Below are 559,893 nucleotides of genomic sequence, written 5' to 3' on the forward strand. Positions count from 1 at the left end.
AAATCGTGAAGAGTCATAAGAGCCATGTGATGAAAAGGAATGCAAAAACAGAAAATTAATTTATAAGAATTACGTATAGCAACATAGCCTCAAAATTAAGAAGTCGAAAATTATTGATTTGCCGCCACTCACGTGGGTGATCCTCCACCCAAGTACTTACTGCAGCGAATGCTGCTTGGAAATGATGCAGACACCTGCATTGATATTATTTCCTCTTTTCTCTATGTTTTGATTCTTCACTTACACATTTTTACGCCTTCGTTCACTTGAACGAAGTGCTTAAATGAATCAGTCTGCATCAAGCTAAGAACATATAGCGAATTTGAGTTTGATAAAGCAGCGCTTCCTTATACTCTGTATCAGGTGAAGAACATGGTAAAACAAAAAGACGAAAGTAAAAGTCAAGTGGCCGCCATCAGTTGACAAATAAGGTGAGTTTGTGGTCGAAGGTCCAAATCAGTGAACTGAAGAATCTAATATGAGTAAAAAATGTTAAGGATGGAGAATGTCAGATGGATATTTGTGCTTTTCTCTGGGAAATGGAGAACATCTAAGAGATTTGATGCAGTTGTTAGGATGAGGGAGAACTGAATTTCTTCTATAGGCAGACATTTATTAACAAACCGCCTTAAAGGAGCTCAGTATTGGATCCAGGAGTTTATACAAAGTTCTTTCAAAATTTCTTCCGAGTGACGGGAACAAGCTAAACGGTCGATAATTTCTCATGTGAGCGCGATCTTTCCAGGGTTTGGGGATAAGAATAATGGTAGCGTGTTTCCACTTCATCGGAAAATAACTCAGAAAAAAGATGCGCGGAGGATGAGTAATTTAAAGGAGGAATTTTTTAAAGGAGGATAAGTAATTTTTGTTTGGCTGGTAGTTATAATAGATAAGTATAGAACAGGGATAGTATAGCCTCATAAATTTCTTAACTTTCGCAGAAGGAATAGAACTCAACTCAGATATATAAACAAACAGTCTATTGTGTGCATTGCAGCTTGTTGCTAGAAAGAACGTAATTATTGTGGTGAATGATCACGTTGTTTAAAAAATGAATTTAAAAATGAAAACTGCTGTTAATAACAACACGACTAGTTCTGTCGCTAAACATCCCAAAGTTTCTGAAATGGTGTTACTTGCAATTGCTATTTTAAATGAACGCAATGGTTCTTCGTTGCAGGCTATTAAAAAATATATATCCACTTCTTTTAACGTCGAAGAGAAGAAGATGTCGGCTTACATTAAAAAGTACTTGTTAATGGCAGTTGCATCAGGAACTCTGATTCAGACGAAAGGTAAAGGAGCTGCCGGTTCATTTCGTCTTGGGGGATGCATGAAATACAAAATGAGCGAACTTCTGGCAGAATTGCCTAATAAAACGAAAGCAGCAGCGTCTCCTTGTGATACTCACCGTGATACAAAATCTGAAAAAGGCTCAAAAAAGATCAAGAAAGCGAAAACAGCATTAAGTTCGACGAGAGCTGTTTAAAAGTGATAATAAACCGTCTGTGATTTATTCTAAGTACGAGCGTTTCTTTTCGGTCACATCCCATAATTTTTATTAACATGACTTTCCTCCTCACGTGTTTACCTCTCACCTTTTTTTTTTTTTTTTTTTTTCTCTTTTCAATATAATGTCTGCATCTTTGAAGATTGTACCAAAGTTTTTTTTTTTTTTAATGTAAATAATGCTCTTTTTCTTTTAATAGCATGAAATGTTTCCATATATGGTTTATATATTGACTCTGATATTTTCTGACTTAATAAACAATTTAATATTTCTTCTCAGTGAAATCAAGATGGTTTAAATGTAAATTTCTGCAGTGAAGTGCTAGCTGGATCTGGATCGATATATTTGATTTCTGTATGCAATTTTTATTTTCTTAGTTTTTTTTTTTTTTTTTTAAATTCTTAGTTTTTTTAAAAAAACTTTTCTGCATGCAATGCTATGAAATGTGATAAAGTTTTAAGTGGTACTTTCATTCAATGTGATGGACTTAATAATCAGTGATAACTTAACTGAAGTGCAATTAACTTGTTCTGTCATAGGTATCCTGGTTGTTTATGTAATTCAAAAAAATTATTGGATTTGTAAGTTTGTATATTTTGTTTTTGTTCAAATACCAGCTAATTTTTTAGTCAAAGACCGTAATATGTTATTCAAGATATATATTATTTTTTATATGTTTTAATTGTACATGGAAAAAGGAAGGTTCAAGTAGTATTTGCAAGTAATGTCTTAAAGTATTCTTCTGTTATCTGGACCGGGTAATGTATGAATGTATGTGTTCATATATAGATATGTATATATATATATATATATATATGTATACACACACATATATTCTCATACGTACATGCATACATGCAAGCATTTCTTTATCCAGTTCTGATAACAGACGAGTACTATTTTTAATTACTAAGAATTAAACAAGAATATCAAAGTTTTGTACATAATTATTATCTGAGCATGTCAAAATTAATGTTCCTATAGTTCTTTCCTCTCCCCCCCCCCCAAGTTCATGAATTTGGCATCTCAGCAGAGCAGAATAATCCAGAATTCTTGATTTAGTTTTTTTTTTTTTTTTTTTTTTTTTGTTAACAGCACAATAGTTATTTTGCTCTTGTTTTTAGAAATGTCAAATTAAAAATAAATAAAAATTGGACAAATAACAAAATCTAACTTTTAGTGCAGTCTTTCTGTTATATACTTATATTTGAGAAACTTTTATAATCTTTATGAAAAAGTAAAAATGCAAGAAGTTTGACTCTCATATGAAAAAAATTGTCTGGGATATTTAAATTCAAGATTTATAATTTTTTATGTCATTTTCTACTTGCTTAGAGGGTTTGATGAAATAAGTTTAAACAAAGAGCATAAAAAAAGTGTGTTATTTAATAGACAGTACAAGGAAGTCAAGATGTCCAAATTAAATTTTTAATGCTATTTTTAAGTATCTTTTCTAATTAATTCTTATTTCTAGATTTTTTTAAAGAATTTTGTTTATTTGAAATTCTCGTCTGAATTTCAAAGATTCTAGTATCATTAATAGGTTTATTTAATGAAAACCATTAATGAATTTATCTGCTATTAAATTTTAAAAGGATTTTAAACATTGATCACATAATGTTTGTCATGCTCTTTTTATGAACATTTCAATTATTATTCCATGTACCAGGAGTTTGGAATTCTGCTACTTTTTTTTATATACTTATGATGGCCTCTTTTATTTATATTAATGCCAAATTCATAAAAGTTTTTAATAAATTTATATATCATTTTTTTTTTTTTTTTTTTTTTTTTTTTTTTGTGCTTTTGAAAATTTATATAAATATTTTCAGCATGTGGCTGATTTCAGCTTATAGTAGCTATCTTAAAATAAAATGATACCTTTTAATATAAATGGTTTCTCTCCCTCATGCTAAATAATACATTATTATTTAGTGTTTAAAGCAGTGTTTCTTAAATTACAATTGCTTTGTTATGGATAGATGTTAGACTGGATTATTATGTAGGTGCCCTAATTTTTTTCACAGCTCAGTATAATTTTAATTATGTTTTTAGGTTGATAATGATGTGGGCTTTTAAAATCAATACTCAGCATTAATGTGTTCTTTATTATTTAAGCATATAAATGCTTGAAGGTTTGAAATGTCAAGTTTAATAAGTGAAGTACATGTTCAGGTATAAAAGTGATATGATTATTGTGATCATGGTGACAATTAAAAATGAAATTATTTTTTACATGCACATAAACAGTGATTTTAATGCATAGAAAAAAATAATTAAAAAACAGTTGTTACTAAATAAATCTGTCCTCTTTTTTCAAAGGATATCATTAATATCACAAAATATCATATTAGTAATTGATATACAGTGAACGTTTTTAAAACAATAACTCTTAGTTCCAAATACATGTTTGCTTTCTGTGAAGGAAGTCATTTTATAATGATGATGTTTGTTTATGTTGTGTGAAATAGTTATCACTTTCTAAGGTGGTCATCACAAGAGAGTTCTTTGTATTTTGTGCATTTATGAATGAAAATTGCTAGGTAGAACAGAAATAAAACTTGAAGCTGTTAAGTTATCAGAAGAGGGTTCCTTGTATTTTTTAGCATTCATGAGTGAAAATATGGAGAAGAAAAATTGGTTCTCTTCTGTTATTGAGGCCATATTCAGAAGTATATGTATGCATCTATGCATACACATACATATATGCATGCCTACATCCATACAAACATTTCTGAATCCGGTCCCGATTATAGAAGAGTACCGACCTCTAATGTGATCATCAAAAGAGGGATTTGTTGTATTTTCAGCATTTATAAGTAAAAATGACCATAGAGGAAAATTGAAAAGGCTGTAATATGATCATTAATACAGGGTTCGTTGAATTTTCTGTATTTATAAGTGAAAATTACAAGAAAGAAAAATTAAAAAGGCTCTAATATTGTAAGAGAGGTACTGTAGTTTCTGCATTTATAAGTGAAAACAACCAGGAATAAGCATTTAAAAAGGCTCTGAATGATCATCTAGAGAGGGTACATTATATTTTCTGTATTTATGAATCAAAATTACCAGGAGAAAAAGTAGAACCACTGGCTTTCAGATAGTCATTAAGAGAGGTGAAATGTTTCATTGTATAACTTCTAAAAAACTTCTTTAACGAGAGGGTTCACTGTATTTTATGCATGTATGTGTAAAAATTACCAGAAAGAAAATTTAGAAACATAAAGTCTCTTGAGTTAATGAAGATAGTGATTGCAATATTGGACGAGAGCAAGGAATAGAATTTAATAACATTAATATGAGTGCAAAATTGGGATTATAATTTTTGAATTGCTGCTAGTGTTTGCCACATAATCTCCTTGTAAATAGCATCAGCAGTGTCTTAATTTCTCTAGTTTTTATGCCATTTTCATAATGTTTTGTCCTATTAGTAATTTGACTGTCATATGAAAAAAATTGTCTGGAATATTTAAATTCAAGATTTATAATTTTTTATGTCATTTTCTACTAAAGTAAAAAGTACTTATGCTTGCTTGTGCATTTGTGTCTGAAAATTTACTTTAAGCTTTTCATGATGGCGCACCTTTGTTTAAGATGCTCGTGCGGGACGGAAGGGAATCAAAGGCAGTCACTGTACAGGACAGAGGTTTTGCATCGCTAAGCCTAATTTTATTAAAAAAAAAAAAATCAGAAAGAAAAGTTTCGCTTCTAGCATCGTAATTTTTGGTATCATTTTAGATTATTACTTGAGCTTTTATATATGTTAAAATTAGCACTTAATAACTTTTTTTTTCTTTATTTTATATGAAAATATACTTAGAAATTTCCTTATCTTATAAAATAATTTTCGGAAGCGCTATTCAAATTAAGTTTTGATTGATAAAAATCCATCAATAAAGTTTAAAATTAATAAAACAACACAATAAAGACTATTTTCAATAAGAAGTAACAAAATTTTAAATGAAGACTGAGTGTGGTAAATCTCGAAGCACGGAGAAGTATCACTTTCTAACTCTTTAGAAAGAGAATCATCACTCTCATCTGCATTAGTAAATGGTTCATTAACCATACGAGGGTATTCTTCCTCTGATAAAAAGTGCCTTCCCGCCATAATAGACTGGAGGTGAAGCTTTCTGAAATAAAAAGAGAAGAAACAGAAATATATCTGAAGGCAATGCAAAACGTAACAAAATTCCACATAGTAACTCTAAAAGACCATATATAGTAGAGGAAAAAAATAGAATCAGAAAAGGAATTGGATATAAATCAGACATGCGAATATTTATATTAGCACGGGGCAATTTAAAGAACCCACCTCTGTTTACGCTTTCCCTCCCCATCCTCACCCTCGTAACAGTTGATGAATAAAATACCAAAGTCAGACAGACTATATCAAACTCAAGGTCAGGAACCTAAAACTGTGTTCATTTCAAAAGTAATGGACATGGGATGTCATCTAGTGGCCTTCAGAAATGCATTCCAGCTCAAAATGCGTATACGCATCACCCGTCCTCTGATTGCAATCTCTAGTGATGCATGGATGGGATGCCCGGCTGTAAGAGACATTCTTAGAGAATGCGTATATGGGACACCAGTCCTGAAAGGGTTAAAAATAATTTATTAAATTATTGTTCTTTATTTTTATGTGTTTTAATGCAAAGTACAAAAATTAAAGTTTGCTAAAATAAAATAATATGAATTTCCTTAATGTAAGTGTTTTTTAGAAAAAATATAATATAGAAAGTATTTTGTAGAAAATACAGTTTATGGTTTATTTTAGGATTCATCCATCTAATGCTTTCCTGGGTTCAGGAGTTGTTCAGTTTGATGAGTGTAAAGAAACACTGTTTTAAACCTTTCAGCAGTGTATGAAATTTTTAGCTGTATTACAATATAATGTATAGAAGTTAAGTTACTTTTCCATCATATGAAAAATTCATAACTAAAATGTTTATTTATAAACTAAAATGTTTTGTTATAAAAATTTTTAAATTAAACAGTTGCTATTTATATAGCTTTAGATTTTTGAATATGTAATTATTGTGAAAATATAAGATTTGAAAATTTTGCAGTGTAATTTTTTTAACATTAAGTTATTGCATTCATTTTGGAGTACCTGAATATTTCCTATGTTTTTTCTACTTCTGTTTAACAATCTTTTGCAGAGTGGTAAGTGTTGATTCTGTTATGTATATTTTGCTGATGTGCATCTATGTGCTTTAAATATAAAAACTGAGTTCTGTTTTAGGCTTTTGAATGTGATAAAAAATGTATTGTGTATAAATTTCTACTTCACCTTTATTGCCCTTTCAGATTGTATGTACTTTCATGTGATATATTGAAGTTGCAATTTAATTGCAGAAAAATAATGTTCACTATTGTATTTTGATTATTGTTTAACTTGGCTATAGTAATAGCTAGCTCAACACTTTTAAATGTATAATATATACTCACACATGCATTATTTTACCTTTGTATATTTTTAATATGGATATGAAAGGGATAACATTTATTTTATATATGCATTTATCACACATTCTAGCTCAGATTGAATCTCCTTATGTATCCTCTTGTAGTACAACCCACCAAGTGACCAAGGGTCCAAGTGTCCTAAAACTATAAAGTTACTGGTCCAAAAACTAAAGTCCTAAAACTATAAAGTTATTTGGTTACAGAAGTGACCAAGGGACCTAAAACTATAAAGTTACTGAAAAGGCTATGAGTAAATGATATTTTCTTGGCTGTATATTCCAAAATGACTTTTTGATTGTGTACATTGATAATGTTTTCTTCTGGTATATATATATATATGTACCATAGCTGTCAACTTTCTGGGTTTTTCAGTACATCTACGAATCTCATGGTAGATCGATAAATTTCCAGGTTTTCAATTTTGAATCTGTACAAAGGAGAAAAATTAAATGTATTGAATTATTGAAAATTAAAATATGCAAATTCCATTCTTCCTTTCCAGTGCTTTTTTAGCAGACTTTTTCTTAATAAAATTTTATTTGGCATAAATTATTGTAGACTTAAGTAGAATGTTTGTATGAAGATTCAACCCAGTATTTAGTTAGTTAATATTTGCATTTAATTTTGTTTTACATTAGTAAATTATGTAGAGTGATATCTCAGTGTACATCACTAATTTGTTCCATATTATTTAACATATATACCTAATTGTACATATACCAAATGAACTTTTCCTGTAAGACATAAAGGAAAAATAATTAATCCATTTTTATAAAAAAAAATGTTTGCTATTATTATAACACTGTTTAACCCTCTGACCTGCCAGGGTGTCTGCTAAGAAAGCACAAATTTCCCAAAACCACTATGAAAAAAAATTATTTTCTTGATTTTAATGTAAAAACTCTCCATGTATTTTGTACTTTTAATGTATTGCCTTAATTTTTTTGACATATTTTAATATGCAAATATATATAACGTTCTTACAGATATCGCAATAAATATTCTAAGCCATATATATATATGCGGTCTTGTCGGTTAGAGTTTTAATACTAAAATACAAATGCAATGGGTGAAATATACATTTTACGTGAATGAAGCACCCATATGCTACTCTACATAAATGTTTTTCTGCTATCCAAATCAAAAGCAATTCTTTAGCATGCTCCAAAATCTCCAATCTTTGTTTGGTAATCAATTACACCTCCTTTGCGGCATAAGCCGATTTAATAGCATCTTTCTTTTTTACAGTCGTAGACACCATTATACTGGACATGTGGTCTGCAGTGGCCAAATTCTGGGTATGTCTTCATACTTTTTAGGTAATCAATTATGCTTCCTTTGCGGCATAAGCCGATTTAATAGCCTCTTTCATTTTGTTAGTCGTAGACACCATTATACTTGATATGTGGTATGCAATGGCCAAGATTTGGGTATGTCTTCATACTTTTTAACAATCTTTTTTCACCTCATAATGATTCTAACAATTTTCTTTGTGGCTTGTCTCCTCTCGTTAACTTGTTGTTAATGGATCTACAAAACTCTTATCTGAAAAACATGAAATCATGAGAAAATTCAGAGTTACAATGCTGGTTATTTACTGAATAGGTGCAAGAGGTGTATTTATGTTAATGACAGTCATAGCATTGCCTCGAAAGAGGTTAAACAAAAGTTGTATGCCCAGTAATAATTTATAAAATTTCAATAGTACAGTCAAAAGTCGTTAATTTGGACACTCATAATCCGGAATGATCTATAATCCGGACCTCAAAGCTAAAAACTTGATGCGCATGCGCCGTATCGACACATGCGCATAAGCGTTTACGGCTGCGCGTAAGACCTTTTACGACTGCGCATATGCATGTGCGCAAGTGCAGAATACGTTTTCGCGTGCACGTTTTATGTATAACTGCCGGTATAAGCTAAAATTATCTATTTCAGTTAATGTTGATGATTGCGTTGTTCCTTAATCTTCGAATTGGATCCGGCTTATTATTTTTTGCAGACTGTAAGAGCAATACTATAAAAGTAAACTTGAACTTTCGATTATGTCAAATAGAATTTCCGATTCTGGAGCTCCCAAAGGATCGTACAAAACGAAAGTATGTTTCGATGTCCATCAAACAAAAAGTGGAATTGCTGCAAAAAATGGATAAAGACATGAAGAATGTGACAGAGAGGTTAGTGAAAATGAAAAAAATTCAGTTGACAAGTTAGTCGGTATTCTCGGCACAGCAATTAACGGGACTTGAACAGTGAACTTTGTAACTGAACAAGAAATTATGTCTGTTTATAGAATTAAAGAGAAATTATTATCACATAAAACGAAGCAACTTAAACAACTTACATTGAAAGAAATGTTTAGTAAAGTAAACAAATAAATATTAAGCTTTTTTTTTTTTTTGTATATTTTGATACCCTTTAGATCATAATTGCTCTTTATTTCATAAATTACGGTTTCATGTTTTTAATTTTAGAATTTCTGCATGCCATCTTACGAGATTTAAGCTGATGATCTATAATCCGGAATCGCTGAAGTCCCGACGAGTCCAGATTAACGACTTTTGACTGTATATCAAACAAAATTTTTGTTTGTGCCTGGGTGCAGCATGCAGGGGCTGCCAAATTGATTATATGAAATTTTTGAATGAAATGTTTTCCCATTCTTGGCAAACAGGAGGTAGTGCTGAAACCCCTAGCTACAACTCTGATTTTAATGTGCATGTATATTGAACATCAATGTATTACTAAGTTTATTCAGACAATAATATATACATTAGTTATTTATTTCATTTTCATCCTGTCTCAAGATACTTTGATAAAGAAAAGCTTTTCATCCCTTCTCAGGGTTTTCTCATAGTAAAAGTGTAAGGAAATTACAAAATGAAATTAAATTATCCAAAGAATATAAATTTTAGAATATCTAATTAGACATTAATATATTTTACATTAGAGTCTTATTTTAAATAGTCAAGTAACCTGAATTATGCGTTAAAAAGAGAATTCAAGTGATTTCGGAATTAATTTGAAACCGTTTTGCAACATAGCACATAAAACCCAATTTTTCATATTTCAAGATTAGCAGCTAATGATATACCATATTTCCTCACTTGTTTTCTCTCTCTCTCTCTCTCTCTCTCTTTTTTTTTTTACTATTATCATTCGAAAATAGAGAGGGAAAAATTTTGTCAATCATTTAATTTATAAAGGGCATGTCTATAGATGAACATAACAAATGAAAAATAGTCATGGATAAACTACTAGTAACTATAACAATATTATATCTTTAAAAGAAACATGTATTCCAGTAAGAATGCATAATAATATTAACATTACAATATATAATAAGATATCTTCATTTCTGTTGCCTTGTAACTTGAATCTCACCCTTCCTTATTGCTGTCTTAAATAATTACAGAAGGTGAATGGGCAACTGACTTGGGGGGGGGGGGAATTGTAGACCAAATGTTGGTTCATGTTTGTTTCACTGTGATAGGTTGGCTGTTATATTAGGCTGGCATAAATTTCAACAGTTAGAAGGGAGAGTTTTGTTGTAACTTCCACAGATAGTTTGTGAGGTCTTTGCTAGAAGAAAACAACCACTATGTGGATGAATCCATTTTAAAATTTAGGGGAGCTCATTCTCTGAACATGATGAGGAAGGGGGAAATTGACCCAAAAAACTTCTAGAACGTTGCTAAAAAAAGATGGGAAATATAGTATTACTCGAATCATCCAGACACATTTCAAGATTCATGTCTCTCTATTTGAAAGTATCGTGACAGATATATTTGAATGTATATATTTGACTTGGCTGCTTGGGGGGTTAAATATTAATAGCTATATTAGCAATTATATTAAATTTAATTAAAATATATATAATGTATGTTTAGTGATTTCCATTTTAAATTACTGTATTTTATAGCAATGTCTCTGTAAATTGAAAACTGTGGAGTTTTACTCTGAATGTACAGGATTTTTAAATTCTGAATTATACAAACTGTTTAATGAGATGAGTTCCTAGCTGTTGTATATTTAGATAACTAGATTGTATATATAATTTAAAAAAGTAATAGCAAATACAGTATGCAATATGTTTCTAATTTTTTTAAACTCATTTGCTGTGTAGTTTTAGTCTTTCTTTTGGAATTTTAATATGTCATAAAAACACTGAATTAATGACATTGCATTTCGACTAATTTTTTGAAATTTTCTTATGTAAGTGAATATTTTAGAAAATTATCTCTAAGACATGAATATATTTAATAATTCTGAGTTTTTTGCTAATGAATATAAATTCTGTAAAATGTGTGAACCACAAGTAGTCGTGTTCAAGAATTTTGTATTTCAAAATATTACAATTTATTTTTTTAAATGTAATATAGGTTGTTTTTTTTAAATATTTGCTGAGACTTTTGTAATAAAACATTTCTGTTATTCAAGAAACCGTTATATGTGTATTTTTAATAATTTCATTTACTATAATGTCATGTTATTTGTAATTCTTATTCAATCTGAGCATTAAACAATTAGAATTATTTTTTATATTAATGCTATGAAAATTAATGGCTCCATTAGCTTTACTGCATATTCCTTGTTTATCGAGCATAGAAGTTGTTCCTTTTTCCCAATATGAAATTGTAAAAGTTTATAAAAGGAAAGAAAAGGTTAAAAATATGAAGTTATATTAATGCAGTTAATGAAAATTATAGCAAAAGATGTCAGTTATCATGCTGTATAATTTTATATTAAAATTATAAATTTTATACTAAAATTATACTTTGATTCAGAATAGTTTAGCTGTTTTATGTTCAATAATACTTCTGTATTTTCAACTGTAATATTTCTTCAGTTATTGACAGAAAAAAAGGATTGTTTTCTTAATAATTAATTTTTGTGTTGTGTCCTGAAACATTACACATTAATTTTTTTTCACTTAATGTAATAAGTAAAGGAAGTATGTACATCAAAAAAAGAAATAATTTTTTGTCATCATTGATATTTATTTCATGATTAATGTTCCTGATTCATTTTTAAAATTTTATATAATATAACTTTTTTCTTATTTATGAGAATTTCTAAATAATATTTAAAATTTTAAAATATTTTTTTTTATTTTGTTTACCTTATTATGCAAGTATAGTGCATGAAAAAAAATCTGAAAATAAATTCTGATTTCTAATTCTATTCAATTTTATTAATTTTATAATTTTAATTGTATTGAGTGAATGAATACTGTTCATATCTTGGTTCAGAAGTTATCCTTTTGTCAAATTTGACCATCTTTGCTAATAAAGTTAATTATGTTAGTGACTTATATATAAAAATGACAATTGTAAACAGTTTATTGGTCATCAGTTACGTTAATTAGAATATTTGAATAATTAAAAGAAATTGGGGACTCTTCTGTTATTGGGACCAGATTTAGAAATGTGTGTATGTATGTATGCATACACTCACATATATATATGCACATACATACATACATATATTTCTGAATCCAGTCCCAGTAACAGAAGAGTACCAACAATTATTGATTGCAAGAAATTTAAATGATTTATTTTTATCTTGCTATGAATAACACCTTTACACATGGCATATGGTACTATGCTGGCAATTTGCAGTTATTATGCTATGTATTATTATTTACACAGTGGAGTTACCCTGAAAGAGCTGATCTCTAATGATTAACAGATGTGCTAATAATTGTTAATAACTTGCATATTTTCTCTTTAAGAGATGATACATGGGAATCCCATAATCAAAATTTATTAGCTTAACAGGATTGTTATTTAAAATTTAAAAAGAAAAGTTCTTTTCAGTTTTTGTAGAAAACTTTTCTTGTCTAGAATTCTTTTCAAACTGTTAGTATGTAATTTTTTTGTAGAAATTAATTTCTTTTAAAATTTCAAAAATTAGTTCCTGCAAAGTAAAACAAACTGTGCCTAAGATTATATATATATTTACGAATAAAACAATTTTTTTGGAAAGAGTTACTGATTCGTACCCCCTCCATTGTTTTAGAATATATATATTTAAAATAAATATTATGCACATATGTAACAATTATGATAATATATGAAATTATAGTATATGTCTAGACATATGTGGATTGACTAAACCAGTTGTACATTACTTGGTGATTTCTAGCTAAGGTAACTGCTGCTATTTCTTCATAAGAAGCCTAAACAAATTTTGCCATGTTAAATAAATACTTATATATAAGTTGTTGAGAATTTTTACATTAAACTAGCACATGAATTTCAGTGTGATAAAAAATATAAATGTGTGCAGTATAATTAATATTCTGTTTCAGATGTGATATCTGACTCTTTTTTTCTTTCTGTGTGCTTAATTTAAAAAAAAAAAAAAAAAAAAGCACACATAGAGTTACAATATTGATAGTAATCTATTTAAAGAAAGATGAAACAAATTGTTTTAATTGACAATAGCATAAACTATTAACAATAAACAAACTATATATTATTTGTTGATATCAACATAAAGAAACATTAAAAACTGTAGCATGTACTAAAATTATTGTAACTTTAACCTGCATTTGTTGTCAAGTTTTGAGCTTATTAGAACGTAAGATTCACTTATCCAATATAATTGAAATCTGTGTTTATTTTTTGAAAATGGAATATTTTGTCAGTTCTCTGTGATTTTTTTTTTTTTTTTTTTTTTTTTTTAATATTAAGATGTGCAAACTTTTTTGTTAATTACTGTATTTAGTTGAAGAGAACATCTGCAATGTAGTTGTATTCATATATGTTGTGAATTTTATTTTTGATGCAGTTATTACTTTTTTATTTCAGTTAATTTCATATAAATGTGTTTTTATTGTTCCACAGTTCTTTGTAATTAATAAATATCTTTAATTGTGAAATTTTGATCACCATCATTCTTTGATATTTAACGGACATTTAAAATATGATGCAAGAAAATACATAAAAAAATTGGTTACTGTATTTTTATATTAATTATGGTGTGTTTTCTAAGAACAGGCATCATTAAGAGACAATTAAATATGTTTAGCATTAAAAAATTTAATATATATTTAAAATTTGCAGAAATAATGCCATTTTAAAATTATTGATCTTAAAACCAGAAAAATACTCTCATTTAACATTTAGTAAAATGTTAAACATAAAACATAAATAGGTTTGATTCTTGGGCATATGGATATGCTGGCCATATACAAGTGTTTTTATGACCCCTTCCTCGAGGCTCATTAAAGTCACACAAATAATCCTTGAGTACTTTGCAAAGTACTCCAATAAAATTGTATATATAGAGAAAATAATTTAAGAAATAACAGCAAAATTTTATATTGTACAGTCAAAAGTCGTTAATCTGGACTCGTCGGGACTTCGGCGATTCCGGATTATAGATCATCAGTTTAAATCAGGTAAGATGGCATGCAGAAATTATAAAATTAAAAATATGAAACCGCAATTAATGAAATAAAGAACAATTATGATCTAAAGGGTATCAAAATTTACAAAAAAAAAAAAAGCTTAATATTTATTTGTTTACTTTATTTAACATTTCTTTCAATGCAAGTTGTTTAAGTTGCTTCATTTTATGTGATAATACTTTCTCTTTAATTCTATAAACAGACATAATTTCTTGTTCAGTTACAAAGTTCCACTGTTCAAGTCCTACAATTGCTGTGTCTATAATACCGACTAATTTGTCAATCGAAATTTTTTCGTTTTCAATAACCTCTGTGTCACTTTCTTCACTATCAGAAGCGAATTATAATGATGAGGAATTTGATTTAAATCATATCAGAGTACATTGAGATAAAATACTACATTTAGTAAGGAATTATAAGCCAAATAAAATAAAAACATCTGCCCTGAAGATAAGGATAGTGCCGACAGATCAACTTCCAATTCATTGCAGCTCCAGCATCGGAAATTCTATTTGACATAATCAAAAGTTCAAGCTTACTTTTATAAAATTGCTCTAACAGTCTGCAAAAAATAATAAGCCGGATGCAATTCGAAGATTAAGGAACAACGCAATCTGCAATATTAACTGAAATAGATAATTTTAGCTTATACCATCCATTATACATTAAATGTGCATGCGTAAACGTGTTATGTGCATGTGCTTTCATCTTCATGGGCAATCTTCTTAGTTATTTATGGATGTTACTCTCGCACTTATTAAAAGAAATGCAAATGTGCATTTCTGTATTATTGTGGAGGGGTTGTGTTAAACAGAAAATTGCTGATTATTTTGAACTTGAAAATGAACTTAACTCTGAACATACAAGGGTATCTCAAATAAAATATTTAGTAGTTCAAAATTTCAACTAACTCATTTTGTAATGCTCACTTATTAATTATTAAATGCTTTTTACACAGATGATACTTTTGCTTTTTAGTAAATTTCATATTTTAAAATTGGAATAAGAGTTTTTCAAGTTACTTTACATTCCCAAATGCTATATTTTGAACTTTTAGGTTTTACTGTTTTAAAAATTGTAAATATTAATAATACTCTCTATAACTGATTGGAAAGTTTCATTACAGAAAATCACCCTAGGGCTCTCTATTCATGGCAGGATGCTTTCATGGAAGATATTCTAAGGAAATCTTAACACAAATTTACATGAGAAAAAGCATGGAAACTTATTTTTTTACAAGAAAATTGTATTTATGTAAGTGTTGGTTGATATGTCGCAAGTAATGTTGTTATTCAAAACTTGTAACAAACAGTAAGGACATGAAGAAAAATTAAAACAGACATTGTTTTTTAAGATTCTAAGTTTTGTAATTTAATCAATAACATACACAACTCATAACAATTCATATATATGATTAGACAAAAAACTGTACAAATTTTTATATTTCTTGTACTCTGTAAAATATTTTGCAAGTAGATTTTGACAGATTGTCACTGCTGTTATATAATATTATATTTGATCCTTTTGCAGCTCTTTACAGCACTTTTATGAAACTGCTGTTGGGATGTGCTCATACAAAAATTTATATATGTCTTAAGAGCTCATACCATAAGATTATTTTTCTTTTGAAGAGGTATTGTCAATATTCCTATACTCTCATACAATAAGCTCATTCATTTTTTTTTTTTTTTTTACATGTTTTAAAACTCTACTGCAGCTGACACTTTTACAATATTTTACTCTCAAGTTTAATAATTCTCTTTTTTTTTTATAATTTCATTCACCTTTTTAATATTTTGTTTCTAAAAAAAAGCTTAAACAGGAAGATCAAATACAATTGGACCAGCCAATTTTAGATAAAGCACAAAGATTACGTACTATATTGGCACAAATAATTTAACATAAATAAGTACAAGTTATACACTAAATGTGCGCTAGAAACGATTATGGAAAACCATAAGGAACCATACAGACCAAATAAGTAGAACAGGTGTTTCATTCTGAAAATGTTTTGGTATATAACATTATAAGCTCTAGCTATAAGGCTTTCTACAATACACTATACAGGAAAGAGGTTAAAAATTCAACAAGTATTACAACCAAACATAAACATTATTGTTACTGCATTCTTCAGAACTCAAATAATTTTTCGATTTGTGTTCAACACAATCGGAAACAACATTACGTGAAAATATAATTTGTGTTCATTTTGTAATATTTTGCAGTGACTACATATCCTTTAGTCTTAATTATGCAGGAATAACCAATCAAATATACAATTTAATCAGTATGCTCAAATTTATACATTTATCAAATTAAAAAGAATTAATTGCATCAAAATCAATCTTGTTTATTCTGGAGATAAACACATTTCTATATACCTTTTTTTCTGTTTTAATAATAAAAATAATTGTTGTGATTCGTAAGTTCTAAATATAATGATGCAACATATATGTTGCTATGCAAATTAACTTTTATAATATTTAAATTAATTTAAAATTATTGATGTAAAATATAACAAAGATTCCTGTGATCCTTGTGAATAAAACAACATTCTGGTTATGATTTCAATTTGAAATATGTGCAAGAGAAAAATATTATATAGAACCAATTCTTGAATTTGGAAATCATATATTTGCTAAAGTCTTAAAAGTGGCAAGTTAGGAAGAAACAAATTAATATTTTAAATAGTTCAGTCTTAAAAATTCATATGAAACACAAGCTACACATCTAAAAAATATATGTATCTTTGGTAAAAACTTAAATTTTGACATGTTGATTATAGATGCGAAAGAGATATAAAAAAAAGATGTGTTCATTCAAAATTATTCAATTTTGGAAAACCTGAACATTAAACGAGACATATAAGAATTGATATGAAACATAAATAATCTGATATGCATTATAATAAACAAAAACTGGTGAACAGTTGAAAAATAAGTGTTTAAGAACACGTACGCAGTTAGGAAGCCTTACTTAAAGAAGTGAACAATGTGCCTAGGAAGGCCACCAGCAGATTACAGATAGCATTTTCACAGAAATATAATATCCATATGCAAAAATACTGTTGGGAGTATTTTTCAAAAACTGTTCTATGTGACTCTCAAAGAAGACCAACATCCTAAACGCAGAGACCAAGAATGAAAAGTATTTTTCTGAGAATACGACTTTACTTAATTGCTAAAAAGACTATCGGCAGTAAATATTTTTCTTTCCATAAAATGTATCAAAGCACATTATAAAGTTTTCATGTCTTCTGAAGACAGCACCCAGTTGAGCACAAGCATATTTTTTAATTATCTTCTGATTTGTTATCACCCCCGGGAAGCTTTGCTGCTTTTGGGCGGTGGTGGTGGGGCTTGTTTTTTGGCATTGGCTACGTAAGTTTTATTTTCCATTCTGGACATTTCAGGTCTTGATTGTGATGTGGATCGTATGAAATGGTGCCTGTCAGTGTGGTTAGGTAAGGGTGGAGGCGATGATGGAGATCGCTGTAATGGATGACTGGCTGCTGGTAAATAGTTTGGATCTCTAAATCCCAGAATCTGATGTGAAGTTGAACTGTTATTATCTAGTGACAGCTGCTGAGCTACTTTCCATTTCCTCACCATTACCTTTTGTAAGTTTTTTAGAAATGTTTCTGGTGGGTATTCTTCTTGGTCATAAGGGGCTGCTGAGGCAGATGCAGATCTCCGCTGAGGTGCAGTGAAGGCTGAAGAGAGTTTTGTATTTTCACTCCTCTTTGGAGGGGAAGGTTTAAATTGTGATCGAGATTTTCTGTCAATTGCAGTTGGTTTAGATGCATCAGAGGGTGAGATGACAGAGTGTACTTGTAACTGGTTGGAAGCTGCACAAGGTGCACTTGTCCTTCTGCTTCGGGATACCGCACTAGGTTTAGCATTCTCTGCATGGGAAGTTCTGTCCACTTGCGAACAAGGAGATATTGTTGGTGCCCATTCATTCTCATCACAGCATTTCCAGTTCAAATGTAAGTTCTGCTTTGAAGGCTTTGGTTTTATCACAACAAGTCCATTCTGGTGCTCGACCAGTCGAGGTGGCGTGGCACGAGCATCACTTTCTGACTGTCTGCGTCGGATGCCCTTTCGAGGTTTTGGAGGCACGGCAGGTGATGTCTTCTTGCCCTTACTTTCAGGACTAAGGACATCATCATTTTGCAGACAAGGTGGAGGAGGAATGTTTGACTCATTCAACCAACTTAGATCTTCATTGGTATCAGGAGTTATGAGAGGAGGAGGTGACAAATTTTCCAAGTTCAAAGTATTTGTTGTCCTAAATGCTTCAGGAGGAGGAGGAGGTAGGGTATCAAAATTCATACACTCTGATGAGTTGACCTCGGGAGGAGGAGGAGGGAGTGGCAAATCATCCCGAAGTAGACTAGATGGTGGTGTTTCCTGAAAGTAATAAAAAGGAACCATAATTTAATAAAAATTTCTCATAATTTATCAAGTAAAGTTAGCTTATAAGCAGTTTGATTGGATAAAGTTAATTGTTAATCACTTAAATTAGTATAAATCACTTAAATTAGTAAATTAGTATATGTCAGTATAAATGTTAAGAGTTTCCATTTGCTTGTAATTAAATTATACACTGCTCGACATTGAAAACGCAACACCAAGAAGGAGTGGTCAGAAAGTGATGAAATTTGGAAAAAAGACAGAGACAGCAAGCAGCAATAAGTGATCTTTGTTTCAAAATGATAGTCAGAATACAGAGAACAGCGTTGGCTCAGTAGGATGTAGGACCACCGCAGACAGCTATGCACAAAGAAACACGTCTAGGCCTAGAGTCAATAAGAGTGTGGATGGTGTCCTGAGAGATGACTCTTCATTCCCTTTCGACCATTTGCCACAGTTCGTCTTCTGAACGAGGCAGGGGGAGAGTCTGCAAACGGCATCCAATCACATCCCACACATGTTTGATTGGTGACAGGTCAGGAGAGTACGGTGGCCAGGGAAGCATCTGTATACCTTGCAGAGCATGTTGGCATATGCGAGCACTGTGCGGTCGGGTGTTATCCTGCTGAAAAATTGCATTATGCAGCCCTGGAGGTAGGGGATTGCCACCCGCCGCAGTACATTATCCAAGTATCGTTGGGCCGTCATAGTGCCCTGAATACAAACTAGAGGTGACCTGGAATTGTAGACAATAGCGCCCCAAAGCATTATATAAAGTTGTCACATGGTGTGGCGTTCCACAGCTACTGCCGGATTAGATCTGTCTCCACATCGACGCCACACACATATGCGGCGACTGTCACTGGATAAACAGAAGCGTGATTCATCTGATAACACGATGTTTCGCCATTCTGTCATCCACATTGCTCCATTCTAAACGTTGGCGTCTATGCTGTGGGGTCAATGGCAGTCTTCTTAACGGACGCCATGAATGTAGGCCATGTTCAACCAATGGACGAGAAATGGTTCTGGTCGACACGGGAATATCCAGGATATCTTGCACATGCTGCAGAATCACGGTACAAGTGACTTGCGGAACCGCCACAGCTTGTCGGCCGATGCGTCAATCCAAGCGTGCTAACGTCACTGTGACTGCACCTGCACCCCTCCTTCTTCCCACATTTCCTTGTTCCAACCATGTTTGCCATAGCAGATGCACCGTGCTCGCATCCATGTGAGTATCAGCTGCAATTTGATGTAAGGACCAACCCGCCCTTCTCAGTTCGATCACCATACGCCTCGTAAAAACGTCTATTTGCTGGAAGTGCCTTTGTTGACGGCGGCTTGGCATTCTTTCCTATTACACGTATCCTCCGAGACAAAAAACAGCTTTCTTCAATAATTCATCTGGCAGAAATAACGAAACGAATACTGCCCATTCTGCACGTTACTTCCTTTATATCTTACTTCACATGCGTTGGAGAGCTGTGCATTTCAGATCATTTGCATAACTCACTGACGTGTGTCTACTCTAAATTTTGCATAAATTTCTGACCATTCCTTCTTGGTGTTGCATTTTCAATGTCAAGCAGTATATGATGAGCCTCATATGACAAACCTTTTACAATTATTTTCTAAATATTTACTTTTTTTTTTTTTTTTTTAACTTTCACATTCTATTTTGTTAAAATTAACAGTGCTATCTGGAAATGAAATACCATTATGAAAACACTTATGTTATTTACTAAATGCATGAATACTAAGTAAGTAATTTGAAAAAAAAAGGGGGGGAACCATTTTTAGGAGAAAGGGATACCTGATTTTTATGCTTTAATTATACGCTTCATGCTTTCGTAAATCAGACCGTCAAGAGCCAAAAATTAAAGAATGACATAGCTAAAGTGATCACAGTACTTCTTCCTTTGAAAGATTCTTACAACTAAACTTGCATGTGAAAACACAAGTTTCACAAAGTGAAAAAAGTGCTTATCTGATTATATATATATACATTTTCCAAGATGGCTAAAACAATTTCAAGAAAAGAAATAAAAGAGAATCTTATCATAGTACTGAGCTGAAAATGAGAATGAAAGATAACTGATTAATGTATTATGTAATGAATGAATGCACAAGACTACAAGTATAACCCAATATTTAACCATAGCATGGCTTAAAAAAAAAAAAAAAAAAAAAAAAAAAAAAAAAAAAAAAAAGGAAGGGAACATTTTCCTATGAAAATATAGAATTCCATTTAAAAAATCCAATGCTAAACTTTTTTAGAATTATGGCCCAGTTCTTTATAAAATAGGTCAGAGATCTATAGGATTCAGTAAGATTTTAGATATACATTCTATACCATTATATATAGAGATTCTACAGAGGCATGTTATAGATATTACAGAGATCTGTGCTACAATTCGGTAAAATCTGTATAGTTTCTAATGTACAGAATTTTACATAATGTGTATAAAATCAACTAATAGATTTCAACAGCAAATATCAGATTCACTTTATAAAAAATTGGGCTATAATTCTAAAGAACTCTAAATAAGTTTCTTTATTTTAATTTTCTATAAAAGATCTTATAGAAGCTGTTAAGCACTTACCATCATTATAAAATCAACAAAATTCTTATGGAATCAAAAGAAATTAATTAAATTTTCATTTTTGAATAGAATTTTTACCTAAATTTTGATGTGATTTTCTTCCTAATAAAAATTTCCAGTATAATTTTGTTTTAAAAATATTGAAATAAAAATAAATATATTTTAAATGACAGTTCATATTATCATGGATACATATACAATAAAGCAGCAAGTTTCAAGAATGATAATTTTATAATTAACAATATTAAATTTATATTTTAATCTTTTAATTAAATTTATGATTTTAATTGATTTTACACTTTTACAATATTTAATTTTTCCATTTAATGAGCAATACTGTAAAAAAAAATTTCAGAAAATCTTACTTTAAGTTAGAAACTAACGTTAAGCTAGAGGAAAGAAGGCAAAATTTTCTATTCCAGAATCATTCTACACTTATGAATAGTGATAATATTTGCTCTTTTATATCCCCATCAGAAATTAAAAATTTGCTTTGAATAGAGTTTGACAACTTTGGAGACTTTTACAGGTTATCATTCTGTAAAGGCTTTATAAATTTCTATATGATTTGGCAAGGCAACATTTCAGTAGAACTCTACTCTGTGAAAGTTTTATAAAATTAGTACTATAAAATTTTATAAACATTTTATACAGTTCTGCAGGAGTTTCTATAGAATTCTATCAGCATTTATATAAAAAAAAATTAAGGGTTTAATGACAATTTCATTCTTAGCTCTATTTTCGGCTTTATTTGCTATAGAAGATGGCTGGCCTAGATTATAGATAATTTGGTCGTAATTCTAAAGGCAGAGAAGTTTAACACTGGATTTTTTCTTAGAATTCCATAAGACATTTTCATAAGGGATGTGATAAACTTATGAAAAATATTTTTGAAGTTGATGCTATAGAAATGCTTATAGAACTTATATAGGTAATTTTCTGTAGAAATGTTTATCTATAAATTTCTATAGAAATTTTATAAAACCTTTACAAAACAGGGTTATACAAAAATATTACTATTAAAAATCAATAAAGCCTTGAATAAAGAATGTTCCTTTTTAGAAAATCTGCAATGTTTTACAAACTGTAATCAGAGAAATTTTTTGATATACTATATGGCATACACAAGAGTAAAAACAAACATATTACATATAAATAATTGTTAGTAATAAATGTAAGTTATTTTTACTTTTTCATCTAGCTTCTTGTTCTTTAGTTTCTCAATTTATGTAACATTTTGTGAAATTTTTTCTACATTATTTATCTAATACAAAAACTGAATCTTGTAAAAGCCTGATATCAGTTTTGATCACAAAATTAGATAAAAGATTAAAGTTGTGCAGTTAATTATAAAAAAAATTCTTGAAATTAATGATATTAATTATTGTATATATGCCCAAAGGGATAAATTTTTTAAAAATTTTAATTAAGTTTAACTGTTATTTAAAATGCTTTTATTTTTATTTAAATTTCTTTAAATCAAATTGATATTGGAATTTTTTAGCAGGGCGGGGGGAATCACATTTGTTCCAAAATATTTTACCTTCTCTCCATATTATTTCCCAATTTTGATTAAAAAATTCTTTTCAATAAATAGAACTGAATTCACTCTTTTTAATCCCAAAAGAAAAGTTTGTTGCTTTTATGATGATTTTAAATACACATAAGCTTCTAGAGAATCTTTTACAGAAAATGTAAATAAGGAAACTTGTTTAGAATTATTCAAATTTCAGCCAAATTTTTTGTAAACTGGCTCTGATATTTTGCATAGAACCATTAGAAACTGTAAGAATCTTTTATAGAATAATTGCATAAACCTCCATAGAATATCTGCATATATCTTTATACATAACTCTACAGAAACGTACATCTCTGCATCTTTGACCTAATTTAGAGAAAAGACGATCACAATTAAAAGGATTCTGAAGAAATTTAACATTGGACTTTTTTTTATAAAATTCTGTAAGACATTTTCGTAAGGTACCTTAGATAAAGGAGCTGATATGTTCTTTAATGGTTCTGCTTAGGTTAAAAATTGCTGATCTGTTCTTTAGTAGTTCTGCTTTACAAGTAAATATTGTGTACTCCATAAATATTTTGCTCTAGTTGCAAATCAATCTTAAGAAAACTGCTTCAACATTTATCTATCAAAACTGTAGACAATCCCACCCACAAAAATCTACTCATACTCTGAATGAGTTTGATGTTTTTACAAGCTTAGCTTATAAGCATTAAATGTGCCAGTTATATATATAAGAATTTAGATTAAATTTAAAGTTAAGAGCAATTCCTTTAGGCAATTTCTGTAGTGCAAAAGATCCAATGTAACCAGTTTCATCTATGATAATATTTTATCATAAAAATATTTGTAAATGAAGAGCTAAATGAGTAAATTTTAATTTCAGATAGCACTGTTTTCCATCACTAACTACTGCACTTACAAGAATTAAGCTTCTAAGGATCCAGATCAAATCGATTCTTTACTGTGGATATTAGTACGCATTTCTTTATTAAAAGAATTTTAAAAAAATAAGAAAAAGAAAGAATAGATTCCTACTTGGAGATTTTGCTGGTTTTTCTTTCTGGACAAGCTGCCTAGTGATATCCTATCATCTGTATGCGATCTTCTTAAACTGAATCGACCGCAGGTAGACCTGCCAAGACTACCGCTGAGACTGCCACTGCAACTGCTGCCCCCACTTCCACTGCCGTTGGTATTTTGACCATCGAGAAGAGGGCCTTCTTCTCCAGACTGTTTAGCCAGATTGCGAGTGGTTGTTGTCAAGGGAATCTTTGGAGTCATGCTCGGTTTTCTCTTAATGGTACCTAAAAAAAGACACAAGTACAAAAATTTCCTTCTAAATAAATGAAAACAGATGCAAATTCCTCGCCGAAATATTTGCAATGAAAATAAATCATAGTCTCAATTCAAAACTGCTAAATTTTAAATGCAAATATGCTATGATAATACTAAAAAAGGAAGTATTTCTTTGCTTACTTGGACTACTCAGCAAACTACGAAACTGATCGAAAAGAAATCGGAAATGGCCAGTTAATGTTTAAAAACTTACCTACATTAAATCTAGTCCTCATCCCTTTCAAAATAGTTACTTACTTCATTTATACATCAATTGGAGCAGAAATGCTATCATGTCTGGAAACAAGTTATATTATACTAACTTCCTCAAGAACAAACAGGAGCGTTAATTTCTTCGACGATAAAACAAGAGGCTTCAAAAAGAAGGACACAAGAGTTCTCAAAACTACAGAGACTGAGGTAAAGTAAGAGTGCAAGAAAGACAATATTGATAATATTTCGGACATGAAAGATAATGTGTACTAAAAGATCAAATCTTCAGCTGTGAAAAGATGAGAACTGAAGGCTTCAGTCACCACAACACACCAAGTTACAGTGTCCTACTTAAAAATGTTTGGCGGGACGAAAATCGCAGACCTTTTTTAATTTTCATCGTCAGATTTTGGCTCCTTATAATGTTTCTTCATGGAGTCCAAACTGAAGTGTGACCGTTTTAATTCCTCTCAAATCGAACTTGCAATAAAGATACACATTTTACTTATAAGATTTCCAGAAAAAGTGTGTTCCAATCAAGTAGAAGCGGCCTCACAGTCAGACAGAGGAAATTTCAGTTTCTGTTCTGTTCATTTTGTGAATCGTTCAAATACTTATCTTTACAGAGATCAATTATCAGCTCCCAAAGCAGGGCAAGAATAAGACCTTCATAGGCTTTAAGCACTCAGAAGATTTTGGTGTCCCTACATACATTTGTAGTATACCACCTGTTTTTTCCTCACTCCTTGGTCGTGGTTTAGGTGCACCATACATTCTATGGCAAAACAACACAAAGCTTTTTAAGTGCTTCCTTATTTTTTTTTATTTTAGTGAAAGCTTTTAAGCTCATTTTACACGTATATTTTCAGAATGGCTGGTTATTTTTCCCTACTAGGATTATAATTTTTGAGCAGAAGACGTGAAAAGTGTGCAATGCAGTGCCCTCGTCAGGATTTGAACTGCGGATCTTTCGATCGAGTTTTTCTAAAGTGACACAATGTATTGGAAATAGTTAGTACTTATGCATGTTTTGGACACAATTTTAACTGATTAACAGCTTCAGTAACAGTGTGAAGAGCACCAGTGCTTTATCGTGTGATTAACAGATGCCACGCTTCAACTGCAACTTTCTTAGTTAGATGTTGATTTTTTTTTTTTTTCAGATTCAGTACTTCTCCAGGATTAATATATGAACAGATTTATAAGAACGACTTCATTGTATATGCGAAGGTCTTGCACTTATGATGATACAGTGCTTGTTATGCTGAGCGCTTATCTGGAATGTAGCTTATCAGAGATCTTGTAAAATGAAAGTTAATGACTTGACAGACGTTTTATGTACGCAAAAGACCAAAAGCAAAAGCACCAAAAACATTGTGAAGACACTCATCGAATAGCTAAATTCTGACAGTAACCATTTTTGGTACTTCCTTATTGTTGCGGCATTTTTAAATGCCAACTTAACGCCACGATTTTTGCCAAGTTCATGTTTACTTCTCGCATACGCTTTGTGGTACTGAGACAGGCAAAGATGGAAAGTACCCTATTCTTTGCATCTTTATCCAACTCCTCTGACGGTAACAAAGAATAAATAAAACTAAAACTATCATCACATTACATGCGCCATTTTTATATCCTTTCAAAATACTGGTCATCTAGTTAATTTGCTTACATTCAGATCCTACTAGAATTATTTTAAGAACTATCACCAAGAAGCTGCGATTCATGAGAGACATTATAATCAAATTGAAACTCTTTGGATAAATCTGCTTATTTCTGCATCCTATCATACAACAACTAAAACATTTTCAACCTGTTAGTTTTTAGTATATTCTGTCGACATACTTCATAACATACGATCTGTAGAATGCAAACTTTCGGCAACATGATATCGTTAGTGTGGGTGGAGTTAATAGTGATGCTTAACTGGTTGGTCACTGGCCCATTTTAAGCGGTTGGTTTAGCAATGTATAGTTCGCTTATATGCCACTAGAAGATGCATGCTGTGTCATAGAAGATGCATGCTGTGTCATATATCAGGAAAAAAAGACGAAAGTTAACTGTGATTTATTATCAACAATTCTGATAATCCTTTAATGCTATTAATTTGTCTAGTTAGATAAATAATTACTTAATTTGAAAAGTGAAATAGTTAGCAAATATATCGTAATAGTGGCATCGCTAGCAGAGTTTAGTTTTTAAAAATAAAACTCCAATAACAAAATAATATATTTTTCATCCTCACTTGGGGGTCTGCCATAAGCTCGGAACCTTGGATGTCCATCTGATAGTTGCGACCCTGTTTGTATATCAATGTAAACATATCTAACGAAACAAAACAGGCTATAAAGCCACTAGTTATTCAATGCAGCAAATGTGAAATACGCGCAATGCCCTCAGCAATATTCGAACAAGAGATTCCCTGATAGCCAGCAGGACGAACTATCCAGTTACTCCACGAAGGGAGAAAGGAATTAGAAAATAACTTATAACGCTCTTAAACAGTTATCATGTACACTGAAAATCAAAGAACAAAAGAAACGTTATTTTTATGACCTAAAAAGCATGAATCTATAATATTATGATAAACATCTGCAGTACAAACTTACCCATTGGGAAGTCAGCATCGAATACCAAATGATCGGTTGTTGGAGTCCCACTACTAGACCGTTCGGATGGACACCCACTGCTGCTGCTCGTGTTTGACTTAGAAGACTTGATGGAATCCTGGCGGCTGATAACCCTTAGTTTTTGCAGCTTTTCCAGAGTGCCCGGCAACTCATCCTCCATCTGGTCCAGGTCTTTCTCTGAGCTGTGGTGCGAACTCTCTTGCTGACTCGTCGCCGTCTTCGCAACAGAAGAAACAGAAAAGCTACGGGCATTGGCCAGTGTCTCCAAGTCCTCTTCCGCTATGTCACGCAAGAGATTTTCATAGTTTTCTTTCAGTTGAAGCCCATACTGAAAGAAAATTTGGACCTTAGTGGGCAATTTAATAAGGGGAAGAAGAAAGAAAATCTAAAAAGATGCAGATTTTAACATTGCAAACGAGGTTTTATTAAGGTTTTTATGCTTTCTCTGAGCTCGCAGTTTACCAACCTGCATGCAGACTTACTCCTGCTAACACATTATTATTATTATTATTGTTAAACAAACTCGTTTTTACTTTAGTGTTAAATCTTGCTCTCTTCGCCCTTTCGCCACATAAAGTTCAATATTAAAATCACAGAATTTCAAAAGCTGAATATTTGTAAAATTCTTTATAGAGTGTTAATTTTTAGCATATATTAAAGAGAATTTTTTGTTTTCTTCTCATTTCATCATATCAATGTTCAGTTTTTCTTAGTAAGATGACTTACACAACATTTTTTGTGTTTTTAGTAATGATATAATATATTTTTAACTTTATTTATAAACAGCACTTTTTTGCACTACCGCCCCATAAAATCCTACGGCGAATCACAAAATGTTTAAAAACAGCCTATATTTAGAATTTCCGATAGAATGTTAAGTGTTGCCATATATCTTTTTATATTCGCACCGTATTTTTTTTAATAATAATACATGATGATAACATTTTGTGGCTGCATTCTTTTATTTGAAACGTTACAAAAAAGTCAGGTACAAAAAAAGTCAGGACCGAGAATAATTGAACCTCTGGTGCCAATAATTAACATAAAATTATACAAATAAATGTATTCATTTTCACGCTTGTCATTTCTGTATTATCTTTCATTCCTTGACATTTCTGTCAACGTTTCTAACACAACTCATGTATGGGCATAACATGATTTTGTTTATTAGCGCATATTATTAAAACTGTGTAATTAAAAACTTTTTTTAATACTTTATACGTTTTAGTGTACAGAATACATACGGGATAGCAAAAAAGGGGAAAAATCACTGCCTCTGAACACTAAAAAATTTTTTCTAGTCTAACCTAAAATTTCTTTTAATTCGTTTAAATTCCTCTTTGTTTCAGAAATTCGATCACATCATCACTCTTATTAAAATCGTAGTTCTACTAATAACGAAGTATTAAATCTTTTAATTTAAAAATTTATCTTCCTTAATAATTAAAGAACATCTAAAAAAAAGCAAACAATATTTGGAAACCATTAAAATTCAGCAAATTATGTTGGAAGTTCTGAAAAGCGCCTTTATTTTAAAGATTATTTTTCATTTTATATGTCAGTTGAAAGATCTTGTGATGACTGGCTTTGCAAATAAACAAGGACATGTGAAAATAATTCAACATTAAACTTTGAGGGGGGAATCTTACTGCAGGTACATATAGTAGGTCTAATTTGTTTTCGGACACTTAAATTTTCCAGTTTTATTTAAAAATATCAATTACTGTACTAGCAAAATAAGTTTATTTTTTTTCCATGTATGCTACAAATCATCACTTTTAAAACTTGCTTGCGTTGGAAAATATTATTCAAAGCGTTTTTGGTTTTAAAAAAGTATTTAAAAAGTTCTGAAAATGAATTCAATATTCGGACTCTTTGAATAAACTGGCTATATTTATTAAATATAGAAAAATTAAAGACATTCAATATTTTTTGGATATCCTTCAGCTAAAATTACATTTTCCATGCATTTTGGCATGGACTCAACTAACTTTTTCTGCACAAGAATGTTCCATTTTGTACTGATCCTATGTAAGAACTGCGTTTAATAGAGCTTTCAAAGAATTGCCATGCTGTCCTACTCTTTCTACAACTCACTCCATATATGTTTCAGAGGATTTAAGTCTGGAGAATATGGAGAAATTCTGACAACTTCATGACAATTGTATAATAACCGCGTATGCTTAGTGTTTACATGTTTAGGTGTTTTCAACAGCTTATGTTTAGGGATTAGTGTTTAGTGCCGTTTTCCTGATAGAACTTGAATTTAGTTTGCATTCCAACATTTTTGCACATGCTTTCATATTTCCATTAAGAAAGTTTATATACTTAATATATGAATATTCTAAATGAATAGGAGATTTACTTTATTTTTTTGACGGGTTGGCATTGCTTAGGAATGCCTAGAAAATGTAATGAAATGTGAATTGTTTCATACATATCTAGCCAGTTTTCATCATTCTATAAATTTCCTAGGTATTGTATAGAATGCCAGCTTGCATATACTGCCGGTAACACACAAACACGTGTTTACATAAGTTTTTATCCAGGCTTTATTTTTGAGTCCTTTCATCTTAGACTTATACATAACTGAAATATATGGGTGGGCCACATAAAATGTTTTCAGAAGCACCAATATACTGTTTTAAATCATTTTTGAGTCTGGAAGTACATCTCAAAGTCCAATGGCTGTGAAAATAAAGGTCAGGTAAGGACTTTTGTGAACAAAGTTAAGCAAGACGTTAATTAATGTAATTAGAAAACTAGAAAATAAATATAAATTGGTTAAATTTCTATATTCATAATTTTCAATCCTAAACAACTGCAAATTTGTCCATCAACCAAGTCGTTAATTGTTCGAATTAGCATTGGTTCACTTTACCTCGGATCACTTTTCAATTGCAACTTAAGAACAATACTTAATATAATAATACATAGCAATATCATACATAAGTGTTAAAAATCTTACCTTGGCTATGCGTATACCCATCATCCACTGCCTGAGAGTCATTTCGTCATCCGCACAGAGGTATTTGATGTATTTTGAAGATTTCGTTTGAATCTGGGGATGCTTGGGGAAAAATAAAAAACAAATCAGATTCAGATTACTTAGATACACAAAAAAAAATAATATATATAATTTTTTAACTTCGTATTCAAAAAATTCAAAGCGTCAACTGATATACATCAGAATGTTCAATTTTACATGCGAATGACATAAACATCATGTAAGGATCTTAAGTTTTACTAACTTAAGTTTTACTTTGTTTTAAAACTTTACAATCTTTTCTTATTTTCCACTTCCGGCCAGAATTAAATGTTTTAACTTGTTTATGCAAATTGTACTTGCTAACGCCCAAGTATTTAAGTTGTGGCTTTTTGCCAAGAGTTAGAGAGAGAGAGAGAGAGGAAGTGAGCCGCCTTGCCAATGCATTCTTACGAGTTTTCAATCAGTTGCTTCTTGCCTTTAAGGCCAGAGGTTTAGTTCTCTTGATATTTCAAACGTATTGTAGTTTCAGCAGTTTGCGTACTACCTACGTACCTTTTAAAAAGGCCAGTCTTAGTGTTAGGCATTTGTAAACTAATTCAAAGTTTGTTTTTAGTTATAGTTAGTAGTTTTATATTTTTACGTTCAGACCACAAATGGTTGGTCTCTGTATCCCTAAATACGGGAGCACCTGTAAATTAACAGAGAATAAAGGGTTCAGTACACCCTTCCTGCTTGTGCCGTCTATTCCACACATACTTGAACATAGCTTTAGTAAGCTCCCTGTTCCTATTTAGGACACGTAATGTTTCCAAAGCAAGTAAAAAGACATACTAGTCTTGACAATCAGACGCAAGAACAAATTTATACTGATAATTTTCAGTTACATAAAATTAGCAAAGATTATAGGGTGAGAATAAAATAATAAAACATTATTCTAAAAGATGCATTCGTTGGCTTTCTTACAAGTGTTATCTTACAATTCTAAACGAAACACATATGTAAGGTAAAAATATGACAGCAAATTTTTAATTTAAATTGGCAATAGTTAACTTATATTCTTTATTTTAATTTATCATCTCCCTATTCAAAAAATTCATCATCTCCCTATTCAAAAAATAGTAATTGCTTATAGTAACTTTTTCCAGACTGAGTAGTAGTCCATATCATATGACTTTTACATAACGCTGGCGACGTAAATAGAACTAAAACTAAAACAGCCATTAATAAATTTACAACATTATTAATTATCTGAAACCGAAAGTAACCCATTCTGAATTAAGATTTTATCCCGATCACGACGCGTTTTGCTTCTGCGCTTAAAAATCCTAGCTAGATTGTTGCTTACTACTCCCTTCTTATTGCAACCACATCAAAAATATTAACGTTATGTTCTGGAACGGCCCAATTAATGTGCCAAGATAACTGTGGCCACAAATGCCAATAAAAATAACATAAATGTTTACAATCTGCCATCATTCCATCTTTATTCTTCATTATGGATCTTCTATGTATGCTTCAATATCTAGCTACCAGTCAACATTCCTAAATTATCACATGTATATATTATTAAGCTATATCAAGCATTTAAGCGGTACTAAGGCAAAACAATGAATCTGTAAAGCAGTGTTTCGAGGCAAACGAATTCGGAATAAAGTAATAATGACCATTCGATCAGTATGTAGTCTGCAAAGTTTGCTTCCACACCGAAAGACTTCCATTCGAACTCCGGATAAGACTTGAATATTTGCGAAAATAGCGTCCTTTCGATATTTCGAAGTGAAGGCAGTTAAAATCCATTGTTGCGAATGTCTTTTTGAAGGATTGGTGGTACAGAAACAAAGGATATCTCGAAGCTTGTTCCTTGAAATATTCTTGATCAAAACTGGGATGGAGCTGTGCAAAGTCAAGGTTATTACTAATACTTTAATCGCCTTCAGTATATTTTACAGGTATGCCTGTACAATCATAAAGTGTTCCCCCCCCAGCAAGTAATATAAAATTAGTTGTGATTCTGCCAGGAATCCAACACATGTTTGAATTCCTAAGTGCATGCGTTAACTCACAAGAATGTCAGTACTTTCTGATTCCCAACCACCAACCAAAAGTCATGAAAAAGTATTGATGAGAGAACGTGCCATGTCACCAGAAGTCATGTGGGAATCTGCAGATATGCACCTAGCACATATGTGTTTGAGTACACGTAGATTTTCACTTTTGAAATTCAACGGTAACTTTTCTGAGTTATGTTTCTTTTCACGTTAAACATTGTTGCGAGCTACAGGATTGTTGATGTTTCTTTAAATCATAAGTCTAGATAAGCAGGAAGAAATGTACAATTATTTGGAAAATAAGCAAAATAATAGCTGGAAACAATTCAAGGAGAAAGCAGATATTTAGCAATTCCTCCTTAACACGTGAAATACACAGTAAAATTCCTCAAATCGCTCTCACGGTAAACCTTAACTCGTGATTCAGCTAACAGCTAATCTCACAGCTGATTGATTCACAACTTCCAAGCTCTCCGACCCGTATTTACACCCTGCAACATGTGCGCTCTGGAAACGTCTGAAAGAATTGGTCGTGGAGCTTCAAAAATGGGTTTTCGCGAATCTTCCAGAAAATCGCCAAGTTAGTGAGAAATCGCTAAATGTTGCCAATGTCCTTCAGGAATAAAATTGCCTATATCTCACCTTCTAATTCAGCTATTTTAGCTGCTTCATTACAGAATTTAGAATTTATTTAGAACTGAAATATCAATTATTCTGTGCAACAAACAAACACTTAAATATACGTCACAAATTAGATAAAGCACAAAATAAACCATAAAATTACCATTCTAAAAGTAATAAATAAACAACGCTTATCAAGAATCGACACAAAATGCAAGAATGAAATTAATAGTCCTTCTGGGCAAATTGCCCCTTTGGACTAAAGATCTGAAAGGTTTCAGATTTTAAATTACATCTAAAAGGGCGTTTTTCTAACGTTTTGTGTGTTACCTTTACTTATTAAATGTCATGTTCTTCGCACTTAAACCATAAAATTCAGTTCAAGAGCAATATCCCAAAATAATTTTAAAATGAGCATACCTTTAGAATTTCCAATACACAATCTCGTGCGCTGGAGGTGGGTGGTTTTTTTTTTTTTTTTTTTTTTTTTTTTTTTTTTTTTTTTTTTTTATAATGTTTCTATTGAAGAAGTGATTCTGTAAAAACAAAATGGAATTAATTGCCTGGGAGAAGTCTTTCAAGGGAAAGGAAAAATGTTCACGAGTTTTCGGTGTGGGTGGGCGTAATCATATCATGTGGAACCAGACTGTCCTTAATTTCTCTTTAACGTTCGCTTGTACAAGCACTTTAATTTCATTATTAATAATCTTTAATAGAACATTTGTAACTTTTGCGCTTTTTCAAATTTAAGTTTTTGAGTTCACTTTGCACACTGCTACAAACATTAATTCACCACAGATTGGAACGACACTGAAAAGAGTTAAAGAGCTGAACATAAAAATTTTCATAGAAATATATGTTTTAATGTAAAAGATTAACATGAGAGCTAAACACATCAAAATCATCAAGGAAAGATGAAGAAATTGGGAAGAAAGATTTTTCTACCTTGATCGCAAATCCGAATTCAGTCGGCGACTTGTACTTTTTCTTCCAGCCAAAACCCAGGTAAACATTGTTCATATCGAAAGTAGTCAAACACAGAAGATCTTTTGATAACTAAAGAGGAAAAGAAAGACAAGATTATACTAAATTGCAAAAGAATTTCACGACAATAAATAATTTTAGGCAAGTGAAGATGGGAAAAATATATTTCTAATTCCAGAGTAATATGTCATTTTAAATACATGCTAAATCAGCTCTTCTCAAACTTTTATCAATTGGAAATTTTTCAAGTAAAATTTCAAGTGAATTTTCAAATTTTCATTTTGTCCCAAGTGAAAATTGTGTTCTTTTATGAATTAGAATGTTCTGCGGACCACTTTACACTTGTCCCTTTCGAAAGCAATATTTTACTAAATGTTACTACCAATATACTCATATTTTTTAAACACCATTAATTAAAATTATTAGTATTAGGTAACAAAGTTAATATAAACAAATTTATATTCAGTTTTATTAATTAAAGGCTATTACGAGTTTCGAGAATCTTTCCCTTCTTAATTAAAAATTGAGTAAATGTTGACACACATATTGAGGAGCTGGATGAGACTGCCCGGTAACTGTTCCATGTATGGATGTATGCTGGTAAGAAGCACATCAGTCACAATGTTTTAAAGACTTGAATGGGAAATCCGAAGATAGGATAACCAGTAATAAATTTCATAAAATGTCAGTATTGGGAGAAAAGTGATAGACAACTGCCATATGTAATTTTAAAAAAATGAGATTTTCAGCTATACTTTGGTATACGCAGCTAACTTTTTTTTTCCCGCAGTGCACCTCAGTATACGTCCTTAATCCGTTTTAGGTCCTTAGACGACTTTACCACATGAACTTTTCCAGTAAGATATAAAGGGAAAAAAATTAATTCATTCTTATAAAAAAATTCTGCTGCTATTATTAAAACACTGTTTAATACTAAAACACAAGCACAATGGGTGGGATATATAGTATACAGAAAAGAAGCACTGCACATAATTCTTCTATTATTTATCCAGAGCAAAAGTATGTTTTAACCCTGGTCTAACGTCTCTGATCTTTGTTCGGTGATCGATTTCTGCCCCCTTCGCAACGGTAGCCGACTGAAAAGCGTCTTTGTTTTACGCGACTGTAGACATCATCATACTAGGCATACGGTATGCAACAGTCGAGTCCCCGGAGACGCATGTCATCTTCATACTTTTCAATAATTTCTTTTTTCATGTCCATAATGATCCTAACCATTTACTTTGTTGCTTGTCTCTTCTCAAAAACTCACTATTAATAGATTTATAGAACATTTATGCGAAAAAACACAAAATCACTTGAAAATTGAGAGTTATAGCGAGGGTTGTTTACTGAATAGTAGAACAGGTGTTCCGATACTCACTGGCAGTCGCACCATTGTCTCGAAAGACGTAAGCAATAGTAGCACGCGCAGTCCTGACTCGAGTCGTATTCCAAAAATATTTCCTATATCAAACAAGAATTTTCGCATCTAAACAGGACTTACAGCAAATTGGAACTATTTCAGAGCGGATGTACACGGAAGTTCAATAATAATTTAATTTTTCCAAAAGAGAGAAAAACTTTCGGACGAGGACGCTGCGTTAACTGTAGAATACATAATATCTACCAAAAATAACGAAACGGCTAGTTTTGAGTCAAATAACTGAAACTATAAATCTTACCTTTGATTTTCCTTTGGGGCAATAATAAAGCCCTGAAGCCCTCAAGACGAAGAAATGCTTTTTCCAAGCTTTTTTGCCATCACTTTTCAAATAGAGAGGGCCCTCCACTTCGGGTACGCCCACATTTGATGTTGAAAAGAATTCCTGGAATCGAATTGAGTCAGAAAACAATGCAATAAAAATAAAGTTTTTCAAACAATCTTCTAAAATTACTACAACTGATAACACAACAAGAAATGTAAATTCTTACATCGAGCAACACGTTTTTGGCATCATCGTCCAACTCCAGATGCTTTTCGGAGGAAGTGCCGCCTAGCAGATAATTCTGGAACAAAACATTTGTTTCCAACTGAATTTTTGAAATGTTTAATTAAATAAAGAATAATACAAGCAATTCATGATTTCCTGAATCAAAATAACCAAATGGGATAAATTAAAAAAAAAAAAAAAAGAAGAAGAAGAGGGGATAAATACAAAAAAAAAGGGGGGATTTGCCGTATATATTATTTATATATAATTGTATTGCTTTTTCATGCATAGTAATTCTATTTTTATACAAAGTCGCGCTTTCGAGACATGAAAACGCAATTTGGAATGTTCGTATCATAAACGGAAATCGTGATGTTCCGTTTATGATACGATATGATGTTCTATGAGTTAATTTAAACTTATACAACCATATAGTCAAAAACCAGTCGTTCTTCACTTTAAACTGCAGTGATATCGTTTTTGTCTTTTCCGTTAGCACAAACTCTATTGCTGCTATTTGCTAGTGTATACGTCCAAGTGTTTTCTCTTTGAAAATCCACCTTTTTTGAAGTAGATTCTCGTTTAAATTTTTGCACCCTCCCCCCCCCCCCAAATTTCCTTTTTTCCTTCTACATTTGTTTTCAATTCTGACACAAGAAAATTGAGATTTTTCGATTGTTACACTTCCATAAATTTTGCATTCCTGTCAAATTTTTTAAAATGTCAGTTGCATTAAATGCGTTTCAGCTGAAGATAGCCTCTAGACATTTTAACTATAAATAAAGTTTAAAGCAAAGTCCAAAGGATAAATATTTGAATTAAAAGATTTTTGTTAAATAAGAAAAAAATAAACCATTCCAGCAGCACTTATCCTGTACCACCGAGTAACCCAATTCTTATATCCAGTGCAAAAAATCTTAATCATATTATTTAGAGTTGTTAAGCCTAAAAATTTCTATATTAGAGAAGATGTTTTTTATATGCTAATCTACAACACGAGAGAAGATTACTACTTAAAACATTCTTTCTAAGAAGAATTAATGTAAAAATTCATGTTTATAAAGCTGGTGTTTTTTAAAGCTGGGACATGACCCAAAGTGTCAAGTTCTTGTTTGTTTAAAACATTGTGAAAATAAACATCAAACGAACTTTTCTCAGTCTTAGAGGATTAAATTTAAATTAAGTTAAAGTAAAGTAGCAGACGACAACAAGGCGAAGGTAAAAATTTACTCTTACAAATATTAAAAAAAAAAAAAGAAAAAAAGAAAGAAAGAAAGAAAAAAGGAAAGAAATTTCAAAAAAGTTTAAAATTTGAATAATATCATCTATAATTAAAAAAATAGCTTTTCATAAAGTATTAATAAATATTTATTATGCATCATTGAGGGAAAAATTTCATATAATTGATTCTCTGTAAAAATTTATTTTAAATTTAAGGTTAAAGATTAATAACAGCTGTGGCAATTCACTGTAACAAAATCCATAAACTACATTTGGCGTTATTATCGCTCAAAAAAAGACGCCAAATTTCAAACGGCGCAAATATGTAAATTCCTGTATATCATAGAAAATTTTGAATAAAAAAATAAAATTTGACAGGTATGCTTACACCTACTTTAAGATGATGGTAAAAATTTTATAGATTACTATTCAAAATTTTTTCGAAAAATTTATAAAAATTATTTAAAAATAAATCACAAAAAAGTGGGTGAATTTTATTTGGAATGAACCTAAATTTCGAAATGTGAAAGGAAGAATAAAAAAAGTTTAACAGAAAATGAGATATTAATAAATATAGTATAATGAATTCAATTAACACTGAGAAGCTAAAATTTTGAGAGCTAATTTTTTAAAAACTACTCGTGCGATTTTTACAAAACTTAGTAGTCTGGCACAGTTTGAATCATAGAATCGAAATATGGAAAACAAATGACATGTCATCAGAAAAAGTCCGATTTTGTGTCAAAATACCTATGTTAGAATGATGCTATATATATATATATATAATATATATATCCTAAGTCGCGCTTTCGAGACATGAAAAACGCAATTTGAATTTCGTCAATCGGCCCAGTAGAACGAGAGATATAGAATTGCCCCCCCCTTTTTTGCGCAGTGTACATTAGTTAACAGTATATAATTAACAAAGTAAATAACTAGCAGCGTACATAATTTTAAAATTAACAATGTACAGTAATTAGTAATTTCATAATTAATTTATTTACTAATAAATGCACACTCTCTATTAGAAACTAAACTGACATAATTGAAAAATTTTTTAGAGGAAGCATGCTCGAATCAGCTGCAACAAACCTGTGGATTTTTAAATAAATCGTATTTCTCCCCTCTGTCTAGAAAAAACAAACGGTTGCACGAATCCCGTGTCCACAGCAATAGATTTTCGACAACATGCTCGTGGTCTTCATAGACACGTTCTGAAATTAAAAAAAAAAAAAAAAAAAAAAAATATATATATTAACATAGAATGCTATAAGAAATTCGTGTTTACTTGTCAAATTTTTTTTTCAGACAACTCTTTCTTAATTACAGGTTCTTTTATTTACTTCCTTGCACGAAGTAAAGAAGTATTATAATCATCAAAAATTTCCGATATCATATTTCAACGGAAACATACATTTTGACCGTTCGCGAATCCATTTGGGAGACTTTTTAGCGTCACATCTTTTTGGGAACTTTTTTTGCGTGACACATAAATTTAAAAACACTTTTTTTTTCCAAAATGGCTTGTAAAATGGAATTAAAATTAATTCAAAAGGGATAATTTCGTGACGTCCCTACGTACGTACGTATGTTTGTATGTATTTCGCATAACTCAAAACGATTATCCGTAGAAAGTTAAAATTTGTATATGGAGCTACTATATCATCTAGTTGCGCACAAACCTTTTCTATTGCAACCATATACAAAAATATCTCCTTACCCACACATATATATAACTACTGGTCCCCTTTAATCTGCTTACAAGTCCTACCCCGGCCTTTAATTTCGCAATCATTGCTCTTAAATTCCAATAACAGCAGTGTTTTAAATGACGAAAATATTCATGTTTTGGTAATGTCAAATTTAAAAAAAAAAATCAATTTTGAACAAATAATGAAATATAATTTTGAATGCGGTCTCCCGATTTCTATACTTAATGTTTGGGAAAGGTTTATACTCGTTATGAAAAAATAAAATTATAAAAAGTTTGACTCCTGTAAGACAAAAATTGGCCGGGATATTTAATTCCGAAATTTGGAATTTTTTAAGTCATTTTCAATTTGCCTCAAGAGATCGGTCATTCATATTAGAATAATTCGAAGAAATCAGTTTAAATGAAATAGAGCAAAAATTGTGTGTAATTTAATAGGCTGTACAAGGCCACCTGTAAGGTTCTTATGTTAAACTAACCAGTTATTATGATTTGGATCTTTATTTTAACGTCTTCTTTTTGTATTTCTCAACAGAATAAAAATTAGTCTACAGTGTTGTAGAGTAACATTTAATTTAACTCGTTAATTTAAGTACCTAGTCTATAGTGTTGTAGAGTACCATTTAATTTAACTCGGTAATTTAAGTGCCTTTCTTTTCAATTCTTATTTCATTTCCCTGCCAGAATGCAAATTTCTACCACGCGCGATATTCAGATGGGTTAGAAAGGAGTTAGTACTATTTAAGACAAGGTTTTGGAAGATGAAATCATAGCGTGTTTGGCCTGCTTGAAGGCCACGTTGCTAACGTTGATTCTCTAGCGATTAGAATGCTCCGCCGTTGAGTTATTCTCGCCATTAAGCTTGTTTCCGCCGGCTTTGAGTCAGAGCCCGCTTGCGCGATGTTAACTGTTAAGCCGTTAGGTTTATGCTTAACTTTTAAGTTATTCATTACCTTTTGAATTAAGCCAAAAATGTTAGCTTTTGTAAGCACGAGTTGTTAAACTTTGAAATAATAAAGGGTTCTATATACTCTTCTCCAGACTTTGTAGTCGCGACATTGAAGCCTGTTGGTGATAATTCACGAGCTGACTTCAACGCCAGGAAAATTTTATGATAGCTAAGAAAACATGACATTACAGTGTATATAAGCTGAGGCCTTGGGATCTTAGAGAGTTCTTGGCACTCGCCTAGCTCCAGATAAATGCAATCTCGGCTTTGGATGCTCTACAGCCAATGCTTCAAACTTTAGAGCTGTTAGATAATTTGAGCCAGGTTATAGCTTAGACTACTGATCAACGTTTAAATTGATTCGACTTGTTGATTTAATTTGCATTGCCATAAGCAGTGGCTATTTTTAGCACGAGCCAGTTTTATTAAAAATTCAGTTTAATAAAAGGTTGTTTAAGTCTCTTGTACTATTTTAGACACAGCGATAACTGGCCACCTGTCTATTAGGCTTATAAGACTAATGTTCCCGTAACAGGCTATGTGTAATCCTATACACTAACTTGAAAGATTTGCAAGGATTCATAAAGAGACTCCGTTTTTATTAAAATGGTAAAAAATTAATTAATTTTTTTATATAAATAATCTTATTCAGAATCAAATTAACATGTTAACGTATTATCTGTTTCCTAGGTTAGGCACTGAATCTATTATCACTAAACCTACCTACAGAAATGGTTATCTGCTAACACAACTAACAATCTATCTTTTAATGTGTTTCTGTTTATGATGATCTGAATGTTATTATGACCTAAAGATGCTGCTTACTTCGAAAACATCAGTCACAATTTCTGGGTTGAGTTAACTGCTCTTCTACATACATAGGTGCCGTGCCTAAAATTTCATTTCTACATAAATAATCACGAAACGGTCCTTATGTCTTACCCCGTCTACTGTCAAAATTCTCTACCGTAAAACCCATGAAAGTTGGTGGAGATACCGCCAAAGTCATGCTAATCATTCCAGTGGAATTTTTAAGAAAATTACGTCTCTTTATTCTATAAACCACCAGTATTCGACATGCTTCTTTCCTGTGCTTCGTAAAAAGACATTCGAAGACTCCTACCGTTTTGTTAGGCCCTCATTTAATTCGAAGCTCTGCTTATACCGCTATCAATACAAACTTCCAGCAGGTAACTGTTTCAACCTATTACTCTTTAGTCGGCCATATCTAGCTCTTTTTTTTCTCCTATTCAGGAAATATCAAGTTTCTGGGCTAGCTGTAACTGAATCGGACTACATTGAAAACGCGATTCTAAAACCATCGAACCATATTCCTTTCCAAATAGACATTCCGTTGTTACAATTTTTAACGTTGCATTCTTATTGTTTATCTGTTTTCAAACAAAGTACACTGCGGGGGGCGGGAGGGGGACAGTTCTGTATCTCCCGTTCTACTGGGCCGATTGACGAAATTCAGCTTGCGTTTTTCATGTCTGGAAAGCGCGACTTAGGATATATATTAAATTTATATGTAGCATAGTTCTAATATAGGTATTCTGAAACAAAATCGGACTTTTTCGGATAATGACATACAGATTTTTTTTCCATCTATCTCAAATATGTTACCTATAACTAAGGTATTTGTGTCAAAATAGCTAAGTTAGAACAATGCTATACATAAATCAGATATATATCTTAAGTCGCGCTTTTGAGACATGAAAAACGCAATTTGAATTTCGTTAATCGGCCCAGTAGAACGGGAGATATAGAACTGTCCCCCTCCCTTTTTTTGCGTAGTGTACCATATAGTGTATATTAATATATATATATTTAACGGTAGGACTCCATAATCTTGAAAATAATCATCTGTTTGCTGTTCTGTAGAAGGCAGGTCCCAAAATTTTATCCTCCCCCCCCCCCCAAATCCCGAAAAAAATAGAGGGAGAGGGCAGTAATAGTTAATTTATACCCTTTTCATAAAAGTGGCGTATCGAGAATCAATCAGAGTTGCAACAAACGAAAGCGGAGATTTTACGATGTGTTGTGATGTGCACAACACACTCGTAACATGACTGGCAAACCCGTATCCATAATTGGCGCTAAATCGTGACTCGTACCATATAATTCGTATCCATAATCGTAATTCATATTCATAATTGTCGTTAAATCGCGCTGCTTGGCGACAGTTTCACGATCTACAGGATAATACGTAAGTACTCGCGAAACTGCATTATTCTGTACTGTCTCAGAAAATAAGCCCCTTTTTTACACAAATTTTATTGTGGTTCAATTCAGTTCTTTGCAAATGGATTCCACACTTATTAGAATAAAGCACAGTTCTGTATAATAGCACAAATACTCCTTGATTTGTTTTGATTTAATTGACGACATAACAATGGTGTTTTAGTGAATTAAATCTAAATATTAAACAGATACTTACGGAGGTAAAGTTCGGGGATATGTTCCACCAACGCCCACTTTGGATCCATGGCCACGTGATTCTTTTCCGCCAACAGCTTGCACACGTGACCCACCGTCATGCGTTCGTCTATCAACAAGCTCTTGGCGCTATTGTCGGCACTGAATGCTTTGATGAAAAGCTGGATAGGGAAAAAAAATGTAAGATCTTTTTAGCTCGCTCTGATGGATACTTTATTCATGTGTATGATACTCAAGAGTTAAATTTTACCACAGAGTTCCAGATTACAAGGTTGGATTAAAACTACTTGTACAAAAATGAAATTCTTGATATAGAATATTTAACCCAAAAAATTTCTGGTCTCTACAATGAACAATTTATTGCATACTCCATGAAATTATTAGCACTTAATAATAAATAATCTGTACTTCAGAAGTCAAATTTTGTTTTCTTCTTTTTACCTTCCGCCAAACTATCCATGAAAGTAAGGCATAATATAATAATAATGTTTTAGTCCGAGCACTCTATAAGGCAGTGTTTCCAGTCCGAATCTTCGCTAGTGATTTTTCAGTAAATAAGCACCAGTTAGGGTCAGCGTAAGACGTTTTAGACTATTGTTATAATGACGTCTGTGCGCCCGTCTGTGTGTGACGATTAACAACTGACCGTTGTAGTAGTATTCCTGACCATTATGTCATGTCTTGCCCTCTCACAGAGGCATGACACATGAGGCTTCCTGATATAGACATTCCCTATAAATGCTTCTTCGTAAAGCAGCCGGCTCAGCTCAAGAAGCAAAAAGCATTACGAACAAACTTGGAGCATTAACACTGTATTTATGTATTCCATAATAATAGTGTATTGACTTCAATTCACAGAGATTTAGAGCATCTATGCACACTGGTTTCCAGTGGCTTCTGCAAGAAGTCCATCTTGAGTCAGTGCGCAAAGTAAAATTAGTCTGGGAACACACAAAACAAATGTAAATATGACATAATAACATCTAAATGTAAATGGTTATGTATATTTGTAACGGATACATTAATGCGTGGGTGTAATAATTCAACGTGATATTATAAATAGAATATTGTACAGCGGATTGAGAATAGTATATTGTACAGCACATTGTGTATAGTACCCCGTAAAATATAAATGCCCATAGCATGTAGAGCTATGCTTTGAACAGCATACAGGATAGTAACTATAACTGTAGTTCTATAACTTACTCAAGAGTATTACAAGTACTCAAGAGCATGGAATGTAAACAGTATAATGTGTATGGCATCAAGTACAGTATATAATGTATCCAGTCCATGTAGAGCACGTGATGAAAGGTACTGTGCAAAGAAATTATAAATATTGCTCTGTATGAAATGTATAGTGCTTCATGTATAGAATTCTGTGATTAAAAACAAAGTCTATTGCCACACAAGGCACATGTACTTTGCATGTTATGATCAAAGCAATAAGTAATCATTGCATATTTACGCACTCTGTAACCTTTTTTTCAATGTGTATTTTTAACAGCTTGTTAAAGTTCTTTGTATTAAGAAATATGTTGTATATAATCAAAAATTATTACCAAGTGCCTATATTTGTATAATTAAGAGTAATGTTAAATGTAATATGTAGCTAATAATTGAAATGTATTAAGTGCATAAATGAATTTTATAACGGTGTCTTAAATACAGTGTACTATTCAGTGTAATATTTATTACGAAAATTATAGTGTATTGAGTATTTTATATATATAGCAATGTGTTAACATGCAATACAATCAGGAGAATGTTTAATTTCAAAATTATTTTTTAGTATATGCAACAATGAGTTTTTACCATAACATTATTCAATCAAATGTAGAATAGGATGTACTGTGTCCTCAAATCTGTTACCTATATTTTGTATATTCTACTTTATGCAACGAATGAAGAATAATCTGATACTTTGCCCTTGTATAACCATATAATGTCTTGATTTAGGAGTATAGCTTTGGATAGTTCCGGGACCCGGACGATACCTGACTAGTGTATGCAAGCTGCCTGGGTATCTGGACCTGCTCTCACCTGTCACCTGTGTATGCTCATTCCCCCACACCACGATAACTCTTACATCAAATTCTCCAAAAATTCCTATTTTCCGTATTTAAGCTCTCAGCATTCATCTAAAACAGTTGATTAGATTTTGCGATAACCGGAAGTAGTACTTTATTTTTAAAGCCCATCACAGTTTTGTAGCAATTAACATGTTATTGCATACATAAACCATAAAATATTCTTGCAGTTGAACGAACATTGTTTACTGATGCCTAAGTATCGAGAGGATATACTCGGAGATCAAAATGAATTTAGATTTGGGGAGACTAACATACATGGTATAACGTACATTTGTGGAGAAGTAACATACAAGAAAATTAATTAATGATATTCGTTTCAGAGTATTAGTTTTAAATATATTATAAACAATTTTATTTAATAAAATTAATTAAATTATATTTTATTTATTCAACTGCCCAGTAAAATACAAATTTTAGTAAAAAAATTATAAACGTACAAACATTTAATTATGTTGATATAAATTTAGAAAAGCCAGTTTTTACACATGGCTAGTTATACCTAAAATATAACGCAAGATTTCGTATTATAGAGCTTTCTATTCATTGGAACAACCATTTACGTTTTGCTTGCAAAACGATCCACCGGACATGATATTTTACTTAAAACTCATTGCTATTTAAAACATGGAATTGGCGGGAAGTATGGGCTAGCGAAATCAGATTTTTTAAGCTATTTTTATATCAGTTAAAAATGGAAAGAATCCTAGATTTTCTTGAATTTGCATTCGAAGTCTAAAATGTTCTCGAATCTCTTAATTCATTAACATAATAATAATAATAATAATAATAATAATAATAATAATAATAATAATGTACTTAATACTAAAAACATTTACTTAATACTAAAAGTTTTCAATTAAATCAAAATTTTGGAATATTCGTTAAGGCAAAAACAAATTTAAGAATTCCTTTTTTAAAATACACTTATATTCATTCTGAAGATATAAACGAAACTCAGTAATTGAAGTACATAATTAAAAATCTTCAATCTTGAGGATCACCTCCTTGAATTCCTGACTAAAAACCTATATCAAAATAAAATCCAAAACTTCTGAATTTTAGTATTAAAGACATTTATATTGACGGGAATAGAGTATTAGATTTGAATTAGAACAGATAAAGCAGAAGTGATACTTTACTTGAAGCTCTGGACAGATTTTCACGAAAAAACATATTATGATATAATTCAAAACTTATCACGTTTGTTATTTAAAACTCCTATATGATTGAACAACACACTACATGTTGTCAGTAAACTGGTCAGTAAACTACATGGTCTACTGAAATTACACGTTCTTGAATACTTCTACTGAATGCCAATAAAACAATTTTTTTTCGAAAGTTTTGAGATAGTAATGAATATTCAGGTCAGGAATTAAAGGGTCGAATAACGAAAAATGTTTGAAGTATTCTAACATCGACTTTTACCCGGATACAAATGCACCCTCTCTAAAGTCAGGAAATAATGACAACTGAGTATCTTTTAACATGGCTTTCCGGTACATCTACTATCACAAAAAAAGTAGTCAAGAAAAACACGCAAGTCTTTTCGGAATAAATGATTTGATAGTTTGTAAGCAAACAATTCATTAATAGATACCAGCACTTCAGTTTAAACAAGGCACTTCAGTTTACACAACAATAACACAATAACTATAAATGACAAGTAATTACATGATAAATCATAGTTAAGATATTAAACAGAATGCATAGAAGAAAAAACAAATATGCCTACCTTTTTGATACTAGCTTCTTTCATTTTTTCGAGAGCGATTTTGATTTTTTCGGCCTTTAATCGGGCAGCCTGCTCGACCTGTTAATAATAAAAATAATTTGTAATAAATGGGAAAAAAATGAAAGGGTTCAAATTTAACGATCGCCCAAAAGGGCTCTTTTAAAGCCGAACAGGATTTCTCACTAGAGATTATCGATAGACATGGTCCAGGTAGAATAGCAAAACATTTTATAGGACATTATATAAGGATGCATTTAGACTAACATGCGAACGTTATATATCACTTCTGGATATTTCAAAACTGAAAAATATGTAATGTAATTCCATAAAAACTGAAAAATATGTAATGTAATTGAATGCTTTTAATCAGATGAATTAAATGCATTTTTATTTAAATCATTCAGATTCACAAGTAGGAAAAGTCTGATGTGTACGCCACATGACTTCCTTGTACGGAATATTAAATCATAAGCATTTTTTCCTGCATTTCATTTAAACTTATTTCCTCAAATTTCGCTAGAAATATATTTCTCATTCAGTCAATTCAGTTCTCACTTCGCTACAAGGAAAACACACACAAAAAAAAAACTAAAAATATCTATATTAAAAATTGAAAGATATAGAAAAACATAAAACACCAAATACAGTTAAAAGAATTAAAAAACAATTTTTACAATTAAAATTACAGTTTCTATGCAAAAACAAGCTATTCGACCAGCGGGCAAGAAAACAGATTTTTCGGTGCACAAAGCTGAAAGCTTACTTTTCATGTCACTCGCCAAAAAGACACTGAAGGTGTAGAAACGGACTTAATTTATTGTGGACGCTATGCTGAGTCAATATATGGGATAATTTAATTAATTAAATAGTAATTCCAGAATGGATTAAGCATAATTTAACTCACAATAATAAAAGAAGACGTTACTTTTTTGTTGCGAAATTTAGTTTCTCTAGATTGGCAACAAATCCACTATTCTGATAAATTTCAAATGTAAACAAATATGGCTGCTATAGTAAAAAAAATTAGGCTTAGCCGAACTTAAAAAACTTTTAAATTGTTGATAATTCTACAACTATAACATGCATGGTAACTAAAGGTATAAAAAAACCTACGCCGAAAGATAAGAGCAACATAATTCAATCATTTTTAAAGCAAAAAATGCTCAGTTTACCAACATATAAGAATAAAAAAAATAAAAAAAATAAAAAAAAAAACTGAACTCACGGAGCCGAGTAACAGAGTGGGTACATATATATATACTTTTGGTGCAGTCAATTGCAACCAAAAAGGGAGGTGCACAACTACATGTTATAGTAGTCCTATATACAAAATTTAAACGTTCTAAGTCTACTCGTTTTTGAGTTATGAGAGATACATACATACATACCTAGAGACGCCACGAAAAAAAAAAAAAAACTCTGAATCTATTTTAAATCAGTTTTATAATTCTTTTGGGGAAAAAGAGTTTCTTATTCTGTCCTTATGTACAGATGCCACGTAAAAACATCGTTAAATTGAATTCGATAACGGCCAAATGGATAAATTCATTGAAATGTGATACCTGGAATTTTTCGTTATTACAATACATCCTTTCCTTCGTACAAGGAAGTCAAGGAATAATAGTCTTAAGAATTGCGTCTTTTATACAGTTTATTTTGTACACCATCTTACGTTTTTCCGAATGGCAACAGACTTAATGAAAAGTGAAACTTTTTTTTGTTTGTTTGTTTCGAGACTAATAGCCCTTTTGGGCTAATAATACATGAAATTAATAAAATTGCTTTTTAAACATAGCCATTAATGTAAAGAGGGGCTCTACTGTTACACAGCAGCCATACTAAAATTACAGACGCAAAACCTGCAAGTTGTCAGCATGATTTTTTGCTGAACCCTCCTTTGAAACATAAGATTATTATATGAAAATTAATCATTACGATTATATTTTTTGTTAAATTGCTGCGGATTTTGTTTATTTCCTTATTAGGCGACTAGATTTAAAAAAAAAAAAAATTCTATAGTATTTTGATTCTATAAACTGAATTGTTGATCACAATAAGCGATTCCTTTTACGTGCAAATAGGACGTCTGAAGGCGGGAGATCGGTAAATGGATAACAACATCCAAACTACATTAACCGCGATCACATGAAGCGGCGCCTACTGTATTGGAGTGCGCCTTATAGGTGGTGTTCTTGCTTCTACTCAATGCTAGCAGGTAAACCGTTTTACAGGCGCATCTTAAATGCGTGCAAGAGTGTCAATGAGAAAATGAACTTATCGCGCAGCTGCTTCATAACAAACATTTTAAAATGTTGGAAAAAATACCTTATATACATAATAATGAGCATGTAACACAAGATCAACTAAGTACAAAGCAACTAAACAACTACCATGATTACCGCAACACATGTTCACAAAAGCTGAAATCAGAACGTATCTTACACATTGTGCTGTACATGCTGCGAAATTTCAAACCGAAAAGTATAATGTATCTTTAGTCTTACAAGAACAACCTGTGGAAGGTAACAAATACAAAATTTCTTAACCTAAAATATAACACAAACATCACTCACAGAAACAGGTAAAAAAATATCATCCAGTGCATGCTTACAAGGTATAAAGGAACTTAAATCGTAACGTTCGCATGAATTACATGTCATATGAGAGAGAACTGAGAATTCTCCAATAAATTAGTGGTAATCAGAGTACTATTGAATGGAATTCGAGGTCCCCAGAGGGTCTTCATGTGTCACATTAATTTTCGGTCAGTGTTTAAGACTTAATGCAGTGAATAATACAAATAAATTCATTAAAGTCTGAAAACATCGTACATTACCATTTGCTAATTTCTCTTTTATTTTGTTCGGCACAGACTACTTAGAAATAATGCTAAAACTATGCAAATTTGACATAAGTTTCGCAAATATGGAAAGGTAATATGCATCTTCAGTGAATGCACATGTAATGCGCAGTAGCTGATGCACAGTTGTTGTCATTTCGTGTTTTTAGAAAATACGAAATGACAACAACTGTGCATATATATGAATATATATATTCCATGTGACAATAAACTATTTACATTCAAGCTGAAAAATGAATGACCGTAATTTTCTTCCTTACCTGTGTTGGGGAGGAGGCGAGGGACATACAGCTGCTCTGCGAGGACATACTTCTGCTAGAGTGGCCCTCCCCACGAACACCTCCAGAAGAGGCAGAAGATTCCGAGGACAACATGGAGACATTGTCGGAAAAGGCCGAATCATTGTCTGGGCTTTCAGTCCTCATACCCATATCTCCTTTCTGGGAACGCAGAAAATCCTCGCAGTACATATCCACCTATAATAAAAAAAACCAAGTCAAATAACTTAGTCGATACAGATGATGTAACAGCGCTTAGGTAAAAAGCCTCGGATACTCGTCAATTTGTTTTCCTGCTGAGCAGTTCGTAATAATTTCTTATGGTCAGGTTAGAGAACTTCAAAAAGACAAAAAGGGGTAAAGATCATCGAGAGCAGACCGTGACTGAAGAGACAGTTGGAGGATGGAATTGGGTGTGAAATGATGCTTTGTTACCGTATTTAAATACGCCACCATTTTGTTTTGTGAAAATTCGATAAATTTATTGTTGTGTTACGCTGAGTCTTTTATCAAAGAAACAAGTTGGAAAATAATAATTAGGAATACAATAAATCCTTCGTAACCGGCTTCCAGTTAAAGCAGCGTCTCGCTTTAGGGCAAAGCTTATGCTTCACGCAGGTGCAATAGACATTTTTTTAGCATAGTAAGCTTCGTCGCTGTCGCTTGACGACAAATACAGATTTCAGCCATGCAAAGACAACTGCTGAGGAATGTGTGCGCTATGCTGACGACGATAAATTTAATAAAAAATTTTTTACATATGAAACAAATTAAGTTTTTAAGCAACATTCGTAAGTCAAAAGAAAAATATTTAATACAGTTTAGATTAAGAATTACTGATTTGTTACTCAGATAAGCTTAAATATGCGAGAATTTACTTACTCGGAACGTATAGAAAACATATGGGAAAATAGACTTTTATTGTTTTTTCGCTCGCGTTTATGTTTCTGAATTGCTTTAAATTAATGCTGTAGGTTTCTGCAACGCGCAATAATCAATTAATTTTACCTTATTTCACATTTATTTTATAACGTATTTTTATTTGATATTATATCTCATATTTATTGTTATCATAAAAGTTAATCTTTTAAAATTTATTTCATTTTTTTGGATGCTCTGTTTCAATTAGAGTTGACGTTCTGAAATTTATATTAGCCACTTCACGGTCAGGAACAATTTAAACACTGCTGCAGAATAGTAAAAAAAGTAGATGAGAAAATAAAATAAGGTATTTCTAAATATAATTATTCTTATGATCAGGAATAAAGCTTAGCCCCATAGAACATGGGAGAAAAGTTCAGAGACCTGAATCAGTATGATGAGTGAAGCTCGTGTTTTAAGTCAGAACTTCACAGATTTCGAATCTTTAAAAATGAATTGTAGAAATACAGATGCAGAAAAAATTACAGTTTCTGATTAATGATGCAGAACAGAAGCTGGATGATGCAAAAATGACCTTTTATGAGCGGGAGATGAAAAATAAAATGTTGTCATATGAGTTCAAACATGATCCTAACGCCTTCAATATCAGGTGTACTAACCTTTATACTGAAAGAAGCCCTTATTTCCCTAATTGTCAGTGCCACAATATTTAAATTTGGAAGCGCGCGTGAAGGAATGCAAATTCACCTTGAAGATAGAGTTTAAATACCGAGGTTCAGTAGGAAAGAGAGAGAGTCAGGCTATTTGCCGTCACCTCTGATGCTTAAAGCGTCTGCTCCCAGAGTACTGCTGCTCTGCGTGGCTGAATTCCATTTACTTGCTGCAACTAGTTTTCTACTGGGGTTTAAGAAAACAGGAATTATACTGAGCCCTGTAGTTTAGTTCAACAACTTATACATATTTAGATCTTAATTTCAGTTACCCCCCAAGCAGAGGCGTAGTGTGTTAGCGTCGAGCTGACGCAGTGTAAATATCAAAGAGTTAATTAAAGGGTACTTTTAATCCTTCTTCTGTGAAGTTACTACTCTTCCAGTTTTCTCACAGGAGTCATCCTAGTGGACTCTACAAGCCTTTATGCAGGTTCTTGTTTCTGAGAAACCAAAAAACTCGGATAATAAGACGAAGAAATTTGTTTTTGAAAAATATGCAGTTTGTTAATTTCTTTCTGCTCTCCCACAGTGTTTTTAGACGCCAATGTCATGGTACACCCCCAATAGTATATAGCAGACGGCAGCTAATTACGCCAGCGAAGTTAGGATAAAGCGAGACGCTACCTCCAGTTAACCGGCAATATCAAAATAACGGCACTTCTGGAAATCTAAATTGAAGTTCGAATGTGGTCCATGAGATAGAAATATATAATGGGCTAATAATCCAAAGACATTAAGGAAAACATTTTTGGTATGCTTTTGCAGCCCCATGTAATAAATCTTATCTAATCAATGAATTACTCAGAATGTAAAGATGAAACATTGATCCCTTTTTATGCATCGATATGTGAACTCTGAAAGTAGTGTCAATGGTTTTCAGAAACAATTCGCATTGAAACACGCCATATTCACTTTGGCTCTTGTCCGTAAAATGTAAAGAACATATCACCGTTGCTGGCGTTCATTGTAGCTTGTTATCACGTTCGTAGATGACGAATCGACTGACGAAGATTCTCTTGGTTTTAAAACATGTCTGGCACTCCTGGCCAACATCTTGGATTTAGATCTAAGCTGGAAGAAGATTAGTGTTTGTGAAGAGAAGGTATAGGCTTCACTAAAATGCAGACAATTATGTTCCCGTCACACTCTTTCAACATGATGAGGAAATAATCGGACATATACTGGGAAAATTAAAAGATGTTGAGAAAGACGGGAGGATGAAGATAAAGACGACACGCACAGTAAGACAGATATGTGGAAGGAAACGAAAAACAAATATTCCAGATTTTTACAAGCTAATCTGCGTCAAAACATAATGTTATCAATCTTCATTGTACATGCAACGAACTGTTAAATTCTAACGACAATATCTTAAGCAGGAAGACAATTGAAGTTGTATGTCGTCACAGAAATCCGTAACTTTCATGTGATAATATATCTATGCTAATTTTAAAAGGCTATTTTAGTTTTATTTTTATGAAATACAAATCATACGCATGTTTTTTTAAATAATCTGTACCATTTTCGATATTACTTATTAAATAGTGACCAGTAGATTGACAACCAATCTGCAGTTCCTACAGACGGCATGATAGAACATGAACAGTAAGTAAAGTTCTAGAAATATACATTTAATTATCCGGAAGCATCTCTTATCAGGAATCTGTGAGGTTCCGTTGCTGCCTGATAAGAGAGATTATACTGCATACGAGTACATTAGCTACAAACATTTTCGAAAATACAGAATTATGTAAAAGACAAATGATAGAAGTATCTACCATAAAAAGGCAGGGGCATTTTCCTAAAATGGCGGCAGAAGCTCAAAATTTGGGGAATGTGTGTTTTGATTTTAACATTTTGTATTAATTCCAAGTTCCTGTAAAATGTAACAAACGCTTAAGCATTGTGAATTATGATATTTATAATCTGATGTAATGTTCATTTTATTATTAATTTTAATTCCTTAGAAATGTAAAATAGATTTTCTCTTATTATGAATTAAAAATATTCGACTGAGAGGAAAAAAATTGAAGATTTTTTGTAGTCAGTATTGGACATTTGTCTCTTCTCTGCTTATGATATTTAATCACAATACAGCTACAACTATAACTTGTCAGTAAGTTTTTGATTAAGTCTAAAAACTGCTTGTAAGTGTTGTCTAGTAATTTAGTTGTTGTATCTTGTGATACGTAATGAGTACATGATTAAAAAGTGCTACTTTTCAGTCTATGTAATGATTATTATTATATACAATGGTGCACAGTTCTTTGAAACTTATGTGCATAGTTCTCGTACTAAATATTAAAACATACGATTCAATTTCTTTTTCCTGATACAGTATGATGATAAAGTCCGAGATCCGGACTCATCGGGACTTCAACGATTCCGGATTTGGGATTTCTCCGGATATTAGATCATCAGTTTAAAACTAGTAAATTGGCATGTAGAAATTATAGAATTAAAAATATGAAATCGTGATTTACGAAATGATGAAGCATTTATGATCTAAAGGGTAACAAAATTTACAAAAGAAAAGCTTAATATTTTTAAGTGCTCGAGGTCACATATTTTTTCCGATTACGAAATGTTTACACTTGTGCGTTCCTGCAGCATTTGTGCATGCTAAAATCGTTAGCCTTGCTTTGGAATCTTTGACACCAATTGCAGCCTTTTCTGTAGGGGTTGCTAAGGTATTTCGAGGTGCATATTGCCAGAAAAGACCAATTTCATCAGCGTTGTAAATTTGTTCAAGACATCGATCCTCCAACAAATCTCCTTAAATACTGAGACACTGAAATTCAATATCAACGGCTAAATATTCGGCGTAAAATTACAAGGTATTTTATGTTAATAAACCAATTATGATTTAAACCTTTATTATAATTTCTCCTTTGTGTAATCCTCACCAGAATGTATAGTAGTAGTCTGAGTATTTAAGTCGAGGGTTTCGAATGTTTTAGAATTTTTGCCAACCTTCACTAGTAGCTTACGTCCTATCACCAGATCTGCCATAGATTGTTCCCGATTTAGCCATTTTGCTAACCGACGTTTTAAAATACCCTGTTAAATATTTGAGCCAGCTTAAATAGACCATTCTATGAAGCCTCCGACAACGTTACCTCAAACTGGAATTTCAACTTGTAATATTTTAAATACCTGCAAATGGCGTCGATTATTTGTATGCACAAGTAATGCCATCTGTTTAATTTAAAGATTTAATAAAAAGGTTATTTTCACCTCCTCAGGATTTTGTCGTATTAATTCAGACTGAATTGATAACTCTCTTTCAGCCTAGTTGAGTCTGAAGGACACTGATTTAAACTTTTACACAACAGAACCCTTCAAAATAATATACTGATGTACTGTCTACCGGATATTAAAGAGGTACACAATTTACCAACATTGGATAATAACAATGTTAACGAAATTAGAATGATAATATATTACGTTTATTATCTTCATCATGAAACAGTTGAAACTTACTCAAATCTATAATAAGAAAAATTAAGGAATGTGTCAAAGCGAAAAGTAGAGTCAATATACCGTAAAAAACTTACGGAAAGCAAGGGAAAAAACTATTACTTTTTTAGGGGGGGAAAGGGAAGGTAACTTAATCAAGAATTATAAAGATTATTATGGTTCAACACTTTATATCAAAGAAACCAGAAAAGTTAAATGAGACAATTACTTACTTGCAGACCTCCGATTTCGAATTTTGGCCTCGTGCCACCACCACCAGAATTGGATCTATTATGACCAGAATTAGATTTGCTTTCTGACTGGTTTCTGTTATTGTTGTTGCTGTTGTTACAATTCTGATTGTTCGCCACATTCGTAGGCCTGGAATTCACCCAGGTATTCCCCAGGGCCTGGTTGGCAGACTGGCTCTTAGGCATAATTTCCCGATCCAGCTTATCCTCCAGGGCACAGAGTTCGCCTAGGATGGCATCCAGCTCCACATCTTGGCTATCTGAAATACGCAAGACGACACGTCACCAATATTATAAGCTGAGTAGATAACTTGGTTATCATTTTCTGTATTAATGGTCTCAAACTCAAATAGCATGCTGGTTAAACTCGAACAGTTTAACCTTGGACAGAAATGACAAAAGGTTATCTTCATCAGGGATTGTAGATGCTCGTTTCTTTTCTTATTAATTTTCAACTTTGAAAAGAACGTTCCTGACGTATAAATGTCTTTCCACACACAAAGTGATTATTCCTGAGTGCAGAATTAGTAACTGAGTTTATTTATTTTTTGGTAAGTATGAAAAAACATTTACTAAAACCTACATTTTTAAATCTGTTAGTGAGATTTATATCATACTGTAAATTAATTAACTCCACTAATTGTTTTTCTGATGCGTTATTCATGTCTGTTTTTAATGGCAATGAAATTAATGTAAACTTCGACCTTGAAATGTACACTTTGAAACAACTAATCCTGAAATCTTTACAACACCATATTTGCAATAAATACATAAAAAGTGAAGTGCCAAGAGCTATTGCATTGGCTGTAGTGTCTGGTTTCAGTCTGGACATATTAGAATGTTAGATTATTAGTCTAAAAGGACTTTGTCCCTGAAGGACTATTGTTTACGTTTTGCGATTTTGCGTTGTTCCCTATAAATGTCCGTTTCACTTTTTAAACTATTGCCACCATATGTTAGAATCCTGCATTATAATTGAAGAAATTAATTAATGAAAAATCTGCATAAATGTATGTATATTTCTTGCATTGTGATAAAACAACGGTACATAGAGCCATCGAATTTTGAATGGCGTAATCCTACTGCGAATATGGGAATGTCGAAGCCCAAATTTGAAATTTGGAATTTGTTTTATTATCGATTTCATATTTTGAAAATTAACAAACTCAAGGATTTCAAAGCGAACAATGGCAACGTTGTACAGAAAGAACATTTTTATCTCCAGCGCGTGAGACTGCGTATCAGAAATTCTAAAGATATGTTCAATTTAAAACTATTTTGCGATATTGCTCTTGAACTGAATTTTATGGTTTAAGTGCGAAGAACGTGATATTTAATAAATAAAGGTATCAGACAAACTGTTAAAAAAACGCCCCTTTGGACGTCATTTAAAATCTGAAAGCTTTCAGATTTTTATTTATTTGTTTTTATTTAAATGAATCAGTTATTATGATTTCGGTCGTTACTATAATTTCTCCTTTCCGCATTCCTCACCAGAATGCAAATGAGGTAGCCAGTATTTAAAATGAGGTTTTTGGATTTTAAAACAGAACATGTTTCTGGCTTCGCGTGCATGCTACGTGTGAGTTTCCTGCCAGCTCTGATAGTTTTAATTATTCAGTTTTGCGTTCTATTGCTGCCGACACTTTGATTTCGGCGCTCGGAAAGAGTACTGAGTCAGCTTCTAGTAATATTGAATTGTGTAGTCTTTGACTACTGATTTATATTAAGCATAAATTTGAGTTGCATCAATACGAGTTGATGCTGATATTGTTGCAAGAGTGCCTTTCTGTTTTAAATTTTGTTTTAATAAAAAAAAAAAGGTTATTTAAAACCTTCTCACGAATTTGTAGTTACTTCAGACGAAGCGATACTTCGTTTCACGTCTGTTACAGTTATTGGATTAATTAACATTAGCAGATCAAGTGAAACCCTGCAACTCTTATTTACATAACAGATATTCAGCGACTTGATTATTTCAAAAAAACATCCATCCCTCCAATGCTGCTATGCTTATAACCTAATATGATCCTTTAGCTTTGGGCAACAAACTGTAAGCTTACTTTATATAATATTAAGGCTCCTCTTAAAGCAATCCAGTTTATCGATGGTTCGATATAAGGCATTTTTTCGCATTACATTCCGCGCTCAATAATTATTTATTCGTAATATAATTTGCTACAACGCAATTATGCTCGAATCCCAGAAAGGATCAAACATTAGGTTGATGCATTACCATATTTCTTCGCGTATTCCCCCCCCCCGTTTAAGTTTTTCGGTGAAAGATTCTAAAAATATTCTTGTAATTTCCCCCTTGTTCAATGGAGACATAAAATAAGCTCCCCTAAATTTTAAAATGGATTCACGCACGTAGTGATGTAGTGTTTCCGCCTTCCTAACAAAGTCAAACATTCTCAAAATATCCGCGAAAGTCATACCGAACCTTATCCTTCTATCTGTTGAAATTTATGTCAGCCAAATATCAGAATCGAACCATCACGGCGATGCAAACGTGAACTCGCATTCAATCTATGGTTTCCCTCGGTTGCATATTCACCTTCTCTAATTATTTATGGATAACTGGAGGCTTAAGGAGTCACAGGAACAACAAAAAGAACGGGTGCGATACAAGTTACCAGGAAGTAGACATGAAGATATCTTATTAGATGTTGTAACGTTAATGTTACTACGCATTCTTATTGGAACATATGTTTCTTTTAAGAAATAATATTGAGATAGTTACTAGTAGTTTACCCATGACTCCTTTTCATTCGTTACGTTTATATCGTAACTACGTCCTTAGAAAATTAAATTATTCGTATCATTTTCTCCTCTCGATTTTCGGACGATAAAATTAGTAAAAAAAAGGGGCGTAATACGGTATTAATGAACTGACTCAGTACTATCAAGCAGCAAAAAATATCCATTGGATAATTTGAGCTATGAAACGATTTCTATCGCTTGAACTACTAAACGTTTTCCAACTAAAAATGAACGCAATAACGAAAAATTATAATTAAATTTTCGTGAAAAAAGACGTAGATTTTAATATAAGCTTCAAAACGGCAGAAAGAACTATGAATGTGATACTTGTTACTATCAGCAGCTACAAAAAGGGAGAAAAAAGGTGTATTAAACGACTTGATTATTAAAAAGAAAATCTGGGAGGATTTAGATTTTAACGTAGCACCAGAGGGTTTATGAAAGTTTTTTATATTCTAGCTGAGCTAGCAATTTACCAATCTGTTCATGGATTCACTCCTGTTAACACAGCTTACTTTCTTTTTAACTTGCCTACTATTGCATTATTAAATATCAATTTCTTCGCACTATATCACATAAAATTCAATAATAAAGTCGCAAAAGTTTTAGGTGCTAAGCATTCCCGATACAGTGCTAAGCATTGCAATTAATTTTCTTTTTAGAATTTTCTGGTTCATGATATGAATGTTTTTCAGTAAGATGGCTTACAGAACTCTTTTTGTGTTTTTATTATTAACTTTCTGTCTCTTTAACTTAATGTTTTAAACATCACGTTCTTCACCCTTACACAAAAATTCAACAGCAAAATCATAAAATTTTAAAAACAGTATACCTTTGAAATTCCCGGTAGATTGTTAACTTTTGTATATTGGTCACATTTATGTCCTTAAATATAATACTTGTCGATAACATTAGGTGGCAACATCCTTTTATTTATGTTGCTTTTATTTACGACTAACTGAAGTATCCGACGTTGCCCGTGCTTCGGGAGCAAAGTGAAGACGCTTCATTAAGAGGATGGGAGTAGTTCTTTCGAAATGTCAGACAGACATTGATTTTTTTTCTTATTTTGGTTCAAGGTGAATTGTGAAAAATTTTACCAAGCTCGAATAAAACTGTAGATTTTACTTGGATAGAATATAAACATTACTTTTTATTGCAACTTTCGGCCCAGTAGAACGGAAGATATAGAACTGTCCCATTTTTTTCCCCCCTTTTCTTTTCTTTTCTTTTCTTTTTTTTTTTTTTTTTTTTCGCAGTGTACTTCCAATTTACATAATGCTTTCAAGTTAATACTTGCTACATAAAATGGCTGTCCCTGTGCCTAGTTGTTTACCGTACTAAATGTGTGGCAGATGGGAAATTGGCGAATCTCATGAAATCGAAGGGCATGTTTGAATCTCGGGGCACCAACGGAATAAATACATCTTCAACTGAACCATACCCCATCATGATCGACTCTATTACGTTCAGCAATAGTTTCTTGACGGTGAGCCTTTTTCCGTTGCAAACTTCGGCGGGTAGACGATATGTAATAAAGAGGCTGTTCGAACATTTTTTGGAAGATTTTCATTGTATATACAGAAATATTTTACCTACTATTGTGTTTTAAATGTTGCATTTGGTAACCTTTAAAATCTTCATCATTTCCAAGGCAATAAAGCCTTTTTTTTTTCCAGTATCGAAAGAGGTACTTTATCCCATTCCTCTTGAACAGCTTTCCAGAATCCAAGGAGAGTTGTAAGTCGACGTTTGGAAAATTCGCTTTTTAAAAGTACAAAAGCGCAAACATCCGTGGATGATATATCAGGAGATTTAGTAGGGGTATGAGTGAAGGGTTATGACCTTGATAACCGTTTCTTGTTCCATTTTTTCCCCGAAAATTAACAGTAGATTTTGGCTGCTTGCTTTGTCTTGATAGAGTTTTAGTAGTTGATGGCACTGTGGGTAAAGAGAACGTATTTCATATTTGAAAATAGGGTTTAAAATATGTTCCTGATAGCATGTGGAGTTGACCTTAACAGTTTTCTGTACTTTCTTTAATTTTATTTGCCATTATATAAAAATCCAGCAGCAGTCATAAATCTTTTGAAAAACTTTCTTTAGATTCTTTTATCGTGTTTTAAGATTTTTTTTCCTCTTTGATGATAATAAATGGATCTTTCCGTATTGCGATCATTTAAATATACCCAAGATTCATTTACTGGAATATTGTTTTATTTTTGTCCGAAAAATTGTTCTCATAGAGAATTCTGTATAGCGCGTTCTGCTTTCGGCGATTGTCGTGGAGAAAGACGATGCACATTACTTTTTTTTTTTTTTTTTTTTTTTGCCTTTTTAAGATTCAAATTAGCATTAATCACTTTGTTTACAGTTGACGCTGAGCATTTTAATGATTATGCAACTTGGCGAATTTTTATTTAACATTAAAATTCTTACCTTTGCAACATTGGAAACATTCCGTTTTTTTTTTTTTTTTTTTTTTTTTTTTTTTTTTTTTTTTTTTTCCTTGGATTCCTTTGTACTTGAAACTTGTCCTTTGTCCTTGAAACTTTGTCGTTTATTTCCTTTCTTTTTCACAATATTATCTATCGTTCCTTTACATATCGAAAAATCATGGCTCTCACAGCATTTTTTAATAACTAATTTTCTTCGGAAGGAACGCAAACACAGCTTTCCGTTCATTGCTACTTTGAAAGCGCCATTGCAAATTGTCAAATAGCGGACGGTAATTTACACTTTCAAAAATATAGTTGCAATAAAAAATATTTTCAAGCAGGCGATTTTTTTAATAGCAAAGTAAAATCGCCTAAAAATGTGCGAACATCCTCTGTATAGTACGGATCCTTTTCTTAAGCAAGCTCGTGCGGCGGTATTCCTACGGGATAAAGAGCATTTCACATTTCTGTCGGATAATGTACTGAATCAATGTGGATAGGTGACAAAGTTACCGAAAAGTATTTCCTGGATAAGTTTTTATGTAATTATGAGCCAATATCTGCCCGTCGATCGATTATTTTAAGAGTTTTGATTTGTTATTTTATGTCTTTTTTGGGAAATCATCTTTTGGAAAATAACCATCCACTCTGGACAATTTCTTTACGGTTTTCGAAATATTGGCGAAAACTTGATACAGCGTGCATTTAAATTCTGCTTTAAAGGTTCTACACTATTCTAAAGAGTAAACGAACACAGCACCATCTAACGACTTTAGTAAAAACTGACAGTGGGAACGCAACACCGGGGACGTGAACCTAAGTATGTACGCAAGGTGTGAATACACCGTTGTAATGTAAACGTATCGAATGTGGAACCCTTTCGCTGGGTTTTTGAAATCTTAAGTAAACAGCGACCTCCCACTTGTTTCCAAAGCCAAGTGTGCAAAATTTCATCAGTATCGGAATAAAAGTGTAGATTTGTATGAATGACACACACGTAATCAACAAACGGACATTATTCATTACATATGTAGATGATTTTTATGAATTCACTTAGTGTCATTTCACGCTTCCATCTAGTAAATTGATAATAAATGAAACTGCGTTTTTTGCTCTTAAATCGCTCAGCTTGTTAATTAATAACTGAATACATTTGAAAGAAAAATTAAATATATCTTGCGCTTTGCTAAAAGAAAACATGCTTAAAAATATTTAATTTTTGCAATGGCAGCACATTTTCTCTTAAATCCATGAGTTTGTTCTTTAAATTCGACAGATAAATAAATATACTGCGTTTTCCGAGAGTGGAAATACATTTCTGTTATTCGCCGAGTTTTCTGCTTAAATATAAAACATAAATATCTCAGGCTTTTCAGGGTGGCAACAAAAAGCTTTTAAATCGTCGAGTTTTTTTTAATCAGAAGTTGGTTATAGCGTAAAATATATGTATATAAAGAGTGTGGACCCCGTGGGGGTGGTTTCTGAGAAATCTTATGTAGATCCCGTTGTTGTTTTGAAGGTCACGTGTACAAAGGTTCATTAAGATTGGAATAAAATTATAGATTTGTATGAAAGATAAATGCATGGACTTTCTTCATTATTTCTATACACTGCTTAGAATTCCGTAAACCTCCACATGCAAAATAAAATAAATCTTGTTCAAACTTTATCCGGCGTTCCGCTATTCCCATTTAGTATGAATTAAAATGATCCCATATAACGTTGCTTCATTTAGCGCTCTATTTCTTTGCAACGTTTTCCGAGCATTAACGGTTGTCTTTGGATGCATAACTTTGATAACTCGGAGAACAAGATTCGAAATCTCTAGATATCCATTAAGTTCGATCTAATGTACCTAAGTAATACGCTTCATTAGATACAAAAATACTAAGGCATATGATTAGGATGCAAAGAAATGACACAGACACCAGAAGTTACAACGTACCTTCCATATTGGCCATGGAAAATCTATATGTATCCATTCTTGGTGTTGGAATAGTCAATTTACTCGAAGAACTCAACTTGTTTCCCGTGGGTACGCATTCCAAGCCCTGAAATAATGAAAATACTTTATTCATTCACACTGCTTCAAAAAATTATTAATACAAATAATAATTCAAGGTCAATATAACAATAAAAAAACTAGAAATAAAATTCTTAGTAATATGGTTTACAAATTATTCTGTCTTCTTATTATTATGTAGTCATGAGGTTATATCAATGCTGGAACGTGAACAATGTGCAACGCCCTCGGCAGGATTCGAGTTCCGGACCTCTTAAATACGAATATCTTCTAGCTACTCACGAAGGCACGCGCACAGTAGGGAGGAAATTATTTTATATACTCAGATATTTAAAGGTCGACAAGGGATAAGGGGGCGCTTTTAGAATTTTTCGATGTCAGAAAACCACAATGCCCTCACCGGGATTCGAACTCCGGGCCTCCCGAATGTGCGTCGGGCGTGCCATCCAGTTTCATCACGAAGGTTGGTTGGTTGGTTGACTTTTAATGGCACAAAACTTTGAAGGTTATTATGCGTCAAACGAATGGTGAATAAAATCTAAGCACACTGTATCAGACGAATTGTTGAAATGAACCTGTAATGCTGATGAAGCAATGAAGAAACGACTTTGAGAAATGCTCTAGCAACAGGTAGAGCAGGATAAAAGGAAAAAACTTCAAATCATATGGTAAAAAGAGATGTTTTAAAAATCTTATGAGGTTGATGTGAGGGTTTCTTCCAATGAAATCTGTTAAGTTAACATTCTTAGAGTTAAAATGATATTTACGTTTCCGACTAAGAGCAGGACAGCAGGTTAAAATGTGATTGACTGAAACGGAACATAGGCTTATTATCTCCTTTCAAGATATACTGATGTGTCAGTCTGCAGTGACCAATTCGTAGGCGAGTCAGCAGTACCTCCTCCTTTCGATTCCCTCTCGACTCCCAATACTCTAAATTGGGTTTTACCTGCCTTAATTTGCTCAGTGTCTGGCATTCCCAGAGTTCTTGCCACCTGGACAAGATCTTTGTTCTGATGTAATTCCGTATGTCTGTAAAAGGGACATCATTTTCAGAGGTAAAATCAGCAGATTTTGCTGCGACATCGGTGAGATGTCAGAAAACCACAATGCCCTCACCGGGATCGGCCTTTGATGCCAGCATGTCCAGGCACCTTGCAGTACGCAATAGAATAACCTGCGTTTCTCAAACACAGGTGTGCCTTTAAAATTTCTAAGACTAAAGGGTGGCTAGTATTTTTATTTATTGATTCAAGAGCACTCCGAGAGTCAGAGTAGGTGATTAACTTTCTGCTACTCTGCTCAGAGATAAAGATTAAGGAATTCAAAATGGCAAAAGTTTCCACACTAAAGACAGATGCAGCCTTATGAAGTTTACTTTATTTCTTTATCACAAACAAAAGCTGCCCTGACATGATCATGATTCTTTGAGCCATCAGTAAAAATTGCTTTATACTTATAATGACTGCTTCTATGCTCTAGGAAAATTTGTTGATATTGGACATCATTGGTAGTAGTCTTCTTAAGTTCTCCTAAAATGTTAAGTAGGTGAAAATTCACCTACTTAACATTTTTGTTGCCAGGGAGCAACACCGAAAAAGCTAAAGCTTTTGGGATGCAGATCTTTCAGGTTGAATTCTTCAATCAGTGAATGAATGCGAAGATCAAAAGGTGGAATACATGAAGACCGTGCTTAGTAGATACGCCAGTACTGATCAGATGTCATGAGTCGGGTAGGATGTTCGGCTTGTGACATTACTGCTTGCGTCATTATAATGAAGATCAATGGATAACTGCTTGCGTCTAAATTCCAGAGATGGTTCAAAACAGATTACATATAAACTTTGGACTGGAGATGTTCTGAAAGCCCCACAGCAAATCATCACGAAGGCACACGGAAAGTAGGGAGAAAGTATTTTACATACTACTCTTTTTAAAGAGCAACTGGGGATGAACGGACCGAACTGCCAAATCCTGGTAGTGATGAATTATCGTGAATTACCTTTTAGTTCGGGAGCCACTTATATTAAGAAATCCGTAGTGTCTTCGCTGGGATTCGAATTTTAGCCTCCAGAATACGCGTCTAACTACACTACGAAGGCATGTTTAAAGGAGGGACAATATAATTAACTTTGATCGTTTTAGTTTTATTTATTAAAAATCACTTTCTTCATAATAACGCGAGATAAAATTCAGCAGCGAAATCATAACATCTTAACAGTAGCATATCTTAAGAGTTCCCGACAGAGTTCTACACGTCAAGAATGACTAGTGGCAACATTCTTTTACTTGAAAAGTCAAGAAGGTCAAGCATGTAAAATTTCATCACGGTTGATATAAAACTGTAGATTTGTGTGAATTACGCACATACAGACCAACAAAGGGACATTCTTTATATATATATAGATGATTTTAATGAATCCAATTAAAATAAATTTCACAGGTCCAGTTACTAATTAATAATAACTGAAATAGATCTACGGTTATTGCTTTTAAATCGCTTAGCATGTTAATTAATAACAAAATAAACCTAAACGAGAAATTAAATATGTTATGCTTTAGAACAACAAAACACTTCCCCAAGGAAGATTAAAAAATATTTTAATTTGGGCAGTTGCAACATGTTCTTTAAAATTACTAAGACTGTTCATTAAATTTGAAAGACAAATGTATTGCGAATGGCAGTACACACTTCTTTTATAACGCAGAAATTTCTGATTCTACTTAAAACAAATATTTTACGCTTCGCAGAGTGGCAACACGAATCTTCAGGGATGACGGATGGACACATGACCTCCATATTATACATCGTTGACGTAGTTAAATATTGCCAATAAAAGCATATAAAAATTCCCGTTACATATACCTTAGTCAATAAAAAAGATAGTCACTCATGTTTATTTTTCTCAAGTTCTAACAGAAAACCCTATCAAGAATCTTCCTCCTAACACACATGCACACAAAATGAATTTGGCTAAGCATTCAGCATCTCAAAATGCATTTCCGCATTTGGAACTCGATTTTCATTTCCAGAAGCCATCAAACAGCCAGGATGGAGAGAAGAAGCCCTCGCTTCGTCACAAATCCTTTTAAGGGTTATTTAGATTCGAAAGCGGGGATTTTCCCTTCCATCCAATAGGATGCGCTCCCAGCATGCTTAGCGAGGCAGACAAGGTCTTCAAGGAAACAAGATGAGAGCTCTCCAAACGACAAATCTTTTCGTTCCTAAGATTCATAGCTCTTCACGCATTAGAATTAATTTTTTTTTAATGACCTGCTCGGTTTTTTTTCCTGTTTTATGATTCTTAAATTAGAATGCGTGATGCATTAATATGCAAAAATAAATGGAGATACTCTAATAAATTCTAAAGATGCGTAAATAAAAAATGTAAATAACAAATTATGCTTTTCAACTCATTAGCATATCGTAATAGAAAACGTCAATATTCGGAGTAACTGAAACCACAATCCATTCGGATACGGTAAGCGCCCAAAATTAAATGGCTGTATCACTTTCCAATGTCACAAAATGTCATCGACATGTAATATTATTTTTTAAGAAATAATATAGCAAACATAGAATATGTATGGCAAAATAAATAAAAGAACACTGCCACCAAATGTTATCTCTACGCAGTGTTTTAAAGAAATAATATAACGAAAAACGAACTAAAAAAATGTACAGCGTAAATAAAAGGATGCTGCCACCAAATGTTATCGTCATGTATTATTTTAAAAGAAAGAATTTAGCAAATGTAAGAAAATGTATGGTACGATTTAACTCTCCATTCAGATTTCTTAAGATATACTGGGCGAAACGTAAGGTATTTAATTTTTCATTTAAACTGAATCTGCCTGTCACTGATTGACAAACTACCAGATTTAAAAGCAATGAACGCAGATCTTTACCTCTTTTAATAATTACCAGCGAACCTCGTGAAATGAAACTAGCTGGATTTATTAAAAGTATCATTTTAGGTGATCGGCCGCATCGGCGGCTAGTTATTTGAAAAGTGAAGAGACAACAAGTGATTCGATGCAAACAAAAAGTTCGAGAATAAAATACATTTTGGTCTAAAAAATGCAAGGCAACACTTAACACTTTATCTGGAATTTCACAGATATTGTGATTTTAAAAATTTTGTAATTTTGCTGTTGAATTTGATGTGGCGTAAGTGAGAAGAAAGTGATGTTTAATAATGGAGTTAAAAAGACAAAAATAAGTTATGTCAGCGAGACAGATAGACAAACTCCGAGCCCAGCGACAGCATAAAAAATCTCAACAAACCCCTCTGGTGGGACGTTAAAATCTGAATCTTTTCGGAATTTGTTAAAAAGTTTTTTATTTAGCACAATTAACAGTTACCACACTTCAAACTTGTAAAAGTGTTGAACACAAGGAATACAAAAAGCTTCAAATACGTAAGCTCACACATACGTAAGCATAATCTGAGCTAAAACTCTAAACTCAATTAAACTGAAAAATAATGTTGTCTGTAGATATTTCCCCCTGGTCGATGAGAGATTTCCAGTAACTTCGATTTCTTGAAATTGCTGAAAGGAATACGCAGTTAAAATTACACATGGATCGGACCAATTACATTTACACAGAGATCGAACTAGTATGCCGCCAAGTTTGGCGAATTATCGCTAAATATGGCGACAAAAATTAGTAGTCAAAACCACTGTCAGCTTGGCGCTAGATCGCCAATTTGGCGAGATAGCCATTTACCTCTATGGTAAATGAACCTGCCGCTGTAACCCTATTTTTCCGACGATGCTCTGCATCCTCGAGCCTTTCATGTTACATTATACAAGAGATACTAAATTTAAAAAAATATTTACATATATGAAAAATTAGCAACAGTATTTAAATATGGATACTGAATGTCATCTTTCTAAGGCGACCATTTATACAGGATAAAATTGTTTAATATTGCTAGTGGTCATTTTGAAAAGGTTTTACTAATTTATCCTTCCAAAATTTTTTTTTAAATATGAAATTATCCCTACCCTCAACACATAATCTGCACAAGCAAAAGTCATCCGAAGTTAGCCGCCAGCCTCGACATCTCAACAATGAATCGCTAATCAAATGGAAAAGAACATTAGTTCGTGACTCACGGAAGGCGAACTCTTTTCAAACTTAACAAAATACCAATTGAATATATAACTGATCCGCATTTAAATATGGGGTTGGAGTTCAAATGTTATTATTTTCATCCAAGAAGCCTGCGGTGTTCTTTCGGGCTTGGCATACTCCATATTTTGCAACAATACCGTACTTCACCGAGAAAGTACCTCATAAATAATTTATACTGTGAACAGCTCAAAGATAGCGATCAACATTGTCAGGAAACAAATAAATGTCCTTGGCTTAAAGGAGCAGACAGCGGTTTTGACTTCAGGTGCAATTTTCGCTCCCGTAGGGACAGAAGCATCTTGGCCCAAGGCCCAAGGCGATATTTTCCGGAGTACCTTTGCAACTTAATGCAATTACCTCCACAACTTCGTTAAGGAAAACTGAGGTGATTAAGACAAAGCACTGGCTGAAGGGTAATGAAGGAGACCATTAAGGGTTTACAGAGAAGGAAGTGAATAAGTAGTCCGCACTATGGACGATAAATTCTTTCTGCTTTCAACGCTAGGTTGAAAGAGAGAGAGGTGATGGATAAGGCGAATTCCTGAATGCATTGCATTAATGGAATCGGAAAGATTGAAAGACAATTAGCCGGGAAACATAGTTTTCCAGGGCTCGGGAAAGGTATATTAGGTAATACGGAAAACCGCAGTAATCGCTAATGCCTTGGGGATGGGCTGGGGGGGGAGAGAGTCTTACGACTAAAGCTCGGAGCAAGGGATGGTGAAACGAAAAGAAAGGGCGAAAAGGATTCAGGAGGGAAGCATCTTGGTGTGAGTGACGGAAATCGACAACGCCTCACCGAATTTTTCCACCCACGTCAGAGCCACGTGGCGATGACAGCGACGCTCCCACTCCATCGATAGGCTAAAAAACAATGCCGCTACGACGACTCGTAAATATGTCCTCCTAGCAGGAGTCCCACATAAACATGTCAAGCTGCGGGAAAATACACGAATAAAAAAGACATAAATGTGAAAGTTTTTTTTTTTTTTTTTTTTTCTCAGCAGCTGATAAGGATACTTCTTTTTTGAAGTATCCGATGAGTTGAGTGAAATTTATTTTCCGTTATAATGAATAAAAACCGTCTTAGCACGTATTTTGTTCCAAAAGCAAAAATGCAAGTTTGGGGAAGAAGAGATGCAATTTCATTCAGTTCTATTACTTAATTTGTATTAAAGAAGGGGGCGGGGATAAATCGATAAATATGAAAGGTTTCAGATTTTTACGGCCATCAAAAGGGTTTATTAAGGTTTTTTAAGCTCTCGCTGAGCTCACAGTCTGCCAATCTGCTATTACACTCAGTCTTGCTAACCACCTCCCCCCAGTCTTTTTAGCTTTATTATTAAGCATCGTTTCCTTCGCACTTACTTATATATATTACCACTGGCTTCTTTCAAATCGTTGAGTTGGTTAATCAAAAATTCATTAAAGTTTTACAAAATATGAAATAATAATAAAAATATTATTTAAAAGAAAAGAAAAAATCTGACGGATTTCAGATTTTATATTACGCCCCACGGGACCTTTCTTTAACGTTTTGTGTGTTACCTTTATTTATTAAATATCATGTTCTTCCCACTTAAACCATAAAATTCAATTCAACAGCAATATCATGAAATATTTAAAAGAGCATATCTTTAGAATTTCCGATACACAGTCCCATGCGCTGAAGATAACCCCCTCCGTACAGTGTTGCCATTGCTCGCTTTGAAATCCTTGAGTTTCTTAATCAAAAACTCATAAATGCTTTACAAAATATGAAATAGGTAATAAACCAAATTCCAAATTTGGGCTTCCAGATGCCCATAATCGGGTGGAGACGTACGTTATTCAAAATTTAACAGCTCTAGGTACCGTTGTTTTATCACAATACGAGAATTTGAAAAATATAAAGATTTCAAAATAGTTAAGGTGTCACTATGGAATTCCAAGTGCAAATCAGCCAGCCTTTTCAGCCAACACTTTTTTTAAGAAGTGAATCTCCTATTGGCCTTGCAAAAGTTCAGTTACTTCAGACCAAGTCACGGATAACGTCATTGAAGAAAATCACTATACGACGACTAGAGCTAATGGCAGCTACAATCGGAGGTGGATTGTGTGAATCCATGAAAAATGCGCTAAAAATTGACGAATGTGAAGCATTCTTTTAGACCGATTCTTCAACAGTTCTTACATGGATTCCATGGCAAGTACCTTGGTGAGAATTCGTTAACAACCGAATGATTGAAATCAGAAAAATCGCAGCTCCCGAAAATTGATTCCATATTCCCGGTAATCAGAATTCGGCTCTTCTTCTGTCGAGGAGATATGGTTGCGAACGACTTAAGAAATCCATGTGTCGGCAAGAGCTACGTTGAACACAGAGTTAAAAAACTTTAAATACCTTTTTCGCCCCTTCCCCGAAAGACAGAACTAGAATATAAACTTTTTTTCATGTATCTGGGGTTGATTCAGCAGAACCATTGCTGACTAGATCTAAGGAGAAAAATCGGATTGCCCTGTTTTCCTATGCGGTATTCAGAGCCGCACATTTAGAGTTGATATCTTATCTAATGCCTAATCCAGGTATTAATGCCTTATACCAGGCTATACGAAGAGTTGTAGCAAGGAAAGGACGAATACCAGTACAGTATTCAGATAACGGTTCTAATTTCAAGTAGTAGAAGTAAATGGATTGGAAGAAGATTCAAAATGGATTGGATTATGGATTATTCAGTTATGGCAAAGCTAACACGAGGGTTATCTGCCTAAAGAGAGGGATGTCTTCGTGGAGGATTCAAAATGAATTTGAAGTGAATAAAATTCGTTGGAAATTCAACCCACGCTCCTCCCTATGACGAGGAAGGTTCTGGGAAAGCTTATTCAGATTTCTCAAACATATTCTTAAAAATAAATAAAACTTGGGCGTTTTCTCTTCTTTATATTCATACTCTGGTCGGTGAATAGGAATTCATTATGAACAACAAGCCATTTACATTTGTCTCGGAAGAACCAAAGCTGAAAACTCTGACCCCTTCTACTTTTCTTAAGACATTCGTGTGAATGAGGTCCCTGGTTTAGATCAAGTCGAAACGATCAATAGTGTTAAAAGATATAGATTTCTCCAGAAAGATCATCTGAGAAAAAGATTTAGAAAAGAACATTTAGGTTTCCCCTGTTTTTCAGTTTCCAAAAGAAATGACAAAATGAATATAGGGGACATAGAATTAACTGGCACAGATAACAAAAACAATCGTATTGGTCTCTCGAAAGAATACTGCAATGGAGTTCTCAGACTTGTTAAGTTAAAAACTCCTAATGGAAATGCGTTGAGATTAGTACAACGACTATACCCTTTAGAGATACAAATGACTGAACCAATTATCCCAGATCCCAAAGGGGGGGGTGAAATCAATTATCAGATAAAGATCTCAGACGTTAGAGTACGTAAAAAATTGCTTTTGATCTGGATAATAAAAACACATTTATGCAGAGTATCATGTGCAGTGCTTCATTTATGCACAGTATACATTTCACCCACTGCATTTGTATCATAATACTAAACCGTGTTATACGTGTTATAATAATAAAATTTATTTATTTATTTATTTATTTTTGAAAATCGGATTAATTATTTTCCCTTTATTTTTAACTGGAAAAGTTCGTTTGCTACACGTCCAAGGATCTGCAACGGATTAATGACATATACAGATGTCCCACTACATCTCAAACACGGTAGCGCTATCAGCCAGTCGGGAGGTAGCCTTTCAGTTGTAGAACTTTCTTTGGAAAACTCGCTTATATTCACGTTACAGATGAGGAAAACCACGAAACCCTCTACGCAATCACCCCATATATCGGGATTTGAACAACGGTCGCACTACTACCAGTGCTCAGTGCTTTTACACTTCGAAACTTTGTAGGAATAACAGCAAATTTATTATTCTTTATATTACAAATTACATGTGTAGGTTTCCTAAAATAAATATTTATCCTGTTTCTATTTACAATGCTTTGTTAACGGTTATGCCGTTTTTCCGAAACGAGCTTTCGCGGAAAATCACCATCCACTTTGGACAATTATCGCCGTTCTCGAAATATCCGCAAAAATCTGATAGAGAGGGCACTTAAATTCTGCTTTAAAAGTTCTACTCTGCTCTGTAAAGTTCTGCACTATTCTAAGGAGCGAACGAATATGGCACCATCTAACAGTTTTATTAAGAACTGAGAGCAACAACGATGACGTAACCTAAGATCACTGACGTGATTTTAAAATTGCAATGAAGTAGAAATATGAACATACATTATTTTTGTTAAAAAACAATTATAATTTCTTTAGTTAGCATGTATTACTTCACAGACAGCGGGAACGAAACAACGGCGACTTTATCTTACGACAGGTAAGGTTAGCATAGTGTTTCCCAGGTCTATTCTACGAGGCCCTGAGTGAGGGGTCCCGTATAAAACAAAATCTAATGTGGGTACCACATGACATCCTTATACAGCCTATTAAATTATACACATTTCTTGCGGTACTGCATTCAACTTATTTCCTCGGATTTCATTAAAGATGTGTTTTTCATTCAATCAATTCAGTTCTCACTTCGCGGCAAGGCAAAAATACATTAAAAACTCAAAACATCATCAATAAAAATTGTAAAATACAGAAAAACCTAAAACGCCAAATACAGTTAAAAAGAGTTTAAAAAAAAATTGCAATTAAAAGTAAGAGTTTTTACCCCAAAACAAGCAATTCAACTAATAGTGAAAGAGAAAATTTTTGGTGCACAAAAATTTTAAGTTAACGTTTAGTCTCACTGGGCATAAAGACACTAAGTTAGTGCACTCCTTGACTAAATTCACTAAACTACTACGAGTTTCAAATGCAAACAAATAGCCGACACGTTAGGCCTAGCTAAACTTTCGCTTTTAAAGTGCTGGTAATTTTACAACTATTGCATGCAGATTAACTTTCAGTGTTCGACGGCTAGTTGTTTTTGAGTTATGCAATCACAAGTATGTACAGATGTCACCAAAAAAATTACCTTCTGAATCCATTTTAGATCCATTTTACAATCCGTTTTGGAAAAAAAGAGCCCTTTATTCTGTCCGTACGTACAGATGTCACGCAAAAATCGTTCAAGTGGATTCGAGAACGGTCAAACGAATATTTTCGTAAATATGATACCCGAAAATTTTTCGTGATCACAATATTTCCTTTACTTCGTACAAAAAAGAAAATACCGTTATGGCTTGATAATAAACAACGTTAATTACGTATAAATTAGAGTTAACTGGCTACAATTCTTACCTATGTAGTACCGAGTTTTTAGAAAGACTATCATTCCAAGAAAGCCATTTTGACGTGATATATGTTGACGTGATATCCTAAATCTGCGATTTCGAAATACGCAAGTTTGTTCTCCAGCAGGCAGATTTTTGGGATGGGCCTGTGACTCACTTTTTTGAGGCCTTTCATAAATCACAAGCTTTAATTTATACTAGTTTCCACGCCTCCTTTGCTCATGCGGTCTCTCAAACACACATACACACACATTTAAAAGAAAAGAAACCGCGTACAGCATGTTTGAAAGGATTCAGATTTTTAATGTCGCACCATAGATAAGATTTTTTTATGCTCTCCTTGAGCTCGTAGACTAAATTGTTAATCCCAGGTATTTGGGATTAGAGATATTCAATCTGTTAAGTAATATATAAAGCAAAAATCTCATCCGCCATTTTTGAAGGAAGATTCATTAACACCTTACGCATTTTGCCCTTAATTAAATTTCATAACAGAATCAATAACCAGCACGTCACCGCTTGTACTTAGAAAACAATTTTCAATATCCCTCAAAGGTAACTGAAAGCTAATCACCCTAGAAAATCCCCACTTTCATGATTATGCCCACAAAGGATAAAGGAATACCAAAATATGCTCAGGCACGATCATGGAAAAGAAAAGAGGATGGAGGGGGGGGGATAAGCAAAAGTCATCTAGAAGTAGGGACCAAAGAGAGAGAGAAAGTGAAGAAGGGGAGAGAAAAAAATGGCGATGGTATCTGCTAGTGACAGAAGGTAAGAGGCATCCAAGAAAGAGGGATGCGTTTCAATAGACCCGGAGGGAGGTCTTCATTCATAAAAGATCGATGTGAGGAGAATGATTTGTTTTTGTGCGAAAAATTCCCGCTTCCATCTTCTAAGGTGCTATTGAAAAGGATTAGCATTACACAGGAGCTGCTGGTAACCATGGTTTTCTAAAAGCCCTATTTCTGAAATCCTATCATCTGAAAAGGAGACGTAATCGCTCCCTCTCAGATGAAATTAAAATCTTTTTTATAGCTTCCGGGGTAAATAAAATTTTTATCAAAGAGGAGCAGTCAGAAGAAAAATATTTCATTTAGCAAATGACAGTTGAAGATTGTCGCGATTTTAACTCATCGAGGTTCTTAGCTGGCAGTCGCAAGGATGTTTGGTTAACTTGCACGAATTCGAAATTTTAAGTTCAGTTGCAAATAATAATCTCCTTTTTATAAAACAGCGTTTCCCAAACGTTCCGCAAAAAATTACAAAACTGAGGTTAGAGAATAACGAAATATTGTCTTCTTTTTTGTATTTAATACAATTTAAAACACTTTTTAAAAGGAATTTACAGAGAAATAATAAACAAAGTCCCCTGCGTGATAAATTTAAGACCACAGATAGCTTACATAGCCAGATAATGAAGATGTATTTCTGTTAGCGTTTCTTTTTTGCGCTCGGAAGCAGAGAAGTGTTTCAGCGATATTTTAGTATTTTAAAGGAATTAATTTTCTTTGGATTTTTTCCCTTGCTTTTAAATTTTATATTCTTTTTGCAATTGGTAAGTAAATATAAAATTTTTACTAGTTATTAAGTGCAAATTTTTTTAAAGTAATACTGTACCTCGGTCAGTATTAACATATATCTTGGACTCGAAATCCTTTCAAGCCGACAAATATGACCGCGATTGATTTTGGAAAAACAAATCAATTCATTTCACAAGTCATTTTAACATTAAAAAAAAATTCGATCAGATTCAAAAGTAGAATAAGTATTCTTTAGAATTGCGTTTATTGCTTTGAAATCGCTTGGTTTGTTATTGAATATTACAGATTAAATTCAAGTTATATATTTTACGTTTTACTGACAAAGACAACATGTTGCAGTGAGGAAGATAAAAGTATTTAATTTCAGGCAGTGACAACAGTTTTTTTTAAACTGTCAATTAAAACAGAAAGATAAATGACTTTCGTTTTATAACTGTGATTAAAAAAATGGTATAAACGTTTATTTTGTTTATCTAAAAATATCTGGGTACTTATTACAAATTAAAAACCCCAATTTATTCTAACATTCCTTAAAAATTTTAGAACTTAAAAGTGCTTCTCGATGAGGTTTAGGAAACACGCGTATAAAACGTCGTTTTGTAACAAGCGAGAATCCAAGTGTTGCTTCCACACTTCTTGTACTAATTTAATATAGTGATGAACACCTGATAACCCACCTCTTCTGTAACCCGCATCTAGACTTGCAAAATTTATTACACTCGAAACCCGCAGTAACGAACTTCGAGGTACCGGAAGTTTGATTCACACTATCCGATTCAGTTCAAGAGCAATATCGCAAAATAATTTTAAATTGAGCATATCTTTAGAATTTCCGATACACAGTCTCACGCGCTGGAGATAAAAATGTTTTCTTTTTTTTTTTCCTGCACAACGTTGCCATTGCTTGCTTTGAAATCCTTGAGTTTGTTGTTAATAAAAAATTCGTTAAAGTTTTACAAAATATGAAATCGATAATAAAACAAATTTTAAATTTTAAATTTGGGTTTTCAGCTGCCAATATTCGTAGGAGGATTACGTCATTCAAAGTTGGATGGCTCTAGGTACTGTTGTTTTATCACAATGCGAGAAACATATGTACATTTATGCAGATCCTTCATTATTTAATTTCTTCAAACATAATATTTGGTGGCAACAGTTTGAAAAGTGAAACGGACATTCAGAGTGATTCGACGCAAAATCGCAAAACAAAAACAATAGTCCTTCAGGGACAAAGCCCCTTTGGACTAAAAAGTTCCAATCGCAAATATCCCTATAGTTCGTTATACTCGATTTTCATACCTTTGAAAGTTCGGCTATAGCAGCATAAAATAGCGTTAATTATATGGGGAAGTGGACAGGACCAAAAGGATCGTTCTTTATACAAGGGTTCAACTGTATTTACATATCACAATCTAATATGTGTATATTTTCATACTTTTAGTCAGTTGTAACCTATCCTACAGATTTTCACAGGAATAGTAGCACAGAAAACTGATTTAAATGTCTTTGCATTCCAAATAACATTCCGAACTTCTTTTGAGTAATTTCATACTTGGTGTGGGTATTTATCTATTTGCAAAACTAACTGCAAAAGTTATTTGAAATTATTACCACAGTAATAGTAGTACATCGATGATATATTTGTGATTTTTGATGGTAATAAAGAAGATTTTACTCATATTTCATCTGTTATGAATTTGACTGATAGAACCATCCAGTTCGCTTCTGAAATTGAATCTGACAATTCCCTTCACTTTGATTTTCTAATTATTCTCAATGAAGTTGATTCCAGCACCACTGTTTACATTATACCGATTTCTCTTTCTTTACCCACCCATGATAAATTATGTCACTCTCCACAAGTAAAAATCGCTTCTTTTTACTTTTACGTACATCGCGCTCTCAAAGTTTAATATTTGCTTTCGAAAGAACTCAATTATTTAAAATCGTTTGCCACTGACAGAGGATATTCTCCCATGGACGCTGATAAAAACTTTAAAAAATTTTCGTTTCACCATCAAGGGACATATTCTGCTATTAGAAATAACATTAATAATCGGTTACTATATTTCATCCGTCTATCGGTTACAAAATTGCACGGTTTGTTCAGAAGTTCAAATTCAGGTCATATACTCACCTATGAATAAGATATAATGATATTGTTTTTCGATATTTAAAGATTCCACCTCTGCTTTGGTGCCTTTACAGCACATCTTGTCAACGTTGCTTGAGTTTTCTCAGTGTAAATCAGCCGCATATAAAATTTCGTATCAAGGAAAACAAATCTTCTATCCGAAAAAGAGAAATATACAAATCAGCGATAGCTAATCATAGCTGGAAACTTAATCACAATTTTGATTTGGTTTCCGACAGAATAATCCATAATGCTACTTTACTTGATCAACTGGATTTTCTTGAAGCTTTTCCCATTCGCAAAAATGTATCTTTCTTTAATCAATGACATTCATTCCTAACTCATTTAAAATTCTAATATTAATTCTTTCTCGATTGATAGTGCTATGTTTGCGCTCTCTTTGCTTCGCCCATTACTTTCGATATAAAATGCGGTCGTCGCTCCTCCGATTCTGCAGATTCCCCCCCCCGGAAATCGATTGAGGTTTATTCAAAATCTACGCCATAAAGGTTGCTAGTTTGCAAAATCTTATTTGATTTTCATACTGGTGTTTCTCTTTAAATTTTGAATCTTGAAATAACCAGTTCTTTAAATTCCGAGACGTATATTCCCAAATACTTGCTAACACATAAGGTACTGCGTGACCCGCAGATCCAAGGCATGATTTTAAACTGGTTCCGGAACTAAACATAAACGCTAAATATAGAAGAATCTAAAACGTTAAATACAGATGACCCATGATTCTAAAATAAGATTGAGGGATTATTCAAGTAAATAGTTATTCTTAAATTCCTTTTAGGTTAAGCATTGCTTTAATCGAAGGGACTGAGCAAACAGTATCTGATCTCCGAGACAATAAACACGTGATTTCTAGAATACAGCGAAGTAAAACGGCTATTCTTTTCCTGTTGACGATAACCACCGGAAATTGATAATTCGTTCTAAGATAATCAGTTACTGAACAGGCGATGCTGAAAAATACCACTAGATAGGAAACTGGCTATTTTTTAAACTGGGCATTAAAATGCCATATTCGTTGTGTTAAGTCAAATTCCATGGCTTAATTGAAAAGATTCCTATCACTGCTTAATAACACATGACGGTTCTACGTGAGGTACATGATACAAATGTGTTTTTTAAATAGCTGGCGATTTTTGCTTGGAAGATTGTATGGCGTAACTCATTAAAGGTTTCGCGATAAGGAAAGTAGTTTTTCAATACCGCTCATAAAGTGTCCTTCCTTTTCTTTCGTCATTTGGATTAATGTCCAAATCAGACAGTTCCTGTGCCATTTTTAACAATTCGTTTAACTCCTTGTACATTAAAGGCTCCTTACCTTCTTCACTATCACTGCTTTCACAGTTGGCTGGTGTCGTAAGATCATCCAATTCTTCATTTCTCATTTTATGATCGCCATTCTCGACTAATTCTTTAATTTCTCCTTCTTCTATATCTGAAAATTCTTCGCCACGTATTGCTTTTGCAATTTCCTTGGTTTCATTTTTAATTAATGGAAATTTTTTAAAACAGTTGACAGCTTCTGTCCAGGCTGGTGCAAGCAAGCATTGATTGTTGATGAATTCACTCATTCTCATGCGAGTTTAATCATTTCTATACAGTGTCTTACACTGAATTATTTTTAAAATGATATGAGTGTGTCGTGCTTTACTTCACCTCGTGCTTTATTTGGAGAAATGTTAACATGCCTGGCATGATAATTTTTAGAATAATTTTATGATTCCTTGATGCATTAAGGAAGTGGTGTTCGGTGGAAGAAATGAAACCTCTACATTTGAATGCAATGTTGTGAGAACTTCAGTACCGTGTCTGGAGCATTATCGAGAATTAGGACAACTTTAAAGTTCAGGTTTTGTTTTGTAAGTAATATTTGTCTTCTTTAACGAATGAACTTTCAAACCAGTCATTAAAGAAGATTATTGCAAGTAGGCCGACGATCTGCAATATACCATGCATCATTTTTATCCTCGCGTTGAACAAATTAAATAGAGACAATTAACGTAACGGGTATACGCAAAATCGCATTTGGCAAGGGTTTACTGTATAGGATAGAAATAAACAAATTGGAGAGAAAAAGTTTAAATGTTATAAGCCATCTAAGTAAGGTGTCTTACAAATACACATCCTTTGCATAATAGTTCCAGATAAACAATTATTAATGACTGTTTATCTAATTAAAATCCTACGAAACTAAGTATTTAGATGTTTTTGATCATATTTATATTAAATTAGCAATTATTATTATTAAATTAGCTAAATTAACTAAATTCCATTGCTGTTTTGAAGGGGCACGTTTTCATCATTTAATTTTATCATTCGATTAATATTATCAAAATAGCAGTGGAGAAACGAGAACACATTAAGCTGCTCCTACTGTAGCATTAAGGCAACCTCACATTTAAACAAAAAATTGGGTTCCTTTACATTAAATTGAAAAGGCAAAAGAGGTGTAGAAGACCTGATTTAAAATATCGTGATATTCTCTGAAGCGCGAAATCACAGAAATTTAAATCTTGTATTCGCGTCCTATTATTGTAAAAGCTATCACTTATTTTCCATTACAAAAGCTTTTAATCATGAAACATCATTACAGAATATTTATTACACGAAAATGTTATTTTGAAAAGGTTATGAGAATAAAATGATATCCTGCCGCTAGAAGAGAGGCATGTTTGGACTAAAGCTTCGCTGCCTAATATTTCAAAAGAGAAAAGCAAACTGATTCACCAATGAGAAGCGAGCGCATCCAATCTTTCGAAACCCGCCCGCATCTCTTCGAATCTCTATTTCTCGTAGGAAACGACGGAGCAGGTTACTATAGCAACCCTCCTCTCACACATACACGAAGAAGGATGTTGGTGGGGGTGAGAGAGGGTTCGGGAGAAATGCTGTGGCAACAACAAGCGTTGTCAAAAGACAAGCAATCCACAATCGGAAAAGAAACACGCTTAAAAGACACCCTATATACCTTGGCAAGTCTAAAGCCAAATAATTTATAACAAACTCCGGGCAAAATACTTAACGCTTGATAAGATTCATCACAGAAGTCCATTGAAATACTTAAGGCATTTGCAAACGTTAATCTAGTGTTTTTGGAATACAATCATGAGTTTCATAAAAGTACACAACTGAATAAATATGGAAGCCTTGTCATTTATTTATTTATGCTTAATAAAAATATAAGAGCTTGACCAGTTTAACTAATTCTCAGCCCTTGTTCTATCTCTTTATGAATTATTGCTTCAGATAATAAACTAAAGTTAAAATAACTAGATAAGTTAAAAAAAAAAAAACAATGGCTTAAATGCTTAAGCAATTTTAGCTTCAACATGGATTATAGAGAATATACACGGTTGTGAATGGAATTATGAGAATATATATGGTGTGGACGTCAGGCAGTGCCGAAGTGCATAATTTGATTTTGCCTAATTTGACTTTGTTTTTAGAACAGTTTCTAGAACCGACTTAGTCGGTAATAATAATTTTGAACTCTCGTTTTGAGAGTAATTTAAAATAGCTAATATGTTGTAAATAAACTTTGTAAATAGTAGTTAGTTCGTGCATTGATGTATTCACATATTGAAATTATTTTCTTAAACCGTGTTTACGGTAAGAATTATGACACTAACCTACTTTTGAAGGGCAAATGGCACTTCATATACTAAGAAAAAAGTTATTGTTCCATCTGATAACTATTATGCAAGTACAACTCAGTGGCAACGCAACAAATAATAAAAGCGCATTCAATTTAGATAAACGATAAGTGCAATAAGTTGACAAAGAATATTCTTTTGATTTGTGTTTTTGATGTAGCTTGAATACTTGTAGAGACATCAGGTATTTTTTAGAAGCAGGAGGAGTGAAAAATGAGCAACGCCTTCGCCGGGAATCGAGCCATGGACCACTGGAATACGCGCCCAGCGTGCAGACCACCACACTACGAAAGCATGCTAAGAAGGCGGGAGAAATATCTTATATACTTTCCTTTTTTAAGGGCGACTAGGGTTTTTAAGGGACCCAGTCGCCAAATCCTGGTGGTGAAGATTCATCATTTACCACCTTTTAGTTCGGGCGCACTGTAGAGACATTAGGTATTTTTTGGAAGCAGGAGGAGTGAAAAATGAAAAACGCCTTTGTCGGGAATCGAACCACGAATCTCTGGAAATACGAGCCCAGCGTGCAGACCACCATACCACAAAGGCACGCTAAGAAGGCGGGAGAAATACCTTATATAGTAAACATTACATTCAAATATTACAAAGATCAAATTATTATTTTAAGATATTTCTGATAAATTCCTTTTAAAACTAAATCGAGCATTTGTTGCAAGCCGTTTACCACTGAACCATTAGATGTATTAAAATTAGATGCGAAATTACAATCTCATTATATTTAAATTAATTATAAAATTTGAAGATTGCCTCACCGTTATTACATAGTTATAGCATCTACAGCAACAAGGCAGTATAGAAAAAGATAATTAATTAAATTTACAGACAGACCTACAACAATATGGCAATACAGAGAAAGATAATTCCTAGACAAATACCCATTACGTTTTCATATTATACAATTTTCTCTTAAAGCGAATTTTTAACGTTTTAAGTTCTAATACGTAATGAGTTAAGTTACCATTTTAATTCTTTTAACCTGTCACTCGCATGAAAAATTTACTTTTCATTACAATGTAACTAGTTTCTACTTTTAAACAATGAAGAATCTGTATGTATGTACGTATTTTTGTACGTTTCTCACTTTGTAGAAAAACGTCGGCACCTAGAGATCGATGTCTTTTCGCTATCATGCAACTTAGTAGTAAGCCAGACGACTTCTCTCACAGTCTTGAAGAAATAGAACACAGGGAAAGGGTGTAAATTGCCCTTTTATTTGTTTAAAACTCTTCAACAATAATGCGCGTACTTCGTGCTCACAATAACACCAACTACTTGCGGTGGGAATTTTAAGAATAATTTAACAATAACTTCAAATGGCAAAGAGAGGCGTTCCAAAAATTAAAATAATTGGATAGTCAAACTAAAATAAACAATACAAGCCTCCGAATATTGAATACTCGTGGACTTCTACTCGAAGATGGTCATCTCGAAACCAGAATTTTCAATTTTTAATAATTTTTTTATTCATTTCATATTTTGCATAAATTTAATGAATGTTTTTTAATAAATTCTGCGATTTGAAAGAGAGCAGTGGCAACGATGTTCGAAATAATATTTTCACCTTCAGAAAACGAGACTCTTTCAGACTCTTCCCATTCAGTTAAGCGTAAGATACTTCATTTTCAAATTTAGCATGTTATTGAATAACAAACAAGAGATTTAAAAGCAATTCTTAACAATATTTTGTTTTGCTTTTTAATTTGACTGATTTAAATAAAAATACATGTAAATCATGAGGTATTTAATTAGAAATATTACACATTTTTTTAAAATGACCCTAGTTAGCATTAAAATCAGTGTGTATATTTTTTCATTTTTATGTCAACTATTTTCGATGGCTGGCAGCGCAAGCGACTAGTATATCTAAAAAATAAACCCCTAGTGAAAATCGCCACAGTCACTCTCAGTTTTATGCACTTGTACAGCCAATGCGGAAAGCTGCGAATCTTGATGTTAGGCAACGTACTCGGGGAAAAAGGGATGTGAGATAATCTAGTAAAAGTGACTTGTTCAATATTTCACCAGAAAAAGGAAGAGAAGACAGATACAGAAGACAACTCATGAAGACGGACGGGCTTTTATAATGGAGCGTAAGAGCTTTTCATTCCGATCCTTTCCCTCGAGGAAATTCTCTTTCCAATCGAGGCACTTTAACGCAAAACGTCATGTTCGTATAAGTGAAATTTTATACAGTCGCAATATTTTTATTCGACTTCTCTCTTTCTAAGAAATCGCAATATTTTTATTCGACTACTCTCTTCCGCGGCCAGCCGCCTGAAATATAAACAATACTTTTGAAAACAAAACACAAACATGCCTAGTATTTTCACGCATTATGCTGCAGCAAAATTATCATTAACGACATAAAGTACGAAATTTAGAACTAATATTTCACAAAGACCAGAAATTGAAATTCATAATTAATAAATTTCAAATATTCATGTAAATGCAACAAAGAATTTAAAAAAATTTAAAACCGAAACATTTCAAACAAGCAAGACCCCACTTCAAAAAAAAAAAAAAAAAAAAAAAATGAAATTTAAAGAAAAATAAACAAAAACAGAAGAGGAATTCAATCAACCTCAATGTCACTTAATTAGGAGGGAAGGAACTTTGAAATTGATTGAAAACTCTCTTCTATAAAAATCCTTACTTTATGAATCCAGCTAATGAAATTTTAAGGGTCCTAACTGAAATAAATCTGCGTTTATGACTTTTAAACCGCTTATTTGTTAATTAATAAAAGAATAAACTCGATCGCTATTTGTCGTACGGAAGTCAGTTTTATTTTTTAGAAAGTTTCACGTTCTCTTAAATATATGTACAGGGGCTGGAAAAACATTCACAGAAGTAATATTTTCTAATTTGTACAAAACTGATTTCGTAAAATACATCTTGTGTCGTATTTAGCATGCGGTCCCAAATAGAGGTATTTGAAACAAAAAAAAAAAAAAAAAAAAAAAAAAATAAGAAGAAGAATGCAGTGCTAAGTTAACACATAGTACATACAATACAATATACTCTAAATATTTTTATTCTAATTATAGCTAGACAAACAATGAAAATGTAATAATATTTCTAGGTGTGAACTGTTAAACAGCACGACAGCAATCGAGCAAGATGTTCCCAAACCAAGGCTGCATTTTTTAATCTTTCCTTCATAAGCTAAGAATCTAAATCTCTTCGCCTTATATAAATGATCCTCCAATAAGAATGATATGATTTTAAAATGAAACAAAATTTTAAAAAAATATTTCAGGTGCCACCAAACTTTGCATATTATTTTGGAATAAAATTGATGACATTATGTTTTGAATAAAACATCATTTAAGCGTCCATCTCAACTTAGTGCACACGAGCAAATTCGAAAAACCCAATTTTCGACCACTTTATATGTAATAACCTAATGTCACGAACGCCGTTCGATGTTTGCTCTTGTTGCTTCAAAGTTTCGAGACTTGTTCGCATAGACCAATTTCAAACTTGTTCTCCAACGGAACTCTTAGAACTATAAAGTTTTCTCGAACCCTTCCAACCCTCTAAAAAATATATTTCAAAATAATATTTAAAGTAGATAAGTATAAGTACTTTATGTAAAAACAATTCAAGAAAAGAACTGAACAATTGTAAAATTGAAGCTACACTCGCCGCATGCTACTGCTCACGTCACATTACGATGTCGGCAGCCCACACACCGAGTTTATGATATTTTTAGTTAATAAACGCTAGTCAGCTAGCGTTGACTCGTGGTACAGTGCGGTTCCGCGGAACACAGTTTGAAGACCGCTGACTTGAAATAATTCTACAGAAGTTACGTAAAGGAATTAGATGACACTTTCTGGGAGGCCAACTAACAGTTGCATTTCGTAAAATTATTCTTTCACCATTTCTTTTTTTTTTTTTTCAATACATCGATTGGGGAATTAGCAGTGTGACATATGACACTATCTAAGTATAACTGCATCTTATCTTCAGTTTCGGAAAAAATTTAATCTGATGATATCACTATGCCATAAACCACACCATACAGTAACTTTCTTGAGAATGGAAGAGTTTCTTATGTATCTGTTGCAAATTATTTTCGCTCGCAAAACGGCAATTGTGTTTGTTAACATATCCATTCAAATCGAAATGAGCTTCAACCGAGAAAATAAATTTTTGCCTAAAATCAATGTTCTTGAACCTAGTCCACAATGGATTGTTAGGGCATACTAAACAAAAATAAAAATTAGTGACAGTGACGCCATTTTAAACATTACTGTCACTTTGTTTTCAATCATTTCTTATTAGAATACCCTCCATTTTTGCAAAATCCCAAAAGCGAAATACTATACGAAAGATCCAGATTCCATGCAAAACAAAGACCATTATGTCTTTCAATTCATTCTCCTGGGGAAAAAGTGTTTAACAGCTCTTGCATAGTTATTGAACAATGTAACAGTATTTCATCCTGGCAAAAGACTATGCTGGAGTCGAATCCTTCCATATCCTCAAGTAGGGGGAACAAATGTTGAAGCTATGTCAGGATAGATGCTGGCATTTGCAGCAATATTATTATCTGCATTCATTATACTACTACATTATAGCACTGAATAATTTGTCGAAAGAAATGAGAACAGCACGCGAGTGCATTAGGAGGTCAAGGTCTCAATACAAAATGCTTCCGCTCATAACTCGCCGAAGCACTCAAGATGAGGCGAAGAGTTTTGTGATTGACAGTCGAAGTGATGAAATTAAGAAGCGCGAGGGACAGCAATGAGTCCCCTGAACAAATATTTGAAGAAGGGTGCAGAAGCTAACGGTAGCAAAAGTGAGGAGGAAATTCTCACCCTCAACTTTGTTCAATATTTCTTCAACCTCCAACGTTGAAAGATCATTTCCATACTGCTCACAAAATAAATATTTTGTCAGATTTTAACAGTACCAATCCTTATCATTAAATAAAAAAAACAAAGAATGAAATAAAAAAAAGAATTTTTAAAAAATAAAATAACCTTTAAAAAACACTCGTAAAATAATTAATGACCTAAAAGCACAAAAATAATTTGTTATACAGTCTCAGGGAGACAAGAGATAAAACAATGTTCTTTGAAAAGTTATTTACGATTTTACATAACGAATACCAAAAGCCTGGGCGCCCTTGATAAATTTGTAAAGCTAGTAGGTTATCCTTTGACAAAGCGATTTGATGGATAGCTTTCATTTTTAAGCACTCACGCTGTTTTTATTCGTGATATAAAATTGTAATTTCGTTAACAGAATTATTTAATCTCTTGTTGCCATGAAATTACGCGATAAATTATTTTCTCATTATTTTATGAATTTTAAATAAAAGTTTATTTTATGAAAATTGTTTATTATTATTTCTATTATTTTTTTTTCGTTCTCAATGACACATAATCGATCAAATCGTTGATTATTAGAACCGTTTTTCAAGAATAAATAATTATTCGGTTATTCCAACAATTCTGTAACGTGAAATGATCGAAAAATACAGCTATTTTGGAAAATTCCCCGAAAAATCAGAATTTAAGTTAGAAATTGTATATTAGCATCACTTACAAAAGATTTTTTCTGTTCTATCCGATGGCGAAAATAAAATAATTCTGACAGAATCTTTTTGGTGCGCGCGTTAAATGAAGATATGCGCGAAAACTAAATGTGTTCACATAAATGAAATGGCATTCATCTCGAGCTGCTGCTTACCATACGATTGTATGGGTAGAATGTCTTTTACAGAGAACGGTGGATTTGAAAGTAGAAAGAGCTTTTTTCCAGAGATCAAAGACTCAATAATTCTTAGTGAAACGCCAGGAGACTTTGCAGAATACGTTGTAAAGGTCTATATATGCAATACCTGTATCAGGCTTCATTATTTCAAGCAATGCAGTGGTACTTTTCGAAGTATGACTTTTGTTGCTGTTTCTTGATTAAGTTTCACTCTTTGTAAATAAAATACTGGTATAAAGAAATGGAATACTTTCTATCACTATCGAAAATAAAACTTTCTCTGAATAGTACGCTGAGTTGATTTTAACATTTTTCTTCATTCTTCTTATTTTAAATTTCTTATTGAACGAGAATCCCGAGACAACGATAAAACTCTTACTAAAATATTCTTTGCATCGACAGAACCAGGTTTGTGTATTTCGTTTTTTCCCCTCTTCGTTTTCGAACATAAATGGATCATTCTTTTTTTGTTGCAGTTAACCCATGCTTCATCGACGGTCACCATTATTCCCATTTATACCCTGTTAAACAGTTTTCACACAGAGTTCTGCAAATCGTTCTTAGCTGAGCCCCATGCCTCGGCGAAAGCTGGTGAACATTAAGTTTTTTTAGCTTTTTTAAGTTGTAAATCTTGGCAAATTATTCCATCTATTCACAGTTTAAATTGCGGCGGAACCCATCGGAGCCTGGCTGCGGTACTTCTTAAGTTTTGGAGACATATTCTAATATTCGTCGCCATATAGCAATTCGTACCTTCTTTGGGTATTCGTTTGGAGTCTCCTTTTCCGTGTAGAAGTAATAATGATCGACGGGTTTTCCCTTCCCGATTAATAATGTCGCTTATTTTTCAATTAAATTTTTAATACTATGCCTTTCATAACGTTTTCGAATTATGGAACAGGAATATTTCTCTTCGGAAAGCGCGGAAACATATCGTTCAATATGCAGCTTGTTTACCTGCGACATTCTGAAAGAATAATAAAATTAAAACTAGCAGACGATATTTCTCTTTTCAAGTAATAAACTAATCCCAGAAATTTTTATTCCAAACCATTTGCTTTTTTTTTTTTATTTATTCTTTACCAAAATCGTTTTAAAAATGTGTGAACAACCTTTGTAAACGCTTATAAAGGAATAGGAAATGTCAGCTCCACAAGTATTATAAAATCTTTTCACATTATATATCATTTTATGGTACAAAAAGAGTTTAAAATTTACGCTCCGCTCAGCAATGTTTTTGTATTTAGTTGCTTCAAAGTTCATTAAATCAATGACTAATAAGCAGATTTCAAATATTTTTATTATTAATAGAACATTAACCAATAAAACTCTTAAAAATGGATTTTCTCATGAACAGTTAACTTTCTCTGGCCTAAAAAAGTATTATTTGCGAGTAATTAAAAAAATCTGTTGTGTACACCACATGACTTCCTTGTACGGAATATTAAATTATACGCATTTTTTCTTGCATTTTATTTAAACTTATTGGATTGAATTTAATCTACTTCGTTGATAGCGCATAAACCACAATAGAATAAATGCACTCTTTAAAATTCATTATATTTGTTTACCATAACGACACTCTGGTGCTAGTTTCACTTAACAGCGTTATATTTCGTTCATATTATAACTCATAATGCACAAAATTTATATCATTTGAAGAATTATCTAATCGTTGCCACATGTTCTATTCAAATACTATAATAAATCTAGAACGATGTATAAAAGAAATTAAGCAAACAAAACAAAAAAGAAACAGTTTTTCACAGACTATTCAGTATTTCTCATTCAATTAATTCAGTTCTCACTTCGCGACAAGGCAAAAATACATAAAAACTCAAAATATCTATATTAAAAATTTTGAAGTAAATCTTAAACACTTATTTCCTCGAAAAAGTTCCAGAAAGGATTAAGCATGATTTAAATAACAAATGAAGGCGTTATCTTTGTTGTTGCGAAGCTTAATCTCTCTAGATTGGCAACAAATCTACTATTCTGCTGTTTCAAATGTAAACAAATATTCCGCCATGTTACTTAAAAGTTGGGCTTAACCGCACTTAAACAGCTTTTAAATTGTTGATAATTCTAAAAATATTGCTTGTGGATTTCCTACAAGCATAAAAATCTTAACCGGAAGATAAGAACAACATAATTCAATCAATTTTAAAGCAAAAAATGCACAATTTACAAACATATAAGAATAAAGAAACTGAGATCACTGAGCCGGGTAACAGATTGGATATATATATAAATATATTATTATAAGTAAGGTTGTAAGAACAAACGAAAAAAGACCAATTAAGGTCAAAATTTTGCGCATTGTGCTGGACCGATTTCATTTAAAATACGACGTGCACATCTACATATTATAGCAGTCCTATATACAAAATTTCAAAGTTCTGAGGCTACTCGTTTTTGAGTTATGCGAGATACATACGTACATACGCACAAAAAATTCTCTTCAAAATTCATTTTAAAGCAATTTTATAAATTTTTTTGGAGGAAAAGAGTCTTTTATTCTGTCCTTACAGATGTCACACAAAAACATCGTTAAATGAATTGCATTCGATAGCGGTCAAAATGGATATTTTCGTTGAAATATGCTTCCTGAAACTTTTCACGATTGCACTACTTCCTTTTTACTTCGTACAAGAAAGTAAGAAAGTTAGCTCATGATTTTATCAATCTTAACAAATTTATGAATTGTAACTTGTACTGATTTGTATGGATTTAATACAGTTTATTAAAGCACATCAAGCTTATTATCATTAAATTATTACTAAATTGTTCAAAGCGTAAAGAACTGATGAACTGATAAAAATGATTTATTTAAATGAATTCTGCAAAAGAAGAGCAAAGTATGAGCTTAGCGAATTAAAAAAAAAAAATTTCTTTTTAAACTCTCTCTCCTTTTTGTTTGTTCCTAAAGTGTTTCCATTTTCCCTCCACTTAATATATTAATAACCTTTTCAACAAGTACACGTTCCACGTAATCCATCAAAATAAAAATAAAAACACAGGGAAAATTCCTATTATCTGAACATTTGTTAAAAAAATCATGCACTTATCAATGTTTTCTAGAAGATTTATTAAAACAAATTCGGTCACGAGTACTCTCTACACGGCGCATGAGAATGATTGAAAATGGGGGGGGGGAGGAATTCACATTGGTGTTTAATGCAAAAGATTAAGTCTTCATTTCTTTCCTGGATGAATTTTATTCGCTGATCGATACATTTCCTATTAAAACATGTCATCAGCTTTTCTCATTGAGGTAGAAAAGCCTTTTCAGAAATGAATACCTGAAAAATACTTCTTTTTGTTGAATCTTTATTCTTATATTATCAATACTGCCATCTAGCTTGCGCAAGTTTTTAAGATGCTGAAAAATTCCATTATGAAGCATTTCCTCGGTTTGGTCATAGCTATAGTAGTAACATATAGTCACAGATCTAGTAAAAATAGATTACTCTCTGTGCAATAAAAAAACCTGATTCCAGCCAGAAACTTGGCAACAGGTATACGAGTGAGGGAAAAATACAATGGCAATTATCGTTAACTGTTATTTTTGTATTCAGAATATACACTTTTGTTTGAAATCTGAGCATCAATGATACCATAAATGTTTTTAAGGACTATTCCCACATTTCATCGTTAAAATTACCGAAACACAGAAAAGATATTCAGTAATAATAATTTAATAAATTGTGAATAAAAAAATTAAACTGTTCCTAATATAGGAGTCATCTTATTCCAGCATATAGATAATATGTGCGTTAAAACATAAAAAAAATTAAGCCAAATTCCAGCTTTAGAAAAGTTCAGATCATTGGTGGTACCTTTATTGGCACTTTCTGATTATTCGCTCCCCTCCAGCTAATTAGCGACTTTACAAATAGGGGAGAAAAGTTTGTTTGGCTAACTTTATGTCTTACAAGTATCTTATTATTGGCTAATTTTATGTCTTATAACTTTATATACTTATTCTATTCTATTCATAAATAGAAAAAAAAAATTAAAGAAGTTTTATGCAAAAAAGTAAAAATCCATATGGGCAATTTTTATACTTTTACAGCCGGTAGATACTGTTTAATTAAATATAATGAGTGCAAATCCACGTGTGCGTACCATATACGTGTACTAAAGCACATGTACAGTACGCGCATGCGAAGTTGGCCGTTATCGCGTTTAAATATTGGACAGAAAAGGGAAACTAATTCTAATACTTCTTAACTCCATGGTGTACACTCGAAAATATACCACAACAGAGCACTTTTAATGAATGCTGAAATCGATCACAGATAATCATAAAGTATCTACATATTTCAATTCACTAATTTTACATGTGCGTATCTATTTCAAATTGTAATACAATCAGCATGATATTTGCAATATTTGATAATGCACTCAGAATGGCAGAGAAAGATAATCATTAAGAATTAATCATAAATTTTCGAACAGTCACTAATAAAATCCTTGCTCGTAATAATTACTTAAAAAAGGTTATTCCGTTTTCTTTTTATGAATGGTGGATGCAACTCTAAATAACGCAAGACTTCAACGCGGAGGAAACTATCAAAACAAAATAATAATAAAACGAGATTTCATTGTTTCATCTGCAATAAGTTGTAAGGTTTACCTTAATTTATCTAACAGTTAATTTTTAGTTAAAAGTTACTTTCCTGTCCTCTCTGAATTTCAGTTTACAACTTCCGGCCAGAACGTATTTTCAGAATCGCGGTCAAATGCAAATGAGGAGAAGAAGTATTTAACTGTGAAGTTCTACTGTCTTCGTTAGAGAGCCAGATATTCTGAGCAGCGCGCGTTCGCCTTTTAGGCTACTCTCTCTAAGCTATTTTTACGCTCGGCCGTATTTTAGGTTGTTGATAACTTCGCCGTTAAGGGGCCAACTCTATTAGAATCTTGATAGCTTCGGCTATATCTTTTTAGTTAAGTTTTATCTCTTAGTTTCCTGAGTTCAAGCCCGAGTGGAGGCTTCATTGTAAACTCCTAGAAGGAGTCTTCTGTGAACTTTATTTGGAATAATAAAGAGTATTTAACCCTTGAATATCTGTTCTCTGTCTACCGAACTAAATCGATTATTCGTTTATCAGTTCTTCAGTTATCCTCAACTTTAGCTGTAACTTAAAAGATAGGAATCTTGCAAAGTAATTCAAAATGATTCCTAAACGTAATATAAACTGCAGATTAAACAAATACTTCTTGTCACTCTCACAGTACTTTCATAACACTTCTTGCCCTTCTCATGACTGATGCCATAAGCCGTTTTGGGAATTAAAAATATATACTTGGAGAGTTTAATGCGCTTCATCTATTAGTATTACTATAACTATGGGTTTGGTGGATGCCATTAACTAAACGGTATGCTATCATGTAAGTCATTACGTTATTTTGAAGCAGGAGGCATGAAAAATGAGCAATGTCTTCGCCGAGACTTGAACCTGGACCTCTCGAATACGCCCCGAGTGTGCTACTTTTAGACCAGAAAGACATGCAGAAAGGAGGGAGAAAATACTCCCTTGTTTGGTTAGGTGAGTCGGGCTGCGCCCACTTCTGATACCTTATATACCAACTCTTTTAAAGGGCGACAGGGGATTAGGGGACCCAATCGTCAAATCCTGGTGGTGAAGAATCATCATCCACTACCTTTTAGTTCGCCAGTATGAAGACATCAGGTATTTTTGAAGCAGGAGTACATGAAAAATGAGCAATGCTTCGCCGGGACGCGAACCGGGACCTCCCGAATATGCACCGAGCGTGCCACCATTACACCACGAAGGCATGCAGAGGAGGGAGAAAATACGTAAGTAAAGAAGAGTGGCCATTTTATCGCTTAGTTATCATCTGAGACACTCCACTGTTTCGCCTACTTTTCATTGTTCCAGCTGACCAGTCGCCCTGATGGGAATCAATTCTGATTGTGATAAAATACTCGATAAATCGAGCCAACTTTAATTCGAAATTTAATCGAAAATATAATTTTTCGAGATGCATTTATATTATTTCCGATAACACCGAAAGATGGACGATTCCCAGTTCCTTGAAAAACTAATAACTTCGTTTTCAGCACATTATTATTAACAAGATCAAATTATTACCAGCCGGTGGCGTAGCTAGAGGGGGAAGAAGGGGCCGTCCGTCCTGCGCGACGCACTTTAGGGGCGAAATGTTTTGTGTGAAATATTATTTTATACAGTTTAATCATGTAAATAGCCAAGGCACATAAAGAATAATGAGATTCTGAATTGCATACCAGATTAAATTGAGGAGGGGAAAAAGTTTTCACTCGAGGTAAAGTATTTCAAGATTTCACGATTTCATCACGAGACTTCAACAGCTACAAACCCTGTTATATCTTTCCCATTCCATCCAAACTTTTAAATGAAAATTACGAATATCAACTGAATTACGATTGCGGTGACATTAATAATGAAAAATCTCTTGTTAAGAGAGAAGTATATCAAGAGTTTGTATTTCCATTATTGGTAGGGAAAATGAAACAGAGTGACGTGGCAAGCCGGTCCTTTTGAATTTTTGCAGTTTGTTCTAAAATACAGTCTTCAGAACAATGTTCTAAATATTTAATACTATTGCTAACTTTTCTCCCAATGCCTGTAAGCGCTGCTGGTAGTGAGAAGGGTTTTCTACATAAAAATCATTTAGAAAGTATTTTAAAACTATAAATGTTTATTTTGCATTTAGGAAATCTGTCTATACTGTCTACATTACAGCTGAGCAAACAGGTAGAACTCTTCGCTGTCATCGATGGTTTTGAGAACAAAGAAACAAGCAGAATAATACTATAATTTTAAAATGCTGGAATTAAAGTTTTCTTTCAAAAATACACACAGAATTTAAATTTACTTCCCGTATATCATTTTGACTTTTTTTTTTTTTTTTTTTTTAGTTATTTGTTTGTATATCAAGGGCGGCAATTTCAGGGACCGTTGCAGCTATAGCATTGTTGCCAACCAAATTTTATTCAGACAAATCTTCTAGTCTGCTGACAGAGGTAAATAGTTTCACTGTCCCAAGCTAGACGGGGTGCGGGTGACTTCTCTAGGAAACCCCTAAAATAGAAAAAGTGTCCCTTCCCCTCTCGGTTAGGCTATTAAAAAAAAGATGCAGCCGAAGCTGAAAATACGACCCGGGGGGGAGGGGGAGGTCCTCATGAATCACATGCACTTGGCGAAACCTAGCAACCGCCATGGCAACGGGATGACGTGTCCCTTGGACCCTCGGGAAAATTAGCGTGCAGCTGGGGAGCACATACCAGGTGGAGAAACGTACGTTAATATACGTCCAGAATCAAAAAGTGTTATCTCTATCCATAGTTATCTCTCCATTTTGACACGAACGTTTTGAAGAGTCCGTAAAAAATGAGCAGGACTTCACAGACTATGATGCTTGTAGCAACGAAATACTGGGAAGGAAAATATTGAATTCCACTTTAGAAGTATAAATTTCAAATGCTGGTATTTTTCTCTTTACGCCCCTGAAAGAAACTACAGCATTAAATTTTTCGGTTACCCCCCCCCCCCCAAAAAAAAAAAAAAAACTTAACAGGTATTTTTCTTTCATGTGGGAAGGAGTAAAAACTACAAATTTCAGTCGATTTCATTTACGAATGAATGACTGAAGAAAAATCTACCATCAAATCAAAAAAGTACAAAGGTTTTTTAGAACAAACCCTGGAGTATTTTGAGTGAATTTTTATCTAAAATAGTTATTATAAAAAAGAAAATATACGTAAGTTACAACGCCAAGGGTCAATTCTTAAAAACAACCGAATTAACAGCAATTTTCACGTTAATTTATGGAACTGGAGATTTGCAAGGTTAATGACGGTAAGAAATATATCTTTACAAAATGATTAGACAGATGCCATATACGTAGGGAATTAATTAGTTACGGTTAATTGATTACGTATTTAGATTAGACAGAACTACTGCATCATTATTCTTTCACGCTAAGTCCGCGCATGAAGCCTCTAGTCTTGCCTCTCCATCCCTTGTGGTCTAATGTCATGTCTTCCCTGGCTTCTCTCCAGATCTTCCTACCATCATTCACTTTCAAATGAATTTCTGCTTGCCATTTCGTGTCTTTCAGAAGGGGACTAGATTTAACAATCCTCTAGGACGTTCGCAGCGTAAGTAGTCTTAATATACATGCTATTTAAGTACATTTTCATAACTTTATTTCTCGTAATATTCTTTTCCTCTTTAATTTTGTACATAATGTTGGTGGTGGAAATAAACTCCTTTTCCTCCACACTTTATAGAGAAACAGAATTTATTTAGACAATGACCAACTCTCCCTTCCCAGGTCAAGTTAAAAAACTTTAGATGGTGAACACTTTTTTCTCAGCTACACAAACACACACACACATACTACATATTATATACATATAATAATGTAAAAAAAGTTGAGGGCGTACATGTTGATTCATATTTAGAATTATCTGAAGTCTGTTGTGGCTTCATTAAGAAGCCGCTAGCAGACGTGGCAGATTTAAGTATTCAATTTTATTTGAATTGATATTTCGCGGCCAAAAATAACTCGGCTTACTAATATCGTATTTGTTCCAGAACATAACGTTCACAATTTTTATATCGTTGTAGTAAGAAGACAATAGCGCAGTAGCAGTCTAGACAGGCCGAGATGCAAAATTTAAAAGTGATGTGTTCAGGATGAAATCTTAATTCTGAGTAAGCTAGCTTCGAGATTTCGCATAATTAATAACTCTCTAAAATTGCTATTGTCTGTTTGAATTTTAGCTCGTAAACGCGTTTACATAACTAGCGTTATGTGAAAATCATCCAGTAATGCCATCCAGTAATATGAAGATTTATTTTAACTCATGGTGGCATTATTTTTTAAATAACATAACCATTTAAGGTTGATATTTTCCGTTACTGTAACTAGTTACTAAAAGTAAGACAGGCCTATTTATCAAGCGCAAATCCTCTCTATGTTGGGTGAGGCCCCAAAAATAACTCTTGGGGCCCCATATAAGGTGGCCCGATTTAGCACGGAAAGGAAGGAGATCTAATTGGGTATTCTTTCCGATCTGGTCGTCCATCCTCTGAAAGCAAAAACACAGATTAAAACATGTCGACATCCGATTCGGGGGGAGGCAGACTTTCTAATTCGATTTTTCTCTATTTTAATTCATGCACCGCATTCACTAAAATCCTTACCCAGCCTTTATTTTCGCCGCTGGACCATAGCATATACTTCCACTTACAAAACTTTTTTAAATGATGTAAATGTTCATTTCTGGCAGTTTTACATTAAAAAAAAAACTCAATTTTGTAAATATTTAAAAATTCAACTTTTATACGTTTGTTAAGTTCTTATATTTAGGAAAATTTCATATACATTATGAAATATAATAAATAACAACCTTAACTTCCATGCTACAAAAATTGACTCAAATTCAGTTTACAAGATTTGGAATATTTGACCAATTTGCTTTGAGGGGTCGGTTAAGAAATAAATTCGAGTTAATTTTTTTTTTTCTTAAATGTTATATTTTGCGATTTACTAACATGTAACATTCTTCAATTTATAATTTTCTCATAACTGATATGTCGAAAGAATTTTTACACAATTAATTTAGAAATTTTCAAATATTAAATAATATATTATCAATATTCTCATGAAACTTCAGAATCATCATATATACAATTATCAAACAAAAATATTTTAATCTTCCCCACTCCGCTACCTCTACTATTAAATATTGAAAAATACCTTTGTAGGTATGTTTGTATTTTCTTCGCATAGCAGAAAAATGGCGACACCTAGAGCTACCAAATTTTGCATACACGTAGTTATCCACCTCAACAAGCCAGAATTCTGAATTTGTTTTTGCTTTATTTCATATTTTGTATAAATTTCACGATTTATACAAAATATTTGTTTAAGTTTGTTAAACAAAAACTGTATAAATTTCACAATTTTTGTTTAACAAACTTGGAGATTTGAAAGCAAGAAATGGTAACTGATCGAAATAAAAAATTTATCTCCAGCGCGCCGGATTGTTGTCATTTGGAAAAATGTAAAATATATATCTTTCAGTTTTTAATCCACAAACTCAGTTACTGGAAATCAGTGTGTTGTCACATTTAATTTGTCTGTTGCAGTATAACAAATCAAGGGATTTAAAAGCAATGAATGCAGTTCCCGAAAATATGTTTATTCTTTGTAATGTGACTGATTTAAAATAAAAAAGTATTTAAATCATAAGATGCCTAATAAAAGAATTGTCTAATAAAAGTATTAAATATTTTTATGAAATGACCTAACTGCGCTGACTTATTAAAATCACTGTATATTTTTCTTTTTTATGATAACTATTTTAAGCGAGTGGTCGCGTAAGCGGCTAGTATGTATATAAAATAATAATTTACGCATTATATCTACAGTTTAAATAATCCTATTTCCAAATTCAAAAGATACAAATCTCCTGAAATATAAAAAAATTATGAAATTTTAAAGATTAAATTTAAGCATTAACACATGAAACAAATTTTTAATTACAAATATTGGAAATAATTATATATAATAGTTGGAAAGGAAACACTTTAAATAATTTGTATTTCTATGCTAGTTTTTAAGTGAGCAATTTCTCTTTTAACTTTTATTAAAAACAACCCTTCCCAAATTTGTAACACCTTTAATCTTTTCCAAACTGGTAACTTTAAACCATTCTACTAGGAAAACGGGATTTTGAGACAACCAAAACTGAATCCCAAAATCGCATGTGCCAATGGATGAAATAAATCAAGAAGCTAAAGGCAGCTCCTTAAAAATCTCTTGACGGCGAAGAACATTCTGTTCCTCCCCAGAAAGCCTTCCATTAACGGTTATCGTTCGACTTGATCACCCCGAAAAAGATAACGGTGTCACAGCAGCGGAAAGAGGAGATGGTTCTCGTCGAAACCGGAATGCACAAACAAATACGAGTAAACAGCCGAAAGGGAGCAGGGCAGTCACGCGCCGGGCGCGTGCCGGACGCTCCAACCTGACGTCACGACCTTCCTCTCCCTTTCTGTAAAGAGAGAGAGAGAGTAATGGGCTGTGGGCCGTTCCCAGCCGCGACTGGGCTTCATCAAAACAAAGATAGCTACGTGAGAAACAGGAAGTTTCTCTACTAAACACGCGGAGAGAACAGTACAAGGCATTTGCCGAACACCCATCGAATGTGGAATGGTTAGAATAGATCTAAAGACAAGAAAAGTTATCTAAGATCCTATCATTAAAGCCATACAACTAAAGTATTAAGGAAAAGAAACCATGTAGCTGTATGGAAGGCCATAAGTATTAAAGTATCAGGTATTAAGGAAACATTAAAATTCAGAGGAATTGCACACACGTCGTTAAATAATCAATGTGGAAATCATTTCCATAATTTCTACTATTAAATAATGAAGAATCTATAGCTATGTATTGAATTTAATGAACTTTTGATTCTAAAAGTTCAGCGATTTAAAAGCTTTGTATTATCTCCCTGCAAAGCGTAAGATACTTGTGTTTCAAATTTAATTTAGAAAACTCAGAGATATAAAAGAAGTGTATTGCTACTGAGGAAAATGCAATATATCTGGCTTTCGAAATTAATAGCCCTGTAGAAACATGGCTGCATCTGCAGGCACCCTAATTTTGCAAACACATACACCTCCAACCGAAAATGTACTCTCTTTATAAATATCACATACAAAAATATTCATGTTTTGACAATTTCGAATTAAATAATAATAATAATTTTCGGCGGTCTCGCGGTTTCTATATTTATGTAGTATTTATTTTCTATATTTATGTTTCTATATTTATGTAGAAGTTTTATGCACGTCATGAATAAGAAACTCGACTTCCGTGCCACAAAAATTGATGGTGGTATTTAATTTTAAAAATTCGCAGTTTTTGATGTCATTTTCATCTTGCTTCGAGGGATCGGTTAGTTAAGTTAATAATAAGAATAATTTGATGAAATTAGTTTAAATGAAGTGCAGGAAAAATTATAATTTAATAAGGTATAAGGAAGCCATGTGGTGTCCACATAAGAGTTTTTTTTTAATATGTTTCTAAAATTTTGCAGTCTATTTGGCGCACTTCCTAGCTGTTTACCTGCCACATCATATTTCAATTTACTAAGACTCTGATTTCTCATTTAATACTATATTTCGTAGGGATGATAAATATAAGTGCTATATGTATTCGTATATTAAAACGACGATTTCTAAGCTATGCGTAGCAAGTTTTAATGCAGAAAATGACATTTATGAAAGAGAAGGCGCTTGGTTTGCTGTTTATTTTCAAGCAAAAAAAGATTTTTTTTTTCTTTCCTCCGTATGTGTTCCGTCAACGACTAGAACTCTCGTCTGTTGCCTCCACTGCTGGCAATTTTGGTTCTTGGCCAGAAATAAACTCCTGCACCTGCCAAATGTATGACAAATATATAACAGAGTGTCCTCTGGCATATGATCTAATGAAATCACAGATTATCAGCTACAGGTGAAATAACAAGGTGTAAATCTCTATTACTAAATATGACGAATCTTTATGCATATATTCGTTTGTACCTCGCACTGTAAAAAAAAAAAAAAAAAAAAAAAACCGGCGGCACACTGAGCACTGAACGAACATAGTCCTCCACCCGAAGACGTACATGGAAACCCGAATCTGGAATTTAGGTTTTTATTATTTTAGGGTTTGCGCGAACATTATGAAATATTGATTAGCAAACTTAGCGATTTAAAAGCAGTGTAAAGTGCACGGTATTTATGTTTCAAATTTTCAGTGATTTGAAAAAAAAAATGTGTTGCTGTTTGGCATGCCTAAGATCCCTTCCAATTTAATCAACAAACTCGGCGATTTAAAATAAATGTCTTGCCACTGCCCCAAAATAAAATATTTTGAATCTTCTCCGCGCCAGCGTGTTGCCATTCGGCGAAGCGTAGGATACTTAATTTGTCTTTCAGATTTAATCTGCCCATTATTGATTAACAAATTAAGTGATTTAAAAGCAATAAACGCAGGTTATGGATCTACATTAAAAAGAATTACTAACCGTATCCGCGAAATGACACTAGATAGACACATTCAAATCTTTATATGTACTTTTTCGGGTTTTTTTTTTTTTTTTTTTTTTTATATATATATATAATAACTATTTTTTTAAGCAGCTGGCGCAAAGACCCAGTAGATTTAAAAAACTAATGGGCGAACATGTTGCATAAATTCTGTTTAGATATCATCAGTGTTTTTCACTCTTTCTGAAATTGCTAAGTTCATGACAAATATATAATTCTCTGTTCTCTTGGAAGCGATCCAATGATTTCACAGATAAGCAGCAAAAGGTGAAAATAACATGGTACAAATAGGTTTAAAAAAACTATTAGGTGAGCGAGCTGTTGGGTGCGCATACTGAATGTTTAAGCAATTCTGCTTAATCATTGCCTATGTGTTTCATTGGCGTCACTATAGTGCAATATTTAGGACAAACCCACCGGAGCATTGTAACCATGGTAACAGGAGCTGTGGAAAATGGTCGGATCCCTTAATTTCCCTTCTCCCATTTCATTATTGTTTAGCAAGTTTTGCATCACGAAAAGCGTACGAATAAAGGGCTGACTTGTGGTAAATAACATAATTACTGTGCGGTGGTGACGATACATGGTACAATCGTAAATAAGGGAGGGAGGAAAAGACTTTGAAATACATATTTAAAAAAATAACGGATTATAATTTTTGCCTCATATGTAAGTACTGTGTATAAAGCTATTTTTAGACTTATTTACGATCAGACCTTTTCTTGTGTTTTGTCCTCTACGCCATCTACTATTTCGGTATATGCTGTACAGTTATAGAAATGTACACATTTTTTGAAATACAACGATGCATGTTAGAATAGGATATATTCGAAGTTAACAAGCAGTTTCATAAAACGAACTTGAATACACACAATTTTTCAATAACGAGAAAAGCCCATAACTGAAATGGATTGCTTAATTCAGGCAAAGCAAGCCACACCCAATTTTCATCGACAGCGCCCCACTCAGGGAATGGAATCCGAGTGTCTCGTACCCCAATTCCCTTGCGAGGGTTTTCCAATTTACATCATACGACAGAAAAAAGTGAGCGTGACACCAGAATTTCGCCAACAGCTGTCCAGGCACACTTCCGCCATACCAACTGTACAGTTCTACACCAATTTTGATACTGATCATTCTAGGGAACTGATTCGAGTGTTTCCCACCCCTTTTCTCCAACCAGCAAATATCTCAAGAGGGCTTTCGGGCTGTCAGCATTTAAGTATCCTCATGCTGCACAGATACTATATACTTTCAAACATCCATGCTTTCTACGGGATTCGAACCCCAGCCCAACGATGCGGCGTTCTCCTAAGTACAGATAGAAGTGGGCAGAACAATAGAATTTCTAGTCCCACAACACTGTATAGTTCTGTTTCAGTTTTGATGGAAAACACTCCGAGGGAGGGATCCAAAGTTTTTATCTTTCTATCCTTCTAACCAAACCTCTTGTGAATGGCTAGGCTTGTCAGTATTTTAAATGACTGCATGACGCGCGATACTAAGCACTTAAAAATATCTATACTTTCTTGGGAACTGAAACCCAAGCCCCAAGATAAGCAAAACTTCTGTGTTTTGTTTCATTTTATTAATTTTTTTCCACTGCCCAGTCGGTATAGTTGTTAGTGACGTGACTACCGTTCCTACAGGCCCTGGTTAGAAACCTGGAGAAGGTATGGATTTTTGTAAGCGCACACTGTCTATATGGCAAGCAGGCACTCAAAATACACGGCCAGCCGAAAGTCCCCTCCAGATGTTACTGGCAGGGAAAGAAGGATAGAAAATCCTAGACCGCTTCCCCGGAGGATTATCCTTATTATCCCCGGAAGATTATTATTGCACAGTTAGTGTGGTAGGATTATACTTACAAGACCAATGATGAGTTTCTGGTGTCCTGCCCACTTCTAGCTGCATATGTCTTTTATTTTTGGACAAGCAGTATTTAGGTTGAGCAAATTACATTTTTTGGGTTGGAAACATAACGAACAGCAACAGTCTTTCGTTTACATTTTAATTGGAGAACCTCTTGGCGAGCATCAGTATATCGGCGTCAACTGAAGAAGTAACCACAAATCCCTCCTAGGCATTAGAGTGAAATTCCAGGTAGCAAGCTCTTCCCTTCTCCATCTAATTTTGAAGATGCAGCGAACAAATGCAAGACGTAGTGAAGACATGAAGAAGTAAATGATCTTCTCCGATCAGATGTTTTCCAGCTATGCCTCAATGACATACGCTTAGGAGCTGGAAAGCTACAATCGACAGGTCACGATGACACTTTGGAACAGCACCACCTATGTCACTTCTTCCCCTCCAGCGACATCATTACGAACACCCACAACAGAAGCGCATCTGCATGGGTCCCTCAGCTCTGACGCATCGATCTTCCCGCCAAGAGCGGAACCAGCAGACGTCCAATGAATCGCTTACAAACGGGACTCCCTCTCCAATTATTGGAGCGAACACGGAAAGACTTTGGTCGACGGCTGGGATTAAGTAAAGATCCCTACTTAATACCAGGGGATCATGGTTCGAAGCCTTAATGGAAAAGTCTCCGTTGAATGCATTCCCTTTTTTTTCTCTTTCTTTACCGTGCTCCAGATGCGGATATTTTGTGCTTAGGTAACACAGCGGACGGTGGTTCGTAACTAATGGCAAATTGAAAGGGCAGCTTCCTATGAGATGGAAGTCTTTAAGAGGGAAGTAAGTATACTATAGTTAAATTAAGAAAATAATTCTTCTTAATAAAACGGAGGCTTCAGCTTACCTTTAATCCAATTCTAAGGAAAGGAAGTTTCTTGAGACCGCATCATGTCTTATTACTTGCTTCACGTACTGAATTTATCATTGGGTTGGCAAAAAAGTAAATTCGTCACGTAGTGTCCACATCGTAATTTTTAATCCAGATTCCGTATATAAGAACATATTTTCATAAAAATCATTTTTAAGGGTAATCATATGAGGATAAAAATTCTGAAAACAGATCTTGATTTTACCTTATAGAATACAAATGTGAAGTAGTTATACTAATAAAAATATTCAATATTTACAAAAATCACAATAGAAATTCAGTTCAGTATGGTAAATTTTGAAACAAGGTTCCAGGCAAAGTCTTACTTCATTCTTTGCGCCAAATACATGTATCTTTGCGAACGTTTTTGCCAGTTGTTTAGAAGCAACAAACAACGCACAGTCTACAAGTATCTTTTTTTTTTTTTTTTTTTTTTTTTTTTTTTGCATATGAAACTCCAGAAGATTTAATTTTTGCAATGGGCTATCCTTTTTGTAAAGTACATTAAGCATTCCACAGAGACTGTGGAGATCATCAGAACATATTGGATGGTTACTGAATAGTTTTCAAATTCATCACTGTATGGAGATCAGTCCAAGAAATAACAATCCGTTTCGCTATTACTTTCTTCAAAATAAATAAAATTACTTCGAATGATTTTAAATCAGAAATGTCATCAGGAACATGAGTTCTATAATTCCCTCAACGTTTTCTGCAAGTCATATTCTGAATATAAAAAATTTGATGTGGATACCATATGACTTTCTCATACGCCGATTAAAAAATTACACACATTTTTTGCTGCACTTCATTTAAATTTATTTCATAGAAATGTTATCAATTAACCGACTTCTAGAGACAAGTGATAAATGACATAAAAAACAGCTGAGTTTGAGATTAAATATCCCGTTCAGTTTTGCTCGTATGGGAATCAAAATTCTTGTATTTTTATTTCTCGAGTATAAAACTTTCTGAAATATAGGTATAGGAACCGGGAGACCGCACTGAAAATCAGATTTAGCACAGCAACGTCGTACGACGTTGCTGTGCTGAATTTGTGCGTCGTAACGACGTTGCTGTGCTACTTGCGTAAAAAGTAAACTAACTACACTAAAGCATTTCGTACAAATATAAGGAAGCTAGTCTTGTTTCAAAACAACAAGCGCCAAACTGTTTTCTCCAGAAAGATATATTATGACTTAGTTATTGAAGCACAGAAAACATTTAAACATTCAGTAATAAGAATACAGCTTTTATTCTAAAAGAGATATTTTGAATATGCTGTCTTTAAATAGGAAATTAGGGTAAAAAAGTAATGAAAAATTCCAAGAACAAACAAATTAAAAAACTAATTCTGTGAGACTCTTCTTTCCTCTTGAAGAAGGATTCTAAACCTGAAAAACAACAAATTTAATGCTGAGCAGTAACTTTACCATGCGCCGAAAATTTTTGAGATGATGCAAGAAAACATGATGTTTTTATTGGAATGGTAGAAAATGGTAGGTGAACTATTTATTGAACTTGAGCAGATCAGTTATTCATAATATAATTTAGAAACGCCATAAAATAAATACGATGAAAAAACAGCCACGAAAAGGGTGTCTAAATTATATATCACTGAATGCGAAGAAATGTGAGGCATTGAACTTCGTTTCCAATAATCGTAGCAAAATAAGTCTTGTTGATCTAAAATTTCATTTTGCCCTTGAAATACTGAATTTTTATTTTCAATAATGGTAACAAAATAATCCCTTTGATCTAAAAATATATTTTGCTTTTATCCTTCAAATACTAAATTTTTGTTTTCAGTGACAGTAATAAAAAAAAGACGAAAAGAAAATCTGAAAGGATTCAGATTTTAATTTGGCATCTAAGGATTTCTTATGCTGTCGCTGAGCATGGCAGTTAATCAATCTCACGCGAAAAGAAGAATGTTTTATTTTGAACAGTGTCGACATTTCTCGCTTTCAGAGCGCTGAGTTTATTACACAAAAATTCATCCAATTTGTACAAAATGTGAAATAAATGAAAAACAAAGTCGAAGTTCAAAATCTGGGTTTTCGATGCTTTTGTGTAGATGACTATATGTATTCAAAATTCGGTGGCCGTTCAACCGAAGGTGCCGCCGTTCAACCACACTGCGCAGAACATACATACATATAGGCATACATACAGATTCTTCATTATTTCAGTTTTTTTTTTTTTTTTTTTTAATAATTCGTAACGAGAATATTTTGGTAGCGATGATATTAAGAGCGATTCGGATACAAAAGTGATACACACAAAGAGTTTCGAAACCAATAGCACCTATGATGCTGATAAGTCTCGTTGGTCTAAAAATACGAGTATATTTTGCTTTTACCCTTTAAATACTGAGTTTCTGAATCTATTATACATATAATAAAAGAAAGAGTCTGTCTGTGTGTGTGCCTGTGTGTGTGTCTTTCATTCGCGCTGCGCGTAAGCTAATAGACCCACGGCTACGAAATTTGGTAGATAGCTGCATCTAGACAACAGCCAGTGCACCTCGAAGCGATTTTTTCGAAATTCGAATTCGAATTTTTTTTTTATTTTTTGTGACGAAATCGCGTCATTTTGAGACATAATGGGCTATAGGAAAGCGAGATTTTACGCTACACACTCCATTTTCACATCGTCATGAAACGTAGGCACTTAGCTATTTTACGAACTTAAAATAAATTTCGTGTTTCAATAAATCGATTAAATACGAATTTATTTAACAAACAGAGCTTAACACCTTTTCAACGGGATTTTTTCTAAAAAAGTTTGTTTTTAAAAATGTACAGTTTATTTTTCTTTGATTTTTGGACACGTTAAACTTTTATCCTTGCAACTGCTTTTACAAAAAGAATTTTGGAAAAATGATAATATTTTGTATTTAAAAAATTTTTTTTAAATGAAGCTTCCGAGTACACTTCTCACATCTTAAAAAATGTGATTTTGGCAACAATTTTCCTTTCTTATTGTTGTTGTTAGATTTTTGATGAAATCGCATCATTTTGAATAGTTTCATTCTTTTAGAAATATGAGTTTGGCAACAATTTTTTATCATATTTCTTATGTCATTGTTTTTAAGAGATTGGCATATTTCATTGTCATTTATATATATATATATATATATAATACTCTGTAGAGTAATATTCTGTGCAGTTTTTAAATTTAATGTTTGGTGTTTCCTTCAGGCATTTTTCAAGTCAGACGAAGGCTGGCCGCGTAGCGGCTAGTAACAAGATAAAACTCTTTTGCGGACGAGTGCATAAAAGCTTTGTTACAAAATTCCTAACCTTCTCCTACCCGTATTTTGTTGTCCCCGTGTTTCCCATCTAATCGAAATCCTTCTTCCCTCGCCTCTGCATATAAAGATGGAGGTCACACCTGGGTTTCGAAAACCTACTCACTTCTCCTTGATAACCGAAAAACGATCGGTTCACGGCTTCAACTCTGACACGACGCCATAGCGCCTACGCTGACCTCAGGCAGCATGCAGGAGGGAACACCAAAATTCTTTACCCTGTTGGGAGGGTTTCTAATGAACTGCTTTACTACACAAACAGTGCTCTTACAGCCATCCTACTAATACAATGTCATTTCAGAGCTCGACATAAACTGACAAGGTAGAAACGCAGTGTGAGGAAATCGAATATGATAACGATGGAAATGATGACAGTTCTGATGAATCGATAGCGAACAAGATGTGGTAATTAGCGGTAGCGTCGCACTTGCTAGTAATGGCAATGCGCGATGAATAATGATTTCAAATGAAATTTGATACGACGCAATGCTCCTGTAAGTAATCTCGATGTTTTTTCGTAATTCATTCACCATGTTTTAACGCACATACCATCCTGTCAATGCATTGTTTTAGAAACTGAATTTATTGTTCTCAGTATTTCCCATAACGATAATCTCATCCAATTGTTGCTCCAGAATCAATGCAATTGAAGTATCGCAAAAGTTCACTTGAGGCGTTTCAGAATATTTAGGCTTCTATTTGTAGAAAAGCCCCAGACCAAATACTGCCATCAAATGAATAAATCTGAGAAGATAAAAGACGACTTTAGCTGGTTTCAGGCAGAAAGAATCCATTACCTGAAGAAATGTATCAAGCTCATCACCGATTATTTTAGAAGTGTTAAATAACTAATATTCCAAAGAAAAAATAATACTATTCCTCTTAAACACATCTCTGGACATCGCATGCATTCAAAATCACTTCTGGCTATCCTGAGATAACGATGACTTCGTGTGTTCGATATAAATCCATTAAAACGAGATACATAAAAATTATTCATCCATCTGGAACCTGGACACACAATTTATGTTAATAAATAAGAAGAATCTGTACGCATGTATGAATGCATGTTCTTCGTACTGTGGAAAAACGAAAGCCACCACATTTTGAAATCATAATAGTCCTCCACCTGAACATGCGCACATCGAAGCTGGAATTTTGAGTCTGTTTTTTTTATTTATTTTGCATTTGGTCCGAATTTAATTAATTTTTAATAAACTAATTCGATGATATGAAAATGAATAGTGGCAACACTGTTCGAAATAAAACATTTTCATACATAGCGCGCAAGACTGTTGCCGTTCTGCAAAATGTAAGATGATATTTATCTTCCAGTTTTAATGCGTAAAAAAAAAAAAAAAAAAAAAAAGTTGTTAATCCATTTTACATACCATGCCTGCCCTGTCTGCCTAGTCAACATACTATTAGTAACGAAGCAATTACTTTGTCAATGACTCTATGAACAGCAAAAGATTTAAATATATTTTAAGTGCATCTATTTCTACCTATTTACCAAATTACTATGATTATTATTTAAAAAATTATATAGAGTTTAATCAAACTTCCAGTATTGTTTATTTATTCTCTTGGCGTCAAGTTCGAACATAGTAAAGCATAACTTAAATGTAATTCTGTCGCAAACATTTAAAAGAGAACATTTATTCGATAGAGATAGTGCTTTCTGCACTGTTATCCTGGTGCTTACATCGTTGAACCCGAACTTAAACAAATTACAACGCGCATGAGTGTTGCCATTGAGCAAAATGTAAGATATTTATACTTCGATTTAAATCAACAAACTCTGCAATTTAAACGTAATGTGTTACCACTGCCTGAAATAAAATACTTTACTACATGCCAGCGTACTGCCATTCCGTAAAGAGTAAAATATTTAAACGTTTAATCTGTCCGTTATTCAGTAACAAACGAAGCGATTTCAAAGCAATGAACGCGGTTTTAAGAATATTTTTCTTCCTTTTTTAATCCATTAAATTAAGTAAAAATGTTTTTAAATCACGAGATGACTAATTAGAAATAATAAATATTTTTATGAAATAACACCATCTGGATTTATTAAAATCATTATATATTTATTTTTATGATAACTATTTTAGGCGGATGGTCTAGCAAGCGGCTAGTCAAACACAAAATTACCTATTTCTTTACAAACGAGCTGGAGTCGTCATAAAAGTCGTTAAATCGTAATGTTATGTATGCTCTGCGTAAAGCTTGAACATCTGCTTATCAGCGATTTGGAAATGGGACCGATGACTCGCTCCCTACTGCGTGGGAGGCAGCTGGAAGCTGTATATGTAGGAAAAAAAAAAAAAGACTTTATATTGTACTATATCCACCACCACACTTCCCATTATTGTGTCTACTCAACATTATATTTTTTCGTTCCATTACTGGAAAACGCGGTAAGGCTATATTTAGAAGTGCTAATGCTTCATCCTGTAGAATCCAAATAGGGATATTACGAAACCGTTATAACAATGGTACAAATGTGATTGATTTGAATTCACTTATGGTTAGAGTAGAAAGACGGATTTTCACTTCTTTTCTGTTTTTTGAAACAATCAGTTTTTTTTAATAAAAGGTTTTAATATTTTTCTGGTATTATTTAAGGTGTCAGGCACATTTTAGTGACAAAATATGACAAAAATAAAACATATTTTATAGCTCAATATCTTCATAACTAACCGGTTTGTGATTGTGAAATTCTGTATACTCATTTCAAAATATCTGCAATTTGCATATATCCTCTTTCACTACGAGTCTGGGATATTTGAATATTTAAAACAAAATAATATTGTTGCGTGCGTACGGGTTCGTTATGAAATGAATGCACAAGTCCGATGAAAAATGAACCAAAATTTATTATTATCACAACAAAAATGCTTAAATTTTCTCAAATTATCATGCAATATTACAATATCTCACAGTAGTTATCTATTAACTACTCAAATATCCAATAGAACGTAATTCAAAACAGCTAAAGAACGCTAATCTTCGAATTCGCTACAATTAACAAGAGCAGTTTTCTAAACAACAACAAACTAAGCAAGTAACTAACTACAAACTACAAACTGAGATGTTTTCCTCCTTTTATAAGATTTTAAAATCACGCGCTAGAATTTTCCAGTACTTTCTCGAAATCAAAAAGAGATATTTATTTATTTAATGCACGCGCTCTTGTATTTTCAATTTTCCGGCTTAGCTTTCTTTTATGTCTTTTATTACTTTTAATATTCGTCACGCGCTGCACTGCGCGAGAAATAAAACCATTTAATTTATAATTGAACTAACATTAGCTTTTTTTTTTAAATATCAAATTCGTAGCACTGCCCCCTTCCCAAGGACTGCACGTCCCGGGTAGTACAATCCCTGGACAGGAAGCTAAACTTACAACTGTGGCGTAAATGCATTAATAAGTATTACATTACAATAATAAACAACATGAACAATAAATCCAATAAATAAAACAAATCAAATGCTATCAAATACAAATCAGATACTAAATGCAAATCAAATACTAAATACAAATCAAATCAAATACACATTTAAAAACAAAAAGGACCATAGTCTTATACTATTTACAATTATTTACATTATGTACTATGGCCATTGTAGTGAGCTAACATGTCGTAATGAACGACTTTAGGTTTAGAGTTCGAACACTTACGGATCATGACGTCATTCAGTCTCTTCTGGACTGTATATGGACCATCCGAAGGTGACTGTAATTCAGGCCTGACTCCTTTTCGCCGAATCGGGTTCCACAACCACACCTTGTCTCTTTTGTTGAATCTATGTCCAGTAGCTCTCGCGTTGTATCTGATCTTCACTTTCTCCGTCGCCAAGCTCACTCGCTTTCGTGCGGAACGGTGCATCACTTCAAAACGGGCCTTGACATCTTGGATGTGTTCCTCAGGCGATGAAGGCGCATCCGTACGGCGATGAAGGCGCATCCGTACGGCGATGAAACAGGCGGTCACAAGGCAGACGAAGGTCTCGACCGAAGAGCATCTGAGATGGAGAATAGCTGGTAGTCTGGTGTTTCTTTTCGACCCTAGCATGATTTCTGCTGTTTCTCGAGCTGGTTCTTTCGGACAAAGCGTCGGCATTTCCAGGTGAGGATCCCTTTTGAGGATGGATAATCATGCCATCAGATGCTGAAAGCAGCTTATTGTTTTTCAAATCTAAGGAAAAATTGTATTTCCTTAAAAAGTCCAATCCGAGTATGCATGGATCTGTAATATCCGCCACATATGCCGTGTGATGGTAGGCGGCACTTCCAAACGTGATGTTTACGTTTAACTTCCCAGTTATGTCGATCTTGTCACCAGACGCAGTCTGAAGGGTCACACAGGATGGCGTCCAAATAAGTTTATCTTTAAACTGTTCAGCTAAATCTTTCCTAATGATAGTAATATTAGCTCCTGTGTCAATGATTATATTGCAAGGAACTCCATCGATATTCCCATTAATGGACATTCCGTTACTGTTGCCATTCACTGTATAAATTTTAAGCGCTTTAAAACAAGGTTTTTCATTATCTGGCAAACTCCGTTCCTCGATATGGTCACTAATTTGTTTACTGCGTCGTTGCTGGGAAATGGTCTTATTTTCCGTACCTCGGGGTGTTCTGCGGTTTCTTCGTATGTGGCCTTCAACTCCGCAGTTCCAGCACTTTAGGATCGGTTTCTTTTCACTTCTGTTCCGTCTCAAGCCACTGACTTGTCTGCTTCATCATCTGCTTTATATTCCGTACCCTGGGGTGTTCTGCAATTCCGTCTTAGGTGACCTTCACTACCACATCTCCAACGCCTTACAGCTACTTTATTCTCACTGCTACTCCGTATCAAAGCATCGACTTGTCTGGATAAATCATCTAAACGAGCCATCAATTGATCCACTGGCTCGTGGACTCGCACAGCTCTGACTGGGTGGCTATCTCTACGAGTTGCTTGCTGGGCTGCCTCGACTTTTACGGCGTACAACAGAGCGCTTTTTATGTCCTTCACATCTGCCATTCGCAGTGCTTTCTGTATTTCAGGGTCCCGGATGCCATCGATGAAATATTGCAGGGACAGGATTTCCCTTGTTTCTGTCGGGCACTCCGAAAAGGCGAGGTGGGACAGCCTTTCAACATCCGTGGCGAGCTCCTGAAGTGTTTCGGTGGGCTTCTGCTGACGGGATTTTAGTTGAAGCCTGCTGTAGTCTTTTAAACACTTCTCTCCAAAGCGCAGCTCCAATGCGCCGGATAGAGCTTCAAAGTCTAGTCTCTGGTTTTCGGGAAGAGTCTGCAGGATATCCGCTGCGTCTGCTCTCAAAGAAGCGGCAAGATGACAGGCCTTAGCTTGAGAATCCCATCCATTCGCATCCGCAACTATAGAAAATTGGGCCTTATACACTTTCCAGGATGTCTTCCCATCATATGTGGATAGCTTTAGAGATGGACGAGCAGGCATCGGTAAGAATTTAAAATCATCACTCCTGCTCCCTGCCGTCGCTAAGAATTTCTTTAAAGTATCCATTTCTTTGGCAACTGCAGAAACTCTCTCATCAATCTGTTGTTCGATTTGCTCTTGGACGGTAGAAACTCTTTCTTCAATTTGCTGCTCCACTGCAGAAACTCTTTCCTGAATTTTTCCAACTTTGCCTTCAACTATGTCTATTCTGCCTTCCATAGCCTCGAATTTAGTTTCTATTATGCAGGCAATTTCTCTTTTCATTTCGTCTTGACCTGCTTCAATCTTTTCTTGTACAGCTTTTATGTCTTCTTTAAAAGTTACTTGACCAGCTTCCAACTTTTCGTGAACGGATTCCTGTCCCGATTTCATTTCTGCTTTAACGGATCTAATCTCTGCTTTAACAGAGTCTTTCATATCTTCTTTAAATGATGCTTGGCCAGCTTCCATCTTTTCTTGGAATGCAGCAAAAGCACTAATGAGCTGTCTCAATTGTTCTTCCATCGCTCTTGTTATTGGCATTCAAATCCCACTTCTGACACCAAAAATTGTTGCGTGCGTACGGGTTCGTTATGAAATGAATGCACAAGTCTGATGAAAAATGAACAAAAATTTATTATTATCACAACAAAAATGCTTAAATTTTCTCAAATTATCATGCAGTATTACAATATCTCACAGTAGTTATCTTTTAACTACTCAAATATCCAATAGAACGTAATTCAAAACAGATAAAGAACGCTAATCTGCGAATTCGCTACAATCAACAAGAGCAGTTTTCTAAACAACAACAAACTAAGCAAGTAACTATGAGATGTTTTCCTCCTTTTATAAGATTTTAAAATCACGCGCTAGAATTTTCCAGTACTTTCTCGAAATCAAAAAGAGATATTTATTTATTTAATGCACGCGCTCTTGTATTTTCAATTTTCCGGCTTAGCTTTCTTTTATGTCTTTTATTACTTTTAATATTCGTCACGCGCTGCACTGCGCGAGAAATAAAACCATTTAATTTATAATTGAACTAACATTAGCTTTTTTTTTTTAAATACCAAATTCGTAACAATATATATATAAGTAATTATGAGTAATTTAAAAAGCCGAATACTTGCGCTAAAGCTGCCAAGTAATAAATCAATAAACCTTTTGAGCTATTACTTTCTCGCCAAAGTTTTTTTAGTTTCGCCAATGAAGCAAAACCTGTACGTCACTATTACAACGATATTCTTAGTTTGATTGAGGTCTATCGAAAGTGCTCGAAGGTTTTAATTACTCCTTGTGAGTTTTAATTAAGTCTTTTCACCTAAGTTTTATAACGTTTTAAATTCTTTGGATTATATACTATATGTTCAAAGGCAAAAATTTTGATTTAAATTTTTCACTTAAGTATTGTGTTTTATTTACGTTTTCAATTCTTTAAATAGAATTCTCTTTATTTAAGTTACAAGATTCTGATTAGAATTTACTTTGTTTTTTCCTTGCTTTGGGGAGGGACCGGAATTTTCGGGTGAACTATTATAATTAAAATACATTGAAGTGATTCATAGGCTAATTCTGGATACAGAAAGCAAGGATTTTTGTAGAAGAGAGATTTCAACTGATTTCAACGTTCCTTACCCCCTGACGAAGTGGCATTGAAGTTGATTGAGTTCCTCTTCTGTTTTGTTCATTTTTCTTTAATTGTTTTGTAATCATATACATATATATTTAAAAATACCTACTATATATATGTATATATATTAAAAATTTACTTTAAATTCTGACTAAAAAATAACGCCTTCGGATTGCATCATTTCTAGATTAATGTATGCCACAAAGCTTGCGTAACGCTGATGACGTAGTTATTTCGGATCCTAAACTCTAAGAACTGAAACCTTAAAACCTTTATCTTAACAGACTTCCATATTGGATAGTAATTCTTAATTATCTAATATGGATTGCTAGTAATTCTTAACAACTGAAACGAATCTGCATTTATTGCTTTTAAATCGCTCAGTTTGTTAATTAAAAACAAAATTAATTTGAAAGGAAAATTAAACATCTTACGCTTTGCTAAACAACAACTTACGCTTGCTAACAATAACACACTGCCGCGTGGAAGGCCTTCCATCCACAGGATTGATATAAGTTTTTTTCCCTCATTTAAATAATTCTACAAATGTAAAATTATATGACCAATAATTCAGGAATCAAATCTTGCAGCCATTTTTTTAATGTCCCGTGCATACACTAACACGGTGCTGCAAACGAAGAGGGTTCTTTTTTAGCTTAGAGAAGCGAACAGATAAAAATTTCCGTAGAAAAATTAGCGTCATTAACCATCTGGCTGTTGCGTGACTTCGCTGAGGTACCGCATCCTGAAATCAAGAACATAAGATACAGATATAAAAATACAGCTTTGAGCATTAGCGTGTTATAATTTTCGACTAACAGACTGCTTGCGTGTTGACGAAACTTGAATCTAATTTTTTGTCAAAAACTGGATACGAAATAGGTAAAGTATAATTCTATTTAAAAAAAAAAAAAAAAAAAAACAATAAAATAAACCACTTGTTTTGCTTGCAAATTTTCTACAGTAAATCTAGATGAACCTACATGCGCAAGATCTGCAAAGAACTTTTCCTTAATTTAAAGATTGTAGAGCTGAGATTGTGGAAGCAGAAATCGTGAAAAATCAGTAATGCGCTCGATGGGATTCAAACTCTGGACATCCCTACAGCTAACTGGTCGCGCTTTTAATTACGGCTTAAGGCACGCGGTAAGGAAGGCGAAAATTACGTACATTCTTTCTCCTTTTAAGCATCGATTGGAGAGAAAGCTATCCCGTCGCCAAGCCTAGTAGGCGATTAATTATTGTTTAACACATTTTTAGTTCGGATGCCACTCGTAGAGTGTATGGATTCAAAAAAGAAACATGAAATATTAGCTTTTTTCTCCCTGGGCTTCGAACTTCGGATCTTTCAGTTCTTCAGAAAAGAAAATTCGTTTCAACATTACTATTTACAGAGTCACATTTAAAGGATATTAGTTCCCTATGAATAAAAACAGCAAAGAAGGCAAAAAATTAAGTTTTGTTTCTTATATTCATGCCTTGTTAAAGTATATAGTTATCAGAAGAGCCTAGCAAATTATAACGAATGAAGTCACTAGGAGCACCTATTGATAAAAGGCTTATGGCAAAAGGATCACATACATCGACGCGAAGTGAAGCTGTAAGAAATTTTTTCGAAAAACTCTTTTTTGCCAGCACTAGTTTGAATGAAAGTTTTCTAGGCGAAATAGTGGCCCTCAGCGATCTATTACGAGTATATATCCGTCACATTTAACAAAGCTGAGGTAAATATTTCGTCTGTTGTTCTGTCTCTCGTTAAGTCTTCGCGTAGGTCAACCAATCAAATTTTCCTGAACCTTTTCTTGGTGGTAGAATGATTCATACATTGATTTCTGCCCAGTTCCACTAGCGTTCTTATCCAGAATACCCGCAAGATAGAATCCAATGACATTCTTCTCTGCAACGAATTTAACACTTTCTATAAAAACATTGTACCATCACAAACGTCCATCCAGGATTCGAATACAGGATAAATGACGCAGCAACGGTTTGTTAGATTGGATGAGAATAAACTACAGGAGCAAGGTAAATGAACACCGTTGGCAAAATTCTTCTAGTTCGATTCCTTGATGAAGATGAGATTTTAGACTTGGAGGGAATGGCTCTGTCAACATCGCATGATGGTTCAGAAGTCAGAAGAAGCTGTAAAAAATCTAAACGCTGCTTTTATATGGTATTTCTTCCGTCTTCTTAGCATGCCTTCCTAGTGTAGTGGTCTGCACACTGGGAGCGTATTCCAGAGGTCTGTTGTTCGATTGCCGGCGAGGGCGTTGCTCATTTTTCACTTCTTCTGCTTCCTAAAAGTACCTAATGTCTCTCTCTACATTTTAAAGAAGAAAATAAAGTCATAAAATCAATTCTACACTGTCTAAATACACTTCGAATGCAAAGTATTTCAGTTTAATATAAATTGCTACAAATTCTTGGCTACTGGAAGAATAAATCGCTTATTAAAACAGAAGATTAATTACTACCAAACTCCTACACACAAGATACACAAATAAAACGTCGGAAAAACGACGGCACCTATAGCAAAGGATATATATTGTTCTTAGACAATTGTTTGTACATAGACGTTCTTTGCCTATAGCCACCTAGTTTTGAACACGCATAGTCCTCCAACCGAACACGGGCACCTTCCAAATTCGGAATTGGCTTTTGATTTATTTAATTTTTTGTACGAAGTTAATGAATTTTTGATTAACAATTTCACCGACTTGAAAGCGAGCAGTAACAACACTGCTCGATATAAAACATTTTTATCTCCAGTGCGCATTCGAGAAAACGAAAAATACATATATCTTTCAATTTTAATCAATAAAGCCGGCTATTTAAAAGCGATGTGTTGCCACTGCCTAAAATAATATATTTTTATTTTCCACGCCTCAGCGCATTGCCATTCCGTAAGCCGTAAGATTTTTAACTTTCAAAAACACAAACCAAATGACTGAAAAGCAATAAATGCAGTTTTTAGAGTATTTTTACTGCTTTTTAATCTGATAGATTTAAATAGAAATATTAAATATTTTTATGGAATTACACTACCTGGACTCATTAAAATTATTATACATATTTTCAGTTCTATGATAACTATTTTAGGCGTCTAATGATATGATAAGAAAAAAACAGAGCAAACATAACCAGTTGTTGCCAATTTTTTAAACTTAAATTACAGCTCAAATCTAAGTGTTCTTTACAATCGCTATTTAAATAATAAATACGGCTTTATTTTCCATCGATGCTTTGCAACATCGATGAATAAAGTAAGTAAACATACATGAGTGCATTTACCGGCAGTTCAAGGTCTCAATCGATAAGAGAAATATTTTGTTTATCGATTTAACAAACAATAAGAAAAGCTACTATCTTCAGCCAAGAATGTTAAAAAATAAATAAATAAAACTGTCTGGAACAGGATTTCCTTTTCCCTGCATTCGGTGCGAAAAATCAGTGGTGATAAGATAGATATCGATTATTAAATAATATAGATGGAATCATGTAAATCGCAGAGCTGTGTAAAGCGGGAAATGTATTAAATTTTGCCCTTAATTCTGAGCAGAATATCTTTAAAAAAAACGGGTTTATTATAGTTGAAAAAAATGAGGAAATATTCATAAGCTATAAAAATGTAAAAAAAAAATCCTTTTCATTGTTTTTTTTTAATTCGGATTACATTTTTGTTTTCCTATTCACCCCCTCCTCATCTCACTGAATTTTTGCTTTCCTGTTTTATCAAATCAAACAACATTAGAATATTATATACGTTCGCTTCTGACTACAAAGGGAAAAACAAAAATTCATTAAAATTTAAAGAAAACATAATTCACGGTGCAGTTCTAATAATAATGATAAGAAATGATGGATAGAAAGGCCTTGTAATTGCTTTTTTTTTTTTTTTTTTTTTTTTTTGGGCGTGTGTGTGTGTGTGTGTGTATCCTTTTAAGAAAGTGCGGGAAAGATAAGAAGGGGGAAGGAAAAAAGACAAAAGGAGAGGGGGGGAAATCTGTGTCTGAAACTCGGCAGACATGAGAAGTCCCCCTCCCTAAAACAAATCGTATCGAAATCTTGAACTCAATCATTATATATGCTCTTTATTTAAGCAGACTTTTTATTGCATAAATTTGTGAAATTAATCACTTGCAGATACATCAAGTTAATTACTTCGCATAAAAGAAATAATATGATGATGTGGTGATGTATTTAATTATGGCAAAGGACACTAGGGCTATCTGCCTAAGGGGAGGGATGCCTTCGTGGAGGACTTTCTAAGGGAAACTGGCTCGTATACACATTACACATGGGGAAAACCACGAAAACGCCCATGCAGCCAGCCCGTTCGCGGGATTCGAACCTCGGACCGAACTACCAGTGTTTAGCGACTTTACCGCTCGGCAGCTGGTGGGCAGAAATAATAGGTAATTAATTCTGTATTATATTATAGAGGTATCAAAATATATATTTTAACACGTTAGGCTTATTAATTAGCTTTTATGCGGTCTCACTATCGACAAGAAACTTGCCAATGGTAGAGTTGGTAATACCGTCTAACAGTTATAATTCACTGACTCAGGTTCAGTTCCCGGAAGCTGTGTAGATTGGCTTCACGGGACCCATATGTAACATGAACACCGATTCTTCTAGAAAATCCTCCTTAGGAGACGGATCATTTTCGTGGGATTTCGCTTAATAAATATTTATCAATACATACATAAACAATAATATCACAAAGGAAAAGTTTATATAAAGGTTGGTACCTATAATACATTTTTGTTAATTACAATTTGTAATTCAAATGCCATTTCTTTCTATGAAAATTGTCTAAATTTTGAGGGAAAATGTATTAAGCGGGGTAAAACTTCAGAATAAATTATAGCACCTAATCTCTTTCTCATACCTACTAAATTTTTCTTACGAATAACTAAAATTGCATATGTTTGTATGTAAATAACTGTAAACGTTTCCATGTCTAACTACAGCTTGACATTTGATGGCATTTCAATTTTGATAAATTTTAACCTTGGAGAGAAATTACTGGAAATTATCTTCATCACGGAATGTAAATGCTCGTCGGTCAAGCGGTTTCTTTCGTTATTAATTTTCAACAGAGTCCCCCCCCCCAAAAAAAAAATAACGTTCATATATAAACGTATTTCGAAACTGAGTGCAAATATTTGTTTAGCTTAAAATTTAATGCATTTTAATTTTACCTATACTTTTATTCCCCCGTTCCCACAAATTTACGATCATGATATGTAATAAATCTAAGTTTAATGTTTACAATACAGCCAAAATTAACCAGTTTTTCACTTTCATACTAAATCAACTTGCGAAATTAAATCTAGAGTGAAAAAGTCACTTAAACAAATCTTATAAATGAATTAATTACACTTGAATTGTTTTATATCCATAAAAACCTTCTCATTCTATGAGATTTATTTTTTGAGAAAAATAAGAATGAATGTTTAATCAAATCTGTATCTTCAGATTTTGAATAAAAACTTATATCGCAGTGTAAATTAATCAGCTCCATTTATAGATTTTATGGTGCGTTATTCATTTCGTTTTTAATGATAATGAAAAATAATGCAAACTTACACTTCAGGTAGCTAAAATATGAAAATCTTTGATACTCCATATTTTACAGGTAGCTAAAATATGAAAATCTTTGATACTCCATATTTTACAACAAATACATAATTGAAATATATTCCTGGACAGCATAAAATTGATTTGGGGGCCGTTAGTGTGAGATTACTCGCATAATGTATAGCTACATTAGTAATATTTACATTTAGGAGATTTCAGTGCATACAATATGCACCTATATTGCATTTTAAAATTAAAATTGCCTTAACAGTGTTAAAGTAATAAATACGGCCCACCTAATTTTTTTAGTCTCTCTTCCTTGGTTGGTTTTTAATCTTGGGGGCCCCCTGCCGTTCGCGGAAAACTTCAGGGCAGCGCCCAGAGTTCCACGTAATCAGTGCCATGCGCGACTGAGTCACTGGGTGGGAGCACATATCTACGTTAAGTTCAGGTTCAGGGCCAGTCGCAAATTCTCGGTATACTGTAAAATTTTTTATATTTTTTTCACATATACCGGATTCTGGTAAAAGAAGAGAAATAATTTTAAGAGGCCAGTACATGGAGGAGTGTAAGAAATACGGTGGACGCCGCTTGTCGAAGTTTCGCCGGTTTGTATACGAAAAACATAGAAAATACATCGCTTATTGGGATCAACAATTCCGTTAACATTACCAAAATATTTTAGAATATATTTTTTTAAACTGAAGTAAACTCGGCAAATAAAAGATAAAGTCAGCATAAATGTTAAAAATAAATTATAAAAATTGCACATGGCCAAAAAATGATCGCCAAGTATTGGGTGAAATCGCCAAATGGCTTAGTTTCAATTTAGGTGAACCATTTAAAATTAAACCAATAAATAAATCAATAAGTGTATAAAAAAAATAAATTAATAAAAAGTATAAACCGAATTATTAAAAAAAATCCTAAGATTTTATATTGCATTCAAAAGGGCGTTTTTTTAACGTTTTGGGCGTTACCTCTATTAAATATCACGTTCTTCGCACTTAAAACACATAAAAATCAATTCAACAGCAATATCACAAAATACTTAAAAACAGCAAATCAGAATATCTTTAGAATTTCCAAGACGCAGTTTCGCGAGTAGGATATAAAAATGTATTGCTCGCTTTGAAATCGTTGAGTTTGTTAATCAAAAATTCGTTAACGTTTTACAAGATTTTAAATAGATAATAAAACAAATTCGAAATTCAAAATTTGGGCTTGCAAGTGCCCATATTCGGTTGGAGGATTATCTTATTCAAAATTTGATGGCTCTAGGTACCGTTGTTTCTTCACAATGCGAGAAACACTCATGGATTCATGCAGATTCTTCATTATTTAGTTTCTTTAAATATGGCGATAATATTTTGTTGCAACAGTTTTAGAAGTGATTTATGACTTTTGGTGATTCGACGCAAAACGCCGTTTCGAGACTAACAGCCCTTCTGGGCTAATCTATATACAGGGTGTAACGTAAATGATGCGACAAACTTCTAGGGGAGGTAGGGCACATCATGAGGATTAAGAACTGCATAGGAATCTACAACCCGGAAGTGTCAGGGGTAAGTGGTAGCAGAGGAAGAAGACTAGAAAAGAAGCAAGAGTCAATAATTTGAAACATTTATTGGACATGAATACAAATGGTGTACGACAGCTTGAATGTTACATCAGATGCTCAAAGTTTGCACTATTCGACGCCAAACACAACGTCTGCCTGACACAGACGGATCATTTGAGTGCCACGAATTATTTGATCTTTCTGAAGCAGGTTTTTCCCGATTTGCTTGAAATGATGTTCCACCAAATGTGAGGCACAACATGTGATTCCAACATGATGGGGCCCATGCTCGTTTTGGACTGGATGTTCGTAGAACAGATCATTCAAGCATCGATGGATTGGGCGTGGTGGACCAGTTCCCTGGCTCCCACTCTCAACGGATTTATTGATTGATTCTTTTTGATAGGAAGATTGTTGATTTGATTGTAGCAAGCTTCTTTTTGTAGGAAGCCATCAAAAGTGTCGTGTATCACGATCCTGTTATGTCTGAAATGGATCTCGTGGCAAGACTCGCCTGCGCAGCTGCTACAATCAAAGAAACTCCCGGTGTGTTTGAACATGTCCGGTAATAAATGGTCCGTCGGTGTCAGGTATGTTTGGCGTCTGTTGATGCAAACTTCTAGCATCTGTTGTAACATTCAAACTGTCGCGCATCATTTGTATTCATGTCCAATAAATGTTTAAAATTAATCACTCTCTTGTTTCCTTTCCCATCTTCTACCTCTCCTACCACCTACCACTTACCATTTCCGGTTATAGGTTCCTATTCAATTCTTAATCCTTATGATGTGCCCTATCTTCCCTACAAATTTGTCGCCACATTTACGGTACACCCTGTATATAAAGAAGAAAGTCTGTGTGTTATCTTCTAATAACTCAGTCACTACTATAGCTATCGTTACCAAACTTTCTGCAATTTTTTTCTAAGTCCTGAAAAAAAGTCGACATCCACACCCCTCCTCCCCCCAAAAAATCAGAGATATTAATTAAAAACTCGGAAAAACGATAATTTTCGCCCTAATTTTTCCGAGTGGCAACAGTCTCCCAAGCTGGAGATGAAAATCTGCTTTATTTCGAATTTTTAGAGAAAATGACTGATATTCACGTTACATGTGAGGAAATAACTAATAATTGTTACGTGAGCTTACGAATGTTTGCTTATATGACAAAGCACATGAAGGCCATTTGCCTAAGGAGAAGGATACCATCGGGGGGTTTTAAAGAGAAACTAGCTTGTATTCACAACACCAAACCATGAAACCAAACCACGCAGCCAGCTCGTACGACTGTGCTCGAACTCAAATTGAACTACCAGTAATCAGCGGTCGGTTACTATAGGAGCTTAACTAATGAACGATTTCTTTCGCTATATATGCTCTTCTTGTTGTTGTTCCAAACGATTTAACATTTGCAATTAAAAGCATTCTTTGGGAATGGTCAACGCGCATTGGTCATTTAGCCCTCTCATCACCCAGAATATTACTCATGGTGTCCGTCACTGAACAATTGTTCGACTTGGGTTCGATTCGAAACGAACGGGCTGTCTGCGTGGGCGTTTTCATGATTTTTCCCAAGTTAACGTGGATACAAGCCAGTTTCTCTTAGAAAAGTCCTCCACGAAAGTACCTCTTCCATTAGCCCTCTCATGTTTCAAATAAACCAAACGAATCGAATCCGGAGCCAAGGCAAGGCAGCTAGCATCGATAGCCATTATACTCTTCATTAAAAGTTATAAAGCGATAATGTCAGCAATAGTTTTCACGTGATACGTTTGCAAAGAATTTATTATTAGAAGAAATCAAATCTAACCTACCAATTATTAAAAACACATTTTTTGATCAAATGAAAAATTCATTTTACATGTGGTAAGTTCTATTGATACTGCTAGAATCTTAAAATTCTCCACAAAATTCCTCTATATGTTGAAAACTCACACGAGCTTTAAAAATCTGATTTGGAGGTATGCTCCAACAAATGTACTGTAATTAGTCTCAGCTGCGTCTACGCATGGCAAAATACTATACATAAACAATACGTAAAAGTCAGAGCACAACCCGCAGATGCCACTGTGGCCCTGAACTGACTCGTGCACGCGCTACCACGACCACAGAGAGTGGGGAGGGTGGCAGGAGTACATTTATATATATAAATAAAAAAAAAAAATACGTAAATAAAATTATGTATATAGAAGGGCGTCGCCGGCGCCGTACCACGAGGGCGGAATTAAAAAAATAAATAAAAAAAGAGACGAGATAGAGGGGGAAAAAAGAGAGAAAAACCGGAGGATGACGATTGCGGCGCCAAAAACTGTCATTCGCAAAGATGGCATGCGGGGGTGGATTTTGAGGATAAAACGATGTCGACTAACGGAAGAAAAGATAGTAGAAGGAAAGTGTCCGCCATCTTTGAGATACACATTTGTTGATTTACATTTGGTATGATATCTATCTATTCTATTTTCAGGTATCGCACAGAACATCGGCTCAGCTCATTAAATGGCTACAGGGGCACGTCAGATAAGTGATTCGAAGTTGCCCAATGGGAAATATAAATTGAAGAAAGAAACAGGAACCCAATAACTCAAAAAAATTCCCAGGCGAGTCAGAAATGAAAATTAACAGAATATGAGCTGGAACGTTACAAAGTGAAAAATTTATAAAAATATGGAAAACCTGATCATAAAGATAGCTTGGAACCCTGCATCTAAAAGCATCAAATACATAATGTTGCATTATTAATAAAGGGGATGTTTTTAAAATATATGCATCCTCGGTTTTCCAGTTACGTCACTGTTCTTTAAGAACATGTACGCCTTTAAAATGAAATATTTACCGAACAATGGGACGAATGAATGAATATTCTTTCAGTTTGAAAATAATATGCAAAGGACAGAAATAAAAATTAAAAATATTTGTACAAGAATAAATAACTTTAAAAACTCGTAATAAAAATAAAGCAACTATTAAATTCTACCAATTTTTTCAGCTTTTATAACAAAACATTTAAATGATAAATGCGTTTATAATTCCGCCTATATTATAATTTACATGCAGAATCAGTTGCAAACATTAACAACAGTTCCTTTTTATTCAGTAGGAATCAATTCACGCTGTTGCCAATATAATTTTTATAAATAAATCTCAAAACGGTTACCAAATATTTTCTTCCTATAGAGATTAATAATGATAATTTATTCAGATTGTAAGGAATTAAGACAAAGGTCTCATTTTCTTTTCTTGTATAATGCACAAAACATCAAACTATTATTCGTAGATCTTGTGTTCGATTCTTGGCAAAAACATAGCTTATTTTTGAAGATGCCTTGCTTTCATACTTCTAACGCTCTTGCAATATGAGTTGTTCGAAGAGAAGTTTCTTTTTCATTTCGATCATAATTATTTTTTTTTAATAAATTTACAGCAAATTTTAGAAGAAACCACAAAATAAACCTAGATCCCCTCCAAGTTCCAAAATGGCTTCTTACTGAGCGGTTCAGTCACATCTTTCCCAAGACTAGCTAGCATGAGTAGACGCTAGCTTATTATTATTTTTATCCTATCCTCATATCCTAACATCTAATGGTCTTGCGGTTTATGGAAGGTGGCAGTGCATGTTCGGCAAGACTCGGGATTTTACGTTTGCTATTAATAATCATCATCTCGGACTGTTCCCTCTCTTTTTTTCTTTTCCCCTTCCTCCCTGTTCTTCTTTCTGTCTTTCTGTTCGCTTTGTTTTCGCCCCTGGGGATCAAACCAGATGTTCGAAACCTTCCGCGTCGGTCCGTGTAATTCGTAAACATAGCTGGAAACATTCGTAAACACTGCTCAGTGCATGACACAGTCGGTTAGAACACAGCTACACAAGCGGCCCTTGACTTTTTCACATTAAGCTTTCGTACAACTCGCTATTTCGCAATTTTTTTAAAAATTCAATTTTTGAAAGATTTTTGTCGGTACTGCACAAATTTTTCCCTTCTATGCTGTCGCTCCCACTTAGGCTATTAAGAGTAATGCATCACCAAAGTTCCCGGGTTCGAGACCTAATTTCCATCGAGAATCATCAGCAATTAATTATCATTTTCATCTCGAGAATCATCGAGTCCGTCATCAGCAATAAATGCTAATGAACATATTAATGATGCATAGCTGTATGAAATTCAAAACGTAATGGCGCAAGCATTTTCTTTAAGCCTCCAAAAATTAGAAAGCGATGCTGTCGAGCTGGTTATTGCGTTAATATTAAAAATTTAGCACTTTTCCCTTCGTACTGGCAACTAAGCAATATTGCAAAAAAACAAAAATTTACAATTTAAAGCATTATTAATCTTAGACAATTAATGAATATCTAATCATTGTTCGTTAAGTGGTTACTTTCTTTTTTTGCACTGATTCGCTTTCATCCTTATATTCTTTTGTGAGTACAGTGTCTCACAAAAGGTGATGGGACACTTGTGCTTTACAAAAGGAAACTGTAATAAAATAAATTTTAAAAAAACATGTAAAAATTTTTTGTGGGTGTGTTTCATACTTAAATTTAGTAACAATTATTACAGAACATACATTTTCTCAAAATATTAAAATAGTAATTTAATAAAAAATACAATTGTTTAGAACGGAGCAAAAATGGCTCACGTAAGTGATGGGACACCATTAGATACTACTAAGTACTATAATAAATATATTTTTGGGGGTTTTTATTTTTACTCAAAAGCAATTGGCAATAATTTATAAAATTGTCTGCAGTATTTCTCTCCAGTTTGTTTTGGAATTTTCGTGTTTTTTAGCTCTGTGCAGCCATGAATGCTAAACGAAAAGAAACTTTGCCTGAAATTCGAAAATTAGTTATTAATTTGCATATTGAACGTGGAAAATATATTAGAGAAACTGCTGAAACAGTTAACTTGAGTCATTCAACAGTTTTCAATATTATTAAACGATATAAAAAGAATCATATGTTTCAGGATAAAAGAAGACCTGGCCGACCATCAAAGCTATCCAATGGAATAAAGCGAATTACCTTTCGAAGTATTAAAAAAAAATCCAAGAATGAGTGCTCCTAAAGTTGCTGCTGATTTACAAGCATTATTTTAGAAATAATTAATAAATAGAAAAATTTAAATTAAATAGAAAAATTTGTGCAGTATTATATGGAGTAATTTTTAATCCTGGGACTATTAGAAGAGTAATTCGATCTGCTAGATATCACGGTAGAGCAGCCAGGAAAAAATTCTTCGTGAGTGAAAAGAATGGAAAACTCAGACTGGCTTTCGCAAAATCCGACATAAATAAGAATTCTGATTACTGGAATGAAGTTATATTTGCTGATGAGAGTAAATTTAATATATTTGTTTCTGACGGTAGAATCTTGGTGTGGAGAAAACCCAGGGAAGAATTTCGCAAACAGAACTTGGTGCCAACAGTAAAACACGGTGGAGGAGGAGTTATGGTATGGGGGTGTATGTCGTCTGCTGGAGTTGGTAATCTTGTTTTTATTGGCAGTATAATGGATCAGTACAAGTATATTGACATTTTAAATCAAAATTTGAAATCTTCAGCACGAAAATTGAACCTTTATAACGATTTTAAATTCTACCAGGACAATGACCCCAAGCACACTGCTTTGAACGTTAGACTCTGGCTGCTGTATAACTGTCCTGAAATAATGAAAACACCACCACAATCTCCAGACTTAAATCCCACAGAGAATATTTGGCAAGAATTGGAATCAAGAATTCGCAAACACACCATTTCTTCAAAACAACAATTAAAATCGGTGCTTCAAGAAGAATGGGGTAAAATCACTCCAGAAATCACAAAAAAATTAGTCGAATCCATCCCAAGAAGATTAAATCATGTTTTAAAAGTAAAAGGAAATCCAACAAAATATTAAAACCTTTTAAAAAGTAAAATTTTTGAATAAATATTTGATGGAAAAGTAAGTGTCCCATCACTTATGTGAGCCATTTTTTTCTCCGTTCTAAACAATTGTATTTTTATTAAATTAATATTTTAATATTTTGAGAAAATGTATGTTATGTAATAATTGTTACTAAATTTAAGTATGAAACACACCCACAAAATATTTTTACATGTTTTCTCAATTTATTTTACTACAGTTTCCTTTTGTAAAGCACACATGTCCCATCACTTTTGTGAGACACTGTATCTTCTATAATAAATTAATTGTCATTGCGATTCTTACAGATCTTAATTATAAAGGCTACGATGTCATCTTTTCTCATGTACGTCGCCACACTGCCTATCTAGGAAAAGAAAAGGCTAACTGGTTAGCAAAATAAGCCACAAGCCTTCAAATGAACACCCCTATGACACTGTGTAAGTTATTCTTCAAGACACAAAAATGGAATGAAGCAATTCTCTAATGTAATAAATTATACATAAATTCTACAGCCTCTCTGACTAAATTATTTTTTCTTTCTGTTTCTCACAAAATGAAAAATTAACAATTTTTTCTACAGTTTTGAAATTACTAAATTTCCAACTGGGCACAGTGATTTCAACTCGTATTTGAAGAGATTTCGGTTTATCTAATACAGACTTGTGTTCCTGTAGATTCGAGGAAGTTCAAAATGTCGAAACGGGACTTGCGGAAGGAACGACAGAATTCATGTCTCAGTTCAATTCTTTAAACATTAAGGCTCCCATCCCTTTAAATGTGTTTGTTCAAGATCTTCTTTCTGTATATTTATTTATCATGTTTCATCAGTGACTTTGCAATTTTATTTATCTTGTGCTGTGTAGTTGTATTTTTTTCTAGTTTTTATTTACTTCTGTAAGCCTTGTGTAATAACTACGTGGTGCACATGAAGTTTAAATATTCTTAAAATAAAACAATAAAGTAAATAAAAATAAAATCTTAGATAATGCTTCAGGACATTCAAACCCTCTGCTGAATTTATACCCGGAAATCAGCGTTACACTGATAGCTCCGTTCAAACGACATTGTATGAGGGGTAGATATGCTTAAAAGATAATAATAAATAAGGCCCCCAAGACAATTGCCAAGAAAGGTGAGCCTACATTAAGAGATTTTTGGAATATATAGAACGAAATAAAAATATTGGAGATTTGTCAGCTAAAATAAAAGAGTCAACCATGAACTGTTTCTTGGAAATAGTGAGGACCACATATGATGAGCGATTTTATAAATTCTGAAGAAACTTCGGAAACTATCACAGAAGGAATAGCCTAATGAATAAAATAAACTTGAATGTCAACAACCAAAGATGTTGATGAATTGATTGAACCTCACTCAGTACCCCTGTCAAACGAATAAATTGAACAACAAGAGTTAAATGAAATACGCAGTGAAAATGAGTATGAAGCTGATGGGTGGTATTCAACTAACTTTTAACAAGTTTAAAATGAAAAAAACACCTGAAAGCGTTTAAACACGCCTCATTAATTCAGTTATGTATATTGATAAATAAATATTTTAAAACACAACTTTCAATTTTTTTTATATCCCTCTACTTTCGTACATTTAATTTTTGCATACATTTTCAGAAACCAATTATGTGCGAAAGTGAACCATTTGTAGTCGAAAAATGGCAAATCTTTTTTCAAAACTTTTAGAACCTTCTTCTCAATGCTGTCTGATGTAGAAACAGGAAACTAAGACAACTACAAAATTTGGAATTCAAGAATAGGAATTTTATGCCAGAAAAGAAGAAATTAATCAATCTTTCAACGCTAGTCATTGGTCTAAAACCATTCCTTTAACTCCATACATTCGCTCCCAACAGCAAAACTTCCATGAGGAGAATCAGGTTTCCTTAAACCGTTTATATCCATCAACTTTATACCATGATTCAATTTCAAGCTCACTTTCTTCAACCATTTAAACTCCATAATTCTTTAAAACATTATCATTTTGTTTCTTCCAAAAGATGAAGCTTGATGGTCTCATTCTTTAATATTGTACATTTCTGTGAATTTTAAATACAAATGAACGTTTGCAGACGATAATAAATAAAAACACTTAATAAAGATCACGAGTCATGACTAATAATAATAATAAAAAAATAATAATTTAAAAATAATTTAAAAAAAAAACGCTGAAAAGTTTCAGATTTTAACGGTCGCCCAAAACGACTTTTTTAAAGTTTAAATATGGTTCCTCAGTAGATATTAATGGCCCAGGTGGAATAGCACAGTGTTATGTATTAATCGTTTTATTTTTTTTAAGCTTAAGTTGTTTTGCTTATTTCAGTTTTGATTTGTAATTGAAGTTCTAATTTTTTTGTTGTTTAAAGTTTGGTTGTAAGTTTAAATTGTAACTTTTGTAAACTTAATTTTTGGTTAGGTTGCTTTAAAAGTTCTGAGTTGAAGTTGGTTAATTTTAATTTGAGTTTAGGGACTTAAGATTTTTGGTTTTTGTATCTAGTTGTTTTGACGCTTAAGGTTGTTTAACTTTTAACTTTAATTTTATTTTAAAGCCTTGCTGTTGCACTTTTGGTGTGTTAATTTTTTCCCTTAACCTTGAGTAATTTAATTGTATCCCTCTTTCTTTTAACGTTAAACGAATACATACTTTCTGACTGGCGGGGAAAAAAAATATTGATTTTATTTGTATTTCATTTTGGATAAATTGAGTGTGGACTTAAATTGTGGCTGAGGAAACAATTATTACAGTGCTGACATTTTTATTATGAATTATAATGTTGTGTAATTAGTAGCTTCATTTTTTAATTTCCCATTTTGTATTAACTTGGTTCAGAGATTTTCACCCCTTACCTTTGGCTTGGGTTTCTTCCAGCGGAAATTCTTATCAGCAGTTGTACAGCAAGGCTTTAAAATAAAATTAAAGTTAAAAGTTAAACAACCTTAAGGGTCAAAACAATTAGATACAAAAACCAAAAATCTTAAGTCCCTAAACTCAAATTAAAATTAACCAACTTCAACTCAGAACTTTTAAAGCAACCTAACCAAAAATTAAGTTTACAAAAGTCACAATTTAAACTTACAACCAAACTTTAAACAACAAAAAAAAAAATTAGAACTTCAATTTCAAATCAAAACTGAAATAAGCAAAACAACTTTAAAAAAAAAATAAAATAATAATAATAATAATAATAATACATAACAACAGCATTTTAAAGGATACTAGATGAATATGCATTTAGACTAACATGGGAATGTTATATATTTTCTATTTGAAAAATGAAAACATATAGAACTCATTCTGCAAAACTGTTTAATATTTTCAATTAGATATATCATTAATTAAATGCATTTTTATTTAAATTAATCCTATTAAAAAGTAAAACAATTATATTCTTAAAAACGGCATCTATCGCTTTTAAACAGCTTAGTTTATTATTCACTAACAACAGATTCAGTGTTCTTACATTTTGCCAAATGCCAACAGACACGAATGAAAAGTCAAACAACGCATTTACGGTGGTTTAAAGTCAATCGAAGAAAACTCATGTTTCGAGACTAGGGATAATAATTGTGCTTTGCCGGAATGGCATCATCAGAATGACTGTTGACATAATATACATATGAGATAAATAAAAACATAAATAAAAATTATTTATGACTAAAGACATAAATAATTCCTAATAAGATGGAGTAGATTGTAGTTTTATGTTTTTTCGAACTCTAATAAAACTGTTAGCATTGCCCAAAGGGAGATGATTATCTTTGAAGAGCCTAGTTTTTATTTCAAAAACTGTTATTAGCTAAAAATGAATAAAGTCGCAGAAAAAACGTAAACTATGAAATATAGGAATGCACGAAGAAAATTTACTAATATTATTTATTTGCTTTTATTTTGTCAATTTAAATGAAATCAAACCGACAGCAAATCGGAACATAATATTCCCCTCTTGACGAAGAAGGGGCTTGGTAAGATTCTATCAATATTCATATAACCTTTCTATAAAACCAGCGTAAATATATGATTGAAATATTTAATTATTTGTTCAAACTATTTGCGTTTTATAATTATTAGCAACGAAATATTCAACAATATATCAAAGCCAAGTTTCTTAATGGTAAACACATCCAGAAAACATTGCATTATGCACAAGCAGATTTTAATGAGGTTCCAATACTTTACGTGTTATGCGTAGGATAAAGCAGACCGCTATTTTATTTATCTTGAGAGTTAGTGCTGAATGTGATCTATAAGCAAAGGTACTGTTATTCCACTAATCTTTCAACTGTAGCGTTAAAAAGATATTAAGTGTCATGATTTCTTATGTCCAGGTGCCAAACCCATGGAGAATCATAAAACCACCCTGAATGGCAGAAATGGGTACACATGTTGTTGCTCGAAGACCCTTGGAAAAATATGATTAGAAACGGCTGACAATATATAATTTTTATCTCAGCAACAGATCAGTTGTTGGATCGAATCTCTAAAAGAATAGTACTTCAGTGTTGTCTTGCACTCCTCATCCACTGCCACCAACACGGAGAAGCCGACTAATAAACTTGAACAAAGTTTATATAAGTTGGCAACAGCAATTACGCAGAAGGAAATTCAGCACTTCTCTGGGCAAGAAAAGTCACGGAACATTCATTATTCAAGACACCGTAAAATAAAACTTCAAAGGAATATCAACGCTCTCGTGAACCCAGAAGCGATCGGCTCACATTCGCAGTTGACAATCTTCTTTATTTCTCTGCTTAATGGGTTAAAGCTTTCGACTCCAGTAAAAGGAGGAAAAAGAACCCCTCCCCACCCCAAAAAAGCAAAATCAGCCGAAAATTCCTCACGTACCAAAGCCGAAAACGTTTGAGACTCTTGGGACAGTAGGTGGCGAGGGTGGAGAATGAAAGATAACTGGGAAGGGAGGGGTGTTAGAGAAAGATGAAAATAATGTTCCAGCCGGGGCAGAGGAGAGGAGGCAAAAAGTGGAGGACAAGGATATTCCATACATTTCTAAGCCATCATCCGTCACGGAAGGGGATAGATGCCGGATTTACGAAAAGGATAAAGAATGGGAAGAAACTGTTAGATGATCTTCTTGGAGACTGAAAGAAATCATTTTCGAAGAAGAAAAATAACTTACACGCCAGATCTCGTTTCCCCTTTCCTCATTTTTGTTATTAATGGTTTTATTATATATAAAAGCCGCAACGTACCAGTGGTGGTGTGTTCTGAACTGCCACTAGCCGATAAAAATCAATGGAATCCCCATACTCCGATGAAAGAATTTTACAGAGTTTTCAAAATACAAGGTAGGCAATAAAACTAGATAAAATAAATAAATAAATAAATAAAAAATTCGACACTGACTTCTCGCAATACAACAGACGCAGCTTAATGTGATAGCGGTTAACGTTATCATTCGGATATTGTTATCGAACTGTCGAAGCCCCGCCCCTTTGTATATGAAAACATGGAAAATACATCGCTTATTGTGATCAACAAGTTGGTTATATTGTCTAATATAATAGAATGAATATTTTAAACTGAAGTAATGTCGCCAACAAACGATAAATCAGGTAGAAATAGAGCACGAAATCGCCAAATGACTGAGTTGTGTCACCAATTAATTAAGTCGTCGAGATTTTGATTTGAGGCAACAATAAATTAACACTGATTTTGATTTAAAGCAACATCCTGGAATTGCGCCTCAGAAAAGACAATAAAGAACCGTTTTAGGCATGTCACCTTTCAATAAATGATAAAATAAAAGAAGGTGAAGAATTAAAACATCTCCAATTAACATGAATTGAGAAGAATTTAATGCTTGGATGGATAGTGGTGAAAAACCTAAAGCCGCATATTAAATAACAGAAAAAGATATCTGCCTGTCGCTTTCTGAAACAAAACTTTCTGAAAAAAAAGCACATCATATGATTAGCTTTCTGAAGATGATGATGACGAAATAGGTGAATTTGCTACAAATCCCGAGATGAGAGACGCTTCTATGAGTATTAAGATTAGGGGAACAAATAGTTTTCGTAAACATTACGAATAGTTCAAAAACTGAACTTTTGGTAAACAATTAACAAGTAAGAACATTTTTACGAATTAAAATGCTGTGAAACTAAGTACTTATATGTTTCTTGTTGCATTTATATTAAATTAGTTAAATTCCGTGTATGTGTTGAAGGATATTTTTCCCGTCTTTAAATGTTATCAAATAACCACAGACAAATGTGGTCACATTACGCGCTGCCTACAGTACTGTAAAATATCGAAAAATAGATGACTTCACTGCTTAGGAGATAAATTCTGCGCAGCCTTTACAAATATCTTAATGCAGGAATGGACGGTAAAACTATATATTCTTAACGACTCAGTAAAGATAAATTGCAAAAATATTCATGCAGTAACTAAAAGCAAAGGATTACACGTTTATTTTCCAGCAATACAATAAAATGTCCAAAATCAGATGACTTTTGAGAATTATTTGGAAGTTAAAAGCGTTTTAATCGTGTTTAATCAAACATTTAATGCCTCATAGAATATTGAAGCTCGTTTTAACAAACTAAATATCTACTTTTTATTAAATGCTAAATTTCACGCAACTCTCTGTAAATTCATGAAAACAGAAAACCCAAACAGCAATGGTTTTTGAAATAAGTTGCGCTGATTTCCATCGAGGTCTAACTGCGACGGGTGAATGAAGGTTAGTGGGCAATTTAAGAGCCCAAAGCAAAATCAAGCTTCCACGGCATAATACCCAATGGCACGAATGGCGATCATCAAAACTAAAAGACACATTTTAAGTAAGTTTGGACAGACAGTGAAGACACGAGTACTGTTGATCGATGCTAACTGTGCATTAAATAACTTTGATTAACTATGGCCTGGGACATGTCCCATGTACTGCGTACACTAAATAAGGCTTAGGGAATTTTAGTTCACTTTGGAGACTTAAAATTTACTGCTTAATGTGGACTGGGACATGATAGTAAATCGATCACCTTGTTTTTTCCTATTTTCCTTCCCAAATACTTGTTTAAATAGCCATAATAAATGGAAAACTAAGCTCTGCAGCCCACGGGAAGGAGTTAAATAGTGGTGACTACTCTTCGTATTGTTGTAAATTTCTAAAAACGTATGTTTTTAATTGAATTTTTGTTTTCCTATACTGTGATGGTTTTTGCATTGTTTCATTTATTTATTTAATGTTTAGTTTTTGCTTTTGGGGTAATATTTTTAGGATTTATGTCTGCGTAATTATGGCGTATGGGCACATGTTTTGTGTTAAAAGCTTATTTCTTATATAGAATCGCATATCTGAATCGAACAATACTTAAATTGTGAAAACAGCTCAGTTAGAAACGCCCCAAACAATCCTTGGTGACAATTTTTGTCGTCAAGTTACTGACATTTGGCGATTACTTGCCAATTTGGTGACCTATTGGAAATTTCGGGAAAAGGCATTGTCACAGCTCTAAGACCCATTCTTCGCGAAGCTTCCAGAAGCCTATTCAACGCCACATAAATCGACATCCATGAGGAATCAGTTGATAATCAGCTTTGCAGTTCGCAGAGAGTTAGTTGAATTGAGTTTCAGAGTTTATTGTGTAAGTGATATCAGAAACTTATGATATTTCTTCTGCGCTAAGGAGGAATTGTTTCATATCTGCGTTCTCCTCGAGCTATTCATAGCTATTTCTTGGGCTCCGTATGTCATTATTATTTATAATGCACTGTCAATTTCTTAGTTCTTATGTATTCTGCAGCAAGTCTATGTATCAAAACACAGCACTTGCATTTGTATTGTCTGTCTGATGTCAATGCAACCACATTTCAATTCAACATGTACTATAAAATCTTACGGAGGGTAAAGCAACATTTCCTGCCTGCAAATTTCGTCGAAACCCTCTCGGTAATATGACTGAAATTTGGGACATGCGGATTTATGCCAGTCTAATATATTCAAATCTGCTGAACAACCTTTTTTTTTTTTTTTAAATTTTCTTCTTTCAGGAACCCGATTGAAATATAGAAAGCCTAATAGCATATTGCCTATTACGTGAAAATCTTTTAAGTTATTTTTTTAAAGATCTTTAATCTTTTAAGTTATTATTTCGTACTTTCTCGTATTTTGTTTGAAAAGGAAATGATAACTCCCTAACTACTACTGTTCTACCGCTTTAGCTACTTAGCTATTATTTGTTTAAATATGCATGGTAAACGAGAACGGATAAATTTGGTGCCTTATTTAATTTTTCCAGAATTTAATTATACGTATATTAAGACAATTATTTAATTAATGCACAATATATTACTAAAATTTATCTTCAACACGAACAGTGGTATTCAGATCCTTATTTTACTAGAACATTTTGAAAATATTAAAAGTTCTAAAAAAGTACGTTTTAAATCAGAATTTTAAGAACTTTGCAAACGAGACAAGGTATTGGATATGTGACCATAATTACATTTCGGTTATTGGATTATTTGGTTATATAATTTTGATTATAGTTGATAACAGCTGCTTAAAATAGCCATAAAAGAGAAAGAAGTATAGAACGCTTTTAATGAATGTGATTCCATGGGGTCCCATCTAATTATTAATAATAACTGAAATGAATCTGCATTTATTGATTTTAAATCGGTTAGTTTGTTAATTAATAATAGAATACATTTGAAAGAAAAGTTAAATACCTTACGCTTCGACAAATGGTAACAAATTCGCGCGTGTAAGATAGAAATATTTTATATCGGACCGGAATAACACATTAATTTTAAATCGCCGAGTTTGTTGATTAAATTCGTAACACGGAAAATAAATTACATATCACGGACTGGCAACACACATCTTTTATGTCGTCAAGTTTTCTGATTCAGTTTTCAACACTAAACGCTTTACTAAGAGAAAATATAAAGCTTTTATGTTGCTGGGTTTTTAATCAAAAGTTCCTTAAATTTGGACAAAACATGAAATAAATGAAAGACAGATTCGAAAACCAAAAATCGAACTTTTAAGTACGAACTTTTTATGTTCCTCTGGACGATTGCATGCGTTGATCGCTCCAGGTAAAGCCGTTTTTTTCACAATGCGATAAAATTCGAAAGAGAAATGTATTGCGTTTTGGCGAGTTATTTCTTTTATATCGCTGAGATTTCTATTAAACTCGAAACATAAATATTTTACGCTTTGCTAAGTGGCAACACAAAGCGTTTAAATCTGAGATTTTGAATCAAAATTATATTAAATTCGTGCACAAAATACGAAGTAAATCAAAAACATATTGAAAATTCGGGCTTCGAAATGTCCATGTTCTGGTGGAGGACTACGCGTGTTCAAAAGTTACTGGATATGGATATTTTGTTATTGACAATTATTATGTTTTGGTTAATTCGATCATCATCAGGTTATTGGATCATGGTTATAGGACACGTGATCAACTTAAAACAAACACAATTTCTATCGATCAAACACTATCGAATAACGATATCGAATTTCGTTCTGTTGAACAAAAACTGTCAAATAACGCTTTTGTTTTCATCCATCCGTGAATTTCAGCATCGAAAATCTATCTAAAACATCGCATACAAACATTGCAAAACAAATTTCAATTTTTATGAACGAGCCTTCAATCTTCAGTGCTCTTTTCGCCCAGCCATTGTGGAATACCACCGCAGAAAATCTATACAAAATACCTATATAAACAATAGACAAGTGCAGTACCATTCCTCCGGAGAAAGTGCTTGCAAACTATCGCACAGAAGGCAAGATAAGTGAGGGAGATAGGCCACAGAACTTGTTATCGGGGTATGAAAGTATGGTTTTCCGAGGCATAAATCTTCCAGTGCTTAGCAAGAGTGCCGTCTTTGAAGTCTGGCAGGGGCTCTTGTCGATATAATCGTGAGAAAGTGGGGTATACCAAAGCGATAAAACTGAGCTACTTCCAAAACTGAAAACACAAAGAAACTTTAAACTTCTAAGCACTTTTTATGGGCAACTCTTTACTACGCTGTTTTGCAGACCTTTAGGTTTAGTAGTATTACGTAACTGGATTTTTCCTACAGTCACTGCATTGCTTGGATGTGCGAATTCACCTTTTATTATCAAATAACGATGAATTTCTACATATGTATGTATGTGTGTTCCTCGCACTGGGGAAAAGCGTTGGCACTTAGTGACCAAATTTTCCACACACATGGACCTCGACCCCGAAAACGCGTACTGCGAAGACCGAATTTTTAATCTCGAATTTGTTTTTTGTTTATTTCATATTTTGTGTGAATTTAATGAAATTTCGATTAATAAACTCAGTGACTCAAAAGCATACGTTGCCCCCTCGGCAAAGCATAAAAATATTTGACTTCTCAATTTATTCAACAAACTGCGCTATTTAAAAGAAATATATTGACACTGCCCGATATAAAATAGTTTCATCTACTATGGGGTATTCGGTAAAGCGTAATCTACCTACAGGGACAAATGCCTTCGTGGATGACTTTCGAACGGAAACTAGCTGGTATCCACGTAATACATACGGAAAACTACAGAAAAGCCAGGGCGAACTAACAGTGTTCACTGATTTTACTGCTCAGCCGCTGATTTCTACTGAAGACCAATGACATACCACTAGCTGGACTCATTGAAATCATTACATATTCTTTTTTATATAATAACTATTTTAAACGACTCTCCGCGGAAGCGGATAGAATCGAAGGAAAATGAAAAGAAAATCATTATCTTATTGCAATTTTACTTTTAAAGGTAAATCTTTATTTTATTTCAAATGACAATAACAACAGATTAAAAAATATTATTTAATAAATTATTTTTGTATAATTTTTCGATTCTTACGTTATTAAAAAATTCTATTAAATTTTGATTTTGACTTCCGGAACTCCGACAAGAGTTGTACGAAATGCAGGAATTCCTCCGCACACAGTATGAAAACAAGCGATCTAGAAAAAGAATTACGGCCGTGATCAATCTGTAGACCATGCGTTCCCCCCGGGTGTTGACTCAGGCGAATGCCTGGGAAGTACTGGTTAGGATCTGTACCTGGGCAGTCTCAACCACGGGGGTATATAATTTGACTTCACAGGACTAGAGCCTGAGTATTGTACTCAGGTTGGTTCAGGCTTGGCAGGGACCGTACTGGTGCTGTCGTGTCTGTTCCTTCGGCTGTGGTGGAGTTATATAGTGCATTTGTCGACTGGTTTGTGCATTTGTCGACCCGGGGGTTTGACCCCATTCAGTTCTCGTGGCGGAGGCTGACAAAGCGGACAGAGCACCTTTTTACAATGTGGTTTTGCTGATGGAGTGGTGCCCGGAGGCAAGGTGACAACGTATTTACTGGCAACGTTTAAGTTCTGCCCAATGCTTCGTAAAAGCCGGACGGGGACTGCGGGGGTTGCGCCTGCGAGAACGAGGTCCCACGGGCGTTGGATTTTCAACTCTGGATGGGTCCCGTATAATGAGGACCTGGGACGGAGGTCCCTCGCCTGGTGTGTCTGTGTCTGTCAAGTAGTTTTGCTTGCGAAGGTTCCGCCGAACATTTCCTTTCTAATTGTTGAACTTTATACCAGAATCGACCCATCACGCCGAAGCAAACACGAAAAGACATTCGGTCTATGAGTTCGCAAAGTCGGCTGCATATTTGCCTTCTCTAATTATTTATGGACAATTTGAGACCGAAGGCGTAGCATAGATAACAATAATAACCAGCGTAGAAATGAAGATATCTCATTAAAAATTGTTTGTTAATATCACTATGCATTCTTACTGGAATTTAGGTTTCTTTTAGAGAAATAATGTTGTGAATGTTGACTGTAATATATTCACGAATAATTTCTATTTGTTATTTTCATATTGTAACCGCATCTTTCAAAAATTAAATTATTTGCATAATTTTTCTCTCTCGATTTTTCGACGATAAAATTACTCGAAAGAAAGAGAGAGAGAGGAGAAAAACGCGAGGAAATACAGTATTTTAAAACCTATTTAACGGGCAATTTGTTTTAAAAAAGCACCATTATCGAAAATATGGATCATAAGAATTCAGCCATTTCTATTTTCTTCATGCAAAAGAGTGTGACTATGGATCATTGGGGGGGGGGAAGAATTACCTAAAATGACTGCGCCCCAATCAGTTTAGATAAGCTAGGCTCTACCGTAATACGACGGAAATTGAAAAGACAGTTTACCAGTAGCTGAGTATGTCACGCAAATTCGATGCACGTTTTTTGTCAAGGTATAAAAATCTATTATCTACCCCCTCATTAGTGTAGCTTTTCACTAGGCTTCAGGGGAAAAAAATAATGTGAATAGGAAAATAAGTACATACTGGCAATATCACGAGGCGTGGTTATTTCGGAATAATTTATGGCCGTCAATTCGAGACAAGTAACAATGTAATAAAGTATTCATTCCCATCTGTGTGAAATTTGTTGCTCCACTTTGATCACGCACCAAGAAGTCATGAACCTGCGTTTGTTTTCGGCTGAATATCATTATGTCAGCCATATTTTACTATACTCTCACTACCTTAAGTTGGGGGAAAACGTACACCGATATTCGATCTCGTTTGCAACACAGTAGGCACCGCTTAATGTGATCGCGGTTAATGTTATCATTCGGATATTGTTATCGTATTGTCGAACAATATCCGAATGCGAAGGGCTTTCTAATGAATCTTTCCTTTTCTAATGAACTTTTGACCATTTGTATACGAAAGCGTGAAAAATACATTGCTTTTTGTGATCGACAAGTCGGTTAATGTTATCAAATTATTATAAAAGGAATTTTTTAAACTAGTGTAATGTTGCCAACTAAAAGATAAAATCGCCAAATAAAGCCAAAATAGAGCAGTTGTCTTCAGTCTTTGTCAACTAACGGAACCCTTATAACTATAGATCCCCCCTCCAAGGAACCCATCCGAATCTTAGAAAAATATATCTTAAAATAATATTTGAATTAGATCAATATGTTACACATACTTCATGTAAAGACAAAGAAAAGTACTGTACTTTTTATTAAAATTTTTTTTTACACAAAATTACTGTAATTTACTCATTAATAGCATTAACTCGTATTCCAAGTGTCATCTTCCTCTGCCTTATGTTAGGGACATGGTTGCGCTAGCATTTTTTTACATACACTAACGAAGGTTAGCTATTCACGCTATCTGCAGTCGCATTTCATATTCTGTGTTTGTTTCTATATTTTGTCTTTGTAAACCCACATACTGAGAAAGATTTTTCGGTACTTACATATTATCCCGTCGACCGTTGGCAGAAATTTCGGCAACGGTCGCCAATCGTTAGTGCGGAATTCTAAAGGTGTGTGTGTGTGATTATGGCAAAGCCTCGAGGGCTATCTGCCTAAGGGGAGGGATGCCTTCGTGGAGGACTTTCTAATGGAAACTGGCTCGTATACACGTTGCACATGGGGAAAACCACGAAAACGCCCATGCAGCCAGCCCGTTCGCGGGATTCGTACCTCGGACCGAACTACCAGTGTTCAGCGACTTTACCGCTCGGCCGCTGGTGGGCGCGGAATTCTAAAAGAAGGCGTCATACAGAATTCAAGTTAAATCGCGCTATTTGGCTGGTCGACAGGATACTACGTAAGTACCGATATTTCTCTTAAATGCACTGTTCCGAATAGCATTAAAATATTTACAACAGTCTGTGAAATTCTGCGTATTCTGCCTAAATTTGCAACCGAAAATTGATTAATTTTCAAAGCTAACTAAATTTATCTTTATATTTTTTATTTAACAAACACTAGTCAACTAAGTGAAAACTTTATAAACATCGATTTCGAATTTTTATTTTGACTTGAGGAACACAGATTGAAGACGAGCAAAGACTCGCAAATGGCAGATCTATGTCACCACGTGGGGGATTAAGTTATAGCGTCTCGTATAGCATAAACTATCTCGTCTAGCTCGAAGTTAGAAGACAGGTTAGAGAATAATCTCCATACAATAAAGTAAGATAAAATCATGGAAAGTGTGTAAAGAAACCGTTATTAACTAAATAAAATTCACAGATCGTAACAGCTCGTGCTTACCAAAGCCAACATTCTGGATTTAATCCAAAAGGTAATGAATGACTTAAAATGAAATGAACTTAATAATTTAGCCTAACGGCTTCACTAGTTGAATATCGCGCAAGCTGGCTCTAACTCGTTAAGTTGGCGTAAACAAGCCTAATGGCAAGGAAATGTTCAATGCCACAAAATCTAATCGCTAGAAAATCAAGACAGCAACGGGTCTTCAGGCAGGCAGAACACGCTCTGATTTCACTTTCCAAACCCTCCGTTAAAAACTAATATATTTCTACATCATCTGAATATATGCGCGCTAGACAATTTGCATTCTGGCAAGAAAGTGTGTATTGAAAGTAAGAGCGATAGGAAGGCTGCTTAAACATAAATTAACTGTTAAGTAAATTAAATAAATCACCACAAAGTAGCCAAGCATTTTGGTTTTGATTTAAGGCAACATAAAAGTCTTGGAATCGCGTCTCGGAAAAGACAATAAATGCTTTAGGCATGCCAACCTTTTAATAATTCATAAAATAAAAGATGACGAAGATTAAAGATTTCTCCAACTGACATGAATTGAGAGGAATTTAACATTTGGATGGATATTGATGAAAGCCGCAGATTCAATGACAGAAGAATATATCTACTTGCCGCTGTCTGAAAGAAATCCAAGTACATCCTATGAACTGAATATCATAACTCTCTGAAGAAGAAGATGACGAAATCGGTGAATTTCCTGCAAATGTTGAGATAGGGGATGGCCTATGAGTATAAATATGAAGGACAGAGTATCGGTCAAATAATTTCCAAAAACATTATCAACAGTTAAAAAAAAAATGAATTTCTGCGTAAGAATTTCAGATAATCAACTTTTAATAATTTTATTCCTAATTAAAGTGCTGTGAAAGTAGGTATTTATACGTTTATAGTTATATTAATATTAAATTAGTTAAATTCTACTCATATTTCGAAAAATAGTTTTTTTTCAATCTTAATGGAATCATTCGGTTAAGGTTATCAAAACAGTCACGGACAAACGTATCACATTACGCAGCGCCTACAATAGTATTTTTACAGGTGGTGTTCTATACGTCAAGAACGTTCTACTTTCAAATTTTATCCGCACAAGAATACATGAAATTTCAAAAATGACATTTGAATCAGAATCAGAGAATCGATGCTTTCTGTACATTGTTGCTGATTTTCAGTTCCTTATATCTTAGAAATGAACAATAGCAATTTTAATTTCAGCGCCAGAGGCTTCACAACTGCGGCCGTTGTATTTTTCAATTCGTTTTATATTAATATTTAAAAAGTGCTTATATTATTTATTTGTTTATTAAACATCTGAAAGGAAACACGTTCGAGGTATATTTTCTTCCATTCGCTGTTTCGTATTTTGGCAGAACAGATGTAGAGACATTAGGTATTTTTTGGAAGCACGAGTCATGAAAAATGAGTAACGCCTTCGCCGGGAATAGAACCACGGACCTCTGGAATACGCGACCAGCGTGCAGACCACTGCACTACGAAGACATGCAAAGAAGGCGGGAGAAATACCTTATACAGGAAGTTAAGCCACGTGACGGAAATATTTGTTGCAAGCGATCCATAAAAATAAATGCATGGCCTTATCTTGAAATTCATTAGCTGGACTCATTTAAATCATTATGCATTCCATTGTCGTTGTCATGAATAATTATCATGGTTCAAAGTTTTCAATACTTTGTTCTATGTAAACAATAATAATGGTACGACAATGAACCGTGATGAATGAAACACATTCATTAAGCGAAAATGCTGTCACATATACTATCTCAGAAGCTTGCCTGTTGTAGAAAGTAGACGCACAGTTTTAAAGTAAGATGAATAACCAGGGGAAAAGAATGAAAAATAAAATGCAAACGGCAATTTTAGAACACGACGCACACATATGAACGCTTTCAGAAATATTTCTCCAGAGTATAAAGAGCAAAGCGAACAACAGAACCCATTAGACATATTTTAGAAACCCCATTCCTTGGTTGCTATACCAATGTGCACTTTAGAATTATGCATATACGAGGTATCTGACAAAAATAATAATATCAGACTTCTTATTCCTACACATTTCACTTCGAAACTAATTTTAAAATTTATCCTCGCCTTAAAACTCAGACATTTACTTTTTAATGATGGTAAGTTTACTCGTGTCTCAAAATTTATGGAAGGATTTGCGCAGCACACGTAATGTGAAAGGTCACTGGCATTTAAAGAAAGGAAGGATACACTTTTGCAATAGGAAAAAACAATTAGGAAATTTTTCCCAAGTTCTGGACGACTTCCGACTCATTCATGAAAACTCGACAGGACGTGGAATTCCGGGTTGATTGTTTATTCTGATATAAAGTGGTGGAAAAAAAAAATTGAGAAGGGAAAGCGGGTAGGGGCGGTTGCGGCAATCAATCTCGCGATATCTCGAGGGACCCATCGCTAGACCCCATGCACGGAAGAAATTGAATTGATGGGCTGGGAGGACTAGGATAAGTGCATGATGAAAACGCGGGAAAGTCCAAGAACATTTTATTGGATGTCTAATGCGTCCTGAGTGGAGAAATGGGAATATAAATGCATCAAGACAGAAGGAAAAGAATATGTAAGGATTTCTTAGGCTTTTCTCTAAGCTCCTTTAAGTAGATTAAACATTTTTCAATCTTCCCCTCCGCATTTTTGTAAAAATGGAACAGAAAAACATGCATGATGACAAATGTGCATTTTCTCAATTTCAAGGAATGTATGGGCCAGCTAGGGCCCAATTAACACCGCCACAGCTGCAGACATAGAATTTTTAGCGGCCTTGTCCACTTTCCTAGGCTTTTACGAAAGAAAAACAAAGATTAGCATTTATATCGCAACTGTGGGATGATTTGATGGATACATAAGTTCTTAAATTCTAGTCTCTGATCTCATGACCCTACGCGATACCTGAGTAGTATGAAAACAGATACTACAATACAAGCTTCAAGATACACGCGAGAATGGCAGTGCATTATTATTCAACAGACTATACCTGGTCTCTGTATTTGCGGAATTGTAATTTGACCATTCGAAACGCTTCCGAGGCTAACAGTTTACAAATAAATTAAGATAATTCTTCATTTTCCTTAATTTCTCCTGTTACGAATTTTGTACATGCATGATTTTAGTGCAGTTATATGTGAAACTGTTGTATTTTTCTGCATAATGTAACATGAAAATCTAGAGAGACGATGCATTGCCGGAAAAGTAAGAATACAGGGGTAGGTCTTTTTAACATTGAGTAAATGGCTCTCTCGCTAATTTGACAGGATATCGCCAAGCTGGCAACGGTTTTGGCATCTTCGTGTTGTGCTAAACGTTCTTGATACTATGAAGTATAACTACTGACTGCAGTCTGTGACACTGTGAAGGGCTGTGCGACTATTTTTGCTGAAATTCCGAAACTTGCGAAGTGTTTCTTTTGATAAAATAAATTTTATCGACCTATCATCGGAACTGTGTGCATATAATATATTATGAACCTGTACGCACGCAACACTCCTTAGTCGTGAGCTTTAATCATATAATTATTAATCATATTGTTACGGATTTTGTATTTATTTACCTATTTTTAGTAGAATTTGTAATTAAAATTGTTTTATATTCCTATGCAATGCAGCACGAGACTTATCTGAAGAGTAATCTACGTCGGAAAAATTAAAATACAGGAGCATGCGCATTTCACATTTTAATAAATATATATCTCGTAACTGTACTCTTTTGCTATCCGGAAAAATCGAGAAAATACCAGAATGTTCTCGTCCATGATTATAAAACTTTCAAAAGCTAGAGAAAAACATCTCAATTCAGTTGTTCACTTAGTTCTTGTTGTTGATTGTAGCGAATTCGCGGTGAGATCGGATTAGCTTTCTCTGTGTTTTTGAATTGAGTTCTAGTTATCGTGTTAGTAGTTTAAAATATAACTACTGTGAGATATTGCGATATTGTATGAATATCTCTGAGGAAATTTCAGCATTTTGTTTTATTTCTTAGGATAAGAATAAATTTTATTAACTTTTTATCGACTTGTGCATTCAATCCATTACGAATTCGTACGCACGCAACACTTTTTGGTGTCAGAAGTGAGATTTTTGAATGCCAATCACAAGAGCTATGGAAGAACAAATGAGGCAATTAATGATTGCATTTGCTGCATTCCAAGAAAAGACGAAATGTGCCGTCAACTCAGTTAAATAAGAGATGAAAGCTAGTCAAAAATCAGTTAAAGAGGAAATGTAAGCAAGTCAAGCAGAGATGAAAGCCATTCAAAAATCCGTTAAGGAGATGAAAGCGAGTCAAGTATCTGTTAAAGCAGAAATGAAGGCTGTTCAAGGAAAGATTGAGGCAGATCAAGAGGAAATGAAAACAGAAATTACCTGCGTAATAGAAAACAAAGTCGATGCTATGGAATCCTTCAGACTCTTCCCAAAAACAAAAGGCTAGATTTCGAAGCTCTGTCCGGCGCGTTAGATTGGCAGAAACAGGTTAGCACATTTTTACTACCCTGTTTTTTTTTTTTTTTTAAATTTATTTTATTTAATTTTTTCGACAATAAATAGATCTTTTTGTGTTGCAATCATTAAGTTAAACCCATGCTTCATCGATGGTCCTAAAGGTTTTCCATTTCTCTTTTGCTAAATAGTTTTCAATAAGGGTTCTACAAACTGTTCTACTTCGAAGCACATGCCTCGGCAAAAGCTGGTGAACATTACGTTTTTAGCTTTTTTTTAAGTCGTAAATCTTGGTCTTATGTTATTTACTGTTGCTACATATGTAATTTGCAATTGATTTCTTCGTCGACGGATTTTCTCTTGTTAATAAATATTTTACTCGAGAAATGTTAGACTTAACTAATTAGTACGTAACTTTTTCGGCTATTCGTTTGGAGTCTTCTTTTCACGCAGAAGTAATGACTAACTGTTTTTCTCTTTCCGATTCCTAATGTTGCTTATATTGCAGTTAGATATTTAAATTCCTTGCATTTCACAGGGTTTTCAAATTATAGAAAAGGATTTTTCTGTTCGAGAAGCGCAAAACATATTCTTCAATCCACAGCTTGTTTGCATGCGACATTTTGAAAAAAGAATATACTCGTACTTAAAAGGAGCAAACGATATTTTCTCATTTTATATAATAAGCTATTAATACCAGAAATTTTTATTCCAAAACATTTACGCTTTTTTAAAATTCTTTATCGAAATCGTTCTATAAATTTGTAAACACTCTCTGTACCCTTTAAATGTAGGATATTATTTCTAGCATTTTATACTGGAAAAACTTCAGCGAAATTCACAAAACAATCATTTCGAAATAAACAAAAAAACTTCTGCCAGCTTTATGACAAACGCTTTTATGAAATCTTTATTTGTAATTTAATAATTTGGTTTCATGAAGATAGAAAGAAAGATTGCACTTTTTAACGTTTCCTAGAACATTTCTTAGAATATACAAGCAGAAACTACAACAAAGAAGATTTCACGGCAGAATTAAACAACAGCTACTGCGTCCCGCTGGTGGAACCCAAGTAAGAAACAAAAAAAGTCAAAAAAAGTTACCTTACCAACCTGCAATCTAACTTAAACAGCAGAATCACAGAGTTTTTAGCACTGTGCTTTCGCTCCAAAAACAACTTCAGCGAGTGCCTCGTGAGCAAAAAAGCAAAACAGAAACCATTTGCCACAATAAATAAATAAAAGAAAAAACCATAAAAGAGAACCTTTTTTTTTATCAAAAGAGAAGCAAGAGAATTTTGAAATAGCCTGAACGTCGCCGTTAACTTCGCCGAATGTCAGACTCCCGGTTAAAAGAAAAGAAAAAGGCGCGAGTTGGTTGGCTTGCAGAGGGAGTGGGAATCACAACCTCCTAATGACTCGTCCTAGAGTGCAGGGTTGTTTTCATCGCAACTTTTACATCTTTAATCTAACGCAAAATCTGGAGCTCGCATTAATATTCTGCCTTTGGCCTCACATGTCTAGGCGTTCGCGAACTGTTTGTTCTAGCACCAAGCGAGTTTCACCAAATGGTCTATTTGTTAGTGGTTGTAGCTGGTCCCGCCGCAATACAGCGATTAGGGCCGCAACTCGTTATTGAATATGTTATCACACTGCAAAATGCTCATCAGAAACTAATTACGAAGGACGTTGCTGTTTCTTTTTTACTTTTTCTTTTCTTTTTTTTTTCTGAACGTAGATGAGAAATTTATGATGCCACAGATTACAAAATACGACCCATTTGCAAAAGATGGAATTTTAAATGAAAGGCCGAAATTTGTTTACCATGTTTGAATATTTTCCCCAAATGCTTTTTCTTTTTTTTTTTTTTTTACTAATCGTTGCTTGATTATTACGAAAAGCCAGCCAAGACATATTTGTTAAATGGTAAATAATTCCTAACTACAATTAAACATACAAAAAATGAGAATAAATTAACAAATAACGCATGATGAAGATTCCTAATTATGAGAAAAATTTGTACATTGTTGGAGAAAAATAGGAACAGAAAACTCCCGCTGAGGAATTACCTTTTAGATACACTGAAAACAGAAAATGAAAGATACCGATATTACCCAATAATAATAAATAATAATATTAAAAATAAAAATAAAAATCTTTGTTATTCAATAACGAAGAATCTGTATGTATGCATGTATAAACGTATAGAAATGATCATATGAAGATATATATTCCTCGCATTGTGGAAAAACGGCAGCACTTAGAGCCACCAAATTTTGCAGTAGTCAAAAATAGTCCTCCACTCGAACATGACAACCTCAAAGACCGAATGTTTTTGAATTTCAAATTTGTTTTTGATTTATTTCATATTTTACACGAGATTAATAAATTTTTGATTAACAAACTCAAATATTTAAAAGTGAGCAGTGTTGCCACAGCTCGAAACAAAATATATTTTTTTATCTCCAGCTCTTCAGAGTATTGCCATTCGGAAAAATATAAGATATTTAGTTTTTCAAATTTAATCCACAAATTTGGCTATTTGGAAGCGATGTGTTGCCACTGCCTCAAAGAGAATTCTTATTATCTCAACGCACCAGTGTGTTGCCACTAGCTAAAGCATCAGATGTTAAACTTTTAAATTTAATCTCTCCATAACTGAGTAGCACACGAAGTGATTGAAAAGCAATAAACTGAAGTTCTTAATATTTTTTGTTACTTTTCAATCAGAATGATTTAAATAAAAATCAGCATTTAAAACGTGAAATGTCTAATTATAAATATTAAATATTTTTATGAAATTACAAGAGATGAACTCATTAAAATCATATATTTTTTCTTCCTCTATGATAACTATGATATATGGTAACTTCTATGATTTAGGCAGTTGACCGCGAAACGGTTAGTGAAAAAAAAAAAAGGAATTTGTTCATTCATATAACAAGAAACACACAATTTAAACACTGCATTTAAATTTAAACTCTTATTTATTCTTACGCTGACAAATAATACGGAAGCATTTCCTTTTGAAATTTTTACATTTCCATTTCTGTTTCAGCTGGCATTCTTTTAAGAATGCTTGCTTGAAGAAGATGATGCAAAACTTATTTCCATTTTCTGTAAAATTTACAAACATTTCCGTAACATTTAATTAACTTATGTCGCCTTACTAAATTAACCTCTTCTATTATTAAATAATGTAGAAACTATACATGTATGTAGGTACGTATGTTACTAGCATTGCGGAAAATTCTCGACACATGGAGCTACCAAAGTTTGAATACACATGCTTCTTTACCCTAATATGTGTACTTCAAAGCCCAAATTTTGAATTTCGAGTTTTTTTTTTTTTTAATTTATTTTTTCTTAGAACTTAATGAATTTTTGATTTTAACATTTTCAAAGCAAGCCGTGGCAACACTTCGAAATAAAAGATTTTTTTCTACAGTGCGCCACACTGTTAACGTTCGGTAAAATGTAAAATATTTATCTTTCAATTTTAATCAACAATCTCGGCTATTTAAATACAATGTGTTGTCACTACCTCAAATAAAGTAATTCCGCCTTCGGTGGGAAAGCGTACTGCCATTCGTCAAATATTTAACTTTCAAATTTAATCTCTGTTTGCTACTAGGTAACAAACTAAGCGATTTAAATGCATTAAACGTTGTTCTTGTGAATAATTTAAAAACATTTTGGATGCATTCAAATGAAAATGCATTTAAATCATCTGATGTCTAATTAGATTATTAAATATTTTTATGAAATGACACTATCTGGACCCATTAAAATCATTACATATATTTTCTTTTTTATGATAACTATTTAGGCTGCGGGCCAAGCGACTATGATGATGATGATGATGATGATGATGATAATAATAATAATAATAATAATAATAATAATAATAATAATAATAATAATAATAATAATAAAGAGGTTTTAATCTTCTGTTTGCAAGCTTGACATATTAAAACGTGAAAAAAGGAATTCAAACTTGGGTAAATAGTTAAAAAAAAAGGGTATTTTTCTTCTTTAAAGAATAAATGAGTTTTTCGAACGTTATCCAAAGATAGTACCAATTTAATACAATATAAGGAACAAAACGTGCATCCGGTATTACTTAAACTATCTGTTCCACAACTCATCTAACATTTCCACTTCATTGCACAGTGAACATTAATCGATTTTCTAAACAAAGAATACCAAAAAATCGTTCAGTCGCCTTGTTTTATTTTTTAAAAAATTTTTCCTATTTCTATTTCCGGTCTATTTTTTTACTTTTCCAGAATTTTTTTTTTTTTTTAAATTTTTCTAAACTAAAATAAGGGATGAATAAAAAAGTTTATTTTTCTAAACATCTCCTATCTTCTTTTGAAAAGTCTTTTCAATTCCTGATTAAAAATATTAAAAACAGTAGAGATCAATAGAAAAATTCTAGCATTTTTTAAAACCTTTTTGTTGTAAATACTCGCAATTATATCTTCCCCCCCCCACACACACACACTATCATCTCTGCAGTTTAAACTACAAAGACCTCTTCCCGAAACGATATTAAAACTACCTGACTAAAAAGTATCGGACTTGCTTCCTTTAAATAATAATACACCAGGTATGAATGAAAAATATTTGTTCTTTTTTATTGAACATATTTCTTTCAAAATCTCAGAACACTGACCCTGAAATTCGAATTATGCTTAAACACCTTTTATTATAGAATTAATAAAGCTTCTCAGCTTCTGTCATTAAATATTACAAACTTTCCTAATTTGTTATATAATGACGGGAAGTATTGTTTATATGCTCGAATATTTGCACCACCTTCAATGAAACACAAATCTGTAGTTTAGATAATTTATTTATTACTTAATACAGATAATTTATTTTTGATTCATACTTTGAATAAACTGATAAGAATAAATTTAGATCTCACTCCCCAAGCTTTTTAAATCATTTATGCCAGTGGTCTCAAGAAGGAACACTCACTCTTTTACAATGCCCTTAACAGCAATGGGCTCGAAACTCAAACTGCATGCGGGCCGAATGACTATTTAAAAACAGCTGGCGGGTCAGATTTTCCTAATTCCTCCCAGAAAATGAAAATGTTTTGTTATCAAAATAAAAAATATTTTAAATAAATTTTAAACTTCGCTTATATTTATTTCAAATAATTTTAACATGTTAATCATTAAATAGCTTAATTTAATTTAAATTAAAAACTGAGAAATTTCTAAGTTTTCACAGAAAGGTTTTTCAACTGGGACAAAACTTGAAAACAAATGATGACAGCCTAATCTCTTTCTCTTATTTATTTAATTTTTCTTCAAATAATTAAAAATAATTATAAGCTCCTTTATTTCTTATCATGGCTTGACACTTGACGGCACTTCGATTTCTGATAAATTTTGTACCCATCGAGAGAAATGAGTTGAAATTATCTTCACCGCGAACTGTAAATGTTCACCAATTAATCGAATCCTTTTCTTATTAATTTTCAATTGCCAAAAAAAAACTGTTCTGTTCACATATAAATATATTTCCAAATAAAGCGATTATTCTTAGTGCAAAAATTCGTAACTAAGCTTATTTTCTGATGACAAGTACAATTAAAATTAATGAAATCTGATCTTCAGATTTTTGAATAAGACTTATATCAGACGTAAATTAATTAGCACCATATATTTTTGGTGAGTTATTCATGTTCGTTTTTAATGGATATGAAAATAATATAAATACGGACTTCCAAGAACTAAATCTTGAAATCTTTGCTACACCGTATTTGCAACAAATACTTAATTGAAATATCTCCGCGGGCCGCATGAAACTGCTTTTAGTGGGTTGCCATTTTGGGACTGCTGGTATAGGTAACAGTACAGGCAGTGAAGAATCTGAACAGTTTAAAAAAGAACACCAAGAAAAATTCGTCAGTTACTGAGTTATACTATTTTGCTACTTAAACTCCGTGATTTTGCAATTTCAGTCAAGTTTCAACATAAAAGGGAAAAGAGAATTCGAGAAATTTTAGTTTGGGCACTCATCCACCTGTGTGGTGAGCATAAAATTTCAGGAATATTGCTGCTGGTTAAAACTAATTAGAAAGCAAGTCCTTAAGAATGTCTTGTTTTTCTTAAGTACGGTTTCTTGCATGCATTATTTTACGTAAAGCATAAATAAATCTTGATTTTAAATTTTATCTTGTGCTTACTTGTCTCAAAACATAAAAGCAATTTTGCAGTTAGAGATACTGAACAAATGTTTAAGTTGCTTTTCTTAAAAAAAAAAAAAAAAAAAAAAAAAAAAAAAAAAAAAACTACAGTTTAAATTGATTTTCCTAAAGCCACTGGGATAAAGAAATGGCATTTCTTCTGTAAATATTAGACGTAAAAATTTCTTAATAATATGTTGAATTGATTTTATCATTTTTTTAACCTGATTTTTAACTTCCCACTGTAAGAGAATCCTGCGACAATCCTAATCCCTCACTGACATTTTCTTCTCAATGACGGAAGCAGGTTTATACATTCCTTTCTCTTCGTTTACGATAATTAAATAGACAATTTTTTTACTGCAATCATTTAGGCAAAGCTTCGCTTAGTCGATGGATCTCCTGCTAATTAGTTTCCGTACTGGTTCCTACAAATTATTTTTCGTCGAGCCACTATCACTCGGCGAAAGCTAGTGAACGTTATGTTTTTTAGCTTTTTTAAGTTGTCAATTTCAGTATGTTATTTTATTTATTGTTACTACAGATGTACTTAAAGCCTTTGCAACTGATTTCTGAGTCGGCGGATTTTCTCTTGTTACCCACAATTTTTGAAACATTTCGAAGAGTATGTACCTTCTTCAGGTACTCGTTTGGAGTCTTCTTTCCATGTAGAAGCTATGATGCACAGTTTCTCCCTTTTCGATGAATAAATGTTGCTTGTTTTACACTTAGAAATTTTAATACCATGTATTTCACACTTTCGAATAATGAAATAGGGATATCTCTCTTCAGAAAGCGCAAAAAAACATATCTTTTAGTCTACAACTTGTTTACCTGCGACATTTTTAAAGAAAAATATATTTAAAAGTAGCAGACGATATTTCTCATTTCAAATAATAAAACTGCTGGCAGAAATTTTTATTCCAAAACATTTGCCTTTTTTTTTTTTAAATTCTTTATCGATATCGCTCTAAAAATGTGTAAACATGCTGTGTTACGTCTTACAATGTTCTTCATGCTTCATCAAGCTTTCTGCTTACGAAGGGAAAGTACACAGTTCTGAGTACAGCTGCACTGATATTTGTCAAGATTTGAGGCACAACTTAAAACTGATTCTCTAAAATATATTTTTATCGTTAATCTAAATGATATTTTGTTTACTATATTTTAATTTGCCGCCTCCTTTCATATTTTACCACAGACAAGTTTCAAGTTTCACATGAATTTCGCAACATTCTTGGCATGGCTCCTGGTATGGTAAAAAACAAAATGGCGAGGCTAACAGCAACAACTCCACATGAGTTCGAAGACCTTCGTCGAATCAACACCTTAAAACAACATCCTTTTTCTAACTCCTTATGTACTCCCGTTACAAATGGAAACCATGCCGCTCATCCTACTCCTAGAACAGTCAGGAATTCTTCTCCGTGTTGCCGAAGAAGAAAAAGAAATCCTCTGTTTGAATGGCACCATTCACCCGTGTCATATCTTCTGCATATACATGAGGATGAGACAATCAGTCGGATCTTTTGTTTCCGCCACCCAGAAAGGAAATATCGCATGAATATTCGAAAGAATGTCTTTAAAAGGATCACAGTCGTTTATTCTCTGAAAGAATCAAAGAACCACAGTAAAATAGAAACTTACTGGTAACACATTATACATCGCTCATATGTGTTTCAAGCGAGTTTCAGAACATCAAAATGGCGAGGATCTAAAGCTTAAAAGTTAAGTAATTTGGGTAAATTACAATAAAGTTTTCGCGATCTCTTAAATTATTTTCCTAACTGTTTGAAAAAGATCTTTGTAATTTAGGAGGACTTAAAAGGAAATCTGTAAATATATAAAAATATCAGGTTTGATATTAAACTAGAAATTTTAATAATTATGCCTGCTGCATTGAAAATAAAAATTTTTCAAGAAATTGGAGTAATCAAATATCAGTTTAAAAAAACAAAGGCAGAAGCGGAAAAAACCTGAAAGGATTCAGAATTTATTGACTGTACAAGATATTAGATAATATTAACATGAGAACGTCATATGTCTTCTGTGTAAAATATGTCATATGTCTTATGTAAAAATACATAATCTAACCGCCTTCGCCGGGAATCAAACCACGAACCTCTGAAATACCGGCTCAGTGTGCTGACCACTACACCACGAAGGCACGCTAGGAAGGCGGGAGAAATACCTTATAAATTCTATACAAATACTTTCATGTGTTTTAATTAAATATGTAATGAATGAAATGCATTTTAATTTAAATCAATCGATTCAAAAGTACAAAAATAATATTCTGATGAACTGCTGCTATTGCTTTTAAATATCGTTGTTCGTTAAGAAGACAGATTAAATATGAAAAAATAATATTTTACAAATCGATGTTACAAAATTATGCAAAATTACTTATCGAATGGCAACAGACTCGAATGAAATATTAAAACATTGCATTACACTGAAACAACGCAAAATCGTGTTTCGAGACTGATAGCCCTTTCGGGCTTTTAAAAGAAGGGGGGAGAAGAAAATTTTTTTTTAATTATCTAACCTACAATACATATCTTAAACTATTCCTTTAGGTGTTTTAATAGTTTTGAAGACGTTAGTTATACCAGCAATTAAATTTAAGTAAATTTGTAAATGTTAATAGTATTCTGGACACCGTAACATGCAGTAAAATATTTTTTGCTCCTTTCTGAAAAAGAACAAAAACAGTATCAAATTCTTCTGAAATATACGGAACACCTTTTTATACAACGAAGGTAAATCTAAGATTAAATTTTTGACATTTTAAACTTGGTTTATTCGTTGGAAATGCTTATACTCTACTTATATAAGTTAAGCTCACGTATAACAGTAAAATGCAAAAACTCTGAACACATACATATAAATTAAATTTTAAAAACAGAGAAAGAAACTAATGAAAACTAAAGCACAGTTTTCTGATATGAATATTTTTTGGTTCGAAAGACTTTTAAAAAAGCAATTTGTTGGCATTCAGATACACGGAATACAAAGAGAAACGTTTAATCGCGAAATGATTGATTTAGATGATTATGGCTAAATTCAAAGCACTATTAGTCTATGGGGAAAGGTGACGTTGTGGAGGATACTAGCTCGTATTGACGTTATACAAAAAGAAAACTAGCCTACACATCAAATCCACTCGCTTTAGTTATGAAATATATCACCTAGTATAGAACTCAAATACTTTCAAGGATGTCAAAACACAGCGAATAAAATGAGCTATTCATCCGGTTCGAATACCCGATGAAAAAGACAAGTTTTAATCAATTCTAAAATCATTTGTTTGTGTTGATAAAGAGTGCACTAGTCTACTCTGCTCATAAAACGATTTAGGAAAAATATTCGGCATAAACGAACTGTTCTTTGTTTAAATTTGCGATCAGAATAAAATCCGCAATGAAGCCTCTCTAAGACAACTAACTACCCCTGGTTCCACAAATCAGTGGTGTCAAACTCAGCTCGTTTGCGGGTTGAATGAACAATATGAAAACAGCTGATCGAACAATTTTTAACAAAAGGATTTCTTTATGAATAAACAAACAAACAATAACAAACATAACAAAATACGAAATTATTTTATATAAATTTTAAATTCCACTTAACTAAATTTCTTCCAAACGTATATCAATAATAACAATAATATCTCACATGACAAAAATTCATATTTTATATTTACTCTAGTAATTCAAATAAATTGACAGCTTAATTATGTTTAATTAATCATTAAATAGCTTACTTTCATTAACCTTGTAGAGACATTAGGATTTTTTGGACGCAAAAGAGATGAAAAATTAGCTATCACCTTCGCCGGGATTCGAACCACGCACCTCTGGAATACCCGCCCAGCGTACAGAACCACTACACCACGAAGGGACGCCAAGAAGGTGGGAGAAATAACCTTGTTAATTGTTTAGAAATAACCCCTTTTTAAAGGGTCGACTGGGGTTATTAGGGGACCCAATCGCCAAATCCTGGGTGAGGAGAACCATCATCCAAAACCCTTTTTAGTTCGGGTGCCACAATAGAGACATTAGGTTAATTGGAAAAGCCGAAGAGATGAAAAATGAGCAAACGCCTTCTCCGGAAATTGAACCACGGACCTCTGGAATACCGGCCCAGCGTGCAGAACCACTACACCACGAAGACATGCCGGTGGGAGAAATACCTTATAACCTAAAAAAATCTGATGTAAACAACACTACTTCCTTGTATGGCCCATTAAATTATACACATATTTTGTTGCACTTCATTTAAACTTATTTCCTCGAATTATTCTAACTTAATTAACTGATTCCTCGAGGCAAGTTGAAAATGACATCAAAAATTACAATTTTGAATTTAAACATGCCGGACAAGTTTGTCGTACGACAGTCAAACTTCTTATAATTTTATTTTTTCATCATGAGAACAAAACTTTCCCAAATGTAAGTGCAGGAACCGAGAGACCGCAATAAAAGTCAGATTTGGCTATTTGTACAGAATTTTTTCCTTAATTTGGCATTACCAAAACATGAATATTTTCGATATTTAAAAAAGTTCTGTAATTGGATGTATATGTCTATGACCAACTATTATACATAATCGTTATATATACATATATACATACACACATAGACTTTTCATGTTGCCGATGGCAATAAAAAAGGGAGGTGCAAAACTAGATGTTACAGCAGTCCCATATATAAAATTTTAATGTTCTATGACTAATCGTTTTGAGTTAAGCGAGAAATATACGCATGCACAGACGTCATGAAAAAATCCATTTTGAATCCATTTAACAATCCATTTCGGAATAAAAAAAACTCTTTATTCTATCCATACGTACAAACGTCACGCAAAAAAAAAAAAAAGGGGGAGGGAGATTTGGGAATGATCAAAATGGAATTTTCTGTTGAAATCTGGTAACCGAAAATTTTCGCTTTTACAGTACTTTCTTTATTTCCTACAAGAAAGTAATAAACAAATTATGAAAACTTTCCAAGTTTTCAGAGAAATTTTCTAAGCGGGACAAAATCTAAGAATCAGTAACGGCAACCTATTATCCCTTATTTATTAAATGTTTCTTCGAAGCATAAATAAAAATACGTATGTCTGTATATAAATAATCATCTTTGATTTCTTATTACAGCTTGACACTTGATGGTGTTTCGATTTTTATAAAGTTTATACCCTTGGAGAGAAATTAATAGAAATTATCTTCATTATGGATTGTAGATGCTCATCTAGCCATCGGAATTTAATTAACTTTAAACTATAAGAAAAAGCTGTTTATATGTAAATGTATTTCCAAAACAAAGCGATTATGCTTACTGCAAAAATTCGTAACCTAGCTTACTTTTTTATTGAAACGTATGAATAAAATTAATTAAATCTTCATCTTCAATTCCTTTCATACGATTTATATCACAATGTGAATAAATTAGCTCCATTTACAGATTTCCTCGTGAGTTACTCATGTATTTTTTAAAATGCAAAAAATAAAAATAACATAAATTCGGACCTCTAATAACTTAAATCTTTAAAGCACGGTATTTGTTTGCGGTCCGTATGCCTCCCGCTGGCCGCTTTTTTAGACCACGGTCATAGAACCTATCTATGTAGGTGGCCGTATTAAATAGGCGATGCTCAATATATGTGTCATTGATACTCTCAAAACTACCAGCTACTTTCAGAAGCATTCGTCTTATGGAGGCGTCACCCCGAGAGGATTCACCGTTATATGCTCATAATGGGTACATGGAATTCCTTGAAACATTAATGTTATTTAAATGTTTCGTTTCAGATACGTGCTGATATTCAATACATACATAAATAAAATAACGTATACGAAAATAAACTATATATTAATAAAAATTATACATAGAAATTTATTAAACTGCAGCTACCTACATATGATGATTTAAATTCTTTTCAGTAATAAATTTGTTTTAGAAATTACGTAAACAGTTTAATTTTTGGAAAAGAAATTCCCAATCTCCACATTTTTTACCTGGATTATATACTACAGGACAGTTTATATTTGTTAAATACCTTTAAACTTGATTTTTAATACAACATGGAGGAGAATAATCCCTTCAAGTTTCATCGACCCATGTGACCTCATTGCTGGAGGGTCCAGATTTGCTGATCGATGGAAGACATTTCTAGGCTCCACAGAATTAACACTAAAAAACCAAATTCATGGTTCTTGAGAAACTGCTTTTGAGTGGAATGAAAGAGACACTTGATACTTGTATGAAGTAGCAAAAAGCTACCCAGCTGTTGTGGGGATAAAGAAGATAGGTGTAGCTATCTACCGGGAGGTTACAGAATCCGGGGACTGACTAACTGCGACACCAGCTTAAACTACGAAATTCTGGAAACTTTTAATAATAATGAAAGCGAACTTGGGGTGCAAAAATGGCGATTGTTGTTTTGCAATCGAATGATTCCCAACACTCGCACCAGGGATGCGGTCTAAACGAACCTCCACTTTATGGAGAAAAGAACAATCATTGATAAATACACTCCCCGCAATCTTCTACCGTAGCGCAGGAACTTCTTCCTTCAACCCTTCTCACCCCCTGCCTCGAAAACAATCGTTACTCACCTCGTCATCGTCGACGTCGATGCCCGCATCCGAGAGCAAGTCCTCATCGCTTGTCGTCGCCTCGTCCGCCGACTTGCACCAGCGTTGCCGACGACGATACGGGGGCGACCACACGGACTTCGTTGCCATCTCGGTCACAGTAAACACAAAAACAGTTGCTTTATTCCACTAAACGCATGGATGAGGCGAGCGCTCAAAGCTCCAGCTGGGATGGTCCGGTATCACAAAAACACAGAGATGACAGGAGAGAAATGCGTAGAGCAGTGCTTACTTCAGCACGCACTGAGGAAAAGCCCGCTATCGACTGCGGCCTGTGAGGAAGTGGATGAGGAGGACATACACGAAAGACCGGCAGAGTGCGCTAGTGTAGGGGTCGAGGATCGAATGCGAGCGAACTGCATATACGCGCGCGCTAGCTGGTTCAGAAAACGTCGCTGTAAAAGAAAAATATCGTATTATATGCGGATTACTTCACAAAATAAGGATTCTCATTTTACAAGTCAATAACAAAAACACCAAAAAAGTCCAAATAAGGTTATAGCAGAGTTTCTTCAACTTTTTTCATTCCTAACCGCTTTTTACCATCGAGATTTTTTTCGCGATCGCAGATATTAAATATACATTGGGTGTTTATATATTTTTAGGACAATTTCAGTAAGGATATCAATTTTCAATTGATTCTTCTTTCAAAATGTCGCATGTAAACAGCATGAACTCAAGGATACGTTTTTTCGCTTTCCGAACAGAAATATATCCATCCATTCGATTAAAAAACGTTGCCAAATGCATCGTATCAAAATTTAGAAGTGCAATAGAAGCAACATTATTATTGGAAAGAGAAAAACGATCAATCATTATTTCTACACGGAAAGAAAACTCCAAACGAATACTGGAAAGAGCAACGTACTGTTTGTAAACTAAATATTAATAATAATAAAATTACTATAGAAAACGAAAAGAAAAAATATGCAAACCAGGTTTCATCAATGCAAAGAAAGTTTCAGTGAGGGATTATGATTGTCGTGAGATTTTCTTACAATGGAAATTTAAAAAATAAGAAGAATGAAAAAATGTTAAAATTAATTTAACGTCATATTGAGACAAAGTTTTACGGCCGATATTTTACGGAAGAAATTCCATTTCTTTATTCCAATGGCTTTCACAGAATGAAACTTCAAAAGTCATACTTGGAAAAGTACCACTTTGAAATTCCTTGAAAAAAAATTAAGACTGATACAGATATTGCATATATCTTTTTCAACGCATTCCTGCGATGTCTCCTGGCATTTCTCCTGTGCACTGTTGTGCCTTTGGTCTCCCGAAAAGAATTCTTTCTAAGCGCAAACCCACCACGATGGATGGGCTCTGGAAAGTAGGAAAAGAATGAAGATCAATAACAACGAAAATTTTTTAAAAAAAAATCCTATCATGAAAGCCATGATGTAGACTTACTGTTCAGGAAAAAGGTCGAACTTTAAAAATTGTGAAATGAAGTAGCTTTAGGATTTGTTTCAAGTATTCAAAAATTAATGAAAGAAAATCACGTTTTAAAGAGAAGGGTATGCTTATGTTTTGCTGCATTACAAATTAAATCTCGGTGCAATATTTGATACTGCTGGACGTAAAGCCTCTTCATCATTTTCAGCGTTGAACGACATTTGGATTTAACAATTATTAAATCTGAAAAAAATTATTTCACGTATGGTGCAGAATGTCAGAAGACTACTGAATGCAATTTCAGAAATTGTGGGGATTCATTTCTTGCTTTCATTCAGATTTCGGTCATGGATTTTTGTAGAAACTCAAGTTTTGAGTCACTCGATAGCTCAACAAATTCATTTCTGGTTTTATATGCCAGATTAATTAAGCTCATGAAGGCCAATTAATGTAATTTCTTTACATTTTCCTATCTGAATTATATTTTTGCGGCCCCACCATTTCACTTTCCGACCCAACTTGCAGTGGCGACACACTGTTTAAGAAACGCTATTTTAGAGAGTTCAGTCAGTCAGAGCAGGGGTTCCCAAAGGGGTCAGTATTGACATTCTAGATGTCAATGCAATTTTAAAGGGGGTTAGTGGTGATGAAGGGGTGGATTTGCCAAACATGCATGGCCATAATCAAGATCCGACTAATTAAAAAAAAACAATAATAATAATAAAATTGATAATTAATTGTTTATTGCTGTATCATGTAGTAAGGAATAAAACATATAAAATAAATATAAGAACTAAAATTATTCAATATCTTTTGAAAATCAACATTTTTATAACATTTTTTTATGTTATAAGTGCAATATAAAAACGTTAACCCCAAGAGCTCAAGAAAACACGATAGAATACTAAGAAGAACGCAAAACTAGAACGGGAAACAAATTTTTAATATTTTTGAACAAGGTGATTTAAAAATTAAATTAAGCAAATTTAAGGCAAATATTAAAAAGTGACATTAATTAAAGTCAAACTTTTATGCCATTAGAATGTGGGATTTGTTTCTACAAAATTGTTTATATCTATAAAATAAAATTAAATTTAAAAAATGCAAATAAAAAATTAAAAGTCTTGTAAGGTATTTCTCCCGCCTTCTTAGAATGCCTTCGTGGTGTAATGGTCAGCACGCTCGGCGCGTATTCGAGAGGTCCGTGGTTCGAGTCCCGGCGAGGGCACTGCTCATTGTTCATGTCTCTGCTTTAAAAAAAATAACCTAATGTCTCTACAATACCTTTGTGAAATTGTTACCTTTAAGGTATTTATATGCAATTATTTGTATTATGATTATGTTGTATGCTGTGTATTATACAGAAAAACGTAAGGGGTATCCAGCCCCCTTCTATACAGAATATTTTATCAGCTTTAGAAAAAGCAATTAATGAAAATCAAATATGATGGAAAAAGGAGATGCAGAGTGCAGCATATGTGTCTCTCGCTTTTGAACAGTTTTTATTTCGACTGTTTTTCAAAGTCATAACTAGTTATTATATAACATAAGGTAAAGAGATTTAAAAATAAACTGTGATCTGAAAATCTGAGATTACTATCTAACATTTTGTAGAAATTATCTTAATTATCCATGCAAATTTTCTAGATGAAATACGAGGAGAGGATAAAGTTTTATCATACAGCAGTTTTTAAAACATTTTAATTTAATTCAGCCTACCAAACCCTAAACAATTACCGCTTTCAATAATTCATTACAATCTGAAACAATCCGCGACAAGAAAATAGTAAATACAGTACAATGAAACCACTTCCAGCGACTGCTTCCCTAAGACGACCACCTCAACCACCTTTTCTCAGAACATAAATAAACATCGTATTAAGCATCACTTCACTAAGACGACCACACCAAAGAAGACTAAAATCGTCTATGATCATGTAGAAATTATGCTTAATTATTCATGCAAATTTTCTAGATGAAATACGAGGAGAGGATAAAGTTTTAACATACAGCAGTTTTTAAAACATTTTAATTTAATTCAGCCTACCAAGCCCTAAACAATTACCACTTTCAATAATTCATTATAATCTGAAACAATCCACGACAAGAAAATAGTAAATACAGTACAATGAAACCACTTCCAGCGACTGCTTCCCTAAGACGACCACCTCAACCACCTTTTCTCAGAACATAAATAAACATTGTATTAAGCATCACTTCACTAAGACGACCACACCAAAGAAGACCAAAATCGTCTATGATCATGTAGAAATTATGCTTAATTATTCATGCAAATTTTCTAGATGAAATACGAGGAGAGGATAAAGTTTTATCATACAGCAGTTTTTGAAACATTTTAATTTAATTCAGCCTACCAAACCCTAAACAATTACCACTTTCAATAATTCATTACAATCTGAAACAATCCGCGACAAGAAAATAGTAAATACAGTACAATGAAACCACTTCCAGCGACTGCTTCCCTAAGACGACCACCTCAACCATCTTTTCTCAGAACATAAATAAACATCGTATTAAGCATCACTTCACTAAGACGACCACACCAAAGAAGACCAAAATCGTCTATGATCATAGATGTTCTTCTTAGATGAGGTTCACTGCATTCAAAAACTCAGGTTCAAATCGATTTAAATAAACTGCTTGATTTTCTAAAGACTATTAACCCCAAAAATGCTTTAACAAACGCGATTAACAAAAACAATATTTTAATGACTACAAACCCAAGTTTGGAATTTCAATTTGTATTTTTATTTATTTCATAAAGCCCGGCGGTCATACGAAATGACCGCTGTTCTAGATATTATAAATTGTAATTAAAATGATTTGTGCAAAGGTGTCTGCTAATTTAAACTGAATTACCCAGGGCAGGCGGCGAGGACGCCCTTTTGCTTACTGCTCGCGGGGTTTCCCCCTTCTACTTGCTTAATTGCTTAAAGTAGAGTGCAATGAAGGAAACCACTGGAGGTACGTTTCTTAAGAGCGACCGCTAGCTCAATAAATAAAGGTGATTTAAATAATGCAATGTTAATTCACATGTCAAAGATCTCTTTGTACACAACATTTCTTGGGTATCCATGATTTTTAAGCTCGCCTTGCAGAGGACCATCAATTATTTTTAATTTTACATCCGTTCTTTCACGAACTCTTGCACAGGAAACATGAAGTTGACCGTCTCCAAATGCAGGCTCAGGTAAAAAAATGCCAACACACTTAAGCGTTTGGCCCTGAGACTTATGGATGGTCATAGCAAAGACAAGTTTTACAGGAAATTGTCTACGTCTCAATTGAAACGGCAGCCCTGTGCCTTGGCAACTTCACCCCATTGGCTAGTACAGTTACGCAAGCAACCAATAAACTATCGGCGAAAAATAGACACTTAAGCCGCATATAATAAAGATATTTATTTATTTCAATTTTTTTTTTTTTTTTTTTTTTTTTTTTTTTTTTTCGTTTTGACGGCTACTGACGGTTGCATATTTCCGAATTCTATTATATATAGATGTTAAATTTATTTATTAAATGTTAAATGCACGTGCTCTTGTATTTTTAATTTTTCCGGCTTAGCTTTCTCATAATATTCATCTGCACGCGCTGCACTACACGGGGAATGAAACATTTTCGAAAGAAACGTGTTGCCATTGACAGAAATAAAATATTTCTATTTTTCACGCGTCAATCTGTTCCCATTTGGCAAAACATAAGACATTTTATTTTATTTTTAAATTTACTCTCTCTGTTATTAACAAGCTAAGACATATAAGAGAAATAAGCGCAGTACTTCATGTCTGTTGTTATTAATTACCAACTGTATCCGTTAAATAAGACTTAACTACGCTTATTAAAATCATCATATATTTTTTTTTCATTTTTATAATAACTATTTTAGGCGGCTAGGCGCGTAAACAGCTAGGCAGTAATAAAATACAATAAAAAAAGGTTTTTATGCAATAAGCTTTTATTTTGTTATGATAATGAATGCACTAAAAGAAAAAATAATTTATCATATAGTTTAATGAGAATAACAGATCAAATAATTCCATTTGCAAAATTCATCTACAATTATACATCGCGAATAATAAAAGCATGAAGCGCCCTTGATAAATTAAAAAATCTAATGGGCTTGTACATTTGACAATGCAATTAAATAAAAAGAAAATAAAAAAGATATTGTCTTATACACTTAAAAATGCAATTCAATTATCGAATTTCGTTATTTAGGCGCCCCACACTTTTATTATTTGCGATATAAAATCGTAGACGAATTTTGTCAATAGAATTATTTAATATATTATTTCGATTAAAATAGACGATAAATTATTTTTCTCCTTTTAGTGCATTCATTATCACATACATTTTAAATAAAAGCTTATTGCATAAAAAACTTTTTTTAATTGTATTTTATTTTCTGTTTTTTAGTCTCAGTGACACGTTATGAATAAGGAAGTTTTTAATTATTATTAAAATATAAACAATAAATTATAAGACGGTTATGAAATAAAGAAAAATATCTAAATATCATTCGGAGGATAAAAATATCGCTTTGAATATTCAGTTTCGGAAGTTGAATGTAAAAACAATGTTATAAGGAATATTTTACTTCACGCTAAAACGAGGGGAAAATATCGTGAATTCGTCATAAATGCGCCAAAATGGCCAACTCAAAATACTTTTCATATTGCAAAGCATTTTTAATGCATAAAATTGCCTAATTAATGTTTTTTTAATCATTCTTGTTTTAAAACAGGGCGAAAAGTTTGTTTTATAAATTAGTCTAAACAATCCAGCAATTTTCGGAATTTCGCTAAAAATTCAGAAATTAAGTTACAATTTTCATACAGATTTCCCTGAAAATATATTTTTTTCGCTCTATTTGATAATTTAGTTTGTTCGTTAAACGAATATATGTTCGAAAAATCGTTTAAACATTAAATAAAAAAATCTAAATCGAATTTTGAAAAATTCTCTCTCATCGACGAAAGTTGTGTGTACAAAATTTGAACTTGATAACTTATCAGGACGTAGGTTGAAAACGATGACAAAATTCAACTTACTGTGAAACACCACGAGTGAACTAAATAAAGGCTGATAAGAAGAAGAACTTTTACGCTAGTATAAGTTCATCTTCCGTTAAAAGCCCTTTTGTCGGGTACCGAAGATCGAATCTAATAAAAATCTCTTACAGAAGACCATCAACCTGACTGAAACTCTCTTGTTCGAGATGGGAAAGCCCGTCGCAAATCGATTCATATACAGAGTCAGTTGCAGCAGTGACACCAGTCTCGAGGTTATAAAGACAATCTGTTTAATCGTGACATCAGTATCCCTTTCCGGTGTATCAGATGACACACCAGACACAAATGAGATTTCCCTACGCTGCAGCCGGTGGTCGGAAGTGGAATGAAAAAGAAAGTTCCTCGCAAAGGTTTTAGTTACGCAGTATCTTGAGGATAGAAAGCTTGTTCCTGCAAATGTAAGCCAAGTTCACAAGCTGGGCTGGCCTGACCTTATAGAAGCTAAAATAATTTTATCTCGAAAATTAATAAACACATCTAGCATCTAATATTTATTTAAAACATCAGAATAATTCTGTTAAGTTAGAATAACATACATGCACAAAACGCGGCTGGGGTTATAGGTTTTCCCTCAATATCCCGAACTATTCGTTACCAAATTAATCGAGAAACTAAATACATAAACATGAATAATCTGTATTTTAAATAATGAATAATCCCTATGTATGTATGTATGGACAAATGGATGTTCCTCGCATAGGAAAAACGGCTGCACCTAGAGGCACCCAGTTTTGAACACAAACCGCGGCTTAATTTCTAAAAGTAGAAGTGCCGGAGCCCTATGTAAGACCATCAAGAAAGAGGAACAAGAGTAAATAAATAAATGAAATGACAATTAAAATCATTAGTAATTTAAAAATTAAATAGTTAATGAGTATCAAATTAATTAACCATTACTTAATTGATATTAAAAATCAATATTTACTCATTATTATTTAATTTATAATTATTATTTAAGTAATTCATAATTAATTTATTAAATAATTAAAGAGTAAAGTAATTAAATGATTAAAATTAAATAAAATGTAAAGAGATGAATTAAAATTTTATAAGCGATTTTTTATATAATTTTATTTCGAAAAGTAAAATTTTCGAGATCAGATTTCTACTGAAATAATCGTTCAGTCACATAAAAAAAGTGCAGGGCTCCGGTGCGCTCCGGATAGAATTAGAATGTATTCCCAAAACTAAAAAGTAGCGGCGCAATTTAAACTCTGACACGAACAATCCGAACATGTGGGCCCCAAAAACCGAATTTTCAATTAATAATTTTTAAAAAAAATTTATTTCATCTTTCCTGCGAAACCTGATGAAATTTCGATTAACAAACTCAGGAATTCAAAAACAACACGTTGCAACCTGTGGCGTAGCTAGAGGGGGACTGTCCATCCCGACGGCAAGTTTCGTCTGAAATAAATTAAGTCATTAATGCGTGAATACAAGGTTCTATACCTTATGTAACACATAAGGCAGCCAGCTCGTTGTTTAGGATTTGACTCCAGGTTGAACTACTAATATTCATCCATTTTCTCCACTCGGTCATCGGTGAAGAATCGTAAGATGCGGAATTACGATACAAAACTACTTTGGGGAGAGAATTGTTTTTACATTACACAAAGTATTCAAAAAATTACAAAGAGACTTCGGTAACTTTACTTTCTTGTTAACTTCTTAAAAATGATAGAGGGCGCACTTAAATTCTACTTTAAAGGTTCTAGACTGTTCTGAAAATTTCTGCACTGTTCTAAAGAGTAAACAAACACGGCGCCAATTAATGTTTTAATAACAACTGCGACAGCAGGAACGTAACAACGGCGACGTGAATCTAAGAAGGGCGATGTCATTTCAAAACTGAAACTATACAAAAAGGAATACTTATTTTATTACCAAAATATTAATACTTATTTTTTATGGGAAAACAATTATAAAATTCCTTATTTGTCACGTATGATTTCCACTGACAGGGAGAACGTTATTCAGCCTACGACGCGTGATGTGAGCGCGAAGTGCTAATATGAATGTGTACGCCCCCGGGGCAGTTTTTCGAAACCTTAGATATCCATTGACCTTCCTCTCGTTTTGAAGGTCAAGTGTGCAAAACTTCATCAAGTTTAGAGTAAAACTGTAGATTTGTATGAAAGACAAACGCACAAAGAAGTAAACGGACACTCTTCTTTACACACACATATATGTTATATATTTTTTAAAGAAGTTCTTAACCCGGCTTGTGTGGTTTCAAACTTTATGTTTTTGTATATATTGAATTGCTTGTATCTGCAGGTTTTGTTTTTTTTATGTTTTTTTTATGTTTTTTTTAATTTGTTTATGTTTTTTATACTATAACTCTGTAACTCTATTTTCGGCCTGTATAAGTTGGACTGATAAAGCTATTAATTGTTTTCCTGAGATTATTTAAATTTAAAATTTTAATGAATGCTTTTATTGGTTCAGAAACAGGCTTATTTATTTACTTTTGTCGTTGCACCTACCCCCTGATGATGATGCAACGAAAGGTGTAATTTTTTTATTTCATTTTTGGTTTTGGCATGCTTTGTCCCTTTTTTCTCGCAGTTTGCCGCACCCTCCTATCCATCCCCGAGGTGCTCTCTCAGAATTGGGAGAGGAGCTAAGCTAAAACCGGGTTGTCACCTACATATGTTGCTCAAGGCTCTTGCCAACGACAAGCGATTGACTCCTTGCCAAGATGAATGTCGGGGGCTGGTGTTGACCATTGTCAGACAAGTGAGATTGGTAACAAGAACAACATAAATAAAAGAATCAATTTGAAAAAAAAATATTAAATATATAACACTTTGCTCAACCATAAAACACTGCCGCGTTGAAGACAAAAATACTTCAATTCGAGTAGTGGTAACACATTCCTTTTTAATAATGGAGTTTGTTAAATTCGAAATATTAATATATTCCAAGTCTCAGCACATTTCTTTTATATTACAGAGTTTTCCGACTGAATTTCAAACATAAATACCTTACGCTTTGCAGAATGGCAGCACAAAAGCTTTTCTGATCACAAACTGTCTTTATACGTTTTAGATAACGGAAATTCATAAAAAGTAGTTTATGAAGTTTAAAAGTACGTAAGTGAGCATATGTAATTCATCAATTTTATGAAAATAATTCAACTTTTTTATCTGGGATCTCTGTGCTTTGATGAGAACACAGATTTAATTCTTACACCACTACACTCCTCACAATGACAATGCACTGAAATATGCAATTGAGATTCTATTGATTAGGCTATTGATGGATGTACGCAGAATGAAATATATTCCCTGGGGAGCGAAATACTATATCAGCCTACACTCTGAAAGCCAAAGAGAGTGAAATATATCAACTCGTCTATGGGTGGTTGCAGAGGGGAATATATCGATGTTCAACCATAGATGTATGAATAGAGAAAAATATATGCGCATAATTCATAGGAGTATAGGAAGAGAAATATAACAAAGCACTTATTGTATGTCCAAAGCCTATATATAATTGTAACATTGTATAAACTAAGTATTATTCATAATACCATGACAGCATTGACTAAAGAAGAGCTATTCTGAATAACGCGTTAGTTCTAGTCTAGACTATAGATTTTAGTTCTAGTTCTAGGCTAGAAATTCTTAACTTTTTTCTTGCCACGACCCCTTATAAAAAATGGTTTTCTTCTTCAACCTGCTTACATTTTTTCTCTATAATATATAGTACAAAGCATAATCATAATACAGACAGCTACGCATAAATAAATTAAAGATAACTATTACACTAAAAATACGAATAAAAGTTTTGGAAACATACTTAATTAGATTTGTGTTTATTAGCCCAAAAGAGCGTTAGTTCGAATGGACTGTTACTCTCGAAACAGAATTTTGCGTCGTCCACAATAAACGGCCGTATCACTGTTGCCACCAAATATTATTGACCTGTATAATTTTTTAAGAAATTAAATAATAAGAATCTGCATGTATGTGCGTATGTTCCTCGCATTGTGAAAAAACGACAAGTTAGAGGGCACAAATGTCGAATAATGTAATCCTCCCCGAACATATGTACCTGGAAGCTTGAATTTTTAATTTCGAATTTTATATTTCCTATTTTGTAAAACTTCAATGGATTTCCGATAAACAAACTCTACGATTTGAAAGCGAGCACTGGGGGGAGGGAATTATCTTTAGCGCGCAAGACTGTCAATCAGAAATTTTGAAGATATGCTGTTTTTAAACATTTTGTGACTTTGCCGTTCAATCAAATTCTGTGTCGCGTAAGCGTGAAGAGTGTGACATTTAATAAATAAAGTTAACAGAAAAAGTTAATAATAAAAAGAAAAAAATGGAGGCTATCTTACTAAGAAACTGTATGGCAACACTCAACGCCGCTTTAGAAATCCTAAACATATGCTGGTACGCTGCTTTTAAAATATTTAGTTATTTTGCTATTAGATTGTATATGGTGTAAGTGCGAAGTGGTGTGGTGTGGTGTGGTGTATTTAATTATGGCAAAGCACACTAGGGCTATCTGCCTAAGGGGAGGGATGCCTTCGTGGAGGACTTTCTAAGGGAAACTGGCTCGTATACACGTTACACATGGGGAAAACCACGAAAACACCCATGCAGCCAGCCCGTTCGCGGGATTCGAACCTCGAACCGAACTACCAGTGTTCAGCGACTTTACCGCTCGGCCGCTGGTGGGCTTGTAGTGCGAAGAAAATTGTGTTTAATAATAAAGCTGAGAAGACAATAAGAAATGGGTTAGCAGAAATAACTGCAACAGCAGACTGGTAGACTGCTAGACCGTAAACATTCTTAACAAATTCTTTTAGGCGATAGTTAAAATCTGAACCCTTTCAAATTTTTTTATTCAGCTTTGGTTAATTTGATGTTTCTCTATTTTTTGTATTATTATTTGCGTGGTCCAGTGTGAATGCCTTTCTTCACTTTGTCAATCCAAAAAATGTAAAATATTATTCTTCCATATTTAATTTGCCTGTTATTATTTAACAAACTAAAGTATTTAAAAGCAATAGATGCAGTTCTTAGAATTTTTTAAACTTTTTAATCGGATTTATTTTTAAAAAATTATTTCATTTGTGATATATCTAATTAAAACATTACATATTTTTATAGAATTACATTATATAATTTTTACTTTTTAAATATACGGAAGAAATAGAATGTTTTCATATTAGTTAGTTGATTTCGTATACGTCCAAGGATATGGCACATATTAATGAGAAAGGAGGAAGAAATTACCTTTTCCCCCTTTAAGCATGCCTTCGTGGTGTAACGGTTGTACGTTCGGCGCGTATTCGAGAGGCCCAGGTACGAGCCCCGGCGAAGACATTGTACATTTTTCATGTCTCCTGCTTCAAAATAACCTAATGTCTCTACATTGGGGCCCGAACTAAAAAGTAGTGAACAATAGTTCATCACCACAGGATGGCAATTGGGTCCCCTCATCCCCAGTCGCCCTTTAAAAAGTTAAATATCTTACACTTTACTGAATGGCAACACGCTAACGCGGGGTGGATAAAAGTATAATATTTTTGGCAAAGATAATATATTGCTTTAAAAGAGCTTAGTTTGTTCCTTAAATGTGAAAGATAGATAACCTACGCTTTACTAAATGGCAACATATCGGCGCACGACGATAAAATTGGTTTATTTTGTGCAGTCGCAATCCATCGCTTTTAACTCAATGAGTTCTTAATAAAGTTTATTAAATTCGTACACTATATGAAATAAATCAAAACTAAATTCGAAATTCAAAATTTCGGTTTCGAGGTGCACATGTTCCGGTGGAGGATTATTATGTGTTCAAAACTTGATTGCACTAGGTTCCATCGATTGCTGGAAGAATTTCTGCACACATTTTGCGGCAGATTTAAGGACATTACAACGCGCATTCAATGTTTTATTCCAATAGATATTATCGGTACGAAAACAAAGTGTTTGAAGAGGCTGATTCTTTTCCCACGCAGACAATGTATTCGCTGTTGTCAAGAGGGCGACGCAGCTACATGTGGCTCCGCATAATGTATTCATTGAGCAAGACTCGCGCCAACGTCATCCGGCATTTTCATTCATAAGAGGCGACTCATTTACGAGTGCTACTACGACCTTTATACGAATGAGTCACGAGAGAAAGAGACACCCACCTATTTATTATTTCCTCAATATCCATGGATAGGGGACTAATAAATATAATCCCGACATGAAATATGGGTAATACATTTTCAAGGTTTAGTAGTACTTGCGTAAAAGAAACGTTATTTACTGGGTGGTAATAGTAGTTTGTATAGTTTAGTGAAAATTCTACGCAAAAACCACATCTTCTTAAGTATCTGTCGATAACTTGAAACAACAACTTAGATTATTAATTTGCTTTACAAAATTTTAAGCTATTGAACTTCACAAATAGAAATTTAACAAAATGTTTATATTATGTATGTGTTAACGTGTAAAGAGTGCTAGATACCTTAAGGAGTCAGGTACCTTAAAATGCTAAAATAACCCCAAAATACAACACATATTAAAGTTAAATATCTTTATAACTGGTTTATGAGCTAGAAATTTTGTATACATATTCCGTATACTTAAATTATGTACAGTTAAAATGATCTACGTTAAAAATAATAGAATCATATTTGCTTAAAAAATAACATTTTATTTATTTTCGTAGCTTCAAAATCAATTATTTTTTAGCATAATTAAACTTTTTAACCGCAAGTTATAGCAGTTTCTCTTTTTAAACTAATTTTATAAAGTTTCTCATTCTTTTATAAAGTGGGTCTTCTTCTTCTCTCTCTCTCTCTCTCTCTCTCTTTTTTTTTTTTTTAAATTCCTACCAGTGGTTTTGGAGAAATCTTGCACGGAAGCAAGAAAATTATGGTTATGAGAAATCTACCGCCAGAGCAGGAATAGATATTACTTAAGAAAACTCCCGACAATAAATCATAAGATTAATTATTGTTTCTGATAAGCTGGATAGAAATGTCATTTTCGAAAAATTATTATTTAAATTAATGAGTTATTTATAATTTTAGTCTTTACTATAACTTCTTCTTTCTGTTTCTTCACCGGAATATAAACTGAATTAGCGAGTATTAAATCTGAGGTTTTGGGGCTGTAAATCAGAGCATGTTTCTGACCTCGTGGCCATATTACGTAGTTCCTGCTAGCTCTGATAAGTTTGTATTTATTCGGCTTTGCGTTATTGCTGCTGATATTTAAATTTGATACGCTGATTAAAATTCTTAAGCCTGCTTAGATTTAAACTTAATTGTGTATTTTTTTTTAACTTTTTAAACTCCGTAATTTCGTCATAAAGGATTATTTCTGGTAAATCACAAACTCCACAATACAATGCTGATGTGCGGAACTTCCAAGAACTATTCACTTTCCGTCATTTTAATTTTTGGATGCCTCAATTGCCTAAAATTTCCTCTACAATCTCTTCTCTGTATTATATGTCAAGATGCTTTCCTCAACGCTGCCCAGCCCGTATAGTGGTTAGTGACACTAACTGCTGTACCGATGGGCCCGGGTTCGAATCCCGGAAAAGGCATAGATGTTTGTACGGTTACAGTATCCGTGCGATATGCGGCTCTCAAAATACAAGAAAGTCCTCTCGAGAGTTTGGTGGTAGGGGAAGAGGTGTGGGCCCCGAGGTGTTGTTCTCTCTCAAAATAGGGGCGGAAATTTAAGCTAGCTAAGTTCAAGAATATCTCAATTACATGTGGTACTACGGAGGTGCTGCCCTAGCTTCTACTTGTACCATTATTTTAGTTACATCGCCACAAGTGGTGATGACTCTATTAGCACAAGATGTTCTAAGTTCTGTTGGATGAAAAGGTTTGTTGAAACCTTTTCAAGTCTCTGTAGTTATACCAGATACAGTGATAATTCGCTTTACATTTGTTAGAACTTTGGAACTAGTTTATGCTCCCAAAGCGTGCCAAAGTCTATAACTTGTTATCCGCATAAAATTACATGTTCCCATAGGAATGATGTGCGCAGATGTCACTTGTGAGGAAATGCTGTGTGCGCAAGTGTCATATCACCGTTTCCGGTAAGGAATTTTAGAAAATAATTTGTAATTGTCATTTGAGGAAAACTTACTCTTCAATTACAAGTATAGTATGAATGTATCATATAATGAAGAATATAATATAATGAAGAATCTGTAAGCATATATTTATTTATTTACGTATAGTGTTTGTTTGGTAGCGAATAGTTTTCGGAAATTTCTCATATATCAAAACTGCGTTTAAAAGTAAATTAAATTTAAACTTAGGTTAACAGGTGCAGGTAGAAGTGGGAAGAACAACAGAATCTTCTTCTTTTATACAGACATAGACCCACTACGGTAAATGTGCAGACCCCTCTCCTAAATCTTCATGAAGAGCAACCCAGAAAACGGACCTAAGCGCTTCCCACTCTCCTATCACCAAACTACTCGACAGGACTTTCGGTAGCCCAGCATTATTGGAGTAAGCGCTTGTCCAAATCGGAAAAGAATTATTGCGTTACCCGTAAAGAACTGCTCGCTATTGTGAAGGCCATAGAACATTTCCATCATTATCTGTATGGCAGAAAATTCTTATTGCGGACCAATTATGCTTCCCTAACCTGGCTACTGAATTTCAAAAGTCCTGAAAGACAAATAGCCAGATGGATTCAAAGACTCCAGGGATATGACTTTAAGATAAAACATCGTAAAGGCTCCTCCCACGAAAATGCGGATGCTTTATCCAGCAAGCCTGGTCCTGCACACTGCAGGCATTGTTTAAGAGCCGAGGCTAAGTACGGGTTAGCGAATCCTAGCATCCGGCAAATAACATCTTCAACATCAGCCGATCCAGATCCGTGGAGTGATGAAAAAGTTAGAGAATATCAATTGGCGGATGTTGTAATTTAATGTTACTGTAATGCTGTAATTTATATGTTACACTGCAATAGGTACATAAACTACACTACAATAGATATATAATATAATGTTATACTAGAGAAGCAAAAATATACAGATGCAAAATACATGAGTAATTACATGATCCAGGTATTTAAGAAAGCCAGAGGCCTATTTATGTTGTTTAGGTAATTGTAGCCATAATTTGCAATTTTTATGGCAGGACTGTCAATTTGTTGCTGCCTTTCATGAACTTTCCTAGCCAAATTGTAGAGACATTAGGTATTTTTTGGAAGCAGGAAAGATGAAAAATTAGCAACGCCTTCGCCGAGAATCGAACCGCGGCCTCTGGAATACGCGCCCAGCGTGCAGACCACCACACCACGATGGCATGCTAGGAAGGTGGGAGAAATACCTTATAAGATAAAATAATGTATTCTAATTGAAATACCTTTAGTTCTTCAAGTATTCTATTATAACGAATATACCTTTCGGAATAAGCAATCTGGCGTAGGACACAATTTTGAGCAGTTTGCAGGCGTTTTCGGTTCAGTTTACAGGTATATGCCCAAATTGGACTTGCATAACAGAGTATGGATTTATGAATCAGTAACTTATTGTCTTATAGATGATGTCACTGTTTCGAGCAATTAAGAGGAAGAGTCTAGCTTTACGTGCTCAAAACTTCTGTATAATGTGATATATAATGGATGTGATGTGTGGGGACCATGTGAGAGTATTGCTGAGAATACCCCCCAAGATAAAAAGGCCTACTTGGCCTAGGGAATTGAGGTGCCATAGAAGTTTAGATTCTTCTCGATTTTTTTTCCTGATGAAGACGTTAGTCTGAGTTTTGTTGACATTTGCTTGAATCTTCCATTTTACAAGCCAAGTCTCTAGTACATAGCTGTAATTTTGTAATCGTTGGGAAAGCACTTAATAGGTGACGACCGTTTACCTCCTATGAAGGAACGAACAGTTTCAACTCTGCCTTCTCCGAGATTCGAACCCGGATCTTTCTTCATTTGGATATCGTAGTCGGTCACCACTATACCATCTGGGAGGCTCCATTTAAAGCATGGTATGCCTAATTATAATTATTCAGTATTTTTATGAAATGGCATTAGCTGGACTCTTCAAAATCATTACATACATTTATATTTTTTTATGACAGCTCTTTCAAGCAGAACTCGAGCGGCTAGTCCTCAGAGAAATAATATAGCGAAAAAGTACGGCGACCCTTAACACTGAATCAGGAATTCTACAGATATGCTGTTTTTAAATGTTTTATGATTTTTCTTTTGAATTTTATGAGACTAAGTACGATAAAAGCGATGCTTTCTTTCTTTCTTTCTTTCTTTTTTTTTTTTTTTTTTTTTCTTTTTTTTTTAATAACTGAATTAGAATGCCTTGATAATTAAACAAGAAATTAGTATTAAAATTAGAATAATTATTAAGTAAGAGTTCTTAACACGGCATTCAGCTGAGCACTGAAGTTCTACGAGTAGCAGTTACATGGTTCTGTCAAGAACAACACATATCGAAAAAACAGTTTGCTTTTCAACCCAAAGCGGTGAACCAGTGCAAGTTTTCGAGCTTCGTCGCTGCTGCTCATACTTATCCCATACATGCGTATCTGTGATACGTAAGGGGAAAAAAATGGTGAAGTGGTAGGGAACTTCTACTTTTGCTTCTTGTACAAGAGCAGGGGTTAATCATAAGATGATTAGCAGAAAAAGTGCCGAAAGTGGAGTGAAATGTAACGGGAGAGGCTTACACTTGAGTGATGGTTCTTGGGGCTCTTAAGAAGAGCAGACACTGGTATGGAAGCCATTCCTCAAAAGAATGCCCTGTAGATACTTTTTTTATGCACAAAGAACAGTTTTCTCCGAAATGAACTGCAAAATGCATACATCAAAGAACTTCACTTCGTTCTTTGCGTCATTTAGCTTGGCCTCATTCGACGACCTTAGTGCTAAATAAGGCACCAGAGAGATACACAGTGGTTTTAAAAAGTACTTTTTTTTAATTGTTAAGAAAAAGAAAAGTTTTTTTTAATGTTCTTTCGTGTGAGATACGCCTTAATATTTAAATAACAGTGTATGAAGCTTAGCATTCAAATCCCTCTCGTACGTAAGGTCGTTGACTTACGACCTAGGCGACTTATGAAGGGTCACACCAACGACAACAAAAATATATATATATAAAATAAAGAAATGAATTTCTCATTAATAATAACTATTCATACATGAACGATAACTAGGACTACTAGATGACACGATCAAATTCACATTGATTTTACACTGTTAAAATGTTCTCCTTGTGACCGCGTGTTAGCTTTGCCAAAACTGCGCATTTGAAATACGGTAAACGCTTGCCGAACGTGGGTGTTAATGTAATTGACTAATTGCGCGTACGGCAAAATCGCGTTCCGCAAAGTTAATTTTCTGTGGAAAAAACGGGTTAGGTTTAGTTTAGATTAAGAGAGTATCTATAATATATACCATGGTTTCTTAAACTGTGGGTCGCGACCCCCAAGGGGGTCGCCAAAAATTTTAGCAGTTTTGATATTTCTTTAACTTATTATAATAATTTTACAATTACCAAATATTTTTACACGATTTTTATGAAAATAGATAAAGATAAGACAATACAGGCAAAGGTAAAAAAAGAAAACGTTTCGACGCATTCTTTTTATAATATAAAGGTACATTTTCCTTGCTTTGCACGTGACGGTATCATATTGTCCGTTACTCATTTAAAATTTTCACATTGTTCTATATGTCTTAAATTAGAAATTAAAGTTAATGACATAAAACTGCAATAGTATATTACAGTACAAGTGAAAAAATTAACTGTGGGTCGCGACACACTCAGGCGGTTTTTTAAACAGTTTAACAGTTTCACTCAGGCGTATGTCGGATTTGAGCAATACTTATGGGGTACCACAAAATTTTTGTAAATATTATGAGGTCCTGGGTGTCGCGAAAAAATTCCAGTGGTAAAAAGGGGTCGCGACTGAAAAAGGTTTAAGAAACCCTGATATATACAAACCTAAACGTTTTTGTAATTAAAAAAAGAAAATGAAGAAAATGTTAACTGAAAAGATTTCTATTACCAAGCCAGCTTAATCATTTCTAGTCAGTGTCTTACTTTGAGTTGTTTTTAAAATTCCATTACTGTGTCGTGCTTTCCATCGTCCAACCGGTGGCTCGCGAGAACCTAGTAGTCCGCAATTCTATCTTTGGACGCTCGCCAGCCCAATCACAATATCGGCATGACACAGAAAGTTTATTTTAATCCTAATGACAAAAACAACGATACAAAAGGTACATGTACACGTCACATACAGGGGTGCTACATTTGTGTTCCTCTAGTCACGGGTTATCATCTCCTCAGCCCCGTTTCTATGGTTTTATCTGAATGCCTGCTTCAATACAAGTCTGCCGTCGCAACATGTGTGCACAAACGATGAGTCCTCCACCTGGTCATGCGGTCGATGTTCAGTATCATCAGTATCCTCTACATGAAGCATCCTCAATCGCAACTACAACAAATCCTAAACAGACTCTCTAACTCACGAGTGGCAAGAAGAGTGGAATATTGCCGCAACAGGCCTGCTCAACTCACCAGTTCTTCCCCAAAATCGGCGCAGAAACCAGAAGCTCCAAATCGTTGCTAACTTAACACCTCACCAGTCATAGCCCATACCCAGATAAAAAGGAACCCCTCTAGTAGCAACCACTACGTCTGTGGAGTCAAACGAGATGCAGACTATTACCTATTCTTAGAAGTGACCTACACATTCGGGAACCCAACAATCTAGATTTTAACTTTATTTAAAAGACTGGTAATATCTCAATACCACCTATATCCAAAAATCATGAAAATACATCAAAACCTGACTGGACTTATGCAAGTCACACCTTAAGACCGAAAACTAAAAAGCGGAAAGAGCAATGACTAGGCTGCACTCCAATAATTGATTCCAAGCAACATCGACAATTCCCATAATGCTTCAAAACACCAAAGATACTGAGCTGAGTTCATGAACTTTATTTATGAACTTTGGACTTAAAGATCTGAGCTCAATACAGTTTTACCTGTAACAAATATCCTGACACAACAAGAATCAGACACTCATTATATTAGTGAAATCAAATCCCGTATGTTTATCTACTTACATAAAAATGCAAAAATTTCAGCGCAACGAATCTCCAAAATATCAGCTCTATTGTATTTACGTAATCCGAATATTGTAATGAGTATACTCAACAGGTTGTGTTATATAATGTAACTTTGTCTAATTTTATGTTATTATCTTCTGATGTTTAAATGTAACAAATCCGATATATAACTCCAGTGTTACTTGAGTGAAAAAGCATACAGTCAATTCAAGTTTTTCATACTCTAGCTAGTTGGAGTATTGGGGCAATACCTGTTAAATTCTGTAGAAGTCTCTGGTGCCCCGTTCATTTTTACCTGTTTACCTGTTTTTACCTGTAGCAGTACCAACACGACCGAATGTTGAACGTCATCATAAAACTGTTCATAAGAATTTGAATGGTAAATATCCCACAAGTCTGCTTTACGTGGACATAAAGTCCAATTATTGAAATCTTCTCCATAAACTCAACAACGCAGCCTTTTCACCCTCAATAGTGAGGCAAAGAATTACACACACGCATCCTTCAAAGCAAGTGACATACTTGCATCACATGGAAAAGCAGTTCAGGTAGGGCCACTTTGAAGGAAGCTATTCTGGCAATGTCAGAATTCTGTCTTGTATTAGTATTACTTTATTAGTAGGAGCGTTTCTTTTCATGGTTCCTTGATCCTTTGGTTGGATTCAGGCAGTAATGTTCAATGGAAAGAATGAAACTTCTGTAGCTGGAAGCTTTGTTATGAGGTCTTCAGCACTGTGGTCCGGAATATTATAGAGAATTGGAAGAACTTGAAAGCTCAGGTTTTGGTGTTCTAACCAATATTTGACTTTTTAATGAATGTATTTTTAAAGCAGAATTTAAAAAAAAAAAACTGTCAGAACACTGCCGACGCTCTACAGCGTTCCACGTATAATTGAAATTCTCTCGTTGCAGAAATTAAATGGAAACAATTAAGAAATCGCATTCCGCATGTCCGCTTTTGTCAAAGGTTTACTGTATTTATGTTCCGTTGACAAAAATTTAATCTGAGAGCTTTGTCCCTGAAGGACTATTGTTTTCGTTTTGCGATTTTGCGTTGGTTCGCTATAGATGCCCGTTTCACTTATCAAACTGTTGCCACCAAATGTTAGAGTCGTGCATTATATTTTAAGAAATTGAATAATGAAAAATTTGCTTAAATGTATGTATATTTCTCACATTGGGATAAAACAATGGTACATAGAGCCATCGAATTTTGAATGACGTAATACTACTGCGAATATGGACATGTGGAAGCCCAAATTTGAAATTTGGAATTTGTTTTATAGATTTCATATTTTGTAAATCTTTAAAACGAATTTTTGATTAACAAACTCAAGGATTTCAAAACGAGCAATGGCAACGTTGTATAGCTATTCTGTATAGAAAGAACATTTTTATCTCCAACGCGTGAGTATCTGAATCGGAACTTCTAAAGATATGCTCAATTTAAAACTATTTTGCGACATTGCTCTTGAACTGAATTTTGTGGTTTAAGTGCGAAGAACGCGATATTTAATAACTAAAGGTAACAGACAAAATGTTAAAAAAAACCGCCCCTTTGGACGTAATTAAAAATCCGAAATCTTTCATGTTTTTTTTTTATTTTATTTATTTCTTTAAATTTTTTTTAATTTTATTTTTTATTTAATGTTTTCTTTAGTTTTTAGTCTATCTTAAATTTTGTGACTTTATTCCTCTAAGCTTCTTTCTTTCTATTAAAAAGCCCACCAGCGGCAGAGCGGTAAAGTCGCTGAACACTGGTAGTTCGGTCCGAGGTTCGAATACCGCGAACGGGCTGGCTGCATGGGTGTTTTCGTGGTTTTTCCCATGTGTAACGTGCATACGAGCCAGTTTCCCTTAGAAAGTCCTCCACGAAAGGCATCCCTCCCCTTAGGCAGATAGCCCTCGTGTGCTTTGCCATAATTAAATACACCACACCACACTTTCTATTATAAATTCAGCATACAATTAATACAACATTATTAGGCAGCAACCATAAATTTGCTATGATACAGTTATAATAACATACGGAATTAAGAATAAAGAAATATATGGAATGAAGAATATGGAGAATAAAGAGTAACGAAGGCAATGGAAAATACGGAGAATGAAGAATAATGAACGCAATGGAAAATACGGAGAATGAAGAAATGGAAATTTAAGGAATTCAGTTATACAGAATTGAGAATAATAAAAAAAAAATAATAATAGTTATACAGAATTGAGAATAATAAGAAAAAATAATATAAGGAATTAAGAACGCACGGAATTAAATATTATTAAAATATACGATATTAAGAATAATGAAGATGAATGAATTATACGGAATGAAGAATATAAAGAATGAAAAAAAAATTGAAGTGATTGAAGAATAAAGAGAAAGAGAATGAAAAACTCTCGCGAAGTATTTGTAGGGGTCCACACAGCATTTCATTGAAACTGGAAGAAAAAAACAATTATTCGCACTTTCATTAACTTCATTTATTCAGCAGGCAATTTAAATTTATTCTTATTTCAAATTAAGAATTTGAAGATCCGTAACATTTGCACGCACGGCGGCGTTAACGACGCTGCTTAAACATCTCATCGAGATGAACACACAACCACATCCTGCCAAAATTTTAAAAATAAACAAATAAATAAAAACGCTATCTTCAAAGCACCGCAACCGTCCAGGTAGTCAGGTGTACAAACGCGGGAAATTTCCTTTTAACCCTTTATGGACCAGACCCGCGGCTGTTCCACCTGCCCGGACGGACAACAACAACACAAATCTTCCTCACCTGCTCTTTGTCGACGCACTCTTCTTAATAGACACGTTGTGAATGAGCGGGCACGAGCCAGAGCGACTAAAAATGAGGGGAGCAGAGAGCAGAAATCCCCCGTCTCTATTACGCTCTTCCTGTTGACACAGCCTCCAAACGAAATCGATTTATTAAAGTACCCGTAATGAAGGGGTTGTAGAATACAGCAATAAAGAGGAGATTTGATAAAGTAATCTTCCCGACAAATAATCTTGCAGAAAGTAGTATTTAGCTCCCACTGGTGAAGGGAGAAGAAACTGCGGCTCAAAGGAAACTGGAGTGTATAATCTAGACCAATTTTGGTTTTTACGGATATACAATGACACAAAATATCGGAGTTTTAGTATAGAGCTTCTTTCTAAAAAAATCTGACGTGGACACCACATAACTTTCTTGTACGGCCTATTAAATTACACACATTTTTTTGCTGTTTCTCATTTCAACTTATTTCCTAGAATTATTCTAATTTTGTGAACCGATCCCTCGAGGCAAGTTGAAAATGATATCAGAAACTGCACATTTTGAAATTAAATATCCCAGCCAATTTTGTCGTACGACAGTCAAACTTCCCATAATTTTATTTTTTCATAATGAGAATAAAACGCTCCCAAATATAAGAATCGGGAGACCCCATTAAAGTTAGATTTCGTTCTTTGTTCACTTTTTTTTTTAAAATTTTATTTTACATTACCAAAACATGAATATTTTCATTATTTAAAACATTTCTATAATAGCAAGTACATGACCCATGACTGCGAAAATACAGGCCGGGAAGGACTTTTAAAGCCGGATAAGAGGTGTGTGTGTGTATAAATGTGTAAGATAAAAAATATAAAAGCAAACTTCTCATTTTAATTCCCTGTAACCTCTTTTATTTTTTATTTAATTTGGGGACTTCCTGTCTCTATCTTAAAAATAGCGTTACAAGACTAAATTGCGTCATTCAAATTAATCATGCGATCCTACGTAACGCTTAATGCCCCATCAAATAATTGAAAAACAAAACTTTTTAAATCGAACTGAAACTTTTGAATCCCTCACTTCTTCCTTTGAATTGCTACGTCACTTTTTGCTTACGCTTTCCTCCCGGCAAGTCGCTCCTGCAAACATCTATGCGCTGCTATGCTTTATATAAAAGTTACTGTAATTGCTTTTGATCAAAAAGTATATTGGCTATAAAGAAATGATTTTGATGTGTCTAAAAATAAAGATGGTGATTCGCCGAACTTAGTTTTGTCCACGTCTTCTTCGCTAGGCGTCTATTACGCCACCACCAAGTTCCAAATCATTCATATTATGTCATTAATCGTAATAAATTCCCTAATACTTGCGCAAAAGCTGCAAAGTGATAAAATAGTAATTTATTTATTAATGGATTATTTAGTATATTATCTCCTTTGATAAATGTAGTTAGAATTCTATTGAAATGAAATAACTTAAAAGCATATTTAAAAACTGAATCTTGAAAAATTTTTAAATGAATCTTGAATAAATTGAAAATGGAAACTTTTAAAAAGCTAAATTTAAAATTGAAAATGTAATCAGTAATCAAAGTAATTATTGTCATTGATCGGAAATTAGTTGATTTTTCAAGGGAAGCAAACAAACTTCCAATCAATTAAAAACAATTAATAAACGCAAAGGTGTTTTGGCTTTTTCTCAACTCAACGTTTTTGGCATAATTCTCATGAATCGTTATGCCAAAAACGTTTTTTTTTTTTTTAGTAAGATGTAAGTAAGCAGAGTTTCAGTGAGATGAATTGAAGTAAAAGCGCTGTATAGAATTCAGTAAGAAAGTGGCTGTTCCGTCAAATTTATAAATACATTTCAAAATCGTGATATATTATTGTAAGAGTGAGTTGTATTTTCTTACTCGAGCAAAATGCCCTCCTACACCTTCACCTTTAATTGTACAGAGATGTAAAATTACGTTTACTAAATTTCTAAGACATAATATAATTATACAATTTATTCGTCTTAACTTGAATTTTAATTTTTTTATATTTATTTTTATTACAAGTTAAGTACTACAAAGGATTTTATGGCTATAAAGAGTAAATACAACTTTGATTTTTTCTCATACAATGCTAAAAGCTAGTTATTTTGTATGAGGAACGAAGGTTTTTACGTGAATGGCATTTAAGCATCCCACAGCCACCAGCAAGTTGTTACGCTGATCCGCTTGTAGAGGACCTGCCATTTTTCATCAAAATTTATTGTTATATTGTATATAGTTTGTTTTTATATATTATTACATTGTTTTAGAATAAGAACATGTGATTTTGTTTTAGAATGCGTAAATAAGTACTAATTTTACAAGAATTTCATGGATATATAACTGAAATATTTTGATTTTATACTGATTAGAACACTTGCGTTTTTTGCGAAAGACTTGAAAAAATTATTAAAATTTCTTATGTGATCTTTAAGCTACATTTTCTCATGACGCTTCTCTATTGCAAAGACTTTTCTCCTTGCAGGGGGGGGGTATGTAAAATAAAAAATATGTTACTATGAATTATAAACAATAGCCTCTCAATTCCTCTTTTTAATTTGAGCTCTTCCTTCCTTTCTGTTCTAAAAATAGCTATACCTTTTTCGAAACTGCATCATATCTGGAAACTAATTTCGCATCATGTCATTTTAACCTTCTGCTTTGCGTATGGTTCTTAGCCGTTCAGATAAATGAATAATTTTACTACAAATACCCTTGCAAGCCAACTACGCACTCTCTTTTGCAACCTAAAGAATGTCACTTGCTTGGCTGCTTCTACTCATTATTAAAACTGTAATATGTCGAAATGAAAATTGCGGTGTGCGGATTACTTTCATTGTGCTGCGCCATTCCAGAGTATTCAACAAGTAATAAAGATATGTTTCGATTATCAAGCGACTTCGTGATTTTTCAGAAGTTCCTGGCACCTTTTACCACGCAATCGACATTTTTAGTGATCTTCTAACCTCAATCCACACGCGATTGCAAAATAATAACGTCTATCCCTAGTCAAGCACACTAATATCAAATGAACTGCAATGAACAAAATTATTTCATCAAACAAATCAAGTAAAATATAACAATAGTATTGCTACGAAATGTCAAGGCGCGGTAAGATGGCTTCCCCGCAATGCAGTTTCAGGGTTGCCAATTTGGCGACGAAATTGGCGATATGCCATGGACGGATGGAGAACCTTCTGGAACGAATTCTTACCGGTTTAGCCCAGAATGTTCTCGAATACAAGGCGAAAGCTATATAAACCCTGTTGATACGCAGTCAGTTAGTTAGTGTCTCGTCTAATTAGTTAGTCAGTGCGGTGTCCATCGAGTTGATAGTCAGTCAGTGAGTGCCGAGTTGGTCGTCGAGTGCACCGAAAGAGTCTTTTATAGTGTATCGCGGTTATTGCACCGTCGAGAGAGCGTGTTAAGCTTCGGGAACGACGGCACCGAGGAGTTGAGAGCTGTACTCTAGTATATCGCCGAGTGCATCGCAAGTTGTAGCCTGGAGAGTCTCTAGAGTTCGTGGGAGTTCCGAGAACGACCGAGCAGAGTCCGGAGCTGTACTCCGGTGTTTTGCAGTGAAGCTGTCTTAACCGTGATGGCCTGATAGACTGAAGGCTGTGTCGCTGATTGTACCAGCGTGTTTATAGTAGATCTTCGACGAAAAAAGTGATTTTGGAGCTGTATTGAAAATTACTAACCAATAAAGTGTGTTTTAGACACTTCATCAAGTGCTGTTATCATTATTCACTTCAAATCCGCACGAACCCCGTACGAACGTGAAGTAAAGGAAGAAAAATTACGCAACAGTATTAAATATATCAAGTCATATACTTTTGGTACTGCCAAATGCCACAGAAAAAGGAAGGTGCACGATTACATATTATAGCAGTCCCATATACAAAATTTCAACGTTTTACAGCTAATTGTCTTGGAATTATGTGAGATACATACGTATGTAGGTATAGAAAGACGTCATGAAAAATTCAATTTTGTATCCATTTTGAAAAAAACAAGCCTTTTATTCTGTCTGTATGTACAGACGTCATAGGGAGGAAAAAAAAGAATTCGGGGACAATAAAGAGGCTTCATTATAAGGGACGGGAATAGATTTTACGAAATTCCGTTTCCGAAATTTTTGCAAAAAACTAATAGACAACACACTTAAATTTTGCTTTAAAGGTTCTACATTGTTATGGATAGTCCAGCATTGCTCTAAACAGATAATTAACAATGCACCATGAAACGGTTTTAGTTAAGAACTGATACTTGTTCTGTTTTCGACTATGTCTTTTTTCGAAAAATCACCATCCACTTAGGTCGATTTCTTCACTGTTTTCGAAATTTTCGCGAAATGCTGACAGAAAAAACGCTCTTAAATTCCTTTTTAAAGGTCCTACACTGTTCTAAAGAGAAAACGAACATTTAACGGTTTTAGTAAGAACTGATAGCGACGTCAACCTAATACGGGTGACGTGATTTCGAAACTGAAACTGTGTAGGAATATCGATATTTCATTTTCAAAAGACAACTATAAATCTCTTACTTAGCATACATGATTTCCATCGATAATGGGAACACAACAACGATGACGAGAACATAAGATGGGTGTCGTGTCACCAATGTTCTAATATAAATAAATGCCTTAAGTGCGGACCCCGTGGGATGCTTTTATGAAATTTTATGCAGACAGTGACCTTCCTTTTGTTTTGAAGGTCACATGCGCAAATTTTCATCAAGATCGAAATAATACTGTATATTTGTATGAATTATGCACATAGAAAAAACGGAATTCCTTTATATACATTGATTTGATAAAATACATTAAGGCTATCGGCCGTAGGGTAAGGATGCCTTCATGGATGACTTTCTAAGCGAACTCGTATTTACTCATATTCATGTTATATGTGGAACAAGCCATATAACATAACACGAGCATCAATCATGCTGCCAGCCCGTTCGTCTGACCTGGAGAAAACTTCAGGAAAGCATGTCTTGACTTTCAGTTTACAGGTGCCAAATATGATAATTACAATGCTATAAGTTGATTTTTTTGCGAATACTATTTTTTATTGTATACACCATGTCCTACAGCCAATACAAGGATATTGTATCACATGCACCACCATACGATACACTTACAACTAGTGATACATGGGTATATGCCCTCTTCGAAATACATCCACTTGATATACGGTCTGTTTGCACGCGAGAATTTTTGTTTCGTGTACGATATTTGGTATACGACTCAAGTTCGAACTTTGAATTTTCGAGTTTTTTTCCCTGCGTAAATTTCTTGTAAATGTACTTTAAATGAGTTTTTAGGAAAGTTAATGAGAAGAGTCAAGCAACGAAGAAAATTGTTAGGATCACCAGAGAGATGGCATGCGTATCCGTGACTCGGCTATTGTCTACCGTACGCCGAGAACGATGGTATCGACGATTGTGAAACACAAAGACGTTATTAAATCCGCTTATGTTGAGAAGAGGGTGAAATCGATTACGAAAGATCAGAGACATTAGAGAATCTTTAGATATTGCTTTTGACCTGGATAACAGATCATAAATAAATAAATATAAAGAAAAAAATCTGAAAGGCTTTCAGATTTTACATTACGGCCAAAGAAGCGTTATCCTCATTTACACACACATAGATGTTTCGACAGCATTTGGACTAAAAATATTCAACATTGTTCAATTTGATAACTATAACAGCAACCACGAAGACAAAGTTATAAAAAAATACAGGGTGATTATAATTAAAGTTTAAGTTTCAAAACGCTATAAAAAAAGAACCACTCATGAAAATGACGTCAAATTTGAAAGGAATGTTATTGAAGAAGGCGGAAAGCGTATGGCAAAAGAAAAAATTTAGTTTCAAAAGTTAGCAACAGATGGCGCTGCAAGCAGAAAAAGACGTAAATTAAAATGTTAGTTAAATTTCAGTGTTGTAAAGCCGTCAGGTACCAGGCTGTTCCTCATTTTGCGTCTCAGACGTTCGACATGGGTGTTTCACTGCAGGACCGCGCTCTGCTGGTAAAGCTGTATTACAAGAATGATGATTGTGCAAGAGTAGCTCTGCAAAAATTCAGGACACTGAAGGGTATAAAAGAAGGCATTGGTCCAATGAGTGTCGTAGGTCTAAAGAAAATGATGCAAAAATTCGAAACGACAGGTTCGTTTGATGTGCAGTCTGGTAGAGGGAGAAAACGAGTGCATTCGACGGTAGTTGAAGAAGTGGCCCCAGCATTACAGGAGGGGTCGGCCGGTGGTGTGCAACCGTGCAGTGCACGAGGAATTGCCCGAACATTGGACAGGCCTACGAGCACGGTGCTGAAAATTGTACGAAACATCCTGCAATGCTATCCGTACAAAATTGGCTATGTGCAGGAGTTGCTTCCGTCTGACCTGACAGCTAGGGAGACGTTTGCGTTAGAATTCCTGGCTCGCATGGAAGTGGATAATGAATGGCCGTGGAAAATTTTGTGGACAGATGAAGCCCATTTTTATCTGACACGATACGTGAATACCCAGAATTGTCGAATACGGGCAACAGAAAATCCATTGGCAACGCACCCCGTACCACTTCATTCTGAAAAGGTCACGGTATGGTGCGGCTTTATGGCATCATTCATCCTACAACCATATTTTTTCGAGCAGACGGGTGCTTCCGGTCCTGTTACCGCAACCGTCACTGGTCAGAGGTATGCGTCTCTTTTGCGCAACCACGTGATTCCAGCTCTGCAACAGCATGGATGTGTGGATGAAATCATTTTTATGCAAGATGGCACTCCTCCGCACATTGCACATCCCGTGAAGCAGCTGCTGAGGCGCCATTTCGGAAAGCTCGAATTATCAGCCGTCATTTCCCTACAGCCTGGCCGTCCCGATCGCCTGATCTTACTCCGTGTGATTTCTGGCTGTGGGGATATCTGAAGGATGTTGTGTTCCGTGCTCCAATTGCAAATTAGCGGAATTAAAGGCACGCATTTCACAACACATTCTGAACATCACCCCGGAGACACTGCGATCCGTTGTGGAACATGCTGTTTGTCGCTTTCAACTTGTTGCACACAATGGTGGACACCATATTGAACATGTTTTGCGCCAGTCTCGCGACAGTTCCGAACTTCTTTGATGAATGGTTCTTATGCGGTACGTCGCCGCAAAACTCTTGAAACCGATTTGTCCCTTTCGATGTGATATGTACAGTCATGCAAATAAAATAATTCAACAATTCTAATTTATCAATACGTTTTAACGTGTAACTTCCACCTTAGCCGTTGTTTTGCGAATCATTTCTCGTCGTGATTCTGCCGCTTACAGCGCCATCTGTGGCTAACTTTCGAAACTAAATTTTTTCTTCTGCCATACGCTTTCCGCCTTCTTCAATAACATTCCTTTCAAATTTCACATCATTTTCATCAGTGGTTCTTTTTTTATAGCGTTTTTAAACTTAAACTTTAATTATAATCACCCTGTATATTAAATACAATTCTGACCACCAAATCCTAAAAATGAATAAGATTTTTTTTCCCTGTCCAACAAGAAAACAAATTCAATTCCATCAATACCATCTGGAGCAGTGTTAATAATCTGAATGGTGCATCTGGATAATCCCATTTCATGCTTTCCTACTTGAGGTTTTTTTAAAAAAATTGTTCCATTTCAGCCACTCTTGATAGGATAGATATCAACGATTCCCATTCCAGCCTTTTCGTTCGGGATCAGCGTAAAATCCGAAAATGCAGTACGTCATGTGACTGTGCAAGATATATATATACCTTTAAACTTAGTTTAAGCATTACTTAGATAAACTATTAATGGCACCGGTGATTACACCTAATTCAGAAAACAAGGTGTTTTGTAATTTAATTACACTTTCACAGTTTCTGTTATTCTAGAATAGGATCATGTCGATTTAAATCGCGACTAAAATATTTTGAGAATTCTACATCTTGAAACACTGAAAGCGAAAATGAAAATTTTTGAGGATTTGGTTAGCATTATATCTGTATTCAAAATACAATGCTCCAAAATCGCGAATCGTCAGCAATACTGCTATCACAGTTTTTAATAAAACAGATTAATTATTTGACAGTTCTTTAAAAATGTGATTTTCATCCTAGAGGAAAACATTAATCCTAAAGAAAAAATAGACCATTTTGCAAATACCTGGCGAAAAGTTACTATAGTATATTAAAACAAAGGTTATGTCCCATTTCAGGCTTTCCAAGTTGAGGCATTTTTTTTTAATCATGCCATTTCAGCCAGCCCCATTTGAGTACGAGATAGTGTTATTATTTTTTTAAACAGATTTTTTTTAAATCTTTAAAATTGAAAAATCACATCGAAGCAGAAAAATGAAAGCTTTTAAGGACTTGTACAGCACCAAATCCGTATTAAACACATAATGTTCTAACTAATCATGAAAACCGTAAAAAGGACTATTATCATAGTTTTAAAAAAATACATTTATTTTTCGACTGACTATTAAAAATGTGACTTTATTTGCAGTTAAATCATATATAAGGGGATGGATTTTTTACGATTATATGCCTAACTGAGTTACTGTAAAGTATTCAAACAAATAATATGTCTTCTTCAGTTCTTTACGCACCTTAATGTCTCTACCAAGTATAATAAAAGATTAAAAATAAAAGGGCCTTTAATTCTCATCCGCAATACCTGTAGAAGAGGGGGAGAGCTTGAAATTGCATGAACTTTATTCCTACCTTCAAAAAGCCTGAACTGGGAAAAGCCGAAATGGGACATCCCGGGAGTCATATCCCAAACAAAAATCTTCGCAGTATTCCGCAAAACTTCTGATACACGTATCAAGAATCGCCATTTGGTATTCTAATTCGTGTCTGATGGGACAGATATCGTATTAAGAAGATTGCTGCCACTCAGATTTATTTGTTTTCGTCCGGCGCAGCAGGTGCAGGCCGAAGGGCGCTCGCTTGTTGCAGACCGAACGGATTGAGGAAACTGATATTCACCTGGCGACTCCACGCACTCCACCTGCTTTCGAAAAATGCCTCGCAGGTGTTCGGCACGCTTATCACCTCCTCGGCCCTATTCGAACACCTTTCGGTTACGTATGGGGTCGCACGGCTCCGGGATCGGCTCGTGGGCAGCGTCATCTCACTCTCCGAATACCCGAACTGATCATTAACACTGTTTCGGAATGAAAAAGATAGCTTCTTCTTATTGAATGGATAACCCGGATAAAAAGGGTCGAGCGAAAAGCTACAGGAAAACACAGTATCGAGCTGTGCGTGGGGTGTTCGGCTGGGGCAGGGCACACACCTCATAGCTTGGTGACTTAATGTCCATCTTTAGCTTCCGCTAAAGATGGACATTATCGACTGTAGTCTTCAACGTATATGCTTTACGCCAGCGCTTTTCAAACTATTTTTAAGTGGAGACTTCCTCTTTTTTTTTTTTTTTTTTTTTTTTTTTTTTTCTTCTTTTAAAATGTTTTGTCGGCCTATATATATATACATAAGAAAATAAACTGCTACTGGCCAGAACAACATTTTAAAAAAAATAAACTAAGTTGGATCATGCTTAATAATTCAAGACCATACTTCATAAATAACAGAATTAAAATAATATTTCATGGTAACTTTTGATTATCAAACACAACTGAAACGCTTACTCGGAATTCTAGAACAATGGGAAAGCTGTTACAACGGCAAAGATTTTAAAGTTTTTACCCACTGATGATGTGTATTTAAAGTGTTTAATATTGTTACATTAATTTATTCTCCATTTTTTAGAATTTTACCTATATATATCGCTCGAGATATAAAATAATCAAAAACGAATTCGAAACAAAATACGGGCTTCGAAGTGCTCATATCTGGGTGGAAAACTATATGGGTTCAAAATTTTGGATTCTATAATATGTCGCAGTCTTTCCACAATAAATATTATATATTGATACATACATACATACAGGTTTTTCATTATTTTAGCAGTACAAACTACTCCCATTATTATTATTATTGTTCGATTCATAGCATTAAAAAACAATACTTTAAACAAATACTAGATGAATTTTCTAGATCCCCCCAAAATTATAAAGAGTTTCAGATTTTCGCCTTTCCTTACCTCAAATCCCTTCGCGTTGGCAGCATGTTAAGTAAGTATAAATAAAATACCAAAAGGAAAGAATTTACCCATTTCTGATCTAAATAAAGCTTCTGATTCCTGCGCAGCTAAACAAGGGGGAAACAGAAACCTGGGGAGTTCTGAGACATTCGAAGAAATTTATGTAACAAATTTGTGCCAAATATTTGTTTTCTGAAGTCCTCCACAGCAAAAATTTAAAAAACTCTCAGTCGTAGAAAAATAAACACAACATCCAGTTCTGATAAACGTGCTACACAATTTAACGCAATTTAATCTAGTGCAAAGAAGTCTAAAATGGACTTTCGTCGCATAATTTAAAGCTAAAATCCTTCTCAGTAAGCAACATCCATCCCAGAGGTAGAAAATTATAAAGTACTCACACTAGTTAACTAAAAAATATAAAGGTACATTTAGGTATCTTCTAATCTCTGTTATATTATCTTTTCTAAATTTATGCAGATACAATGTTTACATGATTCGTCAAAATTTCTTGAAATTTTAATCAGCCAGTTTAGAGAATGCACTCATGCAAGTAAGGAAATTCCAATTTTTATGAAATCTCAATTGAAAATGGAACTCTAGAATTTTCTTAGTTCATTACCGTCTTAAAATTAATGAATATATATATAGATATACTCAGGGCTTAATTTCTAAAATTAGAAGTGCCGGAGCCCTATGGAAGACCGTCAGCAAAGAGGAACAAGAGTAAATAAATAAATAAAATGACTATTAAACTCATTAATAATTTTAAAATTAAATAGTTAATTACTACCAACTTAATTAATAGCTATTTAATTAATGGTAATAAATTGTTATTTAATCAATAATTATTATATAATTAAATAATTAAAATTAAATGTAAAGAGATAAATTAAAATTTAATAAGCGATTTTTAATATAATTTTATTGCTAAAAATAAAATTTTCGAGAACAGGGATCCGGTGAGCTCCGGCCCAGTTTAAGCTCTGATCGTAGGGGGGGGAGTTCTTTTATTATCACAAAAATTAAATGCACTTAAAGTATAGCTGATTAAAATTCAGATAATGCTAAAAACAGGGAGAAACAGAATGAGGGCGTGAGGGTATGAGTGGGTGGAAACAAAAAATGAGGGGTAATCTTGGTGAGAGAGAACGTTCTTTTTTGACCACGGCTCTCTGCTGATATAATTATAGCCATCAAACGGATGTGTGTCAAGGGTAAAATGAGTTCTGAATCTGACCCCTAAGGATGAATGTAAAGTTGCTGATTACGCTTTTCGTCCGTATTTGGTTACATTAGTGGATACTGTTGGAAGACGATATATAGGACGTGCTTGGGCAGTTTACCTCAGTATTTCACGCTTGTTCTCGCTTTCACTTAACGCCCATTTAAGAACACAAATTTTCCTTCCTGCGAGGATAACTAACTGCAACCATCGATAACAATACACTAGATACGATGGCATGGCGAGAAATTGACGCGTTCCTAAACAAACTCCCCCAAATTTATTGCCATTCTTAAAGGGAAATATTTCCGCATGTCAGTGAAGGGACTTTACTTGAACGTTTCATGTTCTCATGAGTTCGTATTTCTAAGGAAATAGAGTATTGCAAGATCTGCTTATTGCTAAACTAAAACGTTAGGAATTTTAAATTTTGTTTTCTTGAAATTGTGGCTCAGTTTTACAAAAAGAAGTACCGGAGCTCATCTTATTTAGGGCTCCGGTGCGCTCCGGCTAGAATCATAATTTATCTTAAAAATTGAGAAGTAAATCATAATTTATCTTAAAAATTGAGAATTACCGGAGCCGGCCTCCGGTGGACTCCGGTGCAATTTAAGCACTGGATATACTAATAAGTTAACTTCTATGTTATTTAGCAACGATATATTTGTAAAGAATTGTCTATTATTCAAAAAGTTATCATTCATTACTTCTCGGTAATTAATATCTTTAATTTTAGAGGATGTGCTTAGTTGAAAAAGATTTTTTTTGTTTCGTAATTTAAGACAGCCGTCAGAGGTTTACAATACATAAACAAAATTATTAAACTAAATAAACTTAATATAATAATATATAATATAGGTATGTAAAGAAAAATATGTCTTGACGGCGAATCGGCCCTATGGCGAAATGGTCCAAAGGCGAAGTGGCAATGATGTCGCAACGGCGGCGGTAAACAGTCCCATTCCCTCACATGGACCTTATAAGAAATAATATACAAAGGTCTCTTATAAGGTCCATGCTCCCTCAGCGGGGACGTATGTGCGAAAGGAGGTCCTATTTTTCGACTTATTGGTCGATGTGTATGCTAAAATGTTTTTCATTTTAATGTCATTCGGAATAACATATTTAAATGAGAAAATTTTTCAACGTATCTGGCAACAAAAACGAAACGTAGAAACAAATTAAATGCAGAACATGAAATGCGATTAACAGAGCGAGACTTCGATAGTTTTTGTAGAAAAATAGAAGCACATCCCCATCATTAAATATAATGCAAGGGTAGGTAGCACCTGCAGCACGAGTTAATGCTATTGAGTAAATTACTTTAATTTTTTTTCTTAAATTTTTGTAACAAAAAATACACTTTTCTTTAATTCTTTTTGCATAAACTACATATACTGATCTAATTAATACTTAATTTAATGCTATTTAATTCTAATTAATACTTAATTACTAATTAACCTAATTAATTTTTTATATTAATCTAATTTACTACTTTAAATATTATTTTTAAGACATATTTTTCGAAGGATGAGATGGGAGTTCCCGAAAAAACCTTATAGCTCTAAGAGTTATGTGAGTTGATAAAGTTTGCAAAATCACTAATCTATCCTGACTGGTCATGGTGACGCTAGACTACCCCGAAATGCCAAACGTCGACGCATTCCACGATGGACGAAGCCCCTCGCTTGCTTGTTCGAGATCAGCCCCACATGTCTGACATGACGGCTGGATTGATTTGTTGTGCGTCCCACTAAAATTCGTCTGCTTTCGCAAGAGGAATTCAAGATCAAAATGAAGTCTCAGGTCTAAATCTCCCACGAAGAAAAGCACTGGCATCTAACTACAACGGTTAAATCTTGCACAACGGTTGAACCTTTTGAACCTGTATTAATGTATGGACCAATCATGGAATTTTCAAGACCTCACAGCGAGTTGGCAAAGGCTTCTTCACTTTAAACGGATGCCGTTTTATGAATTTGAAATAATTTTATGAATTTTTTATTGGCGTTAGTCAGGTGGATAGTCAAAGCAGGTGAAAATTAATTATTAGGTTGTAAATTGTAATACGAAATTAAACTGAGAAGAGTTTATATTCTAGGTCTAGATTTAAGGATTCAACAAAGCCATCACGTGATTTCAATAGCTACGTGTTTTTGTTATACTTTTCTTATTTCGTCGAAACATTTAAAGGCAAATTACGAATATCAACTAAATTATGATCACGGTGATATTTATTCATAAGGAAGAATGCCACGTTAAGAAGTATTTCACAGTTTTATTTTCGTTATTGCTAGGAAATCGAAACAGGAAAGTAAAAGGGCAATACTTTTAAATTTCGGCAGTTTAATCTAAAATACATTGCCTAAAACAAAACAGCAAATACTGTAATACTACTACGAACTTTCCCTTCATTTGCTGTAAATGATATTAGTTGTCAGAAGCTTTAATTACGAAGCATTGAAGAATTCCAAATGTCAATCTTTCTCTACTCTCTAGATAAACAATCAAACTGAAACAATCAAATACAGAAGGCGTTTACACATTTTTAGAATGATTTCGATAAAGAATTTTTAAAAAAGCAAATGTTTTGGAATTAAAAATCTTTGGCAACAGCTTATTATTTAAAATGAAAATACAAATATCATCTGCTTTTTTGAAATTGATTCTTCTCTCAAAAGTTCGTATGCAAATAAGCTGTGGATTGAAGAATGTGTTTTTGCGCTTTCCAAAGAGAAATATTCCTATTCTTTATTCACCAAAATTCTGAAATGCATGGAATTAAAATTTATAAATTCAAAATAAGCAACACTATTAACGGAAAGGAAACGCCGCTAATGAATATTTCTCCAAACGATGGAAAACAAGACTTCCAAACGAATATCCGGAAAAAGGTATGTACTGTTTCGAATGTTCCTAAAGTTAAATCGTTCGTAGTTAGCAAAAATGCGCCAATGGAGTTGCAGAGTCTTTACATCTGGTAGCCACAATAAATAAAATAATAAACCAAAATTTACAATTTAAAAAAGCTAAAAACCATAATTTTCGCCAGCTTTTATTCAGGCATGAGACTTGGCGCAGAACCCTGTATGAAATCTCTTAGCTGGAGATAAATGGGAATACACTATGACCCTGGATGTTTTTCAGTTTATGTGATCACGTCAAAGCCTCGAGGGCTATCTGCCTAACGAGAGGGATGCCTTTGTGGAGGACTTTCTAAGGGGAACTAACTCGTATACACGTTGCACATGGGGAAAACGACGAAAACGCCCATGCAGCCAGCCCGTTCACGGAAGAATTTCGAACCAAACTACAAGTGTTCAGCGACTATACCGCTCGGCCGTTGGGCGGCCTGTGACCTTGGATGATGCATGGGTTTACCGAAATGACTACAGCAACAAAAATCTATTTATTGTCGAAAACGAAGAAAGAAAATTGTCCAAACCTGGTTCCGTCAATACAAGGAATGTTTCAGTAAGTAGTTTATGATTGTCGCAAAATTCTTTTACAATGGAAAATTAAAAATAAGTAGAATAGAAAAGAAATTTTAAATCAACTCCAATTAGTATCGAAAAAAGGTTTTAAGTCCGCTATTTATGGAAGAAATTCCAATTTTTTTATTCCATTGACTTTCACAAATAAACACTTCATCAAGACAAAGTCATACTTCGATAAGAACCACTGCACTCAATGAAAAAACAAAGACTGCTACAGGTAGTGCATGTATACATTTTTAAAGCTTTCCTGGGAAGTCCTCTGACATTTCACCTATGAACTATTGCGAATTCGGTCTCTTGAGAAAAGCTCTTTCTAAGCGCAAACCCATCACGATAGATGGGCTCTAGAAAGTTGTAGAAAAGTATATAAAAATCAATATCCTTGGAAAATTTTACGGAAAGCCCTACTATCATGGAAACCAAGACGCAGATTTACAGTCGTGGTAAAACGCCATCAGATCGAACATTTAAATAAATACTCATTACATTTTAAACATTAATTAAACGGTACCGAAATCATTCTAAAAATGTATAAACATTCTGGGTAAATCCAACACTAAGAGAGATAATCCGGACATGTGTTATATAAAAATGATACGATAAGGGGTTTAATTTAGAAAGGAAAATAACAAATATGAAAAAGAGATTTAAGAGCGTATGGTAATTAAAGTTAAATAGTCTTTATCTCACAGATAGCTAAATTATTCATTTTCTGAATTTCAGTTAATAATTCAGTTAATACCCAGATTATGCAAAATATTTCATCTCTGAAAATGGATGAAATTGGTCGACTGCTTCTTCATTCATAAAACTAGACCAGACAAATGGAATTGGCGCCAAAACTAGCGGAACTCTGCTGACATCAGACAGCCAAACAAACCACTACTGCTGCAAAATAACAAAGTCACGTTTACTTTCCTCATCTTTGAATGAAATACTAGTTACTGAAGTTGATTACGTAAAGATCCCGGATGCAGCAACTCTTGAAGAGAGTTATTTATAGCAGTGGCGAACGGGTAACGCTCCTCGTTAGGGCTTGCTCGGAACTATTTTTAGAGGTGGAGACGAAGGAAGGGGAGGAAAAAAAGAATTGATATACGGCTTTGGATGAAATTCCATAAAAGAAATTCAGAAAAAAAAAAAAAAAAAAAAGATTAAAATATTAGACATTTTGTCGCAGGGTTATTACAACGCGCGTTTTTGTCTAGCTTCGGAATTTTTAAGGAGAATTCGCCGGGTGTGGTTCCAAAAAAAAAAAAAAAAAAAAAAAAAAAAAAAAACTATTATCTTTGCAATTTTTTATTTGGTGGAACAGATACGAACTAAACAAATAAGGTGTCAGAGTAGTGATGCTTTCCAAACTATTTTCTGGGCTCCATGGTGGATGCCTGGCTAATGACGTACTTTTTCATGGATATACTTTTAGATAAGCAAAATCCTCTCACAATGACTACCTGTAAAAGTGACTAATAATTCTTAGAACACAAATAAACAACGGTTCTGAACATCAGCGACGGTCATGTTTTCTAAGACAATCACTTATCTTCTAAGACAACCACATAAAAGACCCAAATCCTTTGTAACCTTAGTTGGTCGATCCAATCTATTTTTAAAGGTGCATAAATCCGCTATCTGATTACCGCAGTTTGTGGGCTTCAAAACATTAAGGTTGCGTCTTCAGATCGAATATCTGAATCTTACGCTTGGACCAACTGGATGAGATAGCAAAATTTCCCCACTGGTAGTACAGGTATTGTCCCATAGCACTGACTACCTCCATGGCACTGACTGTGTAATTAGTTCCGTCCAGTTTTGAGGAATAACACCCCGGAGGAGGCAGTTTGACGGTCTCACGAAGTAATCCAAAGTCTGATTTCAACGGTATCCAGTAGCTGCCAGACATTGGTCGCATAAAATGGCAGTGGTATAAAATTCGCGACCTACGATTCGATTTTATACGGCCCGCGACTATATAATTAGTATTACTTGTTCCAAATACAGTTTGACAGACGTAAAGACATGACTGTTTTTGAAGTGGTGAAAAAATAGAACGAATAGGTTGAGGCTTTGTCACTTCACGCTTATACGTCAGTCGCGTGACTAGGGTAATGTAGAAGAATTTACACTTTGGTACAGTCAGTAAATTTAGATTGCCAGTCGACAGCTAGTGGCGCATCATTATTGTGAAATGAGTTTGAATTACAAGGTATAACCAATAAAAATTTCTTGCAGCAATGAACTTCAGATTTAGAATAAATATAAATTTGAATTTTTTCCTTTGTGTATTATTATTATTATTATTATTATTATTTATATGCTTTTATAAATATTCGGAAATTTAAAAAAAAAAAATTTTTCTGGTTTTGTTAAAAAAGTTAAATTTTGTTTTAAAAAAAAAGTTCTGGCCGGTCAGCTGCTTTCAGATCAAGCACTCCGCCCATATGCAGTTTGAGTTTGAGACTACTGGGATATGGCTTACATTTATAAAACCTATCGACAGTACACCAGCATAGAATCCACGCCAGGAAAAGCATAGAAACCTTGCCGAGCCTGTGCAAACGTGTGAGCTATAGCATCGGGCCTGTGCCATATTCCCCGTCGCATAATAAGATCCCAACTTCAAATATCTATCACAGTCAATATCTTCACAGCTCTGTTTTAAAGAAGAACAGATGAAAAGTTGATAACATCTCCAGTCCAGCACTATATTAGGCTAGTCATCCTCATCCGAAACAGAAGGGTGGATGAGAATGGCAAACACGATTAGATAAATGAATTCAAGTGCGACAAGGCCTGCTACAGAAGTCAAATCTTGTACTTTCTGTCCCAAACGTATATTCAAAGGCAGTGGCCGATGACCAGTTCCTGGAAGTTTTGAGGCTGGTGATCTTTGCGTATTCATCTGAAGGCTATGCATTTAATCTAGCGGTTTTCAAACTGTGTTCCGCAGAATCGCGGGGTTCCAAAGAAAATTAAAGCACTCGGGTTAGTTAACTAGTACGTATTAGCTAAAAAGATGTAGATATATTTAGTGATAGATTAGTGATAGTTTTAAAATTTAACATGTCGTCATTATATGTCAAAGACAACGACGTGCAATGCTTTGCAAAACTAAACAGTTTTAATGCTTTGCAAAACTAAACAGTTTTCTAATTGAAAATGAATTGAATTTAGACGACAGTGTTGAAAATTATACAATGAAGCACCTTTTCAGCTGAAGAAAACTATAAAAGAACATTTCCCAGAAGAAAAAATTAAGTATGACTGTATAAAAAATTCCATCGAGCACTGCGATAAATCATAAGGCTTGGTAATGAAGGAAATGGAACAGCTTACATATCAATAGACTGGACGCTAAAATCTAAATTTAAGTGGTTAGCTGAATTAAGTAAGGCAAAGCAACTCGAGGGCTATCTGCCTATACGGAGGGATATCTTCGTGGAGGTCTTTTTAAGGGAAAATGGCGCATGTCTACGTTACAGATGAGGAAAACATACCATGTAGTCAGCCCAGTCGCCAGAATTCAATACCAGGTCGAACTAAACAGTGTTCAGAGACTTTACCGCTCGGCCGCTGGTAGACCTAAGTTTAAGTGAGAGCATCTCCTAACGTTTTCGATGTACATTCATACAGAATACTTAAAAGTTCCTCATACAGCTATAAATATTTTAATGCCATTCGCAACAATGCATTTATGTGAAAAATCTTAGTCAATGTATGTGGCAACAGAAACAAAATATAGAAACAAATGAAATTCGATTGCTGATAAAACCAATAAAAAAGCTAAGTTTGGACAGTTTGTGTAGAACAAAAATGTGAGGTCACTAAACACAATACAAGATGATAGACGGAGCACGAGTTAGTGTTAATAATAAGTAAATTACATTAATTTTATGTTAAAAAATTTTAATAAAAAATACAATACTTTTCTTCAATTGCCTTTACATAAAGTACCTATGACACATTGATCTACTTTAAATATTAATTTTAAGATATATTTTTCAAAGGGTGAGATGCGGTTCCCCGAAGAAAGCCCTTATAACTCTCGTGAGTCGACAAAGTTTGAAAAACCTTTTAAAGTTATCATATGTGCCATTTATCCTCTTCTTCTATGGAAATAAAGTAGTAAATAGAATAGGTAGGTAGCATAAAAACAAAACCCATTGAAGATTTAGTTTCCAGAATATATTGATAGAAGAGACAGCATACAAAGTTTTTTGGAATGCACGTCACTTGTAAGAAATTATTCCATTCCCTCCAGCACATAAGAGAAAGCAATAACTGGTGTGCTCTCGGGCTGTGAGGAGCACATCTGCTAGCAAGTTAAAGATCCCTGATTCGAATTCCATGCCTGATTTTTCATATTTCTTGGTCCAGTACGTACCACAGCTTCCAAATACTCCTTTTTCTGAAGTCGCAAGTATACGATTCTACCACACTGTCTGTTTCCCTGCAGCAGTGGCGTAATTAGAGCGGGCGGAGGATCTGGGCGGCCTTTTTTGAGGAAAATATTATTTTATAGGGCTTAGTCACATGAAGGTAAGAAAATCACACGGAGTTCTTACTTCCTACCTGTACGCTTAGTCATGTGGACCGTCGAGGCAGGTGAAGAATAATTAAATTCGAAATTGCAATATGGAAATGGTATGAGAACGAAAACAGCTTTTGGTATATGTAGATGAAGTAAGAAATCACAACGAGATTTCAACTTATTACGCCTTTTTTATTGCATCAAAACTTTTGACTGTAAATTACGAATATGAACTAAATTATGATCACATCTAAATCAACTAAATTATAATCTTTGCTCAGAGAGCAATACTTCAGAGTTGCATTTCCGTTGCTGCGAAGGAAAACAAAAGAAGATTGTGGGAGGGCGGTACTTTTGAATTTTTGCAGTTTATTTTAAAATACAATTTTCAGAACAAAGTTCCAATTATTCTAATATTACTACGAACTATCCTCACAACTGTCTAACACTGTTTAGTGTTGTAAGTACCTGTAGTAGTAAATGTTGCTTACTGTAAGAAGAGTTCTCTAAATAAATATTATTTTGCGTTTAGAAAGTTTTTCTATACTATATACATAACAACAGCTAGAGTAATCACGTAGGCCTCTGCAATGTTATTAAGAAGATTGAAAACACACACACACACACACAAAAAAAAAAAAAAAAAAAAAAAAAGATTTGCAAACCACATAACTTCTTGTTCTAAATTATACACATTTTTTGCTGTCCTTCACTTAAACTTATTTCCTCCAATTAATCTAATTTGATAAACCATCCCTCGAGGCAAGTTGAAAATGACATCAAAATCTGCTTAATTTTAAAATTAAATATCCCGGTCAATTTTTGTCATACGGAGTCAAACTTCTTGTATTTTTATTTTATCATAACGAGTTCCAAACTTTCCCAAATATAAGTATAGGAAGCGGGAAACCGCATTAAAAGTTAGATTTCATTTTTTTTTTTTTTTTTTTTTTTTTTTTTTTTTTTAAATTAAATTTTCGAAAATTTGGAAATGGCCAAACTTTTCGTCAGTGACCAAAATAATTTCGTCTTTTAAAAGACTTCTGTAATTGGAAGTATATTACTACGACCAATGATCGCGAAAATAGGCCGGATAAGGACATTTCAGACGGATGAGGTGGAGTATATATTTATATTTTGGTACTTCCGACTGCAATAAAAAGAAGAGGTGCACAACTAGATATTACATATGTCCCATATATAAAAACTCCAACGTTCTATAGCCAGTCGTTTCTGAGTTGCGAGATACATAGGTAGGTACATACGCCACGAAAAAAAATCCGTTTTAGCATTTTGGAATAAACAGTCATTTAGTCTTTCCGTATGTACAGAAGCCATGAAAAAATATAATCAAAATGGATATTTCCGTTGAAATCTGTAACCTGAATATTTTCGCGATTACTACACTTCTTTAACTTCGTACAAGAAAATAAAAAACAAACAAAATAATAATATCAATTTAAAATGTTGAAATTCGGATATATATAAGTAATGATATCAATCGGAAATAATAATATCAATTTAAATGTTGAAAGCAACCATAGAATTTCAATTTATTTTCCTTTACGTCATCCTGACATTTTTTAAATTTCTTTGTATATTGAGAGCGGCGGCATATTCAGAGACTGCCCTAAGCAACAAATTCAGGGACAGCCCCTGGCGACAACAGCTGTAGCTACGCCACCTGCCTTGCAGTCCACATCAAACCACTGGTTACAGTAAGATAGTTCTATGTTTTCCCTTTTTATGATTTTCGTCTTCCTTAATTTTTTTTTTTAAATCTGTTCTTATAATCTTGCTCTAGTAGTAAGTATTTTCAGATTTAAAATCCGCAATTTAAACTTTTATTTTATCTTCAACCCAGGGGATAAGTAATAAAGCATAATGTGGAAATAAAATTTTAAAAAAAATTGTGCTGAATGCAGAAACTAAAAAAATGTTAAGATACGAAAAAAGTTTAACATAATGTAAGAATTACCACTATTCCAAACCAAAACCAAAAGATAATAAATGTGATTGGCAAAATGGCACCGATCGATTAAGAATGGCAACAAATCCTTAATTTGTTAAACAAAATTTCTGACAAACACAGCGAGGTATATTTGTACTCGATGAACAGTCGCACGCGCTCTTCGTATGCGCAAATATGCAGAACGAATTAAATATAAAAAATAAAACAACACACGCACCCTCTCCATCTGCTGCAGCTGTCCAAGCCATGTTCCCAGAAGTTTGTCTGGGTCTTCTTCCTCAGCTTCTACCGTCTCGCGGTCGCTGTCCAGCTCCTCACCTTCGCTCGTACTACTATAAGTGCTGTCGTCTAAGTGATACGACGACCTGCAAGAAGAAACGACTTATTAATTGACAAAACAAGAATAAAGTACATAAAATTCTCAAAGAAAAGTAATAATAAATTCATTCACGGTATATTTCCATCACGCTTAAAATACTCTCGCCAAATTACATTAAGTAAACAATTTTCAGAATCGTTTAATTGCATGCATCAGATACAAATACGTTTCATTCTAACAACTTCGTAGTAGTAGTGCTCTTTCAGGCATTTGAAGCTTTTTTAAATATCGTGCCATTTCAGTTTCTCTTGATAAAATAAGTAACAACGATTCCCATTTCAGCCTTTCTTATTCAGGGGTCAACCTAAAATCCGAAATCACGGCAGAAGGTCACACTGTGTGACTGTGCAATACGTATCAGAAAGCGTCAGAAAATATCAAAATATTTAATTTAATTATTCTTTATTTTGAAGCTGGGGATAGCAACGATTTGTAAAGCAATTTTAAATAGAATCCTAAATTTTAAAATTTTTTACTTTGCTAGAGGATTTTTTTAAGATGTTATTTTTCACGTATTTCAAATTGTGAACTTCAAATACATACAAGTAGACAACATAAGATTGCAATAATACAATCCGTAGGATGCTAAAATCCTTATTATTATGATATAATTTTAATTAAATTTGTGAGCTGTTTTAAAATATAAGTTGAATGGGTTTTTAAGGCCCGAATTGCCTACTTTTGTTATTGTTTACTTTAATTCTTATTTATTGTTATTTTAGTTATTATTCCTAGCTTCAGCAGTGACATCAGCATCTTGCTTAATATGATTCAGAATGGCGATGAAGAAAAAAAATGGAGAAAAAAGACGGGCGAAGAGAAAAAAAAAAAAAGTGGTGGGGGTATGGACGTGTAGCTGCTGTTTATGGTATTCTAAAAATACTAATTACGTAACCCATGTGCACATGTTCGGGTGCAGGACTACGTTATTCAGAATTGGACAGCCGTAGATACCGTCAGTATGTCAGTGCAGAGAACATAGATACATACATGCAGATTCTTGATTATTTAATTTCTTTAGAAATAAGAGCGATAATATCTGGTAGAAATAATTTGAAAAGAGACACGCCATTTATTGTGAACCGATACAAAATCCCATTTCGAGTCTAATAGCGCTTTCTAAGTTTAAAAAAAAAAAAAAATGTTATTTTTTAAAAAAGTATAATTCTATTATTTTTAACGCGGGTGATTTTAATTGCACATTATTTTTCTATTTAAAAAAAAATCAGCTAAAATTACTGATATGTTTATAAAATGCTGCGTACTCTGCATCAATTTTATGTGGATGAAAAAAAAAAAAAAAAAAAAAAAGATATTGTATTTAAAATATTTTAATATTTGGAATATCAAATAAAAACAGAAAATACATTATTAAGATCATCGAAATAAAAACACAAAACTTCGCGCTCATAAAACAATTATATAGATATTGAGCTTAAATTGTGTTTTATTTTGGGGCTATTTCGACATTTTAAAAGCACCTGACTCCTTATGGTATTTATCATTTTTTCACGTAAGCATATGCACAGTATAAACATTTTGTTAGTGCAGTGCAGTATTATAAAGCAAATTAATAAATCAAGTCGCTGTTCCAAATTAAAAGATAATCAAGAAGGTTTTGAGCGGAAAAGCCACTAAAGTAAACAAACTACTATTACCCTTCCAGTAAAGAATGTTTGTTGTGCGTGCGCGTGTGACCCTGTTGTTCGATTTGTGCCCAAGTGTCGTGTGCCAGTTTTCAGTAAACCTCGTTAACCATACTTATTATACGGATGCTGATTATACGGCTCAAAAACTGCTTATAAATAACTTATTTTCGGTACTATTTTAACAGTATCGGAAGCTCTTTCTTTCGGTATTTCTGTTGACTGGCTTCCTTCCAATGAGCTTTCTCGTTAGAACAGCAAAAATTAAAGCAAATAATATTTGGTAAATAAATTGGCAAAACGAAGAATCAGGAAGACATACATATATGCTCTTGCCAAAGGTTTCGGAGAAACGGCATCTTAGCCAACCAGATCATTACCAATCATGGAGCATTCCAAACTACATGAACAGATTCAAGTTAAAGGAAACGATTTGTAAATGTCAATGTGGACGTGATACAGCGGATGCAATTCATATGATAATTGAATGTCCAACCGTCTCGGCCAAACGACGAGAAATCTTCAATCAAACTCACCATTATTTGGTGAGGACCAGATACTCCATCTTCATGTTGACTGGCTTCTTTCGTGTTGGGAAACGTTAACTGGAATACTATGCGAAATAAACTGAAACAAAAGGATAGAAATTTATATTCGATTTAATAGCCTAAAAAGAAATGTTAATAAATCTCAGGCTGCCTTTTTGCGTAGAAGACTGCCATCTACCAGAAAGATCATCATGTAACGTGATTCTGAAGGTATCTTTCCCTATATCTGTGAGATTATTATTAACAGAGGAGTCTCGAAATGCACTTTTTGTTCGTATCACTTTTGTGTCCAAAAGACTTTTCAGTTGGTTATCACCAAATGTTATTGCCATGCATTATTTTTTTTAATTAAATAATGAAGAATCCGTATGTATGTATGCATCTCCTAAGAAACGACGGCACCTAAAGCCACCGAATTTTTAATACACGCAGTCCTTCATCCGGACATGGCTACCTCGCAAGCCGAATTTTGAATTTCAAATTTGTTTCTGGTTTTTCCTATATTTTGTACAAATTTAATGAATTTTTGTTCAAAACACTCAGCAATTTGAAAACAAGAAAGACAACACTGTTCGAAATCAAACATTTTTAATTTGTGCGCGTGTTTCAGTTTACATATTTGGCTATTTGAAAGCAATTCCTTCCACTGCCTTAAACAGAACACTTGTAAACTACACGCGCGTTGCCATTCACTAAAGCGTAAGCTGTTTAAATTTCAAATTTAATCTTCCTGTTACTGAGTAGCAAACCGAATGATTAAAAAACAATAAACGGAGTTCTTAAAAATATTTTTCTACTTCTTCATCAAATATGATTAAATTTGATTGATTTAAATAAAAATGCATTTAAATCATGAGATGTTTCATTAGAAATATTAAATAGTTTTATAAAATGACTCTAGTCGGACTCATTAAAATCATTACATACTTTTTACTTTTTTATGATAACTCTTTTAGGCGGCTGACCGTTCGAGCGGCTAGTTTTCAAAGAAATAATTAAGTGAATTAAAAAAAATATATACGGCAACTCTTCACACTCTATCGCGAATGTTAAGGATATGCTGTTTCTGCGATTTTGCTGTTAAATTTTATGTGGCATAAATGCAAAAAAAAGTGACATTAAATAATTTAAACACATAAAAAGTTAATAATAATAAGATTTAAAAAAAATTTATAAGTCATCTTAGTAAGAAAATTCAGCGTTGTGGTTGTTGTTGTCGTGTCCATATTGCTTGGAACAATAGTTGGCAGAGCCTACTCCGAACAGAGGTTGGACTTCTATTTTCCATCCCCAGTTTTTAGGGATTGTACCCCGGGGGGGGATCCGGAGGTCTCCCACTCTCTCCCACCAATCCACACGAGAGGATTTTCGGCTTGCCGCATATTTAGAATGCCGCCATGCCGCAATTTACCGACAATGCATTTACAAACATCCATGTCTTTTCCGGGATTCGAACCCGGGCCTTCGGTACCGTAGTTGGCTCGAGTTGATACAATGAACTGAAAAAAAGACTGAAAATAATAGAAAAATCTTTATGCCGGCACTTAACAATGTATCGGGAATTCAAAACATGTTGCTATGCTGTTTTTGAAAATTTTGTGAGTTTTGCTATTGATCTGTACGCCGCGTAATAATACAATTAAAATAACAAAAATAATTATATTAGCATGAGTTGAGTCCAACAGCAGACTGGTAACCAGCGATACTCAGTGAGAGTATTAACTCAAAAATATGTCCGAACGCCATCTCAGCCACTTTACATTCCGTTAAAAGTTTTCCGAAAACTTCCTTTTAGTTATCAAAACACAGCACTGCCGAGACAAATTCTGCACGAAACAGCCACGAGGTGCACGAAACCACAACTAATTGCGTGACACAATCCCCTTCCACCCCTTAAGAATTTCTCTGAAAATGGCGTGCCGCTAACCATCCTTAGTGACTGTCCCAGAACAAAAGAAGCTCCCATAAAACTGTCACTTTGAGGTGACGGAAATCACCACAAAGAGGTCTCATCTATTCTGCGGGCCCTCAGAAGAGCCTATAAATTAGCGCTAATGGCTCGTAAGCCCCTCGCTTCATTGTTCCCCACTGAGCAGATATAATAATCCTCTGTAGGATCGCTGGAAAAACAGAAAGGGGAGGGTCAGTCGTGGGAGGAAGAGCCCCAATAACTGCTCAAGATTCCAGCTATCTCCAAAATCATTTGTCACAAACATGGTTACAGAAATTGGAAAATTATGTTCTCTCCAGAAAATGGGCTGGGCCAGCCGTTTTTCGCAAAATATCCGGAGAAACTACACATACTCAGAATCATTAAATGTAGTTTCTCATTATTAGGGTAAAATGTCATGAAAAATCTGATGTGGCCACTACATGACATACACGCCTATTGAATTATATAATTTTTTTGCTGCACTTCATTTAAATTTATTTTCTCGAATTATTCGAACTTAATTAACCGATCCCTCGAAGCAAGTTGAAAATGGCATCTAAAGCTGCAAATTTTGAAATTAAATATCCCACCCAATTTTTGTCGTACGGGAGTCAAACTTCTTATAATTTAATTTTTTCGTAACGAGTATGTAACGTTCCCAAATATAAATATAGGAAAGCGGAGAGTAAATTAAAAGCTACATTTCGTTATTTGTCCAAAATTAGTTTTATTTATGTAACTTTACCAAATATAAATATAGGAAAGCGGAGTGTAAATTAAAACCTACATTTCGTTATTTGTCCAAAATTAGTTTTATTTTAAATCTGACATTGCCAAAACATGAATATTTTCGTGATTTAAAACACTTCTATAATTGAAAGTATATGACTACGGCCAATGATTGCGGAAAAAAAGGCGGGTAAACACTTTTAAATATATATTTTTTTGGTAGAGGCACGACTAGATTATAGCAATCCCATATACAAAATTACAACGTTCTACGGCTAATCAATTTTGAGTTATGGGAGATATGTACGTACATACGTATACACATCAAGGGAAAAAAATCGATTTTTAACCCAGTTTTAGACCTCTTTCACAGTCCGTTTTGGCAAAACAAAAGTCTTTTATTGCGTATAGTATTTAAATTTTATTTCTAATTTATTCTATTTTTAATAAACTAACTAAGCGATTTAAAAGCGAACAAGGAAGATTCATTTCATTTGTTATTAATTATTACGGGGATCCATGAAATTACAATAGCTGGATTCACTCAAATCATTATATTTATTTTTCTTTTTTTATAATAACCATTTTAGGCGGCTAGTTAAAAAAGGGGGAGATTTGAAACTTCTTTTAAAATTTTATTACTGCCCCTTGTTCTGTAAATCGCGTAACATAACTCATTTCCGGTCGTTCTCATCGTTTAACAGATGTGGTCAGATCTTTTTTTAAAACGCTATATATCACGAGTGTTAAATAAAATAGAAAATAATGTCTGCAAAGGTGACGTAAGAGCATTCTGAGAAGCAAAAAATGTCGTACTACCACCCTTACGCAACGTGGAAAACAGGAATTGGTGGGTGGCAGAAAATTGTCACCTTCAAGAAGGAATAACAATAAGTCAGAATTTCTTTAATGACATTTTGACAATAGCGAATATAGAAAGTTGAAAACATTTCATAATAACCACAAAAATTTTTATTTTAAAGATGAACGAATGCAATCAGCCATTTTGTTAAAATGAGAGAATGGAGCGGTTAAAAGTTAAACAAATAAATAATAAAGTTAAACTAATAAAACGGAAAATATATATAATCATTTTAACCAGTCCAGTTAGTGTAATTTCATAAAACTATTAAATAGTTCTAATAAGACATTTCATGATTTAACTGCATTTTATTTAAATCAACCCGATTGAAAAGTAGAAAAAATATTCATCCGAACTGCGTTTAGTGCTTTTCAGTCGTTTGGTTTGTTAATCAGTAACAGACAGATTAAATTTGAAAGTTAAGTATTTTATGCTTTACTCAGTGGCAACACGCTGGCTCTTGAAACAGAATAGAATTTTATTTCAGGCAGTGGCACACGTTGCTTTAAATAGTTGAGTTTGTTGATTAAAATTGAAAAATAAGTATCTTACATTTTACTCAATGGTAACAGTCTGGTGAGTGGAAATTAATTTGAAACAAATAAAATAATAATAATAAAAAAGAATTCGAAATTCAGGATTTGCGCTTCGAAGTGCACTTCAAGGCTTTGGGCGGAGGACTACGCGTATTCAGAATTCGTCGGCTCTAAGTGCCGTCGTTTTTCCACAATGTGAAGAACACATAGACCATCCATTGTTTAATTAATAAAAGTAAATATATAGTTTTTTTGTTTCATATACAGTTTCTTCTATTTAGATAAATTATGCCACCAATTATCAACAAAAGCTATCGCACGTCTTTCCGAAGAAAATAAATACTCGAAATTTGTTCGTATGGGAGTACGGACGTAGTCCTCCACCCGAACATATGCATCATAAAGCAGAAATTCCGAATTCGTCTTTTTAGCCCACAGGGGCAGTTTCGCCAGAAGGGCTATTAATTTCGTTTTGGCATTTTGCGCTGGTTCCCTATAAAGGGCGTTTCACTTTTCAGATTGTTGCCACCAAATATTACAGCCCTGCATTATACTTAAAGAAATAAAACAATAAAGAATCTATATGAATGTACACATGTTTCTCGCCCTGTGAAAAAACAACGGTACCAGATGCATCAAATTTTGAATAACGTAGTCCTCCACTCGAACATGGGCCCAAATTTGGAAATTATAATTTGCTTTATTACCCATTTCATTTTTCGTAAAACTTTAACGAATTTTGGATGAACAAACTCAACGATTTCAAAGCGATCAATGACAACATTATACGGGTAAAAGAAAAATGATCTCCAGCACTCGAGACTGTCGGAAATTCTAAAAATATGCTCTTTTAAAATTATTTTGTTATATTGTGACTTGAATTTTATGGTTTAAGCGCGAAGACCATGATATTTAATAAATAAACGTAACGCACAAAACGTTTAAAAAATACCCCTTTTGGGCGTAATATAAAATTTGAAAGGCTTCACTTTTTATTATTATTGTTGTTGTTGTTTATTTTACGTTTTGTACGAATTTGAGGAAATTTTGATTAACTAACTCCCCGATGAAAAGCAATGGTTGCTACTATGCAAAGTGTAAGATAATGATAAAACATTTCAAATTTACCCCCAAACTCAGCCAATTGAAAGAAATTTATTGCCACTCGGGAAAGTGCAAGATATTTGTGTTTCAAATTTAACCAACTAGAGTAAGTAATAATTTAAAAGGAATGTGTTACCATTTCCAAAATGAAATATTTATAACTTCTACCCGACAGTGAGTTGCTATTCCATAAAGGCGTACCTTATATAAATTTTCCTCCCCCAATTTAACCTGTTTGTTATTGATTAACAGACTACGCGATTTAAAAGCAGTAAACTTCAAGCGATTTAAAAACAAATATTTTTTTCCCGGCAACAATGACTTTTCTAGATGCCCAGTTTAACAACTGAAGAATCGCCATTTATAACTTTCGAGGAAAAGACCGTAATAATAAATCGCTGGACTTCTATTACGACCGATTATATGCAGTAACAGCTGCATATAATGTGGATTATAATTCTCGTATTTCAGTATTAGCAGTTAAATTTTTCCTTTCGTTCTAGAACGTTTGGTTGTTAAAGAGTTTTGTGGCATTAGTGTCAGAACAGATAGTTCAAATTTAGATGACATTTAACCAATTGTTTTTCTTCGTTGCGATTAAGGTCAGCACAGTCCGTCAGTATTTTTGGCCACCATTCATAGGAGTACCAATTAAATGAACAGTCGAAGACTCATCTCCTATATATATATAAAGAGAAAGAAAGAAAGAATGTTAAAAAAACATGATGAAATTATAAAATTAAAAACCAAATAAAATAAAAATAATAAAGAAAGCATTCATAAAATTTTCTTTCGCATAAAGAATACGTGAAGCAATGTCAGACCTTTTTTCAACATATTAACTAAGTTACAGTGATGAACCTTCTGTAACTTAGGACGACCGTGCACGGCACCAGATGATCTATATATCAGTGAAGTTGGCCGGCTTAGAGTCATGACACACATTGCTGATGTTTATTTATATTCTCAAAAATGTTGTTATGGTCGCGATTTTTGGGTTGTCATTATGTTAAGTCACGAAAATTTAATTCTATATGCATTTATAGAAATTACTTTTTAATTAAAAAAAATGAACAAACATTTTCCATCATTTTTAAAATTAAATAACTTACCTTTCATTTCAGAATAACGCTATACTGGGGGTTGAGTTATTCCACACAAAAATACAATTTTAATATTTGCCATTCCTGGATTTTAAAAAATTTATTGGGTATAAATTTTATTTTGCCTAGTATAATTTCAGAAATATAACTTTTAATTACTTAAAATTTTTATTAAATACTCATCTCTCTCGTTTAATGAAAGCGTTCTTACTTTATAAGGCATTTCTCCGGCCTTCTTAGCGTGCCTTCGTGGTGTAGCGGTCTGCACACCCGGCGCGTATTCGAGAGGTCTGCGGTTCGATTCCCCGCGAGGAACTGCTCATTTTTCATATTTTTCATGCTTCGAAATAACTTAATATCTCTACAACTTTATTAAACCAATTTTTTTTTTATTTTAAAAATGTTTCATGGCTAGAAAGTTTACAGATTAATCGATAATTCATTTTATTCAGTTTTTGTTCATTAAATTTTAAAAAAGGTATTACCCATTTTTATTTGTTTTATATTGTTTTTCCCCCCTTGAGGAAGTTTTAAAGCTTTATTATATATATGTGATGATTTGGAAATGCTGATTGCGTAGATAACAAAATAGTGACAAAATAGAGGGCGCTAACAGCGCTCGAATGATGTAGATAACTTTTGCTTACTTTAAAATTGAGTAACCAAACAAAACGAACTATGTAAACAGATGAAGAAGCGTAATAGTTGTTGCGAAGTATATAATTTGTGAATACTCCTGACTGATTGTAAGTAGAAAGTAAATTTGCTTTAAGATTTAGATTTTTTTGTACTTCGTTATGTAACATCTATGCAGAACACATATTAACTTGATTCCAGTGAAGTCAAATGCGCCCCAGCCTCCATGAACGTACATGGTCTGTGGTATCCATTCCTAAAATAAGGTAACCCTAGCCATACGCCATAAAATTAGAATCTCCTTCGAAGAAAGCTTAAATTTAGTAACAACACCTACATCCTTTTTCGTAGGATATTTAAGTCATCGGACGTCATCTATGTTTATTTTACAGCAAAAATGTTTTTAAACAATTGGCCAAAACAAGAAATTAAACAGCTCTCAAACTACAAAATTCCGTAACACCTACGGAATACTGCTTGAAAGTAGAGGTACTGGAAACTCCTCAACCCGTACAACAGGCGCGAGGAGGAAAAAAAAAATCTTATCTCTGTGTCTGGATCTCGTAACATCGCACCCGGAAGACCACAGCGAGATTCACGAAAAGTCTTCCAACCTCTGAACCGACTCCAGTCAAGCCTCCGCTGAAGATCATACGTCTACAAGTATAAACAACGCCAAGGAATTAAAGGCGAAGGTAATAAGTCAAGGTCTTCTATCCTGCCCCAAATACTTACTTACTGTCTTTTGGATTATCTTTCTTCCCCAGCCACAAAGGGGTGGCTTGTGTGAATTTGGGTAGAAACAGATAGTTGTTGTATATGAGCGTTTCTCCGCAAGGCGCCATGTCACAACGCAAATTGCGCATCTGAGATATCTGCAGAGTGGACTTAATTTCAGGACTTTTACACCTCTCGACACGTCCGTAAAAGTCGCCAGAGCTAAATTTTTCTGTTAATCGCAGCATATATTATCTTTCATGAATCTGTAAATAAAGAATTCTGAATTTACCAGGGAAACGCAATCGTGAATATATATATATATATATATATATATTCGCATTTAAGAGCACGGCCTTTAATTTCAATAGCTTTGAATCATATTATTATTATTATTATAATACAGAAGGTAAAGATTTCGATAAAGAATTTTTAAAAAAGTAAATCTTTTGGAATAAAAATTTCTGGCAACAGCTTATTATTTGAAATGAGAAACACGATTCGCTACTTTTAAATTTATTCTTCTTTCAACATAAACATGTAAACAAGCTGTGGATTAACGCTATGTTTCTGAATTTCTTGAGCATAAATATTCCTACTTCATAATTAAAAATCATCGTGAAAATGCACGTATTAAAATTTCTAACTACAAAGTAAGCAACGTTATTAATCGAAAAACCGTCAAACGTTACTTCTACAAGGTGTGACATCGTGAATTATCACAGACTTAAAGAATTAGTGATATATCAATCATTTATTTATATCACTATCACAACACACAAAGACACAGACTTAAATTTTAATTTGAACACATTTAGAGATATTAATAGATTTCCTAGCTAGTGACATGTTTAGAGACGACTAAAATGGGTCATAATGGCATCCGTCCTAGCTGACCTCAGTTGACGAAAAAATATCCACACTCAATTCGCTTGGCGGAGCTTCGAGTCTCTCTCTCTCCAAGACACAACGTCGAACAAGATCAGCCTGGCTGCCATATATAAAGTTATGGAATACTCTCTAGAGTTCGCGATCTGTCTAGGACTGTATACTTTGGTTATTTAATTACTATGAACTGGTTATTGCATTTTTTCTAATTATTCATCATAGTACATCTTGTGTTTTTACGCTATTTCGCACTGCATCACTACTGTGCTCAATAATGTTCACCGTGTTCAGAAATGGACGCCAGCTTCTGACACCTCTCTCAGGTCCGCGTTCACAAGATTCAGTCCTCACTCTGATTTGCCTGTGCACCTGAAGTGTCTCTGCCCGGAAACTTTTCTACCTGCTTCTTCCATCAATACATGCCGACACATCTGCCACCTAGCTCATTGTTTTTGCTCAGCTCTCTCAAAGCAAAGTGCTTCAATTCTTTGAACGTCCTGATATCTCGTTTGGAGAACTACTTCATGTAACTTCTCATCGCCATGCCCACAGCGGAGCTCATTTATGTGAACAGGTGAGTACTGCTATTGCAGTAGATAGCCTGCATAATCACACAAGTATCAAGGTCTAGAGTTCATTTCAATGAAAACTGCTCACCAGCAGCGCTGCATCAGCGATTTTTTTCCCATGTGTAACGTGTATACGAGCGAGTTTCTCATAAAAAGTCCTCCACGAAGCCATCTCTCCTTTTAGGCATATAATCCTAAAGTCCTTTGCCTTAATCAAATAAACCAATCTACATGGACAGAAGAATACCTGAAAAAACGTACGTAATGTTTTTAATGTTTATAAAATTAAATCGTTAGTAACAGCGCAAAATCTGCCTAAGCAGAAATCAAGTGCAAAATCTTTAAATACATCTGTAGCAACATTAAATAAAATAATAAATTGACACTGAAATACATTGTGACGCTGAATGAAGCATGAGTTTATCCAAATGACTGCAACAAAAAAAGTCTGTTTATTATCGAAATCGAACAGAAAAAAAAAAAAAATGTACAAACTTGGTTTGTCAATGCAGAGAAAGTTTCAGTAACAGGTTTATGGATGGTCGCAGAATTCTTTTACAATGAGGAATTAAAAATAAGAGGACAGGGAAAAAATGTTAAAATAAACTCAATATACTATCCAGAGAAAGTTTTACGCCCGATACTTACAGAAATTTCAGTTCTTTAATCCAGTCACTTACAAAGAATGAAACTTCATCAAGACAAAGCAACAGATCGTACTTCAAAAAATACCACTCCATTCCTTGAAAAAATGAATACTGATACAGGTATTGCGTACATACCTTTTCAATGCATTCCTGCAAAATCCCCTGTTTTTCACCTATGGAATGTTATGCTTTGGTCTCTTGAAAAGAGCTCTTCGTAAACTCAAACCCACCACGATGGATGGACTCGGGAGAATAGTGGATGAAAAATGGAAATCATAACCTTTGGAAATTTTGTGAAAAGCCATTCTATCATGGAAATCACAATGCAGAATTATAGCACAGAAAAAAGCCTATCACACTGAACATTTAAAATACGCTTTACATTTTAAACGTTAATTAAACGACCTCGAAATCGTTCTAAAAAGCGTAAACACCCCCTGCTTAATACGATTCAACGAATTTTTAACGAATATAAGTTTTTTATTCAAATGATTATGATTGCGTTCTGAGAACTGTTTTGATATTAATTTTAAGGTGAATGAGCTTTATTAAGGCATGAGTTGCCATCTTTAGTTACTATTTACTACTACTTTAGTTTGTAGGGTTACTCTTGTAACTAGAAGTTAAGTCCTGCTGACCCTACTAGAAAAGACAGCCAGTTATTGCTACGTCTTAAATAGCCCCAAAGTACTGAAGAAAGTTTAAACTAAATAACCTTTCTATTTTAATCTAAAATCAACATAAAGCCACAATTTCTACTACAGCAAAACCACCACTTGTGGCTACTTAAATTACGTTGATACGTAGTCTAATACATATTGTTACATATTTTTCTTCACGTACGTAAGGGTTCGTGCATTTGGAGTGAATAACGACGACACTTGATGAAGTATCAAATCACACTTTATTGGCCAGTATTCTTCAAGACAGATCCAAAATCACGTTTTACAGTTGTCGAAGATCTACTATAAACACGCTGGAACAATTAGCGACACAGCCTTCAGGTTATCGGGCTATAACGGTAGAGACAGCTTCACCAGAGTACAGCTCCCGACTCTGCTCGGTCGTTCCTGGAACTCTACGTATTCTCGAGACTCTCCACGCTACAACTCGCGATGCAGTCAACGATACACTAGAGTTCAGCTCCCGACTCGGTTCGGTCGTTCTCGGAGGTCAGCATACTCTAAGATGAAACTCGACGATGCACTCGACGACAAACTCGGCACTAGACTTCGAGACACTCGCTCTTAACTGCCTTGACTAGGCACTCAGTGACTGACTATCAACTCGATTGACTCCGCACTGACTGACTGTCCGCGTACGAGTAGGGTTTATTTAGCTTTTGGCTTAGTTCGAGAATATTCTGGGCTAAACTAGTATGAATTCGTTTCAGAAGGTTCTCCCTCCGTCTATGACATATCGCCAATTTTGCGGCCAAATGGGCGACTTCTCGCCAAAAGTGGCAACCCTCCCTTCCCTTGCCATTTTCTTGCAACCCTATACACGCTTTGCGGGGAAGCTATCTTACTGCGGCTGGACATTTTGTAGCAATACGGTAGTATAAGAAATAAAGCTGATTCAAAGTATATTTTACTGGCGCACAAGTTTAAAGCATCGGCTGGCGAAAATTCGAAGGCCGGAATATCACTTTTAATCAAAGCTGGCGGAAATTAATATAAGCAGACGCGATGTTCAGATGTTCTCTCGCCTAAAGGTTCAAAACCCTCAGCTTAAATACACTCATTCTGATAAAGGATATGGAAAGGAGAAGTTAGTAAAGAGTAAAATTACAATGAAAGGTTATTTAACACAACATAACTTATAAGTTGTTATTTCTAGCGTTAGCAGTGCCATCAGCCTTTTGTTAATATGATTAAAAAAAAAGTGTGAATAGAGAAAAAAAAATGTGTGTGACGTGGACGTACTTTGCTGATCAATGCTTACGTTTACTAGTAATGTTTTCGAAAATGAGACTAATCGAAATTATCGGAGAGATCATTCAGTAATAAAAAAAATTTTAGTTCTCTACGTGCACTCGACGAGTTAGCACCAATATTAACACATCCAAAAAATTATTCGAAACAGTGTGTGTGTGATTATGGCAAAGCCTCGAGGGCTATCTGCCTAAGGGGAGGGATGCCTTCGTGGAGGACTTTCTAGGGGAAACTGGCTCGTATACACGTTACACATGGGGAAAACCACGAAAACGCCCATGCAGCCAGCCCGTTCGAGGGATTCGAACCTCGGACCGAACTACCAGTGTTCAGCAACTTTACCGCTCGGCCGCTGGTGGGCTCTATTCGAAACCGATCATTCGGAATTGGAAACAATTGACATGACACATGAACATTCGTTGGTCATTTTAATTTAAATAATTATTCAATTCGTTAGAGAATCGAAGGTTTATTGGTAAAAAATAAAATAAAAACCTCCTGTTTGACTCCAGTACAACACAAATAGGCCGAGACAATTAATTTCAAAATTTACGTGATGTCGTTTCCAAAGTGCCACAAGAGAAATAAATAAATTAGAATAGTTCGAATTTCACTTTTTACCTCTTTGTCATTAATTGCTATTCTTTTGCGATTTTTTACTGCGTAACATTCTTTAATTTATAATTTTGCATTTGGCACTCCGAAGGAATATCGACAAAAGTAACTTATAAGTTTCTTAACGCTAAGAACAAACATGTTATTAATATTTTCATGAATTTTTTTCTTTAAAATCATATTTAAATAATCATACAAAAATTTCAATAAACTAGAAAGATTTTAAATTTATGAAAATAATGTTACTAACTGTGTGCCAATACTGAAGCTAGTAGTGGTTTCTAGAACACGAATATTATAACGTTCTACGAATAAAATCTGCATCTTGAAAATTATTATATAGATCAATATTTTTCATGACTATCTGCATAAAAAAGCTTGTCACTAAATTTATTAATATCAGAAGCCTTTTTAAACTAATACTAATTTTTTATAGGTGCAATAAAAACATTCGAGGATGGCCCTTGAATGAATTCTCCAACTTTAAAACGAACTATCCATCGTTAGGAACAAGAAAATTTCAGCGTCAGTTTTTGCAGTAAGGGAGTCACACTTTATATATTTTTTGCCCCAGATGCGCTATTAGCTTCGAAATTCGTTTTCTGTCCGTATCACACTTTCGCCTGAATTACTTTTCAAACTGCTGACACCAAACGTTATCGCGATGTAGTATTAAAAAATAGCAATGAAGAATTTATATGTATATATTTATTTTTCTCGCATTGGGAAAAACAACGGCAACAGCACCCTATGAACAATAAAACATTTTTATTTCCGGCGCGCCAGACTGTTGCTATTCAGCAAAATATAAGGTACTTATCTTTAAATTTTAATCTACAAATTCAGCTATTTTAAAACAATGTGTTGTTCAACATTATACTTATTATCTCCACGCAACAGTGTGTGGCCATTCACGTAAAACGTAAGATATTACCTTTCAAATTTACTCTTTCTGTTACAGAGTAGCAAACGAAGTATATTAATTCAAAAGCAAAAAATGCATTTTCAAAATTAAATGTTTTAAAAATTAATTTAAACGTCTTAAAAATACTTTTTCGTCCGTTTAATCTGGCTTATTTAAATAAAAATGCATTTAAATCATGGGATATCTATTTAGAAATGTTAAACATTTTTATAAAATGACACTGTCTGGATTCATCAAAATCAACCTATAGCATTTTTTTTATAACTCCTTTAGGCGGCTGATCGCTTGAGCGACTAGTTTTCATTGAAATAGCAATAATAATATAGTGGAAATAAAAATAAAAAAAATTAGGACAACCCCTAACAGTCTATCGGGAATACTAAAGATACGTTGTTTTTAAATATTTCGCTTTTGAATTTGATGTGGCGTAAGTACGCAGGAAATGATGCTTAATAATAAAGGTGAAACAGCAAACCCCCCCCCCTTCCCGAAAAAAAAAAGCAGGATTGAGTCCAAGAACAGATTGGTAACCAGCGATATTCAGCGAGAACATTAAAAAAAACCTTAGCAAATCTTATAGTGCGACGTTAAAATCTAAATCCTTTCAGATATACTTTCTTTCACTTTATTTCTTATAACTGTTACAAAATTTTCTTAATTATAAGTACTGGGAGAACGTTAAGTATAACATAAAAAGTTAGATTCGTATATTTTATAAGATTGATTCTTTTTTAAATTTGTAGTGTTCCTTCCTTTTATCTATTAACTAAATGTAAAGGAACCTAGTGAACTACTCAACGGATAATCGCTCAAGTCCAGAAACAGAAACGTAGAGCTCAAGAAAGGTTAATTACCTTTTAATGCTCAAACTAAAGGTGTACAGTCGGTCCTTTCTCAGGACGTTCCACAAAGCCTCCACTTGGGCTTAAACTCAAAAATAAAAATAAAAAAATAATAATAAATAAATAAAAAATAAATAAATAAATAAAACTTAACTAATGACTAACTAAAAAGATTTAGCCGAAGCTAACACAGATCTAACTAGTTGGCTCCTAAATATCGAATTAGCTAGCGAAGCTATCAAGGGCCCGTAATACGGCCGAGCGTAGTAGCAGCTTAGAGAGACTTGGTCACAAGGCAAACGCGCGCTGGTCAGAAATACTACTCCTACTCATATGCATTAAACGAGATTCTAAAAACACATTCTGGGAGGAAATTTATAAGCTGAAATTAGGAGAGATAGGAAAGGATCTTTAATTTCAAGATAACTGTTACAAATTTGGATAAATCTTACAAATTTAAGCAACAATTTAATTTTCCTAATGTTTTATAAATTTAAAAGTAGGATTTTGCGCATGTATTTATACAGTATGCGATGTTTATGCACATAAAAGTCCGCAGCAGTATGCAATGTGTTATTGAGCTTCCGCGAGCGCTAGGGAATCGATACATAGTCTATTATTCTTCTTTTCAGTTCTGTGAAATCCAGCATGGCAGTAGAAGATCGTAGAACATAGTCTCGTAGTTAGCCATTATAATATCCCAAACATTTCATAAGAATAAAAATTAAGTATAAATAATTGACAATTGGCGTATTAATACATACATTAAACCACAAAGTAACGCAGAATAACATAATCTAAATTAAGATGCAATTAATTAATTAATTTGTCATCCGTTATAAGTTCTCAGCTACAGCAGAAAGATTGCAACTCAACAAGGGGAAAAATTCGACTCAACATAGAAAAAATTGCTCGAGCAGTTGAACATTTATGTTCTAATTATTTTCATTATTTATTATTTACGGCCTAAATAACATCTGCATTTATTCAGAGAAGAACAAAAATTAGCAGGCAGAAATGGAATCATATAATGCAGTTGTTACTGCAAATTACATCATCTATCGGATTAAATTCATTTAGCGTGCCATTAGCGTAATTAAAAGGTGGGGGAAATTTTCATTTATTTTAGCTCTTTAATAAAAAAAAAGAAAGAGAGAGGGAGAGAGAGAAGGCTAAAGCCACAGGCAGTGTCACATATAAGTCTGACGAAGAAACTTATTTTTTTCAATTAATTATTAATGTCTTTACTATCCGTACAGAAACTTCCAATTTATCAATGCACAGAAAATTCATTTTTTGTCAAAGCTTCGGCTTGTAATTCGGGTAATGACAGACATACAAGCAGAAAACGTTTAGTTCTTTTTCCAATAAATTTTTTCGATAAATATTTAATTTGATTTGATTAATTACGGAAAAATATCTCCTATTTTTGAAAAATAGGTGACATACGTTTTAATACCTTCTTCTTCTCTCTGCCTCCCAGTTTTTTGAATTAAATAAATATAGACGAAAACAAAGCATCAACTTGACTTTTTAAATTAGGCAAAACAAATCTTTCAATAACAATCTATTTTTAAACCGCTTTCAAGGGAATCCTAAAAATGTGTTTCTTTTTCAAATAGAAATACCGTTATATTTCCCAAAAATGCTCGAATGCTGTTTTTTACATTAAATTTCGGAAGGTTTGGAGGAGAGAGTATTACAAAAAAATACTGCAAAATATAAATCCTTAAAAATTCTTTTAACGTTGTTTAAATATAATTTATTTACGACGATATTTTATAAGCAAGGCCCGGATTTCGATGACCTAAAAATTCACTGAAAAATCATTAAAACTGAGAAGTCATTAAAAATTATCATTCACAGTGAAAATTCATTAAAAAAAGCCGGAAAATGTACTCAAAAATGCCCTTAAAAATAAAAACAAATTGCCCCTCAAATTAAAAAATAATAATATATAAAAGAACTCAATTGCCTAACACTGACAAATGAACTAAAACTCATATAATTATGCATACCTGTCAATAGAATTTTATTTTTAATTCCAAATTTTCGGCCTTGCACAGATATACGAGAATAGCACAGAATTATTAAGAGCTTCTTGATATTTTCCAAAGACAAAGATCTTCTGTTGTCAGTATATAAACTGCTGTATAATGAGAAACTTCCCTCGACATGCAGTGATGCAGTTATTGGAGCATACTTGAAAAAATAAAATTTCATCACTTACCGTTAACTCCTTTTCGCTTTCAAAAGAATCTGCCTCTCCTGTCAATGTGAGAGATATTTCCACGCACGCAGTGTGGAAGGTCATAGTTTTTAGTCAAAACACCGTTGAATTTAGGAAACGCAGTGTTTGAAATTTTGTATTTGGCCTATTTTAAAACGTTGCCTAATTTATCACTGCGATTTATTGCATCAACAAGCTTCATATTTTGCTATTGTAAGGAATTAATAGCTGAAATGAGGATCTGAAACTGGATCTGATGTACGCAAGATTGCAGTTCGGTCTGTGAAGAAAGATTCGATGCAATTAGAATCAAGCGGCATCCGCAATACAGCTTTTCACAACTGACTTCGCAGTTTGAGATTTTTCACTATCGTGCATGCACGCGTTGAGCCACATATTTTTTAGTTTGATTTCTAGAATATGCCTCAAAATGCTCTGAAATAGCCCTAAAAAAATCTGAAAAATGCTCTAAAAACTTAAAAAGTGATGTAGAGACATTAGGTATTTTTTTGGAAGCAGGAGATGTGAAAAATGAGCAACGCCTTCGCCGGGAATCGAACCACGGACTTTTGGAATGCGCGCCCAGCGTGCAAACCATCACACCACGAAGGCACGCTAAGAAGGCGGTAGAATATACCTTATATATTCTCCTTTTAAAGGGCGAGTTTATCGAAATACCTTATATACTCCCCTTTTAAAGGGCGAGTGGGGTTTTTAGGGCACCCAATCGCCAAATCCTGGGTGTGGAGAATCCTCCACCACCCTTTTAGTTCGGGCGCCACTGTAGAAACATTAGGCTAATTGAAAGCAGGAAAAATGAAAAATGAGCAACGTTTTCGCCGGGAACCGAACCACGGACCTCTGGAATACGCGTCCAGCGTGCAGACCACCACACCACGAAGGCATGCTAAGAAGACGGGAGAAATACCTTATAGTGCTTTAAAAGAGCTAAAAATGAAACAAAAATAATGCACGTGTCAAGAAAATCCAGGCCTTTGTTATAGGAAGAACTTCTATTTAACATCAATAAAATTAGTTTTACATACGAAAATTTTATTTCATCTTCACTACTAAGATAGTTCTTCCCACAAACAACAATTCGAAATCGATGCTCCACCGTGAGAACAGACCACCTGTTGCACCCAACGATTTATCGCTTCTCAATTTCGCGCAAGAAAAAATTTGCCAAGTCAGCGCAGAATAAGGAAACCATCTATTCGCCCCCTCCTCTCTCTCTATCGCAATCTTGTAGGGAAACCTTTAAGGATGTTTGCACAATACTTTGCTTCAGAGTTTTGTTTCGTGTCTCTAGTTTTTTGTATCTTATTGGTTTTGTCATTTGGTTTTTTTACCATCGGAACGCGATGAAGGAAAGACTTAAGACTAACATCTATTCACATCCCTACAACTTTGCAAAAATCCAACTACTTGTCAGAACATCAATCTAGTCTCAGATTACCAGAATACTGTGGTGTAGCTAGATGGAGCAGCCCGCTCCGGGCGGCATATTTTTAGGGGCGGCATTTTTCATATGAAACTTTATTTTATAGGAGTCAACGAATTGTCGAGAGAGGTGAAGAATAATAAGATTTTAAATTGCCATACATAACTCAATCCAGGAGAAAAAAAAAAAAAGGTTTTTACACTAGATAAAAGTATTTGAAGGACAGCTACATACTTTTGTTATAGTACTTTCTTTATTTCTTCGAAACTTTTGAATGAAAAATGCTATAAACTGATCAGTATTCACCTTTACGAAATGTTAAGTGCTATCATTTTTTTTTTTAATTCGCTATAGTATTTACATTTGGGATATAATTGGATGAAAGCGTCCGGATTTGCTCCAGATATCTTCACCCGGTGCGAGAGCACCGGTTGCAACACACTCTGGAGCGGGCCCTGCATATATACTCATTATCAGTATAGATTTATCTATTATTAGTATATAAATCTATTATCAGTATTACCATTATCAATATAGATTTATCTATTATCACTATAGATTTATCTATACTGATAACAGGTAGATAGATGATAACAGATAACATTTTGATAGATATATAACAGATAGAATGATAATACGATCATTATCAGTATAGTATTATCATTATCAGTATAGATTTATCTATTATCAGTATAAATTTCTCATTACTATTATTATTATTTTTTAAAAATACATGGCATGGATAACATTTGGAGTCAACAATTTGAAACGTGTTTCGACCACAGAAAAGATACGGACAAAAAGGGAGTTTCAAGACTAATGGCATTTCTGCTGCTAATATTACTGCGAAAACCCAGTAGAAAGAAATCGCTTCGGCCCAAATAAAACGCTAATATTCAAGCAAACTAACTGACCCATACTGAACTCTATTCAAATATGCATCCCTCATATTTTGGTTCAAAGCTAGACGAATTTTTCTTCCACTCACTGTTATCTTGAATACGGGGTCGCACGTTTTTATGATTTCCTGACCTTCGCCAGGATGGCCAACAGAGATGCCCTTGGAAGTTAGCTTCTTTTTCTTTGGCGTTCTTGTAAATTTCGCAGAGATCTGGCCGAAAAACATCTGCAGAAATTTTAAGAGACGGAGGCGTCATAACAACATGTGGTGCATGCGCAAAACAATCGTCAAGGCCGTATTTTTCCGAATAAAATAGCTTAGTTTAAAAACAAGATATTTCTTTCTGGAACGAAAATAGTAAATAAGCGCATATATTCATTAAACTGGACGGTTACATACCGAACAGGGATACAGATATGTGATTCTTAATCTTTCTTTCTTTACTTATTTTATTTTATTTTATTTTTAATTTATTTATTTTTTGCAGTAGATCGTCATATCCTTCATTTTGAGTCAACTGAGGAATGACTCAAACGATACAATAGATTTGGCTAACAAGTGACCCCCCCCCCCCAAAAAAAGGATAAATCATTATAGATAAATATAGTAATTTGAAAATCCAATTCATAAAAACTAACACATCGAGTAATTCTACAACGCGGTGTGGATATTAGATGTGCTCAACGCCATTTTAAATATTTTTTATTAATTTAAAATACCTTAATCAGTCTTCTTGAATTAAAAAAAGAAAAAGATAGAAATAACGAGAAAAGAAACCCGAAAGGGGTTCATATTTCAACACTCGCCCGAAAAGGCACTTTTTAAATTTTAATATGGTTTTTCGTACGGATTATCGATAGAGATAATCCAGGTAGAATAGCGAAACATTTTGTAGGATATTACACAAATATGCGTTAAACGAACATGAGAACGTTGCATATCTTCCGTATATTTAAAAAATGAGAAAATATGTAATGTTTTTAATTAGATCTATCATAAGTTCAGTCATTTTTGTTGAAATCAATCCGATTAAAAAGCAAAAAATTAATATTTTTAAGATATACATTTGTTGTTTTTAAATAATTTAGTTCGATAACTAATAACACACATATTAAATATGAAAGAATAATATGTAACATTTTTCCGAATGGCAACAGGTTAGAAAGAAAAGTGAAAAGGCAAAATCGTGTTTCGAGATTAACAGCCCTTTTGGACTAAAAAAAAAAAAAAAAAAACTATATTCTAATGAGCTGCATCTAGATTTAGCTTAGTTTGTTTAAATCTGAAAGATAAGAATCTTACATTTTGCCAAAGGTCAACAGACTCGAATAAAAAGTGAAAAAACGCAAAATCATGTTTTCAGACTAATAGCCCTTTTGGGCTTTAAAATATCTGAAAGGATTCGGATTTTAACATCGCAAGTGTTTTTTTACACTCTCGCCGCGCTCGCAGTTCACCAGTCTGCTCTTAGACTCACTCCTGCTAATACGACCTCCCCCCTTTTTTTAAAAAAATTTATTATTAAGCATCTTTTTTCTTCGTACTTTCGTCAAAAAATTGAACAGTAAAATCACAAAATTTTTAAAAGCCGCCTATACTTACGTTTCCCGATACAGTGTAAAGTTGTAAGGATTTTAAATTTTACTAACGTTTGTTTTATTTTAAAACTTTACTGCCCTTTCTTATTTTCCACTTCCGGTCAGAATAAACGTGGTTAGTTTTAGTATGCAAACTGTTAAGTATTTAAGTAGTGGCTTATAGCCAAGAAGGAATTAGAGAGAGAGGGACTTCTCGCCACCTTATTTCACGCGCGCTTTACAAGTCAGTTGCTGTGACGCCTTTAAGGCCAGAAATTTCAGTCCTCTTGATATTGAATACGTATTGTAGTTTTCCCGCATTCTGCGTACTACATACGTAAAGGTCTAAAAGGCCAATCTTAGCTTACTAATCTTTGTAAAGTATTTGAGTTTAGCTCTTATTTAAATTTAGTTAGTTTGTAGTTCTTATCTTTTATGTTTCAGACCATAAGTACTGGTCTTTGTATCCCGAAGTGCGGGAGCAGCTGTAAACTGTGAAGAATAAAGGGTAGTTAAACCCTTCCCACTTGTGTTGCATCTTTTACGTTTTTAGGACATAGTTTTTAGTAAACTCCCTGTTCTTACTCAGGACTCCAACAGGTTTGCCAAAATGATTAGAAGAAATAGTAGTCCTAATAAAGTGTTGCTGTACATTCATATATATTTTTTAAAGCCTTTTCTAGGGTCATCTTGTCGACATCCAGTTTTCTTAACAAAATGACCTACACAATTTATTTTCGTCTTTTAAACTTTATTATTAGACACCACTTTCTTAACACTTAACACCATATAAAGTTCAACAATAAAATCCCAAAATTTCTAAAAGCAGCCTTTATGTAGAACTCTCGTTACACTATTAAATTTTGGCATTATTTTTTTAAAGTAATTTCTGAGTTCTCCTTTCAATGTTCAATTTTCTTAGGAAATTCCACAGATTTTTTTCTCTTATTAACATTTCGTCTTTTTAACTTGATTCAACGATTGATTAACATTTCGTAAATTCTATATAATGACAAATCAGCAAAGTATGAAATACATCTCCAGCTCGTTTTGATTTCAAATATGCATACATTTAATATGTTCATACATAATACATATATTTAATACATTCATTCCAGAATTTCATAAATTTCAAACATTTGCATGTTTTTTTAAATAAGAAAGGCATAAATTTTGTTTTTGTACAACTTTCATTTATCTATACGTAGAGTAAAAGTTTTTTTTAATGGTATTCTTTTACTTTTACTTTTTTTTTTTTTTTCAAAATAACATTTGTATTTTCGAGCGTTATTGCATCTTTTTTCATACTTTGCCTAAATAGCATTTGTCATTCTACAGAATACCTAGGTATTATGTATATACAATGCCTAGGGAAAGTATATAATAATTCTCATATTTCATACTTTGCCTAAAAATGCCAGGCAGTCTATAAAATGCCTATGTATTATATAAAAATAATGGCGGGTCATACATTACCGGTAACATTAATATTACGAAGTATTTTTATTGGAATGTCAGTTTCTATTAAAGAAATATTGTTATGTTCTCATTGTAACCGCATCCTTCAGAAATTAAATGATTTGCATAATTTTCCCCTCTCGGTTTTCGGAGGATAAAATTAGCAGGTAAAAAAAAGGGGGGAAATATGGTAAGAAATACGGTATTTAAATAACAAATAAATTATTTAAATAATGTAATAAAAATCAGATATCTAAATTTTTATTAAAAAAAGAGCAGAATCCCTAAAAATTGTTCCAAGAACTCGGGTTCTGCGAATCTAGTTTGAATATGACTGGAAGAACCCCATTTGTAGTTCAGATATCCTTTTATACATAGATGTGTTCTAGTTCTTTTGGAACAGGATGATTAACTAAATGTATACCGCTTTGGGGATTTAAATGTGAAAAAAAAAATGAAAATTAAAAAAAAAAAAAAAATATTACAATTTCTGCGCGAATGTAAACTTCTCATGATAAAATTAAATTACAGTCAAATTCTGCGACCTAATTAAGTTTCTAGTTTTTCAACTTGGGCACAGGACGTAAAATAAATTAAGAAAGATCGATGAGCGTAGGGAGTGGCAAATTGTAACCAATTAAAAAGCAAAGATTAATCAATACGGAAGAACTTAACATGGTAGGTGCAGATTATCGATTAATCGTTATTTTTATCAATTGTGCTGATAAACGTAGCGCTATTTCTCTAATGATTTTTCTCGGTTTTCTGGATGCAGCAATGGGTTTACCTAAATGACTGGAATGAAAAAAGGTCTATTTATTATCGAAAACGAAGACAAAAGACGTAAAATCCTGGTTCCATCAATGCAAAGAATGTTTCAGCGAGGGGTTTATAATTGTCGCAGGATTCTCTTACAACAAGAAAGTAAAAATATGAAGAATGAAAAAAATTATAGTATGTCGAATTAATCTTGAAATTAATTCGACATACTATGAAGTTTTACGCCTGAAGTTTAAAAAAGGAATTATATTTTTTTAAAATTCTAATGTCTTTCCAAGAGTGAAACTTCATCAAGACAAAGCAACATGTCATACTTCGAAACGCACCACTGCATTCCATGTAAAAATGGAGACTGATACAGGTGTTGCATACAGACCTCTTGAACGTATTCCCGAGAAGTCCCCTAAAGTTTCATTTATGGACATCGCACTTTCAATCTCTGGAAAAGAGCTCTTTCTAAGCGTAAACCCGCCACAAATTTGCCTCTGAAAAGTAGTGGAACAGGAATAGAAATCAATAATACCCCTGGCTGGTAGTTCGGTCCGAGGTTCGAATCCCGCGAACGGGCTGGCTGCATGGGCGTTTTCGTGGTTTTCCCCATGTGTAACGTGTATACGAGCCAGTTTCCCTTAGAAAGTCCTCCACGAAGGCATCCCTCCTCTTAGGCAAATAGCCCTCGAGGCTTTGCCATAATCACACACACACACACACACAATAATACCCCTGGACATTTTACGAAAAACTTTCTTCTGTCGTGAAATCGCGAAGCAGACTCCCAGTTGAGAAAAAAAAGGCTGATCGAACATTTAAAAACATATTCTTTACACTTTAAATATTAATTAAACGGCCCGAACTTGTTAAAATAATGTGTAAACACCCTCTGTAGTAAAGTCTGAAAAACGGCGCTAATAGCCTCGACGCACGATTATCACACAAGTTCAATTCGTGAGAAAGCGCGATATCGGTGCAATGCGATAAAATGATGAAGCATGTCTTTATTAGTTTGCTCAATGCTCAAAATCTGAGTCAAATAAATACTCACTTCAAGTGAAATCATAATTATGCCATGGTTACACTTCGCGAGTAGTGGTGAACGACTGCATGTTTCTCATAACAATCAAATAAAAAATAACCCAAGTAAACAGTAGCTCTTTGAGCGAAATGGTCGGGAAGCCCGACAGTGACTGTAATTAAAAAAGAAGATAAGTGAGCAAAAAATAACCAAAGAGAAGAGGCCAAAAACCTTGACCCAAATCAGATGGAGTTCTTTTCTCTCACGACTTCGAAAGCTTTCACGTGCCGCCAATTTTCGTGATCGAAGTGACAACAAGTAAAGCTTCTTGATTTCTGGTTTTATTTATCATTTTCCCGATTCTCCTTCGCTACTAAGCTATTTCATTTATTGTGGGTGCTAACAAGAAGACACGTAACTGAATGATGGATCAGAGTCATCGATTATGTTAGTAGGGAAAAAGAGTGGTGTTATCGGCACTACTTTAACAGAGCACTGGAAATTCTTCCCTGTATGTGCACTGGCCATCAAAATTAAAGCATAATAACAGAAATAAAACGTAGCTGATACTTAATGAAAAATTATTAATAGAAATTTGCATTAATTAACATAAATTATAATGTTTGGCAGTTGATTATTCGCAAAAATCATTGATCAAGTCTTGTGGAATTGTACTCCACTCTTCTAAAAGTGCACTTTTCAGCACCTGGAAGGTCCGGTCAGGAATATGGCGCTCTGAAATTCGGCGCCGTAAGGCATCCCATATATCTCAATCGGGTTAACTTGGGTGAGTAGGGTAAACAATTCATTCCACTGATATCATCTGTGTGCAAGTATTCTGACACCACATATGTTCCATGAGCCCGAGCATTGTCATCCATTAGCAAAAACTCTAAGCTAACAGCACCTCTAAATAATCTAACTTTGGGTTCCAGTGCCTCATCCACATATCTCCGAGCGGTTACAAAACCTCTTTGCAATATATGCAGATGGGTGCAGCAATTTGTCGTGATTCCTCCCCAAACCATTAATAAACCATACTTCTCTCCAGATCAAAACACGTCTAGAATTATTGTTCAGACTATATCTGGACTCGTCAGTAAATAATACTCATACAAAGTCGTCTTGGCTCCGCTGAACATGATGATGGCACCAGTTTAAACGGGCCTCTCTGGAAACTGGAGAGAATGGGACACAAATTATTGGTTTTCTTCCATACAGTGTAACCTCGTTAACCCTCTTTGCAGCAGGAAAACAGCTAATTCGAGTTCCTATGGTAGCCTGAAGGTCTATTCTAAAATTCTCTATATCTAAAAACAAATCTCTTGTAGTCGCTTCGAGGTTTCTTCGAGCCGACGACAGAAAACGGTCTTCTGATGCATTTGTTGCTTTTGGTCGCCCTTGATCAGGCTGTCTATCAACTGATCCAGTACTTAAAAAGAGGCTCCCAACTCTTGATATGACACTTTGATCAAATCTTAAACGACCTCCATTTATGTTTCACCTTCCACGATTCTACCAGTTATTCGCCACTTTTCAACTCCTTAAATGATGCCTTTGAGCCATATTGATCACTCTCAGAAACCACATTCAGTTTAAAAAACATTAGAGACCGGAATTCTAAGATGCGTTCATAGCGCACCCCCATTTTAAATCACCGAATTTGTATGCGTGGAAGTGTAATTTTGTGTTCAATTGTATTTCACTAACACAAATAATTACAGCTTTGTGTATTGGTTGCAACATTAACTTAGCGAGCATATTTTTCCTGTTTATCTTTTAATTTTGATGACCTGTCTATTTACACATTTAAAAATAGACTTTAAAGAAATTAAATTTATTTAAAAGAAATTTTTAAAAGACAAATGTACATTTTGCTATTTACCTAGTCTTAATTAATCATATCATAAAGGTGTGGCTGAACAATTTGCTTTAGGAAGAGCTTGGGAACAGCTGATTTTAAAATACACCACAGTTCGAGAAGGTATGCCAGTAAATCCTTGCCGAACGCGGAGACTAGGTCATCAACGCATTGCGCATAAGACAAAATCGCAAAGTTAACTTTCTACGGGAAAAAAGGGTTAGGTTTGGTTCAGATTAAGAACGTTAAGTATAATTTATACAAATATAAATATTAATGTACTTAAAATGGAAAAATGAAATAAATATTAACTGAAAGAATTCCTGTACTGCTTAATAAAGCGTACATGGTACAATCGCTTTTTTAAATTGTTGGTGCTTTTTTGCTCGGGGCAATGTCTGACGCAACGTATTGAACGTTTCGCAGTAAGGAGTGCAAAGTTTTTCAATACCTGTCGTGAAGTGACCTCTTCTTTCTTCATATGGGTCACTCTACGCTACAAAACCAGACAGTTCCTGTGCCTTTCTAACAATTCGTTTAACTTTTTATATGTTAGAAGCTCTTTCTCATGTTCACTATGCTTGCTTTCACCATGGGCTGGTGTTTGCTATAAGATCATCCAGTTCTTCATTTGGCATTTCACCACTGTCATTCTCAGCTAATTCTTCAATTCCTCTTTCTTCCATATCTGAAAATCCTTCGCCGTCTATTGCTTTTGCAATTTGTACGATTTCCTTGGCTTCATTTTTAATTGACGGAAATCATTTAAAATAGTTGAGAGATTCTGGCAAGCGTTGATGTCAGCAAGTATTCATTGTTGATGAATTTACTTGTCCTCACGCGAGTTTAACTATTTCTATGCAGTGTTTTATGTCCAGTTGCTTCCAAAATGCTAATCATTTCTTATGTCGTGCTTTCTTTCATTTAATGCTTTATTTGTAGAAATGTAAAAATGTGAGACATAATAAGTTTTTATGATTCTTTAATCCACAAAAGTGAAGTTCGGTGGAAGAAATAAAACCTCTACAATTGGATCCAATGTTGTGACAGCTTTACTACTATGTGTCCTGAAGCATTATTGAGAATTAGGACTTTAAACCCTGTGGCGGCTCGTGGCTAAAATTAGTGGGGGTGCTGTTCCAAAAAAATTTAACCTTTGTTTTAAAACTGTGTAAAAGGAAACAAACATGTATAAAAAGAAAATTTATTTTGAAACTTCGTGAAATCTTACAAGAAAACAATTAAACATTTCTCAGTTACTTTAACCAAAATTGTTACAGTTCAATCTTTGTCTATTCATTTAAAAATGAAATCCATTCTTCTAGTTTTAATTTGCTCGAAAAGATCAATAATTTTCTCCTTGATCTCTGAATGACAAATGAGGAGATTTTTCTTTATTGAAAGCCATACAAGCGCATTTAGTCTTTCCGAATTCCTAGTGCTTCTTAGAAAAGTTTTCATTATTTTCAATGTTGAAAAGCAGCGTTCTGCCTCTGATGTAGTCATGGGAACTCTCAAGAGAATTTTTATCAGTTTCGTAATTTCACTAAGAACATCATCTTGATTATTTTCGAAGATAAATTTCAGTAGCTGAATTAATTTGCAGTATTTATGGATATCAGACCTACAATAGAATACTTTTAGTTCAGTTTCAAGCTCTTCTTTGTCAATCATTGGATATGCTTCAGTGGTCAGTACTATTTCTTCCGTAGAATGTTCATTCCTAAAACTAAGCATTTCTTATTAAACAATTCAGCAGCTGCTAAGTGTTTAGTGGAAGAATATTTGTGCATTATATCATATAAAATCACATATTTCCTTAGCGTCTGCCATCACTGTCTTTGAAAAATTATCACAGTACTTTGAGTTTCTTAATTTTAAAATAGCAGTTTTGAAATTTGTTATATATTCATTAACTTTAAACACATTAATTTCTCTGTATTGCATAATATACAAATATTATTTCATCGTGAGGCATCTGATAAAAAAGCTCTAACCAAAACTTGAAATTATCATCATTTAGATATTTTAAAATTCCTGTTGCTTTTGCAATAGTTTGATCTGCATTTAATGTTGACTGAATTTTAGTAAGGCAATTTTTTAAAAGTTGCAAATTTTCATGAACTCTGTTTATGGTCCGTATGATGAAGTTCGACCTTGTGGAGAAATACTACACATGCGGAGTAAAAAGAAATCACGTTTTCAACAACATGCCAGGATTTCGGCACTGCAGGAGCGGCAGTGCTCATCTGTCTACCTGGCTCGCATGCTGCTTTCTGTGTGCGCATGCGCAGAACAGCTAAATGCTATGTAGCTGGAACTGTGAAGCGCACAGTTCCAAACAAAGACTTTCGTACCTTTTTCACAAACTGGGGGATGACTACTGACATTAAGCTTAAGGATTATGTATTGTAAAAGTATAAAGAAACAATTAAAGACTAAAGGGCACACTATATTAAATATTAATAATAATAATAAGTGGAAATAGGGGGTGCTGCAGTTCCACAGTGCTTATTACGAGTCGCCACTGTTTAAGCCTCAAGTTTTGCAGTTCTGAGTTATGTTTGACTTCTCAAAGGAATGAATTTTCAAACCAGTCGTCAAAGAGGACAATTGCAAAGCGGCCGACGTTCTGCAGCATACCGCGTATAACTGAAAATTTCGTGATGGGCAAATTAAATGGACACAATACAAAGCGCGTATACGTAGCAGAATCGCGTTCAGTAAGTCCGCTTTCGGCACGGCACGCGTTGATTGTATAAATTATAGGGAAAGAAGGACAGTTCAAATGCTGCCACAACAAATTAAAAATATAAGTAAATAAAGGTGACGAGTTGTTCATAGAAATAAAAATTAATTGCATTTTACATATATTAATTTCTATCTTTTGAAAATTATTTTTTTTAATTTGGGTGGGTGGGGGAAATTTGAATGCTGCATGTTCTAAGTGAAATTAGTATAAACAGTCATTCAAATAAATAACTACATAAATAAATAATAAAGAAAGAAAAGCTGAAAGGTTTCAGATTTTAATGCGACGCTAGAGGATTTGTTAAGCTTTTTTTATGCTCTTGCTGATCATCGTAGGTTAAAAGTCTGCTTTTGGACTCACTCTTACTGCTAGCATAATTCTTTTAAGCTTTATTATCAAGCATCACTTTCTTCGCACTTAAGCCACCTAATGTTCAAGAGCAAAATCACAAAATATTTATACACAGCCTATTTTTAGAATTCCCGCCATACACTTTTTTATATTCCCTTTATTATTTCTTTGAGAACTAGCCGCTCGAGCGGCCGAAAGGAGCTATCATAAAAACGAAAAAAATATATTATGATTTTAATGAGACTGGCTAGTGTCATTTCATAAAAATATTTAGTATTTCTAATTAGACATCTCGTGATTTAAATGCATTTTTATTTAAATCGATCAAGAAATATATATAGAAGAAATAATTTTAAGAACTGCGTTTATTGCATTTCAATCACTTCGCTCTCTACTCTAATAGAAAGATTAAATTTGAAAATTAATATCTCGCGCTTTACTCTACGCAAGGTTTCTTTTTTCAGTCGCGGCCTCTTTTTATCACTAACATTTTTTTCGCGACCCCAGGAACCTATAATATTTACGAAAATTTTGTGGGACCCCCATAATCATTGCGCAAATCCGATACACGCGTGAGTAAAACTGTCATTTTTTCACTTTTACTGTAATATACTATTGCAGTTTTAGGTCATTAACTTTAATTTCTAGTTTTAAGACTTAGAACAATATGAAAATTTTAAATAAGTAACAGATGAAATGACAGCGTTAGAAAGAATTTCAATTTTGGTGTAAATATTTACAATTCAAATGTGCCAGCAATTTTACAGCAATGCATTTAAAAAAATCTGATGTGGAACACCACATGACTTCCCTGTACGGCCTAGTAAATTATATACAGTAACAATATTTGTGGCATGAGAAGGTGTTAGGTTTTACAGACTTTAATCTGCGTTCAGGCATCAATTACGATTGAGCTTTTACTGTCTCAAACTTCCATTATACGTAAATTTTAATAAATGTATGTGTCTACAAGCTGATTTTCTTCCTTTATAATCTTAGGTTAGGTTAGGTTACTTAATTACGGCAAAGCTTCGAGGGCTATCTGCCTAAGGGGAGGGATGCCTTCGTGGAGGACTTTCTAAGGCAAACTGGCTCGTATACACGTTACACATGGGGAAAACCACGAAAACACCCATGCAGCCAGCCCGTTCGCGGGATTCGAACCTCGGACCGAACTACCAGTGTTCAGCGAGACCGCTCGGCCGATGGTGAGCCCTTTATAATTTTAGAAAACACTAACATAATAATATTAATAATAATTAGCATTACTGTATCTACGGATTAAATTAATAGCATCATACGCTTAGCTTAGTGGTAACACAAACCAGTCAGTGGTGACACCCTTTTTAAATCGCTAAACTTTTTATTAAGAGTTTTTTAAATTGATACCATATCTGAAATAAATCAAAAACAGTTTCGAAATTCAAAATTCGGGCTTTGAGGTGCAGATGCTTTGATGGAAGGTTATTATGTGTTCAAAATCTAGTGACTGTAGGTGCTGTCATTTCTCCACAATTCGAATGAAGTCGAAAGACTAATATATTACATTTTACCGAATGGCAACACATTTCTTTAATATCACTGAGTTTTTTTTATTCAATTTAAAGCATAAATACCTAACGTTTTGCCGAGTAGCAACACAAAGCTTTTCGAATCATTGTCATCCATCATTTACGTATTATTATTTATTAATAAAAATCAAAAGTATTATTTTTCTCATTAAACTAATTTATTCAATCGTTTCGCAAAATGCCTAGGTGTGCAATCCCTATACATACACACACACACATATATATATATATATCCCCCTCAAAAAAAAGAGCAAGTTTAGATTTTTAATGCCAAAAAGGCTCTTTTAAAGGTTTATATGATTTATCAGCATACATTATCAAATATACATTTAGACTAACACGGGCGCCTTGCATATCTTCAGTCTGTTTAAGTCTGTTTAAGTTAAAAAATACGCAATACAATTCTAGATAATGTTTTTAATTTGATACATCAAGAAATAAATGCAATGCATTTTTATTTAAATCAATCGAATTAAAAAATAAAATCACATTTTTAAGAACTGTTTTTAAGTAAACAGACAGATTAAATATGAAAGACTAATATCTTACGTTTTTCCAAATGAAAATAAACTCGAATGAAAAATGAAACAATGCAAAATTGTGAGACTAACAGCCCTTTGGGGCTAAAAATAAAATTAAAATAAATAAATGAAATTGAAATGCATAATTAAATAATCTGTATCCCAGCATTCGCAACAACGTTTATGCATCTAAGGCCATAGAGCTGTAATGTATACAACAGGTCTATGTCTAAGGCAAATATACTTCTGCGTATAAATGACGAAATATGTGTAAGAAGAGACAACACTTACTCAAAATACAACTCTTTCGAACAAAATTTGGCATGTACGTGGCACACTTTTTCATGCCTTAATGAAGAGAGAAAAAAAGAATACAACTATGAAAAAAAATGCATATTTTGGCATCAGTTGCCGCCAAAAAGATTAGGCAGAGAGTGGGAGGTCACACGAAAAATGTAGGTCAAAAGCTGTCCAGACCACAAGATATAACTTGACCTTTCTCTCTCTCCAGGACCAATGATGTGGTGGAAAGTCACATGCAATTACATAAGCATGGTGTGCACACTCTGTGATGCTATCTCTTGCGTCCGGGTTTTTCGTGCTGGTCTTCCTGACTCCTTCTCAACGGAAGCCCCTATTTAATTTGGAAGATCTGACAAAGGAGGCGTGAAAACGTTCTTTCCATCGTATTCCAAAAAGCACAAACTGCTGGTTTGGAAGCAGCCGTGAGATTAAAGTATCTGCGACCCAATTTTTAATCTGATTAAACTAATATAATGTTTTTTTTGAACGTGTAGAAAAAGAAATTAACAAGTTAAGCCATGACTTTAATGTTTAGAAACGTGGGAAGATATTTGTTAATCGTAGATAAATTCAAATGAAGAATGTTATGAAAACCACATTTCGTTTATGAATTACCGTATTTTGACGGCGTATAAGACTCACCCCCTTTTTTTTGTACACATTTTTGAGGGATAAAACTTTATTACTGGTCATTATAATGAATTCACAGTATTTTAAATATAAAATAATACAAATACAAAGTAATACTTTCTTCAAATACCCAGTCTATCTGGGTAAAAAAAACCTTTTAATCTCCTTCGACAAAACCCAGACACTCATCTCCAGAACTAAATGAAGAGTCACTTGAAACCTCTTCTAAATCAGCATCTGAATACCCATTCAACAAACTGTACTCTGTACCATCCAGTGCATTACTAATGCCACACTTCTTAAACGATTGAACCACTGTCTCTGTATTCACAGCATCACATGATGCTTTCACCCATTCACAACGCACCCCGTTTTTCAGACCTATTTTTAAAGTGAAAAGTGCGTCTTGTACGCCGGCAAATACGGTATATCACAAGTTGTGGGTTAGGCATTATATGGAACAGTGATCTTCAAACTTTGCGGACTCACGACCCTTAAACGGAACCCCCAGTCTTTTTATTTTCGAGCTTTCATTACAGTTGGTTGAGACAGGGAGGAGGAAGAGGACACTGTAAGGCAAAATTCGCATATTTTATATTACTTCGGAATAAACTGTAAGCGAAATAAACGAAACCGAAGAAAAGACGCTTCTTAAGGCTCATAAAGAAAAATTATTTCAGCCAGGAAAGAAAGACGACATTACCTTTTGTTTTAATACCATATAGCAGTAGTCTTCAAACATTGTCGCCTAATAGAACCCTTAGAACTATAAGGTTTTGCAAGAAATCTCATTCCATCCTTAGAAAAATATATCTTAAAATAATATTTGAAATAGATCAGTATGCTTTAGGTATTTTACGTTCACATAAATAAAGAAAAGTAACAAAATATTAATGTAATTTGCTCATTAAGCATTAACGCATGCTCCAGGTGTCGCTTACCCTCGCATTATATTTAGTGAGAGTGTGCTTGCACTTTTTTTTATACAAACTGTTGAAGTCTGGCTGTATTGATATTAAATGCAGAATATGAAATGCAACTGCATATAATATTTCACATTTCATATCTGTTCCATCTGTTTCAAACTTTAACGAATTTTTTAAGAAACTGAACAAATTCAAAATGGGCAGAGGCGACATTGCACGGGAAAAAAACATTGTTATCTCCAGCGCGCGAGACTTTCAAAGATATGCTGTTTTTAAATATTTTGTAATTTCGCTGTCAATCGAATTTTACAAAATTTGACTTTCATCATGGTCTTCGCACTTGCGCCATTTAAAATTTAATTCGACAGCAAAATCACAAAAATATTTCATCTTTAGACTTCTCGATAGACAGTTTCACGCTCTGAAGATAAAAAAGTTTTATTCCGAACAGCGTTGCCACTATTCGCTTTTAATTCGTTGATTTTATATTAATCAAAAATTCAAGTTAAAACTTTATAAAATATAAATAAATAATAAAAATATATAATGTCATTCTATGAAAACACTGAATACTTTTAATCATAAATTATAAGGGAATTTCTTTCTCCCTTCAGCATGACTTCGCGGTGTAACGGTAGCACACTCGGTGCATATTCGACAGGCCCAGGGTTCGAGTCTTGGCGAGGACACTGCACATTTTTCGCATCTCTTGCTTCAAAAACAGCCTAATGACTCTAAAAAAGCCTTTTTATGACTTAAATCAATCTTATTCAAAAGCAAAAACAAATGTTCTTAAGAACTGCATCTATTGTTTTCAAATAATTTAGTTTGTTAATCCGCAGAAGACAAATTCAATATGAAAAATAAATATTTTACATTTTGCCGAATGGCAACAGATTCGAATCAAAAGTGATATGATGAATTTATAATGATTCGACGCAAAATCCCGCTTCGAGACTAATAGCCCATTTGGAGCTAAAAAAATGCCCAGAAGCGCTCTTTTAAAGTTCAATAAGGTTTATCAGTAGAAATTATTAATAGAGATGGCCCAGTTTGAAGAGCAAAATATTAAAACTAGATTAATATACATTTAGACTAACATGGAAAAGTCACAGTATATATCTGAAAAGTAAAAATATATATATAATGTAATTCTATGAAAATACTCAATGTTTTTAATTATCGGTATCATGAATTCAATGCATTGAATTTAATTGAATCAGCTTCAAAAGTAAAAAAAAAAATAATATTCTCAAGAATTGTGACTAAATTGTTTTTTGTAAAAAGATCATTTTGTTCATTAGTAGCAGACAGATTAAATGTGAAAGATAAATATATCCTATATTTTTCCGAATGGTAATAGAGTGGAATGAAAAATGAAATGCTGCAAAATGGTGTTTCGAGATTAAGAGCGCTTTTGAGCCTTAAAAAGAAAAAAGAAATTGCGGGTGTTGTTTAAAAATTTGTCAATTTTTCATATTTAAAAAATAAACAATACAATGCGATTACGAGTTGAAAACATTTTCTTAATTATCCATTTTTTTTTTTAATTTCCTTTTTAGTGATAATAAACCTTGATAATTTTAGCCTTACAGTCAATATGCATTGAACTAGAAAAAAAAAGTTGAAACCACAATACTGGTAAAATTAGGGCTATTATGTGCTACTTCTTAACTCAGCCTTTATTGCAAATACATACATACCTATTTGACACGAATGAGCTCTCAAATCGTCTGCCTTTAAGGGGAGTCATTTTCTTCAATTAGTATCATGTCGTTAGCCAATCGAAACGGGACTAAATGCAGCCTAGGTATCTTAGATATCAGTCTGTCGGCGTCTGCAGATGCTGACTCTTTTTCGCAACGCTAACAGGCGTGTACAGAAATTGATTTCATATTCGGGTCCGATGCTATCGTAGTTGGGAGGAAATCTGTATCGCTGAGATCCGCTCTCCCAGCGACACGAGATAAGCTATCTTTCATCTTTTTTTTTTTTTTAATTTATTTATTTTTATGCTATTTATTTTTTTAAAGGAGGAGGAAGTTGAAGGATGTGACGAAGAATGGTATTTCGACCCAACAACCTGAATAGAAAATTTCGAAAGAAGAAAGAAAAAGAAATTAGACGTATTGTGAAGGTTTGGAGGTAAGATCTGATACGATTTAGCAAATTCAGCACAGACAGGTTGGTGGCTCTCTCGTGCACTTTTCCGAGCAGAATAAAGAACTCTAATGTTAGTGATAAGATTGAGATGACCCACCCACACTCAGTTTCTGGTATATATCTCCTTTTTTAGGGAAAAGGCAATAAATTAATAAAAAATAAATAAAAATAAATGAATAAACAAAAAATCTGAATGGGTTCGCATTTTAAGATAGGCCCGAAAGTCTCTTTTAAAGTTTAATATGATTTATCCTCAAAGATTATCGATAGAGATGGCCCAGGTGGTAGACCGACGGAAGAAATATGCTCTAAGATGAACAGGCATTCAGTACAACATGGGAAGGTTACCTATCTTCTGTATATTTAAAAAGCGAAAATATATATAACGTAATTCTATAAATATACTGAATGTTTTTAATTGGGTATATCATGAAATAAATATATTCTTATTTAAATCAACCCGATTAAAATGTAAAAAAAATAATATTCTTACGAATTGCATCCGATTGCTTTTGAATAGTTTAATTGGGTCAAAGATAGCAAACAGATTAAATCTATAAGATGCCATAAGATCAGCATTTTGTCATTTGGCAACAAACTCGAATGAAAAGAAAAACGACACATTAAAATGAAATAATGCAAAATCGCGTTTCGAGACTAATAGCCCTTTTGAGCTAATAAGTAAATAATGAAATGAAATATAAAGCTCTTTTAAAAATAAACATAATAAAAATAAATCTTTCAATCAAAAAACATCAAATTAGGGTGTACACAGTGAGGCGTGGATCAAATTAAAAATTTAAAAGGCTCCAGATTTTAACGTTTGTCCAAAAGGGCTCCTTTAAAGTTTATACAGTTTATCAGCAGATACGTCCCAGGTTTATAGCGAACAATTTTAGAGCAGTGGTTCTCAACCTTTCAACTAACGCGTACCGTCTAAATAAAAACTGAAAAACTTAAGTACCACCGCTATATTTTACAATGATTATTTCTCAATTTCTCAATACAAATATTAAAAATAAATATATTTTGCCATTTGCACAACCTATTGGCTATTCGTATTAAATATGCATACATAAAAATATATTAGATTAAAAATGGGTTGCCATTTTTATCATCAAAATTAAAGTTATAATATTTTAATTCTAAAATTTAGTGCGAAATTTAGGTTTTTAAAGAAAGACAAACTTCTTTGTGTCTGGTCTATTTCACTTAGTTTTAACCGCATATTAGGATCCACTTTTAATTTTGCTCTGTATTTAATTTTTAAATATAACATGAAAGAAAATCCTTGTTTACACAAATAAGTTGTGCAAAAAGGCAATAAAAATTTAATAGCTTAAATGCCTTTTAAGTTATTTTTCGGTTCAAACAAAAGTTAACAAGTGTATCATTTTTGAAATCTTCATTTCGAGTTCGATCACAGGAAATTTCTATCAGTTTTTCTTTTTCTTCACGATATTATACAACTGAATAGTTAAAAATATTTTTTCTTTGCGTACCACCTATTTTTCTCTTGGGTACCACCGGTTGAGAACCCCTGTTTTAGAGGATATTAGAAGCATATGGATTCCGACTAACATGGAAACGCTACAGATCTTCTGTATATTTAAAAAGTGAAAAAATACGTAATGTAATTCTGTAAAAATAGCTAATGTTTTTAATTAGATATACCATGAATTAATTACATTTTTATTTAAATTAATAACATTAAAAAATAATAAAAATATTTTTAAAAACTGCTCTTAAATAGTATAGTTTATTAATTTCTAACAGACAGATTAAATTTAAAAGAATAATATCTTACGTTTTCGCAAATGATAACAGACTCGAATGAAAAGAACAACGCAAAATCCCTTTTAGAGACTAACAGGCCGTTGAGGCTACAGAAGAATGTCAAAAATGTATACACCTTTTGCATAGTTTTGATTTCGTTCTTAAGGTAATATATATTGTTGTAAATCTTGGAATCCTTTCTGATTGTGTATTTGTTTTTCTGCATTGCTGTGGTGTTTTACTTATGTATTTTATTTATTTATAGCTTTTAGGTTGACAACGTTTGGGTTCATTTTGTGTTTAATCTGACTTATGGTCACGTCTTGTATTTAAATTTATATTTTATATAGAGTTGCAGATTTTTTAATTAAGAGTGCAACAGCACTGGAATTATACAAATGGCTAAGTTAAAAGGCGAGACATAGGTAATGTCTTTCCTGATGCGCCTTGGCAACATTTGGAAATTTTTCGCCAAATTGGCGATTCTCTGGAAGCTTCGCGAAAACCCACTTTCGAAGCCAGAATTCTTCCGTAAGGTTCCACAGCCCATGCTACTCTGAATACGGGTCAGAAAACTAGGGAGTTCAGTTAAGAATTAGCTGTGAGATTTAGGGGTTAGCAGGAATTAGGACCATTTGACGATATATTTTGTGTTCTAAGGAGGAATCGCTAAATATTCGTGCTCTCCTTGAGTTATTTCCAGCTATTATTTTTCTGTGCGTGCTATTAATTGTACTAAACTGTGCATTTTCTTCTCTTTGCTTACGTATCTGGGTATGTTATTTAAAGGAGTATCAACGATTCCGTAGCTCGCAACAATATTTTACCTTAAGAACAAAATTTAAATCAGATATATAAAGAAATGATTACAATCTGTTATTACAAAATCCTATCACCACTTAACGGTTTTATTTTAGATACAGACAGTCCCATCTTAACAGTACTATGGGCCCTTGGGTAAACCAGCGGGCTGTGGGCCCTAATACGAAAATCATTCGCAGAAATGTAATGTAAATGGATTAGCATGGGGGCCCTTGCGCAAGTGCCAAGTCCCCAGAGGGCCCATGCATTAAGAGGCTCTGGAACATATTAATTGTTTGAAATATTAAGATGTTGCTTTACTCTTAATCACCGAAACTGAATTATATCGCACTGGCTTTAGGAAAATCTTATCATTTTACTTTAACTATAATCTGTTGCTTTAACTATAATCTATGCTCCAATCATTTGCGTAGCGCGTGTCGTCATTACTGTACAGAACGTATTTTCTCCGCTAAGATTGTAGTTCAAGACAGCTTTCATTTGTTCGCTTTTCACAAGGCGAACACACTAAAAGGAAATGAAGTGGGGAAAAAAAGCAATAAGGGATTCGACCATCGCCGCAGCTATCGTTACTATGGTTACAAGGCAAACTGAGAGACGAAACATGACCCTGAAGTACCTTTTCTTGAGTAACAGACTATAGTGGATATTCCGATTTTTTCAGTAATAGTAAGTTTTTATAAACGGTTTGCTGGCAAGTTCAATAATTAATAATCATTAAATAGCTTACTTTGAATTTTTACAGACTTCATTTGATAGTAACTTATAGTTAGAATCACTTCCCCTTTCGAACGATGAAGAAGTGACACAAAATAAATTAAATTTAGATTTTTATATGCAACTGCAGAATTTTTACATGTTTACATTTTCACCGAATATGGAAGCCCTAATTTGGAATTTGAAATTTGTTTCATTATCGGTTTCATATTCTGTAACATTTCAACGAATTTTTGATTAACAAACTCAACGATTTCAAAGCGAGCAATGGCAAAACTGTACCGGAAAAACTATTTTTATCTCCAGCGCGCGAGACTGCGTATCAGCAATTCTAAAGATATGCTTACTTTAAAATTATTTTGCGATATTGCTGTTGAACTAAATTTTTATGGTTTAAGTGCAAAGAACATTTAATAAATAAAGGTAACACATAAAAGGTTAGAAAAAGTACCTTTGGTCGTAATGTAAAATCTGAAAGCTTTCAGATTTTGTTTTATGTTAATTAACCAGTTTGTATGATATGAACTTTTTTTATAATTTTATTGTATATTTAATTTTATTAAAAGTACATAACGCTTTCGGTGCATTCAGTGAAAGAAACGTTCCACACTTTTCAAAAGTTTGTTGACAAAGCTGCTGACGCTTTAGGAAACAATACCTTATCTTTCTCGAAACCTCCAGAGGGTTAACTTTGATTATTACCCATTATTTTTCTTTGAAAATATAAATACGTTCAGTTACGATGTGCACCAAGAAGAATCACTTTTCATAATCGAAAATTAATAAGAAAGAACCCGATCGACAGATGAGTAATGTTGCGTTCTGCGAATTCGTGTATTTGAAGTGATTGATGACAACACTTGATGAAGAATCAAAATACAATTTATTCGCCAGCATTACTCAGCACAGTTGAAAACACAAGTTTACAGTCGTCGAAAAACTACGATAAACAGCTGAAACAATCAGCAACACAGCCTCCAGCCTAAACCGCGACGATAGCTTCACGGCAAAGCACTAAAAGTACAGCTCTCGGTTCGGTTCGGTCGCTCTCAAGCTAATCTCTTAACTCTAGTACTCTGCTACCGAACTCTACTACGCTCTTACTTCACAAACAGGCAGGGTTATATATAGCTTTTGACCTGCCTTCCAGAACATTCTCGGGAAAACCGGTAAGAATTCGTTCTAGAATATTCTCGCTCCGCCTATTACATATCGCCAATTTTGTCGCCAGATGTCACCAAATGAGCGATGTCGCGCTAAATATGTCATTCCTTCCTTTCCTTGTCACTTTCTGGAAACCCTAACCTCGCTTTGCGGGGAAGCTATCTTACCGAATCTGGGCATTTCATAACAGTATCTACAATCTGCGATAAAGCTAATTTCGAGCAATATTTTTTCCAAGGTTACAAACTTTTTCAGAATAGAAACACTAGTGTCAAGCTGCAGCAAGAAATTTCTTCATAATTATTTACATTTCATAATTATTTACATATGTATTTTTATTTATGTATCGAAGAAAAATGTAACCCATAAGAGAAAGAGATGAGATTTTCATTATTTATTTGCAAGTTCAGTCTCACTTAGAAAGTTTCCCTGAAAACTTAAAAAGCTATCATAATTTATTATCTTTAGTGTAATGTAAAGTAATATTTAATGATATAAGTAATGTAATATTTAATGATTAATTTAACTTATTTAAATTATTTGAATGTAGAGTCAGTCTGAAAATTTAACATTTAGCTGTCCATATATTTGAGTTAACAAAGTGTTAATCAATAGAAGTTTCTTGTAGATTAGAACCGTTAGACTTCAAGCAAAAAATAAATATTAATTTGGAATTTTCCTTTTGGATTATTATTGCTTAGTTATTACTCTTTGATAAATATTTAATAAGAGAAATTCAAAATTAAGTTGAAATATTTTTTATTTTGATTCTAAAAATTTTTATTTTGTTAAAAAAAAAAAAATCTGGCCTCTCAGCTATTTTTAGATTGAAGATTACGGCTGCGTGCAATTTCAGTTTGAGGCCACTGATCTAGATGCGGATAAGATTCAGTTTTCATTATTATTATTTCACTATTAAGTATTTCACAGCCCTTTCTTTTCAGTAGCAAAACACATTTTTTTTTTTTTTTTTTTTTTTTTTTTAATAAAAGCACCGTTTTTAAAAGAGTACATTTTTTCATCTGAAGCGAAAAGGTAAATGCGCGCCCCCACACATAATCAAATTAGCTAAACTTGTACTAAAGTAATTGTATTAAATGAAAATATCATAATTTTTATAGCATAATTACACCACAATTCTCGAAGTACTTGTTAATCGTAGCTTTATAAATTCAGAAAAATAATGTACCTAATTATTTATAATTTTCAAATGAAAATATTAAAAAATCTTATATGATAAATAGGAAATAACATTGGAGTGCTACTAAACGCACAGAATTAATTTTGAGGTTTTTTTCTTGCTTATCGAAGCCAAAATCGACAATAACGTTTATATTTGTTCTTAAAAAAAAAAAAAAAAAAAAAAAAAAAGGAGGTTTTGCGCCTTGTTTTATTAATTTAAGTTGGATGAAGCTATTTCCCGTAATAATAACAATACTGACAAGTTGAAAAACATTATTAACGCAATTTTCGATTTCGCATAACAATTTTGGCGTCTCTTCCAGCGGTTCATCAAAGGCGAGTAAAGTGCCTCACTTGCCGTAAGTGAATTGCTAGACGAGTGCCTCACTTGCCTCACTCTTGTCCTGGCTCTGGTCTTTTAATATTCAGATACAATGATTATATGCTTCAATGTATTAAAAAAGATACATTGTATTACTACTACTACGGTTTTTTTTTTTTCATTTTAACATTCTGCAGTATATAATATGCATAATATTTCAGAACTACTACAGATATATAGTTATATAATACTAATATATAATAATGCATAATATTTTACTATGCTAATATATAAAACTGTACTAGTATAGTTTCTATATTTTACTTACAAAGTTTTACTAGTACTAATATAATTATATTCAATTTTATATTCATCTTAATTAATTGTGGAACTAATAATGCTAAAAATTTTCATCTAAGGATGAGCTAATAATACTGAATGTTAAATATTTTTAATTTCATTATTAACAATTCTGTTAAGCAAAAACACAGGAATTATTAAAATAAAAGAGTTTCTTTACGAAACTAGATTTTTCATAGTATTCTCTTTAGTCTCATATGCTATATAATTCCATTTGGTACAACGTTTTCGAAAATGAAAGTTTAATTCGCAAATTTACAATCTTATTATCAGTAAATGAAAGTGTTTAAGTGAATAAAATTTACATGCCCAAAATGCAATCATTCATACCGGTTTCCTTCTCAATCACTCCTGTGGTGAAATGATAACGATATCAATATTTATTTTTAATAGAATAAAACGTTTTCTTTACCCATTTTATCATCTCGCATACTTGGATTTCATCTTGAACTATGGAATTTTCCGATAAAGAAAAGAATACAAAACCTTGTCGAGTGCAAAATATTAAAATTGAACAACAAAAGAGAGTTCCAAATTAAACTAGTTTCTGATATTTTTCAAGTATTAATTTAGAACTTGCTTTTGTAAATCATGCCAACGTATTAAAAATCCAAAGCCGACACTTTTTCTTTAAATATAGTATATCATTTACACATTTTTTTACCTTACATATATATATATATGTGTGTGTGTGTGTGTGTGGAATATTATATGTTGTTGTAGATTTAAAAATTGAATTTAAATGAAAAAGGAGGTTTGAAACCTAGAAAAAGTCGTAAACACATTTGTGTATCCTATCAAATTCCTGAAACTCCGTGTAAAATTAGTGGCAAATCAAAATTTAAAAAATGTGATAAATCCTATCTAACCTACAGAAAAATTGAAAAACATGCACAATAAATGTTTCCCTGTTTAAAGCTTCAAACAGGACTTATCAAGGGAAAAGTGCTTGAAGCCTTCAACCAAGTTGATTAACTAGATGTAAGAAATATAGATTTCTTTACCAATATTTGAAATTACATGTTAAGACGTTGATCCATAATGGAGGGCAAATGTGGCAGCCGAGGCAGATTAAATATTCATTTTTATTTCAACTGACATTTGCGGCCACAGTCCATCTGGTTCTCTAATCGTGGCTATTTCCAGAACATGTACATTTTAATAGCTTTCAGGTAAGAGAAACAGCAAGCAGCAATCTATGTAAGCCGAGGTTCAGAAAAAAAGCGATAGTAGAAAAGTCACTGTATTTCAGCAAAGCATATTTATACAGTTGAAATCTTTAGTTTAAATTTTGAACGGTGACTGGAAAAGAGCCCACAGCATTGTTCATGACATAACGTGGGTTAGTTTTTCAAATGACGCAGTTTAGATTCTAGGAAGGGAAAGTAATAATTAAAATTATTAATTATTTATATTTTTTTATCTTACATATATAATAAGAAACCGCTCTAAAACACCATCGTACAAAATATCGTAGTCGAAAATAAAGCGGTTAAAAAACTTCGCAGTTTAAAAACATCGTCGCCGAAACTATCCTGGTAAAAAATAAAGTACCCAGAAATTATCGCATGACGATAACATCTAACACATGCGTTTTTCAAATCACATACTGACATATTGTTACGTTTTTCTCTTTTCTATTCTTCTGACACCAGTTGTTACGTTATTTTCTTCCTTCACGTTCGTACGGGGTTCGTGTAGATTTGGAGTGAATAACGACGACACTTTATGAAGTATCGAAACACACTTTATTTAGCCAATGTTAATCAGGGCAGCTCTAATAACACTTTTTACAGTCGTCGATGAACTACTATAAACACGCTGACATGATCAGCGACACAGCCTTCAGGTTATCAGGCTATCACGGTGGAGACAGCTTCCTGCAAAGCACCCAACTCTGCTTGGTCGTTCTCGGAACTCCACGTACTCTCGAGACTCTCCACGCTACAACTCGCGATGCACTCGACGACACACGAGTACAGCTCCTGACTCTTCGGTTCAATCTTTCCCGGAGCTCAACACGCTCTCTTGACGATGCACTAACCGCGAAACACTAACAGACTCCTTCAGTGGACTCGACGACCCACTCGGCACTCGTTACCCGGCTGTCAACTGGATCGACTCCGCAGGGATTGACTCGCTAGACGAGGCTCACACACTCTCGATGAGAGACACACTCTTCCTGACTGCAGACCAGCACGGTTTATATAGCTTTCGGCTTGTGTTCGGGAACATTCTGGACTAAACCGGTAAGAATTCATTCCAGAAGGTTCTCCAACCGTCCATGGTATATTGCCAATTTTATCGCCAAATGAGCGATTTCTCGCCAAATGTGGCAACCCTGCCTTCTCTTGCAATTTTATGGCAACCCTAAAACTGCTTTGAGGGGAAGCCATCTCACCGCGCCATAACATTTCGTAACAATATAATGTAACTGAATAACAAATCTACATCCAAAAAAATTGATCGTATGCTGTACATGAAAATGTTTACACTTTAAGAATAAACGGAAAGAAAACAAAATATCATTTTCACTAGAAAAATATCAGATTAACAAATGTGAAAGAAAATAATTTGATAATTAACTAAGGAAATTTTATAGAGGTAACTCATGCAGTTATTTATCTTCCTTTTTCTACGCAGTTTTAAACTGTATTTTTCATAAAAAAAATTATCAGTAAAACTTTATAAAAAAAAGGTTAATTTATTAATGACCTTAGTAAATTAACTATGTAAATTTAAAATTCTATTATTATTCTATAAGTTGCATTAATTTTCTACTCATTTTCAATTTTTAAATGTTTAAGTTTCCTTCTTATTTTTTTTTTTGCAAAAATTTATTAGTTCGTTTAAAAATATGAAATATGTAAAAGAATCCCTCTTTCCTTCTTGCGCTCGCAAATCATAATGCGAACATGTATTTACAACTATTAAAACCTGAAAACGCATGTGTGTGATGTTATCGTCATGCTTTATTTTTTACCACGATACTTTATTTTCGACAACGATGTTTTTAAACAGCGAAGCTTTTGAACCGCTTTATTTTCGACGACGATATTTTGTACCACGATACCAGAACTGACTGCCATATTTTCTCTTTACTTTCTTTTCTCCCACGAACTTTTGTACAATGGCATTTTCGCCTTGCGTTGTTTTCTCCGCGATGTTTTTGGCGGACACTATGCACGAGAGCTTATTTCTGTCAGGTAAACTTAGCAAAAATAGCTTGTAGATGATGAACCAAACAGTACACTTAGTCAATGAAGATTCTTATAATCGCATTATGAAAGCCTTATTATTTCAATAAAGCGGTAGCCTATGGCTATTGATAAAGCAAAATCACATAATAAATATTTACACTAAAACCGCTATGTTAACCGCTTCACGGAATGTTTAAATAACACAAGAAAGTTATTGAAACATGGAAATACCAAAGGAAAGAAAAAGAAGTGAAGACTGACGAGAGCGAACAGATGTTGCTAAACAAATAAGCGGTAGGGGATGACTGAGAAAAAAGCGTTTTTCCCCATCCTCAGACGCCTCGCTTCGCTTCGCTTCATTAGAAGCTCCAGCTATCAAGTGACAGATAGTACGAAGGAAGAGATGGACACACGCATCGCTTCCGCTACGGTGGACATCATATGGTTGACATCAACTTGTTGGTGCCCACGCACACCCGAAGCCTGAGGACACTCCAGTTTAAATTAACTCTTATAATCCCCAAGAAAATTTTTTAATGGAAACTGATAAAATTTTATAGATAATCTCCGGTACAAAAGTTTCTAATAAATTTCTACAGAAGTTTTATAAAACTCTCACAGAATACAATTCTATCGAAATGTTGCTTTGCAAAATCGTATAGAAATTTTACTCTTCATCAATTCCTACAGAACTTCACAGGTATTACATAAAAATACTTCTCTATAAAATTCTGTAGAAATTTAAAAAAGATTTCACAGAATATAGTTCTATAGAGTATTGCTTTTCAAAATCATGCAGAAATTTTATTGATTTCCATAAAATTTTATAGGTACTCTTCTACAGAAGTACTACACTATAAAATTCTAAAGAAATTTTATAAAGTTTTCACGGAACATAATTTTGTAGAAATGTTACTTTACATAATTGCGCAGAAATTTTATACAGTCTTTATATATTCCCATAGAGCTTTATAAGAAGAGATTTTAAAGTCCTCTACAGAATTTCTTCTCTGTAAAATTTTATAGAAATTTTATGAAGCTTTCGCAGAACAACATTCTACATAAACTCATATAGAAATTTAACAAAGCCTTTATAAAATGGTATTCTAGAAATCTAGAATTTTTTTCAAACCGTAATCAAACAAAATTTTAATTTTTTATGTATAGAAAACACCAAAAATAAACATTTTTTGTATTCATAAGAGTTGAATAATTTTTGATGGAATTTTTTTGCATTTTCCTTGTCTACCTTAACGTTTTTTAGCTTCAAAATTTTTGCAACATTTTGTAGTACTCTTTATACAGTATTACTTACATGAAAATAGATTAAATCTTGCAAAAAAACTTTATCAATTTAGATCATAAAAACTTAATTAAAAGAATAAATTTATGCTATAAATTATAAAAATTTTACTCTTCATAAGAAAAATGGGTTCTTAATATTAATTAATCTCAACTATCATGTAAAATGCATTTTTATTTAAATATTTTTTTTAATAAAAATGAAGTTAAGATCATTTATTAAAAAAATCAGGTCTGTTCTGAAAGTTCGACTACCGCTGCATGTCCTAAATCATTTCAAAATTCAGGTTAAACAATTTTATTCAAAAATGAAAATTCAATTCTTTTTTTTTTTTTAATTAAAAAGAACTGTTGATTTTATGATTCTTTTAAATAATCAAAAGCTTCGAGAGGATCTTTCGTAGAAAACTTCCTTAGAATTCTTTAGAATAATGAGCCAGTTTTCTAAACACTGGATCTAATATTTTTGGTAGAATTCTGTTAGTTCATTTCATGTACACTACGCGTGGGGAAAAAAAAAAAAAAAAAAAAAAAAAAAAAAAAAAAAAAAAAAATACAGTTCTATATCTCCCTTTCCTACTGGGCCGATTGACTTGCGTTTTTCATAACTCGGAAGTGCGATTTAGGATATGTATTAGATTTATAGTATGTAGCATATTCTGATATAGGTATTTTGACACAAAATCAGACTTTTCGTGAAATGACATGCCAATTTTTTTTTTCCATATTTGGTCCATATTTATCAAGTGTCTGCTTTATCAGCTGCCGACAGTAGGTTACGTGCCTACCATGGTCGTAACTGCTGACGTGCCTAAACTAAGTTTAAAAGCCGAAGCGTCATTGTGACATCACTTTACACATATTTCACAGCAACGTGACCTTCTGTCAAGCTTTCGGATTTTATGTTGATCTTGAAAGAAAAGGTGAACTGGGGATCGTTCCAAGCGATCTCATCAAGGGAGGCTAAAATGAACTTTTTAAAAAACACCTAAACTAGGAAGCCCAAAATGGAACATAACCCAAAAGCATAGGAAGAAAAACATGTCTTAACAAGAAACATTTCTCCAGGAGCAATTATTTTCTCTCTGTCATCTTTCTTCTATCTATCTTTCTTCTGTCATCCTCAAATAATATTCTACTCAAAGATGCTGCTTCAGAATTCTTCAACAGGAACTACCATTAAACGCTTTGCTTGGCCATTTAAAGCTCCTCGCAAAAGGACCGCACTGCACCAAAATTCCTGGAATTCGCCACTGCTATCTAAACAGCAGCATTTTGTTTTCGGGCGAAACAGGACTCCTCTCGCTGGCCATCTATCTCTTTCTCATTACTTTGTCTGTCTTTTGAAAATTATGCAAAACACGCCCCTGCAGAAGAAACGAGGTTTCGCAAGCAAGCATCGAAGGAAAGGGTCGGATTTATACATTATGCATGAGGACCCGATGAGAGCCTATCCGCAAACTCATCATCTGGAGACAATAATACTCGATATTTCATTCGGGCTCTCGAAATATAATTACGATGCGCAATCCGAAACTGCATTCTCTTGCCCAAAGTAGCGTTAATGACTTGCCCCAAACAATTTACTATTACCAACAGCAGCCCTGGATGACAGTGATATATGGAGGCGAAACTACAGACCGCTGTTAATGACTTATTAGAGTGTCCACGTTTATCTGGGTCAGGAACTTGATGTGTCAGCTCTAAATGTAGTCTAGGCGTGAAACTTTTGGCTGCTACAGTCTAATTAAAATTTTCAAAATAAGTAAATCAAATAATAATTATAGTCATACTCCTTGCGCATTTCCCCCTATAATTCCTTGTATGAAGTAAAGAAAGTATTGTAATGACGAAAAATTTCGTTTTCAAATTTCAACGGATACATCCATTTAAACAATATTTGCCAAACATCCGTATGTGCGGACACAATAACAAGCATTTTATTCCAAACCAGATTGTAAAATGGAGTCAAAATGAATTTTTTCGTGACGTATGTATGCATCTCGCATTAACTCAGAAATGATTAGCAGTAGAATACTAAAATTTTGCGTATGGGATTGATATAACCATCTAGTTGTACATCTCTCTTTTTTTTATTGAAATTGACAATGCATTTTCTCATAAATCGAAAGTGGTTAGTCGTAGAATGTAGAACTTATCTAATTATGCACATTTTTTTATTTTTATGTCATTGTATAAGCAAACGAAAAACTGTAATCGAGAAAAATTCGATTTTCAGATTTCAAAGAAAATATCCATTTTGACCGTTCCCAAATCCAATTTGACTAGTTCCGTCGTGACGTCTTATTTCTGATACTCAAAAACGGTTAAAATGTTAAAAATTTGTATTTGAGGTTCTTATACATATGTAAATTAAAATTTGAATACCCTTCTAGTGTTTTTTTTTTTTTTTTTTTTTTTTCATTTTGTTGATTATTACATCATAATAGTTTAAAACACATAGACAGATAAACAACGGCTTACACTTTTTAAAAGAGTAATAAAGGGAATTTTACTCTATCCTTATATTTCAAGTAAGACTGTTGAATTGTATCAATATTTGATGTTAATAAAAAATTATATTCTAACAATTATGTATCTGTCCACTTTATTAAAGAACTGGAGGATCGATTCTTACTTTCAAACCACATAAGTTTAAATAAAGTGCAGCATAATTTGCGTATAATTTAATATCAGATTTCTTACTAATTTTATCATCCGAAAACGGAGAGGAATATTATGTGAATCATTAACTGTCGAAGGACATAGTTATAGTAAGTAAGAACATGACAAATGAAAAGTATTCGTGGATAAACTACAAGTAACTATCAAAATATTATTTCTTTAAAAGGAACTTATAATAAGAAAAAATAGCAATATATGTTCACGTTATAATATCTAGTAAGATATCTTAATTTCTACTTCCCTGTAATTCGAATCTCGCCCGTTCTTAACGCTGTTTCTGTTACTTCTTAGGCCTCAGATCATCCACAAAGAATTAGAGGTGGTCAATATGCGGCGGATTCGGCGAAATCGTAGACCGAATGACTTTTTTATAACACATTTAATAGCAAAAAAAAAAAATATATATATATATATATATATATATATATATAAGAAATATATTATCGATTTTTAAAACTTATTAAATAATTGTTATACTTTGTATGTTTTACAATTTGTTTTTTACTATATGATTTAGCTTTATATCAATAAAACAATCAAAAAATAATAATCACTTTTATTATCTTTTTTTTTCCCCTTTTCTTTTCCTTTTTAGCCCAAAGAGGCAATTTTCCCAGAAGGACTACTAATTTCGTTTTGGAATATTGCGTTCGTTCACTAAAAACGGCGTTCTACTTTTCAAATTGTTGCCACTAAATATTAGAGCCCAGCATTATATTTAAAGAAATTAAATAATGAAGAATCTGCGTGAACGTGTGCATCTTTCTCGCATGTAATAAAACAACGGTACCTACAGCCATCAAATTTTAAATAACATACGTCTCCACCCAAATATGGGCATCTGGAAGCCCAAATTTGGAATTTATTTATTGTTGTTATTATTATTTTGTAAAACTTTAACGAATTTTTGATTACCAAATCCAACGATTTCAAAGCGAACAATGGCAACACTGTACGAAAATTTGAAATAAATAAATTTAAAAAAAAAACTTTTTATCTCCAGCGCGCGAGACACTATGTACCGGCAATTTTAAAGATACGCTCTTTTAAAATTATTTTGTGATACTGCTGTTTAATTGAATTTTATGGTGTAAGTTCGAAGAACATGATATTTAATAAATTAAGGTAATAACGGCAACACACAAAACGTTAAAAAATAACCTCTTTGGGATAATATAAAATCTGAAAGCGCTTTTTTTTTTTTTTTTTTGTTGTTGTTGTTGTTGTTGTTTAACAACAGGATTTTGATTATGCCGGTCGATCCTCAGCCGACCTTTTGACCATCTTTTACCTCCTTTAAAATTTCATCAATTCTAGAGGGTCAATAACGACCCTGTTGAAAGCCATTCTCTTACACAAATCAGTTCTTTTGAGGCGGGCGGAGAAGGAAAGAAAAAGGGATAGGACTGATTTTGTAACACAGTCTCTGATCACATAACAACAGCGCTATTAATGCTAAACAACAAATAGTTCTCAAAATTATTACTAAAATCGATTCAAATGATTACTGATGTCAATTGATTTATGTTCAACACAGCGCAGCGCGGAGTTCCACCCTGGTGTTCAGCAAATCAAACTAAAAATTCGACATACGTCAAAGAGAATGAAGTGCAATGTTTTGCAAACTGAACAGTTTTCCAGTGGATACTGAACTTCATTTAGACGACAGCGTTACAATTTATATAATGGAGCACATTTTTCAGTTGAAGAAAATTATAACAAAATATTTCCCAGAATAGAAAACTAGGTATGATTGGAGAAAAGATCCGTTCGAGTATTACGATGAGTCAGGAGGCTTGTGAATGAAAGAAAGGGAACAGCTAATCAACATATGAACAGGTTCAGCGTTAAAATCTAAAGTTAAACAAAAGCAGCTCTTAAATTTTTGATTGCATATTCAGGTAAATTCCTAGATGTTTCTCGCAGAGAGATATAAACATTTTAATGACATCTGGAACAAAGTATTTAAGTTAAAAATTTTCCTCAACGTATATGTCAACAAAAACAAAATATAGAAACAAATTAAATGCAGAATATGAAATGCGACTGCGAACAGCATCAATAGATCTAGACCTCGAGAGTTAATGTAAAAGAAAATTCAATCACACCCCAGTCACTAAACATGATGCAAGGGTAGATGACACTTGGAGCACGAGTTACAACGAGTAAATTATATTAACTTTATATTCACATTTTTTTATTTTTTAATAAGAAATAAAACAAAAGATACAATACTTTTCTGTAACTGTCTTTACATAAAGTACCTACAACATATTGGTCCCCTTTAAATATTATAAGATATATTTTTAAGGGTAGGATGGGGTTTCCCGAAAATGCCTTATAGTTCTAATGGTTCCGTGACCACTGGAATTGGTCGTTTAAGACAGTGCTCCGCAACCTTTTCTCACCTGCGACGCACAAAAAATCTTTCTGGAATTTCGTGGCACACCAAAGAGTTCCGAGTTATCAAGGAAGTGCCGAAAAAAATTCAAATGCTGACACACTTACAATCACACACACAACCACACAACAGTGAAATATATAAAAACATTTAAAATAGACATTATTAAGGAAACAAAATTGTCATTGTGTATTAAATACAGGATAAAAACTTGCAAAATGTCAAATACATGTTTATGATTGCGGCTCACATATATCCTACTCATGGCACACCAGTGTGCCGCGGCACACCGGTTGCGGAGCACTGGTTTAAGAAATACTTAGTTTCTTTTTGAAGTTATTTTGCTACTACTTTTTGAAATTTGTTACCGGTTAATTATTGTTTTCTCTCTCTTGTAAAATTTCATATTGTTCTCCATGATGAGAAGAAAATATTTTGGGACATTTACCCGCAAAGGATATTTTTTAAAGTTTTAAATTTTTGGAAGAAAAAAGGATCGTACAAAATGTCCTTCATCCTTCTCAATTTGCAATCGATGCTCTTGTAGCGCCATCTAGTGGGACAGATAGGAGCAATTCCAATTATTGATGCAGTTCGTTAACGTCAAGATTTGCTATTTTTTAAAAAGAACGTAAATAATTTTCTACTAAAATCACAGTCGTATCCAAAAGCTTCGAAAATGCCGAACAGGGAGCAATGGATATCTCTCTTTCTTGGAATAAAAATTTTCAATGATTCTTTTATACTTATTTTATATTCTTCCCTTATACAATTTACTTTCCTTTAAAAAAAAAGTACATTATCTTTCTCTTTTTTACTTTCTATTCCTAAAGAAATATAAAATTGGGATGAGAAAGATGGCATTAATAAGTACGCAAACTGTATATGATAAATGATATATTTAAAAAACTTCGAAACTATAACATGCAATAACTAACAACATTAAATGAAATGAACTCTCTTAGACGATCATCTATAGTTCCTAATGATTTTTATCTTCGGTGAAAGTAGCCGTTCTAGATAAGTTTTGTTTAATACTAGTGTTCAATTGGTTTCAGAAATACTTTCATAAATTTTCCACAAATCCAAAATTCTTTAACATGCAACTAAATGCCTAAAACAGCTACAAAATCTTTCGTGGATTTAAATGCCAAAACACGCCTAGGGAAATGATTCTGAAATCTCACACAAGTACAACACATAGAATAGTAAACTTATTACAATGAAATTAATGTATCCCGTTGCAAAATGTTCTAAATAAGGAAGCAAGGTATATCGAGAGTGGCAAAGTTCTATTATCTTTACTATTTTATGCGTTGTTTTTGTGTTTGTTTCAAAATTATTTTATTCAACATGTTTTGACATATTAAATCAATGAAAGGTTTTGTACTTGTTTTTATATTGTTAATTGCAGCCTAACGAATTCTGAATTCGTGGAAAATTGAGCAGAAGCTATTCTTTTTGCAACTTGTACAGGTTGGACTGGCAGAGACACAGATAGTTTTGCAACTTTTAGTAGTTTAAGGAAGTTTTAAATTTCGAAAATGTGTGTAATTATTAGTTCAGAAAACGTGTTTCATAATCAGTTCAGCGTCACTGCGAACGGATTGCATGCACGTGCGTTTTCGTAGTTTTTCCCCCCATTTGCAACTTGGATGCTAGTTTCCTTTGAAAAGTACTCCACGGGGCATCTCTCCCTTTCTGCGTAATGCCTAATAGCGGAGCATATAATTAATTAATAAAAAATTTTAAAAACTCTCATTCTAGCGGGAATTTTAAAGATATGCTATTTTTATTTATGTAATTTTGCTATTGAATTTTATGTGGCATAAGTGGCAAGAAATCGATGTTTAATAATAAAGTTAAAAACACAAAAAAAGTTGTGTCAGCAGGAGAGAGTCCGAGAGCACACTGGTAAATTGCGAGCTCAGATAAGTATAAAAAACCTTAATACGTAGAAGCCTCTGCTGTGATGCTAAAATTCAAACCTTTTACGATTTTTTTTTTTTTTTTAAACTTTAAAAGTTTTGAGAAAAATGCCTTAATTTTAAGCATGTTTACTGATAAATGATTTATGTGAGGGCGGAGGAATTTATAGTTCATAGTTCTAGACCAATCGTTCTCAACACTTTTTGCTCCCTGCATCCCTTTCACAACTGTTACACGATGATTCTGCCCCCCTTTATTCCAAAATTACATATACGTTAATTTAAATTTAGATTGTTTTCGACTGTTTTATAAATTAAATAAGAAAAATATAGAACTTGAATAAAAGCAGTTTTTTTATATTCATAAAATAAAACGAAACAAAGAAATAAAAGGCTGATCGCATTTTTCCCCTGAAACTATGAAATGCCCTAGAGGAGAACTGCCCCCTGGTTGAGAAGCCGTGCTCTAGACCGAAATTTCCCAAATGAAATTTCATGTCCATTCATCACAAATGTTGCGATTACAGCGGCGAGCCCCAGGACTGCTAAGGGAATAAATCTAAACTTCACATACATACTATAGTGCGCAAATTAATTGGGACAAAGGGGATTTTTTGATAATTTATGCACATACCTTCATATATAGTGATAATAATAAAATTAATAGAAAATATATCCTTTCTTAGCAGAAATGACCACTAGAATGCATTTTAGGCATTGACTCTAGTTATAGAGTTATTAATAGTCTTGTGCATATATTACTTCCTTGTACGAAGTAATATATGCAGTCAGTACGAAGTAAAGGAAGTATTGCACGAAATAAAGGAAGTATTGTAATGTACTTCGAAGCAAAGGAAGTATTGTAATGTACTTCGAAGCAAAGGAAGTATTGTAATCACGAAAAATTCCGATAACCATATTTCAAAGAAAATATCCATTTTGATAGCTATAGAATGCAATTTAACGATGTTTTTGCGTGACATCTGTACATATAGACAGAATAAAGGACTCTTTTTCCCAAAATGAATTATAAAACTGATTTAAAATGGATTCAGAAGAGATTTCTTCTTGGCGTCTGTAACGTAAGTACGTACGTATGTTTGTATCTCGCATAACTCAGAAACGAGTAGCCTCAGAACGTTGAAATGTTGTATAGAGGACTGGTATAACATGTAGTTCTGCACCTCCCTTTTTAGCTGCAATCGGCCGCACCGAAAGTATAACGGAACCACAGTATTTAAGCAGCTTTTTAGCGTGCGTACTAGAATTTATCTTTTAATTTCCTTAATTTTGCAGCAAAATGCGCAAATTTTTGACCAAATAGGTCTTTTACCGTTTGTTTTTTCTACTTTACTTTAAATTATATATATTTAACTGGAGGGTAATGGAGGATTTTGAAGAATTGATGGATTATACTTGTAAATATTAATTAATTAATTTGTAAAAATGTATAGTTAAGCAATACTGGATTCTTTCCGTTTACTAATAAAGGGCCAACTCTTTTCAAAAGACTCAATTATAGCCCGAATTGAGTGAATATTTTTTATCTTTTTCTAATTTTCCTTACTTTTGGCCAGCATTTAGTAAAGTTTTGATTAAACTTGTAGAAATTCAGTTTTAATAAATTCAGACTATTACAAAAATTTCTTAGTTTAATTTTTTTTAATTAAAAAAAATTTTCAAACCTAAAATTAAATTAAATTAATTTTACTTCAAATAACTTTATTTCAAAAACATTTTTTCGATTTTTTACAATTCTTAGTATTTTGCAACATCTATTTTCACAAACCGTAACAATTAGCAATTTTTTCAATTTTTTACACATTTTTACAATGCTTAACAGTTAGAAACATTTTTGCACACGAAACACACATTTTACATTACTTAAGAGTTTACTGAATATATTTATACAATAGATCTCACAGGTAGCAGCTTAACACTCAACTTTACCTTGTATTAGCGCCCTCTATTTATACAGTTAGCAGAAACATATTCTCAAACAAATTAAATGAAAACTTACTATTTACTTGGCTTTTTAGTATTATTTTAGTATTTTTTATAGATTGTATATAGTTTATTTTTTATTTACATGCATAATTCGTGTAGGGGAAATTTTCAAATGGGCAAGGGTTTCTAAATTATTTTGGTTTTCTACTTTTTACAATAGCAATTTACATTTAATTATTATTTTGATTCTTAGTCAGTTTGCTTTCTAAATTTCTCAAAATTCCTTTTGTGTAAATTTTTTAGAAATTCACTACATTTGATTTAGTTTTGGTTTTGAATTTTACTATATACCCATGCCTATATGGATGACGAAACACGAATTGAGTAATTGAAGAGTTAGGTTTGGAGGCAACTTACCCTTGATAAGATCTGTCTCCCGCCTGTTCAAGTAATGCAAATTAATTTGGTCCTAGAAATTCTTAAAAAAAAAATTAGGATTAATTTTTTTGGAATATTATATATTTATTTATGGTTTTAGATACCTGCACTTAATTTACATATGCTCTCAGAATTTAAATGATATTGTAAATTAGTTCGCAGCAATAATTAATCATTTATTTGTGTGCAATTAAAATTTCATAATTTAAAATTTAAATTTAAATTAACTTTAAATTTGCTTATATATATATATATGTAAATTTTGAAAAATACGATGGCTTTGCTCTATGCAAACCTCTAAGTAACTTCCCGTAATTTAGGATCTTTCCCCTTGACCAGTACCTTCCAGAATTCTCTAGTCTGTTACGTAACTACTTGTATAAATAACGAGCTCGCGCCATTTTGCGACGCAGAAGAAGTTTCCTGTCCGCTTGCGCTACGCTCCTCGCTGCTGTTTATGCCATCTTTCCTTTGTTAGAAAAAGTTATGACGCAGAAAGTCAAAACTCATCGTACTTAGTTTAAATTACTACTGAATATATAATTTGGAGAAGTTAATCTAAATTCTGCCATTCGAATGGAATAAAAATGTATAATTGAAAGCTAAATCATGCGTCGTCATTTAGATTCAGCCTTACCCCTAAGCCATCACAATACCAAGCTTCGTCACGAATGCTGGAAATCATCGCATATATAAATTATTATATATATACAGATATATAAACTTAAAGCATCTAAAGTTAAAATTATTAAATTGCAATCAAAAGGCAATTCCTCACAAAGTTACAATTATTAATATTGTTACGAAATGTCCAGGCGCGGTAAGATTAGCTTTCCCGCAAAGCAAGTTTAGGGTTGCTCGAGAATGGCAAAGGAAGGCAGGGTTGCTATATTTGGCGATATGCCATAGACGGATGGAGAACCTTCTGGAACGAATTCTTACTGGTTTAACCCAGAATGTTCTCGAACACAAGCCAAAAGATATATGAACCCTGCTGGTACGCGGAGAGTCAGTCAGTGCGGAGTCAATTGAGTTGACAGTCAGTCAGTCAGTGCTTAGTCGAGTCACCTAAGAGTCAATCAGCGAATGTCTCGAAGTCTAGTGCCGAGTTGGTTGTCGAGTGCATCGAGAGATTCTCTTAGTGCATCGTCGAGTTTCATCTTAGAGTGTGTTGAGCTCGGAGAACGACCGAACCGAGTTGGGATCTGTATGCTAGTGTATCGTCGAGTGCAGCGCGAGTTATAGCGTGGAGAGTCTTGAGAGTACGTAAAGTTCCGAGAACGACTGAGCGAAGTCGGGAGCTTACTCTCGTGCTCTGTCGTGAAGCCGTTGTCACCGTTATAGCCTAATAGCGGAGGGTCTCGAGTGTACGTAAACGACTGACCCGAGTCGGGTGCTTTACTGTGAAGTTGTCTCTCCCGTTATAGCCTGACGGCTGTGTCACTGATTGTTTCAGCGTGTTTATAGAAACGTCATTTTGTCCTGAATAATACTGGCTAATAAATTGTTTTTTGATACTTCATCAGGTGTCGTCGTTATTCACTCCAAATCCGCGAACCCGTACGTACGTAAGAAGAAGAAAAAACGTAACAATATTGTTGAGGAATTGCCTTGCGTTGATTCCAATTAAATATTAACTATAGATGCTTTAAGTTTATTCTTATATGTTGGTAAATTGTGCATTTTTTGCTTTAAAAATGATTTAATTATGTTGTTCTTATCTTCCGTTAAAGGTTTTTATGCCCTTACTTAATCTGCATGCAATATTTGTAGAATTACCCACAATTTAAAAGTTGCTTAAATGCGGCTAAGCCTATATATATATATATATATATATATTTCTGCACCTTCAATGCATTTTTGCCGAGTGGAACGAAAGGGAAACTTTTAGTTTTGTGCACCGAAAAATCTGCCTTCTTTCCTGCTGGCCGAATTGTTTGTTTTTGCGTAGAAACTGTAATTTTAATTGTAAAAATTGTTTTAACTGTATTTGGTGTTTTTCTATAGGTTTCAATTTTTAATGAAGGTAATCTGAATTCTTATGTATTTTGCCTTGCGACGAAGTGAGAACTGAACTAATTGAATGAGAAATGTATCTCTAATGAAATTCGGGGAAATAATTTTAAATGAAATGCAGGAAAAAATGCGTATAATTTAATATTCCGTATAAGGAAGTCATGTGGTGTACACATCAGTTTTTTTTTTTAATTTCATTATCATAGAACTAAACATTTTAACTTTTTTTTATGGAATCACATTTCTATAGCGTCCTTAATCATGCGCTCTTTTGTCATATAATACTACATTTTGCTAAGATGTTCCTGCAGGAAATGTCATAATATTTCGATCGGATTTAAATCTAGTGAATTTCCAGGATAATTGAGCACAACAATTTTATGAATGAAAATGAAATATTTATGACAATGAAAGCATGCAAAAAACTTACTTAAAATGTATGCAAAGGTAACTTGCTCTTCTCACAGAAATAAGCTTAAAAATGGTGCAGTAATCCTAATTTATTATCTAAACCACATCTAAGTAGTTAAAAGCCGTCTGGATATCTCGCTTTCAAAGTAGTTTAATTTAAAACTACTCTGAAGGACCTTGTTGGCGCCAGCTGGCAACCAACGTAAAATTCTGCGAAAAAATAGCTTTGTCCCAATTAATTTGCACACTATAGTATATAAGTACACAATTTAAATGGGACAGAAAGCTCATCTCCATTAAAATAACGATCCCTAAAACTGACTGCACATCCTTCTATAAGAAATCAAATTGGCAGAAAAACCGCCTTTGTACAAAGCTATGAATATATGAATAATCACATACTTTATTAACCATTTAGTACAGGTTTCGTGCGCCACGTATGCGGGAGGCACAAAAGAGTCAATTCCAGAAGCGAGTGCTGTAATGAGCAGAAAGGTCGGGGGACGCGTGTCCACCATCTGGTTGCCTTCAGAAGGACGAGGAAGCCTCTCGTCGGTGTACGGTTACGAGCACATCTGGCAGAACTGCCATCACCTTCGTTAAATGCGGCGTGTCGCGATGCAGTGTGATTGCGCGGTTCGAATGACTCCGACTAAGAGGAAAGCACTAAAAGTACAATTCAAAACACTTCCTGCATGACGAGTAGATCGTATTGCAGAATTTACCTGCAATAACCGATGTTATTATAACCAGTTTTCTTTAAGTCCGGCTGTAAAAATATACGTCCACATTAAAAACGAGCGGGTAATAGGTTAATTACACAGGCAAACGCCATAAAAGTAAAGCAAGAATACTGCTTTTTTTTTAGCATACTGCTACGATTTTTGTCGCATCTCCTCCATATATTCCGTTTGACAAAAAAGTTCACTACTGCTGTGATATGGAAGACACCAGAATTTGGTTATACGTAGTGACTGCTAGACCGGTACACCGGTATTTCCTTTCTATTTTGCTATTTCGTAAAGCATGTATTTGCTAAGGTAAAATAACGGTATTTTAAATATTAGTTATAAATAACAGTCACGTAAAGATCAGAACATTGTAGAGTGCATCGAAAATTCGCATATGAAGTATTTACATAATTATAACGACTTTAAAAAAGAAAACGAAAAGGGAGGCGCTAACAAGGTCAAACTTAATTAAGTTCGCCGTAAATTTCTCCCAAAAACGTTCATGAAAAGCAAATACAAAAGTGATGTTGATGCTAATATCGGAAAGGAATTGTTTCTTGAGAAGAAATTACAGTTAACTATATATAAAAAAATTACCACAAACAGTAATACCAAAAGTAGATTTAACTGAAACCGTCACACAAGGGACCGAGTTGTTAGAAGACAAAGGACTTCGAAGCCAATATTTAGAGAAGTTATCTTTCTTTATTAATACCAACAACCAGCGTAGATGCAGAAACAGCATTTTCAACTGTAACGTACGAAATATGTGGTACACTTCGACTGCAAGCCCTGCGCTTCAACTGCAGAGGTAATCAACGCGCAAAAACACGTTCCAGGCTTAATGATAGTTCAATAGATGCATTACGTATTTCACGATCATATTTCAAAAATATGCAATTAATAAATTAGTTCTCTTTTTTTTCTGTTAACAGATATCATATAATAACCTACACAAGACTTTTAGGTGATATTTACTCTTTTTTAATAACAATACTAAATGTTTTGTTCCTTTATTGTATATTAATATTGCTATGGTTAATTTTTATATTATAATTTTCTTTCTAATGTTATAAATTATTACTTATGATTACCGTCAATCTAAAACAAATCATCTAACAACGGCCAGCTTTCAAATTTCACTGTGCCTGGCAAAACATGGTAAACCGCTCTCCAATGGGATTTTAACCAAAGAGGTTTTGGGCACGCAGCCCTCCCCCCCCCCAAAAAAAAGGGTTTGAGGCACGCGGCTCCAAAAAGGTTCGCCACCACTGCACTATAACGTATAGCAGCTTTTCGGAATTAAAATAAATGTTTAATGTATTTCCTAGTTGAGGATATTCCTCTACAGCCTTATATAAAACCAGATACCTATTCGAACAACGTTTTTCGCACCTTCCTGTTATTTGCAGAAGTTTCCGATGTCCATCGCGCAAGTCTAGAACAGTCTTCCGTTCCAAGCTCGAGTGCCCGAACTCGATCTCTTGTCCTTCCCGCGGCCTCCTTTTTCTAACAATCTCATTAGAGATACGGCGAGCAGCATTAAAATGAGGCAAGCCTACTCACTCGCAGGAAGCATCTTCGAAGGCATTTCGGTCTCACTCCAGCAATCGCCTTCTTCAACGGACTGCATCCTTCCCTTTCTAATCAATGATCACACTTCAAGTTACTCTCAGGAATAAATATGCGAGAGAAAGGTTATTTAAATGCATTGGTTGGTCATTCTCCAAGCATTTTAGGTGAATGTCCGTTGGCTGCGATTGGTGACAGCGCCACGTGCCACGTTTGGCTGAACACTGTTCCGACTTCAATTTTAAATGAATTTTAATTCAAATTTTAAATGAAAAAGTCATTTGAAAATTGAGCGTTACTTAAAATATTAATTAAGATGAAGTTAGATAACCTGGAATAATTATAAAAAATTAAGTAAATACAAAAGTTTCACTGCAATAATGCCTGAAAACTTCCCTTAACAATTGTTGTTAATCGAAATCGTATGATTTCTGCGGTACATGTGGGATCAAATTCTCTCCTTATTTCATTTTAAAAGTAAAGACACGATACTTTAGCACTGCGATTTATTCCTGTTAATATTAATTTTGAACATTTAAATGTGATTTATGGCTATTACGTCAAGTGCAACATATCTCGAACTTGTTTGATGATATAAGGAATTTATTCCCATTGTATGATATTTACAGTTAGTTATCTGTAGCTTCCCTTAGGAAATCAATGATGTAACTTCAAAAACAATTTTTTATAGAAAAAAATCTATCTCGTATTTTTTGCTTAACGAGCCGCCTAAAATAATTATGATAAAAAGAAAAAATAAATAATGAACTTAATGAGCCCAGCTACTGCCATTCCATAAAAATTAAATATTTCTAATTACACATATCGTGATTTAAATCATTTTATTTAAATCAATCAGATTAAATAGCATAAAAAATATTCTTAAAAATCGCGTTTATTGTCGTAAATAGCTTAGTTTGTTTTTCAGTAATAGATAGATTAAATTTGAAAGTTAAACATTCTACGCATACGCGAGTGGAAGATAAAAGTATTTTATTTCAAGCAGTGGCAACATATCGCTTTTAAATAGCCGAATTTGTTGAAACATTTGTTTAAAATGGAAAAATAAATAGCTTATATTTTGCCGAATGGCAACGGTCTTTCGCACTCGCATCAAAAGTGTTTTATTTCGAACAGTGTTGCCACTGCTGGCCTTTCAAATCACTGAGTTTATTGATCACCCCTAGGCAATTGTTGCTAAATACCCAGCGGATACGCGGTGAGATAGCTTCTCCGCAAAAAAAGGTTAGGGTTGCCAGATTTGGATCGAAATCGCCCATTTGGCAATATTTGGCGACAAAATTGGCGATATGCCATAGACGTAGCAAGAACATTCTAGAACGCATTCTTAGCGGTTTTCTCGGTAATATTCTCGAAGGTAGGTTACAGTTATATATACCCTGCCTGTCCTGCGATAAAGTGTGTGTAATAGTAGTATCTTAAGTTCAAAGGTTAGTTTGAGAGCGATCGACCGAGTCGGGAGCTGTACTTTAGTGCTTTTCCATGAAGCTGTCTTCACTGTATAGCCCGAAGGCTGTGTTGCTGACTGTTTCAGCGTGTTTATCGTAGTTTTTCGACGACTATGATCGTGTCTTTGGAACTTTCTGTGTAATACTGGCTATTAAATTGCGTTTTGATTCCTCACCAAATGTAATCATCAATTACTCCAAATCCACGAACCCGCTGAACGCAAAAATATGCTGATTTTAAATATTTTGTGATTTTTCGGCTGAATTGAATTGTATGTAGGGTAGGTGCGAAGAACAAGCTATTTAATTAATAAATTTGACACACAAAACGTAAATAATAGAAGGACAAGGAAAAAAGCCTCCTAGTAAGAAAACTGAACATTGTTATGGTGAACTGAGAAAAGACGGAAAAATATATAAAAATGTATGCCATCCGAGGGCACAAGACAAGAAGTCTTTTGGTGCAAGATATTCAGAAAATCCTTCTAAGTATCCCGCCAGATGACAGACCTATCCTGATTTGGGTTCCAGCTCATGTGGGTATTGCTGGCAACGAAGCGGCGGACGTGCTTGCGAAATCTGCTGCCAATGACTCCAGTAGATTGGAAAACGCAGTAAGTGTTCCGCAGTCCTATTTTAAAAAAATCACCCTCAATAGCCTTTTACAAGAATGGCAGAAAAGATGGGGAAGGGAAAGCACAGGGAGGAGAACCTACAAGTTCTTTCCGAAAGTTACATGCTCAGTTAATGCATACAGCGGAGCACAAACTCAATTCTACACTGGCCATGGTCCCTTCGCACATTATCTTAAGAGATTCGGCATACGAGCATCAGATTTGTGTGAATGTGGTGCGGTAGGTGATGCAGATCACTTCTTCTTCAACTGCCCACAAACCGATAAACTGCATTTAAAAATGCCAAGCAGTGAATACTGGCCGCAATGGGCGGAGAATACCCGCGGCAACAAGCAGACGAAAACTAAAATAGAGGAGGTAATCAGGCTTTGCTCAGCAAGATACTAAGAATTTCTCCCCCTCTCTTGAGAATTGTATCTTCGCAGCATAATTTTAATAGCAATTCAAAATACTACAACTGAATATCAACACTAGGAAAATAGCTCACCCCGTAAGAATAATAACAGGACTGTAAGAGCAAAACTATTGTAATGTAAGCATATTACTATCCAGTTTGTATGTACTTGATAAAAATAATATTGTAAAGCAGTTTAACTCATTGACTGGATATTGAACATCCAGTCAATGTGTAAATGAATTACAAGTTTAATTTTGATTATCTCAGTAAAAGTATTGTAAATATGAATTCATATAATGTTTAAATGTACACATAGCTGTCATGATTTTATGTATCTATCATATGCAACTTGTACAAGACAATGATTGTAATCAACATATCTATGCTTAAACACAGGCCTTTTATGCCCATGTAATATTTATATGTATATTTTTACACGGAGGAAATTTTCCCTTCTGCCAGGATGACTACTAACACTGTAAGACTTTTACAACAAAGTCAGGCCAGTGGTTATCTCAGGCGGCGCTCAGTGCTTAATACTGCATCGACAATTCTAAACACATGCAGTATGTTAAAGTTTTTGCAATTTTGTTGTTGAACTGTAATCGAAAGTTAATCATAAGTGCGAAGACAATTATTCTTAATAATAAAATTGTAAAGATAAAAAGAAGTTGGCTAGCAAGAGTAAGTGCAACAGCAGACTGGGAGACTGCAAGCTGAGCCAGAACGTTTAAAAAAAAAAAAAAAAATCTGATGTGTACACCACATGACTTCCTTGTACGGAATATTAAATTATACGCATTTTTTTCTTGCATTTCGTTTAAACTTATTGGATTCAATGAAATCTACTTCGCAGACAGCGCATAAACCACAATAGAATAAATGCATTCTTTAAAATTCACTCTATTTGTTTAACATAGCGACACTCTGGCGCTAGGTTCACTTAACAGTATTATATTATATAGTATATAAGTATAAGACTTTATAATTGACCGAGCTATTGCGAAGAGCAACGTTGCCGGTTCCAGAATTAAAGCCCAAGGGCACTTGATATAAAGAAATCCGGACGTGGAGAAAATCTCAGATGAGAAAACGGAGAAAAGGGGAAGAAGAGAAGTGCCAAAATGAGCAAGACAATCCGATCGGACAAGTTCGCAAAACGTGACGAGCGATCATAGCTTTCAAGGAGGACCCAAGACAATGCAAATCAATGACAACAATATGAGAAAATACACTACAGCCAATAGTTCCAATGACAAATGCAAATACAACTAAACAACCTCAATCAATAGTGCTAAATACAACACAATACAATACAACTATACAACAATTTTAATACAACTATTCAATTCATATTATAACTCGGAATGCACAAAATTTATATCATTTAAAGAATTATCTAATCGTTGCCACATGTTCTATTCAAATATTCTAATAAAGCTAGAACGATGTATAAAAGAAATTAAGCAAACAAAACAAAAAAGAAACAGTTTTTCACAGACGATTGAGTATTTCTCATTCAATTAATTCAGTTCTCACTTCGCGACAAGGCAAAAATACATAAAAACTCAAAATATCTGTATTAAAAATTACTAATTATTAAAAATTAAGTAAATCTTAAACACTTATTTCCTTGAAAAAATTCCAGAAAGGATTAAACATGATTTAATTCGCAATAATAAATGAATGCGTTATTTTTGTTGTTGCGAAGCTACGTTTCTCTAGATTGGCAACAAATCCACTACTCTTCTGTTTCAAATGTAAACAAGCAATGGCCGCCATCAAAAAAATTATTAGGCTTAGTGGCACTTAAACAACTTTAAAATTGTTGATAATTCTAAAAATATAGCATACAGATTTACTAAAGGCATAAAAACCTAAATCGGAATTCAAGAACAACATAATTCAATCATTTTTAAAGCAAAAAAATGTACAATTTACAAACGTATAAGAGTAAAGAAACTGAGATTACTGAGCCGGGTAACAGAGTGGATATATATATAAATATATTTATATACGTTTGGTGGGGCCGATTGCAACCAAAATACGAAGTTCACATCTACATGTTATAGCAGTCCTACATACAAAATTTCAACGTTCTGAGGCTACTCGTTTTTGAGTTATGAGAGATACGTACGTAAGTACGTACGTTCGTACAGACGCCACGAAAAATTCTCTTCAGAATTCATTTTAAAGCAGTTTTATAATTTTTTTGGAGGAAAAGAGTCTTTTATTCTGTCCTTACGTACAAATATCACGCAAAAACATCGTTAAATTGTATTCGATAGCGGTCAAAATGGATATTTTCGTTGAAATACGCTGCCTGAAACTTTTCGCGATTACAATACTTTTTTTTTACTTCGCAGAAGGAAGTAAAAACCTTAAAAAATTCTTTTGGGCGACTGTTAAAATCTGAACCCTTTCAGAATTTGCTTATATTTAAATTTTATAGTTTATTTACTGAATTATATTTTATCTTTATTTTTATGCATATTAGCCCGAAAGAGCTATTAGTATCAACATGATTTTGCTTTGTTTCATTTTTCATTGGAGTGTGTTATCATTGGAAGAAACGTAACATAACATTCTTTCATATTTAATATTAACAAATAAACTATTTAAAAGCAATAGGTTCAGCTCTTAACAATGTTACGTTTTAATCTGATTGTTTTAAATTAAAATGCATTTAATTCGTGATATTTCTAACTAAAAACATTCAATATTTTTATAGAATTACATTACATATTTTTTTACTTTTCAAATAGACAGAAGCTATAGAACGTTCTTATGTTAGTCTAAATGCATATTCATCTAATACCTTCTAAAATATTTCACTCTGCCACCTGGACCATCTCTATCGATAATTTATACTGATAACCGTATTAAAAGAGTCCTTTGGAGGATCGTTAAAATTTGAATCCTTTCAGTTTTTTTTTTTTTTTTTTTACTTATGTTTCAGTAAATATTCAGCAAGTGAAATTAGACTTTTTTAAATATATATATATATTTATATTACTTCAGTCCTGTAGCTATAGAGCAGGATGGGTTTAATTAAAAAAAAAAAAAACTTTTTAGCCTAGTATTATGTTTTTTATATATATAATAAAAATAAATTATTATAAATTACATCTATATATGAAACCTCTTTTAGACGGCTGACGGCGCAAACGGCTAAGTTTTATTTCAAACGGAAATGTATCCTCCTTCATCACATGAGCATGCGCATTTACATCCCTTACCGCAGGGCCGGATAAAGGGCGATTGGAGCGATTGGGCCCAATAGGGCCCCGCATTTGAAAGGGCCCCGCGTTTACCATCAAAATGAACAAAAAAATTTCGAAATTTAAAGCAGATTGCTTTTGACGATAATGGATAATTTATGAATTATTCAAATAATTAAAAATATATTTATTTTAAATTCGCATTGATTAATGAGTATATTATTATATAATATATACTTCATAATATAGAAAACTGATACCCGTAAAAGTTCATGTCAAATGTATTGAATTTATTTGGGATAGTCCTATATTAGAGAGATTTTGCACTATGTACGTGAACTACTTTAAGTACTATGCAGGTATATGCACGCGCAACTAGTTGCGCAACCGTACCAGCCAGTGGTGGATGTATAGCTAGTATCAAATGTCAATTGTTTCTTGCATTTGTAGTTCGCTATTCTTCTAATAGTTATAATTATTAGAGTCGTATTTTGTTACTACAATTACTAAATGTTGAATAAGGTAAGTATTAATTATATTACATAATCTTTATTAACAAATAATTATTTTTAAAATTAAAAATTTAAGTATATTATGTGATTAAAAATGGATACCTAACCTATAATTTTATCATTAGATGTCGAATCCACTGAAACAACAAAGAGATGTGGGAAGAAAATATAAAAGTGGTAGTCTAAAAAGGAAATTAAGTGCAAAATTAAACATCTCTGGTTTTTTGGTACGATTTACTGTTCCAAGTGAATTATGTTATCAAGGAACTTCAAAGTGAGTCTATAGACGTATCCATTGCACTTTCTTCATTTGAAAAACTTTTAAAATGGTTAAGCAACTACAGAAGTACTGGATTCGAACAAGTTTTAGTTCAGGCAAAAACTCTTGCAGAAGATTTGGAAGTATCAACAGAATTTCGAAATAAAAGGCTTCGGAAAAGAAAGAAACATTTCAATTATGAAGGCGATGATGAACCTATTGAAGACCCGATAAATGCATACAAAATATCGTTTTTTAATGTTGTTTTAGATAAAGCTACAGAATCACTAAAAGATCGTTTTGAACAATTAAAAAATCATAATGAATTATTTGGATTTCTGGGAAAATTTCAAAATATGGAAAAGAAGTACTTCAAAAACACGTAGCTGAATTAGAAATTTCTCTAACAAATTCTCTAAGTTAACAGAAAATGATGTACCAAAAGTGAAATAAGCTGATATAGACGGGAAAATGTTAGTTGAAGCTTTGAAATCTATTTTTCCTTCAGAATGTTTTGAAAATCCGTTTAAAATGTTCAAATTTTTATCGGATAATGATAGAGCAACTGTTTATTACTCTCTGAATATTCTTAACAATTCCAGTAAGCGTTGCTTCTGGAGAGAGATCATTTTCCAGGCTAAAATTAATAAAAAACTTTCTGAGATCGATAATGAATTAGGATAGATTAAATAGTTTAGCAATTATGTCGATTGAAAGTGAAGACGCAAGGAAATTATATTTTCAAACAATTTTAGAAGAATTTAGAGAACAAAAACTTAGAAATATGTAAATTCATGTATTCATATTCGGCGATGTAAATTTATATTCAATAAATGTTTTTGTATTTTGAACATTTTTATTTTTTAATTTATGTAGAAGTTTACCTGTCTTATGATCCATGACATTTGATATATATATATATATATACTGAATTTGAATTTTATTTAAATATTTAATATATAGAAAAAGCCCCGAAAAAAAAAAAAAAAAAAATCGGGCCCCGCACCTATTCGATCCGGCCTGGCTTACCGGTTGTGTCAAAAGCAAAATTTGGAATTCTTTCCTCACGAATACATCTGTTTGTATATGGTTTATTTGAGTAAACAAGTGATTTAAAATTTTTATTGGCCATTTTAATATTTCTTGTTATGTTATTCAAAAACAATCTTTTTTTTTTTTTTTTTTTTTTTTTTTTTTTCCTCTCCTTCCCTGCGCTCACTTTCTCACCTTGGAATGAGGAAGAAAAGAAACTGGGATGATAAAAATGGGAGTGGGGGGTTGGATCTTTTAAAGCGTTTGTAAAGAGAAAATATCCGCGATTACACTAAGCTGTTGTCTCCCCATTTCGATTTCGGAATCCTGATTTGGATGAGCAAACATCCTGCGTATTCCAAGTCTTCTAGCACACTGACCGATAAAGACTTCTAAATGGACGATCATTTTTCACGCCAAGACAATTTTTGGCGACCGCCATGCGTGTAGTGGAACGAAGTTCTACTTGCTTCTCGACGCTCTTCTGAATGCAGACTCGCCTGGGTGCTTCTCAGGCTCCCCGCTGAAAATGTTACCAGCGTCAATCCTTTGATATCCCTGGAATACAACTGGCCTGAAGCCTTTCACAAGTTCCGAGATTTCAAAAATTTACCCAGGAATAGATTATGGCAAGATGCATAATAAAAGCATTCTAACTAAAGCGTGGGAAGTTTGGTATTTAAATATTACCATATAATACGGGATAAAAAGCGGCCTTTGTCCATTTCAGTATGAATCACAATATAAAAAGCAGTAGCTTTATTTTTGAAATTTAACTGTAATTCAAAATATTGCTCTAACGTGTGCTTTGTAGAGACATTAGGTATTTTTTGGAAGCAGGAGAGATGAAAAATTAGCAACCGCCTTCGCCGAGAATCGAACCACGGACCTCTGAAATACCGGCTCAGTGTGCTGACCACTACACCACGAAGGCACGCTAGGAAAGTGGGAGAAATACCTTATAGCTTTTTATTAACAATGAATATTTTTTAAAAATAACAATATGCACAGAACGATTTGAAAATAATCGTCGTGAATTAATAATCTTCACTATTAAATACAAAGTGTTAACACACCCACCCACTCCCCGAAAAATACTAACTCGGTATTTGAAAACACAGGAAAATATCAAAATGTTTTAATTTTAATTATTTTCTGCTTTTAAAGCCGTGGATGGCAGGGATTTATTAAGCATTTTGGAATCCTAAGTTTTAAAACTTTTATTTTGGAAAACATTTTGATATTTTCCTGTGTTTTCAAATACCGAGTTACTGTTTCATATTTACGAGTAAAATTGTAAATTTGAATATTCCAATAATACAATAAATCGAATGGCACACGCCTTATTATTAAAATCTAATTTTATGATTTGAGTTCTGTGAACTGTTTTGATGTTAGTTTTCAGATGTGAGATGAATATGCTTTAGAACACGAGTTACCTATTTTTATTATTCTTTATTTTAGTTATTATTTCTAGCATTAGCAGTGAATCAGCATCTTGGTTAATATGATTCAGAAAGGCGATGAGGGAAAAAAAAAACATTTAGTTCTTTCCGTTCACTCATGAGTTATCAAGATAGATTATTGAAGACTAAAAACATGGGTTGAAAGTTGGACAAGAACCAAGTATGTTGATTGGTCATTTTAATTTAAAATATTATTCCATTCGTTACAGAATCGAGAGCTTACCGGTACACAAGAAACAAAATACAAGCATTCGTACGCAGTAAAATGCTAAACACAATAGATGACCAATTTACATCATCATTGAAAATAAGGTACTGATTAATCTGTAATGACTGAGGGCGTGTTCGAATGAAGGCGTGATCACTGTCCTATATGTGTTCTAAAATTACGTTTGAGCAGAAAAATGAGTCTCTTGCATTTTTACTACAATGCGAGTTAGCAAAAGATTAACGATCCTTTCCTAACTTCCAATCCTTAACTTGTAATCGAAATTCTGCCCGTTTGTATACGAAAATATGGAAAATACATCACTTATTGTGATCGAGAACTCGGTTGAGAGGATCAAGCTATTATAGAATGAATATTTTCAGCTTTAAAAAGTCACCAAATAAAATTAAAATAGATTATAAGAATTGCCATGTGACACAGAAGTAGGAGATTAAATCGCCAAACAGTTTGGTTTCGATTTCAATTAACCATTTGAAATTAAGCCACAAAAAAATCTTAATCTGATGTAGATTTTGAATAACTCTATTGATTTCAAGGGCTACATGATACAAGTCTCTCTTCTTCAGAGTCAAAAACATTTCTGTAGAAATTTTCAAAAAACATACACGCCAAACAAAGTTATATATATATATATTTGACATTAGCCATGGATGACATTAGCCTCTTCCAAGGGATATCGTCCGAGTAAGAATTTACAAATAAACTTTTGCACTAAAATCATTATAAACAGTTCATAAATAAAATTTTATTTTAAATTAGTTAAATTTCATTACTGATCTGAAGGCTTTTTTCCCTTATCATTTAATATTATCATTCGGTTAATACTATCAAAATAATCCTGCACAAGCAAGATCACATTAAGCGGCGCTGCCTGTAATTATCCAGGATATGTTAAAGATACATTTTCCCAAACAGCAGATTTAAGGAAACGAATACGTTTCATAATTCTCATGATCCCACATGAGATTACTGGCTGGTCTGATTATGGACGAGGTTTGAATGAAGTAGTCCAGTGTGAATTATCGCAAAGCCTCGAGGGCTATCTGCCTAAGGGAAGGGATGCCTTCGTGGAGGACTTTCTAAGGAAAACTGGCTCGTACATACGTTACACATGGGAAAAACCACGAAAACGTCCTTGCAGCCAGCCCGTTCGCGGGATTCGAACCTCGGACCGAACTACCAGTGTTCAGCGACTTTACCGCTCGATTGAGGGTCAGAGACATTAAAGAAAGAAAATGAATTATATATAAATCACTATTTTAATGTATCATATTATTTTACAGTCTAGATATCAATGTCATGATTGGCACTGTTTTTTTTTAAACAAGTTTATCAATGTCCACTGTAATTTCAGTAAGGCAAAGTCTCAGGCTCGATTCCAGTGAAGTACTTTCAATGCGAACTGCCAAACAGTGATAACATTTTCAAAGACAATTTCTGCAATTATGAGGATCACAAATTTCCATTTGAAGGCACTTCAATTTCCATGGAGTTGTTAACAATGAAAGTTTTTGTTTTTAGGGAGTCAAAATCCTGGAATCTGTCCTGGAACTCTTTCTTGATATCAGTAATAATTTCATGAAACATACCAAAATGTGTGCCATTTTCTTTTCTCAGCTGCTGACAAAATGGGAAGTGTGCCGTATTATTTGCCATCGGTGCAATTTGCATTACACTAAGTTTTTTGCGAAAGCCTTCAATATGTCCATAGAGCTGGGCTATATCTTGTTTTCTGCCTTGTAGTTTCAAGTTTACAGCATTTAAATGGGTTGTTAAATCTGTCAGAAAAGCAAGATTATTTTTAAAAAAGGATTTCTTCCAATTTTTCTTGGTACCCATGCCAGTGTTTTCTTTTTTGAAGAAAGCACGAAATTTATTCCTCACTCCAAAAAACTGTTGCAGATAATTTCCAGCACTTTGCCAGCGCACTTGACAGTACAATGAAATGTCACCATACTTACTCAGCATCCAAATTGTCCACAAATGCAATAAATGCTCTGTGTCCCTGGGTTTTGCCACATTAAATTTACAATCTTTACAACAGTTTTCATTGTCTGAGCCTTATAATTTTTATTATTTAATTATTATATTTACAATAATTATTTATATTTATTATTTAAAGCAGTAAGAAGGGTCTTTTGTTTCTCCAAATGTTTAACTAACATTCCCCCCCCCAGTAAAGAAGGGCAAGTGCCAACAAAATGAATAAGAGGGCCGCATAAGGCCCTCGGGTAGCGTGTTGGACCATGCTGAAGTAGTTAATGCTTTCTGCATTCTAAAACTAATTTCTGACAGAAAATGTGATTGAATTCAGGCAGAAGATTAACGATATTATGTTCTTTGATATGCTGGAGCTCCTCTTTCAAAAGAATGGAAGAATATGATCAGATCACTTTTCACTTCACTTCGTAATACCATCGCATCTTTCAGCAATTGTACAAGATGTATTAAACATAGGTTTGGACTGTTGACTGTAGAAAACGGACACGTTCCATTTAGTCACGTGAACCCTAAGTTACGCTATGTTACCACCGGAAGTGCTATTAGTCTCGGAGCTCACTTTTTGTCCGCAACACTTGTGTGTTCGAATTATTTTTCAAATAATTGCCCCTAAATGTTATCGCCGTGTATTATTTAAAAAAATAATAAATAATGAAAAATTTGCATGTATATGTATGTAGGATCATCGCATTGCAGAAAAACGACGGCACCTAGAACCACCGAAAGCGAGAAGGGGTAATACTGCTCGAAATAAAACATTTTTATCTCCGACTGTTGTCTTTGGAGAAAAAGTAAGATATTTATTTTTCAATTTTAATAAAAAATTTCGGCTATTAAAAAGCAATGTTTTGCCACTGCTTCAAGCGTGTTGCCATTCAGTAAAGAGTAATGTAGTTACTATTTACTTTGTGTGTCTGTATGTGTGTTTGTGTATCTGAGTACCAAACCAAGCGATTGAAAAGCAATACAGTATAAAGTCTTTAATCCGGACGTCCATAATCCGTAATGATCTATAATCCGGACCTCAAAGCTACAAACTTTCTGCGCATGAGTAAACGCATAATGCGTATGCGTTTACTCATGCGCAGAAAGGCGCGTAAAGGTATTATGCGCGTAATACGTTTACGCATGCGCGTTTAATGTATAACGGACGGTATAAGCTAGGCTAAAATTATCTAATTATCTATTTCAGTTAATGTGTGCAGATTGCGTTGTTCCTTAGTCTTCTAATTGGATCCGGCTTGTTATTTTTTGCAGACTGTTAGAGCAATTTTATAAAAAGTAAGCTTGAACTTTCGATTATGTCAAAAAGAGTTTCCAATTCTGGAGATGCCAAAGAATCTACAAAGCGAAAGCATGTTTCGATGTCCATCAAACAAAAAGTGGAATTGCTGCAAAAAATGGATAAAGGCATGAGGAAAGTGACAGAGAGGTGATTTGTTTCTCTAACCATTCCGAAATCTGTTTATCAATTTCACGCTGCTCTGCGGTGGGTAAAAACGTCGCGGCGCGCAATGAACTGGAAGTTGATCTGTCAACACTATCCTCATCTTCAGGGCAGATGTTTTTATTTTATTCGGCTTATAATTCCTTACTAAATGTAGTGTTTCATCTCGATGTACTCCGATATAATTTAAATCAATTTCCTCGTCATTATAAATATCACGAATACACATCAAATAGTTTTCTGGTTGCAATTTTCTAATTTCGACTATGCGTAATGTATGCTTTACGCATGCGCGCGTTGAAAGAAATGTTTAATAAAGTAAATAAATAAACATTAAGCTTTTTTTTTTTTTTAAATTTTGATACCCTTTAGATCATAATTCCTCTTTATTTCATAAATTACGGTTTCATGTTTTTAATTGTATAATTTCTGCATGCCATCTTACCAGATTTAAATTGATGATCTATAATCCGGAAAAACCCCTAATCCGGAATCGCCGAAGTCCCGACGAGTCCGAATTAAAGACTTTGTACTGTAAATATAATTCTTGAAAATAATTTTTTACTTTTTAATTTGACTGGTTTAAACAAAAATACATTTAAATCTGATTAATTTAAATAAAAATGCATTTAAATCATGAAATGTCCAATTATAAATATCAAATATTTTTATGAAATTACACTAGCTGGATTCTTTAAAATCATTATATACTTTTTTTCATTTTCATGATAACTCTATTAGGCGACTAGCGGCTTAAGTAGATAATTTTCAAAGAAATAACGTAGTGAACATTAAACAATGTATGGCACCCCTTAACACTAGCGGAAATTCTACAGACAGGCTGCTTTTAATTATTTTGTGATTTTGCTTGCAACGAAAAGATTCAGAATCTTGTCCATCTAAAAGGAAATATAGTTACGAAGTAGAAACTTCAACCATTAACTCAGGATGTTTTGCTCCAGGGAGGATTATAGTTGAATAGCCTTTCGATAGGTACTTTGCTACTAATGCCGTACACAATGTAATACTTTCGAGCGTTAGTGTTAAGTAATAACTACAATGGAGGCATTTCATGATATCATTTATTCCTATGTGAGCTAACACCAGACCCAATGATTATCTTTCAAACAGCCTTTGCTATACTTACATGGGTGAATAACATTCAACTAAAAAGCATTGCATAGGAAATAACAGCAAAACTAAAGCTAGTTTTTGAAAGAAATTTACAACAGAATATCGAAATTAAATGTTGGGAAATTTACATATTTTCGATGCCATCTGCAGCAGCATCTTTCGATGCCATTCGCGGTTTCCCGAGAACGCCCACGGCGCCAGAAAATCGATCTTTAAAAACAAGGGGCCCTTTGGAAACAGAACACTTTTCATTAGCAGATGACAATCTCATTCCATAAGCCGGAACTGGTGATCAACGAAGCAGAAAAGCTACCGAATTTCTTGAGAGAGCCTCAAATGTTCTCGCATACCCTATTCCTGTTTATGACTACCGTTTATACTCAATTACAATGCCCAAAGGAGAAACTTCAAGATAAGATAATTCTGGTATTCTTCTTTATTCTCTTCCTTATTATAATAATAACCATTATACCATGCTGGACTGCCGAACTTCTTAATTCGAAACGTATACAGTAAGTTAGAACTTTATTTACAGCAGGAACTGACGAAGATCAACATCTTCTGATGATTATTACGCCTTTCCACACTGCTTGAAATTAAATATTATGCGAAACGAGGTGATAGATTTTTGTTCGCTGAGAATTGCTATAGCCAATTAAAATTATTTTTACCATAGTAATTTACGAGTTTGCACACGTAAAGCAGAGAAGTGTTACCAACAGAGGAATGCTAGGATACACAGAAATATTTTACATTGTGCAGTGGCAACACATTTCTTTTAAATATATCAGTTCTTTTATTAAATTTGAAAGGAAAATATCTTACACTTTGCTCAGTCTAATAAGATATTCTCGTCCCTACTGTAAAAAATCTAATTTTTAGACCAAGAAATCTAATTTAAGATTTAAGAAGTTAAAAAAAATCTGACGTGGACACCACAAGACTTCCTAATAAGGCCTATTTAATTATGCTGCACTTCATTTAAACTTATTTTCTGGAATTATTATAACTTAATTAAACGATCCCCCGAGGCAGGATGAAAATGACATCAAAATTTGCAGTTTTTGAAATTAAATATCCCGGTCAGTTTTGGTCATGCGGGAGTTCAATCTCTTATGATTTTATTTTTTCATAACGAGTACAAATTTTCCCAAATATAAGTTTAGGAACCAGTCAGATTCTATTGCTTGTCCAAAATTAATTTCAGTTTAAATTTTATATTACCGACACATGAATATTTATTTTCGTGACTTAAAAGACTTCTGTAATGGGAAGTACATGACTACGAAACCAACGACTGCGAAAATAAAGGCCGGATGAGGACTTTTAAGCCGGGTTTAGGAGGTGGGTATATATATATATATATATATATATATATATATATAATATAGACACACATTTTTGGTATTGTCTAATGCAATTTTTCGCGATTACAGGACTTCATTGACTTCGTAGAAGGAGGTAAAAATTCGTGAATTTTAACTCCATTTTGTATGAAAATGAAAGAATTTCAAACAACAGTAAAATATAAAGCTTAAAAATATAAATATCAATAATAATTTAAAGAAGTTTATTTTACATAATATCTTCAGTATTTTAATTTACATAAAATTCAATTTCTGGTCTATTTTTTGTAATATTTTTTAAAATGTTTATTTATTTATTTATTGCAGGTATTGATTTATGGAAGAGAATGTAATCATCTCCATCGAGAAAAAGGAAATTCTAATTTAATACTATCCCTGATTTTAATTTAGTTTTAAAAACACATTTTACAAACAATATAAGTTTAATTAACGATGCATTAACATCAACAATTAATTTGCAAACAACTGAGTTAAACAGTTAAGCAATTAAGTGTGATTTATCTGAAAAAGTTCACTTTACACGTATCAAAAATTTAAGTTTCGGGTTATGTTATACTGCGGGATCTTTCTATTTTAAGACAATATTTTTCTTTCTTTCTTTGGATTCACACGTTTAACTATTCAAGATGAAAACCTTAAAAAATTCTGCTGAAAGCTGTCTTCAAGGATATGACTTAAAGACATTTTTCAGCAGCTAAAGACCAATGTCCACGTATCCTTAAATTATACAAGTGATTTACCGACCTAAAAACAGCAACACCGAACCCCCTTCCCCGAATATTCAAATTAAAATATATACATATATAATAAGGAAAGGGAAGAAAATCTGAAAGTATTCAGATATTAATGTTTTACCAAAGAGTTAAGGTTTTTTTATGCTCTCCTTGCGCTCGTTATCAAGCTGATCTTGAACTCATTACTGCTGACACAACTTTTTTTTGTCTTTTTAACTTTATTGTTAAATATCAACTTTTTCGCATTTACACCACATAGAATTCAACTGTAAAATCATATATTTTTTAAAAGCAGCATATCTTTAGAGTTCTCGAAACATTACTAAGAGTTTTTTTTTTTTTTTTTTTTTTTTTGATGTTGTTTATTACGTTGTTGTTCTGCTAGGCACTACACGGAAAGGGAGGAATACCCCGTGAAGGTCTTTTTAATGGAAACTGACTCGTATCCATGTTACACATGGAGAAAACCACGAAAACACCCATGCATCCAGCCCGTTCGCCGGGACTCGAACCCCGGACCGAACTACCAGCGTTCAGCGGCTTTTACCGCTCGGACGCTGGTGGGCCATTATTAAGTGTTGCCATGCATTTTCCTTTTTTTCTCATTCTTTTCAATGTTTAGTTTTACTAACAAGATGACGTACACGTCCGTTATAAAGTTAAAAAACAAGAAAGGTTGTGCACAACTTTTCTTGCCTTTTTAATTTTATTATTAAACATCATTTTCTACGAACTTGCGACACATAAAATTCGACAACAAATTCACTAAATTTGTAAAACAACATACGTTTAGAATTCTCGATACAATGCTAAGTATTGCCACACATTTTTTAGTTCGAAATGGCTGTTAAACTCGATCCTCAATTTTGCTTCGAATTATTTTTGCTGGGCATTTCTTTTTTTCAAATAAGTTTTCAATAAATTTTGTAACTAAGCACTGGTGCGGCTAGCAGCCTAAAATAGTTATTAAAGAAATACATTATGCTTTTGATAATCCAGTTAGTGATTAATAGAAAGAGATAAAGAATTGCGCTTATTGTTTTTAAAGAGCTTAGCTTATTAATCAACAACCAGTAGAATAAATTTCTATTTTATTAGATTTGAAAGCCGCTTTGCCAAGTTGCAACGCATTTCTTTTAATATGTCAAGTTTTCTTATTTAAATTTTAAATATAAATACTTTACGCTTTGTCGAGTGGCAACACACTGCGTTATAATCCCGACAGAGTATTAAGTGATGCCATACATTTTTTTTATTTATGTCTAGTTAAAAAATAATGCATGCGATAACATTAGGTGGTTATATCCTTTTATTTGTGCTGCCATACTTTTTTTTTGTATATACTATATTCACTATATCATTTAAGTAATATAGTCGGTGGCAACGCTCTTTTATTTGAAAAGTGATATGACAAAAATATAAGGATAGAGACTACTCTAGTGCTTTGAAGAAAAAAAGTTCAAATAAAACATTATTCAGGAAGTAACTGCTAAAACAGAAAGGAAGAGTTTAACGTGGCTTTCATGTAGTGATCGCCATAACTTTCCGAAGAAGTTTTGAAATGTTCTTAGAATATGAATGCAAAATTTCGTGCTGTGAAAAAAAAAAAAAAAATCAGCTCTCGTGACTCAATACCTGCCGTGTGGGAAGACTATCTCTTCACGTGGGTTCCATATATCCCCTCGGCATTCTGGGCATTTTTCCCTTTTATTATTCATATTTAACGTGTTTGGACTGCATAGCTGCATCACAAAAGCAGAAAAGTACTTTTTTTTTCCCGCGTGTGTGTGTGTCCCGTTAACTCCACATTAACCTGGACCGTATAACGGAAGCATTGTGCAACAGCAACCCGGTACGGTCCCCCTCAGCATTGTGTTTACCTCAGATACCTATTCTTGGGCTATTACGCGCGCTGCCGCTTCCAGCCATGGGACTTTCCAATAAAGCAAAATGGATTAGCAGACTTTATTTTATTTTATTTTTATTTATTTTTCTCCTTCTTCTTCTTCTTGCTGCTCGAGGTCCTTTATCCTCGCCGATAAATAAAGACACCGGCAGAGTTCTCCATCAAAAAGTAGTACGGATGAGAAAGCACAGAAGGAGAAAAAAGTGCTGCATTTTTCAAGTTGCTATCGGTAAGTCTTCTTTTAAGACGAAGCATGTTGAAATCTGTTAAACAGGCCATTGTATTTCAATTGGACGAACGGAGACCAAAGATGTTTGCTCGTAGCAGTTTAAACCAACAGTGAATTCCAATCTTTTAAACCAGTTCTCTCACATTGGCGGCCCTTGAAGCAATTTTATGCGGCCCGCGGAATATATTTTATAAAGTTCTTATATTAATGAACCAGTTATTATGATTTTGATCTTTACTGTACCTTTTGACTTCCATATTCCTCACCAGAATGTACATTAGCTTTGAGCTCAGGCTTTTCAGTCTTAGAGACAGAGAGTTTCTGACTCTCGCGTCGCGCTGTTAGAATTCCTAGCCAGCTCTTTCTAAATGTGATTATTCCAGCTTTTGCATTCTCTTGCTATCCGATATTTTACTGCCTACCAGCGGCCGGAAAAGTCGCTGAACATTGGTTGTTCGGCCCGAAGTTCGAATCCCGCGAAGGGGCTGCCTGCATGGACGTTTTCGTGGTTTTTACCATGTGTATATGAGTCAGTTTCCCTTAGGCATACCTCCCCTTAGGCAGATAGCCCTAGTGTGCTGTGCCGTAATCTCAATTAACCAACCGATATTTTAGCCCTAGTGTGCTGTGCTGTAATCTCAATTAACGAACCGATATTTTACATTTACGTGCCGGTGAAATATTCAGCCAGCTTATAGCTTATTTTATGAAACATGTAGTCGTAGACTACGTTACCCGTGTTTGAATTTAACCGACAGTTACTCTTTTATTTACATCATCAAATGTGGGGGTGTACCTGTAGCATAAGTTATGCTTTTTATTATCAAAATTCGGATTAAATAAAAAGATTATTTAAACCTCCTCCTGTACTTGTGAGTTTTAAGACATAGCGATAGCTCACTAACTTGTCCAGTAGAATTTCAAGATTTTTGTTATTTGTAGTCCAAATTTCCATTATTTTCATTACCATTAAAAAAAAAATAAATAAAAAATAAAAAAAAAAAAAATGAATAACGAACCAAAAAATCCTATAAATGGTGCTAACTACCTTATAAATTGATACAAATCTCATTCAAACATTTGAATTTTTATTCGAACTTATTATTCGAGCTTATTATTTATTTGAACTTATTATTATTTAAACTTTTTTTAACTTTTATTCGTACTCGCCAAAAAATTAAGTGTACTCAACGACGAATTTTTCACTCAAAATAATTGCTTCGTTTGGGAATACATTTATACGAGAAGAGCTTTTTTTTTTTTTTTTCACAGTTTAAAATGAATAAGAAAAGAATCGGCTTAACCGATCAGGATCTACAATCAGTGATGAAAATAATTTCTAGTAATTTTTCTTATTACAATCGAGTAGCATCAATTATCAAACTGTGGTAAGAAATAAAAATAATCAAATAATATTGGTAAGCTCAGTTTTTATAGCCTTATATGTCGGCAAATTGTGCAATATTTGCTTTAAAAGTTATTGAATTATGTTATTCTTAGACTCCGGTAAAGGTTTTTATGCTTTTAGTTTATCTGCATGCAATAGTTGCAGAATGATCAACAATTTAAAGCGGTGCTAAGCCTCACAAGGCCACTATTTCTTTAAACTTGAAACTTTTAGTAGAATAGTGAATTTAATGAGTTTGTGCGCCAACTTCAGTGTCTTTTTGCCAAGTGGGACCGAAAGTAAAGTTTCAGTTTTGTGCACCGAAAGATATATCTTATTGCCCACTGGCCGAATCGTTTGCTTTGGTGTAGAAATTCTAATTTTTAATTGCACAAAATTTTAAATTGTTCATAACTATTTGGTGTTTTATAATTTTATGTATTTTACAACTTTTAATGAAAATGCTTTGAGTTCTTATGTATTTTTGTTTTGCCATGAAGTGAGAACTGAATTATTTGAATGAAAAATATATCGCTAATGAAATTCGAGGATGGAAATACCCATTTTTACCTGCCCAAATTGATCAGCGCATTGAAAACCCATAAATGGCGCTGAAATGATACACATATGACAAAAGACATAAGCATTTTCAAAGAAAAACATTGTAAAGTAATTATGACAACACAAGAGAGAATAGGGTGAAAAGAAAAATAAACTTTTATTGAAATTATAAGTTTTCAACGTTTCAAGATCGAGTGGCATATTTACCGAAAACAACAGCATATTTACCAGTGATACATTCAACAACCATGTTTAGAACGTTTCAAGATATAGAGCTATCTCCCGTAACTTTGCAGTTTTGTGGCTACCAGGATTTCCTGACCTCACCCAGATAGATTTCCATTTCTGGTATTATCTGAAATCTAAGCTGCACGCATCAAATCCATGAGATTTGTCAGAAAGACGCTATGAAACGTGAAGTTACTCAGATTGCTCCTGCGATGCTATGTTCGTCAATGTTGTCAACAATCTCCCGCATGCAATGCGTTATCGCCTGCAAAGATGCGCACATTGAAAACTTGTAGTCCCAATAAAAGCTTTTTTCCCCGCCTCTCCTTTATAACGTATTTCTCCCATTTTCCTAGCAGCGTGCCTTCGCGATGTAGTGGTTCTGCACGCTGGGCCGGGATTCGACTCCCGGCGAAGGAGTTTGCTAATTTTTCAATCTCTCTTGCTTCTAAAAAATCCTAACGTCTCTACAGTGGCGCCCGAACTAACCCGAGTTTGCTAATTTTTCAATCTCTCTTGCTTCTAAAAAATCCTAACGTCTCTACAGTGGCGCCCGAACTAAAAGGGTGTTGGATGAGGTTTCTCCACACACAGGATTTGGCGATTGGATTAAAACTAAACACTCAGGATTGAAAAGGGGAGTATATAAGGTATTTCTCCCACTTTTCTAGCGTTAGGAAAATGGTCCTTCGCGTTTGCTAATTTTTTATCTCTCCGGCCTCGAATTAACCTAATGTCTCTACACCTTTCTTGTATTGTTATTAGTCCTTTACGATGCTCTTCTTCGCAAATGTTTTACACCGGCAATTTTCGTCTACGTGTATTGTCCTACGCTATTTATGGTTTTCCAGTGCGATCAATTTCCGCAGCAAAAACGTGGGTGCTATCTTTCGAAAATTTTGAAATTTTTTTCACTGTAACCGTAAATTTCAGAGCTCTATAATTTTAAATCATCTCAATCTCGAGCGCATATTAGAAATAATAATATCTGTAATTTCGTTTCGATTGGTTCAGCGGATGAGCCGCTAGGAGTTCATATATCGTAGAAGTCTTTTCATGACCTGCCTGTATAATGGCCATTTAATGTTCCCAGGAAAAATTGGGAAAATACTTTAATTCCTGGAGGTAAAGTGTGCTAAAACAACTAAACACTAAAACAGGAAGTTTCTAGGAATTTCTATTACATACAGAGATGTCAAGAAATAACTTGATATGAAATATTTGAGTTTTCAATCGTTAAAAGCCAATGCATCGACCTCAGAAAGATATAAACTCGAGCTAACAGCCAAGATTTCGAAACTCAAAGCTTGCCGCTACCTGCCGAATCCTGTTACTGCAAGAACCCCACCTGGGCAATTTGTAAGAAGGGCATTACGAGGTGGTTGGTCATTTAAGAGGCTCCAGATCTTGCACGCCCGCCTTCTCCAGATGAAACCCCTCGACGGAAGAAACTTCATCAACCGGTAATTGGACGTCTCTAAACCGTGAGAAGATGGAAAGAGTTTAATTAAGCAAAACGGAAAACGAATGATTCTCTGCGGGTTTACTCGACACAGCAACTGCCACAATGAAAAATTCCCATTTGGGATAAGAAGACTCGGAATTAAGAAAAGGTGAGTTGTTTCTTTACTTTTTCTTTCGAGTTTAATGGAGAATGCGCCGTTACTGAGTATTAATTTTAACTCGGGACTCGGAGTTCCGAGTTATGAATTTATTTATTTTTTTAACAGGTTGCAGGTTGCTTAAGGATTGCCAGGCGCAATTGTATTTTAACCCCTCACAGAATAAAACATTTTTCATTAAAATAATTTAAGAATGCATCACTGCCAAATACATCGTATATCGTTGCGTATTTTCCAAGCAAATTTTTAAAATATTCGCACAGTTTCTCCTTCTTCTATGGTATATAGTTTTCTGAGGGCTAGTTTTATTGGTAAATTGTGTTCCTTGGATTATTTTTCTTTTTACTTTGTCTACTCAAATCGTGTCCTCACTTTTGTATTACCATTTCGTCCAGGTCATTTCTCTTGCATTTATTATTTGAAATGTATTGTGTGCAGATTATTCATTAAGCTACCCAGACGTGGCAGGTGTTCTTATACTTAAGGATTTCACCAAACATGTGACTTCACCTTGCTTCTATTGTTTACGTTCTAGCTCATTGCAGCCGGCTACTGTTATGTTTGATTTTTCGAAATTATGGTCTTTTCTTTGCCTCCTTCTCCTTCGCTCCTCCTATATTCCTCTTGAAAACTGTGATCGAGATTCATTCGTGTTAGGAGTCTCTGGGGTTTACAAGATAATTGAACCATTTCAATTACCGTCAGATTTGGACTCAATATCCATCAGGTATCGAAATGTTAATATTATTATGTATTGTTATCGGAATGCAGTTTTTTTTCCCAAGAAACATTTTTGTGATAGTTACCAGTTTAGTTTATCGGTGACTACTTTTATTTATTACGTTCTTACCGTAACGGCGTTCTCCGTAAATTAAATTACTCGCATAATTTTTCTCTCTCAGTTTTCTAACCATAAAATTAGTAAAAAGCGGAGGGGGGGGGGATACGCGAAGAAATTTAAAAAGAAAGCTTGATATCATTTTTAAATTTTAATATCGACATAAATCGAAACACATGTATATGAGAATAACACATACCTAATTAATCTGTTAAAGAATAAATGAAACGAAAGGTAAGCTATTCCATATTTAATTTAATGAGTTATTTTACGCTTTAGAAACCGTTCTTCATTAAATTCTGCAAATTTTGTTCTTAAAAAAAATAAACAAATATATAATGGTACCTCGGTGTGTGACATTAATGCGTTCCAGATGTTTGGACTTATACCAAATAGGACATTTACCGAACGAACGTTCCCAATAAGAAATTAAAAGGAAAATAATTAATCCGTTCTTATAACAAAATATTATTGCTATTATTATAACATTGTTTAATACTAAAATACAAATGTGTTGAGGGGCCTTTATATCTTCATGTACATTCACTTTTCTTATTATATTTCTTATTTTTATATTATTTTTGATTTGTTTTTACAAAGTTTGCATTATTTATCTCATATTTTGTAATTTTCTAATGTTTATTTCAACTACGTTGAATTCTATTTCATAATGACAATTTCCAATGTTTAATTTTTACAAATAATATTGAACTCAAATGCATAAACACGAGGGTGTCGGGGGACGGTTACTCGAGCATTATCGAAATTTACTGCAGAAATTGCTTTTCACTCAAAATTGAATTGGCTAAAATGCTTCATAGGAATAAGTTCTTTGAATATCAGCATTGATTCATAATCCCTTCTATTCACGGCAGCATTTGGCCTGACTTGAATTGCCGGTTTGGCTTAATCTTATTGCTCGAGTAAAGACAAAACACCTTCGTATTTATTTATTAATTATTGTTCATTGAACAAGAGTTGTTTGTTCCCCTTGAAAAGTCAACTAATTTCCGATCAATGACAATGATTACATGCATTTAATTTAATTCTTGCCTTTAATTTATTCCTTTCACAATTGAAATTTTGTTATTCATGATTGAATTACAGTCCCCGTTAAAACATTTTTAACATTTTACTTTCAAGTTACTTCAAAACATCATTCAAAATATAACTTACTAGTATGGATTCACTCTTTTAAGATAATCCTACTATAATTAAACTTAGGAGATAATATAATCAATTAATCAATATTTAGTAAATAAATTATTATATATATATATATACTTTACATAAAATTTAACAAATTTATTTATCCATTTTCCTTACTTGGATCTTGTTGAGGATTACCAGGTCTGACATTCACTACAGATCTGTCGAAAGAACTTTGCTTCTTCCTTCTCCTCATTACGTTTCGGAAATCTAACATTGTTTGGTCATTCTGCACAAAACTCTTACGGCTTGTTTGAGCTTTGCTGGGATGGTGCTTTCTCTGCACAGTTTTTGATTCAATTTATTTGACAAAGATTTGGCATCAGAGGTAACCGTATGTTTACTATCGCGTTTTTGTACAAAAAGTACGGTTGTAGCATTATCTCGAAAGAAGTAAGCAGGAATTATGCATGCAGTCTTAAGTTATCGAATTCAAGTCTTATTCCAAACAGGACGTATACCAAGTTAGACTTATTAGACGTATTAGTAGACGTATACCGATGTACTACTATATATTCCTATACTATTTACACTGCAATGCTCCTTTGTTATAATAGGATTCGACATAGCATAGTTTCGGACATTACACATATGTTTTCTTAAATTTAGTGCAATAGCCAACCAGAAGCCAAGCGTTATCGCTTGGCTGCTGGTCTTTGAACATTGGTAGTTGGGTCTGGAATTCGATTCCCGGCGAACGTACTCGCTAAATGGGCGTTTTCGTGGTTTTTCCGCCGTGTAACGTGTATACGAGGCAGTTTCCTTTAAAAGTCTTTCACGTGTCATCTCTCCTTTTCGCGGATACCATTGTGCATGTCGACATAATCTAAAAGAAAAGGAAAGAAAGGTTGCAGGTTTTAACGGTCACCCAAAAAGGTTTGTTAAGGATTTTTTACGTTCTCGCTGAGCTCGCAGTCTACCAGCCTCCTGTTGCACTCACTCCTCCTAACCCATAATTTTCTTCTTCTTCTTCTTCTTTTTTTTTTTTTAAGGCTTTATTATTAAAAACCGTTTTCTTCTTCGCATTTATGCCATATACAATTCAACAGCGAAACCACAAAAATTTTAAAGCTGCATGGCTTAATCCTCATGGCTACAACCGTACTTTTTGTACAAAAACGCGATAGTAAACATACGTTTACCTCTGATGCCAAATCTTTGTCAAATAAATTGAATCAAAAACTGTGCAGAGAAAGCACCAGCCCAGCAAAGCTCAAACAAGCCGTAAGAGTTTTGTGTGGAATGACCAAACAATGTTAGATTTCCGAAACGTAATGAGGAGAAGGAAGAAGCAAAGTTCTTTCGACAGATCTGTAGTGAATGACAGACCTGGTAATCCTCAACAAGATCCAAGTAAGGAAAATGGATAAATAAATTTGTTAAATTTTATGTAAAGTATATATATATATATATATATAATTTATTTACTAAATATTGATTAATTGATTATATTATCTCCTAAGTATAATTATAGTAGGATTATCTTATACAATTTATCCTATACAATGAAGGCGATTTTACTAAAAGAAATTTAAATAATTTTTCAAAGGATAAAAAAAAAAAATCATCCAGGTACCTGTTACATTTTTGAGAAAAACTGTTAGACCTAACCAAAAACAACTTAACTTATACTTAAAAAAATTGCTATGGAAAACAACAACAATGGAATTAATTCTTTAACATATAATGTTGAAAAAATTCTTGCGAATTACTTAATTGGATTACAGAGCCATTCTAAAGCACTTAACAGATGCACATAAGAAGTGTGACCTCCGATGCACTTGTAAGACGTCTCTGGCAGATATTCTAAGCAAAATGGGCTTATTTTCATCTACGCAGCTCAGAAAATTGAGCTGTTTACGTTTGTTCGGACTTGATGAGTATTTGACACAAAAACATTTTGCAAATTTCATTTTAGATCAATATCTACTAGCTACATACCCTTGGAAACTGTATTTGGTTTCGACCCAACATACGAAAGAAGTTCAGAATGTTGCATTTGACACATACCCAAACATTGTTTTATACAATGTAAGACAGAGATCTTAATGTTTAGCTGTTTATTATACGAGAGGGAGACAAAAGCTGAATGCTCCTTTAATTTCACAAAAAAAAAAAAAAAAAAAAAAAAGGTATGCATTTAATGCCTTATCCCTCCGCACTTTCAGAATTTAATTGTTCGATACTAGCCAACATAACTGCTGCCAGTAACCATGCATTTATCCAAAAGAAGAATACATTGTTTTCCACATTTGCATTTCTTGAAAAGACGAATTCTTTGTTTCTAGTACTAGCATTTTTCTTAAAAGATGAATCCTTTGTACTAGTATTACTTCCAAAGATAAATCCTTATTTTTAGTAATAGGATTTCTTCAAAAGCTGAACTTTTGTTTTAAGTACCAGTATTTTTTTCAAAAGATGCGGTGAAATGATCATTTAAGAGCTAGCGATCATTTGGTAATTATAGTACTTTAAAAGACGAATACATCGTTTTTAGTATTTTCAGTATTTGCAGTTCTTCAAAAAATGGATCCATTGTTTTCAACACTTGCATTATCCTTTCCAATATTTTCAATACTTACATATTTTCAAATGATGGATTGATCGTTTTTAGTACTTGCGTTTCGCCAAAAGATGAAACCTTTGTTTTCAATGCTTACATTTCTTCAAAAAGTGCAGCCATTGATTTTAATACTTCCATTTCTTTGAAAGGTGGGTCTATTCTTTTTTAATACCTGCATTTCTTCAAAATACGGATGCATTCTTTTAATACATTTTCATTTCTTCAAGAGATGAGTTCATTATTATTAGCAGCCGCATTTCTTCAAAGGACGAATATTTTAGTTTAAATACTAGTATTTCTTCAAAAGATGGATCCATTATTTTTAGCACTTGCATTCTTTCAAATGATGAATCCTTTCTTTTCAATACTTATATTTCTTCAAAAGACGGATGTATCCTTTTAATATACACTGGTGTGCAAAAATTAAGGACGAAGTCGAAAAATTAGCATATCAGCTGAACGAAGAGGCAGAGCGGACAGAAAGACCAATCAGGAGATTAAGTAAGGTGATGTACACATGCGCAGATATGCAGGTAGACGTAATGGGGGAGTGTCTGAGTAGTATAAAACATGTTGTCGGTGTAAGATCAGTATTTCTGGCAAAGACATTGCACGCCGTATAGCAGTTAAAATCACACCGAGTTGCTGCCTCAGCGAGAAATGGCGAATAATCAATCTGTTAGACGATATCTGGATGCTTTTAACCGAGGTCGCATCGTTGGGAAGTTGGAGGAAGGCCGCACTGTGACAAGTGTGGCTGCAGAGTTCGGAATTGATCACAGCATCGTTTCACGACTTTGAAGACAATTTCAAACTACAGGAACAGCTATCCGGGGGTTTAGTAGTGGTCGTCCACGAGGAACCACACCCGCAGATGACCGGTATATTGCCTTACAGGCCAGAAGAAACAGGCGGCAGACAGCGGGAGAAATCGCTAGACACACGACACAGGCAACTGGACGACCGATATCGCGTTTTACCGTGGCCAGAAGACTGCACGGTGGTGGTCTGTTTGCACGACGCCCTGCACGGTGTGTACCTCTAACGCCTGCCCATCGGAGAAGGCGTTCTCTGTGGTGCCGGGAACACCGGAATTGGAGAGACAATGAATGGGGACGAGTACTCTTTACAGATGAGAGCAGATTCAGTCTGAGTAGCGATTCTCATCGCATACTCATCTGGAGAGAGCGGGGAAGCCGCAATCATCCCTCGAACATCATTGAAAGGGACAGGTATGGAGGTGGCGGTGTTTTCGTTTGGGGAGGCATCATGCTTGGTAGTCGTACAAATCTTCACATCTTCGACGCAGGTTCAGTCAATGGGACTCGTTATTGTAACGAGATTCTTCTTCCATATGTGCGTCTTTTTAGAGGCACTATGGGTCCGCAGTTCCTTTTCATGGACGACAATGCACCATGTCATCGCACAGTAGCTGCCGAACAGCTCTTAGAGAGTGAGGATATTAAACGTATGGATTGGCCGGCACGATCTCCGGATCTCAATCCCATCGAGCATGTATGGGATTTTCCAGGTAGACGCTTGGCAGCTCGTACCTTACCACCAGTAACGATTCCGGAGCATCGATTGGCGCTGCAAGACGAATGGGCAGCAATACCTCAACAACTCATTGACACCCTCATTCTCAGCATGGGCAGACGCTGTGAAACCTGCCTAGCAGTCAGGGGAGATCATATCCCCTATTAAAGACCGGATGTTTCTTGCTGGACACCCATCACAGGGATGTTTCGGCCTTCAGTCGCATTGCGCTCCATGCTACTTTTTCAATAAAGCTTCTTTTCATCCCTCTGATTTCTCTTTTAGTAAGTGTTGCTTACATTACTCATGTCCTTACGTATTGGGGATCTTACGGTATTAAATGTATTGATTTGGAAAGCTTTTGTACAAAGTTATATTGAAAAAACCGTCTCGTCCTTAATTTTTGCACACCAGTGTATTTTCATTTCTTCGAAAGATGAAGAGTTTGTTTTCAATAGTTACATTTCTTCAAAAGACGGATTCATTATTTTCAGCATTTGATTTTCTTCAAAAGAAGAATATATTGTTTTCAATGGCAGCGTTTCTTCAAAAGATGGATAAATTCTCTTAGGACTTCGCATTACTTCAAAAGATGAATGCCTCGTTTTCAGTACTTGCATTTCTTCAATTGCACTTGTGAACTACTAGTATTTCACAAGATGAATCCTTTCTTTTCAATACTTATATTTATTTCAAAACATGGAGGGTTTTTTTTTTTTTTTTTTTTTTTTTTTTTCCCTTTAACGCTTGCATTTTTTCGAAAAGCGGATCGATTTTCTTTAATGCATACATTTGTTCAAAAGATGAAACTATTCTTTTAATATCTTTCAGTTTTTCGAAAGTTGGATATACTGCTTTCAATACTTGCATTTTTTCAAAAAATGGATGCATTGTCTTTAGCACTTTAATTTCCTCAAAAGATGAATCCATTCAATTTAATCCCGTATTTCTTCCAAAGATGGATCTGTTCTTTTAATACGAGTACACTGATACCGATGTTTTTAATGCTTAGCTTTTTTTCAAAAGCTATGTCTGCTATATTTGACACTAGCAATTCTACAAAAGATGGAGCATCGGTTTTATAGTCAGAGAACAGCTTGAGAAATCAATCTGCCATTAAATCTTAAGGTAGTTCGAACAAAACATTACTCTTCTGATCTAGCACCATCTCATTTCTGGTTCTGAAGCCCAAAAAAGAAAACAGTAAAAGAAAAAATGTTATTTATATCCTTCGCCGCATCTTCATTAGGGGCTTGGTGTAACGAAAAAAGTAAATGAGTCAGCCTATTTCTGAACTGTAATGATACAAATTATAAATTGGAATTTAATAAAAAAATTTGTGTGAGAACCAATTCCTCTCTTTTTTTATGTTTATTATATGTTCTGTTTATGGTGTCATACATTTCATGTATTTTTTTACTATGTAGATGGATCAATTACTTAGACTCGACAAAAAAAAAATTGTTTTTTACTAAATGTTTACACAAATTTATGGTTTTGATTCTGTTTCTTTACTATTTTAGTTCTTTTTGTATTTTTACTCTACCCATTCCAGCCTAGAGGGGACGGGCTGATGAAGACACGAATTTCAATAATTAATTTTCTATTGTTTATCGAAGTATTAAATTCTAATTTTTTATTTACATCATAATCAGTTCAGAGATATGTTATAAATAAGGTTATAAAGAGACGAGCTAAAAGAAGAATATAGATAACCATTTTTCTTTTGCTGTTCTCTTTTATGGTTAAAGTGTTTTTTTTTTTTTTCATCGTTTCATGCAATAAGTTACTGTGCTTCTCAATTTTATTTTGAATTATGCGTTGCGAATTAAATATGAGATGCATTTAAATGTTATTTTTTATTTTTACTGGATACACACACATATATATATATATGTGATAAAAACTAACTTAGAAGTAATGACGAGTAGAAATTTAATGGCGCAGAAGCGTTGATCCATAATGAATAGGAAATTGGAGGCGAAGGCAGATTAAATTTTCATTTTTTTATTTCAGCAAACATGTTGCGGCCACAATCAAGTTGGCACATTAATCGTGCCTATACCGAGAATTTTTACATTTTAGACAAATTTGCAGTAAGAAATAAAGAGCAGACAGATAGCAGTCCAGCCAAAAATTCCATGTGTAACGGAAATTCATAATGGATATCGTGTATCTGCGAGTTCAACAAAATGTGTCTGCTTCTCTGCAAATCCAAAAGTGCTAACGTTAGTGAAACTGAAGTGTACGGCCATCTCTTATATATTTAGAAAAAAAAAAAAAAAAAAAAAAGGTGTTTTAAATCATTAAAGTGTGCTTCACAAAAGTGTTATCACCGAAATTGTGGCTACGATCGTGAAAGCGTTAGTTAATTAATGCCTTCATGTTCTAATCTTCAAGATATCTACGGCTCCGCCAATCTATGTGCGCAACGTGGAATCAGCAAGTCAACTACATCGAATCGCCAATGATTATAAGTTACGGAGTGCCTATGGTTAAAAACCATGCACCTCCACATCAGAAAAATATCTAAGTAGCGAGCTGAAATAGGAAAATTGCATAATTGGTTATCATGATGCACACTAGAGGGAGCTACATTAGCTCGAGAAAGTTTAGGGATAGGAAAAATCAAGTTTTGATTTTTTGGAAGTTTTAAACTTTCAAAACGAGTTTGTTTTTATCACACACACTTTTACATATATATATATACGTAAGATATAACAAAATATGATAGCTGTTTGAAAAAAATAATTGGCGACCTCAAAATTAACATTCTAAATTTGGTGATCTGCCTTTAAATTCATTTCTTCTCACAGGTTCCAGATTTTTCCATCCTATGTAACGTTTTAATGCAGATGCCTCTTGTCCAATCAAATGAATCGTAAACCAAAACTCTGAACTAAAACTTTCCCACTCCCAACCTTCTTCCTCTGAAAGTACTATAACTTTTCCCCTTTTCCGCATAAGCTCTCTCCTGCCGACAACTTTCATGTATGTTGCTGCCGCTTACATGCTTAAGATGACGCCGTACTTCAAAATGCAACTTCTGTATTCAAATATAATTAGGAAACCTCTTGTCTGAAAAAAGGATGATTTGATATATGTAAAAAAAAATAAAGATTGTGATTTTTCAAGATAGGTTGTGCTAAATTGCGTTATCATGCTTTCCACTCTGCCACCTTCAAGCCACTACGGTCTTCTCGGTCATTTACGCATTTTAAAATCATTACACATATACTATATATAAGATTGAAATTAAAAGGACAGTTAAACACTATGTTTGGTATTTAAAAAAGGTCACTGTGGCAACATAAACATTGCATCACAAATGTGTCCTTTTCCTCTCTCTCTGCAAAGTTTAGTTTAAATGCAAAAGCTTTAGTTTCATTAAACCACAATAATTAGCACTCTTTACTCATAAAAATAAAATAAAAAAAACTTTGCATAATTTCCTGCTGATTCGTACGTTAACTTTCGCTTCTCAGAATTCGGCGTCTGTACAACTCCTGTTTACGTCACACAATATAATAAATACGATACAACTTTTTGGTGAATTCGCATATTTCCGCTACGATTAACGTTTAGGACACCTTTGAGGTGAAGATGGAATCTGAAGAAACAGATTCCAGATTCCTCAACCTTATTTTATGTTTGTCATTAAAGAATAAAAATCCTTTCCGTTTTCTAATTCCTTTTCGTTTCAGATCACTTCCAAATCTTTACTGGTAAACGAAAAATGAGAATAATACTCAAAGGACTTCTACCATCTTCGTATCTTTCGCTCTCATTCACGACCACTAATGTTCGTCTTGTCTCGTTCCCCCCTCTCTCTTACACCCACAAACATACAGACGCATATGGATAAAAGCAGTTTTTATCTTTACACGAAATGCCATTTTTAGCAGTTGTAATAAACTACAATAAACCATTCCACGTAAACCGCATTTCTCCCATTCTATCTCTCTTTAAATAAATGAACTGACCCACATCCATTGTTAATGCTTCGGGAGGGAAAACCATGTCTATTGGCCTCTGCGGAAATCAGCAAACACCAGATAATCGATATTCTTCCTCAATTTATCTGCACATTCTGCAAATTTTCTTGCGAGATACGTCACATGCTGTAAATTATTAACCAGGTTGATTTCAGTTCTTACAAGGGAAAAAAGTTAGCTAAGGATCCATACGTAACGATTAGTATTTGTGCCAAATACAATAATATAATTTATTGCATCAATGAATTTCCATATTACGCCACTCTTCCTTTATAAATTTGTTTAATATGCCAGTCAAGTATTGCTTAAAACTGTTAAGCCTTACGTACTAACCACTTACACACCGAGAGCAAGCACGAGGGGATGCAATAATTCCTCACAGATACTGTAATGCAGTGGTCTCATTTAAATTGCATATGGGCCGAATGCACGTTTCGAAAGCAGCTGACGGGCCACAATTTTTGAAAACAAAATGAGAGCGAATTCATACTTATATTGTTATGAATTTTGTATACATGTAAATAATTTTAGTGAAATTATATGCAAATTGTAGTGTCTGTTGTATTATGTAATATGAAAGGCATCAGAATGCGAAACATCGCCGAAAAAATAGGCTTTCAGGGGCAAGTCCATCTAAAATCTGCGAGATAGCGATGAGCTGGCTATGGTTTTGGCGACTAATTTTTGTCGAGAAATCATGAAAAGGTGTCACGCTTGGCGAACATCTGGCGACATTAATGGTTCTATCCCTGGGTAACTGTAACTGGTCCGATTCCTATATAACTGTATCCACTCCTATGCAGCAGTAACTGTGGTATGTCTTCTGGCAAATTCGAGAAATCGAATGTATTGGAAATTCTCAGCAGGCGGAGAAAACTATATAAGACAGAAGAGGCATCAGTTTTAGTTCAGAGTATTGAGTTCGGAATACTGAGAGATCACGTTCGAGCTTTCGCTTTGCATTGCCTTGTGTTTAATGTTCTCATTAGTTCGAAGTGATACTACCGATTGTTCTCTGTCATAGTGAAAAGAGCTGTACTTTTGTGTAAAAAATTCCAAAACTGTAAAGTTTTTTTTTGGGGGGGGGTTAGGTAAATAAATTTTATGAAGCTTTCATAGGTGCTGTGTGCATTCAATCCACTACGATTCCGTACGCACGTAAAATATAAATACATATGTATGTGAGTTTGTGTCTGTGTGCATATATATATATATATTGCTCCGCATATACTCCATATGCATGGTATACCTCTTTATAAGGTGATGTACGCGTGCCGCGCATGTGTAAGTGATTTCGATTCTTCTAAAATTTGTGGCCTTGGAGAAAAATTACTAGAAGTTATCTTCATCACGGATTGTAGATTTCATCGGTCAATCGGGCTCTTTTCTTATTAATTTTCAACTGTGAAAAAAATTTTGTTCACATAGAAATTTATTCCTAAACAAAGGAATGATTCTTAACGCAAAAATTCGTAGCTGAACCAGTGCTTAAATTGCGCCGGAGCCCGGCTCCTGTACTTCTTCTAATTTTTAAAATAAATTACAATTTCAGCCGGAGCGCACCGCAGCCCTAAATAAGGTGAGCTCCGGTATTTCTTTTTATAAAACTGAGCCACAATTTCAAGGGGAAAAAAATTTAGAATTCCTAACGTTTTAGTTTAACAATAAGCAGACCTTGCAATACTCTATTTGCCTAGAAATACGAACTCATGGGAACATGAGACGTTCAAATAAAGTCCCCTCCCTCACATGCGGAAACCTTTCCCTTTTAGAAGGGCTTAGGAACGCGTCAATTTCTCGCCATGCCATCGTATCTAGAGTATTGTTATCGATGGTTACAGTTAGTTATCCTCCCTGGAAGGAAAATTTGTGTTCTTAAATGTGCGTTAAGTGACAGCAAGTACAATAAAAGTGATATACTGAGATAAACTGCTCAAGCACGTCCTATTCATCGTCTTTCAACAGTATCCACTAATGTAACCAAATACGGGGGCGAAAAGTGTAACCAGCAACTTTTTTACATTCATTAAATTCATCAAATTCATCATTAGGGGTCAGATTCAGGACTCATTTTACCCCTGACGCCCATCCATGGAGGTGGGAAGTAAGTAGCCCTTTCCTACCTCCATGCGCCCATCCGTTTGATGGCTATAATTATTTCAGCAGAGAGCCGTGGTCAAAGAGAACGTTCTCTCTCACCAAGATTACCCCTCATTTTTTGTTTCCACCCACTCATACCCTCACGCCCTCATTCTGTTTCGCCCTGTTTTTAGCATTATCTGAATTTTCATCAGCTATACTGTAAGTGTATTTAATTTTTGTGATAATAAAAGAATTCCCCCCTCTACGATCAGAGCTTAAACTGGGCCGGAGCTCACCGGATACCGGCTCCAGTGCTTCTTAGTTTTTGTAATAAATCATAATTCTAGTCGGAGCGCACCAGAGCCCTAAATAAGAAGGCTGCGGCACTTCTTTTATGTAATTGAATAACAATTTCAGTAGAAATTTTATCTCGAAAATTTTATTTTTAGCAATAAAATTATATTAAAAATCGCTTATTAAATTTTAATTTATCTCTTTACATTTAATTTAATTATTTAATTATTTCAATAAATAAATAATTAATTATTGAATAATTTTCAATTGAATTATAATTAATTTATGTATAAATATTGATCAATATTAAATAAAATTAATAAATAATTATTAAATAGCTATTAATTAATTTTATAATAATTGACTATTTAATTTTAAAAGTATTAATGAGTTTAATAGCCATTTTATTTATTTATTTACTCTTGTTCCTTTTTGCTGACGGTCTTCTATAGGACTCCGGCACTTTTAATTTTAGAAATTAAGCCCTGAGCTGTACATATTTATTTCTTGACAAATCGAATAAATGTTAATCAGACCTGTATCTTAAATGTTAATTAGACCTGTATTAGATTCTGATAAAGTCTGTAGCCTTGGATTGAAGTTACTAGAAATTATCTTAATCACGGATTGTACATGCTCATTAATCACTCATGTTCTTATCAGTCTTCAGCTGTGAGAAAAGGTTGTTCACATAAATATGTATAACAAAGCGATTATTCTTGCTGCAGATATTCATAATTGAGCTTGTTTATTTCAAATCTGTATCCCCAAATCTTTGAATAAGATTTCTATCGCACTCGAAATTAATTTGAATTAATTTCGAGTGAATTAAAAGGAATTCACTTGTTTGCCCACATCGCTTTTCAAAGAACAGGATGCTAGCATCAAATGTTATCGGATGACGTATATTATTTTTAAATAAATAATACAACGCACATAAAAAAAATTTTTTTTAAATGACAACGCAAATAAATGGATGTAGCCACAAAGTGTTTTCACCACATATTATGTTTAAAGAAATAACATAGCGAATATTAATATATAAAATTAAATAAATTTCAAAACTCTATACGAGAACGAAATACATATATATAATATATGACAACACTCCACTTTCTATCGAAGATTCTAAAAATGTCCAGTTCTGTTGTTGAATTTTATGTAGCGCAACTGAAATGAAAATGATGTTTTAAGAAATAAAAAGACATAAAAAGTTGTGTAAGGCATCTACCGGTCTAAGAAAACCGGTCATTGATACGATGGAAAAAAAAAATAGAAATAGACTTGAAAAACAAAAATAGAAAAATGTATGAAGCACTGCAATGGGAATTCTAAACATAAGTTGCTTTTAAAAATTTTGTGATCTCGCTGTTGAATTTTATGTGACGTAAAAACGAAGAAAGTGACGTGGAAAGTGGTGTAATGATGTAACTCAAAAGTGTGTGATTATGGCAAAGCCTCGAGGGCTATCTGCCTAAAGGGAGGGATGCCTTCGTGGATGACTTTCTAAGGGAAACTGGCTCGTATACACACATGGAGAAAACCACGAAAACGCTCATGCAGCCAGCCCGTTCGCGGGATTCGAACCTCGGGCCGAATGACCAGTGTTCAACGACTTTACCGCTCGGCCACTGGCGGGCTGTAGTTCAAAAGAAAAAGTAGAGGTGAGCCCAAGAGCACATTGATAAACTGCGAGTTTAGTGAGAGCATAAAGAATCTTGACAAACTCCCTGGTGCGAAGTTAAAATCTGAATTCTTTTCGATTTTCTTTCTTTCTTTTCTTCTTTTTTAATTATTATTACTTTTTACGATACTATTCGGTTTTGAGGGCCGTAAAAAATCGCCAAACTATTGTTGATGCCAGTGCTGCCAAAAATAATTGCAAGAAATAATTGCAACCCTAATGGAAGAAAGGAAGTATAATAGTAAATCTAAGATTGATGTTTTAATTTAGATGAAAGGTTAATTTCATAATAATACACTTTTATTATTATAATTTATATAAAAAATGCTAAATATGACTGAATGGAAGCATAAGAGTAAGTAACTATTTCAGATCATTATTATAATTTATATAAAAATTTCTAAACATAACTGAATGGATGCCTGCATCCCTATTTCGCTACCAAGTTATCGCTAAAGCATAGTTTCATCTCGTTGGTTCTTCAAACATAATTTTCTATAATGAATGATGCCTTTTCTTTGAAAACATTCTCGGTAAAGTGCAGAATCGCCCACTTATTTGTTTGCCGCTTTTTACAAGAGTAAAAATAATTGGATTTTTGTCAATTTTCTTTTACAGGTCGATGTGTACATAGATAAAGTCAAGAATGTGCGCAGTGCCATTTTTGTGCAATTCTGATTTTTTTTTTTTTTTTTTTTTTTTTTTTTTTTTTTGGTGTGTGTGTGTGTGTGTGTGAAGTGAAAATAGGTCGGTGTGTAGATGGATACCGACTATATGCAATTCTTAAAAACGGGTCAAGCAGTGGGTGATTCTGCACTTTGCTTTAAATTCTATTGCAGACTTTTCGTCATGGGCAATTCCCAAATTGTTAAATCCATAAGATATAAAAAAGGGATTTAAAAATTAAACTAGTATTTCAATGGCGTTTTGAGAAATATAGAACTATATAAACTTACGCAATCTGAAATCAGCGCGTAAGCTAGATTTGGCACGCTGTTAAATGGGTGCGTTACTAGATTTAGCGCTTTTGCGCATACATTTTCGCTGCAGTTTTTTTACGGTCTTCAAAACGGAATAGTACCCTTTTTACATATTTTATTCCGCATTTAAAATTATAAAATAACAGACAAGCATTCTATTTTGGGACTTAAAATTATTGTGCTTTTGCAGAACGTTTGTCTTAATATTTTTTTCCATGAAGAAAAGAGACCTACACAAATTTAATTCAAAACGCATAGAGTTTTTCTATAAATCAATATCCAATTCAAGGTTGAACTTTGCCTAATTTTAATCGCCTTGTTATGTTACTGAGTTCTAACCACTGGGAACAGAGAATGGAAGAGAAGTCGCCGCTTGTTGAAGACGCATAAAAATATATTAAATAAAGAAAAGAAGGGACTAAAGAAAGCAAAGAGTATTCCGCTTAGTATGGTAAAGCTAGTGAAGAAACTTCGCGCTTCACAGAACATCTTACACAGAAAAGGAGCCCATGTTATTGTCAGGCTCACACAAAGGAAATTAAATACCTAACAGACAGGCATACACGTCAGTTCAGCTGTCGAATATTATGCAAGTGGGTTTCTTTTATAAAGTTTTAAACCTCTCTTCGTGCACATCTATGAACCATGGTTAGGTTTCATCCGAAAGAAAAATACTTTTTTCAGAAGTCAAGGAAACTGGGAAAAAAAAAAAAAAAAAAAAAAACGGAAGAAATGCGTAATGATGCAGCTGCTAAAAGGGGCTATTTTTTCCACCAATGGCGGGCTCTAGCTGTTTATAGGCATTGGCCACAACTAAAACCGGTAACGGTGGTCACTTTCTTACGGAGGCACCTAATAGGTGGGACAGCGTTGCCTCCAATAAGAAGACGGACAAATTACATCCAAACCTTCTCCGGGATTCGAACCCGGGCCCTTCCATACCACAGTCAGAGTCACTAACCACTTCCCGTCTGGCCAGCATTTGGAAAAGGGATAAATTTCCGGGGTCCGGATTTTGATAACCTCGCAATTCACTCAAAATACCCTTAAAATTAGCTGGAAAATGCATTTAAAAAAATTCTGAAATGTTTCTGACAGTCGATCGCCCAAAAGGATTTGTTAAAATTTTATATTCTGGCTGTCTGCTCTTGCACTCACTCTTTTCGGTGGGATATCTTTTTAGCTTTATTATTAAGCATCGTTTTCTCCGTACTTACGTCACATACAGTTCAACAAATTCACAAAATTTTCACAAGCTGCATAGCAGCATATGTTTAGAATTCCCGGTGTGTTAACTGTTGGCACATATTTTTCTATTTTTATCTCTCTTTTCTCAGTTTATCATATTAATATTCAGTTTTCTTAGTAAGATAGCTAACAAAATTTTGTGTCTCTTTATTATTACCTTTTTATGTGTTAACTTTATTTATTAAATATCCTTGTAGAGTCACTGGGATTTTTTGAAGCAGGAGACGTGAAAAATGTGCAGTGCCCTCGCCGGTCCTGGAACTCTCGATTACGCGTTCGAGTATATGTTTTTCAATTACACCACGAATTCATGAAGAAGAGGGAAACAATACCTCATATGCCGTCCTTCGCACTTAACGCCACATAAAGTTCAATTCAACAACAAAATCAATTAAAATAGCACAGCTTTAGAATTTCCGGCAGAGTATTAGAGTTTGCCACACGTATTTTTATATACGCTATATTATTTCTTTAAAAGCTAGACGCCTAAAAAGATTATCATAAAAAAGAAAAAGTACATAGTGATTTTAATAAGCTCAGCTTGTGCCATTTAAAAAAAAATATTGAATATATTTAGACATCTGGGGATTTTAATACATATTTTTTAAAATCAGTTACATTAAAAAGCATAAAACAATTCTTAAGAAATGTTTATTGCTTTTAAATCGCTTGATTTATTACTCAGTAACCTTCCAGATTAAATTTGGCAGTACCTTAAACTTTACTTTGTGGTAACACGTTGGTGCGTAGAAGATAAAAAAGTATTTTACTTGCGGCTGCGCCGAGACATTTCTTTCACAAAGCTAAGTTTGCTAATTAAACAAAAATATCTTACATTTTTCCGAATGGCAACAGTCTGGCGCACTGGATATTTTATATCAAACAGTGTTTCCATTGTTCATTGTCAAATCCTCGAAATCGTTAATCAAAAATTCATTAAAGTTTCGCAAATTATGAAATAAATAATAACATAAATTCAAAATTCGGGCCTCCATACGCACATGTTCGGGTGGAGGACTACATTATTCAAAACTTGACGGCTCTAGATATCGTCGCTTTTTCACAATGCGAGGAACATGCATACATACATGTAGATTCTTCATTATTTATCTCCTTTAAAAATAATACAGACCAATAATATTAAGTGGCAACAATCTTAAAAGTACTACGCCGTTTATACTGAACTGACGAAAAACTCCCTTTCGATAATAACACCCCTTTGGGCTAAAAAGCATAAATATAAAAAATCTGAAAGAATTCATATTTTAACTATTCATATTTAATATTATAAGGTCTCTTCAGTTTAGTATCGTTTACCAGTAGAGATTATCGATATAGATCGCACAGCTTAAATAGCTGAACATTTTCTAGGATATAAGGTGAAAATGCATTTAGACTAACATAGGAATATTATGTACCTTCTGCATGTATGAAAAATGAAAAAATATGTAACACAATTCTGTAAAAGTGTTGAATGTTTTTAATTAGATATATATATATAGGGTATCATTTTTTTATCATTTAAATCAAGAGGATTTTACTTCAATCAATGAGATTAAAAAAGCATTTTACTTAAATTAATGACATAAAAATAGGAAAAAATAACATTTTTAAGAGCTGTGTGCATCTATTGCTTTCAAATAGTTTAGTGTGTTAATTAATAACAGGCAGATTAAGTAAGAAAGATTAATATCTTAGGTTTTCCCAAATGGCCACAGACTCTAATGAGATGAGAAACAAGACATTAACGTGAAAAAAATTTACTTGAAAATTTAAAAAAAATGTATGAAGTAATTCTGTAAAAATATTGAATGCTTTTAATAGAAATATCATGAATTAAATGCTATTTCATTTACTTGAATTAGATTCAAAATCGCTTTTCCGGACTAATTGGCCTATTTTGCCCCTTTTTTATATAATTTTAAAATGTTGGAATAATATGTTTTCTTCAGAAATAAAAGTAGCGTTTTAATTTATTTCCCTTTATATCTCGTTGATTTTTTTTTTTTTTTTTTTTTTTTTTTTGTTATTTGTTCGTGTATTGAGAGCAGCGGCAAAAGTTCTTGCTAGGCTATTGCTCAAACTAAAATTGCCTACGGGCCGAATGCACCATCTAAAAAGCAGCTGACAAGTCGAATTTTCTTTTCTCCCCCCTTTTTTAACCAAAATGAAAAGTTTCTTTTTTTTTTTTTAACAAAACAAATTTTTAACTAAATTTTAAATTTCATTTATTAAATATTTATCAAAATAATAATAATGAAGCAAAGGGGGAAAATCAGCTTATATTTATTTTCTGTCTGAATCTTTACACTTTGTAATTTAAACATATTGATAGCTAAATAGTGAAAATTCACGCTGACAATTGTTTCAATTAATCCCAATATGTTCAACCTATTCTCTTTCTTTTATTAAATTTTTCTGTGACCCATACAGAAAACATACATAAAATTTGCATGTATATGATTATAGATATAGACTTTATTTATTACTAGAACTTTTAGCTACAACACCTCTTCGCGTTTAGATTTTGATAACGTTTGTAAAATTGGAGAAAAATCATTAGAAACTATCTTTATCACGAAATGTAGATACTCATCGGTAACTCTGTTTTTTTCTTCAGACTAATTTTCAAATTCGGAAAAAAACTGTTCACATATAAAGGCATTCCCAAACAAAGCGATTATTCTTATTGCAAAAATTCATAACTCAGGATATTTATCTTTTGACAAGTATGAAAGAAAAGGTTAATCAAATCTGTATCTTAAAATCTTTGAATGAGATTTATATCTTATTCAAAGTAAATTAATTAGCTGAGTTAATTCACTAGTGTAAATTTATTAGCTCCATTTGTAGATTTTCTGGGGCATTACTCACGTTCATTTTTCCTAATAATAAAAATGATGTAAACTTGCCCTAAGGTTCATTAAAAGTTTGACTTTCTTGAAATTCTGGCCTGAATAATAAATTTCATAATAATCCTCATGAACTTACAAAAAACGTATTCATGGACTGCCAATTTGAAATTACTAATTTAGAATTCTTCGTTTATTTTCAGAAAAATAAACCCATAAAAATAATATAAAATGTAAACGAAATAGCAACAACATTCATGCATTACAGATTCGAAATTATAAAAGTCTAATAAACTTTGCACGAATGTTCATTAAAAAAAAAGTGGAATATTTGCATGCAATCAGGTAATAAGAACATCATGCAGTTTTCGAAACCAAGAGTAAATGTAAACACGGCGGTTTCGTCGGCTGACGAACGGTAAAGTACATCCAGGTAAGAAACAGAACACGTGAAACATACAGACAGCATCCATACGCTTAATGAAATGAATGAAAGATATTTGTACTTACATGCTCATATGTCAATAATCCAATTTGCTATCAATCGATAAGAATATAATGCATCAGGCCTTTACTGGAATATTTTGAATCCGTGCATCGAGCACCGCTTCGATAGCACGCCTTTCTCCTTATGACTCATTCTTTACGGCGAGTGCGTAAGCTTGAAATCAGCTGTCTGCGCACACTCAGCGCGCAACTTTACTATTTCCGGTTGAGAACTGCTTGAGGAGAAATACTACGCTATGCGCTTTCTTTGCAGGTTGCTAGATTTGGCGTTTTTATCACTATTTCATTGTTACCGTTGGTAGAAGTGCTATTTTCAATTTAGTTTAGAAAAGTTCAATAGGAAAAAACTGAAACTACTCTTCTATACTGACGTAAAACTTTTGCTGAGTAAAATGCATTTAATTTATGATATATCTAATTCAAAACATTAAATATTTTCAAAGAATACGTTATACACTTTTCAAATAATTTTTTCGCTTTTTCTAATCCGTTGTTTATTATTCATTTGAATCTACTGAAATTCTGAAAGATGTAAGGTATTGTTATTTCATATTTAATCTGTCTTTTATACATCAACAGACTAAACTATTTAAACGCAATAGATGCAGTTCTTAAGAATATTGTTTTAAACTTTTTAATATGATTAAAATAAAAATGCATTTCACTCATGATATATGTAATTATAATTAACTTTTTTACAGAAGCTATATAACCTTCCCATGTTAGTCTAAATGCATATTCATCTAGTATACTACAAGGTGTTTCGCTATTGCGCCTTCATCTCTGCACTTAATCCCTACAGACAAATCCTATTAAACTTTGAAAATGCCCTTTTGGACAATCGAACCCTTTCAATTTTTTTTTTTTTTTTTTTTTTTTTTTTCCCTTTAAGTCTAGAAAAACTGTTTAAAATTAGTAAGATAATTTTGAAAGTTAGCAATAATATTACAATATTTGTTCTAGATATTCTTCTTTAGAAAAATTATAAAAGTTGAAAAGACCTCCCTTCCATGTTCCTTTCTCATTTTCTTTAGCAGTAACAGAATTAAAACTCTGCAATATTTTTCCCTTAAAGAAAGAAGAATTTTTATTTATTTATACTATCATGATCGTGATTCAGTTAATATTCGTAAAATTCATTTAAAAGCTTCGACGTAATAAAAAAGGTATAAAAGAAGTAGGTAGCTGTTGAAATCTCGAACTGATTTATTTAACTATTTTAGCCATAGTAAAAACTAGTTTTCTTAATTTAATTCCATCCATTTAATTAATTTTGGTAAATGAGACTGTCATTATTCTTTAACAGCTTTAATGATTCATAAGATAAGCCCTTATAAAATAACACTTTCCGCGAAAAATGTCGCCCCAAAAAATGTGCCGCCCTAGGCGGATGACTCCCTTCTCTCCTCCTCTAGCTACGCCACTTCTCTTGTAACTAATTAATCGATAACAGACAGAACAAATTTGAAAGAAAAAGTAGTTATCTTACTCTTTCGGTGTAGATAACAAGCCGGCGTGCGGAAAATAAATCGAATTATTTTGGGCGAAAGCAACAAATTTCTTTTAAATCTCTGAATTTGCTGATTAAATTTGGAAGACAACTACTATTTTACGCTTTGTCGAATGGAATATATTGTTTTTAAACCGCGGAGTTTTGTGAATAAGATTTAAACATAAATATTTCACACTTTGTTGTGTGGCAACACATTTCTTTGAAATCACCGAGTTTGTTAGGCAAAAAATAATCGACCTTATAACAGCCAGTTAGAATATGATCATAATCGAACATACGAGAAAATATTCAGATTCGAACGTGCGATAAAATGGCGGGAAAAAGAAATGTTTAAAACAATCAATTTTAGTACCGCCATCTATGAAATAAATAACTAAAAGTGTTAAATCCCTTACTACCTCAATACCGAACTTTTAATTCAATTATGGTTAAAGAAATATATTATGAATATGAATTGAATACTGCACATCTTAAAATTTATGACGATTATAACATTCCAATGCAGTCTAGTCTCCCGTGAGCCAGTTGTTTAGTATGGGTTTATTATGTTATTATGACACAACTTTATTACCGCTACTTATTCTCAATATATTTACTTCTGTATGTTCAAATAAAAATTTAACTTATTTTATTATACTAGCCGCTTGCGTAGCTGGTCGTCTAAAATAGTTATCATTAAATGAGAAAATATATAATGATTTTAACAAATCCAGCTAATGTAACTAAAAATTTAATATTTCTAATTTGACATCTGCTAATTTAAATGCATTTTTATTTAAACCAATCAGATAAAAAAGTTGAAAAAAATACTCTTACGAACAGCGTTTATTGCTTTTGAATCGTTGGTTTGTTGATCAAGAACAGATATTAAATTTGAGCATTAAATATTTTATGATTTACTGAATGGCAGCAAGCTGGCAAATAGAAGAGAAAAGTATTTAAGTTGAGGCAATACAGTACTTTCGAGTAGTTGCGTTTGTTGATTAAAATTGAAAGACTTGCTTAAAACTGAAAGAAAAATCTTTCATTTTGCCGAAGGGCAACTGTCTGGAGCATCGGAGATAAAAATGTTTTATTTCGATCAGTATTGCCATTGCTAGCTTTCAAATCGTTGAGTTTGATAATCAAAAATTCATTCCATTCGTGTAAAATCCAAAAAATATATATATATATATAACAAATTCGAAATTTTCAATTCTAACTTCAAGGTGCACATGTTTGGGTAGAGAAATATATTCAAAATTAGGTGGCTTCAAATGCCATCATTTTTCTAGTGCAAGGAGCAGACAGATATGCATACAAACAGATTCTTCATTATTTAATATTACAGATGAGTTAAGCATAAAATACATCTATCATGTAAAATCGGTTATTAATATGCTGTAATAATACTGATAAAGCCTACTGAGTCAGCAGCAGAATAGTCAAATATTAACAATCGATTACACCGAAGAATTTAAAGTAAACAATTGATGGAAAACAGGAATGCAAGTGATGTAAAAAGGCTCTCTTTACCCTTTGAAACTATTCTGGAAATTTACTCACGTTACGCTGATTCATATTGTTTATCGATTGTTATGAAAGTTACGATGAAAACTTTGAAATAGAGCTAAATGGTACAATTTACCAAATCTTGAGAGTATTTAAAGTAGTTTAGAGAGATATCAGTACTATTCGACACATATTTGTAGGCGAATTATCTAACGATTAAATGTTTCAAGCCAAACATTTCTTGGAATCAATGAAAAGTATGCTTTTATAGCTTCATCTTCAAAATGAAAACGACGGCCATGTAAATTTTGTCTTAGATTAAAAAATAGTCAAAAGTCACACATAGCAGTATCAAGTGAATAGGCTAGCCGCGATCATGAGCGCGAATACGCATGCGCCATATGGACGGATTTATTCTCAAACTAAAGGGGATGGAATCGTGTCGTAGGGATTTTTCTCGTTCTTATTTTTCACGTGTTTATTTCCACTGCGTGCATAGGGCACTGACATAAGAAAAGAAAATTAGTTTTAAGTAATCTAAGCTGATATGCTGAAAACCTATTGACCGGTTTCCCTTTTTTTACTGCAAAAAGAATATAATTCCATGATTTTTAGTGACCTTATCTTTAAAAATAAGAGATAAAATACTGACTATTTATATAAAATTCACAAATTATGTAAAAAAAAAAGTTCCCTCTTTCTGGCGAAGGGAGAACTTTCACGTGACCTCTCACCTCGGCACATAACTAATGTTCTTTTTGGACGATTCTATGTGTTTTGGCAGAATGCCAGCCAAGGTTGCGTTTAAGACGGCCGAACTATATTTTATCACGTTGATGTGTTTTGGCTTTAAATAAATTCGACTGTCAGTTGAATTTCTGGAAGACACTTCGCGTTGTTCCAGAGCTGTAGTTGTCGCCTGTCTTTCTAACTTAATCGCTTTGCTCGGTCCTGCACCTCTGCAGAAAAGGACATACGTTATTTTCTTCATTGCTCGTTGCCTTTTCACCATTTTTAGTTAAGATTCATTTTCAGAGATCCATACTTTTCATTCTTAATGTGTTGGAATGTCATAAAACAGTATGTACATTTCATCACCAGCTGTTATTTTAGTAATAATGCAGTGTCCACAATCATTAAGTCATTTTAAGGTTTCTTTATTCTGACATGCTCCAGTTTTGGTGTTCTGTTAAATTATGAGAGAACGAAAGACAAACTAATTTTTTCATATGCAGTTCTTCATAAAAATTTTATGTATATCTGGGAACCCATTATGAAGCTCTTTCCTTATCACACTGTAGATGCATCAATTATCACTGATTAACATTTTTCGTACTGTCAACATGTTTTCTGGAACTACAGCTGACAAAGTTCTGATGATAATGCTCTTCATTCAGGAGAGAATGTCGACCTCTCCGAAATACAATAATAAATCTGAATACACTAGCTCCACTTTAAAACCACAGAAAATCACGATAATGCTTTCGCTTTAGCTCCGTTTTCTTTTCTTTCAGAATTTATTCTGTAACAGATAAACTGCGGCTGTTGCCACAAATTATAGTCCGTAGACACAAAAGGACGAATTTACATATCTAATATAGAAAGACATTTCAGCACATTGTTTGTTCCTGTCTAAAAATTTTCACTGTTACCTACATTAAAAGGCAAATTTTTAGAAAAACGATAAATAATGGTAAGTAATCTGAGTAGATAACTCAGATTTGAAGCTACACGTTGGCTTTCCTCTTCACCTTGCAATTCAAATGTCAGTTGTACTAAATGATAATTCGTCGAATAAAAGGGGCAGTTATTATAGATATGGCGAGCACAGTGGCAACAGTTCGTATTTTGATAGAACGCTATTTCATGGGGGTCATCGCGTAATGAAAACATTTAATAAATCATTAAAACAGTTTGGTATAAATTAACCAAATTTAATACGTCAGAATTTTAAGAATTTCAGAAATTTTTACTACCTTATATAAAGTAAAGGATGTACTGTAATCGCCCAAAATTTCGGATATTATATTTCAAAGAATACATATTCATTTTGACCGCTCTCGAATACATTTGAAAGATGTTTTTGTGTGACATCGTGACATGACTGTACGAACAGAATAAAGCACCTTTTTTTGACAAAACGAATTGCAAAGACTGGGTGTAGCCCAGTCTGTTACCCGATTTGGAAAGCTCTGTTTTTTTCATTTTTATATGATGGTAAATTGTACATTTTTTTGCTGTAAAAGTGATTGAATTAGTTTGCTCTTATGCTCGGTTAAGGTTTTTAAGCCTTTTATTTAATCTGCATGCGATAGATTTAGAATTATTAACCATTTAAAAATTTAAGTGGTGTTAAGCTTAACGAGTCCTCCATTAGTTTACATTTGAAACTCTATAGTGAATTAAGTCAATTATATGCACCAACTTCAATGTCTTATTGTCCCTCCCCCCAAAAAAAACACCCACCTCTTTTTAACTGTATTTGTGTTTTATGTTTTTCTGTATTTTACAATTTTTAATGAAGATGATTTGAGTTTTTATGTGTTTTTGCCTTGCAGGGAAGGGAGAACTGAATTATTTAAATAAGAAATATATCTCTAATGAAACTGAGGAATTAGGTTTAAATAAAATGCACCACAAAATGTATATAATTTAATAGGCAGTAGGAGGAAGTCACGTGGTGTCCACATCAGATATTTCTGTTTAATATTGCGTAAAATAGAAGCTCCGAGATAGGAAAGGAAAAAGTAAGCATAATAAACTGATTGCCAGTTCTTTAAGGGTTCAATTCAGAGTTCAGATTTAAGTGTTCTTTACACTATAATAACATTACTGGGAGGAAGAGGAGAAGAATGAACATAAATGTAACTTTTTGTTGCTGTTATCAATTCGATTTTTCTTAATACAAAATAAATATTTACTTGAATCAAAAGATAAAAGCATAGATTTCGAATTTTAGACTTGAAATTTCTGCAATTGCTGTCTCACATTATTTTTGTCAAAATATAAACCAACTAGAAGTCATAAATACGTCTGACTTCTCCATTGAAATAAAATTCAAATCCGCTGTTACCATATAGTAACTAAATATCGTCACTTTAATTAAATCAGAGCTCAGCTTCTCCCCTTCGTCACTTCAAAACAGATTTCAAACTTTTCTTCGGAATCAGTTTTCATTGATAAAAGAGAATGACATAAAAAAAATAAAAAATTAAAAAATTTTTTTAAAAAAAAAGAAAGAAGAAGAAACGGAACCGAAACCAAAAACGGGGTTAAAATTATTTCTTTTATCTCGAATCAAATCGGCGAAGAGTCGATTTCCAACTTCCTTGCCTCTCCTCGAGATCATGAAAGCTTCCTCATTTACGGCAACCATATTCAGACTGACGTCACACTTATTCTGTGAAACATCGTGACAAAATCGCCAAGAATGCGCGGCTGACAGTCGCAGCCGTAACCGGTTGAAATTCAGCCTTCCTTCTGACGTCATTTTCCAACTGTCACTCAGATATCGTATACCTGTACTGCACCTGTCCAGCATATTAAAAAATGATTATTTTAAAAGTTACTAGACAATTCCTGTGAATTCTTTCAGTCGAAGCTTCTGGAGGAACTACTACGAGTAGATGCAGAATACTTATCTCTACTATTGAACATTAAAGAATACGTTTATGTGTGCCTTGTATTGTGGAAAAAGGAAACTCAGCAATTTGAAAGCGAGCAGTGGCAACGATTTTCGAACGCAGACGGAAAAATGTAGTATATTTTTTTCTTTCAGTTTAAATCAACAATATGAGTTAAAGCAATGGGTTTGCTACTGCCTGAAATAAAGTACTTCCACGTTCCAGCGTGTTGCCATTTAGTAAAGCAAAAGATAAACTGTCTGTTACTGATGAACAAACAATCTAAGCGATTTAAAAGTAATTAATGGATTCTTAAGAATAACTTTCTGAATTTTGAATCTGATTGATTTTAATAAATGTGCAAATCATGAAGTATCTATTTAGAAATATAAAACATTTTTTATGAAATGTTCCTTGTTGGGCTCTTAAAATCATTACATAGTTTGTAGCCCAAAGGGGCGTTAGCCCAGAAGGGCTATTAGTCTCGAAACGGCATTTTGCGTCGAATCACTATAAACGGCTGTATCACATTTCAAATTGTTGCTACCAGATACTATCGCCCTGCACTATATTTGCATTCAATCAGGCAATAAGAAAAACATGCATTTTTCGAAACCAAGAATAAAAGTAAATCAGAAGGCGGTTTCGTCGTCTGACGAACGGTAAAGTAAATTCAGGTAAGATACAGAACACGTGAAACATACAGACAGCATCCATACATTTAACGAAATGAATGAAAGATATTGTACATACATGTTCATATGTCAATAGTCCAATAATAATAATAATAAGTATAATCGTTTCAAATTGTTGCTGCCAAATACTATCACCCTGCATTATATTCAAAGAAATTAAATAATGACGAATCTGCATGAATGTATATAAGTTTCTTGTACTGAAAAAAAAAAAAAAAATAAAAAAAATAATAATAATAATAATAATAATAATAATAATAAATAAATAAATAAAAATAAAAATAAAAATAAAACACGATACCTAGAGCCAACAAATTTTGAATAACGTAGTCCTTCACCCGAATATGGGCACCTGGAATCCCGAATTTTGAAGTTCTCAATTGTTTTTTTATATATTTCGTATTTTGTAAATTTTAACGAATTTTTGATTAAGAACCTCAATGATTTCAAAGCGAGCAATGGCAATACACTGTATGGAATAACATATTTTCGTAGAGGTTAGTCTGACGTCACAAAAATTGAAGCCAAGGAAATGTCAGGAACGTGACTTCGTGGTCACCACACATCGTACGGGTAAGACTGCGAAACATATTTAAACAACAAAAAAATTGCACCGAATTTGAAAGCAAATAGTAATGTCCGAAGGCTCAGAAAAGTGTCTTTAACCATTATTTGCATAAAATACCACTGAAACTTCCACTGATCTTCCAGGTTTAACCATGTAATACATTTTGTTTTAATTACCATTTATACATTTCAATATGTACCTAGATATTATTAAATTTGAAAGAATTATTTGCAACCCTTGTGAATTCACAATATCAGGCAGTAATAATCAGCAGAATGCAAATACGTTAAATAGAGCGCAATAAAACCAATAGCTAAACTTTAAAACACTAAATACATTAAAATAAACAGCGCAGTTCAAAAAGAAAGCTAATTTAGATGTCCCAATTCGCAAGGAACCAAACAAATCGCATTAACAGTAGCTAAGCAACTGAGCTGAGACGTCTCTCTCCAGCATTTTATAGCTTTTAATAGTCGCGAGAAATTTCTAGTAATTTCTTTGCCTCTCGAGATTTCTGAAAGAGTAGAATTAAGGTTACAGCTAACACAGTAGTCAATTATTTTTATTCAATTTAAATATATATTAAGGGATGTATATTTATTAAATGTTAAATGCACGTGCTCCCGTATTTTTACTTTTTCGGCGTAGCTTTCTCTTAAAATAGTCTCGTGCTGCATTGCACGGGAAAATAAAACAATTTTAGTTATAATTCTACTAAAAATAAATAACTAAATACAACATTGGTAACACTACCCCCTTCTCAAGGACTGCACCTCCCGGGCAGTACAATCCCTGGACAGGAAGCCATACTTACAACTAAAGCATCAATGCAATAATACACATTACAATAAAATAACAAACAACATAAACAACAATTGCGGTAACATAAAACAAATCAAATATTAAATCAGTAAATGAGAGCACAAATTCACAAATTTAGAAACAAAGAGGACCATGGATTTATACTATTTACATTATATACACTATGTACTATAGCCATAGTAAAGAGCTAGGCTGTCGTTAATAACGACTTTAGGGTTAGAGTTTGATGATTTACGGATCCGAACTACGACGTCGTTCAGCCTGTTTAGGACTGTGTACGGACCATTCCAAAATGACTGTAGTTTAGGACAGATTCCTTTCCGTCGAGTCGGATTCCAAAAACCATATCTTGTCTTCTTGGTTGAATCGATGTCCAGTAGCTGTCGTGTCGTATCGGGTCTTCATCTTCTCCGTCGCGAAGTTGACTCGCTCTCGTGCAAAATTGTGCATCACTTCAAACCGGGACTGGAGATCTCGGATGTATTCCTCGGGCGATGAAGGCGCATCCGGAGGGCAACCAAACAAGAGATCACAAGCGAGACGAAGGTCACGACGGAAGAGAATCTGAGATGGGGAATAGCCAGTAGTCTCGTGAACAGCACTGCGGTGTGCCAGTAAAAACAGTGGTAACTCCTTGTTCCAGTCCTGTTGGTTTCTGGAAACCGCAAACGAGAGGTTATTAAGGATGGTTCGATTAAACCTCTCGGCTAAATCACAGAATAGACTGCATCAGTCGATGCTGTGTTTACTTCTCTTATGCTTGGACACGCCTTTTTATGACGTAATATTGGTTATGCCTCTTCTTAAAAACAAGCTATGCTATGCTATAGCTTTGTATTTAACGACAACTTAAATTATATTTTAACTGAGTTGAAATGTTAGGTTTATAATGTTCTGCGCGAGATTTTTTTAATTATAAATCTACTTTTGTGTGTTGTGTGGTAGCGTTAGCATTTAAGGCAACATATTATCTCTCCCAAAAATGCATTATTAAGATACCAAACGATTGAAAATATTGAATGCATGAGTTAAAAATTATAACCGTAACTCCTGAAAATACAGAAAAGAATTCTTAAAGAATGTTTTGATTATTGATGAGTGTGTCTAATTCGGTGCTTACTGCAGAATGGACGAGTATCTGAATCTGGATTTTTTTTATCAGTTGGAGCGAAGAGGTAAAAAGAGCGTTATTGAGTTGTGTATGGAGAAAAGTTTGATTTCGATATCGTATAACATCCCCAATTTGTGAAACAGACATGAAACAACTAGAGCGAAAGAACCGTATAGACGGTTTTCAGTGGTTGTGTAGAGTTACTGGAGGCGAATATAAGCATCGAATTTCAAGATCTGTTCGAAAGAACTACTGGTTTGCAAAGAGTAAATTGGACAAATCAAATCAATGGAGTTGGTTACGTGCGAGTTTCTGCAATTCTCTGATTTTTTTTTGAAGTGAAAGCAGATTTCTGAGTATATCAGCAATGAAGAGTTTATTCAATGTCTGATTTTTTTTAAGTGAAAATAGATCGATGTGTACATGGGCAAAACCAATGTGGTGCGCAATGCCGAGTTTGTGCAATTCTGTGATGTAGATCGATGTGTACATGGGCAAAACTAATGTGATGCGCAATGCCGAGTTTGTGCAATTCTGTGATGTTTTTTAAGTGACAATAGATCGATGTGTACATGGGCAAAACCAATGCGGTGCGCAATGCCGAGTTTGTGCAATTCTATGTTGTTTTATTAAGCGAAAATAGATCGATGTGCACATGGGCAAAACCACTTCTCTGTTTTTTCTTTAAGTGAAAATAGATGAATTAGAGTCGGTTTCTCCAACACTTTAGGGTCGGTTTCTTGTCACTAATATTCCGTTTCAAGGCATTCAGTTGTCTGGTTACATTATCTAGACGAGCAGCCATTTCATCCACTGGTTCTTGGACTTGAGCAACTCTGATCGGGTGGCGGTCTCTACGAGTTGCTTTCTAGTCTGCCTCGAATTTCATAGCGTACACTAAAGTGCCATTCCTTGACATCCGCCATTCGTAGAGCCTTCTGTATTTCCGAATCCCGAATGCTATCGATGAAGTATTGCAGAGACAACATTTCCCTTGTTTCTCTCCGGCACTCAAAAGGAGAGATGGGACAACCTTTCAACATTTCGTGGCAAGCTCTCGGAGTGTCTTCGTGGGCTATTGTTCGTGGGTTTTTAACTGTAGCCTATTGTACTCTTTTAAACACTTCTCGCCAAAGCGCAGCTCTAACACACCGGATAGAGCTCCGAAATCTAACTTCTAGTTTTCGGGAAGAGTCTGAAGGATATCAACAGCGTCTGCTGTCAGAAAAGCGGCGAGATGACAGGCCTTAGCTTGGGAATCCCATCCATTCGCTTCCGCATCTATAGAAAATTGTGTCTTATATACTTGCCAAGAGGTCTTGCCGTCATATGTAGATCACTTCAGAGAGGGACGAGCAGGCATGGGTAAAAATTTAAAACGATCAGAATGACTCTCTGCCGTCGCTACGAACATTTTTAAGGTATCACCATCTTTGACGACCGCAGAAATCCTGTTATCAGTTTGTTGTTCGATATGTCCTTGGACTACAAAACCTTTTTCTTTAATTTTTTATTCGATTTGTTTTTGGACGGCCAAAACTGTTACTTCGATTTGTTGCTCCACAGCAAAAACTCTTTCGTCTATTTGTTCTTTTACAGACGATACACTTTCTTGAATTTCTTCTACTTTATTTTCAACAGAGTCTATTCTGCCTTGCATAGACTCAAATTTGTTTTCTTATGTGCAGGTAATTTCTTTTCTTTTTTTTTTTTAATTTTTTTATTTCCTCTTGACCTGCTTGAATCATTTTTTGAACGGCTTTCATCTCTCTTGAACGGATTCTTCCATCTTTTCTTGAACGGCATGCATCTCTACTTTAAGGAATTCTTGACTCGCTTTCATTTCTACTTTAACGGGGTTGTCGGACCGTTCCATCTTTTCTTGGAATGCAGAATATGCAGTATCACTGCCTTAATTGTTCTTCCATCGCTCTTGTTACTGGCATTCAATCCCATTTCTGACACCAAGAAGTGATGCGTGCGTACGGGTTCTTAATAGATTGAATGAACAAGTCCGAAAAAAGGTTATTAAAATTTATTCTTATCACAAGAACTATAACAAAATGCTGGAATTGTCCTCAGAGCTATTCGTACAAGTGTTCACAATATCAGGCAGTAATGATCAGCAGAACGCAAATACGTTAAATAGAGCGCGATAAAACCAATAGCTAAACTTTAAACCACTATATACATTAAAATAAACAGCGCAGTTCAAAGAGAAAGCTAATTTAGATGTCCGAGTTTGCACGGAACCAAACAAATCGCATTATCAGTAACTGAGCAACTGAGATGAGACGTCTTTTTTTTTTTTTTTTTTTTTTTATATAATGTTATCTATTGTTAACTGCTATTAAATTGTTTTGTTTGCATATATTATGTTTGTATTTGAATTTAACAAATATTCTCTATTCGTATAAAGCAAATATAAAATTAAAATTAAAAATTTAATTAAATAATTTTAATTGCAAAGAAATAAAAATAAAAATATTATTCTATAGGTTTACATGCATAATTCGTGTTGGGGAAGTTTCTTGTAAGCAAGAGTTTCTAAATTACTTTGGTTTTTTTTAAAAAAAATTGGTTTTCTTCTCTTAATTGACTGAAGGATATCAACAGCGTCTTTAATTTAATTAATTACTTTAGTCGTTTACTTCCTTTTTTCTAAAAATTCCACTGTTTAAATTCCTTTTTTGTAATTCACAACATTTGATTTTACTTTTGGTTTTGAATTTTACTTTTACCCTTGCCTATATGAATGACGAAACACGAATTGAGTAATTGAAGAGTTAGGTTTGGGGACAACTTCTTCCCCTTGATAAGTCTGTCTCCTACCTGCTCAACAATTATTCACTTGTGCAATTTTTAGGAATAATAAATTAAATTTTTTTGGAATAATATATTTTTTCATGGTTTTAGATAAATGCAATTAATTAACATATGCTCTTAGAATTTAAATGATATTGTAAATTAATTCGCAGCAATAATAGTTATTTTTATTTCTTTGCAATTAAATTTTCTTAATTAATTTTTTTATTTTATTTTTATATTTGCTTTATACGAATAGAGAACATTTGTTAAATTCAAATTTCATTCCTTGCAGCAATGGCGCAAGAGAATTATTTAAATTTAATTTAACTTTTCTATTTTCTTCTGAAACAGTTATGTTTCTATTTCATATTTCTAGCATTCATTATTAACAGCTCTGAAAAAACTGCTTAATTTGTAATCTTAGTTAAAAAAAAATACGCTACATTAATATCATCACATAATAAATTTTTATTACCTTTTGCATTTCTGTGTTTTAATTATTATAATTTATCATACTTTAATTACACATTTAGTAGAACTATAAAGCTCAGAAATGTTATTTATGCTAATTTACATTAACAGTTTCTTATATTTATATCATTTAACCTTCCTTTGATTTATGCGTTGGAAAAAGATCAGTTTAACCAATTTTCCTATATGGCTGAATATACGAAATGATTCCGATAAAGATATGTATAAATTCGAAATTTGAGTTGTTTTTCTAGAAAAAGTATTGATGCTGTATCGTATATTTTTCAACAAATAATGCTTCAAATTTTCGAAATTTTTTTCCGATAAAAGTAAGTACCATTGAACTATAAATTCATTGACGAAAGTGAAATTAAATAATTTAAAATTTGTTGACAATTCAGTTAATCCTGATTTTTACATTTTTAAGTTTACATTTTTCCCCTTGTTGTCATAAGTATTTTATTATACTTCCATATATGTTATCTTTTTTGTGGTATTCATAGCTAAAAGCTAAGAAGGAAATAAAATTACTTTTGCTTGATTTGTAATTGATAAGAAACTAGTACAGTGACTTAACATTAAAACTCACACTGTGTATAAACTTTTATTATTATCTTTTTTCATTTCTGTGTATTTTAAACTTTTTAAGCGGTGTGAAAAACTGAACTCCGTTACCATAAATAACATTAAGAACTATATCAATAATATTAAAACTGAAATTAGCAAAGCTTTGCTCGAAATGTATTACTGCTAATCCTAGTGAGAAGATGTATATATCTCCTTTCTTTTAATCAAAAGTGAAAAATGATCAAAATTTATCTCTTTTCTTTACACATATACGTCTTTTTGAACGTTACATGATCTTACGTAAAACATTATGCCAAAAATGAGTACAGACAAAATCTTTTCCTGTAAATTAAAAAATCTGATGTGTACACCACATGACTTCCTTGTACGGAATATTAAATTATACGCATTTGTTTCTTGCATTTCTTTTAAACTTATTGGATTTAATTAAATCTACTTCTCCGACAGCGCATAAACCACAATAGAATAAAGGCATTCTTTAAAATTCACTCTATTTGTTTAACATAGCGACACTCTGGCACTAGGTTCACTTAACAGTATTATATTTCATTCATATTATAACTCAGAATGCACAAAATGTAGTATATCATTTAAAGAATTATCTAATCGTTGCCACATGTTCTTTTCAAATACTGTAATAAAGCTAGAACGATGTAAAAAATAAATTAAGCAAACAAAACAAAAAAGTAACAGTTTTTCACAGACGATTGAGTATTTCTCATTCAATTAATTCAGTTTTCACTTCGTGACAAGACAAAAATACATAAAAGCTCAAAATATCTGTATTAAAAATTACTAATTATTAAAAATTAAATTACTAATTATTAAAAATTAAGTAAATCTTAAACACTTATTTCCTCGAAAAAATTCCAGGAAGGATTAAGCATGAGATCACTGTGCCGAGTAACAGAGTGGATATATATATAAATATAGTATTTATATACGTTTGGTGCGGCCGATTGCGACCAAAATACGAGGTGCACATGTACATGTTATAGCAGTCCCATATAGTACAAAATTTCAACGTTCTGAGGCTACTCGTTTTTGAGTTATGCGAAATACGTACGTACAGACGCCACGAAAAATTCTCTTCAGAATTAATTTTAAAGCAGTTTTATAATTTTTTTGGAGGAAACGAGTCTTTTATTCTGTCCTTACGTACAGATATCACGCAAAAAGATCGTTAAATTGCATTCGATAGCGGTCAAAATGGATATTTCGTTGAAATATGCTGCCTGAAACTTTTCGCGATTACAATACTTCCTTTTTACTTCGTACAAAGAAGTAAAAATATGCTTAAGACATATTTATGTAAATCTATCAGTTTAAATGTCATCGAATTATATTTTTTTAAAGAATTTTCAAGAGATTTAAAATAAATTCAAGAGATTTTAAATAAATTTTCAGAAATTAAGATAATAGAATACTTAAGAATTATTTTACCTCATATTTTAGGAGCACATATTTATCTTCGGTATTCCTTTGTCCAGTAATTGAAAATTAAGGTTTGGAAATAATTGCCCAAGCATTTAATGATCATTACTTAGGAAAGTTTTTTGGATAAAATTTAATGTTCAAAATATAGCTAGTGTGAAAAACTAGGTAAAATTTAAAATTTTATTTGAAAGATGTAACTATTAGTCTTTTGCGTTTATCTAGAAAAATAATTGAGGATAAATATTTTTGTCCACAGATATCAATATTAAATTAAGAATCCCTGAATTAAATAATAAAAGCGAATGTAAGTGACAAAATAAACGTATAGACTGATTCAAATTTTATGATATATTTATTACTTATTATTTAATTTATTATTTATCTACTTATAATTTATTTGATAACAATTAATAATGTAATTTATGTTTTTATATTTTATTTAATTTTAATTTCTCGTAATTAATTGTTTTAATTATTACTATTTTGTTGATACCAATTTTTTATTTATTATTCCTAGCGTTTTAACATAGAGCTTTGGCACATTTCATTTTAGAATTTTAAGCCCTGTTTAGAAGGGCAATGAACTGGAATAATAGTTTATATTTTGTTTAAAACAGTTGTTTTGGAACAACATACTAAATAAGAGGAGATCATGTGCTGATTACATCATTTTCTTAAGAATAAATTTCATTTAAATTATCCGCATAAAGCGACAGATGTGCTGACGTGTCTTTTGCTTCAACCGCATATCTTTAATGCCAAGACCTCTTCAGAACACTCTCCGCAACTATGCTCGAGGCGCCCTCTTTTAGGATAATAAAGAAACATTGTCTCTGTTTCTTTCACCACTACAAATGCGGTAAATCTTCAGATGTCTTTTGAACAATTACAAAACCACGATGAATTTTGAAAGACATTCAAGTACCTTCTTCCTTTTCTTACTCATATAAATGATTATATTGATAAAATAAAACCGCATAACCAAGTAAGTACAGAGAAAAAATTAAAAAAAAAAAAAAAAGAAAAAAGAAAAAAGAAAAAGAAAAGAAAAGAAAAGAAATATTACGCGATATAAAAATGAGTAAAATATGTAAATGTATTCTTCTTGATAACAGAATGAACAGTAAATATTCTTCATTATTTATATCTAGTGTTCTTTATTATTCTTCCACGTTTACAATTATTAAACGTTACATTTACATGCGACATGCGACGGGGGACGTGGGCACCACCCCTTTACCGTCGGTTAATTGTGTAGCGTCACGTCCACCAATATCTAGAGTTGAACCTTGAGTCTTTCAAAAGAGCAATTACATGGCCATACAAGGGCTGTTAATATTTAGTATTACATTCTTGTTTGCTGGTTAACATATTCTATGGATAACGTGATTTACAGAGTTACATACTGACTGTAGTTTGACGCCTACCAGCGGCCGAGCGGTAAAGTCGTTGAACACTGGTAGTTCGGTCCGAGGTTCGAATCCCGCGAACGGACTAGCTGCATGGGTGTTTTCGTGGTCAGTTTCGAGCCAGTTTCCTTTAGAAAGTCCTCAACGAAAGCATCCCTTCCCTTAGGCAGATAGCCGTCGAGTCTTTGCCGTAATTTAAATAACCTAACCTAACCAGTAGTTTTGACGCGGCTAGCCGCCTAAAGTAGACATTATTTAAAAAAACGGGGGAAGAAAAGAAATGTATAACTTAATATATATTACTTGGAGCTATAGCGCAGGATTTTACTTTTTAAGCCTATTAAATGAATTTTAAAATTCACTATTTTTAAAGTTTTTCTGCTATATATAATATGATTTTAATAAATCCATCTAATGTAATTTTACAGGTCGAGCTTATAATAATTAATAATAATTAATAAAGCTTGAAATGAATCTGCGTTTTATTGCTTTTAAATTACTTAGCTTAGCAATTCCCAACCTTTTGACTAACGCGTACCATCTAGACAAAAATTGAAAACCTTTAGTACCACCACTATAAAGTACACTCTTAGACAAAAAAAAAAAAAAAAAAAAAAAGACGCACCAAGAAGGAGTAATTCGAATGGGACGAAAATCGGTCTTATGCAAGCTGTTATTCGGCTTGGCATCGATTGATAGAGGTTACGGATATCTTCCTGAGGGATATCGTGCCAAATTCTGCCCAACTGACGCGTTAGATCGTCAATATCCCGAGCGGTTGAAGGGCCCTGCCCATAATGCTCCAAACGTGCTCAATAGGAGAGAGATCCGGCGACCTTGCTGGGCAAGGTAATGTTCGGAAGCACTAAGGCAAGCAGTAGAAATATGTGCAGTGTGGGGGCATGCATTATCTTGCTGAAATGCAAGCCCAGGGTGGCGGGACATGAAGGGCAACACAACGGGCCTTAGAACTTCGTCGACGTACCGCTATGCTGTAAGGTTGCGACGGATGACAACCAAAGGGTCCTACTATGAAATGAAATAGCACCCCAGACCATCACTTCTGGTTGTCGGCCTGTCTGCCGGAAGACAGTCAGGTTGGTATTACACCGCTGTCCGGGGCGTCTCCAGACTTGCCTTCGCTGCTCATCGGGGCTCAGTTCAAAGCGTGCCTCATCACTGAAGACTATTCTACTCCAGTCAGTGACATTCTAGTGCGAATGAACCCGACACCATTGCAAACGGGCTTGACGTCGTACAGAGATCAATGGTAGTCGGCGCAAGGGGCGCCCTGACCTCAGCCCCCTTTCTGTGAGCCGTCTATGAATGGTCCTTGCGGTCACTTAAACACTAGTTGCACGTAAAATCGATTATAATGATGCATATGGGGCTGTGAGTGCCTCTCTGACGATTGCTCGGTTTCCACGTTCTGTCGTTTCTCTAGACCTACTGCTTCCTTCTTACGCTGCGAGTGGCCATGGTTCACCCATTCCTGCCAGTATCCTCTAAAAGCAATCGCTCCTGCTCAAATGTCGAGCTATCTGCCGATAAGACCAACCGGCTTAATTCAGTCCAACTACACGACCTCTCTCGAAGTCTGACATCTGCGCATATCGTTCGTGCACCTGTATGCGAGGCATAGTTACTGTCTACCAGAGTACACGGAATGAAATTCGTGAAGAATTTATGACCTGGAATCGTAATTTCTCTTCTTAAATATCCTGCCAGTTGCGCAAATCAGATGCGCTGTAGCGACAACCGTTCATTCATTGGCAGCCAAAATGTAAAATTTTACATTTTCCGTCGCAACCTATATGCATATCAATTTGTGTTCAATTTGCTTTCTATCTTCTCGGTGCGTCTTTTTTTTTTTTTTTTTTTTTTTTTCTCTAAGAGAGTAGCCAAACTTGTTAATAAAAGAATAAATTTGAAAGAAAAATCAAATATCTTATGCTTAATGGTGCGTAGAAGATAAAACATTTCATATTAGACAGTATCAACACATTTATTTTAAACGACTGAGTTTTTTATTAAATTTCGAAGATAAATACAGAAGGCGTTTACACATTTTTAGAACGATTTCGATAAAGAATTAAAAGAAAAAGCAAATAATTTTTTCTGGTAATAGCTTATTGAAATGAGAAATATCGTCACCTACTTCAAAACCGATTTTTCTTTCAAAATGGCCGTACGTAATCAACTTATGGATTGAAGGATATATCGGCGCTCTTCCAAGAGAAATATTCCTATGCGAATGGCATTAAAAATTCATAGCTGTGTTAGTATTCTGCATAAGTTTACAACCAAAAATTTAGGGATTGCGCTTGCTTAAATTTATTTTTTAACGTCGAATCTCTTGATGTTTCCTTTCCTTCATTTGCAAACCTTCCGGTTTATGGCAGTATTCGAACGGACTTTTTATCCAGTCGTATTTAATTTTTCTTCTGGGAAATATTCTTTTATAGTTTTTTTTTCAATTGTAAAAGGTGCTCCATTGTACTCGTATAATTTTTAAAACTATCGTTTAATTCATTTTCCGTTAGAGAACTGTTTAGTTTTGCAACTCTTTGGTATATGATTTGGTGTATATATATATATATACAAGGTTTTTAAAGCAAATATATATCTACGTGTATCTTTATATTTTTTAGTTAATGAACATTAGTCATCTATATTGTGAGTCCTTTAATATTTTCTTTTCGAATTTTAATTTTGGCTCACAGAGCCTTGAAATTTGACTTGCAGAACCCGTGGAACACAATCTGAAAACCACTGATCTAGATGAAGAGTTCAGAACTGTGTGATTTCAATAACTATTTGCTCTTGTTATACCATTTTTATTCCCTCAAAAACTTTTAAATGCAAATTACGAATATCAACTAAATTATGATTACAGTGACATTAATAAGGAAGAATTTCTCATTAAGAAAGAAATATTTCAGAGTTTAGATACCGTTATTGCCAGGAAAAACAGAACAGAAGCATGGAAAGGCGGTCATTTTGAACGTTTGCAGTTTATTCTAAAATACAGTCTCCAAAACAAAGAAGCCCACCAGCGGCCGAGCGGTAAAGACGCTGAACACTGGTAGTTCGGTCCGAGGTTCGAATCCCGCGAACGGGCTGGCTGCATGGGCGTTTTCGTGGTTTTCCCCATGTGTAACGTGTATACGAGCCAGTTTCCCTTAGAAAGTCCTCCACGAAAGGCATCCCTCCCCTTAGGCAGATAGCCCTAGTGTGCTTTGCCATAATTAAATACACCACACCACCACACCACCACCAAAACAAAGTTTCCAAATATTGTAATACCAGTGCGAACTTTCCTCTTAATTGCTATGCATATTCCTAGTTGTAAGAAGGTTTTTCTAAATAAAAATCATTTAAGAAATATAAATGGTTATTTTGCAATTTTTTTAGTAATCTTTCTATACTGTCTACATAACAGCAACTGGAGCATAGATCTCTACAGTGTCATCCATGGTTTTTGAGACCGAAAAAAAAAAAAAAAAAAATCTGATGTGTACACCACATGACTTCCTTGTATTTGAATATTAAATTATACGCATTTTTCTTGCATTTCGTTTAAACTTATTGGATTGAATTAAATCTACTTCGCCGACAGCGCATAAACCACAATAGAATAAATGCATTCTTTAAAATTCACTCTAGTATTTGTTTACCATAGCGACACTCTGGCGCTAGATTCACTTAACAGTATTTATTATTATATAACAGTTAACTTATATAATAATTATATAACGGAAACTAAGTTAACAGTTATATAATCCAATAATTATATAACAGTTAACTTATATATTTCATTCATATTATAACTCATAATGCACAAAATTTATATCATTTAAAGAATAGAATTATCTAATCGTTGCCACATGTTCTATTCAAATACTATAATAAAGCTAGAGTGATGTATAAAAGAAATTAAGCAAACAAAACAAAAAAAGAAACAGTTTTTTACAGACGATTGAGTATTTCTCATTCAATTAATTCAGTTCTCACTTCGCGAGAAGGCAAAAATACATCAAAACTCAAAATATCTATATTAAAAATTACGAAGTAAATCTCAAACACTTATTTCCTCGAAAAAATTCCAGAAAGACTTAAGCATGATTTAATTGGCAATAATAAATGAATGCGTTATCTTTGTTGTTGCGAAGCTAAGTTTCTCTAGATTGGCAACAAATCCACTAGTCTGCTGTTTCAAATGTAAACATCAATGGCCGCCATTATAAAAAGGCTTAGCGCCAATTAAACAACATTAAAATTGTTATAATTCTGAAAATATTGCACACATATTTACTAAAGGCATAAAATCCTTAACCGGAAGATAAAAACAACTTAATTCAATCATTTTTAAAGCAAAAAATGTACAATTTACAAACATATAAGAGTAAAGAAACTGAGATCACTGAGCCGGGTAACAGAGTGGATATATATATAAATATATTTATATACGTTTGTTGCGGCCGATTGCAACCAAAATACGAGGTGCACATCTATATGTTATAGCAGTCTTATATACAAAATTTCAACGTTCTGAGGCTACTCGTTTTTGAGTTATGCGAGATACGTACGTACGCACGTACGTACATACGTTCGTACAGACGCCACGAAAAATTCTCTTCAGAATTAATTTTAAAGCAGTTTTATAATTTTTTTGGAGGAAACGAGTCTTTTATTCTGTCCTTACGTACAGATATCACGCAAAAACATCGTTAAATTGCATTCGATAGCGGTCAAAGTGGATATTTTCGTTGAAATATGCTGCCTGAAACTTTTCGCGATTACAATACTTCCTTTTTACTTCGTACAAGGAAGTAAAAACAAGCAAAATAATAATATAACCTTTAAATGTTAGAATTAAAGTTTTTTTTCAGAAATAAAAGTAGAGTTTCAGTTTACTTCCTTGCATGCTGCTTTGAAGATTTTTATAATTATATGCTTGTAAATCAAGAGGGGCCAGAAAATCAAAGACCACCCTGGGAGGGAAGTTCTAGCTATGCTACTGAGAGGAACTCACTAAATTTTGAAACGAAGGAAAGTTTGGAGATTTCACTGTTTTATTCAGGTTTTCCATATTAATAGTTTGGCATGTGAAAATGGTTAAGACGTCGCGGAAAACTGAGTTGAAAGTTTAGTTTTTTGAATTCATGTTACCTATTCAAACATAATAACGAAGCTTCTAATTACAAAAGGCGCTGTACCACTTAATGTGCTCACGTTTGTCCACGGTTATTTTATTTAACATTAACCGAATGGTACAAACGATGAAAAGAAATATTTTTCAACATAGCAATGGAATTTAACTAATGTAAATACAACAAGAAACATATTATTGCGTTCTACGGGTTCGTGGATTTGGAGTGACTGATGACAACACTTAATGAAGAAACAAAATACAATTTATTCGTCAGTATTTCACAGGACAGTTCCAAAGACGCTTACAGTCGTCGAAAAACTACGACAAACACACTGAAACAATCAGCAACACAGCCTTCAGGCTATAACGATGAAGACAGCTTCACGGCAAAACACTAAATACAGCTCCCGATTAGGTCGATCGCTGTCGGAGCTCTATTCTTCACCATAAAACTCACGATAAAAGCACTGCTACTCCGAGCACACGTAGGGTTTATAATCTTTTTGATCTGCCTTCGAGAATATTCTGGGGCAAACCGGTAAGAATTCGTTCTAGAATGTTCTCGCTCTGTCTATGACATATCGCCACTTTTGTCACCAAATGGACGAATTGGGGCCAAATCTGGCAAATCTGCATCTCTTTTCATTTTCTGGCAACCCTAAACCTGCTTTGCGGGGAAGCTATCTTACCGCTGCTAGGCATTTCGTAATAATATGAATAAGTACTTTCACAGCATTTAATTTAGGAAAGTGGAAAAGTTTGTTTACGAACTGCTCATAATGTCTTAACGCAGTAGTTCATTTATGAACTTTTCCATTTCGCTTCTTGAAATGATTTGACATGTTGTCTCATGCCCTATATAAAATTTTAAATTAAACAAAAGAGCAATCTTAGTTTGTTGTAGGTTTTCAAGAATCCCCCCCCCAACCGAAGGAAAAGAAAAATTCTGGCTTTTTTTTCCCTTTCCTCTTACAGGAAAAAAAAATGTATCTGATCTTTCTCACAATCGATAGAGTTATTCAAAATCTACATCAAACTAAGGTTGCTATTTTTCCTTAATTTCAGATGGTTGATTAAAATAGAAACCAAGCTGTTTGGTGACTTAATCCCTTATTTGGACACATTTTTCCCTCACTTGGCAATTTTTATAATCCATTTTGACTTTATTTGGCAACTTTATTGCTCATTTGGCCTTAGTTTGAAAAATTCATTCTATAATAGCTTTGATGGTATTAACTGAACTGTTGATCACAGGAAGCGATGTATTCTCCATGCTTGGCATATAAACGGGCAATATTTCGACAATTCAACAACAATATCTGAATGATAACATTAACACGTGATCGCTTTGATGTGAAGCACATAAAAGTATAAGCAGAAAAAAATTAAACGGTATATCTAAGGTATTTAAAGCGCACCAGCGGCTGAGCGGTAAAGTTGTTGAACACTGGTAGCAAAGAATACGTATTGAACATAGACGTTCTTTGCTGGTAGTTCGGTCAGAGGTTCGAACACCTCAAACGAGCTGGCTGCATGAGCATTTTCGTGGTTTTCCTCATGTGTAACGTATATGCGAGCCAGTTTCTCTTAGAAAGACCTTCCCAAAGGCATCTCTCCCCTTTGGCAGATAAGGGAGGTTTTTCCCTGGAGGTCTTGCCGGTCATATAAAACAAAACTGAGGTGTTTTAAAAATATGTCACTTTTTTTATCTGGTTTTCTAAGAGGAAGAAAGGGAGAAATATCAGAATGTATTGGAGAGATTTATTTATGAGTTTTCCTCTCTTTTGTTATATTTAGTTATATGAAATAAATAAATAATAAGCTTTATAAGTAAGGAAAAAATGTAGTAGGGATAAATTCTCCTATCATGTTCAGAAAAGTTTTCACAATATGAAAAATAACAATGAACAATGCACTTTCTTGATAAGCACTGCACCTGTTAAATATCATAAAAGTGCAGCCGTATTTTCGTGTGCTCTATTCCATGCTTTTTGCACGTGTAACCAACCATACTAGATATATTTCTTTAAGCTCATAGCATTTTCTTCTAAGATGATCAATGCTATCAGAATAGTATTATTTTAGGTTGACTTTGAAGTTTAAATGATCTGATTATTTCGGGATCTACAGACTGATTTATTAATTCTATTAGAAGGTAAAATGATAGCAATACCTTCATCAGGAATGGAAATTATCGAAAATCAAGAGCAATTTAATATTTTATTTCTCATTTTTGAGTTTAATTTTTCACTTCCAATGCTAAAATAATCAGGTCTGGTAGTTCTGCCTACGTTCGATTCTAGGCGAACGGGCTGGGACCGTTTTTGCGGTTCCTTTCATGTGTAACGTGGATACGAACAATATTTCCTCAGAAAGTCCTCGACTAAGACATCCCTCTCTTATCTCTTCTCCCAATCCCAGCGTAATCAAATAAACCAAACCATTCGCTAAAGAATTTCCTTTCATACACTTTTAGGAACTTACATATTAACACAAACACCATGGCGCAATTTGAATATTTTTTTACAGATGAAAGGGTAAAATTTTTTTACAGATGAAAGGGTAAAATTTTTTTACAGATGAAAGGGCAAAATTTTTTTTACAGATGAAAGGGTAAAATTTTTTTATCGGTAGCACGTTATGATTCGTGTGACTTTTTTTAAAGATTCCCGAACTATCAATATTTATCGCAAGTCAATAACCATTAATATATTGAAAGAAAACATACTTTAGCAATTTAAAGTACAAATTTTAATTATTAAATAAAAATTACGCGATACATTAAAAAAATAAAACTCTTACATTCGTCTTCAGATCTTTCTATATATCTTCTCCCTAAGAACTCAGTGGCCTGTTTTCGCTTCAAAAATTAGAGGATCACAGAGTTGCAGAGACTTGGCATCACGCAAATCTCGGCAACAGCGGCAATCGACGAAACGCATTTTTTTCTTGTTTCGTTCAGAAATTTTGAGGCAAAATTTTGTATTCCTGCAGTTTCTGTTGGCAAATTCTGCAAGCCCATACTTTAAAATTAAGTTTAAGGCAGAAAATATCGCTTAAAAAAGTTGGAAGTTGATACACGACAAAAAAGAACGCATATGAAAACAGCGACGTTGCTTGACTGATGGAGTGTTATCAGCATGGTTACCTGTAAAATGGGTTATGCGCGTGGTTGGCACAGTTTGGTACATTCTAAAAATTTGGTGATTTCTACTAAAGTGTTTACCTACTTCAATTAAATATAATTTCGATAACTTAATTTTTCTAACCAATTCAGGTTGCATTGAATTACTTGACTTGAAACTATTCATCCTAATATAAAGCCTTTTGAAACACTTTTTTCATTGTTTCGCATTTTTTATCCATTAGCCTTTTTAAAGGAATCTAAAATTCAATCATTAATTTATTCATTAAGAACTTGATGCCTCTGTCCCCTTGTGGTGGTTTGTTTGGGCCAAATGATCGATGCGAGTTGCGGGTTTGTGGCTATTTCTATGAATAATCACTCCGAATAAGCGGAAAGAAATTTTCAATTTATTAAAAAAATAATAACATACATAAAAAGTAGCTATAAACAGCTCAAGAAGAAAGCTGATGCCTCCTTAGCTCAAGAGAAACACCGTAAGTTTTTAAAAACCATTCACAGAGGAAACTTTAAATCGTACATTTACTAACTCTCTTTCGTTCTCTCAGAGCTGATTAGTAACTAACTTGTCCCAGTTCTCCAACCTTTATTTAGAATAACAAGGATTTCTGAAAGCTTCAGGGAAAATCGGTCGTAGAGCTTCGAAAATACGTTTTCGAATCTTCGAGGATAGTCGCCATTTTGGCGAAAATTTGCCAAATGCTGTCAAGTAGTGTATTTCGCATTTTGCTTGAGCTATTTTACAATTTGAATGTACTTGTTCTCAGAATTAAAAGGCCTATAATTCTATAGAAGATATAACCACTTATATACAAAATATGTGTCTAAAAATTAAATTACATACAAAATAAACTCCAAAATTACCACTATATAGTAAATAAACAAATATATATATACATATTGTTACGAAATGTGCAGGCACGGTAAGATGGTCTTCCCGCAAAGCAGTTTTAGAGTTGCCATAAACCGACAAGGGAAGGCAGGGTTGCCACATTTGGCGAGAAATCGCCCATCTGGCGATATTTGGCGACAAAATTGGCGATATGCCGTGGACGCATGGAGAACCTTCTAGAACGAATTCTTACCGGCTTAGCCCAGAATGTTCTCGAACACAAACCGAAAGCTATATAAACACTACTGGTCCGCAGTCAATTAGTGAATGTGCCTCGTCTAGTTAGTATCCAGTATGTGTGCCTCGTCTAGCGAGCTGATAGTCAGTCATTGAGCGAGTGTCTCGAAGTCTAGTGCCGAGTTGGTGGTCGAGTGCATCGAGAAAGTCCTTTAGTGCTTCGCGAATTAGTGCATCGTCGAGTTTTGTCTTAGACTGTTCTGAGTCGAGAGCTATTCTCTCGTGTACGGTCCAGTACATTGCATGGAAAGTCTCGAGAGTACGTGGAGTTCCGGGAACGACCAAGCAGAGTTGGGAGCTGTACTCGTGTGCTTTGCAGTGAAGCTGACTTCACCGTTATTGCCTGACAGTGTGAAGGCTATATCGCTGAACGTTTCAGCCTGTTTATAACAGTTCGACGACTGTAAAAGGGGTTTTGGAGCTGTCCTGATAATACTGGCTAATAAAGTGTGTTTCGATACTTCATCAAGTGGTGTCGTCATTATTCACTCCAAATCCATACGAACCCCGTACGAACGTGAAGAAGAAAATAAAGTAACAACTGGTGTCAGAAAAGAAAAACGCAACAATATACGTATATATATATAAAGCCCGGCGGTCATACGAAATGACCGCTGTTCTAGATATTATAAATTGTAATTAAAATGATTTGTACAAAGGTGTCTGCTAATTCAAACTGAATTACCCAGGACAGGCGGCGAGGACGCCCCTTTGCTTACTGCTCCACGGGGTTTCTCCCTTCTACTTCCTTAATTGCTTAAAGTAGAGTGCAATGAAGGAAACCACTGGCTGTACATTTCTTAAGAGCCACCGCTAGCTCAATAAATAAAGGTGGTTTAAATAATAAAATGTTAATTAACATGTCAAAGATCTCTTTGTACACAACATTTCTTGTAGAGATATTTCCATCATCTTTAAGCTCGCCTTGCAGAGGACCATCCAATATTTTTAATTTTATGTCCATTCTTTCACGAACTCTTGAACAGGCAACATAAAGTTGACCGTGTCCAAATGCAGGCTCAGGTAAAAAAATGCCAACACGCTTAAGCGTTTGGCCCTGAGACTTATGGATGGTCATAGCAAAGACAAGTTTTACAGGAAATTGTCTACGTCTCAATTGAAACGGCAATCCTGTGCCGTGGCAACTTCACCCCATTGTCTAGTACAGTTACTCAAGCAACCAATAAACTATCGGCGACAAACAGACACTGAAGCCGCATATATATATATATGGGGTGAAGTAACATCCTCTCCTACGAAACGGCTGGCTCCCGAGCTTAGCGAAGCACGCCGTTGGATTCCGCAGGTCCGTGACACGCCATTTTGACCATTCGCGTCTTCTTGGGACTTTAATTAGCCGAGATATTAATTAAAAACTAATTTTCCCCTACATTTTGCCTACATTTTTCACTTTCTTTCTTGGCTTTTCCTATTAGAGGGATTTGGCTACGTGCTAAATTCTTTTTTCTCGAATATCTACGGAACGGCGCCGAGTTGAAATTCGAGACGCGTATCTTCAAATTCCAAAAAATTCTCCAAATCATTCGATACCGTTCTCATCTCCGTACGACTTTAATGAGCCGAGATATTAATTAAAAACTGCGGAAACGTTAATTTGTGCGCTCATTTTTGCGAGTGGCAACAATAAACTATAGGCGACACACACTTTAGCCGCTTATATATATAAAGATACACTGGTGTGCAAAACTTAAGCAACAATGTAAATTTTAATCACATATCCATGAAACTGCAGAAAATCGGGTTCTTGCGATCAGTACAATGAACACGCAATTCAATAGAAAGGTCATGCGTGTGCAAATGTCAGAAGCAAAATGTCACAGGCGACGCGAGCGTACACAAAACACGTACGATCGTCGCACTCAACTCGAGACTACAATAAAAGGAAGGACGGAGACGCAATTAAAGACATTCGATGCAAGTACAAATGAGTTCTTTCGTGAAATATGGCTAGAAGAAATCATCTGCATGACTTCGCACGTGGAATAATGATCTGAAAGCTGGAGGAGCGGCATAGTGTGACCAGTGTAACTCAAGAGTTCGGAATCAACAGAAGTAGCGTTTTGCGCACTTCGAAAGCCTTACAAACCATAGGTACGGCTGTTAGAAAGGTTGGTGGTGGCCGCCGCAGGAAAACAACTGCTGTGAACAGGAGCGTAGCTAGAGGGGGGCAAGAGGGGCATCTTTCCCCGGGCGCAGCATCCAAGGGGCGCCAAACTGATGTTACGACATTTTAGAATTAAATGTTTACCATCTTTGGCAAGCAGAAGGGGGCGCGAAATCTTCAGTTGTCCCTGGGCGCTGAAAACCCTAGCTACGACTCTGGCTGTGAATGACCGATATATCGTCCTGCAGGCAAAAAGAGCCCAAAACCAGTCAGCAACTCCATAGCTCAACAACTGTGTACAGCAGCTGTGTCCAGACCGCTTTCACAAAAATAGCCTATTCGTCCGCCGTTCCGCATCAGTTTGAAAGCTGGACATCGGCGCTACCGTTGAAATTCGTGCAAGGAGCACAAACCTGGGCATATCATCAATGGAGTAGTGTGCTCTTTACGCATGAGAGTCGTTTTATTGCCACAAGAGATTGTCAACGCCAGCTTATTTGGAGAGAGGTTGGGACACGGTTTCATCCCAGTAACATCACGGAAAGAGACTGTTACGGTGGTCCTGGAGTTCTCATTTGGAGAAGCATTATGCTGCACGAGCGGACAGATTTCCACGTTTTCGACGGAGATTCTATAACCGGAGAGATTACTATTGTCATGAGGTGATCCTTCCCCATGTGCGTCTGTTCCGAGGTTTTTATGGATGACAATACACTGCCACACCGGACTCCTGTTGTTCAGAAGCTACTGGAAAGTGAGGATATCATTAGAATGGATTGGCCACTGTACTCCGCTGATTTAAATCCCATACAACATGTGTGGGATGCTTTAGGGAGACGCCTTGAGGCACGATTACATCCTAGGGGAACACCCAACAACTTAAACAGATGCTGATTGAGGAATGGGCACTCTTACCTCATGATCTGTTGGTTCTGGGTATGAAGAGAAGATGCGAAGCAACCATTGCAGTAAGGGAAGGGCATATCCCATATTAAGCAACATCTATTTGTTGTTCTTCCTCTTGTACAGACAATCATGTGTAACGATATTATGAGTTCAATAAAGCCTTTTTTTGTTCGATTCCATACTGTATGCATTGTATTCATTTTTGCGCAACTATTTTGTCATCGTTTAAATACAAAATACTGTCTCTCATTTCTGAATTTCATATCTCTCAGATGATGTTTTGCTGAGTTATGGCAAAAAGAACACCTGTTGCTGAAGTTTTGCACACCAGTGTATATGTAAGATTTAAGAAAATACGATAGCTGCTTTAAGAATAATCGGCAACCTCAAAACTAACGATTCTAGATTTGGTGCTCTCCCTCTAAATTCACCTGTTCTCCCAAATTCGAGATCCTTTTATGAGTATATAACAACCTAAAATTAACCAGTCATAGCTTAGAGTACTTTCTGCATGCACTTAGCTTAAATACCGCTTGCAAATAAACTACGTCATTCCTTTCCCTAATCCAATCAACTTCCTTGCAATTTGCAAATATCTCTATGCTACTATGCCCTCCTTTATTCTTATTCTAAGATGATATAACGTGCATATAAAACATATTGTAATTGCTTATGATTTAGAAATATCTTATCTATTGAGAAATGATTGATTATGTGCTAATTTCGGTTTATTAACGTATATATATGTAAAATAAAAAATATGAAAGCAAACTTCTAAATTTAATTCACTATAACCTCTTTTATTTTCTATTTCATCTGGGAACTGCATCTATCTGTCCTAAAAATAGCGCTGTAAGTCTAAACTGCGTCATTCAAATTAATAATGCCATCTTACGTAACCCTTAATGCAGATGCCTCTTGACCAATCACCAAATTGCAAACCAAAACTTTTCTCTTCGCGTGCTTCCATCTTGCATAACTACGCACTTCAGCTTTGCTTTCTACTGTGCTAAGATGTAATTTCGCTGGCTTGCTTTTTATCTCAACAATATCAAAAATGTAAATCTTCTGTGGAAAGGCACGACTGGAGTGTCAAGTGATTGTGGCCACAAATATCAACTGGAAATAAAAATGGAATTAAACCTGCCTCGACTATCAAGATCTTTAGATATTACGCAATCAAAATTCCTCTTCAATATGGATCCAAGCACGGATCGACACTGCTCCGGCTTTTTCTTGTACTTTTATTATTTCATATATATATTGAATTAATGAACTGAAATTCATTGAAATCGAACTAATACTTGCGTAATAGCTCTAAAGTAAGATAATAATAATTAATTTACAAAAGTAAAAATGATTATATTATCTCCTAATGTAAATTTAGTAGAATGTATCTAAATGAAGTAATCCAGACGTATGTAATTTAATCCCGAAAATAATATTTTTAAAGGAACTTAAATTTAAATCATGGAAAATAGAAATGCAAACTTTTAATATGAAAATTAATAAACCAAGTAATTATCGTCATTGATTGGAAATTGGTTGACTTTTGAAGGGGAACAAACCAACCCCCGTTCAATTAACAATAATTAATAAATGCGAAGGTGTTTCATCTTTTACTCAATTAAGAATGATGATGCTAAACTGGCAATTTTAGTTAAGACAAAAATTGTAGTCGAGCTTTAATTCAATTAGTGAAATTAAAGACATGAATTATGATGAAGTAGTTCCGTTAAGTTAATGGATTTTTTTTTTAGAAATCTCGAGATATTATAGTCAAATTAAGTAGAATACTATAAAAAATTCATTTCTAATGCAGCATTTTCGTGGAGTTAATGGTTTTTTAGATATCTAAAAAGATATCCCTCCCATCATCCGATTCGAATTTCCAGTACAAGACGCCGTTTCGGATATGGAATGAGTCCCAGAGAGTCCAGTATTGTTTTGTCGTCGGACTGTAGATGGAAATGTCCTCACAAGACGGTTTTCTGTTTGAGGACTCCATTAAATCAATTATGGGTTTAATGTCGTCGCCTTCCAGCTGGTCTTTCCTGATTTCTTCATCACTCTGGGTATCGAACAGCCGATGTTGAAGCTGTAATTTGTCGTGCGGCCGTATTAAACAGTTCGTGTTTCTCTTCGACCCTGGTACGATATCGGCAGCTTTCTCCGTAGGGTCTTCCAGACGATGCGTCGGCATTTCACAGGCGAGGATCCATTCTGATGGTGGATTGTTATGTCCTCAGGTTTCCAATAACAAAAGACGACGTTACTTTGTTGTTGTGAAGCTTAGTTTCTCTAGATTGGCAACAAATCCCCTATTCTGCTAAGTTTCAAATGTAAACAAACATGGCTGCCATGGTAAACAAAAATTAGGCTTTACACAATTAAAAAACTTGTAAATGGTTGATAATTCCACAATTATTGCATGCAGGTTAACTAAAGGCATAAAAATCTTAGTACTTTTGGTGCGGCCGATTGCAACCAAAATGGGAGGTTCACATCTACATTTTATAGCAGTTCTATATATAGAATTTCGACGTTCTAAGGCTACTCTTGTATAAATTATGCGAGATACATACACAAATACGCACGTACCTACAGACGCCATAAAAAAATCTCTTCAGAATTAATTTTAAATCAATTTTATAATTTTTTTGGGGGAAAATAATTCTTTATTCTGTCCTTACGTACAGATGTCACGCAAAAACATCGTTAAATTGCATTCGATATCGGTCAAAATGGATATTTTCGTTGAAATATGATACCCGAAATTTTTCGCGATGACAATACTTCCCATACTAAATAATTCGTACAAGGAAGTAAAAAAATATGTTTGTTAATGGCCATTTAAAGAAAAAGAGAGAATATTGTTACGAATTTTGTTTTTAGATAGTTAATTTTAGTAGAATTATAATTAAAATTGTTGCGAGACAAATGTTAAGAGAAAGCCATGCCGGAAAAGTAAAAATACAGGGGCACGTGCATTTAACACTGAGTAAATGCATACCTTGCTAATTTATATTTAAATTGAATAAACGTGATTGAACACTATGTTAGCTGTAGCCGTAATTCCCTCCTCTTATTGCTTTCCAGAAATCTCGAGAAACAGAAAGTACTAGAAATTTCTCTTGCCGGTTGAATACTACAAAATGCCGGAGAGGAAACGTCTGAGTTCATCATCGTGGTGATGAAATCTATTTCCTTCCTCTTTTCAAAAAACAACTACGTTGCCTAAGCCTTTCAGTGACAGAGTATTGCTAATAAATTTTACTCCCAAGCGCTATCATCTGGACTTGCATCTGAATCACTATCTGAAGCATTGCTAATGAGCTGGTTTCAGTTGTTAAAGAATCTGGTTTAAATCAAGCAAAATAATGACAACTGCTCACTAAATCATGAATAAAAATGTGCAACACCTGTTGCGACTCCTATTAAGTTTAGCATTTCCCCTTCCTTATTATTTAATAGTTTTTTGTTAAATGTGTGAATCTGGCACCCAGTTTTGTTTTTGAATGTAATGACTGGAAAATTTCCCGTTTCTTATTATTTAATAGTTTGTTTTGTTTTTTCTTAAATGAATGAATCTGGCAACCAGTTTTGTTTTTGAATGTAATGATCGGAAAATTTCCCGTTTCTTATTATTTGTTAGTTTTTTTTTTTTTTTTTTTTAAATGTATGAATCTGGCAACCAGTTTTGTTTTTGAATGTAATGATCGGAAAATTTCCCGTTTCTTATTATTTGTTAGTTTTTTTTTTTTTTTTTTAAATGTATGAATCTGGCAACCAGTTTTTTTTTTAATGTAATTATCGGAAAATTTCCGTTCTAAGCAGTTAAGTTACGTTACTGAGATATTGAATATTTTTCGTCATTAAGATGTGCGGATCATTTTGATCATTATATTAGACATGTAAAAAATCGCATTTATCTGTATGTGTTCGTAAAGTGAAATAAATTCGATATAAAACGAAGTTGAATTTCGAGTCAAAACATCAACACTAATGGATAAATTCGATCAAAAGTGCAAAAATATTATTTTCCTAGCAGGGCCAGACCATAGCATAGACAAATAAGACAAATGGCTAGTGCCCGGTTAAACCGTCCACTGTGAATAAAAAATTAAAAATAAAAGTTTTCTTTTATTTCACAAAATAAATAAAAGTGTATCCATATACTCAATTTAAATTTAATCTAAATCTATAGGTTTTCTTTTCTTTTCTTTTTTTTTTCTTTTCTTTTTTTTTTCTTTTTTCTTTCTCTTTTTCTTTTTTTTTTTTTTTCCTTTTTTTAAATAAGTTTTACAATTTGTAAAACTACAAATTGACCTACAATTTGTTATTTTTTAATACTCTTCATTGGCCGAAGCTATTCGCACCAGCGGTGCGATTAGCCGCTGCAGCTATTCGCACCAACATTAAGCACGCATGCGCTTTGAGTTGTCTTATCCATCATTTGAACCAAATCGAAAAGAAGGAATATTAAGTGCGCGAACTGCCAAAGTCTGTTGTAATGAGTCTCTGAAACAAAAAAAAAAAAAAAAAAAAAAAAAAAAAAAAAAGGAGGCGGGTTACTATGTTGACGTAATTTATCATTTTTTAAGCGTTAGCGGCTTTCAAAAGATTAGAAAGCGAAATGTGTTCTTTTTCTTATGTATATTGTTGCGTGCGTACGGGTTCGTTATGAAATGAATGCACAAGTCCGATAAAAAAAATGAACAAAAATTTATTATTATCACAACAAAAATGCTTAAATTTTCTCAAATTATCACGCAGTATTACAATATCTCACAGTAGTTTTCTTTTAACTACTCAAATGTCCAATAGAACGTAATTCAAAACAGCTAAAGAACGCTAATCCGCGAATTCGCTACAATCAACAACAGTAGTTTTCTAAACAACAACAAACTAAGCAACTACTACAAACTGAGATGTTTTCCTCCTTTTACAAGATTTTAAAATCACGCGCTAGAATTTTCCAGTACTTTCTCGAAATCAAAAAGAGATATTTATTTATTTAATGCACGCGCTCTTGTATTTTCAATTTTCCGGCTTAGCTTTCTTTTAATATTCGTCACGCGCTGCACTGCGCGAGAAATAAAACCATTTAATTTATAATTGAACTAACATTAGCTTTTTAAATACCAAATTCGAACACTGCCCCCTTCCCAAGGACTGCACGTCCCGGGCAGTACAATCCCTGGACAGGAAGCTAAACTTACAACTGTGGCATAAATGCATTAATAAGCATTACATTACAATAATAAACAACATGAACAATAAATGCAATACATAAAACAAATCAAATGCTATCAAATACAAATCAAATACACATTTAAAAACAAAATGGACCATGGTCTTATACTATTTACAATTATTTACATTATGTACTATGGCCATAGTAATGAGCTAACCTGTCGTAATGAACGACTTTAGGTTTAGAGTTCGAAGACTTACGAATCCGAACCACGACGTCATTCAGCCTGTTTAGGACTGGGTACGGCCCATCCCAAGGTGACTGTAATTTCGGACAAAGTCCTTTCCGTCGAGTCGGATTCCACAACCAAACCTTGTCTCCTTCGTGGAATTGATGTTCAGTAGCTCTTGTGTCGTATCGGGTCTTCATCTTCTCCGTCGCCAAGTTGACTCGCTCTCGTGCAAAATTGTGCATCACTTCAAACCGGGCCTGGAGATCTTAAATATATTCCTCAGACGATGAAGGAGCATCCGGAGGGCGGCCAAACAATAGATCACAAGGCAGACGAAGGTCACGACCGAAGAGCATCTGTGATGGAGAATAGCCGGTAGTCTCGTGGACAGCACTGCGGTAAGCCAGTAAAAAGAGTGGTAATTTCTTGTCCCAGTCCTGTTGGTTTCTGGAAACCACTAATGAGAGGTTATTAAGGATGGTTGGATTGAACCTCTCTACCATGCCGTCCGACTGGGGATGCAATGGCGTCGTTTGAGTTTTGTCAATGCCAAGCAGTTTGCATAGTTCTTTGATTACTGCCGAGGCAAAATTCCTTCCCTGATCGGAATGTAACTGAAGAGGCACTCCGAACCTGGAAATCCAGTGCTGTATCATTACCTCAGCTACTGTGACTGCCTCTTGATCAGGAATAGGATAAGCTTCAGGCCACTTGGTGAAGTAATCAATGACAACGAGTATGTATTTGTTGCCATCAGCAGTTCGTGGCAGAGGTCCCAGGATGTCAAAGGCGATACGTTCAAAAGGCGCACCTACGTTGTAACGTTGCAGTCTGCCTCGGCTGCGTTTCCTCGGTCCTTTCCGACCTGCACAGGCATCACAAGATCGGCACCACTTTTGCACGTCATTCTTTGTATTATTCCAGTAAAAGCGCTCACGAACTCTCTGTAAGTTCTTCATAATTCCAAAGTGACCTCCTGCAGGGCTGTTATGTAGTTCTTTGAGGACATCAGGAATCCGGGATCTTGGAAGTATCAGTTGCCATCGGAACGTCTTCCCATCATCCGACTCGAATTTCCGGTATAAGACGCCATTTCGAATGTGAAGTGAATCCCAGAGTGCCCAGTATTGTTTTGTTGTAGGACTACAGATAGAAATGTCCTGCCATGTAGGTTTTCTGTTTGATGACTCTATTAAATCAAGTATGGGTTTAATGTCGCGGTCTTCCAGCTGGTCTTTCCTGACTTCATCATCACTTCACGGGTCTCGATCAGCCGATGTTGATGTTGTAATTTGTCTTGCGACCGGAGTCAGCAGCTCGTATTTCGCTTCCACCCTGGAACAATATCGGCAGCTTTCTTGGCAAGGTCTTCTAGACAGGGCGTCGGCGTTTCCGTGTGATGATCCCTTACGGTGGCGGATAGTGATGTCATATTCTTGGAGTCTCTGTATCCACCTGGCTATTTGACCCTCAGGATTTTTGAAATTTAAAAGCCAGGCCAATGAGGCATGGTCCGTGCGGAGGAGGAATTTTCTCCCGTATAGATAATGATGGAAATGTTCTACAGCTTTGACTATGGCGAGCAACTCTTTCCTTGTGACACAGTAATTCCTCTCCGGTTTAGACAGGCACTTGCTCCAGTAAGCTACTACACGTTCTTGGCCGTCTATTTCTTGGGACAAAACAGCACCGACACTTTCATTGCTCGCGTCGGTGTCGAGAATAAATGGTCTGTCGAGCTGAGGATACGTCAGGATTGGAGCAGATGTTAAAGCTTCCTTTAAGTTGTTAAATGCATCCTCGCATTCCTTTGTCCACAAGAATCTTTGCTTGCTCCCTGTCAGCTTGTGAAGTGGTCTTGCGATGGAAGAAAAGTCCTTCACGAATCTCCTATAGTAGGTGCAAAGCCCTAGGAAGCTTCTCAGCTGATGGACATTTTCGGGAAGCGTCCAGGATTTAACCGCTGATACCTTTTCAGGATCCGTGCGCACACCTTCTGCAGAGATGACATGTCCCAGGTAAGTCACTTCCTTTCGAAACAATTTGCATTTAGCGGGAGTCAGCTTCAGATTGGCCTCTTTCAGTTTCTGAAGCACCTTTCTAAGATGTTCTAGATGCTCTTCAAAACTCTTTCCGACGATGATGATATCGTCCAGGTATATCAGACAGGCTTCGTAGGAAAGGCCTTTCAAAACAGTCTCCATAAGACGTTCGAATGTTCCCGGCGCATTACACAGTCCAAACGGCATCACTTTGAACTTCCAAAGTCCTTGTCCCGTAGTAAATGCCGTCTTTTCTCGGTCATCAGGATGGATTTCTACCTGCCAATTCCCACTCTTTAAATCAAGTGTTGAGAACCACTTGCTTCCAGAGTGTCTAGAATGTCATCAATTCTAGGAAGAGGGTAACTGTCTTTCTTCGTAACCTCATTCAACCGGCGATAGTCAACGCAAAATCTTGTTGAGCCGTCTTTCTTTCTGACGAGAACGATGGGAGATGCCCATGGACTCGCTGAAGGCTCGATGACATCGCCTTCTTCCATATCTTTTAACAGTGTTCGCACCTCTTCCTGTTTAGCAAACGGTAGACGTCTTGGATGTTGCTTGATCGGGGGATGATCGCCAGTATCTATTCTATGTTGTGTCAAACTAGTTCGACCCACGTCAGAAGACGAGCGGGAGAAAACAACTTGAAGATCTTTAATGACGCGATCGGCAGCATTTTTCTCCTTATCGTTTAACTGTGCTATGATTTTATGGACAGATTTAACTTCTTCATCATTAACGAGAAATAACGCTATGTCCTCAGATGTAGAATGCAATTCGTTATTTTTAAAATCCAAAGAAAAATTGCATTTCCTTAGAAAGTCCAATCCGAGTATGCAAGAATCAGTGATCTCTGCTACATATGCCGTGTGATGGTAAGCGGCACTTCCAAACGTGATGTTAACATTTACTTTTCCGTCGATGTCGATCTTCTCACCGGACACAGTCTGGAGGGTAACGCAGGGCGGCGTCCAGATAAGTTTGTTTCCTAGTTGTTGAGCCAAATCTTTTCGGATGATGGCTCCTGTATCTATAGTCATATTGCACGGAACTCCATTAATATGTCCTATTATGAAAAGTCCATTACTGCCGCCTCTCACTGCAGAAATCTGAAGCGCTTTAAACTGGGGCTTTTCATTATCTGGCAACCTCCGCCCCGCGAGATGGCCACTAATTAGTTTCCCTGCTGCTTGTTAGAAGCGGTCTTAACATCAGTACCCTGGGGTGTTTTGCAGTTTCGTCGTATGTGTCCTTCAGCACCGCAGTTCCAGCACTTAACGGTCGGTTTCTTCTCACCAATATTCCGTCTCAAGGCGTTCAGTTGTCTAGTTAAATCGTTAAGTCGAGCGGTGACTTGATCCCCTGGCTCCTGGACTTGAGCAGCTCTGACTGAGTGGCGATCTCGACGAGTGGCTTGCTGGGCTGCCTCAAATTTCATGGCGTACACTAGAGCACTTTTTAAATCTTTTACATCCGCCATTCGTAGAGCTTTCTATATTTCAGTATCTCGGATGCCGTCGATAAAGTATTGCAAGGACAGGATTTCCCTTGTTTCTGTCGGGCATTCCGAAAAGGCGACATGGGACAGCCTTTCAACATCCTCGGCGAGCTCCTGAAGTGTTTCGGTAGGCTTCTGTTGACGAGATTTTAATTGGAGCCTGCTGTAGTCTTTTAAACACTTCTTCCCAAAGCGCAACTCCAAGGCGCCGGACAGAGCTTCGAAATCTAACCTTTTGTTTTCGGGAAGAGTCTAAAGGATATCCGCTGCGTCGGCTCTTAGAGAAGCGGCGAGATGACAGGCCTTAGCTTGGGAATCCCATCCATTCGCATCCGCCACGATAGAAAATTGTGTCTTATACACCTGCCAGGAGGTTTTCCCATCATATGTGGATAGCTTCAGAGGTGGACGAGCAGGCATTGGTAAGAATTTAAAATCATCACTCCTGCTCCCTGCCAACGCTACGAATTTCTTTAAAGTATCAATTTCTTTGGCAACTGCAGAAACTCTCTCATCAATTTGTTGTTCGATTTGGTGTTGGACGGCACAAACTCTTCCTTCAATTCGTTCCTCCACAGCAGAAACTTTCCCTTCTACATGTTCTTTTACAGAAGAAACTCTTTCTTCTATTTCTTCTTTCACCGAAGAAACTCTTTCTTCAATATGATCTTTTACGGAAGAAACTTTTTCTTCAATATGTCCAACTTTATTTTCAACTGCGTCAATTCTGCCTTCCATAGCTTCAAATTTATTTTCTATTATGCAAGTAATTTCTCTTTTCATTTCTTCTTGACCAGCTTGAACGGCTTTCATTTCGTCCTTAACGGATTCCTGGCCCAATTTCATTTCTTCCTTAACGGATTCCTGGCCCAATTTCATTTCCTCTTTAATTTCTTCTTTAAATGAGGCAAAGGCTGATATTAACTGCCTTAATTGCTCTTCCATCGCTCTTGTTATTGGCATTCAAATCCCACTTCTGACACCAAAAATTGTTGCGTGCGTACGGGTTCGTTATGAAATGAATGCACAAGTCCGATAAAAAAAATGAACAAAAATTTATTATTATCACAACAAAAATGCTTAAATTTTCTCAAATTATCACGCAGTATTACAATATCTCACAGTAGTTTTCTTTTAACTACTCAAATGTCCAATAGAACGTAATTCAAAACAGCTAAAGAACGCTAATCCGCGAATTCGCTACAATCAACAACAGTAGTTTTCTAAACAACAACAAACTAAGCAACTACTACAAACTGAGATGTTTTCCTCCTTTTACAAGATTTTAAAATCACGCGCTAGAATTTTCCAGTACTTTCTCGAAATCAAAAAGAGATATTTATTTATTTAATGCACGCGCTCTTGTATTTTCAATTTTCCGGCTTAGCTTTCTTTTAATATTCGTCACGCGCTGCACTGCGCGAGAAATAAAACCATTTAATTTATAATTGAACTAACATTAGCTTTTTAAATACCAAATTCGTAACAATATAAAAAGAAGGAACGTATTTCTTTTATTTATGTACATTTCAGAAAGAGCAGATTTTTATGTCCGCATAAACTATTCCAACCGTTCGTTCTTCTGAACGTCTGGAATAATTTAAATGACTGATTTGAGGGGGGGGACTAAAACCTCACTTATATTTTTTGTACTTCTTAGAATATATTTAGATTCAAATATGTGTTTTGCACAATCAAGATTTTTGTTCATTCCTCTTTGAAATTTTTTTTCTGAGAAAAATTAAGGGACATTAAAAATTAGACAGAGTATGTCTGCGTAGAAAATTTAGACATAAAATAAACGATAAAATAAGCTATTAAATTAATAATTAATCGTATAATACTGGTTATTAATAATTTTGTATGCTTGTTTAATTTTTCTATGAAAATACTCTTCATTTTCAGAACACAAAAAATATTTCAAAGAACTTTGAAATATTAGTACAAATACATTAATTAATTAAATTTAAATAAATAATGGGATGTAATTTAAAAGACAAAAATAATTTAATGTAAGAGATTTAGATTGAAAAAACTGTACACGCAAATGAATCATCAGATTTTATGAGATTTTATTACATAAATAACTTTGATTTTGAAATATGGCATTTGAACCCATAAACATGTGTGGACACTGAGAAAGTGATGCATATATGAGAATTTTCAGTACGTTTTCTTATTCAATAGTAAATTCTGACAGTTCTATGCTATAAGACTAGGGTCTAAGTTCGCATAAAAATTTCTGTGTTAAATAAAACAATTTAACTATTTATGAATATGAATATAACTTTTTATGAATATGTCCTTTTTTACACTCAAAGGTAACATATTTGTACAGTAACGTTTCACGATGTTTATGACCCTCGTGAAATTTTTCCGTTCTCGTTTTAATCAAAACAGCAAAATTTTGAGTTTCATACAGTTCTTTTGCCCTTTCAAATTCAAAATATATGGGAAAATTTTTTCCACACTCAAAAGGCAAGAAATTTGTTTTCGTCACATCCATTGTCCTCAAGTTATGTCAAACAAATAACACGTAAATTTCAGGAACAATAACTAAAAATTAATTAACAAAGAAATTGCATTCAAGGAAGATAAACAGAAACTGTTAACAACCCTCGCTATTGCTGAGTTAGGGTTAAGAACATTCGCCCCCGCTCCCGCCTGCCTTACGGTAAATCGGCGTAAAATGGCTGTACCTGGGCTGATTGTGCGAATGCGCTGACGTAGGTGGTGCAATTAGCCCCTGCGCTCTTCATTCGTTTTTGCAGTTTATCAGTCTGATGCTTCAATGTTTATGGTTTAGTTTAAGAAAATAATAAATTAGTCCAAGTCAATATGATCATTTGAATAGGTTGAAATCTGCAAATTTTGTTTAGATATTATTAATTCAAAAACTATTTTAATGTGAAATTTGAATACTTTATTTGGATACTTTTTTACCACACATATGAATGTTTTTAAAGTGTTTCAGCAATACTTGGCATAGGTTTTCATATGCGTACAAGATTTTTTTATAATACTTATAGAATAAAATGTCACAAGCTTTAGCAAAGATTTTTATGTGAGGAAATTATCATTGAATTCGTATGTCCACCGTGATCTCAAAGTAGATACAATTCAAGATTATATTCAAAAACTTGACAGAAATTTCTTCTATTCAGTTTTCACTCATCTTAACAACTGCATCAGCTCTCTTAAATGGAGAGATTTCCCAAAGAAAAGCACAACTATCCATTTGACATTCTCCACCCTTAACACTTTTTACTTATACTAGATTCTTCAGTTCACTGATTTGGACCTTCGACTAGACACTCACCTTTTCCGTCGACTGATGGCGGCCACCTGACTTTTACTTTCGTTGTTTTGTTTTACTGATGTTCTTCACGTGATACAGAGTAACAGGAGGCGATGCTTTCTGAAATTCAAATTCACTATATGTTCTTATATCAGGGGTGGCCAACCTGCGGCTCTTTGAAGGATTATTTGTGGCTCTCGATAAATATACCACAGTTTCCTTTTCACTTTTGTGTTATTATATTTTAGAAAATTATTTTCATTCCATATATGTTTCAAAATGTCTTTTAAATTACAGACAACAAATATGAAAGACTAAGTGCAACGTTGTAACAAATTTCATTTCCGTCCATCGTCTCTTGATTTTTTTCTGATTCTATTTGAAATTAACATAATTCAAGGTGAGTATTTCCATTATAATTATGACCCAAAAAGCATCTGGAGAATTAGAATTAACAGAAAGGCAAGAAGATCAAGCTCTACAATTAAAATATAAATTGACGCCGATTACTGAATTCTGGGAATTTGTACCAGAATCGAAGTATCCTGAATTAAAAAAGGCTGCTTGTGGAATTATTTCAATATTCGGAACAAAGTACTTATGTGAATAATTTTATTCCACTTTAAAATTCGGGAAATCCAAACACCGATCAGTATTAACTAACCAGCATCTTAAAGAATTACTGAAAAATGTTCACCAAATTTTAAAGAATTATCAAGAGAAGTAAAATAAATGTGTTTAATTTTTAATATTTAAATTTAATACACATATTTTGTACTTTTATTTATATGTTTTCAATAAATATAATTTCTGTAAAAAAATTTGTTAATACCTTTTTTGCATACCTTTTAAATACGTGTTTAATTGCGACTCGCAAAAAATTTCAAATTTTGAAAAATGGCTCGGACTGTCAAGGAGCTTGGCCAGCCCTGTTATATATATCATTAATTTTTAATCATTAAGTATTTTTGTTACGGCAATTTATTTCTGTATTACGTATCTGGCAACAACATAATTTAGTTGACAACAGTTTCATGGATAGCAATGGCGGCTAAGAAGAAAGTAGAATCTCAAATTCCGCCGGAAGAAAGTGATTTATTAGTAGTAAAACCTCTTGGAGCTGGCCAAGAAGTAGGACGATCATGCATTATGTTAGAATTCAAAGGAAAGAAGATAATGTTAGATTGTGGTATTCATCCTGGATTATCAGGTATAGACGCTTTACCTTTCGTAGACAACATTGAACCTGAAGAAATAGATTTACTTCTCGTGAGTCATTTCCATTTAGATCACTGTGGTGCTCTGCCTTGGTTTTTACTGAAAACTCCATTTAAGGGAAAATGTTTTATGACTCACGCTACAAAAGCTATATATCGGTGGCTTTTAGCCGATTACATCAAAGTAAGCAACATCGGCACAGAACAAATGTTGTACAGCGAAGCCGATCTCGATGCCAGCATGGGAAAAATAGAAACTGTAAACTTCCACGAAGAGAAAGAAGTGAACGGTGTGAGATTTTGGTGTTATAATGCCGGCCATGTATTGGGAGCGGCTATGTTCATGATTGAAATTGCAGGCGTTAAAGTTTTGTACACTGGTGATTTTTCGCGACAAGAAGATCGCCATTTGATGGCAGCCGAGATACCAGGCCTTCAACCAGATGTACTTATTATAGAATCTACATACGGAATTCATATTCATGAAAAACGAGATGAACGTGAAGCTCGCTTCACTGGTCTTGTTCATGACATTGTGAACCGTGGAGGAAGATGTCTCATTCCAGTTTTTGCACTTGGCAGAGCCCAAGAACTATTGCTGATATTAGATGAATACTGGTCTAATCATCCAGAATTGCATGATATTCCCATTTATTATGCATCATCTTTAGCAAAGAAATGTATGGCTGTGTATCAAACTTACATCAATGCTATGAATGACAAAATACGAAAGCAGATTGCTATAAACAATCCATTTGTATTTAAGCATATTTCCAATTTGAAAAGCATCGATCATTTTGATGACATAGGTCCATGTGTGGTGATGGCTAGTCCCGGAATGATGCAAAGTGGTCTGTCGCGTGAACTATTTGAAAGTTGGTGTACAGATCCTAAAAACGGAGTGATAATTGCTGGTTATTGCGTTGAGGGTACACTAGCAAAGCATATCCTGTCTGAACCAGAGGAGATAACAACAATGACTGGTCAGAAATTACCTCTAAAGATGTCTGTTGCATATATATCTTTTTCCGCTCACACAGATTATCAACAGACAAGTGAATTCATAAGAATTCTGAAACCACCTCATATTGTTCTTGTGCATGGTGAACAGAATGAGATGGGAAGGCTGAAAGCCGCCATTATTCGAGAATATGAGGATGATCAAGATGCCCACATCGAAGTTTACAATCCGAGGAATGCACAAGGTGTCGAATTATATTTCCGAGGAGAGAAAACTGCCAAAGTTATGGGTTCTTTAGCTGTTCAGCCAGCTGAAGCGGGACGTATTTTATCTGGTGTTTTGGTAAAGAGGAATTTTAGTTATCACCTCTTGGCACCTTCTGATCTCTCTAAATATACGGACATGATAATGAGTACTGTGAGTCAAAGACTAAGTGTTCCATATACTGGCAGTCTTCAGGTCCTGCATTTTTATCTGAATCAGTTGTCGGGAGATGCCAAACTCATTCCTGATTATAAGAAATTTGGAGGGAAACTCATATTGCAAGTTTTTGATGCAATATCAATATCCCAAGAATCAAAAGTTGTTGTACTGGAATGGACTTCCAGTCCGGTTAATGACATGTATGCTGATGCTGTCGTTGCAACCATCCTTAAAGCTGAAAAATCGGACTATACATCCAAGACCCTGCCACCTGTAGTCAAAGTGGACAAAATGCATTTTACAGAATGTCTTATGGAGATGCTGGCAGAGATGTTTGGAGAGGATTCTGTGAGTAAGATTGTACGAGGTGAAAAATTAACTGTAACTGTGAATAATAAGTGTGCCGTTATAAATGTCCGTAGTCTCGAAGTGAAATGCGAAGATGATGAAGTACTGCAACAGATGGTTACGACGGCAGTGGTAAAACTACATAACTGTCTTATACCTCAAAAAGTTCCCATAGATACATTTGCAGCTATTTAGGCCATGAATGAATTAAAGAGTATTTCTATGTTAAAATGGGCACCAATAAGGAATGTGTAAATTTCAAAATAGCAACAGAGGTTCCTACAGTGACCACTTTAACAAGAAATACCTAATAAAGTTCCAAATAGTGACTGAAAATTCTTTCATATAATGCCAAGTTAATTTTAACATCAGTATCAAGAACAGATTTTATAAAATAGTTTTCCCCGATGCAATTTTTTTAAAATAGATTCGGAAAATTTTTAACTCTGTAAATATAAGTATAATTATGATTTAAACAAAATTTTCCTATATAATTTACAGTTTTGTTGTTTATTTATTTGAACATGTAATAAGTAAGAAAGCATTTTGTAAATTCAATATATAGTTTTGTAACTCGTAGTATTCATTCATATCTGGTTTCATATGTGTTGAAGATAATAATAAATCATGTTGATCATATAGCTTCTTTGGAAACTGTAACTTGGAAATATAACAGCAAGGATAAATGCTGTTATTAATCTTGGGTATGGTTGTAATTTAATTTAAGAATTTCATGAGTTTATTGGGAGTATTGAAATTTTGGCTAATCTTTGGAATATGGTAACAGGTAGTTTGGTGACATTTTGGTAAGGCGATAAAGGTTACTGGATAAGACTTTAGCAATAATCTGAGAAATACACAGTTTGAATCGCAGATTATTTTGTCTCAGGGAAATGAGAGATCATGAGCCGTGTCATGTGACATTTTCCAGAAAATTTCGATCGTGATTTTAGCTAATAAGCACTTAGAAACAATTTCGCTGCTAAAGTGCTGAATCGCCCACTTATTTGGTTGGCGCATCTTACAAGAGTAAGAAGAATTGGATTTTTGTCAATTTTCTTTGTCTTTTTAAGTGAAAATAGGTCAATGTGTACATGGACAAAGTCAAGAGTGTGCGCAATGGCATTTTTATGCAATTCTGGGATGTTTTTTCAAGTGAAAATAGGTCGATGTGTACATCGATAAAGTCAAGAGTGTGCACCATGCCATTTTTAAGCAATTCTGGGATGTTTTTTTTAAGTGAAAATAGGTCGATGTGTACATGGATACCACATATGTGCAATTCTTAAAAACGCATTAAGCAGTGGGCGATTCTGCACTTTCTCCCTATTTCACACCTAATCTTCGTCATGATTAAGCACTTTTGTTCCATAAAAGTTCTAGCATAAGCGTAATTCGGCTAGCAGATTGTTGGAATAAATGTTGTGTTAAAAAAAAAAAAAATACTAGCAGGGTAGGTCGCCAAAAAATCGTTAAGTTACCATAATCCGAAGATTCACCAAAATTTTTTGTTAGTATTACATAAATTCATAATTCTCAGATTTTTCTCATATTATTTAATAATTTTGATCCTAATTACTAGATTGTATTTCACATCTAAATAACTTGCCAGTTTCCGTTATTCTTCTTCATGGCTTGACAGCCCTGCTTGGGCTCTGGCCTTCTTCAGAAGTCTACTCTTGGCAACTGTTTTCTAGTTAGTTTCCATAATTAGTATGATAATATTTTGTTAGAATTCACATAAAAATTGTATTCCTGCTTCAGAATACGAATTTGAATCTTGAATTTCTAACTGAGCTTTATCTACTTGTTATAGGAATAATTGAGAAATTTTATCTGAAAAATTAATCAGTCTTATTAGTGAGCCAACCATGAATGTTTTCAAAGTATGAGTTATGGTGAGACTTGATCAGCGTAATATTTGCAGAATTTGGATAACAAAGATTTATTTGTTTTTACTCATGTTCCTATATTCAAAGCTAAACTGTGAAAATATAATGTAGTTTCATAACATATTAAGGAAAGTTTGTTTAATTTTTTAAATACAAAAAATGCTCGCTTTCGTAAACTGCATGAAGTCATCTGTTGAAAAGTTAGTACCTACAAACAATCTACAATATGTGGTCCTTTCCTGAATTTTAAAATGTATTACGAGGTTAATGGGCATTAAATTGAAAAATACGTAATCTGATCTCGTGTATAATATATAGCATGAATAACATTGCTAGAGTTTAACTAGGCAATTTAGGGAATTAACGCACCATCTGTCTGAAAAGTAGCGAGACTAGATTAATAATGAAAACTGAAGATGAAAGTTTTAATGCTTTGTGTGTTCTACGTGGTCTCCACAGTGCCTGCTTCTAATTAAAATCACTTCCATTTCCATCATATTTTAGTTTATTAAGCAGCTCAGTTTAATAAACAGGGATTTGTGTATTGCAAGTTGTGATTTCATCTTTAAACACATGTAATAAGAAAGTAACTGGCTGCTAATCTAATAATAAATGCCTAATATCATAATTAAAAATTAATAATAAAACTGAACAATTCACTGACTTGGAAATATAATTTTTGTAACTACATCCCTTGTTAAATATTAAATTTTTTTTGAAGAAATGATCAATTCATATTTTTTATCAACAATTTTTCAGTTGTATTCTGAAGGTTGTAAAAGTGCCGGTATATTTTCTAATGACTTTTCACTTCATGAACATTTTTTCGAATTTCCAGTGTGTTCCTAGTTTTGGTTAAAGGTGGTATGTTTTTAGTTTATTCTGTATCTCTTGCTGTCAATTTAATTTCAATTTTTGCAGCATTTTTAACATTTTCTATAATTTCATATTTAGTTTTTTCTACCTTATCTCAATACTATTGTCAGTTGCAACATATTCTAAAAATAACTTAATATTTTCTCTCATTGATACCCAAAACAATCGCTATAGCTTCCTATTCCTTTAATGTTTTTTTTTTTTTTTTTTTTTTTTTTTTTTTTTACTAAAAGCCGTATTTATGAAAGCAAATTTTAACTGTGTTTTGAGAGAATTCTCTTTCATCAACTGACTATAGTATGTATAGCTTCGGCAAGATCTTTGTTGGAGGGCCATAGCTCCGATTTGATAAACTTCAGAGCTGAGAAGAGTCTTTCCACACTAACTTCAGTAAGAGGAAGAGCTGTTACTGTTAGGGCTACTTCTTTTAACTTTTCAGGATAGATTTTTCAAGTTCTAAAAGAGGTGTCTTGCAAGTACAATCATATTTCTCTATTTCTACAAAGGCCATGTAGAAATCTTGTTTGTATTTCTTCATTTTTATATCTAAAGGCTCTTGGTTCTTTATTTTCATTCGCTTTGCCCTAGCCTTTCCAATATTATCCAAAAATATTTCTCAAAATCTAATTCATCTTTGGAAGAGGATGATAGAGACTCAGTTGCAATGTCTGCAGTTTGACTGTTCTGATTCGAATTCTCCAATTGTTCTGAGAATGATTTCATTCTTAATGGAAGTTCATAGATGACTTTCTTTGCCTTTTTAATTTGTTCATCATCCAAGAAAATTCAGTGTTTTGTATTAACATATATTGAACCCAGCAAAATCTCATTGTCTAGCAAACTAGTTTCTCTTTTCTTCATTGAAGAAATGATTCCTTCTGCAATAAAGCATCCATTTCAGAAGGAACAAACATCACAATCTTCCATTCTCGCCTCCTGTCAATTCTTCAGATTGCAGCTTTTTTGTGGCTATATACGGTGTAGAAAGAAGAGTTATTAATTCTGTAAGATCATTCCACAGTCTTTCTGTTAGTGAAACATTAGGGTTATCTACATCTTCTAAAAGAGTTCTTAATTCTAACAAACGCTTTATCATCAAATATGTACTTCCTTATTGCGTTGTTTGATCAATAATTGTTCCTTTTCTTGCTCGCTTCCTAAGAATGGCATCAATTTTGGGAGTTCTTGCTGCTATTGCTACTTACCTAAATTTACCAGTGAGATCTGTAACTAAATGAATCAGTTTAATCACTAACGACAAATATCACATCCATCCTCCTCCCTTAGATTTATTTATTTATTAATATGTCAATAAAATAGAAAATAACTATGTATTAATATATATAGTTCATAAATAAAAAATAATAACTCAGCTTGTCATTAATTTTTTCAATTCATTTTAATTTCATTTCAAATTCAAACTGTCCAACAAAAACTGGAGTCGACCTGTTTTTAGCGACACCAGCTCCGGCTGCTTTTACCCCTAAATCTGCCTAATTGTGATTCCACAGCCTTGATATATATATATAGTGTAATGACATTTGAAAGCTTTCGTAATTGCCTAGTCTAAAGAAGAATGAGTGACAGTTTTTTTTTTTTTTTCAATTTTCTGGAAGAAACACGGATTTAATGTTTTTTAGAATGAGATCAGAGGAATATGCAGCACAATTATCGAAAGCTATTTCCATTTTATTTTATTTATTTCAGTTTTGTCTCACGTTAAATGTAAATCAGTAGAAATACTGTCACTCATTAATTTTTGGTGCCATATTACTGTAGTTGGAGGCAGGATCTGACTTAGCCTAGTTTGTGCAAGGAGCAAAGACTTCTTTGGGGCCCCCCCTCTGCTTCACATCTTTAGTAATGAACAACCGAACTTTGTGGAGGCATTTAAATTTTTATGATAATGAACTTTCTATTCAGTGTTCGTAAGTATGTGTTCAGTTTATTTTACGACTTAGCTTGTGGGTTTACAGGATTGATTAAGAATTCTATTATTTTTTTTAAATCGAATCGAAAGGTAGTTCAGAATATCTGAATAAGAAATTCATCTTTTTCAATACAGTATTTCAAAGAATATTTAACTTCATTACAGAAATTGCATTTGGATTTGTTAGTTTACTGTAACATCACTAATATATTAACATGAATTTTACTGTAAAATCACTGATATATAAAGTACCATTTTCAAGTTTTATAAATTTTAATGCTAATTTAGTATAAAAAAACATGCAAGTTCATGGTTGTAAAATTTATGAGGCTTTACTTTGTAGAGACATTAGGAATTTTTGGAAGCAGGAGACTTGAAAAATGAGCAACACCTTCACCGGGAATCAAACTGCGAATCTCTGGAATACGTGCTCAGCGTGCAGACCACTACACTAAGAAGGTGGGAGAATATACCATATATACTCCCAGGGCTTAAGTTCTAAGATTAGAAATGCCGGAGCCCATCAGCAAAGAGGAACAAGAGTAAATAAATAAATAAAATGATTATTAAACTCATTAATAATTTTTAAATTAAATAGTTAGTTATTCTCAAATTAAATAGTTATTATTACTTAATTAATGTTTATAAATTGTTATTTAATCAATAATTATTATATAATAATTATAATTTAATTGATAATTATTATTTATTGAAATAATTAATGATTGAAGTAATTTAATTAAAATGTAAAGAGATAAATTGAAAGTTAATAAGTGATTTTTAATATAATTTTATTGTTAAAATAATTCAGTGGGCTCCGGCCCAATTTAAGCTCTGATCGTAGGGAGAAAAGTTTGTTTATCATCACAAAAATTAAACATACTTAGAATATAGCTGATGAAAATTCCAGGGTGAAACAGAATGAAGGTATGAGTGGGTGGAAACAAAAAATGAGGGAAATCGTGGTGAGGAAGAACGTTCTCTTTAATCGCGGCTCTCTGCTGATATAATTATAGCCATCAAGCAGACTTGTGTCAGGGATAAAATGAGTCCTGAATCTGACTTCTAAGGATGAATGTAAAGCTGCTGTTTACGCTTTTACCCAGATTAATGGATACTGTGGGAAGACGATGTGTAGAACGTGTTTGAGCAGTTTATCTCAGTATTTCACTCTTATTGTACTCGCTGTCACTTAACGCACATTTAAGAACACAAATTTTCCTTCCTGCGAGGATAACTAACTGTATGCATCAATAACAATACACTAGATACGATGGCAAGGCCAGAAATTTACGCGTTCCTAAACAAACTCCCCATATTTATTGCCCTTTTTAAAGCGAAAGGTTTCCCCATGTGAGTGAGGGGACTTTATTTAAACGTCTCATCTTTTCACGCGTTCTAATGTCTAGGGAAATACAGTATTGCAAGGTCTGCTTATTGTTAAACTAAAACGTTACGAATTCTAATTTTTTTCCCTTTAAATGGTGGTTCAGTTTTATAATAAGCAATACCAGAGCTCATCTTATTTAGGGCTCCCGTGCACTCCGGCTAAAATTGCAGTTTATCTTAAAAAGTGAGAAGTACTGGAACCGGGCTCTGGTGGGCTCCTACGCAATTTAAGCAATGTATACACCCCCTTTTAAAGGGTGACTGGGGATTAGGGGACCCAGTCACCAAACCCTGGGTGTGGAGAATTATCATCCACTACCCTTTATAGTTCAGGCACTGGTGTAGAGACATTAGGTTAACTGAAAGTGGGAAAGGTGAAAAATTAACAGCGGCTTCACCGGGAATCAAACTGCAGACCTCTGGAATAGTACGCACGCGCTGAGCGTGCAGACCACTTTACCACGAAGGCATGCTAAGAAGGTGGGAGAAAATACCTTATAACTTAACACAATGGCCACGAAATTGAAAAAAAACCTAAATTAATCATATTGATAAAATAATGTTGATTTACTAATTTAAAGAGAAACTAATTAACTAATATTACAGTCTCTAATAGTTAAGGCAAGGAATGTTATCAGCAGTACAGTAATTTCTACATTTGCTATTGAAATACTGTGACTGCAATGCAGTATAGAGATTGCACATTTATTCAGTGTGTTAGTCAATTTCTATGACTATATTCTTTCTTTCTTTCTGCATGATACCATTTTTATAAGAGGTAACATGAATTCACAGATCTCACATTATCGATCAGCACTTAGAAACACTGTTTCCAATGGAATAGCCATTTTGATCACCCGATTTCAATCCCATTGAACTTATATGATCATGTCTGGAAAATGTTTAATTTCTGTGTATAAATCTTCCTATAATTTTGTAAGGACAATAAATCTTCCTATAATTTTGCAAGGACAGGACTAATTACCCCAGGACACCGTAAATGATCTTCTTAGTAGAATCAATGCTGTTGAATACATCTTTTCAGCAGAGGTCATCATATTTTGTATTAGACCTCCTATAAAGAATATTTTTGCCATCAAAAATCTTTTTTTAACCATTCTTACTAATTATTTAAGTATTAATAACTATCTTCTTCGCAAATCCCCATAATAATATCTTTTGTTATACTGCATGATCTATGAAAATTTCAATGAATTTGTATTAATACTTTTCTTTCTAGCCCTTTTTACACTTTATTCCTTTATTTATAGAAATGCATGTGTGTGTATGTGTGTATATATATATATATATATGTAATAATAGTACAATTTTGGAAGCACCGATAGAAGAACACTGAAATCGTAGATGCGTAGAAATGCTGATTGCGAAGATACTTGATGCTCAGAGCGTCCATCCATTTCAAAGAAGAAGCAGGGGAGCCGGATTAAATTCCAAATTTATTTACATTCACATTTCTTGCCACAATTTATTTGGCATGCCAATCGTGCCTATTTCCAGAACATGTACAATTTTGATACTATGGCGATAGAAGCGATCATAGCAGCACATAGATGTTTGCTGCTGGCCAGGAGAAAAGCACAAGCAAAAGTGACGCATCAGTTCAGAGGAAGAAGGGAGAGCATAAAAAAATTTTGATTTACAATTATTTTGACTGGACAAGAGGTATCTGCATTAAGGGTTATGTAAGATCGCATGGTTAATTTGAATGAGGCAGTTTAGACTTATGGCGCTATTTCTAAGATAGAGAGAGAAAGTTCCTAAATTAAATAAAAAAATAAAATAGGTTATAGCCAATTAAAATTAGAAGTTTGCTTTCATATTTTTTTATCTTACACAATACGTAGATATAGCAAAATACGATAGCTGCTTTTAAAAAATAATTGGTGACCTCAAAATTAACATTCTGGAGTTGATGCTGTCCCCGTAAATTCATTTATTCTCCCAAATTCGAGATTTTTCCGCGTTATGTAACGCTACTGAAAAGGACAACCAAAACTAATACTAACCAATCATAGCTTATCTCTAGAATCACACCTACTCTGGTATAATACGTCTGGCAGCTAATTACATCATTCTTTTCCTAGCTTCTGCAACTGCTAAAATATCCTCGCTACTCTGCTTCTACATCTAAAATGCCTACATCGTAATTTTAAGAGCCAATGTACATCACAATTTATCATATTTCATTATGATTGGATAAATATCTATGGAGATGATTTTATATGCGTGGAAATAAAGCCTGGAAATTCGTCAAGCTCATGCTTTGTTATCATCATCGGTACACCCTCGTGCTCAGCCACGACGACTGCTAGCTGAGTCCTCTTCTATGCTTCCAGAATTGTTACATTATAGTACAGTCAAAAGTCTTTAATCCGGACTCGTCGGGACTTCGGCGATTCCGGATTATCGATTTTTCCAGATTATAGATCATCAGTTTAAATCTGGCAAGATAGCATGCAGAAATTATAAAATTAAAAATATGAAACCATAATTTATGAAATAAAGAGCAATTATGATCTAAAGGGTATCAAAATTTACCAAAAAAAAGCTTAATATTTATTTGTTTATTTTATTAAACATTTCTTTCAACGCGCGCATGCGTAAAGCATACATTACGAATAGTCGAAATTAGAAAATTGCAACCAGAAAACTATTTGATGTGTATTCGTGATATTTATAATGACGAGGAATTTGATTTAAATGATATCAAAGACGGAGTACATCGAGATGAAATACTACATTTATTAAGGAATTATAAGCCGAATAAAATAAAAACATCTGCTCTGAAGATGAGAATAGTGCTGACAGATCAACTTCCAGTTCATTGGGCGCCGCGACGTTTCTCCCCCCCCCCCTGCAGAGCAGCGTGAAATTGATAAACAGATTTCAGAATGGTTAGAGAAACAAATCACCTCTCTGTCACTTTCCTCATGCCTTTATCCATTTTTTGCAGCAATTCCACTTTTTGTTTGATGGACATCGAAACATTCTTTCGCTTTCTAGATCCTTTGGCAGCTCCAGAATCGGAAATTCTTTTTGACATAATCGAAAGTTTAAGCTTACTTTTACAAAATTGCTCTAACAGTCTGCAAAAAATAATAAGACGGATCCAATTAGAAGATTAAGGAACAACGCAAACTGCAGCATTAAGTGAAATAGATAATTTTAGCTTAACTTATACCGTTCGTTATACATTAAACGTGTATGCATAAACGTATTATGCGCATGCGTTAAGGTATTACACGCATGCATCAACGCATTATGCGTTGACCCATGCGCAGAAAGTTTGTAGCTTTGAGATTCGGATTATAGATCATTCCAGATTATGGACTTCTGGATTAAAGACTTTTGACTGTATATATATACACACAGGAAACAACACTTCAAAAAGTAATCCAATTGTGCGCTAATAACAGCAACATGTGGTGATAATAATGTAAAATAAATATGTTTAAAATTAATCCCACGTTCAATTTGGAATAAACCATAAGCAAAAACCAAAAAACAATGCACAGTTGCTAACCTCAAGACAAAAGGGGCAAATCATTTCAAAACCAGAGTTGAAAAATGATAATTGCATTTTTTTGCTCCATCGTCATCAGGGGGTTGGTGCAACGATAGAAACGAATAAATAAAATAACCTGTTTCCAAACTGAAAAGAACACAGATCAGAAATTTAAAAATAATCTTACTAAAACAATAACCTTAGAAAAACAATCAAAATAATCTGTCTCTTATCGTTCCAACCAATACAGGCTTTTAAGTTGTAGAGACATTAGGTTATTTGGAAGCAGGAAAGATGAAAAATATGCAACGCCTTCGCCGGGAATTGAACCGCTCACCTGTGGAACACGTGCCCAGCATGCAAACCACCACACCACAAAGGCATGCCAAGAAGGCGGGAGAAATACCTTATATACATCCCCTTTTAAAGGGTGACTGGAATTTCTAGAAGACCCATTTGCCAAATCCTGGGTGTGGAGAGTGATCATCTACCACCCTTTTAGTTCGGGCGCCACTTGTAGAGACATTAGGTTATTTGGAAGCAGGAAAGATGAAAATATGCAATGAATTCGCCGGGAATCTAACCGCGGACCTCTGGAATACGCGCCCAACATGCAGACCACGAAGGCATGCCAAGAAGGCGGGAGAAATACTTTATAAAATAAGCAGTGCAAAAATTGTAGGGGAAACAAAACAACAACAACAACAACAAAAAAAAAAAAAAAAAGAGAGAATTCAAGATAATAGACAAATAAAAAAAAAAAAAAAATAGCAGGTCGAGTCCAGAAACAGAATTTTCAAAAATAATAATCTAGCACTTAAAAAAACAAAACTAAATGCAAATTTTTAATTCGAAATTAGAAAACAAAACTAAATGTGAATTTGGAAACATACAGAGCTGGGTTAAAAAATTGAAGCATAATTTATAAAGAAGCTTTTGAATCTAATATATAAATGTATTTTTAAATTTAGTGCGCTCAGTTCAAAAACATATAAAACAAAAGTAATCCAATACATGCAAAATCTCATTTTCCTTTTATTTTTGCATATGTTGAATTACTTCTATTAGAGAAGCGAGCAACACTGTTAGCAAGTGTGAAGGAAAAGTGAGAAAGTAAGTAAGCATTCAGGAGTAGAGTCAGTTCTCTGTTGAAATTTGGACTGGATAAAATATATCTTTATGTTACGTAAGATGGTATGATGCGGATTAAAGTACGCACTTTAGATTCGTGTATTATAAAAAGTTCGTAGTTTTAGGACAAGAAGAAGGAGAATCCAAATTAAAATGGGAAATAAAAGGAACTATTGCCAAAATAAAGTTAATAGTTTGCTTTCATATAGTATATCTGACATATCTATCTATCTGTACATATATAGTTGCGTGCGGACGGGTTCGTAATGGATCGAATGGGCACAAAACCCATGACAGCTTGATAAAATTTATTTTCCTAAAAGAAAAACTTCATAGTTTCGAAACTTTCCACAAAATACTCGCACAACTCTTCTCTGTATCACACAGCACAATCAGTAATTACATTTCAAACTATTAAGAACGTTAAACATAACGCAATGCAAAACTCATTTAAAAGGCGAAGCTGCGACGAAGATCTCATCTCAATCCTTCGAATCAGCTCTGCTCTCCGGTCTTATGCAGTTTTCACCCGACCTCCGAGAAATCTGTAGTACCTTCCATTTCTCTCTTAAAGTTGCATCTAAGGGCCAGATACGGTTATAGTTACACATAAGAGTCAACTATAGTTATGCAAGGACCAGACCAAAATGTTGCCAAATGTATTAAGTTTGGCTGTTTGGCGGATGAATTGTCAAAACCTTGGCGGTATCTCACCAATTTAGAGAGATATCAATTACACTCATTATTAACCACTTCGTCGTCCGTAACGCGTCTAGCGCGTTCAAGTGAAACTTCCGCAGGGCGGCCGTACCGCGCCTCAAGCGTTCTTCTACATTTAAAAACTTTTAAACACTGAAAACGCTTTATAAATGTTTACTTGTTTTATCAGGGTCAATGTTCCTTCTAACCTTCTTCGGGAACATGCAAGGACCTGACTCGGAACAGAGAGCTTACTAAAGCTATGTTCAAAACTGTGGGAAGTAAACAGGATACACAAGAAGGGTATACAAACCCTTTATTTTTCTCTATTTACAATGACTTCCGTACTTCGGAATACACCGACCCGCTACTTGGGGTCAAAACGTAAAAGTATAAAAATAAAACTAAACTCTAATTTAACTTTAAAATAATAAACGTGGAAGATTGGCCTTATATAACAGGAAGCCGTATGTAGTACAGAGAACTGTGAACACTACAATACGTTTAAAATTTATCAAGAGGATTAAAACCTCTGGCCTGGAAGGCAACCAGCAACTGCGTAAAACTTCTAATGTAAGCGGCCTGCTTCGACTCACTGCTTCCTCTCTTTCGCTTGGCAAAAAGCCACAACTTAAATACTTGGCGTTCGCCAGACAAACTTTGCATAAAAACCTTAACGCTTATAATTCTGGCCGGAAGTAGAAAATAAGAAGTGATAGTAAAGATTTAAAATAAAATAAACGTTAGTAAAACTTAAGATCCTTACAGTTTGAGTTTTTATTTTTGTTTGTTCTAATACCCCCTAGAGGGTAGCACTAATCAGGCATTCTATTTCTAATTGAATTTGCTCCGGATTTTATGAATATTCGCGCCATTTTACGTAAGATACAAGGCAGTGAAAGATGCCTTCAACATCTACTCAACAGATAAAAAGAAAAAATGAAGTTGTGAATTGAAAAGACAAGAAGGATATACGTTTGATGAGTACAGTCCATAATAACTCGATAATTGATGTTGGAACACGGAAAAGAACTGTAAAAAAAAAAAACAATAATTGTAAAAGATTACAACAACAAAATGGGAGAAGTGGACCGCCTGGATCAGATGTTATCAAATTATCCTGCTGTTAGAAATAAGCAGAGATATTATTATTTTTCCATTATGCTTTATTTCCTTATAATTTTACTTAATATTCATTGACATTCATCCACTACGAAAGTCATGTATGGAAAGTTATGATGTACAAGAAAACAACATTACACGCTACGAAAAACAGACGGCTGCTGGGAGGAAATTTTCGCGGACAGGAGAGGACGGCGAAAGGGTTAAATAGACTAGCCCATGTAACCTTATTTTTGCAGGCAGAGCTTTGCTTTTTCAAGCATACGGAAGCCACTACAATTTCAAATATAATTTCATTAACATCATTTACATATATACAAAATTTGTAACATTACCCTCTTCCAAAGGACTGCTTGTCCCGGGTAGTTCAATCCCGTGAGAGGAAGTCATGTTTACAACTAAGGTAAATCAATGCAAGGGAAATAATTTCAATAAATAACATGCAACAAATCATATACTAAATCAATAAATAAATGCATAAATTTACAAATTTATATATAAACAAGAGCATGATCTTAGTTTATTATTTACAATATATACATCATGAGGACTACTTACTATGGCCATAGTAAAAGGCTAGCTTGTTGTAATGAACGATTTCAGACTTAATTTGATGACCAAAGAGCATTTTGGAAGAGGAATAGCCGGTAGTCTTGTGAACGTCCCTACGCTCGGTCAGTAAGAACAGGAATATCTTCTGATCCCAGTCCTGTTAGTTTCTGGAAACCATCAGGAAGTTTATTAAAGGATGGTTCAATTAAACTTCTCTACCATGCCGTCAGATTACGGAAGTAAAGGTGTCGTTTGGGTTTTGTTTATAGTGAGTAGTTTCCAGAATTCTTTAATCGAAGCGGAGATAAAATTCCTTTTTCTCAAGGACAAGCTAAAAGGCTTGGTAAAGACGCTTTCTTGCATATTCTTTAGAACTTGTTTTACTTCTTTCTGTTTAGCAATCGGTAGATGTCTTGGATGTTGCTTGATTGGTGGATGATCCCCTGTGTCTATTCTATGCTGATGACCATGTATCAATTCTATTCTGGTTCGACATACTTCGGAAGATATGCAGGAGAAAACATGTTGGAAATTCTTGAATGACACGTTCGGCAGCACTCCTCTCTTTATCGCTTAGATGTGCATTCTGAAATAACTCCGATATTATGCTCTCTGAAGACATAGACCCTAGAAAGCTACTGGTTTGTTTAACGCAAGTCACTGGCGTAAATGCTGCACACATTTTGTCCTAATAACTTTCGCCTTATCACTGACGCTGACAATTCTCACTGGTATGACGGTTTTCAATAGGTCAATAGGTGCCAAGTCTACTGGTATGTTACAGTTCAGTTTCGGGCTGTTACAGTTCTTAATATATTTAATTATGTTGTACCGGAAATTTCTATTTTCATCTGTGGATCCAGGTAGTAAAAATTCAGTTCTTGCTGGTACTGCCTTACCGTCTTGGGATAATATTTAGTGGTCGGATTTAATTCCTTCCTGTTTAATTACGAACAGGGTTATGCGGTCATAGGCAGAACGCAGTTCATTATTTTTAAAGTCCTAGGAAAAATTGTATTTTTTTAACAATTCTAATCCGAGTATGCAAGGGTCTGTATTATCTGGCACGTAAATCGTGTCATGGTAAGCGGCAGTTCCAGACGTGATGTTAACGTTTAATTTTTCATCGATGTCGATTTTATTCCAAGACACATCCCAGACGTCTATAAGGGGTAACACAGCGCGGCGTCCAGATGAGTTTAACTTCCAGTTGTTGAGCCAAATCATTTCGGATAATTGTAGCATTGGCTGCTGTATCGATGGGATATAGTAGTGGTAATAGTATATATAGTAGTAATTTAGTGTCTTGCAAGGAACCCCATTTATATGTTCCATGATGAAAGAGTCCATTATTGCACCCACTTGCTGCAGAAATGTGAAGCATTTTTAAAAAGGCAACTTCCACTCAAAGAATTCAAAAGCGTTAGAATTGTTTCATGCTGTAATTATGGAATTCCTGAAGCTGTCGACTTCCTTGGCGACCGCAGCAGAAAATCTGCAATCGATTTGCTGTTCGACAGCAAAAAGTCTTTCTTCGATTTGTTGTTTGACAGCGGAAAATCTTTCTTTGTTGTTCGATAGCAGAAAGTCGTTCTCCAATTTGTTGTACAAGAGCAGAAACTTTGTCTTCAGTTTTTTCAACTTTGTCTTCAACCTGTGGGAATGAAAGCACAATAGTTCATCATCTCTTTCACTACAACCTTACTAAAGAGTATCACCTTAAAGCCTACAATTAAACTTCTGCTCATTTATGGTTCCAACAGTTATTAAAAAGTAATATTCTAAGAAATTATGTTCAAAATATAATAAATTATATCTCGGCAAACATCGATAATCTTAAAGGAACTTGAAATCTTATTATTCTATGTTCATTTACCTTACTTAATACGCCATCCTTTTTGCTACCTCATTTTAATGCTTTCACTCAAGACCATCTTTATTTAAGTACATCTTCAAGATCTCCCAAGCTCAATCAAGAATTTAAGAATATTTTCTAACTCCATCTCCTTAATATATTAATCTTAAATATATTATAAAGTCTCAACTCAAGATTATTAGTCAAGACTTTTACTCAAGAATTACTCTCTATCAAGAATTTCAAAGAACTCTTCATTCAAGTCATCCTAATTCATTCAAATACTATTTTGTTAGCATAAATTTAGGTATTTTGCATAATGAAACTCGAAAGGCATACGAAACGAACGTGCGCCAAGGTATATATTGGCGAGAGAAAGTAAAGCTCGTGTGCAATGCAGAATATTTGATTTTCACCCTAGCTACTTGTACCTGGCCAAAGGTCTAATCCAGTAGTACTTTCTTCTCTTTCAGGTACTATGGCAAAGTATATTCCTGTTTATTTTTCTTATTGCATAATATAGGTAAGCCTGATGATATTTAGGACTGATGATGATTCTCTGTAAGTTATTCTTTTGAATACTTCAATTTTAATGTCTGTGAAGATTATTACTTTATTGTTATGCTTAAGTTAAGCAGAATTATCCTATTAAATAAAGATTTCGTAGTTAATCTTTTGACTTATGATTCTTTAATTCTGTGCTTGAGGAAACGTACTCATTACGCCTTCAGTGCTAATGCACAACTAACATATTTCTCACCAACTTTTATTCAATTACTGCTCTTCATTCTCCATAATCAAAAACTATACTCTTATTCTAAAATATTTACAAAACTTACATTGTCAGCCCCTACTATTCTTCTATATTATGTTGTTCATTTTTAAAATTTGTAATGATCTTCTTAAGTATTAACTTACGTATTTATGTTTTATTTATTACATATTTATTTAGGTATTATGTATTTATATATTTAATTTTTAAAAAATTTTTATTATATAATTCTCACTTCATGTATAACAAAATTGTATTTAGGCATTTATCTAATTCTAAATTTTTATTTATTGTATCTATTTATGTATTTATATATTTATTTCATGATATTTAATTTTTATTAGGTAATTATCAAAATTCTAAAACTTTATTGAATTTTTTATATAACAACACAGTTGGTAGATGATTCCATCAGTTGAGCATAAAAGCTGAATGTCTTAAAGGCAGTGCAGCTGTTCATCTGATGGTAAATAAATAAATAAACTTTGCCTTCAACCGAGGCTGTTCTGTCGTCCATAGCTTCAAATGGTATAGCGAGTGACTACAGTGAATTATAATAACTAGAAAATATTGATTTACTAGCAATGTATGGCTAAAAATGTTAACCAATACACCAAAATTTAAAAAAAAATGCATACACAATTTTAAAAAATACATAATTTAAATTCTGCAAGGTTAATTTTTTAACTCTTAGTCAACATCATGCATAATAGTGTACAAATTCTGTGCACAAAATTTCAAGCGATTCTATCAGGAACTTTTAGAGTTATCATGGTTGCTGTAAACATAAATCATAAAATATCTGATGCGTACATTACATGACTTCCTTGTACGGAATATTAAATTATAAGCATTTTTTCTGCACTTCATTTAAACTTATTTAATTCTACTGCGTCGATAGCGCATAAACTACAATAGAATAAATGCACTCTTTAAAATTCACTATATTTATTACCATAGCGACACTCTGGCTCTAGGTTCATTTTACAGCGTTACGTTTCATTCATTTTATAACACTAGAATGCACGAAAATTATATCATCTGAAGAATTATCTAATCGTTGCCACATGTTCTATTCAACTACTTTCATAAATCTAAAACGATGTATAAAAAAAATTAAACAAATAAAAAGAAACAGTTTTTCACAGATGATTCAGCGCCATTTATTCAATGCGCATAAGCTACTCGTAAACTTTCTCCTCTGTCCGAGTCAGACTGGAGACAATATTTGCTGCTAATACGAAACACTTATTTCCTCGAATTTCCTTAAAGATATATTTCTCCTTCAATTAATTCAGTTCTCACTTTACGGCAAAACAAAAATACATAAAAACTCAAAATATGTCCTTTAAAAATTGAAAGATATAGAAAAACATAAAACACCAAATACAGTTAAAATAATTAAAAAACAATTTTTACAATTAAAATTAAGAGTTTCTGCTCAAAAACAAGCAAATCGGCCATCAGACAAGAAGGTATATTTTTCGGTAAGACAAGAAGACAAGAAGGTATATTTATAAAACTGAATGTTTCCTTTTGGTCCCACTCGACAAAAAGACACAAAAGACACAGAAACTGACTTAATTTGTTGTGGACGCTATGCTGAGTCAATATATGAGATAATTTAATAACTTAAATAATAATTCCACAATAGATTAAGCATGATTTAATCCGCAATAGTAAAAGAAGACGTTATCTTTTTTGTTGCGAAGCTTAGTTCCTCTAGATTGGCAACAAATCCACTATTATGGTAAGTTTCAAATGTAAACAAATATGGCTGCTATGGTAAAAAAAAAATTAGCCTTAGCCGCACTTAAAGAATTTCAAATTGTTGATAGTTCTACAACTATAACATGCAGGTTAACTAAAGGCTTAAAAACCTTAAACGAAAGATAAAAACAGCATAATTCAATAATTTTTAAAGCAAAAAATGCACAATTTACCAACATACAAGAATAAAAAATTTGAGCTCACTGAGCAGAGTAACACAGTGGATATATTATATTTTGCGTTTTTCTTTCGTCTGATACCAGTTGATACGTTATTTTCTTCCTTCACGCTCGTACGGGGTTCGTAGATTTGGAGTGAATAACGACGACACTTGATAAAGTATCGAAACACACTTTATTTAGCCAATATTAATCAGGACAGCTCCAAAGTCACTTTTTACAATCGTCAAAGATCTACTATAAACACGCAATCAGCGACACAGCCTTCACACTGTCAGGCAATAACGGTGGGGACAGCTTTCTGCAAAGCCCCAGAGTACAGCTCCCGACTCTGCTCCGTCGTTCTCGGAACTCCACGTACTCTCGAGACACTCCACGCTACAACTCGCGATGCACTGGACGACACACGAGCACAGCTCCCAACTCTTCGGTTCAGTCGTTCCCGGAGCTCAACACGCTCTTTCGATGATGCACTAACCGCGATACACTAAGAGACTCCTTCGGTGCACTCGACGACCCACTCGGCACTCGTTGCCCGGTTGTCAACTCGATCGACTCCGCATGGCTCGTTAGACGAGGCACACTCTCGGAGACTGACTGCGGACCAGCAGGGTTTATATAGCATTCAGCTTGTGTTCGAGAACATTCTGGGCTAAACCGGTAAGAACTCGTTCCAGAAGGTTCTCCATCCGTCCATGGTATATCGCCAACTTTGTCGCCAAATGGCCAATTTCTCACCAAATATGGCAACCCTGCATTCTTTTGTCATTTTTATGGCAACCCTAAAACTGCTTTGCGGGGAAGCCATCTCACCGCGGCTGTACATTTCGTAACACTGCCCCCTCCGAGGATTGCACGTCCCGGGCAGTATAACCTTTGGTCAGAAGCCTAATTCGATACAAACAAAACGTAATTAAACAAACATAAGGTATAAATAAATAACATAACTAAAGAAACATATAGTTACACTATGTACAAGTTAAATACACAAATTAAACACGTCACAATTTTAAATTATAGAAATTAAAGTTAAGAATGAATTTCAATCTCAGTCTTTACATTAATTTATACCCGGGTCAAATACTTTTCCACTGCAGTTCTCAAATGTATTTCTGTTTTGCATAACACAGTATGAAGATTCAGTTCTTTCAGACTTTTCATCCACATTGAGATCTGAAACAGTTTGTTCAACACTATGTAATTCATTCGTAGCATGCGTACAGTTCACCTCGGTATTTTCCGCTATTGCTACATGCTCATTTTCCTCTATTTCCTGAAAACCAGTTCCGATGTTTGCATTAGAGTCGAGAACGGAACCTGATTCTTCACAAGCACAAATATCAGAGTTTAGAATCAAGTCCTTGTCTGCACAACTACACTAAAAGACGCACATATAGTTTGCGAAGTGGGTGAAATTTCTTACAATACTGGAGCACTCTGCGTAAGCTGTACATCAGCGTCACATGAATTTTCAGATGGTTCAACACTTGCTAACTGCGATTTTGTAACTTCATTATCACTTTCTACGATCTTGACAGTCGCATTTTCACTTTCTTCTATCTCTCCTTCAGACACATGAGAATCAAAAACTTCTTTTCCTGTCTTTCATTTCTTCATCTTTTCGATCTCTGTCTTTAATCTCGTTAGATATTTCATTCTGCATTTCTTGATCTTTCTCAGGCAGTTCGATAGCTACTCCCTTCATTTCTTCATCCTTTGATTCTTCAGATGCCACTTCTCTCATTTCCACATCATCTTTTATGCCTTGAGTTTCTTCTGTAAGCTCCACTTTCAGCTGTTGGAGTTGCTCTCGCACATTTTCTTGGCCGTCATTTATCTCTTCTCGTCGGCCTTTCTTCTCTTCTCAGTCCGGCTTTGATCTCAGCTGCCATCACTTTATATCCAGCTTTTATCTCATCATATCCGGCTTTTATCTCAGCATATTCGGCTTTCAACTCAGCATATCCAGCTTTCAACTTCTCTTGTCCGGCTTCAGTCTTTTTTTGGAATTCAGCAAAGGCAGTCACGAGCTGTCTTAATAGATCTTCCATTGGTTTTGTCACTGGCATTACCTTCAAATCCCACTTCTGACACCAGTTGTTACGTTTTTTGTTTTCTTCTGACACCAGTTTTTTACTTGCTTTCGTTTTCTTCTGACACCAGTTAATACGTTATTTTCTTCCTTCACGCTCGTACGGGGTTCGTAGATTTGGAGTGAATAGCGACGACACTTAATGAAGTATCGAAACACACTTTATTTAGCCAATATTAATCAGGACAGCTCCAAAGTCACTTTTCACAATCGTCAAAGATCTACTATAAACACGCTGGAACAATCAGCGACACAACCTTCACACTGTCAGGCAATACCGGTGGAGACAGCTTCCTGCAAAGCCCCAGTGTACAGCTCCCGACTCTGCTCGGTCGTTCTCGGAACTCCACGTACTCTCGAGACTCTCCACGCTACAACTCGCGATGCACTCGACGACACACGAGCACAGCTCCCGACTCCTCGGTTCAGTCGTTCCCGGAGCTCAACACGCTCTCTCGATGACGCACTAACCGCGATACACTAAAAGACTTCTTCGGTGCACTCGACGACCCACTCGGCACTCGTTGTCCGGCTGTCAACTCGATCGACTTCGCACGGCTCGCTAGACGAGATACACTCTCGGAGACACTCTAACTGACTGCGGACCAGCTGGGTTTATATAGCTTTCGGCTTGTGTTCGAGAACATTTTGGGCTAAGCCGATAAGAACTCGTTCCAGAGGGTTCTCCATCCGTCCATGGTATATCGCCACTTTTGTCGCCAAATGGGCCATTTTTTGCCAAATGTGGCAAACCTGCCTTCCCTTGCCATTTTTATGGCAGCCCTAAAACTGCTTTGCGGGGAAGCCATCTCACCGCGCCTGTACATTTCGTAACAATATATATTGAATTAATTGAATTCGAAATAAATTTAATACTTGTGCAATAGCAGCAAAGTAATATAATAATAACTTATTTACAAAAGTAATATTGATTATATTACCTCCTAATATAAAGTTAGTAGAATGTGTCTGAATGAAATAACCCAGAAATATGAAATTTAATCCCGCAAATAATATTTTTAAAGGAACTTCAATTTAAATCATGACAAATAGAAATGCAAACTTCTAATATGAAAATTAATAAACCAAGTTACGACGAATTACTTTCCTACCTCCGGGTTACTTCATTCAGATACATTCTACTAACTTTATATTAGGAGATAATATAATCAATATTACTTTAGTAATTAAATTATATATATATATATATATATATATATATTTACTTTTGGTGCGGCCGATCGCCACCAAAAAGGGAGGTGCCGAACTACATCCTGTAGCTGTCCTACACAAAATTTCAACGTTCTGAGGCTACTCGTGTTTGAGTTATGCGAGAGGCATGCATACATAAGTACGGTACGTACAGAAGCCGCGAAAAAAATCTCTTCTGCATCCATTTTAAATTAGTTTTATAATTCGTTTTGGGGAAAAGAGTCCTTTATTCTGTCCTTACGTACACATGTCACGCAAAAACATCGTTAATTGCATTCGATAGCGGTTAAAATGGACATTTCCGTTGAAATATGGTACCCGGAATTTTTCGTGATTACAGTATTTCCTTTATCAGGATCATTGTTCCGTCTTACCTTCTTCGGGAACATGCAAGGACCTGACTCGGAACAGAGAGCTTACTAAAGCTATGTTCAATAATGTGGGAAGTAGACAGGATACACAAGAAGGGTATACAAAACCCTTTATTTTTCTCTATTTACAATAACTTCCGTACTTCGGAATACACAGACCTGCTACTTGGGGTCTAACGTAAAAATATAAAAATAGAACTAAACTCTAATTTTAAAATAATAAACGTGGAAGATTGGCCTTATATTAACAGGAAGCCGTATGTAGTACAGAGAACTGTGAACACTACAATACGTTTAAAATTTATCAAGAGGATTAAAACCTCTGGCCTGGAAGGCAACCAGCAACTGCGTAAAACTTCTAAGGTAAGCGGCCTGATTCGACTCACTGCTTCCTCTCTTTCGCTTGGCAAAAAGCCACAACTTAAATACTTGGCGTTCGCCAGACAAACTTTGCATAAATACCTTAACGCTTATAATTCTGGCCGGAAGTAGAAAATAAGAAGTGATAGTAAAGATTTAAAATAAAATAAACGTTAGTAAAACTTAAGATCCTTACATACTTCCCGCCAGAGTTAATTAGTTTGAAACTGAGGTCTAAACCGATCTTGTTGAAAACTTTTAGCTCTAGAATCTAACGCGAGGCCAATCTTTTACAAACATTTTCGCTAGAAACTAGAAATTTAAAAGAAAGAAATTTGTTTTTACAATAGCAGCTCCCAGGACACGCAATTTTTCATCTGTACTGCATCTAAACAGGAGCTTTTATTCAAATCTGGTTCCTTCCAGAGATCTGGAAGGAAAACTAGTTTAATGAAATGTTACACAATGAAATGGCAAGTAACATGTATAATTATATTTCTCTTAACATTCTTATTTCATTCATGACTATTTTAATTATCTCTGCCCGTGCTCTCTGACATGTGTTGTAAAAGAACACCAAACACGAATGTGTTTCTGTCTACGTGTTCAACACTTCCTCCTACAATCAAAACACTAACGTGTTAAAATTCAACATACCAAGACCTCGTAACACACCCTAATTTCAACTCTAAACCCTGAGGTACTATTCTGAAAGTGGCTAACTCTGAAGTGTAGCGTCAGAGAGCCTAACTACATCATTCAACCTTTAACACATATTCACCATGATTTAGTCTTTTTACAGTCACACGAACAAAAGAAATTTAACATTCACTTTTACCATATCACGGTATTTCTTAACATTTAAAATAACAGTTCACATTGTATATAAGAACATATTAACATGCCGTTAATTTTACACATTTGAAAACATACATTAGTAGTACATTGTTAACTTCTATTCTTTTCAAAGCAAGTGCCAATTCTTTCTACATTGAAATACTACATTTCAAAAAGTCTTTCAGACTAAAACTTCTTTCTAGCTAGAATGTTTTAAATAAAATTTATACAGTAACTTTTTACAATATTTAAGTCTTTACACAACGCTATTATACATCAACTTTAGTTTTACGCGCGAGTAATTGAAAAACATAATACCAAAATAGGTAACAACTCATTTCTCGCCCTTTTGGCGATAAAGGTAGACCTCGCATGAGGTAAAACTTCTTGAAATCTGCCACTTGCAGTAAGAATGAAAGATTAACTTAAGTTTGCAAAGTAACATAAAATTTTACTTATCTTTGTGATATTCGGACATTCTTTTCTGGGCCCAGTCCTTAAAGGTAGTGCAGATAGTTGTTTGATTTATCCTCCTTCTTGTACGGGCTCGCCCTTCAGTGCCTTCCTCTAGAAGCTTCCTTTTTTCACCAGTTCGGTCACCCTTGAATACCTTCTTTTTCGCTTCTGCCTGTGGTCTTGGTCGTTTGATGGCAGCTGTTCTTGGCGGAACCGGGAAACTTCTTTCGTGTTCCTGCTTGGACCTCGTTGCTGGCCGTTCAAATTTTCCTTGTAACTTTTCCTCCGCCGCTGATAGCCCTTCCGCAGTTCGGCGACATTTGCTGCGGAGAGTCCTGTCGGATGAGTAGATCTTCCGTTTTAGAGCCGGGTTATAGTTGCCGTCATTTCTCCTGGTTCTCTTTGCATATGTCGTCCTTCTCCCTTCTTCATTCTGGGGGTGATCGTTAGCTCTCTTTTCTGGACGGTGGAACGGCTTCTTTTTCTTGCTACCTTCAATTTTTCCGCGGGGAAACTTTCTTTTCACTTGCTCCTGCCTCTTAATGGCTTGCCCTTGTACTTGTCGTTTTTCCACCTCTGGAGCTTGTGCCTGCGGTGTCTGCCGTGCCGGATCCTGCAAAAGATCTGAAAATATTTGCATTTTATTACGATCATAGTAGGGTTTGATTTGATCAATGTTTGCGGAGCAGGTTTCACCACTTCTGGCTTTTAACACTACTACAGCGTGAGTTATTTTTTCTATAACATATGGTCCTTCAAATCGTGGAAAAAATTTGGCAGTTTTATCTTCTGGTGCTGAAGAAAGTGAATGCTTAATTTTTAAAACTTCATCCCCTACTTTATAAGTTACTCCCCGTCGTTTCAAGTCATAATAGAGTTTCTGTTTTCTCTGTGCTACTTCAGTATTCTTCTTTGCTTCCTTAATTAGTTTTTCTATATCACCCATTTTAAATTCTGGGGCTCTTTGTTGCACATAAAATAATTTATCTAACGGCGTTATAATCTTTCTGCCTAGAAATAACTCAGCAGGAATTTTGCCCGTTGTATCATGTTTTGCGGTCCTAAGGGCGAAAGCAAATTCATTGACATAGTTATCCCAGCTTTTATGAAAATTTTTAACATAACTACGGATAATTTTCACTATATTTCTATTGACCCGTTCCGCTATATTTGATTGCGGCCGATACGGGACCATTTTTAAATGACGTATGCCCAGTTTTTGGCACATGTCTTCAAATATATTACTTACAAATTGAGGACCATTATCCGATATAACTTTTAGGGGCGCCCCGTATTTTAAAATATATTGATTTAAAATAGAATCGGTAACTAATTTCGCGGAGGCTCGTTTTAAGGGAACAATTTCGGTCCATTTACTAAAATGATCAACCATAACAAGGAGATAGCGACTTTTATTTAACTGACTTTTTGGGAAAGGGCCCAATAAATCGATGCCAATTATTTCATTTGGAAATTCGGATTTAATACTATTTAGAAACCCGGCCGGGCGGAAATTAATATAATTAACTGCTTGACATGTTGGGCAGGACTGGACATACGCCCTTGTTAACTTTTGCAGTTCAGGAAAATAGACTGCCTCGCGTACGCTTTGGATAGTTTTTCGAATACCAGCATGAGAAGCTAAAGGGCTGTCATGGAGCTCCTGCAGGATATTTAATCTAAGACTAGCTGGGATAACAGGTCGAAATTCTTTGTTGGAATTCGTAGTTTTTGTATAGAATAATAGACCATCTATTAGTTCGTAATGGGCCGCCCTATTTCTTATCGCCACAATATCTTGGTGGCTAAAATTTTAAGGATCCTTTAAATACTCATAAATGCTTCCAAACTCAGGATCCTTACCCAGTTCGGTTATTACAGTTTCTCGGGAATTTATTGTACATGCTGTGAACATTGCCACCTTTACAGTATTCCCTTGTTCATCTGTTTTAATTCTTGATAGGGCATCTGCTACGATATTTTCCTTTCCGGGGGTATGTTTGATTACCAGATTATATTCTTGTAGCTTGAGTGCCCATCTTATTAACCTTGGGGATAAGTTCTTCCCTGAGTACAATCTAGTTACCGCCGCATGATCAGAGTACACTGTAATCGGCGCCTTTCCAAAATAGACTCGGAACTTTTGCACTGCTAACAGAACTGCAAGTGCCTCTCTCTCGGTCACGGAATAGTTTCTTTGTGTTTGATTTAAAGTTCGGCTAAAAAATGCCACGGGCTGCTGATTTTGCGAAAGTACCGCTCCTACCGCATAATCCGAAGCATCCGCTGAAATTTCTAAATTCTCATCCTTTTCAGGAAATTTCAACACAGGGGCTTGCGTTAATGCTTGTTTTAATTTTTCGAAAGCACTATTGGCTTCGGCCGTCCACGAGAATCTTGCCTTTTTCCTTTTTAATTTTAACAATGGCTCAGCGATAGTTGCAAAATCTTTTATAAAGGACCTATAATATGAACAAAGTCCTAGAAAAGAAGAGAGCTTCTTTGTCGTGTTTGGAGTCGGATACTTTTGTACAGCGATTATTTTTGATTCGTCTGTCTCTATTCCTTTCTGAGATATCTTGTAACCTAAATATTTTAATTCAGGGGCTGCAAATTTGCACTTTTCGACATTAACTTTTAGACCGGCCTCATTTAATAAAGAAAACACCTGTCTTAAATCCTGTACATGTTGGTCGAGATTATCACTAGTAATAATGATATCGTCTAAATAGATAAATGTGGACTTTCCAAGAACAGGTCTTAACACAATGTCCATGCATAAGTGCCAGACTTGGTTATAAAAGCAGTCTTAGGCACGTCCTCAGGCCTAACCCCTATTTGAAAATAACCAGTCGTTAAGTCTAAAGTCGTCATATATTTGGTGGATGTTATGTTCCTTAGAATTTCTTCAATAATAGGTAACGGATATACCGGATATTTAGTTATGGAGTTTAATTTACGGTAATCAATCGCGAATCTCCACCTTTTTGGACGTGTCAAAGGATAGTCATTATTTTTCTTACATAAAACCACCGGGCTAGCATAACTACTTGAGATGGGCGTTATGATCTTTTTACGTAGCATATCGGTGATATGCCATTCTATAATTTTTTCTTTATTCTTATCATACCGGTATGCTTTTTGGCGAACTGGCATTGAATCTCCGGTGTCAATACTATGGTTAGTAACCTGAGTAAATCCTGGAATATCACTAAATAACGAAGCAAATTCACTTACCACTTGTCGGATTCTTCCTTGCTCGTCATTAGGCAGGTGGTCAAGATTTAACATCGGCGGTTCAGCCTTTTCTGCACGAACTGGTTTCATTGTCAGCTTAAGGGACGCTTCATTAAAATCCAGCTTTGTTTGTGATTCTGAAAGAAAATCTATTCCTAAGATTATATGTGCTTGCAGATTCTTTACTATAAAAAACATCACCTTTACTTGTTCGTCCTTGATACGGACATACAGCGGTACTTTACCTATACACTTACATTTTTCTCCTTGCGCCGCTAACACTGTCGTATTATCCGAATTATATATGCGGTATTTCCGAAAATACTTCCTAAAAAATTCTTCTGCCACACAGGAACACTGCGCGCCTGTATCCAGGAGTGCGGTGGCTGGGATATTATTCACCAACGCTTCAGTCTTCGGAAGAGTCAAATTTTTCACCATTACTGTATTTAACTTGAAGGAAGAGGGGTTTTCGTGGCCTTCGGATTTCCGCACCCTCTCGTCAGCAGAAATCCGTTTTAGTTTAAATTATTTTTCATTTCCGTGCTTTCCTTCTTTTTCCACTGGCCTTGAGATTTTTTTCCTGGATTGCTATTGAACTGTCGAAGTTCGCCGGCTGTTTTTGAATGCTCGGGTTTCCTTGCCCACTGATTCGCTTTGCTTCCGTAGCCGTGTGCTTGAGTTTGCTGTAGTCTTGGCGCACCAAATTGGTTTCGCTGTTGATATTGGCGTCTTCTTTCAACGTCCGCCGTTCTTCTACTTTCAAACTGAATTGCTAGCTCAAATAACTTTTCCAGTGTAGTCGGATTTCTTAATTCAATAAAGTCTTGCACTTGGGACAGTAACCTCGGCAAAATCACTTGAATTATCTCAGGATCCTGACGGTTTCCATACAAGAGTTTGAAGACGTGAATTTTTCTTAAAATAAAGCTTGAGAGGTTTTCGATTCTTTGTTGATATATACTAAAAAGTTCCGTTTCTAATTTCGCACGATCCCTTACGACAGGGAAGGCTTTTAGTAGGGCAGTCTTGAAATTCTCGTAAGTATAGGTGGGACTTCCTGCTTGACCCAAGAGACTTCTTCCTATACATTTGAACCAGTTAAGCGCTTGGCCCCTCAAAGCGCTGGTAGCTAAGGTAACTTTTTGAAATTCGTGCACGGGGTAGAGCATGAAGTGGTCATCCAATTTTTCCAAAAAACTGGTTACCGGTGAGTTTCCATTAAATGTTGCTTCTGGTTTCATCGAAGCGCGCATGGTCTGAACGATGTAACCAAATCCTTCCAGGGCGGCAGCTGGCATTTCTGGATTCTGAGCCGTTTCTGCAGGCAGCACAGGTTCTTCTTGAAACTCGGCCATGGTTATTCTTCTTCGTTGGGCGCCACTATCAGGATCAATGTTCCGTCTTACCTTCTTCGGGAACATGCAAGGACCTTACTCGGAACAGAGAGCTTACTAAAGCTATGTTCCATAATGTGGGAAGTAGACAGGATACACAAGAAGGGTATACAAAACCCTTTATTTTTCTCTATTTACAATTACTTCCGTACTTCGGAATACACAGACCTGCTACTTGGGGTCTAACGTAAAAATATAAAAATAGAACTAAACTCTAATTTAACTTTAAAATAATAAACGTGGAAGATTGGCCTTATATTAACAGGAAGCCGTATGTAGTACGGAGAACTGTGAACACTACAATACGTTTAAAATTTATCAAGAGGATTAAAACCTCTGGCCTGGAAGGCAACCAGCAACTGCGTAAAACTTCTAAGGTAAGCGGCCTGCTTCGACTCACTGCTTCCTCTCTTTCGCTTGGCAAAAAGCCACAACTTAAATACTTGGCGTTCGCCAGACAAACTTTGCATAAATACCTTAACGCTTATAATTCTGGCCGGAAGTAGAAAATAAGAAGTGATAGTAAAGATTTAAAATAAAATAAACGTTAGTAAAACTTAAGATCCTTACACCTTTACTTCATACAAGGAAGTAAAAACGATTTATCAAAAATCGCATTTAAAGTTGTCAAACTCATCCAACTTGCGCTGTATGCTGAGATTAGCATGAAAAGTTCGTGCTGTTTTCCGGCTGTCAGAACTTCGTATGGCTTTAGAAGGACGCTTCAAGTAGAATGAGTGCAGCACAGTTGTTACGTAGAATCAGGGAATAAGTATGCGGCAGACACAAAGTTACAAATAACCACATTTATTGACGGCACAACACACAAAACGCTGGAAAACATAGACAGAACACTGACCAGAATGAACAGCTAGTACTTATACATACGCTTGTCTCAGCTTGACATCTTAAGGACGCCAACTAGCGCCGGTTTGGTTGTGAGCATAAAACATCGTTAACATACTGGGGCCCAATGGCCGTTTAGGACATCAAACATTATAGAATTAAATGAAATAAAATATACATACCTATTTAGTTTAACAAATCATTAAAATAACACTTATACAAACTTAGCATACTGAAGCGTACTGAGCGTTTCTGTATAATTCAGGAATGTAGAAATAATCTAAACTACAAAACAAAAAAACCTTAATTAAAATCGTAATAAAGAAATGAAGTATTAAATATATATAGTCCAGTTTTCAGACATTAACAGTACCAGTTTGTGTATAGGTCTAATTAATTCAGTTCAGTTCTCAGACATTAACAATACCAGTTTGTGTGTTGATCTAATTAATTCACCAAAGGCAGTTTTTAATTTGACAACTCGAATCTTTTCATCACTGCCGGGGTAAACTTGTATAATTCGAGCCATTCTCCACTTTAAAGGAGGTATATTATCTTCATTACTCAACACTAAATCTCCAGTTTTCATGTTAGTCGTGAATTTCCTCCATTTATTTCTCAATTGTAACTGTGTTAGATATTCTTTGGATCATTTTTTCCAAAAGGCTTGCGAAAGCTGCGTCACCAGCTTCCATCACTCGCACGTGGTAATTTTTTCATCTATAACACTGGGTTCAGAAATTCGCTTTATTTCAGTATTAATAATGAAATGTGCTGGAGTGAGTGCGGATAAATCATAAGGATCATCGGATGCTGGAATGAGGAGTCGAAAGTTCATCACTGCCTATATTTCGGCAAGGTATGTATTGAACTCTTCGACGGTTAATATCTGTGAGCCAATCACTCTTATCATATGGAATTTCATGGTTTTTACTGCAGCCTCCCAGAGGCCTCCGAAATGAGGCCCTGAAGGAGCATTAAGTTTCCACTCAACCTTCTCATCTGCTAAGAAACTCCCAACGGCTTTTGAAGTCGTTGAGAGTTTGGCTTGGGTTGGGAGTGGTTGGTCGTTTGGGAGTTGGCCCAAGGCTTCAATTCATTTCGTGCACCTACATAATTTGATCCACAGTCACTATAAATTATTTGTGGTGTTCCTCTACGTGCAACAAATCGTTTTAGAGCACCATAAACCCCTTGGAACTCAAGTCACTGACAGCTTCTAGATGAATAGCTTTCGTTATGAAGCACACACCCTCTGCCGCGTTTATAAAATGGGCTGGCAAAATCGGTCTCTGTCCGTGAAAATGATCTCCGTACATTTATTCTAGATACAGGAAGATCACTTATAAAAATTATAGAGATCGTGCTCCATAATAATCCAATAACTCTGACGAAAGGTAGAAAGCGTCAACTGGAACCCTGCCTGTAGATACTTCAAATGAGAATGTTTTATCAGTAAGTTCGTTACGTGGTTGCTTTTTGGAAGAATAATTGGATATTTAGTTTCTTCCGACAAATCTGCATTTTTTAATCTTCCTCCAACTCTCATAAGTCCGCCGTTATCCAAAAAAGGGCTTAATTGATGTAACTTATTTAAGACATTCAAGGAACTATGGCTTTTTAACTTAGCAATTTCATCGTGAAATTCAGAAATTTGAACTGCCTTAATTATAATTTTGGGAGCCTGAAAAAGTTCACTTGCTTCTAGGTAAGGTGACAAAATTTTAGGTTTCCTGGCATTACCAATAAACCTCAAACACCAAGCTACACCCTAAGCAATCGATTTCACGAAGAAAATTTATTCCCCAATTCTTCAACTAAGCTTAACCTTATTACCATACTCTTAACTATAATTCTCTTTTCCTCCCTTTCCACAACAGCTTATCTAACTGAGATCGCTTCAACTGCGTAGGCCGACATTCATTACTTTTGGGTAGCCAATGAGGTCCGTAAAACCACTTTTCACTCGAAATCAAATATCCAACTGAGATACCCCTTATCACTAAATTTGCCGGATTATCTTCAGACCTGCAGTGGAACCAATTTTTAGGATCTGTTTTTTTCCTGAACTGCCAAAGCATGATTAGCGACAAACTGTTTCCAATGTTTAGAACTTCCCTTCACTCAATATAAAGCCATTTCCGAGTCAGTCCAATATATCTGGTTAGTGATTAAATCTTCAAAAAGACTGAAAATATATTTTCTAACTCGAGCACCGATCAATACTGCCATTAATTCTAAACGAGGTAATGTAATTTTCTTCAAGGGAGCAATTTTATTTTTTGGCGTAACAAATGACATCTTTGTATTACCACAACGATCCTGATAACGAAAATAAGCAACGGCTCCACACGCATTTGGTGACGCATCACAAAATACATACAATTCAACTTCGGCACCCTGGTAATTCACATACCCCAACAAAACCCCTAACTTTATTTGTCCTAACCCTTTTATTTCCGAACACCATGTTAACCACTTTTCTATGAGATCGCCTGGTAACTTTTCATCCCAACTTATACTTTTCTCCCAAATCTCTTGCAACAAACGTTTTATTCTGACCACACCCTCTGCCGAGTTGAAATACCAAATGTGTCAAAAACCATGGCCGCTACTTGCAGAACACCACGTTTATTACTCGTCACAGAACTCAATTTACCTAGCAACGGTTTAACATCAAGGAAAAGGATATGGTCTTCAGGAGTCCAATTCACACCTAACACTTTCAGCTGACTTTTACTACTCTCAACATTGAGATTATTCAAACCCCATAATCTTTCCAATTCAGGAGAGTTGGATTCAATTTGCGGAAGTTAAACCCACCTGCCTTTAAAATTGAAACCGCATCATTTGATAATCTGTATGCTTCATTTGTGTTTTCTGCACCAAAATATAAGTCATCCACATATAATGATGCATTTAACCGTACTGAATCAGGATTAGATTTCTCATATTTCTTAATGTGGGTTTTAATAGTACTAGTTAGAATAAAAGGTGAAATTTTGCAACCAAAAAGCAACTTATTCATATGCATAATTTTATATTCAACATTTTCATTATCGGAAAGCCAAAAAAATTTCAGAAATTTACGATCCTCTTCAGCAATTTTCATCATTAAAAATGCTTTTTCGATATCCCCATTAAACGCAATTTAAAATTTTCTGAAATTCAATAATATATCTAGTACATTAGGGTTTAAATTTGGACACGTTTCTAAACAATCAGTCAATGACCTAGCTTTCTTAGTTTTCGAACTACAATTGTATACAACGCGAACTTTCGTAGTATCCTTATTTCTGTTTACAACTGCTCGATTGTGGAATAAAATGTTCATTACAACTCCTCCCGAATTCTTCGACAGTACCTTTACTCTCTTGATAGCAAATTATTTGCTTATTCGCAATCTAGTCATTTTTTTTAAAGCACTTTCGTAAATCGTCAAACCGTCTTCTAGGTAGAGAAAAATTATTTTCTAATTCTGAAGGCAATGTTTTCCATAACAATCTAGTTTTATTCGACTACCAATGAACCTCAGATCATTTTCGAACTGTTCAGTTAAACACTTGTCAGTAATAGATCCCTATCTTTTATGTCTAAGTTTTCTAATTCTCACAAAACTTAAACATCTATTCCTATACTCAAGTTAGAAGATACTATATTTACACAACTAGATTTATTGCTCGTCTGCTGAATTCCCTGTAAATCCAAAAATTGTCCGTATGCAATTAAGAGTTTTACTTATTTTCCGAAACTCAGAACACTGAATAGTATTTCAAAATATATCTTCTCCAATTAATATGGTTACCGACTGATCATCATTTTTACTTTCATCAGCTAAAGTAATACGCTGGCTTTTCAGAACACTCTGAATTTTATCATTTGACACAGCATTTGGCGCCGCCGTAATTGTATCGATAATTAATGCTTCGATTTCAATAAATTTATCTGAACTATATCTGCTCGTTTATTTTAGTTTAACTACATCATATAATTTTTCGGTTGCTTTTGATGAACCAAAAGAATAAACTGATAATATTTTTTATTTCCTTGTACGAAGTAAAAAGGAAGTATTGTAATCGCAAAAAGTTTCAGGCAGCATATTTCAACGAAAATATCCATTTTGACCGCTACCGAATGCAATTTAACGATGTTTTTGCGTGATATCTGTACGTAAGGACAGAATAAAATACTCTTTTCCTTCAAAAAAGTTATAAAACTGCTTTAAAATTAATTCTGAAGAGAATTTTTCGTGGCGTCTGTACGAACGTATATACGTACGTATCTCGCATAACTCAAAAAAGAGTAGTCTCAGAACGTTGAAATTTTGTATATAGGACTGCTATAACATGTAGATGTGCCCATCGTATTTTGGTTGCAATCGGCCGCACCAAACGTATATAAATATATTTATGTATGTATCCACTCTGTTACCCGGCTCAGTGATCTCAGTTTCTTTATTCTTATATGTTTGTAAATTGTACATTTTTTGCTTTAAAAATGATTGAATTATGTTGTTTTTATCTTCCGATTAAGGATTTTATGCCTTTAGTAAATCTGTATGCAATATGTTTAGAATTATCAGCAATTTTAAAGTTGTTTAATTGCCGCTAAGCCTGTTTTTAATGGCGGCTATTGATGTTTACATTTGAAACAGGAGACTAGTGGATTTGTTGCCAATCTAGAGAAACTTAGCTTCACAACAACAAAGATAACGCATTCATTTATTATTGCCAATTAAATCATGCTTAATTCTTTCTGGAATTTTTTCGAGGAAATAAGTGTTTGAGATTTACTTCGTAATTTTTAATATAGATATTTTGAGTTTTTATGTATTTTTTTCTTATAGGCTTTAATTTAAGGAATTAGCTAAAAGTTTGGTAATCCAAGAACGTTCAGATCCATTATCTAACAAAACACGCGCAGGTTTTGAAATGTTTGACTGATTTACTGCACTAGCAATAATTGAGTCTGTCAACAACGATATACTGGTTTTTGAAACTGTTGAATTATACTGCATAATGACAGCGTTGTTTTCTGACTCACCTACACTTGCATCAACTGTACTTTGCTTTTCAACTTTACTTGAATCATTTTCAATACACAACAAATAATTATGGAATTTACTTTTACAATACTTACATTCGGCCCACCAGCGGTTGAGCGGTAAAAGCCGCTGAATATTGGTAGTTCGGTCCGGGGTTCGAGTCCCGACGAATAAATGCTGGCTGCATGGGCGTTTTCGTGTTTTTCCCCATGTGTAACGTGGATACTAGCCAGTTTCCGTTAAAAAGATCTCCACGGGGCATCCCTCCCTAGTGTCTAAGGGCGGAACACGTAATAAGCCCTTCCCCCCCCCAAAAAAAAACACTTACATTCAAATTTTAATCTGTACGGTAAAAGTATAGTTTAGGGTACCCCTTGGCGAAACTTGGCGATTTTTGGCGGTACATGGATACCGATTTTGTGCAATTCTTTGACTCGTTATTTTGGCTTGCGAAGCGGCGATTTTTGCACCAAAAATCGCCGTTACACAAAGCCAAAATAACAAGACAAACAATTGCACAAACTCGGTATCCATGTACACATCGACTTATTTTCACTTAAAAAAAATCCCCGAATTGCACAAAAATGGCATTGCGCACTCCTTTGACTTTATCTATGTACACGTCGACTTATTTTCACTTGAAAAAAATCCCCGAATTGCACAAAAATGGCATTGCGCACTCTTTTAACTTTATCCATGTACACGTCGACCTATTTTCACTTAATAAAAAATCCCAGAATCGCACAAACTTGCATTGCGCACTCCCTTTACTTTGTCCATGTACACATCGATATAGTTTCACTTAAAAAGTCAAAGGAGTACAAAATTGTACAATATAGGCAAACAAAAAATACATAATCTCAATAAAATACATTTTAAACCAAACAATAAAATAACATAAAAAAGGAAAAACATGTTATACATTTAAGCACTACCAAAAGCAAATATTCACTTACCATGATTTTCGAGTTCGCTTCGTACACCCAGAGCCACGTAAAAATCAAAATATCAATCATACTGAAATGACTTTTTTTCAAACCAGTTACTCTTTCTGATCGAACGCTTCACATAGTGACCATCTGAACCTTTTTTCCTACAAACCCATTCAAATCCATCTAAACGGTTTTTACGTTCGACTAGACGCATATCCTTCCTACATGCAATATAACATGTAAGAAAATCTAAATGAATCTTTTTCGACTTTTTCAAATCAAATTGTAACTTTTTCACCTTACATTTTGAATTTAACATGGAGTTTTCCATAGACGAAATAAAAGTGGAGATTTTTCTCCCTAAAAAAATTAAAGTGAAACCTTTTCAACCTAAAACTGATCTAAATGTATTCTTTGATTTTTGACTTTGTAAACTTTAAAGTATAATTGTTCTAATTACATTTTAAAATTAGCATGTGTTTGCCTAGAGACGAAGCAAAAGTGGCGATTTTTCGTCTTAGAAAATTAAAGGGAAATTTTTTCCAACTCAAAAAAGCAAACTGTTTCACTTGAGTCCTAACGGAAACTGTAGTGAACCTTAATAAACACCTTAATAAAACAAACACATTCAGAAATTCTTATCAAGATAATCCACTCAGATATAGTTTTGTACTTTTCATGCCATTACATTTCCAATGAAATTTGAGTCATTGCCAGATAGTTAAATATTTGTTATTTTCCTCGCACACGAATGCATTTCGTGTCTTACATATGCTCATTATATATGATTTAATAAAATTACAGAACTTTAGGTGAGAACCTGATCTTCACTCTTACAAAAGTTTTTAGTAGAATTGTAAATTCTATGTAAGAGCGAAGATCAAAGGCTCACTTAGATTTTCAGGAGATTGCAGGCATGTTTCCTTCGTTGGAACCACTTTATATGGAAACGTCCATATAACTAGTTTTGTATAATTATCGTATAGATTTTGCAGAGTAATTAATCTTCATTATATCTCTTTTTAGTAAATATATATTATATGTGCTATGCAATTCCAAAAATAAGCTTCGACTAGGATGAATATTTGCACATTTGACGGAATTTCCTAGATCCGAAGACTTTCTTTTACTTCAAAATTTTTATCTTATGTCTGCATAAACTGCATTTATTACATTCGTCTTCCTATTACTGATTGGAAAAATTACAGTTACGTGAGAGATTTGGAATACCGAAGTTCATATGAATGTTGAATAATGAGAATAAATCCGGCATTCTGTCATAATTGACTAATAATCTGAATAATAAAATTTTAAGAAAATATCAGTTTCATTCACGTGAATAAAATAAATACATTTTCCAAAAAAATCCAGGAAATCTATCACAAGTGTCAACATAAACGATCTACAAATATATTTTTAAGTATTTAAATGAAACATAAGTTAAAGATGAACCAAAAAAGTATCGGGAATTCATTGGCATATACCAACAGTAAAGATAAAATAGTTTCCAATACCACAGAAAACAGTTTCGAAGTGTCTAAACGACTACCTAGAGCACATTCTCAAAACGTTTGCGAAAAGACAATTACATCACAAATACATAAATTTTATGGAACATGGCATCATTTAAAAATTTTCATTCGAAATTTTAGTTTTGATATAGGAAAATACACATTAAGTAATTAAATGTGGGTATTCATATACATGTTTGTAAAGAAACAAATATATAAATTTTTAGGAAAATTTTGCATGTTTTCTATTTTGGTAATAATTCTGGAAAGTTAAGAAAATTTTGTGTACTGAACGTATGTGTCTACGAAATTCATTGGAAAAAGCGGAAAGTAAATAATCCTTTCGATACTTCACTAAAAATCAAATATTATAGATGAACAACGATTTAAAAGTTAACCAAGAGCACAACGAAATGCATATATAAATTATTTTGCTAATCAGTTATGAACGTTTGAGTAGAACATAACCAGAATCTTCAAAATTATTAATGAAACGTTCAGTTTAACTCTTGAAATTTTACTAAAGAAGGCTCGGAACGCTGGTTAAAATTGGGCTAAACGTAGGTAACAATATGCCTTTTTAAAAAAATATTTGCATGATATGTAATAAAAGTAAAAGCATGGCCCAGGTTCAGCAATGCAATACAAGGTGTTAAGTAAAAAAGGTTTCTAAACTGAGTTTTTTTTTCACATACGAAATGCATTGAAAGAGCGAAAATTAGTAATATATTAGCACTGGACTAGGAAACAAATTTTCAAAGATAAATAGTGGTACGAAAATTAATCAAAAAGTATAACATGTATAAATATTTCTTCTCAAATAAGTTATCAATGTTTTCGTTTCAGTAGAAGGAAATCATAAAGTATAAATTTGTTAATTAATCACTCATTTCAGCCTTTAAGATTTTATTAAAAGATGCAATATACACATTCACTTGAAATGTAATCCAGTAAATGTAACTCTGGTTCATCAATACAATATATTAGTTATGTACGGTTAATTATTCATTTTGAATACGATAAAGAAGAAACTTTTGAGTCACAGAGAAACATATTTACGAAACAAAGATTACAAAAATTTTTATTTTAATACTAATTTAAATCAAAGCGCTGTTGTTTCTTATGAAGATGAGGTATTTTCTTGGGCATATTTCTAATGAAATTACTATATAAACTTCTTTTAAGAAAGAAATAGACTTCACGAGAAATTCTATGACAATGCAAGTCAGTGATCGTGGTGATTTAGAGAAAATATTCGAAGTCTGTATGAGCTGGGTTAAAAACACATGCTCTTATCTACATATGAATACGTCAATGTCAGAGAAAATTAATCTATCCCTATAGAATACTAAGATATAAATTCAATTTCTTTTCTTAATTTCTGGTTCAACGTGGTAGTGTTGTTGAAGTTAAATCTTCCAAACATGTAATAAAATTATTAAATGAAATAATATAACTATTTAGTAAAGTAGACTAGAAGAGAAACACGCTAATGTGACAATCAAAACCGTGAAAAACAACCTTATATTTAGCGTAGGTATAATGAAACACTCAATCGATTTCGAGGGCAGCTAAAGGTCCCTCCTCATCAGGAGAAAGAAATACATAGAAAGAAGAAAATAGGAATCACAGAAACACGTGGTGCTTATCAGCACTGCACGTCGTTATAACTAGATTTTTAATCAGAGTTGCACTGGCCGCCTACTTTTACTGAGCCAGGCTGTCTGATCAAGCATAAAGAAATATTAGCGAAGTTAAAATAGGGAGCGAGGGGCAAATGCACATTACGCTCAAAATCTGAACTTCAAATAATGGAAAGCAACCACTGAACGGATTTTTATACCCTCTGGTAGTACCAAGTGCGAGGAGGTAACGCCATCTATCGGCAAAAATAATTGAATTAAGACAGTAGAATTTTAAAGGCATTAGGAAGGACTGGATTGGACTTCAAATCATTAACTAAACTTTCTAAATCTTTGTGAATGTGAAAAGCCTCAAGAAAATCCAATTCGCCTATGGAAGAAGCCTTTTGGATGATTTTTGCAGACCCAAAATCAAAATTATGGTTAAAAGTCCAGCTATGATACGCTATTGAAGACTTGTTAATTTCCCCTTTTTTGACATAAGATTCATGTTCCTCGATACGAAACTTCAACGCTCTTTTTGTTTGGCCAATATATCTTAAACCACACTGACATGATATACTATAAATTCCCCAAGAATTCAAGACAGAAACGCAATCTTTTAGAATCGAAGGGTGAATTTTATTAATAGGGGAGAAACCGACTTGAAAATTGAATTTCTGGAGAATCCGTGCAATTTTATAGCTAACAGAAGGATAAAATGGAAGCACGACAAGGTCATTGATATTATTTCTAACAGTGGAATGTCTTCTTTGATGGGAATCTGAATTTTTTTTTTTTTTTTTTTTTTTTTTTTTTTTGACGGCTTTATCAATAATTACGGGAGAAAATCCACGGTCAATCGCAACTGCTCTCAAATAATTAAGTTCATTGGTAAGCAAAGATTCAGAGGAACAAACTTTTAGCGCGCGGAAAACATAATAGTAAAAAGAAGCCATTTTTTGCTTAACAGGGTGGCATGACTTGGCATGGGGTGGTAAACAAACTCCAAAGGGTTTACGGTACACAGTGGTGCTAAAATCGGTTTCATTGCGGATTATAAGAATATCGAGGAAGGGGAGGGAATTGTTGGATTCAATTTCAAGAGTGAATTGGATGGCTGGATCAATTGAATTCATAATAGATAGAATCTCGAATAAATCCTCTTTATAACCGTCAAAAAGTGCGAAAGTGTCGTCAACATACCGAATCCAAAGACGAAAAGATAATTTATCAAATAATTTCATCTCAAAATAGTGCATATAAATGTCAGCAAGTACCGGACTGAGAGGATTACCCATAGCTTATCCTTCAACTTGAAGAAAATATGCATTTTGGAAAACAAAGTGGGTTTGACTTAGAGAAACTTTAGTAAGCGAAACCAACTCATTAATTTCAGTATGTGTGAAGTGAAATTCCCGAAGCCTAGTTTCAAGACAATTTAGTGCTCCTTCGACCGGAACATTAGTAAACAATGATTTGACATCAAATGAAACCATAATGGAACGAAGTGGGGAAATATTTTTAAGTTTATCAATGACTTCAACAGAATTTTTTACAGTGTGAATATTGTTATCAAGTAGAGGAGAAAATCTGGAAACTAAATATTTGGCCAAAGGATATGAAGCAGTACCTATGTTGGAAACAATTGGTCGAAAAGGAATACCGGTTTTGTGGACTTTTGGAAGAGCATAAAGTCTAGCGCAATTAGTAATAGGCGGAATAAGTGATTTCTTCAACTGAGTTGGCAGAATGTGGGAAGATTTAATAGCACTTTTTACTTTCATGAGGTCCGAAGTTGAAGGATCTTTAGGGATCGAGCAGTATGGGCCTTCATTTATCAATTTAGAGACTCCAGTAATATATGTGTGTTTGTCCATAACAACGATCTGTCCGCCCTTATCAGCTTTAGAGATAATGATATTAGTATCAGAATTAATTTCACGTAAGATCTCATTTTCCTTTTTGCTAAGATTAGAACCCAAAGATTTATTGTTAAAATTAACGTTATGAGTAATTAGGTGGCGGATTGTATCCTTCTGCGTTTCCGAAATTTTGGAGAATTTAAAGGCTTTCTTTATAGGGGCGATGATTTGAGGAATTGAAGGTTTAGATGTCTTTGAAAAGTTGAAATTATATTTTAATACTTTTAACTGATCCTCCGAAAGATTCCTATTGGAGATATTAACGATGGAGTTAACGTTTACAGTGGGAAGATCAGCTAGATAATTGGGACTATCCGACTGGTGTGTGAGTTTTTGGAATTTAGAAATGAGCACATTTTTATGCCGTTGACAAACGGTATCGGTTCTAGACCAGGATGTTTGTTCAAATGAGGAAAAATTTCAGTGGAATTAGCAATTTTTAAATGGAGGTAATATAATTCAAATTCAATTTTAGATAAACGTTTGCGTGTGTCCCTTATAATGTGACGAAGAAGTGCCAATTTGAATTTATGCAAAATTTTTGAAACGTGAACGGAAGCTTTAAGGCTACATTTCACATGTATAAATTTGGGAATGAAATTTTGATGTTTGCATTTAAGTAGAAACTGTAGATGATTCAAGAATTTCGTACGCTTAAGGCGTAACTTACAAAATCGGTTCCTGTCAGTGGACATATTGTGAAAAGGGCACAAGCAAGAAACAAGTGAACAAAAGAAATGTAATTCCGAAAGTCCAAACAAGTAATTACTTATAACATGAAAAAAACACCAATAAATAATGAAGACAATTTTCATCAACAAATGACAAAAACATTCCAAAAGGAGAGAAACATCCAATACTGAAAAACCAATAGCCACGTGGAAAGAAGCAACGAAAGTCAAAATCGTGCACGTGGTAAACCGAAAAAATATAGAATTACCTCGAAAATGCCGGTTGATAGCATAAACCAAATCCGAAAAAATGATGGCCACGTGGAAAGAAGTAAATAAAATGGTGCACGTGGTAAAACAATAAACAGTAAAATATTCTCGAAAATGCCGGTTGATAGCACAAACTAGACTAGAAGAGAAACACGCTAATGTTACAATCAAAACCGTGAAAAACAACCTTATATTTAGCGTAGGTATAGGAATCTTTCGGAGGATCAGTTAAAAGTATTAAAATATAATTTCAACTTTTCAAAGACATCTAAACCTTCAATTCCTCAAATCATCGCCCCTATAGAGAAAGCCTTTAAATTCTCCAAAATTTCGGAAACGCAGAAGGATACAATCCGCCACCTAATTACTCATAACGTTAATTTTAACAATAAATCTTTGGGTTCTAATCTTAGCAAAAAGGAAAATGAGATCTTACGTGAAATTAATTCTGATACTAATATCATTATCTCTAAAGCTGATAAGGGCGGACAGATCGTTGTTATGGACAAACACACATATATTACTGGAGTCTCTAAATTGATAAATGAAGGCCCATACTGCTCGATCCCTAAAGATCCTTCAACTTCGGACCTCATGAAAGTAAAAAGTGCTATTAAATCTTCCCACATTCTGCCAACTCAGTTGAAGAAATCACTTATTCCGCCTATTACTAATTGCGCTAGACTTTATGCTCTTCCAAAAGTCCACAAAACCGGTATTCCTTTTCGACCAATTGTTTCCAACATAGGTACTGCTTCATATCCTTTGGCCAAATATTTAGTTTCCAGATTTTCTCCTCTACTTGATAACAATATTCACACTGTAAAAAATTCTGTTGAAGTCATTGATAAACTTAAAAATATTTCCCCACTTCGTTCCATTATGGTTTCATTTGATGTCAAATCATTGTTTACTAATGTTCCGGTCGAAGGAGCACTAAATTGTCTTGAAACTAGGCTTCGGGAATTTCACTTCACACATACTGAAATTAATGAGTTGGTTTCGCTTACTAAAGTTTCTCTAAGTCAAACCCACTTTGTTTTCCAAAATGCATATTTTCTTCAAGTTGAAGGATAAGCTATGGGTAATCCTCTCAGTCCGGTACTTGCTGACATTTATATGCACTATTTTGAGATGAAATTATTTGATAAATTATCTTTTCGTCTTTGGATTCGGTATGTTGACGACACTTTCGCACTTTTTGACGGTTATAAAGAGGATTTATCCGAGATTCTATCTATTATGAATTCAATTGATCCAGCCATCCAATTCACTCTTGAAATTGAATCCAACAATTCCCTCCCCTTCCTCGATATTCTTATAATCCGCAATGAAACCGATTTTAGCACCACTGTGTACCGTAAACCCTTTGGAGTTTGTTTACCACCCCATGCCAAGTCATGCCACCCTGTTAAGCAAAAAATGGCTTCTTTTTACTATTATGTTTTCCGCGCGCTAAAAGTTTGTTCCTCTGAATCTTTGCTTACCAATGAACTTAATTATTTGAGAGCAGTTGCGATTGACCGTGGATTTTCTCTCGTAATTATTGATAAAGCCGTCAAAAAAAAAAAAAAAAAAAAAAAAAAAAAAAAAAAAAAAATTCAGATTCCCATCAAAGAAGACATTCCACTGTTAGAAATAATATCAATGACCTTGTCGTGCTTCCATTTTATCCTTCTGTTAGCTATAAAATTGCACGGATTCTCCAGAAATTCAATTTTCAAGTCGGTTTCTCCCCTATTAATAAAATTCACCCTTCGATTCTAAAAGATTGCGTTTCTGTCTTGAATTCTTGGGGAATTTATAGTATATCATGTCAGTGTGGTTTAAGATATATTGGCCAAACAAAAAGAGCGTTGAAGTTTCGTATCGAGGAACATGAATCTTATGTCAAAAAAGGGGAAATTAACAAGTCTTCAATAGCGTATCATAGCTGGACTTTTAACCATAATTTTGATTTTGGGTCTGCAAAAATCATCCAAAAGGCTTCTTCCATAGGCGAATTGGATTTTCTTGAGGCTTTTCACATTCACAAAGATTTAGAAAGTTTAGTTAATGATTTGAAGTCCAATCCAGTCCTTCCTAATGCCTTTAAAATTCTACTGTCTTAATTCAATTATTTTTGCCGATAGATGGCGTTACCTCCTCGCACTTGGTACTACCAGAGGGTATAAAAATCCGTTCAGTGGTTGCTTTCCATTATTTGAAGTTCAGATTTTGAGCGTAATGTGCATTTGCCCCTCGCTCCCTATTTTAACTTCGCTAATATTTCTTTATGCTTGATCAGACAGCCTGGCTCAGTAAAAGTAGGCGGCCAGTGCAACTCTGATTAAAAATCTAGTTATAACGACGTGCAGTGCTGATAAGCACCACGTGTTTCTGTGATTCCTATTTTCTTCTTTCTATGTATTTCTTTCTCCTGATGAGGAGGGACCTTTAGCTGCCCTCGAAATCGATTGAGTGTTTCATTATACCTACGCTAAATATAAGGTTGTTTTTCACGGTTTTGATATTTAGTAAAGATTTGTTCTCAAGACTTTACGAGGCATTGTAAACGATAAATAGGAAAATTCAATGATTTGCAGTGTCAGTAATGTAAAAAATGGTAATATTCAAAGTGTTCAAAAAAAACGGTTTATGAAAACACGAACACATCACAGCCAACCGCAAATAACTTCCTTCAAAACTGAAAATTATATACTCAAAATTTACTTTGAATGTAGGAAACGAAACATTAAAGGATTCAAAATGAAGACACTCATGTAACTTTTCGAAATGAAATGTACAGTATTTCAGGAAATATTCACTTAACTTCTAATTTGTTTGAAATTTTATTAAATCATACATAATGAGCGTATGTAAGACACGAAATGCGTTCGTGTGCAAGAAAAATAACAAACATTTAACTATCTGGCAATGATCCAAATTTCATTGGAAATTTAATGGCATGAAAAGTAGAGAACTATATCAGAGTGGAATATCTTGATGATAACTTCTGAATGTGTTTGTTTTATTAAGGTGAAAAATGTTCACTACAGTTTCCGTTAGGACTCAAGTGAAACAGTTTGCTTTTTTGAGTTGGAAAAAATTTCACTTTAATTTTTTAAGACGAAAAATCGCCACTTTTGTTTCGTCTCTGGGCAAACACATGCTAATTTTAAAATGTAATTAGAAAAATTACACATTAAAGTTTACAAAGTCAAAAAACAAAGAATACATTTAGATTTGTTTTAGGTTGAAAAAGTTTCACTTTAATTTTTTTAGGGAGAAAATCTCCACTTTTATTTTGTCTATGGAAAACCCCATGTTAAATTCAAAATGTAAGGTGAAAAAGTTACAATTTGATTTGAAAAAGTCGAAAAAGATTCCTTTAGATTTTCTTACATGTTATATTCACTATTGCTCTATGGCTTGGGAGGAAGTTTTTTCATGGATATTGCGTACCTCTCCTATACGTCTGCGACTGTTCTAATAAATTACATTACCAATTAGTGTAAATAATATCTATAGAAATATATGTATTATCTTGAATGTTTGATTAATCTAAAAAAGGAAAAATGCAGCCCATATGCTAAATAGGGCCTTAGAATGTCTTGCACGAATGCATCTTTTCATAGTCATTTGCATGCTTTTCCGTTATTATTAATTAGGTTCATTCCGTTCCTATTTTATCTGAAATTTGTGAAGCATTTCTGTTAGAATACTTGCAATGGAATTTTTCTTTTTAAAATTAACTCATACTAAAATGTATTAAAAGTTCATTTAAGTTACTGTTATGTTGGACCATGATATGGAGTTCATGTCAATATTATATGTCTTGTATGGTATTTATGCAAAATGTTTTTAATATCTGTGAAAAATTAATTATTAAATGTACTCAAAGATCTTTAAGAACTCTAAATAAAGTAAAATAATGTCAGTTTGAAATGCTTATCTTCAGTTAAATTGAACATTTTAAAGTTGAGTTGGATTATTATTTGGAATTCATGTCAATATTTCCTGTTGTGCAGGATTTTATTTGCTATGTCTCATAACTTAAAAATCCTTCTCAAAAAGCTGTAACTGTTCAGTGTTTGTCAATTTGAAATGTATATCTTAAGTCAGAAGGAATGTATTAAAAAGCTTTTAGACTTCTAAAATGATGATCATACTCTTTGAAAAAAAATGATTTGGGGCGCTATTTCTTATGACAGCAGGTCATCTTTAGTCATCCTTCGTACATCTTTAACAGCTTAATGATACATCCTGCGGCCGGTTGCATAACCCTTCATGACACGTCATCCTGGGGCCATTTTCCAACAAGATAATGCCAGGCCACATACCGCTCGCATATCTCTGGAATGTCTCCGTGCGGCTGATACTCTTCCTTGGCCAGCAAGATCACCAGACCTTTCACCAATCGAACATGTCTTGCCAGATCCGGGCACCACAAAATACCGCAGGTGTGGAGCGACAACTGATGAATGCCTGGCAGAATGTGTCGCAGGACGACATTACGAACCTCTACAACTCTTGCCTCGACGAATTCAAGCATGCATTGCCGCTATGTGCGGTTCGACCAACTACTAATTTGAACACTCAATGGGTGATTGTGAACCGTGAATAGGTACTATGGGCTTGATTTTTTAATGATTTTATTATCTGTGCATGAGCTATACACATATTCAGTTTCATCAAAAACAACCACTTCCTTCATGGTGCTCCGATTTTTTTGAAAAAAAGAGTGTATTCACCCAATGCCCTTCCTTACCCAGGCTATGCACCCAAGCCCCTTACCCAGCCTTTATTTTCACAATCATTGGTCTTAGACATATACTTCCAAAACCATTTTGGATAAAAAACAAAATCCAACTTTGAACGCGGCTTGCCTATATTGCTTGTCTATGCCTATATTTAGAAAAGACTTATATTCGTTATGAAAAAACAAAATTATAAGAAGGTTGAGTCTCGTACGACAAAAATCAAGCGGGATAATTAATTTCAAAATTTGCAATTTTGAATGTCATTTTGTCGATTATTTTGTACTGTACATTACATTAATTTAATTTATAAAATTCCAAAAGGAAACTGTATGTTTTCTGATGAATTGAAAAAAGTACTCATTTTTGAAAAAAGGTTGTGATCGTATTGACAAAATGAAATATGAACGATGCTTTTAAGAATTTTTAAAGAAAATTCTCATTAGTGATAAATAATAATAGCTTCTTAACCAAAAACAAAAACCTTCAGTTGAGTTATTAAAAATTTCTTTTAACACTCTGTTATTTTTTATTAATAACAACTTTATTTAGATTTCTCGGTGCCTAAGTATTAGCATAACCACTTGAGTAGAATTTGTCAAATTTTTAGAACGAGCCAAATTCTGGCAACTATGCGCATAACATTTCTTCAGGCAGCCATGCTCATAACTATTATTCATTCGAACACCTACGCCGTTTTCGTGCGTTTTTATTGTATTTTAAGTTCCAACGGTTTTTTTTAAGACAAATCACATTATTTTTGCCTTAAACTCAATTTTAAAATATGCGGTTGGGAAACTGGTCAGCAATGGGAGAAACTGCAGTTTAATTTCTGCAGGAATACTGTATTTTTAGCAAAATCAGTAAAGGAAGCAAATGTTTTGAACGTGTTATTAAAGCGGTCTCTAGTAAATTTCCTTTAGAATTAAAGAAATAAAAACCAGCTTGTAAGTAGTAGACTGATTTGGGGAATAAGTACCTAATTAGAATGTAAAATATATATGTATGGAACGTGTAATTTTTTGTAAATAAATGGAATGGTGGCTTAAATAAGTGAGCACTGCCGAGCTTGTGCGCGGTGGCGAATTTGCCCTATTCTTTGATGTTTTTAAAGGGAAAATAAATCGCTGTGGTGATGGGGAGGTAATAAATAAATAAATAAATTACAGAAGGATTTCGCGAAAAAAATAAGTAAGTTTTATACAATCCTCATTTAATAATTAACATTTATGTTTTAAATTTAAGCGTATTTTCGTTTGATATGTTGGTAATGTTTCTCGACTTATCATAAATATCGATAGTTTGGAGTTCTTTTTTTAAAGGTCACGAAATTGCCAACTTGCACCCGATAACTAACCCACCATTATTATAAACTTTTACCTATCATTACTATTCAAAATTGCATCTATAATAATTGTAAAAAGCCTTTTAAATAGTTAAAGGGCAATGTTTTTAACAGTTACATACCAAATTAATTTGTTACTGACTACTTTAACCCAACACAACATTTCACAACTTATTTTTTTTATTTTGCCAAAAACATATTATTACGAAATGTCCAGGCGCGGTGATAGCTTCCCCGCAAAGCAGGTTTAGGGTTGCCATAAAATGGCAAGGGAAGGCAGGGTTGCCACATTTGGCGACAAAATTGGCGATATACCATGGATAGATGGATAACTTTCTGGAACGAATTCTTACTGGTTTAGCCCAGAATGTTCTCGAACACAAGTCGAAAACTATATAAACCCTGCTGGTTCGCAGTCAGTTAGTGTGCCTCGAGAGTGCAATAGTTAGTGTCCCGAGTTAGTCAGTTCGTTTGGAGTCAATCGAGTTGACAGCCGGGCAGCGAGTGCCGAGTGTGCCATCGAGTGCACCGAAGGAGTCACTAAGTGTATCGCGGTTAGTGCATCGTCGAGAGAGCGTGTTGAGCTCCGAGAACGATTGACCCGAAGAGTTGGGAGCTGTGCTCTGTGTGTCGTCGAGTGCATCGCGAGTTGTAGCGCGGAGAGTCTCGAGAGTACGTGAAGTTCCGAGAACGACCGAGCAGAGTCGGGAGCTGTACTCTGGTGCTTTGCAGTGAAGCTTTCTCCACCGTTATTGCCTGACAGTGTGAAGGCTGTGTCGCTGATTGTTCCAGCGTGTTTACAGTAGATCTTCGACGACTGTAAAAAGTGACTTTGAGCTGTCCTGATTAATATTGGCTAAATAAAGTGTGTTTCGATACTTCATCATCAAGTGTCGTCATTGTTCACTCCAAATGCTCAGAAACCTCGAACGAACGTGAAGGAAGAAAATAAGGTAACAACTGATTTCAGGAAAAAAAAAAAAAAAAAAAACGCAACAATATGTGTAAATGCATTGTAGTCAACTACTTTTTACTTGAGGAATATTATATTAATGAATAATCTGTATTTATCTGTTAAAATAAGTAATATTTAAATAATAATAATTAGATGAAACATCAGATATTATAAAAGATACATTTTTAGAATATTTAATACTTTCTCCGCTACAAATTCACTTTTGGACAATTGATTCGTACAGCTGAAATATATAGCCACTTAACGGCTGGCTATATATTTCTAACAATAAAACTAATCAAACAATGGACATTTGAATTAGAAATCACCTGGTCCAAAACTAGCTGCAAATTTTTTATAAGAAGCATGTGTAAAAATTTAAATATCATGTGCTTTTAATAATAAATATTTCATGTGATAAAAATTGTCGAAATCAAAAAATTTATTTGATCCTTTTTCATAAAATGGAACCATGTATGTACGATTTACGACGAAATATGTAAGAGATATTTAACAATACGATCTCAATAAAATATCCTTTAAATTATGTCATTAAATAACGCAATTAATTAATGAAAAAAGTCATAAACTATGTAATAAATTTAGATACCGACAAAAACTGGAAATCTTATACATTTACAATAACAGTTTATATTGCAGAAATAAAGGCATTCCTCTTGTGTGTCTCTGTGGTGTAGTGGACAGCATAGCCAGCTAGCAATTACGGTTTGATTCCCGGCGAGGCACACATCATATGTCACATTTTTCGCTTCATAGAAACTTGACAATTTTTATAATATCCATTCTATTCTCTTCAGAGTATGATTTAGATTGTCTCATAGCGCCTTAGACACACAAGCTATTTCAAAGAAGTCTTCAGACGATGGTATAGTTATCGCTATTGTCAGAGTCATAACGGTTTACAGCCATTAATTTCGTTCACACCTGTGAAACAGAGTTTCAGCCGCAGCCAATCAAAATAAGTTACGTTTCGCATGCATGAATGTGTAGCTGACAAGTGAAATTGTCGCTCGAATGCAGTTTGTGTCTGCTTCGTTGTTACTGGTTCATTTTTCTATCACGGTGGTGTAAAGCACTAGAACATTTAGAGAAAATCCTCATACCCGTTTCCAAGACGTGGCAAAATCTGGTTGCCTGGCAGCGAAGGGCGGTTTATTCTCGTTGTGAACCTAAAGCCGTTGCGTCAACGCTTTAAGTTATTAACTTCACTGACATTTGTAGAACAGGGTAAGACGTATCCAATTAATGAATGTAAATTTACGCTTGCGTAAATGGTCTACGGGTCTTTAGTTTGCTTGCTTCTTTACGATTCGTTAATTCTAGTGCTATCTTGGCGTAAAGTTAGTACATTTATGTAAAATCCTTATATTAGTTTCCGTAGCAAGGTCTGTTTGCTTAGCAGGTCAGTTTGCTTAGCAGCGTCTATTTGCCTAATAACGCCAAGGAGCAAGGCCTGTTTCCCTAGGAAAGAAGTTCGGATTACACCTGTTGTCCCCCTTGAGATTGCGTATACTAGCTTAGTATTATAATAAGGCAGTAGCAGCTCTGGGGGCACAATAATACGCATCCGTGGCAGCCAATGCTGTCTCGGATGGTCGTAGCTTCGACCATCCGAGTGAGATAGCGTGACGGCCAGAATTGCGGTTCTTCAATACGTTTTCCCGTTCTTCGTGGTCTCTGTGCGCCTGAGAGTGATAACTCTAGGTTACTGGTTCAGCGAAGGGTGCCGAGAGATAGTTCAACATTTTTAAAACTCCGCCGCTATGGAGTGGGATAGCATTGAGGCTAACACTTTTTAATATTTATCTGAACGACATTCCACGTACATCCAACACTACATGCTGTATAGCACGATGATACAGCGATCCTTGTTTAAAGCGAATTCCTTAGTTCAGTTATGCAACACTTACAGGAACACATACAGGCACTTGAGACCTAGCTAAATAAATTTAAGATCCAGGTGAATGTCGGCAGGACTGTGGCTATTCTATTCACTTGGAAAAGAAGATCGACAAAAACCTGAAAATTTATGGAGCCACGAATGTTCTGGGCTAAACAAGTACCTTATACTGGGAGTGATCCTCGCTGATTCTTTCACATGGCCCCCACTCATATACTCTATTAATCAGAAGTTTCGAAAACGTAAAGCTAAACGCTACCCCTTAATTGCTAGAAAGTGTTCTATCGATTGATAACAAGTTAATGATCTATAAATCCATTTTACGTCCCGTGTTATGTTATGCCTGTTCAGTACGGGCCTGCTCTTGTCGCACCAACAGAAAGCAGTTGAGAACTGCCCATAGCAGTGTTCTCCGGCAGATTTCTAACTCCCTTTGGCATATTCGGAATAACACTAGCCACGAAGAACTAAAAATTGTTTAATTGCGAACAAATAATTATCATCTTGGACGAAGATTTCATAAAAAGAAGAATGGTTTCAACAATCCGCCAGTCCGAGTTTATAATAACTGTAACGATAACACGAGCAAAAAATGGCCCTCGGCCATCATAAATCCCAGTATTGTTATGAAAAACTAAATTCTTCTATATTTGGTTATTTGGACATACATCTTCTTTTCCGAGTGAATAGAATAGCCACAGTCCTGGCTTTTACATTTTCTTGCATTATAATGTGTTTTGTATTTCTGTAAATGTATTATGTTCGTTTTGTATTAAATGCTTTCTATTTACTACTGACATAATGCGACTCGTACTGTTTTGTATACGACAGGCATCAGCTCATCAGCTTTCTGTGTACAACAGCTTAAACTCTTCTGCTTAGTATATAAATAAAAGAAAAATAATAATAAAAAAAAACAATAATTCAATAAATAAATAATACACAAAAAATATGATATTAGTTAGTTTCTTTAATACAGTCAAAAGTCGTTAATTCGGACACCCATAATCCGGAATGATCTATAATTCGGACCTCAAAGCTAAAAACTTTCTGCGCATGCGCCGCTTTGACGCATGCGCATAGGCGTTTAAGCGTGCGCGTAAGACCTTACGACTGCGCATTTGCGTGTGCACAAGCGCAGAATACGTTTTCGCTGCGCGTTTAATGTATAACGGACGGTATAAGCTAAAATTATTTAATTGTCTATTTCAGTTAATGTTGATGATTGCGTTGTTCCTTAATCTTCGAATTGGATCCGTCTTATTATTTTTTGCAGACTGTAAGAGCAATTTTATAAAAGTAAGTTTGAACTTTCGATTATGTCAAATAGAATTTCCGATGTTGGAGCTCCCAAAGGATCTACGAAAACGAAAGTATGTTTCGATGTCCATCGAACAAAAAATGGATAAAGGCATATCCTTTGTTTATCTAACCGTTCCGAAATCTGTTTATAAATTTCACGCTGCTTTGCGCGGGGGGGGGGGGGAACGTGGCGGCGCGCAATGAACTGGAAGTTGATCTGTCAACACTATCGTTATCTTCAGGGCAGATGTTTTTATTTTATTCGGCTTATAATTCCTTATTAAATGTAGTATTTCATCTCGATGTACTTCGTCTTTGATATGATTTAAATCAAATTCCTCGTTATTATAAATATCACGAATACAAATCAAATAGTTTTCTGGTTGCAATTTTCTAATTTCGGCTATGCGTAATGTATGCTTTACGCATGCGCGCGTTGAAAGAAATGTTTAATAAAGTAAACAAATAAATATGAAGCTTTTTTTTTGTAAATTTTGATACCCTTTAGATCATAATTGCTCATTATTTTATAAATTACGGTTTCATATTTTTAATTTTATAATTTCTGCATGCCATGTTACCAGATTTAAACTGATAATCTATAATCCGGAAAAATCGATAATCCGGAATCACCGAAGTCCCGACGAGTCCGGATTAAAGACTTTTGACTGTATTATTTCACAACCTTTAACTTTATTCGATAAGATGTAGAGCTTCTTGGCCAGCCACCCCGGTATCTAAAACCCTTTTAACCACTGTTGTGGGATAGCATTGCGAGCGGTACGCAACGAGGACTACCTTTTGAAGGCATTTTGAAGATTTCCCTACCACCTAATACGGAGGTGTGGGGTTCGTCCGTGTAGTGCCTGTTTTCGAAATGGCGGAACACTAGACTTACACCAGTTGCGACCTTTAACGTTTTCTAATTCGTATTTTCTTTTTACTTCCTTCTACGAAGTAAAGGAAGTATCGTAATCACGAAAAATTCCAGGAACCATATTTCAACGAAATATTCATTTTGACCGCTATCGAATGCAATGTAATGATGTTTTTGCGTGACATCTGTACGTATCGACAGAATGCAATATTCTCTTTCCCGAAAAGTTTATAAAACTGATTTAAATCGATTCAGAAGAGATTTTTTTTCATGGCGTCTGTACGTACGTACGTATGTATGTATTTCGCATAACTCAAAAACGAATAGCCTTAGAACGCTGAAATTTTGTATATAGGACAGCTATAGGATGTAGTTCTGCAGCTCCCTCTTTGGTGGCAATCGGCCATACCAAATCTGTTAATCGGCTCCAGTCAGCTCAGTTTTTTTATTCTTATATGTTTGTAAATCGTGCATATTTTGCTTTAAAAATTATATATATTGTATAATTGAATTATGTTGCTCTTATTTTCCTCTTAAGGTTTTTATGCTTTTAAGTTAACCTGCATGTTATAGTTATAGAATTATCAACAATTTAACGGTTGTTTAAGTGCGGATAAGCCTCGTTTTTTAACCCTAGCAGCCGTATTTGCTTACATTTGAAAATTTGCAGAATAGTGGATTTGCTGCCAATCTAGAGAAACTAAGCAACAACAAAGTAACGCCTTCTTTTATTATTTCGAATTAAGTTATGCTTAATCCATTCTGGAATTATCATTTAAATTATTAAAACTATCCCATATATTGACTCAGCATAGCGTCCACAACAAATTAAATCGGTTTCTACGCCTTCAATGTGTTTTTGCCGAGTGAAACCAAAAGTAAACTTTCAGTTTTGAGCACCGAAAAATCTGTCTTCTTGCCCGATCACCGAATTGCTTGTTTTTGCGTAGAAACTGTAATTTTAATATTGTAATTTTTTTTTAAAAACTGTTTTGGTGTTTTATGCTTTTCTATATCTCTAAATTTTTAAAGAAGATATTTTGTATTTTTATTATTTTTGCATTGCCGCGAATTGAGAACTGAATAAATTGAATAAGAAATACATCTCTAAGGAAATTCAAGGAAATAAGTGTTTCATATTCGCAGAAAATACTGTCACCAGTCTGTTTGGGACAGGAGAATGTTTACGGGTATGTTTGTGGAGATGTTTACGAGTTTATGAGAATGTCTGAGGAGAATGTTAACGAGTAGCGTATGCGGATTAGGTAAGCAGGGTTGAATAGTCTGTGAAAAACTGTTTTTTATTTGTTTAATTTCTTTTGTATGTCGTTTTAGATTTATTATAGTATTTGAATAGAACATGTAGCAACGATTACATAATTCTTCAGATGATATAATTTTTGTACATTCTGTGTTATAAAATGAACGAAATGTAACGCTGTTAAGTGGGCCTAGGATCAGAGTATCGCTATGGTAAATAGATATAGTGAATTATAAAAAGTGCATTTATTCTATTGTGGTTTATGCGCTATCGACAAAGTAGATTTAACTGAATTCAATAAAGTTTAAATGAAATGCAAGAAAAAATGCGTATAATTTAACATTCCGTACAAGGAAGTCAGGTAATGTACACATCAGATTTTTTGGTGGGGAGGGGGGGATGAAAACTATAAATCATTCTGATATCGAAATCTTAGGGAGGAATAATGATTTCGTTACTGCGTAAAATTTGTCTCAGAATTTTCATCCAGAGACAGAGAATAAACTGATACACTCTTCTCTGGATATTTGTTGGCTCTTTAACCAGGTCTTCATTCTTCGAATAAGTTTGTATCCAGTAACCTTTTTTAGCTTTTTTTTAGCTCAAAAGCCACTATTAGTCTCAAAATGGAATTTTGCGTTGTTTCACTGTAAACGGCGTATCAATTATTGTATCTAAATATTGCCCTGAATTATTTTTAAAGAAATTAAATAATGAAGAATCTGCATGCATGTATGCATATGCCTCTAACTGTGAAAAAGCGAGATTCATAAAATTTTGAATAACGTATTCCTCCTCTCGAACATGCGCATTTCGAAGCCCGAATTTGCTTCGGTTCCAAAGTGAGCAGTGGCAACACTGTCCGAAATAAAACATTTTTATTTTCAGCGCGCGAGATTGTTTTCCATTAAAAAAAAATATAAGGGATTCATGTTTCAATTTTAATCTACAAATTTGAAAAAAATGTGTTGCCGCGACAGGAAACAAAATACTTTTATCTTCCCCGCCTTTACGTGCTGATATTCAGCAAAGTCTAAAATATTTTCGTATTTAATCTGGAATGTTACTGAATAATTATTTCAAATTTAATCTGAAAGTGATAAGGGACTAAATGATTTAAAAGCAATAAACACAGTTCTTAAGAATATTTGTTTCCACTTTTTAATGGAATTGACTTCTATAAAGATGTATTAAAGTAATGAAATCTTTAATTAGAAATACTGCATACTTTTATGAAATTACACTAGCTCCATTCATTAAAATCATTATATACTTTTTCTTTTTTATGATAACTATTTTTGACGGCTCGCTGCTCTAGAGGCTAGCTTTTAAAGAAATAATATAACGAATATGAAAATATGTATGGCAAACTCTAAGGTTGTATCGGGAATTCTAAAATAGGCTGTTTTTAAATATTTTGTTATTTTGGTGTTCAATTGAATTTTATGTAACGTTAAGTGCGAAGAACTTGATATTTAATAAATAAAGCTAACACATAAAATGTTAATAATAAAAAGACAAAGAAATTTTTTTTGCTAACCATCTTGCTAATAAAACTGAATATTGATATGATGAACGGAGGAAAAATTGAGGATGAACTGAGGAAAGACGGGAAAAAATATAAAAAAATGTAAGCCAAAACTTGACACTGCATCGGGAATTACGCTGCTATGCAGCTTTAAAACAATTTGTGATTTTGCTGTAAAACAGTATGTAGTGTAAGCGCGAAGAAAAAGACACTTAACAGAAAAAAAAAAAAAATTCAGATTTTATATTATGCCCAAGGGGCGGGTTTTAAAAAAAGGCGTTTTGTGTCTTACCTTTATCTGTTAAATATCATATTCTTCGCACTTAAACTATAAAATTCAATTCAACAGCAGTATCACAAAATAATTTAAAAAGACCATATCTTTAAAATTTCAGGTACAGTCTCAAGTGCTGGAGATAAGAATTATTATTATTATTTTTTTTTTTTCTGTGCAGAGTTTCTTCTCGGACTCTTTTTCTGCAAGTCTCTAACTTCCATCCCAGCACGCAGGAATGTTTAGTTTTCTTTAGTACTTCCTATTGAAAATTTAGTCTTTAGATTTCCTTTACAACGATTTGTCTTACATATCCAACTCATTCCTAATTTATTTTTTCGGTGTAAACGGTGTGGATAATCATTCTTTTCCTTTTTCTGTAGAGAGTAATTTTTTTGAAATGGCTATGGTTTCCATCACAGACTTTTTCGAGGCTATAAAACGGCATACACACTTCATAAGGATCGATCATCTACTGAGAAAATGTGAAAAGCCTTTTCTGTTAAAAGTATCGGCTTATCTCTACAGCAGGTGCGAAGCTCGAAACTACACAATAGATGACATGTGACTGATTAGGTAAACAACACAATAGGTGCAAGAATGTCTGCTCTGTCCACCCAGCTACCCTCACGTATCCGCTGTAGCCACTGTCCGCTTTGACCACTTAACCCGCACTGATTTCACTACTACCAACAGAGGGGAGGGGATATTTTAATAAAATACAAAGTGCAGAAATGCATTCAGCAAATTATATTTTTAATTATAATTTATTTATCATCAACAATTTTATTATTTACTTATCAACAACAAGACTTTGCAGATAGCCTTCGAGTGCTTTGCCGTGATCGAATGTGGAACTCAAAGTACCGGTAACCACATGTTATCTGTAAATAAAATACTTATAAAATTACGTAATAAATAAAGTACCAATAAGTAAGCAAAGTAATTCTTATTCATGTACGTCACATGTAATTAAATAATTATGCTTACTAAATATTTTTCAGTAAGAAATAAAAAGAATTAATTTTACTGACCTAAATTTAGCATATTTAATTTACTTTATAATCAGTTTTTTTTAACCTTAGATAATGAAAATGGCAATTTACATTATTTTTTTCCATGAAATTTAATATTCAGGTAAAGTAAATATTTTAGTTCAAAATAACAAATTATAAATCTGAAAACTCGTTATCTCATTTTAAATGTTGAGCGCAAACATTTTTGGCGAGTGCGCTGCTAAGTAAATTTCGAAAACAATTTGGCGAATTTTGAGGATCCGCGCGTATTATGTCTCTTGTCTGAAAATCGGTTCGCAGTTGCAGCTTGATTTTCCCATGATGCACCTCGAAACCATGCGTTCGCCTCACCACTTTCGAGCATTCAGCTCTTGGCGTTGCGAGACATGGCGGCCGCACAATCTGTTGTTCCCGTTCCGACCAATGTGGTGGTCACCCAACAGCCAGCTTATACCCATACCGATATAGAAGAATTGAGTGCGATAACTATACCAGTTCCACAAGAAGATCCAGAACAACCTCCAGCTAAAAAAGGTCGCGAATCTACGGGAAAATGGAAAGGATATGACAGCAAAAGGGTTTTCAAAAAAGAATGGGAAGACCGATACGGTAAGTGTGTTTATAGTCGCGCTTTGGCGAGATCGATGTCGTTTCGGCACGGGTTGTCATTATGGCGGCCGCTCGGGCTTCAGGGCGACGCCCAGGACGCCAATCTTTAAGGTAACACTAAAATTACGCCAAATGAAGAAGAAGTTAGTAGAATATGCGTTGGGTGACATATCTGTTCATTGACTGTGTTATTAAATGTGAAATAGTATAAGCTTCTTGTTATATAAGGTTTATGTTGTTCTCATATTAAAATGGCGTCATCATTGTGCATTGGACTTGAATGTCTTCCAATGGTAAAATCATTTGAAGATTCCATTGTGAAAGCTAGAGAAGAAGCTTATGTGAGGTACTTTTTACTAAAGTAATTTGCTTTCATTCATGTGATGGCTTACTTATATGTCCCCGAAACGAAACTTTTCATAAGAGAATTTGCAGCGTTTTTGCTTTCGAAAAAAGCGTATGCCGTGGCATTTAGGCTTAATGAATAATATACTGCTGTATGTAATAACTATATATAACATGCTTTTGCGCGTATGTTTTTTGAGAAATGTTAAAATTCATGTTTGTAAACGTATATAAAAGGTGTATACATTAATTCTTGTTTTTTTGTGTTATTCATATTTACCCGTCTTATAATTTTAATTTAAAATTTTAGCCGTTTAGATCGACGTCAATTTTTTGTTTATTTTGTTTGTAGAATTACTGAATTTTTTTTCAAAGTTTTTGCAATATATGAACGATTGATTCGTTTTATAACAAAAACTCTGTAAATCTTGCTGTTTTATTTCTTTCCTTGTTTGTATTTCTTGCTGTTTTGAACTTTACTGTGTTTCTTGTTTTTCGCGAATTTATTTTTTTAGCCACTTTCTATTATTTCCGTCATTTAGTTTCATCTTCTCGCCCTTTTAAATTCATTTTTAATGGATATAAAAAAAATTAACGGAAGCAGTATATCAGGTGTCGCGCAATAGTATCTTGCAGCTAAATTTAGCACTTCTGCTAAGTTGCTCAAAATTAGTTATTTATAACATTGCAATGGCTGTATTTGTCAAGACATTGTGATTTGAAAAAGTATTTTAACCATTTGCATTATATACTAAAATTTTATTATTTGTCGAAATGGGGATGTTATTTATCCAATTTTTAAATAGTCTAATTTGTCTCATGTAGTTACTTGTAACATGCTTTGTCAGATAATCAAGCATTATTTTGTTTATGTTTTAAGAATAACATCAGTTTTTGGTATTGAAAGAAGCAGATTCCATGCATATATTTTCCTTGATTAAATATGAGACGTCTTTTCAAAAAAAAAAAAGTTTTAATAGCAGAAAAGCCATAACTTCCTGATATTTAAAAATACCTTTTTTTTTTTTTTTTTTTAAAGAACAGGATGCTTTATATAATAGCCATTAATTAGCCTTGTGTCACTACAAGGCCCGGAAGTGGTGGCCATTTCTTACAGCCGTCTGAGATGTGAACTTGGGCCCATTGCTAGGGCAGTCAGTCTCACTAACCACTATATTGGTTGGGTGACAGTTATTTAAAAGTACCTGTCGGTGCCCATTTGAAATGACATAATTTTGTTGAATTAAAAATTTTTTTCCATTTTTATTAAGTAAAATCATTGCAACAAACTTTTTCTTGAAAAATATATTATTTCTTTGTAAAAAGTATGTTAAATCAGTAAGTTTAATTTATAATACTGAAATCTTACTATCGATTATTTTTTTAAACTTTGTTGAGAATTTAAGTTATGTGTACCCTTTCATAAAGATTTGTATGTTGCAATATCTTTGTGATTTATATGCAGTGTTTCAAAAATTAGCTGATTTTAATTGTTAATAGAATTGCTGTTTCTCGCAATATAAAAAAAAAAAAAAAAAATGTACACCACATGAAGCAGAAATATGCTGCTGTGCTGAGTTTACACATTCAGTATATTTCATTGTTGCTTAGTGCTGCATGATTGTGTAAAGTGTCCATGTTCCTCTCTATGTAATGGTGCTTAGACACTAGGGAGCCTGAACGCGATGTCCTACCCTTGATCGAAGAAGCTTAAAAGTTTCAAATTCATTTCTGAAAATAATTGCAGAAATTAATTCAAAGTTCCAATGTAAAACATAGACGAACAATGTCCAGATGGTAAAAGTTTTTTGTTAAGCTAAGGCTTTTAAAAGTAGAGTCACTAATATCACACACTGTTGACTCAAAGAACAAAGATCTAAGAAAGTATGAATGTATTGGTGTGAGAAAAAGAATGCATAAAATAAACATCAGAAGATATGTTACAGAAGCTAGGTAACCAGTTTACACTATAATAAAAATTTCTTGGAATTAGTAGCCTTATTTAGCTACGTTAAAAATGTCTGAATATAGAAAATAAATAATTTGTCAATAGAATTTTCTGTAGCCTGTATTTCAGGAATACAGTCTAATTATTTTAATAGAATTGTGCATTGAAATAACTTCAGACATTTTGCTGAACTCCTTGAAGATGCAATAAACATCTTTGAAAAGAAGATGCAATAAACATCTTTGAAAACATAAAGCAATTCATCAATATCTGTATGATATGAGTTAATGCTGCTTGTGTGTTTACAAACACATGCATCGCTTTTAATGACATAAGCATATGAAATACCAGTAGATACGCTCACACTATAATTTCTAATTACAGGATTGGGTTGATCTTTACATTACGGTAACTTGGCGATTTTTTGGCGAAAATTTGGCGACCAACTCCCCTACAGCAACCCTCTATTTTTTTTTCCCCGCCGCCATTTTGTCTTCACGAAGTAAAGACATGTTTCTTTTCTTCTTATCTACTGAACACTTCTTCCAACAATCTACTAGCCGAATTACACTTATGCTAGAAATTTTATCAAACAAAACTGCTTAATCATGACAAATATTCACTGCAAAATTCAGAAAAAGTGCACAATACCATACACCTTACGCGTTTTTCAAAATAACACATACACATAAAACCATGTACACGCCGACTTATTTTTACTTAAAAAAACATCCCAGAATTGCACAAAAATGGCATTGCGCACACTCTTCACTATATCCATGTACACTGCTTTTTTCTCATAAATTCGAAAAATTTCACGAAAATACATGACAATTTTCTCAATCTTTAAACCCGGTAAAAAGAACATATATGAAATTACCTGATCGCGAAAAAGTATTTACCCTTTACAAATATGAACATTTCCACATATAAAATAAATAAAATATCCAAAAACTTTTACCTCTAAATCATCTATTACATTATACACGTCACCAACGAATTCATACATGAAGCATTACAAATATTTAAATTATTTCCATGCACGTTTATTTCAACTTAAACGTAAACCAAATTCCTACAAGCATAAAATTCACAAAATAACTATCATTTCATTAAAATATCACTGAACCATGTACACGTCGACTTATTTTTACTTAAAAAAACATCCCAGAATTGCACAAAAATGGCATTGCGCACACTCTTCACTATATCCATGTACACTGCTTTTATCTCATAAATTAAAAAAATTTCACGAAAATACATGACAATTTTCTCAATCTTTAAACCCGGTAAAAAGAACATATATGAAATTACATGATCGCGAAAAAGTATTTACCCTTTACAAATATGAACATTTCCACATATAAAATAAATAAAATATCCAAAAACTTTTACCTCTAAATCATCTATTACATTATACACGTCACCAACGAATTCATACATGAAGCATTACAAATATTTATTATCAAATATTTAAATTATTTCCATGCACGTTTATTTCAACTTAAACATACACCAAATTCCTACAAGTATAAAATTCACAAAATAACTATCATTTCATTAAAATATAATTAAATTCAAAAACACCACTTAAAATATACATGAGCACATACATTCAATTAATAAAAATTACCTTACAATCCTAATTACTTTAAACTAAATCATTACTAATAACAATTTTCCCAATAATACCAAATTCCTTTCCACCTTACATTTCCAACAATGCATAAAAATAATTAAAAATACTAACTTACCTAATCTCCTTCAGAATCTTCATTACGTGGCGGATACACTTTTCTTCATTCTCTTTCAGAATCTTTAAAATCATACTTATCTTTCAAAGCAAGATACCAGGTAAAATAAATAACATAATAAAACATGTTTATTTCTCTCTCACACAACCTTAAAAAACATTTCTTACTATCCTTTTCAATACCACTAAATACCCATTTCGAATTCACTTTACTTACGGCCATGGGATCCAAAAATTCACAAACACTATTTCACACAACACAGAATAAAGCCAAATACAAAATTTCCAGATTTTTTCCCGATTTCCCCCCTTTTCCGATTAAAGAACCGTAATTCGTCCATTAATATCACATGACATATCCCATGATCTCGCATTTCCCCCACACAAAATAATGCGTAATCGGAACTCAGTACTGCTCACATTATTACCAAAGTCCCAGGTAGTAACCTTTATCGCCTCCAAAATGTCGCCAAACTACCAGTTACCGTAATGTAAAGATCAACCCAGGATTGTTATTTGCCTTAGCATTTACATTGGGTGCTTGATACTACAAAATGCCCATGTATTATACTTCTGAGCTTTTAAATCTCTGGCCCGATTTCTTTGTCTCAGTTTCCATATTATGATTTGCCAAAGCAACCTTGTGTCAGCATAACAACTTTAGGGAATTGTACAGTAATTTGTTCATCATGTGTATTCTGTAACTGGTATGCAGCTGCATCTAAAATGTGTGTATTGCAAAACTGATCATTGTTTAAATGTATAATTTACTTAGAGGTATGTATATAAAACAGCTAATTTAAATCTTAATCCTATCAACTGCTGTACAACATTTGACTAAAGTGCAGAATCGGCTACTTATATGGCACATATGGATGTGTACATGGACAAAGTCAAGGGAGTATGCAATTCTCTGATGTTTTTTTAAGTGAAAATAGGTTGATGTGTACATGGGTACCAAGTTTGTGTAACTCGACTTGTTGTTTGCGATTTTGCGAAACGCACCAAGCAGTGGATGATTCTACACTTTCCCCAACATTTTTATACTTAAATAGAAGCAATTTTGTAAGCAGATAAAAAATCTTCATCCCCTTTTTGAAAAATATCTTACATTAAGAAGTGGTTTCTCTTGGTATACCGTATTTACGTTTGTGTCGCCCCTCCCCAACTTTTTAGTTATCAGGGTCTGAAAATTTTTTAAATATTTGTTTAATTTTCCCATTCTTCAATGCATCCAGAGGATAGACTTCCCTAAATTTTAAAATTGATTTGTTGTCATAGTCATTGTTTTTGTCTTACTAACAGCTGTGGAGTCGTTAGGGAAAATGACGGACTCCCTAATATGTAAACATATACACATGTGTTACAGCTTATTTTTTTTAATATAAAAGAAGTAATAGATGCTGCAGAAAAAAATGATGGCATAGCAAATTATATATATTAGCATTTATTGTAAAATGGGCATTAGTAATTTCTAAAAAACAGTATAGCTTCGGCAACATCTTTGTTTGAGGACTGTAGATCCTATTTGATAAACTTCAGAGCTGAGAAGTTTTTAACTTGAGTAGGAGGAAGAACTGTTACTATTGGGGCTTACTTCTTTTAACTTTTCAAAACAGACTTTTATAAGTTCTAAAAGAGATGTCTTGCAAGAACTATCATATTTCTTTGAAGGCTGTGTAGAAATCTTGTTTATATTTCCTCATTTTTTATATTTAAAGGCTTTTGGTTCTTTATTTTCATTCACTTTGCTTTAGCCTCTTTAGTATTATCCAAATATTTTTCAAAACTGAATCATCACTGGAAAAGAATGATAGAGACTTGGTTGTAGTGTCTGCAGTCTTCGGAGCTTCCATGTAATGAAATTCGAAATTTATTAGATGTATAATCATGTTGTTCATGAATATAAACATATGATATGAGTAAGTCAGTTTCTTTTGGTATTCTCCACCTGGAAAGACGCTTGCCAACACTGCTGAAAATGTTCCATTTCCAAAATCTTATTTTATTTTGCCTTGATGTAATCTGATTAAATCTTGTATGGCTATTTATGAAATTTCACATGACCCTGTGTAATGTAATTGATGAAACTTCAGCAGTTATACAAAAATTATGAAATGGGTTACTACAGTATAAAATCTAAAAGCCGAACATTCCAAAAAAAAATTTTTTTTTTTTTTTTTTTTTTTTTTTTTTTTTTGCATAAAACTTTTCCCTTTTTTTCGCAACAGTGAGGGAATAGATAATACGATATTCAAGCAAAAACAAATATACTGTAAAGGGATTTTTGTTTGCATTAGCTGAATTATTGCATCACCTTGTATGAATTGCCTTGGCTTTAACCCGTTCATGATGGGCACCTCTGTTACTGAAGCGTTCTCTTGGGACGGTGCGTTAACCAGATACATCGTCTTGGGGGGACGAGCAATTCGCATTGCTAAACCTAACTTTGGAAAAAAATTTGTATAAATTAAATTTGTCATCCAATTGATCCAATTTTTGGTACATTATGAGAAGAACATTCAGATAGTTGTCAGAACTAATTTTAAACCTTTATTGTTATATTTTTCTTAAAAATTTTATAAAATACTCATTCTAAAATATTATAATTTTTTCCTTTATCCCACAAATATATATGGAAAAATATCCAAACAATCGTAGATTTTAAGCAGAAAATAAGCCTGTTTGGGGCTTCTATAATTAAGATACAATAACACGCCGGCTGAACAAATATTAGTTTAGAAGTCAAACAACAAATATTTTTGTTGTTTGCTATTGCATTATATTCTCAAATTTTCACAGCGCTATGTTCACAAATTTTTTTTTTCTGTGAAAATTTGAGAATATTTGTTGTTTTTCTAAACTAATGGCAGATTTTATTTAACACAACACATAATTAAAATTAAAACTGTCTTTCATAAAAATTCAATGTGCAAACAACGAAAAGCAAGCAATATTTCAGAAAAGAGACAGTGTATGATATTCTTTGAAAAATGGGTGTACACAAAGTCCAATGTTGCAGATGTCACAGGAATAGGATATTAGCAAATTTGACTCGTTTAGCATTTGTGTATCTTCTACGGACAGATAGCACTTTCATTTTGCCTGTGTATGTTCTTCTATGTTCAGATACCTATATCGCAAAAATAAAAAGTACAAAGCATCGAGATCACATACGTTGTTTATATCAAATGACCCAGTTAAAGAGACATTACATTGCTCAACACCCACCCACGATTCTCCCTCTCATTCCGAAACAAAATACCAAAAATAAAAAACATTGCATAGGAATGAAGGTACACATACTTAACTTTTGATGTATTTCCCAATAACAGACATACAGCTACATCTAGCGGCAATAAAAAATACTAATTAAACATTCTGTCTAAAAAGTCAAATGTGGTGCGCCCGGCCATAGAGTGAATTAAATGGCGATTCAAACATGACACACCCGGCCGCGAGGTAATGTTTGCTGCTGATGAAAATATGTGTAGGTGCATGTATATATGACATGCCTGTGCTGAACGGGTTAAATGCCTGCCGGCTAAGGATTCCCATTATTTTTGTGGGAGGAGTGTTTTTCTGTCTTTATGTAGCTTGTACACAAGTGAATTGGAAGACCAATTTCTTTTGTTTGACTAGCAGGGATAGAGGTGAAGTGATTGGGTACTGTTTAACTACAGATGGTATCCCTCGTCAACCTTCTGATTTGATGCAGCTTATTATTCTGTTCTGTCTTGGCCTCAAATTAAATGTTTAATAAAAGAAAACATCCCTGTTTTACTCTTCATATCCATTAAACTGCCAATTAATGTCAGAATTTTATGTACTTTGAAATGAGTAGGCCTTTTTAAAATATCTTTCTGATGATATTAAACTTTAAGTTAATAAAAAAATATTAATACTGTAGTTCCTTAAAACTTAATCCCCTTGAAAAACAAGACAGTCTTAGCAATTATTTTTTTTTAATATTCAGAACTGTGCAACTTTGTGAAATGTAGTAGTCTAATATACATTTTTTTAAAAATTTACTTTTTGCTTCACTAAAGGAATTGATTGAAAATATGTGTAGCTGCATGTATATATGTGTATTGCCTAAATATTCTGAATATTTGAAATATGTTAAATTTTTTACTCAAAAGTAGTTTCAGGATTTTTGAAATGGGGTCACAATCATTCCAGAAATTAAACATAATTATGTTTGTGTAAAGTAAATAATTTAGAAATCTAGATGCTATTAGCTCACATATTTTAATGCAGTTTTATTTATTTGTTTTTGAATGCAGCATGGGTCACAGCCGTGCCCGAGGATCCAACTCTTGCATATTGCAAAATATGTGGCAAAAAAATCCGAGCTCACAAGGGAGATATCGAGAAACATCAAAAGACAAAAAGACATTTGAAGAAACAAACAACGTCAGACATCTTAGCTGACTTGATACCGATCTCTTGTGGTAAGTCTTGTTTCATAATCATAGTTTGTTCTATTGTGTTAACTATTATTTCCCCCCTTTTTTTATTTATGTTTTGAATATGAAATGGATTCACCTTGATGTAATCTTTTTTAATTGTTAATTTATTATTTAATTTAATCTTATCGTCAAGTCTTGAAATGCATATACAACTTTAAAGTTGGATTAATTCTCTTCTTTTTAATTCTCTTATTCTCATTTTCGTGCAATTCAGACCATAGTTCGTTTCGCACATTTGCTTGTTTGATTTGTTAGGTTGCTGTCACACATCTGTTAGTTTCAGAAGAACAACTGTTTGGAACAGTTTCTCTGCTTTGTCACAACAGCCAATCACCACAGATTACTTTGGGGTTAAAATGTAAAAGGGAAATTGGTTCTCCATTACAAACTAGCTGATAGCTGGGTAATTGAAAAATAACAACTTGCAATTTTTTCCTAAAGGAAGGGAAAAAAATCGTTCGTCTTTCTTTCAGTAGTAAACCAGGCAGAAAAATTGTCCAAAATGCTAAACTGTAATCATATTATTTCTAAATTATGATGTATATTAGTTATATCAAAAGTATAATATTATAAGCAGGCAGATAGCCTACAATATAAGTAGATCAGTAGATAGGTGCTTAGAAATATATCTACTGATCTATTTATATTGTATCTGAGAAGGCATCTTAACTTTAAAATAAATTTATCTTCTTCCCCCCCCCAAAAAAAAAGTTCATACAAGGCTTTTGAAAATTTATTTTTAGGCAGAGGTAGTTGAAGGATTCTTTTCTTTTTATACTTATTTGTATATTTATCCTTAGATTTAATTCTCCAGTTTAGATTTTTATAATTGTATATAAAGACATAAAACTGATCTGTGAATTTATAAAATTAGCTGATTGTTTTGTGAGAATTAAAGGAATGTACCAAAATTCTTTTCTTCTATGGATTAATTTTTTACTACAAGTATTATATCATTTATTTTAAGGGCTATTGATTCGTTATTGTTTAGACGATAGCCTTTTTTCTGATAGTCTTTTTTTTTTCTGGACTTAAGATATTTTTGTTTTCTGTAAAATGTGTTATTTCTGGAGCATGTATGTTAGTTCCAAAAATATTAAGTTAGGCTTTTCCAGAAGAAGTTATCTAAAAAACTCAACTGATATTTTTGCATTTTAGTTGTAAAATAGAAAGTTTTCACAGAATGGAGTTATTTTTCCATACTTTGTCTGATGTAATTCCAAAATGCATAAAACAAAGGGTGTTTATACATTTTTAGAATGATTTTGTGGACATTTAATTAGTGTTTAAAATGTAAAGACTTATTTTTTTAAATATTTGATCTGATAGCCTTTTTTCTGGACTATAAGTATGCATTGGAATTTCCACGAAGCTTGTTTTCCATTTCTGTTCCACTACTTTCAAGAGTCCTTCAATCAATTGTTTTGCAATTAGAAGATATCTTTTTGAGAGGCCAAAGGCACAATAGCCCATTTGTGGCAGGTATGCAGTGAAAGCCATGCACGTCTGCAGCAAGGTTTAGTGGTGCCAAATTCAGTTGGTATCCTAGTAAAATGAAAGTTATCTGCGCAGGGGCAAATGTAATATCCGATGATTTTATTCCCAAAAGGCTTTTTGTTTTGTCCAAAAAACAAAATAAATTAATAAATTATATAATTAAAATTATATAGGGTTTCACAAAAAATCCTGCGTGCAACCACTCGTCTTTTCTAGAACAAGCTGAGGTGAAATGCCAGGAGACTTTGCAGGAATATGCTGAATAGGTATATATGTATGTCATTATTTTTTTAAGGAATGCAGTGGTACGTTTCACAGTACTACTTGTAGCTTTGTCTCGATGATGTTCACTGTTCCAAAATCATTGGGATAAAGAAATGGAATGTTTTCTGTAAATATCCAATCTAAAACTTCCTCTTGATTATAGGTTGAATTGGTATTAACATTTTTTCCATTCTTCATATTTTTAATTTCCCATTGTAAGAGAATTGTGTGAGAATCATAATAACCTCACTGAAATTTTCTTTGCATTGACAGAAAATTATAAATTTCTTTCCTTCGTTTTCTATACTAAAAACACCTCACTGAAATTTTCTTTGCATTGACAGAAAATTATAAATTTCTTTCCTTCGTTTTCTATACTAAATTGACATTTTTGTGTTTGCCATTTAGGTTGCTGTTGCTCCCTCAAGGGTCACAATTTATTTTCAATTATCTCCTGCTAAATAGTTTTCTTACAGGGGTCTATAAAATTGTTCTGTGTTAAGCTACATGCTTTGACAAAAGTTGTGAACCAAGTTTTTTAGCTTTTTAAATTGCAAATCTTGGTTTATTATTTTATTTACCTTTGCTACTGATGTAGTTAAAAACTTTGCAGTTGATTTTCTTCGTTGGCGAATTTTCTTTCATTACCAGTGATTTAATGGTAGAAATTTCAATACCTTGCATTTGACAATGTTTTTTTCTTTCTTTCTTTTCTTTTTTCTTTTCTTTTTTCTTTTTTTTTTTTTAATTATGGAACAGGTATATTTCTCTCTGGAAAGTGGAAAAATATATCCTTCAATCCACAGCTTTGTTTACATCGGATATTTTTAAAAAAGAATAAAACTAGTACACATATTTTCTCATTTCAGTTAATAAGTTGCACCTAGAAATTTTAATTCCAAATGATTGCTTTTTCTTAAAAAGAATTCTTCATTGAATTTGTTCTAAAAAGTGTAAACACCCTCTATATATAAAAAAAAAAAAAATCTCTTTCTAAATATTTACGTTAAAAAAAGTAGTTTCTTGAGTAGTTTAGTTACACACTAAAAATGTATTGCATTCATAATATAAAGGGAATTTTTTTTTTCAGTGTTATTGTGGATTACAAATTCTTGTATTTTAAGTATGATCTCTTAAATTAACAAGTAAATCAATTTTATAAAGTGTAAAATGTCAAACTTTGTTTGGGATGGAAAAAAGACAAATTATAATTATAAATTTATGACAAAATAGTTGAACATTTTATACTATCCCAGTTATTTTTAGTTCAATGTCATATAGATCTATACAATATGTCTGATCTTTCTGAATCTGCCGTTTCTACTCTTTCAAAATTCTCCTAGCTCACTATGGTCATTTCATTGAAAAATACACATTTTTAATTAAGAAAGAATTAAATATAGCAAGTATGTGATGTAGCATATATCCATAAATGGATTTCTTTTATAAAATTATTTTAAAGAATCAGTATATAGACAAATGGCATGAAATACCTCAAGAATTTCTGTATGTATGTGTGTATATATAATAGTTTTATGTTGATATTTCTTTCTTCTAGACATTTCCTTGACTTTTCTTTTCTGTCGACATTTTCTTTACAAATTTATGACCCTATTCGGATGTGAAAATATTCTAAATTGGGGTATTATGCATGATTCCTCATCTTCACTGAGAATTTTCAAGCATGAATATATTACCTGCATTATTTATTTGCTCAGACATAGTTTATTATAAACCTAATACACATGATTTATATTTACTTGATCAATACATGGAAAATCATCTGTGGATTTACATTGAAGACCATACCAATGATGAAGTAGTCTGAGGAACTTCCTGTACCATTTGACAATATTAAATTTCAAGTTCTTTTTGTACTTGAGTGTTTGGAACATTGAGCAATGTAATCTTTTGACATTAGGTATAATATGCTCGCAGAGAGCAGCCATGTGGGGTGTTTTGAAAAATAAAACATCTAATCATTAGTGTCATTCATCTTAGTGGAGGTACTGTTGCTTTTGTGCATCTGTGTTTTCTGAATTCTATTTTTCTACCTCTCAGTGTTACTGGATTATGTTTGCGTTTTGGAATTCATTGGCATATGTGGTCTGCAATTTGTTGTATTTGAATATAGCTTGATTTATCAGTACTGCTGTCGAAATTTATGTTGTTGTGCGTAATTATATCCAGACATTTTTGCAGCCGATGGTGGATGGAAGGCTTGGCCGGAAAATCCTGCAGAGAACAGACAGCATTCTGCTTATCGTGGAGGTAACTAATTGCATTTTAGAGTTAAGGATACTGAAGTATTTTTATTTATTTATATCACATACACAGACACACCAAAAAAAAAAAAATCATTTTTGAGAAGTATTGGAATTAGGTGCTGCTCTGCTTGCCATATCAGAGTTTTTAAAATGCATTTTTAATGTTGTTTGTGCATTATAGGATTTGGATTTAGTTTCCAGAAGTAGTGTATTTATTTGAATAACTTTTGTGTGCTAAAGTCGATGGAGTTGCTGTAGAGATTTATGTTGGTTTTTATAATTATATCCAGAAATTTTTGCAGCCGATGATGGATGGAAGGCTTGTCCTGGAAGTCCTATGGAGAACAAACAGCATACTTATTATCGTGAAGGTAACTAATTGCATTTTAGAGTTTAGGATACTGAAGTATTTTAATTTATTTTATCCAAAAAAAAAAAGCATTCATTTTTGAGAATTTTGGAATTGGGTTGTGTTGTATTTGTTACATCAGAGCTTTTAACATGCATTTTTAATATTACTTGTGCATTATAAGATTTGGATTTAGTCTGCAAAAGTTGTACGTTTATATGAATCACTTTTGTTTGCTAAAGACGATACAGTTTGCTGTTGAGATTTGTTTTGTTGTGCAAAATTATATCCAGAAATTTTTGCAGCCGGTGATGGATGGAAGATTTGTCCAGGAAGTCCAGCAAAGAACAAACAGCATTATGATTATCGTGAAGGTAATTAAAGGATACCGAAGTATATTTTATTTTTATTTTTATCGCAAAAAATACACTCATTGTTGGGAAACATTGGAAATGGTTGGTGCTGTGCTTGTTGCATCACGGATTTTAACATGCAATTTTAATGTTACTTGTGCATTGTGGGATTTGGATTTAGTTTTCAGAAATAGTATATTTATTTGAATCCCTTCTGTTTGCTAAAGTCGTTGAGATTTATGTTGTACATAACTATATCCAGAAATTTTTGCAACCGATGGCTTGGCCAGGAAATCCTATAGAGAACAAACAACAATCAACTTATTGTGAAGTTAATTAATTGTATTGTAGAGCTTAGGATACTGAAGTATTTTTATCGTCCTCTCTCCCCCAAAAAAGAATTCATTGTTGAAGTATTGGGACTAGGTGGTGCATCAAAGCTTTTAACGGGCATTTTTAATGTTACTTGTGCATTCTAAGATTTGAATTTAATCGTTTATTATTTGAATCGCTTTTGTTGCCTAAAGTCGAAACATTGTTAAACGTATTAGTGTTTTTAAATAGATTTTTCTCAAAAATCTGAACTATTTAGTATTTTCTATAAAGCAGATTTGTTAAATATCTGGGTATGTAATCTATTAGTGCAACCATCTTAATAGAAAATGCAAATTTTTAGAATGCACCAAACTTTTTGGGTAATCATGCCAGTATACTTAAAAATTTTCCAAATCTTCAATTTTAACAAGCCATGTCGCCATTTTCATATGCATTCTTTTTGTTGTATTCTAAATTCCAGTGATTTTTATAGAATGAGCGTGGTATTTATCATATTTAATTCAACTTAAAAGTATGCACTTGTTGAAGTTGTGTGGTTTGGAAAAAATATTGCGGTAAAATTTCTGAAAAAATACAGCATTTTGCTGCAGAATTACTAAAGAGAACAGTTTCTTTGTTCTAAGTGATTACCATGGAATTTCTACTAGAATAAAAGTAGCAAAGATTTGCTTGCGAGTGGATTTATCAGTTGATTTTTTTAGATAAATACCTAATTATAATATAAAATATATCTAGAAACTGGCAAATGGTTGCCTTAATATACAAGTCCTAATACTGAAACATGCAAGTTCAGAAATTGTTAAAATCTAACTAGCTAAATTAGAGACCTAATTATAACTCACTACTTTTAAATAACGCTACACAGTTTTTGTTAGTTATAATTATTAGTTATTACGTTGTATTGCGTATACTTCTTCATGAAATCGGTAAATGTTTAAGCATTAAATTAAACGGAAGCTGTAGATTAAAATGTTATGAAAAAATGTTAATTTTGTTCCAAAGGTTAGAAAAAAACTTTTCTATGCAGATTATTAGCCTAGAAGTATGTATCAAAAGTGTAATAATGTGCATGTATCTCTTACCTTGGAAAAAAATAAATATGGAAAGCAGTCTAAATCTGAAAATAGCACATTTCATTATATGATTATGTTATTAGTATAAGAATAGTGAAATAGTTCGTGAAATAACATTTAATCCCAGAAGTAAGGTTTTCTAGACTTAATAAGCAGGGAGAAATGAAAAGTTTAATTTGAAAATAAGCACAATAAGTAGTACACAAAGCACAATACAAGCTGGAAATAACTTGGAGAATGTGAATATTAAGCAATTCCTCCCTTAGCATATGAAATATATTGTAAAGTTTTTCAAATCACTTTCAGCATATAACTCTTACTTAAGCTAATTGCTGAATCTTGCATTTTATTCGTGAACTTCACAGATCTCCAATCTCTATTTATACATTGTAGCATGTACTTTTGGAAAAATCATCATAGGGTTTTTGAAAATGTGTTTTTGCAAATTTTCCACGAAACTGCCAGGTTGGCGAGATATTGCCAAATCTTGCCATATTGGTGAAAAAATTGTTGCGGGAACTCTCTAATCAGGGTTAAACAGAAGGGCTAGGTCATTTCTTTGTGTGACTTTTCAACAGCACGATCCTCATAGGGGGTTAACAGGAAGTAGCCTGACGTCACTATGTTGCATCTGATCTGACTTTGTCTGTTTAAAACTAGCAATGTGAACATCCCAAATTAATTTTAATCACATGTATAGTTTTCTAGTAAAGCAATGTCAAACAGAGGGCCCACGAGCCATGTGTGGCCCTCTGTAATTTTATGAATGAATTCCCCTAAAATTTTTTTTTTGAAGTTTTGTCCCTTTTGGAAAGCCTATATTTATTTCTTTTTAGTTTAAATTAAAAGTAAATTATTTAGTATTTCAATATATTACAATTAGTTGAATAAATGTAAGTCTGAAAAATTTAATATTTAGCTGTCTGTTTTAATTCTAAATTGTGACCAGCAGAAATTCCGGTTAATCTTTGGATTATGGTAACTTGGAAATTTTTTGGCGACCAACCCTGCTACAGCATCCTGCTAGTTTTTGTTTGGACACCATTTTGTTTTCATGAAGTAAAGGCATGTTTTTTTTTTACTCAACATTTTTTTCCAACAATCTGCTAGCCGAATTACGCTTATGCTAGAACTTTTATGGAACAAAAGTGCTTAATCGTGACGAAGATTAGGTGCGAAATTGGGAGAAAGTGCAGAATCGCAAACTGCTTGCCGCGTTTTTAAGAATTACACATACACGGAATCCATGTACACGTCGACCTATTTTCACTTAAAAAAACATCCCAGAATTGCACAAAAATGGCATTGCGCACACTCTTGACTTTATCCATGTACACTGCTAAAGTCCTAGCAAGTAACCTTTATTGCCTTACCAAAATGTCGCCAAACCACCTGTTACCATATTCCAAAGATTAGCCGAAATTTCTTGCAAATACTAACTCTTAGATTTCAGGCAAAATATAAGTTTGATATTTTCTTTGTTTTTATTCTTATATTTTTACAAATATCTATTAAAAGGTTTTTAATTTTTTAATTTAATTAAAAAATTTTGTTTTCTTAAAAAGAATTTCAGCCTTATTTATTTACTTATTGCAATTGCTGTCCCTCTGCTACTTTCAAATTGTACATTGGCCTATGTGCATTGTAAGTTTGAGACACTGTTGTAAAGCATTGTTTACATGATATGTCTTCCTGTGTTGTAGCAAAGTGTCATAAAATTCAAGGAAATGAGAAAGATGATGATATCTTATTTCATTTTCCAAAGGAAAATTGCTTTTGGTAAAAAAAATATGGATAAATGTGTTGAAGACCGGATTCTGTTAATGTCAAGAATGCAAGAATTTGCATTGAACATTGTCTATGCAGTGATTGTGAAGATGACATGAAAAATTGCTTTCTTGTATTGCTGCAAAAGAAACTTTAAATCCTATACTCTTCCAAGAAAAGAAAAATAATGCAGATTGCTTTTGAGACTACACAAATTACATTTGAAGAAAATTAATTTTGAGGCGGATAATGAAAATGATGATAGGAATAATGAATTAAATATGAATGATTTTAAAATAGAATTCCCAAATGATGATGCAAATATTGCTGGATGCCCTAACTGTAAAAATAAATAAGAGTGCATTGATAATTTGTAAAAACGAAAAGTTAGCTGAGCATTTTGTGTAATTTATAATCATATAAAACTTCTTAAGTAATTTCGCATAAAAAGGATGTTCCTCTTTTGCCCCTCTTTTGAAGGATTACGTAATTCTCTTCAGATACTGTGAGCAAAGTTAAAGTTGTTTTGTCAGACTTAAGACAATCATCTTGTATTTATTTAAATGCAGTATATGTGTATAAATGTGAGAATAAGTTAGACAAATCTTTAAAATATCTGTTATTATATCAAATTGGAAGAGAAACATACCAGTGTAAAATTTATAGGTAGGTCAAAAAAGCAATCTTAGATTAAATTTTGAATAAAACTAAAGATTTCAAGGACAGTCAAACATAAGTTCCTCTTTTTTAGCTGCAGGGGGGAACTGACATATATCTTTCAAAACTACTCCGAACTAAGTTTTTTCTTTTCTTTTTTTGTGTGTTGTTTGGTGGGCCCTAACTTTAAAAAGCTGTTATTATAGTTATCTTAGGAAGAGTAATAGAATTCTTTCGGTATACAAATGAAGAAAAGATAATGAATGCCATATTTCCCCCTTCATGTTTTAATAATAAATGCACAGGGGGAAAGACCTGCAACTTTTAAGAAAACATTTTTTATCTATTTTAAAATCAATAAATAAGTCTTATTAACTTTTTAAACATTATAAATGCTTATAGTAAGAACATATTCTTTCCTAATTTAAAGTTATTTTTTCACGGACAGTTTTTTTAAGGTTTTCTTTTCAAATTTAAAACATTTATTTCTTTGCTGCAAATTGCATGAATTGCAATCATTGTCAACATGACAACCGTGATCACTCTTCATTTCCTGTTTCAGAGGAAAAAGCTCTATGAACTAGCCCTTCTCTTCTAAGTCCTGTTTCTAATTGAGCTAGTTTGACGTTTCCAATGTTATTGTGCTCAGAATTGAAAGATCTGCAGTTCTGTGTCACAAATAAAAACACAAGCATACAAATTATCAACCTAAAAGCAGTAAATAAATAAATAAAATACCAAATCAATACACAAAAACAAAATACAGGTGGAAAGAATTCAAGTGTTTACAATAGTATACTAACTTTGTTTGAATTGTTATTTGTGCTTGAGGTATGAGACTATCCCACCTATAGTGTCTTGAATAAGAGTTCATGCAAGTGGTTTATATATTCATGCAAGTGGTTCATGCAAGTGGTTTATATATGTTGGAAAATAAATGCTGCTATCAGACAGTTGATATTTTGCAGATAAATTTTTTGAAACTGCACATTAGCTTTTTGATAAATTAATTGGGTTTTTAATTTTGATTTTATATACTATTCTCTCAAGATTTTTTTAAAAATTATTTGTTAAGCATTATATGTGTAATATCAAGTAAAACACTTCATTGTATTTTTTTTTTGGGGGGGGGGTTGTTTTTGGAAAGCACATTCTTGTGTTCTATGCGAGATCATCAGTTCACTGAAATAAGCCTTTTTAAGGCATCACAAAATATGATTTCTAGCAGCATAACTACATATTCCCCCTCCCCTTACAGTAGGGTAGATGTAACTGTCTTTTCTTTTGAAAGTGCTAGATATATAAATACCATTTTGTTATATGTAGAATTTAAAATTTAATTTGAATAAATCTTAGTTTCATTAGCATTTGAATTCGTAAATAAATAACTTTGACCAACAAATATTTTATATAATAAATAAATTAAGTTCTAAATAATTCTTTTATAATTTTTTTTTTTTTTTTTAAATAAGCTTTTCGTTTAAAATCAGAGTATAAAATTTAGTCACTATAATTTCATGAGTTACTGTTAGTTTTAATTTTTATTACAGCTTCATTAAATTAGGAGGAAAAAAAAAGAATTTCTCTGTATCTGAATTGTAGCGATTTTAATTGTTAATTATGTTTCTTGGCAGAAACAATGCTATTTTTGTATCAAGAACTTCTTTGTCTGTGTTATTTAGTATACTGTGAAATGAGAATTTTACAATGCTGTTGTTTCTTTTTTCTTCAGCTGTGTGTCTGTCTATTTTATATTTATTTAAAGATTCTTATTCCATTTTGTAATATGTTTCTAATCTAGCCTCCCCCCTTTTTTTTTATCTTTAGCAAGGCAATTATGCTTTCACTCCATCTGAAAATAAATTATATTTGTTACTGTATGTAACCTTATTATAAAATAATGCCATCTGAAAATTTGTTACAGTATTCAAGTTCTGTTGTTTTGTATCATAGCAGCTGTAATATAAAGCTAAAATTTTTTTATTACATGTTACATAACTATTACGTAACATTTTACATATAAAAAGATTTTTTTAAAAAAATTGTGCAGTGTGATGGTATGAGTATCTTTTAGAAGTAAAAATGCTGATATAGCTGAGCATTTGAAAATAAAAAAACTTTTCTTTAGATGAAAAATTTTTTAGGTTATGAATTTTTTTAATATTTAGCTAGCTTGTGTTAATTCATATGAATAAGCAGGTGGGAGGAAAGGAATAACGTTCTTTGTTATAGCTCCAATTTGATGATAGTGTAGTTGAGAAGTGTGTGCAAAATGTAATTCCAGCATTAGGCAGAGTATTGTTGAAATCCTTCATAGAATAAGAAAGACATCATTGATTCATTTCCTGATTGATGTATGGGATCTTCAAATATTTCTTTCTTTATTTTTTTAAATTTCATACATGCACAACATTGTATTGGAGAAAGTGCAATAAAATTGCAAATTCCCTGAGCAAAAGTTCAAAACAGTTGTAAATTCAACTGAAAATGATTACTGTAAATTTTTTGCTGAACTGAACTTGCAGTTCTTCTTAGCTGTTCATGTATACTTTCCCTGGTGTGAAGAAAAATTTCTCATGAATTCGTTAGTATACTGATACAGGTTCTGAAGTAAGTTTTTTTAAAGACTTATTTCCAAAAGCTGCCAACTTCAGTGATATTTCCAAATATTAACAACTTGGAATTTTATGGTGGTGGCCTAGTAGATTTTTAATAGGTGAAATTTTCAGTTTTGTGCAAGCTAATTAAAAACTTTAGTGCTCACATAACTAATATTTCACATGCTGGAACATAATCATATATTATGAATACATATAATGATTCCATAAAGTAATGAAAAACACAAAGGAAATACATATAGATTTACCATAGCTGTTGGCTTTTTCTTTAGCATTCTATACTTCATGTTTTACTTAAAATGTCATGTTCTGCTACATGTATAATGGTATATAGGTTTTTTGTTTTTCTGAAGTATCATTGTTTGTAGCAAGTAAATGCTTGTAATAAAATACAGAGCAAATGATCTTATGAATAATAAAAATTTAAGAAAATAGATACGTATATATATGCATAAATATGACATTAATTTATAATTTAGAAATCTGTAAGAATAGGAAATAGTTGAGATTTCATCATTCTGTATGCAATATTTAGAATAAAATGTAATTCAATTTTTTAAAAGAACTCTTGAGTAAGAATGCTTTTTTAGTTACTAAAACAACTTTATTTTGAAATTTTTATCTTTAAAATTTTAATCTTTAACATTTCTTACACTGAACCATAAGAAAATGCTATAAAAATCGTTTTCATAACATTTATGTGAATAATGATACAGTTAAAAAAGTTTCATTAAAAATAATTATGTTAACATAATTAAATGAAATGCATGAACCATGCTATATTATTTATGTATATATAAATATATATAGAGAGTAATTGTAGCTTAAATCTAATATATTTTGTTACTTCAAATATTATTTTCATTTTTAATTCAAATGCATATTCGCCTACTTAAGCAGTGTTTGCATTGCTTGAGGAAATGTTACTGTGTATCATGCAAACAGTATTTTTGTCTTAATTTTATAAAATTTTGGTTGGGGTGGGATTTTTTTCCCCTAATTGTAACTACAAGTTTTTTTTTTTTTTTTTTTTTTTTTTTTTTTTTGTTATAGATGTATTTAAATGCATCTTTTAAGTAATTTTTTTTTGTGCAAAAGATAAAAAAATATTTTTTTTTGTTGATACATCTATCATTAATTCAACATTTTGTTATTAATGTATTAGACACATAAGGCATATATGAACTGATTCATTCACTGACCATTTCAGATTTAATTGCATAATTTTTGTTTTTAAAAGTATGTCCATAATTTGTATTTAGAGTTCATTTTTCGCAACATATTCATTTTATTCATTTATCTTGCATGGTTGCTAGGTGATGCTGCTGAGGGCTATCAAGCGACATATTTGGAAACTAGAGATAATGGTAAATTATATTCAGCTGTCTACCTCCGATAAATTAGACAAACTTTCAGATTTCTGTATCCATGTGATTTTATCTGTTATATCTCAGCTTTATATAGAGGGACACATATTGTATTTACTAATTTGAATAGTCAACTCAGCTAGAATTCAGACATACCTATTACCAACTAGGAGTTGGGCAATAAGCATGCCATGGATTGTCAGCCAGTAAAGTTGCAGATTGTGGCTGTGGAAAGCCTTCATTCAAACAGGCTGTGTGGTAGATCCACTAGTGGATATTTTGTCAGTCAAATTCAGCAGAACGGCGAGCAAGGTAGTTGATGGATACAATTTAATTTCAGCAGCACAATTTAAAGGCAAATATGAGTATGGCTGTATTCTGACTAAATTGTCCAGTTTTCTGCTTTGGCGATTTGACATTTTGCTTTCATAATTTAATAGTCCTGGACTGCTTCTTCTGGAAAGATATTTACACTTCTTTTGCAGTTATCAGTTGTTCAAAAAACATATATAAAGATCCTTTCTTTCCAATAACACCAGAGAAGGTTGTCCAGAGCTGTCAAATCTGAGAATAAGATGGCTGACTCAAATCGCAAAAGCAGGCAATCGGACAAGTCGGAATACACCCATACTGGTATTTGCCTGTGTATCATTCTGCTGAATCATATTATATCCATGAACTGTTTTGCTCACAGTTCTGACAATCTTCATTTTTCAACTGCAAGACTCGCTACTAAACCTTTGCCACAGAGCTTTTTTAAATGAAGGAATTTATAGCCACAGTCTGGGCTTTACCAGCTAGCAGTCCATGGTGACCAATTACCTGACTTTTAGGTAACCATGGATGCAAGTATGTCACACATGTGCATTCTGGCTGGCAGAGGTGTCAACTCAAATTGATAGATACAGTACATGCCTCCCTATATGGAAGAGCCAAACAAGTTATGAAATTCAGTTTAGCCTTGTTTACTTATTAAATTCAAGTTTGTTTGTTGTGTGTATTTAATTAAAAGTCTGAGTAATTAGTTGAAGTTTCATCAAGGATTTTTCTTTTAAATTTTGATGAAAACTGGCCCTTTTAGAAATTAGCAGCAAAATTTGTAAGATAATATTGGGTCACTTGAGGTTAGTCTCAGTTCAAAATCAAGAAATCAACAACTTTAACCCCTTAACTGCCGCAGGCGTATATACACCCGCGGCATATGCGGGTATTATATTATAATTATAAGAAGTATTAAAGATATTTTTTACTTTAGTAGGGAATAAGAGCCTTAAAATATCCATTTAATAAAATTTTTAGTTTGTTATAAATGTATGTGTAATTGGAATAATTATGTTTCATTTATCAGAAATTATCCCAAAATTCCTACTCACTTGTAGGATAGTTATCGGTCAGCATCCCTTTAGATATAAATGTAATAAATACTGATTTGGCAAAGTATTTAAAATTATGTAAAGTGTTTTTCTTATACTTGAAGAAAAAGGTAAGTAGATTAAATTTTTTCTAGAGGTAAATGGAATTTTTTTTTTTTTTTTTTTGGTAGAACATAAAAATAAACATTACATTATTTTAAATGGATGGATAAATTATTTCTGCAAAACAATAATTATTCAAGAGTTTATAATAGTTATTGAGTACTTTCTGATTATCTACACCTCTGTGAAAAGTTGCCGCTATCTTTTATGGGTATTGTTCCATTCATAAATAATAATAAAAGCAAGCATTGAAAAATATGAGCGGGAAAGAACAAAAATATATATAATCAACAGTTTTATTTTTATAGCCATTGATGTTTTTCAACAGAATAGCCATTTAATAAAGCATGTAAATGTGTTTGTGCTTGAACACGTATGTGGGTTATTGATTTTTTTTTTTTTTTTTTTTTTTTTTTTTTTTTTTTTGTTAACCTGAGAAACCTAAAGCGGATGTTTACCTGAAAAAATGTTGAAAACAAGGAAAAGTTGAAACCAGGGGTGCAGATAATCGGAAAGTACCATTTATTGTTTTATGTTCCACTTTGAATGGATTTAATATATTGTAAATCCATTGGTTCATTAAAAATATGCTGAATATTTATATTTTTTGGATATTGCAGAAACCTCCTTTATTTAGGCCATTACAGATTTTTACTTTTCCTCCTTTGTTTAGGCCAAGGATGTCAAACTCGCAAACCGCATGCGGCCCGGCCAATATATTGGCAAATAATAATATATAATAATAAAATAACATATCGACGAAGAAAAAAGTAATTAACAATAATTTATTCAGTTTTGTTAGATTACTCACAGTGAGCTGACACACACACACACACACAACTTAAATTACAAATGCGTGTGAGTAGTTTGCGTTCAGCTACCTTCGACTTTTGGGGGACACGTGCACTCAGAACTTGTACGCATCCCCCGATAGCCGAATGTGGCCGAACTCATGGTCTCAGTTTTCCAATCATAGTTTTGTATGATATATTGGCAAAGCAAAGTGCATGCACATGCATGCACTTTGCTTTATTATTAATTATTACTTAATTCATAGTTATTTATTTATTATTTTTTTATTTACAATTGTAATTAGATTTGCTTCATGTTGCCTTAGCAACGCAGACGATTTTTGAAAAGACAGTTGCGTAGGAAGGTTAAAAATAGAACAGCGCGTGCATTTAATACCTAATAAATAAATATCTCGTAATTGCTGTTGCCATCCACAAAAATCCAGATAATGGGAATTAGAATATTTTTGCTGTGAAATAAAAGATAAAATAATCTGCTTGATATGTAATAATACTATTAATGTACCAAAGTTATATAATATTAAACGTCATTACGAACAACACGAATCGAAATATAACAATTACGAAGGATTAATGAGAGAAGAAAAGTTGAAAGAGCTCAAGTTAGGAGTGAAAAAGCAACAGTCTATGTTTAGTAAAGTATTGCAAGAAAGTGAAGCGGCGGTACATGCAATCTAAGTCTTGTCCGAGTTGATAGCTAAACATTTGAAGCCTTTTACTGATGGTGATTTCATCAAGGAATGCCTAATGAAAGCTGGAGAAATTGTTTGTCCTGGAAATGTGAAGGCTTTTCAATCAATTTCATTGTCTCGAAATACAGTTGCGGAAAGAGTTACTGATTTAGCCGCGAATTTAAGTGATCAGATCAAAGCAAAATCATCTAGTTTCTAAAGTTTCTCCATTGCCTGTGATGAGAGCATGGACGTTAGTGGCAAAGCTCAATTAGCAGTGTTTCTTCATTCTTGTGACAAGAATTTTAACATTTTTACTACTGGAATTACTGGAACTAATACCGATGCCTGGTACTACCACAGGAGAAGATATATTTACTTGTGTTTTTGGACTTCTGCAGAAATACAATCTACCTTTGGCAAAATTAAATTCTGTAGCTACAGATGGCGCTCCATCAATAACCGGGAAAACGAGGGCTTCGTAGCATTACTAAGAAAAAAACTTAGTGAAATTCACGGTTCAGACATTCATCATATGCATTGTATTATACATCAAGAAGTTCTATGCATGAAAGTAATAAATATGGAGAATTGTTTTGTCATATATAAAAAAAAAAGTTATAAATTTTATAAGATCTCGAGGTTTAACTCAGCGTCAATTCACTGCTTTCTTAAGTGAGTTAGATAGTGAATATTCGGGTTTGTCCTACTATACCGAGGTACGTTGGTTATCTTGCTCCAAGATTCTCAAACAATTCTGGGATTTGAAAGAAGAAATATGTCAGTTTTTAAAAACGAAAAATGAAGACATAAGTTTGTTTTACGATCCAATATGGATACAAGATTTATCTTTCTTAGTTGATATAACCAAACACTTAACCGATTTAAATTTATCGTTACAAGGAAAAGATCATATCATTACGAACATGTTTGATATAATTAAAGCATTCAAATGTCAACTAGTTCTTTGGGAAAAACAACTTAAAAATGAAGATTTGATGCACTTCCCGACATGCAGCATGAACAAATCAAGTTTAGATGATACTTGTTCGTTCAAAAATACGCAGAAAAAATTGCAAATTTAACAACTGAATTTGAAACGAGGTTTAATGATTTTAGTTCCCTCAAAGACAAAATTTTTTTTTTTTGTTTTCTTCTATTTTCTCAATAAGCATTGACTCAGTACCCAGCCATATGCAAATGGAGGTGATCAAGATTCAATGCAACTCAAATTTGAAAGCAAAATTCATTGAAGTGGGCGTGCCTGAATTTTACAAATATTTACCAGCCAGGTTTGAAAATACTCGAAAATTCGCATATGAAATTATTTCCATGTTTGGTAGCACTTATCGGTGCGAGCAGTTATTTTCAGTCATGAAAGGTAATAAGTCTCCTATTAGAAACCGTATTAATGATGCTCACCTTGGGTGAGCGTTGAAAGTTATCACTGCAAACAAAATTTCTCCCGAAATAGGAAAGATAATAGCAGAGAAGAGATGTCAAGTATCAGGATGTAATCATTAAATTTTTCTTGTTCTCTTCTATATAAATATATATGTTTATTATTGTATTATTCGAAATAAATCTACGTTTCTATGAATTTTTTTTTTTTTTTTTTTTTTTTTTTTTTGGGCCCGCCTAAAGTTAAACCTTGTTTGTTTAGCCCAAATGTACCTATGAGTTTGACATCCCTGGTTTAGGCCATTGCAGATTTTTTCTTTTCCTTTTAAGAAATTTTATACACACTTCATTATTCTGTACTTTTGTGACGTTTTCAATGTAAAACATATCTCTATCCATAATGAATAATAACTGTCTTTTTAGAGTGTTTTATGCTCTAATTTGATGCTTGGAAGTTGTAGTTATTTCTGCTGAATTCTTCACTCAGATGTAAATCATTCCTTGTAGGTACTTTGTGGGTGGGCCACTTGCATAAATATATTTCCCCTTTGTTTCTTCCCTTTAAAAATGCCTGTTTCTTTTATCTTTTTAATCTGTTCACGATGGGCATCTCTGTTACTGAAGCGTTGTCTTGGGACATCGCGTTAACCGGATGTGTCGTGTTGTAGGGACAGGCAGTTCGTGCTGCTAAGCCTAACTTTGGAAAAAAATTCGTATAAATGAAGTTTTTCTTCCAATTCTTTCAATTTTTGATACATTGTGAGAAGAATATTCAGGTAGTTGTCAAAATTAATTTTAAAGCGTTATTATATTTTCCTTAAAAATTTTATAAAATACTCATTCTAGAATATAAATTTCCCCTTATCCCACAAATAAATATATATGGAAAAATATTCAAACAGTCACAGATTTTATTTAAAACAACATGCAATTAAAATTAAAAAATATTGAAACTGTCTTTCATAAAAATTCAACAAGCAAACAATGAAAAATAAGCAATATTTCAAAATGAGACGGTGTATGATATTATTTGAAATATGGGTGTACGCAAAGTCCAACGTTGCATATGTCACAGGAATATAATATCTGCTGCTATTTTACTCAGCAGATTTGACTCATTTAGCATTTGTATATGTTCTACGGTCAGATATGGATTTTGCCATTTAAAAAAAAGAAAAAAGACCTTTCGCTAAGCGATACAAAATATTCTTCTCAATGGCGGAAAACTCAAGGAGTAATAAAAAAGTCTCTAATGTTAGAACATCTACTCCACTATAACATATAAAAAAATAAAATAAAAATAAGAAAAATTAATAAATTAAATAAAATTAAATGTATTCTAGAGCATTGAGAACATGTTCATTTGTTTATATAAAATTACGCAGTAAGAGCCATTACATTACTCAACACTAACGAATTAGCATTTTTGTATATTCTACATTTAGGTAGTGCTTTCATTTGCCATTAGAAAAAAATACGTTTCACTGACGATAAAAAATATTCATCTCAAAGCCCGAAAAATCTACGAGTAATAAAAAAAAATCTAATGATAGAACGTCTATCCCACTATATCGCAAAAATAAAAAGTATCTCAGTGAAGCGAGAACACGTGCATTTGTTTATATCAAATGACGCAGTTAAAGAGACATTACATTGCTTAACACCCACCTACGAATATCATTCTCATTCCGAAACAAAATACTAAAAATAAGAAACATTACGTAGAAATGAAGGTAAACATACTAAACTTTCGATATATTTCACCATAACAGACATATGGCCACATCTAGCGGCAATAAAAAATACTAATTAAATGTTCTATCTAAAAAGTCATAGAGCCATAGATTGAACTAAATGGCGATTCAAATATGACACACCCGGCTGTGAGATAATGTTTGCTGCTGATGTATTTATGACACGCCCGTACTGAACGGGTTAACACTTGCTTGAATTTCTGTAATAGATCTTTAGATGAAAGTGATAGCAAAGTTGACTGATATTTACATAATATTAGACCTAAATCCTAAGGATTTGGGTGATGCATTGCAGAATGGATAATCCTCCCCTTGCGGAACCTAACGTTTGATACAGAGCATGGTTCACACCTTGCAATTTTGATTAACTCATGAACACGCATGTGTAGCATTTATTTGACTCCACCTCTATAAAATGGAATGTTTCTCTTAAACTCTGATTCACTGTCACATTTCTTCAATAGTTGTCAACAAGGTCATTTAGAAGGACTGAACCTTTATTTTAGATCAGATTTCAAATGTCTAGTTTCTTTATATGCTAAATAATTACTTTAAATATTATTTTGGGATCATATTTACCCATAGATGTCCTACTGTTACCTTAGATTTCTTGAACTCTCGTGCATAATTTTTCATTGAATTTACTTATTTGAACTTTTGTTTTTCTAAAAATTAAACATAGTCATTTTCAAGCACAAAATTAAAATTTGTGAGCAAGAAATAGCCTGATTTAGGTTTTTATTAGATGAAGTTGAAAATGAAGATTGCAAAGTAATTCGAGAACGATAGTGAAATAAGTGACCATGAATTTTTAGCAGGCATAGTACAGGTAGCAAACAAGAACTGAATAGCATAGTCATTGGAGAAAGTGAATATTTAGAAGATTTTTATAAACCAAGAAAATTCTAAAAAAATTACCCAGAAGTCAGTGAGTTGAAAGTCAGAATTTTTCTTAAAATGATGATGATATCAATATTGATAAGGCTACTAAAAATTAAAAAAATAAACATTTATTTAAATTGTTGTAATGTCCGTGCAAGAAACAAAAATTACTTGTATGAAATGTGATTATTTTATTCATCAAGATCACGCCTTTTCAATGTGTAAAAAATGTCACAATTTATCAGAAAAGAACAGTATTTAATAGCATTTTATATTACACAAATGTATTGCTTGAATTTTTTTCCTGATTAATCTCTATAATTTTTTATTGTAAAATTTTGAAGAATTTTATATTTTAATGAAAATATAAGATTACTTTAAATAAATAGTTATTTATATTTTCTATGTATACAAAAGAGAAAAATATCTAATAATAATTATAAAATAATCGAGAAATAATTATATTTTTATACAGAAAAAATGGAAATTGTCATTTAATTGTGTTTTTTTTTTGCATTTTAATATAGTTATGTATTTTTATATTAAGTATGTAAACATTATTTGAGCAATTTCATATTTGTATCCATATTTGTGGATAATCATTTGAGAAAAAGTAATGTGAAAAATTATGTATACTTTACAAAACATTTTAGCAGTAATAATTTGAATAAAGTGTATATTGATGGTAAGGTCAAATATACCTTGTGTGTGATCTTGTGTATGAATGGAGCACAGTACCATCTTAATAGTATTATGGACCTCTGGGCAAACCAGAGTATTGGTCCTACAAATACCACTCGCAGCAAAGGAACATACATGGATTAGCATGGGGCCCGTATGCTCGTGGGCTGCTAGGCAAGTGCCCGCAGTGGCCATTAGTTAAAGTGGCTCTTATAGAGTGTGTGTCCACTTGGAATAAAAAAAGTTTGACAGTCATTTTTAAATTCCAGAATTACTATAGATTAAATGTGGAGTATATTTATTGCAAAAAGCACTGAACTGGAATTATCCTATGAATAGTGAACCATAAATTTATGTAATGGCAAAGAAAATCTTATTCTTTTTAGTTAGTTGAAATAATTTATAACTCGAACAAGGATTAAACAAGTGGGAAGTAATTACAATTTTAAATGACTATAATATGTACAAAATATGTAAAAATTAAAACTAATATTTTAAAGAAGCATATATTTGAAGGGAGAAAATTCATAATAAAATGAAACTTGGTAATTCAGTCATGCTTTGGAAAATAAAAGGTGTTTTTTTTTTATCATTTTTAACATTAGTTGAAAATTAACCTGTTTTAAAAAAGTGAAATTAAGAATTACCCCAGCTGATCCTTGGATGTATCTTCAATAGGTTTAACTCTCAGGATATAATACCATAAAGTTGATTTTAGCATTTTCAATTATTAATTAAAATGAATTATTATGCTAACTACTATAATAAACATTTTTATGTGTACATTGGCAAATTTGAGAAGATTCATTTTTAAACGGAACTCTTAAAATGATTTCCTTTAATTTTATTTTAAATATGTCGTGACATTTGGCTGATAGTTCATAAATATTCAGTATGACAATGACACACTTTTAGGGTAATGCAGGTTTGATTTACAATCTATTTTGATCTTTATTTATGTTATTTAAGATTATCAGGGTTCGTACGATCCTTTAGAGTCCTTAAAAGTCCTTAAGTTTTTTGGAATTGATTTTTGGTCCTTAAAAGTCCTTACTTTTGGCCAAAATCGCCTACTTAATTTTAATCATCTGAAATTTCTGTTTTTACGACTGCCATTTTGGGTGTGAATTAGCATTTTGCAGGAATATTTTTGGCAATTCACTGACAAATGGGTTCATGAGTTATAATTTGTTCCTATTTGTAATATAAATAAGGGTGGGATACTCGAGTTTCTGAGCAAGAAGTGAAACATAAGCATTTCAAAATTATTTTATTTTTTGTAATGAAGAGCTCTCAAACAACTTTCCGATTTTGGGGATGTGAATTCTTTTACTAAATTGTTCTAAACTTGCCGATTTTAAGATCGGTTTCGATAGAAAATTTTTAATTCCGAGATCTGGGAATTTTTTAACGATTTTTTAGAACAAACGATTTTTTAGAACATTCTAACATTGATAAATTTCACTAAAATAATGGTAATATATTTGAATTATATTTAAGAAATAACATTAACATAAAATAAAGCATTTTTATTTTTCACTGTCATATTATAAAGTTCCATTTTGGCCACATATCATACAAATTTTTGAATCTGAAAAATAAGTAAGGAATAATGCTATAAAGCACAGTTTATGAAATAGGTTTTAGCAAAAGCAAAATAGCAATGTAGTTAATTAAAAATGTCTTTTTAATTTTTTCATGGCAAGAATTTTCCCCATTTTGCAGAATGTGCATCAGTTTTCTCTATAAAATTAATTTCACACTTTTTTCTTTCGATTTTTTTCTAAAAACATTTATGGATTTTTGCTGTTACAGAACTGGTAGGGGTAATTTTTCTTTAGAGTTTTAGATATTGAAGCTTGGAAAATTGAGAAAGATTTCAAGGCAAATTTATAGACCCACGACTCTAAAAGATTCTAGAAAAATGTGATAAAATGAAAAATGTCTCCATGGTAGTAACACGCAGATTCTTACATTTTGGAGAGCATCTGGAAGAACAATGAAAACATAATAGTTGAATGTTTTACTTCTGATTCTAGAATCGCTTTCTTAACATTTTTATCTTCCCTTTATTTTCTCTACTTTTACTAGATACAAACATGGAAAATATCAAAAATTCTTCTAATCTTATCATATGGACAGGCATTATAGAAAGAAATTTTTTTATTAATGACGAAATTGAAAACTGACAATTCAAAAAATTAATCTAATATGTCTTAATGCATCATACACAGAACTGGCGCTAGGCATTTTGCCACCTGATGCAGTCTCTGTGGATCCTAAATTCTGCTTTCAATGCCTGCTCTAAATTCTAAAAGTTTTGTGATTTCTAGATTTTTTTGCTCAGTGTGTCCCTAAATTCTAAAAATTATGCCACACCAGCTCTGTGACCAGACCTTACCATATGTATTTCATATTTCTTCTGAATGTTCGTATTACTAAAGAAATATAATTAGCAGCTTTTGCCTGTTCCTGTTTCCCAGCTTTTTCCTGTTGTTTCCTTTTCCTGAGGAAGCCCACCAGCGGCCGAGCGGTAAAGACGCTGAACACTGGTAGTTCGGTCCGAGGTTCGAATCCCGCAAACGGGCTGGCTGCATGGGCGTTTTCGTGGTTTTCCCCATGTGTAACGTGTATACGAGCCAGTTTCCCTTAGAAAGTCCTCCACGAAAGGCATCCCTCCCCTTAGGCAGATAGCCCTAGTGTGCTTTGCCATAATTAAATACACCACACCACCTTTTCCTGAGGCTTAGCAGCCTCTTTTTAAAATCGGCAAGTTTAGAACTTCTGTTATTCTAAAAGACTAAATGCATTTAGAATAACAGAAGTCTTTAATTAAATCCCAAAAATTTAAAGAGAAAAGGAAACGTGTTGAAAAAGTAACTAAATATGTAAACAGAAAGAAAATTATTCTTCAAAGATATGTACAGTTATTATTATGTAAATTACCCAGTTGTTTACAGTTTCAGCCTTTATTATAATTTCCCATTTCTATTTCCTCATCAGAATGCAAATCACTTAGACAGTTTCTAAACTGAGTTTTTTCGAGTGTAAGACGAGTGTTTTTGCTCTCCACTTGCTCCCTGTTCCTGTCTAGCCTGTCCTTGTTCCTGTCTAGCTCTGATGAGTTGTAATTATTAGTCTTTCCATTACTGCTGCTGACATTTGAGTTTATTATGACAAAAGAGTTACTGAACCAGATTAAATTGAATTTAAATTGTATAATTTTTGGCCACTAGTCCATATTTTTAGTTTGAATTTCACTCTTCTAGTTTAATTATATCACCACAAACTGTATTTTATTTTGTTAGCATAAAAACATGCCTATATGTTCCAAGTTCTTTTTAAATAAGAGGCTTATTTAAACCTTTATTTAAATTTATTATCTTATTTATAGTTACTTTCAGACATAGTGATAATTTGCTTCACGTCTGGGAGGGGGGGGGAGTCGGACTATTTAACTTTTACCAGATCAAGTAAACCCTCATAGGTAGTACATTGTGGAGAGGTTGGCAGTTAGGAGATAAAACACTCAGACACTAATGAGAACATTGTTTTGCATATTGAGACAAATTTCTAATTGTTAGAAAACATGCTTAAGAAGGAAATAGATATAAATTAGCCAAAATGTCTGGGCAGGCCTTCAAATTAAAAAGACGCATGATTGCTTTGTAGCTTTTAATGTGTAATTATCCAAATATTGTTTAAAAATCAATGTCATAAATTGCATGTATTTTAAACTGTGAAATTTTATGAGATTGTGATATTAATAGGGTTTTTTAACAAATATTATTAAGAAATAAATTTAATTTAATAGTGGCCATGTAAATGTATAATGACTAAGATTATCTAATACCTAATTTAATTATAACTAAATACATTCCTTTAAAAATTATCACTCTATATTAAAGTAAGTTATTGCCTTTCGTTAACACGCTTAGCCAGGCACCGGTCCCCGGAGACCGGTATTGGAATTTTCATTTGGCTGGTGTCGGTCTACGGGACCGACAGTATTAAAGTTAAAAAATAAGTATAGTCTCAATGAAATGTGATCAAATGTAGTTTTAATGAAATTTATTGAAGCATTCTAAACAAAAATACGGCTTAGCTTTACATATATTACAATACAAAACGACTATTTTGGTAACATTTTTGGCTATCTTGCATCCAAATAGTTTAGAATTGTCATAATATTTCGAACAATACTTTCGGACTTTATGTGCGTCTCCTTCCTTTTTGTATAATTTATGAATAATTTAAGTTGGCAATATTGCACCGCTTGATCGCTTGCTGCCGGCTGAACAGAAAGGACAGCAAATTCGGCGGCGGGCTCAACATGTTAAGCTTTACCATGGACACAAGATAAAACACAAAAATATAAAAATTCATGTGAAACTTATTCTTTGCATCTAGTGAGACTTAATGCAAAACAACTTATTACCACTAATGCTTTAGTGGCTTGACCTTAAAGTAGATTAACTGAGTTACAACCCCTGGAACTTTACACTAACAGCATCAGACAGAGGTCAGCTAACTTTCAAAACTTGCTTAACTGTGCCTACATCAGGCCTTTCAGATTTGTTCTGATCAGCAGGTTTCTCTATAGGCAAGCAGGAGCGGTGACAACAGCCAGTCTTTTGTTATGAATCATGCTGATTATGATTTTAATGCTCATTTTAACCTATGCTGCTTGACATAAAATCTACTTGCTATTTACTAAACCTTTAGACTGAGCAAGTATGTGACATAATGAGACATTTAAAAAAAAAAAAAAAGCTAACTGTTAGTAAAACCTAACTAAAATGTCACTTATCTTCTTTCAAATGTGTCCAGTTATTATAAATATAAAATATTTAATGCTACTTGATAAATTTCATAAAATTAATTTTATTCTCAAACGTATGAATAATTATGTTAAGTTATGTTTAATAATAATGCATCCTACTCACGTTCAGGCATAGATATAATATTTTTAATTGAATTTACTCAGTTCCCATTTGCTCATAGGTCCTTAATTTTTTTCGTTAGTGGTCCTTAAAAGTACTTAATTTCCGTGTGCAGAAATGTGTACGAACCCTGATTATTATGAAAATTCTGGTGTTTTGTGTCCTTTTACTCTAAATTTATAGGTATGTAAAGTATGAAAAGTAGGATGTATAATTCTTTAATAACTTAATTAATTTGAAGTTTTTGTCAAATCGAACTGAAAAATTTCAAATGATATATATTAAAAGTTAACTCTTCTAGGCAAATCTAATTTTTATAATTTGATCAGTCAGATTGTCCTCATAAGAATTAAATTTGTTCAAAGAACAGTAACACTCTTTGTATATTTTCCGTGGTCCAAATATGAAATATCTACAAATTGTGGATGTCAGAACTTTAAAGTTGTGTAAGAACCTTTACTGCAAAGTAATTTGATTATTTATTATTTTCTGGGTTATTTTGTAATTTTCTGGGCATTTTTGCTGTCATGAATATTTGGCCGCTGTGCATTGCTGGTGTATTTAACAAGTTCAGTTGTATTTCATTCAACTTTTAAGGGAAAGGGTGCAAAAAATAAATCTGTATTTAAGAATATTTAAAAAGAATTACTTATGAAAGGTTCTCTTCTAACCTTATCTTTGCTGAATCTTTATTTAGTAATTATTTTTTTAAACCAAAAATTTTTATTGTGTTTTTGTGTGTTTGATAGATTTTGAAGTTTGAAAAAAATGTAATAATAAATAATATATAATTTATATTTGTGTTGGTAGGTTGAAAATTAGTTAGCTGTAATTTATTTGTAAGTTAATATTAGGGTTTCAGGTCTTAAATACTTTATATAATTTGAGCAGTTTTTTTTTTATCTGCCAACCAGAGCTTCTATGGCAGTTTAATCGTAGTTTATGCAGTATAGCTGTATGTTTAGCTCCCCCCCCCCAAGTACCATTTTTAATTGCTGCCTTTTTATTTGATTTTTGCATATTTTGGTGCTAATAACGTATGACTATAATTAATTTAATCAGTGCTCATTTTTCTAAATAACTGGTATGGTATAGCTGCCATTTTTTTATCACGTTTCCAAATCCCAGTTTCTAATTTTATTAAGGAAAATGTTTCTCAGTAATAAATGAAATTTATTGCTTTATTGGATTAGTGAAACTTAACTTCAGCAAATTCCATTCTTTTACTTCTAATGATTTTCAGAATAATTTTTCTTATTAAATTTTATTTCATCTGAATTTTATTTTTATAACATTTTATTAATTTTATTTAATTTTTCCTATTACATATCATTTGATTTGAATTGTCTTAATCTACTACACTTAGGATATTCGTATTTAATTTTACTTTATTACAATATATGGTACATTACTAAGTTTATCCATACAGAAACTATATGTAGTAATTATTAATTTTATTTTCATCATATTTAAAAGTACTTTGATAAATTAAAGTTTTCCTTCACCAAGTGAGATTTTCTCTGTCTAAAAGTGTAAGACATTTTTTTAATTCCGAGAAACATAAAATTTGGATTTTAAGAAACTTAAAGATTAATTTAAATTCAAAGAAACATAAAATTTAGAATACCTAATTAAATACAAGTATATTTTATATCAGAATAATATTACTAATAGTTGAATAACATGAATCATGCTTTATAACTGAATTCAAGTCAGCTTGGAGTTCCTTTGAGAAATGGAGGTCCCATACAACATGAAACCTTCCTGGTTTCTCCTGAGTTTCTTACAAAAAATATATCAGTACAGTCAAAAGTCGTTAATCCGGACTCGTCGGGACTTCGGCGATTCCGGATTATCGATTTTTCCGGAGTATAGATCATCAGTTTAAATCTGGTAAAATGGCATGCAGAAATTATAAAATTAAAAATATGAAACCGTAATTTACGAAATTAAGAATAATTATGATCTAAAGGGTATCAAAATTTACAAAAAAAAGCTTAATATTTATTTGTTTACTTTATTAAATATTTCTTTTAATGTAAGTTGTTTAAGTTGCTTCGTTTCATGTGATACTTTCTCTTTAATTCTATTAAACAGACATAATTTCTTGTTCAGTTACAAAGTTCCGCTGTTCAAGTCCTATAATTGCTGTGTCGAGAATACCGACTAATTTGTCAATAGAAATTTTTTCGTTTTCAATAACCTCTGTTAATTTCTTTGCTATCGGAAGCGAATTATAATGACGAGGCATTTGATTTAAATCATATCAAAGACGGAGTACATCGAGATGAAATACTACATTGCGTAAGCAATTATAAGCCAATAAAATAAAGACATCTGTCTGCCCTTAAGATAAGGATAGTGCTGACAGATCAACTCCCAATTCTTTGCACGCGGCTGCTGCGTTAAAGATAAACAAAGTTTAGATAAACAAAGGATATGCCTTTATCCATTTTTTTGCAGCAATTCCACTTTTTGTTTAATGGACTCCAAAAGATACTTTCGCTTTGTACAGTCAAAAGTCGTTAATTCGGACACCCATAATTCGGAATGATCTATAATCCGGACCTCAAAGCTAAAAACTTTCTGCGCATGCTCCGCGTTGACGCAAGCGCAGAATACGTTTTTCACGTGCGCGTTTTATGTATAACGGACGGTGTAAGCTAAAATTATCTAATTATCTATTTCAGTTAATGTTGATGATTGCGTTGTTCCTTAATTTTCGAATTGGATCCGGCTTATTATTTTTTGCAGACTGTAAGAGCAATACTAAAAAAGTAAACTTGAACTTTCGATTATGTCAAATACAATTTTTGATTCTGGAGCTCCCAAAGGATCGTACAAAACGAAAGTATGTTTCGATGTCCATCAAACAAAAAGTGGAATTGCTGAAAAAATGGATAAAGACATGAAGAATGTGACAGAGAGGTTAGTGAAAATGAAAAAATTTCGATTAACAAGTTAGTCGGTATTCTCGGCACAGCAATTAACGGGACTTGAACAGCGGAACTTTGTAAGTGAACAAAAAATCATGTCTGTTTATAGAATTAAAGAGAAAGTATTATCACATAAAACGAAACAACTTACATTGAAAGAAATGTTTAATAAAGTAAACAAATAAATATTAAGCTTTTTTTTTGTAAATTTTGATACCCTTTAGATCACAATTGTTCTTTATTTCATAAATTACGGTTTCATATTTTTAATTTTAGAATTTCTGCATGCCATCTTACGCGATTTAAACTGATGATCTATAATCCGGAAAAATCGATAATCCGGAATCGCCGAAGTCCCGACGAGTCCGGATTAACGACTTTTGACTGTATATCCTTTACATATTAGTAAATATATATCGGAAATTCTATTTGACATAATCGAAAGTTCAAGCTTGCTTTTATAAAATTGCTCTAACAGTCTGCAAAAAATAATAATCCGGATCCAATTCGAAGATTAAGGAACAATGCAATCTGCAACATTAACTGAAATAAATAATTAGATAATTTTAGCTTAGCTTATCCTGTCCGTTATACATTAAACGCGCATTCGTATTTTATTAACGTATTTTGCGCGTGCGCACACGCAAATTCGCAGCTGTAAAGGTCTTACGCGCGTGCGTCAACGCGACGCATGCGCAGAAAGTTTGTAGCTTTGAGGTCCGGATTGTGGGTGTCCGAATTAACGACTTTTGACTGTATTTAAGATTTCAAAGTTGGCAGCTATGATATGGTGAACCAGCGCTTAATGCAAATTGATGTGTAATAATGGTGGGTATCATGTTAATGGGTTTAATTTTGTTATGGAGTTAATGACACATTTTCTGCAAAAGTCCTTTGAATTATTATCTTGGTATTTTTTTTAGCTGTCTGTTTAAGTAAATTTTTTTTTATGTGTGTTCAAAATAAATTTGTCATTTTACTATTTTTCATTTGAAATTCAGTATTTGGTGATATTGCATAAATCACAGCTGGACGTGTTTTCATTTGTATTTCGTTGTGGTGTTGCATCAAGGTGTATTTTGTTAGTATGTTTCACTGTATATCATTTCATATGAACTCAATTTGTATTTAAGGCAATTTTTTTAAAGCCCAATATAACTATTAATCTCAAAATGTGATTTTGCATTATTTCACTCTTCATTCGAGCTTGTCAGATAAGAGCTTTCAAATTTAATATGTCTATTGTAGAATAATAAACTAAGGTATTTCAAAGCTGTAGATTGGTTCTTAAGAATATTATTTTTTATTATTATTTTTTTTACTTTTGAATTGGATTGATTGAATTAAAAATGCATTTAATTTATGATATATCTAATTAAAAATATGAAATATTTTTATAGAATTATGTTATATATGTTTTCACTTTTCGGATGTGCAGAAGATATGCAATGTTCCCATGCTAGTTTAAATGCATATTCATCTAATATCCTATAAAACGTTTCATCTTTCACTTGGGACATCTCTGTTGATAATCTTTACTGTTAAACCATATTAAGAGCCCTTTTAAGTGACCCTTAAATATCTGAAACCTTTCAGATTTTATTTATTTTGTGTGTTTTAAAACTATATTGTTAATTGTAGTCTTTTCTGTAAACATTCTGTAGTAACATTTTAATTAACAGAATGCATAAAAATTGTTCTTTTGGTTAAAATATTTCTGAAAATTGGGAGGGGAGTATGGTAATTTTGTTAAAAAAGTTTTCTGCATTTCAGTTTAAATAATCTATTTCATTTAAAAGTGTTTCTCTTGCACTTTTTTTTTTTTTTTTTGTGGGGGGGGGGGACGAGGAATAAATGGCATTTCAGTTTGCATAATTAAATTTTTGAAATAAAATGTAAGTTCTGCATTTGTGAGGGACATTTTCTGATTACTGTAAATTTATCATGTGAAGAACAAATATTTATGTTTTTGTCTTCGGACGTTAACAAAGCTTTTTGCTGTTTTTGTAAAATTCATTTTGCCATCATTCAGTGTTCTTAACACATTTCTAAAATGCAGAATTCCATTAATTCATGTTATGCAATTCATGATTTATTATCTATTTCAAAGACATTTTATCTAAGTTTGTAAAACCAATCTTTGTTTTGGCTTTTAATTCTATATATGGTATGATTTAGGGTGAAATAGAAAATCAGAAGAAAGGCAACAATTCACTAATAGGTGATGCAACTAAAAAGGGAAAAGAACTTTCATATTAAAACAAAAATAAGTGTTATTTCCATGTTAGAAGCTACTTCTGCTGAGTATGTGATTACATACTTGGCAGAAGTACATAAATTTCCAGTTAATGATGAAGTGATATTACATGCTAGATTTGCAGATGTTTCTGCTCCAGCAAATGCAGCTTTTTCTGATATAAGATATTTTTTGAATATATTTACAGTTTTACTTCGTCTAAGTCATAAAAAATGAGGATCTTGATTTTGCAACTGATAAATTGCAGTTTATAATTAGAAGGATAAATTTATAAAACCAGCTAAGATTGACACCCATTGGAGTTTAATTGAAAAACTAAAAGGTCTTAATGGAATTTTAAAGTGTAATGAATTGTGTAGAATAATGTTGGCCATCCTTATGATTCTCCATAATAATGCAGAGTTCGAGAGGATTTTGTGTTGAGAAAACAAGTTGAGACTTGGACTAAATTTACATCTATTATTATTAATGGCACTTTTATAAATAAATGCAGGCTTAAGCAGCAATTGCTGTGAATTGCAAAATTATAATTTTCTTTTTTAATGAAAGCAAAATCTGCCCCTGTTCATAGCTTTTGTCTGAAAACTGATTAAAGTTTTTTTTTTTTTTTTTTGTTAAAAGATGCAAATAATGAAAATTTTTTTACATGCAAGTATTTTTGTACTGTTTGAATTTAAAAATTAGTAGCTGAGCTTTCAGATATTAATTATTATTAACTATTTAAAGTTGATTCATTATTAAAAAAATATTCTTATCATTTAAAAATTCCTTTTGTCATTGAGAAAAATCTCCTGGTTTTTTAGTGTCGTAGGTTGGCAAGTATGTATATATAATTTGGGGATTAATTTTGTAAATCTTAAAACAATAATGCAATAAAGAATAATATAATGGGGAAAAGGTAAAATATTGTGATTTGCATTAAAAGAAACTTAACCTGCAGCTCATCAAGGGGAAAAAAATGTGCAGCATGATAGCTGCAGTCCATTAACCCTTTCCGGCATGTTACCTTTTAAAAGGTAGCGTGTCGGTGGAGTTTTGATTAAAGAAAAAAGGGTAGACAGTCTAATTAGGCCTAGATGAGTACACAAGTAAAATTTTGTGAAGATAGCGCTCATCATTTAATTCTGTGGGTGTGCCCAAAGTGGGCACACTGATTGAATAGAGCTTCGAAAAGAGTGCTGAAACAAGCATTGTTGTCAATGAACTGACTGATGAGATGCGGAGAAACAAAGAATACAGACTCAGTTGTCCTAGTGGGCACACTTACAGTTCGCCGTTTGATTTTAGGCAAAATTTCAAGATAAAAATTTAAAACTGATATAGAATAAGGAGATTAGCATACAGCCCCCCCCAAAAAAAAAATAACATAGCAATTTCTTTTCAAACAATTCCTTTTATACCCTAAAAAAAATCTGGAACATTTCTTTGAAAAATGAAGGTCTTAAAAGCTGCCATCTACTATAAATATAGAAGGTTCAGAGTAACCTATAAATCGTTTTTCATTCAATTTTTCTGTGCGTATAGAAGGAAATTTTTAGGTGTGTCCAGACCAGACACACTGTGCCACAAAGGGTTAAATAGTCATTTGTAAATTTCACCTTGACACTTTTCACCTACACTATGCAGGCAAACAAAGAGTAGCGAACATATTGAAGATATCTTTGCATTTGCTGAGATTGTATCTTATGTTATGCTTGTATTGTGATTTCGCCATTTTAAATGGACTTGTAGCATAATGATTTACCATATGTATGTTAAATAAAGAGGTCAGAAAGATTCTCCACAAGGCATACATTTCTTGAAAGATAGGCCCGCCGAGGATAACATGGTTGTAGTCAGATAACACTGGTAATTTCAAACAGTGAAACTTTAGTTTCAAACAGTGAAAGAAATTAGCTGTGTGTAACAGAGGTGAGGTCTTTCCATATATAATATAAATATTGGCAAATTTACTTGGCGGGGGGGGGGGAGGAAGGCACTCCACCCTCTTTCTTATAATTAAATTATTTGGTCAGACCTTAGGTGGTAATGTTTTGTGTATAGAAAACCATTTATACATTCATTTTCTTTTTCTTCCCAAATTGTCATTTTGGCAATATGGCAATGAGCAGAGGCTAATTTCCATGTCCGTTAGCTTAAATATGAATCCCAGATATGATACGAATATTTATGTTTGTCTAATGCAGGGGCTTCTCAACCAAGGAAAAATTTTGTAGTTGTAGTTTGTTTTGAAAAAGCACATAAATTGTAAATTTAAAACTTAATGTTTTTAAAAACCAGTTGTTTAATTTCTCTTACCTTCAACGAATCTTCTGTGATAGTGTGCTAGTTTGGTACACTTTTCTTAAGACACTTCTTCAAATTTTGCATGATGGTTAAAAACATATCATTTAAGAATAATAAGCAGTATTTTACATTTTACTTAAAAAGAAAAAATATTAAAAATAAATTAGTAAAATGTTTTGAAAATCGTAGAAAAAAATTGTATTAAATTTTTAATATATCCAAAACTTAATGATCATGAATTTTATATCTTACTTAGTTTCAAAGAAATAGTTAAGATAAATAACTGTGGAAAATTTAAACCTTCTATGCTGAATAGTTTTCAAGAAAAGTGTACTGAAAGTTTAAAAAAACAAGTTTTGAGAAAGACTATAAAGACAATTTAAACACTAATAATTTAAAAAAAAAAAAAAATCAGTTTAACATTTTCCTGCACCATAATCATCTTGAACTAGCATTTCTGCATCTAGTTATTTTTGTTTTATTAGCTTATGTTTCTTTCTAGCCATTTTAGAGAGCTTTTGGTAAGCGAGGTGGGCCTCACGAAGTCTATCGCAATCTGTTTTCGCAAAAACTTTACCACATAAAACCCTGGTTGTATTCTCAATAATTCCATTATTTATTGCAACTTTCTACACTGTCATTAAAACATTACTGCATCTAATAAACCTAATTTTAATGTGAAGATATTCACAAAAACAGTTTTTGGTATGCGTGTAGAGATGCAATTATTAAAACTTTCATTCAGGTTTTGAGTTGTTGTTCACTTGTATGACATATAACAACACAAGAAGCACCTGTCGTTGGCAACAGTCTTGAGCACCTTACAGGTGACAGTGCGATTTAGCTCAGTTCCACCCCCAGTTTTGGTGGAGAGCACCCCAGGGGGGCGGGTCAGAAGGTCTCCCACCCTTCTTCCCCTACCACCACCTCTCGAGGGAACTTTCGGGTGCTTTCATGCAGCACTGACACTATACATTTACAAACATCAATGCCTTCTCCGAGATTCGAACACGGGCTCTTTGCCGTGGCAGCATCGCTAACCACTATACTGGTTGGTTTTGACTTTTTCCATGAATGGGATTTGACAGTAGCTTTTTGTCAGAGATACTTCTGAAGAATTCTTTTCAGCTAATAAAACATGTTCTAACAAAGATTGTTTATGAACATAATTTTTATCAGCTGATATGGCTTTATTGTTGCCACACCAGACATCTGTCCCTTCCCAACTGGTGGACTTGTTTATATTTTTTAATGAAAGATTTTGGTGTTAAAATTTCTAAATAGGGATAAATTACATATTTTTGAAATCGCCTCAAGCTACTTTATTTTTTTAGCCCAAAATTGAAAATTTGAAAATTTTTATGTCATATGTCCCCTTAAATTCTGCCAATCATGCACATAACAGTTCTTTAGGTAACCTATATCCATTATAAGTTGCTATCGAAAAATTCACTGAATCACCTTTTCTAATATTCATACATATCCAAACTAAATAAATGTATATATGTATTTTTAAAATTTTGGAAAGGAAGGGGGGTTCAGTGATCTACTAACTGTGAAAGGATGCATGGGATAAAAAAAGGTTAAAAACCCGTGATGTAGTGTCTTAATGAGCTTAAACATAGAGCTTAAATTCTGTAGCTAAAAGTTCTGTGTAGAGGTTAGTGATAGGTTAGGGGGTTATGACCTGCAAATTCCATTCCCTGGAAGATGTTCTTGGTGATTTGAAGGCACCTAGAAAGATAGTCCTTGTGCTTTGTATAAATTGAATAGTTAAACCATTTTTCCTCTTTCTAAAATAAACATACGTAGAAAAAGTTTATTTCTGAGAAAACCATTTCACTACCCCTTGTTTTCAGCCAATAACTCAGTGCAATAAACTTTCATTATGATCATTAAAAGTTAATATTTTTCTGAAATTTTTCTTTTAGTGATAAAAGTTTATGCTTCTGTATGTAATGTTCTGAGTAAAGATAATAGTAATGCAAGGGGGAATTCCAGAATTATATAAAGTATGTAGTAGTAAACAGTGTTCTGCTCCAAAATATAAATTTGTTAAATTTCCCTATCAGAAACCATGTTAATTTTTCTGCAAATTCAGTTATGTTTATATTTTAAAACTTGTAAATTGCAACTGATGCACTAGAATTCATGTTTTAAAATTTTATGTTTTTAGAGAATTTAGATGGAACAAAGAACAATGATGTAGAGAGCAATAGTGATGCAAGAGTTGTAGCCCCGGCTGCACAGGTAAGCTTTGTAAAGTACTAGCATTAATTTGAAATTTTATTTGTTAAAATGCTGCTAGCTAAAAAGAAATTGAGGTGCCTTAAAATGTGTCTCGAAACGCATAGAAATTGAAATTTTGTTACATCATACTTTTTTTTGTTTTGTTATTTTTAAGACAAGAAATAATGTATAATTTTAAGTTTGTTTATGCTTGAGATAAATAAAAGATAATTTTCTTTAACCATAATTCAGAAACTACACACCTATTGTGTATTTAAGCTATTAACAATGTTATTTCATTTTATATATTTATATAATGCTAAAATTTGTTTTAACAGTAAATATGGGAAGTTAGACATTTATTATTTAAACTATTTAGTTGAATATAGTTGACTTTGAAAAATCTTTGAAATATTTGACATAGCACTGCATTTTGAGTAGGTGTAATCATTTCCTAATGCTAAAATTATCAAATTGCATTTTGAGTAGGTGTAATCATTTCCTAATGCTAAAATTATCAAATTCTTTTCGATTATGTTTTAAAACTGTGAACAATTTCTCTTTAATGTTAATATTGGAAGAATTTGAATATATATTTATTTATTTTTCAATGGTGGCCCCTAGCTATATATAGGTGTTGGCCACTATTAAGGCGGGAAGCGAGAGTCACTTTATTATTGTAGGCACCTAATAGGAAAGCTAGCATTGCCTCCTATAAGAAGCTGGGCAATTTACATCCATACATTGTCTGGGATTTGTACCTGGGCCCTTTGGTACGGGAATCACAGTGAATTTCCCGTCTAGCAGGCATTGCTAAAAGGGATAAATTTACTAATAAATAAATAAGCCTTAATTATGAAATTAAGGTATAAAAATAATTGCCTTGTGTGAGAATACATTTATATCCAATGAAAATTGATAAGAAACCAATTGACTGATGAGCATGTACAACGAGATTCAATAATTTCTAGTAATTTTACTCCAAGGCTGCAAACTTTATCAGAATCCAAATGCCATCAAGTGTCAAGCTATAGTAAGAAGTAAATAAATTTATAATTATTTATATGCAAACATGCATTTTTTATTTGTGCATCGAAGAAAAATTTAATAATTAAAAGAAAGAGACTAAGTTGTAATTGTTTTTCTCAAGTTTTGTTCCACTTGGTATGTTTTCTCAAAGATTTCATTATTAACACCTATGTAGACATCTTGGAATTATTTAAAAGGAATGCCAGTCTAAGAATTTAATATTTAGCTATCAGTATATTTGTAACCAAAGTGTAACCAACAAAAAAGTTTTGATAGCACCATATTTTAGATTTTGGATAGAAAATAAATACAAATTTGAATTTTTGTCCTTTATTATTATTATTTTGTTTAAAAAAATTCTGTGCGTCTGCTGTTTTCAGATTGTGTGTTAGGCTCACATGCAGACCACTGCTGTTAGAGCATTGTATATGAGTGAGAGTTTCTTCTGCTGTTAGAGAGAATTCTTTTTGTTATTAAGTGTAGTGAATTTCAGGAGGTGATATCATAAGTTTTATTTAATCTGTTTACAAAATTCTGAAGGTGTTGCGCATTGAATTGAGCTTATTAAACTATAAAATATTTAAAAAAAACTCAAATATGAAACAGATATATGAGCATTTATAACGAAACAAGAAATCAGATATGGAATGTAATGTTAAAAACTAAAAATAAATTAAATGCGTCGAAAAGCATTTGCTTAAATTTGCAATATCATTAAATCCTAAAAAACCATTTGGGTTAAAGCTAATGAATAGTTGTTTTGCATTAAAATTATCAGCAGGAAGAGTTTGCAGAACCTCTTTTTTTTTTTTTTAAATCTCTATTTTATGTTCAGAAATACAGCTTACAACATATTAAAGCATGCTACCTATATTTTCTGTAATCTGTTAGTTAATGAAAATACCCTGTATTTTAAAAGTAATGTCATATGCGTGAAGTGTATCATTTCTCCTTTTATTCTTACAATATTATAGTATAAGCTTTTTTTTAGTGATTAAAATTTTAGTAAGCTGTTGTATAATTTTAACATATCATTTTATACTTTGATGCTATGATCAACAATCAACACACTTGAATAATGTGCCTTACATTTACTGCAGATTGCTTTGACCAAATCTGCATTTTGCCTACAGCCATTCAATTTTATGTTTATAGAGAGAATGGAAACGGAAAATTGCTAAATCGAATGTAATTAATAGGGTAATCTAGAACCATAACTATTAACTAACAAAGGAAAGTGAAAGTACATATTTAATATTTTCAGAAAAATTTTCACTGATGAATGGCTTACAGTTTACTCTGTTGCAAGTTGTCAGAGCAGTATATCTAGCTCACAGCAGCATTTTCGATAACTTGAGCGAGAATTTTTTCTTTTGAAGTGACATATAAAATTCAGTTCAGTGAGTATTTAGTTATATAAAAAATTCAAATCACATTTTAGAAATCATTTTGAGATTAGGGAACAATTTAGGAGCAGAGTTTCTTGACAATTCTATCTTTAAATCAAACAAGAAATCATTAGTGTGAAATGGATGTATTAATTGTAGCAGTAGAAGAGCATGTGGAAGGGAGCCTACATGCCTATATTTGACTATTGAATGATGAATTGTCATTCTTCCTCTCTTAGTACGGGGTTCATATATAGGTAACAGGAGGAATTATGGAACAGTAATTAGTTAAAGGTAAATTTTGCATATAGAAGCAGAAATGAGATATCTGAGAACATGTAACACATCGATGTGAATTTCAAATTTGAGTGTGAACAGTCATATAAAACAATATTCCTGATCTTCTTGTATCAACTTTCTGTATTTCTTTTAACAAAGTGTACAGTAATATCAGTAGTTGATTAAAGTGTTAATTTTTATATTATTTAATGAAATTGTAGACATCTGATTGTGTACTTCTAAGCTTCAGATATGGGCTGTAAATAATACTCCCTCCACGTAGGTAGCAATTGAAGTATTTAATTTGTCCCTTAATAATAGTAGCAAAAGAAAATAAATTTAGAACACAACATTTGTTATCATAAAATAATAAATTAAAAAGATTTCTCCTGACTTTTGTTTTGAGTGTTCAAATAGTTTTTGGATTTTTCAGTAATTTCATTACTGCAGTTTAAATTTATAGGTAAATGACTACAAAGCTTTGCTTTACCTATATGCGTTAGCTTAAAAATTATTGAAGCCATCATTCTTCACTCCTTCCAGCATAATTTGTTGAAGTGACAGAAACATGCAGTATTTTGGAAGAAATATTATCAAAAGCTATATTTTTACTGCTTCTGTGGAGCCTCTTCTACTAAGAAAAATATGTTTTAAAGAGTTTTTCTCAATAGTCTTTGCATTTAGGTCCACAGTTTTGTTTTCAAAGATTCAACATTAGCATAAGATTCATCTCAACAATTATTGGAAGCATGTCTCCAGTCTTGATATGGTCATTCTGATGCACTTAAACTGTTTTGCAGTTAACATAATTGAACATTTCTGTACTCTTTGTTTTTCTTTTGATGCATCAATCAAGAACTGGACAATCCCAATTCAACTTTTGCTTGGAAACTCTTTTTATTATGGGTTGATTGATATTCAACTGAATAAAACAATTGATTTCGATGAGCAGGTGAAATTAAAAAAATAGTTATAATTCTTAATAATTAGGCTAACCTAAAAATTGAAAAATGTGTTAAGACAAATTACAGATGTCATGAAACATTGATTTTGGTTGAAGGCCTTGCAATTTTGCACTACAATGTAATGTACAGATGCATTTACCAATACTTCTGTTTAAATATTCACTTGTCATTATTATCATGGAACAGAGGTATAAAGGTTTTAGAAAAAATGCCAATTCTGAAATGTAATGTGTGGCTTTCGGAGTACTCTAAAGTAAAATTTGTGCCATTTGTGGCAAATATTGCACACCTGTCCCCAAAAAGGCAACCAGTTAGATATTCTATTCAGATGTATCTTGCTGCCATTTTATCATCTACTACCCTTTTCTCCAGTTTTAAAAAATGTTTTATTCTAGATGTAGTTAAGATGCTTATATATTTATTTTTTCATTACATATCCATGTGATGGATTATAGGTTCTTTTCTGCTGTGTTTAAAAGATAACTTTTACTTCCGTAAATGAAGCGATAGAACATACCAATTATCTGCAATCAAGATTTATGTAGAATTATTAAATGATTCTATTAAATGCTTTACATTATATCTGAAATTTTTCCAAGGGTCTCCTATTCATATTTCTCATCCCTTACCACTTACTTACCGAGAGAATTTCAGTCCACCATGTATTTTGAGTGTCCTTTGGCACACAGATGCTATACACTTACAAGCATCCATGTCTTCTCCATTATTCATACCTGAGCCTTTTTTGTATGGCAGTATTGAACAAATAAGTATTGTAAGAGGTTGTATTATTAGAATTAGAAATGACAGTGATTTAGTCATAATCCTTTGGTACTCATTTATTGGATGCTAAGAAATTTTTAGAGAAATCTTCTTGGAATGCTTGTGAAACCCACACTTGCAGCAAAGGTTGATTGTGTTATTTCTAATCTGATTATGCTGTCTACAAATATGAGATTCAGACTTGCGGAAAGAGCACTGTAATTCCATGGTATGAAGGTTTGATTACTGCTAACTCATTCACTAACTGAAAGGACAAAATGCTTTCTTCAAATGTCACTCTTCATATTAGTTGAGTGCTGAGCTGAACTTGTGGCTCTTGCCTGCTGTTTTTTTGTGCTTTTCTATGCTGTGAAGACATTAAGGAAAGAAATTTGGATTTTTTTTCCTTTAAGAGAGTGTTACAGAATCCTTACTTTGGTTTGGTCTATTTTATTATGGCAAAGCACTCAAGGGCTGTCTGTCTAAAGGGAGGTATGGCTTCGTGGAGGACTTTCTGAGGAAAACTTGCTTGTATACCCATTACACATGGGGAAAACCCCCAAAAATACCTATGCATCCAGCCTGTTCACGGGATTCAAGTCTCGCACCAAACTGATAGTGTTTAACAACTTTATCACTTGGCTGCTGGTGGCCTCCGATTTCAAAATAAATCTCTTTAGATCCTTTAGAACCTGATTTGGCAACATTTTGTTAAGTGGTTGATATAGAATTCTGTCACAATTAATTTTGGCTGGTTTGGTTTATTCAATTATGAGAAGCATTCAAGGGATATCTGCCTAAAAGTAGGGAGGGCCTTTTTAAGAGAAACTGAGTCGTATACATGTTACACATGGGGAAAATGCTGAAAATGCCCATGCAGCCAAGCCTGTTTGCTGGGATTTGCATGTAGACAACCAACCAGTCTTCAGCGACTTGACTGCTCAGCCGCTAGTGGGCTCAGTTCAGTTTTGGTGTCTTGCTCCTAAAGCTATTTAAAAAAATCCATAAGTCACCTGTGGAGAATAAAAATAAAACTGCGTACTAAAACAGTAAAATAAATTTGCGTATAACTCATAATTGCATTCAAAAAGTATATAGCAGGGATGGGCAAACTTTAAGACAATGGGAGCCACATCTTAGATTTTATGAATGTTCGAGAGTCGCAAGTAAAAATTTTATCATTTCATAAATAATGAGACAGGTGTTTTGGATATAAAGAAATTTTTGAAGTAAATTAATGAATATGTGATTAACATCATTACATATAAATATTAATAAATACGTGTCATATCTACTGTTTTGTGTTCAGATAAGTTATGTTCCAATAGAATAAAAATTTGTAACTCTTGCACTGGGCAACTGAATGTTTTTTCTTCAGGTAGAGAAACAAAATATTTCCTTCTGATTTCCTTTATACCTCTCCGTTTATAATTACTGTTGTTTTATTTTAGAAGTAAAATTAATCTGAAGCATATTTGCATATTCATTGGTCTACAGTTAGATAAAAAAGTGTTATTTGAGTAAATTACAAATAATTTAAAACAAAATTTAGTGTTTAAAAAACAACAACTCATAAGCAGTCTTTTAGAAAGGATAAACTAAATGATACACATCAATATGTGCTGCATAGAAACTGTTATTCGATAAAAAAATATTTATTTAAAAATAAGCTATTATCTTATTTAGGCTTTTGATTAAAAATTAATTTTGTTTCTCCACACAATTAATGTATAAAGACCAACATACTGACACCATTCAAATCTTTGCATCGTAACCTCAGAAATCGTTAAACATTTCCCCCCCAAATTTTGGCATAACTACTTTTACTGATGCCCCATATAGAAGAACTCAAAAAAAAAAAAAAAAAAAAAAAAAACGTGCTTGCAATTTCAGTGGTATAGTCAAAAGTCGTTAATTCGGACACCCATAATCCGGACCTCAAAGCTAAACACTTTCTGCGCATGCGTCGCTTTCACGCATGCGCATAGGCGTTTACGCGTGCGTGTAAGACCTTTGATGCAAAAGCAAAGTTTAAAGTTGTAAAATTAAACACTTAGCAGCAGTAGCTATAGAAGCTCCCTAAGGTTATGTGCTGTGCAGACATTGAAGACAAAAATAGGTTTTAAACCTAACCAATTTATTAACAATATAATATAAATAAAAACATAATGAACAAATTTAAGCAATATCAGAAACTTAAAAAAAATATAACAATCATTATCAAAAATTTCACTTAGTTGATAATCGATTAACCCCAAGGATTTTCCCTTTAAAAAATGTTACACTATTAAATAATATTTTACCTGATTCAAATACTCGCATTCAATACGCGAAAAACATATCACTAAACAGAGACTACGCGGTTATAATGAAATTCGCTACACAATCAATAAGTCTATGCTTCATGGTCAAGAAGGCACCTGAAAAATTAAAATTAAATCCTTGAGAGCACATGAAACGGCAAAACGCCGCTCACTATAGTTAAACTTGGGGAATCACAGTTTAGAAAAACATCGCCGCTAACTTGTGTTAAATGCCACCTTCATGAAAAACATGGATACCGCCCACGGCAGTCGCTCACATCATAGCCTCTTTTGAGAATCCAGGAAAAATTGTCTTGTAGACTGGAACCACGGCACTTATCACTGGACTGCACGCATCGCAATATCGTCTTCCAATGGAGGCTGGAAACTGCACACCAAGGAGCAAAGAAACAGGAACTAGAAATGATGAGCCAGAGCGACGCAAGATACTTATACCTGAAGTAGACATGACGTCATCTCACGGCAACCAATCAGCTATCGGCACGACTCGGCTTTCCAGGTGACGTAACATCAAGTTTCGTTTTTGCATCTTAATTAGGCTGAAACAGTCTGTTCTTAATACAATACAAACAGTAGCAGTGAAAAACGAAGGAGAAGTAACTACTATATCCCTTTAAAATAAGAACTAAGCCTAGTAAATATTTCAAGAAGAAGAGATGATGCAGAAAAAGGGTTACAATAGGTCATATTTTCCAACAAATGCCCCCCACATCATCTCCGACCTGAAATAAAACTGAATGCCAGTATCTTTACAAAATTCAGAACAAAAATAAATAAATATCACAACTCCATTCAATTCAGAAATTTAAAAAAAAAATTTACTTTGGGAATATCTTATCCCATTTTTCAAAATTTTACCATAACAAGAAAGTCCAACATGTTACAAAACAATACAAAGACATATGTATGATCATACCTTCAATACATTTACCAAGTGCCCTGGTCAATCATACAACATTCTACACTATACAGTTTTACATTATTTAATACTCATCATAATATGACTTAAAACATTATTTTCAACTAAACAAAACTCGTAATTTAAAGTTAAATACACACAAAAACAAGTTTCACAAGAAAATTGCTCCACAAAATCTTATCAAGTTATGTTTAGTCAGCGGTTTTGTCATGGGATCAGCCAGATTATCTTTACTTGGAACATATTTTCGATAAAAAATTTCCCTGTTCAATAGATCACGAATGAAAAATAGTTTTAGATCTATATGTTTTGTCCTTGAGTTTTCAATGGGTGATTTTGTAAAGCATATAGCAGCCATGTTATCCGCAAACAGTATTGGTTTTGAAACATAGTTACTTGCAATCTTAAACTGAATGCATTCATCCAAAATGTTTTTTAACCAAACTAATTCTTTTGCTGATTCAGTCATGGAGATAAATTCAGCAGAGGCATCCCAAAACATTTCTATAAGGATAATTCATCATTTCAGTCGTTTCTTCTTGTGTACTGGAAGTTTGAGACTTTGAGTATTTCACACTTTTAACTATTGGAAGGGAAGTAATTTGTATTTTAAAAGACTTGAATCGATAAACTATGTCTTCTATATATAATTGCTGGTGAATCAAAACACTATTGTTCTCATATTCAAATTCCACACCCAAAAGCTTTCTTGTTTTACCCAAAATTTTCAAATCAAAATGTGAATTCAGGACTTTTGATATCCTTTTAGCCTAAACTTCACTTTTTCCAAACACAACAACATCATCAACATAAACCAACAGAATGACAAAATCTTTAAAACGATAGACACAATTACACCACTCAAACTTGGTAAACCCTAGGTTACATAGTGTTCTATCCAACTCGTAGTACCATAATCGTCCACTCTGATGCAGACCATACAAGGCTCTATCTAAACGACACACAAAAGTTTCTTTATCTCGCTCTACAAAACCCTGAGGTTGGGACATGTAAATTTCTTCTGATAAAGGAGCGTAGAGATAGGCACTTTTTACGTTGCATTGTATATTTGCCCATCCAAGGTGTGCAACTAAGAGAGAGAAAAAGAGCCTTATTATTGTAAAGTTGACTACAGGAGAGTAGGTTTCATCATAGGGTATCATATTTAATTTGCCGATAACCCTGAGCCACTAAACGAGCTTTAAAACGAACAATGTTTCCAATTTCGTCACGTTTAATGTTGAAAATCCACCTGCAACCTAGTGGAGTCTTGTCTTTAGGAAGAAGAACAAGATGCCATACCTTATGCTTTCGCATGTTGGCAAATTTCCTCTTCCATTGCCTCTATCCATTTATGCTTTTCTGTGGATTTTATTGCCTGGTTATAAGTGTTTGGAATTGAAACCTCTAGTCAGCTATCTTGGGTATATGACGTTGAAGGAGTGCCAGTTGTGTTGATTTCACCACTATAAGTATTGCTTCCCTTGAAATCAAACAAAGTGGGATCATACTGAATATTATGCTCAGTGCAATACCTTTCTATGTCATTTGGTGATCGTAGTCTTTGATTAGACCCTCTCTCAAAATAGTACACATCTGTACGAGTGCCGTCTGGCCTTGGAACAGGTTTACGAAGCCAAGTTACCTATCTCAATGTAGATTGAGTGTCAGTGCTAGGTATAGAAGAAGGTACACTGGTATAAATTCTTTCCTCTATTTCAGGAAAATAGCCAACTGAAGTATCAGTAGATTGGAGCTCGACCCTCTCTTCAGATTCCAAATCAGGAAGGGTGCCCAGTGCAGCTCCACTGCCACTTCTCTGTATTCCAATTGACTCTTTAAAAGTAGCATTTAGGGTTTCTACTACCTTTTGTTCATTTTCCAACCAAATCTTGTACCATTTTGTTCGTACACTGTATCCAATCAATCGGCCCTTCATTGCCTTTGGATCAAGCTTAGAATTTCTTTTAGCCTTTGGAATTCCCACGTAGGCAATCGTTCCAAATGCCATAAGGTGACGTACTGATGGTTTCCGCTTAGTATACAATTCGAATGGGGCGTTACAGTTTATGTAGCTGGCCACGAGAGGGCGCAGCGTTTTTTATTTTTAGTTTGTTATATTTTTCTTACTGCATTGTGTATTTTTGAGATAGATGTAGTGGCAACCAAAAAAACATGATGAATGTTCTAATGTAAGCATACAATTCTTGTACATAGCTGTAAATAAAGCTTCTGTGTGATAAAAGTCAAAAGGAATTCCAAGCATTCCTGTGGATTAAAGGTAAGCAAAATTTCACTTATCGATGTTGTTAAATGTAAATAATAAGAATAAAAAAAAATATCATAAGTTGCAACATGGTGCCGAAATTCCGAGATAACAGTGATCTTTAGATATATTGTGATTTAAGTATTTATTATTGTTCGATTAGTGATTGAATATTGATTATTAAGATGGATAAGTTAAAAGTACTAAAAAAGAAGCGAGGAATGTTAAGAGCATCAGTAACAAGACTGATAGCTAAAATGGAAAAGGTGTGTATTTATTTAATTATGGCAAAGCACACGAGGGCTATCTGCCTAAAGGGAGGGATGCCTTTCGTGGAGGACTTTCTAAGGGAAACTGGCTCGTATACATGTTACACATGGGGAAAACCACGAAAACGCCCATGCAGCCAGCCCGTTCGCGGGATTCGAACCTCAGACCGAACTACCAGTGTTCAGCGTCTTTACCGCTCGGCCGCTGGTGGGCCCAAAATGGAAAAGGAAATAGAATCGGATAATATTAAATTTGATTTATTAGAAGATGATTTATCCATCTTAAATGAAAATGAAAACGATATACTAATATTGAACACTGAAATCGGATCTATCCTAACAGATGAAAAAGAGTACGAAACTGAAATACAGGATAGCTTGGAATATAAAAATAAAATTACCTTGTGTAAATCGAAGATCAGTAGAATATTTAGAAATAGAAAATGTGTTAAATTAAATGAGTTGCCATCTAATTCTGCTACTATAGATACGGTAGAGAACACAATTACAAATGGCGCTAAACTTCCGAAACTAACCATAAATAAATTTAAAGGCTCAATACGAATCTGCTATATATAATAACTCTGCTTTAAAGGATGTAGACAAATTTAATTACCTCACATCTTTACTAACGGACACAGCTTTAATGTCAATAAAAGGATTACTGTTAGTTGCCGAAAATTATGCTAAGGCAATAAACATTCTGAAAGAAAGGTTTGGTAGAAAGGACATTTTAATAAATGTACATATGAATCGTCTGCTGAATTTAAAGCCAGTTAAAAAAATGGATGATATTAAAACATTATGTAACTTATATGATAGCTTAGAAATTGAAATTAGAAGCCTTGATTCCCTTAACGTTACTTCGAATTCTTACAGCTATTTGTTATGCCCACTGTTAATGAGGATACTTCCTAGCAAATTGGTTTTAGAGTTTAATCGATCTTTAACCCCTGACACTGAAACCACAGTGACTAACATTTTGGAATTTCTGAAGAAGGAAGTTGAAAGCAGAGAGCGTACGTTTTTCCAAACATCGCCAAACTATTCCGAGTTTAACATTAGAACCGAACAACATGAGACCTTATTAAAAGTGAGAAATATCATACTGCCTTCAAAAACAAACATTTTGTTCCAGCAGTTGTGTCGTTGAATACGAATACATCAACAGCCGATTGTATATTTTGTGGGAAGATAGATTTGAAACATTCTACTTCAAATTGCGCAATTCTAATTGAGGAAAAAAGAAAAAAATTAAAATTGGCTAACAGATGCTATTTATGCTTTCGTAAGTCTCATACATCTGCCCGTTGCAGCTCGGATATACGCTGTGATTTATGTTCATTAAGGCATAATACTATTTTACATGATAATAAATTTGAAAATAAACGGGAAAATAAAGGTGAGCTTAAAACAGACACAGTGGTGGCGTCAATTTCGGAAAGAGATAACAAAAATAGGGTTTATATACAAACTGCAAATGCAATAGCTTTAGGTCAGAATAGAAGAAAAAATGTAAGACTCATTTTCGATTCTGCCTCATAAATCTTTCATCCTGACAGAAGTATCAAAACAATTAAAATTAAGTGTTGTGGGGGAAGAAGAACTTCAGATTTACACCTTCGGCTCTACTGAGCCTACAGTTAAAAGGCTAAAAAAGGTTAAGGTTATTTTTAAAGATATATGTGGACCTGGGAAAATAATAATTGAAGCTCTTGAAACTCCAGAAATTAATCAAGCTCTTATTGGTATACCAGGAAAGGAAATAATTATTGTAAGGAAAATTCGATAAGACTTGCTGATGCTACAGATATAGGTGTCCATAACTCTCAAATATCAGCATTAATTGGTAATGATTATTACTGGAAAATAGTCACTGGGAAGGTTAAAAGTTTATCAAAGGGTCTTGTTGCCTCTGAAACCTTATTTGGTTACACTATAAGCGGAACTGAAGCATTAGGTAATGTTTCTACACTTCATTCCGGAATTACGGTAATGAATGTTGTTGAGAATACTTCACATCCACATGATTTGGAAATTAGTGCAGCTCTAAAAAGGCTATGGGATTTAGATGCAATTGGAATACATGACTATTCAGCAAATGAAAATGACAGTGAAGTTATGCGTAGATTTGAAGAAACTATTGAATATAAAACCAATCGTTATGAAGTTTCATTACCTTGGAAGAACAATATGAACAAAATGGGTAGTAATTATAACATCGCGTTAAACAGATGGAACAGTTTACTTAAAAGGTTTAAGAAAAATCCTGAAATTTATGACAAGTATTCAAGGGTAATTGAAGATTATCTAAATAAAGGAATAGCTGAAAAGGCTCCGAAGAATTCTGAAGAAAACATCTATTATTTGCCACACCATTGTGTAATCAGAGAAGATCACGATTCTACGAAATTAAGGGTCGTATTTGATGCTTCCTCGCATAGTCATGACAGTCTATCTTTAAATGATTGCTTACATTCAGGACCAAATTTAAACCCTGAATTATTAGATTTGCTAATTAAATTTCGTCAACACAAAGTAGCATTTGCTGCAGATATCGAAGCTGCTTTTCTACAAATTCTGTTGAAGCCTGAGGACAGAAATGCAGTAAGATTTCTTTGGACTTCAAAGGAAAAGGAGCAACCGACGATTTTAAGAATGACGGGTGTAATATTCGGAGCAACCTGTAGCCCCTTTTTACTAGCAGTAACTATAAAGCATCACGCAAGAAAGTTGAAAGCACAATATTCGAAGATCTGTCAGCTTCTTGAAGAAAATTTTTACGTAGATGATTTGATTCATGGTACAGATGATGAAGAAGAAGCTGCAGAAATTTATGAAGATGTGAAAAGAATTATGATGCTTGCTAGTTTCAATATGAGAAAGTGGAGGAGCAATAACGCCTAATTACATGCGATTTGGAATGCAGCTGAAAATACGAAGTTTAATGGAGACGGAATGAATAGCACTTTGTTAGGATATATTTGGAATCATGAAGCAGATAAACTGAAATTTCGAATCAAAGATGAATTACTCAAGGATCCGGCTGAGGAAATAACAAAACGGAAGATTCTTCAAGTTGCGGGCGAACTGTACGATCCTATCGGTTTCATATCTCCCTTTGTTGTTGCAGCTAAAATGATGATGCAAGAATGTTGGCGAAGAGGTTACCAATGGGATGCACCACTTGATCAAGAATTGCAGAATCAATTTAAAACCTGGTATAATGAAATTCCTAAATTAAAAAATGTTGAAATTCCAAGACATTATTTCAACAATCTGTCAAAAGGAAATCTGTGGAATATTCAATTGCACTGTTTTACAGATAGTAGCCAAAAGGGATATGGTTCCGTTGTATATTTGAGATACAATGAAAATGAGTTAACAAAAACATCATATGTTATGTCCAAAGCAAGAGTTGCTCCCATAAAAAGGGTTACGTTACCTCGACTGGAGCTTTTAGGAGCAGTCATAGGAGCTCGACTCATCACATACATCCGACATTCGTTGAAAAACATAGAAATGGAGATTTATATGTGGACAGATTCAGAAATTGTATTACATTGGGTCAAGGCTGATCCGACAAAATGGAAACAATTTGTACGAAATAGGTGTCTAGAAATCCAAGAGAAAACTGATCCAGATTGGTGGAATTATTGTCCCAGCCATGAGAATCCTTCGGACTTATTGACGAGAGGACAAAAGGTAGAAACCCTTTCAAAAAATGAACTGTGGTGGTATAGCCCACCTTGGCTTGTCAAAGATAACAGCGTTTGGCCCAGATCTTCGAGAAATTTTAAGGAAGATGATAAAATAACAAATTCTGAGAAACGAAAAGGAAAGAAGCAAGAAATTTTAACATCAAACTGTATTGTTGAAAATATCATTCCTATCGAGAACTTTAGTGACATAAAAAAGGTATATAGAATAACATCTTATGTTTTCAGATTTATCAATAATTTGAAAAACCCAAAAACTAAGAAGAATTGGACCTGTTAAGGCTGAAGAGATGAATGAAGCAGAGAATTTCTGGATCAAGAAAACTCAGGAAGAAAATTTTAGAGAAGAAATAAGGAAATTAAAGATGAAACAAAGCATACATAGTTCGAAAATATTTACATTAAATCCATTTGTAGACTCAAATGGAATACTCAGAGTAGGAGGAAGGCTTCAAAATGCTGAGTTAAGCTGTAATCAAACATACCCAGCAATACTACCTGAGAAGTCTCATTTCACAGATCATATCATTAAAGATTGTCACGAAATGCAAGCACACGCTGGTGTAGCTGAAACTTTAACTCAAATTAGGGAAAAATTTTTATTCTTAAGGGTCGACAGCGTGTAAAGAGTAATATTAACAAGTGTATGATTTGCTACAGATTTAAAGCTAAGCCACTAAGTCAGGATATCGCTCCTTTACCAATCGAAAGAATAACAGAAGCAAATCCCTTCGAAGTTGTAGGACTTGATTTTGCTGGTCCTATGAGTACAAAGGATGAAACTGGGAAAGCTTATATTGCTCTGTATACATGCGCTGTAACCAGAGCAGTGCATCTGGAACTTGTGTCTAGCCAAACAGCAAATAATTTTCTTCTGTCCTTTAGAAGATTTATTTCAAGAAGAGGAGTATGTCGAATAATATATTCAGACAATGCAAAAACCTTCAAAAGAGCAGACAAGGATTTACAAAAACTATGGAATACCATCAAGGACACAGAAGTTCAAAATTATTTTGGTAATAAAGGTATTGAGTGAAAATTCAATGTGGAGAAGGTGGCTTGGTGGGGCGGTTTCTGGGAAAGGCTTGTTAGATCTATCAAGTCATGTTTGAAGAAAATACTCATGAAGGCTTCACTTAAATTTGAAGAGCTGGAAACAGTTTTAATTGAAATTGAGGCGATATTGAATTCGCGTCCACTGACGTATGTTTATAGTGAAGTTGGAGAACCAGAACCGCTGACGCCAGCTCATTTTCTAGTTGGACGAAGACTGACATCCTTACCATCTGGCAAAATTCTTGAACCTGATTCAACTAAAGAAAATTTAACAAGGCGATATAAATACCGGCTAAGGTTATTAGAAGAGTTTTGGAAAAGAGAATACTTACTTGAAATTAGAAACGTAAAACAAATTCAGAGAGGTAATGCCGTAACAGATCTTTTGAAAGGCTCTGTAGTTCTAGTACATGAAGAAAAATTACCACGATTATTATGGAAGATGGGAGTTGTACAGGAGTGTCATCCAGGACGAGATGGGAAAATAAGGGCTTGCACTGTCCGTTTAGCTAATGGAACTCATCTTCGTCGTCCTATGCAGTTATTGTACCCATTAGAAATGACTTTAACTCTTTGAACTGAATACAATGAACTTAAATTGCGAACACTGCATCTATGAACACTTAAACTTGTAGAACATTAAAAACATTTAGTGTTTAAGATACTAATCAGAAACCAATCCTTTGATGAACCAAGAGTTCATCGAGGGGAAGGATGTTACAGTTTATGTAGCTGGCCACGAGAGGGCGCAGCGTTTTTTATTTTTAGCTTGTTATATTTTTCTTACTGCATTGCGGATTTTTGAGATAGATGTAGTGGCAACCAAAAAAACATGATGAATGTTCTAATATAAGTATACAATTCTTGTACATATCTGTAAATAAAGCTTCTGTGTGATAAAAGTCAAAAGGAATTCCAAGCGTTCCTGTGGATATTCATTAAGAAAGGTAACCAAATTTCACTTATTGATGTTGTTAAATGTAAATAATAAGAAAAAAGATCATAAATTGCAACATGGGGTTCTATCTTGGCCTTTATGACAAATTCTATTAAATGAATATGTAAAATACATCACTGCATCTGACCAAAATTCAGGACATTCCACTATCATGTAAAATTGCACGTACATTGTTGAGAGCTGTCTGATTGAATCTCTCACAAACTCCATTCTGTTCCGGAGTATATATATCTGTAAATTCGTGCTTTACACCATTTTTATTACGATACAACCTGAATTGTTCATTGTCATATTCTCGTCCATTGTCAGTTCTAAAATATTTCAAGTTAAGGTTCAGAGATCTTTCAGCATGTGCTATGTGCCTTTCAAATACTTCAAACACCTGACTTTTCTCTACAATGGGGTACACTACCACATAACCAGAATATTCGTCAATAAAGGAAATGAAATAACGTTCACTATTCCTACCTGGAATGTTAATAGGTCCCCATACATCAGAAAAAACCCTTTCAAGCGGCCTCTTCACTTGAATACCTTCTAAAGGTCTATAGGAGATTCGCCTTTGCTTATTGATTTGGCAATGTTCACAAAACAAATTAGGTGAGTTCTTTAACACAGGAAGACCTCGAACTGAATGTCTCTTACTAGTCCTGACAATAGCACCATAATTTATATGACCAAACCGACCATGCCATAATTCACTATTGTTATGCTGAGCTATGGATTCCTCAAATTTTACAGATTTGCCCCCCCTTTTTCTTTATTTTCGGGAATACATGATAGTTACTTCCTATCAACTTAGCCTTGAACATAGTTTCATTTTCATCATTAGTAATTTTAATTTGCCCATTTTTACCATAAAATCTCGCTCCATTGATATCCACCTTAGGTCCAGATATTAAATTTCGTCTCAGTTCAGGTGAGTATAAAACATCTTTAAACAAAATAATTCTATCCCCAAATTTCATTTTAACAGTACCTTTCCCATGAATTGGAAAAGTTACCCCATCAACAGCTACTAGCATATTCTCGTTCTTCACAGGAGAAAAAGTATCGTACAATTCACGATTTTTACAAAAATGACGAGATGCAGCAGTATCAAAAATCCAACTATCATCATTTTCCTCCAAATTGTTAACATTAGCTTGAGCTATAAAATGGGACTGAGCATTTTTACCTTTACACAACTTGGGTTTATTCTTACACTTAGGGGATGTTTTATTACTACTAGATATGGCTGAGGAAACAGAAGAAGCAGGCGAGGGTGATCTGGAAAAATTACCTTTCATTCTACAGTACTTTTGAATATGACCTGGACGGCCACATTTATAACACTTGAGCCCTTTAATCTGCTTAAATTTGGGTTCAAAGTGAATACTTTGAACTTCTATAGTCTTATTGGAATTTTCCCTATCTATCTCCCTTAAATTAAGATACTCTGCTAGTATTTCCATTTCAACATTTTTAAATATGAACTTTTCATCTGGCCACCTCAAAACATTCTGAACTACCTGATTATATTTTTCTGGAAGGAACCTAAGAAACTGAAAACATATGTATACATCTCTTACAGCCTGATTAATATCAGCTAATTGTTCAGTTACCCGTTTTAATCTAGAAGAAAAGAAACTAATACTTTCATTTGGCTTAATTTTACAATTTAAGAACTCTGAAAACAAGGACATATGTCTAGATCGATAATCTGGCTGAAAGTATTTGGTAAGCGTATTCCATGCAACTACCGGGTCATCAATTTCACTTATCAAGTTTCTATATTCAGGGCTTACATTCATATAAATTAAAGATAATGCCAAACGACTTCTATTTTGATAGTCGGCAACAATTTCTTTTGTAATACCCTTAACATCATTTAAATTGGGACATTTTTCAATACCTTTGACCAAAAGACATGCATTTTTCTCATTTAAAGCAAACTTCACATCTTTAGACCATGTAAAATAATTACCGTAATTTCCGGAAGAAAGGCCGCATCAGCGTAAACACCGCACTCGAGAAAAATGGCGGGAAAAAAATTAAAATTACACAGAAACGCCGCTTCAGCGTAAATGCCGCAATAGATTAAATTGCGCGTGACACCGTTGTGGGCCGTATAGATGCAAAAACTCAACCTAAGTCCTGATATATGACATACCAGTTAAGAAAAAGGCATGAAATGAAACCATAACTCAAAAATAAATTAAAGGTAAGAAATGTATAGCTTCTGTGCCGTTTAGAGACATTTTCAAAAATTTTCCGTTCCCTAATTAAAAACTATCCAACAAGTACTTGTACCCTAACTAATGGGATCTGCATTTGGCAGAATGCCAAGAAAAATCCATTCATGCTGAAGGAGAAATACGTCAGAGTTCGTTATTGCGAGGCAGGTGGAGTCGTGTCCGCCTTTGAAAAAAATTGCAGAAAAGGCAGGGGTGGAAAGAGGATGGGTCCTGGAAGATTCATCGAATGGCAGAGGAGAGAGACTATTCAAACTGATGAGAATGTTGATTTGAAAGGCGGAAGAATGTTATTGTTCTGAGATCTCGTTTAGGGTGAATAAGGCATGTAGGTCCGTTCAAGGGAAAGAACGTAAACAAAATAACGTTCGCAAAAAGCAACTGAGTGGTCTTTTGTGTGGGAACAGCACCAATCTATGCTCAGTGACAAGGCCATCCAAACTATGTACAATGACCATCATAGGAAATATTTTATTTTGAGTGCACCTAAACGCCGCATGGGTAGAAATGCCGCACCTGCTGAAAATTTAAGTTTTAAACATATAAACGCCACGGCGTTTCTTCCGGAAATTACGGTACATGCCTCAAGTTTAGCAATATTATGCATAACATTTACAGTAGCCATATTTGAATTTCAACAAAAACCACCCCCCCAGTCTCTTAAGTCCTAAATTAATTTTAAACTTCAAAAGTGTGCACTAAAGATAACTCAGGGGCTGGGCCCATAACCAAAATGATGCAAAAGCAAAGTTTAAAGTTGTAAAATTAAACATTTAGCACCAGTAGCAATAGAAGCTCCCTAAGGTTATGTGCTGTGCAGACATTGAAGACAAAAAAAGGTTTTAAACTTAACCAATTTATTAACAATATATATAAATAAAAACATAATGAATAAATTTAAGCAATATCAGAAACTTTAAAAAAAATAAAACAATCATTATCTAAAATTTAATTTAGTTGATAGTCCATTAACCCCAAGGGTTTTCCTTTTAAAGAATGTTACACTATTAAATAATATTTTACCTGATCCAAATACTGGCATTCAATACGCGAAAAACATATCACTAAACAGAGATTATGCGGTTATATTAACCCCAAGGGTTTTCCCTTTAAAGTAGGTTACACTATTAAATAATATTTTACCTGATCCAAATACTGGCATTCGATACGCGAAAAACATATCACTAAGCAGAGATTATGTGGTTATAATGAAATTCGCTACACAATCAATAAGTCCATGCTTCATGGTCAAGAAGGCACCTGAAAAATTAAAATTAAATCCTTGAGAGCACATGAAACCGGCAAAACGCCGCTCACTGTAGTTAAACTCAGGGAATCACAGTTTAGAAAAACATCGCCGCTAACTTGTGTTAAATGCCACCTTCATGAAAAACATGGATACCGCCCACGGCAGTCGCTCACATCATAGCCTCTTCTGAGAATCCAGGAAAAATCGTCTTGTAGACTGGAACCACGGCACTTATCACCGGACTGCACGCATCGCAATATCGTCTTCCAATTCTGGCTGGAAACTGTGCACACCAAGGAGCAAAGAAACAGGAACTAGAAATGATGAGCCAGAACGATGCAAGATACTTATACCTGAAGTAGACATGACGTCATCTCGCGGCAACCAATCAGCTATTGGCACGACTCGGCTTTCCAGGTGACGTAACTTCAAGTTTCGTTTTTGCATCTTAATTAGACTGAAACAGTCCATTCTTAATACAAACAGTAGCAGTGAAAATCGAAGGAGAAGTAACTACTATATCCCTTTAAAATAAGAACTAAGCCTAATAAATATTTCAAGGAGGAGAGATGATGCAGAAAAAGGGTTACAATAGGTCATATTTTCCAACAAATGCCCCCCCATATCATCATCTCTGACCTGAAATAAAACTGAATGCCAGTATCTTTACAAAATTCAGAACAAAAATAAATAAATATCACAACTCCATTCATTTCAGAAATTAAAAAAAAAAAAAAATTCCTTTGGGAATTCCATTTTTCAAAATTTTACCATAACAAGAAAGTCCAACATGTTACAAAACAATACAAAGACAATAAAATAAGAACCAAGGCTAATAAATATTTCAAGGAGGAGAGATGATGCAGAAAAAGGGTTACAATAGGTCATATTTTCCAACAACCTTTACGGCTGCAAATATACGTATGCGCATGTGCATAATACATTTACGCATGCTTGTTTAATGTATAATGGACGGTATAAGCTAAGCTAAAATTATCTAATTCAGTTAATGTTGCAGATTGCGTTGTTCCTTAATCTTCGAATTGGATCCGGCTTATTATTTTTTGCAGACTGTTAGAGCAATTTTATAAAAGTAAGCTTGAACTTTCGATTATGTCAAATAAAATTTCCGATATATATTTACTAATATGTAAAGGATCTATGTAATTACTAATATGTAAGGCGAAAGTATGTTTTGAAGTCCATTAAACAGAAAGTGGAATTGCTGCAAAAAATTGATAAAGGCATATCCTTTGATTATCTAATTATTCCGAAATGTGTTTATCAATTTCACACTGCTCTGCAGGAGAGGGAAACGACGCGTCCGTTGCGCAATTAATTGGAAGTTGATCTGTCAGCACTATCCTTATCTTCAGGGCAGATGTTTTTATTTTATTTGGCTTATAATTCTTTACTATATGTAGTATTTCATCTCGATGTATTCGGTCTTTGATATGATTTAAATCAAGTTCATTGTCATTATAATTCGCTTACGATAGTAAAAGTGACAGAGTTATTGAAAACGAAAAAATTTCAATTGACAAATTAGTCGGTATTCTCGACACAGCAATTATAGGACTTGAGCAGCGGAACTTTGTAACTAAACAAGAAATTATGTCTGTTTAATAGAATTAAAGAGAAGGTATCACATGAAACGAAGCAACTTAAACAATTTACATTGAAAGAAATGTTTAATAAAGTAAACAAATAAATATTTAGCTTTTTCTTTTTGTAAATTTTGATATCCTTTAGATCATAATTGCTCTTTATTTCATAACTTACGGTTTCATATTTTTAATTTTATAATTTCTGCATGCCATGTGACCAGATTTAAACTGATGATATATAATCCGGAAAAATCGATAATTCAGAATTGCCGAAGTCCCGAGGAGTCCGGATTAACGACTTTTGACTGTATTTGAATAATCAGTATCTCTCCAGCCCTGACTGATACAGTATTTCAGCCAGCAATTTCCTTACTTTTGGCCAGTATTTAGTAAAGTTTTGATTAAACTTGTTGAAATTCAGTTTTAATTAATTAAGACTATTATTAAAATTTATTACTTTAATTAAAAACATTAAAAAAATTTCAGACTTAAATTAAATTTAATTATTTTTACATAAAAAAAGCTTTTTCGTACTTTGTTTCAAAAACATTTTCGATTTTTTAAAAAATCCTTAATAGTTTGCAACTCTATTTTCACATAACCGTAACAGTTAGCAATTTTTTACACATTTTTACGATTACTTCACAGTTAGCAAATTTTTGCTCACAGAACATTTACATTTTACTTTAGTTAGAATTTACAGAATAGGCTTTTACAATATATCTTAACAGGTAGCAGCTTAACACTCAACTTTACCTTATATTAGCACCCTGTATTATAAAGTTAGCAGAAACACACTACTCAACATTCCCAGCAAATGCTGCTCCACTCTCCAAATACAAATATAGTTTGGCAAATGCTGCTCCACTCTCCAAATACAAATATAGTTTGGCAAATGCTGCTCCACTCTCCAAATACAAATATAGTTTGGCAAATGCTGCTCCACTTTCCAAATACAAATATAGTTTGGTAAGTTAAATTAAAACATACTATTTACTTGCCTTTTTAGTATTTTTTTGGAATTTATGTATTTTTTTATAGATTGTATATAGTTTATTTTTGATTTACATGCATAATCCGTGTTGGGGAAGTTTCCAAATAGGCAAAGGTTTCTAAATTACTTTGGTTTTCAAGAAAACTTTGATTTTCTACACTTTTTACATTGGCAAAGTTTGTTTTCTAAATTTCTCAAGATTCCTTTTGTTAAAAATTTTTTTAGTACTCAAGCCTATGTGGATGATGAAACACGAATTGAGTAATTGAAGAGTTAGGTTTGGAGGCAACTTCTTCTTGATAAGATCTGTCTCCTGCCTGCTCAGCAATTATTCACTATGCAAATTAATTGTCTTAGAAATTTTTTAGGATTAAAAATTTTTTTGGAATATTATATATTTATTCATGGATTTTGATACTATACATTTAATTTACATATGCTCTCAGAATTTAAATGATGTTGCAGATTAGTTCGCAGCAATATTTAATCATTTATTTGTTTGCAATTAAAATTTCATAATTTAAATTTTACGAATAGAAAATGTTCATTAAATTAATATTATGATAAATAATCACACTATGTATCATATCCTTATCAGTCTTCTGCTATAAGTATGGCACATTAAGATACTGAATTCAATTGATACAGTCAAATACCAAAAGTCCGCCAACTCCTGAAATCTGCGTTGCCTCTCAAAATATAAATATTCAGTTTATAGGTTCCAGAAACTGCAACATTGAGTACGAAATATCGAAGAAAAAATACTTACCCCTCTAATCTCTGCATCAAGATAAAAAAAGCAGATGATTCACCTCAACTCTTCATTGAAGTTCACGATTCACGTTGTTGTATTTCCTGAGCTTTGTTATTTCACGAGATTGTTTACTTCTGCCTTTTTTTTTATCCTGATATTTTGTGGATAAATTAAGAATATTTTGAATTTCAGCCCTTTTTAATACAACGACAGATAAGAAACGGACTCATGGTTTTACTGCTTGCAACGTTGAAAAACATAAACACGTTGCATTGACGGTAACGAAAAAAGTGCAAATTCTGCAAAAGATGGAGGCAGGTGCTACTTCTCGATTTATAGCAGAATGGTATGGCATTGCGACACGATTGTGTATGATAAACGGAAAAATAAAGAAAGGCTGTTGCAATTTTACAGCAACAGTGATTCTAACACTGGAATGCATTTATTTATTTGGCACTTTTAGTCTGAATATTATGAGTTATCTTTTCTGTCCTGAAATCCGCACAACCTTTGGTTCCAAGTTTTGCAGATTTCTGGACTTTTACTGTACCATCTTTCTGTGTATATTAATTTCAGCATTCAAATGTTTTGGAGTATTTAATACCATAACAAGATTTTATTAATTTTTTGGTCGGTAGAATAGAAATGATCATACTACATTTTCGTATAAAATGAATTGGATCTTTTATGTATCTTAGTTTCTAAATTGATTTTAAGTGTTCACAATATTTTTTAAGAAATTTAATATTACTAAGATTTTATGAAATTTCTTGGCGTGCAGGAAAGAAATTATAATGTTTTATTTTTAAATAAAATAAATGTGTTCTTTTTAGATAAAATCTTAGACATTTTATATGTCACAGTAATACTGTGCTAAGATTTTACTGCATTTCTTGGTCTGTAGAAAATAGATAAATAATGCTACATTGTTGTATAAAATTAATAGTGTGTTTTTTCTCTTCTAGGTTGCTGATGGCCAACAAGAAATAATATATTTTACAGAATCAGCAGTTGATTCTGCTCATCAAGCCGCAAACAGTGTTATTGACAAACTGGTAGAAAAATATCATCAGAGGCGATTAGACAATTTAAAAATAGAACATGAAGCAATTTTGCAGCTGTACAAAGATCAGTTACTTTTGTCCCAGAGAGAGACTCAGTCTAAAGTTGATGCTGATTCAGAAAAAGCACAGTTTGAGCGTGTAGAACACGAAGCTAGGCTGAGATTCATGCAGGAAGAACACACTGCAAGACTGAAAGCGATAGAAGAGGAGCACAGTGCAAAGCTGAGGGCGATCGAACAAGAAGTGATGTTTGCCCAACAAGAATATGAGAAGAAAATGCGCCTCTTAGACGTACAGCTGTCATCGATGAAATAATTTCATTCATTCATTCATTCATTCATTCATTCATTCCTAATGTGAATTCCTCGGAGCTCATTTGTTATGTAATTTTTATTGGAGATTGATAATTCACCAATATTTGGTGCATATGTTGTACAAAAGTTGGATATTCCATTTGAGTAAATGGAAAAATATATCACTGGAGCTTAAATCTTTCCTAGAAATAATATATTAAAGAGTATGAAGCATTTACCCATGTAATGTTTTATAGATATAAATAGTTCAAAATCATATAGGCTAATTTGAAAATACAACAATTGGAAGTGATGGTAGGCCTCATCTCCAGCATTTTACCATTTGTTCGGTATTGTGGTTGTATTTGACCAGCTTGAATCAAAGAAATATATTTATTAAATTTTTATTACAAAGCATGACTTCATTGAAAACCAAGCAAAGCATGCTTTCTGTTTGTGGTATGATGGGAAAAAATAGTACTGATTATATTTTAAAAAATGAATAAATGAGGAAAATTGTAAAATATATTGTTTCAGCAAAATTTTTTTTTTTTTTTTTTCCCCCTTCTTTTCTGTTAGACTGCTTTTGGTGTCATATATGGATAATAATTATTAGAAAACTGTGTAATTTTGCTGTTTATAGAAATGTGGCATAAGCTTGGATTGAGTATTTAAATGATTTTGTAATAAGTTTTATAATTAAGTAAATTTTAAAATAAAGACCATTTTTTTTCTAAAAAGTTATTTTAATTAACCTAGGTTTTTCATTCCAATGTTTTAATGACAACCTTTTTCTATCACAGTAATTACTAATTCATTTTAAGTTTCAAATCATGGGTTATAGTTTTAGTTCAATCCAGATATATGCTTGGATATTAATAATTCATTGTGACAGTTTTAATGTTTTAGTATTATGATGTCTTATTTTTACTGAATGTGCTACATTCTTCTTTGCGATTTTTGTTATGATATAATTGTGTTATAAAACCACTTAAGTTGACTATGGGCATATAAAATTTATCTGTATAAATAATTCTTTGTAAAATAGATTTTTGATGCATTGGAAATAATATTTAAAAGAAAATCCTAAGTAAGGTCAATTTGCACTGCATTTTTTTCTAGTATATTACATGGAAATAAGAATTTTAATTATTTTGAATAACAAATTACCTAAAAAGTTCACTCTAAATGACATTAACCTATTTATAATATCCTAACCATTAAAACAAGCTTTATGAATTGTAACAATATTAAATATATATGTTGAAAAATTTATGTGATTTGTGCAGAATATAATTTAGTTGGAAAATATTTCCTTGCTATAAGTATGTGTTTTTCCTTCCATGTAAATATTTATAAGGTATAAAAAGGGAAGCTGAAAGTGTTAGTTTTGGAAAACTGACTGCATTTTTTGTAATGTAAACATTTTTTTTGTATATGTTAGTCATAGCTTTGCAAACATTTGCATTGCTTTTGTGTGTGCCATAAGTTTTGAAATTTTAAATCTGGAGTAGTTTTTATGAGTTTAGCCCTTTCTATAAGCCCCAAACAACAATACAAAATAAGAAAACTGTAAAGCATGTTGGATTTTTCTTGAATGTTGGAGAGAATTTAATTTGTGGGTTTCAGTTTTTCACACATGATAAGCATCCTTAGTTCATTGCTGTTTTATAGCATGAAAAAATGAACAAGTTGATTTATTTTTTCATGTATATTTATTTATGTGTTGTGCATTTATCTTTCATTGCACGTATAAAATAAAATAGTTTTGTTCAATTTTCAATTGATAAACTTAGTGTTAGACATATTCTCTTTTTACCTTTAATACATGCAAATCATATGCAAAATATTTCACTCTGGAATGCATTAGATTTATATGTAAAATTATCTTTGCATTCAAAAGGCTATCATGCTATCATTTGAGGAAATATTGTGCCTAAAGAATTAAGTGTAAAAAATTTATTTATATTAATTTTCTTTCATTTATTTTCATGCATTTAATTGTCCTGTATAGATAATTTACTGTTCATACTTTGCTGATTCATCCAGCAATATGCCTTCAATTGTGAATTTATGATGTATATAAAAATGCTATGTTACGAGTGTTTGATAAGTCAAAATTGTCTGTTTCTGTTTATTTCATAGGGAATTTTCATTCTGTTGCACGATTAAGTTACTGCAACTTTTAATCATCATATTTGTAGATAGAATAAAAATAATTTGCACTTGCATTTAAAAGAATTTCTTGTAATGATTGGGTTGGAAAATAAAAGACTTATTTTCTTTTGTATATACATAATGTGATTTTATTTTGAAATGAGAGACAGTTGCATTAAAATAATCCCCTATTGCATTTCATTTAAAAATGCTGTTCTTCCAGTATGTGAGGGAATAAGACTGCTTAATACTAGTATTTTGAACACAGATGATTGAATTGACTATGTGGGTGAATTGTATGGTTTTTCCATCTGTGTAATGTGAAGGTTCTATTACAAAGCCCTCCTCAAAGGCATATTTCTGTTTAAGGCAGATAGCCAGCCATGTGTTCTGCCTTCTTCAATAATGTAACATAATTCATTAAGAAATGCATGAAATTGTATATTATGAATTTATTAAAAAAGAAAAAAATAAATTTATGTTTAATTTACAAACAAGTTCATTTATACGTAAAATATCAGTATAAGCTTGCCGAAATATTTTTAATTACAGTAGTACCTCATGTAACAGACATATCTAATAAGGGATAATTTTGTTGGTCGCAGTCCCTTTGAATAAGGACCTTAATATATTTACCTCCTATTAAGAGACACTGAAAAAAGTTTAAAGAATAAGTTAGAGGTAGAGAACTAAATAAAAATATAAATATTGTTTATTACGAGGGTAAGTTGAAAAATAAGTTTCTCCTGTCGACTGTCAGAGTTGTGTATGAAAGTCAAAAAATAGAATGAAACATTAAAAATATGACATACCTTTATTTTATTATTCTCGTACGAGTACGTTGAGACATTTGTCATATCGCTTGATAAGCTTCAAAAAGTCCTCCAAGAAAAATTCACTCTTTGCATATGGAAGAAGCATTGAACGGCTATGGGCGAAAGGCGACACAGCAGGAAAACGCGCAAGTCACCGATACACCATTGGGTAGAGGTCGCTGCAAATCAAGCAGATGGCGCTGTGCCTGCGCAAAGCGGAGACCAGCCTCTCATTTGAGCTCCGGTAGGTATGGAGAGAAGGTTGCGTTTTGAATTCGTGGTCAAAGAAGAAAGTGAGAGCGGTTATCTGCTATGAATGGGCACAAGGAGTATCAGGAACAGAAATTCAAAACCGCCTCGTGGAAGTCTATGGGCCAGGTGTGATGTCGAAGCAAATGGTGCGGAGATGGTGTCGCACATTCAGTGATGGACGTCAGCAAGTGGAGGACATACCGAGAGCTGGACGGACGCGCACGACCACTACAGATGCAAATGTCAGGAAGGTGGATGACATGATTAGAGTGAACCGGCGTATCACCATCGATGAAGTAGCAGAAGAACTTGGAATCTCACATGAGCGAGCTCAAAACATCATCCACGACATTCTTCGATACAGAAAAGTGTCAGCACAATGGGTGCCCCGACAATTGACCTTGACACACAAAGAACAACGCATGGGGGTCAGCCTGGAACATCTCGTGCGTTACCATGAACATGGCAATGACTTTCTGTTTCGGATTGTGACGGGGGATGAAACGTGGGTCCACCGTTTCACACCAGAATCGAAGGCCGCATCTATGGAGTGGAAACATCCGTCATCACCTGTCCGAAAGAAGTTAAAGACAACTCCCTCTGCAGGTAAAGTGCTCCTCACAGTTTTCTGGGACGCCCAAGGAGTTTTGTTGCTGGACTTTTTGGAGGTTGGAACCACCAATGCTACGCGCTACTGTGACACCCTGTCGAAATTGAAAGAGACGATTCGGAAAAAGCGGCCTGGCGTTCTGCTGTTGGATGACTGCCAGACCACATTCGGCGACGGCAACACAAAACCATATTGCAACTCTTGGTTGGGAGTGCCTACACCATCCGCCATACAGTCCTTATCTCGCACCAAGCGACTTCCATCTGTTTCCGGCTTTGAAGAAAAATCTCGGGGAAAGGCGCTTTGGAAGCAATACTGAAGTGAAACAAGCCGTTCAATGCTTCTTCCATGTGCAAAGCCCTGATTTTTTCCTGGAGGGCTTTTTGAAGCTTATCAAGCGATATGACAAATGTCTCAATGTACTTGGTACCTATGTGGAAAATTAAAGGTATGTCATATCTGTAATGCCTCATTCTATTTTTTGACTTTCATATACAACTCTGACCACAGTCTTATTTTTCAACTTACCCTCGTAGTAATCTTGAGGTTTCAAAGGAAAGTTTGTACTCAGTGTAAGTTTTGTGATTAGAGAACAAAAATATGAAAAGTTTAATCACTCTCTCTTGAAAACTGCTTTTCAATATGGGAAAAGAGAACAATTCATTGGAAAAAGGCACTTTTCCTTTTTGCCGGCGCAGGTGATAAAGTCGCGAATAATGGTACAACTGAAGCCAAGCGGAATAATATCCTTGCTGGTAACCTTTTAAGTCTCATTTTCAAAACAAGTCACAGCCATTTCTTATCAGATTGATTGTTTCTTTCAACACAGGCATACAATTACTTAGAATTTTTACCAGATAGTTCAATTTTATGCCCTAAGGCAATTCGTGGAAATTAAGTCAATTAGGATGCAATCACATGGCTCACCCGAAGGCAAAAATATAGAAAAGGCAAAGTCAAGGGTTAAAATTCATGAATTCTCATTAGAATCACTGCAGTTTTATATAATTTCTGAGTAAGCTATTCGTACGAATTGAAATAATTCTTGGATTTAAACTTGTGTTCCAAATTAAGATTTAACTTGTAATTAATGTATACAGTTACTGAGATAGATTATAGTTTACATGAAATGAGATCATTGAAAGCATGGTAAATTCTTAAATTAATGACTTTTTACAAAATTTTTAACAATATTAGAATGTTTATGCCTTCTAAGTAAAATATTTGTAGAACTAACATTTGTTAACAATTTTTCTGTGTATACTGTATGTTTTCGCCAATAAAGTCTGCTTGGCGTGATTTGCCCCAGCGAAACGGAAAAGTTTAATCACTCTCTCTTGAAAACTGACAATGTAGATAGAGTGTAAACTTCTGTTTTAGTTTTTGCTAAGCCTGGTGAGTGAAAGAAGTGTAATTTTATACTTGGGTGTTAGTTTTCCATACATTATCCAGCATGGCATCAAAGAGGAAGAAATTTAACATTAAAACATTTAATTATGTAGCAGAAATGGAAAAGTTCAGTTTAATAATATACGAGTATTTAGGGCAAAAATTTGGAATAAGTAAAAACAAAGTAAGTCACATGTTATAGGATAGAGAAGAAATAAATATAGTACTGTGGATTAACTAATTCAAATTAATATTCCAATGCTGTAAAATTTAGAAAATGTGACAATGTTTACTTTGTTTTGTTCTGTAAGAGGAAACAATATTCCTTTAAGTAGAGTATTATTCCAAGAAAATGCAAACGAAGTTTCAAAAAGTTGTGCTATAGAACTTCAAAGCATCAAATGGTTGGTTAGATAAATATAAGCAAAGGCATAATGTTATTTTTAAGACTATTTGTGATGATGAAAAATCAGGAGGTATGTAACATGTAACAGACTGGATAAAAAAGCTAAATGAAATTTTGAAGGATATGAGGCTAAAAACATAGAATGCAGATGAAACAGAATTATTTTATTGCATTTTGCCTCATGAAACTGTACTTCAAAGGATAAAAGTACTCTATTGGTAAAAGCTCCAAGGATATTGTGTCTCATTGTGCTACTTTATTGTAACATGAAAGGAGGGTTTGAGCAACCACTTTTAATTGGAAAAGCCGAAAAATCAAAATGCTTCAAACACATCAATCCAAAAGCTTTACTGGTCCATTGGCATCGTAATAAAAAGTCTTAATGTAAAGCATAATATCGGAATGGGTTGATTGCTCTTGAGGAAACAATGTCTAGTAAAAAATAGGAAGATTTTGCTATTTCTTGATCTGTCCATTAAATGTAGAATTGAAATTGTTGAAATTAGTGTTTTCCCCTCGTAATGCAACATTGGTATTACAGCTTTTGGACCGAGGTGAAGCTTCAAGGTTTATTAGAGAAAACTATTTTTACGTTATGTTCTTTGTCAAGCTGCTTGCAGAAACAGCGATCAGCCTTGCAAAATTTGAAATCCGTCTGTGTTTAGCATCACTGTTTTAAGAAAGCAGGCTTTGAAATTTCAGTTTCATGTGCCGTCAGTGAAAATACTCCTGAAGAAAATGAATTTGAACTTCTCAAAATCAGTGGCAGTGTGATTACATTACTTATTTATATATCATTTATTTAAAGTTCAATACAACCCGAATTTCTAATTAAATTGCATTATTTTTAGCATTTACTCTCTGAAGAAGGGACAAAACTGTCTTTTCTGGTGGGTGCCCTTTACTGGGGATACTGCTGTATATACCAAATAATTAATCAGCCTGATGTATGGAGAATGTGCTACTATTCTGCAATCATAGTATACCTAAATAATTTACATCTAATATTGAATTAATAACTACAAAAGTATAAGTTTAATGTTTATTCCAGTATGTTAAAAATATAAATCTTATTTAATCAATGTTATAAAATTACTTGTCCCGTTTTTATTGTTTTAAACAATCTATTATAGGATTAAAGATAATAAATAATTGCTCAACCTGAGAGAAAATAGAATATGAAAGTAAAAATGGTGCTACTTTGGGCAGACGATTGCACGGACTTTTCGCGATTTTACTTTGGCGCGGTTTAACAATCGTCAGCCACCTTGAAAAAAGCTTTTTTTACGTATTTTGCCCATAGTAAAGTATTCGAAACTTTAAAAAAAAAAAATAATAAATAAGTAAATAAATAATATATATATATTGTTAAAAATAATGGATTAATTTTTTGTTGAAACAGTTTTTAATATGGCAGACAAATGTAAATAAATACGTCTACTATGAGTATAACAATTTAAATACTAAAATAAGGTTAAATTATTACCTTCATATAGCAATGAAATAGAATAAAAACATTGCGCCAACGTTTAATTGGTTGCTACTTTGGTGGACGGTTGCACGGATTTTAGCGTTTTTTTTTGGGGGGGGGGTTAATGCTAAATTTTTAAAAATCCATCTCAATTTCAAAAATAAAAATGTGTAGAAATACTAATTTGTGAAATGAAGGGCTACAACCAGCTTTTTCTTGACAATTATGACATTATTTAAAAGATGCAACTACTTGGGCTTATTGTCACAGAGTTCATTGTGGATTAAATACAAATATGCACATTGAAAGAATGCAACGGACGCTGAAGTACATATATTTACACGGAAAAAATGTTAAAAGACTTGATAAGGCTGTGCATGCACTTATGAGATTTATTAGGGATAAAATGTTTGATAGAATCATTACATCAAATAAAGGAAAATTGGCAAGTAAAATTAGACTTGAGAAACAGACATAAAAAACCAGCTTAACACTGTCATCACAAATTATACAAAATGAAAATGGCTGAGTTATTTCATCAGAAAACAATTTAGATTTGTATACCATACAAAAAGTGAGCAGTGAATGTAACTGTGAATTGAAGTGTACTGAATGTAATGTATGCATACGCACATATGTATGCACATGTATAGATTCTTCAATTAAGTGGAATATGTGTAAGCATATTCATTATTTATGCGAGATGCAGAAAAACAGTCCAGCAGATACAGTTCATGATTCCTGTAATGATCCTTCATTGATAATAGACGACACAAATGATAAAATAGTAAATGAATTAATGCAAAGTACATCACAAACTTTGACATTAGCAGAAAGAAAAATGGCACTGCTGAATAAATTTACAAGCTTAATAAACTCAATAACAACACCTAATGAAGTAACTAAAATGGAGAAAGTTTATAAATCTGCTGAATCTGCAATAAATACGAGCATACCACACCTTTTGAACCTCCAACTGTAAACGTACCAGCTAATAAAAAAATTGTACAGCAAAGATCTTTTAAACAAACAAAAAGAAGAAAAATAATGAAAAATTCAATTCAGACATCAGTACAAAATTTTCCTCTCAGAGTTATGATCAATAACAAAACAAATATTCAGGGGCAACATTCTTCTTAAAATTTTCATTGTTTAAAAATTACATTATATTGAAAATTCATTTGATGACCTTGGTAAAATTAATTTATATTAATTTTACTATTACTTTACATGTACAGGACTTGCAAAGAACTCATATTCAGTAAATTTCTAGTTATATACATTTTAAACAATTTTAGAGATTTTAAATGTTCTCACTCTGTGGGTAACTGTTTACACGATATGAATGAATTAACTACACAAACATCAAGGAAATGAAAAAAATTCTGTGCTACCATTTGACATTTTTTCTGTCAAGTCTAATATAGACTTTTTTAAGAGGTCAAATTAATCAACATATCTCATATGATTATTATAGTTTGTGATACTTTAGAAATAACCATAAAGTAAACCTACAACAAAAAAAAAAAAAAAAAAAAAAAAAAAAAAAAAAAAAAAATGAAACCGAAAGTATTAAAATCACAATTGAACAAATGTTCGGAAAACATTTTCAGTAGTCCTGTCACCTAGTAGCAGTATTTCCTACATGCGTGGTGGGATAAATTTGTCCCACCTTTTCATTTCTACCATTTTTAATTAATATATATATATGAAATCAAATAATATTTTTTATCTTGCATATAAAAAGTATTCATTCTAATACCAAAAGTTGTCCAAATGATTTAAATTGCATAAGAAATTAAAACAAAAAATTCTTCAATATTAGACCTGCAAAGAATTTTTTCCTACATGATTTCGATGAATTACTAGTGCCACCATCTATTATATATTTAAGAAACTGAAAGATATTATCGTATGTATTTTAAACAGAATTTTGCAGCTGTCATCTTGGAGCTAAAAACTGATAAAAAAGGCATCCCGCCACCTATCAAAGGGTTAAAGGCTTTATGGACCTCTTTCTTTTATCCTCTTATTTTAAAATTTTGATTCCAATGCTGTGTCCAAGAAATCAAAGAGTAACACACACACACACACAAAAAAAAAAAAAAAAAAAAAAATAGCAGTATGTGTGTATGGTAGAAAAAAATATATATATATAAAAACAAATAGGTGGCGCTGGATGCATCATTAAAATAGACACAAAAGTACTCAAATAAACATCTCTCTCCAAAATTGGCAACAAATTTATACTTTTTGGTGGTGGCGGGATGTGATAATTAGGAATTACTTAAAGAAGTAAAGAGATGAAATGCTCCTTTTCAGGAAGGTTATTGTTGACCAACTTAGTAGCATGAATGCCAGAGTGATGACTAGGTTCTGTCAAAATTTCTTCTCTCAGTTTCATTTGTTTCCTTGCTTTGCCTTATGTGCTATACTGCCATGTTTAAGAAAGAGCTTTCAATGATAGGGAAAATGAACAATTTTGCAAAAAAATTTGGAATGGACACTTTTATTGCTACATAAGCATCAGAAAAACCCCTTAGTGCTCAAAAATTTTATTTTGTAATATAGCACAAACATACAATTAAGAGGAAGTGTAATGCCAATGAAACAACAAAACATTTAGTAGTGTTTACAGCTGCAATGCCATGTCATAAGTAGTTCATGAATGATTTGAATTGAATGACATTTTGGAAAGTTAAAAGTCCATCTGCCAAAAGATATTTTAAAAGTGATATATTTCCTATAAATCTATTTTAAGAAGGACATATTGACATACTATTTACATTGGTGCAGTTTAAGATATCCTAAGTGTGATTTTGGACAGCAATTCATTTTCATGAATGAATGCTGTGGTAAAATTCATAGGTAACATTGCAACTAAAACCTTACACCCTAGGATATCGAATATATTCCTCCTGATAGCAGATGTAGAAAGAAACCAACAGTTTCAGTATATCTCAAGTTTCATCAATAGAATTTATTTCGTCTTAATAGAAGTAAACATGACTATGCTATTCTTTTCCTGAATGATGCAGATATATGAAAAGGTGAGGCATTTACAGGGTTGTTTCTCAAAATAATGTATCTAAAATGCTTCCTGTACACCTTGCCGAAAAGGTTCATGAATTGTTCACAGACAATTGCAAACTTATTTCTAATGTAAAAAGGATGTTTTTAGAATTACCTGCTAGAGCGAAAGCCTTTACAGAGATTGCAGTTAATATATTGTTGCCTTTAAATCCAGTTTTGAAAAAGTGAGGAATATTAAGTGAGCTTGCTATTTTGCCGAGCAGTAGCGGTTTTAAGAGGTAGAGGTAGGGTGATTGCACAGAATGCCAAATATTGAAGTTTTTTTTAAAGATTTTTTTGTGAATTTTTTGCAAAATGTTCTATCTTTATTCAGTTATGTCTGGTTTCAGTGAAGGGTGATTAACAGATTTTTACTTTCTATATGTTTTCGTAGGCAGAAAATACAGTAAGGTTGGCTCTAATGACTAGCATTTTGTCAAAACCACAGACGCTGTCAATATTTTTTATGTTCTTCGATTAAAATGCTTAGGCGTTATTTAAAAAGGCGTCTCTAAATAAGAGTAGCTTCATATTTCTCTCAGATACAAGCTTCCCTGGAGAAACAGAATCTAAATTTAATGGCCTCTTTGTATGCATTTGATGTGATGAAAAATGTGTCTCAATATTTACGTTGAAAAAGGTGTAGGTTCAAGCATTGTGAAAACATGTTTGATATTGTTACGAATGCTGTGAATCTCGTATGTTTTAAATATGCATCAGCAGATGATTGTTTTCCTGTCTCAGGGGCATTTTAAGAGATACAACTTGTCAGTGAAGAACCTGAAGAAAATACCTGTGATATTGACACAAGTAAACAATGTGTTACATGGCAATATTCCTTTCTTATGTGTCAAGGTAGGGAATCTTTTTTTCCTGTTTGTTTAGGTAATTCTTGACCATGGTATTTATTATTCATTAGCATATTTTCTCTGGAATTCATGGAAAATACTAATATTTTAATGATATGTAGGAATACGTTTTTATGTACTTTGTTTATCGATATTAAGAAAACTTTATCTAATTAATCAGTGCTAGTTATAGTACATGAAGTGGGTTAATGAATTCACAACTTAACACAGTTAACATATTCATTTTTCCCAAACTATATTTTAAAGACATTTTCCTTTATCTATTTACCTACCACTTTCAGCATTTTAGTTTGACACAGCTGCCTGTCCTTATTTATAACATTCTTAACAATACCACAGATTTTCAATAGCATTTAAATTCCTTAGAACATCATTATAAATAAAATAGAAAAATTATACATTTTGTTATTTTTATGCAGTTTGAAGTCATTTGAATTTAGATTACACCACACCAGTTTGTTAATTTTGGTGACTCTGGGAGTGCATAAAACTTCTTAGCCATCTCACAGAGCCAATAAAATAATAATAATCTTTATTTTACTGAAACCATTTATTGGGTTATTATCTAACATCTTCTGAAAGGTAAATATTAAAAAAATATATCATTCGAACTATATTATTTCATTATAATGTTACTCATAAAAACTTATCTGCTTAATATTATAGGTAACATTATCAGGTACTGTTCGGTTTCGAGGGCCGTAAAAAAATTGCAGCGAAAATGTATGCGCAAAAGCGTCAAATCTAGTAAACGCGCCCATTTAACAGCGCGCCAAATCTAGCGTACGCGCTGATTTCAGATTGCGTAAGTTTATATAGTTCTATATTTCTTAAGACGCCATTGAAATACTAGTTTAATTTTTAAATCCTTTTTTTTTTTAAATCCTTTTTTGATATTCTATGGATTTAACAATTTGGGAATTGCCCTAACGAAAAGTCGGCAATAGAATTTTGGGTAAAGTGCAGAATCACCCACTGCTTGACGCGTTTTTAAGAATTGCACATACTCGGTATTCATGTGCACATCGACCTATTTTCACTTGAAAAAAAAATCCTAGAATTGCACAAAAATGGCACTGCGCCCACCCTTGACTTTATCTATGTACACATGTTACTGCTCGCTTTCAAATCGTAGAATTTGTTAATTTTCATCCCCAGCTCGAAAAAGTGTGCCTGTGAGCGAATGTAGCTTGTTTTTTTCTTATGAAGAGTGGATTATTCTGGATCCGATTAGTGTTTTGTGTTATTCAGTGTGTTTCTACTGTAATTCTGGTCTTAATTATTGTGGATTAATACATTTTTGACCGTGTTTTGTGCTATGGTGTGCGTTGTGGGTGTCACACGTCACGTCAGCAATGGATCCGAAGGATTACCCGCCGCTTCCTCCGCCCGAGATTGTGAACGTTAGTAAAGAAAATCTCTCTGGTTTACCCGAGGAGATATGTGCGTTTGCAGACAAGGTGTTAGGAAAAGGTTGGAGTCAGTTATTAAACAAGGATTGTTACGATGCGGAGGATTATCAACTCGCGCTTCAGCAAGTTCTGCTTCTGAATGTTGCAGTTCATGTAAATGAGCAGTTAACGGAAGATGATCTCAATACATTATCCAGTGAGGAGGATAAGCAAAAACGTCTGGATATACACCAAAAAAGGAGTGGAATAGCCAAAAGACTGGCTTTGTTATTTCAGGGTAAGTGCGACGTTTTTAGTGCTCAAAATCCTAGTATTGTAAATTTATCTTGTGATAAGTTGAATGTGAATGTTGTTAAGCATGTCCCTAAGATGCAGGTTATATCTACTGTTAATTCTGTTAACTGTAATGATACTATATCAAGTGTAAAAAATGTTAGTGATAAATCTGGTGCAATTGCACAAATTCCTAGCGGAGAAAAAACAAAAATTTTGCTTAAACGGCCTTCGAAAAAAGGAAAAAGATGCGTGAGCGAAATTCAGGATTCAGAAGGCTTTACACAGCCGCGTAATACGGCTCGGCCTGCTAAATTAGTCAAAGCTAATGCAGAAATTAATGTTAGCAATAAATTTGATAAGCTAGGTGAAAATGCTAATGCAGATAATACTGCCACTAATAATGATATGGAAGTTAGAATGAGAAGAGAATGAGGTTATTGAAATGCAACAACCGAAGGTGAAACCGATAATGGTGAAGCCTCCAATTAAATTTTCGGATTTCTCTAAAAAAATTGAGGGCTGAAACTAATTTAGACTTTGCAGCTAAAGTTACTGGTGAGTTTTTAAAAGTTTTTCCGAAAACGGAAAATGATCACCGTCAGATAACAAAATATTTGGATGAAAAAAGTGTAGATCATTATTTAATTACCAGAAAGATGGATAGGCCCATCAAAATAGTTATAAGAGGTTTACCTATCGATTGCCCCTCAGATGACATTTTTGAGGAGCTGGTTAATTTAAAGTATAAACCTCGAAAAGTTACCCAAATGCACAGAACCAAATCTAAGGCTCCTATGCCTTTGTTTCAGGTTCATTTAGAGAATGTACCAGGGGTGCAATCTATTTATGATGTTAAAAAACTGCTATGTTTCTTTGTTGAAATACATCCTTATAAAGTGCGTGGAAATGTTGTGCAGTGTCACAACTGCCAACACTTCCATCACAGTAGTGAAAATTGCAAACTACAACCAAGATGTGTGAAATGTGCGGGTGCACATCGTACTGATAAATGTAATGTTAAAAAATTAGACTCTCCTATTTGTTGTAATTGTCTGGAAGAAGGACACACCGCCAATTATCGCGGATGTCCGAAATTCCCCCGACGCATAGTCGGAAATAAAACTGTGAATAAGAGTGCAAACTCAGAAAATGTAAATAATGGTTTTAAAATGCCTAGTACTTCTAATGCAAATTTGAGTTATTCTCGTGTTGCCTCCGGGCGCAGTTATGCTAGTGTAGCCAAGGGTGACGTTCAAAGATCTGTAAATACTGTTAATAATTTTAATGTTGATATGCATAAACAGACTGTCAGCAGTGGTAATGCTGCTAGTGCTACTGTTGGTTCGGGTATGTTTATGGACTTTCTCAAAATAATCAAAGAGGTGTGTGATGTTTTTAAAGGCACCACAGTTATGAATGTTTTTCAAAAAATCTCGGCAGCCATGCCTGAACTGCGGGCTGCGGAGCATTCAATCGATAAGTTGTTTATATTATTTAATGTTTTTGACAGTGTGTTTTCCAATGTTGAATAATTATGTATAATGTAAACAATAGGTACTTAAGTATTATTACTTGGAACGCAAATGGTTTGTTCCGTAAGATTAATGAATTGCGGGATTTTGCAAGTGAGCACAGTCCCGACTTATTTTTCCTACAAGAACACAAGCTTGACCCTAAAATACCATTGCGTGTGGCAAATTACTATACCTACAAGTCGCACAGAAGCACTACCGCTCCTCGCCCACGTGGAGGTGGCACTGCACTTCTTGTCAAACGCTGCATTCCCCATTATCACGTGAACATTCCACAGCTCTCAGCCGTAGAGGCCACAGCTATCTGCATCACAACAGACACTAACACTCCATACACTTTTGTCTCCACCTACATTCCTCCCATGAGACCTGTGGCTGTCGTTCAGACAGACCTTGAAATTCTACTCACACTTGGTACACATGTTATTATTGGTGGAGACTTGAACGCAAGACACCGCGCATGGAACTGCTACACTTCTAATGCAACAGGCAGACTGATTTATTCCTTGGCCGCGTCGGCATGGTTTAAATTGGCAGTTCCAAGTACCCCAACACGGTATGCTGCTGGGTCCACCGCAATTATTGATTTTTTCTTGTTGCGGAACACCAGTTCTCCACTGGATATTTCCGTACTGGACGAACTTTCAAGTGATCACAATCCTGTTAGGATTATTCTGGACCTCAGCAGATATACTACATCAGACACCAGGGCCTTTCGTACAGACTGGAAGGTCTTTGCCAAAGCCCTCTCCAACACCCAGTACACTTTACCCACGATACACAAGGGGAGTGACATTGATAGTTTGGTCAAGGACCTCACTGAAAATATACAAAATGCTTATGCGAAAGCACAAGTTGAAGTTAAACCTGGTATGAAACACAAGCCTCAAGAGCTCAGATTATTGATTAAAGAGAGAAATGCTGCAAGACGAGCGTATCAACGCACCAGACACCGTGATGATAAAAGGAACTTCAATCGCCTGTGCGAAGCGGTCAAGTTTCTCACAAATAAACTCTCACAAGATCGCTGGACTAACTACCTCAGATCTCTTTCTGCAGAGGATAACTCCTTATGGAAAGCAGTGAAGAGGTACAAAAAATGCTATAACGCCATTCCGCCCCTTCACGGCCCTCAACGGATCCATTACACCGGAACTGAGAAAGCAGAACTTTTAGCTCAGCATCTGGAATCTCAGTTCTGCATTAATAGCATTTCAGACTCAGACACTGAACAGCTTATTGCTGACTTCCACTCCAATTTTACAACACAGCCATGCACAGACAACATTATCTCAGCCATGCCATCGGAGGTATGTCTCTATATCATGCGAATTGCGAAAAGGAAGAGCTCTGGAGTAGACGGTGTCACAAATGAGATGATGAAGCACTTCCCTGTCAAGATAATACTCTACTTCACCAAGTTAGTGAATATCATACTACGATGGCAATACTTCCCAACTTGTTGGAAAACTGCCAAGATTGTCCCTCTGCTAAAGCCCAACAAGCCTGCGACTGCTCCTGAGAGTTACCGACCAATCAGTTTGCTAAGCTCAATTAGCAAAATCGTGGAAGCAGTTATTCTACATAGACTAAACATCTTCCTGGATGAGCAGAAGATCCTCATACCCTATCAGTTTGGGTTCAGGCGTAAGCACTCGACAACGCATCAACTCTACAGAGTTGTTGAGTTAATAAGCAGTGGGATGCAACAACATCGTGTCACTGGTGGACTTTTCTTAGATGTCGCCAAAGCCTTCTATAGAGTATGGCTGGATGCCCTCATATACAAATTACACAACCTGAGACTCCCAGGCTACATCACAAACATAATTCAATCCTACCTAACCGGTAGACACTTTGTCGTTCATGTTTCTGGTTCATTATCCACAAACCGGCCTATACGGGCTGGTGTTCCACAGGGATCCCTTCTGGGCCCTACCCTATTCAATATTTACGTGAACGACATCCCCACTACACACAACACAACACTAGCCATGTATGCAGACGACACAGCGATCCTTACGCAAAGTGCATTTGTTAGTTCAGCAATAAAACAGCTACAACACCACATCCACTCGCTAGAGACTTGGCTGACCAAATGGAAAGTCAAAGTGAATGTCGACAAGACACATGCCATACTGTTTACTACTAAGAAGAATTTCCCGACTCACCTGCAAATGTATGGTGTGGACATTCCCTGGGTCAAGCAGGTCCCTTATCTTGGGGTGATCCTCAGTAAATCTCTTACATGGAACCCACACGTTACACATATTCTCAGGAAGTTTCGAGCTAGTAAAGCTTCACTCTTCCCCTTAATTGCTCGAAACAGTGTTCTATCTATTGATAATAAGTTGCTCATTTACAAAACCATGTTGCGTCCAATTCTTAGTTATGCATGCCCCGTCTGGGCATACTGGTGCAAAATTTTGAGAAGGCAGTTACAAGCTGCCCAAAACGGGGTATTGCGTATGATATGTAATGCCCCCTGGTACATTCGGAATAGCCAAATTCGTAAAGAGTTAAGAATAGAGGATCTTTGTGATTTTTATTGCCGCCTATCTAGGGCATTTTATGATAAACAGGAACTTCTGGACAATCCTGTGGTTGTTAACTATTGTTATGATACTAGGGACTCCAATTTCAGTAAGCGCCCAAGGGCGATCCTAAATGTTAGTAATGTGTAATTTTGTATATGTGTTATGCAAATTGTTGCTCAAATTCTTTATTGTATATTGTTCTTTTTTCCTCCTGATTGCTTTTTGTTTTTACTAGTGGCACTAAGGCGTCGCACTTCGTATTTTGTTTCTCTTGTGTGTACATGTATTCTTCTGTGAAATAGTTGTTAAAAAATAGTTAATTATGTATGGATTAGTAATTAGGTATTTAAGGAAAAAATATGTATTTAACTATTAGCAATTAGGAATTTAAACTCTTGCTCATTTAATTATTTAGCACATTCAGTTACATTTCTCATAATTCGAAACTTTTATCATGTTATTCGATGAGGGGTAGGGCTATGGCGCCCAGGCACCCTGGTGGTTAAGCACCGCAGTTCAACATTTAGAATCTATGTACACATCGACCTATTTTCACTTAAAAAGTAAAAGAAAATTAACAAAAATCCAATTGTTTTTACCCTTCTAAAAAGCGGCATACAAATAAGTGAGCGATTCTGCACTTTACCGAGAATATTTTCAAAGAAAAAGCATCATTCAGTATAGAAAATTACGTTAGAACAACCAACGAGATGAAATTATGCTTTAGCGATGAGTCGGTAGCGAAATAGCGATGAAGGCATCCATTCAGTTATGTTTAGCAATTTTTATGTAAATTATAATAATGATCTGAAATAGTTATTTATTATTATACTTCCATTCAGTCATGTTTAGCCTTTTTCATATAAAATTAACCTTTATATGAAATTAACCTTTCATCTAAATTAAAACATCAATCTTAAATAGTTATTTACTATTATACTTCCTTTCTTGCCGCAATTATTAGGGTTGCCGCAATTATTTTTGGCAGCATTGGCATCAACAATAGTTTGGCGATTTTTTACGGCCCTCGAAACCGAATAGTACCCATTATCATAATTTATTAAAGAATTATTTCATATACAGTTTGAGATAGAAAAGAAAATTATTTTATTTTAGTATGCTTAAATACTTCAGATTTAAGCTGAAATACACTAAAACAGAAATTCACATATTTAAGCAATAATAACTTAAAATCAATCACAGGTTGCATTTTCTTAAAATGAAAGTTTTAAATATATCCTTGTCACAGCCAACAAAAAGAAAATAAATATTAATAAAATAAAACAGATTTATATGAATTTAATGATATCAGTTTATCCGTGTTTCATACTTATGAATCTCATAGCAATTGCCTTGAATTAAGCTGAATTACAGAAAATATACCCCTATAAATTCTTGGATACGTCTTTCCACATGTTCATTTGTGTTAATATTTTACTTACTTTTATCGCTATACTGCCCAGAAATTTGTAAGTTTATGCAAACAATTTTTAACAACAGAACAGTTTATCTTCATCAAATGCACAAATTATATTCATAACAGTTCACGAAACTTAACAATGTATAATAATTAATACATAAATAAAAGTATTATTTTTTTAACACCTTTACAATTCATAAAAATAGTAACAACTGATTTCTTACTTTCCATGAAAATTATAAAATGAATTACCTAAAACGTTTAAATTATACAATTTAAATCCTAGCATATATCATTGTATGTTAAGGAACGAAGATACCAGCTATAAACAGAAACATTAAAATGTATTTAACATATTTTGAATTATTATGAAGTCCCCCCTTTTTTTTTTTTTTTCAAATCTGGAAAGAAAACAACATGGCATTGTGATATTTTTTAACATATTTATCAAATTACATAAGAAAAGGAAATCAATATTTACGCGTGAAAAGTAATCCCAGAAATCTTTTTCGAAAATCTATTTGTGCATCCATATGCAACAGAAGCTGACATGCTTCAAAAAAGAAATGAAAAAAAAAAAAAAAAAAAAAAAGGGTCGCAATTACAGACTTTCTTGCATAAGTCACAGAGATAACAGTAACATGGCCGCCAAGCTTCACCGTGTGAGTTGAATTCTATCGGGTGAAACTGTCGAAATACCCTTATATGCAGTCAGGTCGTAAATTTACGAATCCCTTTTTTCAGGGGGAGAGCAGACAAGGAGCGGAAAATCTCGCTCGGGATCTTAAGAAATTGTGGGGGTTGTTTAAACATCTAACTTCTCTACATTCAGTTTTATACAGATGAAAATAGAATAATTGAATTCTTCGAATGAATGCAATTTTGTACAATGAAAATGTATTACTTAACGATAAACTGTAAGATAAATAGCATCTTTTTTTAAAGCCATAGGTGTAGAAAGAGAGATATTTGTTACACGAATGAATTTGTAGTAAATATTGAGTTTTTCATTTCGAATGCTATGTTCCATGTATGCGAAGTAGCTGAGTATGTGAGATAATAGTCATAACCGAATGGCTTTCAACCTTTTCACGGCTAAGGACTGTTGCTCAATGAGTATGTACGTCTGGCGCTGCGATCACGAAAGCTGGAGGCAGTGTCTAAACATAGCTCCGAAATTTTTTAAATAACTGTTTCAGTAAATATTTTCAACTCTCTAAAAAAGTTTAATGCACCTTTCCTATGAAATGTCTCATTCATCAAATTGAAAAAGGAAACTTCGCTTCTTCGAAACTTCAGGTGTTTTGTTAGCTGTTTACTATCAACACGAGTCCAAAAGAGACGGAATATTCAGATAAGTAACATTCTGTTCTCTATACAATATATGTTTCTCTATCACTAGAGTGCAATCAAATTTCTTTATTTATTATTTCTCATAAGATTCTAACATTATACAACAATTAGTAATAGTAGCAAGTCATGTGGTTCTTTTCTTCGTAACTATTCCGTAGAGACGCCACATTCCTTATCAGCAGTCCGTTCTTATCATGGAGGTAGGAAGTAAGAAGGAGTCGCCCTAAACAAGTTTCTCCGTACCCTGCTCTGAAGCACCGGCGATCCCTACGTGGTGACCAAAACATTGGGTCATTTATCATTGAGTTCTATGGGATTTGACGCGTTCGGGTGTGAATATTTTGTAATTACGTCGCAAATATACATATAAATGTATATATTTTCTTTTTCTACAACACTTCAGAGTCCTAAGTATGTGAAAACAACATATTTTTAAACAACATTTCATTCTGAACGGAATTAAATGCTATACTTTTCACAGGACAGTTTTCTCAGAATGGTTTAATTTGAATGAAATATTTTCACAAATTTTCGTTAATTACATTAGAAAAAAAAATTAAGGTAATTTGACTTTATTCGGTTAAGGTACAAAAATTAAGATCAAAGTTTATTGTATTATTAATATTAAAATTATGCATTATTTCTTTTCTATTTATAGAGCTTCTTCCTAAAATACTTTCTTAAATATGACATGATTTTTTGGCTTCTTTTAAATCGAAAAATGTAAGTCAATTTATAATTAATGCTCTATTCGGTTCATTTTAAATTAGAGAATTATTAGGAATTAGCGAAATACTTTAAATAAGTATTTCGCTAATTCCTAATAATTAAATAGGTATTAAATAGTATTTGACTTTCTCTGAACATTTCTGAAAGGGAATAAAACAAGTTTTTTTTTTAAGTATTATTTAAAACTTGTAACTGAGTTATTATAAAATGTAAAGGAAATAATTCTTTTAATTATACTTATCAGATTTTTTTTTTTTTTACCCTTCATTTCAACAATACATATTCCAAAACTCTTTATTACGTTCTTAAGTGCGCATCTCATAGCATTTGCTTTACAATACCTTTTAACAGATTGCTTTCCAATACGAACAATTCTTGCTTAAATAGTTTTATAACGTATTTGTCAACAGGATTTCAATTTATGTTTACTATTCAATATTAAGGTTATTATATATTTAGATAACATTTATAATCATTATAAATTAGATACATTTAATCATTAGATTTCTTCACAGTACTTTTACAGTTGTTTATAAGTGAATAAATTCTTCATTTCAAATACGTTTATAAATAATTTAATGAATATTTAAGTATTTTGTCAAAGGCAGATACATGCTTTTTGCAAGAACATGCATAAATACCCATACATATTTCCTGTTTATCATTTCCGGCATGTGCAAATCTTTAATTTCTGTGCATTCACTATATTTTTCGTGTAAAGTAATTTACACTAATTTAGCATACACCCGAAAGTTTTACATAAAAATATATATGAATATAATTTGAATGAAAATTATAAGTATTATTTTTAATACCCACTCAAAGGTCAGTTTTTCTTCAAAATTCCTCCACGATGGCATCTCTCTCTTTAGGCAGATAGCCCTTGCATGCGTTACTCTATTTAATAAAAACTTATCTGACCTATGTGCCTAATTACAAATATTTTAACATACATAATTTTATATTTACATTTAGCCATCAAGTTTCAAACTTTTCAAATCTTCTACAAAATAAATTTTGGCAGATCTCTTTTAGCAATTTTCTTAAAATCTATATTTTTGTAGTGCAACAGCTTATAATTTTATGAAACAAATTCATAATCAAAATCGCTGTTGTTAGTTATCGAAAAATAACCAAGATGTGATTTTTGCGTAAATGTCACTAAACTATACAAATTGCTATTATCCATCCCACTATGAATGTTTCTTTCATGCGAAAGTGTCCCTTTTCGATTTCTATGGAACTGTCGTGTGTCGAAATACTATCCGAATCTTGTCAAGCGAGCTTCTGAATGTAAACAAAGAACAACCCCGTCTGGTGACCCAAGCTTCAAAGCAGTGCTTCACTTCTAGCACAGAATGGCCCCTCCTCCCTTTCCTACCTCCATGGTTCTTATCAGCAATTCACACCCTTCGGAGGCCCCCCTCTTCGTGCTTAGGAATTTCTTGAGAGGGAAAAAATGGTGATCTCTTGACCATCGATGAGTATAGATTGTGATTTTTGTAACTAAGATCCCCGACCTTTTTTTTTTTCAGGTATCAAACTTCGAATTATGATCAAATATAAATACAGAGTGACGGAATTTATTAAACTTGTACTAGAATAAATTACAACGGTTAAATTAATAAATTAATTTTATATTTAACTAATATTTAAGAAAAAGAAACTGTATAATTCATTTTTGTTGATATGCTCTCACACTGTGTATGGATTTATGATTTTGTCAATTACTGTTTTTCTGAAATATACATGAATTTTTTGGGAACGGCAATAGTTAATGTTACTTTAGTTCAAATATTATGTACATCTCTGTGATGGTATATGTATTTTCTAGTTAGGTCTCAAGATAAGGGCATACACATTACCACGTAGGAATTCATTCATTTATTTTTTTTTTTATTAAACTTAGCTAAAGTTTGCTTCTTAAAGACACTAATTTTTGATGATGAACTCCTTAACTACACTCATGGACACAATCGTATTTTAGGATATTTTCTACTTCTTTTCCTTTTCTTTCTATAGGCCCTTTTTTCTTTTCCCCTCTATTATTTTTGAGCCATTTATTTTAAATTTTATTTTGTCCCATCTTTTCTTTCTGGCCTTTTGAACTCGTAAAAAATGTACGAAGTTTCTTTTTACTCTCCTCAAATACGAAACTGCCCCCCTTTCTATATACCTTTTCTTCGCACCTATGCTTGATTTTTCGCCCATCGGTGCAGAAAGACTTAGCGGGTGCAAAACAAGACATCTGTCTACTTTGTCTGTCTGACTGTTTCTCAATTACATTGTGGTCGCTGCTTTTTGGTTAATTTTCTAATGGCATATAAACAATAATTGTTTTTATTTGAGACTTATGAATAAAATAACGCAAACTAGACTGCAGAAAATTCATAAGAATGAAGTTAAATAATACTGAGAAATACATTATTGATGCACTTTTGTGTTTTATATGTAGTAGTATTAACTACTACTATAATCCTTAAACGGAATCCTTAAATTATATAATATCTATGTATAGGTATATATAAATGGAACCAAATATAGAACAAGGTATAAAATATCTTTATTATACAATGTTCATTACCATACGTATATTTACGTAATATCAATATAAATAGTTAGTTAGGTTTCGTACATATATAATTTATTTTTATATTTTGTATTTTTTTGTATTAGATTCAGTATTGTATACGTATCTGAAGTTTAATTTGTTCTCTTTTTGGGTTACGACTTTAAGTGAGTAAGAATTGTTAGGGCCTTCATAGGGATTACATTATACACAATCAGTTAGGATCCGACTTTTCCTTTCTTTAAATCATTATATATATTGATGTACTACTTAACGAGTATACATAAAATATAGCAGTTTTTTAAGCTACTTATTTATATATCTATTGTTTGGTCTGGTTTGTTTGATTATAGCAAAGCATTCGACGGTTATTTGCATAAGGGTAAGGGTGCCTCGTGGAGAACTTTCTAAGCAAAACTGACTCTTATGCACGTTACACGTGGGGAAAACCTCGAAAACGCCAATACAGCCATCCCCGTCGATCCGGATTCGAACCCTGGATCGACCTGCCAGAGTTCAACGACTTTACAGCTCAGCCGCTAGTGAGCCACACACACATCCACACATATACATTAAATAGTATTTACATGTCGTTTATAAAGTATAATTGAGTGCAATTTAATCATAAAGAGTTAGAAAATATTCTACGGAATTACTTCACTTCGTAGACTTCTTGTTAAGCTTCATCATATTTCTTAAAGAGAATCTCAATGCTAGTTCCATTTCCAAGCTGTTTATGTACCTTATTTTTCATGCTTTGAATTATATTTAGAAAATTATTTCACTTGGTTATAGCTGAAAATGCAGTTTTTTTATTGAAGAATTTAAGGATAAGAAGAGAATTATGCCCTTTTCTAATTAATTATTCTTGAAGCATTTAATTTTTTTTAAAAAAAGCGCACATTAATACGGATCACTGAACTAAAGTGGTCGACACAGGACAGATGAAAAAAAATAAAAGAATTACAAAATATTGCAGAAATTACATAAAATAGCGAATAAACTTATTCGGCACAAGCTCGCTAAATGTAAAACAGATTGTACAGTCAGAAAGCTCGCCTTGTCACAGAAATATACTGTTCATCGGGTTTAAAGGTTATTCAGACTAACGTGCGAAGTTCAGTGAGTCACTTGTATTTTCCTTTGAATGTATAAACTAGCCAAAAAAATTGAGCACTTGACAATTAGATGCAAATTTAACAGATGGATTGAAGGAACCCTACTGCAACGTACCACTTTGTGTAAGCATTTTCGTGGATTTCCTTAAGGTATGTAAATATGAGCCCATTTTCCTTAGAAAATTCTCCATGAAATCATGCCTAGCCAACCCTCATATGTCTTGCCATATTCAACACAAAATCATTGTTAAGATGATTAATTAATTAATTTTATGTTAGATGATACGAAGCTTTTCAAAAACTAGGATGCTTTCCGTAAACAATTAGTATTAATAAGCGCTGTTCAACTGAAATTGGGTAGGATTATTTGTTTATAGCAGTGCTTTTCAGCCGACTTACATGTACCTGTATGTATTGCTCAGAGGGGGGTGGAAGGAAATTCCTGAACGAAAACAATGTAATAATGAAATGTTAATAAACAAATAAATACAACTTTTCGTATCGTATGTAATTTGTCTCCATTCTGATACCATGTGCATCATTTATTTCTGATATACTGATACTTAATGAGACCTAAAAACACTTTTTTTTTAAATATATCTCCCCTTATGATCCTTGACACAGCCGTTTACTTTCCCCTTCCGTAATTAACGTCAGTCTCCTGCTCTTGACCGCATTTGCCAAGCCACCAAAGTGTCTAGTAGGTAAACAGGTCCTAAAATGTCGCGTTCACTAGATGGCGCTGCTGTTCCCTCTTAGCGGTTCCAAATGTAAACATTTATTCAGTAACCAGGCGGCTAAGCTTACTAGCGGATGAAAAAATGTTTATGTTTTTAATGTGATGGATTGCGTTGTTATCAACGTTATAATATTCTGCTCACTAATGATTGTATTTTATTCCTCAAATTATAAAATTAATTTACAACTTTCATGCTGTAAGCTTGTAGTACTTTTGGCTAAAGTGCAGAATCGTCCACTTATTTGTTTAGCGCTTTTTACAAGAGTAAGAAGAATTGGATTTTTGTCAATTTTCTTTGACTTTTTAGTGAAAATAGGTCGATTTGTACTTGGATAAAGTCAAGGAAGTGCGCAATGCCATTTTTGTGCAACTTTAGGATTTTTTAAAGTGAAAATAGGTCGGCGTGTACATGGATACCGAGTATGTGCAATTCTTGGAAACGCGCCAAGCAGTGGGCGATTTTGCATTTTCCCCGTACTTTTTATAAATGATTAATTTGAAGATATTTTTGAGTCCCTCTTCCTTAGAAAAATAATCATATTATTAGTAATAATACTTGCTGTATATATGTTAAATTTAATTAGAATAGGTTCTTCGCGTCTCTCATTTTGTAAAATGCTTAGATACACAGCTTGATATAAACTGTTGCGAAATTTTAATGAAGCTTATGGAATTTTTTGTAATATAATTAGTCAGTAAATTTTCTATACTATCATAATGAGTTATTCTTTTTTATGAATCAGATGTCAGTTTTGATTTTGATATTTTTATCGTTTTCTGTTTAAAATTTCCATATCTTTGTTATTTGAGAAGTATGTTTTAAATTGATTTCACAAGATTTTAAAATAGAATTTGGATCTGAATTCAGTTAAGTATTCTGAACACTAAACTGTATATTCATAATTAAATATAAAGAGTAAAAATTATTGAAACTAATTCAATCTATCTTTAATTTTGTCCTGCTTGAACTAACTTCTAACCAATAAATGCAATATTTTAACTAAAAATATAATGCAGATCTTTTTTATTTTAAACGTACATGTGCTCTTTTCCTCCAAAGGATATATATGAAGACATTGAGCTGTTGAGCATGGTTAAATTATATATTACTTTCGTTACCTACAATAGTGTTTCCCCCCAAAAAAAATTAAATGTAGTTAATAACTTTTCAACGTAAATAATTCTATCTCATTCAATAGCCTAAAAGATGAATTTCTTATGTTTAGAAAAAATTTATCACAGTTATAATGAGATGATATTTTCTCGCTGTTAAGTTTCAAATCGGTACATGTAGCTGTTTTGAAAAAAAAATGTTTTGCATGTGTTATCTTTTACTGTCCTATTTTTTTTTTCATTTATTGAACTGATTATTTACTAATAGAGTCTAATTACATTTGTTGCAAAACTACCAGTGTAATATCAGAATACCTAATGCATGCTTGCTGCGGTATTTAAAAAATATCATTACATATGTAAAACTAAAATCTGTTTTCTCTTCGAGTAATTATTTTTTATTCTCAATTTAATATCTCGTTTTCAATGATTAAAGACTCGCAGTGAAAGAAATAAGTTCAATTAAATAACAAAAATTTAATAAAAATGTAACAGTAATTATATAAATAATCCTGAAACAATCTTAACAGTATTGTTTTATATTGCTACACACAGGGGTGAGCTATAGAAGGCTTGAGTGATTCATTAAATTCGTGTTCAATTTGCAAGCACCTTGTTCTTTCCCACCAGCAGTTGAGCAACAAAAGTCACCAAACACTGCCAGTTTAGTCCTGGGTTCGAATCCCGGCAACAGGCTAGCTGCATGGGTATTTTCCTGGTTTTTCCACGTGAAACATACATACAAGCCAGTTTCCCTTCGAAATGAAGGTATCCTTACCCTTAGGCAGATAGTCCGCAAGTTGTTTAGTGTAATTAAATAAAGAAATCCAAACCTTTTCTTTTTGTTTGTGGCTTAGAATTGCTGAATGTGTACATTTCTATATAATTTTATAATAGTTCTAATTCATATCGAAAATTATTTAAAAAACCCATTTAATTGCAATTTACTCTGAATTGAACTATTGAGAAGGCAATATTTTCAATTTTTCAGGATTCAAATCAGCACGGTGAAAACAATAGACATTTAAATAATGTGTCTTCAAGATCTTTAATTAACATATTATTAAGTAAAATGTGCAGTATTCAGGCATATCCTGAAGTTTCACTAAGGGTATACTGCTGAGCAATATATATTTTTTACATATATTCGAAAGTTGCGGATATAGAATCAGAGTAGTATTAATATATTGTTAACTATTGCATAACATTGTAGAAAATGAAATGCATAAAAGAAAAATTTTAAATAACAAGATTTACAGACAGAATTAGAAATTTTGTTCAGTAATATTTTCAAACAGTTTTATAGCCTAGAATCATTGTAATTCCTCCAATATTTATTTTTTGAAACCTGCAAAGTGTGTGAAACAAAATTGCAGCATTTTTACGAATGCGTTGCATGACAGGAGCTAACGGCTCCATAGCCGCTATGGAGGTGGATTTGACTGTACCTGTTATTAGGTGAAGAGATTGTTTTTTGTCGTCTTGCCAAAACGTCGACTGTACTGATGGAAGCAGTCACCAAAACTTCATTACAGTAATAAAATAATGGTTGAATGTACATTTTATATTCATTTAAAGTTTCTGTTGTTACACCCTCATCGGCAGCCCGCCAGCCGTTTCAATTTTTAGAAGTCTTCTTTCAGTTTTCTCCTTTATATAAGAAATATATTCATTCCAATTCAGACGTGAATCAAGTTTGCATCCCAAATAGGTAACGTTATTACTAACAGAGGTTACTTCACCACGATAAAGAAAGTGTGGTAAAAAGTGCTATCTATTCAAGGTAAAAAACTGGCAGTTAGTTTTGTCTAGATTTAAAATCATGTTTTTATTCCTGCACCGAAGATCTAATCTTCTCAAAGCATCCTTGAGATTAATATTCAGGCTTTGCTATCGATTCTTTGGAGCATAGTTCTAGAAGATTAGATCGTCAGAGAACAGTGTAGTCTTTAACTGCAGGGTCAGATATCAGAATATGAGGGAAATCGTTTATGTAAATAATTAAATAATGAGAGGCTTATTACAGCGGCCCGAGGAAAAGTTTTTGTCTGTTTAAAAAGGGACATGCTCTGGCCATAGCGAACCTTAATAAATCATTGGTTGATAAAATTTTTGATCCAGGCCAGCATTTTGTCCTCTATACCAAGGGAGTGCAGTTTTTTCAATAAGCGTTAAGCGACAGACTCTGTCATAGGCGGATTTAAAGTCCACAAAAACTGCCAGGATGGGCCAAGCACATATATGATGCCAAAAAGCCGTCATTACGTGCTCTGACATAAAGGGTTTGGCACTACGAAAAAAAGTATTTTCTCCAAGTCATAAACTGAACTTCATTATGGTGCTGATACCTTGATGAGGGGATTTTGCTAATACTCATAATAAAGATGCTCTGATGTAAAGGTGTCAGCATCTCGATGAAAGTTGCTTTCTTCAAATAATTATTGAACTTCGTAATTGGACCGTCTTCATAAGATTGTTGGCAAATTTATGTCGGGATATTCGTGGCAAACAATGGCCCACTTCGAGGTGGTGACACCTTTAAATGATTTCGCCAAGACAGAAACTGTCCTAAAGGTTTGATCGAAAATGATAATACCTCGGATTGTTCTAATTCTATTAACCGATCCCTCAAATCAAAATGAAAATTTCAAATTTGGAGATTAAATATCCCGGTCAATTTTTGTCGTACGGTATTCAAACTTATCGTATTTTTATTTTTTGATAACGAGTGTAAAACATTTCCAAATATAAATATAGGAACCGGGAGACCGCATTAAAAGTTAAATTTCGTTAATTGTCCAAAATTAATTATATATTTTTTAATTTGACACTGCCCAAACGGTAAATTTTTCATCATTTAAAACCTATTCTGTAATTGGAAATATATGACTACGACCAACGATTGCGAAACTAAAGGCGGGGTAAAGTCTTTTTAAAGGTGTTGGTATCTTATATACACACACTGCCCAATGAACTAGAAACTTTTGAGATTTTCATTTGAATGCTTGCTTGGGATGAAGTATGCATTTTTTTATGATGGGGGTTACACATGGTTAGAATTCTAGTATAAGTAAGGTGTAAAAGTGCTTTTCACGATGAATGAAGTAAAATGGGAAAAAAGACAGATCATTCACCATTTGAAAAAGGGCTTATTGTTGGTGCCCGTTTAGCAGGGGCCTTGATTTCGAAGACATTAAATGTCACTGGGTTCTTAAGAGCAGACATATCAAAGGTTTTCGGAAGTTGGAATCAGAACCCACAGTCCAACAAAAGAAATTTGGTCTCATGTGCAATCTTTACCATCCGTTAGTGAACCTGACGTATTATGCATTGATACTGTTGGTGGATTAAATTATTATAATTCTGCTAAAAAGTATATTCACATTATAATCGATCATGCTACTAGGTAGGTATATTTGGATTTCTGCTTCTAAAAGTGTAACAACTACTGATACTTATATAAACTGCTTCAGACAAGTTTTTCAAATTCAAGTACCAAAGAAAAATTTAAGTGATAGAAATGCTGCTTTTACATTTTCAAAATTTAAGCACTTTTTAAGGAATCATAATGTAAAATAATTATTAACTACTGCAAATAGACCCCAAAGTAATGGTAAAGTTCAGCGCGTTAATCAAACATTTATAACTAGACTAAAATGTAAATAAAATTCTTATTAAGGTAATGCAGCATGGGCAAAATTATTACCCCGAGTTGCTGAAGAATATATTAATAATCCTCATTCTGTAACAAAATTCCCCCCACCACATTTAATGTATGGAAAATTACCTTATGATTCCTCAATTCAAAATCAAGAATTATACCCACCAATAGAAGAAGCTAGAAAAAATAGCTCAAAGATCTGATGATTATCATAATGTTAATAAAGAAAGATATGATACTCTTTTTAAACCTAGTAATTTTAAAATAGGTGATTTATTAATGTATGAAAAATTTCAATATCCTAATACACGTAAACTTTCTCCTCCATTTTCAGGACCTTACAAAATTCTAAAACAATATTCTGAAGTTACTTACGAAATTGATAAACCTAATCCTCTAACTAAAAAGAAATCAGAAATTGTTCATTAAACTAGACTAAGGCCTTTTAATTCAGCAAGTGAATTTAAATTAACTGTTAGAAATAGTAAAATTCCTATCTCTGTTCAAAATTAACTTAATTTTAATTTTTCAAAATTTTCTATTAACATTTGTCCTGATTATGACCTTTTAATACCTGATCTAGACCTAAACCCTAACTATGACAAATTACTTTCCCGATCTTGACCTTTGCCAGTGTGGCTCGTTTCCTATCCTGCCTTACCTTCTTCCCACAGTTTTTCCATTCAAACATTTTTGTATACGTCTTCCATATTCCAGAAGATGAGGAGAGGAAAATTTCTAACACCACATTTTTGATAAATCTAGATTCAATACCAGATTTTTCATTCAAAGACGAGTGTTCTTATTTTTTTTTCCAACACTAGTTTTCACTCCCCGCATCCTCTCTTTAGGAAGGATGCAGGAAGTGATAGCACACGCCCGCTGTTTACCTAATAACACTCCTAACACCCCCCTAAAATTCATCTTCTTTTACTTGTTAGGAGACTCAACTATGGTCATGAGATTGATTTGGGTTTTTCCATTTTCTTTATCAGTCACGATCCTCTGACCATAGTTTAGCACAGAAGTACTACCACGTACACACACACACATTAATTTTAAAACGAAATTTTTCTTTTTTCTTATCATAGAGTAAGACTTAATTATATTTTTTGCAGAATTTAATAAGACTTTAATAAAAAAGCAAGAGATTTAATTATAAATAAAACATTTGGAGTGGAGATGAAAACTTAAAATTATAAAATATAGTTTGAAAAACTGAGAAACTCCGTAGAGAAACATTATACTGGAAGTAGAATTCACAGTTTCGGTTGAAGCATTGCTTGTTGTTGTTTACATCGAAAAAAACTTGGTCAATATGCGACCGTTCGACGCAAAATGCGAAAAGCTCGCCCTCCGCTGGCAGGATTTAACAAGCTTTTTTTCAGCCTCTAATAAAAGAGAAGCAGATTTAAAACAATATCTTATTTTATGCGATAACGTTCCCCGAGTCCATTTGGATTGGGTAGTAATACAGTTTATATAACATTTACAGTGATGATTACATATGTGAAAAGTGCTTTTTAGAGGTAAGTTACCATTGTTTGTTGTATCTGCACCTAATTTTATAATATTTAATATTCTAAGTTCACTCAACGATTTTTTTCAACCACATTGGCTTCTTATGTACTTAATTGCGATTATCTGGGGAACTGTTAAACCGATTTTCAATACAACCTTTTGCTATGTATTGCTGCTAACTTTGGAATTTTAAATAGGATAACTTTCTGGCTTATTGCTCTGGGGTATATCCGAAACGTATAACATTTTCCCCTATATTTTGATGCAAGGCATCTCAGTTATTTTTTACCATTCTTTAGAAGTATTTGTGTACTTGGATTGTTCAATTAACCTTATCCAATTAAAATTTTCTTTTTAAAATATCTGACTGAAGAAAAAGAATATCTGGTAGTGATTATAAAAAGAAGAGGTTGGAGAAATCTTCAAAAGCAATCAGGAGTATTGCGTAGCTTCTTAAGAAATACGAATTCGTATTTCTAAATTAAAAATAAATAGTAATATGGATGTAAAATGGATTAAAATTATAAAAATTAAGACAAAGGTTCTAATATGAGAGGTGACAAACTGGGAGTATAACCAAGAATTAAAACTTTAAATCCCACAGCATTTTACGTACCTTGCAGCAGACATTCATTAAATTTAGTAATTAACGATATGGTAAAATCTTCATTGAGGGCTGCAAATGTTTTTTAATACGGTTCACAATTTCTATACATTTTTTGCATCTTCGGCTTTTCGGTGGGCCATATTAAGAAAGCACCTTAAAACTTTTGTATTAAAATCACTACGACATTCGTTGGGAAGGTCGTAGAGATTCGCTAAAACCTTTACGTTTTGAAAATGCGGAAATAAATATTATATTTCGAGACTAGCAGCTTCGCTACCAGCCTTCGTCTGGCTTTTAAATGTACCGGAAAAATGGCTGAAGGGAACACCAAACGTTAAATTTAAAAACTGCGTAGAATTTTACTCTGCAGAGCAACTTCATAAAAAAGGTTATTACGTATAACAAACTTACAATGAAATAAGCAATATCCCTTAATATAAACAAAGCAAAGAACTAAGCTATTGTCGAGATCTAGACACTATTATCAATTCTGATCTGGATTTGGATTATCAAGAGGACAGCAACATGAATGATGAAATTGCGAGTTGTTCCAGACAGGAAAAGAGCTCAACAGGTTTCGATGGAATCGATACTACCTCGGGACATGAAGAAGACCTCAACCAAACTCTGTCATTAGATCCAAGCCCGACGTTAAGCAACTCATATCAAACATTTTTCAGTTAGAAAAAGTTCATTACTTCCTTTATTCCGTTACGATTTTCCATTTCACAATTGAATTCTAAATCGAATATTTAGTGCAAAGTACTATAACAGAATTTTAAAAACTGGAGAACACATGTATTGGATAATATATTCAAGCGTCAAAAAGATTCTGTGTCTGAAAATAATAACAGAAAATGTCTGAAGTTAATTATATTGTTAACTGAATTTGATTCAATCATGGATGAACATGTCTTAGAATCCTCTGTAATGAAGAAAATACAGCAACATACTTAGGAAAAAACATTCAGAGCGAAATTATTGTACGTTTACGTAATAACATAAAGTCTTATATTGTAAAACAAGTTCAAAAAGAGAATATTATTCGGATATTTTTTTATTGCGCTCCCAATGAGAGTAATGACATATGTAGTAAGATATGTTTCCATTCATCAATCAGAAGCGGGATTTGAATGCAACGTTAATAAAAGGTTTTTGAGTTTTCTTCCTATTGAAAGATCTACTGGTAAGAAATGACCTCAAGTTTTATTGAAGAGTTGGAGTAAAATGGATTAAAATTATAAAAATTAAGACAAAGGTTCTAATATGAGAGGTGACAAACTGGGAGTATAACCAAGAATTAAAACTTTAAATCCCACAGCATTTTACGTACCTTGCAGCAGACATTCATTAAATTTAGTAATTAACGATATGGTAAAATCTTCATTGAGGGCTGCAAATGTTTTTTAATACGGTTCACAATTTCTATACATTTTTTGCATCTTCGGCTTTTCGGTGGGCCATATTAAGAAAGCACCTTAAAACTTTTGTATTAAAATCACTACGACATTCGTTGGGAAGGTCGTAGAGATTCGCTAAAACCTTTACGTTTTGAAAATGCGGAAATAAATATTATATTTCGAGACTAGCAGCTTCGCTACCAGCCTTCGTCTGGCTTTTAAATGTACCGGAAAAATGGCTGAAGGGAACACCAAACGTTAAATTTAAAAACTGCGTAGAATTTTACTCTGCAGAGCAACTTCATAAAAAAAGTTATTACGTATAACAAACTTACAATGAAATAAGCAATATCCCTTAATATAAATATTAATTATCCTAATAAATAAATTAACCAACTTCCCTTTGCAAAATCTTAAGAACTCAAATGGTATAAAGCAGGTTAAGAACTTTGTTTCCTAAAAAAATCACTCAAAGCTTTTCAATATCTTAAAAACAGTGAAAAGAGCATTAAACAACATAAAAGAATACAAAAAACAAAAAATTATGTAAATCAAAGTATAATTAATAATATTTTATCTTATATTTTCAAGAGAAAAAACTGCAATGAAATAAGCTATATCCCTTAATACAAATATTAATTATTCTAATAAAAAAATTAACCAACTTTCCGTTGAAGAAAAAAAATCATGCAAAACTTTTCAATATCTTACGAACAGTGAAATAAGCAAAAACTAACATGAAAGCAACTCAAAAAACATAAAATTCCGCGCAGAATTTTACTCTGCAGAACAACTTTATCAAAAAAATAAATAAAATAAAATAAAATAAAATAAAATAAAATAAATAAAAATTAAAATTAAAACAAAAATAAATAAAAATAAAAATTAAAATTAAAACAAAAATAAATAAAAATAAAAATGTATTATATATACATAAAAATGACAATGAAATATGCCAATCTCTTAAAAACAGTGACATAAGAAATACGATGAAAAATTGTTGCCAAACCCATATTTCTAAAAGAATGAAACTATTCAAAATGATGTGATTTCAGCAAAAATATATCAACAACAATAAGACGAAATTGTTGCCAAAATCACATTTTTAAAGATGTGAGATGTGAGAAGTGTACTCGGAAGCTTCATTTAAATTTTCTTTTTAAATACAAAATATTATCATTTTCCCAAAATTCTTTTTGTAAAAGCAGTCGCAAGGATGAAAGTTTAACGTGTCGAAAAATCAAAGAAAAATGAACTGTACATTTTTAAAAATAAACCTTTTTAGAAAAAATCCCGTTGAAAAGGTGTTAAGCTCCCTTTGTTAAATAAATTTGTATTTAATCTATTTATTGAAACGCGAAATTAATTTTAATTCGTAAAATAGCTAAGTGCCTACGTTTCATGATGACGTGAAAATGCAGTGTGTAGAGTAAAATCTCGCTTCCCTATAGCCCATTATGTCTCAAAATGACGCGATTTCGTCACAAAACATAAAATTAAAAAAAAAAAAAAAAATTCGAATTCGAATTTCGAAAAAATCGCTTCGAGGTGCACTGCTCTTGTCTAGATGCACCTATGTACCAAATTTCGTAGCAGTGGGTCTATTAGCTTAGCACAAACGAAAGACACACACACACAGAGACTCTTCCTTTTATTATATGCATAGATTAGGCTAGCGGCTTATTGATCACTATAAAAGAATTTAAGTTTTTATGTTCGATCTTAATTTAGTATAAAATTTTGTATCATATTAATTAGATACGCAATCAGTTCAAAAGATTTTGATTTATTCCAAACCACTGATTTATTAAATAACTCACTATATTTTTAAAGAAGTAAGATCAGATGAATCCTTTGATAACGCTTTGTTAGAAGGAAAATTAGCTAACGAAATAGACATAAGAAAAAACTTTCCATTGACTACACCACGTCATCATGGTCGATTTAAAAGCACGAAATTTTATGTAAGAAAGTGTTGACGAACTTATACTGCATTCAAAAGAAAAATATGAAACAGACTTTTTTCTTTACTATAGGTAAGGAAATCAGTGCAATAGAACTGAGATTCAATAGATTGAATAATCACAACGAATCCTTTGAGTTTTTATACAATGTCCACAAACTTAAAGACATGTGTAAAAAGGAATTACTGCCACATTGAAAAGATCTGGAAAATGTCTTAACAGATGATGATTCCTCCGATCTTGACGCTTTAGAATTAATTGATGAAACAAACCTTGTTTCCTCACTTTTAAAAAGATAGAAGGTCCTGTTGGCATTCTTAAATTCATTACCTTCCATAACATTTGACGAAATTTAAACATCTCTTTATGAATTTTGTTATCCCTGCCCATAAATGTTACTACTGGCAAAAGATCATTTTCTAAACTAAAAATAAATAATAATAATAAAAATACTTAACCATGCCTCCTCAAAATCGTCTTAATGGGTTAACAATATTGACCATTGAACATAAATTTAATAATAAATTAGATCTGAAAGAAGTTGAAGGGGAAAAAAAAAAGGTACGAATGAGAATGCTTTAATTCAAGTTTAAACTTTTTATATTATACTAGTATTCTTTATTCTTTTGCTGTGTTAAAAGTATCATTTGTATCAGTTTTATATCCCAAGTTTGTGTGTTTTTATTAAAAACAAATTCGCAAATAATGTATGAGTGTTATTGCCTTCATTGAATTAGATTATACCATACTTTTCTGGTTGTCATGTTTTATTATAAATATGTTTTCCTTTAATGTTAAAGTTTTTGAAGCTTCGGGGCCGGCACTTTTAAGGTTTGCCCATGGCAACAAAAACGCTAGGGCCGGCTCTGTTTTGATGATCAACTTATTTTTATAGTGCGGAAGATAAACGAATGATCTTATACCTTCTCTGTGGGCTACAACGTCTGATTTTTATTTGTATCAAGTAGAAACATCAGATTCTTTTGTTAAAAAATATCTAAATATTCAGAATGCGATGAATATGATTACATCTGCATGCCACACACGTGAAAATTTATTTATTGCCATCTAAATTAGTTTTCATGTATAAATCAGGTTTCCAAGTTTCATAAATTTATGTTGGTAAATTAAGGAAAAGAAAATGTTAATAATTTTGATTCTATTACTTAAGAAATACAGAGAAACCTTTCGGCTTGTTAAAACTTTAGTAGGCAAAGACAAAACAAGATTTCAAAGCAGGATCTCTGAATCAGGGAAGAATTTCACCCTCCCTTGAGGGAATTTCATACCTTCTGGGGGTAGGATAAGACACATAGACAAAGTAGAGAGATGTCTTGTTTTGCACCCGCTAAGTCTTTCTGCACCGATGGGCGAAAAATCAAGCTTATGTGCGAAATAAAGGTATACTTCCAAAAGTTAAGGAAAGAATGCTTTTCAAAGCTCACCATTACAAAAATGTCAGCACCGTTTAAATTCACAGTTCATATGAATGACAGTAACAAAGTTAAAAAAAATATATGCAAAAACAATAGCTACCACTTTTATAGAAATGAATACTTATATAGGAGTTGGAGAAAAAATGCAAAAGTTGTGATTTTTGTTCTCGAGTGATGATCATCATTTGTTATTACAGTTTAGTGGACAAGAAGTCGTTTGCCCGATTCGCTGAAGTGGCGGGCGATTGGATAGATGGAAATGACGATTTCACAATCTGATGCTACTAGACGTCTCAATGTCTCTCGCAGTATGCTCCATCGACTATGGAATCAGTTTGAATCCGAAGATTTTGTGTCTAGAAGACATGTTCCAGGTAGACTTAGAGTTACGACACCTGCGAGAGATCGTTATTTAGCTCTTTCGGCTCGAAGGATGAGTAACATTACTGTGCCTCAGTTCATGGTAGATCATTCAGTGGAAATAGGAACAAGAATCTGTGCTGCTACAGTGCGCAGACGCGTGCACAATACAGGTTTGTATGCAAAACGACCAGTTATTTGTGTCCCTTTGACCCGAGGACACAGACGTGCCCGTTTATGTTGGGAAAGAGAACAGGTATCCTGGACCAGTTAACAATGGGAGTCTGTTTCTTCACAGATGAGTCCAGGTTCATATTGGAGAGTGATTCATGTCGTCAGCTGATCTGGAGGGAACAAAGCACCAGATGCAACCAACCCCACATTCTGGAAAGACAGTTACAGAGGTGGTGGAATAATGGCTTGGGCTGAGATCTCTCTCGGTGGTCACAGTGATCTACATGTGTTCCCTGGAAGAACTTTGACCGCTGTGAGATATCGAGACGAGATTCTTGATCAATATGTTCGCTCATATGCCACTGCTATTGGTCCTGGATTTCTTCTGATGGACGACAATGCGTGAGCACACCGAGCTCGGGTTTCTGAAGAATATCTTGAGGGTCATGGTATGGAGCGGATGGAATGACCAGCTCTATCCCCAAACCTGAATACGATAGAGCATCTTTGGTACTATCTTGAGAGACAGGTTGCTGCTTCCTCCAAGGTCTTTAGATGAACTTGAACAAGGATTACTCCGTGTCTGGCCGTTGCTTCTCATTTCACTAACCGGCAACTTAATTGATAGCATGGAACGTCACTGCCGCCAATATATTGCAGGTAGGGGTGGACAAATTCTTTATTAGAACCCATTTTTGTAATGTTACCGCCCCATGTTTCCACAAAAAATCGGGATATACTGTTTCTCCAAGACTGGATTTCTCTGACAAGAGTGCAATTTTTTTGTTGTAATTCATGTTTGTGTTAAGCTTTAGAAACATTCTGTGCCGCATTCATTATTCACGTTGCTTCATTCTCAAATTAAACACAAAAAACATGCTGTTCCTTAACTTTTGGAGGGCAGTGTAGATAGAAAGAGAGGCAATTTCGAATTTCAGAGAAGAGTAAAAAAGAACTTCGTACATTTTATATGAGTTCGAAAGGCGAGAAGAAAAAGTCGGACATATTAAAATTAAAATAGATGGCCCAAAAGTAATACAGGAAAAAAAAAAAAAAAAAAAAAAAAAAAAGAGAAGTCTATAGGAAGAAAAGGAAAAGTATAGAAAATTTGCTGAAAATACGATTGTGTCCATGAGTGTAGTCAAAAGGGGAAGATGCTGAGTTCATTTACAATAAATAGTGTCTCGCAGGTGTATGCAGTGAGTGTGTTTGGTAAAGCTGACTAGATGTGATGATGGGAAAAAAAAAGATTGGAGTCCAGTTATATAACAGTTTAAATCTAGTTAAGAAGCTAACTTTAGCTAAGACAGGAAAGTAAAAAACAAAATAGTTAATAATTAAAAAACAGAGTACGTTCTAACATGGAAATTGCCTTCTCCTTGAGACATAACAACAAAAAGGCACATAATAGTAGACAAAATTATATATTCTTTTAAATAAATTAACATTAATTATTAACGTTCCCAACATATTCATACTCTCGTCAGAAAACAACATCAGACAAAATTAAAAATCCATACACAGTGCGAGAGCACAGCAGAAGAAATAGGTAAATAAATAAATAAATGAATTACAGAGTTTATTTTAATTTTAATATTAATTAAGCATAGTATTTATTTATTAATTTAACCATCATAATTTATTACGTCAGTACTAGTTTAACAAATTGAGGCACACTGTATTTATAATAGCTCATAATTCTAAGAGTTACATTCAAGGTAATATAGAATTATCCTCAGCCTTTTATTTATGCATTAAGAAATCGGTTACAGTTTATAAATGTAAAATACAACTTTTAATCAAGTTTTGGTATTTATGAACATTTTCTATGCTTTTGTTGCTTAATTTATAAAGCAAGTTAAAAAATAATCTAAATTTAAGTGAATTTAGATATATACTATTTTTCGAGTCTAGTAAAGGAGCGGTGAATGATCTTCTAACAATGGTGAAAGGGGGTAAAAAGATTGAGAATCACTGCTCTTCATCATTCTTCAATCTTGAATGTTTAGTTTATAGTCTGATGGATAGATGGCGCTGATAATCACACAAGGCTATCCCGACGTATGGTCGGCTATATTGTTTATTCATTGTTTGATTTTTTTTTTGAGGGGGGCCTGCTTTTTCTTTACGTCCATCTGATCTACTGAATATATACAACACAGGAATATATATATCGTAATTATACTTTTTACTGAAATTGAATATACAAAAAATATTTTCATTAAAGAAGATTATGTATTTATTTAAATCCATTAAGAGAAGAAACAAATAAGAACAGGATTTTTGAAATATGTAACATTATTCTAAAATTCTTATCATTAATATTGTACAAGTTAAAGGTCTGTTTCAGACATAACTTTTTTTGCAAGCATTTGAATTTGCGCTACAATTATATTTGCATAAGTATTTTACCTTGTCTTCTCCTTTTAATTAAAAATTTTTATTAAAAATAAATGTGTAAATGAATAAAAATCTGAAAGCCTTCAGATTTTAACGTTCGTCTTAAAAGGTCCGTTATAAAGTTTAATTTGGTTTATCGGTAAAGATTATCGTTAGACATAGCCCAGGTGGAATAGAAATATTTTAAAGAATGCTAGATGAATATACATACAGATTAATAACGGAACGTTATGTGTTTTGTGTATATTTGAAAATGAAAAAAGAATATATTACGTATTATACAAAAATATTGAATGTTTTGAATTAGCTAAATCATGACTTGAATGCAGTTTTATTTAGCTGAATCAGATTTAAAAGTAAGAAAATAAGGAACTATTCCGTTAGAGGGCGTCAGTTAAAAAATCGCCACTTTTTTTCTTTTTTTTTCAACCAATTGTTGCCGAGTATAAACTTATGAAATAGTAACAGAGTTCAAAAGACTAAGAAAGTTATTTTCCTAAAAAAGTATTTTAGCTCAAAGGGCGTTAGCCTAGAAGGGCTATTAATTTCGTTTTGGCATTTTGCTTTGAAAACTTTAAATGTCCGTTTCACTTTTCAAATTGTTGCTACCAAATATTATCGCCCTGTGTTATACTTAAAGAAATCAAATACTTATGAATCTACTTAAATGTATGTATGTGTCTCGCATTTTGATAAAACAACGGTACCTAGAGCCATCACATTTTGAATGACGTAATCCTCCACCGAATATGGGCATCTGGAAGCCCTAATTTGGAATTTGTTTTATTACCTATTTCATATTTTGTAAAACTTTGTAAACTTTCGTATTTTGTAAAAGAATTTTTGATTAAGAAACTCAACGATTTCAAAGCGAGCAATGGCAACACTGTACGGGAAAAAAATCTCCAGAGCGCAAGACTGTGTATCGGAAATTTTAAAGATATGCTCATTTTAAAAATTATTTTGCAATATTGCTGTTGAATTGAATTTAAGGTTTAAGTAGAACATGATATTTAATAAGTAATTTGACTTGGTAACACACAAAACTTTAAAAAAAAAAAACGCTCCTTTGTGCGTAATATAAAATTTGAAAGCTTTCAGATTTTTTTGATTAAATTTGTGTTTTAGTAACATTTATAAATTTTTCGAAAACATATTTGAATTATAACCTATAAAATATTTACCACCATCCTTAAAGTAGATGTATTTCCATAAGTACTTGAAAAAAATGAATTTTTTTTATTCAAAATTTCTAAAGATATAAGTCAATTTATATATTGGAGTCCAGCATATTTGTTACGAGCGATAATAACTCAAAATGTGCTTTAAGCGCTTTTTTAAAATTGTTTGAAAGAATGAACGATGCACCTTTTTTCCGTTGTGCACGATAAAAAAGGGGAAAGGGCAACAGGTTACTATGAATTTAGAATTTCGCCGAATGAGTTATTCTTGGCGCAAACTGAAGAAGAATGCACCCATATAAATACTTGAATTCCTTGGTAAGTTTCTCCCCGAATTTAACGAAATTTAATATTTAGGCATAATTTGAGTTGTAGAATTGAATTAGGAGAAAAAAAATGGATGTTATTTCAGAAAATGTCCGATAGCAAAATACCTATGCTAGAACAATACTATATGAATCTTATATATAGCTTTAGTCGCGCTTTCGAGACATGAAAAACGCAAGCTGAATTTTGTCAATTGGCTCAGTAAAACGAAAGATATAGAACTACCCCCCTTTTTTGGGTAGAGTGTAAGTATCGTAGTGTAGTGTAGTGTATCGTCACCTGCAAGTGGCTAACAGAAGTTACGAAAGATGTTTAATAATTTTTGGAACGTTTTCGATAAAAAATAGTAAAAAAGAGCAAATGTTTTGGAATAAAAATTTTTGGCCAGCTTATTATTTGAAAGGAGAAATGCCGTCTGCTAAATTTTATTAATTGTTAATTTATTGTTCTTTTGAAATGTCACTCGTAAACCAGCTGTGGATTGAAGGATATGTTTTTGCGTTTTCCGAAGAGAAATATCCCCAATCTATAAACTGATGTTCACCAGCTTTTGTGTATGAAAACTATTTAGCAGGAGATAAACATAAATAAGTCGTAACCCTGGATAAAGTATATGGGTTTATATCAATGACTACAACAACAACAATAACAAAAAGGTTTATTTATTATCGAGAACGAAGAGAAAAGCCGAGTTCCGCCAAGGCAAAGAAAGTTTCAGTGAAGGCTTTCAATGATTGTCGCATGATTCTCTACAGCGGGAAATTAAAAATAAGAAAAGTGGAAAATAATATTTAAACCAACTCAACGTATTATCGAGAGAAAGGTTTACGTCCGATGTTTCTAGAAGAAATTCCTCTTCTTTGTCTCAATGATTTTCAGAGAATGAAACTTCATTAAGACAAAGCAACAAGGCATACTTCGAGAAGTACCACTGCATTCCTTGAAAAAATGAAGACTGATGCAGGTATTGCATGTATGCATTTTCAATGTATTTCGGAGAATTCCCTTGACGTTTCATTTATAGTTTATTGTGCCTGTGGTCTTTTGAAAAGAGCTTATTCTAAGCATGAACTCACCATGAAGAATGGACTCTGAAAAATAATGCAAGGGAAATGAAAATCAATACCCTTGAAAATTTCCCGAAAAACCCTTCACTTATGAAAATCACTATGTGAACTTATTGTCCGGAGAAAAGGGTATCAGATGGAACACTCATAAAGCTATTCTTTATAATTTAAACTGTAATTAAATGACCCCAAGTCTTCCTAAAAATGTGTAAACGTCCTCTGTATATCCGTCAGATCATCGATTTATCTGGCTAATTTTCGGATATAAAGTAAAACATTATTTTTAAAGACTTAATTGAAATATTATTAATGAAAGACCTGCAAGATGAAAACCAACTCCGTTAGATCATTGATTATTTAGCGAATCTTTGAACACAAAACAAAACATTATCTTTGATCCTGCAGGACGCGCGCTTCATCCTCGTACACGAAGACAATGGTGTGGTATATTTGACCCCACCATCAGTATAATAATATTATTTTCTCAAATTATTAATGCTTGAATTATATTTTGTAGAATATTTATCTACACTATTTTTTTACATTCCATTTTTTCAAATAATTGTTCACGAATATCGATACAAATATGAAAGTTCTCAAATTATATTTATCGTATGTAATTAAAAATATATATAAATTATCATATTAAAATACAAAATAATTACTTAAACGATAATTTTTTATTATTTTTTGCATGAAAATATAATTATTAGTAAACTATTTTATGATAATTCTTATTACATTATATAATTTTTTTCGATACATAAACAATTTATTTTTCGTGTATCCTTTAAAGTAATCTCTCCTCAAAATTAATATAAAATTCTTCAAAATTTATTAATAAAAATAGATTAATTAGGAAAATAAATTCAGTCAAATATCAACAATATCAACGAGTCATTATAAAGACTCGTTGATATTGTTGCGTTCTACGGGTTCGTGGATTTAGAGTGACTGATGACAACACATGATGAAGAATCGAAACTCAATTTATTCGCAAGTATTACACAAGACAGTTCCAAAGACACGTTTACAATCGTCGAAAAAATACGATAAACACGTTGAAACAATCAGCAACACAGCCTTCAGGCTTTAACGGTGAAGACAAAAGTTGATGGCAAAGCATAAAGTACAGCTCCCGACTCAGTCGATCATTCTCAAACTAATCTCTGAACTCAAGACACTACTAAACTACTCATACAGGCAGGGTATATATAGCATTAACCTACTTAAGAGAATATTCTCGGGAAAACTGCTAAGAATGCGTTCTAAAATGTTCTCGCTCCGTCTATGGCATATCACCAATTTTGTCATCAAATGTCCCAAATGAACGATTTCGCGCCAAAACTGGCACCTCCGCCTTTTTCTGCCACTTTTTGGCAAACCTAACCCCGCTTAGCGGGGTGTTGGAACTTTCCATAGTATAGAGGGCGCTGTTGCGCCAAAAGAATTCTGTGTTTTTTACATTATGTAACTGTAGTTCGCCATTGCGATGTATGTGTATTGCTGTGATATATATTTGGTGCTTTCATTAAATATAAATGAAAGATATCGTCATGAATTTTTTGTATCCAAATCAAGATCAAATTTACCACTGATGCATATTCGTCGAAACAAAATTATAGTTCGAACAAGAATAGTCAAGTTATTACTAGCCTTTCGAACTACGCATTAGATATCGTTATTCGCTTCGTAACATGTGGTGCTGTCGCCGGGAATTATCGTAATGGTGGGGTGAGTAAATAGTTTTGTTGAAAATTTGGTTGAATAGAATATTTTGTAATTGTTGAAGTAATAGGGTTGTTTGATGTTGTTGATCTTGTTTGGTAAAAATTAACAACTTTAGGTTTCGCATTTACTGAATATTTGCATTGGTATTTGCAAGTAAGAAAATGTTGTGCTTTCTTAGAATTAGAATTTGTTGTTAATGCTTGAAGTGTGATTTGTTGTTGAAAATTACAGTTTGTTTTCTTAGAATTCTAGAATTAGAATTTATTGTTAAAGTATTTGAGGAGTAAAATTTGTTGCTAGAAACTGTGAAAATGGCTAAATTGTTAAAGCTTCGAACTAAGCGTGACACACATCGTGAACAAACATTAAAGTTAGTAGAGAAAATAAACATATATTTGAATGAATCAGATATTGACATAGATGTATGTGATTCATATTTAGAACAGTTGAATAGTAAAATTGAAATTATTAACATACTAAATAGTGACACTGATGAATTGTTGAAAGACGAACAAGAAATTAAGGATGAAATTAACGCAGTAGATGAATATAACGAAAAAATAATACCAGTTAAAGTAAAGTTGCAAAACAAAATTAAATCAATTGGAAAAGTTCCATATCAGTCAGGTGAACAAACAGTAAATCCAGAAAATGTTCACGTAGAAAATAAAACTTTAGGAAACAGAACTAAACTTCCTAAACTTTCGCTTCCTCGATTCTATGGTGAGCCTTCAGAATATTTAGATTTTTGGAATCAGTTTGAGAATTCTGTACATAATAATTCTAATTTAACTGAGGTTGACAAATTTTGCTATTTAAAGTCGTTATTAGGTGGTAAAGCCCTAGCTAGCATCAAAGGATTCTCAATTACTCCAGAGAATTATAAACAGGCTGTTAAATTAATTTCTGAAACATTTGGCCAAAGAGACATTTTAATAAATGCTCACTTGTCAAATTTATTAAATCTGGCACCTGTAAAAAATGCTTCTAACATTCAGGCCCTTCGTAACCTTTATTTTGAAGCCCAAACTCAAATTAGATGTTTAGAGGAATTAAATGTCAAATCGGAAACATGCACAACAATACTGACTAACATAATACTAAAAAATCTGCCAGGAGAATTGACTCTTGAATTTTCGAAGTAAAATATAAATAATTGTCATGATTTACAGGAATTGATGAAGTTTTTACACAATGCTATTAGTGCAAGAGAAAAGGCATTCCGTATTAATTCTAATAATGTATCTTCATATAATAATTTTCATTCTAACCAACACAAACAAAACAATTTTCGAAATCAGAAACGAAACTTTCATCCGAGTCGCAATAATCAACACGCGTCAGTAACAGAATTTATGGCGAAAACTTCCGAAGTTTGTTTATTCTGTGGTCAAGGTCACTGTAAGACTGAATGTGAAAGCATGACTGTACAGCAAAAAAGGGATAAATTAATTAAGGAAAGGAGATGTCTGTTATGTTGTAACACAAACTGTTTTGTGAAAAAATGTAATGCTAAACAGTGTTCATTCTGCTTTGGTAGACACGCCAAAGCTATTTGTTTTAAATTTGAAAATTCTAGCAAGTGTAAATCTAATTCAAAACCGGAAGAAGAAAAACCAAAGGAATTGGAAATTCAGCCTACTATTTCGAATTCAGTTGTAAATGATAGGAATGTGATTTTATTGCAGTGTGTTAGGACAGAAATTGTTGGTCGTAAATCAACAGGTACAGTTATTGCAATGTTTGATAACGGTAGTGAGAAGAGTTTTATTAAAAGAAATGTATCTATGAAGTTGGGATTAAAATGTCTAGGGTCAGAAACATTAAAGATTTATTCATTTGGAGCAAAAGGATCCTAGGTTGCAAACGTGTCGCAGAGTTGAAGTGAGATTGCGAAATATTTTAGATGGAAATGAAGTCGTAATACAGGCGTTGGAAACAGATGAAATTTCGAGGGCGGCGATTAATTTGCCGAATGAGCGTACAAGAACTGAAATGGAAGCCAAGGGATTAACTTTAACGTGGGGATATAATCAAGCGTCAGATGATAATGAAATTTCCTTGTTAATAGGTATAGATTTTTATTGGAAGTTGACAAAAGGTTTTGAAAGGTTAAATACGTCTTTGGTAGCTGTAAACACAGAACTTGGATGGTCCTTGCAGGGAAATTGTGGTGATATGAGTAAAACGGCTGCTGTGAACTTAGTTTTAGGTGATCAAAGCACTGTATCAGCTGAACTCAGGCGTTTCTGGGAACTGGAAAGTTTAGGTATTGAAAACAAGGAAGCGGAGTGTTTGACTTTAGTGGAACAGGAGATACTTGATGAATTTAATAATTCTGTTGGGTTCGTAGATGGAAGATATTGTGTAAAGTTGCCGTGGAAACCAGGTATGCAGGAGAAATTAGCAAATAATAGAGAAGTGGCTCGGAAACGTTTCGATAGTCTGGTTAGGATATTTAGAAATGATACAGCTTTTTATGAGGATTATAAAAAGGTAATTGATGATTATCGTAGGGAAGGTATCATTGAGAATTCGTCGTCAGATAGTGAAGTGTCATATTCTGAGCAGTCATTCTACTTACCCCACCACGCTGTCATTCGCGAGGACAAATCTACTAGTCGACTTCGAATCGTGTTTGATGGTTCTTCTCATGAAGGAGGACAACTTTCAATTAATGACTGTTTATTTAAAGGACTAAACTTGTATCCAAATCTATTTGAAATGATTTTAAAGTTTCGACAAAATACAATCGCCTTCACAGCGGATATAAAGCAAGCGTATCTACAAATTTTGATCGATCCTAGTGATAGAAAATTTACTAGATTCTTCTGGACTGATGATATCGATTCTAATTCATATCAAGAAATGAACTTTAGTAGAGTTTTATTTGGACTAAAACCAAGTCCATATTTATTAGCTGCAACTCTGAAATATCATTTTGATAAATGTAAAGAAGAATTTCCTGATATTTGCAAATTACTGTCAGAATGGTTTTATGTCGACGATTTGATTGGAGGTGAAGAAGTCTTGCAAGCGGCTTTGAAAATTACGACTGAAAGTGTAGAAATTCTCAAAAGATGTGGCATGATATTACGAAAATGGAAAACCAATTCCATGGAACTGCGTAAGCTGTGGAAAGATGCTGAGTTCGACATCGATGAGGAAAAGAGCTCAAGTACAGGACTTGACTCACCATTCAAGGTGTTGGGTCTAGTTTGGGATCCAGATGCGGACAGTATATCTTTTAACGTGAAAGAATTATCAAAGTTTGTCAAGAACGGAACTGCTTCGAAAAGATTTATTCTTCGAGTAGTGGGTCGTATTTATGATCCTATCGGATTTCTTGGGCCTTTCATCATAAAGCTGAAGTGCATTCTACAGGAACTGTGGAGTCATGACATAGACTGGGATGATAAACTTCCATCGTCACTGGATCACAAGTGGCAGTTGTGGTGCAGTGAAATCGAACACTTAGAAGATCTTCAGATTCCTCGATGTTATTTTTCAAATTTGAACTGTAAATTTATTTCATTTGAAATTCATTCTTTTTCAGATTCATCTCTTTTAGCCTATGGAACTGTATTGATTTAAGAGCTATATCTGAATATGGGAGGATAAGTATCAGTTTTATTTGTTCTAAAAGTCGTGTAGCTCCTTTGAAAGGTCTTACATTACCAAGACTGGAATTAATGGGAGCTTTATTGTCCGCAAGATTAGTCCATCAAGTAAGTAAATGTCTTAAATTTAATACTTCTAGTTATTTTTGGACCGACTCGATGATTACATTATGTTGGATTAAGGGACAAGCTAGTAAATACAAAACTTTCGTAAAAAATAGAATAGAAGAAATTCAATCTTTATCAGATACCAATAATTGGGCTCATTGCCCTGGTATGGATAACCCTGCAGATATCTTGTCCAGAGGAATTTCTGCAGCAAATTTAGCTACAAACCATCTTTGGTGGCACGGTCCACCGTGGCTAAGCCAATCACCTGAATACTGGCCTACTGAAAGAGAGAACTTAAAATCTACAGACGTAGACTTAGAGCTAAAAAAAGAATTTGAAAGTACAGTGCAAAATAACTGTTTGGTAGAAAATTCGATATTTATTTTAGATTTAAGGAAATATAGTTGTTTGTTAAAAGTACTAAGAGTAACTGCACTAGTTAAACGGTTTGTTAATAAACTTCAAAAACGACAAACGATTGCAGGTCCCCTCACAGCAGAACTTCAAAATGCTGAAATAGACTGGATAAAACATGAGCAAAACATAGAGTTCAACTTAGAATTGAGAACCTTAAAAATGGTAAATCGATTCCTAAAAACTCACCACTTTCAAATTTAGCCCCATTTCTCGACAGTTGTGGTGTATTGCGCATAAAAGGAAGGTTAGAACAAGGAGCGTTTACAGAGGATGAAGCTCATCATATACTTCTTCCTAAGCAGTCTAAATTTATAGAGTTAATTATTATTCGAGAGCATAATAAAATTTTTCATGGTGGAGTTACATTTACGCTAGCCAAAATTAGGTCTAGATTTTGGATTCCACAAGGTAGACAAATTATAAAAAGAGTATTAGGTAACTGCCTAATTTGTCGAAAGTATAAGTTGAAACCAGCTAAACAAATAACTAGTCAACTACCTAAATGTAGAATTACTGAAAACCCTCCTTTTACTGTAACTGGCATAGATTTCACTCGCCCAGTTTTAATAAAATCAGGAAAGGATACGCCTCAAAAGGCTTACATAACATTATTTACATGCAGTGTTACTAGAGCTGTGCACATAGAATTAATCACAAATATGTCAACAAAAACTTTTATTTTGTCATTAAGGAGATTTTTAGCTAGGAGAGGAAATTGTAAAGTTATCATTTCCGACAATGCTAAGAGCTTTAGAGCCACTAATGAAATTCTTAAAGAATTTGCAAAAATTATAATAGATTCAAAATTGAAAGATTTCATATCAATAAACGGCATAACTTGGCAATATATTGCGCCTCACGCGCCTTGGTGGGGTGGTTTTTATGAAAGGCTTATGAAAAGTATCAAAGATCCTTTGAGAAAGGTTCTCGGAAGGGCTCTTCTTAACTTTGAGGAAATGATGACTATTCTATCAGAAATTGAGTTAGTTTTAAATCATAGACCTCTTCCTTATGTCCATAATGAAATAAAAGAGCCAGAAGCTCTTACACCTGCCCATTTCTTGTTTCCAGGGCAAGAAAATATTTCTTATCGTGTACATTTCGCCGACCTTTTCAGGAATGAACCATTGAACAGGCAGACTTTGACTAGGAGAAAACTGTATCAAACTAATCTTTTGAAACAAATTTGGAAAAAGTGGAAGGAGAATTATCTCCTCGAATTACGGTCTGCGCATACTTTTCTAAATCCATCTCCTGAAAGGAATCTTAAAAAGGGTGAGGTTGTATTGCTGGAGGGGTTGACGAAATCAAAATTTTTATGGCCTATTGGAATTATAGAAGAAGTTTATAAAGGTAGAGATGGGTATGTGCGTTCATGTTTGATTCGTACTTCTCAAGGACTTTATCGAAGACCCGTCCAATTAATCTATCCTTTTGAAGTTTAAAGTTATATATATGTTTGTTTCATGTATTGTATTTAATTTGCAATGTAGTTTTCAGTATTAATTCGTGCATATTGATTTTTGATTATATCTAAATATATTATTGAGATGTAAATTTAATGTGCTCTTAAAAGAGCACAGGTGGGGTGTGTTGGAACTTTTCATAGTATAGAGGGCGCTGTTGCGCCAAAAGAATTCTGTGTTTTTTACATTATGTAACTGTAGTTCGCCATTGCGATGTATGTGTATTGCTGTGATATATATTTGGTGCTTTCATTGGAAGCACTTCCGGAGAGAACCCGGTGAATGTAATGCCAAATTTGGCGATAATAGTTAAAATCTGGTAACCCAGCGGATTCAACCTATTCGCTTGTTGCAACCATTCATCTTGCGTCCATTTTGTTTCGTTATCACTGTGGTTCTTCGCATTTGCAGATTTCTATTATTCTTCTTTTATTTATTACTTTTTTTTCTTAATTTTTTAACAACGAATAGATAGAAATATTTTCGTAGATCCCGGTTCTCGGTTCGGGATGAAAGGAAGAAAATAAAGCGGGAGGGGTGAATGCTAATTTGTAACACGGCTGTTCACGTTGTGTTCTTAATTAGCTGTACGCACGCAGAACCATGAGGTTCGAAACGCTCAAATAATTCGTTTTCGTGCTCCGCAAAAATGTGCGTTTTAAATAATTAAGTAACTTTTATTATTGTTTATTGTCACCTAAAATTATGATAATAAATCAATTTTTATGGCGTAAAATTGTAACAATATATTGTTAATGCTTTTCTTACAATAACCTTTCAGAGGATGGCAGGTGTGACATAAATAGATTATTAAATTTTAATAATAAATACTATGTATTACTGATTATCTGTGACAGAATAGTTTGATGTATTCCCATGGTCATCAAAATTAGCAAACCACTGCTGGTGTAAGGAATATAGTTCAAATGACTCTTGAAAAGTAATGAAATGTGTAATGTTCAAGTTTTATTAACAATGCTACTGAAGAAAATTTGATTACTGTTGAAGGTTATTAGTATTGTGAAATAAATTATGAAAAGGATGGGTATTTGTTTCAATGTAAATTGCTTTAACCTGCTTGCAAGTAACTTAAAAAAAAAAAAAAAAAAAAAGCTGAAAACTGTTAATCAGAGTTCATACACATTTCTGCACACAGAAATTAAGGACCATTAATGAAAAAAAATTCAGGACCTATGAGTAAACGCGAACTGAATAAATTCAATTAAAAATATTAGCGATGCCTGCATTTCACATTTGTAATACCATCCTAAAAATAAAATAGATCCATAAGTAGTATGTATTATTACTAAACATGAATTAACATAATTATTAATAAGTTTGAAAATGAAATAAACTTTAAGTAATTGATCAAGTAGCATTAAATATTTTACACTTATAATAGTTGGGCATATTTGAAAGAAGTGACATTTACATTTTACTAACTTTATGTAACTTTTTTTTTTATGTCTCGTAATGTCACATACTTGGTCAGGCTAGCGGTTTAGTAAGTAGCAGGTTGATTTTATGTCAAATGGCATAGGTTAAAATGAGAAGTATCATAATCAGCAAAATTCATAACAAAAGTTAATAATTTAATAATTAATTTCTGTTTAAATTTAATACCAATTTATTTCCGTATATCACGTTTAACCTGTTAGTTTTACATCTACATGCTTATTATCTGTGAATTTTTACTACCATATGCTTAATATATTGTTTAGTCTGCTAACTAGAATTTACATGCACTAAAAATCACGTTTACAAAGTATCACGTTTACGGCTCGCCTCAGCGTCGATGAAACGCGAGCTTGGCGTGTAAAAATGGAACGGCGCCAACGGGTTCTCTGCGGATGAAAACCCCTTTCATTAAATATAAATGAAAGATATCGTCATGAATTTTTTGTATCCAAATCAAGATCAAATTTACCACTGATGCATATTCGTCGAAACAAAATTATAGTTCGAACAAGAATAGTCAAGTTATTACTAGCCTTTCGAACTACGCATTAGATATCGTTATTCGCTTCGTAACACGGGGAAGCTATCTTACCGCAGCTAGGAATTTCGGAATAATATAAAATGTTATGAAGTATTGCAGTTTTCTGTTAAATTGTAATACTTTTGATGCATTGTTTCATTTTGTATCCGAAATCGACTTTGTTTCAAATTTAGAATGCAAAAGTTGAAGATAGAGAAACCAAATAAAAATTCTGCACCCGACTTCAAGAAACTGAACTTCATGGAGGTAGGAAAGGGAGGAGGGGCCATTTCGCGCTAGAAGTGAAGCACTGCTTTGAAGCTTGGGTCACCAGACGAGGTGTTCTTTGTTTACATTCAGAAGCTCGCTTGACAAGATTCTGATAGTATTTCGACACACGACAGTTCCATAGAAATCGAAAAAGGGACACTCTCGCATGAAAGAAACATTCATAGTGTGATGGATAATAGCAATTTGTATAGTTTACTGACATTTACGCAAAAATCACATCTTGGTTATTTTTCGATAACTAACAACAGCGATTTTGATTATGAATTTGTTTTATAAAATTCTAAGCTGTTGCACTAAAAAAATATATATTTTAAGAAAATTGCTAAAAGAGATCTGCCAAAATTTATTTTCTAGAAGATTTGAAAAGTTTGAAACTTGATGGCTAAATGTAAATATAAAATTATGTATGTTAAAATATTTGTAATTAGGCACATAGGTCAGATTAAGTTTTTATTAAATAGAGTAACGCATGCAAGGGCTATCTGCCTAAAGAGAGAGATGCCATCGTGGAGGAATTTTGAAGAAAAACTGACCTTTGAGTGGGTATTGAAAATAATACTTATAATTTTCATTCAAATTATATTCATATATATTTTTTATGTAAAACTTTCGGGTGTATGCTAAATTAGTGTAAATTACTTTACACGAAAAATATAGTGAATGCACAGAAATTAAAGATTTGCACATGCCGGAAATGATAAATAGGAAATATGTATGGGTATTTATGCATGTGCTTGCAAAAAGCATGTATCTGCCTTTGACAAAATACTTAAATATTCATTAAATTATTTATAAATGTATTTGAATGAAGAATTTATTCACTTATAAACAACTGTGAAAGTACTGTGAAGAAATCCAATGATTAAATGTATCTAATTTATAATGATTATAAATGTTATCTAAATATATAATAACCTTAATATTGAATTGTAAACATAAATTGAAATCCTGTTGACAAATACGTTATCAAACTATTTAAGCAAGAATTGTTCGTATTGGAAAGCAAGCTGTTAAAAGGTATTGTAAAGCAAATGCTATGAGATGCGCACTTAAGAACGTAATAAAGAGTTTTGGAATATGTATTGTTGAAATGAAGGGTAAAAAAAAAATCTGATAAGTATAATTAAAAGAATTATTCCCTTTACATTTTATAATAACTCAGTTACAAGTTTTAAATAATACTTAAAAAAAAAACTTATTTTATTCCTTTTCAGAAATGTTCAGAGAAAGTCAAATACTATTTAATACCTATTTAATTATTAGGAATTAGCGAAATACTTATTTAAAGTATTTCGCTAATTCCTAATAATTCTCTAATTTAAAATGAACCGAATAGAGCATTAATTATAAATTGACTTACATTTTTCGATTTAAAAGAAGCCAAAAAATCATGTCATATTTAAGAAAGTATTTTAGGAAGAAGCTCTATAAATAGAAAAGAAATAATGCATAATTTTAATATTAATAATACAATAAACTTTGATCTTAATTTTTGTACCTTAACCGAACAAAATCGAATTACCTTAATTTTTTTTTTCTATTGTAATTAACGAAAACTTGTGAAAATATTTCATTCAAATTAAACCATTCTGAGAAAACTGTCTTGTGAAAAGTGTAGCATTTAATTCCGTTCAGAATGAAATGTTGTTTAAAAATATGTTGTTTTCACATACTTAGGACTCTGAAGTGTTGTAGAAAAAGAAAATATATACATTTATATGTATATTTGCGACGTAATCACAAAATATTTACACCCGAACGCGTCAAATCGCATAGAACTCAATGGTAAATGACCCAATGTTTTGGTCACCACGTAGGGATCGCCGGTGCTTCAGAGCAGGGTACGGAGAAACTTGTTTAGGGCGACTCCATCTTACTTCCTACCTCCATGCTGAACTTACACGAGGAAGGGTGTGTGGTAAATACGATAAAGTAATATTTAAAGTAATTATTTAGTAAGTTAAGAAATTTGAGACGTTATCTAAAATAAAGGTGACCTTGGTTTTGGTCTGATTAGAACATAATTGATTCATTGATGACAGCAGAAATGAAGTAACAGTGAATCAGGATTTAAGAGAAGCGTTCCATTTAAGTGGAGGTAGTGTCAAACAGAACCCACGCGCGTGCTTGCGTGTTGAAGACTTAATCAAAAGCTTGATTTCGATTTTTATTTTTCAGTTTAGCATATGTCTTTATCTACAGAAATGGTCTTTAAACTGTGCGCCCGGGGTTTATATAATGGAGCACTCACAGTTGTTGAGAAGCATTTATTAACTAAAAAGTATAGGGATATACCGATTTTTTGAGTTAAAACGTGTAGTCAGATTTTTTTAAATGAATGAAGTCAAGACTATGCTCCAAAATTATGTAACGAAATATGGTTTTTTGCTACTCTAAATAAAGTAAACATATCCCTTCAAGAACTGAATGTACATATTATAAAAATTAAAAAAAATTAATACATTTGTTTTAAAATTTAACGTGTAGTCATCATATGTCAAATAGAATGATGTGCTGTGCATTGCAAAAAGAACTTAATTTAGACGATAGTGTTAGAATTATATAATGGGGCACATTTTTCAATTAAAGAAAACTGTACGACAGTATGTCCCTGAAGAAAAAACTTAGTATGACTGGATAAAAAATCCTTTCGAGTGTTACGATAAATCAGTCGTCAGCGAAGGAAGGTAAACAGGTGTGTCAACATACGCGACATTAGAATCTAAATTTAAGTAAGAGCAGCTTTTAAATGTTTGGTTGTAAATTGACGTAAAATACCCACGCGAATATTTCGGTATTCTTCTATTGTCAGGACCAGATTCAGAACTGTATGTGTATGGTGTCTCTCTTCATGAGTCATAAATTCAAAGATCGTTTCGTTTCAGGAGTCAAGGTTGGCAGAGCATTAGAATTTCAAAGCAAAACTTCAAGATTTCTTAGAACATAGAAATAACATTTATTAACGATAAACTTATATTACTTATATTACTTCCGCCTATAGCGGCCATGAAACATAATCAAGCATCAAATAAATATGACATGCGTCATTGTTCATGTTCAAGCGTCAAGTGATATATTTTTCATCGGCGCGCATCAAGAGCGCCACCTATCTACCAAAAAGACGGAACATACTCCGCCCCGATGAACATTGGTTCATTACAACATTATTATAAAGATCTTCAATTTTAGATTTAAACAAGTTTTCCAAAAGTTCAACAGTATATCATATAAAATAAAAATGCATAATGACAAATTTAAATTGAATAACAACATTAAATTTAGAACAAAATTTTACAAATAAAACATACTTACAATCTCTAGAAGGAAAACAATATAATGAAACTGCTAAATTACCATAATCCACAATTGTGGTCCATTCTATGAATCTGAAACATAATTGAATTAATAATAATAATAAAGACACAAATTATGAATATGCAATTAATGGGTTTTTTTTTAGAGTCTTATTCACTCAATGGTAAGCGGGAAAGTTTATGTATAGGACGCTTCATTTCGCCCAATAAAGTTTTTAGTTTCACAACACGAACTTTTCCATCAGCACCAGGATATAGTTCAATTACTCGTCCAAGTCGCCACTTTAATGGAGGCAAATTTTCGTCCTTTATCAAGACTAAGTCATTGAGGGCTAAATTTGGTTTATCCCTCAACCATTTGGTACGCCCTTGTAATTGTGAAAGATAATCTCTAGACCAACGTTTCCAAAAGCTCTGGAAAATTTGCTGTGTCAATTTCCATCTTTCAGCAGGGGTTAGCTTATTATTTGTAAGATCAGGTTCAGGAATTGCTGTTAATGTAGTCCCAATTAGGAAATGTCCAGGTGTTAAAGGATTAAAATCTTCAGGGTCAGATGAGATGGAAACTATTGGCCTTGAATTCAAACACGCCTCGATCTGTGTAATTAAGGTGTGAAATTCTTCGTATGTCAGAACCTGGGTACCAATAGTCCGCTTTAAGTGAATCTTCATTTGTTTCACTCCAGCCTCCCAAAAGCCTCCAAAGTGAGGGGCAGCAGGAGGATTGAAGATCCATTGAATATTTTCACCGCTCAGGTAGTTTTGAAATGCTTCGTCAGAGGAAAGTGTAGCTATGTATCTTCTTAATTCTCGATCAGCCCCAACAAAGTTGGTTCCTCTATCGGAAAAGATTTTCTTGGGTTTTCCTCTGCGTGACACAAATCTTTTCAGAGATGCTAGGAATGCTTCAGTTGTTAGATCACTGATCACTTCTAGGTGAATGGCCTTTGTGGTGAAACATATGTAAAGGCAAACGTAACATTTATATCTCGTTCCTCCTCTTCCTTTCCTAGCTTTAATTAAAAAGGGGCCTGCAAAATCTAGTCCTGTATTCGAGAATGTTCTATCCGGCAGTACGCGAGAAGCAGTTAGGTCGCCCATTATCTGACTGGATGTGCTTGTTCGATTTTTAAAGCATTTTATACATTTCCAAATTATTTTTCTTACAACTTCTCGGCCATTAACGATCCAATATTTCTGTCGCAGAGCAGATAATGTTAATGTGGCTCCTCCGTGAAGGTTCACTTCGTGAAAGTGTTTGACTATCAATTCAGTAACTTGGTGACTTTTGGGAAGAATGATTGGATACTTTGTGTTTTCTGAAAGATTCGAGTTACAGAGTCTACCACCGACTCTAAGGATTTCTTCTCTATCAAGAAAAGGATTTAATTTCAGGATTTTACTGCTGAGATTCAATTTCTTCCCTGCTTTCAAAAGTCTAATTTCTTCTCTAAATTCGGAATTTTGTATGATTTTAAAAATCAAATTGCTTGCCTTATCCAATTCTTGAACTGTTAAAAAAACCCTTGAGTTTTAAAGATGTAGGTTTAATATTGTGGCAGAATCTTAAACACCATGCAGTTACGCGTTTCAATTTTTTCCAGGATGAAAACCTGGATGTCAATTCAAATTCAGCCTCTTGGCTAATAACAGAATATACAGTAGTTTGACGCTGTTCTACCTGTACCTCTTCCACCATAGGCTCAATCAAAGGATCAAAAGATGATGATGGTACATTTTTCTCTATTAACCACACTGGTCCATTGAACCAAAGTTTATTTTCCACTAGATCAGAAGCTCTTAATCCACGTGAAACTATGTCAGCCGGATTGTCGTTTCCCTTACAGTATTTCCATTGCGAAGGTGATACAACATCTTGTATTTCCCGTACACGATTAGCAACAAAGGGTTTCCATTTATCAGCGGTACTCCGGATCCAGTGAAGAACAATTTTAGAGTCACTAAAACAAAATACATTATCTTCTTGGATATTAAATAATTTCCTTAAATATTTAACTATTCTTGCGGCAATAATGGCTCCCATAAGTTCTAAACGAGGCAAGGTTAATTTTTTAAGTGGGGATACACGGCTCTTTGAAAGAACAAAAGACGTACAGCAAGAATCAGGATAACGAAAATATGCAACAGCTCCATATCCCTTGAGGCTGGCGTCACAAAAGACAAAAAGCTCTATTTTATCGAAATTTACACATTCATCATTTAATTTGTATTTTCTAGGAATACACAAGTTGAGAATAACTTCAAGTTCAAAGTACCAAGTTTTAAATTTTTCACTCAAATAACTGGGCAAAATTGTGTCCCAATCAATACCCAATTCCCATAACTCTTGTAATAAGAATTTTATTCTGATAACAAAGGGTGCAATGAATCCAACTGGGTCATAAATTTTTGCCACAATCTGTAATACCTTTCGCTTTGTAACGTGTTTCCAGTCAACTGGTTGTAAAAGTTCTTGTACATCTAATTTCAATGTGTCCTCATCCAAATCCCAAATTATTCCCAACACCTTTAACGTTTTCTTATCCAGATTATCTTCCTTATTAATTAAACCAATATCTTGCCAATGATTTTTTAAAGATACGGAATTTGATTCAAATTTTCTTAAGTTCATACCAGCGTCTTGAAGAATTTTAACTGCATCAGTTGATAATGAGAAAACTTCTTCAACGGAGTCTGCTCCATGGATAAGGTCATCAACATATAAGGACTTATTTAGCATGTCAACAGCTTTGCTATATTTCTTTTCATAACCCTTAATATGATGTTTGATAGTGGCGGACAAAATAAACGGACTTGTTGTCATTCCAAACGGCACTCGGCACATTCGGAAAACCTTAAAGCCTAAACTATTGTCACTATCATCGTAAGAATGATCAAACCATAAGAACCTTAAAAAATTTCTATCTTCACTATCAATTTGAATTTGGTGAAAAGCCTTCTCTATGTCTGCACAAAATGCAACTTTATGTACGCGAAATTTTAAAATTATATCCAACAAGTTAGGATTTAAATTAGGGCCTGATATCAAACATTCATTTAACGATTTAGCTCCTTCAGACTTAGAAGAGGCATCATAAACTATTCTTATTCTTGTTGTTACTTTTCCTTCACGTATAACGGGCCTATGAGGCATATAATAACAGTTAGGTTCATTTTCAATAAACTTACATTGTTCAACAATCCCCCTTTCAACTTGTTCTCTAATTATATTATCATATTCATTATATAGGAAATCATTTCCCTTTAATTTATGCTTTAGTCCTAGAAATCGTTGTTTAGCAACGAAAAAATTATCAGCGAGTTGTGATTTATTGTCCTTCCAAAAGAGCCTTGTTTCGTATCTGCCGTTATTAAATTTTAAACTGTCGTTAAAATGCTTAATAGTATCCAAATCAGTTTCCGAAAATGTTTTGTTTTCATTTTCAATTCCTATCGAATCCAATTTCCAAAATGACTGCAAATCAAATGTGTTTCCTTCAACGGCAGATAAAAACAACGCATTAATTCGAGTATTATTATTTTTTACTTTACCCATCACTGTGTATCCAAATATGGTCGGTACTATAAACAAACCATCATTTATCATTGAATTACTTCCTGTTTGTATATACCAGAAATGCTCCGCGCCAAGCAGAATATTTATGTTCTCATTAACGGGACTTGTATCCGAAAGTTCCAAGCCCTTTTTAGTCATAAATTCTTTAATGTTTTGACATGTTGATGGCGCCTGGAATTCTATTGATGATATTAATTCTATCCCTATAGCTTCTACAACAAGGCAGCGATCATCGTTTTTATTTTTTATTTTTAGACTATATACATCAAATTCTTGCGAGTTACCGCGCTGATTTCCAAACGAATAAATTGTTAGAAATTCTTTTCTAATGACTTGCAATTCTAAATCGCGCGCTAACTTGTGGGTGATGAAGTTTCGTTCACTACCTGAATCAATTAATAATCTTACGATTCTCGATTTATTTTTGCTTTGAGCAATAACAGAACATGTCTGTAAAAGCACACTATTTTCAGGTTTTAGAGTGTTACAGTGGGAAGTAGATACTAAAGTTTTATTTTGCGTATCTGCGGAGTTAACATCTTCCATTTCTTTCGATTTCAAACGGCAGAAAAGTTTATTATGATTTTTCTCGTTACAATGTTCGCATGGTTGTATTTTTGAATGACAAAACGCCGACAAATGTTTTAGAAAGCATCTATAACAGCGACCTTCATGTTTCAATTTCTTTCGTTTTTGTTCGTCAGAAAATTTCAAACATCCGGCAGATGTATGTTCGTTTGATTTGCAGAATATGTAAAACATTTTTACCGACGTGTTAAAAGCAGAAGCTTGTGATTTAACTTTATAATTTTTGAACCCTTGTTTAGGATTAACCCCTGTGTATTTATTACCTTTTGAGCTATTAATCAAAATACTTGCTTCTCGGCATTCAGTTTCTATTTTAATGAACTCTATTAATTCACTTACTTCTATATTTTGGTTAGATGTTCTTTTTCTATGGAATTCAAGAGCTAAATCTTCAGGTAACAATTTAAGAATTATTGGGTTCAATAACTGTCCGTATGAACCGCTAGTAACATCTAAACTACTTAAATTTCTAACACAGATTTGTAACTGATCATAGAGCTTTCTTAACCCAAAAACATTTGAAGAACTTTTAACTGGTTCTAACTGTAACAACATCTGCATGAATTTTGATATAATAACATCTTTACGACCAAACCTCTCTTCTAAACTTTTAATGCATAGATCATAATTTTCTTCACATAAAGCATAACCAGAAACACAATTATATGCTGAACCAGATAATAAACTTTTCAAATATGTAAACTTATCTATTTTAGATAAACTTGGATTAGAATGAATAGCATTATCATACGAATTAAAGAATTCGAGCCATTTACTGGGATCACCAGCAAATTTTTCAATATTTAATTTAGGTAACTTTACTGAAGCATTACTTGTAACAACATTATTACCACTCAGAGTACTACTAATACTATTACTAGTTGTAATTATACTTCTTTCAAGAACTTCATTACTGTTAATTTTCTTTACTTTACTAACAATCTTAGCTTTAAACGTTATAATTTTTTCATCATACTCTTCACATACAAGTAGTTCGTTATCATATTCTTTTTCATCAATTATGAGAGCATCGATCTTTGAGTCAAGAGTTTTAAGTTTCTCATGATATTCAATTAACAATTCATATGATGAATTTAAATCTTCTAGATGTTCTTTACTTAATTCTTCCGATAATAATTTCTCAAGTTTATTTAGAAGTGTAGTAACTTTACTACGTACAATAGCACGTTTCTTTTTCTCTTTTGCTAAATCATCCATTATGTTTCGTTTTCAAAGATCGATACCAAGAACAAATAAATCAAATTTCTTACCTTTCAAAAGGTAATTCCCCCTGTCGCGGGTTTCAGACACCAGAAAAATGTATGGTGTCTCTCTTCATGAGTCATAAATTCAAAGATCGTTTCGTTTCAGGAGTCAAGGTTGGGAGAGCATTAGAATTTCAAAGCAAAACTTCAAGATTTCTTAGAACATAGAAATAACATTTATTAACGATAAACTTATATTACTTATATTACTTCCGCCTATAGCGGCCATGAAACATAATCAAGCATCAAATAAATATGACATGCGTCATTGTTCATGTTCAAGCGTCAAGTGATATATTTTTCATCGGCGCGCATCAAGAGCGCCACCTATCTACCAAAAAGACGGAACAGTATGTATGCATGTATGTATGTGCCATATGTGTATATGTATGTGTATGTAAACTCTGAATGAAGTATATTTATGTGTATGGATTTGTATATGTATATGTAGATGTATGTGCGTGTATACGAACATACATACGTACGTACATATATACTACATCCATACCTTGATTTCTGAATCCGGTCTCGATATCAGAAGGGTACCAACATATCAATGCCATTCAGAATAACGTATTTAAGTGAAAAATCCTTCCAACTGTATGTGGCAGCAAATATATCTAGATTTCGATTGTTTGTGGAAAAAACTGCAAGCGCACTCCTGTCACTAAATACAAAGCAAGAGCAGGTGACACCTGGAGCACGAGTTGATGCTATGAGCAAATTACATGAATATTTTGTTAAAATTAAAAAAAAAAAATACAGTGCTTTCCTTTAATTGTTTTTACGTAAAGTACCGATAACATATTCATCTACTTCAAATACGTATTATTTTAGGTACTTAATACATAATTTTTAAGGGTGGGATGGAATTCCTTGGGAAAGCCTTATAATTCTAAATGTTCCTTGAATCGACAAAAGTTGAAAACCACTGAATCTACAAGATGGCTAACCAAAGTTACCTCCTCCAGATCATCAATTCATCTGGCGGATCTTGGAGAATCAATTACTTGGAATGTATGCATGTATGTATGCGTTACCAACTTCTGAGAAAAATCTCGCTAAAAAGTATGAAACAATGAACAGATTCTGGAAAAGAACTGCCTCCAGATTGCAAGGCCGGCGCCAAAATTAGCTTTTATCTTTCCCTGGGAGAGTAAAGAGCCTGTTCTTGGACAGATTCCAGAGCGCTGGCTTTGTTTTCCAGTCAGCTGCTGTTGTGTTCAAAATATAAATAAAAGGAAATCAATAAATAAATAAGTACCGTGCTTCCGAATCTTCCCAAGGGCCAACGACTTCTTTCTTTTATCTTGTCATAACGCTCGTGATATTTTAACAAATGTTTTGGCTTCCTTGTTCTTTTTTTTTTTCTTTTTCCATTTTGCATTTTGCTGCACGAAAATGTTACGAAAGAACCGGTTTTGGTCTGAGTAGAACAACATAATTTGAAATCCTTTTTTGTTAAATTGTTAATTCGTAATCAGTTTCGAAATTGGACAATGATTAAAAACGAATATTTTTTTCACAATCTCATCATAACTCAAAACATAATCATTAAGTTCATTCTTAAGACGGAATTAAATCAAGCAGTTGTTGGATAACAATTTCTCATTAATAAAAACGTAAAAAAAGGGCCAGATTTTAATGTTGCACTTAAGATATTTTATGCTGTCGCTGAGTATCGAAGGTTACCAATCTGCCCTTGGACTCATTGTACCTAATACAATTTTTTTAGTCTTTTCAGCTATATTACTGAGCTTCGCTTTTCGCACTTACACCACATACCATTCAACAGTAAAATCACAACATTTTTACAAGCAGCATAGGTTTAGAATTCCCGATGCAGTGTTAAGTTCTTTCATCTTTTATCAGTTCATCATATCAACATTCAGTTTTCTTAATAAGGTGGCAACAAATATTTTGGCTTTTTATTCTTGAATTTTCATGCTTTATTTATTAAATATTACGTTATTCCCCTTTACGCCGCATAAAATGTAATTTAACAGCAGCATCCCAGAATATTTAAAAACAATATATCTTCAGAATCAGCTAGAAGCAAAATGTTCGCAGTTATTCAATGTGGCAGCCAATTAAGAGAAAGTTTTGGTTTAAGTTTCTTATTAAGAGAAAGTTTGAGCTCTCGAAATTTTGAGTCCAAGTTCCGAATTATCTATGTCATGAGCTTTACACAGGGCAGAAAAAATGTATTACTATTTAGAGGCTATTGCTAGTTTAAATTATAATTTTGATTTACATATTTTCTATCTTACACACACTCATATATATATATCTTTGGTACTGCCGACTACCGATTGCATAAAAAAGGAAGATAAACAACTAGGTGATATAGTAGTACCATAATATGGGTGTGGCAATTTGCTTCTCTGTTCTTGTGGCAATTTGCTTCTATCCAACAGCCTTGATTCTAGAATTTTGCATGAAAGCAAACTTTTCCTTAGCACCGTCGTATCCCACTCCTCTTGGGTGGTTTCAAAAAGACCGTTCAGTGTTCTTAGATACCGTTTTCCTAAGGCTCGAAAGCGCAAAAGTCCGAAGGAAAAGCGTCAGGTGATTTAACATGTATTTCATTAAATGGGATACGTATACTTTTTCCCTTGCATCCGATTCTTTCTTTGCTAAATTACAAGAATTTAGATATGTCTTTATAGGTTTGTCCATACGAAGTTCAAATTTATTGATGTTTTTTCGGTATACAACTAAGATTTCTTCTTCACAAATTGGTTCTAAAATATCCTGTTGATAAGACAGCTAATTAATTTCAATCTTACTCGAGATTTTTTAAAAAAATTGACTGTCGTAACAAAATCCTGCGACTACCATGAATCGCATTGGAAACTTTTCTGTATATCGACGAAGACATTTCATATAGTCATTATCGTTAGTTCACCGATAGAATAGACCGATGTTTGTTTTACTACAGGTCATTTAAATATACTCAGGCCTCATGGAGTGTTACCATCAATTTCCATTTATCAGCAGGAAGGTTTATATAATTTTCTACAATTTGGTTTTCCTTCCGTAACATGCTTTGGCAAAAATAGTTGAACTTTAGGTTTAAACATAGTTTTTAACTTTAAATCGTTATGAATGATTTTACATACAGTGACAAAAGACATTTCAAGCTCCGAAGAAATGGATCACTGAGTTTGTGGGTGTTCTTTTGAGATCATTGACTTCACCTTCTTGACATTTATTTACATGAGTTTGAATAGTCTTAGGATACTGTTTTGAAGCTATTTTACATTTTTACTTTCAGTTAGACCTTTTTACCCTATCAAATTTAGTACATTAAAAAAAAAAAAAAACTTTTCTTTGAAACGTAATAACTCGATTTTCACATCGCTTTACAATTTGTTGATACCAATATTTTTCCTTGGGAAGTGCATTTACGTAATCTTTGAGCCATCTATCAATTTTAGGAGCTGTTGTAGTCTCGTGATCACGAGCTGTCACGATCTAAATGTGTCAGGAAAGAGAGAGATATTTCTGATGTATTACGTATGTTCGAATTGGATTACGAATGTTCCAGTAAAGTGTAAGCGATTCATCAGAAAAGGCAAGAAGTGTTATATTCCGTTTATTCTGTTAAGTTTTAGTTTTGAAGTTGAATTATAACAGAAGTAATTGAAGCAGAACTTGCGAAACTTAAGAAAGAATGGAAAATTATTCTTTTAGTCATAGCTAAAGTAACAGGTTCTATTGAATTAGATGCTTCTTATAATATTGAAGATATAAAAGAACAAATAGAGAAATTTTAAAAGTTGTTTCTTTGAAAGCTTTAGAAGAAAAAAATTAGAGATTTAACTGATGTAAATGGCACTGAAACTGAAATCGAAAGTGCCTTAACAGCAGCATCCCAGAATAAGCAGAAAGATTTACAAAATAGAATTTCAGAGGCACAAAACTATTAAAAGAAAAAGGAAACGAATTCACTGGTTTCTAATGGTTCATTTCTTACCATGAATGTGTCATGATTACATAACAATGAAAGTCTCACAAGAGCCATTCCCAAAATAAATCTCTTAATCTGAATTCCAGGTAAAACAAAAAGTAGCAGACGGTTATATTGAAAGTGGCAAATCTTTATCTCAAAATACTAACGAGAAAATTTAAATAGAAATTCATTTTTATAAAGTGCGAACTACCTTCTGTAAATAACACGGAACTTGGACTAGCTCAAATTTCTTGTCGACCGAAAACAATCGCAATAAAGATGGATAATTATTTGAAGCATTAAGAAAGTTATTGTTGTTTATTTTAGACCATGATCTAAATTAATACTATAATTTGAAAAAAGTATGATTTTAGTCCATTTAGTAAAAACTGTCAAATAAAGTTTGCAATCTTGCAGAACGAGGTTTGGAAATGATAACTGTATGTGAGATAGAACGAATTAGATACAGGAGGGAAGAAAAAAGTTTCAGCTTTGAAAGCCACCCGCAGATTCATCGCATAACAAGTTTTTTTAAATTGGAAATTTATCTTTTTACATGCTGGGAAGAACAAAGGAGGAAGTGCCTACGAAAATAGAAAAGCTTAAACTACAGATAACTTGCTGATACCATGGGTTTTTTAAAAGAAGTCTCAAGAAGATGTCGCCAAAATTGCCAACCCTTGTGTTATTTGAAGCTCAGGATCCATTTTGAATCAACGAACACATACTGGAGAATATCTCTTATATTAATATCATTTATTTGTATGAACGCAAGGATCAGATAGCTGGATGCAATCAAGCTGAACGAAACGAACATTAAACTCAGTTATACGAAAAGACTGTTGTTTAGAGCATTCACCCCTTAACTTCAAACAAATTTTCTCTCTCTCTCTCTCTCTCTTTTTTTTTTTTTTTTTTTTTTTTTTGTGTGTGTAGACAGTTTTTGTATACCTGGTACTTTTTAAACCCGCATAAAATAATTGTAAACCAGAATCCATTTTATGCGGATAACAAAAATATGAAGGATGTTTACAAAGCTCTACAAATTAAATATAATCTTTTTTATTTCGTCAATGCGAGAAATAGGCATACATTTATGCTGATTTTTCATTATTTAATTTCTTCAAATATAATGCGGGACTCTAACATTTGGTGGCAACAGTTTGAAAAGTGAAACGGACATTTATAGTGATTCAATGCAAAATCGCAAAACGAAAACAATAGTCCTTCAGAGACAAAACCCCTTTAGACTAATAAATAATTAAAAATCTGAAAGGTTTCAGATTTTAAATTACGTCCAAAGGGGTGTTCTTTTAACGTTTTGTATATATTACCTTTATTTATTGAATATCATGTTATACGTACTCAAACCATAAAATTCAGTTCAACAGCAATATCGCAAAATAATTTTAAAATGAGCGTAGCTTTAGAACTTCCGATGCAGAGTCTGGTGCGCTGGAAATATTTTTTTCCCCCGTAGAGTGTTGCCATTGCTCGCTTTGAAATCATTTAGTTTTTCATTCAAAAAATTCGTTGAAATGTTACAAGATGTGAAATTGATAGTAAAACAAATTTCAATTTCAAATTAGGGCTTCCACATGCCCATATTCTAAGGAAGATTACCTTTTATTATTCAAATTTTGATTGCTCTACGTACGTTGTTTTTATCACAATGCGAGAAACATACATACATTCATGTAGATACTTCATTATTTAATTTCTTTGAATATAATACAGGGTGATAATATTTGGTGGCAACAATATGAAAAATGATTCGCCGTTTATAGTTTTCAACGCAAAGTGCGAAAACGAAATTAATGGTTCTTCAGGGAAAATTGCCCCTTTGGATTAATAAAATAAAATAAAATCTCCGAAAGAATTCCGATTTTAACATAACACTAGATGATTTGTTACATCACGCATTCCGAGGAGGAAGCATATTATGGTGTGGGCAGGGATTTCATTAAAATAACCGCACCGACCTGCACATGTTTAAACGGGGTTCTTTGACGGCTGTTCGGTATTGAAATGAAGTCCTAGAAGCCACTGTGAGATTGTATGCTGCAGCAGTTGGCCTTACTTTTGTTTTAATGGACGATAACGCACGTCCCCATAGAGCTGACATCGTCGATGACTACCTGGAGAGTGAAGGGGTTGCTCGTATGGCGTGGTCAGCATATTCGCCCGACCTTAATCCCATTGAAAATCTTTGGGATGCTCTCGGCCGGGCTGTGCCTTCACGTTTCCCACCTCCAGCCACTCTTATTGAGCTGGAAACTGCTCTACAAGAAGAGTGGCGATTGCTTAATTCTGCGGTGGTTGACCACCTAATTGAAAGCATGGTCACAAGATGTAAACTTTATTCATTTTATGCTGTTTATTTTCACTGTATACGGAATTCTGTCTAAGTCTCCAGTATGTCATTATCTGATAACTTACAAAATTTGAATACTGTTTTCCTTTCTGTATATAATTATTGATTTTGTTTTATGCATAAATATATACGCTACTTTCCTGTCGAATTTTGTGTCAATCAAAGCAGTATTTGTTGATTTTTTTTTTTTTTTTTTCCATTTTACATCTTTGTGCTTAAGTTTTGGAAGTGAGTGTATTCTTTTTTTTCGGTTCAGCCAAAAGTTAACAAGTGTGTTACTTTTGAAATCTTCATTTAGAGTTCAATCACAGGAAATTTCTATCAATTGTTCTTTCTCATCACGATATAACATTTCAGGTACATTTGAACAAAATCGATGTCTAATCTAATTTTCTTTTCATAATCTTCGGGAAAATACATATTGAAATTACTTAATTATTTATCAATGGAAAACAGAGATTTTTAATCCCGGGTGCTATTTCTTCTTTTATTTTAAAATTATTTTCGGTTAGGAAACTTTCTAAAAGTGGTAAAAAGCTTAGAATATTATTATCCAATTCTTTGATTAATAGCTCCAGCATTTTTATGCTTTTGTTAATTTTATCTCTCACGCTTAAACAAGTTAACACTTTTTCCTTGTAAGTTAACTTTCCAAAAATATCAGCTAAATGTGCTAAATGCACCAACCATAATTCACTACATACACATTTTCGCAATTCAAATTTTGAATCACAGATGAAAATTTGAATTTTTGATCGAAGTTCAATAAATAGTCACCCCCCGCGTAATAGTCGCATTCCTGTTTTGCAGCAGAAAAAATCGTCAAAGTGTACAATATTGTGTAGTAGATTTCCCCGCATAATAGTCGCACTTAAGACTTTAATAATGAAAAATTGGCAAAAAGGTATGACTATTACGCGAGTAAACACGTTACCTTACTTCGGAATGTAACAAAAAAGGCGTTTCATGTTTACTGTCCATCTCTTGGCATAAATTCGTAAATATTCTCGAATTTAAAGCTCGGCTTTTAATAAAATTTAAAAATTTCACCGCTTGATTCAAAACAATTTCATGTTTTCGGGGATTTTTTTGCTACTAAAGCTTCACGATGAATGGAGCAGTGAGTAAATTTAGTTTCAGGTGCGACTTTCTTTATTTGAGAAATAACACGAAATGTTTTCCTGTTAAATCCTGAGCTCCGTCACTGTACAGGGCAATGCACATCTTCCAGGGAATATAATCTCAGACATAAAATTGTCAACCTTGAAAATTTTATTTGCAGTTGATCTATTATGAAGAGATTCACAAAATAAGTACTCTTCGGCAATTTGTTTATCTTCGAAACGTACGTAAACTAATAATTGAACAAAGTTCATTATATCAGTACTGTTACGTTTTTCTTCGCACGCATGGGTCCGTGGATTTGGAGTGAATAACGACGACACTTGATGAAGTATCAAAACACAATTTATTAACCAGTATTTACATAGGATAGCTCCAAAATCACTTTTACAGCCGTCGAACTACTATAAACACGCTGAAACAATCAGCGACGCAACCTTCAGACAATCAGGCTATAACAGAGAAGATGTTATAGCCTGATACACTTCACAGCAAAGCACCAGAGTACAGCTTCTGACTCTGTTCGGTAGTTCTCGGAACTCTACTTACTCTCTAGACTCTCCACGCTACAACTCGTGATGCACTCGACGATACACTAGAGTACAGCTCTCGATTCGGTTTGATCGTTCGCAGAGCTCAACACGCTCTAAGATAAAACTCGATGATGCACTATCTCGCGATACACTAAGAGACTCTCTCGATGCACTCGCCGACCAGCTCCGCACTGGACTACAAGACACTCGCTCACTGACTCGTAACTGACTCGACTAGGCACTCCCTGACTGTATTCCAAATATACACTCATGTCCAAAATTATCTTTACATACCCAAAAATGATGATATTCAATGAAATATAGAATCAATGTGATCCGTATTTGCAGGGAATGTGTGAAAACCAAGCCTAATTAGCATTATCCAATCAAAAGTAATCAAACGGTTTGTGATATGCAAATCTAGGCGTTACGTCATCCAAGGGTGAATCAAGCGCTTTGCGCAAACTGAATATTTGAGTGAATTTCTGCAACATAGCGTTTGATTTCAGTATGTAGGGACTCAAAGCGGTTTGTTATGGCTTCGAAGTATCATTTGGAAGAATCTGTAAAGTGGCGAATTATCGGCCGTTTAGAAGCAGGGCAGTCAATCATGGAAACAGGCGCATGTCTGAATATTTCAAGACAGACAGTCTCTAAGCTATGGAAACAGTTTCAAAATGATGGAAGTGTTGTAAGGAGGCCTGGACAAGGTCGGAAACGAATGACAACTGCTTCTGAAGATCGGTATCTGGCATTAACTGCCCGTCGTAACAGAAAGGCTACTGCTCGCCAGTTAAGTTCAGAGCTTCCAGCCGCCACTGGAACTGTCGCATCACGGCAAACAATATACAGAAGGCTTAATGAAAAAGGTCTTTATGCCAGAAAGCCAAGGGTATGTGTTTTACTGTCTTCACAGAAAAAGAGGGATCGCTTTAATTGGTGTAAAGAACATCAAAACTGGACTGAACATCAATGGTCCCATGTTCTCTTTACTGATGAGTCGCGGTTTAGTTTAACTAGTGATTCTAAACGTTTTTACATCTGGAGGGAGTCAGGAACACGATATGATCCCTCGAACATTGTGGAACGTGACCGTTTCGGTAGTGGAGGTGTGATGGTATGGGGGGGGAATAATGATCGATGGACGTACGCCCCTACACGTGTTCAGCAGCGGATCTGTGACAGGCCAGATATATCGGGATGAGGTCTTAGATCCTTATGTAAGACTTTTCAGGGGTGCATATGGACCTGACTTTTTATTTATAGATGATAATTCCCGTCCACATCGAGCAAACCTCGTTGATGAATACCTTGAAAGTGAAGACATTAAGCGAATACCTTGGCCACCAAACTCTCCTGACCTTAACCCGATAGAGAACTTATGGGACTACCTTGGAAGAGCAATTGCACGTATGCATCCTCCTCCTAGAGATGTAAATGCTCTGAAGACGGCATTGCTGGAAGAGTGGAGATTAATTTCCCAAACTGTGGTTATCAACGTTATTTCCAGCCTTAAAACACGTTGTGATATGTGTGTACAAGTCAGGGGAGATCATATTCCATATTAAATTCGTAAGACTTAATTCTTTTTCTGAATCATTCCTTTTTTTCTTAACTCTCTTTGTCACACTTCATTACCATTTTTATTGTTTCATGCTACAATTTTATATCATATGAGGTGATCTTCAATTTTTTCTTTTGCATTTATGTGTCATCATGTTATGTATGATTCCACGAAAATTCATTAAATTATTAGTCTCTGAGAAATCCGTGAATTTATGCATGTAAACATAATTTTGGACATGAGTGTAGATTGCCAAATGAGAAACCGGCAAAATATGAAATACATTTCCGATTCGTTTCGAATGTCACGCGGCAGGGCATGTGACTTTTAGCGAGCGCATCAGGCTCAGAATTTGCAGTTGCAGTTTGTGGTTTGTTCGGGAGTGTCAAAATACGCAATTTTACTTAAATTTGTTCAACAAAATTTAGTTTTTTACTGTGCTGCATAAAAATGGAGGATCAAACTGTACTGTTGGAGAAAGCGTCATGGTCTATAGACATGAAATAACGATTCAACAATTAACTGCCCTAAATTCGAGTTTCGTCTTAACTGAAACTACTTATCTGAAGTTAATAAATGATGTACAAGAAGCCAAAATGAGGACTAAGAAGAAGCCCAGGGACTAACTATCAACTCATTTACCTAAACTCATTTATCCTGTTAAAGAAGAAGTCGGTCCTACACAGTATTACGTCACGGACTCTGAATTATTTGACGTACTTCATGAAGCTCATTTGGCTATTGGATACGGAGGACGTGAAAAAATGTTGAAAGAGCTTTTGACCAAATACAAAAAAGTTACACTTCATGATATTAAACTGCACTTCCACCTTTGTGAACCTTGCCATAAAAAATAGAAAGGTATAAAAAGGGAATTGTTGTGAAACCTATGTTTTTTTTTTTCGAATGTAGTTCCTGTTGTCAGGTAGATCTTATTGATTTTAAGTCTCAGCAGATAGAGAATACAAATTTATTATGGTGTACCACGATCTTCTCCCAAAATTTGTGATTTTTAAGTCTCTAACATCAAAGAGAGCTGAAGAAATACTCTAAAACCTAGTGGGCATATAGTTGCTTGGAGCGCCATCTATATTACAGTCTGATAATGATAGGGAATTTGTCAATAATGTGGTGACCAGGTTGAAGGAGTTTTGGCCATGTCCATGGGAAGCCTCGCCATTCACAAAGCCAATTCAAATAATAGTGTCGAAAAAGCTAATCAAGATATCAAAAGTATGCTCTGTACTTAGACGCAGGACAACAAATCAAATGAAGACTTCGTTTCATTCAATTTATGAAAAATAGAGCTTATCATTCTGGGATTTAAAAAAAAAAAAAAAAAAAAACCATACGAAGCTCTTTTTTGGCTGCAAGCCTAAAATTGGGCTTGCAGCCAAAAAAGTCTTTTCAAACAAAGGGCAACGTCTTTTCTGTTCGAAGATATTTTAAAAGACATAAATACAGAGGAAAAAGTAATAGAAAGCGTCCAAACAAAAATGGAAAAAGCTAATCAGATTATTAAAAAAGAAATCTGTAAAAAAGTCTGTAAAAGAGGAAGAAAATAATATTGTTACGGAGTAATAATAAATAAATATGAATAACTATCAACAGCCAATTAATCACCTAATAATTATAAATCAAATTATCATTTAAATAAACATAACATACATAACTGTAAAACAAATAAGAACAACCTAGTGTTTAATTTATTAACGCATTTATTTCGATGACTAAGTAAAAATGCATATGTTTGTATAGTTAAAACCTTCTTTATTTCTGTACCTTGACACTCGATGGCATTCCGATTCTTGTAGCCTTGGACTGAAATTACCGGAAATCATCTTCATCACGGATTGTTGATACTTATCGAGCACTTCGGTTCATATTAGTTTTCTACTGTGAGAATATGCTGTTCACATATTAATGCATTCCAAATCAAAGAAATTATTCTTAGAGAAAAAATTCGTTATAAGCTTAATTTTTTTTACAAATGCGAATAAAAGTAAATGAAATCTGTATCTTAAAATATTTTGATTAGATTTATATGACATTTTAAAATAATTAGTTCTACTTATAGATTTTCTGATGCATTATTTATGTTCGTTTTTAATGGAAATGTAAATAATGGAATCTCAGGTTTCCATTTTGAAATCTTTGCAAAACCGAATTTGCAACAAATATAGACTTCAAATGCACTCGTGAGCCTCATAAAATTTCTTCGGTAGCCACCAAATGGAGACCATTGACAAAAATAATGTAAAATCTCCCCAAATATTAATTACTTTAATTCGAAGCATAGTATTTTAAAGTGCTGACCACGTATTTAAAATTCAAACACAGGTAATTCACCTTTGGTTATACTCCTAGTATCTGAGCGAGCTAGTTGCATGTGGTTTGATGAATTTTACCATGTATGCTCAATTTAATTTTCTTTAGAAATTTTCCAGAAAGTACTTTTTTCAGCAAATACTCGTCTTAGTGTGCTTTTCCATAATTACTTAATTTTATTCAACCTAATTAATTCGGACTCAGCGTAGACCAGTGTCTTTTTTCCCCTAATAACCTAACTCAAGTACTAGCCACCACTAATATAGGGTCGGCGCAATGGAAGGGTCAAGGTCGCGCCCGGCAGCAGAATTTAGAGGCGGAAAATTTTTCGGAGGAATTTAGAGAAAGACGGAATTTAGAGAGGCACCGAGCGACAAAATTTAATGGCAGTGAAATTTTTAGAACGTAGAGCAGGCACTGGAATTTAGAATTTCGGGAGACACCGCTAGCAGAATTTAGGGTGGCAGAATTTTTTTAATTTAGAGAAAAGTAAGCAAGACAATTTAGAGATGTAAAAATCTTTAGAATTTAGTGAAAAACCAGGCAGCAGAATTTTTGAGTGAGAAAAGTTTCAGAATTTACGGAAGCAAGGAGCAAAATCATTTAGAGATTGCAAAATATTTAGAGTTTAGGGAGACACCGAGGAGCAGAGCTTACAGAAGGTAAAAACACCGATTTCAGAGAGCAAGAAACTTTTAGAAATTATGAAAGTAAAATTGAGGCGCAAAATGTGTTAGAATGTAGAGAAACAACGAGAATAAAAATTTAGGGATGGCAAAATTTTTACAATTTAGGGTTACACCGAACAGCAGAATTTAGGGGCAGTAAATTAGTTAGAATTTAAAGAAGCACGAAGCAGCAAAATTTATATTTTAGACCCCGGGCTGGAGAATTTAGGAACGGAAAAAATTTTTTGAATTACGTAAGTACCTAGCAATAAATTTTAAAGATGGCAAAAGTTTTAGAGTTTATGGAGAACGTTGAGTAGCAGATATTAAAGTAGGTAAAATTTATAGAATTTAGAGAAGCACCAAACAAAAGATTTTAAAGTTTAGGGAAGTAGAATTGACGGTGTCAAAATTTTTTAAATTTAGAAACAATAAATTTTTTTTAATTTGGAAACAATTTTAGAAACAATAAAAAAAATTTAGGGATGGCAAAATTTTTAGAATTTAGGGATACATTGGACAGCAGAACTGAGTGACAGTAAATTAATTAGAATTTAGAGAAGCAGCAAGCAGTAAAATTCTAGATTTTAGGAAGATATCGGGCAGCAGAATTTAGGAACGACAAAATTTTTTTTGAATATACAGAACTATCGAGCAATAAAATTTAAGGAGGGCAAAATTTTTAGAATTTAGGGAGACCTCGGGCAGCAGAGTTTGAGACCCCAAATAGGCAAAATGCCTAGCACCAATCCTGTAGGTATTGCTCAAAGAATGAACAACACAATGTAAATTTAAATGATTTATAAGCAATTTTTCTAAGACTTCTGTGATGAAGTTACCTGAATAGGAGTTATAAATGAAAGTAATACATCGAATGAAAAATTTTAATAAAAAAGCGTACTTCCTTAACATGAGAAAAGAAATTTACAAAAGTAAAGAAAATTTCTTCTTCAACTTAAAATGAATTTGTTTAGTTATTTTTTCGAATTTTAAATTGACTGTATTGAAACCTTTGAAAATCATCCAAATATTAAATCTTTATATGCATAAATATTAAGCAACAAATTTAATCTGCTAAAATTCATCAGTACAGAATCCAGAAACACTTTCAGAATAACAGCTGCATTAATAATGCTCTTTAAATCTCCAATTGAAGGCCTGTGAAAGCGTACTATACTCTTTTTTCCTCCACAGCGTCAGTAGCGTAGCTATACCTCTTGGGCCCCTATGCAAAAACTTTTCCTGGGCACCCTTTCTCAAATTTAATGTGCTTAAAAATAAAAAATAAATAAATAAAAAATAAATAAATAAAAAAAAATAAATAAATAAATAAAAAAAGCGCGAAAAGTTAAAAAAAAAAAAAAAAAATCAAGGATTCCAGGAGCCAATGTTTTCAGGATCATTTTTATCACATCTGGATTAAATTGTTAAAAAATAAAAGCTCATTCTTAGAGAACCAGTTGACAGGTACATAACATGAAGAAAGAATAAAAAGGAAAATAATTTTCCTTGACCAACTGGTGAAATGAAAATTTGCTTTAGTCTGGGTATTTGACGTCAGATGATTTTAATTCAGTTACTTAAGACTTTTTGTATGAGCGCGAGGGACAGATTTTTCTCTTCTTTCACTGAGATGCATACTGATAATAAATGAATAAGTCTATATAAAAAAAAGGAATATGTCGAAGTATAGCATTAAGAAAAGGAAGAAAGCCTAGATTTGCGGAGATTTTTATATAAAATCCAAGAAGTTTTACATACTAATGTTTTAAATTTTTATATAAAATCTGCGCCTAAGTTTTTTCGCTTAAGTTAGCAAACTTATAAATAATTAGTTATATTATAAACTGACAGACAAGATAATTGATAAACGTACAGAAAAACTATTACATTAATGTATAGTACTCTGTGATTTACTCAGCTTACGAACATGATTTATGCAATAATATACAAGTAATAAATAAGAACTTTTATAATGTAAATGATACATTTGTTAAATATAAAACATATTTATCATAAATTTCATAAAGAAAACTATTTGAACGTACAATTTTTGTAGAAAATATGTATGGTAAAGTTTTATTCTGTCTTTTTAAAAAACCTTTTGGTACACTAAACTACTTGAATACATGATTTTTTATAAAAAAATATGAATGCTAAAGTTTTTTACTGTTTCCTTTTAATTTTCCTCAGTCCGTACTGATCTTCTTCTCTAATTGTTTCCTCCCTCAATAAGTGTAATGATAACATTGGTGGCCAAAATTCATTATAAAGAAAAAAATCCTTCTTTTAAAATTTGCCTTCATTTCCGCAAAATTATTTATCAATACTTGGACGTCCATTTTCTCCAATAGTGAAAGGTTTGACAACCGATCTTGTGACATACTGTTTCTTAAATATGTTTTTATTAGTTTCAGTATTGAAAATGACCTCTCACTCGTGGCTATGATTACAGATAATGATAAATGCAATATAAGTGAATTGTACACTCCCGAATAACTGCTTGTCATGTCATAATATTTTACCATTGCTAATTTAGCTAAATCCTTAACGGATTTCAAATTTTGGATTTCTGTTCTGAAAGTATTTATAAATAATAAAAGTTGTACTTCCAGTGCAAGTCTTCTTTATATGTTTTCTGTATTTCTGAAACATTATTAATAATTTCCGTATTTGTTAACAATGATAGCGTTTTAAGTTCTTTATTTCTCTTTTATTTTTCAAATTTAGTTTCTATGCCCCATTTATTTGCAATAAACTCAGCTTCTTTCATAATGTCTTCAAACGTGTTTCTCATATCTTGCATATTAATAGAAACGTTTTTTAGATGTTGATGAGCTCCATTCAAGTCGATTGATTTTCGATTGTCGAGCTGATTGATTGGTTGATCGATCCTGCACTATAGCGCAGGACGTGTTTAAAAATTTTTGTTTTTAATTTTGGCCTGTTATGATGTTTCTGAATGTATGGAAACATAGATTATATTTATATTTCATATTTATCATAAAAATATTTCATGTTAATATAGCAATATGTTATTAATATTAGTAGACATTTGCATTGTTAATGATGATCATTTTGGATTTTTCAGATAAATGGATTAAAAGTTTAGCTGAATTGAATTTTTAGCAAGTTTTAAATTATAAGAATTTAGTTTATGATTAATTTAGATATTACAAATCAATAACTTACCTTATAATGAAGAGTTATATTTGAGATCACTTTGAAATTTAATTTTAAAGAAAAACTTCTGTTTGTTCTCGCGATAGACTAGAGAAATGGCATTACAATAAGAGCAAGTTTAAGTTCAGTTTACTGTTCTGAGTCATCAGCCAATTTACAAGTACACTCGGGTAGCGTTTCACACTTCAACTCAGCTGTTTAACGAAGAAAGGGACCCCGCCTCCACTATAAATTTCTAGTGTCTTCCCAAGTTGAGTCACAGTAAAACTTTCATCCAAGATTTTACTGTAAAGATGTCCATTTTCATTTGCCTTTTAAAAACATCCGTTTTTTTTTTCAGTCAAATTGTACTATTATTATTGTCATATTCCAATGATACATAATACATCACCTACAATATTTTTCTACATTTCCTTTGTACTATAAATGCATTTCAGTTAATATATAATTATTAAATATTTAACAGTAAAAATTATGGATATTCGAATATTTTTAGGAAATTCTTCACAAGTTTCCGATGAAATCATAAACAGGTAGAAACAAATTTTATTGATATGTATCCAAAGAACTTTGAAAATGATTGGTGTAATACGAAATGGAAATTTTAAAATTAAACACAAAATACTTATAGTATAAGGATTTATCTAAATTTAAATACCCACTGTAGCAAAATATGACGATTCCCTTCCAAGTTTCAAGGTTCTAGAAATGTTTAATAATTTAGAGTTAAGCTTATTGACACTATCGAATATTCGAAGATGAGTACTCCACTCTGTAGCATGGATTCTAAAAGTAGTACAGATAAATACTTGTTTAGGAAACAAGTATACATTTTCTTCATAATTAGTAAAAATAAAATTGTATGAAGCAAGTTTTGCGTACTTCGTAGAGAAATGCGCAAAACATCATATTGAAAATAGGTTTGTTGTACCCCAGGTGATCAGAAAGCAAGAATCAGTTAGGAAAATATTTATATTTTAGGAGCATTAATATTTATGATCATTCTTATCTGGTTTATTTGCATCTTAGAAAGCTATTTATGTCTCAGAAATTAATGACCTCAGATTTCCAGTCTTTACATTGCTTATAAATTAAGCAGTATCATTTTTTATCTTAATCATTAATTTAATCATTAATGACAAAAATATAAAAAATAAATATTCGAATTTATTTGCTCACATTTTAGCCGCTTACTCTAGTGGCAGACGTCACGATTTGTGAAAAACAATCTTTCTATGGCTAGACATGCAGTGCTCTTCGGGAAACCAAGTTGATTTACCATGCTAACCTGAGACAGGCACACCAAACTCCTTCTCCTATGTACAATTTACAGATCCGAAAGAATCACTCGTTTTATGTGATTTTCGCAACAACATTAGTTTTGATGTCACTGCTGCTGATTTGTATTTCGATTGCTTTCTAGAAGTATCTTTTCAGTTTTCAGGAAATCAAAAAGCTAATATCTGTAGTGATTACAGATATTTTGCTTGTAATGCTGAATTGTATATGTAGTATGGGAACATATATTAACGGAAGCTATTTATGTCTTCGAAAAGTTATGCAGTGATGCCGAAATGAAAGAGAATAATGTACAAAGGGATTTTATGAGTGAAAATCGCATCATTTACTATTAAAACGTGTTAATTAAATTTTTTAATTTGCAAAAATTATTGAAATATTGCAATAACGGGGGAGCATTCTTTTCTGATATATTCAATTCGTTTGTGTAGTGAAAATAGCAATATAATTCGCGTTTTCAGATGTTGAAATGCAACTTAAAACTAGTAGGGAACGCTGCCATTGATGTGTTTAATATTTTCAGTAATTAATTTATCGAAATTTACGAAGTAGTATATACTTTTAGTTGTGTGATGCCGTTTTTATTGTTATTATTATACTATTATTTTGATTTCACGTTATGAATGCTGTGGAAAGTAAATTAAAAGCAAAAGTAAAATAAATTGTAAAATTTCATTTCAAATAACAATTAGAAAGTACGCCATGAAGGCGTTCTTCCCCTTAGGCAAATAGTCCTCGAGTGCATTATTATTATATAATAATTCAATTCAATTCCGTTTAAATAACGTACAAATTATTGCGCATTACTCAATTATACGCTTAAATGTTTCACGTTGTTAAAAAAATTTGTAATTTATTATATTTTTTCAAACGAAGAGAGATTAATATATTACTTTCAAAACAAATTTCTTGTCTTCAGAATTATCTTTTACAGATAAGTGTGAATTTTTGATAGATGGGTAATTTATCGGTTAAGAAACACTACAGCTCTTCTCTTTTCTAAAGCAAATCAAGTAAATCCTCAAACGAGTTCTGTGCTTTCAGATTTAATTCTCGATTAGGGATTTTAAAGAATTCCTAACCTGCATTTTATCTGCAATGTGAGAATATTTTGAAAATTTTGATATGAAAAATTGGATAAATATTTATTTACTTATTATTTCAAGTAAAAATATTCATCCATTCCATTTCCTACCCCCATGAGTGAAAAAGTAATGAATTTCGATAAATTTAATGAAAAAATTTCATTAAATGTACGCCAGAAATTAACTGAAATATTTGGCCGCTTAAATGTTTGAGCATCTGTGAGTTCGCACCTAGCTGTCGTAAAACTCCCCCCTTTTTTCTCGGACCTTGAATTCATTCAAAGATCCCTAAGCCGAACGGGAAATCTCTCCTTTCCAAATGTGGGGCCATTTGCGTTTTCTGGACTAGAACGGCATTTCGACATGGGGTTGGGGCAAAGTCCTTTCATGCCACAACTGTTCAACTTACGTCAATGATTTTGTGTCCTTAAGAAAGAAAAGCATGTATTCTGGAGTTAGCAATTAATACCTACGAATGATTCCCCCTCCAGCTTATTAGTGTAAAAGAACAGAGAAAAAAAATAGATCCGCCTTTAACTTTTCCATTTTGTGATATTAATCGTGCTTCTAAATCCAAAATGTTTCTGTCCCTTACCTTGCCTCTTGGTGCGACCGCACTGGTTGCAAGTACTATCGTTTTTTACATTGTGAGAATTATACATTCAAACATGCAGATTCTTCTTTATTTGATTTCTTTAAAAAAATACATGTTGAAATTATTTGGTGGCAACAATTTGAAAAGTGATACGCCGTTTATAGCGAACCAATGAAATACATATTATATTAAATTCTAAGAATCATTCACATTAATAAATTCAATTTCAAATTGAATATTAGGATAGATTTTTGGACTTGCATTGAATAGAAAAGCTAGTAAGAGATTCAATATATGAACAAAATTAAACGCTGCAGGAATGACACATTATGAAAATTACGAACTGCAAATAATATACCACGATTTCTCTTAACTTGCAAAGTTCGTTCCAAAGTACCAAAATCCTGCCTAGTTACTTCTTTGATTTATACGTAGAAAATATGTCTACTGATTATTCGATCATAATGCGAATTATACAGAAACAAATTAATATATAAAATAAGTACTTATAATAAATAGTTACAATTAATTTCCACTTCCACCGCTTTTTGATTTGGGATTGCAAAAAGAAGAAACCTTTCCTTTAGGGGGTGGCCTTTAATAATTTTCAGGTTTGAGACTAAGGAATACAAAAAAACTTTTACTATTTTCCGGTCACTGCTATCCATAAACTGGTGTAGGTCAGGAAGTTATTATTTCATAGTCGAATGCTGGAATTTTAACTTTTGCAAACACTTGAATTTAGCTGTTTCAGGTTCTTCCAAGGGCCTCTTATCTGCGTCATACAGAGAATTACGTTACTGCACTATATAGGTAGGGGGCCCTTAAAAATTTAAAAGAAAACGAATTTTGTTATCTACATATACTTAAAGATTATAAAGTTAAAAGTAAATTGGATAAATCAAGGCTATTTATATTATATTAATTATATTAATATTAACAATCGCGTAAAAGGGGTTTAACACAAAATCAAGACATATCAAAATTTAAATAAGAATTTATAGTAGTGCAAATTCTAAAACTAAAAATGAAAAGCAAAAGGGAAAAAAATACAAGATAAAAAATATAAAAATAATAATTAATCTTCTTTTATTGAAATTCTAATTTCGAATTCATTAAGGGAAAATGAATTAAAGTTTCTATATATATCTAGTGGAATGCGTCTTTTAAGTTTAAACATGTAAATATAGTTCAGCAGGACATTTAAGGGCCCCCTAAGCCTTCGGGCCCCTATGCGACGGCATTCCTTGCATACCCTTATTTACGCCACTGCACAACGTACAGGCAACGTGAACGTATTACTATTTCAAATAGCTCTATAAAAATGAGATTGCGGGAGTCTACAATATCTGGCAGCGCATATTGCTCGCTTAAAATATAACTGAAGTGACAGAATTGGCAACAGTACAAAAAAGTGCTGCAGACGAAATTGCTGCGAAAGAAGGTGATTGACTCCTCGTTTTGCTTTCTTCCCCTTTGGCTCCCCTGCCGAATTACAGCGTAGCTTCGAACATTGCTTTTCGTAGTTTTTTCTTAGAAATAGTGCCCTGATTTTAGAAATTACGTATTCAAGTTTTATATGCGCAAGGCAAATATTATGCCCTCTTCCATTTTTTTTTTTTTTTTCTTTTCCTTTTTGTCAAAAGATTTATTTCAAAAAGTTATGAATCATCGCCCTGGTATACTTGAACCTTGCTGTAAGGGATCTCAACGGACCGGAAGTTTTGTTCACTATAGCCGCCCCGATCCTTTAAGAAAAATGGATTATCTGATAAAAATGTGTAAAAATTGAATGACGATTCAGGGCAGTAAAAACTGGTTAACATTGTCATATCTACCATAATAATAGGCAATCTACCATAATGATAATCATCTAACATAATAATAAGTGAATAATAAATGATTTAAAAAATCATATTATGGTTTAATTACAATAATTATTACCCTCATTTAAATTTATTGGTAATCTTTTTCAAGTTAATTAATTTAACATCATAAATTACTTAATTGATAACTATGAATAATTACTTTATCCATAATATTAAAAAAACATTGAAAATGAATTATAAAAAATACTGACGAATTTACTTTTAACTTTTACTTAATTTCTGAGGGCAAAAATAGTCTGTGATTTTCTCTTAGAGTGATTCAGATTACAGGACAATTTTATCCATATTTGCAAAGCAAAGATTGGAAGACCTTCATAAAAATATCCAATATCTTACAAAGAACCTGAAGAAAGCAAAACCCTTATTTGAAGAATTTAACCTGAAAAACATTTAGGCTTAAGCAACCGATGAGCATCAAAATTTCCTAAACGACGAATCAACTGTACAGCCCCAGGTCATATGATTCACTACTTCCTCTTTCTCGGGATAGCGAAAATTTCGAAATTTCCATCATAGCATCAGCCTTGAATAAGAAATCAGTCATCAGCCTTGACTGAGAGCTCAGTCGGAATCGCAGAACCCATTAATGTTTTTTAGTTCAATGTCGCTGACATATGGTGTTCTAAGATATGCTTACTGTGTCCACGTTCTCTTAACATTAGGTTCACACCAGTATTGCAGAACCTCTGCGTGGAATACAGAGAAATGTGTTCTAAGATATATTAAACAGTTCTAAGATATACTTAGAACACATTTCTCTGTATTCCACACAGAGGATTTCTCTGTATTCGAAGATAAAAGGAACAGAAAGGTGTTTTCTCTTACAGATGGAGTGTGAATCCTAGCATCTTAGAAATGGATAACATTACCGTTTAATAAATGTTTTCGTTTAAACGTTCAGAAATTTTTGAAGCAATACGCAAAGCAAAAAAAAAAGCAAGTTTCAATCAAAGACAAAGTTTATGTCCGATTTTTATAGCTTTGGAATAGTATAAATTCAAATTAAGTGCATAGGAAAGTGGAGGTTCGTTATAAGCTGAGCTCATTATAGAGAGGTTCGGCTTAGAATACTTGTGATTGCTCAAATTACACAATCTACACGAATTCTGTGTGTTTTTCATTTGCAGTAAAATCGACAGTGGTAACTCTAAGTTAATTTTTTTATTTCCTTGTCCCCAAACGGATTGTAAAATTGATTTAAAATGGATTCGGAAGAGATTTTTTTCGTGACGTCTGTACGTACCTGCATACGTACGTATGTATGTATCTCGCATAACTCAAAACCGAATAGCCTCAGAACGTTGCAATTTTGTATATAGGACTGTTATAACATGCAGTTATGCACCTCCTTTTTTTTTGCTGCAATCGATGGCACCAAAAGTGTATATATATATATATATATATGTGTGTGTGTGTGTGTGTAACCATACTCGGTTCCGTAAGCTTAGTATTTTTATTCTTATATGTTGGTAAATTGTGCATTTTTTGTACAATTTACCAACATATAAGACCAACATACAGTATAACAACATTATACATTTTTATAGCAACATGCAGTATAACAACATTATACATTATACATTTTGTTTTTGCATTTAAGCAAAGGTAAAGAGATGCGTTTAAGGGAAGAGAAGAATAACGCAATTAACTTGCCAGCGGTATTCATACTAAATCTAAGGTATAAGTAGAGCTAATCTGGGATTTGTTAATTTGAGGTTGTTACATAATATAGAAGATTCTCAAATTTGGGAGAACAGATGAATTTAGGGGGAGAGCACCAAATCTATAATGCTAATTTTGAGGTCGCCAATTATTTTTAAACAGCTATCGCATTTTGTTATATCTTACATATTTACTATCGTAGTTATATCTTACATATATACTTTCGGTAGTGCAGATTGCTATAAAAAACTGACGTGAACAGCTAGATGTTATAGCACTCGGATACAAAATTTCAATGTTCTACGGTTAATCGTTTTGCGTTATGCGAGATACGCATGTACATACATAAGTACAGACGTGACGGGAAAAATCTATTCTGAATTTTTTAATAAAAAGTCCTTTATTCTGTCTCCGCACGTACAGACGTCTTCGGGAAAAAAAAAAAAAAAAAAAAAAAAAGTCAAAATGCATTCGGGAACGGTCAAAATGGATATTTCGTTTGAAAACTTATAATAGAAACTTTTTCACGACTACAATATTTCCTTTATTTAATGCAAAGAAAGGGAATAACAATTTGAAGATTTAAATGCGGGAAAACATTATGTTATGTTTCTATCACCCAACGTAACATGCCTGATCCAATCAACGGACCAAGGAGTTATCCAGCATATAAAGATTGCAAGACTTAGTATGCTTAGATAACATAAAATGTAACTACATCTACCTAAGTGTTGATCCTTGAGAATTCTTGCACAAGCTTAAAGATTAACACAACCAAGGAAAGAGTGTAAAAGATCTTTTTATTAAACACAATATAATTAATAGATAGCGCGGACTTACATGCTTACAAAAACACCGATTACTTGCGGTAAGAATTTAACAGAAATTGCACACTAAAGGTAAACAGTAGTGCGAGTCTGCACAATTCAATTTAATCTAATAGGCTGGCTCAGAAACTTCGCTCCAACAGTTTAAATGCTCTCGTTCACTCTAACTCCTTTACATTCTGGCGAGGAAACGCGATGGGAATTAGAAAATTCAGGAAAGACTCAAAAAATTAAATAACTATTAGTAAAAATAAATAACATACTATAAGATGAACTACTAATCCGTTTCTATGCGTTGATGCGTCTTTGAAGGAAGCGTCCATTATTATCAGAAATAATTCACATTGAAAGACGCTATGTTGTTTGAAAGATATAAAGAATATTGCGCTATTGGCGTAAATTATGGCTACGTTTATTATTAATATATGACGACGATTCTCTTGGTTTTGAATTACACTCTTAGTCGATATCTCGGATTTAGTAGCTATATGCAGGGATAACAACGGTGACTGATGAGCGATACATAACCTTGCAGGCGAAAAGCGATCGAAACTAGACAGCGGGCAACATTGGTTAGCAGTTGCCACGGCCAACCGATAGATAGGTGTCCCGGTTTACTGTGGCCAGACGATTTCCCAAAGGTGGCCTATTCGTAGGGAATCCTGAATGCTGCAAACCAGTGCTAGCAGCCAATCAGTAACACTGTTTACAATGTTGCAGAGAAAGCGGACTCTCATCAAGGAATGACGCCCTCGATTGTTGGGTTGGTTTTTGGCTTGCTTGAAGGGGTAGGCATTATGATGAATGGACGGACAAAGCTCTTCATTTCCGACAGAGTTTACCGGAGATCATTAATGTGAAGAAATTAACCTCCCTCACGTGCCCCTTTTCCGGGGTGCCATTGGCTCCGACTTTGTTTTCATGGATGACAATGCGCGGCCACTCAGGACTCAGGCTATTCAGAAGTTTCTGGAAAGTGAAGATATCCACAGAATGGGTTCGACAACGTGTTCCCGATTTAAATCCCATTGAATATGTATGGGACACTTTAGTCAGACGACTGAGAGCACCATCATACCCTCCGGAGAACACTGTACAACTGAAACAAATGCTCCTTCAAGAATAGGAACTCTTATTCCAATAACTGTTAGGTAGTCTAGTGTTGGGTATTGATAGGCGATGCAACGCAATCATTCCACTTGGGGGAAGTCCTGTTCCTTACTAAGGCTCTTTGGTTTGTTGACCTCCTTCTTGGTCAGACAGCCTTTTATTGTTAGTTCCGTACTGTATGCGTATTATTTATTTTTCTTTCCCTACCATACTTTCCTCATCCTTTAAGTATTACGTTGTGCCTTTGTAGTATGAATTTAATGTTTCCCAGTTGATGTTTTATGTAATTGTCAAAATTAGAAAAGTTGCTTAAGTTTTGCACACTAGTGTGTATGTCTGATGACGAGAAGACACTCTAGGCTTAGATCATGTACATTGCTATCCTTTACAGATATACCGTTGGCTCGTAAGGACAGTGTAGGTGAGACTTGGCACCCTGTCCTTACGAGCCAACTGTGGTGCTGTGATGAACTTATTGGAACGATTCGTCGTACGAAAAGATTACCATTCAACAAATGGCCGGGTAACAAAGATGACACCTTTATGCAAGTAGACAACTGTTTATCAAGATTAAGAACTTCACATGGTGTTCCAGCTGCCTAGATGAAAATTGCTTTTTTCATTCTACGAAACATCATAAGGATCACGTCACATTTGATTTTATGTCTTAGCAAGCGGTGGTGAGCTTTTAAAAAAAATGTTGGCACCTTTATGCAGGTTGGCGACTATTCTCCAAAATTAAGACTTTCACATTAGTGTTGCTCTCCTCACCAAAAATGAACTTTATAATGATGCGTATTTGCGCCTTTAGGCAAAGGCACTTTTTGAAAGTTGTTCATCCTGGTTAGAACAACTTTATCAGCTTCAATACATAGTCAGCAGTGAGGTGAATGGTTTCATCACTTAACCGGAGAATGTTCAAAATAATATTCTTCTTCAAAGCGCAAGCGTGCCTAATGTCATCACATGAAAGACAAGTTTTTATCGCCTTGCTAAAGAAAACACAAGAAAGTAACAATTTGAAGAAAAGCAACGAGCTACACGTGCTATTACGCAATAATGCCAAGAACTTTGTTTATTTGCAACGCAGATATATGCCCAAGCACGAAATGCGTAATAAAAGATTCTACGACATAGTTATGTAACGATTCCTTTGATTCTGCGTCATTTCAAAGGCCAAGATCTAATCTCCCGACTGTCAGTACTAATTAATGCATACATGGACACGCACTAATAACTACAGAACAAGGGTAATCTTAAAAAAAAATAGAAAGGGAAAAAAAGGAAGGAGAAAAAGAAGTCCTAGTGGGAACCTGGCTCTTACTTCGTCATTAATGCAAATGTTGCACTTTTCAGAACTTTTAAAAGATCGTTGCATAACTGCACTATTTAAAACAGGGTTTAATTAAAATGCTAGTAAAATTTACATAGATTTTTCAGATTTCTTGCTGGAAAATGTTTTGTACTATCTCTTCTTTGGAAGGGTGGTGATGTTGATGGAGGAAGCCATTTTGGCTTTCTTTCAGATAAAAGGCAATCACTGCACCAAAGCTATGATGTCATTAAATTCTAACTCAGTTGGTTCACAAACATAGTCTAACAGCATGTCTACAAATTTGAATGTTCTGTTATGGCCACCTTCGCAGCTTCATTTTTATTATTGTCTTCGAGCTCTTTTACTGGCTACAACCCTTCAACAGCCGAGCGCTGAGCGGTAATTCGATCCGGGTTCGAATCCTGGAGACTGGGCTAGTTGCAAAAACGTTTTCGCGATTTTCCTCATGTATAGCGAAGATCGTTGACTGCCGTACCGATTGGCTTTGGTTCGAATCCCGGATAAAACATGGATGTCTGTAAGCGTATAATGTCTGTGGAGCAAGGAGGCACGAAGAATACACGGCGAGAAGTTAGTGGTAGGAGAAGAGGGGTGGGACTCTCGGATCACCTCTGGAATTGTTCTTCTTTCAAACTGGAGCGGGACTGTAAAAGTACGATCAAGGATGAAATTCTGGTGTTCCGTCCACTTCTACCTGCATCTGTGTAACGTAGATACGAAACAGTTTCGCTTAAAAAGTACTCCGCGAAGGCATCCCTCCCCGTAAGGAAATAGCCCTCGAGTTGCTTTGTCCTAATCAATTAACTAATTCTAACCTTTTACTGGCTGGGTTTGAATCACTACATTAAGAATATTTCAGTCTTAGATAAAATCCTATATTCAACGTTTTTCTTAGCCTGTTCATATTCCTGTATTTCCTTCGCTTATTAATTTGAAACCATTGAACACCAGAAATAGTTTCAATGAGACCCAACGTGGTTACATCCTCATCGGCAGATCTTCACATTTGCTGTGCATAGGGATCAGAAACGCTTAATTGGATCTTCGTAATGAAATTTAGAGCAACAAAATTCACGAGTTTCTACCAGAAAGTCAAAAGTTTTCTTCAGGTAGCAATCCATTTACTTTTTACTGGGACAGAGTACTGAGAATCCGCAAAACAGTTAATTTGGAGATCAGTGAACTTAAGAACAAAGAAATGATTTGGCAAACATTGCTAAAAATTCCCCCCTTTTTTTTTGTATTTTGAAACAGTTACTAGTATTATCTTGCTCGGTATGATGCATAAATCCTTACATTTTGCCGAAAATTCATGCTCATCAGATATTGCAATTACATGCTCTAAAAACTTCCTCTCAATATTTTTCTTAACAGTTGCTAACAATAATTCGGAACGAACCATTGTGGAAGCTTGAAAGATAAATGTCAGAACAAAATCAACTGCCAGAGCTGGCACATTACAGTTGGCAGCTAGTTAAAGCTCCATTGTTCGCATCTTCAGTCAGACAGAAATCTTCATGCAGAACGCATGAGATAACGTTTCAAAACTTGAATTGTAGGAGGAACTGTAAGCCAGTGGTCTCTAACTCAAAGTGTATGTGGGTCGAAGGAAAGATATGAAAGCAGCTAACGCGCGGAAATTATTTTTTTTTCTTTCTCCAAAATAAAAAGGTTTTTTTAAAAACTAAATTTTAAAATTTATTTACAAAGTAGCTATCAAAACGCACATAAAAATAAATAATAATGATGCAGCTTAAAAAATTCCAGTTTATTTACTGCCTGACATGTAAAGGTTGGGATCTGCAAGGAATTTCTGATATTTACAGATTGTAATTCAAAAGTATTGAGAGTTAAATATTAAATTTTCAGGCTGACATTCATTTCAAATAATTCTAATGTGGGAATACACCGCTAAATAATTTACTTTGAACTTAAACTGAAAATTAAAATTATGAAAACTTTCCAAATAGAACAAAACTTGAGAATAAATAATGAGAGCTTATTATGTTTCCTATATTTATGAAATTTTTTGCTGATGCATGATGCATGTAGAAGAAATACACATATGTTTGTAAGTAATAATTATAAATGTCATTGCTTCTTATTACAAGTCCTCCTGGCTTTCAGCTTTGATAAAGTTTGTAACCTTGGAGAAAAATGACTAGATATTAACTACATCATGAATTATAGACGCTCATGAGCCAGTCTGGTTCTTTTCTTATTCTTATCAATTTTTAACTACGAAAAGTAAAATTGCTCACATATAAACATGCTCCCAAACAAAGAACTATTCCTACAGCAAGATTTGTAACCGAGGGTATTTATCTTTTGGAAACTATGAAAAATACATATGTTTGTAAGTAATAATTATAAATGTCATTCTTCTTATTACAACTCCTCCTGGCTTTCAACTTTGATAAAGTTTGTAACCTTGGAGAAAAATGACTAGATATTAACTACATCATGAATTATCTCATGAGCCAGTCTGGTTCTTTTCTTATTCTTATCAATTTTTAACTACGAAAAGTAAAATTGTTCACATATAAACATGCTCCCAAACAAATACTATTCTTACAGTAAGATTTGTAACCGAGGGTATTTATCTTTTGGAAACTATGTAAAAAGTCTGATGTGGACATCACATTACTTCCTTGTACACCTATTAAATTATACACATTTTTTACTGCACTTCATTTAAAATGATTTCCTCGAATTGTTCCGTCTCAATTAACCGATCCCTCAACGCAAGTTGAAAATAGCATTAAAATTTGAAAATTTTGAAATTAAATATGCAG

At 33.4% G+C, this 559,893-nt stretch overlaps 4 protein-coding genes across 19 annotated transcripts; 3 read left to right on the top strand and 1 right to left on the bottom strand.

The window, feature by feature from the left end:
- The first annotated feature begins 982 nt into the window (after positions 1 to 982).
- LOC118203287 (histone H1E-like) lies at positions 983 to 15,752 on the top strand. Of its 2 annotated transcripts, XR_004760539.2 has the most exons (3): positions 983 to 1,522; positions 1,790 to 1,864; positions 15,526 to 15,752. XR_004760539.2 is itself a non-coding variant. In XM_085824026.1 (2 exons), the coding sequence occupies exon 1, from the start codon at positions 1,052 to 1,054 to the stop codon at positions 1,487 to 1,489; it is 438 nt and encodes a 145-aa protein (XP_085680152.1). In that variant the 5' UTR covers positions 983 to 1,051; the 3' UTR covers positions 1,490 to 1,522; positions 15,526 to 15,752. The 2 variants fall into 2 exon arrangements, 1 of the variants encoding a protein (XP_085680152.1); XM_085824026.1 differs by lacking the exon at positions 1,790 to 1,864.
- On the bottom strand, positions 13,645 to 303,388 carry LOC118203258 (uncharacterized). Of its 4 annotated transcripts, none has more exons than XM_035375537.2 (15): positions 303,237 to 303,388; positions 199,760 to 199,907; positions 61,431 to 61,536; positions 54,267 to 54,544; positions 48,965 to 49,180; positions 45,845 to 45,922; positions 42,018 to 42,177; positions 38,010 to 38,131; positions 35,698 to 35,772; positions 35,448 to 35,591; positions 33,724 to 33,834; positions 30,089 to 30,190; positions 27,100 to 27,448; positions 23,978 to 24,246; positions 13,645 to 18,811 (listed from the first exon to the last, which is right to left on the bottom strand). In XM_035375537.2, the coding sequence occupies exons 1-15, from the start codon at positions 303,242 to 303,244 to the stop codon at positions 17,714 to 17,716; spliced, it is 3,264 nt and encodes a 1,087-aa protein (XP_035231428.1). In that variant the 5' UTR covers positions 303,245 to 303,388; the 3' UTR covers positions 13,645 to 17,713. The 4 variants fall into 4 exon arrangements, with proteins under 4 accessions (XP_035231428.1, XP_035231421.1, XP_035231435.1 ...); XM_035375530.2 differs by lacking the exon at positions 303,237 to 303,388 and adding an exon at positions 236,176 to 236,332; XM_035375544.2 differs by lacking the exons at positions 199,760 to 199,907; positions 303,237 to 303,388 and adding an exon at positions 155,770 to 156,094.
- A 42,131-nt stretch (positions 303,389 to 345,519) lies between these two features.
- On the top strand, positions 345,520 to 351,588 carry Cpsf73 (cleavage and polyadenylation specificity factor 73). Its single transcript, XM_035375203.2, has one exon. The coding sequence runs from the start codon at positions 345,544 to 345,546 to the stop codon at positions 347,641 to 347,643; it is 2,100 nt and encodes a 699-aa protein (XP_035231094.1). The 5' UTR covers positions 345,520 to 345,543; the 3' UTR covers positions 347,644 to 351,588.
- A 51,863-nt stretch (positions 351,589 to 403,451) lies between these two features.
- Positions 403,452 to 473,563, top strand: Su(var)3-7 (Suppressor of variegation 3-7). 12 transcript variants are annotated; one of them, XM_035375193.2, is made up of 8 exons: positions 403,452 to 403,751; positions 412,084 to 412,251; positions 416,233 to 416,301; positions 416,588 to 416,668; positions 416,952 to 417,020; positions 424,767 to 424,817; positions 447,092 to 447,165; positions 470,882 to 473,563. In XM_035375193.2, exons 1-8 carry the CDS (start codon positions 403,529 to 403,531, stop codon positions 471,293 to 471,295), a joined length of 1,149 nt encoding a protein of 382 aa, XP_035231084.1. In that variant the 5' UTR covers positions 403,452 to 403,528; the 3' UTR covers positions 471,296 to 473,563. The 12 variants fall into 12 exon arrangements, with proteins under 12 accessions (XP_035231084.1, XP_035231085.1, XP_035231086.1 ...); XM_035375194.2 differs by having other exon boundaries at positions 416,600 to 416,668; XM_035375195.2 differs by lacking the exon at positions 424,767 to 424,817.
- The last annotated feature ends 86,330 nt before the right edge of the window (positions 473,564 to 559,893 follow it).

The sequence above is a fragment of the Stegodyphus dumicola genome, chromosome 9, assembly GCF_044657685.1.
Source record: "Stegodyphus dumicola isolate Sdum_Otavi_A_Nest chromosome 9, ASM4465768v1".
NCBI lineage: Eukaryota > Metazoa > Arthropoda > Arachnida > Araneae > Eresidae > Stegodyphus > Stegodyphus dumicola.

Bases quoted from the DNA above. Each gene is read 5' to 3' on its own strand.
- LOC118203287 (XM_085824026.1), top strand. From the start codon at position 1,052: ATGAATTTAAAAATGAAAACTGCTGTTAATAACAACACGACTAGTTCT.
- LOC118203258 (XM_035375530.2), bottom strand. From the start codon at position 236,225: ATGACTCCCCTTAAAGGCAGACGATTTGAGAGCTCATTCGTGTCAAAT. The intron at 24,247-27,099 runs GTAAGTTTGTAC...GTCTTTTTTTAG, and splicing joins CGATGCTGACTTCCCAATGG to GTACCATTAAGAGAAAACCG. The intron at 18,812-23,977 runs GTAGGAATCTAT...TATTACTTTCAG, and splicing joins AAAACCAGCAAAATCTCCAA to GAAACACCACCATCTAGTCT.
- Cpsf73 (XM_035375203.2), top strand. From the start codon at position 345,544: ATGGCGGCTAAGAAGAAAGTAGAATCTCAAATTCCGCCGGAAGAAAGT.